Here is a 576,716-nt window from a genome sequence, read left to right as displayed (position 1 = left end):
GGTTTGCTGGTGGGAATGAAAATGGCCCGGAAATGTTAATTGATTCAGTTTGACAGTGCTCGCCACATCATAAATCAATAGCGTGGTGTTTGTGGAAGCAAGTGATAAAGATGGTGTCGTGGTGGAAAAGGGTGGGACTTCCGGAATGGGATAGTGGGTCTTGGTCATTTTGTTCTGTTTTAACGTACCTCAGGAGGGTTGGGGTTCTCTATCCTCACAGGAAGCTTGGAGCAGTGGGGAAGGGTAGGGTGGTATCAATATTATGGACCAATTCTGATCAATACCATGACGTCTGTGAGTCAGCTTGGTCTACATAGTGAGTTCTAGCCAGCAAGAACCTCATAGTGAGACTTAGTATCAAACACACACACACACACACACACACACACACACACACACACACACACAGAGCTATCCTTGAAAAGAACCAACTCTTACGGTATCTTCTTACCCTACTTTGCTAGTGAACAGCCATGACACATATGTTGGTGTTTCATTTTTATTGGTAATACCTGCAGACAGGAAAACAGAAACTATTTGCTACTGTCATTGACTCCTTAGAGGTCAAGGATGCTGCTAAACATCCTATAACGTGTAGAATATTGGGCTGGAGAGATGGCTCAGTGGTTTATAGCACTGACTGCTCTTCCAGAGGTCCTGAGTTCAATTCCCAGCAACCACATGGTGGCTCACAACCATCTGTAATGGGATCTGATGTCCTCTTCTGGTGTGTGAGAGAACAGCTACAGTGTACTCATATAAATAAAATAAATAATTTAAAAAAGTGTAGAATATTAGCTACACCAGGGTTGGGGGAGGAAAGGGAGAGAGAGAGGGAGGAAGGGAGAGAGAGAGAGAGAGTTTAAACCTTCAGTTTAAATTGAGAAGTACTGCCATGGACTATAAGCCACTATACCAGTTCAGAGTGGACAACAGGCAGAGAAGCCCACAGAAAACACCAAACCCTCGAAAAGGTTGGGGAGATGGCTCAGCCACTAAAGTGTTTCCTCAGTCAGCATGGTGACCTGAGTTCAGTTTCCTGGGGTTCCTGATGCATGGCATCCCACCCAGCCTTTCCCTGGTGCTGAAGAGACAGCGACAAAAGAATCTCGGCCTTTCAGGCCATCCGGTCGAGCTGAATTTGTGAGCTTCAGGTTCAGCAAGAGAACTGTCTCTAAAAGTTAGGTGGAAAAGCAGTTTGAAGAAGACATTTGAGGTTGACCTCTGACCTCTACCCACACTTGTACACATATTGCACGCACAAACACATTGAAAGTGTTCTACCTGATCTACATAATTTAATGTTTGTTATTTACATAGTATACTGGATAAAATTAGCAAAGCCCATTAGTTGATACCATCTATAATGTGTGAACACTGTGACAGCTGTCTGTGATCTAACGTACAGCCCGAGGGTGTTTTTCTACCAAGAAGGCATTTTTGTCATGCTATTGTTCCACTCTCCATGTCACGAGCTAGACGAGTGTTTGTCTTTAAAATTGCTTTTTGTTGGGTTTGACCATTTTCTTCCATATCCCAAGATCCAAGTCCAGGGGAAGTAAACAGTCTTAAGGAGGTAGGTCAGGGAAAGATGTCATGCTCTTAGGAAGCCTTGTACACCTCTGCCATTTACAGAAAATTGCATACAACCCTGTCTTTGCTGGTTATCTTTTATCACGGTGATCCTTTCCCGAAAATAAAAAAGATACCAAGTTTTTTTTAAAAACTAGCTCTCTAATAAAGGTCCACCTCCCCCCCTCCACACACACACAACACCCCAGGTTTTCTTAGCCCCTCTCAGCATGGCCCATTGGCTGGACACAAAGCATTGTAATTCACCAGTCAGCCCCCGTCTGTTTAATAGCATCAGCATTTTCATCCAGGGCATCTCCTCCTCCTCTTCCTCTTCCTCCTCTTCCTCCTCCTCCCCCTCTCCCACCTCCTCTCCCTCTTCCCCCTCTCCCACCTCCTCTCCCTCTTCCCCCTCTCCCTCCTCCTCCCCCTTCTCCCCCACTCCCTCCTCCTCTTCTTCCTCTCCCTCTTCCCTCTCTCCCTCCTCTTCCTCTTCCTCTCCCTCCTCCTCCTCCCCCTCTCCCTCCTCCTCTACCCCCTCCTCCTTCCCCTCTCCATCCTCCTCCCCCTCTCCCTCTTTCTCCTCCTCTTCCTCCTCTCCTTCCTCCCCCTCTCCCTCATCCTCCTCCCCATCCCTCCTCCTCTTCCTCTTCCTCCTCCCCCTCCTTCTCCCCCTTCTTCTTCTGATGAACAATAACTAAAGTAATGGCCTAATTCACTTTTTTAAAAAATGTATCCATGTTGCTTTCTATCGTCTAATCCAATATTAACCCAAGTCCTTGCTAATTCAGCGAAGGCCATTCAATTATGCATTTTAATACTGTGATGGTTTTTAACAGTACCAAAGTGGAAGAGACTCATTAGAAAATTACTTAAGGCAGAGGAATTAAGGTAAGCTCAGAGAAAAACAAATTCAGATCTATTTGAATATTCTCACCTTAAATATATTTTCAATCTCTTTAGGGGGCCCAGGAGTGTTTGCTAAGAATCTCAGTGCCATCCTAACCCGATCTGATGGGTCTGAAGCCTGTGAATGTGATCTGGGGCGAGATGTTGGAAATACAGTATTAGCCGCAGAGAACAGTGAAGCCATGTTGAATTCAACACCAGGACTATGTCCTTGGAGTGTGTTCAGAACCTCCCTACAGCTTTCTTTCCAGCTGTCCTCTTAGAAATAATCATATCTTTCAACACTGGAGGAGATGTGACAGAAGACATTTTTATGTTTTTAAATGTTTGAGATAAAACAGTCACAACAAATAATTGTGCAATTTAAAAAAAAAAAAAAAAAAAAAAGCCTTTTTTCCCCTGGGGGATGGGAACGGGCAAAATGAGCAGAAATCCACTAGGGGGCAGGGCATCACAGTGGGAGGATCTGAGGGGCTAGGGACAGGATTCCACCAATGCGAAGATGGTTTCTCAAGCACAAACAACCTTGGTAATACAATGTTAAACCGGAAAAAAAGAATCAAGACGCTCCCTAGATAGCTATGCACATCTTCGGTCAAGTGTGGGGTCCAAATGAAGGACTGAGTCTGGGTCTTAGAGCTGGGACTCATTCTTGGATGAATTGCCTAAAACCTCTTGGACCTTAGTATCTTGTTTTGCAAAATAGAAACAAGAAGACCACGTGAGATGGTGGTGGGTACCAGAAAGCATTACGCATATACTGCTGCTCAATAACAACAAAAGGCCGTGTTAATGACCACAGTTACTAAAAGTGACATAGCATGGTCTGGGGAGGTAGCTCACTGGGTAGAGTGCTTTGTATATGTGAAGCCTTGGGTTCAAGACCTGACAGCACTCAACTGTGTGAGGTGCTCGTGACCGTAATCCCATCACTACCCGGGGAGCAGGGACAGCTAAATGAGTGGTTCGAGGCCATCCTCGACTGCATGCTATACTCTTCATTCATCCATGACTACATTCTAAGGTTGAGACCAGCCTGGATTACATGAGACCTTGTCTCAACAAAAGAACACAGGGAAATAAAATAAGATTAGTTATTGGACTGGGGTGTATGCACTCTTATTGTGTCCATTTATCTCATTGAATTTACATCAGAATTTATGACATGATTTATCTTTGACTATTTTTATGATCCCTTTCCCCCTAAGAACTTTAAGCTCCAGGGACAATTTTTTTTTCCTTGTAGGAAGTAAAATGGTGTTTTAGCCACTTTAATGTCTCGAACATTGTTATCGTATTTTTATCATTTGTTTTCATTCCCTAACTGAATGACCTGCTGACGTACCAAAGAAAAATGGAACATAGAGATAACCTGACTCTTAATGCCTTTAAATGTTTTCCTCTCCTAAACTTTGTGGTTTGAGGGTGGTCTAGCATATTTCTCCTGGAATGTTCAATAAAAAAATGTCATCTGATGAAAAATAGGAATATCTAATGCATTTTCAGGCACAGGAATTGCTTTTTATGAAATGATTACTTAAGTATAAATTCCAGTAATCCTTAGGAGTTCTGTTACAAAATAACCGTGTGTTCCAGACCCAGTAGGCAGTGCTAACTGAAGGCTGAAATAGTCCATCTCTGACAGTGAAAGGTCATCTGAATAAAGATTTAATGCCTCTGAAATTATAGTGTGAGTTAAGATGGGAATATTTAATTTATAAAACCTTGATTTATATATGTTCGCTCTGTTCTTAGCCTTTTGAAAGTAGCTGACTCACGCACTTGTCAAGGGAAGATCAATGAATGGCAAACCAGCCCCAGGCATTCCCTGCTATCTCAGGTACTCTCTGAGATCATGGACGCTATTCCTGCATCGTGGCTAACTCCAACGGCTCCGAGATGGTCACCATCACCACTACCACCTTCAAAGCTACCATCATATCCCCCGCCTTGGGGAACCCACGACTCCCCTTTGAAACAACTTTTCCTGCTTATTCGATCCTGCCTGGTCAAGTAATAGAACTGGTTAGGGAACAAATAGCAATATATTTTATGAAACTCGAGGTGGCATGGACCCCCCCTATGATACACTCTTGGAACACGAGGTTTATCATGACCACTAGAAAATAGCGTCAGACCAGGAAGCTGAGAAGCTGTGTTTTCACCATCTGCCCCTCCCAGGTGTGCTCTGGGAGACCAAAGCAAACTCCTATCATGAATGTACTCCAAAAACCCAGGACCTCCATAAGAAAGAAAACAACAACGTCGGTTACAGGATGACCGTAGCCTCAATGTGCTTATCTGAAGTTTTAAACTTTATTGCTAATCAGAGGAAGGCTAGCTTTTTTGTCAATGGTTCAAGTTCTAGAAGATGCTGATGCTGCCATTTTAAAAAGCTCCTAGGCAATTCTGGCAATTCTTCATGCTTGAGAATTGTAGGTTACAGATGACCATCTCAACACATGTCTAGTCCTGCCATCGAAACACTCCCTTATCCAAGTATTCTTTGATTGATGGCACTAGGACCAGAACACTAGTCCTTCAGAGTCTGAAATGTAATAACTGGCTCCTCTCTGCCCAGGGTGACCTCAGTCTAAACTCAATGTTAATAGGTGGCCCTGAAATATGATTGGCACAAGAACTCTGTGCCCATCCAATACTCATTTTTGTTGGCTAAGAGTATCTACCAATATCTATCATATCCTGCTAGAACTGCAGGATGTGAAAGGGGGTCCAGGGCCGGAGGGCAGTACAAGCTTCTAAAGGAGAGTCACGATTTGCCCTGTCACTCCGGGACTATCCCAGATGACTCCACTCAAATCATCAGGGACTCTGAGGGTCAGAACCACACTGCGGTAATATAAGGGTTGTGTAGCTCCTTACTCAGTTCTCCATCTAACTAGGGTACTGCAGCAAACTCATTTCAGAGTGCGCATCTTCCTGTAACAGGACACCATCTGCTTGCAAATACCTTTTAAAAATAAATATGTCAGGGTGAGGGAGATGGCTTGCCTGAGGGAGCGCCAGCACACGTAAAAAGTAGGTATGGCAGTCTACAGTCGGTGTTGGAGAGGCAGAAAGAGATGAAACACCGGGGATTACTGGTCAGCCAGCTTAGCTTACTTGGCAAGTTCCAGGCCAAGGAGAGGCCCTGTCTTCAAAAACTGTAGATCATACTTAAGAAACGACATCTGAGTAAACGCTCTGGCTTGCTCATGCGCCTGCGCGGGCCCCACCCCCTACCGCACTCCCGGCATGCACTGCACACGTCTTATCTCCATTATTTTCCCTCTTCCATTTATGTACCAGTTATTTCTTCTCTAATCATAAAGGAAATCACCTTTTTCTGTGGAAGAGCCAACCACATGCTCTCTGACTTTAGAAACCTTTTGTATTTGTATTTCAATGAAGGTTACTCCGAGATCTCAGAAAAGCTTCACCTATCTTCTCATTTCCAGCTCCTGGAGTCCATTTACCAGAGAGCATGCAAATCCGTGGTTCAGAGTTCCTCCGTTCTCCAACTGTTGAGACTGTACTCCCTGCAGGCAAAGGCTGGGCTAGGCAACTTGGCATTTGGACACAACTCCCTGTATTCTTCCACCAAGAACATCTCTTTTTATATCACTTAAGGGCCAACCTGCACTGAGGAACCTGCAGTGAAAAAACCATGGGCTGAAGAACAGGCTAACAGACACAGAGAAACCCAAAATGGTAGCATCCACCGGGCAGACTCTCTTCCTGCTGTTAGACTCCAGAGGCCACTTCCGGTCTGCCCACCCATCACCACTTCTCTCAGTCGCTTTATACATGCCTCCTAGAAAGTTCCGCTATTCTCTCTGGCTACCAACGTCCTCTCCTCTTCCCCATACCTCAGTGCCAAGCTCTGTGGAACCAAGATCGGACATCTCAGTGTTTAGTTCACTGAAGCAGGAGCAGCTGGATGGGCTGCTGTGGAATTCTGCCTTGCATCTTGCAAACAGAATATACCAGAAAATGTAGAGTTAAATGAACACAGACAGTAAAAACAAATACATCCAATATCAGTCCCTTGAAATGGCTCTGACTTGCCTGTGTACTGTCCTACGGATGGCAAAGGAAATGTTATCGGCTGGCCTGGTGGCACTATCTCCAAATTCACTCTCAATAATACAGTGTCACACACCCATAGGTGACATTGACTTCTAAACCTCTTTGTTTGGAATTCTCATTCAGCCATATTGGGTACCACACCACACCCCTCTCTTGTCCTCCACGACAGCTCCACCTCTTGCCCTCATCTGTCAGGTCGAGTTACCTCACCGTCCTGGCCTTCGGCTCCCAAGAGCAGAATTTCTCAGAAAACAGAGCATATGGCTTTAAAATGAGATAAAGCCGAGATTCCGAGATTCTTCCTCCCTGGTTTAGAATCTTAGTTTCAGCTTAGCTGTGTACCATGCCTGACTGCAGATTCCAGGAAAGACTTAACCCATAAAGAAGCTAATTTCCTCACATCCAAGAAGGCTAAACTCTGTTGCCAGCAATTAATATCCCTCTGTGCTCTTTCACTAATGCAGATCCAGGATGTAGGTAAGGACTTGGCAGGATGACAGAGGATATCTTTGTCTAGGGGCGAAAGAAATTTATTAGGATGTGAAGGAGATGGGCAGGTGCTCCTTGAGTTATGATAAGACAGCTCTCGAGGAGTTTTACGAGTAGAAGTGCTTTAAGTGTGGCCGGTTTTGATGGTCTCTGACTTTTTACAGGGTGACCTTTGAATTCCCCTTCAGATCCTGAAGCAGAGGTAACATTGTGGGATGCTTTCAAAGACCTCGGCCCTTCGTGCCTGGCTCTAATTATCTCTCCCTGGTGGTGAACTTTGGCGAGGATACAAAAGCGCTGCTGCCTCGCCAGTGAGCTGGTCACTCCTGCAGAGAGGGATAAATCATTCTTGATCCAGCCAGAATTCTCATCACGCCTAGAGTTGCTGATGCGTGGGATGCAAATTAGAAGCACGACCGGGAAAGCAAGGCAGAGGATGCGGGCTGAGTGCCAAGTGGGCCAGAGCTCTGGCATGCATTTGGTGATAAATAGCAGTTCTGGGCATGCTTTCATCATTTAAGTGTGGCCTATTAATCCAGTAACTGGGACGGTGAGTTGGTGTCTTTTGTCCACCCTTGCGGTTGAATCATCTAGACTGGGTCACCCTTTCTGGACTCTATTTAAGGCTTTGTGATAGTTCCTCTTCATTGTCAACTTGATTGGATTGAGAAATGTCTAGATGTCAGTCAGGTGCACCTGTGTGCGTCTACATGGCGGCTTCCTGATAAGATTGACTAAGGAAGAAACAGCCACCCCTGACTGTGGGTGTCAACATCCCCTAGGCTTCAGCATAGATGGAATGAAAAAGGAAATAAGGGAAGCCTGCTAATTCTCCCTCTCCCCTTCCCCACCTCTTCCTCCCTCTCTCCCTCCCTCTGCTTCTGCTTCCTGGCTGCCACACCACAGGATGAGCTGTTCTGCTCTACCACATTTCTCAAAATTCCAAAACCAGGAAGGGAAGTACATTTTCCTCCATTAAGTTATTTTGCTCAGATGTTTTGTCACAGAAACAAACAAACAAAAGCTAACACTAACACAGTCATAATGTCACATCCACCACCCAAGCATCCTGGCTAATTTTATTGTCAACTTGACACAACCAAGGGTCACCTGAGAGAGGGAGTTTCCACTGTGGGATTGCTCAGATCAAACTGACCTATTGCCATGACTGTGAAGAGTTACCTTGATTGTTAATTGATATGGATGTCTATAAAGTTGTATGAGAAAGCTGGTTGACCATGAACAGGAGAGAGCAGTTCAGCATGCTGTGTTCTTCCCTGGTTCCTGTCTCTGCTCACACATGGGTTCTTGTCCTAACATCCCCCAGTGATGGACTGTAATCTGTAAGCTGAAATAAACCCTTCCTTCCCTGAGATGCATTTGGTCATTGCTTTATTGCAGCAACAGGAAAGCAAACTAGATATGATTTCTATGGTATGAGTTCCATATTGTATGGGATAGATCTTATATGTTTACTGCTTGAATGTGGCTCAGTGGGAATGGTCCTCCTTTTAAGAAGGATTAAAAAAATATAGGCCCGAACAATGCTGAAGATAAGACTGCCTGCATGGCCTAGAATAAGGTGCAAAACCAGCCAACAAGCCAGACGTAGGAGCTGGCAAATGAGGCAGCATCTGTGCAGCTTGGCAGTGTTCCTTAAAATAACTTCACGCTAGCCCAGATGGACAACGAGGGCGGTCGGAGAGCCTCCTTCACTGAGACAGCCAGACCTGGGTAACCAACTTCCTCTTGTTTCTCTGAGTTGGACCTCAAACTTCGCTGATTACTATCTGGTGGGGGAGGGGAGCATGGGCAGCAAAGCAATTGTTTCAGACACTCATTCTGCTTGACCAGTTCCCATGTCCCTCATAAACAAGGAGGAAATTCCTGGCTTGGTCTAACAATTACTGCCTGTTAGAATTTAAAGGGACAGGGCAGTGGGAAAAGTCCCTTGTTGCATTGCCTAGGGACAATGGGTCCAACCTCTGGTTAGACTTCTGTAAAGGTGGGAAGAGAAAGTGGATTCTAAAGTTGTCCTCTGACCTCTACATGTACCTATACATGTGCACAAAAACACAGACAGACAGACAGACACACACACACACACACACACACAATTTAAAATAAAATAAAATATTTAAAGAATTTAAAGGAACTAGAAGACTAGAGAGATAGCTCAGCAGTTAAGAGCACTGGCTGCTCTTCCAGAGGTCCTGAGTTCAATTCCCAGCATCCACATGGTGGCTCACAACCATCTGTAACTCCAGTCTCAGAGTATGCAACACCTTCTTTTGCCCTTTTTGGCACAGTAAGCACAGATGTTTAAGCATATATGCAGGCAAAACACCCATCCACATAAAATAAAAATAAAGAAAAATTTAAAAATAAATAAAATGTCAAAAAAAAATTTCCTTTCCTCATCATCTACTGTTCTGTAGAGGCATTCTTCCCTTCTCTCTGCTTGTACTTGAAAACTTTGTTGAGTTAATTTGGTTATGTAGCTTTTTTTGCCCTCCTTAATGACAGATACTCAAAATCATTTAACTTGTTTAATTTCTCCATGGTCTTCTGCATAATATCCATGGCAATGTGGGTCTTCAATAAATATGGATGAACGAATTTATCATTGAATGAATGAATGAATTGTCATTAAAGTTCAAGGTATGTTGGCCTTAGTGACACCCTCTTGTAATTTTATTGGTCTTGGTGGTACCCCCCTATAATCTCATTGGTCTTGGTGGCACCCTTCTGTAATCTCATTGGTCTTGGTAGCAACCTCCTGTAATCTCATTGGTCTTGGTGGCACCCTCCTGTAATCTCATTGGTCTTGGTGGCACCCTCCTGTAATCTCATTGGTACACAGGCCTACAAGTCTCAGGCAACTTAGGCTGGCCTTGAACTCTTGTTCCTCTTGCATTTGCTTCCTGTATGCTAGCACATATAGTCATATACCCGCCATGCTCACTTTCTTGAAGCTACTTGTTATAGACTCACACATGCTCTAGATAATTTCTCCTGTGGTTTTTCATGGGCAGGGAATGCCTATTGATTCTATTTCCCTTTAAAACATTCCATTTACCCTTTTTACTTCTGTAAATTAGTATTTACATCTTCAGGCCTCTTCAATTTCGAGTTTTGGCAAGCCTATTTCCTGGGTGATGATGTGCATCTCACCAGGAAGTCTGTGGTGTGTTTCTTTCTCTCTTCCTATTCCCTGGGCAGCTACGGATGTTCAGTGACCACTTGATCTCCAAGGACTGTGAGGTGGCAAAGGTGTTCTTGCATTCTCCTTTTTCTATTTGTAGGATCTCCATCCTTTCTACTCTTTGTTTTTAATAGTGATTGTCCTGGTTAGTTTTCTGCTGCTCTAATAAAACAGCATAGCCCGGGCAACTTATAAAACAAAGCATCTAATTTGACTTACAGTTTCTGAGGGTTAGAGTCCATAATGGTGAAGTGAAGAAACAGCAGAGAACTCACACTTTCATCCATAATCAGGAGGGAGGGAGGGAGGGAGGGGGAGAGGGAGAGAGAGAGGAGAGAGAGAGAGAGAGAGAGAGAGAGAGAGAGAGAGAGAGAGAGCGCTCAAATCTCAGGAGTCTTTTGTAAACTCAGATTCCAGTGCCCTACTCCAGTGACACACCTCCTCCAATAAGGCCATACCTCCTAATCCTTTTCAAACAGTTCCACCAGGTGAGGAACAAACATTCAAATATATGAGCCTATGTGGCCATTCTCTTTCAAAGCACCACAGTGATTAAAGTTGTATAAAAGAAATCTTTCTTTTATTTATTAATTTTTAAGGCAAATCATTGATTCAGTGGTTTCTCTGAAATTACGAATCATCTTTGTGGATTAATGTGTGTGATAATGAATGAATGGATTTAAAGATACTTGATGTAAGTCCCAGGTAAACACTATCCTCACTCATGATAAAGTTATCTCATCTTTGGGACTCTTCAAGGGAGTTCCAGGGGGTTGGGGATTTAGCTCAGTGGTAGAGCGTTTGCCTAGCAAACACAAGGCCCTGGGTTCGGTCCCCAGCTCCGAAAAAAAGAAAACAAAACAAAAAAAAACAAAAAACAAAAACAAAAACAAAAAACAAGAGAGTTCCAGCTCCTCAAAAGACTTATCTTCAACATCAGCCTCTGCTGACAAACTCAGGGCAATCCTCAGAGTCCTGAGTTCAGAAATTACAGATGTGAGGCACCACACCCAGCTTTAAAGTCTTTTCAACAGGACTATGGATGTAGAGAAGGCCAAGAAGTGACACACACCTTTAATCCCAGCACTCAGGAGACAGTGGCAGGAAGATCTCTGTGCGTTTGAGGCCAGCCTGGTCTACAGAATGAGTTCTAGGGCAACCAGGGCTACACAGAGAAACCCTGTCTTGAGAAACAGACAGACAAACAAGACAACAAAAAGAATAATATGGGGGTTGGGGATCTAGCTCAGTGGTAGAGCGCTTGCCTAGCAAGCGCAAGGCCCTGGGTTCGGTCCCCAGCTCCGAAAAAAAAGAAAAAAGAAAAAAGAAAAAGAAAGAAAAAAAAAGAATAATATGGATGTTAGAAAAGATCAGGGAGGATTTGGGCGGCTCACTGTTTGCTACAAGTCCCATTGTATTTTAATGTTGTTAGTCTCTGAAGCATGAGTGAGAAGATTCACCAAAGACAGGCAGTGTTAGAGTGTGAGCCACGGAAAGTATCTGTTACTTCAGAAGAAATTGAGACGGAGAGGTCCAACCCATGCCCCTTGCTGTCAGGTAACCACTGGTGGCCTTGAAGAGGAAGTGCTTCCATTCCAGATGCTGCACAACTGGGCCTTGGTAAGAACTCGCCTCTGGAGCACTCAGGAGTTCTCTCTGTTTATGTCCTTATCTTTCGTCCTTTCTTGCCTCTTCCCTTACTCTACTATTGAAAGACCTTAGAATAGAGACATTTTAGAACCTTTTAGAAGCTTTTTGGGTGGTAGAGTAAAGGACCTATACATTTCAATTTATTTTTGTGTCTTGTTATTTTTTTATTTGCTCATTCGTTTGTTTATATGTCTGTGTCTGTGCAGGTGCATGCTTCCCATGCACGGAGACCAGAAGAAGACATTGGATTGCTCCAAGCTGGAATCACAGGCATTTTCCTGGCCACAAATCTTTCTATGGCGGACTGCAGCTACAAGACAGGAGCCTGGAGCCAGGAGCAGGCGAAGCTCCTACCATCCCTTCAGGGTCTCCAGGGCGTCTAGCTTTGATGCAACCACACCGGGCTTCCTCTCACAGTCCACTGCCCCATAGAGACCCTGCCTCAAAATGACTAACCCAAATCAATAAATAGAAAACAAGTGACTGCAAAGGAGAAGAGGAAAGGGAACGTGGAAATTAAACTCATGAAAAGAAAGAGGAGACAAGTACCCTACAGTCAAGAATTGGAACTGTGGCTGGATACGCACAGGGTACCCAGACTACCCAGAGAATGTTTGTCAACATGAGGGATGGGTGCAGAGACACTTGCTCCAGGTAATTTGCTAGCTGCTTGAGCCACCGATGAAGGCAGAGAGCCTCCTGAACATAAATAAGTGTTGCGACTGAACGACCAGGGGACAGGAAAACATAATGCTCTTCATTTGCTCCACACTGAACGTCAATAGGCCTGCAGACTGCATGATTCTTATCAGAAGCTTCCAGAGCACGTGAAGCAATTATGAGAGACTGTTAAAAAGAGGTAATGCAGGAGCTAGGGGTGTAGCTCAGTGGGAGAGCCATGAGCTGGAGGCTCATTTGATCCCTAATGCTGGAAGGAGGAGAAGGAAGATGATATATATATAATTATATTGATTTAGCGTCTAATTTCCTGGACATAAACACCATATGTTGTTTACTAAGAGAATTCGGAGGCCATATTTCCCTACTTCCTATCACTTCACCAAGAAGGAAAACATGAAAAGGTAAACACAAACTTGCTACCCCGAGAGTAACCAGGCAAGAGGACAATCCGAAGTCTTTTAGATGCTGCAGAACGAAGTTAAAATTTTGCTTCTGCCATTTTAGAATGCATACGTGTCCTACTTTGTTTTCCTGTTGCTGTAATAAAATACTCTTGATCAAAAATTACCTGGGAAAGAAAAGGTTAATTTCCTCATTCTCTTCTGAGTTATAGCCTTACACCCCAACCCCCATTGATGGAAGTCAAGTCAGGAGCCTGTAGTCAAGAACCTAAGCAGAGACCAAGGAACTCTGTTCACTGGCTTGCTCCCAGACTCAGTCATATTTAGTTGCCTTTCTTATACATCCCAGGCCCATCTGCCCAGTGATTTTATCACCCTGGATGGGCTGAGCCTCTTTATATCTGTTATCAGTTAAGAAAATGCCCTACAGACATGCTCGCAGGCTACACTGAGGGAAATCCCTCACTTGAGACTCTCAAATAACCCTGGGTTCTATCAAGTTGACAGGAAAAGCTATCCAGGAGAGTATATACGTGTCCTCAGAATCAAGCACAGTACAATATATCATATCTTAATGTGTTACCTGAAGATCACACAATTTCGGAGCTCAAATATAAGTTGAAGGCCATGCATTTACTGCTATTAGAGGATTAGAAAGACTTAACTCAATTTGTTGGTATTAATAAGTATATTTCAGGTAAGTTTTATAATAAAGTGATTATCTACTTTTTGCTTCAGTTCACTCAATCGCTATACACATAAAAGTAGTGTTTAAAATCCAAAAAGAAGGGCTGGGGATTTAGCTCAGTGGTAGAGCGCTTACCTAGGAAGCGCAAGGCCCTGGGTTCGGTCCCCAGCTCCGAAAAAAAGAACCAAAAAAAAAAAAAAAATCCAAAAAGAAGGACTGGAGAGACGACTCAGTCGTTACAATCTCTGACTGCTCTTCTAGAGGACCCAGGTCCCATTCCCAGTGCTCACAAGGCTGGTCACAGCTCCCTGTAACTCTGGGTCAGGTGATCCAAAGCCCTTTCTGACCTTCATGTGTACCAGAGATGCGTGTGATGCACATGCAACAGTAATGCACATAAAATAAATTACTGTTCAAAAAGGCAAATGGAGAGGTGGTTTGGCAGACGGCAGGCTATTGCGCAATGCCGCCCTCGGTCAGCTTCCGTGTGTGGCCCCCTAACCCGACCCCTTCCGTCATCCAGCTTCTTCCCACTGTTGCTTCTGGTGTATGAAAACAAGCTCAAAATGATTAGAACACAAGAGATGCAAATGGGAGCACAGCAAGACATCGCTATACATTCACTAGAACAACAAAAATAAAATGTCTGACAATGCAGGTGTTGGTGAGGATGTGGGACCAGCAGAGTGACTGCACAGCTGGAGGGCCTGGTCAGGGCCAAAGGCAGTCTGAAAGGTAGTTTTGTAGTGTTCTTATAGACACACATCTGTCCCTCAGCCACCCGTGTGTGTATGTGTGTGTGTGTGTGTGTGTGTGTGTGTGTGTGTGTACATACTGTACATACATAATATACATAGGAGAAATAAAATTAAATGTCTCTGTAGTCTTTAAAAAGTCTAACCCCTTTGATCTCTGGGAGATAACCAAAGGTAACATAGATGGCCTACATTGTTTTGGAAGTCACTTAGACTACCCTGAATGATAACTCAAATAAAGGTTCCTCACACACATTTGCATATATATATATGTTATATACACATATACACACATACTCATGTATACATATATACTCATATATGTGTAGGTGTGTATATATACTCATATATGTACATAATACACTTTATACATATATGTGCATATACTTATACATATATGCATATGCATATATTCATATATGTCTGTCTACATATATATGCATGTGTGTGTATCATATGTGATTTTAGGTTATATGAATTAATATGATTAATTGAGGGTTTATCAGACATCCTCGGCGTGTAGAAATAATGATAAAAAAGGTTATCAACTAGAGAGAATGAGGAAGGGTTGGAGAGAAGAAAGGGAAAGTGGATATGTCATACTTTAATTAAAATTTGAAAAAAGAATTGTGATGGATCTCACCTCAACACAAATATTAGGAGCATAAGGAATGTAGACAGGGTTGTTGTCCTTCCTCACACATGACACTTTCTGTGAGTCACAGTGGACAGAATTAAATGCAAGGAGTGTGTGGACGTTCTGGTGCCTCCCCGCTTAGGGTACGCGTCAGAGGTCACATGGGAGAGTTCAACATACACATAAAGAATGGGGAAGTCTTTAGTCACTCTTCCTGTGACGGGTCAGAGGGAGCCAGCTCTTCCTAAGTAGTGTTTGCCTTGGGACTAAACACTGTTAATTTTGTTAAGAATGTTAATTTCCTAGGTCTCTATGCTAAGTACCCTTTTATGTTTTTGTTTTATAAACAAGAGACCGACCTGTCCAGAGTGGGTGCTGGGCCCTTGAGGGACAGACCCCAACCCTCACCCCTACCCCACCTCATGGCTGTCTTGAATGGCAGGTGCCATGCAGATAACCAATCATCTACCTTGAATACTCTCTCCTCACTCCAAAGAAACGACTCTCCAGCTTTAAGGAACGATGGCTTCCTTCTTCTAACGTCTGCTTCAGGAGGCCTTGCTCCCATCACCGCTCAGGCCAAATTGCCTGGGCCCCATTGGACTTTCCCTCAGCCATGACAGACTTGTGCGGATTCTAGGCAATTGCACTCATCCTGCGACCTTTCTTGCTGTGAAAAGGGGCACGCCTCCTCGAGGCCGCACCGGAAACCCCCACAGGTGCTTCTCCAAAGCTTAGAGCTGGTGCGTGTGTTAGCCACGTGATTGGTGCCCGGCCTATCATAGAAGCCATGTGCAAGCACGCCAGGTCCCTCCTCGGACTGTTTGCGGATTTTCTTCTCTGGTCAATCAATCTGGGGTGTTGTCCTCCTCTGGATTCTTCCAGTTGTTGCAATATTAGCCCTCAAGCCCTCAATAAAGGCTCCCTCTGAATAGTTTTTTTTTGGGGGGGGGAGGGAGGGGGGTTTGTCCAATAGAGAAACAGAAGCTGTAAGAGAGAAGACCAGGGACGAGGAGGGGGAGGAAATGGGAAGATGCCAATCAAAGGATATGAACACAATTACGTGGGCTGGCTCAGTCTAGACATTGAATTGAAGATATGAAGGCTATTGTGGAAAGCTGAGTGCTTTGGCCAGACACACAAAGGAAGCCAAGTACACGGGGTGAGAGATTTGTGATTTGTAATCTCACAGTAGTGACTCTTCTGCCATATCTAGGCGCATCGAGGTATGCTGTGGACCTTATATGTAGTGACAAATAAATCGATGTTTGCACTTTTATTTATTTTATGTGTACAAGTATGTGTGTGTACCATGTGGGTGCTTCCTGCCTGTGAAGGTCAGGAGAGGGCGTTGGATTCGCTGGAACTGGTTTTATGGTTTGTGAACCACCATATAACATGTTGGGAACTGAACCCCAGTCCTCCATAAGGGCAACAAGTACTCTTAAGAGCAGAGATAACCCGACGGCCCGGATTGGTTTTTAAAAGAAAGCACATAATGCTCACACCAACATTAGACACAAATGCTCCTATTAATTTTGTGTTAGCAAATGTTGGAAAACATATCCAAAATTTCCAACATTAAGTACAAGAATCAACTAATCTAAGTTTTACTAGTCAAATGTGATATAATCTAGCAATAGCAAGGCATAATTCTATACACAATAGCAGAGATTAGATCTTTTCTTTTCTTTTTTTCTTTCTCTCTCTTTTTCTTTTCTTTTGAGACAGGATCTCACTGTGTAACCTTGGCCATCCTGGAACTCCTTGTATAGATCAGGCTGGCCTTGAACTCATAGAGATCCTCCTGCCTCTGCCTCCGGAGTACTGAGATTAAAGACTTAGGCCAGCCATCATGCCCAGCAACAGCAGAGATAATCACCAAAAGACTGCGGCAAGCCAAATAAGACGGCCATCAGAGTATATAATATTCCCTGATGAAAGTCTAGTTTAGATCAAGCTAATCCAAAACTGACAGAAAGACCAAAGAAGACTGGACAGCTGGGGTGTAGATGAAGCCTGGGGCATTTACCTAGCATTTCTGGGGCCCTGGGTTTGATCCCCAATATCATAAAAAAATAAAAGACCAAACGTGTGCTGTGGCATGGGAATCAACTGTTAAGTATATGATGGGTCATTTTGGAGTAATTTGGAAATATTTTCTTGATTGAGATGGTGGTTATAGCATCATACCTCTACACACTTGTCAAGACCCATCAAATATGTTGAATATAATATTTTTTATTATATTCAAGTTATAGTTAATAAAGTTGATCTAAAAAATTTCTAGAAGGAAACATATATTAAAAGTACTAAAATTGGGCCAGCAAGATGGCTCAGAGACAATAAAGGTGCTTGCAGCCAAGCCCGACGATCTGAGTTGGATTCCTGGGACATACATAGGGGAAAGAGAGAAATAACTTCTGCAAGGTGTCCTCTGGCCTCCACATGCAAATCATGAAACATTCGTGTACACATGCACTCATGTATGTACTCATGCACTCATCTACGCACATACAAAATAAATAAATGTAATAAAAAAGATTAACGGACCTAGAAAATGGGTCTGTGGTTTAAAGCACTTGTTTTTCTTGCAAAGGACCTGGCGTTTGGTTTCCAGTTCCCACATGGCAGCTCACAACCATTTATAACTCCGGTTCCAGAGGATCTAACGCCCTCTTCTGACCTCCATGGGCACCAAGTACATATGCGGTGCACAGACATACAGGCAAGAAAAGTCTCATACATATAAAATGAGATAAAGCCTTTAAAAAAAGACACCAAGAAGAGAAACCCCTCTAAGTCAGCATGAGCAAGGCTCGTGTGAACTTACAGCATGCACAGGGCCTGCACAGGCCTGCAGGGGTCCTCTGGATATATTTAGGCGTCCAGCATAGTGTATTTATGGGGTTCTTGGGTGAGCAAATGAATGGGTCTCTGATTCTTGTGTCTTCTCTTGGGCTCTTTTCCTCCTGTTGGTTTGTCTTGTCCAACATTGATGTGATAGTTTGGGTTTGATTATACTTTATTTTCTTATATTTAAAAAAAAAAGAATGAATGAAAACTTTGCCACTGGGGTAAAGGTTAATAACTGAACTGTCATTTATATCTGCTGCGAGGGGGAAATCCATTTGCTCCAATGGAATCGGCCTGGGTATATCACCCGCTCCAGGGAGGCCTCATGTTTAGTTGACCAACATGTAACAGACTTAACAGGTTCGTTGTTGTTGGTTTTTTTTTTTTTTTTTCTTTTTTTCTATTTTCCGGAGCTGGGGACCGAACCCAGGGCCTTGCGCTTGCTAGGCAAGCGCTCTACCGCTGAGCTAAATCCCCAGCCCCTGTTGTTGTTGTTATTGTTGTTGTTGTTTTATGTGCTTTTATTTGGTTACAGTTTGGTACCTTTTGTTTTTGTTTTTGGGTGTTGTTTTATTTTGGTTTTCTTGGTTTTGGAGGGTTTCGTTGTTGTCTTGGGGTTTTGTTTTTTATGAGAAATAACTTAAAGTTGGGTGGGTAGAGAGCCTGGGGAGAGGATCTGGAAGGACTTGGGGGGGGGGAGGGAAGAATATGATCAAAATATATTTAAGTTTAAAAGTTGCTTTAAAAAATAAAAAAAATTAGGAAATTAAATTTCTAAAAGGATTCAGAATAGAGAAAACTTTCAGTAGGTTACAGTTCCAAGAAAAAGCTTGTTGGAACAAGAACCTTGGAGACACAGTCTTCTTGAGGAAATAGCAGGAACAAAAGATGAAAATAGGAAATTCTCATAGCAGGTTTTAAAGAGTGATTATTATTATGTTTTCGGAGTTCAGAAAATTGTTTTTTTTACCAAATCATGTTGCTGAGAATTAGGCTTTTATTGTTTTGTTTTTTCTCCCACCGCCATTTAGCAGCAATAAAGCAACTTTCAAAACTCGCCAGTGATGGAATATTACAGATTTTAAATGTTTCTCAAGATTTTGTCTTAATGGATTTTCAGAGATCTGTGGTCTGGTCCTCGACCTACACAGCTTAATTGTCTGCATCGACCGACTCTTGGCTCTGTCTCGTGCGCAGGAGTGTGCTATTAACGAACCCCTGTGCCTTTTGTGAACTCCAGAGTTCTCCGCTCTTCTTCCCGGCTGCTGAGCAAACACCCACTTGCAGCTTCTCTCCCTGCCTGAGAGAGAAGCCTCACAAGGCAAATGGCTGGAGAATAGCATCTCGCTATCCTGGTGGCGGTCTGAAGGAGTGGCTCTTATGAGATTCTTTTGGATTACACAATGAAGCAAGATGTCAGAGCTGAGTGAGCGTTGGAGCATAAGAGGAGGTGATGGAGAAACGGTCATATCTGCACTTCAGGAGGACAGGACTGTCCCTCAACCTATGCCTCCCTTGCAGACCCGTGGTCAGGACCCACTCCTACAGCCCAGGCTTTTATTTTTAAAATAGATCACCCTCGAGCACTCCTTCTACATCACCAGTTTAACACTCTTGAAAACACCGCATCAGTGGCCTACAGCAACCCCCACAGGTTTCTACACAGCCTGCTGGTGTTAATTTATGAACACCTGTACACGTATATACATAGAAAACGTATTAGCAGACTTTGAATGATGGGAATTCTCTCTAATTCTCCCATCCAAGTTGTCCCTGCCTCTCATTGTCTTTGAACTTGTTTTGCTTCATGTGTTAATAACATCTTGTTTTGTCTCTGGAGGCAGGGTTTCATGTAACCCAGGCTATGTCGGAACCCGATACATGACCCAGGCTGGCTTTGAATCCTTGGTGATCTTGTAGCCTCTAACTCCAAAGTACTGGGATCGCATGAATGCACCACCACGTCCAGCTTTAAGCTTTTTTGCTTTTTTACATTCTAAAAAAAATAGTTAATTTTGCTTTATTTATCCTGCCATGTACTTTTTTGACATTTAAAAATATGTTCACCCTTATTAGCTCTTTGAGTTCAGCTTTAAACTTTTAATAATTCTGTTATAGAAAACTAGTAAGAAATTCTTACATAGATAAGTAGATAGATAGAGAGCGCAAGCGAGCGAGAGAGAGAGAGAGAGAGAGAGAGAGAGAGAGTAGATAAGTAGAGAGAAAGAATCATTTTGAAGATAAATCTGTTTTTAACTATTTGAGAATTCTCTTAAGTATTATTGGAGTCTTTGCTCTTTAAATGGCTCTTTGAACTCACTATAACATCATACTGCTTTCCTTATTACCAAACTAACCAGTGTTTGGCACAAGTGCATTTTGTGTTTATCTTATCTTACTGAAACCTGGTCTTTGGGCTGGGGACATGGTTTGGTGACAGAGTCCTTCCCTTAGCATGCATGAGGCATTTGTAAACACACACACACACACACACACACACACACACACACGACACACGACACACGACACACTTACTCATGCACACGTGTGCACACACATGCATACACACGCACACACACGGATTTGTGTATTTCTGGTGATGAGGCTCAAAGCTAGGGCCTTGCACATGTTCAGCTTCTGTTTCCCCAGAAAGATATCAGCTGACTAATGCACAGGACACCCCGAAGCCATGCTAAGGTAGGAGTCAGCCTTGGGGGGCTCCTGCCTCACTTAGCTGCTAACAAAATCACTTTATTATTCATCCCGGGACTTCTTGGGAGGAACTTCAGTAGAAATCCTCAGACAGTGAATTGCATCATTGGTCTTCTTAAACCACCATCTTTGCTTTACTGTGGCTGTCAGCACTCACATGTTACATTATATTACTTTTTAATGTTCTTTTTAAAGGTGTGTGTGTGTGTGTGTGTGTGTGTGTGTGTGTGTGTACCCATGCATGTGCTAAGTTAACTCTGAGTCTCTGTTAAAGCAGTGAATGCTCTTGGCCACTGAAACAATCTCTCCAGGCCCTTCATCATAGTCTTTTTAAGAATTAAAAAGAAATACATTTTATTTCATGTATACAGGAATTCTGCCTGCATATATGTCTGTGCACCACATGCATACCTGGTGCCTGTGAAAGCCAGAAGAGAGTGCCTGATCCCTTGGAACTGGAGTTGTATTTTGTTGTGCACAGTCTTGTGGGTACTAGAAACCAAACTGGAAGAACAGTGGGTGCTCCAATCTGCTAACCCATCTCTCTAGCACCTGCTCTACCATATTCTTACCCAGTCTTAACCACGGCATGCTCTTACACCAAAATGGTAGTGTAAAGCTAACTTTGGAATCTCAGTAAGTGTCCCAGTTCACCCTCTTCAATCCAGGACCCTACAGAGATTGCCCAGATAGTTAGTTCTCATTGCTGTTTTACAGGGGGTGGGGGTGGGGCTAGGGTAGTAATTTGGAGAGCCAGAACTCACATAAGGGCTGTTTATTTTGAGTTTGGGCTTTTAGGAATGAGACTGCTGCAGACACTGCTGTGCACTTTTGTTTTGTTGGTTTGTTGATGTTTTTGAGAAAACATCTCACTACGTAGTGCTGGCCGGCCTGGAACTCACAAAGCTCCGCCTGCCTCTGCTCCTGAGTGCTGAGATTAAACCTACACAACCATGCTCCGCTCGTGTACAGCTTTTAAGTAGATGCATCTACCCCCCTCTTGGAGGAGATTGGGTACCTTCCGTTCTTATGTCCCCAAAAGATACAACCTTATAGCTTTGGCCTACAGCACTAAGCTCTTACCGCCAATGGCGTCTATGGAATAATTCTACTACATATCCAGAAAGATGAAAGTCACAAACACAGTGAGTTAATGCCGAGTGCAGAAAGAACAGAGCCTTCGTCCTGGCTCATGCCCGACAAAGTCAAAGCAAGCTCAGACCTGGTTTTTGCGGTAATAGCTACAATACGAGCTATGAAACCAGCCGTTGCCGGATGAATGGGTAAAGAAAATATGTACTAATGGAATCTTACCCAGACATAAAGAAGAATAAAGTTACATTGTTTGCAGGAAGATGGGTGGAACTGGGAATCACCGTGTTAAGCAAAAAGGCTATATTCTAAGACAAAGGTGTAGTTTCTTTCATGTGAGGAATCCAGATTAAAAGCAGCAGGACATAGATATAGAAGAGGGATTATTTAGGAAGATGAAGCGAATAATGGGAGAGGAAAGAGGGAGGCATAAGGAGGTAATGGGGGTTGAATATGATGTATGTAAATGTCATGGTGAAACATTTTCTTCCTTTCGTTTCTTCCTCCTCTTCTTCATTCTTCCTCTTTGTCTCTTTCTGTTTTTTACTCCCTCCATTCACTCACTTTTCTTTCTATCCTTCTCCTCCTCCTCCTCCTCCTCCTCCTCCTCCTCCTCCTCCCCTTCCTCCTCCTCTTCTTCTTCTTCTTTTTTTTGGACAGGATCTTACCGTGTAGCTCAGGCTAGCCTTGAACTCATACTCTCCCGGCCCCTGTTTCCCCAGTGCTGCAATCGCAGGTGTTCCCCAGCGAGCCTGAGTTAAGAAGCAGCATTAATGGAGACGGCCATGAAATCTGCACTCCTCCTCCCTTCCCCCACTCACCATTTCTACATCCCCTGTCTGCTCCAGTGGGAATTTAGGCAGTAACCCCTCTACCAACCACAGCGTGGGAAGAGAGCTACTCTCTAAACATCTCATTGAGTCTCTTGCATCACAGGTAACCACGAGTAGCAGAGATGAGTCAGGGCATCTTGACCCAGTTTGAAAGTCGACTGAAAACCAGCGCTGTGTGGAAAGACACTGGCAGTGGGGAGATGCTGAGGAATGAATGGATGAACCAAAGAGAGCCCTCACTCGGGGCCGCTCCCATCATACTCAACAGTTAGGAAACCTTTAGAGTCGGAGGGACTGCAGACGCAGAGAACAGTTAAAACAGCTGCCCACTGCTAAACGGAAAGAATTCGATGCAATCCAGAGTCTTTTATATTATGAAAAAGAAATTAGTCATTAAAGACCATTACAGCGATTATTCTGGTAGGAGCAAAGCAGAACAAAAATCAAACACAATTCCACCCAATCAATGGGGACTCACTGACTCCAGGAGTTGGGTCAGGAATCTATGCTCATTGAAAAAATAAATCTTTCTTCCTTAAGTTTTTTTTTTTTAATTTGGTTGTTTGTTTTAGTGTGTGTGTGTGTGTGTGTTTGCCTCCCCGCAACCCCAACCCCAGACTGGAAAGAATGTGTTTAGGTCTGTGTATGCTTGGGAGTAATGGGCCCATTAACAGAAGGAAGTAGTCTGCCTGTGTCTCCTGCCAGGAATTACAAAGAGGAAGGCACTCCTTCCCACTACTGCCACGTAGGGGAGGGAGGAACTGGCTCTTTGTCCTCCTTCCTAAGCATCTCAGCTAAAATTGCTTAACCCTTCTATAACAGATATGTCTACTTGGCTTCACCCGATGGCTTTCCCATTAGAACGGTCAATGGGGTAAGAAAAGAGTGGGGTCTTGCACAGTGTCCTACACTAGCCCCTCTGCCCTAACACATCTGGATGTGACCATTTATTTCAGAATCCCAGCATCTAGGATGTTAATGCAGTGGGACTGCCACGAAGTCAAGGCTATTCAGACCAGGCTACAGAAGGATGTCCTGCTTTAAAAAGAAACTAAAGGGGGCTGGAGAGATGGCTCAGTGGTTAAGAGCGCCGACTGCTCTTCCAGAGGTCATGAGTTCAATTCCCAGCAACCACATGGTGGTTCACAACCATCTGTAATGGGATCCGATGCCCTCCTCTGGTGTATCTGAAGACAGCTACAGTGATATGATAAATAAATAAATCTTTAAAAAAAAAAGAAACTAAAAAGACTGGGGAGTTGGCTCAGGTGGTGGATCCTCAGAACCCAGGTTAAAAAGGCCTGGTGTGGTGGTAGTGTGTACGTGTGATCACTGCACTAGGGAGGTAGAGTAACACGGATACTCACAGTTCATTGGCAAGCCAGACTAGACTATTTGGTGAGCATCGTGGATTTTCCAGACAGGGAGAGACCTGGTAATAATAGAGACCTGTAAGAGAAGCATGTGCATCTGCGCGCGCGCGCGCACACACACACACACACACACACAGACACACACACACAATAGATGATAGGTACGTAGGTAGGTAGGTAGCGAGCTAGGTAGATAGATAGATAGATAGATAGATAGATAGATAGATAGATAGATAGATAGACAGATAGATAAATGAAAGAGTTGGAGATAAAGGAAGGCAGGCCAACAGAAGTAGTAGATTGGCTAGTAGAAAGCAACGAAGAGGAAATCCCAGGATGCTTAGAAGCATGCAATCCTCTGTATCCCCTGTAGCTAAAAGAATACTGCATTTTAGAGGAGAAGGGAGGGAAACCACATGTCTGGGTTACACGTGTATTGTTTAGGAACCAGGGAATTTAAACACACCATCATTTGCCACAGAGTTTGATGTGAATCAAATGAGTCCATCAAATGTCAACCATGAAGACAGATGGGAGAACAGTCCTTGACTTCCTAACAGTCTGAGTGTGGATCTCATTCATTTCAGGCAAGAAGCTGTTGTTCTTAGCCTGTTTCCAGACCAGAGAATGTCTGTCAAGACAGAGTCCTGTCTTTACCTCTCTCTCAGATTCCTTGTGGTGTCTTTCCAGGTTTCCCTTCTGCCCTCAGCCAGAGTCATCTACAGTTGCGTTCCATCAGGCAACCTTGGCCCTCATTTTTTAATCTCTAGATTTCATCCTTTGTCCTGAATTCAGGTTTTCATCTTTTTGTGTCATATTAACAAATTATTTTGGTCATAAGGCCTCAGAGGCAAATGAATATTATTCTTAAATTGAAAATATACAAGGTTTTACATATATGATAGGCATATGTAGGAACAGAGCAGAACAAAAATCAAACACAATTTCACCCAAAAATGGGGACCAACCAACTCCAAGAGTTGGGTTAGGACTCTATGCTCATTGAAGAAATAAATCTTTCTCCCTACTTTTTAAAAAATTGTTTGTTTTATTGTGTTTTGTCCCTCACTCCCCCAAGACTGGAAAGAATGTGTTTAGGAAGCCTGTGTGTGCTTGGAAATAATCACAATAAATAGGGCAATTACACTCACTCATTCTTCTGTTTTTATGGTGATACAAGCAATTTCTTTCTGAAGTCATAATCCTTCTGCTACTAACTATCAAGTGCCACCACACTGGGCTAACTAATGCTACTTCTACTAATATCTCTCCTCAACTTGACTATGACCTCTACATTGCCCACTCTGGTGTCTCCTCAAGTTTACTTCTTGGTAAGTGACAGGTCCACAACCAGATTTCTTTTTTTACAGTCCAGTAACAATCTGGCCTTCTGGTCTACCCACCATTGTGCTTGAGACAGGTTGTGGGGGGTGGGAGAGGGGAAGGCCAACCCTAGCCTGTTGTATCCAAAGCAACCTTTTATGAAACAAATTTATTCTTAACTGGTAATTAAAGAGAATTCTGTACCCCAGATGTCTACCTCCAGAACCAGTGAGGGAGTTACAATATTTGGTTCAGGTTTTAAAGATAACCCTTTGACAGGCTGATCTTTTTTGGTCTACTCTTGGGGACTCATTCAACAAGCATCCAGGTCACATTTCTTGCTTCCATCTTGAAAACTAAGAAGCATCTCAAGCTATCCCTCCAACATAAATCAGAATCTCTGAGCCTTTCCTACCGTTTTTGCTGTTGCTTAAAGACGTTGTGACTTGCTTTCTGCCCAGGACAATGCTGTTACTTAAGCTTGGTCACTGTCTCATTGGCTCTGTGTTTCTGTGTTTCTAGAGATGCATCCATAACAAAATGATGGCTGCGACAGTTGTTCCAAAGCTTATCATTATGGAACAATTTAGTTTTTAAATGAGAGGTATAAGCCAGTTTCCTTGGTTACATCCTTCTTCAGCTCCAATGGACTAAAACCAAACTAGACCTTTTGCAGTGAGTTTGTGGAAAATGTTAAAGATATAAAACACATTTAGGAGATATTAGAAGAGCCTCCTAGAGAGAATTATGTTTAATGCCCTCCATTTTCTGTGTAATAACCTGTGGCTGCCATCCCTCAAAGCTCATCAGCTTCAGTAGAACAAGATATTTCTGGAGGTTATAACCACAATTAAGCATTTACATTGGGCGCTCACTGTAATAAGTTCACCTAACTGTCTCTCTCTGTGGAATCAGCTATAGTGACCCCTGGGCAGAAGAAGGACCAGAGAACACAGAGCCCTAGGCAAAGAAGCTCCACTGAGTCAGGAGCCACAGCAGCTCCATGATTATCCATGATCATGATTATTATCACAGTGCTCTTCTGAGTCTCATGGCTTCTTGGAACTCCTTTTCATAATGTATAATGTTAAGGAAAGGGCCCAGTGGCCTCCATCTTTCCAGAACTGACATTGAATCGTCTCATTAATCTTCTATCACACAAATTATGCCATTATCAGTCAGGTCAAATAAATGGTTAACTGTAAAAGAGAAGATGAAGGAAATCTTGCTGAAGAAGAGTTCCAGCAAAAGTCTCCATAATCCTCCCTGTACACTCCATTCTCAGATGTAGATTTTTAAATAAAGTACAATTCAACCAGCCCTGGAGTCAGCCCTCACTTCCAAGCACATTGCCATGCTCTTCATTAAGAAAACCCGAGAACTATAATCGATCAAGTGTTTATATAACTTAGGATACTATGAGTCTATGCCTTGGTTGGGGTTTCTATTACTGTGAAAGAATACCATGGCCAAGAACAATTCGAGGGGAAAGGGTTTGTTTGGCTTACAGGTCACAGACCATTATCATAGTAAGTGAAGCCTGGAAACAGGAGGCAGGGACAGATGCGGAGGCCTTGGAAGAATGCTGCTGACTGGATCCTTTCTTGTGTCTTGTTCACTTTGCTTTCTTATATCATCCAAGACCACCTGCTCAGGGACTGGGCACACCCACATCAATCAATCACTAATTAAAAAATGCTCCACAGGCCTCCCTATCGGCCAATCTGATTGGGGGAGGGTTAACTTTTTCTCAGTTAAGGTTTCCTCTCCCCACATGACTCTCAAGCTTAGGTCAAGTTGACAAAAAACATGACTAGCAAAGGTAGGTATTAGGAACAGGGGCTATGACAAATAGAGGGCCTGCATCCTGTCTGTGGTGGAGCTCCTTGGTCCCCAGCTGGGACCTGAGTACCATTTGCCAGCTCTTTGCACAGTCCTCAATTTCCGTGTGCTTTGTTGCTAAAACTTGACCCTGTGACCTTCCAGAGGGGTGTTCCTGGGTCTTGGGAAGGGAAGAGTCTGGAACTTAAGCTCTGTCTTCTTCCTGGACACTGAGGTACACTCTAACTCTAGGCAGGGTACCTTCTGAGCTATCTATGATGCTGTGATCCTCCCACTGGCATGAGGCTGAGTCTAGGACCTTCCCAGATACTTAAAAAAAAGATTTATTTATTTCATGTATATGAGTACACTGTCGCTGTCTTCAGACACACCAGAAGAGGAAATCGGATCCCATTACAGATGGTTGTGAGCCACCATGTGGTTGCTGGGAATTGAGCTCAGGACCTCTGGAAGAGCAATCAGTGCTCTTAACCACGGAGCCATCTCTCCAGCCCTCTCCCCAGTTACTCTTGCTGGGATTCCCTGTCCATCTATTTTGTTTTCTGACCCCTTTAGCAACTTCTGTTGGGAGCACTTTGCTTGTGACAATGCCTTGTGTAGTCCAGGCAAGGCTTGACTTCACTATATAGTCTAGGATGATATGTGATCTGCGTAGCTCTTCCTTCCAAGGGTAAGGATTACAAGGGTGCTCCATCATGCCTGGTATGAGAGTACTTTCTTGGGCCCAAATTCATGGCTCAGAGTCTGATTCTGGGAGAACTTAACCTACAACAAACACTATCTAAATGCACACATATGCCACCTTTTAAAGGTTACTTGCTATCTGTTAAATGATGTATATCAGAGAGTCAAAATCAGCCAATAGGGCACCAGTTTGTAATATCTGCCTTAATTTAAGAAAACACAATTATTCCCAGTCCATTGAAGAGCACAGGGAACTTGACATGTTTGACGTAGATGCTGAGAGCCTCCAGAGGCATGTATCAAATGCCTGTGGCATCACAATCTCCCGATTCCTGATGCAGTCTGCTCTTTCTGCTCGATATATCCACACTTGCTGCTGCCAACACTGGAGAACAGAGGTGGAGTGGGGTAACTCCCAGGCTGGTTTATGATGCAGAGTGGAAATCACTTCCATGTTTTAGAGACATGGCTGCGCTCTCTGTGCTAATAATGCCCAATGTGTGTTCTGTGTGTTATTGCCTTCAGAATGCTGTCTGGTGTAGCGTTCTGTGCAGTTCCTAGGATGTCCCTAGGGTGGATGTTATGATCGCCACTTCATGGACAAGGGCTGTACCCTGAAGGTTGCAAATCAGATAAATGGGGCTGTAAAATATGGATGATTTCCTAGCAGAGAACTAGGGAATGACCTATTGTCTTAAAAACTTGGTTGTATGGAATACTACTCATCTATTAAAAACAATGACTTCATGAAATTCTTAGGCAAATGGATGGAACTTGAAAATATCATCCTGAGTGAGGTAACCCAATCACAAAAGAACACACATGGTATGCACTCATTGATAAAGGGGATATTAGCCCAAAAGCTCAGACCACCCCAGATAACAATTCACAGACCACATGAAGCTCAAGAAGAAGGAAGACCAAAGTGCAGATGCTTCAGTCCTTCTTAGAAGTGGGAACAAAAATACTCACAGGAGGAAATATGGAGACAAAGTGTGGAGCAGACTGAACGGCCATCCAGAGACTGCACCACCTGGTGATCCATCCCATATACAACCACCAAACCCAGACAATATTGTGGATGCCAAGAAGTACATGCTGACAGGAGCCTGATATAGCTGTCTCCTGAGAGGCTCTGACAGAGGCAGATGCTCGCAGCCAATCATCGGACTGAGAACAGGGTCCTCAATGGAGGAATTAGAGAAAGGACTGAAGGAGCTGAAGGGGTTTGTGACCCCATAAGAAGAACACAATATCAACCAACCTGACTCCCCCCCAGAGCTCCCAGGAGCTAAACCACCATCCCAAGAGAACACAGGAATGGAACTATGGCTCCATCCGCATATGTAGCAGAGGAGAGCCTTGTCGGGCATCAATGGGAGAAGTCCTTGGTCCTGTCAAGGCTCTTATGCCCCAATGTAGGGGAATGTCAGGCAAGTAGGTGGGAGAGAGTATGTGGGTGGTTGAGGGAGCACCCTCATAGAAGCAGAGGTGGTGGGTAGGAGGTGGGATGGCTGGTTTCTAGAGGGGAAACTGGGAAATGGGATAAAGTTAAAAAATGCAATTAAGAAAAAAAAAGAAAAAAGACACCAATACAAAAAAAAACAAACAAATAAACAAACTCCAACAACAACAACAACAATAAAACTTGGTGGTTGCGAGCCAGAGAGAAAGAAGTAGAAGAAGACTATGTGAGAACTGGGCTGAACAGAGAAAATTCAAGGCTAACGTGGCAAAGGCCAGATAGAATGCTTGCAGAAAGAAAACCAAAGAAGCTGATTAATGGAAAGTTGAAAAAGTGAGCACAACTTTTCCATGCCCGTGCCTATCCCAATCTCCTCTTTCCTGATGTAGTTTGTTCTTTCTATATACCAACACTTGCTGCTGTAAACCCTGGAGAACAGAAACAGAGTGCTGTAATTCCGGGGCTGGTTACAGTGGGAAATTCCTGGAGGGTTGGGCACTTCCAATCTTAGGTTTGAAAAAAACCTGTCCAAGATATATATCCCAAAGCTGCATTGAGCAAGGGCTGTGGCTTAGGAGAGCAGAAATAGATGTGGAACTCCAGATCTGACCTGGGCACCTCTCTGTTGGTAGAGGGATTACCTAGTAATCCTAGTAAGCACAAAGCTCTGAGGACTGTAGGAAACCCCACAACCCCATGAAACCAGGCATGGATTGGAGAAGGAATGAAACTGTTTTTGTTTTTTGTTTTTTTTTTTAATGGATGACATCACCGAATGTGGTGGTGTGTGCTTATCCATCCTAGCGCTTAGGAGACGAAGGCAAAAAGATCAGAAATTCAAGGTCATTCTGTGTCTCACAATGAGTTCAAGGCCGGCCGGAGGCACATAAGACCCTGTTTCAAAGACAGAAACAAAACCAGAGACCCCGTCAAGGAAACAGAGGTCTAAGGTAAAGCAAATAAGTTTGCGTTTACAGACTGACATATTGCCAAGCTGGAGTTATAAATTGTCCTGTTTGGGGGTCAGTTTGATTCTAGAATGTTAGCTATGAGACTGTGGGGAACAGTCATCAAAAGCATAGACTCCTAAAGACAAATCAAATCATATAGACGCCTTGAGATCACCCGTACACTTCCAGCCCTAGCTCTGCCACCAAGGAGCCATCTGAGCACGGACTGCCTAGTGTGCAGTCTCGGTGTTGGCAGCTGTGTAGATGAAGATTGCAGCTGGTACAAAGAAAGTGCTGTGGCAAGAACACCAAGCCAATTATTACCACAGGGAGTGAGGAAAAGCAAGTAGCAGAGAGCTTCATCAAAAGCCACTGGATGCCTCTGGAGAAGGGCAGTAGGTAGGAGACCATTGTCCTCGACTGACAGCTTCATTTTTTCTGTATAGCCAACGATCCTCACTAGGCTCAGAACATGTGCCCATCTTTCTAAGTCTTTTAAGGCCAAGAACTTGGCAGTGAAACTGCATTTTGTCAACCTTTGTTCTTCGTTTTGACTGTGCAGACACAAAGAAGTTTAATTCCATTTACATATGGATCCTACAAATGAGGCAGTCTTCTAGATGCTGCTCTGACTCCTGTAACCTTCTTTCTGGGAGAATGTGTGCCTTACAGTAGGGGGAAGGATAACGTTGTTGTTTGAAGTGGATGTCTTGGCTGGAGGTGGTGACACACACCTCGAAGCCCTGTATTCAGAAGGCAAACGTAGAAGGACAGCAAATTCGAGGTGAGTCTGGGCCACACAGAAGGACTCTGACTCAGACAACCCTAAGGTGGCCCTGGGGCTATGGTTTAGTGAGCAAAGTGCTTACAATAAAAGCATGAGGAGCTGAGTTTGGATTTCCAGCATCCACATCCCCAGTGTTTGAAGAATGGACACAGGGGGATCCTGGGAGCTCATTGGCCAACCAATCTAGTGAGGTCCAGTGAGGAACTCTGCCTCAAAACATAACCTGGAGGGGCTGCCGAGATGGATCATTGGTTAAGAGCTCTGACTGCTCTTCCAGGGGATCTACTTTCTATTCCCAGCACCCACAGAGTAACTCACAATCCTCTGTAAGTCTAGTCCCAGGAGATCTGATATCCTCTTCTGGTTTCATTGGGTAAGAAGCCCATACATAGCACACAGGTATAGATGCAGGCAAAGCATCCATATGCATAAACTAAAATAAATTTTTAAGTGGAGATACAGGAAGACACCTGACATCAACCTCTGGCCTCTCCATGTACACACACACAAGCGTGCCACATGCATAAAAGAAACCCAAAATGAAGTAAAATAAAACAGATATTACTTTCAATACAGATGAAAGAGAGGTGTTTTTTATAATGTTGAAGTAGATCCAAAGAGATCGGAGTTCATTAAATCATTGCCTGTGGGAGCCAGAGAGATGGCTCGATGGTTAAGTACACTGGCTGTTCTTTCAGGGATCCAGGCTGAATTCCCAGAACCCACTTGGTGACTCACAACCATCTGTAACTCCACCAAAGGTAAGACACCCTCATCTGTCATTCATGGACGCCTGGCATTCACATGGTGCACAGGTACACATGCAGGCAGGCAAAACATACATATACATAAAATATATTTTAACATTTTTGATTGCATGTGCATACCTTATCTAGAAAAGCTTCGGGTCACAAGAATTTGCTTGGGTAGGAAAAGAAAGCCCACCCTTTTGCCTCAGCCGTTCAGAACACTGGTTTGAAGACATGAGGATGACATCCGCATATATTCTATATGACATCACACTAGCAACCCATCTATAAAGCTGAATTAAAATATAAATTTTCCAAGAGTTCTGAAAATGGTGATTTCTATTTCTATGGATATTCAGCACCTACTAAAAGTGAGCTATGGCTGCTGCGACAGTTTCCGTAGGGGACCCCTAAAACCTTTCACTTTTCTATTTCTCCCTTCTCAACAATGTAGATTCTGCTTCATGCTGGAGTGGCAGAGAGCCGGACGAAAGGTAACAAACTCATCTGCTAAAGCCAATTTCTCAGTCTGAGAGATAACAATAGTCATAACCCCGAGTGAGAAAGGGGCTCGAAGATAAACCTAGAAGCCAATTGGAACACCTGATGAGTGACACGGCTACAGTGTGATCTGAAAACGGGCCAGCTGGGCGTGGTCATGAACTTCCTGCACAAAACCTAACATTGTTAGAGTCGGTAGGAGAGCCCAAATGAACAAAGCTTATCAACACTATTCTTGCGGATGCTTGTAGCCCTTTTGGGGAGAAACACAAACATGCATGGGGGGCGGGCAGAGACAGACAGACAGACAGACAGAGAAACTGGATGGGCTCTGCACTCCCAACTTTTTTCAGTTACAATGAAATTCATGGTAAAGGGCTTGTATAGCTGTGAAATCCAAAGATTGGGAGAGCCATGACTTGACTGATCACTAAAAGTCCTAATGTCTTTTTTTTTTTTTTTTTGGTTCTTTTTTTCGGAGCTGGGGACCGAACCCAGGGCCTTGCGCTTCCTAGGCAAGCGCTCTACCACTGAGCTAAATCCCCAGCCCCCCTAATGTCTTTTAATTATTCCAGCTCATCTTGCCTTAGACTACCCGCCCTCATAATTCAGGAGAGACAGTCACTGTCCAGGTTACTACAGCAATGTCCCCAGTGCGCTCATGTTTGGGACATTTGTTTCTTACGCGGGGATGCTATTTTTCGAGGCCAGGGACTCTTCAAAGGATATAGCTCTGAACTGAGAGACACACCTGCTCTCTGTAATTCGTGGTCTGCTCATGTAAGAAGTCTATGCCAACATGCTCCTGAGGCCCTGAACTCCACCATCCCTTCTCCTCCATGATGAACTGAGATCCTCTGAAACTGTGAGCCAAGGTAAATCATTCTTCCCATGCCTTGTTTAATTGTGTGTGTGTGTGTGTGTGTGTGTGTGTGTGTATGAATAAATATAGAAATATATTCCTCTGAGACCATTTAGTGTAGCTTGTATGTATATGTTTCTAGGGCTGATCACTTGATATTTGATAGCCATTTAGGGGGCTCATCCCTGAAGATTAGCTCTCTCTTCCTCAGCAGTCTCTAATTGCCTATAACCCTTCATCTAGGGATGAGATCCTGTGTGGTCCCTACCGTGTTGGCATGGCAACAGGTGTTGTCATTGTTTAGGCAGCCGTATTGGTTGAAATTTCATGGATACAGCTCCAGTGTCATATCTGTAACACGATCTTGGAGCATGCTTCCTAGTTCTCCAGCTCTAACAGTGAGAATGGGTATTGTAAACTCACATATTAAATATGAAGGATCTGACAAGGCAAGGGGTCAACTAACTTGTCCTAAAGCATGACATAAAAGATACTGGATTCAACTCCTATATTCTCTGATTTCAAGGCCTATTCTTTTTGCAGGAAACTAAATGGACACTAAAATACTACATTCCAGTGTGTAATGCTGGGCACAACCAATGCACTGTTACTTTTAGCTGTCAATTGACACAACTCAGAATAATCTGAGAAGAAAGTCTCAAAGAGGAATGATCTAGATCAGTGTGGCCTGTGACCAGGCTGAGGGTAGGGAGTTGTCTACATTGTTAATTGATGTAGGCAGACCCAGCCCACTGTGGGTGGCACCATTCCCTTGTTAGGAGCCATGAACCAGTGTGAGTAGAGACGGTTAGCAGAGAAGTAAGCCGTAAGCAAGAAAGCAGAGATCCATTCCTTCTTCTGCTCTTGACTGTAGATGTGATGTGAGTAGCTGCTTGAGTTCCTGCCTTGAATTCCCCTCAATGGCAGACTATACCCCTTCGTCCCCTAAACTGCTTTTTGCCCGGGGTTTTTGTCATAGCGACAGAAATAACTGTTGAAAAAAAGTATCCCTTCACATCATGTAAATTACAAAGAAAGAAAAAACCTGCAAGTTTGCCACTTAAATATTACCTCAAGGTTAATATATTAAAATAAACTATCCTTCAGTATTCAGATGGCGCCCCCAATCATTTAGTTCTCCTCGAAAGCCAGGTTTATGAAGTGGTGTGGGTCAAATGCAATTACAATGTAGAAATGATTAATGATTTGCCTATGCTAATAGCGTTTTTATAGCTCTACATCGAGTGTTGCTGATTAACTGATTTTAAACAAGGTCACTTAGGCTTCAAAATGTAGGAAAATGGACCTTTCGCCGTCAATGTCAGTAGAGATTCCCTGAGTAAAAACAACTGGGAAGGTTAAAAAAAAAAGCAATTATATAACATTGGGCTTAAGCAAGGGAGAAAGGGACTCAATTAAAGCCAGGCCAAAAAAAGTAATTAGGCTGCCCATCCTTGTCGGAATGAACTGGAACAAGAGAAATGAAAACTCTGGCCGGGAAAAGAGAAGATCGTCAAGGCCCTGTCACCTACACTAGCACAAAGACACGTGGTGGGTGACGTGCATTTTCCTCGCTCTCTCTTGTGTGAAAGGCTGCTGCTCTTTTACCAGTGTCCAAATGTTCCTAGCATTTTTTTTTTCTTTTTTTCGGAGCTGGGGACCGAACCAGGGCCTTGTGCTCCCTAGCATTTTTTTAAATTCATTTATTTATTTTATGTATATGAGTACACTGTAGCTGTCTTCCGACACATCAGAAGAGGACATCAGATTCCATTACAGATGGTTGTGAGCCACCATGTGGTTGCTGGGAATTGAACTCAGGACCTCTGGAGGAGCAGTCAGTGCTCTTAACCACTGAGCCATCTCTCCAGCCCCCGCCCCATCCCCGTTCCTAGCAGTCTTCACCTGGGCTTCTTCCTACCAACTGCATCATTCTGATTCCAATTGCCTTTCACATTCTTATTTTTTTTTTTTTTTTGGTTCTTTTTTTCGGAGCTGGGGACCGAACCCAGGGCCTTGCCCTTCTTATTTTTTTTAATTGTCTTTTAAAAACTAAATGTTCTCAGCGTCACAGAGCTGGGATACAGAGTATGCAGGATGCTGACTAGGTTACAAGATCTCGAGAAGAGCGCCCGGATGTGAAGGAAGAGAAGCTTCTGTTGTATGCAAAGCCCTAGCTAAGTCAGTGAGGAGTCTGGCTTATTGGGGAGGTTTCCAAGGGCTGGGAGACATTGCTGGAACTGGGGAGGTGGCTGTTGTGGTAAAGTGTTGGTCACACAAGCAGGGGGACCATGGCTTGGATCCCCAGCACCCGTGTTAAGAGCTCAGCGCGCCTGCAATCCCAGTGTTGGGGAAATGGAGGCAGCAAGGATCCTTGGAGTTTGCTGGGCAGTGGGTCTAGGTGAACTGGTGATCTCCGAATCCAGTGAGAGACTCTGTGTTGGCTACTCTTGGTTGTCAACGTGATTACATCTGGAATGAACTGTTGCGGTAAATAAAAAATGTCACGGGGCACCAGGCACCACGCCATGCTACCTCCTGTTACTCTCTGTCTCTGGTGTTCTCTCCGCCTCTATGGCTAGCCCCACATTGGCGCTGGCTACTCTCTGGGCCCTGAGGCGGCTGCCTTCTTGTGACTCTCTGCTGTGAATTCTGTTCCCAATCCCAGCATCTGCCCCCTGTGGTTATTGTTACAATTCCCAATATCCCAGTAAAATCAAAACTCTAGAAGCTTGTAATTTTATCAATCAGATTTATATCAGTAAATTCTCACCCCACAAACCGTCTATACAATAAACAGAACCAATTGATAATGATATAAACTGCCCACCTAGATAAGACAAATTGTCCTGTAAAAATCCATCCCTTATGAAATATTCATAGCTACCTGTGGCCACTTAAAGCCACACAGATCTGGGTCGTCCTTCTCTGCCTCCATCTGGGTTCTTCTCCCTCTTTCTCCTCTCTCTCCCGCCTTTCTTTTCCACTGACCAATCACAGGCCTTGCCTTATATTGTGCCTTCCCTCACCTGCATATGGACATCAATCCACAAAGAACTACAGTCTAGAAATGAGGACACACCTGTGATCCAGATCTTGAGGCTGGAAGACAGGTTTCTGACCTGCTGGATCTTGGCATGGAGATCTTGAGGCATAGTGGCCACGAAAATCTTAGGCCCAGGCAAGGAGGTATATATCTGCCTTTAATTCCAGAAGACTGAGGCAAGGAGATCTCTGAGTTCGAGGTCAACCTGGGACAAAGCAAGTTTTACATCCAGGCATGGTGGTACACACCTTTAATCTGGGCCACCCCTTCTGCTGGAGGCCTACATCAGGACATTGGAAGAAGGAAGATTCTTCTTCTGATGCTTGCAACTTGCCAGCATCTGTGGGAAACAACTTCTACAGAAGAGCAGCTGAAACAACCAGCCTCATGGGACTGAACAACTGCTAGGTTCTTGGACTTCCCATCCAAGCTGCCCGTTGTTGGCTTAGTTGGACTACAGACTGTAAGTCATCACAATAAATTCCCTTCCCTTAATATGGAGACAAGAAGGACCCCAACTCAAAAATCATGGCAGAAAGCAATCAAGGAAGACACCCTGCATCAACATCTGCTCTCCACATGCACTGACACACATACACACACATACACATACAAACACACACAACACTAACATGCTTTTCTGATACAGTATATGCTCATGTATTACTAAGTATTATTCTAAATTAACATGCTTATAATAATTATGTCTATCATATAGTAACTACACAATACAGTCTTTCTCTTTGACAACGAAACATACATGAATGTTGATAAACTTTAACAAATCAGTTACTTTCCTGCTTCATTTCCCTTTCCGGTTCTCATGTTTATGTTAATATCAATTTAAATTTTATTTACATTTTAGTACACGACTTTACATTCTGTTCCATTTATTTAGCCTTGAATGATAATCACTTTACCATGAGCCATAAATTGTGTGTGTGTATGTGTGTGTGTGTGTATGTGTGTGTGCATGTATGTGTATGTGTGTTTGTGTGTGTATGTATGGGTGTATGTGTGTATATGTATGTGTGTATGTGTGCATGTGTGTATGTGTGCATGTATGTGTGTATGTGTATATTATGTGTATGTGTGTATGTGTATGTGTGTGTATGTATATATGTATGTGTATGCATGTGTATGTGTGTATACGTGTATGTGTGTATGTATATATGTATGTGTATGTGTGTATGTATGTCTGTGTGTATGTGTGTGTATATGTGTATGTGTGTATGTGTGTGTATATGTGTATGTGTGTATATGTATGTGTATGTGTGTATGTATGTCTGTGTGTATGTGTGTGTATATGTGTATGTGTACATGTATGTGTGTATGTGTATATGTATGTGTATGTGTGTATGTGTGTATGTGTGTATGTATGTGTGTATGTGTATATGTATGTGTATGTATATATATGTGTGTGTATATGTATGTGTAAGTATATGTATGTGTGTATATGTGCATGTGTGTACATATGTGTGTTTGTGTGTATGTGTGTATGTGTGCATGCATGTGAGTGCACAAGTACATGCCATGGTACTTGTGGTCAGAGGACAACCTTCCTGGGTTGGTCCTTGCATTTCTACCTTCTTTGAGACAGAGCCTCTTTGCCTTTGTGTAAGGTAGTTTAGCTGGCCCCGGAGAGGCTAGGGATTCTCCTGTCTCCACTTTCTATCTCTCCATAGGGGTGCTGGGATTACAGAAGTGTCCGCTGCTACATCCCAGCTTTCATGTGAGTTCTAGAAAGCTGAACTCAGCTTGTCAAATCCTCACCCACTGAGCCATCTCTCCAGCCTAATATTTCAAAGAATTTCATGATAATCAAGACAATAGACCACAATTTACACAACCATTTCTCTGGTGTACACATGAATTATTGAAATTTTTTATTGTAAACGAAGTTGTTATGACTTTCATCTTGCACAAAACTTTCTGATTTTGTGTTTCTTTCGGGCAAACTCCCTGTAATTGTGTTCTCAGATTGATTTTCTGTCTTGATGGTCTAACCGTATTACTGCCAGTTTCTTCTTTCCGGTCTGGCAACAGGTACTTTATGTGCTAGCTGCTGTCATACCAAGTGCATATGTGTGTGCTGCTGCTACCCTTCTCTTCTTAATTTACCCAGGCATCGGTATGTAACGACTGTCCACTTCTAGATCAGTGGTTCACGACCTCCCTAACGCTGCCGCCTTTTAACACAGTTCCTCATGTTATGGAGACTCCCCTCCCCCCACCATAAAATTATTTCCGTTGCTACTTCATTAGTGTAAGCTTGCTACTGTTATGAGTTGCGACGTAAACACTTTTTGGAGATAGAAGTTTGCCAATAGAGTCACAGCCCACTGATTGAGAACGACTGTTCTAGAGCCAAGCATTTTAGCCTGAGTCATCCTTCTCTAAGTACGGCTTCTCCCGCTTTCTTTTGACTTCCATTTGCGGGAGGACATTTCATCCCTCTGCAGCTGTGCACGTCCTAGGATCTCAAGCGAGTCTCTTGCAGGTGCAGATGGCTGGATTTTCTCATTTGGTTTTGGTTTTTCAAATCCTTCCATCCACTCTGTGCCCTTCCCACTGGGTGGTTCAGTTCCCTCACATTTAAAGCTGGCGTTGACAGGGAAGGGACTGCCACTCTGGTAACTGTTTTGTTTTCCCAGTGGTTTGGGTTTGGTTTTGTTTCTCCTTCTGTCCATCTCTTGCTGACTTTCGTGTTTCCCTGCTTTCCTGTGTTGCTTGATTTTGATCCATTTCTCGTCCTCTCTTGTGTAATCAGCACAGATATTTCCACTGTGGTCATGGGAGGCTCACCTAAAATATGTAATGGTCACAATAGCCTACTTTAAACTTAGAACATTTTCTCTTGAATGAAAGAGCGCTGTGTCCCTCTCCATATTCTATAGCATTAATGCCATGGTTTACAACTACGTATTCTATACCCTTAACAGAATTTAGATATCATTACCTATAGTCATCCAGCCTTCTAGATTTTCTTAGTAATTATAGTTTAGCCGCCAACATAATAGTAACATAATATTCGTTTCTGTCTATATATTTATCAGCAAATTTAAATATTTTAATGCTGTCATGCTATGTTTAGCTTTCTCTTAGTGTAAAGAGTTTTCTTCAGCATTTCTCATGCAGAGCACCTATGAGAAACCCCTTCACTTTCATTTATCAAAAGAAAGTATTATCTCTTCATTTTTGAAGGATAGATTTCTTTCTTTTTTTTTTTTCTTGAAGAATAGATTCCTAGGTATGGTATTATCGGTTGATGGTTTTGTCTTTCAGCATTTAGAACATAGAATTGAATCCCCCTCTGGCCCCCCTCACAGTTATCAGAATGGTGAGTAGCCATTACACAAGAGCTAACAAGCATGGCCCAGGATGAAAAGAGGGACTGTGGGAAGACAGACAAACTGTGCAGCTACTTTGGAAAACAATGCAGAGGGGCCTCAAAACCTTAAAAACCAATCAACCATACAACCCAGCAATCCCAAAGGTCATGAAATCAGTGCCTGATAGAAACATCTGCCCTGCTGTGGTCATCAAAGTATTATTAATAATGGCTAAGGTATGGAAGCAACCGAAGTGCCCATTGTTAGATAACCGAACAAAGGAAATGGAATATTACTCGGCCTTTAAAAAGATGAAACCCCAGCTTTTGCAATGCTGTAGAATAACCAGTGTAGTTAACAGCCACATAAAAGCTTGGGCATGCGCTGTGACCTCAGGACTTGGTGATCAGGAGGCAGAGGCAAGAGGATCCCTAAAGCCCACTCAGTGTAGCTGAATCTGTGAACTTGAGGTCCAGTGAGAGACTGTCTCAAAGCATAATGGGAGAGTGATTAAGGAAGAAGACAATCAGTGTCAACCTCTGGCTGTCCCAGGAAAGTAGCATGTATACACACACACACACACACACACACACACACACACACAGAGAGAGAGAGAGAGAGAGAGAGAGAGAGAGAGAGAGAGAGAGAGAGAGTCACAGTCACGGTCACGGTCACAGTCACACACACCCAAAGAAAAACTGGCTTAGCTCACTTTAATGTAAAATCCAAAACCACAAGCATAAAGCAAATTACTTATTTTTCTTGTTGCTACGATCACAAGAAATCACTAGAAGGGGGAAGCATCTATTTTGACTCAACAGTTGAAGAAGGGATCCATCCTCCCAGGCACAGATGGCGGGATAGGAGGAAGGTGAGGTGGACGGTCACATAGTGTCCACAGGCAGGAAGTAGGACTGAGCTACCAAACCTCAAGATTTGTCCCTGGTGACCCACTTCTTTAGCAAGGTTCAACCTCCTAAAAACTCCACAACCTCCCTAAACAGGACATAGCTGGGGACCGATGTGCAAACATGAGTCTATGGGGAGGGGGCCATTTCACATTCAAACCACTACACTTAGAAGCTTTGGGATCTACAGCCATGCCACCCTGAATGCTCCCCATCTCATTTGATCTCAGAAGCTAAGCAGGGTCAGACCTGGTTAGTACTTGGGTGGGAGACCGCTTGGGAATACCAGGCACTGTAGGCTTTAAAAAAAAAACAAAAACAAAACAAAACAAGAATCTGTGGGATGGTGACTGCCAGAGGGAAAGGATTGGAATGGGAGAAATACAGGTCAAAAGCGATGACCTTAGAGCTGTCTAGCACAGCCTGAGGACCACAGTTAACAACACTGCACTGCATACCGAGACCTTTTTGAGAAAGGGGAGTGTAGGTGCTTTTGAATCACAAATTAAAGGTGACCACGTCTTACAAGTTGCTTGACAAGTTATTTTATTCCATGCATACCAAGCATCATGGTAAACACTTTCTATTTATATATATAACTTTCAAAAAATAAATACCTTTTAAGAAGGAAAATAAAAGGGGTTGGGGATTTAGCTCAGTGGTAGAGCCCCTGCCTAGGAAGCACATGGCCCTGGGTTCAGTCCCCAGCTCCGAAAAAAAGAACAAAAAAAATAAAATAAAAAGAAGGAAAATAAAAGATGAGGGTACTCAGGGTACAGTGACTCACGCCTGTAATCCCAATACTTGGTAGGAGGATTGCTGCAAGTTTGAGACCAGCATGGGATACACGATGAATTTTAGGGCTTCCAGGAATCCAGAGTTGACCCTGCCTAAATAATGATAATAATGATAGTAGTAGTAGTTATAGTAATAATAATAATTATTATAGTAATAGTAATAATGTATTGTTGGGGTTACTATTGTTGTGAAGAAATGCTATGACCGAAGAAACTTGGGAAGGAAAGGATTTATTTGGTTTGTGCCTCTGTGTCACAGTGCATCACCAAAGGAAGGTAAGACAGGGTGGAACCTGGAGGCAGGAGCTGACGCAGAGGCCATGGAAGGGTGCTGCTTACTGACTTGCTCCTCATGACTTGTTCAGTCTCATAGAACCCAGGACCACCAGCCTAGGGATGGAACCACCCACAATGGGCTGGCCTCTCCAGCACTGATCACTAATTAAGAAAAATGCCCCATAGGCTTGAGTACTGGACTATCTTATGGGGGCATCATTTTATTTTTTTTTTAAATTTATTTATTTTATGTATATGAGTACACTGTAGCTGTTGTCAGACACACAAGAAGAGAGCATCAGATCCCATCACAGATGGTTGTGAGCCACCATGTGGTTGCTGAGAATTGAACTCAGGACCTCTGGAAGAGCAATCAGTGCTCCTAACCACTGAGCCATTTCTCCAGCCCTGGAGGCATCTTTTTATTTGAGGCTTTCAAATGACTTTAGTCTGTGTCGAGTTGACATAAAACTATCCAATTCTAATAATAATAATAATAATAATAATAATAATAATAATAATAACAATAACAACAGCAGTAACAATAATATAATGAGAAAGAAAGAAAAGGGAGATTCATATACTTGAGCTCTTTGAGATACACTTAAAATATTTCAATCTCTGTTTAGTATCTCTTTTTAATTTAACTGAATGGAAATAAAGTACAATGTAAAATTCAGTTCTATTGTATTCCAAGTTTAAAGTGTCATTCATGCTATCGGACAGCATAAAGTTGGATTCCTAGAACTTATTATTTATGGTCTGATAAAGGTCTCTAGTTTCCTTAACATTTACTTCCTTTGAAGAACTTTAAAAAAATGTATATTTATGTTCTTGTACAGAGTGGGAATCTCATACATGCTGGGTCTCATACATGCTAGGTGAGCCCTCTACTAAGAGTTTTTTTTTTTTTTTTTTTTTTTTTTTTTTTTTTTTTATTTCATGATGTGTTAGTGCACACTTTCAATTCCAGCCTTTAGGAGGCGGAGGTTGGTGGATCTCTGTAAGTTTGAAGCCAACCTGGTCTGTCTTGTGAGTTTTAGGGTAGCCAAGGCTATGCAATGAGAACCTGTTGCAAAAGAATATTTTAACAAAAAATATATTACATGTGAGTGTGTGCATGCGTGTGTGTGTGTGGTGTGTGTGTGTGTGTGTGTGTGTGTGTGTGTGGTGTGCATGTACACACATGCATGCACATATCTGTAGATAATAAACAACTTGAATGAATTGGTTTTTCTCCCCTGTCGTGTGGGTTCCGGGGATCTAACTCTGATTGCTAGGTTTGTCAGCAAGCACCTTTGCCACTTCCACTGAGCCACCTCACCAGCCACTGAGCCACCCCTCCAGCCTTCTACCCACTTTAAAAAAAAAGTATGTGCCTTTCTGTGTTATACAAAAAATCATTCACCAGTCATTTTATGTAGTCTCATCAAAATGGCACATGGGTGGAAACTTAGTAGTCAGAATACCAGGCTCTTCTCAAAGCCTTGAATAGCTGGATGCTAAAATGAGATCTTTGAGGGTAGCATTTCCCAGTGCAAAAAGAGAACACACTGAGAAGCGTTTTCTGAGGGAAGTGGAAAAATCCAATTAACTGTTTTCATAGCGGCAGCTGGTTCCTGGGAGTCAAAAGCAGTAACACCTCCCAGGAGTGAGCGTTTACATCACTGCCAGTTAGAAATGCAGTCACCTGCTTCCTTAAGCCACCGCGCTCTCTGCTAAACAATATTAGTGGTAATTAGGGCAGCAAATAACAGCAAAGAGTAAGGACACCAGACCTCACACCCCTGGCTCTCCTCTAATCTGCATTTAATTCGCCTCTGTGGCTTTAGTACTAATGAGATTTTTAAAGTCTATTTCACGTTCAGACTTGCTTTCCCGTTGTACAAACATGTGGCGATTCATGATAGCTCCGTGATGCTAAAAATAATGACATCTTATTCTGAGAATTCCCGTATTCGAGTGTGTAGGATACCAAAGACACTATCGGGAACATTTAATAATGTACTAATGGAAATTAGTACATTTAATAATGTACTAATGGAAAGAAACTTGTTCAAAGCCATGGAGCTGTGGCCTTCGCAGACACCACCATAGACGGGCATCTGTGGGTGAATACCATTATACCCGTTAACTTCTTCCCACGGGCATTACTTCTTCCTCCTTTCTCTCCCCTCTTCCTCACTCTGTCCTTTCTCCTTCTTCACTGTTTCTTACTATTCTGACTTCTGAGCTCTACTGCCCAAACCTACTCTTTTGTTTTAAACCTATTCACTTTACATTCTGTTCACTGCACCTCTCTCGGTCACTCCCTCCCACAATCCTTTTCCCCTCTCCTCTCCCCTTCTCTGAGCAGGTGGGATCCTCCCTGGGAATCCCCCCTACACTGGCACATCAAGTGTCTGTGAGACCAGACAAGGCTACAACATATCCCAAGTACAGGAAGAGCAACAGAGTCAACTAACCTTGAACCATGGGACTCTCAGAGACTGAACCACCAACCAAAGAGCATACATACACAGGCTGGACCTAGGCCTCCCTGCACATATGTCTTCATGCGGATCCTGAACAACTGGAGGGGAGGGGAGGGCTATCCCAAACTTACTTCTTTAAGTGACAGGCAGGCCAGCCTTTGGTCCTCCTAACTTCTAACTTTGTCCTCTTGGGATTCCTAAGACACTCCTCACACATCGTGTTTGCCCCACTCTGTTGAGTTGTTACACAGTCACCCTGCTTTGCTCTTTGCCAACGCCCATCTGCCTTCAGTTCCATTTAGCAGGCCGGTAGGCAACTCCATCTCTTCAGGAAGAGGGGTGAATTAAAGGTATGACTCTCACAGAATTCTCTTGGCTCGTGTATGATTCATATGTGTGTGTGGCTTTCCAGGACACCCTCAGATATCCTCCTCTGTCTACCAATGCTAGTTACCTAGGAGACCTTGTCTCGTCTCCTGCCTTAAATATATTTCCAGCTCAGAAGTAAAATTCAGATGCACATTGGGCCATTCCCTAGGCATCTCTACCAGAATTCCCCTATCTAAAATAACCAAACCGAACACCCAGTAGCATCCCATACATACGAATTGGCCTGTTTAACAACAGACTTTGGGGGTGAGGATAGGCAAAGCCTATTCACAGGTAAATAGCTTTGAAAAGCTTAAGTCTGATCTCTAGCACACAGGCACATCAAAACTCATGTATGTCGGCCGGGATTGATGGAATAGGTCTGGAATACCAGTAGCTCTGCAGGCTGAGGCAAGAGGATGGGAAACTTAAGCCCCCACCCTCTGAGGAACTTTGTTAGAGCCTGTCTCACTGTAAAGAAGAAATTGGTTGAAACACAAACTATATGAATGCATAGCGCTGTGGTTGTGAACTGTATGCATCCAGCTATGATCATATGAGAATTTACTGACATAAAACTCCCTAGTAAGCTCTGGAGGTCTCTTTCCAAGGTCAAACACATCCTGGAACATATTTGGGGACGAGGGGGAAGTTGGGGATCCAGTCTGGACTGGTCTTGGTTTCTTACACTGTAAGGAAACTTATCTTCTTTGTGAACTTTTAGAGGAACCTCCTACTAATACCTCAGGCATTTGAATGGCTGGGCATGCATATGAGAAAAATTAATGCCTCATGGAAAAGGCATTCACAAAGTACATGTGAGCAAAGGCTTGCATGACCTAAGGCTGTCAATCAAAACAAAACACCCCACACCTTTCCCCTATGAACCAACCTTTCTTGGACCCAGAGAGAGAAACTCCAGGAGGTGACCAGGAGCTTTTGAGTGAATGTCACTCAGAGGGGGCCATCTTCTCACAGTGTGTCTGTCTTCTTGCAGTGTGTCTGGCCCGTACATCCACTTTGCCACTTTGCTATTTGTGCACACTTCTTCAATTCCAAGAACTTGGAAACACCTGATCCAGAAAAGAGACCACTGACAGTAGTCACCCAATCATCAAAAGAACAAATATTACCTTGTGTAAACACAGATGTTCAAAAAAGGAGTGCCTTTTGTTTACTAGAACACGCTAACAAAGCATCGCATACAGTGATCACGTACAAAATCAGTGTTGCAATAACGCACTTCCCTGGACTCAGTTCAGAAAGTACACAGAGCAACGCCAAAGACTCCACACAATGGATCCCTCTAGTCTTTCAGCTTCCAGGATTCCACAACAACAGGATGGAGGCTGTCTCTGTCAGGGTTTCCACTGCCGTGAGGAGACACCATGATCACAGCAACTCTTATAAAAGACAACATTTCACTGGGTCCGGCTTACAGTTTCAGAGGTTTAATCCATTATCATCATGGTGGGAAGCAAGGTGGTGTGCACTGGATCTGCAGGCAGCAGAGAGAGAGAGAGAGAGAGAGAGAGAGAGAGAGAGAGAGAGAGAGAGTCTTTGCTTGAGCTTCTGAAATCTCAAAGCCTACCCCCCCCCCCAGCAACACACTTCATCCAACAAGGTCACACCTCCCCATGGGCCTATGGGGCCATTTTCATGCAATTACTACAAGGGCATTCAGGACTACACCATTAAGGGTTATGATAGGCAGTGCTCCTTCGATTATCCAGCTCCAGTCAAGCCACCAAATGACTACAGCTGCAAGCACAGCCCCAGGAGAGACGTGTAGAACCATGCAGCCATGGCCAGTCAGAACTGCTAATATGTGTAAATAAAAAAAAAAAAAAGAAAGAAAGAAAGGTTTGTTCTCGCTTTTGATGTTTTAACCTTAGGCATCCACAGCTAATTGATTGAAGGGACAACCTGTAGGAGGGGAAGAACGAGACAGTCTCGGTGTGAATGCATGGGTTACCAGAGCAGGGACTTATCGTCGGGCTGTTGAAAGGGAGACATGATTTCTAAATCTCGCACCACTCGCGTTTCTGACCTCTCAAGCCAGCCAAGGAATAAACAGGGAATTTGCTTGTCTTGTATATAATGACTGGAAGCTTCTAATGGCGTAACAACAACAAAAGCACCGGGGCCTGCAGGAACATAGTTGGCAAGGACCCATGGGCTTCTGCACTTTGTTAGAACTGTTCTCTCGGGGCTGGGGATTTAGCTCAGTGGTAGAGCGCTTGCCTAGGAAGCGCAAGGCCCTGGGTTCGGTCCCCAGCTCCGAAAAAAAGAACCAAAAAAAAAAAAAAAAAAAAAAGAACTGCTCTCTCAACATTGGGGGGTGGGGGCAGAGTTAGATAGCAGTCCGAACCAGAAAACACTCTTCTAAGCACTTTACATTAATATAGTCATTGAACAAATATTCCTTAAGCTTCTACTGTGTGCTAGGTGTTAGTTTACATATTTGGCGTGCACTAGTCAAAAACAGCAACAAAATAAAACAGGGGGGAAAAAGAGGCCCAGGAAGCCTATATTTTTAGCAAAGGGACACAGGAAAAATAAGTATATTAATTGGCCTATCAGGAAATATTCCCAGCTGTGTGGGGCAGCAGTTTCTGTCATTGAACCATGTGTCCCATAGTGGGCCAACAGAGAAGGATTGCAGTTAGAATAAGGCAGTGTTTCATTTGTAATAAAACACTGAAGTGTAAAAGAGCTTCCTGAACCCCATAAAGGTCATCTTCTAAAACTTACAATGTACTTAATGATGGAGGAACAAATGGCTCCCTCTAAAGATCACTGTGGCGGTCTGAATGAAAACAGTCCCCCGGGCTCATAGATCTGAATGCTTAGTCACTAGGGACAGAAACCGAGAAGGACTCCGAGGCGTTGGAGGCCGAGTGTCACTGGGACTGGACTTTGAAGCTTCAAAAGTCCATGCCAGGACCTGTATCTCTCTCTCTCTCTCTCTCTCTATATATATATATATATATATATATATATATATATATATATATATATATATATATATATATATATATATCTGTCTCTCTGTCTCTCTCTGTGTGTCTCTCTCTGTCTCTGTCTCTCTCTCTGTCTCTCTCTGTGTGTCTCTCTCTGTCTCTGTCTCTCTCTGTCCTTCTCTCTGTCTCTCTCTCTGTCTCTCTCTCTCTGTCTCTCTCTCTCTGTGTCTCTGTCTCTCTCTCTCTCTGTCTCTCTCTCTCTCTCCCCTGCCCTCACGTTGGGATGAAGTTCTCAGCTACTGCTATCAGGCTACGCCTGTCTACCTTCTGCCATTGTAATGGGTTAATGGATTAATCACCTATAATGGTAAACAGGCCTTCAATCAAATGCTTTCTGTTCTAAGAGTTGTCTTGGTCATGGTGTCTCTTCACAGCACTAGAACACTGACTAAGTCAATCAGGCATAGATCAGGGGTAGTGTGCTGGATAGTTTGTTTTTGGTTTTGTTTTGTTTAGTTTGGTTTGTTTGTTTGTTTGTTTGTCAACTTGACACAAGAAAAAGTCCTCTGAGAGGAGGGAACCCCAAAGAGAAATGCCTCTAAGATCCAGTGGGAGGCAAGCCTATAGGGCATTTTCTTAATTGGTGATCGATGGGGAAGGCCCAGCACACTGGGTGGGGCCATCCCTGGGCTGGCGGTCCTGGGTTCTAGAAGGAAGCAGGCTGAGCAGGCCACGGGGAGCAAGTCAGTGAGCAGCGCCCCATCGTGCTGTCTGCATCAGCTCTGGGATCCAGCTCATTTGAGTTCCTGTCCTGATTTCCTTCGATAATGAGTAGTGAGTGCTAAGTAAACCCTTTCCTCCTCGACTGGCGTTTTGGTAGTGATGCTTTGTTGCAGCAAAAGAAACCCTAGCCTAGGTGCCCAGTGCCATTATTTTTATTGAACATGGAATAGAGGTTCTAGTCAGGACAAGTAAACAAAGGAAAGAAATACAAAGCATCCAGAATAAGAAATTAAGCCCATTATGATGGTTGATGCTTGTAATCCCAGCACTCAGGAAACTGAGGCAGGAGGACTCAGTCATGAGTTCAAGGCCAGCCTGGGCCACTTTGCAAGACCCTGTCTCAAATATCCAAAAGAGAAAAGTAAATAAAATAAAAATTAAAATTAAGAAAACATATGTAGGTGATATATTGTGTACATGGAAAATTCTAAGAAGTCCACTAAAAACTGACTAGAACTAGTAATTCAGGGAATTTTCAGGATAAAATAGGAAAAAAAATCCAAAACAACATCAACAAAACATTTGCATTTCCATGTTATAATAATTAATATTTCAAAAATGAAGAAATTAATTCCATTGATTATTAGGCAAAACATGGAAGAAATTCCTAGGAGTAAGGTCAACTGTAGAAATGCAAGGCTTGCACATAGCTAACTACCAAAACATTAACCAAAGACTGTAAAGAAAACGGAAGTCAACGGAGAAATATCTCCATATTAATAGAGTTTGGATGGTCAATTTCTACAAAGTGCCACTGATTACGTCTTAGTCCCCAGGCTGGGAGAACTGTGGTTGGTGGAGCTTTTGAGATCTCGGGCCTGTGACAGTCATTAGGTCAGTGGGGGACTTACTTTGAAACACCATGACCAAAAAGCAAGTTGGGGAGGAGAGGGTTTATTGGTCAAACTAAATCCACAAAAGAGCTTGCATTGGTGGCACATCACACCTAGCATTCGGGAATCAGAGGCAGGTGAATCTCTGTGAGTTCCAGGCCAGTCTGGTTGACAAGGCTAACTCTAAGACAGCCAGGGCTACACAGAGAAACTGTTTCTCAAAAACCAAACCAAACTAAACCAAAACACAAGAGGTGGCTTGGGATGTAGCTCAGTGGCAGAGTAGGGGCCACAGGGACATGACTCTGGCCTCGGCCCCAAAACTACAACAATAAAAATAGAAAGAAGGAAAGAAAAGAGATTTGGGCATAGTGCCCCACACCTTTGATACCAGCACTTGGGAGGCAGAGGCAATCTCCCACACGGTGAGTTCGAGGCCAGCCTGGTCTGCATAGTGAGTTCCAGGGCAGTCAGAGCTACATAGTGAGACCCTCTCTTGATTAAAAAAAAGAAAACAAAACATAGAATTACCCTATGGTCCTGTGTCTCTATGCCTATACATATTCTCAGGACTAATGAAAGGCCCTTTATGTAAAATGTATAAAGCAGGACAGGTCATAATCACAAGCACCCCAGGCTGGGACTGCTAATACATACCAAGTGATAGACAAGCGAAGTATAACAGACATGAGCTCTGTGGACTATTATTCCATGATTAAAAGAAATGAAGAGTCCCTAAATGCAGTATAACATTAGCCCTTGAAACATATTAAGCCTTCGAGGCATGGGAGAGAGACTGAGAGTGACAGTTAAGGTGCATTGTGCATGGCTACAGGGCTACTTTTTGAGGCTGTGAAAATGGTCTAAAATTGAATATGCTAATAGTCATACAACTCTGTGAATATACTGACAACCATTAGTGTGGATGTGATGGTTTGAATGAGAATGGCCCCACAGGCTCATATATTTGAATGCTTGGTCCCCGTTGGTGGAACTGTTCGGGAAAAACTAGGAGGTGTGGCCTTGTTGGAGGAGGTGTGTCTCTGGGGATAGGCTTTGAGGTTCCAGAATCCCCCTGAGATTCCCAGTGTGTTCCTCCCCCTCCCCCTCCCTCTCCCTCTCCCTCTCCCTCTCCCTCCTACTTATGGGTCAAGATGTGAGCTCTCAACTGTTCCTTCATTGTGTCACCATGTGACGCTGAAACTGTAACCCAAACTAAACACTGTCTTTTATATATCACCTTGGTCATGGTGGGTTATTGGGGCATTAGACAGTGTGTATTTAAAAACAGGTGAACTTTATGATGTGTAAACTGTATCTCAGTAGAGTTGTCTAAAAGTCCTGGAAGGCCAATGAAGTCAGCCATGCAGAAAGCTGAAGGAAGAACATTCTGGACAAGTGGTAACAGTCAGAGCAAAGCCCCGAAAGAGAGCTGGTACGGACTGAGGGAAGAGATGAATCACGTGACAGAGAAGCAGAGGGAGACTAGGCCATGAAGGGTGGCTAGGGCCTTTGTGAGGACTTGTGTTTTCCAGTGACTCAGTCTTTCTGGCTGTTACATGGAGGGTAAAGTAAAGACAGACTGGCCATGAGGCTGCGTCCACAGGGAGCGTGGTGGATGAGGCACCACTGCATAGTGATTGGGATGGCAGGTCACCAGAGTCTAGAGATGTCTGTCTTTGTTTTTCTAGACAGGATTTGGGTTTTTCTGTGTATCCCTTGGCTGTCCTGGAACTTGCTCTGTAGACTAGGTTGACCTCAAACTCAAGAGATCTGCCTGCTTCTAACTCTTGAAGCAACGGTGCATGCCATCATGGCTGGCTAAGTCCAGAGATTTTAAACTCATTTTAGTTCCCCAGGACAACTCTCTAAGCGAGCTGATAACGTGGTTTTTACTTTATAGGTGATGAAACTGACGTATCATATCGTTCCACATCTTCCATGATCTCCATGAAACTGGAGGTCAACTCTGGCTGCCTGGGTCCAGGGGCTTGTTCTCACAGCTGTGCTCCTCTGAAAGGTCAGCAGTAGTCCGGAATCAAACCTGCGCCTGTCACAACTGACTTGTGACACGTGAGGACTTTGAAGAGTTTGCAAGCCACAAGTGCATGCTGGGATTCTTTTCCACCAACAGACTGTATTCCTGGGGCTTGGTCTAATGACTTCTTATTCAGAGTGAAATAGTTTATTTCCCTGACAACTGAGCCAACATCCTTGCAGTGTTAGACAGGAAAAAAAAAAATGGAGGCCTAAAATGAGATTGGAAAAAAATGGGGTGAGGTTTGGTAAAAGTGAGTTGTTGCCCTAACAAGGAAGCCGAGATAATATCAGCAGAAGAGCGACTCTGACAGGGAAGGCAGACGGGAATTATCCAGGAAGCCTTTGTGCAATTGAAATTTGGTTTCAACTAAAAGCTTTGTGATGTGAGTGGAATCCTCTCTACTTTTTAAAAGTGGTCTAACTGAGCCACAGTGTCACTTTTACTCATCGCCCTGAGGACAGCCTTAACTCAAACCCTGTCAGCTTAATTTGAACCCCACCTGGCCCATCTAGGAGTTTCTATCCATTCAAGTTTTTTGAATTGGAAGGAGATTGCACGTGCTGGGTTTTCCTTTGACTTTTCTAGAAATAATGTCTTCTATGGGGAAGGGGGGGTTGTGGATTAGAGAGCATTTTGTTGCCATTTATGTGAGTCTCCTCCACTTCGCTACTTTGTTTCCAGTTCTGTTGCTTCAGCTCTGCGACTCCTCCCTCCTGTCCTCCCTCACCCTGGGCCACAGGAGGATGTGACTAAGGGCAGCAGTTTCTATCTGACAGCAGATGGGGGATGATCCCACGAGAACTTCAGAATGCCTTCTCATGTCGCCTTGCTGAGCAAAGCCTGGAATCTCCTTCCTCCAGAGGCCTTGTTTTGTTACAGACTTGACTGATATGGCTCCAATTTAGTTTTCTTTTAAAGCAGATGGTGTCCCGATGGGTCAAGCATGTATATTTTTTCCCCGTCTTCCACAAGTCTTCCCAGTATCCAGCTGGGGAAGAGGGATAGAGGGAGGCGGGGGATTCTTCCCTACCAATTCTTTACCTGCTGCTTTGTCATATGTGGTAGGTTATGGACCCCTTATCTCTAACACTTTTTCTCTCTCAGAAACCAGGCCACACGTCTTTAGACACAGAATTTATTAGCCCTTCCCTGCTTTGCAGGATTAGTTTATGGTCCCACCTAGTGCCGGCCTCCACCGCTCCTGACACAGGCTGGGCCACATACCTGCTTATAAGGCAGAGGAACTTCCTTCATCCTTTGGATCTGAAGGGAACTGAGGCACCAAGCCTCCCTTCAAGGGTTTTCATGGCTGCTGCCTAGGGCCATGATGCTGTATTTCTCCTGCTATCCTGGAGGCTCTGTCTCCTTCTTACCCCGTTGAGCTGTCTATAGGTAAGTATCCTAACTCATCTGAGGTTGTACCACTCAAGGCTTCATCATGGAGGTCTGTGGCCATGAGCCTGTTACCTCTCCTGACAGCTCTTCAGAAGGGAAATACCATGTTAGCTTCTCTCTTTATAAGCTCTCCATGATTCTCCTTCATCTAACAACATAGGCTGCAAATTGCCCACATCCACACCTCTCCTGCCTCCCTCCTCTACCACCTCGGCTTCCCAGGTCTCGACAGTCCAGCTCTGTCCTAACTCCAGTAAGCTCAGAAGACAAAGACAACTGCATTTTCCCACTGTGGAGCTGTGACATAAAGGGACAGCTGGACGTCACCTTCCTACAAACCCGCCCCAATTGTCCTTTTGTAGAACTCGAGTGTTTAGTTTCATAAAACTGAACATTACCTCTCTCCATTTGCTACTTCGGTTTAGTCTGGTGAAATATTTTCCCCAACTCGAAAAATAATACACTTCTAGAATTGTGTGTATTTTTCAAGTTTTGGTAGCAAAAGGTAAACATCTCGTCTTCTCTCATATACACGATCGTGCTCTATGGGCTTGATCTTTACACGTGTTCTTGATGTCGGCTTCTACAAGAGTTAATCAACTCAGTTCTGCTAAATCCCATGTTTTCACCTGTGTTGTTCCCTTACCTCGACATCATCCTTGTGTGATTGATGCGATACTGTATAATGCGCTGGCATATTAAAAATGGTACTGGGGGCTGCCTAACTTAATCGTGATTTTTAAAAAACAGCACCTTCCTACATCTATTAAAGCGAGCTCAGCCAGCTCCGTTCTTCATCAAGCCCAGAGTAGATGGCCATTGTCCTTTTGTGCCTTTCTTTTATGAGCTTGAATGAACTCACAGTCTGTCTCAGACTCGGGAGTAGCATACACTTTATGTTTCTGCAGGTTTTTTTTTTTTATTATCATACACTAATAAACAGTAGACAACACTCTCTGTGGAGTCTTCTCACTGCATCAAATCTCCCCTGTATGACTGTGTGGGAAATTAGAACAGAGGAGGGCTAAGCCATCAGGCACGGATGCAGCCCACAGACACGTGGCAAAAGGTTGTTGTGAGGGAATTAGTAACAGTCTGTCTCTCCAGAAATAAAAAAGATGATTTGCCACTGTGACAGAAGGTGTCTGGTGCAGGCATTGGTGATTTTCTTTATAGAGGCTTCGGGTCTGCTCTATCTTTACTGGATTCCACTGGGAAAGGAATTCAAACTCTATGCAGACACGAATATTTTCTGAACTGATTTAAATGGGAGAGTGTGGCATTAAGTCTTCTCTGCATATTCGTTAAATGTTTCTGAATGCTTGCCAGAGCTGTCCTTGGGGAAAAAAAAAAAACAAAACAGAACTCAGCTGCTGGTAGCACATCATTGGGCGCGTATGAAACATCTGCTAAGGTTTGATCCATGGCCCTGCTCACTGTTTTATTATCCTAAACCACCTAGATCCTCTTAACAAGACTGGTTTCCACATCAGCTACACTCCAAGACAAACAGGGCTTGTTTTATACCTTCCCCTGGACTGAAAATTCAATTTGGTTGGTGGAGTGTTGGCCAACCAGGCACTTTGGGAGGTGGTACACACCTGCAATCCCAGCCCTCAGGAGGTGAGGGAAAGAAGGTCAGAAGTGAGGTTGAGCTTGAAGCCAGCATAAGCTATATGAGATCCTGTCTCAAACAAATAAGCAAAGACAGACAAAACCAGACAAACGAACCCCACTTTAATGGGTTTGTTCTAGAGAACTGATGGGCCTTGATCTTCAAAAGCTCTTAAGTGTGACCTTGAGAGCCAACGAAAGCTGCCTACAATTCTTGACTTGAGATTCGAAGGCCTGGACAATCGCGTGGCAACAGAAGCAGATGGGGGGAGGAAGGACAACTGGGTCTGTGGGGAGACACGGTCCACATGGCTCTGATCCCTGACCTGCCACTTAGCAGCGATGAGATTGCCGGAGGCTTAATTGATCTTCAGCAACCTTCACTCTGGTGTAATCCTCTTCCTCTGAGAGTGAATGGGGCCTACGACTTGCTGTAAACCACAGAACAGGGTGAACGTGATGCTTTGTTGCTGATTCTGTTATGCACATGGCGAAGGAGATAAGACACTGCCATCATCACTCTGATCCATGTAAAGGCCCTACCTTAGCCAGGTATGGAGGCACAGGCCCGTCCTCCCGCCAGTCAGAGGCAGAAGCGTTATGAATCGAAAGTCAACTGGGATCACATAGCAAGTTTAAACCCAGCCTGGGCTACAAGGCAATAACTTATCTTCAAAACAGAGCAAGATTTCATCCTAGATTGCACATTACATAATCCTGTGCCTGTGATTCTAGCATTTGGAAGGTACCTGAAGGACAATGACTTCATTGCCCTTTTCAGCTACATAATTAGTTTAAGGCCAGCCTGGGCTGTGTAAGACCATATTTCCAAAACCAACCCCCATCCCAAAAAATTGTTCTTGGGAAGATCCTCCTAGCCTCAGAAATACTCTGTGATCTGCCTGTGAAGAGGGCCATGTGATGGGGACAGTGGACAGGCCCAGGGACATAAGGACTTCTGTTGCTAAGAGCTATTGGTTGGTACCTTCAGTCATAGTAAAAGGAAATGAAATTTTCCAATAACCTAGCTCAGAAGTGGATTCTTCCTCAGTCCAGTGTCTAGAAAAGGGTATGCTCCACCCAATCCCCCTTGTGAGATCCTGAGTAGAAGGCCTCAACCAGCTAAGCCCAGATCCCCAGGGGATTGCGGGATAACAGTTCCTCTTCTGTGTGTCATTCTGGCTGTCTCTTGAATGAACCTCTCTGCATATGCTTCTGATGTGATGTCCTGTCTGACCATAGGCCCGGAAGTCATGAGTCCAACTGAATGAGTCCTTCAAAATGGCGAGTCAAACTGCTGCTCCTCTCGGGAATTCCATACAGCAATGACTTTACTCGTTGGTAAGCTGAACCACACTGAATGGAACAATAGCTCCCAATCCAGGTAAAATTGTTCTTATTGCCTTACTGATATACTATCTGGGGTTGAGAGGTATCTCAGTCCATTAATTGCTGGCCCCGAAAGCTGAGAGCCTGAGGTAAATCTTTTGAACTGACATCAAAGAGCAGGCCATGGTGGGGCACACTTGTAGTCCCAGCACTGAAGAGGCAGAGAAAGGGGAGTCCCTGGGGTTTGCTGGCCAAAGACCATCCTAATGGGTAATTCAAGGACTATAGGAGATCCTGTTTAAAATACAAGATGGGTGGTTCTAGAGGAACAATGACAGCTGAGGCTGACCTCAGACCTCCATTTACATGTGTGCATATGTGCACCCCTCCCACATCTGCATGAATACAACACCCCCACACACATGAATATACACACACACACACACACACACACACACACACACACACACACACACTTACTATTTGAAGGGTGTAGTAGAAGACCAGAGCACCAAAGTCTCACTCTGGGCTTTATCATACAAGAGCCCAGGGAATCCGTGCCTGAGTAAAGGAAAAACACAGACATGCCCGTCTTCTTTAGCTCCCCTGTGACTGCACCATGGTCTACTAGATTTTTTCCGCATCAACCTAGTCTGGTGCAGGGAGGTTCTCCTTGCCCTAAGAGTGCCCAAATGATGACCACCAGTCTTATGATAAGGCTCGGGACAGATTCTAGACTATGATAGGGACACATGCCAAGTATCACATCTATAGGGTACAGAGAGAGGCTGTGAGGCAGTTTACATCCCTGGTCATCTGGTGCTTTGGGACTGAGCTTTCTAGGGTCCCAAGAGAGATGCTTTACAGGGAGTCAGTGGGGATTCAGGGACATGAGGCCTTAGCCCTACAGTCACGAACCTAGAACCTTCTAGAAGGCAGGCACTTCATGATAGGCACCGATGGTTTCAGACCTCTTTAAAGAATCACACCCTACCCTTGGATGTGTGGATGAGGGAAGAAAAAAATGTGGAGGCTTTTTACCTTATAACTACTTGTCCCACTCATTTATGGATACTGAGGATAGACCCCCTGGGCTTCAAGCATGCTAGTCCAGCATGCTGCTGACTGAGCTGTATCTAGCTCTTGCTTGGGAACAAACTCTTTCAAAAGATTCTCAAGCTCTTGAAAGCCCGGTGCTAACAGAATGTGGGCCTACAAGTTAGGCCTTAATTATTTTTTGCTAGGCGTCTATCGGGATGATTTGTCAACACTTTTTCTTGAGAAAGCAGCAGGTGACCTTGTTAATTACCAGCAGGAACTTAGTCTTGGGGGGGTGGGGGGAAGCACCTCTCAAACCCAAACTGGCCTCCTCTGAGCAGCCTGATAAGACCCACTGTCTCACTGCCACTAGATTTCCTCATGTGGCCTTGGTTATCAGTCTGCCTCCAGAGAAACAAAGAAAACTAGTCTTCTGGTGCTTACTCTCTGTGATTGAAGAGAAAACCAGCAGGCACATGGGAAGCTGGAACCCAGACTCTGGATGAGGAAGAACTCTAGCTTGGGTTCACCATTTACTAGCTCATTACTCTGACACCATTTACTTAACCCCCTGAACCCGGAGTCAGGCGAGTGAACACCGTGTTCGTGAAGCACACACCCCAGAGCCCGAGCCCGGGTGGCCCTCATTGATGATGGCCATTACAATGTTATCATTAGTAACGGGCTATTACTAATTACTGCCATGGCAACTGCTCTGTAGTCCATCTAGGCATATCATACAGCAGTTAGCATCTCCAGCGTAGTATAGATTAAATGACACCAGGTAGGAGGAGACTCTCTGGTGCTTAATTCAATGAAGTTAATTATTTGAAGCTGTGTTCTAGCCCACCATATGCCAACTTTCTCTCTGAAAAGGTCTTGAAGGCCAAATGGTCTGCAGCAGTCGAGCTCAACAACAGATATTTCATAAGCAAGTGGCTGTGCTCCAGCTAACGGTCATTCGCAAAGAGCATTGGCTGGCTGGATTTGGTCCAAGTGGCTTACCCAGGCCCTGTCCTAGCTCCTTTTTTTGCTTATGTCAGCGAAAACTGTTTGCTGTTCCTGAACTGAGGCCCCATGTGAAGAGTCCACAGCAGAACAGACACACTTCTCCCCACTGAAGCATTCTGGGAATATTTCCTAACTCTGTAGTGTTCTGAGAATCTGTTACTTAACTTTCTCCGGCCCCGGGTTCTTCCTGTGCAAACCTTAAGCAGCAGAACTTCCTATTCAGGTCACTGGGTTGATCCAAGTCTGTGAAAGGTAATGTTTATATAAAAGACTGAATATATTAAAATAAGCTGTAACTGTTCTTCAGGGTTGGTGGGGGTAGTAGTTGGTTTGTTTTTGAGACAGGAGCTCGTAGAGCCAAGTCTGGCTTGGAACTCCTTAATCCTCCTGCCTTTGCCTCTTGAGTACTGGGATTACAGAACGTGCCACTGGACCTAGCATGTGCATGTGTGTGCGTGCGTGTGTGTGTGTGTGTGTGTGTGTGTGCGTGTGCACATGTGCATGTGTGTGCGTGTGTGTGTGCATGTGTGTGTGTGTGCGTGTGCACATGTGCATGCGTGTGCGTGTGTGTGTGCATGTGTGTGCGTGCGCTTGTGTTAGCTTCTTATCTCTCCAAATACGTAGTGGGTTCCTTGAAGGCCAAATACCCGTCACTTGCCTTTGTTCCCACACTTCTTCTAGAAGCTGGAGACAGTGTCTATACAGAGCAGGGAATAGCAACAGCAGGGCTCTTGTCATTCTCAAAGCACCAGTTTTTCTTAGTAGCAAGTAAGAAGCTTGCTTGGGAAAACAGGAGACGTACTTGTTGGGGGCTGGGGCATGCAGAGAGCCATGGACACGGCAGCTCTTAGGCTTTGGCCACAGACCCCTCCACTCCCTGCTGGACACCCAGCAGCACCGCAAGGAGCAGCTAATTACTCTCGGTTCTGCATCTGCTTGGATCGCAAAAGAGAAGACGTTGCTTCTGAAGTGGGAGTCTTTTACCCATCCCTCAGAGAGAGATGGCTTTCAGAGCTGGCTAGAGGGAGAGCAAGCAAGCATCCATTACTGCACTGATCATGTGCTAACCTGAGGCACCTGTTTATAGACCCTTGGCTGGCAACATAATCTACCACAACCGGATGACACGCTAGGCAGACAACAGAAGGCAGGCCCTCCGGGCTTTCTCTCTGGCTGCTACTACAGACTGGCATGTGCTTGCTCTGTCTCTTCTCCATTCGTGCCAGCCTGTCTCCTAGCAGCCAGCACCTGCAGCCTACTTACCTGTATGCAAGGTGGGGGGGGGGTGATTTAGAACCCATTAGAGGCATAGCTTATAAAGTCCCCAGTCCCCGTGCCCCACAGCTAGGATCATAATGACATCTATGTTTTATTCTATTTTTAAAAACTTCATAGAATTAAGCTTCTTTTGCACACCGTGGTAGCTTCCTTAGCATTGTCTGTCTTACAGACTTCCCTTCCTTACATTAACACACACACACACACACACACACACACACACACACACACACACACACACACACGCACGCACGCACGCACGCACTCCAGATACTCTAGGATCAACTCCAGGTGCTCTGTTTTGTCCTAGGTGCACCTGGGGAAGGAGGCTTACTGACTCATCTCTTTGTAGTTGAATGCTGGCACACTGATTTTCAGACACCTCAGGAATATTGTGACAACGACCACCACAAAAATTCCGTGATTCCTAAGAGCAATTGCAAACGCTTAGCCAGCATCTCTCAATTATTAAAGAAACATCATTACTCCCCTCCCAGCCCCTGCCCTGCATTACAGTAGAATATTAAGAATGAGAAAGGCACTCCCGAGAACGGGCTAGCGAGCTGAGGGGAAAGGCCAAACCTCAAAAAGCCAGGAATCAGTATTCTTTAATGAATAGCAGAATTATATGTTTATGTGAGATTGGTTCCTTTGATAAAGGCCCTGATTCTAGAGAGAGCAGGAGCCGGGGTGGGGGTGGGGTGGGTTGGTTGGGGGAGACCTGGAGGGAAGAGAAAGGAGAACAAAGAAGAGAGAAAGAAAGCAGACAAACATTATTTAGAGGAGTCGGCAGCCCATAAAGGAGAAGGGCCTTGAACTTCTGAGAGATAAGGGAAATTGCTTTGAGGCAGGAGAGGGAAGGAACGCTTCCGTGCTCTGGGAAGGGGAGATACGAGAAGCAAATGAGAGGGGTTGTAAATCACGGGTAATCCAAGCAACATTTACTCTGCGGGGCGCTGCAGAAAGCTATCAGGAGATGAAAAGTCGGGTCAACTCTCTCCGACTGAAAAAAAAAAAAGCATAAAGGCCTCCAGTCCTGAAACTGAAGGACTCCTCTCGATATTTTGAGCGGCATCCGGGAGCTGCGGTGGCTGCTGCTCTCTTCTTGGAACCTGGAGACGGGGTGGGGGCGGGGACTCGCGTTGGATGCTCTTGAACCTGGTGAAAGGTAACTTGCCGGGTTTTGCTTCCCCTCTTCTCCCGCCACCTGAAGAAATTGAATTGCGATGATGAAGATCGGGCAATTGTGCTGAGGCTCTGAACTCTTTATGAAATAACAGCCCAAGTGGTAAACTCTAATCTCATTTCTCTTTGTTGGGAAAGGGAAATAATTGCTACTTAGGCTGTCACCTGACTCTGCAGAAGCAGAGAGGTGGATCTTAAAGCACCGTAGGCTCTGTGACCAAAGCTCTCCCACAAAAGGAGCCAGCTGGGTTTCTAATTTCCAGCAGGAAAGACAATTCTTGGGGGCCAAGGGAAGATTAGGAGTAGCCAAGCGAGGGTGAGGGGTGGACTGGGTGTGGAGGGAAAAGCAACGCCACAGGAGATGCCCTCCCGCTGGCATCCACAAATGTTCTAGGGATCAGAAAAGGCCTGACCAAACACCAGTGATTCCTCGCTCTCCTGCGCGAAGTGAGCGCCATGAGTTTGAGCAACACGGACGATCTAGTCAATAAAGCATATTCATTCGTGACCTCATAAAACAACACCATTGCGATTAACTGCAAAGAGTCTGAGCTACACAGAAAGTCCTTGGGGAGTGTCCACGTGGTTGCCTCCCCCGCCCCCCCCCCCCCCGCAATCCCCCTTCCGATTGATTGTACTGCAATTTCCTTGCCATATGCTGCAGCCAGGGCTTCTCAGACAAGGCCTCCGCAGTCCATTTGTTTACAGCACAGAAAGCAGGCTGTCCATCTTGAGTCTTGGGAAGGGTCCCACGGTCAATGCAGCCCGGGTCATCGAGTTCATCTGTGGTGGGCCATGAGTATTGGGTGACCTTCCCCAAGAATTGTCACTTCCCTATCTAAAATGCTAGAGCATGATTCCTGACAACATACGCACGGGCATGCAAACACAATAAAACCACACAAGGCCACTAATAACCCCATAGACACGGCCGGGCGACAGATGTGAAATGAATGATTTCCTGAGTGACTTCCCTTGTAAGCAAACAGTGCACGTTAAGAAGACAACCCTGTCCTGAGCACCATGCAGCATTCCTGAGAAGGTTATACTAATCAGAAGCTGCCAAAATTGTATGTGTTTGTATAATGTTAAAGAATATTTTACATAATCACGCATTTCAAAGTTTAAAGGGAAGTCAAAATATTCCAAATGTCAATGTCAAAATCCTAACGAAACCCTGGAGATCAGATAGAGGGAAAGGAGCAGCCATGAGACGAGGCAGGAGCATCTTTGCCAGGGGACTTCTGTGTCAGTCAGGCTGCCTCTGCTGCCTGGGTTTTTACTTTGCTTTCTAAGGAGTGCTGGGAGGGATGCATTTTAGGGAGCTCTCCAACACTTGCTCCCAGATATTCATCCTTCTAAACTCCTTTGGGTTAAGAGCTAGAGGCCATCTATAGCCAACTAAATGGAAGTGATATATTTGAATAATCAATATGAATGAACATAGAAAGCAGTCCAAATGAGAAAGTGGCCAGCACACCCGCCTCCCCCCAATTAAATTCAGTTTGATACAAACAATTCCTTAATATTTAGGATGAGGCAATGTGGTTAGCATTTTCAGAAGCATTGGCAAGTTACAGGATAGAAAGTCATTTCCGTTTTGTATATATTTTGATACAATATATATATTTATTACTACACTTTTGTCACTTTTATAGATGATATATATATTTCTAAAAGAGTGGATTGGACGATGGCTTAATCAGTAAGGTGCTTGCCATACATATGTGAAGACAGATGCAGTAGGAGTCTGTAACCATGGTGCTGTGGAAGCAGAAGAGGGTAGATCCCTAGAGCCTGGGTGAGTCACTGTGCTCCAGATTCAGTGAGAGACCTCGTCTCAATAAATAAGGTGGAAAATAATTGGGGAAGACATCATATGTTAACCTCTGGCCTCTACATACATGTGGGCACACACATGCACACCCATATGGAACACACACACATGTGCACCCACATGCAGCATACCCACATGTACACACACATGGAATGCACACATGTACACCCACATGCAACACACACATGTACATCCACATGCAACACATACATGTATACCCACATGCAACACACACATGAACACCCATATGGAACACATACACATGTACATTACATCCACAGGCAACACACACAGAGAACATACACACACATGTACACTCACATGGACGACAGAGAGAGAGAGAGAGAGAGAGAGAGAGAGAGAGAGAGAGAGAGAGATCTTTGTAGCTAAGGCTTCCCTTCAAGGGCTGGTCAACTCTTAGAGACGAAGGGCCCGGCTCAGCCTAACATAAGAGTCTACGATGCCTAGAAGTCACTGTGGACACACACAGGCCCCCTCACCCCAGGAAATGATATTCTTTTGATACAAACTAGGCAGGATACTATGCACTTAAAAAACATGCCTATAGTCTGTAGCTCCACCGAGGTTAGTCAGCCCTAAACACACAAAGCCCTGTCTTGTTTTGCTTTTCCTAAGGAGACCCCACTGAAGGCTGTACCCCACATGTCTCCTTCTCCTATCTCCTGCCTCTCTAACACTCTGGAGTCTTTCCCATGGGGCCCTTCGTGGGGTTCTGACCTCCTGTCGTAGGACCTGTGAGTACGTCCCCCTCCCCCCCAAACACATACACTTTGATCTCCTGAGCTTCTCCCGAAGCTCTACCTGTGGCAACCCATAAACTGACCATCACATGAAGGAACAATAAAAATGTTTTTGATAGACTACGGGAGCACGTTGTGAAACTCTGTGGCACTCGAAGCTCTCAAATATCGATCTCGTTGTTGTTGTTGTTGTTGCTGTTGCTGTTGCTGTTGCTGTTATCGAATAGGACCACTTATTAAATTTACAGCTGTGCTTAGGGTCCGTAGATAAAATATGTGAATGTTAAATTTCATCGCTTCACGATAAGTCACCGCAGATTGAGTGGCTTAAAATAGCACACCTTTCTGAGCATGCCGTTCCTGTGGGCTAGGAGCTCAGGCGCGGCCTGGGAGGACCTCTCTTCAGCATTAAAGCGAGGCTGTGCTCGCTCTGTTAGCTGTGCTGTGCTCCTGCCCGGAAGCTCAGCTGGAGGAGAATCCATGTGAATCGGGTGTGAGGAGTCCTTTATCTACAGTCAAAGGACAAGGGCCCAGCTCCTTGGTGTGTCTGACGTGAGACGCCCCCAACATGTAACACGCTGCTGCGATTCCTGGCCATAGAGGATTTCCCACGTGACCATTTACATTGTCAGATGTGCAAGGAGGGTCTGGAGAGCAAGCTTCCAAGTTGGAATCATTCTTAAAGAACGTTATACAATAATGAGGTCTTACAGAACATATTTATTGCGTTCTACTGGCTAAGCAGGGTCTCTGTGGGTCATACCTGATGACTTGAGTTCAATCTTTGGAACCCAAGTGAAGTGGAAGAAGAGAACTGACCCTCTAGAGTAGTCCTCTGACATACTGGCTCCCTATACCATAGCACTAGTTACTTCCCCCTCCACACACATTCTCAATTTAAGAAGCAAAAAGATCCACCACCCACCTCTTTCTCACTCACTCACTCACTCACTCACTCACTCACTCACTCGGAGGGAGTTTTCCACACAGATGTGAACACTAGGAGGCAGAAATCTTGGAAGGCTACTGCAGAATCTGTTCTCTATGGTTAATGTACAACTATTAATGAAGACATATCCAGAAAATAGATATTCCTCTCAGGAGTGAAGCAGGAGCTCCAGATGGCCAGGTGGCCAAGCAGCAATGGTTGTTCTCTAGGGCTCCCTCATGCCTTGGAGGTCTGAATCTGAGTGGTTTGATTTGGAAAGGGGCCCAGACTCCGAGATCCATAGATGTAGTAACAGCAGCAGGTCAGCTGTTCACTGAAGTGTCTCTGAAGACATGAGGTCTCTTCAGATAAGGACCGGAGCGGCTTCCTAGTCTCTGCCATTGAAAAGTCCACAAGTCATGTACTCCTTTCTTAAAAGCTAAACTCTGGTTCTTGTCATCTATTTTTAGAGGAAGGTCTCATCATAATTCCCAGATTGGCCTCAAATGACCTCCTGCCTCAGCCTCCCAGTAGCCTCCCGTAGGAATATATGGCCATCCCCCAGTCCTGCCTTGGACTGTTCTTCTCCGAGCAGGAAGCAACCCCATCCTGGTGTAGCATAACTTCACCCACTGACTTGTGGTTTAGATTTATGACATCAATTCTGCCTCGCTTTTACCTTATTTCTCTTCCAGTATATATTTTTTTTATTCCATGGCAATTTTCCACATAAAAGCTTTGTGACTGGATTTCTATGGATCAGGCTCCAACCTTATTCTGTCCTTGAAAACGTCAAGCACCACACAACCCAGCAGTCTGATCAAACTGTGCATAAGCCCAGCCCAAAGCCGAGGCTGGCTGCGATGGCCTGAGACGTCACTGTAATGTCGTCGTTTTTGTGGCTGCACTTCAGTGCTCCTAAAGAATGCTTCCTTAACCTCAAGTGCACCCATCAGTGTCTGGACAGCATGGGGGAAGCCGGAGCTATAAACCACAGAGGGAAGGAGAAGGTACCGCCTCATTACCCCTAGAACAAGCCTCATTTCAACTCTGTGATCGAACAAATCCCTCCTCCCAGCGCTGAGGTCCTCAGCCTGATGCTAAGGACATTTTATTTTGTGGCTGACTGTAAGAAAAGACTCGGGTGGCTTTAGAATCCTGGCTTTGTCTGACTGCTTCCTCTGTAGAGGGCGAGTTTCCTATTCCTATACTATTCCTGTAGTTAGTGCGTTCCTGGAGCGCCCTGACTGTCTGCAGCAGAGAGACGTGCAGATGCAGAGCGGCACATAAGCCAGAACATAGCTGTTGGAGTACGAATCAGAGCCGAGGTGTGTGGTACAGGCCTACAATGCCAGCTCTCAGCAAGGTGGGGTGGGAAGGTTGCTGGAAGTTTAAGGCTTGGCTGTTTAGTGGTACAACCCGTTTCGAAGAATGAAACAGAAACCTTCTGCTCAACTCGATGGGTCGGAAACGGGATAATGAGACACTGTTTCTGCACGGACAGTGCGTGTTACTGGATGCCTTCTGTGATCATTAGGTTTTGACCCAAATGGAATCACCTGAGTTGTGTCCTCATAAACCTTTAAAAAAACCCTTGTACATAGATATTGATAGGAGCATTGTTCATAACATCTCCCAAATGTAAACAATTTAAAGTGTCCATCAATGGGCGAGTAGACCAATGAAATTGGTGTGCCCACATAGCAGCACTGTGCTGTTACGTACAGTATTGTACATCACCATACAGAATGCTATGTGAGTGTGCCTTAAACTTGAGTGTGAAAGAAGATATACAGAAAATAGGATTATAGGACACCATCGACGGGACGTTTCCGAGTACACAGGTTCTCGGGGTCAGGGAATAGGTGAATGGTTGCCATGGCAGGAGGAGTCAGATCTGACACTGGTGGATGCTAGGCAAATGTTCTTGAATTAGACAATGCTGAGCTCACACTGTGAATCCACTAAAAATCACCAACATGTGGACTCATAAGTGCTGAGATGATGAATCTCACATCACGTAGATTTTGCTTCAATTTTTTATTTGGATTTATTCATGTCAATGAGTACACTGTCTTTGGATGCACCAGAAGAGGGCATCAGATCCCATTATAGATGGTTGTGAGCCACCATGTGGTTGCTGGGAATTGAACTCAGGACCTCTGGAGGAGCAGTCAGTGCTCTTAACTGCTGAGGCCTCTCTCCAGCCCCCTCTTGTCTTAATTTTTTCTGATTTTTTTTTTTTCCGGAGCTGGGGACCGAACCCAGGGCCTTGTGCTTGCTAAGCAAATGCTCTACCACTGCGCTAAATCCCCAACTTGTCTTAATTTTTTAAAAGCGAACTTTGTCATTGAAAAGTGACACTGTTCCGGGAAAGAAGGGGAAGGAGCCAGAGATCCAATAGTCTATCTCTCCAGCAACCAGGACTGTCCTGAGCAGCACCAGAGAAGGCTCTCGAAGTACTGCTGTGGTTGCTCCACCTACCAGCTTCCTGGGCTCAACCTAGCAAGACTTTAGGCAACTGGAATGTATTCAAATCCAAACAAAGAGGGAAAAAAAAGCCAGTGGAGATTGAAGACCACAAAGAGCCAAAGGAAGGACTTGGTGGAAAAAATAATTTCTTAGGAGACACATTTATTATATTCATGATTGCCAGGCTGAATTGAGAGGGCAATAAATCACCCGTTCTGACTGCATTTAATATCTCTCCCCTTATTTCTCTTTGTCATCCTCTTCCTCCCCCTTTAATCAAAAGCCTGACTGTCAGGGCAAATAGGAATTCTGAGAGTTAATAAAGCGACATCTTCCAGTCCCTCCAAGGACGCAGCCTGAAGCCAGCTTCTTTGAAGGTGGTTTATCAGACGATGGCATTAGAGGTGATGAGGAGTTTGGAGACAAGCCCTGCCCACCTCTATCAAGAGTTTATTAATCTTCTGGTTCGGGAAAGGTTCCCACAAAAAGAACCTAGGTTTGGTTTGAACATAAAGCCCAAGCCAAGAAATGAAAGAACAGAGAAAGATCTTCAGCCTGCATGAGCATAAAAACTGCCCAAGGGGCAAGGGGCTGGGCTCTTGGGTCCCAGCTCTTAGGAGACATTCCAAAGCATTCCAAAACATAGCATGCCTCAGATGGAAATAGATCACCATAGCTACAAACTAAAGGAGTCCACGTGTTCCCACAGATGGCTGCTAGAAAGTGAGCCTGCTTATCAATGCAGAAGTCGGAGGAAAGAGCAAGGAGTGGGACAGTCGCGATCTTTAAAACATTTTTTTTTACAGTTTTTTTAATGTGCGTGTATGTAAGTCAGAGGACCACTGGCAAGTCGGTTCTCTCACGTGGCTCCCAGGGGTTCATTAACTCATCAATCAGGTTTGATGCATTCATCTGCTGAGCCTTCTCGTTGGCTGGGAGTGTGACCGTTCAGTCAGGGCTTGTTCAGGGTCTCGCATGAGTAGACCAAGTGAAATAGCTTACTTAGTTCTTTGTGAATCTTTTCTTACCCCCAATAATCCTGACTGGGCTTGAACTCATGGAGATCCTTTGCCTCTGCCGTGCTGAGGTTTAAAGTGTGAACAGACACACCTCGTCTCAACCTGGATTTTTATTACATGTTTTCAAGAGAGAAGATGGCACCTTTTGGTCCTCTGTTGCACACCGCATGCTCTGAAAACAAGCAAGGAAACCTAATGTGCTCTGTATTAACTTTCTGGGGCTAACACAATAACATACCACCACGGTGTGGCTTAAACAATAGGCATTTCTTCTTTTAAAGCTTTTATTTGTGTGTGTGTTTTTTTTTTTTTTTTTTTTTTTTTTGGTTCTTTTCTTCGGAGCTGGGGACCGAACCCAGGGCCTTGCGCTTCCTAGGTAAGCGCTCTACCACTGAGCTAAATCCCCAGCCCCTTCTTTTTTCTTTTTCTTTTCTTTTCTTTTCTTTTTTTTTACCAGTGTATGTGTGCCTGTGTTTGCAGGTATGTGTGTGCATGGGGAGGGAGGTGCTTGTGCTTAAGGTGCCTTAGGTTGATGTCAGGTGACTTCTTCCTCCTCCCCTCTTCCTCCTCTTCTTCCTCCTCCTCCTCCCCCTCCTCTTCCTCTTCTTCTTAGATTAATGTTGTTGCCTTCAGACACACCAGAAGAGGGCATCAGATCCCATTACAGATGGTTGTGAGCCACCATGTGGTTGCTGGGAATTGAACTCAGGACCGCTAGAAGAGCAGTCAGTGCTCTCAACCACTGAGCCATCTCTCCAGCGCCCTCAGGTGCCTTCTTTCTTCGCTCTCTGCTTTATTTGTTAAGGGAGAATCTCTTACTAAATTCTAATCTAGCTAGCCAGCTTGCTCAAGAATCCTGCCTCTGTCTCCTAAGAGCTGGGACCAAGGGCCCAGCGAGCGCCCTGCCCCCTGGGCAGCTGATGCAGGCTGTAGATGTTCGTTTCTTGGTTGTGTTTGGTTTGGGCTTTATGTTCAAAAGAGGACAGTGGTGGGCAGGAACCTTAGAGCATCTCCAAGGTATGTCATCAAGATGACGGGCAAGTTCATCACCAGACACGCTCAATTTTCTCCAGAGAAGTTTAAGAAACAGGAAAATCCATTTAGAAGGGTCTGAACACAGGAGTTCCCCTGAAAAGGTGCCTGTTTTGCTTGGCAGCTTACAACTTTGGAAAACTCTGCCGTTGTATGTGAAAGTTGAACAAAGATTATTTTTAAAAAGTTTACATGTATGGGTGTTTTTTCGGCATGTAGGTCTGTGTACCACAGAAGGGGATGTTGGGTCCTCTGGAACTGGAATAACAGACATTGTGACCCGCCACATGGGTGCTGGGAACTGAACCTAGACCTTCGGCAAGAGCAAGAATTCTTAACCAATGAGCCGTTTCTCCAGCCCCAGAGGTTATACTTTTAAATAATATTTCTATTACTTCTTTGAGAGTTTTTTTTTTCTTTTCTTTTTTTCGGAGCCGAGAACCGAACCCAGGGCCTTGCGCTTACAAGGCAAGCGCTCTACCACTGAGCTAAATCCCCAGCCCCTTCTTTGAGAGTTTTATACAATGGATTTTGATCGTAGTCCCCTTCCTAGCCAGCTCCTTCCAGACTCATCCCTATCTTCCTTCACTCCCAACTTGTGTCTTTTTTTTTTTACCCATCAGTTTGTGCTGCTCATATTTGGTATGAGCCCTTCCCCTGGACAGTGCTCTACCCACCCTGATAGAAAACAGGCTCCCTCTCCCAGAAACTACCAGTTGCCAATAGCCCCTCAGCTAGACGTGGGGCCTCACGCTCTTCCTCCCTTCCACATTGGCTGGGCTCGTGGGCGTTGTCAAAATCACTCTTGAGTTCCTATCTATAAGTGCTCTGTCGGGTCAGCAAACAGTGTTTCCTAGTCATCCTCTACCTCTGACTCTTACAGTCTCTCTGCCCTAAGGTCATATTCTTTTTTTTTTTTTTAAGATTTACTTATTTATTATATATAAGTACACTGTAGCTGTTCAGACACACCAGAAGAGGGCATCAGATCCCATTACAGATGGTTGTGAGCCACCATGTGGTTGCTGGGATTTGAACTCAGGACCTCTGGAAGAGCAGTCAGTGCTCTTAACCACTGAGCCATCTCTCCAGCCCCACTAAGGTCATATTCTTTAACAGACTGTTCCCTACTTCTACGTAACATCCTATGGAGAAGCACACAAGTCCTCCATGAAAACACGCACAAGTGTGTTCAAAGCAACATTATTTACGTTAATCAAAACATAAACTGCTTTGACATTTACTGACAGGATAATGTGTGCACAAGGGTTAACTCTACGGGCCTGGTTTACCCAGAGCCTGTATGACCATACAAGGTTTTCAGTATTGGGTCTTGTCCTGGTTCCTGGAAAGAGATCTCTGACCTTTGGACTATCCCACCCTTTGTTATGCCTAAAGCATTGTGCTATGTCAGCAGTTTACACCAAGAATTGGAATCCCAGCAAAAGCCTGAGGCTTAGGTCAGTGTGTCCATCTGACCTGACTGAGGGCTGAGTAATTGTCAGTCATCCTGGTAATACATGTCCACTTGCCTACATACCAATAAATACCCAGGCAGTTTAGGTGAGCTTCCCTGGTTGGCAACATATGACATATGTTGAAGGATACAGAATTGGCTAGGCTACTCTACTGGTCAAAGACAGCTTCTAGTTCCCCCAGACTCAACCCATGCTGATTCAAACATGTATCTTTTCATGGAAATAAAATATAACCATGAGCAGAACAGTTTTCCTGAGTTCTTTGAGTCTTTCTAACATGTCATGGAACCCGAGAGTGATCTTTAGGACTCTAAGACAAATACAGATTTGTATCTAGGTATGTATATAGATAAAGATGTGTGTATACAGTGATTCCTGGTTGTCAACCTGACTACATCTGGAATGAACTATAATCCAGAATTGGAGGACATACCTATGATCCAGATCTTGATGCTAGAAGACACAAGTTTCTGACATGGAGATCTTGAGGTACAGTGGCCATGAAAGTCTTAGGCCCAGGCAAGGTAGTACATGCCTTTTTTTTTTCTTCTTCTTCTTTTTCTTTTTTCTTTTTTTCGGAGCTGGGGACTGAACCCAGGGCCTTGCACTTGCTAGGCAAGTGCTCTAACCACTGAGCTAAATCCCCAACCCCAGTACATGCCTTTAATCCCAGGAGACTGAGGTAAGGAGATCTTGGAGTTCAAGGTCAACCTGGGACAAAACAAGTTTTAGATCCAGGGACGGTGGTACACGCCTTTGGTCTGGATCACACCTTCTGCTGGAGGCCTACATCAGGACATTGGAAGAAGAAAGATTCACTCTTCTTCGACTGCTTGCACTTACTTGCCAGCACATCTGTTGGAACCAACTTCTACAGCAGACCAGCCTACAACTAGTCTTGTGAGACTGAGCAACTGCTAGATTCTTGGACTTCCCATCCACAGCTGCCCACTGTTGGGTTAGTTGGACTACAGGCTGTAAGTCGCTACAATAAATAAATAAAATATAAGAACTAAGAATGACAATAAGGGAGAAGCTTTTCTTTCAGAAATAAAGATGGGAGTTTCTTTTTTTTTGCTTCATCCAGAATGACCAAGATTTTTCTGCATTGATATTTGCCCATTGCAGCTTTGTTCCATCCACCAAATGTATATAGTATATGTCTGTCTGTATATACATACATACATACATACATACATACATACATACATACATACTGCATACATACATCTGTAGATATAGGTGTGTGTATGTAAGCATATGTGAACATTGATGGAGTAGATGAGTCTAGTGATCAGGTCTGACCAGAGTGTGTGTGTGTGTGTGTGTGTGTGTGTGTGTGCCTATTGCCTGTGTATTTTTTCATTGGTTATTTTATTTATTTACATTTCAGATGTTTTCCCCCTTCCCAGTTTCCCCTCCGAAAGTTCCCTATCCCCCACCCCCAGTCCTCCCTCACACACACTCCCACCTCACCAGCCTAGTATTCTCCTACACTAGGGCATCCAACTTCCACAGGATCAAGGGCCTCCCCTTCCACTGATGCCAGGTAAGGCCATTCTCTGCTACATATGCAACTGGAGCCATGGGTCCCTCCATGTGTACTCTTTGGTTGGTGGTTTAGTCCCTGGGAGCTCTGGGGTGTCTGGTTGGTTGATATTGTTGTTCTTCCTATGGGGATGCAAATTGTTTCAGCTCATCCAGTCCTTCCCTAGCTCCTCTATTGGGGTCCCGTGCTCAGTCAGATGGTTGACTCAGATCATCTGCCTCTGTATTGGTCAGGTTCTGGCAGAGCCTCTCAGGGAACAGCTATACCAGGCTGTTTTTCTTTCTTATTTTTTCTTTTCCTCTCTGGTTCATGAAGAATTAACAAGTTTCCAGAGCCAGGGAGAAAAGAGCCCTACCAATTAACCCTCTTTTTTTTATTTTATTTTTTTATTTCCTGCTGCCGAGCAGCAGGAGTTAATTACCAGAAGCCAATGGCTTTTGGTCTTAGACTAGCATAGAGTTATAGACAGAAGAATTACCAAAGATAAATAAACTTTGACATCTCTGCTGACTTCATACCCCATCAACTACCTTCCTCAAAGAACTGGCGCCTGGCTGGACACTGGCATTGTAATTTCTGTAGTAAGAGCCAGGCTCTACGTCACTGGCACAGATTATAGATGTCAGGGAACCAAAACAACGAGACTTGCCATTAAAGACATTTTGTGTGTTGAAATAAAAACCGGTTTCAGGAAATGTTTATTGAGATTCAACTGTGTGTCAGGAACCAAGCTAGAGCCTTCCAGAGAGAAGGAGGGGGAATGTTGTAGGAATACAGAAATAGTCAACACCTATCAAGATAGAATTTGGATTATCTTCCGTCTAAACAAAAATTGCCAGGCAAACAAAAAAAAATAGTAAAACATAATCCGTAATCAGAAAAATAACCAATCTATGGACATTTATAGAGTTGGAATTAAAAGATGACATTGAAGCAGCTTGTAGTGAGAATTTTAGGGTCCTTAAAAACCCAGGTATATTATGGGAATATGTTTTTGTTTTAGCCCCAGGTGTGGAATATGAAGCGGCTTCAGGTTGTCCTCGCTGCTGACTATGATTTGTGCCATGCTCTGGCAGGGGCATGACTTTGCCAGCTGAAGATAGTTTACATTTGAAGTTCTGGGAACTCTTGAGAGGGTTATATAAAAATACCAGAGTCCCACAGAGAGACTGTGGCAGCCGCTGCTCCCCCTGCTGCTGCTTGCTGTTGCTGTGGTCTGCCAAATGGCTGGTCATGAGCAAAGAGACAAGACAAGAAATTGGATATCCTGATGTCAAAGATCATGCTTACCCCAAAGATTATAAGGACCCTAATCAGCAGGAAATGCTCTAACAGGGTTGATACCTCCTTTCCCCTCTATCCTTTTTTCTCTCCTACCTAGTGCTGAAGGGTTGGAAGGGAGAGGGCTGGTAGGTAAAAGAACTCAATAAAGTAGTCACAAGGCACAACTCTCTTCTGTAAGTTTTAAATGTAAACTTTATAAGTAGTTATAGCACAACTCTCTCCTGTAAGTTTTAAATGTAAAGCATAAGTGAATTTCCTAACAAAAGAGCCAAGCGGAGCCCCTAGAGACAGAAATTTAAATGACTGAGATGAAAAGAGTAGCCTGGCAGAAGACTGGTGAGTTGAAGACCAAACAAGAGGATACACAATGGACAGAAGAATTTCAAACTTCAGCCATGGGGAAACCGTCAAGCAACATAGTACACATGTCGCTGGGAACTCCAGAAGAAGAGGATGAGATAAATGTCCATTTTCCGGTGAAAACTATAAATATGCAAATTCCATAGATGATGAAAACCTTAAACACACAAATCCAAGTCTGATGAATAATGAATACAAGAATGTGAAGTGAGAGACGACATCAGATTCAAAGCCAGTGCTGAGGGCTGAGGGTGTAGAGTGGCAGGTAGGGTACTTCCCTGGCATTCACAGAGCCCTGGCTTCAACTTCCAGCACCACAAACTGGGTATGTAATTCCTGTGCTCAGAGGGTGGAGGCAGGAGGATCACAGTCAAGGCCAGCCTCAGCTACATATGAGTTTGAGGCAGCCTGGGCTCATGTATGAGACCCCGTTTTAAAAACAACCATCAGGGGAGCCATGGTAACATCAGCTTACCGTGCAGACATGGCCAAGTCCAAGAACCACACCACACCCAACTAGTCCCGCAAATGGCACAGAAATGGCATCAAGCAACCCCAGTCACAGACATACGAATCTCTTAAGGGGGTTGACCCAAGTTCCAAGAAGCACAACAAGAAAGGCCTGAAGAAGATGCAGGCCAACAATGCCAAGGCCGTGAGTGCACGAGCAGAGGCCATCAAGGCCCTCGTGAAGCCTCAGGCCGTCAAGCCCAAGATGCCAAAGGGCTCCAGCCGCAAACTCAGCCGTCTGGTTTTCATCGCTCACCCCAAGCTTGGGAAGAAGATTCGAAGCTACATGGCCAAGGGTCATAGGCTCTGCCAACCAAAGCCCAAGGTTCAAACCAAGGCAGAGGCCAAAGCTCCAGCTAAGGCCCAGGCCAAAGCTCCAGCCCAGGCTCCCAAGGGTGCCCAGGCCCCTGTGAAGGCCCCATAGAACAGGCTCCTGCCAGTGTGAAGACAGATGGACTGCTGGGACACACCTACCTACACACTATCTGCAGATGACCAGTGTCCTATGCTGTTTTTACAAATAAACTTGAGCAAGGAAAAAAAAAAAAAAAAACAAACAGCAACAAATTACCAAAGAGAAAACCTCTTACATGATTCCGAGTGAAAGAAGTCTTTAAACTCACTGGACAGATCTGGGACTGTGTCCAGGCATACAGTCTTTGTTATATTTTTTGGTGTTTTCATAATTATACAGTTTAAAAGGATTCGAAGGGAGAAGTTGGAAGGCAAGGAGACACAGAGAAGGGGTTTTAGTGTTTGCCAGTGAGGCTGAGTTTGGCAGATCTGAACTAGAGGCTGTGAGGTAGCAATGGAAAGTAGAGATTTAAGAAGTATATCTAGGGTTAGAGAGATGGCTCAGTGGTATAGAGCACTGACTGCTCTTCCAGAGGTCCTGAGTTTAGTTCCCAGCAACCACATGGTGGCTCACAACCATCTGTAATGGGATCCGATGCCCTTTTCTGGTGTGTCTGAAGACAGCCACAGTGCACTCACATATATGAAATAAATAAATCTTTTAAAAAATTTTAAGAAGTAAATGTACTAAAACTTCGAGATTACATGTGACTACCATACTGCTTATGAGAGACTGGTTGGAAATATTAAGAGTCATTGATTTAAGAGGAGAGATAATGATTTAATTTCGAACTTGTTAACTCTGGGATGCATAGTTTCTCCATGTAAACCTGAGTAACATGTCTGACATGCAGTTACAGGTTTAAGAGCCACTAACACACAGATTCAGTGTCTTAAAGTCCCTTAGCCTTCTTATGATTACCTTTATTTTATGACTTATTGTTTTAACGTTTTTAAGATAGGGCCTCATGTAGCCCAAAGTAGCTTCAAGAAACTCTCTAAGTAACTGAGGTTGGGCTTGAACCGCTGATCCTCTCAGACCAGCCTCTAGAGTACTGGGATTATAGGCATACATACATACCACTGTGCCCAGACAGCATTATCTTTAATAGTCTCAAATGAAATACCTGGATTCTGATTCCATGTATATGAACACCATATACTGTGCCAAGTAGGGACAGGCTAGGACCCAGCCCTCTGAGAAGAGCAGCGCTGACTAGCTGGTATTCTTTTAGCAACTGGAATCAGAGGATGGGCCGGGAGGCCAAGGCTGGGTCCTTTCAGAAGAAGCCATTGGAGTACCTGAGAGGGGTGGCCATGATGGGTAGGTGGGGAGTGCTGACAAACCACACAGTAGACTCACTTTCTATTGCTGAAACCAACTGCCACACTGAAGCATAGGTGCTGGGGTGGGTCTCGAGAGCAAGGAGCAAATGTGCAATTTGAAGGCAAAGTCCCTTTCTCGTCTTTCAAGCTCACAACGGCCTTCCATTGGAACACCTAAAGGGAAATGGCTGGCAAATGAGAAGTGAGTTTTCGAATCCCAGCATTGCTGAGTATAGAACGGCAAGTTTAGAACCGAGCAGCAACAACTCAGTGTTGGTACCCACACATCGGGAGAGGGTGGGTAGACGCCTTACTACTCTCATTACTCCGAGCAGGAACTGTCAGTCCAAGCCAACTTTTGCTTTGCTTGGGAGTTTTCCTGAGACAGAGTTTTGCTCCTTATCTCAGGCTAGCTTTAGACTCCCGGTGACCCTCCTATGGCGTTTTAGGCATTGAACCACCTGCATGGTCATCCCCAGGCCTACTGAGCGGTCATTTAAATTCGTTTGTGTTTTCCAGAGCAAGAATAAAGCACAGCTTCTTCATGTGACCCTCTTCCTTTCTGGGGACAAGGTACACTCTGCATTTGAGGACAGACAGAGAGCTTAAGCTAGGACAAACATGAGGTTGTGTGCTACAAAGTGTTGCTGCGCTTGGGATATGCTTGGTCCCCTCTGAAAGGGGTGGGGACATCTGACGGCCTTTCCTACAAAATTCTCTGTCTCGGGACTGAGAGATTACCACGGCCTTTCCTACAAAATTCTCTCTCTCGGGACTGAGAGATTACCACGTATGAAAGTGAAACACCCCCTATAGAGGTGGTTCTCAACTTGTGGGTCAAGACCCCCTCAGGGGGTCATAGATCAGATATCCTGTATGTCAGATATTTTTACATTATAATTCATAATAAAAGCAAGGTTACAGTTATGAAGTAGCAATGAAATAATCTTATGGGGTCACTAGAAACTGACAAACTGTATCAAAGGGGTAGCAGCATTTAGGAAGTCTGAGGACCACTGCTCTAGATGCTCCTAAGTTTGAACACCCAGTCCCCAAATCCAAGGTTATGGAATTTTCAGGGGGTGGAGCCTCCTTGAAGACAGTGTATCACAGGAAGCCTGCCTGGAGGTATTAAAGATCTGTCTTCTCAGGCCCTTACAGATAGGCCCATGGCCTGCTGTCCGACTGCAGAGGCTCTCTTACCTGTCTCCTTGTGCCTCTGTGGCCAAGATGGCCTTTATCCCTTCTCTCTTTTTTTTTTTTTTTTTTTTTTTGGTTCTTTTTTTTCGGAGCTGGGGACCGAACCCAGGGCCTTGCGCTTCCTAGGTAAGCACTCTACCACTGAGCTAAATCCCCAGCCCCCTCCTTTATCCCTTCTTACATTTTCAGTCAGAAGATTATTTCATTGCTACTTCATAACTGTAACCTTGCTTTTATTATGAATTATAATGTAAAAATATCTGACATACAGGATATCTGATCTATGACCCCCTGAGGGGGTCTTGACCCACAAGTTGAGAACCACCTTTCTTTAAGGTGTTTTGGTCAGCTATTCTGTTACACTAACAAGAAGAATAGTTGATACAGAGGCAAGCAGGCTGTTACAAAGCAAGCTTCACCGCCTTCCCCTGCCCCCGGCTCCCTCCTGACTTGCCTTTTCACACTCTTGCCTACTAACCCTGAATCAAAGCAGCATGGAACCTTTGCCAGAAGCCCAGCAAATGTTTGTACCATTTATTCAGACTTCAGAACAATAAGCCAAAGGGTACAGCTTCCCAATGTCGTAGACACATTGAATAAATTTCCTTCTTCTGCTCTCTCGGTTAATTTGCCTTAATTGGCTAATCAAAGATGGGTGGCCAAACCTGCCTTGTTGGGATACAGATCGTGACCCCACCAAACCGGGTAACGTGTTTGCTTTTTATAACCAACTCCATATTGGGTACTGTTAAAGCAACTGAAAACTGACTAAGACAAATGTTCTCTTCAGTTATCCCGAGTTTAAAATTAGCATGATGAAAGTCTTCATTCCTTAGATGTTCTAGCCAATCTGATGCGTATTAAATTTCAAACGCTAGTCTCTGCGTTACCTCTGCCTCCGGTAGCAAGGAACCCAGTCCCAGACTGAGAAACTCGGTGTTGCTTGGCGGTGTTAACTGCCAAGTGGAGGCACCTGCTACAAAGCTGCCTCTTTGCAAAAACCAAACTAGAAAGCTCCTAATAGGGACAGAAGTGTAAGGTGCGGTGCGTGAAAGCCGCGCGCCTGCTCTGCGGGGGAGGGGCGCCAGGCTTTACCCAAGATACACCTGAAGAGAGGCATAAAAAATGTAACTGTCCAGGAAGGAACAAAGATAAGCAAGAGATCGTGTGCCTCTCTCTTTGTAGAGCTGCTGAAACAACCGACTGGGATTTCCACAGGTTCCATGCTGGAGAAGGAGAAAGCTGGGGCTCTGTAGCCAGCCAGAGTGAGAGCTTATACCGCCTCCAAAATTTCATACAGTGCAGACCACATGAAAGACTGATCGTGAGCCAGGAGCCTAAAGGATGGTGGGTCGGCGATGGGAGGGAGTAGGACCGCTTAGTCCCAGCATGCCTCTTGCCTTTCGTTCAATCCTAACCTTCATGTCAGAACCCAAAGATGGACTTCAAAGTCACCAGATCTCTTTATTTGTTCTCACTGGATAAACGTCCTCTACTTGTCTCATTAGTGGCTGAGCCCAGCTTATTCCGGTTGCCAAGCTTGGAGCCTAAAATCTCCAGGAACAAAAGCACGCAGGGGAAAGTCCTTGGGGAAGAGGAAATCTTGATGTGCTCTTGAAAAGCAGATTGCTTTCTAGATTTACAGCCCCATAAACGAAGAGGAGCCAACCCTCACTGCCTGCTGCCCGCTGCTGGTTTAAGCTACTTTGCCAATTCTGAGGAGCAATAACAGCCCTTTGTTGTCCTACCTGACTCTTTGACCTTATACTCCCTTTGAACTTGACAAGCTCTGGGTTGAAAACACAGCTTTCATTGTGGAGCATCTCAGAATCACAAGATGTCAGATCTAGACAGGAGTTTGGAGCAGGAGAAATCATAAAGGGATAGAGGGAATGCTCTAGTCAAAAAAAAAAATGTTATGACTATAAACAAAGGCACCGAGAATTGTGTTATGTTTTATGTCTGAAACCAGTATGAAGGATGGAAAGATACTGTTTGCAATAATCCAAGGAAATAACTTAAAAATATCTTAACAGGTAACTATGAATTACAATGAGAATTATATTGGATGCTGAGGGTAGAAACTTAGAAACGTTATTCATTTTGATGAAATGCGTTATACCATTAAATTATACAGGGACTTTTTTTTCATCTGGAAGACTTAAACATGTTGCACATAAATTCTGAGGTGTTATTATTCAGAATATTATAAAAGTAGAGAGGTAGAGCAAGTTAGGTATTAACAGTTGTTCTGGTCACAGAGCCAACAATAGGTTGCTACCAAGGACAACCTGCCCATTCTTCCACTGAGAGTCACTTGAACCTGCTGAAGTCTACCTATTGCTTCTCAATATCCTGTTTATAGGTGGACACACAGCATCATTAATGATCTTGAAGAAACAAAACTGACCAGATGTATGTTAAGCACTTCTTCATGGTTATTTTATTTACATTTTCTGGTTGAGGCTTTTACACTATTGATTGGCGTGCTGACAAGTACTATATCAGGAAAACAGGCCACGAGCTTGTTATTTATTATGTTACTGACATCATATTAGAAGACCAGAAATGAACAGGGAGGCAAAAATGACTTTTTAGTTGGAAGCACGGGCTGTTTATCATGGGAATGAAGAAGACACACATGTGTTACTCTAACCACAGTAATCCGGACCTAAAATAGTTCACTAGTGACAAGGACCTTTAAATAGAAAGGATCACATCATGACAATTGGCTGGTGTACTCTTCAGCTGGGTTCATTTAATGAGCTCCTATATGTTTCTTTTGTGTGTGCTTTGTTTACAGCCAGAAGATACAAAATAGCCATGGAAATCGCAGTGTATCATGGTTAAAATGTTGCAGTTTAGGGTCCCATGAACTGGATTGGACAGGTATTTCCTGTGAGCTCCTAGACATATATTATTCATTTGAGGCCTAGGACCAGCCTCAAGTTGGAGAGAGTCCTGAGGAAGGGGTGTTTGGGAGCAGTAGATGAATGACTTGAAGTCAGTGACAGATGCAAGTTGACAACTCAATATTCTGCTCGAGCTAGCTCTCTGCTCAAGATAGCTCTTTCTTGCAGGCCAGAGCCCAGCCTTTCATTTTGTATAAGCTACTTCCTTAGGAACTGCATATCAATTCAATAACTTACCCCAGGTTTCCTTTTGATTATCCCACGAGTCAGCTCTTTGACTCTAAAGACAGAGCCACACAGCCAAAACTGCCAAGCTCTGCTGCGTGCTGGAGCTGGAACATGGCCCCTTGTTCTCGTACACTATCACCAGCTTTCTGTTTCCCAAGTCCTTCACTGCCTAAATTTGCCTGTCCTGGAACTTTCTCTGTAGATTGACCTTGAACTCAGAGATTTGTGTGACTTTGTCTCCTAATGCTGTGATTAAAGGCGTGTACCACCATGCCTGGACTTAAGTTTTTCTTCACCTAGAATTTGCTCTGTCCCAGGTTGGCCTTGAACTCAGAAATCTGCTTGCTTTTGTCTCTTGGGATTAAATGTGTGTACCACAATATTTGGGCCCCAAGATCCAGATCAAAAGCCTGTGTCTTCTAGCCTCAAGGTCTGGATCACAAGTGTGTCTTTCATTTCTGGATTATAGCTCACTCCAGATTAAAAGTCCAAACTATTCCTTGTTCGACTGTAACACAAACAATAAACTTAGCTGGGTAGGATCTTGCCGAGAGCAGCACTCCCTAAATCTCTATCTCCTTCCTTAATATCTTTCTGACAAAGTTGTCTCATTAATGCAACTACCTCTGTTCTTTCAGGTCCACGAGGCCCCTCATAGAATGCATATTGCATCCTTATATTTTGCAATTTGAGGAATCCTGTCAAGAACAGTTCTTACACTAATTTATATATTCGTGAATTCATGATTTCAGTGTTCTTTTCCACAAAAGCTGTCCTGAAGGTCACAGTGTTACCATTTTGCTGAGGAACACCAGACACATTCTCACTTCCTAGAATCATGCTATTTCTGATTATCCTGGACTCATTAACCTTGGCAGGGAGAACGTTCCCCAAAGAAGGAACATAGAGTAAAAGACACATTATTATACAAGCAAACCTTATGCCTACAGCAATCATCAGCTCAAGAAGACCCACGATGTGAAACTCTGCTCCAGGGGTGAGAATCATTTCACGCTGTCCCTTCTGAGGCCATGCTGGACCTCGCAATTTGACACGTGTGGCACCTGTTCCTACTTTGCAGGTGGTTGTAGGATGGTATAAATCTTAGTGCTGTGACCCTTTAACACACTTCCTCATGCTGTAGTGACCCCCCTCACTGTAAAATTATTTCATTGCTCCTTCATAACTGTAATTTTGCTACTGTTATGAATTATAATGAAATATCTGATATGCTATATATCTGATATTTGATCCCTATGGGGGTGTCGATCTACAGGTTGAGAACCACTGGTTTAATGAAACCCATAATCAGAGTTTGATACAAAACCAGTCATTAATAGATTATTGCTATTAATATAAAATATGAATACTTAAGAATGATTTGAACTTTTAAATTATATTTATTTACATGTATGGGTGTGGATACACACATGACATGGTCATGTGTGGATGTTAGAGGACAGCTTTCCAGTATTGGTTCTCTTCTTCTATCCTGTAGGTCCCAGAGTTTGAACTCAGTGCCAGCTGTCTTAGTTAAGGTTAATATTGTTGCAATAAAACATGACCAAAAACAAATTGAGGAGGAAAGGGTTTATTTGGTTTACACTTTCACGTGATAGTCCATCATTAAAGGAAGTCAGGACAGGAGATCAAACAGGGCTGGAACCCAGAGGCAGGCACCACACTGTAAAAGCCCTAGAGAGATGTTGACTTGTTTAGCCTGCTTTCTTTTAGAACCCAGGACCACAGAGTGGTGGCACCACTCACAATGGGCTGGGCCCTCCCCCATCAATTACTAATCAAGAAAATGCCCTACAGGCTTGTCTGCAGCCCAATCTTCTACAGTGAGATTCCTTCCTCTCAGATGACTTTAGCTTGTGTCAAGTTGACATAAAACTGCCCAGCACCCCACCAAAGAATGATTTAAATATTTATTTGTGCCTTGAGAGCTTACAATCCAGTTTGAAGGCAGAAGTTGACATTTCTATAAAAGGAACAGAGTTACCGTAGAAGTTCAGATAAAGCATGTGCAGAAGTATTTGCAGTGAAAAACTTGCAGAAAGTCATATGAAGGGCGAAACAGCTGAACTATTAAGAAAAGCCAGCAGTAGATCGCCTCTGGGTACAAGTGTGTGCATGTTATGAAAAGGAAGCATGGAAAAACATACCTTCTGAAGTGGCCTCAGTTGCTTTTGCCTGAATCGTGACCTCAGAAGAGTCACCTGTTGAAGTCAGAGCTGCCTGGGTCTTGAACTGTTGACTTTGGAGCTAAAAAGGCCAAGAAAAGGCAAAGGGAGAAGGCTGCCTACAAGCAGAGGGAAACAGGTCCCACCTGCTCCCGGACCTTGCTCTCAGGCTAACAGCCTCCTGTCCTTCCCAAACAGAGGTATTTAAACCCCTAGGCTGGGGGGTTTTGTTGCACAATATTCTTAGTAAGCAAACACACAGGCGTCTACTTCATCCTGGCCAATCTCTTCCACGAAGTTACTTTATTTGCATTTTTCATTTAAATATTGAGCTATTCATCTATTGTTGCCTGGTTTTTGAGACAGGGTCTCAACTTTGCAGCCCAGGCTGTCCTGAAACTTACTATGTAGCTCAAATTAGCCTCAAACTCATGGCTGTTTTCCGGACCCAGCCTCCCGAGTGTTGGAGTTGCAGTCTTGAGCCACCACACATTACCTAGTCACATTGTGGTGGGTTAAACAGACTTGGCCCAGGGAGTGGCACTCTTAGAGGGTGTGGCCTTGTTGGAGAAGTGTGCCACTGTTGGTGTGGGTTTTGATACCCTCCTCTTAACTGCCTAGAAGACAGTCTTCTCCTGTTTGCCATTGGAACAAGATGCAGAACACTCAGCTTTTTCCGTGCCATGTCTGCCCGACTGGATGCTGCCATGCTCCTGCCTTGATGCTAATGGACTGAATTTCTGAACCTGTAAGCCAGACCCAATTAAATGTTTTCCTTTGTAAGAACTGTTTTGACTCAGGTGACAGCAGATGCTGGCGAGGATGTGGAGAAAGAGGAACACTCCTCCATTGTTGGTGGGATTGCAGACTGGTAAAACCATTCTGGAAATCAGTCTGGAGGTTCCTCAGAAAATTGGACATTGAACTGCCTGAGGATCCAGCTATATCTCTCTTGGGCATATACCCAAAAGATGCCTCAACATATAAAAGAGACACGTGCTCCACTATGTTCATTGCAGCCTTATTTATAATAGCCAGAAAATGGAAAGAACCCAGATGCCCTTCAACAGAGGAATGGATACAGAAAATGTGGTACATCTACACAATGGAATATTACTCAGCTATCAAAAACAATGAGTTTATGAAATTCGTAGGCAAATGGTTGGAACTGGAAAATATCATCCTGAGTGAGCTAACCCAATCACAGAAAGACATACATGGTATGCACTCATTGATAAGTGGCTATTAGCCCAAATGCTTGAATTACCCTAGATCCCTAGAACAAACGAAACTCAAGACAGATGATCAAAATGTGAATGCTTCACTCCTTCTTTAAATGAGAAAAAAGAATACCCTTGGCAGGGAAGGGAGAGGCAAAGATTAAAACAGAGACTGAAGGAACACCCATTCAGAGCCTGCCCCACATGTGGCCCATACATATACAGCCACCCAATTAGACAAGATGGATGAAGCAAAGAAGTGCAGACCGACAGGAGCCGGATGTAGATCGCTCCTGAGAGACACGGCCAGAATACAGCAAATACAGAGGCGAATGCCAGCAGCAAACCACTGAACTGAGAATAGGTCCCCTATTGAAGGAATCAGAGAAAGAACTGGAAGAGCTTGAAGGGGCTCGAGACCCCAAAAGTACAACAATGTCAAGCAACCAGAGCTTCCAGGGACTAAGCCACTACCTAAAGACTATACATGGACTGACCCTGGACTCTGACCCCATAGGTAGCAATGAATATCCTAGTAAGAGCACCAGTGGAAGGGGAAGCCCTGGGTCCTGCTAAGACTGAACCCCCAGTGAACTAGTCTATGGGGGGAGGGCGGCAATGGGGGGAGGGTTGGGAGGGGAACACCCATAAGGAAGGGGAGGGGGGAGGGGGATGTTTGCCCGGAAACCGGGAAAGGGAATAACACTCGAAATGTATATAAGAAATACTCAAGTTAATAAAAAAAAAAAAAAAAAAGAACTGTTTTGGTCATGGTGTCTCTTTATAGCAATGGAAAACCCTACATACATCTTAAACAAGAACTTTTTCATTATGAGCTTTTGAGAGATGGGGCCTCATTAGGTAGACCAGGTATCTGGAATACATAACCCCACTGCTTTAACCTCCTAAGTCCTGGGAAAGAGAGGTGGTGTAGACAAAGATGGCAGGAGGAAGGAAGGAAGGAAGGAAGGAAGGAAGGAAGGAAGGAAGGAAGGAAGAAGAGGGAAGGAGGAAGGAAGGGGGAAGAAAGAAGAAAGGACTGGGAGGGAGGGAGGGAGAGGGAAGGAGGAAGGAAGGAAGTGTGAGAGGGAGGAAGGAAAAGAAGGGAGGAAGGAAGGGTTCTCTGTTTCTGACATCTTTTGAAATGTGCTGTGTATGTATGTGCATAAGCATGTGTCCAATGTGCATGTGTGTATAGAATATCACGCACTCAAGGCTGGCCTCAAACTCACTATATAGCCAGGGATGATCTCAAGCTTCCAATCCTGCTTTTACTTCCCAAGTGCATGGGACTGCAGGCACTGGCCACCATGCCTGTTTCTGCACTAGTGGGGTTGGAACCTGGAGCTTGATGCCAGGCCGCCACTCTACCTACCTACTGAGCTACACCCTTAGTGGTTTTGGTTATTTGAGATCAGGTCATTTGAGACAAGGCAAGGTTGCTGTAGCCCAGTTTAGCCTTTGACCCACAGCAATCCTCCTGCTTCAGCCTTCCCACTAGCTGGGATGTCAGATGTAACCACCAAACCTGAGTAGTAATATCACTCCATGTTCACCAGACTGGCTTCATGATAAGGGACATAGGTCTATAGCAGGGAGAAACCATAATTCAAATACAGCAATTTTGAAAATCTCTCCAAGGAAGCATTACCTAAACCAAGGCCAATTGAATAAAAGCAAAAGCAATTGCACACAAGCAGGGATTAAATAAACACACACCCAAGAACCAAGAACCAAGAGAATGAGGGAAGATATACTCCACTCTTCTGCAAGGAAATTTCAGTCTCTTCTTTGATGGAGTAAGAAGCAGTGTAGCCCAAGTGCTGCTGCTGCTGCTGCTGCTGCTGCTCCTCCTCTTTCTCCTCCTCCTCCTTCTCCTCTTCCTCCTCTTCCTCCTCTTCCTCCTCCTGTTCTCCTCCTCTTCCTCCTCCTCCTCTTTCTCCTCCTCTTCCTCTTCCTCCTCCTCCTCTTTCTCCTCCTCTTCCTCCTCCTCTTCTTCCTCCTCCTCTTTCTCCTCCTCCTCTTTCTCCTCTTCCTCCTCTTCCTCCTCCTCTTCCTCTTCCTGTTCTCCTCCTCTTCCTCCTCCTCTTTCTCCTCCTCTTCCTCTTCCTCCTCCTCCTCTTCCTCCTCCTCTTCCTCTTCCTCCTCTTCCTCTTCCTCCTCCTCCTTCTCCTCCTCTTCTTCCTGTTCCTCCTCCTCCTCTTCCCTTAGTATTTTTTAAAAAATTCATTTTACATCTTGATCTCTGCTCCCCCCAAAGTCCCTCCCCGCATCCCTCCTCCTCTTCTCTGAGAGGGTGGAGGTCCCTGTAGGGCTAGGCACGTCCTCTCCTACTGAGGCCAGATAAGGTAGCTCAGCTAGGGGAATGGATTCCACAGACAGGCAACAGCTTTAGGGAGCTATAACCCCTGCTCCAAGGGCTTCTTAAAGGTTCTCAGCCAAGCTTCCTGCTCCTGAACCTCCTTCCAGAATCACTGATATGCTAATCCCGGAGTCTGGGGTGGGGGTGGGGGTGGGGGGTGTTCTGCTCTACAAACCAACAGTGTGCCTTGGGGTTCATCTTATTTCTTCTGCCAGACAGATGCCATTTGGTGTGTTCACTGGCTTCCGCATTTTGTTACTGTTTGTGGTCAGTACTGGGGATAAAATGTTGACTTAGACATGACTCAGCAGTTATGAGCGCTTGCCACTCTTCGCAGAGGACTTGGGTTCAACTCCCAGCACCCATATGGTGGCTCACAACTGCCTGTACCTCCAGATCCAGGGCATCCAACGCCCTCCTCTGACCTTCTAAGCTTCTGCCAGCACACACATACACAACACATACACAGAACATACACATATATAACACATACACAGGCACACACATATACACTCACTCACATACATATAAAGTGGAGAATACATAAATAAAATGGAGGTGGATGTGGTTCCTGGAATACATGCACCAATGGAGATAGATCAAAGATAAGTAAGCTAATTAATTTAGGGAGCGAGCATTAGAAAAATAACAAATACAATAGAAAAAAATTTTTTTTAAAAAAACCAACTTTGGTGTGTGTTATTAGGGAAGCCCGTGTAGCCAGGGCTCTGAAATGGAAGCTTCAGAGGAGAGATGTAATTGATTTTGCATTAAGAAAGGAAGAAACTAGGCTCTTGAGAATCAAAGTGAGGTGCGTGGGACACCCACATCATTACAGAACATGTTATAAGTGCAGTGTTTTTAGGCTGTACCTTGAGACCTACCAGGTAAAAGTGTGCATTTGAAAGGCTAAAAAGCCCCATACTAGAATCCTGTACAGTTCCGAGGGCTTTAACAGATAACACATTTTACCACTCCCCAATCTCTTATCTCATCTGTTTAAAAAGGTTAATGATTGGGCAGGGAAGGTGGTTTTGTGGCAGTGTGTTTGCCTGGTATGTGCAAGGTCCTGGTTCCATCTCCCATACTGTGAAAGAAAATAGCATTCCTGGTATGAGTGAACGTAAAGAACACTTAATGAAGGGACTATTGTAATGCGACATCGTAATCCGGGAGAGAGGCTTGGCTCACATCCAAATACAATAAGGATCAGTGGACATGCAGTCAAAGAGCAGGTCCGATATCAGTGAGTGGAAAATCACCGAAAGGAAACATCCCATCTAGAGGGTTCTTTGTTAGACAGACTCAATTGGATTTTTGCAGGAAGCAGTCTGGGTGATACTGAGGGCAAAGGATAAGGAATTTAATACGGCATCAAAGGAAAGACATTGTTTTTTTGCTGAAATGATCCAGCAGAATTCTTCATAAAAGTGGACTAAGCAGGCAAGGATGGAGTCCACAGTTGGGGTCTGGTAAAAAACAAACAAACAAACAAAAATAAAGGCCTCAGAGGAACCTGACTTTGGATAGACATATTATTAACTTGAGGTCACTGGGTAAAAAAGGAAATCATTTTATGAGCGATATCTTCACAGTCCACAGCTTGAGCTCAGGCTCCTCCTTTCTTGGGTTCCCAAGCTCTGCGCTTACAGGTGTGTACCCTTAAAAGACATAAAACTCTCGGACCCAAGTGGGGAATCTGGGCTAGAAATACTGTTCAGACATCTTTGTCCAAAGGATTCTGTGTAAGGGGCCCTATGCCAAGTGAGAAACTTAGTGTAAAGTCTTCCAGCTGCGCTGAGAATTCAGGGTTGAAGGAGGATCCTGGGAGTTGTTGAAGAGCTTCCTGGGAATTCATGAGTGGGTGTGTCCCTGGGTGAGCAGTCTAAGACTGAACAGAGGGACAGAGAGTTGAGAATCAAATGGCAGAAGCCTGAAAGAAGCTTTGGACCTTGACTCTTGAGGCCTTAGTAGTAGGGTATAACAGTCATGATGGGTACAGTGTTGGGGCACCAGAGTTTGAATGGGAAAGGGAATAAAAGGCACTACCTAGCAACTGGCAAGCATTGGCTTGCATAAGTCACAGCTCCCAGAAGTACTGGGCTTGCAGTTTGCAGAATAAAGACCTGTGTGCATATATGAAGACACTAACTGGCATAATTTGGGTTATCATGATTATAACCAGTCTGGATTCCGGAACCAGTAAGACATGAGAAAACTCAAGATGGTCATGTGAAAATTCTACACTCTGTAGAAACATTATGTGCAATTAGTCACACGTTCCTCTAACACCTCTGCTGATTATGAAGGAAGTCTGATGAACAACAGACAAGGCACAGTCACCGTCCCCAAGGCAGGTTGGGAAGAGGTCTCCAGCCTCCATGGGGCTGAGGGCCAGTAAAACAGGTCACAAAGCTGATAAATAGAATCAAGTCATACAGTATCTTCATGTCCAAGCAGAGTCTCATCTTCTCATGTCATATGAGTCACCTGAGAGTCTCGGAAAGCTCTGAAGTCTGATTTAGTAGATCGGGAGTAGGGCCTGAAATCTTGTATTTCTAACAGGGGACACTGATGCCGCTGGCCCATCAGCTGTCAGAGTAGCAAGGCTTTAGGAAACACCAAACATGTCTCTTAGGGGGAAATAAACATCCCTATATGTGCTTATTTTTATTTTAAAATATTATGTGTATGAGTGTCTTACTTAGGGCTTCCATTGCTGTGAAGAGATACCCTAACCAAGGCAACTCTTATAAAGGAAAGCATTTAATAGAAGCTGGCTTACAGTTGCAGGGGTTCAGTCATGGCGGGAAGCAGGGCAGCATCCAGGAAGACATGGTGCTGGAGAAGGAGCAGAGGGTTCTACATCTTGAACCCTAGACAGTAGAAGGGGACTGTGCACCATCCTGGCATAGCTTGAGCACAGGAGACCTCAAAGCCCGCATTTACAGTGACACACTTCCTCCAAAAGGCCACACCTCCTAGTAGCACTACTCCTTATGGCCAAGCATTCAAACGCTATGGGGGTCCTTTCCTTTCAAACCACCACAGTAAGTGTTTGCCTGCTGTGGAGACCAGGAGAGCCTTTTGGCTCCCTTAGGACTAGAGTTAGAGTTCCGAGTCCCCATGCGGATGCAGAGAACAGAACCGTGGTAAAGCAACCACGGCTCTTAGCCACTGAGCCATCTCTCCAGCCCTGTTTTGATGGTTTTGAGAAAGGCTCTCACTAGGTAGCTCAGGATAACTTGGAGCTCATTCCTTAGCCTTCTAAATCTTAGGGTTCCAGGGAAATTAATGAATGAGCACACCCACATGGTCCTATCTTTTATACTCACGATTTCGGCAAGAAAGACTGATTGGCACGGTGATGACTATTGCTCAGGCTGTCGAGCCAATGCGCGCTCTGCGCATCAATGTTCATGCTGCTTGCTATCACCCAAAGGGAGGCCCTCACAGAAGTATGTAAGAAGACTTCTTTTTGGAGTAAAAACAATTCCCAAGTGAGGGCGTGGGCGTGCGCGCGCGCGCGCGTGTGTGTGTGTGTGTGTGAAGGAACACAACCTTATAAGGTCTGCTGTAACAAACAACTTCTCTACTTCACATGCTATCTTTTAGATGAAATCCTCTGCCGCTTCCTCCAATCTCCTCCTGCCTCACCTCCAACTGAGGCTGAAGATCAGTACCTGAGGCCTGGTCTTTCTCGCCAGCCCCACGGCACTTGACTTCCACCTGGGCAGCAGAATCAGAGAAATGGGGAGTGTGGGAGTGGAGGTTGTTTCGGTTTCAATCCCGATAGTCCTCACCTGCCGAGGCAAGCCCAGCCTGATCATACATCGGTTTTCGTTTATATCTGTAGCTTTCAAACCAAAGGCCGTAGATGGGAGCATACTCTGCCTCCACCGACCAATCCGCTGCACTACCCGCAGGAGACAAGATGATAAGCTTCACTTTGTAACTGCTATTTCTAAAACCACAGTGTTGCTTTTCATCCAGGATGGTAGGTAGTTTGGACACCAGTTTAAAGATTGTCCTGGAGTCGGGCCGTTTTCTTTGACCAGAAGGGCCTCTTTCCTCTCCTTTCCGGCTGGTGCGGAGCCTCCGGAAAGAGTGGAACACAGAGGAGAAGGAGCCGAGACGAAGGCTACGCGGCGACAGGGATGCGCTCCGAAGTCTTTCTCACACAGTAAGCTTTCCAGCTGCACCTCGCGTTTCTTCTAAAGAATTTGTTTGCAGTTAAATCACCGACGTACAAGTGGAAGAGTGTCCACCTGAAAGCTGCCAGAGGTGGGCAGATTACGCCTGGGGATGGCTTGTAGGAGGCTGTGGATCTGAGAAGCCCTGGCTTAGACTTCCTCCCCTAACTTGAGAGGGCAAGGACCCATGGTAGAAGGAGAGAAGGCAGAGCTGTGTTTCCGGCCCAGTGATTGATGGCTGATCTGTGTTAGTGCCTGAGCCGATAGCATCCCAGCGACAGGATAAGAGGAGCTGAGTGAGAGTTGGAGAGCAATCTGATAGCAGTCTGATAGCAATCTGATATCGAGTCAAGACACACTAGAAGGGACAGGAGAAGTTAATGGGGTGCCCGTGTGAAACTTGGTAACTGCTGGGGCCTTCTCAGGGAGAAGCGGCTATAAGAGATGGGCTTTGGTTTCGGGGGATCACACCAACACTGGGAAATGCATTTCCAAATGTGTGTTGGGTGGAAGCTCTCAAAGAGCTCCATCTATGGGGAAGCCACCCCTTTACATCTGCACCCCTACTTGGCAGCTCAAAGTGAAGGTCCCAGCTTTGCAGGATCAGCACCTCCAGAAACACAACAGAGGGCAAAACTTGCTGCTCACCCCAGACTTAACTGGATTGGAAACTCAGAGGGTAAAGGTTTCACAGACGTGTCAACAAATCATGCAGGTGATTCTCATAAACGTTTCATCTTTGACTCTACACCAGTGGTTCTCAACCTTCCTAAGGCTGTGACCTGTTACTACAGTTCCTCGTGTGGTGGTGACCCTGCAGCCATAAATTTAGCTTTGTTGCTAGTTCACAACTGTAATGTTGCTATTGTTATGAGCTGTAATGTAAATATTTTTGGAGATACAGGCTTGCCAGAGGGATCCAAACCCACAGGCTGATAACTACTGTACTTATACTCTGCAGGAAAATAAACTTTCTTAAACAGAAGACGGTTGTCCCATTGGTACTGAGTATTGTTAAACCTGGGATATTAACACACAAAACTAAGAACCTAGAGCACCAGAGGTTATTCAGCCTAGAGCACGATCAGACGTGTGGGGTTTATCGAGTCGTAGCTAAAATGAGGAATGTCTCTGTGGCTTTTGGGAAAGTAAAAATGTCTCATATTTAGCTATAGGTAATCATTCCCTGTACAGGGTGGACTCTAAGAAAATGTCCTGTGTAGTTTCAGACGGATTTTAATCTTGCTGTGAGGTAGAATGTGATACTGTATTAACTTGTCCTGATGAACGGGGTTAAATGTCTCCCATTCCCCTCTGTTGATCTCATTTAACACTGTCCTTGAAGAGAAGAGCGAGAGAGAGGCCAGGCCAAACCAGTAGCTGCAGAGCAGGGTGGGGGTGGGAGTGGGAGGGACGAGAGAGACTTCACTGTAGGATTTCTAATGAAAAATGGCTTCCGTGTTCTGGGCTAGCAGCTTCTCCATCATTCTGCCTGCCTGCTTGTCACTCTATTTCTAGATTGGATTAATTGCCAGAGAGTGGAGTCATTTCCCTGATGGAAACTCTCAGCACCGACTGGAAGGTAAAGGAGATTAGTGAGGTTTTAGTTTTTGTCCTGATGCATCTTGGAATAAAAAAAAAAAAGAGAGAGAAATCAAAGTATCCTGGAGATATAATTTCTGTTGTCCTTTTCTGATCCTTGCCCTGGATTTAACCCTTGGGCTTCCTTCTCCTCCCTTTGCCTCTCTCTTTTAATGAGCGTGCGATCAGGTGCACGTAGACGAAGGGCCTTGCCGTGCAGCTTGAAGGGTAGATGCTTCACAAACGCACATCTCCATCCCAACCTCTCTAACATTGCGAAAAGAGAAAACAGAAACAGATCTTGCCTCAGTGCCTTGTCCCCGTCGGGCCTTCCAGTGTGGCTTTTCTAGTGAAATAAAAGCTGGGGGTTTAATTGGTTTATTAAAAAAGCTGCCAATTCTTAGAAATTAAAGAACACCTGACCGTCCTCTCACACAGCTCCCATTTTAGTCCATGACGTTCTTAGCTATTTGGTTCCTACAGACTGGACCACAAGGGCGGGGGGGGGGGGGTGAGCCATACACGACAGCAGCTAATTGTCCGTACCCCCTACTGTCCTGCTGGGCAAGAGGCAGGGGCCTTTTGGTCCTTGCAAATGTATGCTGCAGTCACGAGGACTCTGGTCAGCTGCCTTTCACCAACACAGCTGAGTTCCAGTAGCAATCAAAACTGGCCCCTGTGAAGGCCACAACTACAGAGATGTCCACACCAGAAACAGGTGCTGGTTATGCCTCCCATCTGAGGAACGGGGTATGTAAAAATCCTCTCCTGTGTTCGTATTAGCATGAGATGGGCTGCTGCAACCCAAGTCAACAGAAACGGAAAGTGTTGTGGCCTTTAAAATCTGGGAGCAGAGTGCCTTGTCGCTCTAGACACAAGCTCCCTGCGACATCACCAGAATCTTAGCATAAAGAAATCTTTAAGAGCTAGGTAAATCGGGGCTGAGGATTTAGCTCAGTGGTAGAGCGCTTACCTAGGAAGCGCAAGGCCCTGGGTTCGGTCCCCAGCTCCGGAAAAAAAAAAAAAAAGAAAAAAAGAAAAAAAGAACCAAAAAAAAAAAAAAAAAAGAGCTAGGTAAATCGAGCCTGGTGGTCCACACGTGTGATCTCAGCTACTCTGGAGGTCAAGACCAACCTGGGCCATTTTGCAAGCTGGTATCTCAAAGTAAAGGTTTTAAGGAGGGCAGGAGAAATGGCTCAGTGGCAGGCAGACAGTTAGTTGCCTGGCATGTGTGTGTGTGACTCTCTGGATTCAATTCCTGCTGCAACAAAGAAGAGAAAAACATAGGCAGTGCACATACTTTATTTATAGAAGACTCGGGATAAAAAATTGTATGTTTTTTTTCCCCATAAATATGCATCTGGTCTTAAATCTAATTATCCTCATGTGTAAATTCCTAGCAGTCTACATGTGCTTTCCTCTTTAACAACTCCATAGGTTTTGATCCTTCGTAGATGTCTGGGTGTGGGTTATGAGGCTATCGATACAAACGAACTGGTTGGGCAGGGAGACTGGAGGAAGGCAGATCTGGTTAAAAGCCCTTCCCCTTCGCTTTGTAGCTGTGTGAACTTAACAATTTTATTTTTAAATCTTCTCTGGACCTGCATCTCAGGGGTGCTGTAAGATTATACTGACATAGAACTAATACTTTACTGTAAAGTACAAAGGCCAAATACAGTGTTCCTATGATTTATACTTGTCATTACTTAATTACCTAAAGGCCTCTTGGTTACATTTGTTTCACCCATTTCCCCCACCCCCATCCCACCCCCTTGTTTTAACCCCCAGCACTGGGTACTCTGCCCAGGGGCCTGCTTTACTACTAAGCCACACCACTAGCTCCCCAACATCTATTTTGTGTTTTCTGCTTTGTGTTACAATAGAACAGACGTTTGTTTGGTGCTCTTTTTTTTTTTTTTTTCTTTTCTTTCTCCTCCCTTCTCTTTTTCATCACCCTCCTTAGGCCTGGAAAAGGTGATCACAAAACAAACCATCTGGTCTAAAATGAAGTCTGCTTTGTGTCCTTCATTGGGGGAAGTTTTGATCAGAAGCCATGCTGGGCAAGGCTGTAGGCTTCTGCCCACCATCAAAGCATAAAGGTTCAAATAGTCTAAGAGGAGCTGCAGAGGAGGCAGCTTGGGGATGGCGGAATGAACGTGGACAGAACTTGTCCCTATTATCCCTGGGGCTCCTTCTCTTTCTAGGGCTTTAGGATGGGCCGGGCGTCCGGGCTGGCAAACTGATTGCTTTTCTGGGTCATGAATGGCAGAGAGCACGTTGCTTCTCTCCTGCCCTCATTAGAACCTGCCTCCAGCATCCAGAGAGGAAGACACTCAGAGCTGTAAGCATTCAGAGGTGAACCTGGAGAGGAGGCAGGAGGACAGGGCCTCTGGGGACTCATCCCCAGAAACAATATGGAAAGGAATTGCCTCCATGCCCTGGTGAGTCTAGAAAATCACCTTGCTCATGGCCCCACGCCAGCCCGACAGATGGTCGCCCTGGGGGGTGGCATACTCTGCTCCAGGCCATCAGGTGTGTTCCCTGAAGGCAAGTGCCCCACCCAGGAGTTCTAGGGAGCCTGTCTGGGAGATAGTTCAGTTTGTGACATGAACTTTGCCTATCCCTATCTTCCTCTCAACCTCTGCTCCTTCTGGAGGGGAAAAGAGACTAGCTTTTCTCCTTGAAGCACATCTCTGAGCTGCATGGTGGTGGATGGATGTCCGGCTACCTTAGTTCCCACGTGATAGTCCCTTGCAAGCATAGTCTAAAGTTTCTGCCAATCAGCTCAGCTACTGAAAAGCTTAAAAGGCCAGGAAAGAGCAAAGGTGGGAGGCTGGGAGATGGCACAGTGGGTGAGAGCACAGGCTATACCAAAATAGGGATCCGAATTTGAATCCCCAGCACCTGCATGGAGAGCCTGGCTTGGCAGGATATTCCCGTAGCTACAGCCCTGTGGAGAGCAGATTCAAGAAGATGGCTGGTGTTAAGGTTTAAATCTCTGTTCTGCTGGACAGAACACACCAAGCCAACATGGTTCTGCTTGGAGAGGTTTAATGAGAGAAGAGGAGAGGAGAGGAAAGGCCAGCCATGAGCACGTGGAGGGAAGGGGTGGAGGGTGGGGAGAGAAGGGACAGGGATAGAGGGGGGAAAAGAGAGCAAGAAGGGGGGAGTAAGAGGGAGAGGAGGGTGCAAACAGCCCCTTATGTAGTCAGGCACAGCTGGCTGTTGCTAGGCAACTGTGGGGCGGAGCATACCTGGCTGTTCCCAGGTAGCTGTGGGGGTGGAATTTAGACCAAATACCAACAGCTGGGACTTGCTGGCTCGCCCAGTTAGCTCCAGGTTCACTGAGAGGCCTCATCTCAAGGGAATAAGGTAGAAAGTGCTAGAGCACAAAATTACCTGCTCTATTAGCCTTATGGGACAGCATGGGTATGTACACCTGTACAAATATGCATGCGTGAGTGTGCGTGTGTGCACGTGCACGCATGCACGCACGCACGCGCGCGCGCGCGCGCACACACACACACACACACACACACACACACACACACGCAAGTACACGGCGCGGTGAGAGTGGGAGTAGGGGTAGGGGTTGGGTTCAGAGCTTAGATAACAAACCCTGTGACCTCTACAGATCAGAAGGAAAATGAACTTTAAAATGTATAGTTTTATATTCTTTAACACAACAGATCTCTTGTGTTCTTCTCCCCCCTCCCCCTTTCCTCTTTTGAAGGCGTGAATCCTTTTTATAATAGAAGTGTGCTTGTAACAGTTCCTCTCCCAAATACTCTGGTAGAAAGCCTGGGGAAATTTTAATGGTTCTGAATTCAGCCTGTGGATTGGTGATAAGGATTCAATGCAAGAAGCCTTTTAACTCAGAAAAGAATCTGTTTGCAGCCATTGTTCAATAAATGCAAAGTATCTGGTTACTGGCACGTAGTACAATGCACCACTGAACTCCACAGAGCTGGCCAACTCCATGATGCCCATGGTGTGTGTGTTGGGGGGAGGTGTGTGTGCAAGTGTATGTGTGTGTGTGTGTGTGTGTGTGTGTGTGTGTGTGTGTGAGAGAGAGAGAGAGAGAGAGAGAGAGAGAGAGAGAGAGAGATTCTTCTAGCAGGGTCCACAGAATCAATGGACTCATGGGAACTTGCAGAGACCAGGAAACCTGTAGGGGTCTGCCCTAAGTCCTCTGCATGGACATTATGACTGAGTAGCTCAGGATTCTTGTGGAAATCCTAACCATGGGAGCTGGGTCAGGGGCTGTCCTTGACTCTTTTGCCTATGTGTGGGACCCTTTTCATCCTACTGAGGATTGGGAAGGAGGAAAGGGCTGGATGAAGAGGGTAGGGGAAGAGAGGTCGGGAGGAAGGGAGGGGAGGGGAAACTGGTCAGGATGTAATATACGAGGGAAGAATAAAAAGACTAAAGAAAGAATTTAAAACAGTGTTTCTCAAGGCTGAATGAATTGATACTTTTGAGCTGAGGCACAGTTGAAGGTTGTCAGTGTGTGCTGGTAATGACAAAGCTCAAAGGAAACTGGGAAAACCTCATGCCATGCCCTCTTTTTTTAAAACAAAACAAAACAAAACAAAACAAAACAAAAAAAAAACCAACCAAAACCCAGAAATACTGTCGGAAAAATTAAAATTAAACCTCACGAGAGTCTGTGGGCATGGAAAGTCACCAGCTCGCTAATATTAACACAGCTTGCAACAGAGCCTCACTGCTCAAAAATAGGACAGTCAGTCATATCACTATCGCTGGGCTGTTTACATTCTTCGGGCCAGCCCTGAACTTCTTCCTGCCTCTGGCCCCTGGGCATTGCCTTTCTGGAGGTTTCTGGATGATCAGCCAAGCTCCGCAGATTCCAGGAACTTTCCCTCAGAGAGGGAGCTGTAAGAAAGACACCTGCTCTGTTTGCAGCGAAGTGGTGGAGCTTCAAAGGAGCGGCTAGGCACCAGAGGCCACGTTTCTAGGTAGCATTTGGTTGCCGTCAGGGAGGGGCAGACGAGGACCCTCGGGCTTCCCCCTCACCATGGAGAACTTACTGCCTTCGTCCAGATTTTCTTTCTTGAAAAAGTATCCTCTCCACTCGATTCGGAAATATTTATCAACGCTGAGAAACCAAAAGGCCGAAGAACAGGTATTTTGTTTGTGCTAACTTTAAAAATAACCGGAGCTTATTTCTGGGTGTGGCTCGTCGAAGCTTGGGGAATGAACGCTTTCTGGGGCTTTCTTGTGCTCACAGGCACAGGTTGGATCCAGCTTGTTACTTGAGCTTGGCAATCAGAGGAGCCTGCTGCTTGGGAGGGATTACTTGACTGTGGAGGTTTTAGATCCTGAGCTGAAGCACCCGCTGCGGGGGGGGGGGGACGGGGACTTATTTTGCCTTCTTCCGATATCTAGATGAATCTACCATACTGCCGAGGTTACTCTTCGATACTTTGATCATTTCTTCAGTGTTTCAAAGACAGAATTTGAAACCACTCACAGCTCAATTGGTGAGGCAGCAAACCCTAGAAACACACTTGTTTTCCTGCATGTTTCTGCGCTTATGTTAATGTCACCAGGATCTGCAAAATGAGGATTTTCTGCATGGTCCTAATCAGATCATTAGTGGGCTGATGAGATCGTTTAGATATAATAGATAATTCTTATCTCCAGTTCGTAGAGGACAGGGCACAAGAATTATTAGTCCCTTTAGCCAATTGAAGGCTACAATTTCCAACAGGAGACGCTAGCATGCGGCTGTATAAGCATTTCTTTTTAAAAACCTGTTTTAAATGCCTGGTTATTTTCATTTAGAAACATGTGTGCTCATTACACTGATAACCTTATCCACTGATAGCTAAAAACTGCTCTCCTAATTGCACTGGATCAGAGAGGTAACAATGTGTGGCCCACTTAAATGCAGGAGTTCATTTAGAAGCCTGGCAAAGGAATACAGATATGAAAGACAGGTCTGTCACCACGATGAAGGTGACCAGCCCCAAGCACTCCGAACGGTGCTCTCACTAGAACGGCAGAGGCAGGCAGCGGATATTGCTAGTGTCTGTTTGTTTTCCTTGGTGGTAGAAAATGACCCAGTTAGTAAGATGCTTCCCAGACACGGAAGCAGAGACCGGCAGAAGGAAAACCCTTCGGTGACCCCTTTTCCCCAAAGCGCATGCCTCGTTTGAAAGACAAACCCAACAGATCGTCATTATTGGGTTTTCAAGGAACTGCCTCCATGCGTCTACAGAAGCGATTCTGACTAGTGCTAGGGACTCAGTCTGCATCAAGGGAGCTTTTACCTCATTTACCTCTCTCTCTGTTTTGGTGTAACACTCAGTGGGAATCAATTCATTCTCTCTCTCTCTCTCTCTCTCTCTCTCTCTCTCTCTCTCTCTCTCTCTCTCTCTCTCGGCAGGCCTTGGTTCTGAAGTAGAAAATAAGAGGACCACATGGTGGTACCCAGAGTCTTTTTTTTTACACCAGTAGCAATGTCATTTGCTCCCCCCCACACACAAGGGAGGGGGAAAGAGTGGTTGATAGCATGGCTGTGGGGGATGGGGCATGGATTTCTTCCCTCTTCTGAGTAATGTGTGTGGAGAGAGGTGGCTATGTTGCTTAAATAATCCTGTGGGCTTTTTGTTTGTTTGTTGAAGTGTTTTATTGTTTACTTATTTATTAAGTTATTTGTGTGTGTGTGTGTGTGTGTGTGTGTAGGTGCCCAAGGGAAGGACATAGAGGATAGAGGTTGAGAGCAAGTTGTCTTGTCTTAGTTTCTCCTCCGTATTATCGTTTTGAGATGACCTTACTGAAACTGAAGCTAGATGTTGTGACCGGGTTGGCTGGGCAGCAGGCCCTCAGGATGCCCCTCTCTGCCTGCCAGTGCTGGCGTTGCAGGTGTGAGTTCCTGACCCCAGCTTTTCACATGGGTTCTGGGCATCAGGACGCAGTTCTTCTAACACGTACAGCAGGTGTATTCCCACTGAGCCGTCTTCCCAGCCGTTACTTATTTGGTTTTTTTGAGGCAAGTTCTCAACAGAGCCCAGGTTAGCCAAGCCTGTCTTTGAATTCCTCATCCCCCTGCCTCTACTTCCCAGGTCCTGGGATGTATGGGTATGTAGCACCACACCCAGATGCTGAAAGTTTATTCTGAAAGTACTAGAAAATCATGCCTTGAGAAGAGCCGTCAGATCCAGTATGGGGATGTGAGACTTGGGCTGGGTAGATGGTCATCTCCCCAGTTTACAGCCATGTGGAGTGGCTGGGAACAACTGAAAGCTTTATGCTATGTTATTCATGTTCTATGTACGTTAATGGAAAAATACTGCGTTTGACTCCTTTCTAGAGCCAATTACGGCTTTTCAGGCATACGGAGAAATTGGGTCAATCCGGTTAAACTTGGAAAGCACGGTAAGGGGTTGTGGGGAAGGCTAATGATGGCCACATTCAGACAGCTATTGCCTCTCTTCCTTACAACCCTGCAAATCAGATCTACAACAGAAAGCTGAGGGGGTAGAGACGCACAGAGCAGGAGCATTCTTCTGGAAGCCAGCCAGTTAGAAAATGTAAAAGCCTGAGTTTTTAAACTTTATCCTTTTTGCCATACTCCCCCTCACAACAACCTAGTGATAACAACAGGCTACTGACCTATTTCCTGGACAGTGTCCCCAAACCTCAGACCACTGTCATTCTGACTGCCATTTCCGTGTGTGTGTGTGTGTGTGTGTGTGTGTGTGTGTATGTGTATGTGTGTGTGTGTGGTATTTATTTATATAATATATACAATTAATTCCTAATTTTCTGTACTTATTACTTAAATCACCCATTAGCAAATTTGTTTAGGGAAAAATTCATATTGTTACTGTAGTTGAAAAAAAAACAATGCCACTTGCTATAGCTAGAAAACTAAATGCATTCAAAGCAGAGCCTTTAAGTAGACAATGTTACCTGTGTACACAGCTTACTGCTAGCTCTTAGAAAGCTGAGATAGGAGGATTAAGAAATGGGGGTCCAGCCTGGGCTACATATAAAAATAAAAATCAAAAGTGAAAAAGAGAAAGGAACATCAAAGGTACATTCTAAGCCTGAAAGCTATTTTGTTTGGTTGTTTGGTTTGGTTTGCTTTTCTGAGACAGGGTTTCACTGTGCAGCCTTGACAGTCCTGGGACTTGCTTTGTAGACCAGGCTGGCTTCAAATTTACAGAGATCCACCTGCCTCTGCCTCCTGAGAGTTGGAATTAAAGGCATCTGCCACCACTGCCCCGCTTCTGAAACCTGATTTTTAAGAAGGAAAATTGGCTTGCAACTGAGCTGTTCAGGGATGGGAGTGTGGCTCAGTGGTATATACTTAACATGCACAAGGCCTTAGGGTTGACACTCAGTGCCCCCAACCAACCAAAGGGGAAGTACGCACTTAAAGCTTTCTTGGAGGCCAGCTGAGGCATCTCCTGAATGACGATGGGGGTGGGGTAGGGGTAGGAATTAAAAGGCAAGACAAACTCTTCCAATTCCGAGTGATTCGTTGTTGTCGAATGTAGTATCTGCACCCTAATGTCTTCACACTTAAGTGCCAACAGGTTGGTAATCCCAGACACACCATCTGCTTCTGCTCCTCGGTGTGTTCAAACACACTCCCCTCTGAGAATTCCTCCTCTACTTATTACAGCCTGCCTGGAGACGCCCCCTGCATCCTTACACTCAGGTTGCATGGACTGAGAAGAGAACCTTCCTCCAGCTCTGCAGGGAGATACAGCAGAGCCCTCTCTTTCCTATCCAGATAGCCAGCACTTTGATTACCTCACACTGCTATCGTGTTCAGCATGGTAACTAATTGCTTCCATGTCAATATACATATATGCACATGTGACCTTGCCTCATGAGCTGTTTACTCCCTCAAGCTCACTGTGCAACATGCCAAAGGCTGGTGTGAGAGACACCTGTACTACAGACAGAGGATAGGTACCAGAATGCCTGTGACACACACTATTTTTACCCATGTCTTGAGTAGGCCAAAGGGTCCCCCCACCCACCTCCCGCCATACCATGGTCTAAGTCATGGTCACTGTTACTCTTATCCACAGTGTCTCCTCGATGTTCTTCCCCTTGTCCTTGGTGTTGTAGAGACAGGTTTTGACCCAGGACTTGGTTTGTGGGTAGCTTTTGTTGTCGGTGGTGATGTGTCTGTTGGGGCACGTCAATGTCTTCGCTCTTAAGTACCGACAGGGATGTGGTATTCCAGATACACCATCTGCTTCTCATCCTCTGTGCGCCTAGATCTCTAGCAGCAAACACTTCACGAATCTGGGTCTCTACCCAGGTAGAAGGTTAAAGTCATGAGTATGTGAAGATGCTATATTGGGAAGACTCACGATTATCAGAATTCATGAGATGGTACAGCAGGAGCAGGTAGCCACACTTCAATGGACCTTGAATTTGTTAAGTCCAACATGGTTGCGGTTCCTTTATTTTGGCCTTAGAGCAACAGTCAAGGTGTGGTTCATGCATCAGCATCCAGCTAGTGGGAGAATAAATGTGACTTGCAGGTAACGCTCTTCGGAGTACTAGAGACCAGCTGCTCTGTGGCTCAGGTGACCAAGAGGGCCACTGAGTAGGGAAGGGAGAATTTGTTCTACCACTTGGTAGGCTGTTCCTTGGCTTCAGCCTAGGGTGGCCTATGGGGACATAGAGCTCTTCACTGCTTTTGAGGGTGGCAGACTTGGCAGGGATATTATGTATGGATGTAAGGAGCCAGCGTGTGAGCTCATTTGGAAAGACTGTTCTCTCTTTGTTAGATGAGGTCTGCTAGTCCTATAGCCTTCAGTTATGACCTTAGAGCCAATCACTCTCGAATGCTCACTGGGAGTACACTGTGGCCTTGTATATTCAGTTACCTGTTCAATGACTATCTGGACGCCTTGCAAACACGGTAAATTGACTGTGTTCAGGGAGAGCTCTCCAACTCCGTCCTATAAACTAATTTCTCTTCCAGCTTTTCTATCAGTCAACTTAAGAGCTCAGACCACGAAACCTTGGCATCATCTTGGTATCTGCCTTTCTCTTCCTTACCCCGTTTCCCACGCATTTCAAAAGACCTCGTTCTTTGAGGGAAAGAACTGATGAAATGTAAACACACAGACACACTTATTGAAATGGTTTCCAAGGAATGCTGGGTAATACAACACAAGCGTCTATACACTAGAAGCTACAAACCTCATAGCTGTTCAGTCCACAAAGCTGAGTACTTTAAGTATTCCCGTCCTGGAGCTGAAGGTCTGGAAGGTTTCTAGTTAGTCATCTTGAGTCCAGTTTGGAAGTCAGAAGAATTTGGAGTCTGATGGTAACAGCCGTAATACCCAGACAGCAGCAAGAAGCAGAGGCAGGCAGGCAGGCAGGCAGGCAAGCCACACTGCTTTTCTTCAGATCAGAAGGTTTCCAAGGCGACAACTAGCACACTAGCCAATTCTCAAATGATTATTCAATTTGCCACCATCTTCTTACACACCCTCTCCTCCCTGGATCATTGCAGTGAGAGCCTTCCGGTTCCTGTCCCATATCCACTCTTACTGCTGGAATCCTCACTCTGTAGCGTTCAGAATTTTCTTCTCTACATGAAATCTTCCTTCACCCCAACGAAGGAACACAACTCTTTACAGTTGTTGCAGCACCAGTACTGGATGCATGTCTGGCACAAATAAGACATAAATGTGGGTGAATGAATGAAGGACATTTCATCACTATCGGAGATTTCGTAGGGTCAGGTACATCACAGGGGTAGGATGCTATCATTCAGAGCAGACGATGGTAGCATTAGTGACCCAAGGCTGAGGCAGAGAAGAGCCAAGCTTTGGGAATTGGCTGTCAGCCTGTGCCTCTCTTTAACAGCCTCATCAGCTGAGATCTCTCCTCCTGGAGATCCCTGGCGAGGGGAAGATGTGAGGAAGGATCGGAAAGCACAGGTTGACTAATTTCACAGATAAGATTTTGAGATGATCTCAGCTAACAGAGCCTTGCTGTCTTGCACAGAAAAAAAATTTTTTTCTGCGTAAAGATTAGCATTAAGAACCGATCAAATAGGTTGTGTCCGTTTAACAGCCAATCTGAATCTACTTGTGATGTGAAAAGTCCTCTCCGGAGCAGAGAGATATAGTATAATTTAAACTACATTTTAATTACAGATTACAATCACAGTTTGTTTGGGAGGCTGGTCTAAAGTTTCTCCACAGTGGCTTAAGAGAATGTGCCTCAGTCCAACAGGATCCATGACTTTTGTTTCTATTTCTTTTTAAAAGAAATTTCTATCCCTCCTTACTTATTTGCCTTTAAAAAAAAACGATACTGCTGGGACTTGAACCCACGCCCTTGCACAGGTGAGGCAAGGGCTCTACCTCTAAGCTATGTCTCTAACCTGATAAATAGTATAACTTTTTTTTTCCCTGCTCTTTGATTTTTAGAGAATGCCTACTTCAAAGTTAAGATGTTAGGTATTTGAATTGAGCTTGAATTTTAGAAAGCTGGGTCTCTCAAACCTGAGGGTGCATTGATCCTCCTCCCCAATAAGTCTGTGTTGGGTCTCAGTATTCCCAATAAGGTTTCCAGTGTTGCTGGTATGCGCTCAGCCTCCCTAGGTAAAACGGCACACATTCTACTACTGCGTGATCTAAGACATATGAAGAGTTTTTAAGCTTCTAAAGGTAATTTGGTTAGCTTGAGGTTATACCAAAGTTATCTATTTTTAAAAGTTGTGGGGTTTTGTTTGTTGGCTCTTTAAGTCTTTTTTTTTTTAAAGATTTATTTATTTAATGTATACAAGTACACTGTAGCTGTCTTCATACACACCAGAACTCATTACATATGGTTGTGAGCCACCATGTGGTTACTGGGAATTGAACTCAGGACCTCTGGAAGAGCAGTCGGAGCTCTTAACCCCTGAGCCATTTCTCCAGCCTGGCTCTTTAAGTCTTGATGGGGCTGGTGAGCTGGTTCAGCTGGCGAAAGCACTTCCTGCCGAGCCTGGTGACCTGAATTTGACCTCTGAGACTCACATGATGGAAGAGAAGAATGGAGGTCTTGCACTTAAACATGGACACACGCATGTACATGTAACGTAGACAGACACACCAAATAAGTAAGAATGTAAAAAAGGAAGTCATGAGGGCTGATGGTGTGCAGTGGTGGAGTATATGCTTAGCAGCACAAAGGGCTGGGCTTTGTCTGGCTTGTGTGCGTGCATGTGTGTGCATGTGCATATATGAGTGTGCGCATGCGCCTATGTGTGCATGGGTCCATGTATGTGCTTGTATGCGGGCACGTGTGAGTGTTTATGTGTGTGGGCATGCATGCCTGTGTGAGTGCATGCATGTGTGTGTGTGCTAGTCCTTGTGTGCCTAGGTGCACGTGTGTGTGTGTGTGTGTGTGTGTGTGTGAGAGAGAGAGAGAGAGAGAGAGAGAGAGAGAGAGAGAGATTCCTGAAGGAACTGGAAAGTGCCCAGTGTCCTTGGGATTGGTTTGAGAAGAGAAAGATTTAATGGTTTGGGTGCAGGGATAGAATTTAAAACAGAGGGCAGAGATTTACACCTCCCTCGAGTAGGAGTTTGGGTAATTCTGTGTAGATAGCACTGGAAGTCAATTGCTGTGATAAGACGAAGCTGCACCTTAGTATTCCTGGCTATTAAATATGACATTAAAAGTGGAACTATCGTGGTAATTACAGAATTCCTCTAGCTGATGGGAGGGGGAAAGGCTGCATTTGTAGAAGGGGAGAATCGAGTTACCAACATCCCATAGCCTGGAACTGACGAGGTGCAGGGAGCTCAATGGCTTCTGAGTCACCATCGCCCAGTGTCAGGATCTGCCTTCCTCACAAGCCTATTGTAGGGAATTGGGGGAATTGGCACCACCCATGCTCCTGTAACCCAGTCAGGCTCTTCGTGCTCCCTCAGTTGGCATCCATGCCACTTCCATGTCCTTTCAACCTCTTAGCTAGATACTGTCTTCCCTCTCCCAGAACCTCACCCCAGAGGCCATCGTTACTTCTCACCTGAGGCAGGGGATAGCATCCTACGATTTTCCCAAGATAGTTTTCCAAGGCCCCAGCTTGTGAACTTTCAGTGGCTTCTACTTGCTTTGGGGATAAGTATGGGGCTCCCCGTCATGGAGGCCTTGATTGGTTTCCCTCTGATGCCTTTCCTTACTACATGCTGGTTTCATCTCCCTCTGCACCTACAGTACCCCTATCTATTCACCCAGTTTCTCTTTCCCTGTTACTTCCTGGCCAGAGTCTTTTCTCCACTGGTTCCCTCCCTGCCTTCCTCTAGTTAACGTCTACTCTCCCCTCAGATCATCACTAAGCATTCTCTTCACCTGGGCAGTTTTCCCTGCTGGGCAAATGCTCTACACTGTGCTGTATTTCCAGCCCCTAGTCGGGTTCCTCCACCCCAGTCCTGTCCAGTATATGCTCTAAAGAAACCGTGCAATTCTTCTTTGCCTGTCCCTGTCCTGAGCAATTCCATTTGTTTATAGAGCTATTTAATACCAACAGGTCCTAGACAATTAGCATCTCGCCTGTCAGACGTGAGGCACTGAATCCAGGCTGATGGAAATGACAGAATGGGGAGTAAGGGGTGTCATGAATTCTATCCAGAGACAGAAGTGCTTAAAAGAATCCTGGTTGTTAGGTCCGGCAAGGAGGAGACAGGATGTGAGTATCTTTATCAGTGCTTGTGTATGTGCTCTGTAAGATTTGTAGGGCTAATTTGTGAAGAAAGCTAGGTGTGTGTTTTGAAGGTTACAGAAAAAAAACTAAGCATGACTCGTGGGCAGAATCATAATGAGTCGCCGCTTACAAAATCCACGGTTACAGGTCCCTCTTTGAAGATCATTGTAACAATGGTTTCTGAATGGGAAAGAGAATACTGAATGACTTAGGTTGGCCAGTTCTAGCCGTAAGATTCTAGACAGCGGCCAGTGGAAAGATGAAAGAAAGTCAGACTCAAACGACTTGAGGGGTCCTGGCAGTGTGCACATCCTCCAGCCAGAAAGGAAATATAACTATGTGTAGTAGTGACCTCAGGTGAAAAGCTTATGGAACGTGGACTAGCTTTCCTGAGCCTAATGGACCAATGAATACACAGCTTCGTAGCTTTTATGGCCCCCTCCAGTCAAAGGATAAATAGTCAGGTGTACTTAGATAGTCATGGAGAGATAGGAGCACTGAGGAACTTGGGGTTCTTCTGTGACATTTTAAATAGTAAGTCTCTCCCCAGTGTAAAGCCTCTTATTAATTTTAGTCTGTTTTCCCTGAATTTAACATTGCCAGTGTTCTGTTTTTCAGTGGGAACTCCTAAAGACCACGTTCTGTCCCTGTCCCTATTGCTCACATCTCCTGAACTGTGCTGCTCTACTTGGGTCACACCTGGGCTGACATCTGTACCCAGCTGCCTTCAAAATGTAAAATCCGTATGCGACGGCCTGTCCTGTCATTGTGTCTCTGAAATAAAGGACACAACTGCAAACCCTTGTACATTCCTGCAGATCCCGAAGCTGTGTGCTTATCAGACTCAGTGATAAAACACCAGAGAAGACTCCAGTCCTCAATTGGTTCACTTTTCTGGGGGTAGGGGGTAGGGAGCAGGGGGCAAGGTTGGAGACCACAGTGGAATAGTAGACAAAGGAAACCATGCACTTCATTGTCTGGGAAACTGAGAGGAAGAGGGGTTGTGGTAGGAACATAATCTTTAAGGAAATGTCCCCAGTGACCGTTCTTCCACTAGAACCTTCTTCCAGATGGTGCCATCATCTCTCAAGAGCACCAAAGGGTTGGTGCTTTTTGATACAGGATTCTCTGGGAGACCTTCTGGATCCCAAATATGGAGGCTTGCGAGCCAATTTCACTCCTTTGACAGCTCACACATGACACTTTGCCAACTTCTGTTCAGAACAGAGGATGGCAAAATCTCACACCGTGAACAGACAGTTCCACGTCTTGACAGCAAAAGAAATGATTTCTCTACATATGTTGTACTGCTCAACATTGGTGTGAAAATGCCGAAATTATTATTATTAGCTTGCTCACCCTAATGGGAAGTATGGCTTGGGAGAAACAATGAGAGAATACATTTTAGAAGAAGGAGCTTAAGTTTTTTTATCAAGTGCCTTACCTGGGCTAAGCACTTGGCAAGTTCTTTAGCTCTGCCCTTGGTTAATCCTCATAACACTTGCAAGGTGCATCATGGCATCCTCATCTTGCAGCTAAGAAGGATGACGCTTAGGGAGGTAACATAACTGGTTACACAGGTCATAAATGGTGGCAGTATGATTTTGACTCCAGATCTGTTGACAAACCTCTTCACATGAGACAGACACCTTTCCCTTGACATTGGTGGTCCCTTACTCTTCCTCCTCTTGGTCTTCCTTTTACTTTTTCCTTACAATCAGATGTTCTTAAATTTACTAGAGATAACAGGACTGGGGAGATAGCTTAGTGCTTAGAAGTATTAGCTGCCTTTCCAGATGACACAGGTACAATTTCCAGCACCCATATGCAGCTCACATGTGGAGTACAAATATATATGCAGCAAAACATCAATACTCATAAAATAAACAAATAAAAATTTAAAATTATAATGGTTAGAACTAGAACTATGATAAGTTTTATTAGGAACACTTTTTAATCAAGACACATGTTTGTTATGGGTATTTATGTTGTATATCTTATATAATTATGGAGGCTTAGAATTCCCGTGTTCCTTTCTTGGTGAGTTGAAGGACCAGGGGAGTTAGTGATTTAATTTGGTCCAAGGAAGAAGGCCTGAGGACGGGGAACACTGAAGGCAGGAGATGAAGGTCCCCACACAGAAGGAACAAATATGCTTTTTCTATGACTTTTGGTTCTGTGTGTTCCTTTGTGGGTTGCATGAGGACGAACCATGTTGCTGCAGACACTGAGTCTAGCGATTCAAAGGCTCATCTATTCCCAGATCACTCTCTCAGATATGCTCAGAAATAATGTCTTACCAGCTGCAATCCAACCAGTGAAATTGACAAATTAAACATCAGAAGCCATAAATATCAGGATGATAAAAGTTAAATATTTGAAATGTAACAATTGCAAAGTTGAATGACAAATACCACAAATATCACAAAATGTAGAGGATAACATTGTTTTTTTTAATTAATTAGCTGAGGTATCCTAAAGTGATTCACTCCTACCTTGGGGGCGTGTCTTGGATCTTTAATCACCCCTCACATGACAGCAAGAGAGAACAGGAATGCAGACACTCCTTGCTACATTGAGGGTTCTTCTTTTCCTACCCCACCCCCCACTTCACCCCCACAACACCAGATACCAGAGAAACAAAAACAGAGGGAAAAGAGAATTTAGGAAAATCCCCGAACCTAATTTCTTTCTGTTTGTTTCTTCTTTGAGCAAGATGACTAAGAGACCACAACAACCACTACCAGTCACCCACCTTGCCCCTTATACTGTACCCTCTGAAAAGGTCCCAGAATTCCAAATGTCACATAATCACAGAAACTATCGGCAGCGGGCAAAACCATGCCTCTGCTAGAGCATGAGGCAAATCATAGTCAGCTACTGCAGACCGAAGCAGCCCCACAGCTCTACACCTGGAATTAAAAAGGAAGCACATTCTTATAATATTTCTGTGTTTTTTTAAAAAAACAAATTCCAGAAATTCTCACTACATCCCCTGGTCCTGATATATATATAAAATATATTTTAAAATATATATATATTTAAAGTAAGTCTTGAAAGAGCCATAGACTGGCTTCTGGCTGTGTTTCTCAGGCACTATATATACAACATTTTTGGGCTCAGGTAGTTAGAATATTCCTGGCTGTCATTTCTCCACCAGGGTAAATTAGAGATAGTGTAACCCTACAAACACTGCCTGCAAAATATGTTTATATATGCCATCAAACCTAACACAATCTAAATGCTTTCCTTGACTCGAGCTCTTTTGAGTCAGACCCAGAATAGAGTGGTGGCACATGGCACGGGATGGAGAAACATCAGAAAAGTCAGTGCTCTAACATCAATTGTGACTCAAATAATCTGCAAAAAAAAAAAAATTTTTTTTTCTTTACCAAAATGCAAGACTGTGAGAACATGCTGGAGTTTATACTTGAAATGGACTTTTGCTAGGGCAGTTCCCAAAAGCCTAACTTCTGTTGGTTTCCAAGAAAACCCTGCCCTGGATAGGGTTACAGAATCAAACCAATCTTGTACTGTAATGCACACGACTCTATGTCATAGATGGTCCACAAGGTCTGTGCTGAGCAGCAGTAGTTAGTACCCAACCTCACTGAGTGAGGGATTTGTTTTTCTTCTTTTCCAGGGTGTTTTGCAAATACAGTGATGTAAATTGGACTCGCTCTGGTGCTGGCAAGTCTCAAAGGCCCCGCCTCTCTGCCCCCATATACCTTTGAAAATGGATTTTTATTTGCGAAGGGATTGTTCACAAATAGGTCTCAAATTCCTATGTTAGCTTAATTAATATTAAACACACCGTTTACTATTCTTCTAATGGGGCGAGTTAACGCGTAGCGGGTAAGAGCGTGTTACTGCTGTTAAAGACCACATAGTAGAAAAATTGCAACTGCACTGAAGGAAGTCTTTAAAAATTCATTAAGAGGTAATCAAGCTTTTGCAAACCCATCTGTTATTTGCAGTTGTAACATGGTCAGTGTAACTTGCCCGATATCCTGCGAAAAGTCACCTTTCTGTTTGCTTTTCTTCCTGTGTTCATTGATCGTGCCTTCTTAGGCCCAGCTTCTCCACGGGTCCTCTTTTTAACTGAAGCTCTTGAACTTTCTACCTTTATCGCATCCATGGATAACTATTTTGAATGTTAGTGGTGCTTCTAATGGTGTCTGTACCATCATCTGTTACAATGTTTCTCACTCAGCTAGGCCATGGTTTTATAAATAAAAACAGCTCAGAGAGCAAAGCAAATTTGAAACACATTAATTTTTTTATATAGCAAATATGTTTACAACTAATTTTTAATTCTGTATGTGTGTGTGTGTGTGTGCATGTGTGTGTGTGTGTGTGTGTGTGTGTGTGTGTGTGTGCAGTTGAGTACAGAAGCCACATCCCCTGGAACTGGAGTCACAGCATATCTGTACCCAGGTTATCTGCAAAGCAATGATTGCTCTTTTTACAGTTATTTATCGGGTCACCAACAACCCCTTGTCCCCAGGGCTAACGTTAGAGATGGTTATGAGCCACCTGACATGGGTGATGGGAATCAAACCGATGCCCTCTGGAAGAGTGGCATGTTCTCTTAACTTCTAAACATCTCTCTAGCTCATGAAAAAATTTAAAACTGTTTAAATAGGGGGCTGGAGAGATGGCTCAGTGGTTAGGAACACTGGCTGCTCTTCCAGAAGAACTGGGTTAAATTTCCAGTACTGTTAATGGTGACTGACAGCCATCTGTAATTCTAGTTTCAGGGAGTCCAATACCCTATTCTGGCCTCCCGGGGCACTGGGCAAACAAGTGGTGCATAGACACGTACACAGACAAGAAACAAAACAACAAAACAAAATGCATATATGTAAAATAAAAATTCCCAATGCATAAAGACATCAAATAGTGTGAAACCTTTCCTTTTTCTCTGTCTCCAATACGAAACTTAACATAAAATGTCTTAAAAAATTATTATAGATTCTGAATTGTTACACAACTGAAATCTTTAATTTTTTTAAATGCAACTATTTCCACAGGGAGTATCCAGTTTCACGAGAATGGTATTTTCTATTTAGTTTGTAGGAAAAAAAATCATCTCTTTCATCTTTCTGCTATGGCTAAAAAGTCTGATAACCTCTGGTCAATGAGGCATTGTTCCAAAGGTCCCGGCTGGAATCAGGGAACAAAGGCTGGCCTCATCAAAGGCTGGCCTCATAGCTGGCATTACAACACTGCCTCTTATGTGGCACTCTTCTCTCTGTCTCTGTCTCTGTCTCTGTCTCTGTCTCTGTCTCCCTCCCTCCCTCTCTCTCTCCCTCCCTCCCTCCCCTGCCCCCCCCTCTTCTTTATTCCCAAAGCATGGCCGGTGTGATGTGCCGAGCCAGCCGAGGTTCCTACAGGAAAGAAGTGTGATCCCTTTGGGACCCTAAATGCTCTTTCCGGCCACAGTTTTCCATAACTGGTTTTAGGCTAATAGACAGCTACTTGAGAGAGTTTCAATTCTTACATGACTTAAGGATGATGGAGAGAGTTTTAAATACCAATGCGCACCCTCACTGTGTCCTTTAGAATTAAAGACTACTTATCACGATCAAAACAGTCTTTAGATGAATGCTTTCTGCTTCTTGCAAATCAGTGCTCAAACCTAGGCAGGCATTGGAATCACCTGAGGGAGTAATTAAAGCCTAGACTCCTGGACCTCATCCCCAGAGTTACTAATTCAGCAGGACCGGATGAAGCCTAAGAATTTGCTTTTCTAACAAGTTCCCAGGTGGTAGGGACCCTTCTTTGAGAACTCTTATGGAGGCCGGTTGATGATGCGTGTTTTGTAGAAGCAGAGTTGGTAGGGATTGCTGTACTTTCTCAAGAACAGCCGAGTGTCACTTAGAAAGATGTAGCATCATTGTTGATGCCGGGGGAACAGTAATGAGGACTTATGGCTTGGAAAGTTCTTAATTGACCATTTTCTATCAGCAGTCTCAAGCCAAGCATTACGTAACACTTACTAATGCAAGAAATGATTAAGCAGTTTCTTTGTGCTAAGACTCTAACGTGCAGACTCCTATCTATCTATTCCTTTTCGTTATGGATGTTTATTGATTAAACTGAAGGGGCAACTGGGAATTTTAGTTGTGAATTTAAGTTGTGGGACATCATAAAGGTAGAAGAGCTGTCCTGCCCTCTCTACGATCCAAACTAAAGCCACCATGAAGTCTCAATATTAAAAAAATAAATTTCCCTCACCCCTACACTGCCTCGCGCACAAAAGGGACGTTGAAGACTCAGAACAGCAATTTAGCTGCAAAGATGAAATCAGAATTCCTGCTGCTTTTTAGATCCTAGACATATGTTTATATGTATTTTGTTGATTTTTTTTAATAGAGCATGTTAATGAACATGTCCCAATTACCTCCTGAATAATCTCTCTAAAATACTTGCCTCTGCTAATTTATTCATAAGATTACACTCTCATTTTAGCAACCCTTCCCAACTCTGAGAAGACAAGCCCAAGAGATTTGCGAAAAGCTTCTACTTGGAGCACGAGTTCCCCAGTAGTTGTGTTTGAAGGTTAAATGAAAACCCACAAGTAGATCATAGACAGCGACCGAGAACCAGCCAAGAAAGACAGTGACTATATAATTAAATAATCCAGTCTTGACTGTCATCGAGAGAGCGTCAGGACAGATGTTCTAGATCCGGGAATTGGTCCCTCTCAATGTCGTTTTGAGTCCATCATGAAATGAGTAGGGCCAGACTTGAGTAAAACAAGATGGCGAGTGGAGGGGGGGACGTCAGCAAGCTGGGTAGCCTCTTGTGTGCTTTCTAGCAGGGCACCGTGGAAATATGCAGGGAATCAAAGACGGACACTCTGCTTTTACACTGGGCCGGGAGAAACCCTGCGTAAGGGGCATCGCCCATGTGAGTCACGGCTTTATGAGTTCTAAGAAGCAGTTGAGCTGTTTGCCTCCCGGGTTTTTGGCAACTGAGTCTACTCAGCCCGTACGTAGAACTGCGTCGTCTCTGTCGGAAAGCGCTAAGCTTGTCTGGGTTGTTCAGAAGAAAATTGATTTCTAGTTTTCCCAAATGTAAATGCTTTAATCAAATGTTCAGTCTTGGTTGGCATTTTCCCATTCCCTGATTACTCGTGTTTTTCCACGGTGTAATCTCGTCGGTTTGGTGGTGTAGCTCAGTGGTAGAGTATCCACACTGCAGGCGGGAGGCCTTGACTTCCATCCCAAGTACTCTCTCCTGTTAAACAAACGGAGAAACAAAGCCAGGGTTGGTCATTTGAGCCTAGGAAACGACATATGACCATGTGGGTGCTGTAGGTTTTCACCTGCCCTGGCAGATGTATCTTTGTGTTTGTCGGAAGAGAACTCGCCCAACGTCAGTTTTCAATCCTGTTGAATCTGCCGCTGTTGCCACTGGTTAAGAAAAAGAAAAGGAAAAAGAAAAGGAAAAAGAAAGCCAGCAACCTGGGTTGCGAGGCTCAGTGCAATGGTGGAATTCTTGCTGGACATGTAAGAGGCCTGGAGTTTGAGCCTTGGCTTGGAACAAAAAATAAAGTTTCAGGGTACACAGCCACATAAAAAACGAAAAGCCTACATGTCGCTTCAGTTTTCAAGAATGAGGTATAGTCGTATGTTTTTAAAACATCACTAATTAGAGTCGAGAGAAACGTCTCCACAGAACTCCTGAAGTCAAGAGCCAAGTTTCTGCTTCACTTCCTAATATGGGCCTTAAAAACCATAGCCTCAGTTCAGTCATCTGACCCTCCCATTAACATTGCCTTGAGCATTTTTTAAAATTTATTTATTTTATGTATGTGAGTGCACTGTTGCTGTCTTCAGACACACCAGAGGAGGGCATCAGACCCCATTACAGATGGTTGTGAGCCACCATGTGGTTGCTGGGAATTGAGCTCAGGACCTCTGGAAGAGCAGCCAGTGCTCTTAACCACGGAGTCACCTCTCCAGCCCCGCCTTAGGCATTTTTCATGGCTGCCGTGGCACTTTGTCATTTGATTATGTCACAGGCCATGCTACGTTAAACTCTTTACATCTTTCTAGGAACAACCAGCTAAATGTTAACCTCTTTCTCTAATTGCTTCCTCTCATTCAACCTACTGATTTGGATGCTTCTAGTTACGAGCAGAAGAAAGTGTCACGTGTTGTCCCGTAGTACAGGAAGCCCAGCGCGTGTCAGGCTCTAGTGGGGGAACTGGCTTCTTCCTGTCACTACTCTTCATCCTTGCTGTTCACTTGTCACCAGGGATGTGTGGGAAGAGGAACACTGAGATCGTCGCAGCCCTCTCAAGCATTGAGTAGGATGTCCTGTCCAGCCACAGGCTGTTGAATCTGCCCCTGAGCCTTCCTGCTTCAGTTGGTCCCAGTAAGATCTGAGAACACGCGCTTCTGCCAATTCCCCGGCGGTGCTGATGCTGCTGGTAGTGGGGCCACACGGAGAGACCTGGAAGGGTGCGGGTATTTGAGGGTCACTCATGATGTTCCTCCAGTACGTATTTGATCATTTAGAGCATAACATGGAGATCGCGTTACTGCCCACCTTCCAAAGGGCCTGATGCCATTCTAGTTTGTGGAACTCTTCTAGGACAGGAGCACGTCCAATAACCCCAGGGCTCCATGTACCAGGTTGCTTGAAAAGTTTTCTGTCTGGCTCTTTGAAGTAGGGCCAGATCAAGTCCCAAATTCAACTTGTTCCCAGATTATAGGAATATCTCTACTACCCTGCTTTCTCTGGTTCCCCATTTCACCGTAATAAAGAATATTTGGCAACATTAAATTATTTTTAATATCTAATAATATAGGGTATGGGTATTCAGACATTGCCTCTTATAACCAAAAAAAAAAAGAAAAAAAAAAAAAACAAAACCAAAAACAAAGGTCCCTGAAGGCTTCTGGTTTTCCATATAATCTTTATTTGTAGCAAAGAACTTTCTAGCCTAAAGGTTGGTTGGTTTTTTTTTTTTTTCTTTTTTTTGCAATTTGCTTGTGTTGCACAAACTCTTTCCTGCTGATTTTGACTCTGTGTTTCTCTCCTCTTTCTCCCAAGTCAGGCTGGCAAATTGCAATTCCTCCTTCCAAATCAACTATCTTGTAAACCATCCCTTTGTTATGGAGTTATTTTGTGTAGCACGCTCACTGACTGTAACAGTCTATGTGCATGAGTGATTTGGGCTAAACTTCAGAATTCTCATAAGCTTTGGGTTATTTTCTGTCTTGAGTATCTCCCTCTCTATTATCATAATGGCTTTTTTCCCATTTATTTGCACAATAGGAAACACTGCAGAGAGAAATGACTTTTGCAGGGGACATGAAAGGACACAGGACAAGATTAGGCAAAGGAATATATCTGTATATGTATACACACACACTTCTAGTTGGCGTAGAAAACTTTGAAGTATAGAGCGTGCTGCTTTGAAGGTATGAGGAAATAACCTTCCCAAAGCTCGTCCAGACCAGAGTGCAGTGGGATAAAGGGCTGAAATGTTTCCTCTATGAAAAGGAGAAAGCATCTGAATGGAGAGACGAGGCCTAGTGAAAACTGCAAACATAGCCAGTGGCCTCCAAACATGATGCCAAACTCACTTAGGACAGCCGAGCCACCAGCAGAAAGATGCTCCCCGGCAGCTTAAACTTCCTCAGCTACCGTGAGGCCATCGCATCCCCACACTGTCTTGTCCAGGAATGAAGAGTATATTCCTCAACCCCTAAGATCTGACAACTGTGCTGGAGGTGAGAGCAATGTGGGCTTTAGTCAGGCATTGATGTGAGTGCCGTCAAAATCCAAAGTACAGGCTGAAATTTCCTATGTGTGAGGAAGCACGCACCTCAGAATTGCTAGCTTCCGATTTCAAGTGGTTACGAGGATCCAAAATCTATACTTTCCTCTGCTCTGGGCAGTGCTTGATGCTGTTCAGGATTTCCTCCTACTTTGATCACCAACTCCCAGTTAATCCCTTTGTGCCTAATGCTACATTGTTACATTCTGAAAATCCCTTAAATTCTCCCCCACCCCATCCTTTGCTCTGTAGCAGAATTTGGTAGCAAAGGCCAAGGTGGGATTACCTTTATTTATTCCACAATAAGTACTTATAATAACAATCGATAATGGTTGTCAACTTGACTACATCTGGAGTGAACTACAATCCAGAATTGGAGGGCTCACCTGTGATCCAGATCTTGAGGCTGGAAGACACAAGTTTCTCACCTGGACCTTGACATGGAGATCTTGAGGTACAGTGCCCATGAAAAGTTTAGGCCCAGTCAAGGTGGTACATGTCTTTAATCCCAGGAAACCGAGGCAAGGAGATCTCAGTCCTGGGTCAGCCTAGGACAATGCAAGTTTTAGATCCAGGCATGGTGGCACATACCTTTAATTTGGGTCACACCTTCTGCTGGAGACCTACATCAGGACATTAGAAGAAAGAAGGTTCTTCTTCTGCTGCTTGCACTTACTTGCCAGCACATCTGTTAGAACCAACTTCTACAGAAGACCAGCTTACAAACAGCCTTGTGGACTGAGCAACTGCTAGGTTCTAGATGGGGACTTCCCATCCACAGCTGCCCATTGATGGGTTAGCTGGACTACAGACTCTAAGTCATCACAATAAATTCCCTTAATATAGAGAGATATTCCATAAGTTCTGTGACTCTAGAGAACCCTAATACACAATCTTTCAGATTATGCACTTATCCAAAAAAAATCTTATATATATGAGAATATATATCTATATATCTATATCTATCTCTCTCTATATATATCTATATCTATCTATCTATCTATCTATCTATCTATCTATCTATCTATCTATCTATGAATGAAAGTTAGATAGATAGGATGTTTTTTCCTTTTTGGGGCTAGGAACGGAGCTAGGGTTTGGTGCATGCTAGACTCTAGCCTGCCTACCAGTGAGCTACATCCCCAGCTCTCAGGATGGTCACTTTTAAAATGGATGCATTTACACGTCACAACAAGCCTTAAGGTTTACAGAACTTGGGAGACTCCGTGTGTATTTTACATGGAAATAATGAAGTCTTAAGCTGACTTTTGCGTGGCTACTCACATTCATCTTGCTTTTTTTTTCTTTATTCTTTAATCTTTTTTTTTTTAACAGTCCAGTCTTTATCCCCGTCCTGGTCTGCCCTCTGATTGTTCCTCATCCCATCCCTCTCCCCACCCCACTTCTCCAAGAGGATGTTCCTACCCCATCAAACCTGGGGCCTCAAGTCTTGGGTGCATCTTCTCTCACTGAAGCCAGACCAGGCTGTCCCTGCTGTATATGCGTCGGGGGCCTCGTATCAGCTGGTATATGCTGTTGGTTGGTGGCTCAGTGTCTGAGAGATCTCGAGGGGTTGGGGCAGATTAGATTAGTTGAGACTGCTGGTCTTCCCAGGGGGTCGCTCTCCTCAACTTCTTCCAGTTTTTCCCTAATTCAACCGCAGGGATCCAGCTTCTGTCCATTGGTTAGGTGTAAGTATCTGCATCTGACTCAGCTGCTTGTTGGGCCTCTTGGAGGACGCCATGCTAGACCCCTGTCTGTAAGCACACCATAGCATCAGTAATAGTGTCAGGCCTTAGAGCCTCCCCTTGAGATGGATCCCCATTTGGGCTGTCACTGGACCTCCTTTCCCTCAGGCTCTTCTCCATTTTTGTCCCCGTAGTTCTTTCATGCAGGGACAATTCTGGGTCAGAGTTTTTGACTGTGGGATAGCAACCCCATCCCTCCACTTGATGTCCCATCTTTCTACTGGAGGTGGACTCTACAAGTTCCCCCTCCCCACTGTAGAGCACTTCGTCCAAGGTTGCTCCCTTTGAGTCCTGAGGGTCTCTCGCCTCCTGTTTTTTTTTTTTTTTTTTTTTTTCCTCCTCCATATTCTCAACTGTAACTCTTGGTTCACCTTCAACCCAGAAGACTGGCAGTATATATAGTGACAATTTCAAACAACACTCTAGGTTCAGAATCTGTAGGATGGGGAGTCATAGTCAGTGCAAATGTTAATAGTTAAGAGTCTACTTTATAGTTCTCCAGTGTTGTCCTCTCAGTCTCATCAAATAGGTCACATGCTTGGATGTATACAAGCTATTAAATGTGTACAAGCCGATGGAATTCTGTGGGAGATATTTTCATAGTACTTAGGGTCCTGTGTGCAATTAAACTAACCAAACACTGGTAACTTGTATTCGATGCCTTCTATTTTTAAATCCTTGCTCTCAACTTTTTCTGTAGCACTGCAGAGACATGGACTTGAGCAGATGTATAGTGTTTCTGGCAGGCAGCTCTTGGACACTGATTTCCTATGACATTTTTGCAGTGACCCCATTTCCTCATACTTGACACTTCATATGCCCTCTATTGTATAAGAAACATTGGTGTATAGAGTAGGTTAACTTACAAAAAGTGTCGTGTCTTTCTTTTAGAAAAATGTTCAGTTTTTTAGTGTCTGGATAGCTGTCAGTAATATGCTTGTGTTGAAGGTATGAAAACTTACTGAATTCCATGCATGGTAACATGTGGCTATAATTCCATTACTGGGGAGGCAGAGATGGGAAGGCTCCCTGGGGCTTGCTGGCCAGTCAGTCTAGGCTAACTGGGTGCCCCAGGCCAATTGTAGGCTTGGCTCAAAGGAGGTATTCAAAGGATGGTACCCAAGGCTGGTTTCTACACACACACACACACACACACACACACACACACACACGTGCATAAACATACTCAGTACTTTTTTTAGACCAACTATATGGGACTTCAGGGCACATAACTTTGCCTTCTGATTTTTCCTAGGAAATAGGTGAACTATTAGTTTTGATGCTTTAGTTCAGATGATGTTAAAGGTTTAAAAGAAGACAGTAACTGAGGGAAGATTTCAAAGTAGCTTTTCTATAGTCCTTTATCATCTGGATTTATAAAAATGGCAGCTGTCATACTTGCATGTCCTTTATTGGATCAAAAAATAGTTGGACTAGGCTAATTTGTAGCAAGTATTTGCTCTTTATATACTTTTAAATGTTCAAATTTTATTATAATATAAAAAAGCAAGGTAGCTCATATCCTCTTAGGATAAAGCACAGTATGAATAAAATTGGAGCATCATGACCGTTCTTCCCCACGCTTCCCCCAAGAAAAGCCTCACAGTTCTGCCTTTCTCGGTCCTTTGACCACTCTTCTTTCTCATCTCTTTACCCCCACCTACTTTCTTGGTGATGCTCAAGTTTGAAGTGCCCCTCCCCTGAGGAACACTCTCAGCTCCTGTAACCACATTTTGCATTCAATTTTGTGGGTTAAATATTCAACAAAAGAGGAGTAAAACCCAAATTTTAGGAGGCTGGTTTCTAAGGGAACTTTCTGGGGTTGACTGCAAGGAAACTTGGCTATATTGTAATTCATGGCCATTAGGCCCATTGTAGCTAGTCTTCTGCTCGTTTCTTCACGTATCAAGCTTCCACCATGGCAATGCTTCTTCTTTGTTTATTGTCTGTCTTCCTGTGCTTTTTCAATCCCTTCTAACAGTTTTCCATGGAGTGGAGTACTTCCACATGGTCATGCATTTTGCATTTTAGTTTCCTTCTTACACACTGAGGTGGGAATAGCTATATAACACTCACAGAAGGATCCAGCATGCTCTGAGGAGGAAATGAAAGAGGAGAGCATGCTGCTCTGGCTTTAATAGTATTAATTAAAGCTTTAATATGTAAATTGTATGCATATACATAACAAATTCTAACTCTCAATCGTAGGAAATAGAAGTTGATGTTACTGATGTTGGCTAGTGTGGGATAGTTAGTGATCTGGTACAGAATGGGAAACCCATCTCAAGCAACACACGTGTAGTTTCAGCTAATCAGTCCAATAACTAACAATACAGAGGCCCTAATTTTCTTTTCTTTTGCTGTCATAAGCCATCAGAAGCAGCAGGAAAGGGTTTACTTGGTTTATACTTTCTATCACTGAAGCAATCCAAAGCAGGGACCTGGAGGCAGAAACTGAAGCAGAGCCCAAGGAGGAACACTGCTTCCTGACTTGCTTCTCATGGTTCCCTTGGCTTCCCACTGTGTATAACCCAAGACCACCCATAGTTTCTGGGTACTCCCACATACCTCAATTACTTCCCCACAGACTTCCCTGAATGTAGGTCTATGTGATGGAGACATTTTGAGCTTCCATTTTACCAGCTGACACCAGCTGTGTTAAGTTGATAAAAAGAAACCCCAGCACAACCATAAAGTTGTTGAATTCTAAGTGTTTATACAATGTAATCTTCCTTATAAACTGTGTTTTAAATTATGCTTGTTGCAACATTAATATTCTGTAAGTAATAACTGTTACAAACCAACTTTAAAACTGAGCACCAGACAGCAATTTTATTATAGAAGCCACAGGCTTATGCCATGGGGCATATAAACATCATTAAGCATGCATACCGAAGTGGAGATGAATTATAGATTTCTACACTAGCGCGGCCTGGAAATTGTGGCCATCCTCCGCTTCTGTTTCCTTTGAGTGGCATGAACTACTATGTCTAGCAATAGCTCATTTTTCAAAATAGAAGGAGTGTGTACGTCAAGCCAGAAGCTATCCAGAAGTTTTGATTCCAAATGAGCTTAACAGGCACCCTGCATAGTAAGACAGACAACTTGGTCCATTATGTTGAACGTGTGTTGGAAGCATGTTATAGGAACCGATATAGAAGAGCAATTTTTTTTAATGGTTATTTGGTCACGGAGGAAAAATAGCTGTAGAGGCTTTTTCTTTGGAGCAGATGGCAAGGGAGGGGTCTTTGGAGGATGCTCCAGCACTGGCCACAGGTGCAGTCCTGCCCTCTAGTGGATATAGGTGAGAGTGGTTCAATGGCTACCTGCGCTTTAAGAATAGCAACTATTCATTAAAAATCATTTACTAGGGGCTTGTGTGAGGTGCTAAGTGAAAGGCTGACTTGGAAAATGATAGCGGCCAAAGTAATATTGGTTCTTCGGCTTCGATGGGAAGGCGACTGATTTCTAGATTCTATCCCAGCTATTCTGGTTGCATATACTCAATGAGAAAGGTCAGGGGTCCTTCCTCGAGCTGTCATTCTGAACCTTTCATAAACCTGGGGCTTCAGAGCACACTCCTGAGCAGGAAAGGATTTTGGAAACCGGCTCCATGATGACTAGTCCTCGCAAGACCAGAGACGCAGCCAGAGCTCGTGTTTACAAGTGAGGGTACGGCGTGGAGGAGGCCGCTGACAGGAACACCAGCTTCTCTCTGCGTCGTCCGAGGAGATTGTGACGGCTGTGAGTTGGGAGAGACTTCCAGAGCTGTGCAGAGAGCGCCCAGGCGACTCTGTGACACGGCTATGGCTGTGCCTGTCTCGGTCTCGTTCCCCCGGCCTCCTGGAGAGAATGTGTGGCTGGAGACAGGGACGGGTGTGCTTCCGCCCCTTGGGCCGGCGGGTGTGTGGAAAGTGGGCAGGCGCTATCCTGAGAGCCCAAGGGTTAGCCTTGGGCCCCGCGCGCTCTCCTACAAACCCTCTGCATCCCCAGACAACGTCCATTAGGGCCCGCAGGCTCGCTTCACTGCACTTCCGCTCACCCTCGCAGAGAGCCGGAGTGCGCCTGCGCGCGCGCCTCTCCCGGCGGAAGTGGTAGCGACAAAGCTCGGTGGGCGGCGGGCGGTGTAGTGCAGGGAGCGCCGGGCGGCGGGCGGCAGGGAGGGGCGGAGCGCAGGAGGTGGAGGCGGGAGCAGAGCTGCTCGGCCGTGCGCGGAGACGCGCGGAGCCGGCGGGCCAAGCTTGACGGGCCCCTCGCCGCTCCTCCTCTCCCCTCCCTGCCACCATCCTGCTCGTTCTCCTCCGGACGCGGCTGGGCTCCGTGTGGCGCCACCGTGCCGCCAGCAGTGCCCGTTCGCCCGAGGCGCGTGGGGCGCCCCCGCAGCCCCGCGAGTGAGTCCTCGCAGCTTGGAGGGAGGGAGGACGTCTTGGGGTGCCAGGGAGGATTCCGGGTATTTACTCCTGCCCCTATTTCCAGAAACTTCCAGGTCCGGAGGGAAGGGGGCGTCCGGGGAACGTCTCTTGCCCGTAGGGCGCCTCTAGGGCGCCGCCCGGCTGGTGTGTGTCGCTGGCGCTGCAGGCGGCGCAGGGGGTGGGCTAGGGTGGTGGCGGCGGCTGGGCGGGGGTCGCCCTGCTCCTCTCCCCTCTCAGCTCCGCTTCTCCTGGTTTCTCTTGCAGATGCTGCTGCTAGGGGTGGTGGGAGCAGCCGTGGGACGCGTGGCCGGGAGCGGGGGTGACAGCCTGGGATTCCAGGGTCTTCTCTTCCTTGTCCTCCTCCTCTCCTCTCTATTCCCAGTGTGGCCGTGGCTGACACTAAAGACTTTGTAGCCATCAACCAGAGTGCAGTTTCGATGGAAAATGAAGGTAAAGGCCCCTGGCAGATGGGCTTGTAATACAAGAGTTGAGGGTGTGGTGGTTTGCTTTTTAAGTTGTCCTTTCCCACCTTTTTATTTTCCTGATTTTATGTAATTGATTTTTCTCCCCCTTTGCATGTGAAATGTCAGAGGATTTGCTTCCCTAAGGGCATGTAGCTTTTATTTTGGTAACATGGGCATTGCGGGGATTAAGGTTCTGCGGGTGACAGCTTGATTCTGCTTTCCTGGGAAATGGTTATTTTCTTTAGCTTAGGGAATGGAACGGAAGTTTTCATTTGAGATAGCATCTGAGCACATCCTTATAGCTCTTTGAAAGGAATCCGTGGGTGCGAAGTGGAAAGGGGCAGAGAAGGCAGTGGGTCAGATCTCTGTATATTTGCGTAGCAAGCTTTGTTAGGGCGTGTGACTGAATCATAAAAAGATTTCTAAAATAAATTCCAGCTTTGACAAAAAGCGTTTTTGAACTCAGATTAAGGGGGAAAAAAAAAACAAACCCAAAATCAAAACACCCTAACCCTTTAGTTTAATGAAATTTTCAGAGAGTTTCCTGTCTTAAAGTCCCGCCCTATTTCAAAACATCTTTGGGAGGTTGACAGTGGAACCTGTTTGTCCCTATTACACATCGTGTTTGGACGCATTTGTCTGTCACATTACTGGATCGCTTTGGCCTCATTCAAATAATGCTTCTCATTTATAGCACTTAGGTTTTAAAAAGTATTGACTAACTGAGTAAATGATTTTTCTTCCCTCTTGAACTAACCATGTTTATTGTTTATGCTGACTTTCTGGCTTGTGTATAATTATCTTTCTTTTTTCCCCACCTCCCTTTTTGACTGGACTGCAAGATGCTAGAAAAGGTACTTGACAAATCATTTCTTCCTCCCTTCCCTTGTTTGCTTTTAAAATCTGTATCTGGTACACAGGAGCTGCAGTGTAAGTTGAATGCTTTTCCCATTGTTGAGAATGTAAGCTTGATTGGCTAAGTAGGACTTTAAATCTTAAAATAGGTGTTTCTTGTGGATGTCGTAATCTGTTGTGCGATTGGAGAACCGTGGCATATGTAGGAAATATGGTGAGAGGCATGGTTAACTTGGCCCGTTTCATTCTAGAGGGATAGTTGGTGGAATGCGTTTTCTGACACACTGAAGTGTGTAACTGCAGAGGAGTTTATGCTAATTGGATCTTGAGGAAAGCAGTTGTGTTTTTTTTCTGATGGTATGAAAAATTATCCTCTTGTCTTTTATAGATTTCAGAAAGTCAGATTTTTTTTATAAGACAATATTAAGCCCATTCATATAGCGGTTTCTATTTAGAAATCTCTGTAAGTAAATCTCAGAGTTACTGTACATATCCGAGCTATTTTCAGAGTATTACCAGATTTAGCAGAGTAGCCTGAAGTAGGTGGATACTTGGCTGTTGGTTTCCTTTCTCGGTGTCTTAGGAATCAGAGTGCGAGTAATGGAGCTAGCGCTTGTCAGCTGAGATAGGGGCGGCGGTTGTTAGGAGTGTGTCTGTATTTTATGGCCACACAAGAATGAGGTGGCCTCAGTAAGAGTATAAACCTCAGAAAAACTTGAGGGGTTTCTGCTCCATTATTTTTGACCATCAAGAGACTTTATTTGGGGGTTGGGGATTTAGCTCAGTGGTAGAGCGCTTGCCTAGGAAGTGCAAGGCCCTGGGTTCAGTCCCCAGCTCCGAAAAAAAAGAACCAAAAAAAAAAAAAAAAAAAAAAAAGAACCAAAGAGACTTTATTTGTTAATCTTGTACTATATTAGCATGTTTTTTTTAAACTGTTTAAATATTTTTTTATAATAGCTTGGAAATAGCCTGGAATCTTCAAAAACAATTGACTTTCTTTCATTTCTTTTTATTTTACAGTTTATTCCCTCTTCTGACCTGATTATTAACAGGTTAGAAAGTGTAGAGCCAAAATATTAGAATCTTGCCCTAATACAAATCTGTGTGGCTTTTAGGCAAAAAATGTTACCATTGCTGAATCTTACCTGAGGATTGGAATAGAAAAGGTGTAGCTCACCAAGTTGCCATGCTGAGTTAGAGACGCTGCAGACTTTGTTCTGGGAGCAGGAGTGATGCTGGGGCTCAAGAGCATGCCCTGTGCAGTTGGTCAGCTGCTGCGTGCTGCACCTCCTCACCGTCTGCCCTGGTCCACACTGTGAGGTTTTCTGTGCTCTTTTCTTCATGAATAAAAGCAAGGGTAAAGGGAGCTGCCCTACGAGGTTGTCATAAGCTCTCACAACAGCATCCGGCACACAGTAACTACTCAATAAATGTTAATAGCCCAGTGCACCGTTTGATGCACACTATTATGTGACCCAGAATGAAAACAATGGCAGTTCATTGTTGGAGCAGGGAACAGTGGTGGCCAAATGCTCAGAATGGAGTTGTTACTAGTTCAGTATGGGGTGAGCTTAAGGAATTTCCCATAGAGTTAGTGCTTTAAATCAAGGTTAGAGTTCCACCAAGCCATATTAGGAGAGAGGTGATTTCCCTAGTCCCCCAAGTCTGACCTGTGCTTCTGAGCATGGGTACTGCCATCTTGGGTTGGTATAGTAAGTGAAGCCAGAGCAATGGTTGACACAGCTTTAATAAGTGATGAAGCCATGGTACTGTTGTCCAGAGAAGAGTTTTCTAGTAGGTGGCAGATGAGTTCCGTGGTTAGGTGTGAACTGTATAGGACTGTCTGATAGCAGCTCTCTGGAGCGTCTGTATGGAAAGTTCTTAGCAGTCGTGCTTAGAGCGCTTATATCCTGGCGGAAATGGCTTTATCTATTGACTTCAAACTTCAGCTGCAGAATAGTTACTATGGCATTAGATTTCGATTCTCCTAGACTGTTTTCCTCCAGGGCCCACTTAAACATTTTCAGGGGAGCTTGACTCGTTTTTTAGCTATGGTTGTCTGGATACTTTGTATCTACTTCCTACCAGTCAGTAGGAACATTTGAAGTCTTAATTCATTCCCAGGAATTTTTTAGTCCTAGACACCCAATTTGGGATTTTTGTCTAAATCCCTTGGAAGGTCTTATAAAATACTTATTACAAGTCTAAACTAACAAGATATCTACCACTTAGTAATCTGAGATATACGTATATACAGGTTTTTTGTTTTTATTTTTCAAGAGTTGTGGATAGTTTAAAAGATGGCTTATTAGAAAAGACATTTGTAGCTGGAGGGTTTTACAGATAATTTTTTCTCTTCCTGTTAACTGTCTTTGCATCACATCTGGCCTTTTCTAAGGGGTTTTTCTAAGAGTTTAATTTTTTTTTTTTAAAGATTTATTTATTGAGCCACCATGAGGTTGCTGGGAATTGAACTCAGGACCTCTGGGAGAGCAGTCAGTGCTCTTAACTGCTGAGCCATCTCTCCAGCCCTCATCATTTTTAAAAAATAGTGTTTGATTGTCTTATTCTTGACTAGAAATGTAATAATCTTCAGGATGTCAGGAAATGCTACATCCAGCTAGAAAACCACACCCTATCTTTTTTGATGGCATTTGTATTCATACTTTTTAAAGTAGTTTGTCACTCAGTTTCAAATGGTTTGAAGGTTAGTTGTTTTGGACTGGCTCAAGAAAGTAGTGTGTTAGGACAGCTGCAGGGACTCCGGTATGGAAAGAGCAGAGGGGAAGAAAACACGAGTTTTATTCCAAGTTATAAAAGTGTCTTAATTCTCTGTGTGTGGGAAATGTAGTTTATTTTATTTGCACTATTGTCTTTAAGATAGTATTAATTGGTACATGAAAAAGGCCGGAAACTAAAAGAGTATCTAAGAACATTTTTTAAACAGCAGAGAATATTTTAAGAGTTTGTAAACAATAGAGTCAATATACTTTAGAATTTTTTTTTACATTGTGTGTGTGTATGTGTGTGTGTGTGTGTGTGTGTGTGTGTACATGTGTGCATATGGATGTACATGAGTGTAGAGGGCAGAAGTTACTTTCTGCTGTCAGCCTAGATATCCTTATTTTTTGAGGCAGGGTCTCTTACTGAACCTAGCGACACAGATTTAACCAGGCTAGTTGGCCAGTGAGCTGCAGGGATCCACCTGTCTCCATTTTCTCGTCCCCAGCGGGGCTGCCGCCGTGTCTGTCACTGTACCAGATTTTATCTGGTTGCCGGGATCTAACCTCAGGGTCTGATGCTTAGGAAATAGGTACTTATGAACTCAAACATCTCCTGAGCTCTAGCTGTCTTAATATTCTTATCAATTAATGTCAACAGAATCTAGTTTTGTTAATTGAAACATGAAACAAAATGGTTGTCTGGGGAACACACTCAGAGGCCCAAAGCTGGTCCTCTTTGGAGATTTTACTGAACCAGAATGTGTTTTACAAGTTGAATTTTTTTAACGTGGCAAGTATACCGTATCTTGGTAGTAAAGTAAGTTGGGGTGAATTTGAAATTTACCTTTGTTACAGGTAAAAAGATAGCTTCTTTTCTGGGGAGGTTGGATCCCAGTACTTGGGAGGAAGAAGTGGTTGGATCTCTATGAGGTCTGGGCCGGCATAGTCTATACAACAAGTACTAGGACAGCCAGACAGCCAAGGCTATACAGAGACACCTTGTCTGTGGTGGTGGTGGATAACTTACCATTAGAGCTCCAGAGAGGCTTGAGTTTACTTTGCTAAAAGATAACGACTTAAAGGCATCTGCTATGACAAAGCTCTTCCTGCCGTTCCTGAGGTCAAGGGGTAAAGGGAAATAAGGTTGGCTAGTGCGCTCTCAGGCTAGCGCTCTCTCAGGCTAGCGCACTCTCAGGCTAGTGAGCTCTCAGGCTAGTGCCGTAATTTCACACAAGACAAATGTTCTCTAACAGTTCAGGTTCTGTTGATAACGTTTCTTCATGACTTTTAATGAGCAGAGTTTATGTTCACTTATTAATTTATGTGTATTTGTCGCTGTGTCCATTGTCCTCTGACTTTAAGTGGCTGCTGCAAGCGTTGCTTTAAGTCTTAGATAAGCAGATTATTCAGATTGTGTTGGCTTAGCTTCCCTTGGATCAAACTTGTGATGCATTTAGAAGAAGTTTGAAATGTGAAAAGGTTAGAGATTTGGCGACGATTAAACGGGTCAGGAACCTTATTTCAGAGCGGCTGTAACTGGCCCTTAATTTGTTTTTGCTTGCTTTCTTTTTCTGCTCTAGGTATCAGAATTGAGGAGCTGGACTTATGTAATATACCTGTTAATTATAATTGCTTAAGTGAAGCCTTTGGTTTTGACGTGTGGGCATTTTGTAAGCGTGCTGACCTAAAGCCGTGTGTCCCTGCCTCCAGCATCCATGCAGTAATCTACCATGACATTCTAAGAAAGGCTTGGCAGAATCCTTGTTAAACACTATTTTATTTACTCCCGTAGAAGTAGACTGCAGCAGATGTTAGCTGAGGGGCTGTTTGTTCAGCCCTTCACAGAGAAACAGGACAGCTGAAGTGGAACACTGTGGTTCTGAACATTGTCTGTGCTGTCTTCAACAGCTCATTGCCTATGGCCTTGGGCAAGACCCTGGGTCAGGTCCCCAGCAGCATGCAATCAGGAAGGAGAAGGCTTTCTTAAGGGACATTGCAGGAATGTTTTAGGGCAGAGATAATAACATCAAAGGTGTTCTGTATTTCCTCTCATCCTGTGACCTCTCTCTTGTAGCCCCACAAAACTCAGTCTTTGATATTGTCATTTCATTTATACATGTCCTTCCCTTTTTGTGTACAGTGGTTCTAGTAGGCATTGCTTGGCCGCTGTAGTGTTTCTATAGCAGAGTGCTTGCTCTTCCTCTGAGTTTCCTTCTGTGTTGGTGGGTGTAGACACATTTGGCCCAGGCCTTTGGGAGTACGAACTTCCTTATTCTGTGAAATGTCATTGCTACATTTCTTCCCGAGGAGGCAAAAGCCTTTCATGTCTTGAGTGCCAGAAATAGCACATGGTGTACTTTGTAAAGGCATGTATCTCTTCTATGTTTTTCTCTTAATGCATGTGAAGGCTGCTATTATCCAGAGTGGATATGTGGCTTGTGAATCTAGAACCCATGATCCTGGGTAAACTCCAGTGTCCTTTCTACCTCAGAAGACGATGTAACCGTTGCTGTTTGTGTGTTTGTTTCTGGTTTTTGCTTTTAAATGAGTCTCACAGGACTGTGTGTGGAGAGAGGTTTTAAATCGAACAGCAATTCTGTTAGAAGAGTTGTTAGAAGCCTCAAAGTAAATTCTTGTGGGTAGAGACTCTCAGGTCATCTCTTACTCAGTTTGAGCAGGGTCTGGCACCTATGCATTGTTGATTGAATAAAACGTTGACTTTCACTCCATTTCTCTCATCTGGGGTAATTTCACACTCCAGAGAACATGTGGCTGTGTCTGGAGACATTACTAGTTGTTACTGCTGCATGGTGCTGGTGGCATCTAGTTGGTAGACACCAAGGATGCCGATAAAACATTGTTCTGTCAGCGCTCCCCTCATCCCTCTACCCTTAAGGTATTGGTTAACCCCAAATGACAGCACCTGTTGAGAAACACTTTTCTAACCAAAGGCAAGAAAATTACTTCTGAGCCTTAGTTTGCTCCTTTGTAAAGGGGTGGTAACTACACTTAGGTTTGTCAGGGTTAAATAGGGTCATGTGTGTCAGGTACCCCACAGCCAAAACCTGCAAAGCAAATGCAGATTTTCTTTAACTTAGTTGAAGGAAAGAGTTAGGGAATTTTGGTCACTGATGTCTTAGTTTAGGATTCAAAGGCTTTTAAGTATTTGTTCAGACTCTAAGTTGGATGTAAAGGGAGTCTGTGGCAGTTTTTTGTTTTTTTTTTTTATTAAGTATGCTGCTTCTTTGGCTTGGGATTTTAGTATTTTATAACTTAGTAGTAGACAAAAATATTGAAAGCTATATTAAGTGTTTTAGCTTCTGCTGGTAAACTACTTTTAAGGCCTTAGCTCCCCATCGCACCTGTAAGCACACACACTGACAAGCAAGCGCTAGGGTGTTACAGCAGTGACTAGGATTTTGGAAGGTTTAGTGGGCAGTAGCCTGCAAAGTTAGGATCACCAGCTAATCGCTTCATGAAGTGACTATTGTACAAAACACCTGCTAGGAAATATGATGGGCTCTAACATCCACTACTGCAGTTGATGAGAGAGTGGCAGCAAAGGCTTCAAGTGCTTACTGAGGGGTAGTAAAAAGTAACAGGTCTGAAAAAGGTCTAGGTAGCTTGACATGTTCCCCCAACAGATGTCCTCAGTAACTTGTATGAAGTGATATTAATGAAATCTGCCCATCTTGCAACTTGACTAAAACCAATGCCGGTTTCTTTCCATAGAATAATATAATTTAAGTGTGATCATTTATCTGATGGATGTAAATCTAATTGTTAAAGAAACTTTTTTTTAAATTGGCTTAAACTTTTTCTGTTGTGTTGATGTTAGATTTAAATATAAGGTACTGTTGTTGTAAAAATAAATTAGGACTGCCTTTTGCCCCCACTAGGTCCATTCCTGCAGGAGCCCTGGTATCTGGTAGACATCTTGCCAGAAGCACACATCCGTGGTGGCTCAGTGTCTCCAGCCACCGCATACTTTCTTACACTTAAATCGCTACAAGAAAGGACACACAACACAGTAACCTCTGATTCAATTGATAAGATATAACTGCCCACCTAAACATACAAAGGCCTGTACACATCCATCCCTCAAGAACATTCATAACATCCTGTAAGTACAGAGTAGAATCTTAATGTCAGCTTCCTTGTTTTCTCCGCTTCAACTTCTCTCCGTCCCTCCTGTCTCTTCCTCCTTTCCATTCCAGTCTCCTCCCCTTCCCTCAAACTTTTCTCCCGCCCATCCTTCCTTCTCGTCCACTGACAGGCCTCATTCTATTTTGTGCCTGCCTCACCTGTAACATCATCCCACAAGGTAAAATACTAGTTCCCAGAGTCCCCAGGTGTCTGCCTCCTGGATTCCCCTATGGCTTGCACTATACATACACATGTTGTAATTAACAAGCCCAGGAAATCCACAATTATAAAATGCTCTTTTCTAGCCCACCAAGAATCTGTCTTCCCTTCTAGGTGTCATTGTCCTTGTGTTCTGATGTCTGTCATGTTTTCTAGGCTTCCTCATTGCATGTGAGCTGGACACTTGAAGAGTGATGGTCAGCTTTTCTTTTTAATTGTGCCTTGATTTAGTTCATTAGGTGATTGATTACTCATGATTGTATGTCTTCTGACTGGTAAAATTATGGTGATCACTTGATTAAGGTACTGTCTGCCAGGTTTCCCACTTAAAGTCAGTTTCCCCTTTGCAGTTACTAATCCAAATTATTTTACCTTTGTGATAGAATAGTTAATAATCTCTTTGTCCTGAGCACTTCCTGTAGTGGGGAAGCACTGTACCTTGGACGTCCTGTCTGGTGTGCTTCACCTTCATTTCCTTCTGTGATGTTTGCTCAGTGACTTGCACTTTGCTCATTCCTGTGGTTCTTTCCTTAAAGATTCATGTATGTCTGTATTTTACGTATATGGACACTGTCTTCATGGCTATCTCACAGCAGGAGAGGGCCTTGGATCCCATGGATTGCAACTGTCAGCCACCACATGGGTTCTGAGATTTAAAACTCAGGGCCTCTGCACAAGCATCTCTCTCTCTCTCGAGAGCCGTCCCTGTGGTGGGGAATGTACTGTTCTGTGTTCCTGTTTATTATGTGGATTTTGAATATTTACTTTATGAATTAATGTAGAATATAGTTTTGTTGAACAAATTATTCCTGTGTCCATTCTATAATGCATTCTTATTTGATAGTACTAATATACTTTCTGGTGGTACATGATGTTTGGTGCATCCTGGTTGTTGTGTTATTTATTTGAACCAACTGTAGAATCATACCATTTTCCTAAGGGAGCTGGGGGTATGTAGAGAACAGTACCTAGAAACCAACATGTGGGTGGTGCGTGAGCCATGCATAGGAACATGCACATCTACTTGTTTTTATTTCCTTGACTGTCACTTGTATTATACATGAATTCTATAAGTGGACACTGATGATTGTTTCAACTTTTGGAACCATAGGTTTTATTCTAGTCTAATACATGTTCAAGTCTCTTTCCTACTATGTTCTTTGCTGCTCGGTCCTGGTCCTGGAACCCTGAATAAGGGCCGTGAAGGAATGCGGACAGGGCAGATACAGAGATACATGTACAGAAAAGCCGGGGTCGGGAGGACTCTGTGTGCTCTTCTGCAGCCACAGTGTTAATTATGTGCAGCATTAAGAGGCTGTGGTGTGGTGGGTTAGCTAGCGTCTGCAGGGAAGCAGTCTGAGGATATAAACTGGGAGGAGAGAGCAGTGCTTGCTGGAGTTTGCATATACTGCAAACCTTTGCACTTGAACCAAAGGAAGGCTTTGCTATACATACGTCTGAGCCTGATGCGGGATATGTGTGATTGGGTGTCTGTCAATTTCCCGTGGGTCTGAGGCATCTGGATTTGGCTGGTCCTGTATCCACAACACAGGCTTCCTCTGCTCCCCACACCTTCCTTATGTCTGTCCTCACAATTCTCATCCACAGTAATTGACTTGTTCATAACCATTCCCTCATAAGAAATACATTAAACATGTTATTAGTGTGTATGAGTGGTGCAAATGTTTGGTTGTGTATGACGTGTTACGCATGTGGAAGTTTGATGACAGATGTGTGGGGTTTATTCTCTGCCTACCTTTTTGTGGGTTCTGGCAATGCAACTCAGGTTGCCAGGCTTGTGTGGCAAGTGTCTTTATCTGTTGAGCTATCTCTCTGGTTCAGGAAATGAAGTTTAAAGTAGAACACACTATTTTTTTATTAGCTTTACTGTACGTAGGCAGATTCTCCTTTCCAGAGAGCCTTGGCTTGGTCTCATCCCTGCCTACTTGGGTTTTCATGTGCAGTGTAGGTTAAGTTCAGCTTCTTACCATTGTACTGTATTCCAGCCCCTCCCACATCCTGTTTGATTTACATCTATTTGACGTGAGTAGTGAGCACATCTCTTTTCTGTTTATTTGGAGAAGGACATCTCTCCTCCATTTGCTGTAGAGTTGCTCAGGAGAGGACTGAATTAGCTTGCAGTTGGGCAGAGCTGCATTGCTGTGCCTGACTGGAATTGGAGTGCAAGGAGCTGTGGGGTGGCTGTCGTCCCCCTGGGCTGGCTGGCTGGCTTGGTTCCCTAGTTACACCTCTCAGCCCTCTGTCTCCCTTCCACACTGGGGAATTCTTGCCAGCTAGAGTTCCATGACTGTCAGTGTTGGATGTTGTTTCCCAGATGAATCTTCTTTGCTCTGGATGCCTTGCTTTTGACCTAGAGTCACCCAGCTAAATGCTTATTCTCTGTTGCCGAGGTAAATAGCATTTGTTTTGTAAACCTTTACTCTAAAAGCTGTATAATCCAGCGTGCCCTACAGTCAGTTTTGGGATGAAGTGTAACTGCGTCGGCACACTCAGCGCCATGAGTAGTCTGAGTGCAGAGCTTTGCACTACCACCCCAAAGAAGTCTCACCCTGTCAGCATTCACTTCCTAGTCTCCTTCCCCAGCTCCTGGCAACACTAACGTCCTTTCTGTGTTTGGACTTTCCTATCTGGGCACTTTCTCTAACTGTAACTGAGCAATATGAGAGTCTGTGGTTTGGCGTCTTGCAGTTTCTTCATGCTTTGGTCTGTCCGTACCTTATTCCTATTCATGGCTGAACAATATTCTAAGGTATGGCTGTATCGTATTTACTGAGTGACCGTTGATGGACATTGCGCTGTTTCTACTGTTGGGGAGTTGTAAGTAATACTGCTGTGAGTGTTCATATATAGATTTTTGCACGAGTGTATGCTTTTTATTCTTTGTGTGTGTGTGTATGTGTGTGTGTATATATCTATCTATCTATCTATATATATCTATATATATCTATACATATATCTATATCTATATATGCCGTGCTGAGCCATATGGTGAACCCGTGGTTAACTGAGAAACTGCAGCTATGTGATCAGTACAGGTGTCAAAATAATTCTGACGTCCTCTCCTACACTTTACTCTTCTGTTTTTAAATTGCCACCCCAGGGCTATGAAATGGTTGTACGTTCTATGTTTGGTGTGCATTTCCCCAGTGACTAATGCTGCACAGCATGCTTTCACGTGCTCTGACCACTTGTGTATCTGTGCAGATGTTCAGGTCTCTAACCACTTCATGATTTGTTATTTGCTTTTTATTTTTTAGCTAAGAGTTGATAAATAGAAAATCGACCTATCTATTCATACGTCCGTCCGTCCATCCATCCATCCATCCATGTAATCTATCTATCTATCTTCTAGATATTGGATAGAAATATATGCTTTACTGATACTTAGGTAAGAGTCAGTTCACAGTTATTTATTAGACTCTTATCAGAGATAGGGTTTCAAGTATTTCCCCCATTCTTTGGTTTTTCATTTTTATTTCTTGATGTTATAGTTTATCTTCCATTTATTATAAGCTTTAAAATTGTGATTATGGTCTTGTTTGCTTTGATTGTAAACCATGACGATTAAACATGGTACAGATTTGTGTTTTATTCTAGGCGTTTAGTTTAGCTTTTGCACTTGATCAATTTTGAGATAAAAGTTCAGGTGTATTGTCCTGCAGGGAGTGCTACCCCCCAGTGCCCTACCCCCCCAGTGCCCTACCCCCCCAGTGCCCTACCCCCCCAGTGCCCTACCCCCCAGTGCCCTCCATTTAGGAGACCTCATCGCTGAGTTGTCTTTGTGCCCTTGGTTTTCCGTAAGTGAACTTTCTCTCCTGGCCTGCCCTTGGCTCCGTCCCATTGTCTGTGCTGATGCCAGCATCACACTGTATGACTGTGTAGTGTGGCTACTGTAGTGTGACTACTGTAGTGTGACTACTGTAGTGTGACTACTGTATGGCTTTGTAGTAATTCTGAAACTGAACTATGTGGCCCGCTTTTCTCAGACTGTTTTGCTTTTCTGTGTGGGTTTTGAAATCGGTTGTTTGTTTTTGTGAAAGAAGTACTTGGGAGCTTTTCTAGGAATCACAGTGAATTGTTCTTTATTGGGGAGTCGGTATTTTTTTTTTTTTTTTTTTTTTTTTTTCTCCGGAGCTGGGGACCGAACCCAGGGCCTTGCACCTGCTAGGGAAGCGCTCTACCACTGAGCTAAATCCCCAACCCCGGGAGTCGGTGTTCTTACATAGGTTAAATATGGCTTTAAAAGAAGGATTCTGTTTATTCTTGTTTTATTTATATGTGTGAATGCCTACGTTGGTATCTGTGTACTGCACACACGCCTGGTTTCCTAGGAGGCCAGAAGAGGGCGTCAGATTCCCTTGAGGTGGAGTTAGAGACAGTTGTGATCCTCCCGATGTAAGTGTTGAGAACCAATCTGTGGTCCTCTGCAAGAGCAGCAAGTGTTCTAAACTGTTGAGCCATTTCTCTAGCCCCACAAATAAGGAAGGGGCCTTTGGGGTATTTCCCTTGGGATATGACCTTATTCTAGGTAACTGTATAAAGAGGCTGTGGAAGCTTTAATTCATCCTGTTTGATTTCTCTTCTCTTTACTTGCTTCCACAAAGACTAACTTAAAGAAAAGGTGAATTATTCAGTCAGGGTTATATGGCTAGATGACCTTAGGGAGGAAATGGGAAGTTGGAGTGGGAAATACTTAATAAAAAAGCATGGTATGAAATCTCAAAAATCAATTATATACAGACTTGAAATAGTGATAGAGAGTACTTTCCTCAGAAGACTTTTTAAAATCTGCAATGTATAGTAACTTGTAGAGAAAAAGACAAAAGGCACAAGGCTATACTTCACAGAAAGAGATTGTGGGAGACCACAAGAAGAATGCAAAGGTTTCCAGTGCCAGCGGTGAAGAAGTAAACTCTGCAGAGCCAGGACCAGCCCTGGCCAGATGACAAGCAGAGCACAAGCTCCTGAACACGGCGAGAGAGTCCTGACAGTTCTTTGGAGCTCTGTCGCAGTAACTACCAGAATAATAAATACACCAATATTGTCTCTTCTGAGTACAGCTCATACTTACAGTGGAGCCTGTCCTGGGAGGTCTGCTGCAGCAGATGCGTGACAGCGTCCAGGATGGATTGAGTTGTTTGGTTCTATTTGTAATAATGATAAAAAGGAAGCGGAAAGTTTTTGAGCATGTCTGCACAGAAGGTAGTGGCACTGTGGCTTGACAGCTTACCTCTGGGCATACGAGGGTTGGGTTGTAAACCACCACATTTACCTCAAACATTTTCTTAGGACTTGGCTTCCCCTCTCACTTTTTTAATGAGCAAGTTTTTATTTTATTTTATTTTTTTTATAAAAAACATCATTAAAATATTATATTATACTTAGGAATAAGAATTTTTTTTCTGTGTACAATCCCTGCTTGTCTCCAGAGATAAATGAATTTTTGTTGTTGTTTATTTGTTCTACTGCAGTGGATTAGAATGGACATTTTAATTACAATTCTTTGGTAGCATTTAGAACCTTTAATTTCATTCTTAAGTATTGTAAGCACAGGAGAAACTTATGATTTACTGGCTGTGATTATGCTAGGGTTCTGTTTCTGTGGTGCTGGGGCGCCAGGCCAGAGCCTTGGGAATGCTGAACAAGTGCTCTCTCCTCTCACTGAGCACTAGCTGTCCTCTCACTGCCGGATGTAGTTCCACTATGAAGAACATTTAAGAGCCAGCCTGAATGTGCGCCCCATAGAGCCATGCTTTGGAAGTTAGAACTCAGTTCCTAGCATCTCCTCAGAGAGCCTACCCACTCAGTGCTGGAAACTTTTGTGTGCACTTTACCATGGGTTCACAGTGGCAGTGAAATCCCCTGCACTTGATAGAATAGTCAGGATCACAAGAGGGCCAACTTCCTATCCCATATGAAATGTTTCTAGTGCTCTTTTAAGATGATTGTGTCAACTGTTGGAGTTGGTTGTATTCATTTTGCTCTTAGACATGTATCATGCTTCCCACCCTGAAGTATTTGACTGTTTCTGCCATGTTCTTTTTTTATGGGAACCTTATCGAAATCCAGGTAATGGTCAGACACTGCCCTCATCGTAAGTGTCTTTTTCAGGCCATACTTCTTCCCTCTAATATTCTTTTTAAAAGCTTAATTGTTTCTCTTCAACTCTTTAAAATTATTTCCAGAATTATTACTATGGTATGATATGTTTTCAAGTAGGCCACCGTAATGCCCTACAGTGCACATAGACTCCTTAAGGCATTTCTGATCTTCAGTAAACTTTCAGAGCTTGTTATTCCTCTGGTGGAAAAGCTTTTGTGTGTGTGTGTGTGTGTGTGTGTGTGTGTGTGTGTGTGTGTGTGTGTAACACAGTGAAGGGTTGTGAAGGGTTGGTATTTATTTGCCTTTTTTGTACTGAAGTCACACTGAGGAGTCCTTTTAACTGGTGGATAAGTCCACTTACCTTCATGTTTCTCTGAATTATTTTTCTAGAGCCTTATCATTTGCTAACAGTTGGTTTTTACATTTGTCTGTAATAAGTAGGAATTTACTTATTACAAAGTAATAAGCAAAGAGGAAGTGGAGGTATTTTGTTTTTTCGAACTGGTGTCTGATAAGCGCCTTTGTTTTATTTCCATAATGAAGCAAGCCTGTGCTGAAGTCATCTTGGATCCATACTGAGTATCTGAGTTGTCAATGGGTTCAACAGGTTGCAGCCCAGTTGAAGACGTAGTGTACTGAGTCATACAGTTTCAGATTTAAGTTTGGGTTAGGATTCCATTCTGAAATATTGGTATGTTGAAAGATGAGGAATGGATTTATTCTTTTGCACTGCAGATTAGCAGTTTTCCTGTCACCCTTCCTACTATATAGTTTTGGAATTCTTGTTGAAAATCCACTTATAGTATATGCATAGACTTATTTCTGGATAATGGTCTGTTTCAGTTTACCCATTTGTTCTGAGTTACTCAGTTTATTAGTGGACAGTTATTGATGGTAGTGCTCTATGAGTTGTATTTGTGTATTCAGGGTTAGAATGTTTTTTTTCTTTTTGACTTTTTTTTTTCTGTTAGTCTAGTAAAGGGGTCTCAGTTTTATCTTTTTAAGAAGCCAGCATTTAGTCGAACCCCACCATTGTTGTTTCATTTGCTTCTGTTCTAATTCTTGTGCCCAACTTTGGGCTCGCTCGCTCCCTCCTTCCTTCCTTCCTTCCTTCCTCCCTCCCTCCCTCCCTCCCTCCCTCCCTCCCTCCCTCCCTCCCTTCCTTCCTTCCTTCCTTCCTTCCTTCCTTTCTTTCTCTCTTCCTTCCTCCCTTCCTCCCTCCCTCCCTCCCTCCCTCCCTCCCTCCCTCCCTCTCTCTCTCTCTCTCTCTCTCTCTTTCTTTCTTTCTTTCTTTCTTTCTCTTCCTTTTCTTCTTTCCTTCCTTTCTTTCTTGTCTTCCTCTTCTACCTCTGTTACCTCCTCCCTTCCCCCCTTCCCCTTCTTGTTTCCTTGTCCTTGGTTCTTGCTCTCTCCTTTTTTTTTTTTTTTTTTTTTTGGAGCTGGGGACCGGTTCTTGCTCTTCTTCTTGTTCTCTGTTACCCAGGGTCTCCTGTTACCCAGGCTAGCCTTGAGCTTTCTGTGTAGTTAGAGAGGACCTTGAATGTTGTTCTCCTGCTTCAACTCTGGGGGTTTCGTGAATAATAGACAAGTATTTATCAGCCAAACTATATTCTCAAGTCTGCTTTTTCTGTTTTCTTGAAGTGTAAAATAAGATTGTTTGAGACTTTTTTTTTTAAACGTAGATATTTATGGCCAGCAACTTCTCTCAGTACTACTTGCTACATTCTATAAGTTTTGGTATTAGATGGAAGACCTCTGGCAGGAGAATGTTTGTAATTGATTTCTTATTGCATTGTTGAAGGATAGTGTTCAAACTTAACTTTAATGTATCCTAGGAAGAACTTTCATTGAAGGGTAAAAGTGTGATTTTTTTTTTTTTTTTGGTTCTTTTTTTTCGGAGCTGGGGACCGAACCCAGGGCCTTGCGCTTCCTAGGTAAGCGCTCTACCACTGAGCTAAATCCCCAGCCCCGTGAATTTTTGTTATAGTGAAAGGTATCACAGTAGATGAGCTAAATTTATATAAAGGGTCAGTGATTGTGTTTTTTGTCTACTGTATTTCATAATGGGGTAAGAAATATATTGTGTTTTTCAAAGAGAACAAAGAATAGTTCTATATATCAATGAAGTGAAATTGCCATTATCAATTCTAGGGCTAAAGAGACTGAATGTTTAGAAAAAAAAAGGGTTTCCATTATATAAAACATTGGTTTTTGTAATGAACTGTATGTGTAGAAAGGAAGGTTGGTAGGATTTTAGCAAAATAGTATTTACTGACTTTTACATTTTTTTTTTTTTAAAGTTTGAAGAAAGTGTATAACATTTTGGCAAGTAAGAGTTAGCAGATAAGCTGGAATGAATGAGAGAGAGAAAATTGTGATGTCTTGTTAACTTTTCATCATTCTAAAGAGAAACTTTAAACACAGTGCCTTGGCTACCACTAATGTGTTTCCTAGTTAACAGAATGGTGATTAATTTTATGTTTTCTTTGTGTCTGTGTTACTTTAAGTTTACCTAGTATGCTTTCTAAGTTCATTCATGTTATGTGATATATCAAAACTTCTATCTGTCTTATGAATGGCAAACTTGTATACCACCTTGTATCTATTCATTCACCTTTGGACAGACAGAGTTATTTCCAGGCTTTGGCTGTTAGAGAAATGCTGACCTGAACCTTAGAGCCTAAGTATCTGGTCCTTTAAACTGTATTGGGTTTATTCTTAGAAGCAGAACTATAGGCTCAGGGTCATTCTGTTCAGCCTCTTCTCTGTTTGCTCGTTTGGTTTTTGACACAAGTTGTCATGCTGGTCTAGAACTCTAGACATGAGTGAAACATTGTGCAATTTTGTCACCATGTGCTTAATTACTGAATACCATGAAGTTAATAGAATTATGCTTAATTATTGAGTATCATAAAGTTAATAGGATTAAGTATTACAGTTCTTTAAAATATGGCCATTCTTTAGAATGACTTAGATATGGAGGATTGCTAAATTTTATTACATAAAGATGGAAATTCTATATTGTAAAAAAGGAAGTAGAGCTGTCAGAAGATGTCTGCACTAAGTAACAGATAAAGGCTAAGATATCCTTTATGTAAAGAGCTCTAACAATTGAAAAACCTGATAAATGTTCAAAGTACATAAAAGATAATTCCTGTAAAATACTAAAATGAACTGTACATGTAAGAGATATAATTCATATTTACTCAAAGAAATACGCAAGTCAGAATACAGAGATAGATACCTTGTATTAGCTCTGTTAGTCTAGAAGCCCACCTTAATGACGGGGCCACAGGAAGCAGATGTCAGAAGGAGAGAACTAATGACCTTATGCTGTCCTCTGCACCCACACATGTGCTGGTATGTGTGCATCCCATGTAGAGGGTCTGGTACTATTCAACAAACTCCACAGATGGCATTTGCCTTTGCCTTTGGAAAATTTCTTAGGTCATACCTCCAACATGAAATGCATACTTTATAGTTCATTGTTTGCAACTGTTGAAGACCTATGGTTGTTTTCAAACTCAACAGCAGTAAGAATAAGGGAGCTCTCTGAATAGCTGAGTGATGTGGATATACATTATTGAGTAAAAAGAAGGTATCTGCATTCAGTGTTACCTTAAATCAAAGAAGAAATAAGAAACCATGTATCTTATCTGTACAGAAGGAAACAGAGATGGGATAGGATGTTTAGAAACAGATTGGTTATAGAGGTGGAGGAATGGAAACCAGATACAACACTTCCGTTTTTACCTTTAACAGAATTAAGATACATTTTCGTGTATTCAAGATTAACCAAAATGGGGGTTGGGGATTTAGCTCAGTGGTAGAGCGCTTGCCTAGGAAGCACAAGGCTCTGGGTTCGGTCCCCAGCTCCGAAAAAAAGAACCAAAAAAAAAAAAAAAAAGATTAACCAAAATGGTATGTGTATGAATATATTCCTTAATTCTCTCTTGTAGTGCTCACGAATCTATAACATGTCTGAATATTACCTTCAATAAAAGGAACCAAAGCTTGTTTGAGAATTGTTTAGTTCTAGTGCCGTGGCTAAGAAAATACAATCTTGGAGTATCTTATGCTAGAAAATAAGGAAATCCTCAAAAGTTGGTGATCATAGGTCAGGACTTAAAAGCAAGCCTATTCAGTGTTCCCTGCGGGCCACATCTGGGACATTATAAGCAATAGAATGATTGTGTGATATAATGAAAAATGCACAGACTCATAGGAGGTCCATGACACAAACTGTTATGTAAAGCCCTCACAGAAACAGAAAAGAAGCTGAGGAGTTCGTGTAGTTTACGTAGACAGAACAATCGGATGGCAGCACTACTGGAAAGTCGTATCTATTGGGCAAAGTATGGTAAAATACCTGATACTTCACATGGGTTCAAAGTAACGAGTGTATGAAAGGTATTAATTATAAATCCTCAAATGGTAATTTGATAGACAGAAAAATCCAACCTCACAGGTAACCATTTTAGTAAAGTGATCAAAATTCCCACCGCTATTCCCAGGAAAGTCACGCTATTATGCCTGAGCTGCTGTGTACTTTAAACAAGAAGTTACTTTGCGGAAGGTTAGAAGTCCAGAGTTACATGGGTACAGCACCGGCTTCTGGTGAGGCCTCTCTTTGTCTTGCTGTGTCGTCCATGGTTCTGTCTTCTGCGTGCTCATCCTCTGCTTCCTCTTTGTGTAGAGCCACCGTCACCTCTGTAATGAGCCAGTTTCTAATGCAGTGTCATTGAGACACAGTCAACAGCCATACTGGGAGTTAAGGATTCAACAGAGGAATTTTGGAGGGGCAAAGTGGCAAAATTTATTCTGTTGAAAGCATCTGTGCCTTTTGGTATGTGCTGAGAGGGGTACACCATTCCTTCACTGGTGCATTATCTGAACAAATGAGGAACATCTAAATCCTGATTTATAAAATGGAGCTATTGTATAAAAATAATCTGCTTGTTAATCTTAAAAAAGTTGGAGAAAAACACATGAAAAGTGAGATCCTTGGTTGAGGTTGGAAAACAACTGTTTAAGCCAAGATCTAAGTAGCAGCCCCTTTTCCCGAACACTCTGGGGACATATTTTCAGGATCTTACAGTTTGAACCTGTTCCCTTTCTTTTCCTGTAGTTAGTTTGTTGACAGAACATGCTTTTTATTCTGTAGAGTTTCCACAGCCTGTGCTTTGCCGAACTCATTCTTTGGAAAGTTTCATGTTCCTCTGGTGCCTGCGCTTGTGAGTTGGAGCGAATAAAGACGTGCTCATCTCTGGAGCCTTCCAGTCCTCAGGAAGGCGTATGTGTCTGACCATAGGGATGAGAACAGCAGCCCTTCTGACTCTTTAATGTGCAGTGATGTTAAGAAGCATTCATCTAGATCTGGTTTGAGAATCAACACATTTCATCCTGCCTTTTAGACTGTAAGACAGAATTTTTATGTTGGTAATTTTGGCAAGTACAGTTGGCAGGCCATCTGTCAGCGTGAATATTACAGAAGCATTTGTGGATGTTCCTGTATATTTTGGTATCTGCACATCTCTAGACAGAAGTGGCCTTTCAGCCTTTTTCGCCTGTGCATTGTTTCGTAAGAGTGGGTTCACATTTCCTTAGCCTTGCTGTGCTAGCCATTTCCTCATTGGTAGGGCTGAGCAGATCCTAATCTAAGGGGGTTTGGCCAGTCCAAGATGCTTGCTGACCTCTGTTAGTCCTTTGCTAGGGTGTAATCCTTGAAGAACCAAATCAGAAGAGATGTTGACTTTCTGTTTGCACAGCTTCCTTTGCCAATAAAGGGGCTTCTGGTGGAAATCTCAATCTCAGCACGTTCCGTGGGGCTCATGGCTTTTTTGTAGAAAGCATCTGACGGCAGAGTATAGAGGGGTATTCAGACCAGCTTTTCTTTGGTGCTTCCAGTGGAAGATCATTTTTAAGGTGTGGAGGGTAACATTCAGGGTACATTCTCTTTCTGTTTGCTACATAATTGCCCAATTAAGACAGAGAAGCCTACTGCTTTTTTCCTATCATTAGTTTTGATGTTATTAAGACATTTTCAAAAGCTACTAAGATGTCAAAAACATTGTTAAACACTTCTCAAGATCTAGAGTGTGGTGAGACATACATATTGGTGTTCCCTAGAATCTGAATGCTTGTTATGTATTCTGATAAACACTTTTTATGATGTTTGTCTCTTATTTTTGTTGAAACCAGAATAGGTATTTTTCCTAGTTTTCCTCTGAGGAAAGGAACTTGGAAGATAAACAAGGTGTTCTTGGTCACACAGCTGGGAAAACAGACTTGCAGCTATGCATTAAGTTGATCAGGTCTGAGCTCGACTGTAGGGGTGGTTCTCAGGTGTAGCCCGTGGTCCAGAAGCATCACTACTTAAACCTTGTTAGAAATTCGTCTTCTTACTCAGACCTGCTGATTCAGAGTGCTGAGGACTCATGTAACCCATGCTTTATATAGCCTGCTGTTGCTTACTGGTAAGCTGTGAGGACTGAGAGCTGAAGTGTTTCCAACTCCTCTTTTAAAGCTGTAGAACTCCTTACTTAAATTTAGCTTTTTGATGAAACCCGAGACCTTGAATTTGAAGTTGGAGGAACCTGCTGTCTTGTCCCACCCTAAGCTCTGAAGCTGTTTGGTTTGATTCTTGTTACACCATAGAATGTGTACAGTGTGGACATGAGTGGGCTTACAGAATGATCCAGGAAAATACTGGCTGCCTCCTCAACCAGAACATCAGTGAAAGAAGTTTTTGTGGGTGGGGCTTGGGAGGTGTTTGGATATTTTAAGGATCAAAATTTCACTATTTTCTTAATCTAGGTATCAAAAGTATACATTCTACCTGGATTATGCTATTACTTCTAGATTGAATTATTTAGTGTCCTTCACTTTTGACTTTACAAGAATTTGTTTTAAAATTTGTATATGTAGTTTCTATGTAGTTAAGAATGGCTTCTTCCTTCCATCTCAGGAGTGCTAGGATTACAAATGTATATCAACGTGTAGCTTTAGAGATTGATCCTGGGGTTTCTTACCAATTCAGCTACATCTCCAGCGAGTAAAGCGACCACTTTTAAAATTAGTCTCCTTGGTTCTGAGATCACAGCGAACTTCAGTTCTTGTTTGAACCTGCTCTCATTTTGACTCTTTTTAATTTCTTTTTCTGTCTATACTGTGCCTTCTTCACATTCAAGTCAGTGATTATTAACTTTAGCTGCACGTTAGACTGAACATGGAGAATTAAAAAAAAATAAGAATGTTTTGACTACATTCCAGACCTAATTATTTATGCTCTCTGGAGGTGGTGGCCGCATAGTTGTGTTTATAAAAAGCATAAAGACCTGTATCTCAGCCCATTTCTGCTGTAGTAGAATACTATAGACATTTATTCTCTAAGCTCTGGAGGACGTGAGGAGCCAGGTCGGGTGCTGTGTGATGGGGTTCCAGGAGAGGCTTCACCTGCTCGGCTCCTTACACGGTGGGCAAGGGGAAGCAGCTTTCCTTGTCTGCCTTTGTCAGGCACCTAACCTATCTTGAAGGCATTATTCTCAGGACCTACCTAACTTGCTAAAGGGGCTCCCTGAATTCCATCACTTTAAGGCTTGGGACTTCAGTATGAATTCTAGGGGCACAGTTCTGTCCATAGCAGCTTCTGTGTAATTTGGATGTGTGTCACATTAGAAACTTGTGTGTAGTAGTGCTTGCTATAAAAAATAGAAAGTAAATTCTGGACTCTCTGTAAAATAAAATCTGTCTTCTGTGGGACTATGAAGGTATTTAATGAATAAAGACCAACATAAATTAATTATTTACACACTAAATATTTGAAAGGTTCTGCAGTATGTGCTTGTGAGTGTTTGTGTTTTGGTATTAATTGACTTTTGAATTAATTCACCTTTGTAGGATATAGATCATGGGAGTAGTGGTTGTGTCTGTGGGCTCTTGTTTGTAAAAGGCTAGTTTGTTGTATGAGTTAGTGGTCCACAGTGTAGTAGTTTACAAAGTGGAAGGCTCTGAAGTAGGAATTTAAGGTACACTAATAGCTACCCTCCTCCACCCCCAACACTAGAGATTAAAACCAGAGCTTCAGGCTCTACCCTTCAGCCTTCAGGATGTTTAAGACCAACTAGGAGATAAGTGTGTTTGACAGTGGAGACCATAGATTTCTTTAAACAAGATGTGGTAGCCACCGTATCTTTTAAGATGCATTTACCTTCAGATGAACTTGATCTTTTTATATTTTGTATTTCTCAAATTAACTAAACCATTCAGACTTTAAAATATGGAATAACTTTTCATTTAACTAAGAAAGGCCAAATTCTTGCTTACTAACATAAGAATAGCATGTAACAGCGGCTGAACAGTTCCTGTAGTAGCTGCACATTTAACAGCCACACAGGAGTGTGAATGTTCACCCCTCTCCGCTTTCACCAGCACTGTATTTTCCTCTGTCCTTTTGACTTAACTGTTGTAGTGGATTCTAGTATTTCAGAGTGGTGTCTTACTGTGGTCTTCATTTGCATTCACCCTCTCTTGCCTACATTGTTAGTCTGTCTTGTTAGTCCTTGTCAGGTGGTGGAAATTCTCTCCAATTGTCAGTTCATCCTAAACGGATTTCCCTGGTAGTCATCCATGTTAGGTCAGAAATAGAAGTGGGCAATAAATAGCTATTAAGATGGCTAATAATATAACTTGGGCCTGTGTCTGCAACATTCTTTCTACAGTTAATGGAAACAGTAATTCTAATTTTTCTATCAGCCCTGTAGAAATGCTAACACAGCTGTGGGCCCCGTCCTCTCCCTTGGAAATCCAGTTCCCACTGCTAAAAACTTGCAGGCCTCTTAACCTTTAACCTAAATTTATTTTATTTTTCTATATCCTACCTATCCTTTCCAAGTTTCTTATTATGTAAGACCTAGTAAATACAGGGATGCACTTGTCCCTCAGTCTGACTCCTGGGCATTTCTGTGTCAGTGACACCAAGACTGAAGCCTTAAACAGGTGGACATAATGGATATAGAACCACGAGTGTGCAGGTTTTACCAGAGCCTGGGGTCTGCCCCTTATAGCCTGCTTACTTTCCAGATCAGATTGCTCTGCCCATTACCCTTCTTGGTCCCTAAAGAAGGGTCAGCAGTTTTACTTTTATACCTGTGTACATTTTATAAAAGTATTCTATACTTTTATAGAATGAGTGTGAAAAGTAAATCTGGCTGCAAACACATGGAGCTTACCTTGACAGCAAATTTCAGGTTGTAAGACATTGCCTTTAAGATTTATTTTTGAATCCTTTTTTAACAGAGAAAGCATTCTCTTAGGGGAGGAAGATGAGACCTGAGTAGAAATTACTGTGACTGCACCTGAAATTTAATTAGCTTGCCCTATCAAGACAGAGCTGGGCACTTAGACAGCTAGAGGCGCTCTGAGCACACAGTATTAGCTGAGACACACAGTTTCACGCTCCATGCTCTGTTGTAAAACAGAAGCACGAAGCTCTTTAGTTCTTCCTGACTTGGGTCTCATTCCTAAGAAACCCAGTGCTGCCTTTTCTACCTGTCCAGTCAGCACCTCTGCCTCTCGGGATGATGCCTCTTCGTGGGCACCAGAGGTGCTGCTGCCATCTTTCCTCAGTGAATCACCTCGATTGCTTCCTTTTTGGGGCTAGCATCTGTTTTATGTTCTGTTCTTAGCGGTGTCTCTGTTCAGCAGTTAGGGTAAGCAGGCTCTTAGAGACAATTCTCTCCAATGGGCGGGCTCCACTCATTCATGGAGACCCCTACATGCCTCATTGCTAGTTATCTCCTCATTCCAAGTAAGCGTCTGCGGCTGTCTGCCTCACCAAGGACTCACTAAGTAACGGCAGTGAACTCCATGCAGCATTCTGGGCAGGACTTAGATGCTTTGCCTTGTTGCCGTTAGTTCTCCTCCACTTGTGAACATACTTGAGACAGGAGATGTGGTTACAGTTGGAGAGGATCTCAGAACAGCCCTCGATGTGCTCAGAGAGCTGTCGTCACAGTCCTTCCTTTCTTATCCTTTATTATTTGAAGTCTTAGTTCTTGAGGGTTTCAGCTTGTTTGGGCCAACAGAATGCCCTTGAAGGGTTTTATATAAAGTGTGCTCAAATGTAGACCCTTTATATGCACCATTTGCCAAAAGATTACTTGAGAATTTTGAATAAGTCTTTTATACTGTGTATTGAGTGCCAGAGTTAGCAATTTTCAATACCTTGGTTTTCACGCTGGGGTCTTCACTCAGAGTCATAAGCATATTAGGCATCAGCATACACTCTAATACTGAACTGTACTTCTGGCTAGTGGATTAATGATAGAAAATATGTTAGCTGAAACATTATTTTAAGTCTAACCTATTTTGAAAAGTAAGTTCTATATTGACATACTTAAGATGGTTCAGTAAAGGCTGCTATGTTAAGTTTGTTTTATGAATTTGGAAGCAGGGCATTTCAATGGTTCTAGGAAATTCTCAAATTTAGTTTCGTTTTAGTTACATGAAAATATTATGCTACAAAATAATGTTAAGGCTTTGCACAAGAGTGACCTAAGATTTCCTCAGAAGTGTGTCACTAACATTCTTTGTTAGAAATATCACTACTGTTTACTTTATACTATGTAAAGACTCAGTAATGCCTTTCTAATAACTGACATTAGGAAATAAATATTCTTTCTGCCCCAGAAACATGAACATGCTGATGCTGATGGACTACTCTCTCCCCTCTTTGTTTTTGTTTTGTTTGCACTAAATCAATAGTAGTTATACATAGTAGTTCAAATCTATAAACACTAGTAGTAATAGAATTGTGAGTTACTATTTGTTGTTTTAAAGAATAGTTACTTAAAAATCTTAGGAAATTATGTTGTCCTGAAAATATTGATAATTTTGGCTCAGGAACCCACGTCATAGCAGGGGCAGGGATGTTTTCGTTTGAGTGTTATTTCACCAGGCGGTCAGGGCCGTTGGCAGAATCTCAGCTTGAGTAGTGAGGGACCTGGAGCTGGCCTTTCCTTCAGGTCTGTGTCCGTAGGGAATCTCAGCTAGCACCAAAGACAAATCTGAATTGGATATTTGTTTCTAGACTTGGGGGTGCACTATTGATACGGCTTACAAAGCCGAATGAAATAGCTGTCATCATTGCTACCATTTCTGTGACACTGCATGGTCCTAACCCACCAACTAACCTGTCACCTCTTACCTCTGCTTGGCTGGTCTCTTGAGCTCCTCGGGTTTCTCGTGCTGTGTGTGAGAATCACTTTTTGGCCTTGCTTGCTGTCGAGGTTTGGAAGTGTAGCCAGGTGTCTCAAAGAGGAGTGAACAGGGAGAGTAAAGTGGAGAAAGCTTAGAGCTCTTGTTCCTGGAATTAACGTAATGACTTGATTATGATTAGGATTAGGATTATGATTGTGCATAGTCATCAGGATCTGAGAGGAGAGCTTCTGTTTTGATTCTTATGTTGTTGGAGAAATGAAAGAATCTTTAAAAAACGTGATGTGAAGAGTTTGTATTAACAGGTGTCTGCTTGTGAAATTTGCTTTCGAGAAAAGTCAGTCAGTATTGAGTTGTCTTAGCTACTTACAGTTGATGTCCGCATCCTTCCTTAAGTGTGAAGTAAACTGCTGTGAATTTGCATTTTCATTTATTCTAGACTCCATTCTACTAGTGTATTCACGTACGTTTCTTTGTTTTTGTTTCTAGGTTGCACGATTTCAAAAGATCCCTAATGTTGAAAATGAGACAATGATCCCTGTACTGACATCCAAGAGAGCAAGTGAGTTAGCAGTCAGTGAGGTCGCAGGCCTTCTCCAGGTATGTGGCCAGGCTCGGTGGGGGTGGGGGTGGGGGTGGGGTACGGGGGTATGGGGGTATGGGGGTGGGGACTAAGTTAGTGCTGGCTCCTTATGTCCCCTTCAGTGATAGGAATACTCTCTGTGCTGTCCAGCATAATAGCCCCCTAGTTAAGCATGACAACATGACAGGAAATGTGGTTGGAGAATTTAAACACTGTAAATAACTGTGTGGGGGAGCTGGCCCCAGATGAGGAGTATGGCCAGCATCTGCTCTGTGTATCATTTGGGTTAGGAGAGTAATTTAATTAGTAATATAAGTGGTGTTAGGATTTTTTTTTAAATTTAAATAGATTTTCCTAAGGTAAAATCAAAGCTAAATATAAGTTCATGGTTGTAAATAAGTATTAATTAGGTAATTTTATTTTCTTTCTAGTTTTTAAAGTACTATCTAGTCAAACATGAAGAAAAGAGTATTTTTAATTTTCAGCCATTTTAATTGTTGCTTTAAAAACATTGGTATCCAATTTTGAGAAAATTGTATTTTATACTTAGTTCTAAAACCACTTGTTTTAAATAAATTTAAGTTTAGAAAGCTTGATTTTATTAAACTTTTACCAACTTGCTGGCCAGTGAAATTAGCCATTTCTGGGATGCTGTAATTTCATTTTTCTTATGACTGTTAAAACCATGATAGCACCTGAAGGACTTAGATGATATTGCCATGTCCTAAGAACAAGTTCATGGTCACTTTATTATTTTGATATAATAGCATAGTCTAGGGGCAAAGCAAACATAATTTTAGCCTCAGGTTTAATAAGCTCAGAGGAAGGCAGTTTAGAGCCCACTGAATATTCTTTCTGAGATACTAGCTTCAGAAAAAATAATTTAAAACTAATTAAAATATAAACTATGACCTGCTTTTATTAACCCCTTTCTCCATAGAAAAGAAAAACTAATTTGTTGCTTACTGAGATAAAATTGATATAATCTACCAGTGTACTTTTAACAGCGTAACCTTTGGTAATTTCATACATGGGTATAGTGTATTATGGCTACCCTGTTCCTCTGCCCTCTTACTCACCAGCCCTGGCCTTTCTTCTCCTTTCTTCGAAGTCCCCATCACATTTCCATGGCCTTTATTCTTCTTTGTGGCCCACGGGGTTTAACTAGGACTAAGTGAGTGGGCCTGCATGGGATGATGGCTACATGTCTGAGACAGCGACTTTTTTTCTAGCAACTCCTAACAGTCATTAGCTCCCCTGGTAGGGTGAGCTCCATGAACCCTCCCCCACCCCTATTTGTGACTGTATCCTTACTGACCCAGTATTGCTCAGACTCTGTGCCGGCACCTACAGCCGTAGTGACTTCCTGAGTACCTGGGCCATGTCATGCTTATTAGACAGAAGCTTTGTCCTACCTACAAGATGGTGCTTCTTGGCTCTCCTCTCCTGGTTTGGCTCTTATGTCCTTCCCCTCCCCTCCTACATTGTTTCCTAAGCCTTGGTAGAGTTGACTTGGTATAAATATGTATTTAAGAGACAGTTTGACATGTCTATTTAACAAAATAAAACTAAGTTTAACTCTACACTAGTTTTTAATATTTTGACAAAGGAGCTTACCCTGTAGCTTAGAACTCACTGCATCTCAGATTGGCTTCCAACATAAGATGATTCTCTTGCCTCATCCTCAAGTGCTGGTATTGTATGTGAGCTGACATGCCTGCTAAAATACAGAACATTTTTATTGTTCCAGAAAGCTTTTCCTTGTCCCTTTATAGTTAATCTTGTCCGAGTATGACTCTAGGTCCAATACAAAACCTCTGGGAAGCTTTGTGTGATTATTAGAGGCCAGAGAGATGGCTCAGTGGTTAAGGTTCTTGCAGAAGACCCAGGTTCAGTTCTCAACAACCACTTGGTGGCTCAAACTATCTGTAACTCCAGCTCAGCAGATCCAGTGCTCTCTTCTGGTCTCTGTAGGCAGTGCAAGCAGCTGATGCACACATGTATGTACAACAGAGTGTGGTATACACATGTATGTACAGCAGAGTGTTGGTATACATGTTTAAAAGGCTTCTTTAATGTGATCATATATTATGTATTCTTTTGTTTTTCTTTGCTCTCTAACATTTTAAATGACTTTTAATGTAAAATCTAATAGGCTGATCTTCAGAATGGCTTAAACAAATCTGAAGTTAGTCATAGGCGAGCCTTCCATGGCTGGAATGAGTTTGATATCAGTGAAGATGAACCATTATGGAAGAAGTACATTTCTCAGGTAAGATACTTTCCCTCCATCTCTGCTGTAAAACTTACATCAACTTTATAGTTGTTCATCTCCTGAGATTTACTCGCAGAGAAAGGAGATAATTATTTTACAACTTTTTTTCTTAAAAATTTACATGTTAAGTTAGATTTTCTATAGTTTTAGTTCTGACTCTTTATTTGATTTTAGACAAAAGTCTGCTGGGAGTGAGTATAACTTAGAGGGCAGCACTTTCTCTGCTGAGCACCAGCGGGCAGCACAAGACAGCGGCCTCCTAGTTACAGGAGGCTGATGTTGTTGAAGGCTATCTTGGCCAGCTTAGAGAATTATTAATTCATATAATTACATCCTGAGTGCCAGGGCATAAGCTATATTTTCTTTCTTATCAACCATATAATTTCCACTTGCTTCCATTGGTGGTGACCTCCCTCAGGAAACGGCAAGCTCACAGTAGATTATGGCCATTCCTAGGTACCTTTCTCTTAAGAGTTAGCAACGGCTTACTGCAGCTTTAAAAAATGTAGTAGAATTACATTAGGATAAGAAGTGGGATAATTCTGTGGCTGGTTTTAACTAGGAAAGTTTGGTGTGCTAACATAGAGATACTGTGAGCAGTGGCCCTCAGCTTCCTACTGAGGGAGGGCATTGTCAGTGAGCAAAGCTTTGACGGGTACTTGTCTAAGGCAGCAGAACTGAGGCCTTAAGAAGGCGGACTGTATGTTGGTGTGTGTCTTGTTTTCTAGATTGATACTTAATTTTCTTTTTCTGAAAAGGAGCTGATCTGTAGTTCTTAAGGAATAAACTCTTTTTTTTTTTTTTTTTTTTTTTTGTTGTTGTTGTTGCTTGAAAATAAACCACTGGTAGACTCTGGTAGTTTTATAGTGATGTCCCCCCCCCCCCCCCTTTTAAAGCCTTTATTGAGATAAAGAAGAACTGTTACTCATACAAGAGTATTGACTTGTTTGCTCTCACCTTCCAGTTTAAAAATCCCCTCATCATGCTGCTTCTGGCTTCGGCAGTCATCAGCGTTTTAATGCGTCAGTTTGATGATGCCGTCAGTATCACTGTGGTAAGAAAAGTCCTTCCGTTTTTTACAAATTAATCTGTTGGTTGTTTTTATAAACTGAGTGGTTTTTACTTTGGAAATAAAAGTGAATTAAAATGAATCAAATTAAACAATAAGCACAGATTTAGTTGTGGTCACTGTGTTTGTTCTGATTTGAGGTGGAGGTCTCCCTCTTGCTCAGGCTGGTCTTGCCCAACTGTGCTGTCCTGTCAGTTTGCCAGGTAGATGTGATTACAGGCATATAGTCTCTCAGGAAATATTTTATAACGTACTAGTTAAATTAAAATGTCTGTTGCATTTCAGTTAAAATATTTTTGACTAATAAGGGAATCTGGATGTCAAAACTATTTTAATAATACTGAATTTTTCTTGTTACTGTAGGCTTTTTGTGTTAATGGCAAAAATTATGATATGTAAAACTGAGCACAATTGGAAGTGGCTTCAAGCAGTATCAGTAGTCAAATTTTCTTTGTTGTTCCCCAAACCATTACAACAGCTGGGTGTAGGAGTGCACACCACTAATGCCAGCCATGCTGCTTGGGAGGTAGGGGAGGGGGATAGCAAGCCCCAGGGCATTGTGGGTGCATAGTGAAGGAGGCCCTTTCTCATGTGTCTGGAATGTTCTTGACAGAGGAATAAAATTAATTTTATAAAATTTGATGTACTAGGGTGTTAAGATACCCAGGGGGGGCCTCTACCCTCTCATAGTTGAAAGGGAGGAGAGGATTGGGGGAGGGACTGTATGAGGGGAGGACCAGGAAGAGTGGGGGACGGCAATCGGGATGTAAAGTGAATAAATAATGAAAACAAACTTGGCCCTTGAGGATAACGTTTTTAGCAGTGTATAGTGAATGGGAAGCATGTGTAAACTGAAGGACGCTAGCTGTCTCAGGAACCTGTGAGCACTTGTGAGGTGAGGGAGTCTTTTTACTTAAGAGAGCAATGTTACTAGTGATAAGAAGAGGCTTTGAAGTAGGAATTCAAGTTACTATAAAATTTTATGCATTACCATGAACGGCTTTAGATAATTTCCCAGTGTTTAAAAACTCTAATGGCATTAGTAATGATTTTTAGCAAATCTAAATTTAGTAAATATGTGAGCATTTGTATTTGAATAACTAGATGAATCAAGAAAATTCCAAATGATTGGTGTCTGAGATTATTAAATTTCAGTAGATTAAAGGTCAGTGGATTCAGTTGAAAAAAAGGTAGTAGATAATAGATTTTAATGTGGCAGGTTATGGAAAGCTCATTGATGCAGCTTTGCACTGTACAATGCTTACATTTAAGTAATCTTTGTTGAGTTTTAGTGTGGTAAATAAAAATGTCTATTCTGGAAAAGCAAATACTCCTTCCTTTTCTAACTTTTGTCTGAGAATTGATTTTCTCATGGTTTATTTACAAACCCCCTCATTACGCTGCTGCTGCTGCTGCTGCTGCTGCTGCTGCTGCTGCTGCTGCTGCTGCTGCTGCTGCTGCTGCCCAACAGATTGGTTGGATTCTAGCTTTTGTAGAGAAAGTAGGGTCCAGGTTAGCTCAGCAGTACAGACAGCCCTGGCTTACCATGTGTTGACAGATCAGCACTGCGGGGAGGGGGATGATGGCTTTTCCATCAGAGAGAGTGTGTGTGTGTGTGTGTGTGTATGTGTGTGTGTATGTGTGTGTACTCACACACACAAATTTATATATATATATGTATATATGGCTGTCTATATGTATGTATATACATGATATATAAATTTTGTGTTTGGGGTTGGGGATTTAGCTCAGCGGTAGAGTGCTTGCCTAGCAAGTGCAAGGCCCTGGGTTCAGTCCCAGCTCCGAAAAAAAGAAAAAGAAGAAAAAGAAAAAAAAATTTGTGTTAATATGTATTGAATTTTTAAATTCTTTCCACAGATTAGTATTAGTTGGGAATTAAACAAGTAATTAATATGTCAGCTCTAGCAGATGTTATTCACATAAACAAAAAGCTAGTCCTTAATTTGGGGGAACTTGGGTGGACTCAGAAAGATCTGGAAGCTGTCATGAGGATGGTTCACTATTTAAACTCATATTCTTCCCCCTCGGGCCCCAAGGCAACTTGATTTCTTCTCTCACTAGTTTAGTGCTAGATTTCATTCTCCTGGGACTGCACAGCCAGAGAAACATAGTGTGACTTGAAGTTATTTCTTGCAAATGTCGGATTTAAAAGGCTGTCTCTTTTTCAGGCAATACTGATTGTTGTCACCGTGGCCTTTGTTCAGGTGAGTAATCTGTTTTTCCAAGGTAAAAGTGGTGATTATATAAGTGTATTATTTAAAAACAATTTAAAGTGACTTATGTAAGGTAACATAACTTCCTATTGGATGGTAGTGTGTATCCTAATTATTATTTTTCAAACAATTTCAGATCAGTCAACTGTGGGATTTAGGAGAGGAAGGCACTATTTGATTATTTAATGAGATCAACATAGCTTACTTTTTTTTGACTGAAACAGATGGAAACGATTAAAACAACAACAATAACAACAAAAAAAAAAAACCCCATACAAAACCCCGTACAAAACCCCGTACAAAACCCCGTACAAAACCCCGTACAAAAAACATAACTACCATTACGTTTAACATTTTTTCCGGTTATAAAATTGGGCCAGTATCTATTAGGGCTAAGTCTAGATGAACAAGACAAAGAGTGAGTGTAAAACTGAATAGGCAACTTACTAGATATCATCTAAAGAAAGCTGCCTGGACAACCATGAGTGGTTCTCTCAGTTAACAGCGTGACTTCCACTGTGTTATTTTCTAACCTTATTAGTCTTGTTTGGTAATTAAAACTTACTTTTTCATTATTGGTAATCCTTTACGCCCCTTCTAAAATTTTCCTCAGAAGAGGCGGTCATATTCCCTGTTCAGTATAGTCATTCAAACAGCCAAGGAGTGACAGCAGGCGGAGCGCTCTCTCCTAAGGCCAAGGAGTGACAGCAGGCGGAGCGCTCTCTCCGAAGGGTTATTCTGAATAATCTGGAGATGTCTCATGATTTCTTCTTTCTCAGCACTTAGGTCAGTTCAAGGCCAACATGGGCCACATGTTAACTATTGAAAACAGAAGAGGGGAAAAGGAAAAAGGGGGCAGAGAGGAATCAAACACTCCAGCCATGGCGTCAGGTTAACAATTTAAAAGCCTCAAAAATCATGAAAAGCTTTGTTTTTAAATTAATGTTTTTTATGTAGATTTGATCCCTTTCCTCAGACATATCAAAACAGCAGCAAACTATTTTACAAACAAGTTAGAAAGCATTCTTCAAACCATTTTTCCTTCTGCCCAGCCCTTCAAATCTCTGGCTATTCTGTATTGTCATACAAGTGATACCTCTTAATATAACTCTGTAGAAATAAAGACTGGTTGCTTCTGTTTGATTAGTTACTAGCGACTACAGTTGGTAATCTTGGTATTTTCTACCCATCCAGAGGTGTTTTTTTTTTGTTTTTTGTTTTTTGTTTTTTGTTTTTTTTTGTTTTTTTTTATAAAACTTCCAAATTCTTCACTATGGTTGGTGAATTTAGAGGAATATCTAGTAACGTCCTGTAGTTTCTAGTGTTGCTGCCGTTTGCCCCTCTTGTCGTGTAGTGACTGATGTGGTTCTGAGATGCTCGTACATAACTGCGTTCTCACTTGAAGCAGCTGGTGATCGGTAGAGTTGGCAGTGCCAGCAAGCAGGTGTTTCACGAATATTTATCTTCATTTCCGCTTTTGCCCCTCAGCCTTTCAACTTTAGACCAAAATACTAGTGTGCATGTTACAAACAGGAGGCCAGGATAGACCAAAATACTAGTGTGCGTGTTACAAACAGGAGGCCAGGATAGACCAAAATACTAGTGTGCGTGTTACAAACAGGAGGCCAGGATAGACCAAAATACTAGTGTGCGTGTTACAAACAGGAGGCCAGGATAGACCAAAATACTAGTGTGCGTGTTACAAACAGGAGGCCAGGATAGACCAAAATACTAGTGTGCGTGTTACAAACAGGAGGCCAGGATAGACCAAAATACTAGTGTGCGTGTTACAAACAGGAGGCCAGGATAGACCAAAATACTAGTGTGCGTGTTACAAACAGGAGGCCAGGATAGCCGAGGCATCATCGCATGAGCACAGCTGCTGAGGGACCGTAGCTCGAGCAGCATGGTGAGACGGAAGACGTTTCTCAGCCTTAGCTGTCGATTATGTGAGGCCTCTCAGAGGCTTCCCTTTCTCATAATTCAGGTTGATGAGAAAAGCGAGGGTCAGAATAGTTCAGCCACATTGTTCTTTCCCAACTAGTGTAGTTAGCGTGGGCTTAAGTCCTCATAGCAAATGTTACATACAGATTAATATTTTGGTTTCTTTGGTCACTAAATACCAAATGTAAAATTATCTTAAAAATGAGGCACAGTATCTTAACTTTTAATGTACTCTTAGACACAATAATTGGCTTTCATTTTCTCCTACACAATCTTAGACTTTTAAAATATGTAATCGGGAATATTTAATTCTCATAATTGCTTGATTACAATAATTTAGGGACAAGTTTTTATGGGTTAGGGATATACGGAAAAATAAATTAAGACATGAATGAATTGGAAGGAAATTTTAAGCAACAATTTTAGATTAATATTTTAGTCTAAAAGGACCATACATATTTGAATTTCTTTGTAAGTGTTTTTGTTAATATTAAATTCTACTTTTGTCTAAATAGGAATATCGTTCAGAAAAATCTTTAGAAGAATTAAGTAAACTTGTGCCACCAGAATGCCATTGGTACGTTCTTTTTATTTGAGAGTCGTACATCTTAAAAATTAGAAATTGAATGTGACTAGTTACAATAAGCATTGTTGTTCCTGGTGTGTGTGTGTATGTGTGTGTGTGTGTGTGTGTGTGTGTGTGTGTGTGTGTGTGTGTGTGTAGAGACTGTTGAATATGAGAAGAAGAATCTCTCTGATCAGTATAGCAAACATCCTGCCATTGATGTTTTGAGATGGTTTTATTCAACAGACTTTTTCTCTTTTTTATCCGTGTGTGTGCATGCTCATGTGTATGAATGCAGACATGCATGGCCATGACACACCTGGGAAACAGAGAAATGTGTCAGATGTTGGCGTCTGACAGCTGCCTCTTTCACAGGTTCTGAGGCAGTCTTCTCTCCACCACCATATATTTTGACCCTTCTGGGAACTTCTGAGGACTCTGTGTGTTTCTGCCTTGTGTCTTCTGTAGGAGGGCAGGGACGTAGCTGATGGTCCTACTGTGTCCAGTTTGCTTGCCTGTGATTTAAGTGCTTCTTCACCTGTAGGTACTTACTCCTGTGCAGGAGTGGGTGTGTGCTACACTCTTCTAAGCAGATGTGAAGCAGTGTAATGAAATGCATCTCAAGACAGCCTCAGTGCTCGTGTGCGAAGAGTTAATCAGTGATCAGCTAGTTCCACCGACCCTTCCCCAACACTGCAGTTTAATAAGATCACACAATTAATCAAATGATTACAGTTTAGGGTTTTTTTTAAAGACAGGTCTCACTACGTAGCATTGGTTGGACAAAAACTTGCAATATAGACCAGGCCATCTTCAAACTCAGGCCTACCTCTGCCTCACAAATGTGTTTAGTGCCTCACACGATGCTTACTGTTTTTATTTTATTTTTAAAGATTAATTTTTAAACTATTTTTAAGTTATTTAAAGTCATTCGTGTGTGCGTGTGTGCGTGTGTGTGTGTGTGTGTGTGTGTGTGTGTGTGTGTGTGTGTGTGTGTGATGTACATGGTGTGTATGTGAATGCAGGTGTCTGAGGAGGAAAGAAGTGTTGGATTCTCTGGTGGTGAGTTAGAGGCAGTTGTCAGTTGATGTGTGTGCTTGGAGACCTGTTTGTGTACTCAGTGAGAGCGGGGGCCACTGCTGACCACTGAGCCGTCTTTCCAGCCACAGACACCAAGTCACTGAAATTGAATGTAATTTTAAAGAGAAGCAGTATGGTTTTCTTACCATGATGGTTTCTGTTTCATGGTGCAGTGTTCGTGAAGGAAAATTGGAGCATACACTTGCCCGAGACTTGGTTCCAGGTGATACAGTTTGTCTGTCTGTGGGGGACAGAGTTCCTGCTGACTTACGCTTATTCGAGGTAAGTTTAGGGTACATGGGTATTGATTAATAGATTTAGCAGTCCTAATGATTAACACGTAGTTATTTTGAAATGCTTAGTGTTCTGCCTGAAATAGTGACAAACACAAACATGTTTCCCTCCTTAAAAGGTAGCCACTTCTGCTGTAAAGTCTTTAGCGGTATCCATGTAGTCAGTTAGGATACTGTTATGAAAACCTGAGTTAGGTACTGTTGCAACAGAAAGATGATAGAATTTTGTTAGTTTGGGAATCCATCATGCATGAACACAGTAAGATGAACTCAAGAGGAGTTAAAGTATAGAAACTGAGAGGAGAGACATGACTTCTGATGTGGCTGGAAACATGGAATGCCTCACACCGCATAGCAGCAGTGATGGAAGAGCGGTGTGCAGCAGGAAGGTAGCAGTGCGAGCCTATGGGAGCGTGCGTCCCAGTAGAGTCCTGTCTCACTGTGGGGTCACGAGACGGTCTGACTCAGAGCTCCGGCTCACCACACGGCCTGGCATCACCTGAGGATATCATATTGCCATCTTAGAAAAGAGCAAAGTAAAAAATGGAAGTATGATTTCGACTGAATGTGAATTTTATTTTCTCAGTAAGAGGTAGAGTTGCCTAACAGTGCATGCTCCCTCTCGAGGTGCATAGAAATCATCTGGGGTGTGATGGCTGGACATTCTGTGCATGTGACCAGTTCCTGCCCAGAGTGCTTTTCACCCACCTTTTTACAGAGTCATTAAAAATCCATTGTTTATATTTTTGAGGCCATTTCTGTCAAATGGGGTCTTTAAACATAGATCAGGCTGGCTCTTAAAATATAGGTCCAGCTGCCCTTTCCTTTGTCCGCATATCATAGGCTTGAGGCCACCGTACTTGGCCTAAGCGTTATTGGAGATAGAATCCACATATATGGTAAGACATGCACAGTTGAAGTGTGACATTTAGTGTTCAGTCTGTTCAGAGCTGTGTAACCGTCATCACTTTCCAACTCCTCTCTCAGCACTCACTGTGTTCTTGTTTTTGATACTAATGTATGTTTATTCTTGACATTTCATTAATTTAAATATATAATACGCAGTTTTCTTTTCCTGTCTGTTTCACAGCATTTTTTTAGGCATATTATATAGTATATAGTACTCTATTACTTTTTATTGCCATATAATTTTTTGCTTTATGAATATACTCATAGTAATTTAGTCCACTTATATTTGAAAGGATGCTTGTAGGGAAGGGAAGAGCTTCTGCTGTTTTGTTTCTTATGTCACAGCAGCCCTGCTTTCTGTGGGAATGTGTTTGCAGACCCCTCCATGCATGAATTATTTTGTCTGAGAAATTTTTCTGTCACTCCAAATGTAGGTATATAAAACATGCCTACAAATCAAGCATTGACAGATAATCAAAAAATCCTTAAACCAACTCTTCAATATGTATATATAATTCCATTTACTAAAGGGAAATCAAGTTTACCAGTAAGATGGAAATACTATTTTTACATACAGAATTAAATTTTGGGCTGCAGAGATGGCTTAGGGTTAAGAGCACTTGCTTCTCTTACAGAGAACTGGGTTTGATTCTGAGCACTCACATGTTGACTCACAATGATCAGTAATCCAGTTTCTGGGGGTCTGCTGCTCTCTTGTGGCTGCTGTGAGTGCTAGTTAGTCCAACAGTGGCTGTCCACCAATGGAAGTCCAACAGTGGCTGTCCACCAATGGAAGGTCCAAGAATGCATCCAGGAGTTGTTCAGTCCTTGAGGCTGGACATCTGCCTGGTCTTCAGTATACACTGGAATCCCAGAGAAGTGGGTTGCAATGCCAGTGAAGGAATGGACTTGTTAGTGAGACTCAGAGTGAGGGCTAGAAGGGCAGTGAGAGAGAGAACACGCTTCTTTCTTTCATGTCCTTTATATAAACTGTCAGTGGAAGGTATGGCCCAGATTAAGTATGGATCTTCCCACATCAAACAGTCCGGATTAAAGGTGCTTCTTCCTACATCAAAGATCTGGATTAGAAATTGGTCTTCTTACTTCAAATGATTTAGTCAAGATAAAAAAATTCCTCATAGGTGTGTCCAGCAATTTGTGTTTTAATTAATTCCAGATGTTGTCAAGTTGGCAACCAAGAATAACCTCCACATGCCTGTTATATTTTTAGGGGTCATGCCTAGAATTTTTGTTTCCGGAGGGGAAAGTGCTCCTACCAAGAATCACAGCAAACATTCCATTGAACTGGAAGCCCAACCTTATCCCTGGTGAGAACAGGAAGCAGAGAGTTTCCCAGTGAGGCACCAAGTTGGGGATAGTAGTGAATAGAAGTGTCCCCTTTTCACCCCTGATCTCTGGACCTGTGGATCCTGGTTTGGGGAGAAATTGAACCATGTATTAGATGCTGATGTAGCGCTATACTGCCTGCCTTCTGGAGAACCCTGCCCTGCCACTTAGTTGTCGATGGAATTGTGTCTTCAAAAGGCCTTTCTGTCTTTCAGGCCAGCTGCTTTAGGACAGTAGGAAACAAGACAGGGGGAGTCCATGACCGTGGGTCCACTCTCATTTCTCCGGCTGAGAAGTGAGCAATCCAGTGTGGACTGCAGTGGTTATCTCAGTCCATGTATGGTGGTTTAGCAGATGCAGCATGTTTAGGAATTTGTAGCCAGAATGCGTGTCTCCTCCAGTAAGGACAAAGTGCTGCCGTCTCCATGGAGGAAGTGCTGCCGTCTCCATGGAGGAAGGGCTGCCGTCTCCATGGAGGAAGTGCTGCCATCTCCATGGAGGAAGTGCTGTCGTCTCCATGGAGGAATTGCTGCCATCTCCATGGAGGAAGGGCTGCCGTCTCCATGGAGGAAGTGCTGCCGTCTCCATGGAGGAATTGCTGTCGTCTCCATGGAGGAAGGGCTGTCGTCTCCATGGAGGAATTGCTGTCGTCTCCATGGAGGAAGGGCTGCCGTCTCCATGGAGGAAGGGCTCCAGTGTAGTTGTTGGCAGTCATCACAGCACACATGTAGGCCAATGCTAATAAAATAAAAATGAATACATCTTTTAAAAAAGAATTAAATCCTGCCTGAGCAGTTGAACTTGCAAGATACAGAACATCTTGAACATTTTCCAGAATTGACCAGTATTTTCATTTTATAATCATTAATGCTGAGAATAACACTTTGCATAAACACATAGTACAAAATGGCACAAGTATATTCAGGGTTATTTCTGAAATTATTGAACATTTTGTCCCAATCCCAAGCCAAAATTCATGAAACAAGTTTTGTGAAACTCAGCAATTCACATAGTGATGTTTGAAATCAAGCATCTAACGCACTACAGTTCAAACCTGTACTGATATGATACCTACTTGTTAAGGAATGAGAGTAGGGAAAATGAAAGTTTTCTTCAATAGTAGCCATTGTGTTTATGTAATAGCAGAAAACATTATATGTACAATAAAGACATTCTAATTCAAAACACAAGTGCTGAGGCCATGTCTAGGGCTGACGTGTGCTGTGATTGCAAAGTCCATGTTGCCTGTTTAGAACCAGGTAGCAGTGAGGGCACAACTCAACATGGATGAGTCCTGTCAGAGACAATTAGGGTTCACTATGTATTGGATGGGGAACGTATCTTCTGGTTATTGGATGTTCAGGAATCTTTCACTCTTGCCAGATTTTTCATGACCCTTAAAATTAAGGTGATCTCAGCCTTGGTTGTGACTCATAGTTTAAGAAGTTTGCTCTCTGGCTGAGGAGATAGTTGAGTGGGTTAGAGCACTGTAAGCAAGAAGGCCTGCATTTGAATCTCGCAAAGCAAAGTCAAGCTAGGATTGTCTGCGTATGTCTGTAACCCCGGAGTTATGGTGGAAACAGGCAGATCTAGGTGCTTGCTGGCCAGCTAGCAGAGCCATGGGTTAGTTTTTTTCCTGTTCTAATAAAATACTCTGATGAAAAACAGTTTAGGTCACAGTTCAAGGTTATAGTCCATCAGGGCAGGGAGTCAAGCTGTCAGGAGCCTGGAGCAGCTGACTACATTACGTCAGATGAGAGCAATGAGTGTATGCATGCTAGCACTCAGCTTGTTGTGATTTCTGTACACAGTTCTGAGGCCTCTGCCTAGGGAATGGAGCCACCTGAAGTTGGTAGGTCTTCCCACCTCAGTTCATGTAATCAACATCATACCCTATAGCAGTGGTTGTCAACCTTCCTCATGCTGTATGTGGCCTTTAATATGGTTCCTTATATTGTTTAACCCAATCACAAAATTATTTCATTGCTGTTATGAATCATAATGTAAATATCTGATAATGCAGGGTATCTCATGTACACCCTCCCTCCCCACCCAAAAAAGGAGTCATGACCTACCTATTTAGAACTGCTGCCCTGTAGACATGCTTAGAAGCCCATCTCCTAAGAGATTCTAGGGTCTGTCAAGGTGAGGACACTAGTCATCACAGTGGACTTTTAGTTCAGTGAAACTAACTAAACCTTGCCTCAAAAATGGGGTGGAGAATACATTCTATCCCCTCACAAGGAAATGTGCCTAGTGGATTTCTGAGAGGCAACCTCCAGTCCTCTGGGAGAGTAGCAAGTACCCCTAACTTTTAAGCCAGCTCTCTAAACCTCTGTTTTGGATTTTGATAAGAATTATTGTTAATTTTTTTGTGACTCCATTAAATAATGATAGGACTTGATTTTCTTGCCTTTTTTTTTGTCATCTGCCTGGCCACAACACTTTTTCTTTCTTTCTCCTTAATAGTGTGTCTCACTGGGGATGGGTGGAGCTTCCTGATGATTTGGATTGGGGTTTTTCACCAAGCTTGGGAGTTGCCAGCCGTTATGTACACAGGTGGTCTGTCTACCTGTCTGCTCCTCTTCTTCTGCAGTGCTCAAAACGCATTGTTTTGGTTGATAGTGTCTCACACAGACCCAGTGTCTCGTACAGACCGTGTCACTCACACAGATCCTGCAACTCTGTTCCTTTTCTTACTATCTTGTTCATTCTGCTCTTTGGACTAGTGATTTCTTATTTAATTTTTATTTAATTTTTATTATTATGGGTATTTTTTTTTCTTTGTGTATACCAGGTATACCTGCTGCCCATGAAGGTTAGAAGAGGACATTTGATCTTCTGGTCCTGGAGTTACAGATAGACATGAGCCTTCAAATGGGTGCTGGGATTTGAACTCAGGGTCTCGGGAAGAGCAGCCAGTGCTCTTAACCGCTCAGCCATCTCTCCAGCCTCTAGACTAGTGATTTTTAATTGTTTCATCTTCCAGATTATTGATTGCTTTTTAAAAAAATTAAATTTTAATATTGATCCTCCTCTAGGTAACTTACTCAGTTTTTATTTTCACTTTCTGGTTGTTATGCTATTGATCGATTGAACTGTGTCATGTATTATATAAACCAGGCCCTCATGAACCCTAGGTAGGTGCTCTACCATTCAGCTATAGACCAAGCCTTAGCCCCATGGCTTCTAATTATTTTCCTTATGCATTTTTTCTTGATATTTTCTATAAATTGTTTGTTGTTTTTGTTCTTTGAGCATAGTTATCCTTTTCTAGTCTCAGTTTGATGTCTAAGCTTCCTCACAGAATAGAATGCTTTTGTCACTTAGTTTCTTTCTGATAAAATTGGCCATGCTAAAGAACCTTAAATTCAGTTTATTATTTTATTTTTTGGGCATTGGTGTTTGCCTTCATATATGTTGGTATAACATTGCATGCCTGGTTCCTGCAGAGGCTGAGTGAGAGCATTACGTTCCTTGGAGTTGGAGTCACGGACATGTGTGAGCTGCCACACTGAGGACCAACCTGGGACTGTGGAAGAGCAACAAGTGCTCTTAACTGCTCAGTGATGTCTCCCACCCCCAAGGCCATATTTCCTAACTATGTTTCTGTGGGGTGGTATAAGATTATCTCTGGGCGATGGCAGATAGTAGGCATGTTTAAAAATCTTTATCAAAACATTTCAAAATTGTAGGAACCTTTTTCTTCATTAAGCACTCAAGTCAGAAAGTCAGCAATTTATAGCAATTATTAAAGGATAAAATCAACTTCACAATCTATAAAATATTATTTATGTGTTTATATATGTGTGGGTGCCCATGTTTGTGTCTTTGGAGACAAGAGATCGACCTTGGGTGCCATTCCTCAGGTGCAGTCCACGTTGTTTTTTTAAGACAAGGCATCTCATTGGGTCCCGAGGCATCAGATTAGCCTATGGCTGCTGGCCAGTGAGCCCTAGGCTCCTGTGAACACATCCAGCCCATGCCACCGAGCCTGACTTTGTATGTGCTTTTTGGGACTCAGAGTCAGATTCTCCCAGGGTGAGGGTGAGGAGGTTTTGTCGTTCCCATAGGGCTGAGTCTCTGGTCTTTGACATAATTGTGCCCCTGTCGGCAGCACAGCCACCCACTCCTGCACTCACTGAGGGCTTCCTTCACACCTTACACTGGGAATAGTCTTTTGTGGGTTCTAGGTCACATAAATGACACGTTCCTCACCTAAAATGCTCGTTTCTGTGCTTAGAAAAGAGAACAGAACACTTTGACAGGACAACACTAAGCAGTAATGTTTTGTTAGGAAAACTTTGATTCATAGCTGTAGTTTCAGGTGTTTGGCTGCATTTTGAATTTTAGGCTAACCTGTCCCTATGGTGAGCATTCTTTGTTTCATGTGTCAGATTTTGTTGACTTCATTTAACATATATGGTTATACTGACCTGATCTTTTGTCTTAAAGTAGTGGATATGAAACAAGTTGTAGCTAATGGCTGGATGTGCATATTGGAAGAGGCTGTGCTCCTGAACTCTGATGTGTGAAATGTCCTTGAAAGGTCTCGTAACTTAAGTTGATGGAGCACTTGTTTTTCAAGGCCGTGGATCTTTCCATCGATGAGTCTAGCTTGACAGGAGAGACAACTCCTTGTTCTAAGGTGACCGCTCCTCAACCAGCTGCTACCAATGGGGATCTTGCATCAAGAAGTAACATTGCCTTCATGGGGACTCTGGTCAGATGTGGCAAAGCAAAGGTGAGCATTTCCCTTGAAAAGCAGTTTCTTCACTAAGTAAAATTTCCTATCTTTTAAGAACATTTTAAAAGATACCTGTGCATGCGTATGTCTGTGTGTGTGTGTGTGTGTGTGTGTGTGTGTGTGTGTACTCATGGGCTCCCTGGGGTGTGCACAGAGGTTAGAGGACAACTCTGGGAGTTACTTGTTTCTACCTCTGTAGCTGCAAGGGCTCAAATGCAAGCCTTCAGTCTTGGCTGTAGGAGCCTTTATTTGCTGAGCTTTACTACTGACCAATCTTTTCTCTATTTTTTTTTTGTTATTTTTATTTTTTAATATAGTATTGATTATAATGTTCTGATCACGTATTTTTCACTTAATGGTGTATTTCAGCTATTTTGTTTCTTGGTTTCTAATATTTTACCAACATAAAAGTCACCATTCGTTTTTGGGAGTGGGAGTGGAGTGGTGGACAAGATGTAGCATTAAGTGTTTATTGAGCATAAGACATTTACATTTTAAGATACGAGCCTCACATCCAGGTCAGTTTGTTTCTCAGGTTTGTATTTTAAAGGAGTAAATATTAATAAGAGTAACACAAACATGTAAATTTGCAAAGGAATACAAGAGTGAATGAATATATAATATCAGGTCTGGAGGTAAGACTAAAGAAAGGAAAGACCTTTGTTTTCTTCTCTGCCTCTTCCCGAACCCCTCCCTTTTGTTTGTTTGTTTGTTTGTTTGTTTAAGTGGTGGTGATTCCATCGGAATAGAAATGAAATTTCCCCATTTTCCCCTTTAGGGTATTGTCATTGGAACAGGAGAGAATTCTGAATTTGGAGAGGTCTTTAAGATGATGCAGGCAGAAGAAGTGAGTATTTACTATGTCAGTGTTTTGTTTGAAATCTGTAATTTTCTATCTTTAGTAGGAAAGTGTTTATAGGTCTTGGATGTACTGTTGAAAGCTGTGTCTTCCTCAAGATGTTGCTCTTTGTGTTTGCTTATAAACAAGATTGAAATCCTGCAATTGAAAGGGTTTGAGTTTACATTGTGAATATACTAAAAGTTGTTTATTTTTTATTCATTGTTTATGTTAAAAAGATTTATAGCCAACATACTATGTAGTATGCACTGAGCTCATGTTCTGTCACTGCACCCTTACCCCAGGACTGCTCAGATCACTTCTTCTACCCACGCTTTTAACACAACCGTGTGTGTGTGTGTGTGTGTGTGTGTGTGTGTGTGTGTGTGTGTGTGTGAAGGTTGCATCCTGTGAGTGCTGTGTCCTTCCAGAATCATCTGGATTTCTTAGCTGGCCTCCCAAGACTCTAGTGTAGGGTGCGGCATGGAGCAAGAAGCTTGTCAGTGAGTGATCACTGAGCAGGGCAGAGCAGGGAGGCACAGGATAAACAGAAACAGGTTTACTAGCACATTTGGGTACAGATAGGAATGCTGGAAAATGGCAGGAACAACTGATCGTAATGAAGTCACGGAGAAGGGCAGAAGACATTAACTCAGTGGGATACATGGCCTGCACTGTGTGAGCATGGGCCTCAGTTTCTTCAGTGAAGGTGCGACTGTTAACCTTTAGGAGAGTCATGTGCTTAACTCAGGAGTGTGCACTTCAAGAACGTCACAGAACTTCACAGAAGATGCATTCCATTCAACTTACTGTGGTATCTTCTCCAATTTGTCAAGGCACCAAAAACGCCTCTGCAGAAGAGCATGGACCTCTTGGGCAAGCAGCTGTCCTTTTACTCCTTTGGTATAATAGGTAAGAGAAGAGTGAGTATGTACACATTCTTTTTTTTTTTTTTTTTTTTTCTTTTTTTCGGAGCTGGGGACCGAACCCAGGGCCTTGCGCTTGCTAGGCAAGCGCTCTACCGCTGAGCTAAATCCCCAACCCCAATATGTACACATTCTTTACCTGGCTTTTCTTTCTTTTCTTTCTATTTTTTTGTATGTGTTTATATATTTAGTTTTCTTGGACATGTATGTGTACATGTTTGGAGGCCAGAGGACAACTTGTGGAAGTCAGTTCTCCATCCGCATGTGACTTCGAGGGGTTGAACTCCTGTTGTTTGACATGACAGCTCTCTTGCCCACTGAGCCATTTCATTGGCTTTTTGCGTTTTCTGTTTTGAATGTGGAGGGTTGAATTATTTTGCTCCCATGTTTCCTTTTTGCTTAGTACTTATTTTTTAAAATTATAAAACTGACTCTGGAAACAGATAAGACCGGAATTGTGTAATTCCTGTGTATAGTCAGTGAGCATTTCTCTAAACACTTAGTATTTGTCTTTCTAGCTATGCTAGTGTCGATGGCTCTTTGTTTTATTTCCCTTCCTCTTCTCCTCTCTTCCTTTCCTTTCCTACTCCTCTCCTTCCTCCCTCCATCCCTCCTTCTCTCCTTTCTTTCCTCCTTCCCTCCCTTCTATTTCAGATATTCTACCGTAAACATCTTGTTGCTAAGTTGATAATGAGCCAAAGCAGATTTAAAGACAGTGTTGTATTCTGTTTTCTAAGTGGCACCTTTTCAATTTTTTACTTAGGATTTTCATAGACTTACTCTTCCAGTGCAGATCATTAATAATAGCATATGGTAACCATTGTTCATTTCATCCGGATATACTTTTAGAAGTAAAATTATTGAAGTAACAGGTATCTCAGTAATTTTAAGTTTTGATCATCCTAGGAATCTCCTGTGCTCATATTTATAAATATGTTTTCTTTAAGAATATCACTATAAATTAATTTCTTGTTTTTTAAAGTTTTGCTTAGCTTTTGTTTTTGTGCTGGTGATTGAATCCAGGGTCTTACACCTGCTAGTCAAATGCTTACTGTAGAACACACTTTCATTTAATGTCCCACCCCTCCCCCGCCTCCCCCCCCCCCCCCCCCCCCCCGTAGCTTCAAATTTACTTTGTAGACAAAGATGTCCTTGAACTCTAGGTCTTCCTATACCTCCCAAAGGTTAGGATTGCAGGACTGTGACACTATGCCTTGCTCATTGTAACTCCTTAAAGATTATCTGCTTCACAGCAAGATACTTATGTCTGGAACTATGAATCTAGCCAAGAACCAAGGCTAAGGAGGTCTGAGGCTTAGAGTAGAACCTACTATTATTTTGCTAAATGGACACATATGAGGCTATCTTCTCAATACTTAATGCTTGTAGATGAGTGCAACTCTCACTTCAAACGAGAAGCTGTTTTTGTTTTTTTGTGTGTAAAGTATTTAATAGAGAAACTCAAACAGTAAAGTGCAGAGTAAGTGATGGGACTGCTTAGCCCTAACTGAGACATTCTAGGGACGATTGAAGAAGAGAGGGCGGAACGTTTATGAGACTCTGAAATGGCGTCTTCAGAATGTATCGGGGTCATTGTAGTCATTAATTCATAGCAACTTAGCTGCCTGAATGAGACCTATACAAGATTAAGCCAGTCACCATTCTGGTATGTAAAAGGCAAGGGGCTCACGAAGCTTCACCCCTAACTGAAGAGCTATTGACAGTCTACCAGATTGCTGTCTAGAGTCAGTTTTCATCAAGGATGTGGCCCCTCGTAGGTTGTCCATGTTCTAGTGAATGGCCCTATACCCATGTGCATAGGAACAACAGTAATTGGGTTATAAAAGAAATGAAGACTTGAGAGGGAAATACACGTGTTGCAAAGTATCTCCATTGTATATATGTGTGAAATTCTTAAAAAGCAAATAAAAATAGCAGAATGAAATGGTAATTGTTTAAGGAGAAAGCTATGTGCTTTAAACATTGTGTAGTATACAGATGATGTCAAAATTGCATGAAACTATGTAAAAGCACCTTTAAATTGAAACAAAATAATTATTCTTAAAATTACACAGTTTAAGTTAGAGTTGTATTTTTCTTACACAAAGTTAATTATCCCAGTACTGTTAATTTTAAAATCTATTATTTAATGTTTTAAAATGACATCTTTATCATCTACAAATCATATATAAATATACATTTATAATTTTAATGTAGAATTTTCCTAATTCTCCCACTGTCCTTATTATATTTCTTAGTGTTTTCAAGTCAGTAATGCAGTTTTATAGCAATCATTCTCTTGTGTAGCTTGGTTGAAACAGTCCCTGAAATGCCTCTTTCCTTGGCAGTCACTCGTCACCTTGGGAGGGAGAAAGGTAATATTCTTGCTTTTAGCTGATACACCTTGTATTCAGTTTATTTGGTCGTTGCTATTTACAGGTGCCTTTTAGTGAATTTGATAAGTTGAAGAGGATTTTAGTAAAATCTCAGTCTCTTTGAGTAGGCCTAAATATACTTTGATATGAAGTACACACTTTATGTGTGATATCTGCATATTGGTTTATGTAAAGTTTAATTACAGTGTTAAGTTTGCAAAGTTGATAGTAGATATAAGACCTATATGTTTAATAGCTCTGCCTCCAGTTTCATCCTGTGAAAATGCTGTCAGTTCTTTTAGAGAGATGACTGGGAGCACCAGAACCATTCAGGAAGCTGTGGTGACTTTAATCCTCCTGCTTACTGTAAAGCCTTCATTGTGATTCCATACATTTTTTCCTTCTCTGTCAAGAGACTTTATGTACCCCTGAGCGTGTTAATCTGTCTTTTGTAAGGTGAAAGGGAAAAATGAGTATTTGATTTTGTTCTAGGTATCATCATGTTGGTTGGCTGGTTACTAGGGAAAGACATTCTGGAAATGTTCACTATTAGTGTAAGGTAAGTGCAAATGTCTGTACATTCACACTCACTATTTCATTATGGAGGTTGGTTTTATATGGAGCTTATAAGAGTATAGTGTTCCTACTTAAATAGTTCAAAAGCCATAGCGGGTTTCTGTGTGTACATAGAGTGTACATATAGTTACAATATTTACCTCACAAAAGACATATTGAAGTAATGTCATGGGAAAATGGAAACATTTTATTTGTCAGTGGAGAAATATATTTTCCCATTTCCCCAGATAACTGGATTGTTAACTCATGTTGCATTTATATATAAGAAGGCAAGCTTTGTATGTTCAAAATTCATAGTATGAAATAGAAAACCACAGTATATTAATTTAACCATCAGTTTTCCAAAGAAAAAGAAAATCTCTAAAAATCAAGTATCTTTTGTCATCCATGAAAGAGGGAGAGGTTGTTGTAGAAAAGCATCAGAGAACAAAGAATTTCTAGAAGTGAATGATTCTGATTCCTGAAATTAAAAATTAAGTATGAAGTTTGAGAAAACAAAAACCAAAAGAAAAAAAAACCCTCAGAAATAATGAAGTAAAAGTAACAAAAATAATTTCAGGAAATATCATTTCCAAAAAAGAACCATGGAGGAAAGAGTATGAGTATCTTCTCAAGATAAAGTACAGCCCAGGCCTGTGGAGACTGAGTGACTCCATCCAACCCCAAACCAGATGGGTAAATCTGTAGAGCACAGCCCCCATGTCATTGTGAGGCTAAGGGACACGAGCCACCTACACAGAAGTGTAGCTAGGTCGTCTTAGACTTCTCGTTACCTGAGCTCTCACGACAAGTGGTAACGCTGTAAGTCAGCACTGGACAAACCACAGCTGCTGTCTGTGCGCTGAAGACACAGGGCCAGTTCACCGAGTGGTCCTCAGCAGAGCATGCAGCTGCCCACCTAGCCACACAGTGGGGAAGGTTCCAAGGTGGGGATGCCCCGGGTTCCACTTGGCCTCCTTTACCACACGATGCAGGTGTATCAAGAGTCACTGTACTCAGGGAATATGTATCTATGGCTGCTTGTAAGAGAATTATGGTTTTCTTAGTTCAGCCAAAGATTGTCAGCAAATCCCCTTCATTATATAAATGGTGTGAGCCAGCAACAAATTGGACAGTCTCAGGGTTACTAGGGAAACAGGATTAGTCAGGTGAGGAAGAGGGACATTTTATCCACTTTTCAACTCTAGCAACTTCAGATCACATTGTGAGATGGCGGAACATTGATTAGCAACAACAGAGGAAATGATTATAAATCTGTAGATTTCAGTCAATTAAAAATAGGTGCTCAGGATATTTGTGAAGGGAAGAAGAGGGGATAAGAGAGGGGATGTGAGGAAGGATAGAACTCAGCTACGTAACTCAAGGAAAGGGGATTCTGAGTAGCATCTCTCTGCAGGAGACTAGGGTGGAAAAGCTCAAATATTAAAACAAAGCAAAACAAAACAAAAAATCAGTGTATCACTAAAGGACAAATTGACTAGATTGTAAGAAATATATAGGAAGAAAAGAAATGCCTCAAAGGTATTTGTGACATGGTAAAGGAGTTAGAGCATGAGCCGGAACTTTTGAAAAGTGTGTGTTGTGGTGGGCACTGAATATGGCTTGTGGAATAAAAGTGGGGAATGTGTTTGAGGTACTGTTAGCACATGATAAGGCCAAGTTCAGTTCCCCAGTATCCCCCCACTCCTTTTTAAAACTAATTTTGTTTATGAGCACTCGTAGCATTTTATTATTTTCTCTAGGATATGTCAACATCCTAAGAAAAAATTAATAGAATAAAAATTGTGGACCCACAATATATGATGGTATATTGATTGATAAATTCATTTATTATTATTTATTGATTCATGAAGGAATTTCTAGTGGCTATAATTTCTCATTTCTTGAAATTTCTTTTACTATTTTTTTTTTCTTTTCTTTTTTTTTTTTCGGAGCTGGGGACCGAACCCAGGGCCTTACACTTGCTAGGCAAGCGCTCTACCACTGAGCTAAATCCCCAACCCTTCCTTTTACTATTTTAAGAATTAATTTAACAATTATTTCTGTATGTACCAAAAATTACTTCTTGAAAATGTAGAATGTACATGGAAGGGGAAGGTTGATGGAGTATTAAACCATCAGTATTTTACTGATTGGCGTTTGACCAGTATATCCCATTACCATGTAAGAATATAAAAGTAGTTTTGGAGATGATCTTTGTAGGGTGTTTTTTTATACTTAATTTCTGAGGCATTCATTGAACAAAGGTGAGAATTGTTGAGTTTTGTACTGTAATGGCAAAGAGGAAAATTGACAGATGACTAAACAATTACTAGACGAAAGAGAATACAGAAAACCAGGTAGAAATTCTTCGGTCTTTAAAATGGGTGAAGTTAACCGTGTAATTGAAGCATCAGGGCTATAAACTCTGAGTTGATGCATGAACGATGTGCTTCTAAGGACAAAGGAGAAAGGCCCTTTCTCCAGTTATCTTTGAAGCCAGGACTTTATCACATAATGTCTCCAATATGAGGACCTCTGTTCCTTTTTACTGAAACAGTCTGCGATGGTGTTCTTTCATTTTTAGCCATGCTCATTTTTGTTCACTTATACTGTTTATGTGAAAGTGGGAAAATGTCTGAGTATAAAGTGATACAAAGAAATTTTATGCAGATAAGGAAAAATTACCACTGTAATTGATGTTTCAAAATTCTAAGAACAGAAATATTTCACAATGATGTAAAACATGACTGTCCTTTTCCACTAAGTTTTCTGAAGTCTTGCTTGCTGATAAAACAACTATCGAAGTAGTTGATTGGCTCATGCCTGCTACCAGCTGAGGCAGCAGGATCATGGATTTGTAGCTAGCCCCGGGTAATGAAATTCTAACATACAAAGTAAAATGCGACCCCAAAACCCAAGCAAACAAACAAAACCTCAAGACTATCAAAGACACCAGGATCGTAAGACTCTGTTAGGAACGTTCTTGAAGTCTTTTTATGGTTCATTGCAGTTCCACGGTACCAGAGCATGTTCCCCAGGCCAGGTATACAGACTGTCAGAGCAAGGAATCGTCTTGAGTAACATTAAGGAAGTTCTCGTCAAGTTCTTCGTAGTCTAGTCTTCCGTATTTGTCAAGTGACTTGGGACTGAGGACTGTAAAGGCTCGTTAGATGTGGACCATAAACCACTGTGCAGTTTCCTGTATCGTAAGGGCGAGTTGCAGCACGGGAGCAGAGGATGTCATTTCACATTGCTCAGATGAGACAGAGGCAGTCAGTACATGTGTTTAATCCTTCAGGATGCCCAGTCGGCCACATAGTTTTAAATGTTGCTTGTTTTTAGCTTTTATAATCAGTCTCTAAACAGATGATGAAAAAAGTAAATTATGGTTACAGAAGTAGAACAGAATATTAATATTAGGAAATAGGATTAGGAATTATTGTTATGACAACTTTAGTGAACTTACATTTTAATACTGTGTATTTATTGCTTACAGTTTGGCTGTAGCTGCAATTCCTGAAGGTCTGCCTATTGTGGTCACAGTGACACTAGCCCTTGGTGTTATGAGAATGGTGAAGAAAAGGGCTATTGTAAAGAAATTGCCTATTGTTGAAACGCTGGGTAAGTGTTGTGAAGAGCAGAGGCAGAGAGCCACGGGGACAGACAGCCACAGGGACAGAGAACCCCTGAGTCAGAGAGCCATGGAGGCAGAGAGCCAATGTACTTTACTGTTTTTCTGTTTCTGTTATTGACAATGATGTTGGGCCCAAACAATCTAAATAGGCAATTAAAAATTCATTTCTCAGGAGGACTCTTTATACATCAATGGAGTATGTTAATGTTTAGATCGTGTTTTGGTTTGCATACTATTAATGAAGTCTTGGAGCAAAATTATTGAATTTTTTTTTTGACAGTTGTTAATTAAGGGGCTCAAAATTTCTTGCTTAGGTTGACTTTGTTTATATTAAAAAGAGTAAATATGTTCTGGTTATATTGATAGAACAATTTTATTCTTAAAATATCACAAAACTTTTAAATGCAATTTGGCTATGCAAAAATGCTTTAAATTCAATTTCTTGTTTGTAATACCTTATAAAACCCTGATTGAAGAAATTGTGTGGGTTTACATGTCAGGATCCTCCAAAATTCCTAGAAAATGTATTTTCAAAGTTCCTGGCCAAATCCAAGGGGAAGTAGCTTTATAGGAACTAAGAAAAAGTAAACATCTACATTTTGTTTCTAACTTCAGAAACTTTATGAAGAAGCAAATATAATGTAAGAAATTATAGTTACCAATGACTTGAAAAGTTCAGAGAGCTGGAACACTGTTTGCAGGTGTTTTATTTATTTTCTAAGTTAAGGTTTTCCTCTGAGTCTTGTGGTGATGCCCAGTGATTTATTTTTAGGCTGCTGTAATGTGATTTGTTCAGATAAAACTGGAACCCTGACGAAGAATGAGATGACTGTTACTCACATCCTCACTTCAGACGGCCTGCATGCTGAGGTGGGGAGCTTTCTTCTTTCTAAGGTCATCTCCCTTGTTTAGAAACTGAGTGTTTAAATGTTAACAAGCGTTTTACCTTCAGAGTCTCCCTCCTTTCCATGTGATTGTATTACTGATCTCGCATTGGGTTCACAGTTTACAAGACGCTTGGATCCCTGGTAGCTCTTGAGGGCAGCCCTTCACCCACTCATCCCCTTCTAAACTGCTGGCCTGGAGGTCTTTACAGCCAGCGTCTCTGCTGCTCGGAACATGTCTGTCACCTGGCCTTCCGATGCATCCTTTTGACTAGGCTTTCTGTAGTTCTTTCCTTTCCTGGGGAACATGGACAGGGAAGTGGGAGGAAAGTGGAAATAGAGCCCATGAAGCTGCCTGGGATTCAGACTCTGGAGACCAGCATCAGAGTGCAGACCTAACTCTGTTTATTACACAAGCTTAGATTTAGCTTTTTACACAATTAGGGTATGTTTATATATTCGTGGGCAAGTTGGGGTGCAGCAGGTGTTGTGTAGCAGAATCTGACTGGCTGCCTGTCCAAGAGACTGCAGAAGAGGGCTGAACCCCCATGGCAATCTCCGTGAGAATAGGGGAAACAGCCACAGGCCTGCCCTTGGGTTCTTTGTGCTGGCTCAGCGGTTTGCTGGGAGCCACCTCAGAGCCACTGTGTGTAGTGGATCAGGACTCACGGAGTTGCAGGTACCTGTGGTACCTCCCTCTGCGTCCCCCTTCTTCCCTCCTTCCTCTACCAGGCTCATCTCCATGCCCTCCAGGTTCCCACACTCCCTGTACTTGGAGAACCTTTCATGGAAATGCAGCAGCAGTCACCCCTACGTTAAGATAGTTCAGTGGTCCTCCGCTGCACCGAGGATTCTGAAGCTCTGTGCAGCCTCTTACTTCCGTCTTCAGCCTTAGCTACCTCCCTCCCCCTCGTTTATGTGGTTATGAAATATACTAGTTTCCTAGTTCTCCCTGTGTGGCCCGTGTTGCTGGCCTCCTGTGTAGAATAGATAGCTGAGCGCCTCCTCACGTCTTCAGGAGAGCCTTACTGAGAGCTGTCGCTAGGGTACATGGTGGGTTTTTGTTTCGCATTCCAGTCCTTATCCTATCTAAACATTTCTTCCCTCCTTCCTATCAAGTGATGAGTTATTAGGAGCAGGGACTGTGTTGACCATCCCAGGGCTACCCGTGTCAGGTAAACACCGGACACGCTCATTCCTGATAGTCTCTTTAAGAAGGTGAAGGAAGGCTAGGTCTAGGTCCTCCCAATCTTTGCAGACTCTCTGATTAGAATGTTCTTATATTAGTTATGAAGGGCACTGAATTTAAAAATTTGTAGATGATTCATCAGTGAAAACAAACATTCAAGAGATTGGCAGAAGTTTATACTAGAGTTTGTTTAGGTCAGTTTTACAAAGTCCTTAATTACTAGGTTTGATCAAGGATACCTAATGCTGTTGTGTGATCTGATTTCAGAAGGGTACTTGGGAGTTACCTATGCTTGTATATATGGTGGACAGGATATAAGTTTCTTTTCAGGGTCCCATCATTTTGTGTTAAACATTAATAACTTCTCAGTTTTTTTCTTCTTCTTTTTTTTTTTTCTTTTAATCTTTTTTTTTCGGAGCTGGGGACCGAACCCAGGGCCTTGCGCTTGCTAGGCAAGTGCTCTACCACTGAGCTAAATCTCCAACCCCGTTTTTTCTTCTTCTAAAGTTATCATTTAATTGTGATAGTAGTTTAGCTACATTCCGGCATGTACTGTGCTGTTAGAGCAGGCCGTCAGTTCCAGGGTACTGTGCTGTTAGAGCAGGCCGTCAGTCCCAGGGTGAGCTTTTCCCTGGCCTTAAGACTGTTTGCCTGAACACCGAGTTCCAGCTACGACATGTACTCGGGTCTGTGTCAGAGACTAGACATGGTAGTAGTGGGTTTCAGGGTTTTTCTCAAGCTGTACTGTACTGTTATGACATTAAGCTCACTTATGTAGAGAGATTTTTCATGGTTTTCTTGTTTTTCTGTAATGTATTTTTGAACAGACAAAAATACCATTTTAGGTAAATTAGTATCCTAAATAAAATTTCTGGTCTTCTAATAAAAATGACCAGTTTTAGATATGTTTTGTTGTTAAGCATTTGTATTAGCAGCAGCATGCCTGGAAAGTGGCACGAATGTAGCTTAGGGTTCTGTTTGACTGCCATCAAGTCTTACTACGATACTCTTTGTTACTAATCCCACTTCATGTTCCTCAGGTTACTGGAGTTGGCTACAATCAGTTTGGTGAAGTGATTGTTGATGGTGATGTTGTTCATGGATTCTATAACCCAGCTGTTAGCAGAATTGTTGAGGTAAAGTTATATTGTCCAAAAAGTTAACTTGCTTCATAATGACTGAAGCTAGAGTGATAGGTTTTTATGGTTCCTATGCATTTCTTCTAGGCGGGCTGTGTGTGCAACGATGCTGTCATTAGGAACAACACTCTGATGGGAAAGCCAACTGAAGGAGCCTTAATCGCTCTCGCGATGAAGGTATGCGTTTCGTGTCCTTGGCATGTGGGCTTTTATCCTGCCAGCAGAATCTGAGGCCTTTCAGATTCATCATTACCGTGTTGTTAGGGATTCAGTAAGACTCCTGTCTCCATTGTCTTTAACTGGCACTGGAGATCAGTTAAATGTGCAGAATAGAACAGTTTCAGTGTAACTTACTTTTCACTGCAAGGTATGTTGCTGTTAAATACTTGTAAATAAGTAAAAGATAATATTCTGAAATACTTTTGTATCTTTATGTTAGTAAAAGATAAGATCCTTTTCATGAACAGAACTTAATGCACTTATAGGGAATGCTTTTTCCCTTCCAATCTTTTCCTTTTACCCATTTCTCAAAGTCAGTGTTATTAAATCTGTGTTTGGGAGAGAGGAAGTACTCTTCTTGTAATCTGTTCAGATTGAGCCTACGTCTTAAATTTACATTTATTTCGGTGAGAAACCTGCTATTTACATAACAGAAACAACTCCAACTTTTAAAAATGGTTTGATAAAGCACTGAAATTTGAATGAAGCAGGATTCTTCTGGGTCTTAGTTAGGGTTTTATTGCTGTGAACAGACACCATGACCAAGGCAACTCTTAGTACAGGAACAACATTTAATTGGGGCTGGCTTACAGGTTCAGAGGTTTAGTCTGTTATCAAGACAGGTGCTTGGCAGTGTGCAGTCAGGCATGGTGCAGGAAGAGCTAAGAGTTCTACATCTTCATTTGAAGGCTGCTAGCAGAATACTGGCTTCCAGGCAGCTAGGATGAGGGTCTTGAAGCCCACACCCACAGTGACACACTACTCCATAGGGCCATACCTTCTAATAGTGTCCTGGGCCGAGCATATGCAACCATCACATTCTGTATTCGATTACTGGAAGTGAGAGCCAGCGTGCAGTTGCAGTTACTGGAGTACTGAATTCAGAAGAAGATGAGCACTGGGTTTACTTAGCCACTCACTTGTTCCTTTTTATGTATGGAATAGAGATTGAACCCAGGGTCTTCCCTATGCCAGACAAGCACTAACTGCCCACTAGTTTTAGACTATATATGTTTTCTCTATAGAAAGCTGCATTTCTCTGTCATCTGGCCTTATAACTAAAAAACATGTACAGCTTTTATAAGAATAATAAAAACACGAATCAAGTATCAGATAGTTTCCTGTGTTTCTGTTTAACATGCTACTAGCTTCCTCCTAGAGGCATTAATACTGCTATCCTTGGAACAGAGGAAAGGCAGAGCAAGTGTCTGAGGCTGGAGACTTGACTTTAAAGGACAGAAAGGGCTTAGTGAGCATAGGAAGGTGCTAGACTGAAAGCAGGAAGGAATAAATGGGTGTAGACTGAGTGGGTCAAGACTGATCATCTGGCTACTATGGAAGGAGTGAACGGTGTTTGGGTAAAGAGGGAATTGCTGCATAAACTGTATTTGATGGATATGTGAGTGCCAAGAGAACTCTGAACATATTTCTGAAGAAAACAGATGCTAATAACATGGACTTTTTAATAGTCCTAAAATACATTTGAATATTTGCAATAAGAGGCAAAGGAATCAAAGATTGGAGTGAGAACAACTGTATGACATTAGTAGTTATGATTTGTAGTGTGGTGGGTGTTATGTAACAATTTCTAGGACCTAGGGAGACATACAACGAACGCTTGGGTACATGTGCTCACATAGATAGGCAGGCACACATGCACATGTGCATACAAGTGCAATCTCATCCGAGACAGGGAATCCATGACAGACTAAACTACAGATAATCCGAAAGTCCAGCTTGGTGAAGCAATGAGTTTTATTGGGGTTACTTATAGAAATACAGGAGAATTACTTATGGGATCAGAAGTGACCCAAAGATAGCTGCATTGCCAAGGCCCACCCCAGCATGCATGACAGAGCACAAAAGCTGGGAAACCTGAAGCACTTTGCACAGCCTAGAGGCAGTTAAACAGGCTGGAGAGTGACCTTTTCAAGTGCCTCTGATCTAAACTTTTTCTGGGTAGCTCAGTTGATTTCTGCTTCTTCTAGGCAATTGCCTGGTTTCAGTCATCTTTGAGTTTGATTTGTCTGGGTGTGGTCTGAGCAGTTTTCATTGCTTAGTCTGAGAGGAGAGGCTTAGTGAATCTGATCAGTTTCAGGGGCCTGCTCTTTTGACTTGTACACTTTCCCTGAGGGATGGCGTGTTTCGGTCTGATACGAAGTGTTACATAATAGTGGACTAAGGGCTTGGGGTGAAGATGGTAGCAACAGACAAGAGAGACCCCAGATGCTCATAGGTTAAGGGTTAAATAGATTTTTTTTTGAAAAAAAATGTGAACTTTATTTTTGCCCCAGCAAGGGCAGGAAGGGTTTACCTTAGTTCCCTGTTCCTACATGTACAAAGAGGAAGAAACAGAGATGTGAGAATGGAAGCGGCATTAGGGGAAGAAGGGAAGGAAGGGAGTGAACCAAGAGAAGAGAAAGCAAAGGAAGAGGAAGCCTCGCGAGAAGGCACCTCAGAGGCAGGGACCTGGCATCCAACCCTGTGTATGGGGTGAACATGCAGACACCCCTCTGCCTCAGTCTGTTCAGCTGGGCTACTCCAGAGGAAGAAGTCAGAGCGGGAGGAGGGGTCACTGGGAGGACCTCAGGGTCTAGCAGGCATGTAGAAATGGCGGCCAAAGTTGGTTCCTGCTTTTTTCAACAGTATGCATTACACATGGCTCCCTGTGGCCCACTCAGCATAGACTTCCAGAAGGCCGTCCTTACTTCCTTCTCATCTTTGGTTCTTTTCTTTTACCACTGTGGCTATTGTCACCTCTTCTGTAGTCTTTGCGGTTGTAAGAGGGCTCACCAGAGGCAGGGTAGGCAGTCCCACATCAGGAGTCTGGGAAAGGTTAGAGGAAGGCTGGAGGTAACTCATCAGGCTTTTCTGGTTTCTTTTGGGACCACCTCAACTTCTCCGAAGCCTGGTTGAATGTATGCAGGCTTTGCTTGGCTCTTTCTGTGCCTGGATTTGATGACTGGGCTGCAGGACTGACTGTTCCTGTACAGGTTCTTGCTTAAGAGGAACTAGGAAGCGAAGAATCTTGATCTGGGTACCTGCAAACTCAGGGAGGAAGCAGGTACACAGAGCTGGGCACTGTTTTGCTGGCACACAGGATACATTTAAGACAGCTCCCACAGGGAGTAGTCAGAGCCCATCACTTCAGGGAGTAGGAAGGAGGCCTGGAAGGTATCTATGACCAAGCTCCTCTCTCCCAGGACATAATCAAGCCGAGAGCCATAGCTGAGATGGCGAGCCCCACTGAGCAGCAGGTGAAAGCCCTCTGCTGTTTTGGATGGAAGTAGCGGAAACTCCATGCAGTGCCCTATGTGGGTCCAGCCTCATTCCCTGGGTTACTGAGCAAGCCATCCATCCACTTACGCCCTGGCTCCTCTTCAGAGCACTCCTGACTACTGGCATCACAGTGTCATTGGGTCGGTGGCTGTATTCAGGTCCCCCAGGATTATCACATGACTGCCAGCTGCCAGGAGCGCTTCTGCAGCAGGTAATAGAAGCGCATCTTAAAGGTCAGCTGCTCAGGCTTCCCAGGATCTGCGTGAGGGCGGTACACATTGATCAGAGTCAAGGTCTTCTCCTTCCCTTCCAATGTGCGGATCTTGTGCTGTGTTAGGAGGGCGCAGCCCTCACTATCCAGAACCTGGAGTTCCTCTTTCGTGAACTCATCCATATTTCCATAGCAACCAACATCTTCATTTAGGGTAGCAAGCACACCACTTAGGCCTTCTTCAGCAGCTACTGGGGTAGCACTGTCCTTACAAAAGGTAGCCACACCAGAATAGCCACTACGGCTGTGGCTGAAGCTGAACTAGGAGTTATAACCCTCAACTATAGCCAGGGCTCTGTCAGCACATGTCTGTTTACTTTGATCTCCTGGAGACAGACAATATCAGCATCCAGCGCATCCAAAACGCGTCACCAGCGGGACAGTTGCTCGGTTCCCGCTACTCAAGCCCTTACATGGGACTCCAGATCCCATTGATGTTCCAGCTTACCACATGGTGCATTTTAGTAAACTACCGATTGCCAAAGGAAGCTTGGCGGGCAAAGGCCTTAAATAGACTTCTTGATTAGAAATGTTCATCTTCAGTATTGGTCAGGCACTTTTACTTATTGTATATTGTTTTCTCCCAGAATTTGAGCTGGCAGAGAGGTTACAGTAGCCTGTGTGGAAGCTGGAGTATATAGTCTGGTCCATCTGTGTAACCAGGCCTTCATGGTCAGATTCAGTGCTGCTCTTTGCAGGAAATGCTGTCTGTATAAATAGAACATTATTGTTCTTTCTCTAATTCGAGGACAAGGATCCAGTTATTTTAACTTGTTGTAAGTTGTGATTTACATTCCTTGTTAAGGGGAAAAATAGATGCGTTAGAATAATTTTATTTTTGTTTTGGTCTTACAGATGGGTCTTGATGGACTGCAACAAGACTATATCAGAAAAGCTGAATACCCTTTTAGTTCTGAGCAGAAATGGATGGCTGTTAAGTGTGTGCACCGAACACAGCAGGTATTCCTCAAAAATATTTATACATGACTAGCACTGGGGAGGCTGAAGCTGGATTGTTATAGATTTGAAGTTGGCTATACAGTGCATTCCAGGTTAGCCCGGCTATAGGGTTGAGGCTCTCTCTCATACCTACTTCAAAATAATAAAAATACATCTAATATGTCTAATGTCAGCTTAAGTGACAATTTTATTTTTTAATCTACTGTTGTTTTAGAAAACAAAAACCCCAGGCATTTAATTGTACCAGTGAAGATTTAGGAGCCAGAGGCTGGGGTGAAAACCTGCGAGCTCTGAGAGGCAGAAAAGCACCAGCTGACCTTATTTTACTGACATCCCAGAAGGAAAAGCTCTTTCTCTTTTCCCACACTGTCTTAAAGATTCTTCAACTCAAAGATCCCCCTTTCATCTACTGTGTTCACTCCCTGTGACTGGGTACTTGCTCTGCCTCTTGACCTAGGGTTGACTGTATTTATCTCTTGGATGAAGATGTGCTGGGGTTGAGCCAGCCCACAAGGGATCTTTTAGTAAATAACACGATCTTGGGTACAGCATGATCAGTGTCCCGTGACAATCTGCCATTAGATTAATAAATTACTGTATCTAATAGAACCTACTACCTTAAAGAAGTGGTTCTCAACCAGTGAGTCGAGACCCCTGCTGGCTCGTATATCAGATATCCTGTATAACATGTTTACATTACAGTTCATAACAGCAAAATTACAGTTATGAAGTATCTATGAAAATTATTTTATGGTTGGTTTACCACAACGTGAGGGTCACAGCATTGGGATGGTTGAGGACCGCTGGTTTAGAGCATGACAATCACAGTGAACTTAAGTCTTTATTATGAAACTCTATTGAAATTGTATACTGAAGTATTTAGTCTTGTTTGTGACCTGACAGCTTTAGTGGGTTACAGCATGGTTCTAGGTATAGAGAGCTTTTGATACTGGGTTCTCTTGGTACGATTTTCTTCTCACTGAGAGTTCACTATAGGTTGCTGTTGATTTTGTTTTTGGATTGCTCTTCACGGACTGTCTTATCCTTAAGAATAAGTAGGACCACATTAACTATGGGATGCTTCTCTGAATTTTCCAACCTGAAGACTTCCTGCAAGAGGAAAGCAACCAATGGGATTAATAGATGAACTTAAGCACACAAATGAGACTCTGGGTATGGAGGGGAGGTCACCCTGACAGATTAGGCAGACTTGCTAATTTAAAAACAACTGGAATGGCTGTTAACTTCTTTCCTTCCTTCCTTCCTTCCTTCCTTCCTTCCTTCCTTCCTTCCTTCTTTCTTTCTTCCTTCCTTCCTTCCTTCCTTCCTTCCTTTCTTTCTTTTATAGGAGTCTTTTGAGCATGCCTGTTTAAATACTTACTTTAATCTCTGGAATAAAAGATAAAACCCTTAAGTACTTTTAAAGGCAGGTAGTAAGACTGGCAAAAATGGGAGGGGAGGTTGAGAGTCTGAATGAGAAGTTAGCAGTGACCTTCCTCCCAAATGCCTCTCTCTCTTTAGTTAAGCCCACAGTATTCCATAATCCCTGTGCAGTGTAGGAGTCTGACCAGAGGACAGCAGAGGAGCCCTGGCGGGCTCAGCTCTGGAAGCTGGCTGCTCTCCTGAGTGTGTGCCCCGGCCCTGCCTTGGGATATTGGGGAGTTGAGGAACAGCCCTCTGGTCTTTTCAATAGCAAGGACAAAAGCTTTCCTACTCTTGGACTTTCCTTACTCTCTTGTAGCAGATCCACCCCCAGTGCCCAGGGAGCTGCTGCTTCTTTGGTTGTGGGCCTAAACAGATAGAGTTACTGATGACTGGTGGAAGTGTTTAGTATAAAGGCGCAGACTGAACTAGCAGACACAGGCTCTGAGAAACAAAGTTAGTGCTGAATGCTGAAGGAGATTCCTGAAGAGCATGAGAAGTGCTGGTAAAAGTCTTAAGTAGATTGCTAGTTGATAACTAAGGACTGGGCCAGAAATAGAGTAGGATGTGAGAAGTTGCCAGTAGAGGACACAGAAAGATCAGAAATGAGGGCTGGAGATGGAGGACACATGTAACAGTGGGAATAGCATAGGGAGGGCAGGAAGTATGATTGATTGTCCCAGGCATGATCTCGCCTTTAATATGGACATTCAAGTAGAGAAGCATTTGGATTTCTGTGTGTTTGAGCCTGGCTTGGTCTGTTTGTATCAAGTTCCAGAACAGCCAAAGGCTAAAAAGAGACACCTGTCTTTAGAAAACCAAACAGCAAACACAGCAAAACAAACAAAAAGAAGAAAGAAATAAAATTTGTTAAATAATGCTAGAAATATCTGTAGAACAGAAAGGTTTTTGGTTTTACTCCCTGAAACTGTGTGAAATGGGCAACAGTGTAAGGGACAGACGCAAGGAAGAGCACTCCTGTAGTGATGAAAAGTGACCGTGCTTGGAGCAAAGCATTTGTGATTCCTCCAGAGATGTTTGGAGTAGGGGCCGTGCCATGTAAAGAGAGAAGTCCAGACAGTGCTCACACGGGGAGGCCTAGGGCTACCTGTGCTTGTTTGGTGCTTTGTGCTGTAACAGTGGGCACCTGGAAGACAGTGCAGCAGAGCCTCCTCGGGGAGAACTTAGCAGTGTGGGAGTAGGGTGTGGGTACTGTTGATAGTACAAGGAAAGGAAGATGTTGCTTGGGGGTTGGAGATGGGGTTAAGGGGAATTCCTGATTCATTAGTGCAAAGACCCCAACATCTCAGCTTAGAAGGGACAAGAGAGGAAGACTGGTTTCCTGTAAAAAGAGAGAAAGAAGTAGTGCTTGCCTGCTCTTTCTCCTCTGAATAGTACCACGAGAACTTTTTCATTTCACATTGGAGAGTTTAGGAAGAATGAATAAGAGCTATAAATGGAGCTAAGTAAAAATAAAAAGAATAGATAGTAACTTTACGGATGATGAAACTTCACAGAAGGAGAAGGAAAGACTTGACGTGTCAGTGAGGATCAGGCATAGAAACTTCCCACATCTCCTACTAAGTCCATGCCCAGACAGCTCCTTGCTGTAGTTGCTGATAATCCTGGTGGCCAGAAGGAGGCTGGAGTGGGCATACACTGTCACAGATGGGTAGAAGAGGCAAACTGTAGTGGCCCCTAGATTCCCATCTAGAAATGACAGAGTGCTTGCTTTAGTTACAGGCTGAACAGATCACATCTGTCTTCCGACTTAAGGGATGCTTCCACACCGTGTCTGCAGAGAGCCTGGGTGTTAGGGAGCCACATCTGTGTCTGCAGAGAGAGCCTGGGTGTTAGGGGAGCCACATCTGTGTCTGCAGAGAGAGCCTGGGTGTTAGGGGAGCCACATCTGTGTCTGCAGAGAGAGCCTGGGTGTTAGGGAGCCACATCTGTGTCTGCAGAGAGAGCCTGGGTGTTAGGGGAGCCACATCTGTGTCTGCAGAGAGAGCCTGGGTGTTAGGGAGCCACATCTGTGTCTGCAGAGAGCCTGGGTGTTAGGGGAGCCACATCTGTGTCTGCAGAGAGAGCCTGGGTGTTAGGGAGCCACATCTGTGTCTGCAGAGAGCCTGGGTGTTAGGGAGCCACATCTGTGTCTGCAGAGAGAGCCTGGGTGTTAGGGGAGCCACATCTGTGTCTGCAGAGAGCCTGGGTGTTAGGGGAGCCACATCTGTGTCTGCAGAGAGAGCCTGGGTGTTAGGGGAGCCACATCTGTGTCTGCAGAGAGAGCCTGGGTGTTAGGGGAGCCACATCTGTGTCTGCAGAGAGAGCCTGGGTGTTAGGGGAGCCACATCTGTGTCTGCAGAGAGAGCCTGGGTGTTAGGGGAGCCACATCTGTGTCTGCAGAGAGCCTGGGTGTTAGGGGAGCCACATCTGTGTCTGCAGAGAGCCTGGGTGTTAGGGAGCCACATCTGTGTCTGCAGAGAGAGCCTGGGTGTTAGGGGAGCCACATCTGTGTCTGCAGAGAGCCTGGGTGTTAGGGAGCCACATCTGTGTCTGCAGAGAGAGCCTGGGTGTTAGGGGAGCCACATCTGTGTCTGCAGAGAGCCTGGGTGTTAGGGAGCCACATCTGTGTCTGCAGAGAGCCTGGGTGTTAGGGAGCCACATCTGTGTCTGCAGAGAGAGCCTGGGTGTTAGGGGAGCCACATCTGTGTCTGCAGAGAGAGCCTGGGTGTTAGGGGAGCCACATCTGTGTCTGCAGAGAGCCTGGGTGTTAGGGGAGCCACATCTGTGTCTGCAGAGCCTGGGTGTTAGGGAGCCACATCTGTGTCTGCAGAGAGAGCCTGGGTGTTAGGGGAGCCACATCTGTGTCTGCAGAGAGAGCCTGGGTGTTAGGGGAGCCACATCTGTGTCTGCAGAGAGCCTGGGTGTTAGGGAGCCACATCTGTGTCTGCAGAGAGAGCCTGGGTGTTAGGGGAGCCACATCTGTGTCTGCAGAGAGCCTGGGTGTTAGGGAGCCACATCTGTGTCTGCAGAGAGCCTGGGTGTTAGGGAGCCACATCTGTGTCTGCAGAGAGAGCCTGGGTGTTAGGGGAGCCACATCTGTGTCTGCAGAGAGAGCCTGGGTGTTAGGGGAGCCACATCTGTGTCTGCAGAGAGCCTGGGTGTTAGGGGAGCCACATCTGTGTCTGCAGAGCCTGGGTGTTAGGGAGCCACATCTGTGTCTGCAGAGAGAGCCTGGGTGTTAGGGGAGCCACATCTGTGTCTGCAGAGAGAGCCTGGGTGTTAGGGGAGCCACATCTGTGTCTGCAGAGAGCCTGGGTGTTAGGGGAGCCACATCTGTGTCTGCAGAGAGCCTGGGTGTTAGGGGAGCCACATCTGTGTCTGCAGAGAGCCTGGGTGTTAGGGGAGCCACATCTGTGTCTGCAGAGAGCCTGGGTGTTAGGGGAGCCACATCTGTGTCTGCAGAGAGAGCCTGGGTGTTAGGGGAGCCACATCTGTGTCTGCAGAGAGCCTGGGTGTTAGGGGAGCCACATCTGTGTCTGCAGAGAGAGCCTGGGTGTTAGGGGAGCCACATCTGTGTCTGCAGAGAGAGCCTGGGTGTTAGGGGAGCCACATCTGTGTCTGCAGAGAGAGCCTGGGTGTTAGGGGAGCCACATCTGTGTCTGCAGAGAGAGCCTGGGTGTTAGGGGAGCCACATCTGTGTCTGCAGAGAGCCTGGGTGTTAGGGGAGCCACATCTGTGTCTGCAGAGAGCCTGGGTGTTAGGGAGCCACATCTGTGTCTGCAGAGAGAGCCTGGGTGTTAGGGGAGCCACATCTGTGTCTGCAGAGAGCCTGGGTGTTAGGGGAGCCACATCTGTGTCTGCAGAGAGCCTGGGTGTTAGGGAGCCACATCTGTGTCTGCAGAGAGCCTGGGTGTTAGGGAGCCACATCTGTGTCTGCAGAGAGCCTGGGTGTTAGGGAGCCACATCTGTGTCTGCAGAGAGCCTGGGTGTTAGGGAGCCACATCTGTGTCTGCAGAGAGAGCCTGGGTGTTAGGGGAGCCACATCTGTGTCTGCAGAGAGCCTGGGTGTTAGGGGAGCCACATCTGTGTCTGCAGAGAGCCTGGGTGTTAGGGGAGCCACATCTGTGTCTGCAGAGAGAGCCTGGGTGTTAGGGGAGCCACATCTGTGTCTGCAGAGAGCCTGGGTGTTAGGGGAGCCACATCTGTGTCTGCAGAGAGAGCCTGGGTGTTAGGGGAGCCACATCTGTGTCTGCAGAGAGCCTGGGTGTTAGGGGAGCCACATCTGTGTCTGCAGAGAGAGCCTGGGTGTTAGGGGAGCCACATCTGTGTCTGCAGAGAGAGCCTGGGTGTTAGGGGAGCCACATCTGTGTCTGCAGAGAGAGCCTGGGTGTTAGGGGAGCCACATCTGTGTCTGCAGAGAGAGCCTGGGTGTTAGGGGAGCCACATCTGTGTCTGCAGAGAGCCTGGGTGTTAGGGGAGCCACATCTGTGTCTGCAGAGAGCCTGGGTGTTAGGGAGCCACATCTGTGTCTGCAGAGAGAGCCTGGGTGTTAGGGGAGCCACATCTGTGTCTGCAGAGAGCCTGGGTGTTAGGGGAGCCACATCTGTGTCTGCAGAGAGCCTGGGTGTTAGGGAGCCACATCTGTGTCTGCAGAGAGCCTGGGTGTTAGGGAGCCACATCTGTGTCTGCAGAGAGCCTGGGTGTTAGGGAGCCACATCTGTGTCTGCAGAGAGCCTGGGTGTTAGGGGAGCCACATCTGTGTCTGCAGAGAGAGCCTGGGTGTTAGGGAGCCACATCTGTGTCTGCAGAGAGAGCCTGGGTGTTAGGGAGCCACATCTGTGTCTGCAGAGAGAGCCTGGGTGTTAGGGGAGCCACATCTGTGTCTGCAGAGAGCCTGGGTGTTAGGGGAGCCACATCTGTGTCTGCAGAGAGCCTGGGTGTTAGGGAGCCACATCTGTGTCTGCAGAGAGAGCCTGGGTGTTAGGGGAGCCACATCTGTGTCTGCAGAGAGAGCCTGGGTGTTAGCGGAGCCACATCTGTGTCTGCAGAGAGCCTGGGTGTTAGGGGAGCCACATCTGTGTCTGCAGAGAGCCTGGGTGTTAGGGAGCCACATCTGTGTCTGCAGAGAGCCTGGGTGTTAGGGAGCCACATCTGTGTCTGCAGAGAGCCTGGGTGTTAGGGAGCCACATCTGTGTCTGCAGAGAGCCTGGGTGTTAGGGGAGCCACATCTGTGTCTGCAGAGAGAGCCTGGGTGTTAGGGAGCCACATCTGTGTCTGCAGAGAGAGCCTGGGTGTTAGGGAGCCACATCTGTGTCTGCAGAGAGAGCCTGGGTGTTAGGGGAGCCACATCTGTGTCTGCAGAGAGCCTGGGTGTTAGGGGAGCCACATCTGTGTCTGCAGAGAGCCTGGGTGTTAGGGAGCCACATCTGTGTCTGCAGAGAGCCTGGGTGTTAGGGGAGCCACATCTGTGTCTGCAGAGAGAGCCTGGGTGTTAGGGAGCCACATCTGTGTCTGCAGAGAGAGCCTGGGTGTTAGGGGAGCCACATCTGTGTCTGCAGAGAGCCTGGGTGTTAGGGGAGCCACATCTGTGTCTGCAGAGAGAGCCTGGGTGTTAGGGGAGCCACATCTGTGTCTGCAGAGAGCCTGGGTGTTAGGGGAGCCACATCTGTGTCTGCAGAGAGAGCCTGGGTGTTAGGGGAGCCACATCTGTGTCTGCAGAGAGAGCCTGGGTGTTAGGGGAGCCACATCTGTGTCTGCAGAGAGAGCCTGGGTGTTAGGGGAGCCACATCTGTGTCTGCAGAGAGAGCCTGGGTGTGAGGGGAGCCACATCTGTGTCTGCAGAGAGCCTGGGTGTTAGGGGAGCCACATCTGTGTCTGCAGAGAGAGCCTGGGTGTTAGGGGAGCCACATCTGTGTCTGCAGAGAGAGCCTGGGTGTTAGGGGAGCCACATCTGTGTCTGCAGAGAGAGCCTGGGTGTTAGGGGAGCCACATCTGTGTCTGCAGAGAGCCTGGGTGTTAGGGGAGCCACATCTGTGTCTGCAGAGAGAGCCTGGGTGTTAGGGGAGCCACATCTGTGTCTGCAGAGAGCCTGGGTGTTAGGGGAGCCACATCTGTGTCTGCAGAGAGCCTGGGTGTTAGGGGAGCCACATCTGTGTCTGCAGAGAGAGCCTGGGTGTTAGGGGAGCCACATCTGTGTCTGCAGAGAGAGCCTGGGTGTTAGGGGAGCCACATCTGTGTCTGCAGAGAGAGCCTGGGTGTTAGGGGAGCCACATCTGTGTCTGCAGAGAGAGCCTGGGTGTTAGGGGAGCCACATCTGTGTCTGCAGAGAGCCTGGGTGTTAGGGGAGCCACATCTGTGTCTGCAGAGAGCCTGGGTGTTAGGGAGCCACATCTGTGTCTGCAGAGAGAGCCTGGGTGTTAGGGGAGCCACATCTGTGTCTGCAGAGAGCCTGGGTGTTAGGGGAGCCACATCTGTGTCTGCAGAGAGCCTGGGTGTTAGGGAGCCACATCTGTGTCTGCAGAGAGCCTGGGTGTTAGGGAGCCACATCTGTGTCTGCAGAGAGCCTGGGTGTTAGGGAGCCACATCTGTGTCTGCAGAGAGCCTGGGTGTTAGGGGAGCCACATCTGTGTCTGCAGAGAGAGCCTGGGTGTTAGGGAGCCACATCTGTGTCTGCAGAGAGAGCCTGGGTGTTAGGGAGCCACATCTGTGTCTGCAGAGAGAGCCTGGGTGTTAGGGGAGCCACATCTGTGTCTGCAGAGAGCCTGGGTGTTAGGGGAGCCACATCTGTGTCTGCAGAGAGCCTGGGTGTTAGGGAGCCACATCTGTGTCTGCAGAGAGAGCCTGGGTGTTAGGGGAGCCACATCTGTGTCTGCAGAGAGAGCCTGGGTGTTAGGGGAGCCACATCTGTGTCTGCAGAGAGAGCCTGGGTGTTAGGGGAGCCACATCTGTGTCTGCAGAGAGCCTGGGTGTTAGGGGAGCCACATCTGTGTCTGCAGAGAGAGCCTGGGTGTTAGGGGAGCCACATCTGTGTCTGCAGAGAGTCTGGGTGTTAGGGGAGCCACATCTGTGTCTGCAGAGAGAGCCTGGGTGTTAGGGGAGCCACATCTGTGTCTGCAGAGAGAGCCTGGGTGTTAGGGGAGCCACATCTGTGTCTGCAGAGAGAGCCTGGGTGTTAGGGGAGCCACATCTGTGTCTGCAGAGAGAGCCTGGGTGTTAGGGGAGCCACATCTGTGTCTGCAGAGAGCCTGGGTGTTAGGGGAGCCACATCTGTGTCTGCAGAGAGAGCCTGGGTGTTAGGGGAGCCACATCTGTGTCTGCAGAGAGAGCCTGGGTGTTAGGGGAGCCACATCTGTGTCTGCAGAGAGAGCCTGGGTGTTAGGGGAGCCACATCTGTGTCTGCAGAGAGCCTGGGTGTTAGGGGAGCCACATCTGTGTCTGCAGAGAGAGCCTGGGTGTTAGGGGAGCCACATCTGTGTCTGCAGAGAGCCTGGGTGTTAGGGGAGCCACATCTGTGTCTGCAGAGAGCCTGGGTGTTAGGGGAGCCACATCTGTGTCTGCAGAGAGAGCCTGGGTGTTAGGGGAGCCACATCTGTGTCTGCAGAGAGAGCCTGGGTGTTAGGGGGCCACTGTGCTCCTTCCTGTGCTTGGCTCAGTAGGGAGGAATCATAGTATATTATATGCTCAGGCAACCTTGGCTTTATATTATAGATTGGAGAGAGAGTGAACATATGCACCTGGCCACATTGACATCACAGTGTAAAATGGGCGAATTGTTAACTGAGAGAGTCACACTGTAAATGTATCAAAACCTCAGGAGTACAAGGGTAAGGACAGGTAGGGACTGCAGGTTTTCATTAGAAGCGACTAGGGATTATTTTGTATTTGTTTTCCCATGCTGGGGATTCAATTTAGAATGTGGTATGTGGTAGGTTGAATATTACTTCTGCTATGATAAATGGAAGAGATATGTTCTTTGTATCAATCCTGAGGTGGTTGTGAGAGTAAAAGAGCAGCATAGGTAGGTCGGCCCAGATACAAGTACATAGTCGTTTATGAGGACCATTGCCCTAGACTGATGATACTGGATCTCCTTCTTTCCTTGCTGCCTGCTGAAGAGCCATGTTCCAGTCACAGTGCCCAACTTGAGGTTTAGTAAAGCACTGCTTATAGTGTAAGCCTGGGTAAGGTGGCTGTGCTTTGTAGAATACAGGAAACTCCTACACATGTTAATAATCTCTAAAGTTTAAGTGCTACTCAAAGCATTGGGCTTTAATAACTTTGTTAAGGATTATGAGAGATTGGGTATCTCTCTTTGAATTCATTCATGTAGGATACACACACACACACACACACACACACACACACACACACACACACACACACAAACACAATTTGAATGTAAACTTGGTATGTTTTTCGTTTTAGGACAGACCAGAGATTTGTTTTATGAAGGGTGCTTATGAGCAGGTGATTAAGTATTGTACTACGTACAACAGCAAAGGGCAGACTTTGGCACTTACCCAGCAGCAGAGAGATTTGTACCAACAAGAGAAGGCCCAGATGGGCTCGGCAGGACTCCGAGGTAAGGAAGGCTGTTTCAACATAGCTCCTGTTCTGGGAAGAAAGGCTTTCTTTAATTGTAGCTGAATCTCTAATGAAGTGTCCTCTTCAGACACTCTACCCCAGACATCAGAACCATTGCAATTTCTGAGGTGGTGTGTTTTATAATAGTTTCCTCAAATAATGGAAAGTCAAGAGTAAAGCAAAATCTGAGCTCTTGTGCAGTGCTCTCTGTATAGGACAGAGATTTTAAAGAACTTCATCTTCTACAAATTTCTGTTAGATTTATTGTGTATGTATATGTGGAGGGGGGCATGGTAGATAAAACATGAAAATCAAATTTCTACTTCTACTGTGTGAGTTCCAGGAATGAAACTCATGTGGTCAGGGTCTGTAGTAAGTACCTTTATTTGTCGGGTCATTTTGCTGAAGAATCGTTGAGGTTTTTGTACGTGGTTTATGCTATAGCATTGTGAACTAGAATTGTTAGAGAAAAACATTTGTTTCATAGAATTTAAAAAATACTGTGATCTTTGTCTCCTGTCTTTTTTTCATCTTCCCCTCCTTGTTATTAATATAGTGGGGAATTAAATATTAATGTATATATATTAAAATATTTATTGATACATGGCTATGCTTTATCTTACAAAGTTTGTTTCTTAAAAATGCTTGTGATCTTAAATTTTGAGACTAAAAAAAATTTAGTTTTTTCTTTCTTTTTTTTTCGATTATGACCAGCTATCTGACAAGAGCAAACTTAAGTGAGGAAGAATTTATTTTGATGCACAGTTGAATGCATGAAAGTCTTCCTTCATGAAGATAGTAGCCGTCATGGTGGGAGGCATAGGTGGGAGTGACTGAGAGTAGGGATAGGAGAGAGTTTGCTACCTTATGTCTCAGGGCGGTAGACAGGCCAGGATGGGGAGCTCTAAAGCTTAGGTTCTGTTTGAAGGGACCCACTTCCTCCAGGTAGGGCCCATATCCTGAAGGTTCCACAACCTCTCAGAACAACATTACCAGCTGGAGACCAAGTATTCAAATACATGAGGGTATAGAAAATGTCATATTCAAGCCATAGTATCTGTTTTGTATCCTTGGAAACATTGTTCATCTATTCTTGGTCTAAAGAATGTATCTTCAGAAGATTTTTATTAGTGTTAAAGAGTGCCTAAATACAGAATAACAATCCCTGGGCTGTGCCACCCCTCCACTGGGAGGATACCAATGATCTCCCTTATCAGGAACTGCTAGCATGCAAATTGATACTCTTAACCTCCTTTTATTGCCATTGCCTCTACCCTAGTACCAGGCATTGCCAGGTAGCTCTTTTCCTTCAGAGTGAGCGCCTTTGTGGGGTATCTACACTCTTAAACAAAAGTGGTTTGCCTTCAGTTTTGGTCTGTGAGTCCTCCAGGGATGAACTCTGCTCAAATAAGTACTGCTTTGGTCTCTCTAGGACTTTGTAGGCTGTCTTCGAGACACTGAAGTTTAGTGTGCTTTCGTAGATACTTGTTAGAGTTTGGTCTAATAAAAACCTCCGTGCTGCAAGTATATTCTTCTGATTTATAATGGTAGTGACCAGAGCTTACAGAATTCTGAGAGCAAGCTGAGTTGTATTTGGGAAATGAGCATGACTTTGTGTTTAATCTTATTGCCCAGTGATGACAGGACACTATAAACAATGGTAGGATAGTTAGAGTTCTCGGAGAGCTAAAGGCTGAGGAAGAGTGCTTACTAATGTTTGGAGGCAGTGAGAACAAACCTTGTGGGTGTTAATAACCTTAAGACCACTTTACTGAAAAACGTTTTCTTTCTAGTGTTTAGCATGTGTGAAATTGTGTACATATAGGCTGTGTACAATTGATACAGCCTTCTCTGATGAAGATATATTAGAACAAACCTTCAAAGGGGCCTGTTTGCTTAATTGAGTTTTAAGGTTTAACAAACCCACATTTTCCCCTAAATAATTGTATTTTCTAAAGAGGTTGTAGTTTCTTTGGATGGTAGCTGTATGTGGTTGCTATGAAGGAATGTTCGTAATTCTTATTTGTCTTCCCTGCTTAGCAGTTCTTTGGTTTTATTTCTTTTAATTTTTAATAGCCTAAAAGCAACTTGTATCTAGAACCAAGTGTGAATTGTAAATAGTATGCTGTTAACTACAAATGATATAACCTTATGTGGTTTGTCATCAGCTAAGTCTAACGCTTTCACAACCAGTATTTTGCAGTTTTGATTTTATTATTTTACAAGTTCTTGCACTGGCGTCTGGTCCGGACCTGGGGCAGCTGACCTTCCTTGGCCTGGTAGGAATCATTGACCCTCCGAGAACTGGTGTGAAAGAAGCCGTCACAACACTCATTGCCTCAGGAGTCTCCATCAAAATGATCACAGGAGACTCTCAGGAGACTGCAATTGCAATCGGTATAACTGTGCTGTTACGTTTTGTGCTCAATACGTTTTCAGAAAACATTAGCTAGGAAATATGTTAATATGCAATTGATATTGTAAAACAACAACTTCGCTTATTTTTGCTCAAACTATAAAAGATTGTTGGTAAACTAAATTTTAGTTAAAAAGGAATATTGAAAATACACGACTAGCTCATGAAATCATTTATGTATTTATTCACAGAAGGGTAGTTGATCTTGTAGTTTTTTAATTGACTTGCTGACAGGTGTAAACACTAGCTGAGGGATATAAAAGGAAAGGTGAATTGAGGCTTTTCTCTTCAGTTTTAGTATAACTTTGAAGCAGACTTGAACATAAATACTAAGAGGATAGCTTGTTACAGTTACCTTCAGGAATATAAGGGGGAGAGAAGCTAAGTGCCAGTTTCTTGTCTGTAAAGTATAAACTTCACATTTGCCAAGCTCTATTAATTCTGATTTTATTAATTTGTGATGGGTCTGGGCTAAAGGTTTATACATTGTTATCTTAAGAAGGGTCACATGTGGTGCTGGGAGGGTGACTTTTCAACATGCACTTTGATCTAAATGGAGCTACATGATTATGTGCAGCTAAATGTGCCACCAGCTTCTCTGGCTTCAGTTACTTTGCTTACAGTACATTCTGATTGTCATCAGAATTGAGCTGCTGAGGAGAAATGATTAGGGTTTGCAGACTTAGGGACAATTCTATATTTTTCAAGCAAAGAAATTATATTTTTTGGTCTCCTTTTACTTTAGCTAGTCGTCTGGGATTGTATTCTAAAACTTCACAGTCTGTGTCTGGAGAAGAAGTAGATACAATGGAAGTCCAGCACCTTTCACAGATAGTGCCAAAGGTAAGTCTGTGTAAGTAAACTCTGAGAGCCATAGCCTAAGTATCAGGCATTGTTCTTGTCTCTGAGAAACTGGCTACTTGCAAAGGAGACATGCTCACCAAATTGCTGTCCAGATTCTGAACTGAAATTTCTTGGAAATAAACCATATTGTTGTTTATGATGCAACCACTAGAAGAATATTGTAAATTCATTACCTCTAGTAAGAACTACATTTCCTGTGAGGAAGGCACTGTGGTAATTGAGGACTTGTCTGTGTAAGTTAGAAGTTGGAGAGAGAAGTTAGTTGATACTACTTAAACACTTCAGTTCTGTTTTTATTTTATTTTTGCTTGAGTTTATTCATACCTTTGAAGAAATTGAGGTGGTGTTTATAAACAGTAAAATACGAGAGTGCAAATCTGAGTTTGGACAGATTCAAGGTATCTTACAAACATTGTCACCAGTAGGATACAGAATAGTTTCTTGTTGTCCCTCGGTCCTCTCATGGCCTCTTGTACTCAGCTGCCCTCCTAGGTCTAGAGCTTGGCAGCAGTGATTCACTTTTATTTCTGTATTTCACTTCTTAATCAGTTCTGTAAGAGTGAGACCCTGCAGTACGTGACTTCTTAACCAGTTCTGTAAGAGTGAGACCTTGCAGTACGTGACTTCTTAATCAGTTCTGTAAGAGTGAGACCCTGCAGTACGTGACTTCTTAACCAGTTCTGTAAGAGTGAGACCTTGCAGTACGTGACTTCTTAACCAGTTCTGTAAGAGTGAGACCCTGCAGTACGTGACTTTTCAGTTTGGTTCTTGAGTCTTTGACGAGTCGTGCTCTGGAGCAGTCACTCACTGTGTTGCTGTGTCTAAGTACTCTACCCCCCCCCCCCCCCCCCCCTTAAACTGCTGAACAGTGTTGGCCTGTAGGGTGCACCGTATCTCTTCAGTTCAGGGCTCTCTTCAGTGTGGCCTTTTCAGTGTTTACTCGTAGTGAATGAAGCTGAGTGTGTTAGTTTCTTTGTGAAAGTCAGTTTCCTTGTGTAAATACCTGAGTGAAATGGAAACTTAAGGGTTCTTTGGAAAGTTTGCTGTGTTGGATGGTGTTTTGCTAAGGCAAATGTGTGAAGGAATGGTTCACTGAAGTGGACACAGGTGGAAGACTAAGGCAGACTCATTTCACTGAAGCTGACCCAGGAGAGAGGATGTTTTGCCAAGGCAAGCACATGGAAGGACGTGTAATGAAGGATTCTTTGCTACCGTCACTTGTATTGGTCTGCCTTACATTGTGTAGTTGACCTGCATTGGTCAGGACTCCACAGAGAGAATGGCAGCTTCTTAGCCCTTCTGCAGCCTCGGGCTGATTGGATGCACATGCTGAGACAAGGGCCATGGCGGACGCCTGGCGTTGAAGGGAGTCTAAATAGGCCTAGTGGACTGTCACACTGAGGCTGAGCCTGGCTTGCTTACATTGCTAAAAGCTTCTTGGCTTTGAGTCTTGGCTGATCTTCATTTCCTGAGACAGGCATAGCTAAGAACTTCTGGCATTCCTTTTGGCCCCTCCTGCTGACTCATACTGAGGCTGAGGCCTGGCTGTCTCCGCTAGGTAGGGCCACTGCTTCTGATTCGTGTTTGCTATCCCACCTCTACTGACCTGGACTGCTGGTGTATCCATGACATCTCAAGAGCACTCAGGTGCAGGGGAACCTTTGCCATCATTGAGAGCATGACTTCAGAAGAAAAGTGATGGAGAGCCAGGATGGCAGGGCATGGGATGTGAGAAAAAGTCTGAGCAGTGAGAGGGAAGAGCTTTAAGGATCTCTGGGGTGGTAAACTCAAGCAGGTGAGTCGGGGCTATGAGTTCATCTGTAGTAAAACACTAGGGTTGGTTCTGGACATAGATGTATGGCAGGGATCGGAGTGTTTTCTTTGGAGTAGGAAATAAAGTTGTCTACTGAGAGCAAGACTGGAAGAGGGCTTGGACTAGAGGATCGAGGAGAGAAACCTAACATGAAATAATCCTCCAGGACTTCAGAGAAGAGTGTGCTGTGTGGGTGTAAGAAACAATGGTTTTTAGGTATTGGAAAGAGTGACCATGATGCTGAAATTCAGGTGTTTGGGAAATGAGAGGTCGGAAGATTTGGAACATGAATACTTACAATTAGTGAGAAGTGTGGACTTGTGTCATTTCCAGCTGTGATTCTATGAAGGAGAACAGGGGCATGCCAGTTAACTGCCCTTCTTTACTCCCCTGCTGGTACTGTTAGAGAGCTGTAGGTGCTGGCACTGTTGACTACACAACTTTGGGTAGAACAAGCCAAACCTTAGGACACAGACATACCGTCCTGGCTGGCATCAGGGCACAGAGGAGGATTGCATACATGGTCACGAAAAGAGATTAGTTCTGCTGCAGAAATTGGATTATTAGGCAGCTTTGAATTAAAGTTGAAGAGAGGCTGGTGAATTATTCCAAATCAAGAAGGAGCACCTACGTGACACTGTAAAATGACCCCCCAGACGGTGGGAAGCAGACGTTCTTCTCTAAGCTAGACCATAGAGAAAGGCCATTTGTACAAGCATTGTGAGAACACAGATACAGGAAAAATTTCCCCCTTTTTCATTTCTGAAATACTCCAAGAATAAAGCTGTTTTCTCTTCGTAGCCTTACCCAAATTCTATAAATAAAGTTATGACTTATTTAGATTTTTTTCTGTTATTAACATACCCTTTTCTTTGTTAAAGGTTGAAGCCACTCATGAGTTGGATGTTGTCACGTATATGACATTAATTTCAGTCTTTGTGCCAAATTAAGTTGTTAAAATGTCCTTACATAGAAATGCTGCTACTTGTTAACACTGGGGGTTTTCAATGTCTTTGTGTTTTAACAGGTTGCAGTATTTTACAGAGCAAGCCCAAGACACAAGATGAAAATTATTAAGGTGTGTGTCTGAAAACCAAATTACCTTAAATTTACCATACAAGGTGTTTTAACATGTCTTTTGTTCATTACAAAGAGTATTATAGAATATCAAAGTTCAAAGTATTGTGAGACAAAACTTAATTCTGGAAGAGCTTGACAGTTTAATTGACATAGGAAGTTATAGACAGAAACTATAAAGTATTTTCCAGTGTAACATCTTTAAACAGTGTAGAAGTGTATTTCTGACAGGGATCCTCATAGTTAAGTCATCCTAATGTGAGTAGTCATAGTTAGACACTGTGTAAACAAATGTAAGAAAGGTGTTTTATGAGAGTGAACAGTGTAAAGAAGGGTTATTATTTCGGTGTGGTCTTCACAAAGCTGTGTTTTAGAAGCGTATCATTAAGTAACTCTTCATTATGTGGAATGTTCCACAAATAAGTGAACTGTGCTACACATCAGTACCACTTGCTTGTCAACAGGCAGCAAGAAGTTTCAGTTTTGTCTGCTGTCCTACACAATACCTCACTGACTGGGATGTTGTTGTGTACCATTTGATGTATAAAGCAACTTAAATTGTGTCCTACAGTTGATAAGCAGGTTTAATTATAGTAGCTAGTCATTGTAGAGGTGAGAGCTTCTGAGTCTGGGGGTTGTTGACATTTTAGGGTGGGTTATTTGTAGCTAGGGGTGATAGGGCTCTCCTGGGTAAACTGGAATGCTTGGTTTCATCCTTAGATCCTACCCAGTAGAGGCCAGTGCCATCCTACAACTCAAGACAGTCAGAATGCATTCAGTTCTCCTGGATGGAAATACTAGTAGCCATATTTTGTGAGCTTTATTTTATAAAGACTTTATGTATTGAACTTGACTGAAAAATGAGGTTATAAATTTTTTAATCTTAAAAAGTTATGAAAGATGGTTGATAATACTTATCTCCTTATCTGATTTAAAAAATAAGAATAATTCTCCCTGCCCTTCTTTTTTTTTCTGGGTCCCCATAGTCTCTACAAAAGAACGGGTCAGTTGTAGCCATGACAGGAGATGGGGTAAATGATGCAGTGGCTCTGAAGGCTGCAGATATTGGAGTTGCAATGGGCCAGACTGGCACAGATGTTTGCAAAGAGGCTGCGGACATGATCTTGGTGGATGATGATTTCCAAACTATAATGTAAGACATTTGTCTTTCCTTCATTGCTGTCAGACAATTCAGCTCGAAAAGAATTGATAGTATATGGCAGATTAAAACATTTTTTTGGATAATCTTATTTTATGTAATTCAAAAGAAAATGATTTGTGTAAATGGAACAGACATAATAATTGACAAGTCTGTTAATTTACAAAATATTTAGGGAATGCTGGCCAGTTGTCACATTTTTTTCTGGGTATAGAACAACAGTGACTCTTGCTCCAGAGTCTTTACGGGAGACATTACGTAGCATTAAGAGTTGAGTTCACACTCATGTGTATTTTCTCATATTAGTAAATGTTCTTGTTGCCCTCATTTCATGATACAGCTTCTTAGCTCTGAATGCCTTTGCTACTCAAGTGTAATGGTGGAGGTGCAGGTCTGTGCTCCTCACTTTCCATACCCGTGACTGACCTTGCTGTGACAAATGTAGTCACAAGTCCCGCCATGTGTATTAATCATACGTGGAATGCGAGACTTCACATTTGCCAACTTCTTGCAAAGTCTTTTTTCTCCCATTCTTGAAGTTGTCTAAAAGTCCCAGAGGACGTGGTGATTTTATGAATGCACCTTTTCCTAGATTCAGCCAAGTGAATGTAAGAATTCTTCAGTACATTTTTGTAAACCACACTTTTTAATTCTTCACAGCATATTAATGTAATTATATAGGATAATAAATAAATTCCATAATTCTTATATAACTCATTGCCATTTAATTTTTGATATGTGTTGATTTAACCTACTAAGAAATATGGGCTATGAAGGATATAGAACGTCATTGTTTTACTCTTAGAAATGTGTAATATTTTGTGTGGAGAGAGATAATACATGATTTTTATGTTGAGTATTTTAAAAGATTTATTTTAATTACGTGTATGAGTGTACATGCTGGTGCATGTTTTTGCCTGTGGAGATCAGAGTTGACAGTTCCCTCAACTGTAGTTAGAGATGATTGTGAGCCACTTGAATGGTGCTGGGACTAGAACTCTGGTCTTCTGCAGGAGCAGTGTGCCTTCTTGGTACTGAGCCATCGCCTCAGGCCTATCAGGGTTTTTTGTTTTTTAAGAGATTTTGAATATTATATAATGAAAATAGTTTAAATAGAGCTATCTGGTAAAATAAAATATTTCAATGTTTCTTAATCTTACCTGACAATAGACATTTTTTTTTTGTAACTGCTAATTGTTATTTGATTGAAAACTTAGTTTCAAAGTGTATTTTCTTATTTTTTTATTTTTAAATTTCAGGTCTGCAATAGAAGAGGGTAAAGGCATTTATAATAACATTAAAAATTTTGTTAGATTTCAACTGAGCACGTAAGTTTGCAAGAACTTTTACTTCTAGAGAAATTATTTGAAAATAAAATTATGGCCTGTATTCTTGAAAATTGTTTATTAGTAGTTTTCTAAAACGTAAAATGCTAGTAGTATACTGTTTAGGTCATACTAGGTATTACTGACCATCTAGGGGTGATTTAAAGTGTATATTAGGAAATGTATTAACAGTAGGTATGTACTTTGCTGCTCTGTATAAGTGACTAGGGCTTTGACATTTGAGGGGATCCTGCAAACAGTTCTCATGGTTACTGAGGGATATCTGCATAGACTTTTGAGATTTGTTTAATTGCTCCTGAAATTAAAAGGGGATGTGCCAAGTCTCAGCAATATTCTTGGTTATCTTTTTCTCAAGATAGGATAGATTTTCTATAGCCAAAAAGCAGTTAAATATTTTTGAAAATATATTTTTGTAGGTTTAAAAATCTTTCATCTGGGCTTGGTGGCACATGTCTGTAATCCCAGTGTCCCAGAAGGCTGAGGCAGAAGAATTCCAGAGGCCCAGTGTGTGTTACTTAGAGAGAGCCTCTGTCAGAATTAGAAGGTCTCAGCTACTTTTGCCATTATTGCCTAAGCATTATAAAACATTTTTGTTTTCAAAATACTCCTTGCTTGCTAATCAGGGTGACTTTCACTTTTGATCCGAATGCCTGGGAGACACTGGGCTGCAGCGTTAGACTCATTTTCAAAAAACAAACTGCTAGCTTCTTAACAAAATACTCCTATGACTGAAGTATAGGTCAGTTGAATTAATCAGATTACTTTAAAATATGTAAAACATTTTTTCTTTTGTATGTGTATGTAGTGAATGTGTTTGTGGGTGTGCACACATGTATATGCTTGCATGCAGAGCTCAGGTGTTGACATGGGATGTTTTTCTCGTCATCTCTACCTTAAGGTTTGATAACATGCCTTCACTGAACCTGGGCCTCACTGATTAGCCTGACTGGCTACCCAGTAAGCTTCAGGGACCTTCTTGTTTCTACTGCCCCAGCACTGGGGTTACAGACGTGCACTGCTGCCCTAACTTTTCACTTGGTTTCCAAGGATCTAAACTTAGGTCTGCATGCTTCCTCAGCAAGTATTTTACCAACTGAGCTGACTCCCAGCCCCAGGAACATGAGACTTAAGTGCTAGTTAATGTATAAAATTGATTGTGCTAATTTTCAAATGACTCTCTTTCAACAGGAGTATAGCAGCATTAACTTTAATCTCATTGGCTACGTTAATGAACTTTCCTAACCCTCTCAATGCAATGCAGATTTTGTGGATCAATATTATAATGGATGGACCCCCAGCTCAGAGGTAAGTGTGTATTCACAAATTGAAAGGACAAGGCAAGTGTGAATAAGACACAGCAAACCTTCCTCATGACTTTCCAGCAGCATGCTTCTTAGACATTGTCTTGGGTATATATCATTTATTCTTTTTGGTTGTCCATTTGTTCATTGTAGCTCTCATCCTTTACACTGTGTGAGTGCCAGCTTTTCAATAAGAATAATGTTCTAAGTGTTCTAAGAACTGGATGCAATGGAGAAACTTCCTGCAGGCAGTTTGAGCACATTAATAACAAACTCAGTCACCACTAATGAATTTGCGTTGCACTGAGGGAGAAGTCGAAGGTGCCTCCCTTACCCTGCCCAGTTACTGTTACTTCACCAAGAGTGAACCTGCATTGCCCACTGTCTGCTTCACTTTCCCTCTCTTGTGCTTTCTGGGATGCATGGCTGTTTTGTGTCTGTGTGTGTCTGTTTCTTGTGTCTGTTCCCAATAAAGGGCTCTTTTATTGAACAGCACAGAAAGCATCACACATGGGAGGAATAGAGAAGCTTTAGAACAGTCTTTACTAGAGCTCAGCTGACTCAGACAGTACATACACACACACACACACACACACACACGACTTTGAGCACTGACAGATATCCATTGCACAAGGCCACTTTCAGTCTATTTGCTGCTTCCAACAAATGATTATGATGAACCGTGAATACATACATGAAAACACATACACTGTAATAAACTGGGTCAGGGCATAGAAAAGTATGCAACTTTAGGTTACAGCTGTGCATTAGCTTATCCTATAAAAGTTGTACATGGGGAAACCAAGGCAAGATTGATGGGTTTTGTTATTGTTCTCTTAAACACAGGTTACATGTGCTGAGTACATAGTAGGATTCCAGCTGTAAGTCGCTGACTGAGGTCTAGAGAAAGGTCTAGTCTCTTAGTATGTAAGAGATGCGTTCATAGTACCACATCGTCACCAGCTCCCAGTTCAGTTTCATATGTGAGTCCTGTTTAGAGCCTTGGTGAAATATGTGTTCAGAGACTTCCCCAGTCTCTTATCTTTTTAGTGCTGTGGTAGTTGAATGATATTTCTAATGTCCATGAGAGTAAATCTCTTAATCAAGACATCCTTGTGTGAGATTTATTTTTTCTTGGTACGTTATATATCTTAAAAATCAATGTATGTGTAAATGAAATTGGAGTTTTAAAAGTTGGCTGGCAAGTGCTCGTCTTACCTTGCCAAAAGCATAACTGCAAGCGTGGGAAAGGGGCAGAGCAGTGGTCTCCCTTGCCCTCACTTCTTCTTGCCTTCCTCCTCTCCTCTGTCTGTCCCCTTTCTTCTTCCTGCTGCTGGTACTAGAGGCCCATCCAGCTCGTCCAGCAGTGGTGCCAGCTTCTCAAGCGGTCACAGGCAGTGATTTCGTTATGCTTCAACAGCTGGTTTCCAAAAGGAAGCATTTCACTTCCTAGTAACAGACGCTAGTTGGGTTGTAAAGCGAGAGTAAAGAGCATTTCTAAGTACGTTGTTTGTTCTCTTTGTTTTGAAGCCTTGGAGTAGAGCCAGTGGATAAAGATGTCATTCGAAAACCCCCTCGGAACTGGAAGGACAGCATTTTGACAAAAAACTTGATCCTTAAAATACTTGTTTCATCAATAATCATTGTCTGTGGGACTTTGTTTGTCTTCTGGCGAGAGGTACATTCACTGGATAAACGGCTCTGTTACCATGCATCTATGTAGTTGCTTTCTAAGTAATTTCGTGTGTTGTCCAGATGATTGACAAGTGAAGAACCCTCTGAGTGAAAGGCACAGGCTTGGAGAATATAACCTAAGGTCATTAAGTGTTTAGTAAAGTATCAATGGGCATGGGAATTTGAGGGGAATGTGTAGCAGTGTTCTCAAGAGATTTTTTTTTTTAACTTTCATGTAGACTGTATTTGTTCACTAGGTGGTCTGTAGAAAATTCAGATAGGTTTCACATTTAGAGTGAAGCTATTCCATTTTCAAAGCATGCAGTATTTATCTATTTTATTTAGCCACCAAGAAACAAACAGAAAAGTCATTTTGTCCTTCTTCTTGGCAGCTTCGAGACAATGTGATAACACCCCGAGACACAACAATGACTTTCACTTGCTTCGTGTTTTTTGATATGTTCAATGCACTGAGTTCCAGATCTCAGGTATGCACAAATGGTTTTACTTAATTCACCGGCTTTGAGAAGATTAACCTTTTATAGGAAGCAGATGGAAATTTTGGATATTTTAGCTTTGATTTTGTAGCCACAGATTACAGTGCCATATTTTTCTATAAAGCTATGCCATGGTCAACAATAAAGATGGGACATTTGATCTCAGGTGGTTTTCAGTGTTCAGTTATTAGCTATAGGATATATTTAGATTCACATAGGACAAATTTCATGGGGCTGTAAACAAGATATTAGTCTCATTTTAGAAAGCCTTGTGAAAAGGACAATGTGTTCCTTGTCACATCCGTCGTGCTGTCAAAGTTTAGGCGTCTTACTTTTCTTCCCATTTTTTATATTAAGCTATATTTGCATTATTCTTGTTAGAAAATAATGTGCTAGCATCAGAACCTGGGTACTTTCTGAGAGCATAGTGCCCTTGAAAGCTAGCTTCCCTTGCATGGCTGTGTGGCGCAGTTTCAGAGTACTTTATGCACTCCAACTTTTCTTTGGAGAAGACCTAGAAGTCTTTTACCCTTTGGAGGCCTTTATGAGTCCTAATTGGCATTTATCACATGAGAGCTTTCCAAGTACAGTAATTTATCACTAGACTACTTCAGAAGCTACTACTTGCGTTTCTTTTATGAAAGGCAGTTTACTTTTCTTTTTATAAACATAATTACATATATTTGTGGAGTTTTGGGTTATATACCTTAGTGACTAGATAGAAAAGATTTCATAAAATATGAATGAAATTTATTAATACTTTGGGGGTACTGTCTTAGTTAATGTTCTATTCGTGTGACACCCTGACCAAGGGAACTCTTAGAGAACAGCAGCTGGGGCCTATTTAGTTTCAGTCTTAGTCCGTTATCATCATGACAGAGAACGTGGTGGAAGGCAGGCATAATGCTGGAGAACTAGCTGAGGCTGTATATATCCTAATCCTAGCACAGGCTAGCTCCTAATTTGCAGTCAGAGAGTGAGGGATGGGTGGAGAGGGGCGGAAGGGAGTGAAAGAGAAAGGACCCACTTCTGTGACAGGAGCCTTCCAACAAGGCCACACCTCCTGCTCCTTCTCATTAGTGCTACTCTGAAAGTGCCAACTAAGCATCCAACTAGAGGAGCCCATGGGGCCATTCTTAGTCAAACCACCACAGGCACTAAAATAGGTTAGGTTTTCTTTTTTTTTTTTTTGGTTCTTTTTTTTCGGAGCTGGGGACCGAACCCAGGGCCTTGCGCTTCCTAGGCAAGCGCTCTACCACTGAGCTAAATCCCCAACCCCTAGGTTTTCTTTTTTATGGGTTCAGTGTTATAATTGATTCTTCTTAAGAAAGTGCCCTTTTTTCTTTTGCTTTTGTTTTTTGACATGGCCTCTCTGTATACCTTAAGCCAGCTTTGAACTTGAGCTCTTCCCATACAGCACCCTAAGAACTGAGATTATAAGCATGTATCACTAGAGAGAGAGAGAGAGAGAGAGAGAGAGAGAGAGAGAGAGAGAGAGAGAGAAGTGTAGTGTAGTGTAGTGTAGTGTAGTGTAGTGTAGTGTAGTGTAGTGTGTGAATGGCACATGTGTGAAAGAGTATGTGTGCCTGTGCATGCACTCCTGGAGGCCCAGAGGTTGATGTCTGTCTTCCTGTACTAAATTTCAGCTTAATTTTTGCGTCTTTCACTGAACCTGGAACTCATGGATTAGCTAGATTGACTAGTCAATGGGCCCCTGAATCTTCTGTTTCTACCTAGCAGGGCTGGCTGAGATTCTAGCCAGCCAACCCCGTCACTCTTGGCTTTTGCTGTTGGTGTTGGGGATCCAAACTACCCAACCTGCAATTATTTTCTTTTACTTTTATTTAAAATATGATTACATCATTTCCTCCTTTCTGTTCCTCCTTCTAGACCCTCCCATGTGCCCTTCGTCCAGTCCTTTATATCCCTCTCTTCCCTTTCAAATTGATGGCCTCTCTAAACTAGTTATTGTTATGTATATATAAGCAAAGTAATGTATAAATATAACCTGTTCTATTTGTTTTCTATTGTTTGAGAATCTCATCTATACATGTAATGTGTTTTGGTCAAATCTACCTCTCATTCCTTCCTCTCCAAATTCTCCCTTATGTCCCCCTTTCCACACTTCATTTGCTCTTTTTTATTTACAGAGTCCACATAGTGTTGCCCATAATCCATGGCCGTAGGACAGTCTTACTTGATCATGGCTAGTTTCTCAGGGCCCATACCTGTGAAGGAAGAAAAGGTGCTGTCTTCCCTCCCAGCAGCCATCTGTTGCCAGTAGCTTCCCATCTAGGTTGGGACCTCATGACCCATTCTGTCCACCTGACGTTTAGCTGGCTGGTTCCTGTACAGGTCTTGTGCATGTGGTCAGTTGCTTAAGTGCATACGTGCAATACCCCTGATGTGTGCAGCAGCCCCACCATTCAGCAAATGCACTTGGGTTGCAGGTGTCCGTCCATTACTTTTGGCTCTCATAATCTCCCCCCATCTTTGATAAATAAAAGTTGGATTAGAATTTATCCTTGGTGTATGTGCATTTTACAAAACTAATAAAGTTAAGATATTTTGTGGTTTGACAAGATAGAATTCAGTGATACTGATTATTCAAAATTGAACCAAGTGTAATCGTGGTGCCATTTCTAAGAGCAGGTGGAATAACTGGAACTCTGTTTTGCCAACAGACTAAGTCTGTGTTTGAGATTGGACTCTGCAGTAATAAGATGTTCTGCTATGCGGTTCTTGGATCCATCATGGGGCAGTTGCTTGTTATCTACTTCCCGCCTCTGCAGAAGGTTTTTCAGACCGAGAGCCTCAGTATTCTGGGTAAAGAAAATGCTGTGTGCCATTGTTACTGCATCCTTAAAGTTTGCTTGTCATAGTAAACAGCTCCTTTTAAATAGGAAAAAGAAAAATGACTGAGGGGACGTGTAACAAAGGGTCCTTTATGTTTTCCTCTCAGGACATTCTGTGAAACCTTGTTTCATTTGCTTGACCCTCCCCACCCTGTGTGTGTTATGATTTGTAATAAAGTCATGTTCAGTGATTCTGAAATACAGCAAGCAACTCACAAAACCTGTTGTAGGTTAATTGTAGAGTACAATATTACATTTAAAATATGAAGATTTCTATCATTAAATGGGAGAACTTTACTTCAGCTCACTGAAAATCAAATTGTTAAATTGTTTTTTAAAACTTATCATTTTAAAGTAAACTTAGTATTCCACTATTCTTATTAACACATTGTTATTTCATGAAATCTCCATTTGACTCAGGAGACATTAGCTTGTATAATGTTTCTGAGGAAATTATTCTTTTACTTGGCTTGCATTAACTGTGTCACAAGGCCAGGTGTGGCGCTTGTTGGTAATGTTCCATTGGTGAGCCAGGCCCTCGGTTTGGTCCAGCACTACAAACACCCACCCCACCAAAATACATTCAAAATTAATTTTCTAAAGTGTGTGGAAGAGTATATTTGGAAAATGGGTCCTTAATTCTTAGATTTTTTTTTCTTTTTTAGGTTAGTTTGTGTATTTATGAAGTGAGTTCTATATTCTGTATTTTTGATACAAGTTTAGTGGTTTTGGTATAAGTTGAAGTTAACCTTAAAATTTGAACTAGTTTAATTTTAATATTTTATTTTATTTATTATTTTTTTTTCTTTTCTTTTTTTTCGGAGCTGGGGACCGAACCCAGGGCCTTGCGCTTGCTAGGCAAGCGCTCTACCACTGAGCTAAATCCCCAACCCCTAATTTTAATATTTTAATTCTACATTCACATTGCTTCCACTTTTTAAAAAGCAAAATTAAAATTAAGAAGCTTCAGGGTTTTTTTGTTTTTTGTTTTTGTTTTTGTTTTTTTGGCAATGAGTAAGAGTAGAGAGTGTGAATACTATTACAAGACAGTCTTAGGCTTGGAAAATACTATCGGGACTTCACCAGTGGTGTGCAAAAGCCCTTAGATCTGTCAAATAGGAATCTCTTGGCATTCCTATTAGAAGTTAGTTATGCGAATCTTAGGATTCCATTCTAGTTCTGACCTCTCTCTTGTGACTTCTCTCTCTGTGACTTTACGCTTATTTGAGATTTATCTTTTGTATGCATTTTTAAACTGTTATTAGTGTGTGTTTGTATGTGTGTACAGGCATTTGTTCACAGCTCATGTACAGAGGTCTGGACAACTGTCAGAGTTGCTTTTAATCTTCCACTGTGGTTCTGGGATTGGGCTTGGATGGGACAACTTGCTCAACAAGGCCACCTTGCTTTTCCCTTATTTCAACGTTTTTAACTTAGGCGAATGATCTCTACCTTCTGAAATACTTGTGAAACAGTGTATTCTAAAGTGTAAGCTGTTGCTGTACATTTCAAAGACTTGTAAAACTCAGTTTATTTCCTCTTGCAGATCTGTTGTTTCTTTTGGGTCTCACTTCATCAGTGTGCATTGTGTCTGAAATTATAAAGAAGGTTGAAAGGAGCAGGGAAAAGACTCAGAAGAACGCTACTTCAACACCATCGTCTTTTCTTGAAGTATGATGCATATTGCATTTTTTTTTTCATTTGCAAACTAGGAATTGCAGTCTGGGAATCATTTAGAAGGGCAAGTTCAAGAGGATAATGAAGATTTAAGGACTTTTAAACTTTCCATTGACTAAAAATGACCATTAATGTTAAAGACTTGATTTGAACCTTGTTGGTAGTCCCAAATGAAATTATGCAACTTTGAATAACACGTTCCTTGATTTGAATTGGCTTTTGCAATCGATTGGAACTTCAACATATGGTCAAGTACTGAATTAAAAAAGTACAAAAGGCAAAACGTGAACACCTTCTGCACTTAGAGTTCTAATGTACAAATACACTATCTGTCTTAGATGGATATAAATATTTTTTTTATTTTTAAATATTGTACTATTTATGGTTGTGGGGCTTTCTTACTAATACACTCAATAAATGCACTCAGTCATTTCAAAGGCATTCTATTTGGTTTAGAAATTGCCAGGAGTGCCATATTTCAGCTACCATGTTTCCTTTTTCCTGCAATGTACGCAAATGATACCTTGTGCTACCATTTTTATATTTCAAGTTTTTTATTTTTTATTTTTGCACAGGATGTGACCACTGTCTAATCACTGTTCTTTTTTTTTGTGACTGAAAAGCATATACTGCAATTGAAGTAAATGTTTGCTCTTCTTAGTAAGTGTACATGGTTGTTTTGGTTTTTTGTAGTGGTTTTCCACAGAGGTGTGAGTCTTTGACCTAGCAGGATTAGTTCAGGCTGTTGTTGCATTACAGTTAGAGTAATTGTACTTAACACAGTCAAAGAGTCAAAAACAACAAAGGCTGGATGGAATTTCAAACAGACTATGTTAACACGTCCTTGTTTAGGTTAATACAGTTCTACTTTGTCAGTGTCATCTTGTCATTTCTTCTTTATAAATCAAACACTTCAGCTAAATAATTGACCTTTATTACTGTTTCATATTTGTATTTTTAAGTCTATTTCTTAGAGAGTATAGACTACCATACTTAGAAAATCAAAAGTCCCAAACTCAGAGAGATAGGACATGAACCAGGGTGTCCATCAGAAGATCCTGTGCAGGCCTTGCTCCTCCGAATCCTCTAGGCAGCCGCTTTGGCCTAGATTGTAGCACAACCCTGAGTCTGTCCCTTCTGCCGTTTGTTGGGATCCGTCTTCTTCTTTTGGTATGCTTGGGAAATAGATGGATTTGCTTTGTGTAAACCATCAGTTTTTATAAGAGCTTGACAAAATAAAGGTAAGTGTTGAATCTTGTATTTCATAAACTGTCAGAATTAACTGTTCTGAGCTTGTTCAATATTACTGGTGAGTGTTAACGCTGCTGCGCTGTCGTTGATAGGAGAACTCTGTTGTCTGAGTCTGTACTACTGAAGCATGAACGTAAGGAGCCAGATGTCTGACTTTGTCTTAATCTCTCAGGCTCAACTGTCAGTGTACATTGTTCTGTCTCATTAGGTGGGACGTGAGGTCACTGTCAACCAACTCATAGAGGTTTGATGTCTCATAGCAAAATTTTATAATGGTTTTTTACATTCTGTTCCAAACTTGAAAACTACATATTAAGTGCATATTCAGTCTTGTTTGTTTTACAGTAGAGGTTGAGAATATGACTCATGAAATGAATGTGCCTATCTTTTCACTTGGTATTGAACTATAAAAATAAAGTGAGTTTTTCATAAGTTCACTAATGACTTCCCAGGTAGTATTGTTACTATTACACTTATAACTGTAGATGCCGAATTGTAAAGTTTTATAGTCTTGAAAAAATATGTAATACAGACCCAGAGTTCAGTTCTCCAAATCCTACTAGTGCAGATTAGGACAGGCCATCCAAGGGTTAGGCTCCACTCAGTCTCCTCGGCCCAGGACTTCCCGCTGGCTGCTCCCTCTGATTTTTCCTTCCATGAGGACTACTTCTTTAAGTTATTTGATTGCATAGGAGCTAAACATCAAAGAAGAAAAGAGATGACTGAGATAAATTCACCAGTCAGGTAGATAACTCTCAAATGCTAAAAGCTGAGCAGAGGTGTGCTGGGCACCGCGCCATCCTGAGGGGAAGGAACAGTGAAGTCCTACAGCCCAGGGAGCAGCCTCCCTTAGAATATAGTTTTCCAGCTGCATCAACTTTCTGCTTGAGGACAGGACTTGCTGTTTACCACATCTTTCACTCACTCACCATTCCGCTACAATGGCAGTTCTTCAGAAATTGCTTTAAATTTGGATCTCTCTGTGTAGTGTGTAAGTAAATTGAGTTCTGTTGAGACTTAAAATGGTTTCTCACTGAAATGAATTGGTAACAGTAGTAACTGTCCCATTTGTGAATTAATTAACATTACACTGCTTTTCCGCCTCTGTCCTGGGGATTTCTGTGCAGCTTATTTGGCTCCCAATAATTCATCCAAGAAGTGAGATGAATTGATTATATTTTCACCTAAATTTTATTTAGTCCCTGAGTGTACCGGGAATACAATGACATTCTTGCCCTTCCGCACTTCTTGGACAGGAAAAGCAGATGATAAAACTGTTAAAAAGCTATTTTATCAGTGTTACAGTGATCTTTGTATTTTTATTTAGAAAGTATATATATTAAAATAAATATAGCACACAGTTCGCTTTGGCATTTGAAAATCTTTGCAGTGGCTTTTAGACTAACCTCTGTGATCTGAATAAATAGCAAGTGGTGTGTGCGCATTACAGTAAGATACAGACTGTTAATCCCATTTGGTCTGTGGCAGAACAGCCACACATCCTGATGGGGTGAGTTGGCTGACGTGACTGCTGACTTCGTTAGACTCAGGTTTGATGGCCTGACTTCGGTTTGTAGTTGTCAGAGCTGGTTATTGCTGATAATAGATAAGGGCTGATCTAGCAGACAGTTTTCTGTAAACATTGTTATAGTGTTAGGTCTATAAATACGCATCCTGCTCTAGGAAGCTTTTAGTTCTCACACTGGAGTCCAGTTTGAGATACACCATCTAAAATACTAGAGTGAATGAAGGAGAGAAATGACTTTGTGGGAGGAAGTTGTCAAAGACCCTTCCTAGGATTAGTAGCATTTAACTAAGTCCTTCAGTGGTGAAGCTCCAGCCAAAAGGCAGTGAGCCTTTGCCCCTGAACAGCAGAGTGTTCACAGAGGGCTTGGTGGGAAGTAGAAGGAACATCGAAGCCCACAGCATTTCTGTTGGCAAGGCTGTGGGTGTACGAAGCAGCTAGTAGTTGGGCTGGAGATGGGGACGGCAGAAGAGTTTAACTGTGGCATGCTGGGAGGTAAGGATTTTGAGCTACTGAGACAGTAACACAAGCTGAGAAGGTCTTAGTGAGACTCAGGCTCATTTGAAATGAGAAGCTCATGGTATCTTTGGGGTTTACAGAAACAACTAATAAAGTTGGGAGTGGGCTGGTGAGAAGGCTCTGTGGGTAAAGGAGCTTGTCTTGCCTCTCTACTCCTGAAGAACAACCCACATGCTGGAAAGAGGGCCAACTTCCAAAGATGTTTTCTGACCCCCTCGCATGCCCCTGTGCTCATGTGCATACTCATATACAGGTAATAAATAAATGTAACAGAGCTCAACTTGACAGAAAGGAATGGAAGGTGTTTGACACAGTTAACAATCAGAAAACAGACAGGTAGATACATTAAAAAGGTAGCACTAGGAACCTTGTAGTTTCCTTTGGTCCAGAGCTTTCAAATGGAGTCTTGTAAGGCCATCAACTAGAACACTGATCTGAACCATCGAAAGTACCTTTTTTTGGTATTTGTAGTTAGATTCTCAGTAGGTGAGCGGGACAGAATGAGTGAATGAATGAATGCGTGACTATGAATCAGAGAGCCCTATATAGTTGGTGGTGTGATGGGCATATGGGACTAACATTAGAAAGCACCGATGTGCTTTGACAGTGAGTTGTGGCTGGAAAATAGAGGTCTGTTTCCTGTTAAGGCCATGCCCTTTGCCCCCCCCCCCCCCCCCCCCCCCCCCGCTGCAGCACTATGTCCAGTCTTGGGACAGTGTTCATTAACTTTAGTTTTACAGATTTCTCCTGTATTTTAAGAAACCAGCAGAAACAGATGGCTATAGTTGGCTGGAAAGGGGAAGGCGTACATTTGTGATGGTTCTTTTGTCAAGGGAAAACATTGCTATTATATTGAGGCGGGGGGATATAAGGTTTCATATTCTAGAAAATGTTAGAAATTCAAATCCAAGTCACCTTTGTTGATAATCCTAGCCAGAAGTTAGGCAAAACAACTTTTATTGGGTGGTTTATTTTTAGCATCAGAACTCTGACAAAATGCTTGTTTTAGAAACACTTTAAAAAAAATACATTCCAATGTTTTCCTGTTGGAAAGTGAGCAGTGGCATTTTGGTGCCATCTCTTGGCCATAAAAAATGCTGTGCCTTGCCCAGTTAGCTCCTGTTTGTTAAGTCTACATGTCCTAGTCAGAGTATGGATGAGGCCAGTGAGCGAGGCCTATAAGCCATTATTCAGGAAGCCATACGGGACAGGTTATGATTACATGGCTGATTGTGTAGAGATAGTGTAAGGGAAGATGTGAGAAGCTGCTTCTCACACAGGCATGTGTTCTGTGGAGACCAGAGACTATCCTCAGCCGTCATTCCTCACTTGGTCTAACGGTCCCTCATTGACTCAGAGCTCACGAAGAAGGCTACAATGGCCAACTAGTGAACTCAGGGGTCTGCTTCTCTGCACCTTCCCATGTGTGAAATTGTAAGCAAACATAGTATGGCTGGCTTTGTGTATGTATGTGCACCTTAACTGTGTATGCAACTGTCCATGCGTTTTGTTGAGGCCAGGGGTTGACATGGGAGACCTTCTGCTGTCATTGCTCCCTTTTTTTGGGGGACAGGTTCTTTGAGTCTAGAGTTCACTGGCTAACCCCGAGTCCCCCAGGACCTACTTGCCTTCACTTTCTGAGCACTAGAGTTACACCTATACAGCCGTGCTCCACTTTCATATGGGTTCTGGGGAACTTCGGTCTTCACACATGTGCACCATGCACTTTCTTCACTGAGCCATCTCCCCAGCTTGCATTTGTCTGCTGACACTTGTGGGAGTCTGGATGCTAGCAGACCTACAGTACTCTGTCCCTAGAAACCTAGGTTTGGGGATGTTCCTATTCCTAGATTTCGGCTCTTCCTTTTTAATGTTTACCTTTTTGAGACCAGGCAAGAGGGTATTAAAAGAATGCTAGCTTTTTAATAAAAACATGGGGATCTGGGAATTGAATAGATTCTTAGGCTTTCAGACGAGCTGTTTCCTCAACCTAGTATCTACATTTTTTTTAATAGCAAATTCATCTGCTGACATTGTGGATAATCAAATTACATTCATTTGACCATTGTTTTTATCATGACTTCAACATGACAACTTTAAATTCCTGTAACAATTCTCACATTGGCCTTCTCAACCATCTCTGATTATCTTTTTTTTTTTTTTTTTTTTTTGTTCTTTTTTTTCGGAGCTGGGGACTGAACCCAGGGCCTTGTGCTTCCTAGGCAAGTGCTCTACCACGGAGCTAAATCCCCAACCCCATCTCTGATTATCTTGACTGCCTTTGCAGAATCTGCCCTTAGCTCTCACAGCCCTGCTTACCTCATGGTGCCCTTTTCTACTGCTTGACACTCACCTTTTGTTCCTTGCTTTGCTCTTGTTTTGCATGTACAGGTGTCACAGTAATGGGTATTTAATCACAGTTTAGTGCCAGGCAAGGCTTACCATGTTGGAATATGGGTACTAAACACCTACAGGCACATTATTTTGACTTCATTCAGTCATTTGGAGTAGCAATTCTATTTCACAGGCAGCACAACTGAGATGGAATCATTGACTCTTTGTTTTTATGAACAAAAATGTAAGGCCATGTAGGTAGTAAAGGTCTTTGTCTTCTAAAAGTATAATTAAATTAGGAATTCAAGTTGAAATACTAAGGTTCATGTGAGTCCTTTTTTTCCATGACCAACTGGCCCAGAAAAGGTTAGAGATTATATTTACATATGAGTGAATGTTCAAGGTCTTGGTTATTGAAAATAACTTGCAAAAAATACATATCCAGTATAATTTTACCACCACTAAATACAGAGCATGATTCTATTACAGTAAATGGTTTTCTCTCTCCAGTTTTACCCCAAGATTTAATCATCTTAGCTGTCCAGAACTCCTTTTGTTACTTGAACTACTAATTGAAGATTGACGTGTCCAAAGCCTCAGGTGAGATTTTATTTGCTAGAATGGAATCAGAAAGAGTACATCTTGATTGAAAACACAGGATAGTAGACTTTGGAAATGTGGAACTCACCGCACTCTGCTTACTGAGGTTTCTTGTTGCCTCCTAGACCTGTGTTTTTTTTTTTTTTAAATCTTAAAAGGCTAGTGAGACAAAGGAAATTAGAAGGAGGAAAAGAAAGGCCAGGCCAAAAGTCACATGTAGTGACTCTTCCTCTGATTTGCCTCTGGTGACTTCTGTCTCACTACGCAGCAGTCAAGTCTGGTCTTCGTATTTGGCAGAGTGTGGATAAAATGTTCTCATTATCTCAGTGTGTGCCTTTCCCCAAGCAGCTTAAGCAAGTATGGCTCTTGGGAGTCGAGTGTCTTTACTGTCTGCTGAAGCCTGCTAGATAGATAACCTGTGGGGTACCCTCAGCCAGGTAACTGAAAAGCCACCTACCTCCCTTCCCTCCAGTAACTGGCTGGGGCCATTTTTATTTAACTAATAGTTTTAAATTGGGGAACAAAGTGTGCACAACAAAAACTGGTATACATAAGAAATCAGTAGACTTGGGACAAGCAGATCTTGGGGTAGAGAATTTAGCATTTGAATACACAGCAGCACCAGATCAACAAGAAAATTGCCAACTATTAAGAACTACAGATGGGCTGCTCAGCCATCATTAAGACGAGTGGTGAGGAACGACAGCTGTGCAAGTCCGGTTACACTTTGGGACGTGACCCACTGTGCTCATCCCACTTGCTCATTCTTGCTTACCTGAGCGAGCTTCATAACTAGGCAGCTCCTTTATGAACTTTTTGTTTATTAGTAATTTTAAAATAGCACCTCTCGAACATTGTGGATTCTTAAGACAAAGCTTAAAATGTTGCCCGAGGTGACCTCAAACTTCCAATCTTCCTGTCTCAGCCCACTGATTTCTGGATTATAGGGATGTGTCATCACACCCTATAGTTTTGGCTATAGGAAGATACACATTTTCACAACCACTAAATAGGAAGTGTTTTATCTGCTATTTTCTAACCTAATTGATCTATAGAATGCTGGCTAGTAGCTAAGGGTTCACCTCAGTAGAATGCTTGCTTAGCACAGCAAAATCAAAGTGAAGTGTTGGAGTCCTTCTCAAAACCCAGCATGTGGAAGACTTGTAGTCTAGTATTGATCTCAGATTTCCATTTCTCTTCTGCTCTAGATGATCAGCTCAGAATGCTGTATATGTTTGGGGGCTGTTAACAGTCACAACACGCTCTATGACATGTATTTAACAGTCACAACACACTCTAAGACATGTATTTAACAGTCACAACACGCTCTAAGACATGTATTTAACAGTCACAACACGCTCTAAGACATGTATTTAACAGTCCAACACACTCTAAGACATGTATTTAACAGTCACAACACGCTCTAAGACATGTATTTAACAGTCACAACACGCTCTAAGACATGTATTTAACAGTCACAGCACGCTCTAAGACATGTATTTAACAACCATGTGTAGGCTAAGTTACCACATTTCTAACTTTCTCTCAGAAACTCCTGACTTTTTTTATGACACAGACTTTTAAAACTCAAAAACAAACAAAAAACCCCTAAAACCTTTTTTAACAAAATGGTTATTACTGGACTTTATGGCAAATTATTATGAATATAGTTGGTTGTTAGTGTAACATAAAGGTTAGAAAATATTACCATTTGCTGAAGAGAACCCTGAGGAGTAAAAGCACACTGAAGAAACGCAGATGATTCAGCACCAGTGAGATAGCTCAGGAGGTGCGGGTACTGAACATGATCCCTGAGGCCCACAGGCAGGGTCAGAACCAGCTCTCACAAGTTCTCTGACTGCTACCCAAGTACCATGGCTCTCTGTCCCCAACAGACATACAGGTAGACACAGACATTTCTTAAACCAGGTTGTATTAAAAGTACAGTATAAAATATCTTAGAATTCAGATTATCTCAAAATAGGTTAGTCCTAAAGAAAATTAGCTTCGAGGGAGGTAAGAGACATTTGTGTACTGCACACTGTTTATTCAAGCTCTGCGTTCTCTACATGTTCCTCCGAGCTTTCAAGCACTAACAGACTAAACCGGTTGCTTCTGTCATACCAGTGCTTGGTGTCTGAAGTGGTTCCCAGGCTGGCAATCTTCTTCTTCTGCCTCCTTTTTTTTGATTTTGATGTAGCTTTTGGTAAAAACAATTCAGCTGGGGCATATGATCTTGTGGCACTGAACAGATGTTCATAAAGTTGCCTTGCCTCAGGACATATGCTCAGGAGGCTTTCTGCAGAACAAGATGCTAGCAGTTGCTGGCAGAGTCTGTGGACCAGGTTTCCATTGTACAACCTGTTGAGTGGGAGAACAACATGATTTAAAAGCATCAGATTGGTGCAGTCGGACAACCCAGATGAACACTGTAGCATATGCAAACACTGAGCTTGCTGCTCCTAGAGAATCATCATATCACTTACTGGAACCGAGCAGCTAAAGGGATTACCTTGGCTGGTGACAAAAAGCCTTGTGATGATGCTAGCCTGGGGCTGAACAGGTTTCCAAGAAAAGGAATTTAATAAAATGGACTTGACAAACCAAAAAGGCAGCACTTAATACAATATAAAAAATTCTAATGGCATCCCACTGCACAAATGTAAAATGAGATTAACTAGAACCCCTAAATTCAGTATGACTCATGGCCATAACTGATCAACCCGGTAAACTTTGGCTATCAGTATGTATAGGATTTATTTAACGAATATAAAATCAGCATTTGAGAAGTCTTGATGGGGTTGGGGATTTAGCTCAGCGGTAGAGCGCTTGCCTAGCACGCGCAAGGCCCTGGGTTCGGTCCCCAGCTCTGATGTAAAAAAAAAGAAAAGAGAAGTCTTGATTATGCTGAGATGCAACAGTGATCTTATAGAACACATTAGGACAAACCCACGTGACCTGAAAGTCCCGCTTTGTCGTGAAGGAACTGCGGCACGCCATACCCAGAGAGGGGTCTGTTAGGAATTAACAGATCTTATCAAAATTATCAAAGGAAAGGGAGAAAACAGACCAAAGGGCAAAGGCCAGTTTATCACTCTTGGTGGAGGGTTTTTGTGTTATCTCAGATATGAGGTCCAGAGAAACATTAACAAAAGTAAGGCTGGTTTATAGCTCAGGGGGCGAGTGTTTACCTGACATGCACAAAGCCCTGGTTCAGTCCCTAGTGCCACAGAAGCAAGCATACGTTTACAGTGCCTCTCGTCTTCACTCATTAGATATGCCAAGCTCTGGAGCCCATGCTTGAAGAGCACACATGGACTATCGATGGAGCTTGTATACGATCTTAAATCCTGTTTTCTAGCCATTGCCTTCTATCTTTCTTTCCCCCTAGTACTTCCTGGATAGACAATTACCAAGATGACTAACCCATTCTCATTATCACTTTTCCAGGGGGCCGTGTCTACCTGAGTTAAACTCTGGCATTCAGGCTTAGCTCCCTTCTTCCTATACTGCCTGACAAGACAGAATCCCCGGGAAAGTGAATAGAGACTTTGTTTTGGTTTATTGCACCTTTGCATGGAGTAGGCCTTTGATAACGATGAGCTAATACCAAATGGTAAGAAACACACACACACACACACACACACACACACACACACACACACACACACACCAGTAACAAGATGGACCTAGGGGTAAAGTAGGAGAAAAATATACTAACAATTTTTTAAAAATTCGAAACTGGAAGTGCCTCCCTTGCCTCCTGAGTTTTAGCTCTAAGTTTCTGAGATGGAGCATAGTAACACTGATTATTTCTAAAGCGCCTTGTTTTAATCCTTAAACTAGGTTTGAAATCTCGGTATGTTCCCATCTGAACTAATGCTTCCCACGGTGCTTACCAAGTTAGGTTTGGCTCTGGCAGAGGAGTGGACAGCAGCTGATTGAGATACAAGCCCATCTGGAGACAGGACTGCCACTGACAGAAGACGTGGGCTGTGTCTAAATCCAATCTGGGACCCGGCCGCATGGCTGCCTTCACCTGTTGTAATTCTTCATACAGCATCTTGGCACCACCTCTCCGTGGATCTTCACTATCTACGTAAAACAACCCAAAGACAGCGTTTCCAGACACTGCATCAGTTTGCCCTTCCCCACATTCCATCATCAAAGCCACAAAGACAATCAGTGTGAAAACTGGTCGCTTTTCTTTTCTGGTTTCATAAATGTCTTCCATACACTGAAGGTCCCTTTTGACTTTATTCAACCCAAAGTTACTGATTTTTCCTTAAAATAAGATCTCTCCCATAGTATGCTACCTGACCTTAAACAAGTACATTGTCTAGGATCCGAGTCTATGAAAATAATGACACTAAACACCGCTCTCTCTCCTCACGGTTCTTACTGCTCATCACTGTCACCAGCACACTTGTTTAAAGACAGCTCGTAGGTTCAGCGCACATTTTGCCCGTTTTACAGGAGGAAAACAACTATGAATCGTTTGACAAATGCATTGCTTCTCTATGTAAGAGAAGGGGCAGAAGCAACAACCTGAGGAAATGCAGCTTCTGCAAGTTTGTTTGAGCAGAAGTGCACAAAATAACATTGGGACCAACTCCAAAGTAATAAAAAGGAGGCCCACCTTTCACAAATAGCGGGAAGCAAGGCACTGAGCCTGCCTGGGTGCGGGGTCCACATTTCCTAAAAGAAAACAAACAGACATGCCCCTTCTATAGGACTCACGTAAAATCTTAATGGACTCATGCTATGGGAATGTCTATATTTCTTAAAACAACATAGCTTCAAACTGTTCTTAAAGCCATGGGCCTGACTCACGTGTTAATTGTTATATATACCAATGGTCCGGTCCCTCTGATAGCTGATTGAGTACTAGGGATGGTTTGAGTCCATGGTATTTCACTCTTAGAGAATTCACCAGGCTAGGGCTATCTAGAACTATTGCCACGGTGAGAATGTTTTGTCTCTATACACAGTGTCATGTGCCCACACAAGGTTGCCACGTGCTTGAATTATGACTACTACAACAAGCTCAGATTTCTATTTGATTTTAACTTACAATAGCCACATGTAGCTGTGGCTAACAGCTATCATGTTAGAACTGTTATATAGTGACAGTCTTTTAAGGAGAAAGTTGTAATAAAGAACTAACATGTTCTAATGTTTCATTTATTTTACCTAATATTTAAATGCAAACAAAACTCACTCAGATTATTTTTTAGTGGAAACGTGTTTTTATTATTTTCTATCATTACGTATTGAAACTTAATAGCCTTAAAGAAAAATAGAAACCAATGAGCAAGAATGTGAGTGGTTGGAAATGCTGCGAGATTTTATGTCTGGAAAAGTGCGAGTAAGTTTACTGTGCTGCTGTTGGTGATGGGTTAGCAGAATGAACTACAAAGTACAACCAGCGGCACTGTCCCAGCTCACAAACTGCAGCAGCAGGTACCTCAGAGCAGACAGACTTAGGCAGCACTAGCACACGCCAGCTCTGTATCTGAAGCCAAGCTCCTGGCACTAAGTCCATTTACTAAGAACGTAACTTTAGGAACATCGACGAAGGGTATTTTGGCACCGTCATATTCACATCTAAGTTCTGCTGTCATGAGGGTCGATTGTTTTTTGTTTGTGTGAGTTCTTGAGGACGTACAGTTTATACACAACTTGACAACACTCCTGGGTTTCTAGGACCTACCAGGGCTGTTGATGATGACATGTAAGGGCTCCCTCAGCATCCCCAGCAGTAGGGCCTGCAGATGATGGAGCTTTGCCTTGGCCTCTGTGGACTGCAACCAGTAACAAGTCACAGCAATGGGCAACTTCAGAGAAGTAGGGATGGACTCCAGGACAACCTGTTTGACCTTCAGGGCTTCTAACAGAAGCATCTGCCGTCTAGACAAGGGGAGCTGAAAACATCAAACAGTCTGCAAATTAGGGTACTGTTTAATAACGTGAGATTTAACAGCTGTGGAAGTTAATGTTTGGATTTTTGAAAGGTACCCTGTATACCGTCTAAACATTCTTTCCTGTGTTCCTGCCTCCTCCCTCTGTAAAGGCAGGCAGCATATTCAGTACATACGTCTCTTAGGAAACTTGCTAGAAATTCAGCGCTGAGGTCTTGACCCCTTCATTTTGATTGAGAACTTGCATTTGAACTAGAGCCCACATACTCCATAAAGGTCTACACAAAGCCTGCCCTTACCTGCTAGTGTAGATTAGGTTACATGTTCAGATGCACTAACTGATCACCTCCACATAATAAATTACAAATCCCTGTTGCATGTGGCTGCTTAAGAGTGAGGAACACATTCAAGGCAGGCAAGAGTGTCTTCTATGACTCCCTGTACTGTGCCTGCAGTCCACAGTCCACTTACTTCCCACTCTTTACATTAGAAGGGACTTCAAACGTAAGCTGAAAAGGAAACGGCCATGAGAGCTTTGAGCTGCTTGTTGAATTTTACTTGAATGAATCTCAAGATGTACCTCACAGGCCACACTTTGTTAAACGTTTAAGAAAAGAGTTGTCCTCCTAGTGTTTCTATGCAGTTAGGGAAATATCCCCCAAACCCCCCGGTTGGAGAGGATGAGACAAGGGCTACATTCTCACCACGTAACAGGCGGTAGTATGGTGTGGCTGACTGATGAAGAGAAATGTTAACTCAAACCCAAATATCATACTTGATGAAATAGTTACATCACTGATGTCTGAGGCCTCTGAATAGTACACTGACTAAAGAGTTTCTGTAATTTAATGTTGTTAGAAAATTTTCTAATTAGAAGCAAGCAAAGTTCTTCCTAGTATAGCAACAACCTGTCCTAGAAGTAGGCCTCACATGTTAAGTAAAACCACACCTAAACTTCAAGTTACACCTTCTATGAACAAAGCAGTTTGGGATTTCACACCAGAGATTCTGCCCTCAGTAACTGTGGCTTTGGGTTAGTTCCTGAGGGTTTTCCTAGTCTGATCATCTGTAAAATGAACCTTATGTGTTGGAGTGGCACAAGATGTTTTCTTCAACTCATCAGTCCTCAGTGCCTTCTCTCCCCCGCCCAGATAGGACTATAACATTTGGTTTTGGTGGGAATTAAATGAGCCAGTTTGTAAGTCACACAGCTGAAAGTATTACTTCTGCATCCTGTTAAAAGCAGGAATGATCACAAAGTTCCTGTACTTGAACCTGCATTTGTGTCTGGAAATACTTTTGCACCTGGCATCACTTAGAATTACGGGATAATTAGAGCTTAAAAGCATTGAGCTGAGAACTGATTAACACATGCCAAAGGCAAGCCAAATGATACACTGTGGTGCAAAGTGTATGAAAATTTCCTCCGAATACAACTAAATGCTGGGAACACGTTATCACTCATCAAGGAATACCATCAGCTTGCTACGTCTCATCAATTGGATTGGATTGCAGAGGGGAAAACGTGGCCTGATTCCCTATCTCACACCCCACTCCTTCTGGACAGAGTGTAGATGTGAAAGAAAAACTTAATTGTTTTCATGATCTTGGGAGTAGGTAGTAATTTCCTAAACAGATCATAACAAGGTAACCATAAGTAATCAAGATTTAAAAGACTACACTAAAATTGTTTACTAAAATATACTACAGTGAAAATTAGAATGGGAGGTCCTGGCCACAAATCAAAACAAATGATCAGTAGGCAAGAAGCCCACAACGACAGGCAAAATACTGAATAAAGACTTCACATAGAATATCCAAACGGCTAACGAGCATAATGAGCAAGTCATTAGAGAAATGGAAAATTGCCTACCCAAGTGACTAAGATGATCTTTGCACACAAGAACAGCCAGAATATTTCCCAGGCTCGTAAACTCTAGTACTGACAAAGACACGGGAAAAGCACTGTCCTGCGCCACTGGTGGAATGAATGGTAGTGAGTCCACTGTCAAGATGTTTTGGCAGGACTTGACTGCTAAGCACGGTGTCCCCCTCATCTGTCCCAGCAATTCCACATTATGTGCAAGAGAAACATGTTCTTATTAACATAGATGATGTGTGCCACCATGACCATGGAAGTAGAACAGCACAACTGAAAACAATCCAGCAGAAAGTCATCTGTGGCATGTTCATTCCCACAATGCAATGGTCTTACAGCAGAGAGAAAAGTTATGAGTCTCATAAGTACACTGCATAAGAGATTCCTGGTGGAAAATTACAGACTGGATCCAGGGGAGAAGACTTTTTTATTTTTAACTGAAACTCTGCTTTCTTTGAAACATAAACCATGGCAAAAAAAACAAAACAAAACAAAACAAAAACAAAAACTCTCCTTTGAAGTACACAATTCAATGGTTTTATCAATTTTCAAGCTTCCACAGCCATTATTAATTCCAGAACATTCTCATCACTCTCTGAAGATGAGTAACTCTTAGTAGTTACTTCCTAATGCCAAGGATGCTTCTGACACCCACTTAGGAATCTCCTTACCTTGCGTCTATGCTGTCACTAGTAGAGAGGCTAAAAATGCGCACTGGGCATTCTGGGTCACACAGTTCTCTACTGTGGGGTGCCAATCTGCATTCTAAGAAGCTTGCCTTACCCAACTAGATCCCAGGAGCAACTCCAGCTTTCCCAGTTCATAGGAAGTGAAAATCATTATCATGTTTCCTTGGGGAATAAAGTGGAGGCAAGGAAGGTTTGATCATCCCTATAGGAAAAATGCCTGCTGTCCTTAATCCTCAAGTTAGCTGGCACCAATGACCTGAGTCTAAGAATAAACATTTAGTTGGAGCTAAACAAACATCCAACTGGCCTTACCACTGACTTTATAAATTAATTTACATTTAATTTGTATGTTTAATTGAATTCTCACAAAGAGTTTCATATCTGTTGTTCTTAATATATTTACATATAATCAGAAGCAAAGGCAACACCGGGATCCCCAAGGACATTTTCTTCCTTGAAATGGCAGCTGATTTTACTGTTACTCAGACTTAAGCAACACTAAGGTAGGCTAAGTCATGCTCTTAAGGACCGGTTTAACAAGTCAACATGATCCTACAAGCCCAAAGCATAAAAGGAGGGCCTCATTAATAACAACAAAACCTGTAGACGGATGGACACATCAGTACTAATCTTAACTGAACCCTGATCTAAGATGCTGTTATGCCCACATCAAGTGCCTATGTGCACACTTCTTTTACAGTTCAATGCCCCACCCCCATTGTTTTTAAAATTACATACTCCTAGATGGGATCAGTATAATACAATAACTACAAAGGAAACAGCTTACTTTAGAACTCTGGAAATAGCATATTTAGTACTAAGTGCTAGGTTTGAGTTAGTACTGACACTAGCTAAGTAAGAGATTACCTAGTTCACTGGAGGTCTAGCCTTCACACACAACATGAAGGCATGATGGCAACCAACGTCTTATATTAAGAGAGACAGCACATATGAAGGCAACTTATAACCTATAAAGAAATTTCTAAGAATTTTATTAGTCTTACAAACTTACCTCAGCCAATTTGCTCAAGTCACAATGATCCTTGAGCAGTTGTTTCACATAAACAGTTGATGTTTTGATATTTGTTTTAATTCTTTCCACTTCATTGAAAGCCAGAAGCTGGGAAGGCAATGTATTCGGAGATTTATCTTCTGGATGTGATGGGGCATTCAAAAGGAGTCCATAGATGATTTGCCGGATGGGCTGAGATACTCTGTGGGCATTTGGTCGCTGCATATTTTCTACTTGTGTATGAAGAAAGGTCCTTCGGAGCACCAAAGCATCACTGATGAAAGGTGGTAGCTGGGCTTTGGCCAGAGCTGCTAGTACCCACCCTGGTAAACCCAGATTCAAGGCATCTGTACAGACGTAAGTCCCGTACTGGAAAAAGTCCTGCAGCTTCACCTGGGACTGCTGGTACTCTTCCATAGAACAGCAGAGAAGTTCCCGAACAGTCTCTCGACTCTTTTTTGGGAGAGACTTTAGAACGTTATCTAGTGCTTCCGTGGGGTCATCGAAATTAGACAACCAGTTCAGAAGTCCCAGAACTCGGTGATATCTCCTCCCCTTAGAACTAAAGGGTAGACGTACTTTACTTATGAATGTCTCCATGATGGGCAGATTAACATGGTCGTTCCCACATAGCACCGCAAAGAGAGGCAGTAGAGCCTTGTTCATGTTGTTGAAGTAATGGCAGAATGCATCAAGGGAAAAGCTTTTGGCAGGAATATAGTAATCTTGTGTATCCTTAATAGTGTCCAGATTTCTCCACTGAAAGCTATTCAGCGGGCAAAACCCACTTTTTAGGTCAAAAATGCAAAAGTCACTGTCTGATGATAGCACGGGACAATTCCAGTGATTGGCAAGTGTCATAATGTCCCGATCTGCTTCTGAAAAGCTCTGGACAAAACAGACCTTAAGCCTGATCAAAACCTGTATGAACACTTCTCGGATGAGTAAGGGACACACATTCCCACCCCCACCAACAGAGAGGGAATGGGCCGCTTGGATCTTCTCTCTAGCGCGATCCTTCAAAGTTGTCAGCTTTTTATCTGTAATATCACATCCTCCATCTAATACAACATACGGGCAAATATGACAAGCAAACAGTGATTCAAAGAATTTCTGTACAACATCTGCAAACGAATCATAGTCCCCTCCATACCTGAGCTCCAAGTTCGAATTGAAGCAAAGTCGGTGGAAAAGAGAATAGCCATCAATGATAATTTTTGTGTCCCGCAATTTCAAATCAACGAAGAATTCATTACTATAATCTTCCACAAAACTCATAAGTCCCCGGATACCCATGGTGACTGACAGAACCCCCTGTTGAAACAATGAGAAAACCAATTTCAATCGATGGTCCTTTGGATGGCTCTTCTCGGTCGTCAATTTGAGTATATCTAGAATCAACCAAGACCCGAGGTGCTGGCTAGGCCACTGAGGGGCTTTTCTTGATTGGATTATTGGAGGTGGAAGACACACCTTAAATCTAGGCCACACCTTCTCATGGCAGCCCATATAGAGATAATGGAAGCTCTTGCTCTTTGTCAGCTCGCTCTAACTCTCTGGCATCTCCATTCCTTCACTGGCATTAAAGCCTACTTCATAATTCTACTGGATACTGAAGATCGGCTGAGACATCCATTCTCATGGAACGAGTAACTGTTAGATTCTTGGACTTTTTGTCAGAAGACAGCCATCGTTGGACCAGTTGGACCACGGACTTTAAGCCACTCTAATAAATCCTGTGTATTGCTACTATCAGTTCTGTTTCTCTAGAGAATTCTAATAGTACTTATAGGGGCACCAAGTCATTGCATCGACTGAAAATGAGACATGCTTTCGAAACAAAACTATATTGGCTGTCAACATACCTAGCCGAACATTTTTTTCTTGTACAGTACAGGACACAAACTCAGTTTCATGGGGTTTGGTCTTTGGTTAATGATGGAGGCTACTCCTAGCCTTATAGGAACCTACAGATTTTGCTACTGAAGTTATGTTTCCGTTTTACAACACTGAGCATGTGTTTGGTGTGGGTCAAGGCAAAAAGTCCTAAACTATAACAATGGCAACCTTTATCAATGTCCTAAGTCCCAGCATAGACACATAATGACCCAACTTTTCTTTCTTATGGATAAGTAGACCCTTGTTACAGGTCTTGAGTATACCGTACACTAGATAACAGTCTGAGCTAAGGAGAATCCCAGCTTTTTGCTTCTACGATGCTAAGTATGCAATTTCAACCTCAGTTAGTATTCTTTACAACTCCCTACTTCTGGCCTACCTGGCTAACAACTCGTAGGATTGGGATTACTGGTTTTCCCTGTCGCCTCAGACTGCAAATACAGCTTAGCACGATGCTATTGCCAGCCTCGTGAGAGTTCTGTCAATCTTGGAATTTTTGCATTTTGATTTTTTGGGAGGATACCACATAAAAATGCATCCTCCTGAATATTTTGGTTTTGGTGTCAGCTTACATTATTGCGCCTGATTTTTTATCCCACCTCAGATCCACCTCCGCCAACATGTCAACACTTTAATTCTGAATCGTCATTTCTTTCTCGGTCTGCATTGTGGTCTCGGCGAACTCATTGTAAACTAATGACTTGACCTTTAACGGAGTAGCTCAAGGAATGCAAGCAGAGGGGAGGGGAAAGGTGTGCAAAAAGTAGTGTCTAATTCCTCAACCCCAGATCTTCCTACCCCAAGCTGCCCCTGCCCTCCGGACCCACCTGCTGCTGCTTCCTCCGGGCGTCCGGCTTATTTCCCCAGCAGCAGGTAGGAGCCGGGGAGAAACGGCAGATCCGCAGAGGCGTGGAAGACCTCGAGCGGAAACAGGAAGTGCCAGAAACGACGTCACTGGGAAGCCTGGCTCGGAGAAGCAGAGGGCTCTTCCTGGAGGGGAAAGTACTTTCGTGCCGGGTGGTAGTAGCGGGTGGTGGTAGCTTGGTGTAGAAGCTTGAGCCATGCGTCTCACAGCTGCCGGCCGCCTCCTCGGGGAGGCTCGTTCTGCCCCGCCCGCCCCGCCCTCCTCTCTTCACCCCACCTCATAGGCTCCCAGGCGCTTCTGCTTGGCTTGAGCGCCGAACGTCGACTTCCCAGCAGTCCCCGCGCCGTCTCCTTGGCGACGATGTTAAACAACCACACCGGTCCAAGCTGTGAGCTTCAGGCTGAGGCTTGGCAGGGCGCCGCCAACTGGGGACCTGTGAAGGTAATGGAAGTGGATCTCAGGCCACTGGGTCCCTTAGTCCCCACCCCGACCTCATTCCCCTTCGGGAGACTAAGCGCCCTGCACCTCAATATACATTTACCCGCTCTGCGAAAAATCTAAGGTTTATTTGTTGAAGAGACAAGGAAGTTTTTCGTTTTACCTCAGGGTTAGAGTTTACTGCTCAGGTCAGATTTAGCAGAACCCCAGGCAAAACAGCTTCCTAGTTTTTGTTGTTGTTTTTTGTTTTTGTTTTTGTTTTTTTTAACATAGACATAAACCACTTCAGTTCCCACTCTTTCTCTTTGCTTGCCCCAGCGGGGTGGGTCGTTTATCCCAGGGATGGTTAGCACAAAGTGGGCATCTCTCTGCTTTCTTCAAATTCCCATTCTGTTTTCTTTCCTTTACTTGGGTCACATTTGGTGTGCCGGACCTTTCTTTGCTCTCTTAAACGTTTACTGACACACCTATTGTATGTCAGGCCTCAGGGACACAAATATAGCCCATGTTCCCAGCACCCAAGTCCATCCACTGCCCTAGGTTCAGATCCAGGTTGCCGTGTATATGCAGTCCATGGTTGCCAACAGAGATGAGGGTGACAGAGCTGAGTCCGTGAGATTGGTCTGGAGAAGCTGCTCACACACTGCTGGGCTTATCACTTCATTACAAATAGGAGCTTCAGCCCTCCATCTTGAGTTTAGCCCTTCACTAAATGGGGACTTTAATCACCTCTCCACATTGAGAATTATTATTAGTGACCTGAAAGGCTGGGGAGAGGCCATACATTTTTCTCGAACCGCCTAGTTTATCTAGAAATCACCACTTTTATGCCAATCAAAGAAGCAAACGGAAGGTAGCTTTTAGGGGCCTATTCTGTAGGTGGGGCAGGTTTAGTAACATTTCCTAGAGGAGGAATATTGCTCTCACTGGGACTACATAAAACTAACAGATTAGTACGTTATTTAAAGAAGACACTATTACAAATAGGTTTTATGTTTTGCAATTCTTTTTCTGTTTGATTGTCCTGGTAGGTTTTGTGGTAAATATCAAGCCATCATTATGACAATATATTTTTTTTCTTGTTTGGAATTGCTGACTATGAAGACCTAGTGCCAAGGTGTACATAGGGTTTAGTGTAAGGTCATATTTTCATGTAGGTTTTAAACAAGAGCACAGTTTTCAATAAAACAGCTTGATACCAGATTTAACACTTTGGTGGAATGAACAAAGGCATGTTTTGTGGAATACTTACTCTGCCATTCTTAACGGCTATACATTTCCTAGCTCCTCCAGGAACTGTGGTCTTACCTATACTACACTTGCATTCGGCTAGCTTTACAAAGCAGTCTCAGGTTTGCCGTGCATCTTGTTTCTTCTAACCCAGGAGATTGCTCTGTACCCGGTGTGTATAAGAGAAACGGAATCAGAACTTTCTTAAGACGGGGAGGGGGGCGGTGCTGAATTAAAGTCTACACGGGCAGAAAGTAAAGGACAGCAGATTATGATAATTCATGGTTTTATCCCAATTTGCTCTGCTCGTGAGCCAAGGTAGACCAAGAGGGAGGAGAGCACCGCCAGGAAGTTGAGGCATCTGTGCATTAGAGGAAGCCATGGCCCCGTGTTTGCATTATTTTTTAAGTTGACAGGGAGTATAATATCTAACAAAGTATGAATCATAAAACAAATATACATTCCAGGAGTCAGTAAAGATTTGGCTGTAAACTGTTGTGATAAAGTTGCATATATAAGGAAGACTCTTTGAGAGTGCCTTCTGGAATTTGCAGCATTTTCCTTCATCCTACAACATACACACACACACACACACACACACACACACACACACACACACACACACACACACGAACACATGCACAGAGTGCATACACACATATACATGCACACACGCACAGTAGTGCATAGGTGCACACACTCACACTTACGTGCAAGCACACACACACCCACATGCACAGTGCATTAGCTGGTGTGGTAACACAAGGTACAGTGCAGCTGTCATTGCTAAAAGCTTATACTCCTTTTGTGGGAACCTTGTAGTTGCTTTTAGACATGATCTGTGGAGTTCTCAGGATTCTGGCATCAATCAACACTTCCTGTTCGACTTTTGGACCGTCAGCTCGGCTGCCCGACTGTTGTTTCTGTGAGTGAACAAGCCAGTTTTTATCTTGTTTGGAGCAATGCTGAAATTCCAAGAGACTGCTAAGTGTGGACCCACAGCCATTCCTGTGTACCCACCCACTGTGATTGCAAGAAGATACGTTCTCCAACAGAAGCTTGGCAGCGGGAGTTTTGGAACTGTCTATCTGGTGTCAGACAAGAAAGCCAAGCATGGAGAGGAACTGTAAGTAATGAAATGTGCAAATGTGGGCATGCGTAGCCACAGGCTGGTTTAGAACATGGAGTCACATCTGATCTGTACTCTGTATTGAACAAGAGACTTAGAAACAGAAAAGAGCCTTCACTGGTTTCTCCATAGATGCCCCACCCCCATTTTGCTTGAAGTCACAGAGTTTTGCTCTAAAACTGAGCCACACTCCTAGCCCCAAATAAAATTATAAAAATATGATGCACATTTCAGAGCCAAATAAAGTGTTCAAATGACCAGAGGAGGTGAATAGGGTAGATTATGTAAAAATGATTTTTTAATGCATACCACAATGCAAAATATTCCTACTGACCGTGTTTGAGACTTCCTCAGAGGGAAAAGCTGAATTCTTCATGACGACTATTTTTAGCAATGCTATGAAATGCAAATGAACAGTAATTCACATGCAAGATAAATGGTATGTACTGAAGGAAAGATTGCTTTTTTCTTTTTTGGCCTCTCTGGAAGAGAGCTTCAGAATACGTAGTCAGGAGCTAGAAATTTAAAAACAAATGAATCATCTCATTTAAAACTAGTTTATATTAACGGTACCCTTGTTACCTTTACTTTTGGTGAAACCATATAAACTCTTACTGTAGGGGAAAACTCTTGATGCTACCATTGGACAGGTCCTTTCTTATAGTTAAGTATCCATTTTAGATTGACCTGTTCTCTGTTGTAGTTAAAAGTGCATTGGGGTGTTGGGGATTTAGCTCAGTGGTAGAGCGCTTGCCTAGGAAGTGCAAGGCCCTGGGTTCGGTCCCCAGCTCTGGAAAAAAAAAAAGTGCATTGGAACTGAAGTTAGGCTGGGATGGTGGTTCAGCTGGTGAAGTGAGGGAGGACCTGACTTTGATTCTTAAGGTTCACATAGAAAGAGCTAGGTGTGATGCAGCGTGCTGATAATTCCATGCTGCGAGTTGGACCCAGATGGGTCCCTGGCTAGCTGCCTGGCAGCCAGGCAGAACTGACAAGTTCCCGGTTTGGTGGGAAATCCTTCCTCAGAAACGAGGTGAATAGGAGTTGAAGAACAAGGATACCCAAGGTTGACTCCAGGTTGATTGGTGTCTCTCTCTCTCTCTCTCTCTCTCTCTCTCTCTCTCTCTGTCTCTCTCTCTCTCTCTGTCTCTCTCTCTGTCTCTCTCTCTGTCTCTCTCTCTCTCTCTCTCTTTCTCTCTCCCTCTCTCTCTCTCTCTCTCACACACACACACACACACACACACACACACACACGCACACACACCATGGGAAGAATACAATACAGAGCGAGCCCCTGGCAGGTCAAGCTTCTATCCCAGTGTGTTTTATTCAGCAGCATCTGGCTCCTGTAAATTCTTCCTGTTTTTCTCCTTGGATATTCAAGTATGGTTGAAAATCAGCATGACAAATGATTTTCCACGTCTTGTTATACAAGGATGTTACCAACGCTTTATCTTAGAGATCGGCTCTTGAAATCGTCTCGGTGTAGAACACTTAAAGTTGTAGTGATCTAGAACTTACCGTTTCCCTTGTTTCAGCGTGGAGAAAGGCAAGAACTGGTGTTTTTCTGGCTTTCCTAGAGCACGGGTTAGACTCTACATTTGTTAGTTTGGCTTCAGAAAAGGTTATTTTGCCTTTGTTTGCCTATGCTTGAGGACATGCAGTCCATCATAGGAAGGGCTGGCAGTGGGTGTGTGAGGTCACTGGTCACCTTGTATCCAGTCAGGGAGCAGAGCCACATGGATGTGGTGCTCCGTCCTCTCTGTCCTCTCTGTTCTGTCCAGGATCACAGCCCATAACCAATGCTGTCTGCATTCAGGGGCATCTTCCCTCCTCAATAATCCTCTAGAAATGCCTTCCCAGATATGCCCTCCCAGTGATACGTCTCCTAGGTAAATTCTAAATCCTGCCAGGCCGATAGGGAAGACTGAGCACCACATGCTCGCTCTGGAAAGGACTCCCCTTCAGTCCTAGAGGTGGTCTTCTAGCCATGCACAGTGAGTGCTAAATCTCTGATAACTGCTGGATCTCATTATGTTCTAAAAGAGGACATTCTAGCTCATTTCGGTTTATATTATTCTTTAGAATGACCCCCTCTGACCCCTACACTATTGACATTCGAGCCTTTGGTTTATGAGAAAGCTATCTCATTAGCACTGCTCAATGTCCAGCAATTTGGTTATTAGGTAAATCTTTGATATCTGCTTCATGCACCAGACCACAGACAGCAGGAAGTGATATCATAACTACGCAAAGCGGAATGCTTGCTAAGATTTCTATGTTATGACTGCTGTTTCCTTAGTGGAACAAGCCAGATTGCCCTAGTATTAAATATTAAAAGAATCGACTTGACTAGCTCCAAGACTGAACTGGGATGAAGACACTATGATTGGTTCCAGTGAAATATAGGTTTATGTAATATACAATCAACTTGACAAAATGGACCACAGTTTCTGACCCTCCCAACAGAGTTCTGCAGTTCATCACTTTGCCACTTGGGGGCACCACACCACCATTGACATTTTGTGTATACTGGGAACTTTAATTACACTGTAAGTGTAAATACCACATTCCTTTAAATTTTTATTGCTCTCTGACTAGCAGTGGGATAAAAATAAAAACTGCACGCATTATGCTTGATTAGTGTGTGTTTGGAGAGAGTTTTCTTTGGGCACAGATATCTGACATTCCTTTTTTAGTTATTGCAGTAATAATAAGATTAAACTGTTACATTAAGTAGTGAATGAGCAAGCTGTTTCTTCCATTATGATAATATGCACCATGAAATTTAGAAATCTATTTTGGGGAATATTTTCTTTCATAATTATAAACACTCTGGTCTAATGGTTGTAATTATGTTCTAAAAGAATATTATAGTTCATAATTTCAGTTTATATTTTAATTAAGCTGCCAAAGCATTTTAAAAGAAACTCCCAAGGATCTTTTGATACATAAAATTACGTGTATTTATGGGATACTGTGTGATATTTCGGTTTATGTGTACATTATATAATGTTCAAATCGGGATAAATTTATCTCTTTCCTCAAATATCATTTCTGTGTGGGGAAGACATTAAAATTCTACACATACAATACATTGTCATTAGTGGACAGTCATCTTATCATGAAATGGGACTTATTTCTCCACTTTTCATGCTCACCACTAGACTGTCATGGTTCTCCCCATCTCTGCTAAGCACTGTATGTCCCTCTTACCTCCTTTGCTGACTTCTCCATGCCTGTGAGACAAGCGTGTGGCTTCCACATTTGCTGAGATCTGTGGTGTTGGTCTTTCTGTGCGGGACGTAGACTTAGCATACTGCCTTCCACTTGTTCCCATGGTGCCGTAATGATGGTACTCTGTCCCTTTCAGACCATGAAGTATCTCCATGTATGTCTGATTGTACTTGCCTTCCTTCCTTATCATTTGGTGGAGACTCGGGCTGACTCCATTTCTTGGTTCTTAGGAATACTACTGCAATAAACATGGGAACATGCATGTCTCTTGGCACCGACTTTTCTCTGGTTTGTGCTTACTGGTGGGATCACTGGATCATAGAATAGTTCTGTTTCTCATTTTCTGAGGAGCCTCCCATTGTCTTTCATAATAGTTGTACTAATTTATATCCCACCTGCAGAGTGTTTCTTTTTCTCTGTATCCACACCAGCCCTTGTTTTCTTCTGGGTGTTTGATCATCATCACACTAAGTATAATGAAGTAGTATCTTATTGTGGCTTTAAGATACATTTTCCTAGTGATTAATGATGCCCAGTACCTTATCATATATCTGTTGGCAATTGGCATGTATTCCTTTGAGAGATGTATCTAACTCTTGTGTTAAAGATGAAAAACTTCCAAGTCCTCAAAGAAATGTTCTCAAGCCCATGTTTCAACCTCAAGGGCCCTTCCCTCCTTGGGAAATGCTTGGCTCTGGAGTGGGTGCTTTTCAAAGTCATAAGAAGCTGATTTCCCACTCAGTCAGGCACACAAAATGGAGGAGAAAGCAGAGCCAGGGGTAGCTGCTAGAATGAACTAAAGAATAACAACAGAGGGAAGTGCTGGTGGAGCTGGAGAGGAGGAGAGAGAGAAAAGCAAACTGAGTTTACTGGCCAAGCAAAGCCAAGCTTTGGTATCAGCCTCTTTCTCCAGAAGATGCCTCGGGCTTGCATGGAGTAGCTGTGAGATAGAGTCACCTTCTTGCATGGATGTAAGGGAACCTAGGTCTTTGAAGAACACAACAGGTTTGAATGAGTCTTTTGGATTCCAGGCCTCAGCTTCCTTAGTGTGGAGAGAAAGCCCACGCTGCTGAGGTACTTCTGATTAAACAAGGGAACTCTGTAACCTTGTTTCTAATCAAGTTCAAAGCCTACACCAAGCAGTGCCTTTTTTCTTCCTGGTGAAGTTGGTCTATTTACCATGCTGGGGGATTAAAAAGTCTTGGTTACTGTGACATATCTCAGATCCATCTAAACTTGCCAGTTCTGGTAATAGGCAGGGTTTCCTGGGAAGGATTATTTCATACGAAGCCAGAAATATTTGTTAGAGGTAGTTGTTTTCATGCTTTATTGTATATTAAAATTGCGAGGAAGGCTCCCTCTTCCTCCTCATCCTCTTCCTCCTCCTCCACAGTTTCTGGCTGAGCAGTGCTGGTAGGAGAGGCTCAAGAACTTACAGTGCTGGGGCTGTTCCTGGTTTGGAGAAGATGCCACTTCAAGGCTTGCTGAACTCTGCCACTGAGTACCAACAATTCTGTTCTACCCACAAGACCCTAAAGTAGCACAGGACTTCAGTGTGTAGATAAGAATTGTACATCAATTTTTAAAGCACTAAGGTTTAAGCATTTTCCCAGGTTACGAAATATTGTATGAAAGCATCATTTTAAGAGGCTGGATAGTTGGCTCAGCAGTTAAGAGCACTAGCTGCTCTTCCAGAGGTCCCGGGCTTGGTTCCCAGCACCTACATGATGACTCATAAATGTCTGTAACTCCAGTTCCAGGGTATCTGATGCCCTCTTCTGGCATCTGAGGGCACGAGGCACACACATGCAGGCAAAACACTCCATTTTAAATTGCCGCATATTAACTCACTGGGCCGATTTAATATCACATGAGCCCCTCTGGCTGGGTGTCCAGGTCCTTTTCTTATACACCGTTGTTAGTTGTATCCGTTAGAATCCTTGGCAAGGGTATATCTCTTGTCTCTACTAGTGTACCCTCTCTACAGTGGCATGCATAGCTGTGTAAGCTAATGAGGCACTCTGCTGCAGTCACTGAAAAATCGCAGGCTCTCAGCATCATTGAGCGGACATATCTGAGACTCACATAAATTATGGTTGCATTTGCTGAGACGCTCAGCTATAATTAGAAAGGACTTAATGTTTTTGAATTTATTTATGACATACTGAGAGATGGAGAAAACATGTTTATTTTGTAAGGAGTGAACTGAAACACCCTTCTCTGTGTCATGTTTCACTGTGTGTAAAAGGGATATTAATTCTTCTCACAGGAGTCGTACATTGATGTTAGCAGCTCAATATTACCAAATCAATTTTAAGTGAATATTCTTTTCAGAATGCATAATTTTACAATATAAGTCCATTTTCTTTTGGAATTGTTTTATTATTTAAGAATTTCACCCAATGTATTATAATCGTATCTACCCCACATTCCTCTTCCTGACTCCTCCCAGGCCCACCCTCCCCTTCTTATTCCTCTTATTTTAAAAATGACCCCCGAGAGTCCATTTTGTGCTGCTCAGATATTCATGGGTATAGAGCCCGCCCACTGGAATGTGGTCAGCCTACCAGGGCTCAACACACTTTACAAAACTGACTCTTCTGACTCCAGAAGCCGTTGTCAGTAGTTTGTCAGGAGAGGAGGCAGGGCTAGGACTTAATGATGGAAATTGACTGAATTGATCTTGTACAGGTCTTTTGGAGGCAGCCACAGCTGCCGTGGGTTCAGGACTGAGTGCAGCTTTCCTGTCATGTACAGAAGACACTGCTTCACTCAGGTCCCTTCAACCTATGGCTTTAGAATCTTCCCAAGCCCCCTCCACGATGGTTCCTGAACCTTTCTTTGTCCAGGGTGTGATAGAAATGTCCCAACACTGCACTGACAGTTTTTTCCATGTTTTGGCTGCATGTGAGTCTCTGTGTTAACCACTGTCCCTTGCACAGTGTTTCTCATGGGCTGAGAGCTGCACTCAGCTCTGGGTACTGAGATAAAAATCCAACCATGGAGTCTTGGTCAGATTTAGTACAAGGCATGGATTTCCTCCTGTGAAAGCAGGTCATCCGTCCAGTCAGAAAGCAGTGCTATCTTTAAAACTTTGTTAGTACTATTGCATTCAAGGGCACATCTTGCTAGGTCTTTATTGTACCTCCTAATGTTCACAGCTCGTAAGACTGTGGAGGACGTTTCTCCACCAGTAGCCTGCACCACTCAAGGGTACTTCCAAGGGAGGGAACTTCCTGACCAGTACCAGCTTGATTTCTCTGTGTCCTGTGACCAAAGTGTGTTGTCTTCAGCAATATGGTCTTACCTCCAAGTTTTGTTGGATAGCCAAGAGCAGTGCAATAGAACTCACTGCTTTGGTGCCCTCTAGAACACCCCTGACCAGTAACCTCCTCCAGAACACCCCTGACCAGTAACCTCCTCCAGAACACCCCTGACCAGTAACCTCCTCCAGAACACCCCTGACCAGTAACCTCCTCCAGAACACTCCTGACCAGTAACCTCCTCCAGAACATTCCTGACCAGTAACCTCCTCCAGAACACCCCTGACCAGTAACCTCCTCCAGAACACCCCTGACCAGTAACCTCCTCCAGAACACTCCTGACCAGTAACCTCCTCCAGAACACTCCTGATCAGTAACCTCCTCCAGAACACTCCTGATCAGTAACCTCCAGAACACCCCTGACCAGTAACCTCCTCCAGAACACTCCTGATCAGTAACCTCCTCCAGAACACTCCTGACCAGTAACCTCCTCCAGAACACCCCTGACCAGTAACAACCTCCAGAACACCCCTGACCAGTAACCTCCTCCAGAACACCCCTGACCAGTAACCTCCTCCAGAACACCCCTGACCAGTAACCTCCTCCAGAACACCCCTGACCAGTAACCTCCTCCAGAACACTCCTGATCAGTAACCTCCAGAACACCCCTGACCAGTAACCTCCTCCAGAACACTCCTGATCAGTAACCTCCTCCAGAACACTCCTGACCAGTAACCTCCTCCAGAAAACACTCCTGACCAGTAACTTCCTCCAGAACACCCCTGACCAGTAACCTCCTCCAGAACACTCCTGACCAGTAACTTCCTCCAGAACACCCCTGACCAGTAACCTCCTCCAGAACACTCCTGACCAGTAACCTCCTCCAGAACACCCCTGACCAGTAACCTCCTCCAGAACACTCCTGACTAGTAACCTCCTCCAGAACACTCCTGACCAGAAACCTCCTCCAGAAAACACTCCTGACCAGTAACCTCCTCCAGAACACTCCTGACCAGTAACCTCCTCCAGAAAACACTCCTGACCAGTAACCTCCTCCAGAACACCCCTGACCAGTAACCTCCTCTAGAACACTCCTGACCAGTAACTTCCTCCAGAAAACACTCCTGACCAGTAACCTCCTCCAGAACACCCCTGACCAGTAACCTCCTCTAGAACACTCCTGACCAGTAACCTCCTCCAGAAAACACTCCTGACCAGTAACCTCAGGGACGGCATCCCACTCCTGGCCCTGGGCTTTTTATTTGGCAGCCTTTGGTTTTTAGGAGGGACATAATCCCCTGTTGTGGTAACACCAGTTAAACTCTTTTACACACACACACACACACACACACACACACACACACACACACAAAGTATATAGGAAGCTTATAAAATGCCACCATGCAAATCAGTGATCAGTGTTCATTTCCTCAAAAACCTAGAAAACCAGCTACCACATGAGCCAGTTATATTGATATCTATATCTATATCATCTATATCTGTATCTGTATCTATATCTATATCATCTATATCTATATCTGTAACTATATCTATATCATCTATATCTGTATATCTCTATCTATATCATCTATATCTATATCATCTGTATCTGTATCTGTATCTCTATCTCTGTATCTATCTATATCTACCTCTATATCTCTATCTCTATCTCTATATCTATATCTATATATCTATAACTCCAACAGAGTCTACTTCTTAGTATGCATGTTCATCCACTTTCATTCTTGATAACTAGGATCTAGAAACAGCCTAACTGCCCATAAACTGAAGGAAAATACAGTATCTGTATACAGTGGATTTATGAAAAGTCTGAGTAACTGGACACAGCTGGAAAACATTATTGTGACATAACCCAGATCTAGAAAGAGAAACAGCATGTTCTCACTCATGACTTAGCATGGCATCTTTAGATTTGTATGTTTAACTTAGCATTCAGGGTACTAGACAGACCCATTGCTAAGGACAGGGTAAAACCTGAGGCGGGATAATAGAACGTGTGATGTGAAGGGGAAGGTGGGACAGTGGGAGGGAAGGTTTAAGTGGGGAAAGGAATGGGAGAGCAGGGCAGAGGAGGGGCTGGGAGAGCGGATAGCAAGTCAGTTTTCAGTAACTCAGCTGTGAACTATTTAAATAAGTAGCAGCCATCAGCAAAGCCAGCATTTATATATCCTGCCTACGAATACTACTTAGTGTACTTTTCTGTTTGAATTATTTAGTCATTTTAACATGTGCTCTGTTTTTGAGTCATTCTAAGAAGTCATCAGTGGGTTTAATGGCTCGCCTCTGAGCTCATCCACATACTGTATTAAAGCTGCCATTTTTATGTCATGGCCAGTCCTCTGCAACTGGGGTCTGAGAAGGAAGACTAGGGATGAGGAACTAATTTAATAGTGGTTTATGGAGTGGAGAATTCTGAAATCAAGCTAGAGGGAACTCAGGATTTCTTTACACATTGCCTTCCTGGCCATCAAAACAGCTTTCTTCTGTTTTATAGTGATTGTTTTGCAAGTGTCAGTCTTCTATATAAATTATAGTATGAAAATGTACTGGAATTATTTTTTAAATGCTGGATGAAGTCCTGGGCAACTCCATCCTTGGTAAATCTAGTGAGGATAGACTTGATGTGGCTTCCCCTGTGGCCTTTGCCAGTTCCTTGCCTGTAGAAAACTCACAACTAGGCTGTGGCCATCTTCCAGTACACAGGGTTTGGGTTGGCGTGGACAAGAGACGGCAGCACAAAGTCAGACCACTGTTTCCCTTTACTTCAAGCATGGTAAAGAAGCAAGTCTTGCCAGGTAGAAGAGTTCCCTCAGCCACCCAACTGCATATCTTAGGATTGAAGAAACCTCATGCCCTCCTCCTGCTTTTATAGACCAGAGATGGCTAGTCAAGAAACTACTTTAGGATGAGTAGGATGTGGGGAAGCCCTTAGTTTCCTTAGCCTGTGGCAGGAGGTCAGAGAAGCTTGCCTTGGAGACAACACTCAAGCACCCTTAAAAAAATGTTACCACTGTAAATGGTAAAGGAGTACATACAGATGACTACAGTATAGATATTTATTTAGAGTTTCATACTGTTTAAATTCTTTATGCTATTTGGCTTCCCGGTGTGCTTGTTTTGTGAAGTTTGGCTAGGGAAGGTAATGGTTCTGCCAACACTCAATAACACCCCTGAAGGAAATTAGAAATATTCATTGAAATATATGAAATGGGGGAGGGGCTGGGGGAATGGCTCAGTCAGTAAAATACTGGACTTGCAAGCATAGAAACTGGGTTTGAACCCCCGAAACCCTCTAAGTATGCTGAGCTGGTGGCTCGCCCCTGCCACCCAGCACTGGGAAGGCAGAGTAGGCAGATCTTTAGGAAGTACTAGACCTTTTTATTGTCTTTTTTGACTAGCCAAATTTTAAAAAAAAGGCAAGGTTCGCATGTAACCCCTATTCTATTTTTTTTTCTTGTCTCACTCAGTTAATGAATATTTTAGTATGAAAGCAAAATATTCAAGAACAAAATCTTATGAGTATAGTCTGGCTTGAGGTTTTTTTTCTCACCAAAAGAAGATTTTTTTAAATAAAAAATAAATAAATAAAAGAACTGTACTATGTAACTATATATATATATACATATATATATATTCAGTAACAGGCTGTTTAAAATATGGTCAAGAAGAACTGGAAGAGGTCTAAGGCCCTCCGTGGCTGATGAGGCTCAAGATATTCAGAGTCTCCTGGGTGCCATGCAAGTCTGATGAGTGCCCCTCCCCCATTTTTACTATTGCATTCAGGTGTCCTTCCTCTGGGTGTTTTTTCTTTTCTTTTCTCTTGTTGGATATTTTCTTTATTTACATTTCAAATGTTGTCCCCTTTCCTGGTATCCCCATCCCATCTCCTCACTCCCTGCCTCCATGAGGGTGCTCCTCCACCCACCCACCTACTCCCTCCTGCCTCCTCACCCTGGCATTCCCCTATATTGGGGCATCGAGCCTTCACAGAACAAAGGGCCTCTCCTCCCATTGATGCCCGACAAGGCCCATCCTCTGTTACATATGTGCTCCCATATGTACCCATGGAGCCATGGGTCACTCCATGGTTGTTGGTTTAGACTCTGGGAGCTCCGGGGGGGTCTGGTTGATTGATATTGTTGTTCTTCCTATGGGGTTGCAAATCCCCTCAGTTACCTCAGTCCTTTCTCTAACTCCTCTATTGGGGACCCTGTTCTCAGTCCAGTGGTTGGCTGCCAGCATCTGCCTCTGTATTTGTCATGCTCTGGTAGAGCCTCTCAGGAGACAGCTATCTCAGGCTCCTGTCAGGATGCACTTGTTGGCATCTGCAATAGTGTCTGGGTTTGGTGGTTGTATATGGGATGGATCCCTGGGTGGGGAAGTCTCTGGATGAACTTTCCCTCAGTCTCTGCTCTACACTTTGTCTCTGTATTTCCTCCTGTGAATATTTTGTTCTCCCTTCTAAGAAGGACTGAAGCATCCACATTTTGATCTTCCTTCTTCTTGAGCTTCATGTGGTCTGTGAATTGTATCTTGGGTATTGTGAGCTTTTGGGCTAATATCCACTTTTCAGTGAATACATATCATGTGTGTTCTTTTGTGATTGGGTTACCTCACTCAGGAAGTTATTTTCCAGTTCCATCCATTTGCCTATGAATTTCATGAAGTCATTGTTTTTTAATAGCTGAGTAGTACTCCATTGTGTAGATATACCACATTTTCTGTATCCATTCCTCTGTTGAAGGACATCTGGGTTCTCTCCAGGTTGTGGTTTTTATAAATAAGGCTGCTATGAACATAGTGGAGCATGTATCCTTGTTATATGTTGGAGCATCTTTTGGGTATATGCTCAGGAGAGGTATAGCTGGGTCCTCAGATAGTACTATGTCCAATTTTCTGAGGAACCACCAGACTGATTTTCAGAGTGGTTGTACCACTTCTGGAATGCCCTGCCACTGCCTGGTACCCAGCAAGCAGTCCTCTTTGCTGTGCCTTAGCTCTCCTCTAGCTGAGTCAGCCAAGAGAGACATGCTCTCTACTTCCAGACTGACCTACTCCCATTCTGACCCAGGCATCCAGCTGGAGAGAAGTTGGGGTAGCTGGATTAGCACCCAGATTTAAACTCTTTTGAACTGAGAAGTTCAGTGTTTGTGGCACCCACTTTTGGATGACTGGAGTTGAGCTGCATTGGCTCAACCCTCATTTCTGCAAACCATCAATCAATCAAAGATCCAGCATGTTTCTAATAGCTTCTTCGTCAGTTTTCCCTAAGCCTGCTATTTTTTAAAGAGTGGTTTGTACATGTTTATTTACATGGTAAGTAAACATCATTAATATCCAAGCTTTTTAAATTAGCTGGTGTCCTCTACTTATTCTCCACGGAATAAATAATCCCACAGTACTGAAAATGAGCACTTAATGGTATGTGGCCCTACTGCTTTAAAATGCTAGGGAACTGGGTGTCTATTCATAGCCTACCAAGAACGCAATGCCTTCTGTTCCTCAACTGACCCTTCATGCCCTGTTACCAGTACTTACAAGAACCAGCAAGGGATTTGGAGCCTTTGGTGTGCTGTAGGACATACTGAGAACGGTTATATGAAAACCTCAGCTAAAGTTTCAGTTGCTAAAGAGCAAACCATGGAGGGCGAAGTAAGTTCAATTGGTACATGCATGAACACTGGGCTTGAATCCTAGCACCCCATAAACTAGATATTGTGGTGCATAGCACTTGGGAGGTTGAGGCAGGATAATGGGATTTCAGGGTCATCCTCGGCTATGTAATCAGTTTGAAGTCAGCCTGGGATCATGGCGTCCCATCTCAGAAAACACAAGTTAAATCTTGGGAATGAGGGAACTTTGAGGGTGATGGATGTGGTGTTACCATGACTGTGGAGATGGTGCATGAGTGTGTACATCAAACTCTTTAAAACTGCACACCTAACACAGGTATGGAGTGTACCATCTCCATCTCTACATTAATAATTGCCATTTGAAAATCCAAACTCTGACCGCCCATGCTCAGCTGCTTGAATTCGCTTGGATAGCTGCTAATGGTGATCATCCTGAAATTTAGTGATTTAAAGTGGTTTTTTTTCAGCCTTAAGGTCATTCTAATTAACCTTATTGCTTTTAGTTTAGTGAAAGATGATAGACTTTGTTTTCTATGACTGTTACTGAGCACATGGGAGGGAAGGATGAGGTGTAGTTACTGTTCTCGTATGAGCACACTAGTTTTCTGAGACTTACAGAGTGAAGGCTTCGGAATCTCGAGTCACTTATCAGAATGTCTTTGGAAATAGGTTTCCTTAGCCTTGCCCACGTGAGCTAGTCACTTAGCATTTTAATTAAACTTTGACCTCTGTTTCTTCCTTCTCATTAGTTTTATTTGTAGAAATCTTTTAAAACCTGATCCCTGAGTTATCCCTGCCTCCCCAGATCTGTGGTTCTGCTGCCCTCCATTCTCTCCCTTCACTGTGCTCCATCTCGTGGGTCTACTATACAAAGGCATATGCTGTGAATTGCAAAACACAGCTAGTTCCACTTTTTATAATATTTGATTTGCTATTTAGTGATCAACTGCTTTTAATTTAGAGATGTAAGTGCCGTAGTTGTTGACCTTTGGTGAGTTCTAGAAGAGAGAATTGTGCAATACTGCTGAGGAGATGGCTCAGTGGATAAAGTGCTTGCTATGCAAATGTAAGGATCTGAGTTTAGATCCCCAATATCCAAGTCAAAGCTGGGCATTGCTGTGCCTGAAATCTGTAGGCAGGAGCAAAGTATTGGGGACGGGGGGTGTTATTGGCCAAGTAGTGAGCTCCAGGTTCAGTGAGAGACCATGTCTCAAAAATAAGGTGGAGGGCAATGAGGGAAGACACCAGTGCTGACCATTGGACTCTACATGTGCAGGCACAGGCCAGTGTACTCACATGTGAAATTATATATGGACATACACACACACACACACACACACACACACACACACACGTACATGTGCTTGTGAACACAGATAGATAGATAGATAGATAGATAGATAGATAGATAGATAGATAGATGGAAACAGACAGACAGACAGACAGAGACTAGAAGAGATGGATTAGTGACAGACATTCAACATTACTAATGAATGAAGCATTTGGTCCTTCCATATGGATTGGACTTAATATTGAATTTTAAGTAGGGTCTTTCTATCTTTTAAGTACTTGAATACTGAGTTTGTTAAAAAGGATAAATAAATACTGAAAGAGTTCTAAAAACTGAGAGCAATAGACTATTTCCTCCAGTAAAGCTTACTGTATCATTGTTTTGCTAGGTCCATGTGGACATGAGTGTGTGTGTATGTGAGTGTGTGTGTGTGTGTGTGTGTGTGTGTGTGTCTGTCTGTCTGTCTGTCTGTCTGTCTATGAATGCGTGCACATGAGTTTGTGTGTATGTACCTATGTGAGCCTGCACATGAGTTTGTGTGTATGTACCTATGTGAGCCTGTGCTTTCATTCTTGAATCTGTAGATTTTCAGTTTACTCCTAGTTCATGGAAGCTATCCTGAGCTCATACCAAATCCAGGGTTCTGACGGAAGAAGAGGCTGGGCTAATATTTCCTTCTACTAGAAGTGCCCAGAAGGAACCTGTACTTCATGCAAATGCTGCTCCTTGAGAGGCTCACACTGAGAGGCTGTACCTACCCACACCTCAGCAGCAAGGGCTGGTGCAGGGGTGTCCCCTCAGCAGCTGCCTCTGGCTGCTCTTAAGCCATTAACCAGACTCCCTCCAGGATCCCTTGGAAACTGTGTGACTGCCTGAATAATTCATCACACGACAATCAATTATTCATAACTCATTATTACAACTGAACTAAAACCTAAAGGTGGAATCAGTCTGCTACTTATGAATATCCAAGAGATCCTCAGGATACTGGGGTGGAGTTGATGTCCTCGCCATCCCCTCTGCCTGTTTATTTCTCTGAAGGGATTCCAAAGAGAACAGCCTGTGAGAAGGAATCAGGATTCATGAAAGTGACAGTAACCCCCCTGGTGGTCCTCACGCTGTTTGTCTTTTGAATTCTGGCCTCATTACACCTACAAATAAAGTCTCAGTCCGAGGGAATATAGAAGACATTTATAGCTCTTTCGGCTTATGAAATCATTTTTAGGAACTCCATGGAGATATAAAAGTTGCCTAAAAACTGCCGTTTCTGAGGTAAAATAATAATGGGTTTATTATAACATTTCATTTGCATATACAATGTATTTTGATCACATTGAGCGCCCTTTACTCTCTCTTGCACTCTTCTAGTCCCATGCTTTTCCACCTTTCCTAGTTCCCCTTCTTTGTTCATATCTTTTGTTCTTTGTAACGACCCTATACATCTTACAGAGTTTGCATAAGCATCTTTCTAAGAGATTATTCTGAGAGCATAATGAGCAACTCAGCAGTGTCCACACCACTGAAGGAAGTGCCTCCCCGTCCTACAGTGCCTGCTAACTACATAGAGATCTTGGGGTGGGGGTGGGGTGGCAGGTGAGCCCCTCCCCACTCCATGGCAGTATGTTGTTGCCTAAGCCAGTCCTGTGCAGTCCTGGCACGCTATCATAGCTCGTGTGTTAAAGAGTGCTGGCCTGCTTCAAAGTGGTCTGGCTGCATCTCGTTCACACCAGACCACATACAGTGTTCCAGAACGCAGGCCTTATGAGTTTAATGACGTACTATTTAACAGAACGTAGGTCATTTTAAGGCAGATGTGAATATGCCATGAAGCAGAGTAAAAGTTTGATGGTTTTTAAATTTAATTTTTAATACGTGATACAGCTGCATGGTTCATATAAAACAGTAGGTTGTAAAAAACAATCTCACCTCATTCTGTCCTCCATTCTCAAATTCTCACACACACCCGCCACCATAGTGCTGTTATTGGGACTTTCCTGGACTAGAGAATGGAGAGATGGCTCAGTGGCTGCATGCTTGGAGCAAGTAAGAGAACCAGGGTTTGGGTCCCCAGATTCAGTAGTGTAGAGTCTGTAACTCCAAAGGAAGGTCCTCAGCAAGCCTGGCTCACAGGGCTGTGAATAGACCAGATCTCACATTGATGCCCTGAGGTGGCCCCTCCCCCTTCTCTGTTTCTGTCTCTGTTTCTCTCTCTCTCTCTCTCTGTCTCTATCAGTGCCTCTATCTGTCTGTCTATTTTACATGCATACACACACACAACACACACGCACCCACACGCACACACACACTGCACACCTGTAACTGTAGTACTTTGGAGACTGGGGCAGGTAGATTGCAGGCCAGCCTGGGATATAACCGGTCTCAAAAACAAAACAAAACAAAACAAAACGCAAACCAAAATCTAATAAGGAAAAAAGGAACTTATGAATGTGGATGCTTCCTGAACTGACTTCTACATGCATAAGCAGCTTCAAAATATGGAGTCTTAGTTTCTATTTCTCCCTTATGATAATTTCTAGCATATTACATATTTGTATTTGGTTCTTTTCATATGTCAAAGTATCTAGGACATCTGCCCATGTTTACATGGGGAACACCCCATTCTCCCATCCTTTTTTAAAGTACCATGGTAAGATTGGAGATTAAAGATTCCCACTGCTATTCACTTTGGATTATTTTAAATCTTTTTTTATTGTAAATACTGCCACAGTGAATACGCCTGGACATTTGTCATTTCACAATGTGTCACTGTGTCTTGCATGGATTTTTTTTTAAGATAAAACATGAGATTCTGGGGACATACCCTGCCAGTCCTATTCCAGGGGGACGAGCTAGTCCCCTGCTGTTAGGGGGGCTAACTGTGAGAAGCCCTGCTAGGGACCGCTACTGAGCCTGGCGACAGGATCAGTTTTTACTCTCTGAAATGACTCCACTTTGAAGTGATGGTGACAACAGCTATTTTGCTGTCCTCTGCTTTCCTGGTATAGAAGGAAAGGCAAAAATCTGGCGGCACATTATTTCTAAGCCCAGACCACATAAAACGGTCTCAGTCTCTTGCAGACATTTGATACACTGTGACATTTAGAGCAGTAAGTTTTCAGAACCACCTCAGTGTCCTATGCCCTTAGACTCTAGACCACCCAACACCGGAGTTTGAAAATCCCTAGCACAGCTCCTATCTTAAAACAGTTCCACGGTGAAACACAGTTGTATAACCCTGGGTTCCACAAAGTTAAAGCAGATTCCTCTCCGAGGGACTCTTCAGATCCTTGGACTGACTTACTGAGGCAAGTTGTGGCTCAAAGACCTTCACGGATTCCACAGCAGTTTCCAGACGTGTTTGACCCGTTAGCTGCCCCTCCAACCCCAGTCCTTATTAACACCGGTAAACTGAGGGGCTTCATTGGGGGTTACTGACAGTGCTAGTCATCGTGGTAAAATTAGAGGCCACAGACACATGCAGTGCTGCTAAAGATGGAGTAGGACAAATGAGAATGCGAGTCATATTCTCAAGTTGGCCGTGATGAACAGCAGATGGTGGTAAAGCGACGTGCGGATCAACTTATGACCTGGCAGGATTTCTAATGGCAGCATTAATTCAAGGTCCAAAATGTCTTTATTTAATTAAGGTTTACCAATACTTTATTTAGTTTTACTGACTAAATGAATGAAAGGCTAAACGTGGGTCATTAACACTTTCTTAATTTCTTTCTAGGAAAAGCATAGAGCAGCTGAGAAATAAGCTTGGATAAATCTTTTTATCCTCATAGGCCATTTTCTATGGGGTGGGGTAGATTTGAGCGGTCATGCCCTCAGTGTATTAGATGGGTGCTCCTACTTAACATGGATGCAAGGTATATGTGTGCTCTCATTCCTGAAAGAGAAACTGAAGCCTTCACTGTCCACGGGAAGGGCAGAGAGCAGCTGTAGTCCTATAGCAAGCACCTAATGGATGCCACTAAGGACACTGTGGGGTCTTAGTGATGATGTAATCGTGTCAGTTAAAAAGACAGTAGCCTGGGAATGCATTGGTAGGAGTGGGGGGAGACACTGCAGGTCTCATAGATGCTGAGAGGGATATGTCTCACCTCCATTGTCTTCACATAAGAAAATGTCTAGGGCCATGCAGGGGGAACGACAGATGGCTTTAGAACTCAGGGAACGCAGCAGCCCACAGGTTACCACGGCCACATGGGTGGGCCTCGGTGTGGCACGCCCCGAGGACCATGTGTCCTGAGGACGCCATGCTGTTCCGGAGTCCAGCTCTGCTTACTGCTCTCACTTCCCTCTTAATCTAAGAATCGTAGGAGAACTCTAAGGAGGCTTCCAGCCCCTCACTGGACACAATGACTAATGCCTGATCTCTTTCAGACATTGCTGCTGGAGCAGGTTATGATTCTGTCACCACCCTAGAGAAGAATATAGAGACACAGATTGTGAACGTTGGCCACCACCCTTAGAAAACATCTGGAAGAATAAAGTTGTTAGTGAGGTTGAGATGTTTTCACTATTGGCTTAGGGACAATCAAGTTCAGAAAGGCACACTCTTGTTAGTTAAGCTGGGGGCCTTTATGGTCAGGGAACAAGAACAACGGCAGCACTGGCTGACGTGACTCTCACTGAGGCCGACTGGGGAGGATTGATTTCTTACACCCATGTTTCCCTCAGCTTCCTGATATGACTTATTAAGAATTGCTGATGGGTAGATATGCATTCTGAGGATTTATGGTAGATATGACTGATTTTTATATACAAGTTAAGATTTGCCATTCTTTTATGATTCTTACAAATTACTTTTAAAGATAAATAATAAAATAATTACTTCTTCCTTCATAAGTGCAAATTGCTGCCTGCCAGTAAGAGAAAGTGGCTGAGGAAACTGCCTGGCTTGCTTACACATTGTTAATCTATAACAAGATGCTTGGTTAGGAATGTACGTGGGTTTTTGAGAATAATTTTTTTACCTGTGCTGTGTAATGTTATTTCCTGGAAAGGTATTGGGGAACACGCTGGTTTTTCATAATCATTCACCAGAAGAAAACTAAAATGTAATCACATTGTAATTTTATCCTGCTTACAAGAGTAGGCGGGGATATATAAGGGATGGAAGAAGAAATAAAGAGCGGGGACTAGAACACTCTCTCTCCCATCCACCAACTGCGTCTGTGTACGGTTTGTGTGAATGGGGGTTGGAGCATCTGTTGACGATGTGTATGTGTAGGGTTTGTGTGTGTGTGTTGTGGGTTGGAACATGGTTCCTTCTACCCATCAACCGTGTGTGTGTGTGTGTGTGTGTGTGTGTGTGTGTGTGTGTTGTGTATGTTTGTATGTATATATGTATGTGTAAAGCCTGCTTGCTGGAGCTTTGCTCTAAGCATTCTGTGTGTAAATGTGTCTATGTCAGTCTATAGGTCTGAATGCACATATGTACGTGTGTATATGTATGCATGTATATTTGTGTATATGAAGTTAATGGACTTTGATTTTGTTTCATCTACTCAGCGTGTGCGTGAGTGCCTGTGTGTGTGTGCATGTATGAATTTTCTCTCTTTCCTTCTCTTTCTCTCCAGCTCCGAGAAGTTAAAAAGAGTTCATAGTTTTTCTGCTGACCACAGGGAGTGCCAACCCCAGTAAATTAAGCATTGCTCCCTCAGAGAGGCGTCTGCTGAGTAACTTCCCCGGTCACTGCCTGCCTTTGGCAGCGGCCCTGTAGGGATCTGGATCTTCCTTGTCAGTGGCTCTAAGCACTGACCCCAACAGCTGCCTGCCTCAGTGTATCCTCTGGTGCCAAAGCTGGTCTTTGTCAAGAAAATGTAACTCAGGACAATGAGAAATGTGGTATACCTTAAGTATTCACATTTAATAAAATTAAGACAAAGTATAAAATTTAAAATTACTATTAATAAGAGAATTGTATGATTACTATAAATTTCAATTCACAGTGTTATTATATAGAGAGTAGTCTAGAAATGGGGCACCCATTTGAACGTGCATGAACGGCATTCAGATCGTCAGTGTGTCTATGACAGAGGGTGTGTCCTGGGTTAGGAATGAACACTGGTGCATACTGAGATGACTCCGAAGGCAAAGGCACTTTCTACAAACCTGACTATCCAGTTCAACCTCCAGAACCTACACACGGAAGGAGAGAACCAACTCCTGTAAGTTGTTCTCTGACCTCCACGTGAACACCTTGCTACAGCCCATCTACCCCGGCAATCACATGGTGAATTAGTAAGTGTAGTAATAAAGGAAGAGTAGTGTTTGGGGCTGGGGGACAGACATGACATAGTGTATAAGTTGCTTGCAGTGCAAGTACCAGTCCCTAGAACTTACAATAACAAGCCAGGGGTGGCGATGTGCACTTTTAATCCCAGCACTGGGGAGGCAGAGGTTGGTGGATCCTTAGGGCTCACTGGCCAGCCAGTTTAGCCAAAGTCAGTGAAGGATTTCCAATTTCAGTGAGGGATCCTGTGTCAAAAAATAGGTAGAGAATGATTGAGGAAGATTCCTTTCCATATCTGCGCACGCGCACGCACACACACACACACACACACACACACACATACACACACACACACACATATGAACGTTTGAAATCATAAGTCTGTATCCCTAAATGAAGACTCTTGGCTACTTCTGTGGTATATCTTAGAATCTTGATATAGATTGATGAGCCTAGAGAGGCAGGTTCTCCCAGTAAAGGTCTCTGGGAGAACTACTACTACTAGAAATGGCCTGGGAGTATTATGACTCATATAAATGGATGTCCTTTAATATATAAACTACTACCCTTTGAAGGTACAAGTCCTTTCAGCCTGTTTCTTGCTCCTTGAACCATGAGTGATCTTGCTTAACGCTCCCTGCTAGAAGTAGCAGGAGAACTTCAGACAGGGATAATGTCTCCTCATAGGTGCATCATCTATCTATGGATTGACTGATTGACTGCACATGTATGTGCGTGTGTACATATGCACATGTGTGCCATGGTGTGTACATGAAGGCCAAAAGACAGGAAAAATTCTCTTTCCACCATGTGTCCTGGGATTGAATTCAGGTTGTTGGGTTTGGTGGCAATTCCTCTGCCCGCTGTCCCATCTCACTGATATCTGAGGTCTTCATAAACTGGCCATGCCACCTCATGTCTTTGGAAAGAAGAGGCCTGATGTCTTGCTGTTCATCTGTGAAAGGGAATCCCTCCAGATCGCCCGTTTAACTTAAAATACAAAGGATTTCTATCAGCCACCTGCCTAATGCAGGGGAGACAGTTGGTTAGCACGACGTGAGGAGACAGCGCCTGCAGCAAGGAGTGGTTAGTGTGAATATCATCGCTCCGTCCTGATTAGCGAACGGACTAATGCCAGTGGCAGCCGCTGCTCCGGGCAGCGTGCTCTGCAGTCGATTTTGAGGGAGAGGACATTTTGGTGGGATGGTAGAAGAAGGCGAAGGGGAGTGAGTAGGATTAGAGAATAAATAAATAAATAAATAAATAAATAAATAAATAAAATGTTATGTAATGCTATAGACAAAAATAAAGGTGGTGTGAGTCTTAGCAGACCATGAAAGCAGTGGATATTAACTGACAGAACCCAGATGAAAGCTCACTGAAGGACTTTGAAGCAAAGCCTTCTGCTATGGCTCTCATCGTCCAGGAGCAGAAGGAAACAAGCTTCCTTCCATATGCTTATATTTCTGTGTCTCCCAGTAGAGCAGAGGCCCAAGTGTACTGTGTGACTGTGTGACTTTCTCTTTCTGGAGAGCTGGAGCCATTTTTACAGGGGAATAAAGTAAAACTGGGGGTGGTAATGGGCCTTGGGGTTTCCTTAGAGGGTGTTGGGTTATTTCACTGGTGGAGACCTAGGAAGTTGTAGGCCTGGATGACTTGGTCTGCAGTAGTGACAGAGAGCAGATGGCCAGTGACAGCAGCCCTGGTGACTATTGTGTATCACTGTGTTACTGCAAATCCACGTGCCTCCTCTCAGAAGACAGTCTGTGTGAGGTAGATAGGGAGGGAAAGTGTTGGAAATGCTCTGGGAGCCAAGTGCTCTTGGTGAGAACTCATGCCAGCCTGTGTCTGTGGTTCCGGAAGAGGCTGGAGCCAAGCCCATGCTACGCAAACATACAGAGGCCATGGCATCAGAGGCAGAGCAAACCCAGCTCAGCTTATTCTGAGAGTGAAACCCGTCAGGTCAGGGACGGAAGGGTCTCGTGTTCTCTCTGGCACCACTTAGCTTTGTTTTGTTTTTTGTTTGTTTGTTTTTACATAAATGAGACCCATTGACTCCTCTCCCTGTATGACAAAGCCTCCACCACAACCCCTTAAAGATTTTCACAACAGTTTACACAAAGGAGAAAAGTCAGCCCTAGTTTAAGACCCTAGGGGCTGGGGATTTAGCTCAGTGGTAGAGCACTTACCTAGGAAGCGCAAGGCCCTGGGTTCGGTCCCCAGCTCCGAAAAAAAGAACCAAAAAAAAAAAAAAAAAAAGACCCTAACATGGTCGGTCCCTGTTTATCCACCTGTTCTCAAGGGAGATCATCTGAGAGGCAGAGGGATGCCACAGAGGGGTGGGCCCCGACGATGGAGGGTGTGCTAGGAAACTGAGACCTATCCCCTCTCTCTGCCCTCGCACTCCTCCTTCCCTCCTGCATCCTCTCCCCTCTCTCAGGCTTGGGTCCCAGGTCCCTTTAATGCAGGCAACACCTCCTGAGCGTCATCCTAAACTGACATCTCCTGTGTCTTAGCTGTCGCCTTGACCACTAAATGTCAAAAACGAAGCCTGCGTCCAGGGATGGAGATTGAATATCTTTTTCTTTCCTCACTTTTATGATTGAATCTTATCTCTTACTATGTGGGATGCATAAAGTAATATTTCACAAAGTTTACACTTTTAATCCCAGGAGTTATACCTTTTTGCATTATTCTGTATTAACAATAGTATAGCTTTTTTGTTTGACCTAAAACAAAACAACAAAACAAAAAACAAAACCACCCCCCCCCCACAAAACCCTTAAATGGCATCATTTTGTTTTTAAAAAGTCCTAAGTTTTTTTTTAATATCCAGGGCTGGGAATGCTGCTCAGTGCTAAATGGTTGTCAGCACAAGTCCCTGCGCCAAATGCCCAGCACCACAAATAACAGTGGTAACCCCCAGACAGAGCGCCCCAGATAAACTGCATCACCCTGACCTCAGGGCACCTGACCAGCAGCCAAGACTCATGGCCAGATTCTTATAGCGAATCAAGGACATTTTAAATTTTAATAGAATAAGTGGAAATTCTACTGCCTGTTTAAATGTGTACATTCGTGCCTGTGCGCATATACACACTCACAAACACACACACACCAACATGTATTGCTCAAAGCATGCTTACATGCAGCCACCACTAAAGGAGGCGATGAAAAGCATCCAGTGGGTGAATGTAGAATGTAAAGCACAATTAAACAGCTCAGGTTTTAGTATTAGAAAACGTGGTTTTTGTGAAAACCCATTATAAAATGTCACTACTGTTGTTTTTATTTATTTTTTTTCTTTTTGAGAATTTCATTCAGGTATACAATGTATTCTTCCTCTAATCTTCCTGTGTCCCCCCAGTTGCCCCCTCCCAACTTCCTTCCTCTGTGTCTGTCTCTCTGTCTCTCTGTCTCTCTCTTCCCTCTCTCTGATAACTTACTAAGTAGGCGGATCATGTGTGCATGACCGTGGGGCGTCTGTTGGAGCACTGGAAACCTACCAGTGAGAGCGCCCTCCACAGAGACTGCTCTCCCTGCCCTAGTAGCCAGCTGTCAGCTGCCAGTGTCTCCTCATGGGGGGCTTGCCTAGGCAGTTTCTCCTTACCTTAAGGCATTATATTTCTCGGTTTTCATGAAAATATATTTTAGCTCATTAAACAATTACTCTTAATTTTATTTCAGAGTTTTTCCTCTGGAACTGGTGATTCAATACATGAAACTTTTACTTAATATTTTATTATTTATTGTGTATATGGACATATGCTTGTGTGTGGGGCCTGGCGCTCATGTGGTGGTCAGAGGAGTCTTTTGGAAGTTGGTTCTCTCCTTCTGCTGTGTAGAATTTTGGTATTGAGTTTACGTCATCACTCTTGGCAGCAATTGTCCTTTATCCTCTGAACCATCTTTCCAGGCCACAAGAGGAAATTATGGTGATTCTATCATGGCTTTATACATATTTAAACTTGTCAAATTGTACATATTTAAGTACAGTTTTTCTTTATGAAGTAAACCTCAATAAAGTTGTCAGAAATATATACATTATCTTTGTGTTTTATATATGTTGAATTAGTGCAATGTTATGACATTTTTCTTACTTGGTTAGAGCTTTGGACATACAAGCCATCGTCCACATCAGTGGGCCACTTGCAGGCGTTGGTTCTTGACTGCTGTGTTGATTCCAGGGGTCACCAGTCTTGGCAGCAAGTGCCTTTACCCACTGAGCCCTTTTGAATTGGCATACATGCCCGCATACAGACACACAACTAACTTAAAAAAATTAAAATAGCAAGCCAAAAGAAATCCTAATTGTGAACTCATCAAAGCTCTGCCAATTTGCAGATGTCTGCATTAATTCCTTTTTATAGTTCTTTCAAGAAATGAACCAAATTAAAATCCATTAACACGGTGTGAGGTACATGTGTTTAATGGCCTCTGTATCACAGTATGCTCACAGTTTATTTTCACTTGATGAGGCTTTTCTACAAACTCCAAAATTTAATTTTAAAGTGGCTTCCTTGGCGACAGTATTCCTTTAAGCACTTGATTTATATAGGCATAAAAAATATATATATATTTTTTTCTTCCTGCCAGTGTCCTTATGGTCTTTTTTACTTCCCAACTGCACCATAGTCTTATACCACTTACATGTGAAGGATGTTGGTAGCTTTGAAAGAACAGGGATGGAGAGAGCTAAGGCATGCACCCCACTTTCCTAAATAATAGCAAATGACCCCGTGACCCAGAATCAGGTTGGTTGGTTCAGTAAGAGTGATTTAGAAATAGTATTGGTCTGAAGTTCTCTTTCTTTGTTGTGTCTTTATGTGGTTTAGGTATAAGTGTATGTGTGGCTTCATAGAAGGACTTGGGTAGTGTTCCTTCTGTTTCTATTTTGTGGAATAGTTTGGACAGTTTTGGTATTAAGTCTTCTATAAAGGTCTGATAGAATTCTCCACTAAACCCATCTGGTCCTGGGCTTTTTTTTGGTTGAGGCTTTTTTTTTTTTCGGTTGGGACTTCAGACCACTTTCCCTTATGAATATTGATACAAAAATACTCAATAAAATTCTCTTAAACTGAACACATTAAAACGATCATCCATCATGATCAAGTAGGCTTCATCTCAGAGGTGCAGGGATGGTTCAATATACAGAAATCCATCAACATAATACACTATATAAACAAACTCAAAGGAAAAAACCCCCACATGATCATCTCATTAGATGCTGAGAAATCATTTAACAAAATTCAACACCCCTTCATGTTAAAAGTCTTGGAAAGATTAGGAATTCAAGGCCCATACATAAACCTAGCAAAAGCAATATACAGCAAACCATAGCCAACATCAAACTAAATGGAGAGAAACTCAAAGCAATCCCACTAAAATCAGGGACTAGACAAGGCTGCCCACTCTCTCACTACCTATTCAATATTGTACTCAAAGTCCTAGCCAGAGCAATAAGACAACAAAAGGAGGTCAAAGGGATACAAATTGGAAAGGAAGACGCTGAAATATCACTATTTGCAGATGATATGATAGTATACTTAAATGACCCCAAAAGTTCCACCAGAGAACTATTAAGCCTGATAAACAACTTCAGCAAAGTGGCTGGATATAAACTAACTCAAACAAATTAGTAGCCTTCCTCTACCCAAAGGATAAACAGGCTGAGAAAGAAATGAGGGAAATGACACCCTTTACAATAGTCACAAATAATATAAAATACCTCAGTGTGACTCTAACCAAGCAAGTGAAAGATCTGGTTGACAAGAACTTCAAGTCACTGAAGAAAGAAATTGAAGATTTCAAAAGATGGAAAAATCTCCCATGCTCATGGATTGGCAGGATTAGTATTGTAAAAATGGCCATCTTGCCAAAAGCAATCTACAGATTTCAATGCAATTCCCATCACAATTCCAACTCAATTCTTCATAGAGTTAGAAATAGCAATTTGTAAATTCATTTGGAATAACAAAAAAACCCCAGAATAGCTAAAACTATCCTTAATAATAAAAGAACTTCTGGGGGAATCACCATCCCTGACCTCAAGTTCTGTTACAGAGCAATAGTGATAAAAACTGTGTGGTATTGGTACAGAGACAGGCAAGTAGATGAATGGAATAGAATTGAAGACCCAGAAATGAACCCACACACCTATGGTCACTTGATCTTTGACAAAGGTGCTAAAACCATCCAGTGGAAAGAAGATAGCATTTTCATCAAATGGTGCTGGTTCAACTGGAGGTCAGCATGTAGAAGAATGCAAATTGATCCATTCTTATTGCCCTGTACAAGGCTCAAGTCCAAGTGGATCAAGGACCTCCACATAAAATCAGATGCACTCAACCTATTAAAAGAAAAAGTGGGGAAGAGCCTTGAACACATGGGCACTGGGGAAAATTTCCTGAACAGAACACCAATGGCTTATGCTCTAAGATCAAGAATGGACAAATGGAACCTCATAAAATTGCAAAGCTTCTGTAAGGCAAAGGGCACTGTTATTAGGACAAAACGGCAACCGACTGATTGGGAAAAGATCTTTACCAATCCTACATCTGCTAGAGGGCTAATATCCAATATATACAAGCAACTCAAGAAGTTAGACTTCGGAGAATCAAATAAACCTATTAAAAATGGGATATAGTGCTAAACAAAGAATTCTAAACTGAGGAATACTGAGTGGCTGAGAAGCACCTAAAGAAATGTTCAACATCCTTAATCATCAGGGAAATGCAAATCAAAACAACCCTGAGATTCCACCTCACACCAGTCAGAATGGCTAAGATCAAAAACTCAGGTGACAACAGATGCTGGTGAGGATGTGGAGAAAGAGGAACACTCCTCCATTGTTGGTGGGATTGCAAGCTGGTACAACTACTCTGGAAATTAGTTCCTCAGAAATTGGACATATTACTACCTGAGGACCCAGTTATACCACTCCTGGGCATATACTCAAAAGATGCTCCAACATATAACAAGGATACATGCTCCACTATGTTCATAGCAGCCTTATTTATAATAGCCACAACCTGGAGAGAACTCAGATGTCCTTCAACAGAGGAATGGATAAAGAAAATGTGGTACATATACATAATGGAATATTACTCAGCTATCAAAAACAATGACTTCATGAAATTCATAGGCAAATGAATGGAACTAGAAATATCATCCTGAGTGAGGTAACCCAATCACAAAAATACCACCGATCTACTCACCAATAAGTGGATATTAACCCCAAAGCTCGAATTTCCCAAGATACAGTCCACAGACCACATGAAGTTCAAGAAAGACGACCAAACTGTTACGCATCATGAGCTACTTAATCCAGTTCCGTGTTAAATCCCTAAAAGAAGGGGTGTGTACTTGAGTACACACTGTGGCTATTTCTTTGAATCTCTAGAAGAACTCACCCAGGATATTACAGGACTTGAAGGGTCATGGGGATTTTTGGGTGGGAATAGAATGCTCTACGTTTTATCCGTAGCTGTAGTTAACACAGCATACAAAACAATATTATTAGAATGAGTGCCTGTGGTGGCTATTCCTGGTTGTCAACTCGACTATATCTGGGATGAACTACAATCCAGAATTGTAAGGCTCACCTGTGATCCAGATCTTGAGGCTGGGAGATACAAGTTTCTGGCCTGGATCTTGGCATAGAGATCTTGAGGCATGGTGGCTATGAATCCCAGGAGACTAAGGAGATCTCTGAGTTCAAGGTCATCTGGGACAAAACAAGCCCCAGATCTGTGTGGTGGTACACACCTTTAATCCAGGGCACATCTGCTGGAGATTTGCTCTTCTTCACCTGCCTGCCTTGTCATCATAACAAATACTCTTATTAGATAGACTACCCATAAGTCTGTGACTCTAGAGAACCCTGACTGAAACAGTGCCTTTCATTGTACATACATTAAAATGCTATGAAGTCAGTTTAAGAGCAAGGCTGTGAGGGTAGGAGAGATGGGTCAGCTGTCAAAGGTGCCTACAACTCTTGCAGAGGACCCGGGCTGGGTTCCCAGCACCCATGTAGTCGATAACAAGTGTGTGTAACCCCAGTTCCAGCAGATCCATACCCTCTGGCCTCTGTGGGTACTTAAACTCACGTGATACACATAAACTCAGGCGTGCGCGCACGCACGCACACAGACACACACACACACACAAATTAACTTAAAAAGACAGTAATGAAAATGAAATGGTAATGAAAATGGAGCAGATGAAAGAGTGGGTTTTTAACATAGAAATCTTCTGGTTCGGTGTGTGTGTGTGTGTGTGTGTGTGTGTGTGTGTGTGTGTGTGTGTGTGTGTGTCCAGAGCTTATAGGTTATCAAGTACACACAATCCTTAGCTACAGTGACTCCATAACACTGCAGTTGCAGTAGTACACTCGGATTCTGTTGCTCGCTAGTTGTCCTGCGGGGGTCTAGAAGCACTTGATCACGTTCCCTTCTGAATATCCCAGCTCCCAGGGTATCCGAAGGATCTTCACTCCATGAGCGGACTGATTCCATGTGTGCTCATTACTTTTTGTTGCTGTGATAGACTATGCCAGCAAAAAGCAATTTAGGGGAGCAAGGGTGTATTTTGGTTTATAGTTCCAGAGAGAGTTTATCATAGAGGAAAGCAAGAAGGCAGGAGCAGGAAGCTGGCTGATGACATTTTCATCTTTATGTTGGAAACTGAGAGAACCAGTCGGAAGTGGGGAGAGGCTATAAACTCTCAAGGCCTCCCCCCAGGGATTTGCTTTCTCCAACAAGGTTCTGCAATCTTCCTGAACAGCGCCACTAACTGGGGACCAGGTTCAGTTACATGAGTCTGTGTGGGAACCTTTCTCATTCAAACCACAACAGCGAGTGAGACCCCCACATCCTTTTGTAAATGGACAGAGACTTTCAAGCCTAGGATGTTTATTCCTGTAATTGCCAGCTGGGATCCAGGAGCGCTGGTAGTTATGTATCAAGTGGTTTATGACTTCTGTTTATTGAGCCTGTACTGTGTGCCCAGTGTTGGGAAAACACCTGAGCACATAGACATATATCTTCTTATGTCTCATCCAAATCATTAGTAAGATATTGGTAAGGACATTATCATTATATTAAAAAGGCTGGGGAGATGGCTGGCTCAGTGGCTGGAGTACCTGCAGAACAAGCATGGGGACCTGAGTTTGGATCCCCATCACCCATGTAAAAGCTAGGCAAGGCAGCTTGTGCCAGTAACTCTAGCTCAGGGAGAGCGCGGAGACACAGAGATCCTGGGGCTCATTAGACAGCCAACTAGAGAAACAGTGAGTTCTAGGGCCAGGGAGAGACCCCGACGCAAAAGGAAAAGGCAAGACCAAGAAGAAATTGAGGAAGACATCATGGAATCAACCTCTGGCCCCTCCATGCTCCATCTAGTACACTTATATGTAGACCTGCTCATCAGCACATATACACCACAGCGGCGGGACTCGTTAGGGACAGATGCACATGGCATTATGGGAGTTTCTGCTTTGTTAATGATCTAAGACACTAGCATGCTTAGTCTGCTTGTTCAATCAACCACAAGTCACACCAAGATTGTATCTCTCTTCTATTAAAAAGAGTTGTCATAAGAATTGTCTCTTTGAAACAAGCCGAGAAAGAAATTAGGGAAACGACACCCTTCATAATAGACCCAAATAATATAAAGTACCTCGGTGTGACTTTAACCAAGCAAGTAAAAGATCTGTACAATAAGAACTTCAAGACACTGAGGAAAGAAATTGAAGAAGACCTCAGAAGATGGAAAGATCTCCCATGCTCATGGATTGGCAGGATTAATATGGTAAAAATGGCCATTTTACCAAAAGCAATCTACAGATTCAATGCAATCCCCATCAAAATACCAATCCAATTCTTCAAAGAGTTAGACAGAACAATTTGCAAATTCATCTGGAATAACAAAAAACCCAGGATAGCTAAAGCTATCCTCAACAATAAAAGGACTTCAGGGGGAATCACTATCCCTGAACTCAAGCAGTATTACAGAGCAATAGTGATAAAAACTGCATGGTATTGGTACAGAGACAGACAGATAGACCAATGGAATAGAATTGAAGACCCAGAAATGAACCCACACACCTATGGTCACTTGATTTTTGACAAAGGAGCCAAAACCATCCAATGGAAAAAAGATAGCATTTTCAGCAAATGGTGCTGGTTCAACTGGAGGGCAACATGTAGAAGAATGCAGATCGATCCATCCTTATCACCCTGTACAAAGCTTAAGTCCAAGTGGATCAAGGACCTCCACATCAAACCAGACACACTCAAACTAATAGAAGAAAAACTAGGGAAGCATCTGGAACACATGGGCACTGGAAAAAATTTCCTGAACAAAACACCAATGGCTTATGCTCTAAGATCAAGAATCGACAAATGGGATCTCATAAAACTGCAAAGCTTCTGTAAGGCAAAGGACACTGTGGTTAGGACAAAACGGCAACCAACAGATTGGGAAAAGATCTTTACCAATCCTACAACAGATAGAGGCCTTATTTCCAAAATATACAAAGAACTCAAGAAGTTAGACCGCAGGGAAACAAATAACCCTATTAAAAAATGGGGTTCAGAGCTAAACAAAGAATTCACAGCTGAGGAATGCTGAATGGCTGAGAAACACCTAAAGAAATGTTCAACATCTTTAGTCATAAGGGAAATGCAAATCAAAACAACCCTGAGATTTCACCTCACACCAGTGCGATTGGCTAAGATCAAAAACTCAGGTGACAGCAGATGCTGGCGAGGATGTGGAGAAAGAGGAACACTCCTCCATTGTTGGTGGGATTGCAGACTGGTAAAACCATTCTGGAAATCAGTCTGGAGGTTCCTCAGAAAATTGGACATTGAACTGCCTGATGATCCAGCTATACCTCTCTTGGGCATATACCCAAAAGATGCCTCAACATATAAAAGAGACACGTGCTCCACTATGTTCATCGCAGCCTTATTTATAATAGCCAGAAGCTGGAAAGAACCCAGATGCCCTTCAACAGAGGAATGGATACAGAAAATGTGGTACATCTACACAATGGAATATTACTCAGCTATCAAAAACAACGAGTTTATGAAATTCGTAGGCAAATGGTTGGAACTGGAAAATATCATCCTGAGTGAGCTAACCCAATCACAGAAAGACATACATGGTATGCACTCATTGATAAGTGGCTATTAGCCCAAATGCTTGAATTACCCTAGATCCCTAGAACAAACGAAACTCAAGACGGATGATCAAAATGTGAATGCTTCACTCCTTCTTTAAATGAGGAAAAAGAATACCCTTGGCAGGGAAGGGAGAGGCAAAGATTAAAACAGAGACTGAAGGAACACCCATTCAGAGCCTGCCCCACATGTGGCCCATACATATACAGCCACCCAATTAGACAAGATGGATGAAGCAAAGAAGTGCAGACCGACAGGAGCAGGATGTAGATCGCTCCTGAGAGACACAGCCAGAATACAGCAAATATAGAGGCGAATGCCAGCAGCAAACCACTGAACTGAGAATAGGTCCCCTATTGAAGGAATCAGAGAAAGAACTGGAAGAGCTTGAAGGGGCTCGAGACCCCAAAAGTACAACAATGCCAAGCAACCAGAGCTTCCAGGGACTAAGCCACTACCTAAAGACTATACATGGACTGACCCTGGACTCTGACCCCATAGGTAGCAATGAATATCCTAGTAAGAGCACCAGTGGAAGGGGAAGCCCTGGGTCCTGCTAAGACTGAACCCACAGTGAACTAGTCTATGGGGGGAGGGCGGCAATGGGGGGAGGGTTGGGAGGGGAACACCCATAAGGAAGGGGAGGGGGGAGGGGGATGTTTGCCCGGAAACCGGGAAAGGGAATAACACTCGAAATGTATATAAGAAATACTCAAGTTAATAAAAAAAAAAAAAAGAAAAAAAAAAAAAAGAATTGTCTCTTTGACATCTTTTAACAGTGTCATCAGATGGCCTCAAATCATGATATAGCATGACTAATTGCTTCTCTCCAGTCTACCAATCAAGTAGCGCTCTTACGAAAAGAAATTAGGTTAATTTGGCATAGTCCTCATAAGGCTGTGTGAGCCCGGCTGGCTGCTGCTGCTGCATGTTTGAGAGGCTCAGAGCCATCTGCTTAATCACCAGCTCTTCAGTTTTGCCAGCGACCGTGTCAGAACTAGTGCTGTTTGCGTTTTGAAGCATAATTTGGATGAAAGTTGGGATACATGCTTCGGAGGGAATAGTACATCTTCCCTCTTTCCCAATTATTCAGATTATCGACCATGCTCAGAGAATGAATTTTCAAGTTGAGCTCACCATGTGTAGCTCACTGGACTCCAACGCCAAAAACTTAGAAGACAGCTTCCTAAACTGGCGAGGTCCCAAGATTCGAGAGGTAAGATCTTAGCCTGACACAGGAAGGATATGTGTCTCTGCCATTTCAGGAGGGCTGAAAGCAACTTATTGAGACCTTGGCCTACACTGACACTTGACCAACTCTTTGTCTTTGGCAAAGGGCCTAAACCTTAGTGTTTTATTTGGACAGTTTATTTTTTGAGAAAAGAATATGCAATATTCTTTTCTTCTGTTTGGCTTAAAATTGCTATGTAGCTGAGGCTGTCTTTGAACTCCTGATCCTCCTACCTCCACCTTATAACTTCTGGGGTGAGAGGCATGCTCTATGTATGTGGCTTTTAACCTCGCATATCAGTTTCTTTATGTTATAATGGGAGTATTTTTCCCTTCTCACAGGGCTCCACGCCTAGACAAAGAACTCCACGTAACTAAGAACTGCTGAGGGGGAGGATTGACCTGAGATAAGCCCTCTGGTTGTACACTACAAAGTGGTCATCCCAGAATTCATATACACGATGATAAAAATGGACTCAATACCTTGCATTTATATATTTGAGACTATATATGAAATAGTAGTAAAGAAAATGAGGTTATCAGTTTGAAAGTAGGAAGACCCTGGAGAGGGTGGAAGGAGGAAAGGGAAAAGAGGGGGTGACTTAATTCAAATGTATTTAGAGAACATTTTCGGTGGAAGGTTGGGGTGGTAGCCTCTCAGCACAGCTCAGGTGTCACCACCACTCCCCCTGCAGTGTTTGCTGTTTGCCACCATTGCCACCGTTTCCGTGAGCTGAGGCGCTCTTAGAATCCTCTCAGATCCCGCTCTTTATTTTTCTCAACATTAATCTATTTAAGACACAGTAAGGTTTTTTGGTCTTTTTTGTTTGTTTTTGTTTTTAAATTTAGGGATCTAGACTATTGCTATGTGGCCTGGAATTTGATCCTCCTGCCTCAGCTCCTTTAGTGCTAGGATTATAGGTATGTGTACCCCTGTGCCCATCTGAACAGTCAATTAATTCCCTCCACTCTGTGACTAAAACTGAAACTTGCTTATGTCACAAGGAACCAGAGATTGATATGACCTACTGTGGTAGGCAAGAATTGCGCCCGTGCATTTCTCACGACAGCAGCTACAGTATGGTGAGTAGTGGTGATAAGAGTAATACATTTTATGAAACTTGGGATTGCCTTTGAGCATCAGAAAATAGTAACAATGGCTGAAGAGATTCCCAGTCTGCAGAGCACTAGTTAAACTCACAAAGAGCCAGGGTTCGATTCCCAGCACCCACATGGCTGCTAACTCCAGTTTCAGGGGGTCTGATGCCTTCTTCTGGTCTCTGTTGATGCTGCCATACACATGGTGTGCAAACGTGTGTGCGGGTATAGTGCCTAGACATATACGATCAAATAAGTCTGTAATGAGCAGCGAGTTTGGCTAATGCATCTGTGTCCTTTTCCTCATTTCCCTTCCCATCTATTCTTTATTCTTGTTGGTCTTCATTTTCTGCTTTAGTATATAAATTATGTCAAATTACCGGAGGAATAAGGCTGAGTATAAATACATTAAAATAATAAATTGTGCAGCAAGTAATATTTGGAGGATCAGTGGGAAGCTATAATTTGTTACTGTTGGGAACAGAAGGAGAGGAAGTTAGTATAAACTGCAGTTAAGAGAGTTGAACCAAAGCGTACAGACTTTCTTACTGGTAGTTTAAAGCTTCCAGGTTGCCAGACATGGTAGTGCACACTTGTAGTCCCAGCATCCCGGGCCGTGGGCTGAGCAACTGTCCTTATCAATCGAGATGCATGCTCCACTGGCCTTTAAGGGACCGTGTGCCCTTGTACTTGGCCTGCTCTTCAAATTAGCCCTCTTTCCTCGGGCTTTGGGGAGTCTAGGGGTATTTGACAGCCTCCTTCCTGGCAGGCTTCAGATCTCTCATTACTTAAAGCTTTGCTACTTAAAGTGCAGTTCCCAAAGAAGCAGCCCTGGCCAGGCCCCAGGCCCTTGTTAGGAAAGCAGGTTCCCTAGACCGGCCACACCAGAGGCATTTAAAACCCTTTTTAATGATCTACAGTTTCTGCATTTTTTAATGAGTGTGTTCATGTACATTAAGATCACCAGGGGTAACTGACATAGTTACCACCTCAGACATTTATCATTTCTTTGTGTTGGGGAAATCCGCCTGTGCTGTCATGAAATATATACTTGATTTTGTCAGTAATAATGGTACTAGGGAACATTAGACATCGACCCTCCCCCCAGCCGTAGCCCTGAACCTGTTAGCCGTCTTCTCTGCATCCTTCCTTCCTTCCTTCACCGTCCCAGCTCTGGCACTCTCTTCCCCTTTCAGAAGCAGCACCTAACAGTTCTGTGGTGATTAGTATGCACAGTGTAACGTGAAGACCGCCTGCAGATCTGAATCTCTTGTTAAAGCTCTAACTGGGTATCACACCTTAGGGTTCCAACAGCTTTCTTCCTGCCGGCATCTGAACATGGAAACACTTAGACTTATCCTCAGATAAACTCCAGAGACTCTCGAAACAGAACTGGTCAGTGCGTTCACAGGACACTCCTTTATTTGCTGTCCTGCCCTCAGAGTTACACATGGACAGTGTGGATGTGCAGCGTGAAGTACACAGCCCCTCCTGTGAGGTCTGTGGAGTGCTCAGAGGCCAGAGCCCTTTCTTCAGCTAGGCTCCCCTCAGCAATGAAGCTTTGAGTAACCAGAGTTATACAAGTTAGTTACACGTTAGTCGTGTTCCTCTCCAGCCTCTAAGTCCTCTAACCGTCCAGTGGTTTCTCAATGTCCTACAAACAGTAACTATATAAACTGGCATTTTGGGAAGCTAGATATTTCCAAGTTGTAGATTCTAGTGTGAGCTCCGTTAGTAGGTGAGGCCTTGACCTTTTAGTTGAATAAAGCAGACTTGTTTTAGTACAGCTGACCTGAGTTTCCTCCCTTTCTCATCTAAATGAAGGAACTGGGGAGATGCTTAGTGAGTAAAGAGCTTACCGCTCAAGTATTGGGAGCACTTACGCAAAACCCACTCATGGCCATGAGCTTTTGTGATTGCAGTTCTGGGGCATGCGCTCGGGTGTGTGTGTGTGTGTGTGTGTGTGTGTGTGTGTGTGTGTGTGTGTGTGTGCGCATGTGTGTGTGCAGGTGGATCTCCAGAGCTCACTGGCCCACTTGTTGTGCTTTATCCCCAAGCTTGAGACTCAGTGAAGAGATCCTGTCTCAAAAATTCAGATGGAGAATGATAGAGGAAGAAGCGTGGTGTTGATGCCTGGCCTCCACGTATGTGGGTGCACACATAAACATGTACATATACATAGACCACACAAATCACAAGCAGATATAAAAAGCTCAAATGTATTAAAAACATAAGGAACAATTTGTGTTATGTTCAAAATCATCACCATCATGATAACATAGAGACTAAAATTTAAAACTTTAAAAAATTTATCTTTTGTAATGAGACTAGCACCTGTTACAGATACAATTATGGGGATTTATTATTAAAAGTCTTAATGACGGTGATGGTGGCGTTGCCATGTTGGGGATGAACTTCAGGGTCTTGTACACGCTAGGCAAGTGTTCTGACCATTGCGCCACGCCCCCAGCCCCAACACTCAGGTTTTTTTTTCTCATTTTGTATTTGAAAAACCGAAACCTTGCCTCCAGCATAATTTGATATTACCATAAGTAGTGCTTCGGCTTGTCTCATCAAGAAAATGAAGCTTTTTTTTGTTGCTTCTAAAAACTCAGTTTGCCACTGTATCCTGGCTTCCTGGCAGTCTTTGAGCCACGTCTGATTGTCTCATTAAAGTATACGATTCTAATGTTTTCCTGTAATATTCAAAATAAAAGCATGGCATGAATTATTCATCCCAATATTGCATTTTACATATTAGCCTAATATAGATTATGAATTTGCATCCTATAACAATCATATCAAAAGATAACCCAGTTATCCACAGTAAATTATTTTTTCATATCCTTGCTGACATCGTTATGCTCCTTAATTTCCTTGCCGACATAAACAGAATCTGTTTGCTTGAAACTCAGTGCTTTTTAAAGTGCGTGCAGTAGTTACTGTTGCTTTGCTATAATTAAAAATCCCGACAAAAGCAACTTCTGGGAAGGCAGGGTTCTCTTTGAGTGTACAGACCACCCTCTATTGCAGAGGGTGACCTTGAAATTTAGATCCTGTGTGGAGCTTCTAAGTCCAGGGATTACAGGAATGTGCTACTGGGCTGGCCTCAACTTGGGACTCTCTCATTTACAGTGAGAAGATTTTCTCTAAGTCTCACAAGATAATTAATGAAGAGGAGCCGTGGCCTCATTAACACCTCGTCAGAAGGAGGCCCATATTCCAATCATTAGATGTGGTTTTTGTTTTTGTTTTTTCTTTAATGCCAAGGAGGGGAAGAGAGTGGGTGGCAAGAGTGTTTGTCCTTTAAAACATGTTTTAGATTTCTTAGTCATCACCAAGGAGCTCTATGACTGAAACAGGAAAAACAGTTCTTACCTGTAGAGACAAAGATTTCTTATTTAGAGTCAGTGATTGGTTACAAGACTATATGCTGCCTCTGCTGAGATGCACCTTAAGACCTAGGTGAGTCAATGAGTCAGGACCTTCCTGGCTGGAGGTGCTATTGTTTCCTGCCAGTGACAAGCTTACCTTTAAAATGAAGCAAAAACATAATACCCCATCCCCAAATTGGAAAAGAGGTGGAATAAGGGTGTAGGCTTAGGAAAACTGGGTGATCTTGCACTTACTTTGGGCAAGGTGATGGCAGTGGGTGTCACCATTTCCCTGCCATATGGTGAAATGGCTGAGCAAAGCTGTTTGTCCACTGTCACTCACCTCTGTTTTTCTTTGTGTTAATGACACTGTCAACTCCCATGGTTATGTCCACTTCTAGGAAAGTGCTATTTCCATACGTATATTAAAAAGCAGATTCGTAGAATAAATGTCCACTTCCTGGTTGAAATGTGAATTGGATCTGCTGGAACAAGGGCCACTGAGGCCTCATGTGGAAGATTTGATCCCAGTGCTTGGGGTCCTGATCATTTTGATCATTCAGCCATCAGCAGATCCTTTTGGAATAGCCAGTGTGTGCAAGGGATTGTTGGCATGAATGAAATATGACAATCATCAGTCAGAGAAAGATAAAGAAATAAATGTGGATATAAATGATGCTAGAGGTCTGCGGTGAGGTGACGTGAAAGGGGTAATGGACAAGTCTAGTTTTATTCAGACACACTGGATGCTTCCAGGAATGGAGATGTCCATGGCAAGAAAGTATGAGAATGGCCTTTGAGCATCTGTAGTCTAGCCAGAAAAGTCTCTGTGCTAACCACGAATGTAAGCAGGCATTGTCACAAACAATGGGCTGTATGGGGTGGTCACAGACAGGAGGGGACCCTGCCTTGAGAAAGACTGATGAGAAAGACTTTGATCTGAAGGCTTTTCTCAGTGCTTCAATACAAATAAATAAATAAATAAATAAATAAATAAATAAATAAATAAATAATAACTTCTCCACCAAGAATACCCACTGAGCATCAGCCCCATCTCCAGCTAGGACACATTTGTTTTTATTTTCCTTATCTGTAAAGAATGAAAAAAAGTCACTGAATTTATGAGTAGCGATTTTTTATTAGGCAATACACATCCTCAAGTTTCCCACTCCTAAAAGTTCCTTAAAAATGGAAAACAATGTGTACAATGTAGTGCCAGCCTTGGAAATGTAATCTACACCACACTGAGAAACAGTGAGATTGCCACAGGAAAATGTCTGCAATAGTTCTTTCTTTCTTCTTACTGGTATTGTTATTTGCTTTATCCATTCATCTCTCTATCAGTGATCTATCTGTCCATTTACCTGATCATCTACCTATCCCCATCTATCTGTTACTTGTCATCCTACCATCTATAATCTATCCCTGACTGTGATCTACCAATTACTTACCTGCCTGCCTGCCTGTCTGTCTGTCTGTCTTTCTATCTCTATCTGTCAATTTATCTATTAATCATCTATATCTATCATCTGTCTGTCTATTATCTATCTTTGTGACACTTGATTTCACTTTGTCTAGGAATCAATATGTTCTACTATTAGCCAGTTTTCTACTGTTCTATTGCTGTAAAGCATCCTATCAAAGAACTTATGAAAGAAAGCATTTCATTGGAGGGTTGCTTACAGTTTCAAAGAATAAGTCCATGACCATCATGATGGGGAGTATGGCAGCAGGCAGATAGGCATGGTGCTGAAGCAGTAGCTGAGAATTTACATCCAAGCACCTGGAACTCCATGGGCTTTTCAAACCTCAAAGCCTAGCCCTAGTGACACACCTCCTAATCCTTCCACAAACAGTTCCACCAACCAGGAGCCAGGTATTCAAGTATATGAGCCTATAGGGACCATCCTCATTCAAACACCACACAGTCTGGATCTGAAACCTTCCCACATGTTTCGGGCCTTGGGTGTGGTCCCCAGCTTGCAGCACTAGTTTGAAGGCTGTTGGGTCTTTGAGAGGTAGTAGGTCTTGGCTGGTAGATGCAGGTCCCTTTGAAGCCTAGGCTTCCTGTTCTGATTTGTTCTCTGTTCTATGAACAGCTGCTCAGCTCCTGCTTCTCCCACTAGGGACAAAACCACTCACCCTTCCCCACCGCCGCAGACCAAATCCTTCTGAAACTATGAGATGGAAGGGACCCTTGACCTCCCTAAGTTGTTTCTGTCTCAGGGCACAGCGGTGCAGAGTTAACTGAAGCACCCACCATCTTTAGGAATATGCATACAGTAGAGCGGAATGTAAAGCAGGGACAGCTCCTTCATTTTTACCCTTGTGAGAGGTGCAGTTGGGGTCCTGCCTGTGTCTTCTGAGTCTATAACATGCTCTGTGCATATACACAGCCTGCACTGACAGCACCTGCAGTTATGACCTCCGTTGTTCTGTCAGGATAGAAGGGTAGGGGAAATTCGTGCTCCCAGAAGCAGTCCTGTTGTGTGAATGGTCCTGGGGAGATATGAACAAATGTCTGTTCACCTCAGATAAGGTAACCATGACAGACCAAAGAAGTGTTTTTACTTGGGTCTAGGTGGGTGAGTCAGTAGGTTTTTGGGGGTTACTTGGAGGAGTATGGGTGACTCAAAGGCTGTTGCATCCCTGGAAAACCCACTTTGACATGGGTAAAGACTGGCACACTTATGAGGGCTCCATCCCTAAAGCTCTCTGCACAGCTTGCAGGAGGCCCCCTAGAGTGAACATCTACCCCAACAATGGCTTCACTGCTGATTTGATCTTGGGGAGGGACCTCAGGAGTTTAGTGACTTGCTGAGCTGTGCTTAGTGTCTCATCAGCTACTTCAGTCTGATAAGTCTCTGTTCTCTGTCCAGAAGGGAGTGGTTCAACTTGGAGGAAAAGTTATACCACAGGTAACCAGGGAGTGGTGGGAGGCGATGGCTTAAGAGCAGCTCCCCAGCTTTGTTCTGTGGAGCAGAACTCTTGAGTTTCATGTTTGTCACTGACTGTCAGCGTTGTCACAAAGCTAAGGCACCGATGTTCATGTTGATAACTCTTTTGGTGATGAACCCTGTAATGGCCTCCTCCCCTTCTACAGCTCCCCCTTTGTGTTTCTGTCACTCGCTTGCCTGACTGCTCACACACAAACCCTTTCTCTCAGGACCTGCTTTCAGGATTGCCCACGTGAAGAGCTGGGAGCAAAGTAGCACTTACTGGGGATTTGCCTGCCTCTTATTCTGAAAACACGATGGAGTTTCAAGGCTCTTTTGGGTAGAATTTGGCAGTAGATGTGTACGGAGAAAGGAAGGACTACTAGTGTACTTGATGGATTTACATGTTTCTTTAAAAGAGGTTTTGTCACTTGAGAGACCTTGACGGGTACAACTTTATCATACTCCCTCTTCCCAAAACTCAGGGATCATAGGGGGAAAGGGACAGGAAGTAAGAACCAGAGGTAGTGAACCAGAGGAAGAGTGAATATGATCAAAACACACTATGTGAACTTACTACAGAATTAAAAATATTTTAAAAAGAAATAGTGTAGTATCTCTTCTCAGCAAAAAGCCCTCATCCACAACATTTTCATATTATTTAATGTATTAAGTAGTTTGGTTTCAAAAGCTATATGCTATTGAGTCTCATATCCTAGTCAAAGACTAAAAATACAGTCATTCCTCTACTGGGCATTGATTTATATTGGGAAAATAGCAAAGAATGGTAACTGCACTTTTTGCTTTGTGGGAGTCACCAGAGGCTCAGCCAGAGTTCAGAACTTTGTGCACAAGTCAGGGTCCCGGCATTTGAGTCCAGACAGTTTCGCTTTTCTTTTCTCCATGATGAAGGACAGCAGAAGCTCTGCACACTCTTTCTAAGACAGCAAAATGCAGAAACCTGCATCTTCTGTGTCCAGCCGTGGTGTAAACACATGTACTCCAGAGAGCTTTAGACTATCCAGGATCCTGTGTGAGCCTCACCTAAATATCAATGTCTTGAGAGAGGCCTGCAAGACAGTGGATGTGACTAGACAGTGGATGTACTAGACAGTGGATGTGACTAGACAGTGGATGTAACTAGACAGTGGATGTGACTAGACAGTGGATGTAACTAGACAGTGGATGTGACTAGACAGTGGGTGTGACTAGACAGTGGATGTGACTAGACAGTGGATGTAACTAACTAGATAGTGGGTGTAACTAGACAGTGGATGTGACTAGACAGTGGATGTAACTAGACAGTGGATGTGACTAGACAGTGGATGTAACTAGACAGTGGATGTGACTAGACAGTGGATGTGACTAGACAGTGGATGTAACTAACTAGATAGTGGATGTGACTAGACAGTGAATGTGACTAGACAGTGGATGTAACTAGACAGTGGATGTGACTAGACAGTGGATGTAACTAACTAGATAGTGGGTGTAACTAGACAGTGGATGTAACTAACTAGACAGTGGATGTAACTAGACAGTGGATGTAACTAACTAGACAGTGGATGTAACTAGACAGTGGATGTAACTAACTAGATAGTGGATGTGACTAGACAGTGGATGTGACTAACTAGATAGTGGATGTGACTAACTAGATAGTGGATGTGACTAACTAGACAGTGGATGTGACTAGACAGTGGATGTGACTAGACAGTAGATGTGACTAGACAGTGTATGTAACTAGACAGTGGATGTGACTAACTAGACAGTGGATGTGACTAGACAGTGGATGTAACTAACTAGATAGTGGATGTGACTAGACAGTGGATGTGACTAGACAGTGATGTAACTAGACAGTGGATGTGACTAGACAGTGGATGTGACTAACTAGACAGTGGATGTGACTAGACAGTAGATGTAACTAACTAGACAGTGGATGTGACTAGACAGTGGATGTGACTAGACAGTGGATGTGACTAGACAGTGGATGTAACTAACTAGATAGTGGGTGTAACTAGACAGTGGATGTGACTAGACAGTGGATATGACTAGACAGTGGATGTAACTAACTAGATAGTGGGTGTAACTAGACAGTAGATGTAACTAACTAGACAGTGGATGTGACTAACTAGACAGTGGATGTGACTAGACAGTGGATGTAACTAGACAGTGGATGTAACTAGACAGTGGATGTGACTAGACAGTGGATGTAACTAACTAGATAGTGGATGTGACTAGACAGTGGATGTAACTGGACAGTGGATGTAACTAACTAGACAGTGGATGTATCTAGACAGTGGATGTGACTAGACAGTGGATGTAACTAGACAGTGGATGTGACTAGACAGTGGATGTAACTAGACAGTGGATGTAACTAACTAGACAGTGGATGTAACTAGACAGTGGATGTGACTAGACAGTGGATGTAACTAGACAGTGGATGTGACTAGACAGTGGATATAACTAGACAGTAGATGTAACTAACTAGACAGTGGATGTAACTAGACAGTGGATGTAACTAGACAGCAGATGTAACTAACTAGATAGTGGATGTGACTAGACAGTGGATGTGACTAACTAGACAGTGGATGTGACTAACTAGACAGTGGATGTGACTAGACAGTGGATGTAACTGGACAGTGGATGTAACTAACTAGATAGTGGATGTGACTAGACAGTGGATGTGACTAGACAGTGGATGTAACTAGACAGTGGATGTGACTAGACAGTGGATGTATCTAGACAGTGGATGTGACTAGACAGTGGATGTAACTAGACAGTGGATGTGACTAGACAGTGGATGTAACTAGACAGTGGATGTAACTAACTAGACAGTGGATGTAACTAGACAGTGGATGTGACTAGACAGTGGATGTAACTAGACAGTGGATGTGACTAGACAGTGGATATAACTAGACAGTAGATGTAACTAACTAGACAGTGGATGTAACTAGACAGTGGATGTAACTAGACAGCAGATGTAACTAACTAGACAGTGGACGTAACTAGACAGTGGATGTAACTAGAGAGTGGATGTAAGTAGACAGTGGATGTAACTCCTGGCTCAGTTTTCACCATCTCAAGTGCAAAGGGTAATAGGTAGCTCTCAGTGGTTGTTGAAGGGTGGGGAGCAGGGCAGAGGTCACAGCACCACCACCACTGATGTTGCCAAACACCGGCTTCAACAAGAAGGAAGCCCTGCCCACCCCATATGTAAGTTCTTCATAAGGCTCAACCTCATGTTAAAGTCTCAGGTGAGGGTGAGCACAGCTAACTTAGCAGAACATGCACCACCCGTCAGTGACTGACTTAGGAGAGGCTGTGAGGTGTGTGTGTGTGTGTGTGTGTGTGTGTGTGTGTGTGTGTGTATGCGCGCGTGTGTGTGTGTAGGGGTTGTCTGTCTGTGTTTGTCACCTGGAGAAGGCTGGATTCACAGCCCAGGGAACTGCTTCAATGTATAGAGGCTGTCTGAAAATTTGGGGCTGCTGCAATGACAGGTATGTGAAGCAGTGACGGCTTGTCCAATTATAGCAGGCAAATAGCGGTCGTCTTATTTAAGAAAGGCATATAAAATATGTACTGACTTCTTACAGTGATCAGTAAGGACTATCTTAAAACTTTGCTAAACACTTAAATGCTGAATTTTAAAAATGTAAACAAAACTCTAAGCGTCTTGTTTAGTTAAGGTTAAAACCTATTTCCTGTGATTTTTGTCCTACCTCACACAGTGCCTTCCTAGTCCTAATGCCAGGAGACTTAAGATACATTATCCTAATGTCAAAGCATTTGTGGTGGTTTGAATATGCTTGGCCCATAGGGAGTGGTACTGTTAGGAGGTGTGGCCTTGTTGAAGTAGGTGTGGCCTTGTTGGAGGAAGTGTGTCACTGTGGAGGTGGGCTTTGAGATCCTCCTCCTAGCTGCCTATGAGACAGTCTGACCCTGGCTTCCTTTAGATGAAGATGTAGAACTCTCAACTCCTCAAACTCCATACCTGGATACTGCCACGCTTTCCACCTTGATGATAATGGACTAAACCTCTCAACCTGTAAGCCAGCCCCAATTAAATGTTGTCCTTTATAAGAGTTGCTTTGGTCATGGTGTCTCTTCACCGCAATGGAAACCCTAACAAAGACAGAATCCATCTCAATGTAAGGGTTTAAAAACATGTATTTATACTGTATCCATGCTCACACATCTTTTTGGTTTAATATCTGCCTTCTCCCACATGGAAGGGACCAGAGTTATACAGTGCTCATGTGCTGGCACAGTTGATGGGTGTTTACTGCCATGTGCAGGTGGATGTTGGACGCTAACTCACAAAGGAAGTGATCTTAGTTTTCTCTGAGTTCATTGGAAAGCCATCTAGTTACACTCACTGCCTAGTCACATCCACTGTCTAGTTACACCCACTTTCTAGTTACACCCACTTTCTAGTTACACCCACTTTCTAGTTACACCCACTGTCAAGTTACATCCACTGTCGAGTTACGTCCACTGTCTAGTTACGTCCACTGTCTAGTTACGTCCACTGTCTAGTTACATCCACAGTCTAATTACATCCACTGTTGAGTTATGTCCACTGTCTAGTTACGTCCACTGTCTAGTTACGTCCACTGTCTAGTTACGTCCACTGTCTAGTTACATCCACTGTCTAGTTACATCCACTGTCTAGTTATGTCCACTGTCTAGTTACATCCACTGTCTAGTTACATCCACTCTCTAGTTACATCCACTGTCATCTAGTTATATCCAGTCACATCTCTCTGGTCCAGAGTACCTCTCTCTCTTCTGAGAGAGAGGACAGCTCACTCACTGGTTAAGAGTTCCTGCAGATTCCCTCCTGGACATCGGAGGGCCAAAGAGCAGAGTTAAATTTTTGTAGTAGTTCTGTCTTGGACCTGAAGCAGTGTCTACATCTAGTTGAACAAGGAGACTGTGGATGAACACACAGACATTTGGGGGAGAATGATACGTGATTAATCTCTCAAATATGCCATCTATCTGCCTTGTTTATAGAAACAGTAGGCTGATTTTTAAGGGAAACAAATTGGCAACAGTTATCCCAAATTTGAAAAATCACTTTCCAAAGTTTGTCAGTTTGCTACAAACTCTAGAAAACAACATGCCACTCAGGCAGGAGAAGAGGGCCTTTGCAAAAAATCAGCTGGGTCTTCAGGGTCAGCTCTCCTTTATTTTTTTTAAATTGGATAATTTTTTAATTTACATTGCAAATGTTATCCCCTTTCCTGGTTTCCTGTCCATAAACCTCCTATCCCATCCCCTTCTTCTATGAGGGTGTTCCCCCACCCAATCTCCACCCCTTCCTGTTTCACCGCTCTGATATTCCCCTATACTGGGGTTCCAGTCTTGGCAGGACCAAGGGCTTCTCCTCCCATTGGTATCCAACAAGGACATCCTCTGCTACATATGCAGCTGGAGCCATGGGTCTATCCATGTGTACTCTTTGGATGGTGGTTTAGTGACTGGGAGCTCTGGCTCGTTGGTATTGTTGTTCTTATGAGGCTGTAAACCCCTTTAGCTCCTTCAATCCTTTCTCTAACTCCTCCAATGGGGACCCCATTCTCAGTTCAATGGTTGGCTATGAGTATTCACCTCTGTATTTGTCATGTTTTGGCAGAGCCTCTCAGGAGGCAGCTGTATCAGGCTCCTGTCAACATCAATATTGTCTGGTTTTGGTGGCTATATGTATATGGACTGGATCCCTAGGAGGGTCAGGGTCTGAATGGCCATTATATCAGTTTCTGCACCAAACTTTGTCTCCATATCTCCTCCTGTGAATATTTTTGTTCCCCCTTTCAAGAAGGACTGAGGTATCTTCACTTTGGTCATCCTTCTTGAGTTTCATGGGGTCTGTGGATTGTAGCTCGAGTAATATGAGCTTTTGGGCTAATATCCACTTACAAGTGAGTGCATACCATGTGTGTTTTTTTGTGATTGGGTTACCTCACTCAGGATGATATTTTCCAGTTACATCCATTTGCCTATGAATTTCAAGAAGTCATTGTTTTTCAATAGCTGAGTAGTATTCCATTGTGTAGATGCACGACATTTTCTATATCCATTCCTCTGTTGAAGGACATCTGGGTTCTCTCCAGCTTCTGTCTATTATAAATAAGGCTGCCATGAACATAGTGGAGCACGTGTCCTTGTTATATGTTGGAGCATCTTTTGGGTATATGTCCAGGAGTGCTATAGCTGAGTCCTCAGGTAGTACTATGTCCGATTTCTGAGGAACCATCAGACTGATTTCCAAAGTGATTACTAGCATGTAATCCCACCAAAAATGGAGGAGTGTTCCTCTTTTTCCACATCCTTGCCAGCATTTGTTGTCACCTGAATTTTTGATCTTAGCCATTCTGACTGGTGTGAGGTGGAATCTCAGGGTTGTTTGATTTGCATTTCCCTGATGATTAAGGATGTTGAACATTTCTTTAGGTGGTTCTCAGCCATTCAATATTCCTCAGCTGAGAATTCTTTGTTTAGGTCTGTATCCCATTTTTAATAGGGATATTTGATTCTCTGAAGTCTAACTTCTTGAGTTCTTTGTATATATTGTATATTAGCCCTCTAGCAGATGTAGGATTGGTAAAGATCTTTTCCCAATCTGTTGTTTGCCATTTTGTCCTAATGGCAGTGTCCTTTGCCTTACAGAAGCTTTGCAATTTTATGAGGCTCCATTTGGCAAGTAATGATCTTAGAGCATAAGCCATTGGTGTTCTATTCAGGAAAATTTCCCCAGTGCCCAAGTGTTCCAGGCTCTTCCTCACTTTTTCTTCTATTAGTTTGAGTGTATCTGGTTTTATGTGTAGGTCCTTGATCCACTTGGACTTGAGCTTTGCGCAGGGTGATAAAAATGGGTCGATTTGCATTCTTCTACATGCTGACCTCCAGTTGAACCAGCACCACTTGTTGAAAATGCTATCTTCTTTCCATTGGATAGTTTTCGCTCCTTTGTCAAAGATCAAGTGACCATAGGGTTGTGGGTTCATTTCTGGGTCTTCAATTCTATTCCATTCATCTACCAGCCTGTCTCTGTACCAATACCATACAGTTTTTATCACTATTGCTCTGTAATACTGCTTGAGGTCAGGGATGGTGATTCCCCCAGAAATTCTTTTATTGTTGAGGATAGTTTTCACTATCCTGGGTTTTTTTTGTTATTCCAAATCAATTTGCAAATTGCTCTTTCTAAGTCTATGAAGAGTTGAGTTGGAATTTTGATGGGGATTGCATTGAACCTGTAGATCGCTTTTGGCAAGATTTTTACAATATTACAATAATTTTTACAATATTAATCCTGCCAATCCATGAGCATGGGAGATCTTTCCATCTTCTGAGCTCTTCTTCAATTGCTTTCTTCAGAGACTTGATGTTCTTGTCATACAGATCTTTCACATGCTTGGTTAGCATCACACCGAGGTATTTTATGTTATTTGTGGCTATTGTGAAGGGTGTCATTTCCCTAATTTCTTTCTCAGCCTGCTTATCCTTTGAATAGAGGAAGGCTACTGATTTGTTAGAGTTAATATCATATCCTGCCACTTTGCTGAAGTTGTTTATCAGCCTTAGTGGTTCTCTGGTGGAAATTTTGGGATCACTTTAGTATATTATCATATCATCTGCAAATAGTGATATTTTGACTTCTTCCTTTCCAATTTGTATCCCTTTGACCTCCTTTTGTTGTCTGATTGCCCTGACTAGGACTTCAAGTACTATATTGAATAGGTAGGGAGAGAGTGGGCAGCCTTGTCTCGTTCCTGATTTTAGTGGGATTGCTTCGAATTTCTCTCCATTTATTTTGATATTGGCTACTGGTTTGTTGTATATGGCTTTTACTGTGTTTATGTATGGGCCTTGAATTCCTGATCTTTCCAAGATTTTTAGCATGAGGGGGTGTTGAATTTTGTCAAATCCTTTCTCAGCATGTAATGAGATGATCATGTGGTTTTTTCTTTAATTTTGTTTATATAGATGATTATGTTGATGGAATTCTGTGTATTGAACCATCCCTGTATCCTTGGGATGAAGCCTACTTGATTATGATGGATGATCATTTTCATGTGTTCTTGGATTCAGATTGTGAGAATTTTTTTTTTTTTTGGTTCTTTTTTTTTCGGAGCTGGGGACCGAACCCAGGGCCTTGCGCTTCCTAGGTAAGCGCTCTACCACTGAGCTAAATCCCCAGCCCCGATTGTGAGAATTTTAATGGTTATTGTTATATCGATATTCATAAGGGAAATTTGTCTGAAGTTCTCTTTCTTTGTTGGGTGTAAGCGTAATTATGGCTTCATAGAAGGAATAGCTAGTGTTCTTTGTGTTTCTATTTTGTGGAATATTTTGGACAGTATTGGTATTAGGTCTTCTATGAAGGTCTGGTATAATTCTCCACTAAACCCATCTGGTCCTGGGCTTTCTTTTGGTTGGGAGGCTTTTAATAACTGTTTCTTTTTCTTTAGGAGTTATGGGGTTGTTTAGATGGTTTATCTGATCCTGATTTAACATTGGTACCTGGTACCTGTCTAGAAAATTGTCCATTTCATCCAGATTTTCCAGTTTTGTTGAATATAGGCTTTTGTAGTGGGATCTGATGATTTTTTTAATTTCCTCAGATTCTGGTGTTATGTCTCCCTTTGCATTTCTGATTTTGTTAAGTTGGATACTGTCTCTGTGCTCTCTGGTTAGTTTCGCTAAGGGTTTATCTATCTTCTTGATTTTCTCAAAGAACCAGCTCCTGATTTTGTTGATTCTTTGTATAGTTCTTTTTGTTTTTACTTGGTTGATTTCAGCCCTGAGTTTTTTTTTTTTTTATTTCCTGCCAGTCTACTCCTTTTGGGTGTATTTGCTTCTTTTTGTTCTCGGGCTTTTAGGTATGCTGTCAAGCTGCTAGTACATGCTTTCTCCAGTTTCTTTTTGGAGGCACTCAGAACCATGAGTTTTCCTCCAAGCTCTTCTTTCATTATATCCCATAAGTTTAGGAATGTTGTGCCTTCATTTTCATTAAACTCTAAAAAGTCTTTTCATTCTTTGTTTCTTCCTTGACCAAGTTATCATTGAGTAGAGCATTGTTTAACTTCCATATGTATGTGGGCTTTCTTTCATTTTTTTTGTTGTTATTGAAGACCAGTCTTTGTCCGTGGTGATATGATAGGATATGCATGTGATTATTTCAATCTTCTTGTATCTGTTGAGGGCTGTTTTGTGACCAATTATATGGTCAGTTTTGTAGAAGGTACCATGAGGTGCTGAAAAGAAGATATGTTCTTTTGTTTTAGGATGAAATGTTCTATAGATATCTGTTAAATCCATTTGGTTCATAACTTCTATTAGTGTCACTGTGTCTGTTTAGTTTCTGTTTCCCTGATCTGTCCATTGATGACAGTGGGGTGTTGAAGTCTCCCACTATTATTGTGGGAGGTGCAATGTGTGCTTTGAGCTTTAGTAAAGTTTGTTTTTTAATGAATGTAGGTTTCCTTTTCATTGGAGCATAAATATTCAAGATTGAGAGTTCATCTTGGTGAATTTTTCCTTTGATGAATATAAAGTGTCCTTCCATATCTTTTCTGATAACTTTTGGTTGAAAGTAGATTTTATTTGGTATTGGAATGGCTACTCCAGCTTGTTTCTTGGGACCATTTGCTTGGAAAATTGTTTTTAAGCCTTTTACTCTGAGGGGGTGTCTGTATTTGTTACTGAGGTGTGTTTCCTGTATAGAGCAAAATACTGGGTCCTCTTTACATATCCAGTCCATTAGTCTATGTCTTTTTATTGGGGAATTGAGTCCATTGATGTTAAAAGATATTAAGGAATAAATTGTTTCCTGTTATTTTTGTTGTTAGAAGTGGAATTATGTTTGTGTGACTCTCTTGTTTTGTTTTTGCAATAAGATTACTTTTTTGCTTTTTCTAGGGCATAGTTTCCCTCCTTGTGTTGGAGTGTTCCATCTATTATCCTTTGTAGGGCTGGATTTGTAAAAAGATTTTATGTAAATTTGGTTTTGTCATGGAATATCTCCATCTATGTTAATTGAGAGTTTTGCTGGATATAGTAGCCTGGACTGGCATTTGTGTTCTCTTAGTGTCTGTATGACATCTGCCCAGGTTCTTCTGGTTTTCATAGTCTCTCTTGAGAAGTCTGGTGTAATTCTGATAGGTCTGCCTTTATATGTTCTTTGACCTTTTTCCTTTACTTCTTTGTTTCTTTGTTTTGATTATTATGTGACAGGAGAAATTTCTTTTCTGGTCCAATCTATTTGGAGTTCTGTAGGCTTCTTGTATGTTTATGGGAATCTCTTTCTTTAGGTTAGGGACGTTTTCTTCTATAATTTTGCTAAAGATATTTACTGGCCCTTTAAGTTGGGAATCTTTGCTGTTTTCTATACCTATTTTCCCTAGGTTTGATCTCATTGTGTCCTGGATTTCCTGGATGTTTTGAGTTAGGAGCCTTTTTTTCTTTTTACATTTTCTTTGACTATTGTGTCAATGTTTTCTATGGTATCTTCTGCCCCTGAAATTCTCTTTTCTATCTCTTGTATTGTGTTGGTAATACTTGTGTCTATAACTCCTGATCTCTTTTTAAAGTTTTCTATCTCCAGGGTTGTTTCCCTTTGTGATTTCTTTATTGTTTCTAGTTCCAGTTTTAGATCCTGGATGGTTTTGTGCAGTTCCTTCACCTGTTTGGTTGTATTTTCCTGTAATTCTTTAAGGGATTTTTATGTTTCCTCTTTAAGGGCTTCTACTTGTTTAACTGTGTTGTCCTGTATTTCTTTAGGGGAATTATTTATGTCTTTTTAAAAATCCTCTATCATCATCATGAGACGTGATTTTAATTCCAAATCTTGCTTTTCCGGTGTGTTGGGATATCCATTATTTGCTTTGGTGGGAGAACTGGACTCTAATGATGTCACACAGTCTTGATTTCTGTTGCTTAATTTCCTGCGCTTGCCTCTCACCATCTGATTGCCTCTGGTGTTAGCTGGTCTTGCTGTCTGTGATAGTGGCTTGACCCTCCTATAAGCCTGTGTCTCATCATTCCTGGAGACCAGCTTTCTCCCAGTGGGTTCTGGATACAGAAAGCTGTGACACAGGGTCAGCTAATGGCACAGGCAGAAACAAGATGGATCTGTTCCCAGACTGCTCCTGGGTTTGTGCATCCTGAGGGTTTCAGGCAGGTTCCTTGGAGCAAAAGTGGTGGTCTTACCTCTGTTCTCAGGTGTGTCAGAGCTCCTGGAGACCGGCTTACAGCTCTTGGTGCAGGCAGAGACTGGAAGGATCTTGTCCCTGACTGCTCCTAGGTTCCTGTGTCCAGAGGGCTCTAGGCAGGTTCCTCTTAGGCCTGGAATGTGAGCAGAAGCGTTGGTCTCCCCTGAGCTTTCAAGATTGTCAGCACTTCTGAGAGTCCAGCTCTCTTCCCCCACAGGATTTGGGTACAGAGATCAGTTCTCCTTTCTTCTGTCAGTGTTTCCCCCAAACAGTCAAAGCTTTGAAAAAAATAAGTATCTGTCATGTTATGTAGGAAGGGGTGACAAGGTTTGAAAGCACCACTGAACAAGAGATAAGCTGCCCTTGACTTGGCAAGCCTCCAGGCTGTCTTCAGTGGATGTGGTTCTTACATCGATATACCATGAGACTTCCTTCTTTTGTTACAATAACGTGCTTCTAGGCAAGGAAAGCAGAATGTGTCTGTGTCCCCTTCAGTCACTATGGTAGACACCAACTGTTTTAATAGGCCCAGCTTCATCTGCTAAGCTATGGGTACATGCAGTCTTATGCTTTGTCATTGGTGGTCAGACAGGGACAGGGCAGTACACTGTGGAAAATTTCATCCTGTATTGTGTAGTAGCTGATGCTGGCCTGGAAAATAAGCATGTTCAGGCTTTTTATAGCACATGTTCCTTCACAGTGAGAGAGCCATTGTTGTCTGTGTAAGACTTTTATATTCTTATGCTTAACCACTGTGACTTCTACAGCTGCGTGCCAGCGAGGCATGGTAAATTACTGAAAGCATTATGAAGATGTCATTAAACTGCCTGCTGCTGTACACCCTTCAGAGGCTAGAGAAGAAAATGTGTCTTTATATGTCATTCTTTTTCATTTTGGGCATATTAACAGTCAGAGGTACCACTTATGAAAACAGGCCTGTCCCTGTCACCTCCCCTGAAAAAGTCTTAATAGTTTGTCTATAGATTGTTACCCACCACAAATTTCTGTAGAATCTATTTTATTCTCAAGGAAGGAGCCTAACAGGCTCTTTAGCATCTAATGAAGCCAACATGAGCACACTCGTTAGGGAAGAGAAATAAATGTTCATAAACGATTTTTAAAAATTACAACACACTGAAAGATTCCTGTAAGTGGAGAATAGAGCCCAAAGCCTGTGTGTGTCTTGAGAGGAGCCCCACACCTAACACAATTCTTATATTTGTGGGAGCTGACTATTCTCTGTTGCTTTTTGTTTGGGAATGAGATGAGCTTAAAATCAATGGATCATGGAAACCTTAAAAATGAACATGCTAAGATGCTCACATTGTAAGAACATTGTATTCTCAATGATCTTTGTGTAAGAGTAGAAGGGTTTCATTCTCAGAGTTTGGAGAAGAAACATATGACGTCTCTCTTTTGTGTGTGTGTGTGTGTGTGTGTGTGTGTGTGTGTGTGTGTGTTTGTGTGCACAAGAGAAGTCATGTTTAATCTCCTAATACCAGAGGATGAGGGAATTTTCTCATTTTCATATTTATGCTTTCAATTTGCAGGGCAGAATGTCTGGCTTGGAATTTTCATCTCATGTGTATGTGCGTTTGTGTGTGTCCATCCATGCAAGTGTGTAAGGAGGTCAGAGTTAGATGGCAATGTCTTTCTCCATCACTTCTCCATCTTCCTGTTTGAGATATGGTTTCTCACTCGATTTAGACTTTACTGATTGTGGGATGATGTGATAGGTGAGGCAGGTACAAGACAGAATGAGGCCTGTCATTGGACGAGAAGGAAGGATGGGTGGGAGAAAAGTTTAAGGGAGGAGACTGGAACGGAAAGGAGGAGGAGAGGAGGAGACTGCGGGTAGCTGTGGGGAGAACATGGAGGCGGATGTTAGGATTCCACGCTGTACCTTGTGAATGGTCTTGAGGGATGGATGTGTATAGGGCTTTGTATGTTTAGGTGGGCAATTATATCGTATCAATTGGATCAGAGGTTATTGTGTTGTGTGTCCTTTCATGTGGCGATTTAAGTTTAAGAGAATATGTGGTGGCCGGGACACTGAGCCACCACAGAGTTAGGATGTATGTTTCTGCCATGGTGGCAGCCTGCCTTGAGAACTAGATGGGTAGAGAGATTTTTGTCAGGCTCAGAGAGAGGCCTTCAGCAGTATGATACGAGATGGAGCAAAGCAGGTGAGAGGCTTTGCTGACTGAGATTAAGATTTCTGTCAGATATCTTGGAGCACTGCAGTGATGGACCTAGTGGGGGATAAAGGCAGCCATTTATTTTTTATAATTTTACAACTACAACTGATAAGCTAGACTGGTTGGCTAGTGAGGCCTGTGGATCCTTTGTCCACCATACTCAGATTATCCCTGACATTTAGGGATCCAAACTCGGGTCCTCACGCCTCCGCAGTGGATACTGAAGGATGTCCACCCCACCCCTAGTTCCTAACGCTACCGCAAACACTTAGACCATAGGTTGTCACCCAGGAGCACACACTAGTGCGCTGATTGCACTCGCAAAGACCCCAAGCCTCAACTCTGCCTGAGTATCCGGGTTTAACATTGCCGGAGACAACTACTGTTCCTTCACAGCTCTACAGGCGGAGAAAAAATTTTGTCCAATGAATGAAGGCCTTGACGCACACATTTCAAAGTGTAGTAGGAGCCTTCCTGTTCAGCATAATTGAGGTTGGTGGCTAGTTGGATAGAATAAACAATGAGTAAATCAAAATGACATTCATTGAGAAATAAAAACCATCTAGCATCTTCAACTTTATTATGCGTTGTCAAAATCTAAAATCCTTTGGTTAGATTCCCCTTCACCTTTTTTCCTCTCTCTCTATTTCTCTCTCTCTCTCTCTCTCTCTCTCTCTCTCTCTCTCTCTCTCACACACACACACACACACACACACACACACACACACACACTTTTCAGGTATTTTGTACTAAGATACTTAGAAATCTTAAGTTTACAGCAGTGCTGTGCAAGCTTACCCCATTAAGACAGGAAAAGTACTTTTGCCGCTTGTCCTTGTCAACTTTTTCAGTAAGCCTTGGGTTTATTTTTTTTCTAGAAAGGGTAAACTGATATTGTCTCCCATCAGTTTATATCATATATAGATTCATAATGGTGAGTACAGTGGCATAAACAGATCTGGGATTAGACCCAGTGATTTGGGTAAGCATGTCTCCCACACAGGACAGAAGTGCATGAGCAAACCAGAGAGTCTGCCAGCCTTGGGCACTCCATATGGCGAGGACAGAGTGAACACCTGTTAAACATGACTGGAGTCTGCCGGCAGTCTAGGAGTCAGTGTACAAGCTTTAATTAAGAATTTCTCCTAAGATGCCAAGGTAGTGATTCTTAATAGTTTTTGCAGAGTGTTTTCTAGCCGGAGTCCTACAGAACTTGCATTAATGAGCAGCCAGGCTCCCCAGCAATCAGAGGCATCTGTCTGCACAGCGTAATTGGCGTGCTAAAGTGCTGTCCCTAGGCGATCTAGTTTACAGTGTGGCACTGTAATTGGCTTGCTCAGCAGACTATTTTCTTTTCTTGTTTTGGTCCACTCTTCATGATGCTATCACACTTTTTATATTAATGATTTGGAGAGTTAATGAGCTCCTCCATTTATTCACGATAGAGATTCTAACTATCTCTGTCAATTCAGTGTTTTCAGTTAAAACTTTGTCTTCCTAAATCCTGCCAGCAACAGAGCATGGTGTACCAAGGACCATTAGGAGAGAAGAAAAAGATATTGTTCACATGGACTGACATTAAATTGAAAGGTTTGAGAGCATTGTAGAGCGGAGGGAGTGAGAGCAAGTGAGCGAAGGGGAGAGAGAGAGAGAGAGATGGAGAGACACAGAGAGATACAGAGACATATACACACACAGAGACACACAGAGAGACAGGCAGACACATACACAAACAGAGACAGAGAGGCAGAGAGATGCCGCACACCGCAGAGTGAGATGTAGAAAGGGAGTGAAGGAAGGAGGAGGACGTCCAGGAGGGGCAGAAGTAGGGAAGTCATGGTGAGTGAGGATGAGCAGGTGCAGGCAAAATGACTCACACGGAGGTGGAAACAGATACTGTGCAAAAACCTCAATGTCCTATGGGATGGAGGGGAGCACCTCACAGCAGTGCTCCAGGTTCCAGGTCTGCCCTGAGCACTCACAGAGGGCACACTGTGGCGTTCAGAGGCTGTGCGCCCATGGTTCTGGGGGGACAGGAAGGGCCCAGCCTCACTGCCACAGCAGGTGGAACTAGGCTGATTACCCGGGCATGGTGAGGAGTTTCCGTACCACTCACTCACGTGCGTGAAACAGGTTTCTCAACTCTTGACATTTTTCTTTCTTTTTCTTTTCTTTCTTTGCATTTTTTTCTTTTTTGCCATAGAAAAGTACTGAAGGAAATCTCTGTTGGAGAATTAAATCCAAATGAAAGTGTGCAGGCCAGTATGGAAGCCCAGCTCCTGTCCACGCTAAACCATCCGGCCATCGTCAGGTTCCACGAAAGCTTCATGGAGCAGGGTACATTTTGCATTATCACGGAGTACTGTGAGGTGAGACTCTCCTCTCTCAGAAATGTTTGCAAAAATCTGTTGCATGATAATTTTATTTAAGGAGACATCTTAAAAGTCCTGTTATCAAACAGCAAGTTGAATTCTAAAGGCCTGGGGTCTCATGTCTTGTAGCTAAGAGAAATCTTCTGTAAGTAACTGACAAAACTCATTCCTAATGATAATTTCTCTCCCTTTGGCAAGCCAGTCAGAGCGAATATATTTTAAGAAGGAATGTCTGTAAGATAATGCGTTTATATATGTGGGGGACCATCTATGCCCAAAGCTCCTATGATAATATAACGAATGCCTAGACAGACATCCAGATTCCTAATCTGGGCACAGTGGAGGCAAAGTCTCTCCTATCTGTTGACTTGTGAACCATGGCTCCAAGTGCATGCAGTTGTCTTGGCTGCTCTCTGTTCACTTGGAGTAATAGCTTTGTGCTTTACTGAGCCTTAAAGGAGCAGGAAGCTTAGAACACTGAGAGAAGATGGCCAATAGGAAACTGTGGTCTGGATCTGCGTAGTTATGGTGTAGGCTACCCAAATGCTTCTTGGGAGAGTGAAATTAGGAGAAATTATGGTGGAAGGAAGGAGGGGTTTTTGGAGCGAAGGCATGCTTGTTTGGCTAAGAGACTTTGGGTAGCCAGGCGGAAGCTGGGAGTACCATCTGGCTGAGAGGCAGGAGGGAGAATAGAGATTGCACCCAAAACGCCACTGCAGCCATGGGTTGGAGAGGTGGCACAGCAGTTAAGAGCACTGGCTGCTTTTCCAGATGTCCTGAGTTCAAATCCCAGCAACTACACGGTGGCCCACAACCATCTGTAATAAGATCTGGTGTCTTCTTCTGGCTTGCAGGCATACATGCAGGTAGAACTCTGTATACATAATAAATAAATAAATCCTTTTTAAAAAAAAGAAAGAAAAAGAAAAACACCATTGCAGCTTTACCATTTGCTGTACTCACTAAGAAACCACTAGTCAAATTCATCTGAATGAACCTGGAGTATTCTAAACTTGACCTTTCTTCTTTAACTCACTCTCTTGGCTTGCTTCTTCTCTGCTTGGAAGAGAGGGAGGGAGAGACAGAGAGGCAGAGATACACACACACACACACGTATGAGAGAGAGAGAGAGAGAGAGAGAGAGAGAGAGAGAGAGAGAGAGAGAGACAGACAGACAGACAGTCAGACAGACAGACAGACAGACAGACAGAGGAGAGGGTTGGTAGTGATGAAAACCAGTTACTTAGGTATGTAAATTCTTTACCTAATGGGTTTCTAAGAAAATCAGTAAGGCTCCCCTAACCCCACCTCACCCCGGTCTGCAGCCTGATACACCGCACAGTCCCTCAGTCTCCCACGGTTGCCTCCTCGGTCACAGCACAGGGCCTCGCCACACGTTGGCAGCAACAAGGCACAGCACTCATGATTACATGCTCAGTGCCAAAGCTGATGGCGAGGCCGTTCTGAAAGGCCTTCAGTCTGTTTTTCAGGAGCAGGGGATGGCGGAGTCAGTGCACACCTGGCAGGACCGTGGATGTTTAGCCACTTACAGGAGCAAGAATGGCAGCTTTGCCAATTTGAGAATTTATCCACGTGGATTGGTGTTGCTGGACCTTCAGAGTTGTGCAGGGCAAGCAAGAAACTGACAGCCTTTTGAACAAAATAGAAGAAAAAAGTGAAAGAACTGAGTCAAGACAGTACTGGGCGGGTGAAGCGATTACCACCCGTAGTTCGAGGAGGGCCATTGACAGATACTGGCCTAGTGCTGGAGTAGGACGTGGATGAAGTATGTATGATGAAGAGTCACCTTATCAGAACGTTAAAAGTCTGCACTCAAAGCAGTTTGGGAATATTCGCATCCTCGGCGGGGATGTTAATCTGGCAGAGAGTGACTTGGAATATACCAGGCCATCACGGGCAATGGCCAGGAAGACTGCACTGGCAAGGATGTAGTGATTCTGAGAAGTGGTGACGGAGGCAGAGTATGTGGAATTGTCAAACTGACATCAAAGACAGTTACTGTGGGAGAGATTGACCACATGGTAATTAATGGAGTTAGAAATTCATTCAGAGAACATGTGGAGATGTCTTAGGCAATCGTAAAGGAGATGGCTATCAGGTTCTTAGAGAAGACAGCATCCCGGTACTGAAGAGGTACACCAAAGAAGGGAGAGAGTTCGACTGTGCGGTTAATGATTTGACGGCTGTCCCTATCTCTACATCTCCAGAAGAAGATTCCACATGGGAGTTTCTCAGACTGATTCTCCACCTGTCAGTGAAGGTTCTCAAACAGGACGGAAAATATTTCACACAGGGGAACTGTGTCAACTTGACCAAAACCCTGTTGCTGTCAGCCATGCGCTTCCCACCAGAACTATCTGCCTCACTACAGCCCCCAAAGCAACAGAGGCAGCTGACTACTGACTGGAACCTCAGAAACCATGAGTTAAAAGGAATCTTTCCTGCTTTTAAGTCGATTTTCTCAGGTATTTTGTAACAATAACGAAAACTAGCACAAAGTTCCCGGTCGAATGCTCCCTTGTCCCAAACAAATACTGTACTCTCTAAGGCCAAGGGCTGTCTCCTCACCACAGTAAAGTGATAAAACGTCAGGAAATTAGCACCGAAACAATGTGAACATGTAGGCCACTGCTTCTCTGGTGGAATCTGACATCTGCAGCAGCGGCTTCTCTTGGTAATTGGGTAGAGACACAGCATCTGGCCTGAAGCCCAGCCACACTGAATCAGACTTTGTGGGGGCGGGGTTCAGCCATCTGTGTTTTGACAAGCTCACCAGGTGAGTCTGAAACAAGCTGAAGTTTGAGAACCACCCATCTAATTCACAATCTCTATTCAAATTTGCTCATTTGTTCCAATTATGTCCTTAGAAAGGGCATTTCTATAAAAATGGCTTTCGTCAGGCAGGATCCAGTGCAGGATCATCCGCGTGAATTTTTCAATGATGGTTGGTTTCCAGAGACCGAGCCGCTCTCCTGGGAGGGGGTGTTGCCATGGTGATGGCTGCCAGCTGCACTGCTCAGCAGCTGGGCTTCCAGGGGTCCACGGGTCCGGAGCTGTCAGGCAGCCTCTTCCTGCTCTTCAGGCTCCCGAGAAACGATGTGTGCACGTTGCTCCCTTCTTGTTAACAGATATTTCTCATCTTCAGATGCAAATTCACTCTTAACTCGCTCAGGCCTGATGCTATCCTCTTCTTAACTGATATTGGAAATAGCAAGTAACCAAACTGTGATCTCACGAGAGCGTTGCCACCACGTTCCCCTCTGCAAATTTACTGTTACCTTTCACGTCTGTAATACATTCATGCATCCGTGATGTGTCTCTATCTGCTGCTCAACCCACTCGACAGCTCAGATAATGTGTGAAAGAGTGAACAACTGGGGGTTCAGGAGATGGCTCAGTCAGTAAAGAGCCTGCTACACAAGAACAGGGGCCACAGTTTGGATCCCCAGAACCCATGTAATAATCTAGGTACGGCGCATGTGTCTATGATCCGAGCACAGACAGAATGAGATGGGTGGGTACAGTGGAGACCCAGAGTTGTCCTGTAGTTAATCAGTGAACTCTGGGCTCAGTGACAGCCTCTGAATCAAAACATGAGGAGATGATAGAGGACAGATGCCTTGTTCATACACATGTACACACACACACACACACACACACACACACACACACACACACACTGTGCACCCACATACATGTGAATATATACACACTGTATATGCATGTGATAAATATATAAACAAACCACCAACCAATTGGTATTGTAGTACTATAATCCCAGGATGAAGAAAGGAAAGACAGGAAGATCACAAGTTCAAGGCCAGCCTGTGCTGCAGGACAAAGTGCTGTCTGATAGCTCCAAGCGGCAGAGCATTTCAACCTCGAGTGTCTCCTGTTCTCGACACAGGAGGAAGAGGAACTATGTGCCCTCTCCTCTGTCCTTCCTACACAGTTCTATATGTCTCGTTTTTGAATAGGCCATTACTTACTCTAATGCTTTTTCTTCCTCGCCCCTCCCTTTGGTTCTACCCAGATTCCTGGGCCCTTCACTGTCCCCTCTTCTCTCCCCATCAAAGACTTCCTCTTATTAGGCAGGTGTCCTCTCCCATGTATATTAGGCAGGTGTCCTCTCCCATGTATATTAGGAAGACTGTCCTCTCCCATGTATATTAGGCAGACTGTCCTCTCCCATGTACATTAGGCAGGTGTCCTCTCCCATGTACATTAGGCAGGCTGTCCTCTCCCATGTATATTGGACAGGCTGTCCTCTCCCATGTACATTAGGCAGGTGTCCTCTCCCATGTATATTAGGAAGGCTGTCCTCTCCCATGTATATTAGGAAGGCTGTCCTCTCCCATGTATATTAGGAAGGCTGTCCTCTCCCATGTATATTACGAAGGCTGTCCTCTCCCATGTATATTAGGCAGGTGTCCTCTCCCATGTATATTAGGAAGGCTGTCCTCTCCCATGTATATTAGGAAGACTGTCCTCTCCCATGTACATTAGGCAGGTGTCCTCTCCCATGTATATTAGGAAGGCTGTCCTCTCCCATGTATATTAGGAAGACTGTCCTCTCCCATGTATATTAGGCAGGTGTCCTCTCCCATTATATTAGGAAGACTGTCCTCTCCCATGTACATTAGGCAGGTGTCCTCTCCCATGTATATTAGGCAGGTGTCCTCTCCCATGTATATTAGGCAGGTGTCCTCTCCCATGTATATTAGGAAGGCTGTCCTCTCCCATGTACATTAGGCAGGTGTCCTCTCCCATGTATATTAGGAAGACTGTCCTCTCCCATGTACATTAGGCAGGTGTCCTCTCCCATGTATATTAGGAAGGCTGTCCTCTCCCATGTATATTAGGAAGACTGTCCTCTCCCATTTATATTAGGCAGGTGTCCTCTCCCATGTATATTAGGAAGACTGTCCTCTCCCATGTACATTAGGCAGGTGTCCTCTCCCATGTACATTAGGCAGGCTGTCCTCTCCCATGTATATTGGGCAGGCTGTCCTCTCCCATGTATATTGGACAGGCTGTCCTCTCCCATGTACATTAGGCAGGTGTCCTCTCCCATGTATATTAGGAAGACTGTCCTCTCCCATGTACATTAGGCAGGTGTCCTCTCCCATGTATATTAGGAAGGCTGTCCTCTCCCATGTATATTAGGAAGACTGTCCTCTCCCATGTATATTAGGCAGGTGTCCTCTCCCATGTATATTAGGAAGACTGTCCTCTCCCATGTACATTAGGCAGGTGTCCTCTCCCATGTACATTAGGCAGGCTGTCCTCTCCCATGTATATTGGGCAGGCTGTCCTCTCCCATGTATATTGGACAGGCTGTCCTCTCCCATGTACATTAGGCAGGTGTCCTCTCCCATGTATATTAGGAAGGCTGTCCTCTCCCATGTGTATTAGGAAGACTGTCCTCTCCCATGTATATTGGACAGGCTGTCCTCTCCCATGTATATTAGGCAGGTGTCCTCTCCCATGTATATTAGGAAGGCTGTCCTCTCCCATGTATATTGGACAGGCTGTCCTCTCCCATGTATATTAGACAGGTGTCCTCTCCCATGTACAATAGGCAGGTTGTCCTCTCCCATGTATATTAGGCAGGTGTCCTCTCCCATGTACATTAGGCAGGCTGTCCTCTCCCATGTACATTAGGCAGGTGTCCTCTCCCATGTTTATTAGGCAGGTGTCCTCTCCCATGTATATTGGACAGGCTGTCCTCTCCCATGTACATTAGGCAGGTGTCCTCTCCCATGTATATTAGGAAGGCTGTCCTCTCCCATGTATATTAGGCAGGTGTCCTCTCCCATGTATATTAGGAAGGCTGTCCTCTCCCAAGTATATTAGGAAGGCTGTCCTCTCCCATGTATATTAGGCAGGTGTCCTCTCCCATGTATATTAGGCAGGTGTCCTCTCCCATGTATATTAGGAAGGCTGTCCTCTCCCATGTATATTAGGAAGACTGTCCTCTCCCATGTATATTAGGCAGGTGTCCTCTCCCATGTATATTAGGAAGGCTGTCCTCTCCCATGTATATTAGGAAGGCTGTCCTCTCCCATGTACATTAGGCAGGTGTCCTCTCCCATGTACATTAGGCAGGTGTCCTCTCCCATGTACATTAGGCAGGCTGTCCTCTCCCATGTACATTAGGCAGGTGTTCTCTCCCATGTTTATTAGGCAGGTGTCCTCTCCCATGTATATTGGGCAGGCTGTCCTCTCCCATGTATATTAGGCAGGCTGTCCTCTCCCATGTATATTAGAAAGACTGTCCTCTCCCATGTATATTAGGCAGGTGTCCTCTCCCATGTATATTAGGCAGGTGTCCTCTCCCATGTATATTAGGAAGACTGTCCTCTCCCAAGTATATTAGGAAGGCTGTCCTCTCCCATGTATATTAGGCAGGTGTCCTCTCCCATGTATATTAGGCAGGTGTCCTCTCCCATGTATATTAGGAAGGCTGTCCTCTCCCATGTATATTAGGAAGACTGTCCTCTCCCATGTATATTAGGCAGGTGTCCTCTCCCATGTATATTAGGAAGGCTGTCCTCTCCCATGTATATTAGGAAGACTGTCCTCTCCCATGTATATTAGGCAGGTGTCCTCTCCCATGTATATTGGACAGGCTGTCCTCTCCCATGTATATTAGGCAGGTGTCCTCTCCCATGTATATTAGGAAGGCTGTCCTCTCCCATGTACATTAGGCAGGTGTCCTCTCCCATGTACATTAGGCAGGCTGTCCTCTCCCATGTATATTAGGAAGGCTGTCCTCTCCCATGTATATTAGGCAGGTGTCCTCTCCCATGTATATTAGGCAGGTGTCCTCTCCCATGTATATTAGGAAGGCTGTCCTCTCCCATGTATATTAGGCAGGTGTCCTCTCCCATGTATATTGGACAGGCTGTCCTCTCCCATGTATATTAGGCAGGTGTCCTCTCCCATGTATATTGGACAGGCTGTCCTCTCCCATGTACATTAGGCAGGTGTCCTCTCCCATGTATATTAGGAAGGCTGTCCTCTCCCATGTATATTAGGAAGGCTGTCCTCTCCCATGTATATTAGGAAGACTGTCCTCTCCCATGTATATTAGGCAGGTGTCCTCTCCCATGTACATTAGGCAGGTGTCCTCTCCCATGTTTATTAGGCAGGTGTCCTCTCCCATGTATATTGGACAGGCTGTTTTCTCCCATGTACATTAGGCAGGTGTCCTCTCCCATGTATATTAGGAAGACTGTCCTCTCCCATGTATATTAGGAAGACTGTCCTCTCCCATGTATATTAGGCAGGTGTCCTCTCCCATGTATATTAGGCAGGCTGTCCTCTCCCATGTATATTAGGAAGGCTGTCCTCTCCTATGTATATTAGGAAGACTGTCCTCTCCCATGTGTATTAGGCAGGTGTCCTCTCCCATGTACATTAGGCAGGTGTCCTCTCCCATGTACATTAGGCAGGCTGTCCTCTCCCATGTACATTAGGCAGGTGTTCTCTCCCATGTTTATTAGGCAGGTGTCCTCTCCCATGTATATTGGGCAGGCTGTCCTCTCCCATGTATATTAAGCAGGCTGTCCTCTCCCATGTATATTAGGAAGACTGTCCTCTCCCATGTATATTAGGCAGGTGTCCTCTCCCATGTATATTAGGCAGGTGTCCTCTCCCATGTATATTAGGAAGACTGTCCTCTCCCAAGTATATTAGGAAGGCTGTCCTCTCCCATGTATATTAGGCAGGTGTCCTCTCCCATGTATATTAGGCAGGTGTCCTCTCCCATGTATATTAGGAAGGCTGTCCTCTCCCATGTATATTAGGAAGACTGTCCTCTCCCATGTATATTAGGCAGGTGTCCTCTCCCATGTATATTAGGAAGGCTGTCCTCTCCCATGTATATTAGGAAGACTGTCCTCTCCCATGTATATTAGGCAGGTGTCCTCTCCCATGTATATTGGACAGGCTGTCCTCTCCCATGTATATTAGGCAGGTGTCCTCTCCCATGTATATTAGGAAGGCTGTCCTCTCCCATGTACATTAGGCAGGTGTCCTCTCCCATGTACATTAGGCAGGCTGTCCTCTCCCATGTATATTAGGAAGGCTGTCCTCTCCCATGTATATTAGGAAGGCTGTCCTCTCCCATGTATATTAGGAAGACTGTCCTCTCCCAAGTATATTAGGAAGGCTGTCCTCTCCCAAGTATATTAGGAAGGCTGTCCTCTCCCATGTATATTAGGCAGGTGTCCTCTCCCATGTATATTAGGAAGGCTGTCCTCTCCCATGTACATTAGGCAGGTGTCCTCTCCCATGTATATTAGGAAGACTGTCCTCTCCCATGTACATTAGGCAGGTGTCCTCTCCCATGTATATTAGGAAGGCTGTCCTCTCCCATGTATATTAGGAAGACTGTCCTCTCCCATGTATATTAGGCAGGTGTCCTCTCCCATGTATATTAGGAAGACTGTCCTCTCCCATGTACATTAGGCAGGTGTCCTCTCCCATGTACATTAGGCAGGCTGTCCTCTCCCATGTATATTGGGCAGGCTGTCCTCTCCCATGTATATTGGACAGGCTGTTCTCTCCCATGTACATTAGGCAGGTGTCCTCTCCCATGTATATTAGGAAGGCTGTCCTCTCCCATGTGTATTAGGAAGACTGTCCTCTCCCATGTATATTGGACAGGCTGTCCTCTCCCATGTATATTAGGCAGGTGTCCTCTCCCATGTATATTAGGAAGGCTGTCCTCTCCCATGTATATTGGACAGGCTGTCCTCTCCCATGTATATTAGACAGGTGTCCTCTCCCATGTACAATAGGCAGGTTGTCCTCTCCCATGTATATTAGGCAGGTGTCCTCTCCCATGTACATTAGGCAGGCTGTCCTCTCCCATGTACATTAGGCAGGTGTTTTCTCCCATGTTTATTAGGCAGGTGTCCTCTCCCATGTATATTGGACAGGCTGTCCTCTCCCATGTACATTAGGCAGGTGTCCTCTCCCATGTATATTAGGAAGGCTGTCCTCTCCCATGTATATTAGGCAGGTGTCCTCTCCCATGTATATTAGGAAGGCTGTCCTCTCCCAAGTATATTAGGAAGGCTGTCCTCTCCCATGTATATTAGGCAGGTGTCCTCTCCCATGTATATTAGGCAGGTGTCCTCTCCCATGTATATTAGGAAGGCTGTCCTCTCCCATGTATATTAGGAAGACTGTCCTCTCCCATGTATATTAGGCAGGTGTCCTCTCCCATGTATATTAGGAAGGCTGTCCTCTCCCATGTATATTAGGAAGGCTGTCCTCTCCCAAGTACATTAGGCAGGTGTCCTCTCCCATGTACATTAGGCAGGTGTCCTCTCCCATGTACATTAGGCAGGCTGTCCTCTCCCATGTACATTAGGCAGGTGTTCTCTCCCATGTTTATTAGGCAGGTGTCCTCTCCCATGTATATTGGGCAGGCTGTCCTCTCCCATGTATATTAGGCAGGCTGTCCTCTCCCATGTATATTAGGAAGACTGTCCTCTCCCATGTATATTAGGCAGGTGTCCTCTCCCATGTATATTAGGCAGGTGTCCTCTCCCATGTATATTAGGAAGACTGTCCTCTCCCAAGTATATTAGGAAGGCTGTCCTCTCCCATGTATATTAGGCAGGTGTCCTCTCCCATGTATATTAGGCAGGTGTCCTCTCCCATGTATATTAGGAAGGCTGTCCTCTCCCATGTATATTAGGAAGACTGTCCTCTCCCATGTATATTAGGCAGGTGTCCTCTCCCATGTATATTAGGAAGGCTGTCCTCTCCCATGTATATTAGGAAGACTGTCCTCTCCCATGTATATTAGGCAGGTGTCCTCTCCCATGTATATTGGACAGGCTGTCCTCTCCCATGTATATTAGGCAGGTGTCCTCTCCCATGTATATTAGGAAGGCTGTCCTCTCCCATGTACATTAGGCAGGTGTCCTCTCCCATGTACATTAGGCAGGCTGTCCTCTCCCATGTATATTAGGAAGGCTGTCCTCTCCCATGTATATTGGACAGGCTGTCCTCTCCCATGTACATTAGGCAGGTGTCCTCTCCCATGTATATTAGGCAGGTGTCCTCTCCCATGTATATTAGGAAGACTGTCCTCTCCCATGTATATTAGGCAGACTGTCCTCTCCCATGTACATTAGGCAGGTGTCCTCTCCCATGTACATTAGGCAGGCTGTCCTCTCCCATGTATATTGGACAGGCTGTCTTCTCCCATGTACATTAGGCAGGTGTCCTCTCCCATGTATATTAGGAAGGCTGTCCTCTCCCATGTATATTAGGAAGGCTGTCCTCTCCCATGTATATTAGGAAGGCTGTCCTCTCCCATGTATATTACGAAGGCTGTCCTCTCCCATGTATATTAGGCAGGTGTCCTCTCCCATGTATATTAGGAAGGCTGTCCTCTCCCATGTATATTAGGAAGACTGTCCTCTCCCATGTACATTAGGCAGGTGTCCTCTCCCATGTATATTAGGAAGGCTGTCCTCTCCCATGTATATTAGGAAGACTGTCCTCTCCCATGTATATTAGGCAGGTGTCCTCTCCCATTATATTAGGAAGACTGTCCTCTCCCATGTACATTAGGCAGGTGTCCTCTCCCATGTATATTAGGCAGGTGTCCTCTCCCATGTATATTAGGCAGGTGTCCTCTCCCATGTATATTAGGAAGGCTGTCCTCTCCCATGTACATTAGGCAGGTATCCTCTCCCATGTATATTAGGAAGACTGTCCTCTCCCATGTACATTAGGCAGGTGTCCTCTCCCATGTATATTAGGAAGGCTGTCCTCTCCCATGTATATTAGGAAGACTGTCCTCTCCCATGTATATTAGGCAGGTGTCCTCTCCCATGTATATTAGGAAGACTGTCCTCTCCCATGTACATTAGGCAGGTGTCCTCTCCCATGTACATTAGGCAGGCTGTCCTCTCCCATGTATATTGGGCAGGCTGTCCTCTCCCATGTATATTGGACAGGCTGTCCTCTCCCATGTACATTAGGCAGGTGTCCTCTCCCATGTATATTAGGAAGACTGTCCTCTCCCATGTACATTAGGCAGGTGTCCTCTCCCATGTATATTAGGAAGGCTGTCCTCTCCCATGTATATTAGGAAGACTGTCCTCTCCCATGTATATTAGGCAGGTGTCCTCTCCCATGTATATTAGGAAGACTGTCCTCTCCCATGTACATTAGGCAGGTGTCCTCTCCCATGTACATTAGGCAGGCTGTCCTCTCCCATGTATATTGGGCAGGCTGTCCTCTCCCATGTATATTGGACAGGCTGTCCTCTCCCATGTACATTAGGCAGGTGTCCTCTCCCATGTATATTAGGAAGACTGTCCTCTCCCATGTACATTAGGCAGGTGTCCTCTCCCATGTATATTAGGAAGGCTGTCCTCTCCCATGTATATTAGGAAGACTGTCCTCTCCCATGTATATTAGGCAGGTGTCCTCTCCCATGTATATTAGGAAGACTGTCCTCTCCCATGTACATTAGGCAGGTGTCCTCTCCCATGTACATTAGGCAGGCTGTCCTCTCCCATGTATATTGGGCAGGCTGTCCTCTCCCATGTATATTGGACAGGCTGTCCTCTCCCATGTACATTAGGCAGGTGTCCTCTCCCATGTATATTAGGAAGACTGTCCTCTCCCATGTACATTAGGCAGGTGTCCTCTCCCATGTATATTAGGAAGGCTGTCCTCTCCCATGTATATTAGGAAGACTGTCCTCTCCCATGTATATTAGGCAGGTGTCCTCTCCCATGTATATTAGGAAGACTGTCCTCTCCCATGTACATTAGGCAGGTGTCCTCTCCCATGTACATTAGGCAGGCTGTCCTCTCCCATGTATATTGGGCAGGCTGTCCTCTCCCATGTATATTGGACAGGCTGTCCTCTCCCATGTACATTAGGCAGGTGTCCTCTCCCATGTATATTAGGAAGACTGTCCTCTCCCATGTACATTAGGCAGGTGTCCTCTCCCATGTACATTAGGCAGGCTGTCCTCTCCCATGTATATTGGGCAGGCTGTCCTCTCCCATGTATATTGGACAGGCTGTCCTCTCCCATGTACATTAGGCAGGTGTCCTCTCCCATGTATATTAGGAAGACTGTCCTCTCCCATGTGTATTAGGAAGACTGTCCTCTCCCATGTATATTGGACAGGCTGTCCTCTCCCATGTATATTAGGCAGGTGTCCTCTCCCATGTATATTAGGAAGGCTGTCCTCTCCCATGTATATTGGACAGGCTGTCCTCTCCCATGTATATTAGACAGGTGTCCTCTCCCAAGTACAATAGGCAGGTTGTCCTCTCCCATGTATATTAGGCAGGTGTCCTCTCCCATGTACATTAGGCAGGCTGTCCTCTCCCATGTACATTAGGCAGGTGTCCTCTCCCATGTTTATTAGGCAGGTGTCCTCTCCCATGTATATTGGACAGGCTGTCCTCTCCCATGTACATTAGGCAGGTGTCCTCTCCCATGTATATTAGGAAGGCTGTCCTCTCCCATGTATATTAGGCAGGTGTCCTCTCCCATGTATATTAGGAAGGCTGTCCTCTCCCAAGTATATTAGGAAGGCTGTCCTCTCCCATGTATATTAGGCAGGTGTCCTCTCCCATGTATATTAGGCAGGTGTCCTCTCCCATGTATATTAGGAAGGCTGTCCTCTCCCATGTATATTAGGAAGACTGTCCTCTCCCATGTATATTAGGCAGGTGTCCTCTCCCATGTATATTAGGAAGGCTGTCCTCTCCCATGTATATTAGGAAGGCTGTCCTCTCCCATGTACATTAGGCAGGTGTCCTCTCCCATGTACATTAGGCAGGTGTCCTCTCCCATGTACATTAGGCAGGCTGTCCTCTCCCATGTACATTAGGCAGGTGTTCTCTCCCATGTTTATTAGGCAGGTGTCCTCTCCCATGTATATTGGGCAGGCTGTCCTCTCCCATGTATATTAGGCAGGCTGTCCTCTCCCATGTATATTAGGAAGACTGTCCTCTCCCATGTATATTAGGCAGGTGTCCTCTCCCATGTATATTAGGCAGGTGTCCTCTCCCATGTATATTAGGAAGACTGTCCTCTCCCAAGTATATTAGGAAGGCTGTCCTCTCCCATGTATATTAGGCAGGTGTCCTCTCCCATGTATTTTAGGCAGGTGTCCTCTCCCATGTATATTAGGAAGGCTGTCCTCTCCCATGTATATTAGGAAGACTGTCCTCTCCCATGTATATTAGGCAGGTGTCCTCTCCCATGTATATTAGGAAGGCTGTCCTCTCCCATGTATATTAGGAAGACTGTCCTCTCCCATGTATATTAGGCAGGTGTCCTCTCCCATGTATATTGGACAGGCTGTCCTCTCCCATGTATATTAGGCAGGTGTCCTCTCCCATGTATATTAGGAAGGCTGTCCTCTCCCATGTACATTAGGCAGGTGTCCTCTCCCATGTACATTAGGCAGGCTGTCCTCTCCCATGTATATTAGGAAGGCTGTCCTCTCCCATGTATATTGGACAGGCTGTCCTCTCCCATGTACATTAGGCAGGTGTCCTCTGCCATGTATATTAGGCAGGTGTCCTCTCCCATGTATATTAGGAAGACTGTCCTCTCCCATGTATATTAGGCAGACTCTCCTCTCCCATGTACATTAGGCAGGTGTCCTCTCCCATGTACATTAGGCAGGCTGTCCTCTTTCATGTATATTGGACAGGCTGTCCTCTCCCATGTACATTAGGCAGGTGTCCTCTCCCATGTATATTAGGAAGGCTGTCCTCTCCCATGTATATTAGGAAGGCTGTCCTCTCCCATGTATATTAGGAAGGCTGTCCTCTCCCATGTATATTACGAAGGCTGTCCTCTCCCATGTATATTAGGCAGGTGTCCTCTCCCATGTATATTAGGAAGGCTGTCCTCTCCCATGTATATTAGGAAGACTGTCCTCTCCCATGTACATTAGGCAGGTGTCCTCTCCCATGTATATTAGGAAGGCTGTCCTCTCCCATGTATATTAGGAAGACTGTCCTCTCCCATGTATATTAGGCAGGTGTCCTCTCCCATTATATTAGGAAGACTGTCCTCTCCCATGTACATTAGGCAGGTGTCCTCTCCCATGTATATTAGGCAGGTGTCCTCTCCCATGTATATTAGGCAGGTGTCCTCTCCCATGTATATTAGGAAGGCTGTCCTCTCCCATGTACATTAGGCAGGTGTCCTCTCCCATGTATATTAGGAAGACTGTCCTCTCCCATGTACATTAGGCAGGTGTCCTCTCCCATGTATATTAGGAAGGCTGTCCTCTCCCATGTATATTAGGAAGACTGTCCTCTCCCATGTATATTAGGCAAGTGTCCTCTCCCATGTATATTAGGAAGACTGTCCTCTCCCATGTACATTAGGCAGCTGTCCTCTCCCATGTACATTAGGCAGGCTGTCCTCTCCCATGTATATTGGGCAGGCTGTCCTCTCCCATGTATATTGGACAGGCTGTCCTCTCCCATGTACATTAGGCAGGTGTCCTCTCCCATGTATATTAGGAAGACTGTCCTCTCCCATGTACATTAGGCAGGTGTCCTCTCCCATGTATATTAGGAAGGCTGTCCTCTCCCATGTATATTAGGAAGACTGTCCTCTCCCATGTATATTAGGCAGGTGTCCTCTCCCATGTATATTAGGAAGACTGTCCTCTCCCATGTACATTAGGCAGGTGTCCTCTCCCATGTACATTAGGCAGGCTGTCCTCTCCCATGTATATTGGGCAGGCTGTCCTCTCCCATGTATATTGGACAGGCTGTCCTCTCCCATGTACATTAGGCAGGTGTCCTCTCCCATGTATATTAGGAAGGCTGTCCTCTCCCATGTGTATTAGGAAGACTGTCCTCTCCCATGTATATTGGACAGGCTGTCCTCTCCCATGTATATTAGGCAGGTGTCCTCTCCCATGTATATTAGGAAGGCTGTCCTCTCCCATGTATATTGGACAGGCTGTCCTCTCCCATGTATATTAGACAGGTGTCCTCTCCCATGTACAATAGGCAGGTTGTCCTCTCCCATGTATATTAGGCAGGTGTCCTCTCCCATGTACATTAGGCAGGCTGTCCTCTCCCATGTACATTAGGCAGGTGTCCTCTCCCATGTTTATTAGGCAGGTGTCCTCTCCCATGTATATTGGACAGGCTGTCCTCTCCCATGTACATTAGGCAGGTGTCCTCTCCCATGTATATTAGGAAGGCTGTCCTCTCCCATGTATATTAGGCAGGTGTCCTCTCCCATGTATATTAGGAAGGCTGTCCTCTCCCAAGTATATTAGGAAGGCTGTCCTCTCCCATGTATATTAGGCAGGTGTCCTCTCCCATGTATATTAGGCAGGTGTCCTCTCCCATGTATATTAGGAAGGCTGTCCTCTCCCATGTATATTAGGAAGACTGTCCTCTCCCATGTATATTAGGCAGGTGTCCTCTCCCATGTATATTAGGAAGGCTGTCCTCTCCCATGTATATTAGGAAGACTGTCCTCTCCCATGTATATTAGGCAGGTGTCCTCTCCCATGTATATTGGACAGGCTGTCCTCTCCCATGTATATTAGGCAGGTGTCCTCTCCCATGTATATTAGGAAGGCTGTCCTCTCCCATGTACATTAGGCAGGTGTCCTCTCCCATGTACATTAGGCAGGCTGTCCTCTCCCATGTATATTAGGAAGGCTGTCCTCTCCCATGTATATTAGGCAGGTGTCCTCTCCCATGTATATTAGGCAGGTGTCCTCTCCCATGTATATTAGGAAGGCTGTCCTCTCCCATGTATATTAGGCAGGTGTCCTCTCCCATGTATATTGGACAGGCTGTCCTCTCCCATGTATATTAGGCAGGTGTCCTCTCCCATGTATATTGGACAGGCTGTCCTCTCCCATGTACATTAGGCAGGTGTCCTCTCCCATGTATATTAGGAAGGCTGTCCTCTCCCATGTATATTAGGAAGGCTGTCCTCTCCCATGTATATTAGGAAGACTGTCCTCTCCCATGTATATTAGGCAGGTGTCCTCTCCCATGTACATTAGGCAGGTGTCCTCTCCCATGTTTATTAGGCAGGTGTCCTCTCCCATGTATATTGGACAGGCTGTTTTCTCCCATGTACATTAGGCAGGTGTCCTCTCCCATGTATATTAGGAAGACTGTCCTCTCCCATGTATATTAGGAAGACTGTCCTCTCCCATGTATATTAGGCAGGTGTCTTCTCCCATGTATATTAGGCAGGCTGTCCTCTCCCATGTATATTAGGAAGGCTGTCCTCTCCTATGTATATTAGGAAGACTGTCCTCTCCCATGTGTATTAGGCAGGTGTCCTCTCCCATGTACATTAGGCAGGTGTCCTCTCCCATGTACATTAGGCAGGCTGTCCTCTCCCATGTACATTAGGCAGGTGTTCTCTCCCATGTTTATTAGGCAGGTGTCCTCTCCCATGTATATTGGGCAGGCTGTCCTCTCCCATGTATATTAGGCAGGCTGTCCTCTCCCATGTATATTAGGAAGACTGTCCTCTCCCATGTATATTAGGCAGGTGTCCTCTCCCATGTATATTAGGCAGGTGTCCTCTCCCATGTATATTAGGAAGACTGTCCTCTCCCAAGTATATTAGGAAGGCTGTCCTCTCCCATGTATATTAGGCAGGTGTCCTCTCCCATGTATATTAGGCAGGTGTCCTCTCCCATGTATATTAGGAAGGCTGTCCTCTCCCATGTATATTAGGAAGACTGTCCTCTCCCATGTATATTAGGCAGGTGTCCTCTCCCATGTATATTAGGAAGGCTGTCCTCTCCCATGTATATTAGGAAGACTGTCCTCTCCCATGTATATTAGGCAGGTGTCCTCTCCCATGTATATTGGACAGGCTGTCCTCTCCCATGTATATTAGGCAGGTGTCCTCTCCCATGTATATTAGGAAGGCTGTCCTCTCCCATGTACATTAGGCAGGTGTCCTCTCCCATGTACATTAGGCAGGCTGTCCTCTCCCATGTATATTAGGAAGGCTGTCCTCTCCCATGTATATTAGGAAGGCTGTCCTCTCCCATGTATATTAGGAAGACTGTCCTCTCCCAAGTATATTAGGAAGGCTGTCCTCTCCCAAGTATATTAGGAAGGCTGTCCTCTCCCATGTATATTAGGCAGGTGTCCTCTCCCATGTATATTAGGAAGGCTGTCCTCTCCCATGTACATTAGGCAGGTGTCCTCTCCCATGTATATTAGGAAGACTGTCCTCTCCCATGTACATTAGGCAGGTGTCCTCTCCCATGTATATTAGGAAGGCTGTCCTCTCCCATGTATATTAGGAAGACTGTCCTCTCCCATGTATATTAGGCAGGTGTCCTCTCCCATGTATATTAGGAAGACTGTCCTCTCCCATGTACATTAGGCAGGTGTCCTCTCCCATGTACATTAGGCAGGCTGTCCTCTCCCATGTATATTGGGCAGGCTGTCCTCTCCCATGTATATTGGACAGGCTGTCCTCTCCCATGTACATTAGGCAGGTGTCCTCTCCCATGTATATTAGGAAGGCTGTCCTCTCCCATGTGTATTAGGAAGACTGTCCTCTCCCATGTATATTGGACAGGCTGTCCTCTCCCATGTATATTAGGCAGGTGTCCTCTCCCATGTATATTAGGAAGGCTGTCCTCTCCCATGTATATTGGACAGGCTGTCCTCTCCCATGTATATTAGACAGGTGTCCTCTCCCATGTACAATAGGCAGGTTGTCCTCTCCCATGTATATTAGGCAGGTGTCCTCTCCCATGTACATTAGGCAGGCTGTCCTCTCCCATGTACATTAGGCAGGTGTCCTCTCCCATGTTTATTAGGCAGGTGTCCTCTCCCATGTATATTGGACAGGCTGTCCTCTCCCATGTACATTAGGCAGGTGTCCTCTCCCATGTATATTAGGAAGGCTGTCCTCTCCCATGTATATTAGGCAGGTGTCCTCTCCCATGTATATTAGGAAGGCTGTCCTCTCCCAAGTATATTAGGAAGGCTGTCCTCTCCCATGTATATTAGGCAGGTGTCCTCTCCCATGTATATTAGGCAGGTGTCCTCTCCCATGTATATTAGGAAGGCTGTCCTCTCCCATGTATATTAGGAAGACTGTCCTCTCCCATGTATATTAGGCAGGTGTCCTCTCCCATGTATATTAGGAAGGCTGTCCTCTCCCATGTATATTAGGAAGGCTGTCCTCTCCCATGTACATTAGGCAGGTGTCCTCTCCCATGTACATTAGGCAGGTGTCCTCTCCCATGTACATTAGGCAGGCTGTCCTCTCCCATGTACATTAGGCAGGTGTTCTCTCCCATGTTTATTAGGCAGGTGTCCTCTCCCATGTATATTGGGCAGGCTGTCCTCTCCCATGTATATTAGGCAGGCTGTCCTCTCCCATGTATATTAGGAAGACTGTCCTCTCCCATGTATATTAGGCAGGTGTCCTCTCCCATGTATATTAGGCAGGTGTCCTCTCCCATGTATATTAGGAAGACTGTCCTCTCCCAAGTATATTAGGAAGGCTGTCCTCTCCCATGTATATTAGGCAGGTGTCCTCTCCCATGTATATTAGGCAGGTGTCCTCTCCCATGTATATTAGGAAGGCTGTCCTCTCCCATGTATATTAGGAAGACTGTCCTCTCCCATGTATATTAGGCAGGTGTCCTCTCCCATGTATATTAGGAAGGCTGTCCTCTCCCATGTATATTAGGAAGACTGTCCTCTCCCATGTATATTAGGCAGGTGTCCTCTCCCATGTATATTGGACAGGCTGTCCTCTCCCATGTATATTAGGCAGGTGTCCTCTCCCATGTATATTAGGAAGGCTGTCCTCTCCCATGTACATTAGGCAGGTGTCCTCTCCCATGTACATTAGGCAGGCTGTCCTCTCCCATGTATATTAGGAAGGCTGTCCTCTCCCATGTATATTAGGCAGGTGTCCTCTCCCATGTATATTAGGCAGGTGTCCTCTCCCATGTATATTAGGAAGGCTGTCCTCTCCCATGTATATTAGGCAGGTGTCCTCTCCCATGTATATTGGACAGGCTGTCCTCTCCCATGTATATTAGGCAGGTGTCCTCTCCCATGTATATTGGACAGGCTGTCCTCTCCCATGTACATTAGGCAGGTGTCCTCTCCCATGTATATTAGGAAGGCTGTCCTCTCCCATGTATATTAGGAAGGCTGTCCTCTCCCATGTATATTAGGAAGACTGTCCTCTCCCATGTATATTAGGCAGGTGTCCTCTCCCATGTACATTAGGCAGGTGTCCTCTCCCATGTTTATTAGGCAGGTGTCCTCTCCCATGTATATTGGACAGGCTGTTTTCTCCCATGTACATTAGGCAGGTGTCCTCTCCCATGTATATTAGGAAGACTGTCCTCTCCCATGTATATTAGGAAGACTGTCCTCTCCCATGTATATTAGGCAGGTGTCCTCTCCCATGTATATTAGGCAGGCTGTCCTCTCCCATGTATATTAGGAAGGCTGTCCTCTCCTATGTATATTAGGAAGACTGTCCTCTCCCATGTGTATTAGGCAGGTGTCCTCTCCCATGTACATTAGGCAGGTGTCCTCTCCCATGTACATTAGGCAGGCTGTCCTCTCCCATGTACATTAGGCAGGTGTTCTCTCCCATGTTTATTAGGCAGGTGTCCTCTCCCATGTATATTGGGCAGGCTGTCCTCTCCCATGTATATTAGGCAGGCTGTCCTCTCCCATGTATATTAGGAAGACTGTCCTCTCCCATGTATATTAGGCAGGTGTCCTCTCCCATGTATATTAGGCAGGTGTCCTCTCCCATGTATATTAGGCAGGTGTCCTCTCCCATGTATATTAGGAAGGCTGTCCTCTCCCATGTACATTAGGCAGGTGTCCTCTCCCATGTATATTAGGAAGACTGTCCTCTCCCATGTACATTAGGCAGGTGTCCTCTCCCATGTATATTAGGAAGGCTGTCCTCTCCCATGTATATTAGGAAGACTGTCCTCTCCCATGTATATTAGGCAGGTGTCCTCTCCCATGTATATTAGGAAGACTGTCCTCTCCCATGTACATTAGGCAGGTGTCCTCTCCCATGTACATTAGGCAGGCTGTCCTCTCCCATGTATATTGGGCAGGCTGTCCTCTCCCATGTATATTGGACAGGCTGTCCTCTCCCATGTACATTAGGCAGGTGTCCTCTCCCATGTATATTAGGAAGACTGTCCTCTCCCATGTACATTAGGCAGGTGTCCTCTCCCATGTATATTAGGAAGGCTGTCCTCTCCCATGTATATTAGGAAGACTGTCCTCTCCCATGTATATTAGGCAGGTGTCCTCTCCCATGTATATTAGGAAGACTGTCCTCTCCCATGTACATTAGGCAGGTGTCCTCTCCCATGTACATTAGGCAGGCTGTCCTCTCCCATGTATATTGGGCAGGCTGTCCTCTCCCATGTATATTGGACAGGCTGTCCTCTCCCATGTACATTAGGCAGGTGTCCTCTCCCATGTATATTAGGAAGGCTGTCCTCTCCCATGTGTATTAGGAAGACTGTCCTCTCCCATGTATATTGGACAGGCTGTCCTCTCCCATGTATATTAGGCAGGTGTCCTCTCCCATGTATATTAGGAAGGCTGTCCTCTCCCATGTATATTGGACAGGCTGTCCTCTCCCATGTATATTAGACAGGTGTCCTCTCCCATGTACAATAGGCAGGTTGTCCTCTCCCATGTATATTAGGCAGGTGTCCTCTCCCATGTACATTAGGCAGGCTGTCCTCTCCCATGTACATTAGGCAGGTGTCCTCTCCCATGTTTATTAGGCAGGTGTCCTCTCCCATGTATATTGGACAGGCTGTCCTCTCCCATGTACATTAGGCAGGTGTCCTCTCCCATGTATATTAGGAAGGCTGTCCTCTCCCATGTATATTAGGCAGGTGTCCTCTCCCATGTATATTAGGAAGGCTGTCCTCTCCCAAGTATATTAGGAAGGCTGTCCTCTCCCATGTATATTAGGCAGGTGTCCTCTCCCATGTATATTAGGCAGGTGTCCTCTCCCATGTATATTAGGAAGGCTGTCCTCTCCCATGTATATTAGGAAGACTGTCCTCTCCCATGTATATTAGGCAGGTGTCCTCTCCCATGTATATTAGGAAGGCTGTCCTCTCCCATGTATATTAGGAAGACTGTCCTCTCCCATGTATATTAGGCAGGTGTCCTCTCCCATGTATATTGGACAGGCTGTCCTCTCCCATGTATATTAGGCAGGTGTCCTCTCCCATGTATATTAGGAAGGCTGTCCTCTCCCATGTACATTAGGCAGGTGTCCTCTCCCATGTACATTAGGCAGGCTGTCCTCTCCCATGTATATTAGGAAGGCTGTCCTCTCCCATGTATATTAGGCAGGTGTCCTCTCCCATGTATATTAGGCAGGTGTCCTCTCCCATGTATATTAGGAAGGCTGTCCTCTCCCATGTATATTAGGCAGGTGTCCTCTCCCATGTATATTGGACAGGCTGTCCTCTCCCATGTATATTAGGCAGGTGTCCTCTCCCATGTATATTGGACAGGCTGTCCTCTCCCATGTACATTAGGCAGGTGTCCTCTCCCATGTATATTAGGAAGGCTGTCCTCTCCCATGTATATTAGGAAGGCTGTCCTCTCCCATGTATATTAGGAAGACTGTCCTCTCCCATGTATATTAGGCAGGTGTCCTCTCCCATGTACATTAGGCAGGTGTCCTCTCCCATGTTTATTAGGCAGGTGTCCTCTCCCATGTATATTGGACAGGCTGTTTTCTCCCATGTACATTAGGCAGGTGTCCTCTCCCATGTATATTAGGAAGACTGTCCTCTCCCATGTATATTAGGAAGACTGTCCTCTCCCATGTATATTAGGCAGGTGTCCTCTCCCATGTATATTAGGCAGGCTGTCCTCTCCCATGTATATTAGGAAGGCTGTCCTCTCCTATGTATATTAGGAAGACTGTCCTCTCCCATGTGTATTAGGCAGGTGTCCTCTCCCATGTACATTAGGCAGGTGTCCTCTCCCATGTACATTAGGCAGGCTGTCCTCTCCCATGTACATTAGGCAGGTGTTCTCTCCCATGTTTATTAGGCAGGTGTCCTCTCCCATGTATATTGGGCAGGCTGTCCTCTCCCATGTATATTAGGCAGGCTGTCCTCTCCCATGTATATTAGGAAGACTGTCCTCTCCCATGTATATTAGGCAGGTGTCCTCTCCCATGTATATTAGGCAGGTGTCCTCTCCCATGTATATTAGGAAGACTGTCCTCTCCCAAGTATATTAGGAAGGCTGTCCTCTCCCATGTATATTAGGCAGGTGTCCTCTCCCATGTATATTAGGCAGGTGTCCTCTCCCATGTATATTAGGAAGGCTGTCCTCTCCCATGTATATTAGGAAGACTGTCCTCTCCCATGTATATTAGGCAGGTGTCCTCTCCCATGTATATTAGGAAGGCTGTCCTCTCCCATGTATATTAGGAAGACTGTCCTCTCCCATGTATATTAGGCAGGTGTCCTCTCCCATGTATATTGGACAGGCTGTCCTCTCCCATGTATATTAGGCAGGTGTCCTCTCCCATGTATATTAGGAAGGCTGTCCTCTCCCATGTACATTAGGCAGGTGTCCTCTCCCATGTACATTAGGCAGGCTGTCCTCTCCCATGTATATTAGGAAGGCTGTCCTCTCCCATGTATATTAGGAAGGCTGTCCTCTCCCATGTATATTAGGAAGACTGTCCTCTCCCAAGTATATTAGGAAGGCTGTCCTCTCCCAAGTATATTAGGAAGGCTGTCCTCTCCCATGTATATTAGGCAGGTGTCCTCTCCCATGTATATTAGGAAGGCTGTCCTCTCCCATGTACATTAGGCAGGTGTCCTCTCCCATGTATATTAGGAAGACTGTCCTCTCCCATGTACATTAGGCAGGTGTCCTCTCCCATGTATATTAGGAAGGCTGTCCTCTCCCATGTATATTAGGAAGACTGTCCTCTCCCATGTATATTAGGCAGGTGTCCTCTCCCATGTATATTAGGAAGACTGTCCTCTCCCATGTACATTAGGCAGGTGTCCTCTCCCATGTACATTAGGCAGGCTGTCCTCTCCCATGTATATTGGGCAGGCTGTCCTCTCCCATGTATATTGGACAGGCTGTCCTCTCCCATGTACATTAGGCAGGTGTCCTCTCCCATGTATATTAGGAAGGCTGTCCTCTCCCATGTGTATTAGGAAGACTGTCCTCTCCCATGTATATTGGACAGGCTGTCCTCTCCCATGTATATTAGGCAGGTGTCCTCTCCCATGTATATTAGGAAGGCTGTCCTCTCCCATGTATATTGGACAGGCTGTCCTCTCCCATGTATATTAGACAGGTGTCCTCTCCCATGTACAATAGGCAGGTTGTCCTCTCCCATGTATATTAGGCAGGTGTCCTCTCCCATGTACATTAGGCAGGCTGTCCTCTCCCATGTACATTAGGCAGGTGTCCTCTCCCATGTTTATTAGGCAGGTGTCCTCTCCCATGTATATTGGACAGGCTGTCCTCTCCCATGTACATTAGGCAGGTGTCCTCTCCCATGTATATTAGGAAGGCTGTCCTCTCCCATGTATATTAGGCAGGTGTCCTCTCCCATGTATATTAGGAAGGCTGTCCTCTCCCAAGTATATTAGGAAGGCTGTCCTCTCCCATGTATATTAGGCAGGTGTCCTCTCCCATGTATATTAGGCAGGTGTCCTCTCCCATGTATATTAGGAAGGCTGTCCTCTCCCATGTATATTAGGAAGACTGTCCTCTCCCATGTATATTAGGCAGGTGTCCTCTCCCATGTATATTAGGAAGGCTGTCCTCTCCCATGTATATTAGGAAGGCTGTCCTCTCCCATGTACATTAGGCAGGTGTCCTCTTCCATGTACATTAGGCAGGTGTCCTCTCCCATGTACATTAGGCAGGCTGTCCTCTCCCATGTACATTAGGCAGGTGTTCTCTCCCATGTTTATTAGGCAGGTGTCCTCTCCCATGTATATTGGGCAGGCTGTCCTCTCCCATGTATATTAGGCAGGCTGTCCTCTCCCATGTATATTAGGAAGACTGTCCTCTCCCATGTATATTAGGCAGGTGTCCTCTCCCATGTATATTAGGCAGGTGTCCTCTCCCATGTATATTAGGAAGACTGTCCTCTCCCAAGTATATTAGGAAGGCTGTCCTCTCCCATGTATATTAGGCAGGTGTCCTCTCCCATGTATATTAGGCAGGTGTCCTCTCCCATGTATATTAGGAAGGCTGTCCTCTCCCATGTATATTAGGAAGACTGTCCTCTCCCATGTATATTAGGCAGGTGTCCTCTCCCATGTATATTGGACAGGCTGTCCTCTCCCATGTATATTAGGCAGGTGTCCTCTCCCATGTATATTAGGAAGGCTGTCCTCTCCCATGTACATTAGGCAGGTGTCCTTTCCCATGTACATTAGGCAGGCTGTCCTCTCCCATGTATATTAGGAAGGCTGTCCTCTCCCATGTATATTAGGCAGGTGTCCTCTCCCATGTATATTAGGCAGGTGTCCTCTCCCATGTATATTAGGAAGGCTGTCCTCTCCCATGTATATTAGGCAGGTGTCCTCTCCCATGTATATTGGACAGGCTGTCCTCTCCCATGTATATTAGGCAGGTGTCCTCTCCCATGTATATTGGACAGGCTGTCCTCTCCCATGTACATTAGGCAGGTGTCCTCTCCCATGTATATTAGGAAGGCTGTCCTCTCCCATGTATATTAGGAAGGCTGTCCTCTCCCATGTATATTAGGAAGACTGTCCTCTCCCATGTATATTAGGCAGGTGTCCTCTCCCATGTACATTAGGCAGGTGTCCTCTCCCATGTTTATTAGGCAGGTGTCCTCTCCCATGTATATTGGACAGGCTGTTTTCTCCCATGTACATTAGGCAGGTGTCCTCTCCCATGTATATTAGGAAGACTGTCCTCTCCCATGTATATTAGGAAGACTGTCCTCTCCCATGTATATTAGGCAGGTGTCCTCTCCCATGTATATTAGGCAGGCTGTCCTCTCCCATGTATATTAGGAAGGCTGTCCTCTCCTATGTATATTAAGAAGACTGTCCTCTCCCATGTGTATTAGGCAGGTGTCCTCTCCCATGTACATTAGGCAGGTGTCCTCTCCCATGTACATTAGGCAGGCTGTCCTCTCCCATGTACATTAGGCAGGTGTTCTCTCCCATGTTTATTAGGCAGGTGTCCTCTCCCATGTATATTGGGCAGGCTGTCCTCTCCCATGTATATTAGGCAGGCTGTCCTCTCCCATGTATATTAGGAAGACTGTCCTCTCCCATGTATATTAGGCAGGTGTCCTCTCCCATGTATATTAGGCAGGTGTCCTCTCCCATGTATATTAGGAAGACTGTCCTCTCCCAAGTATATTAGGAAGGCTGTCCTCTCCCATGTATATTAGGCAGGTGTCCTCTCCCATGTATATTAGGCAGGTGTCCTCTCCCATGTATATTAGGAAGGCTGTCCTCTCCCATGTATATTAGGAAGACTGTCCTCTCCCATGTATATTAGGCAGGTGTCCTCTCCCATGTATATTAGGAAGGCTGTCCTCTCCCATGTATATTAGGAAGACTGTCCTCTCCCATGTATATTAGGCAGGTGTCCTCTCCCATGTATATTGGACAGGCTGTCCTCTCCCATGTATATTAGGCAGGTGTCCTCTCCCATGTATATTAGGAAGGCTGTCCTCTCCCATGTACATTAGGCAGGTGTCCTCTCCCATGTACATTAGGCAGGCTGTCCTCTCCCATGTATATTAGGAAGGCTGTCCTCTCCCATGTATATTAGGAAGGCTGTCCTCTCCCATGTATATTAGGAAGACTGTCCTCTCCCAAGTATATTAGGAAGGCTGTCCTCTCCCAAGTATATTAGGAAGGCTGTCCTCTCCCATGTATATTAGGCAGGTGTCCTCTCCCATGTATATTAGGCAGGTGTCCTCTCCCATGTATATTAGGAAGGCTGTCCTCTCCCATGTATATTAGGAAGACTGTCCTCTCCCATGTATATTAGGCCGGTGTCCTCTCCCATGTATATTGGACAGGCTGTCCTCTCCCATGTATATTAGGCAGGTGTCCTCTCCCATGTATATTAGGAAGGATGTCCTCTCCCATGTACATTAGGCAGGTGTCCTCTCCCATGTACATTAGGCAGGCTGTCCTCTCCCATGTATATTAGGAAGGCTGTCCTCTCCCATGTATATTAGGAAGGCTGTCCTCTCCCATGTATATTAGGAAGACTGTCCTCTCCCAAGTATATTAGGAAGGCTGTCCTCTCCCATGTATATTAGGCAGGTGTCCTCTCCCATGTATATTAGGCAGGTGTCCTCTCCCATGTATATTAGGCAGGTGTCCTCTCCCATGTATATTAGGAAGGCTGTCCTCTCCCATGTATATTAGGAAGACTGTCCTCTCCCATGTATATTAGGCAGGTGTCCTCTCCCATGTATATTAGGAAGACTGTCCTCTCCCATGTATATTAGGCAGGTGTCCTCTCCCATGTATATTGGACAGGCTGTCCTCTCCCATGTATATTAGGCAGGTGTCCTCTCCCATGTATATTGGACAGGCTGTCCTCTCCCATGTACATTAGGCAGGTGTCCTCTCCCATGTATATTAGGAAGGCTGTCCTCTCCCATGTATATTAGGAAGGCTGTCCTCTCCCATGTATATTAGGAAGACTGTCCTCTCCCATGTATATTAGGCAGGTGTCCTCTCCCATGTACATTAGGCAGGTGTCCTCTCCCATGTTTATTAGGCAGGTGTCCTCTCCCATGTATATTGGACAGGCTGTTTTCTCCCATGTACATTAGGCAGGTGTCCTCTCCCATGTATATTAGGAAGACTGTCCTCTCCCATGTATATTAGGAAGACTGTCCTCTCCCATGTATATTAGGCAGGTGTCCTCTCCCATGTATATTAGGCAGGCTGTCCTCTCCCATGTATATTAGGAAGGCTGTCCTCTCCTATGTATATTAGGAAGACTGTCCTCTCCCATGTGTATTAGGCAGGTGTCCTCTCCCATGTATATTAGGAAGACTGTCCTCTCCCATGTTTATTAGGCAGGCTCTCCTCTCCCATGTATATTAGGCAGGCTGTTCTTTCCCATGTATATTGGGCAGGCTGTCCTCTCTTTGGCCAGGGTATTATAGCTCAGCTACAGGATTTTGAATGTTCTCTGGCTGTTTTTAATGGGCAGCCAGGGTTAGAACTGGGAGTTGGGTGAATGGTTATTGTCAAAATAGATAGTAAAAAAATGGTCAGTGTTTAAGGACTCATGAGCTGGGGTGGGCCCAGACCTGAGAGCAGGGGCGTCTGGGCCGGCCTGTGGGTTTAACTGGTGACCAGGCCTTCTGTGTCATAAAGATCACCCAGCTCCCCGTCCTTGTCCCCCGAGCAGCTGCTTCCATCCCACTCTCCACAGTTCTGTGGAAAGAAAAATATGGTCCCTAACCCACATGAGCTTCCCGTCACCTTGGCAACTCCAGTTTTCAGGGCTTATGGATAGACCAGTGTTCTGTATGATTTCTTGGCTCTTTCTGAGCTTGCCAAGAGCCATTCCTGAGCCTCGTCTCTGTCAGGTGTAATTCTCAGGTATAGTTGGGGGAATGGGGGATAATTTACTGTTTTTCCATTGCTGGGGACTGAGCCTAAGGCCTCGCACATGCAGGGAGGTGCTCTCCTGAGCTGAATCCTCAATCTAATGCCAACTTTCTTCAATGAATTTGTCTGGCAAGTTAAATGAGACATTTCTATTAATGGCTAAAATAGATTGTGCCACAAGAAGGATGGTGACAAATAGCTTAGGACCGTGGGAACCCTGGTGGGGCTAGCTTATTATATTTGAACTTGAAATGTGGGAAGGATTCTGTCAAGCAGAGTTGGGACATTAAAGTTAAAGGAAATGGCGCAGAGGTAGAAAAGTGGGAGACGTGACTTAGGAACCAAATACTTCACCTTTGAGTGGAGCATGTTGGCAACTGAACGCATACCCTAGCGTTAGCCACTAAGGTGGTGTAGCACAGTGGTGGAGACATGGACGTTATTTTATTGAATTGTGTTTCCTTGGTGGCATCTGTATCTATGACAGTTTCCCTTTGCTGTGTGCGCGAATGCGCGCGCACACACACATACGCACACAAACACACACACACACACACACACACACACATTATTCATAACGCTTTTGATGAGTTTTAAGTTCTCTTGCTGTGGTTGGGAGACCTCAGAACGTTCTGGTTTGCTGTTTGTTATAAGCTGGCTGAGGTCCCCTAGTCTTAACGTCCTGCCACAGAAGAGGTGTTGCAGCATTACTGGTGCATGGATGGCATCAAGGGCTGCAGGGTGCTGGCCTATCTCGTTCTGGTAATACTCGGGTAGGGCACTTAGTGAAGATTCTGTTTCCTGGGTTTCTCTGTGGTGGTGTTACTATTTTCTCTTCATAACCGAGGAGCATCCCGGGGAAGGTAAGCGAGGAGCATCCCGGGGAAGGTAAGCGAGGAGCATCCTGGGGAAGGTCCGTTGAGGTCATGCCGTGCTCAGTGTCTTCTCACGCCCTCACCCTCTTGTGTTAGTGTCTTTCAGGGAAGTTACACAGCGACTTCTTTCTGCTGTTACAACCACGTCCTTCCTTTGTTTAGCTGGGATTCTCCTTCCAGGAAGAGCTGTTCCCTCTCACCATTCATGGATTTATTTGACTGTTTCTTTGTAGATATTTATTATATCCTCTGGGTTACAGCCCAGTGCTAGTGTTATCAGCTCTGTGGTTCAGAATGTTCTAACTTTGGCTATTGGATGATTCTGTGTCTTTCAGCTGTTCTCCTTTCTTTATAGAGAGGGACTGAAATTCCTTTTGAGGTAGAGCCTACTATGTAGTCCAGGCTGGTCTAGAACTTGTAGTCCTCCCGCCTCAGCTCCCAAGTTCTTGGATACAGTCATGATATAGTCTTGTACCACTGTGCCTGGCCTAGAAGTGATTTTTTAAATAAAAACATTAGCTTAGCACACACACCATTAGAATTCACCTTGGTGCTTTCAGATAAAATTCATTTTTATTGGGTTGGAGATTTAGCTCAGTGGTAGAGCGCTTGCCTAGGAAGCGCAAGGCCCTGGGTTCGGTCCCCAGCTCTGAAAAAAAAAGAACAAAAAAAAAATTCATTTTTATTGATTTTTTTCCCTCATCCCTGTCCCCTTCCCTCAGAACCCTGTTTGTAACCCCATCCCTCCATATCTTCTCTTCCCTCTTCCCTGTCCCCGTCCCTCCATAATGTCCTTGTGCTTGCATGGCATCAGTGTCCTATTTCTAACGCTCTCCCTGCCACCACCAATATTTGGTCATTTCTAATTAGAAGTTTATTTTTTAAAGGTTTATTAATGTATGTATATTTATACACATACTTGTGTGTATGCACGAGTGTGCACATGCACAGGTCATGAGAAAGTTTTGGGCATCCTACTCTACCGGTCTGATTACTCTGAGGCAAGGCCTGTTTTTATACCTGGAACTTGCATTTTCTTGATTACATTAGAAACCAGCAATTCCAGAAACCCTCCTGACTCTGTTCCACTGGGGTCTGCGGTTACAGGGATGAATGAATGCCCAGCTTGTCATGTTGACTAGGTGAACTCTAGTCCTTGTGACTTCACAGCAAACCCTTAACTGCAGAGCTGTTTTTCCAGCCAGAAGTTTTCATTCATTCCATTTTACAAGTGAACACACAGAATTTGGGTGGAATGATTTCCTGAAAATTGTATGACTGGGTTTTACTGATTTGTGGACCAGGACTGGAGCGTTAGGGAGACTTCTTATTTTCCTAGCTTTCACTCACTGGTGGATCATATCTTTAAATAGTCTACATGTATATTATATACACATGGAAACATAACTCAATTTGTTCACAAATACATATTTTAACGTAATGTGTATTCCTTATTTACTTTCGACAGAATGCTAGGCACGTAGTCACTGCTCCCGGCTCTGATGTCTCTTCAGGGTGCCATCATCTCCCACAGCCTGCTGCTCACAGAGGATATTCCTCTGCGTTTATCATTGTGCTGTCGATTGGTAGCTATCCTTCATGGTGTGGGCTCACAGCAGACATCCACCCACCGGTCTGTTCCTTACAGTACCTGTGATGGAGGCTGCTGTGTTCAGAGAGCTTGGTCTCATCTGGACCGTCATGCCTGACCTCTCCATCCAGAAATAAATGGTGGTCTCTAAATCCACCCTGTGCCTTTTATATGGGCCTAGAGTCTAGCTCATTTGGTTCGAGAAGATAACTAATATGTCTCCTATTTTATACACCTGACCAATATATTCATGGCATTTATAGTATCAGAATTAAAATATTAACAGACACGGTGATACACGTTTATAATCCTGTCCCTTGGGAAGCCGAGGCAGGGAATCTCAAGTTCTAAGTCAGCCTGGGCTACAGGGTGAGACTACAGGGCGAGACTGTCCCCAGAAAGGCCATGAGCATTGTCTGCTTTTTGCCTCTGCTTCTTTACCTTGTTTACAGTATGAGACATACTTTGACCCTTTAACATGAAAATTGGAAAGTACCTCTGCTGGTGGATTTGAAGTGTTTTTTTCACCATAAAATGTCACTAGCTTTTCTCAAGTGGTTTGAGGAATCTGTAGACAGGAAAAGAGGAAAGAAGATTGTTTCTCAAAAGTGAAGTATGACCACCAATTTTCATTTAAAACTATAATGATTGAAAACAAATGAATTTTAGTTAAAAAGAATAAATTATTCATACCTAATAATTCATAAACTTAGCAAAACTTAATATTTGAGGCATAGTGTTAGTTGGCCTATGACTTTATATAAACATAAACATTAAAATATCAGAATAATTAACATTTTATCAAATAGTTTACTTAAAAAATAGCCCAGTGCTTTATAGATTATGAGCATTATTTTATATTGAGATGAAAAACAAAAGCAAGTTCGGCTGCTTTATTTTCTCGGTAGGAAGAGCGCACTAACGTTCTCAGACATTATAGACAAAGAAGATTGCTGAGTAAGCCCCAGGCTGTCATTTGAGTTATCAATCAAAGCACCTCATAAGAGTGGAGGGGATTTTTCAGTAGCTATTTAAAATTAGATTGTCTTATTTTGCTTTAAAAAGCACAATGTGGCTTGACATTTCCCCATGTTTAAGCACTCTATTGCAGTGGGCTTGAAGAACACCGCAGTGTACCTGTCCTTTCTCCCTACATCTGTCATGGGCTTTTAAAAAAAATCATTAAATAATTCCTATTCAACCCTGCTTTTCCCAAGGCCTTTGGAATATTAAGACTTCTGGGTGGAGTATTTACGTGATAGGGTAGGTTTTAAGCCTGTGGCCCATTGATGGTACGGCCTAGTACTGCTTCTCAAACTGTTGACTTAGAACAGCTCCAGAGGTACCTGGGATGCATGTTAAAAACATATTCTCACACTGGGATGATGAATCGGTAGCTAAAACACTGGTCATGTCAGGGTGGGGACTTGCATCCTCAGCACCTAAGTAAATGCTAGGTGGCTGCTGTGGTCTCCCTGGACTCCAGTGCTCAGTAATCCGATCCCTGGACCCAGCCTGTGGGCAGACTGGCGTGAGCCTTGAGATAAGTTGCCCTCAGCAAGCAAAATGGCAAGCAGTAAAGGAAGGCTCCAGTTGTCAACCACATGGCCACACATCTGTGTGCACATGTCCCCAACGTGTGTCCACAGACATGACTATACACATGCACATACATATGAATACATGCACATACATATGAATACATGCACATATATATGAATACATGTGCATGTGCAAAAATGAAAATAAAACACATATTCTTTGGTACTATCCTGATATGCAGAATCAAATTGTGAATTTTAAGAAGGCTACTTCAGTGATTTTGTTACTTGTTCAACTTGGAAGTGTATCAGACAAATGTTTTTTTTAATTTCATAATATTTTTATTGATTATTTGAGGAGGTCACATTATGAATCCAGAGCACCTTCACTTCCCAGGTCCACTCCCACCCCACTTCTGGGACCCACCCCATATCCTCACTGGAACATAATCCAACTCCTGTTGAGCCAGACCCTTAAAGAAAATTGAGTCCTTCCACATCTGTGCTCCATCTATAAAGGCAAGGACAAATGTTTCTTTATTGAAGATGAGGCAGGTTTGAAGGAGCAGTATTGTGAGGTATCAAGTCAATGAGTTAAAAGGGACAGTCTTTTCATCTTAAAGTAGAGAAGTAGGGCAGATGGATGCTCCATGCTCCTTGTGGCCTCGAAGGGGTCCTTTTGTCTGTCCATTCTTTGAACACTTCCACTTTATTATGTGTGGGCTTCTGAGAAGATTCTCTTTGGTCTTTCAAAGTAGTTGTAAGCACTTTGGTTGACAGCTTTGAAAATGGATTAATTTTTAAAAAATCAAATCCTTTGGGGATTTAAACTTGTCCCTGGAAATCAAAGGTGATGTGTAGAACACTAGATGAGTGTTTTCAGTTCTTCAAGGCCGCGTGTTTCAAAGTCTATCTAATGTTGGCTAATTGGAATGTGGTGTGAAGGGACACCATTAATCTAGCAAGTGACAGTATGGGCTGTAGACTTTTGGAACCTTAGAAGTTCACATCAAGGCTTTTCCTGTAACTTTTGAGAGGTGACATTACTGAAGAAAATGGATCAAGGAAGGACAACATTAATATTGGCTCAAGTTCAATCCCGTTCCCTTTTTATTGGTTTGTTTTAGTGAGAAAAATCATCATTAAATACTTGTCAAAGACAAAGTTGAGGAAACAAAACTTAACCTATGTAAATAAGAACGTGCCATTTTATGAAATGCACTGGCTTTTGCTTAGATGATAAGTTGTGGAAAAGAAAGAAATGTTCCCCACACTGCTGAGTTAAAATCAGGCTGCCACAGAAGTTCCTTTCTTTCTTTGTGAGCCCGAAGCAAAATGTTTGTCATAATCTGTGGATGACTCACCTACCTCAGGTACATCCTCAGGACATCAGCCACAGAGTGCTCATAAAGGACATGGTGGGATACATGGTCATGGCAAAACTACAGGACTTTCCCCCCTCAGAGAGAAATTTAAACAATGAGAATCAAAAGTTATGGAGGGTAACTTAAGACTGTGACCTTGGGTTTAGAGTTTGCTGGCTGGATCGTCTCTCGTTTAACTCTGTAGTAAGAACTGGAGGCATTTCTTCTTACGATTCTATCCAGAGAACAGAGGGAGGCTCGTGTAGCTCCTGAGATTTCACACTCCTGTTTCAGGGCTTGTTTTCCTACTTTATCCCTCAATTGTATAGATATCCCCTTGACGGGAATGTAAAACTGATAGCAGAGATAATATAGTAGATGTGGCTTCTGTTTTGTGACATCCTAAGGCTGTCACAATGATAGACTATACAAAACATCGTGTACAACATACAGAAATACTGTGACAGCACAGTTCTCATGCCATGGCAGAACCCTGGAGAAGGACAGGGAACTAGTCTCCCTTTCTTGTTCTTGCCAAGATCTAAATACTAATTAATTGTATTTTTTTGATCTACTTGGCCTAGGAACTCCAAGGGAGGAAGTTTCATCAAGGCTGCATGTGAATGTTTGATATGCTTTTGACTTGATATTCTTTAATTTGGAAAGACAAATGCTAAGCAAGTGTTTGCACATTGCACTGAAAGGAGATTCAAAACTGCATTATGAGCGGTTGGTCCATTGAGCACATGTAGTTTTGATTACAAGTTATCTCTCCTGTTGCCTTGTTGCCTGGAAATACCTTGCTCTTCACCGAGGAGGACCCGGCCATTGTCCCTGGGTGGCTTTCTTATCATCCTATATTCCCATGGTCATGGCAGGCACCTCTTGCCTTGTGTTCCATTGTCCCTGTTCTTCACATTCTGCACAAAGCCTTTTTCTTGATCCTTTTCTCCTGAGAACACATATCAGACAATCTCTAGTCTTTCAGTGTTTTGATGTAAAAAGGTGAGATGTAAGGGTTCTCTCAGAGAATTTGACACTTAGCATTTTGTTTTCTATGGTAATTAAAGTATATTAAGAGATACCATCATCAGAGTCGCATCAGACACTGCCAGGCAAATTGAGACATTCATGGTTGTCAGTTACTGTTGAGAGAACTTGGTATTAACATTTTACATGTAAAAGTTATAAAAGATTATGTTATTTTATTTCAGGGCCGAGATCTGGACTATAAAATCCAGGAATATAAAGAAGCTGGGAAAATCTTTCCTGACAATCAGATAGTGGAATGGTTTATCCAGTTGCTGCTTGGAGTTGATTACATGCATGAGAGGTACGTAGATTTGAGAGGTGCGTTATATATATATGCTCTCATGTCTGAGCTTGAAAGGTGAATGTTTTTGATTGATTTGAAAGCAAACACGTCCAAATGATAAATGATCACGGTTAAACATTTGCAGTATTTTATAACGAGATATTTTTTCTTGAGGAAACTGTAGAATAATTATTTATCCACAGAGTGTTTATTTTTACCAGGTGTGTGTGTGTGTGTGTGTGTGTGTGTGTGTGTGTGTGTGTGTGAGTGAGGGTGTGTGCCTGACACAGTTTGGCTATGGAGGACAGCCGGTGGTGTTGGCCTTTGCCTTTTGCCTTGTCCGACTAAGCCTGGGTATCTCATTGTCCCTGCTGACCATGCCAGGACGGCTAGCCTCTGAGAAGTCTCCTGTCCCACCTCTCATCCTGCTGGCGGACCACTGAGGTCCCAACAGGGTTTCCATGTTCAGCTTCTCAGGCTTTTTGTGGTACTTGGAATTTAAATGTAGTCCTCGTGTTAGCACAGTCAGCACTACCCACTGAGCCATATCAACAGCTCCCACCTTTGTTTTTAGAGTTCTAGAAACCAAGTTGATCTTCTGTGTAGCAGAAACTGTATTGAACTTAGTGCCCTATCTAATTATCTCCTGTGAACTAAAGCTGATACTTAGACATCTTCACCAAGCCATGACAGATGAATATTTAAATCAAAACTCAGTCTTGCTGTAAATATTAGCTAATGGTAAGTTTTAGTTGTCTGCCATTTTTGTTTATGGAATTTGCCTCAACAACACCTTTTAAAACATTGTAGATGTTTTAACAGGACATTTAAAATGTCTTTTTCTGATGTTAGATGTTAAATATTTTTAGACCCATCAAATGACACAAATGCACTTGAAGCAATAAACTCTCAAAGGGCGTGGCCCAGACCCTCTGGTTGCAGGAGTGAGCAGGACACCTGGGGACCCTGTCTTCAGTGAAGGTGATATTCCTAGGGCTCACCAAGGCCTGGCAGTTGGGGATGCCACTGCTTAAGTGTGTCACCTGTGGTTTCTGATAGCATAAAAAGTAATCAGATTCCCTTGCAATTGGCCATGTATCTCCTGAAACACATGCCCAATGACACAGATAGTGATGAATTCAGTGTGACTTAGCAGTCTCTGTAGTGATGTCCTGAGATGATGATGAAATATCGCATAATCCTTAATAAGCAGCCTGGTGCTGCTGACTGTCGGCTCGTGAGCACGCGCGCTCCTGCTGCCGTTATCCCTTCCCTTCCCTTCCTCACCCCTTCCGCCTGCCTTTCCATTCCCACTGCTTATTAGCAGTTTATTGGCTTACTGCATGAATGATGTAATTATCTGATTGACTTACGATCCCAACTTTGACCTTTCTATTCTTGCTTTTCGATTTGTTATTTTGGTTTGCATTCTACAGTGTTTCTTAAGGCTGTTTCTCTGCCAGTATAGTACACTCTGAGCACATTTCCCCAATATTTTTAATGAGCTTAAGATTATTTAGTGATAGTTAAAAGTAAATGAATTTAAAAACAACCTCCAAAGGGGAGTAGTGCCATTTTCAGTCTATCAGTGTTTATAGAGTCATTCGATGTGGCTTTGCATGCAGACGCTATTGAATCTGTGGATCTGAGATTCTACTCTATGTGATTCAGATGAAAAATGACGGCGTCTCTTAATCACAGTATTGTAGTCAGTCACTGTAAGCTTCTGATGTAGAGAGCAATGACAGTTTATGTTCTAATTCACCTTATTCATCTAATAGCAGTAAACTAAACATGAGCCCTAAGCTTAGAGAACTATTAATGTAAGTGGTAAAACTCAGTGCCATGGCTGCAGGGCAGGGGGACATCCAGAGTCACTGTCTCCACTGCACAAGAGGTCACGGCACTGGGCAAACTGATCAGCATCTCTGAGCCTTGTTTCCTCATCAGTGAAACAGAAGCAAGGATAGTACTGTCATTGCTTGCCTTATAGGACAGTAGGGGATCTACCCTGAAACCTCACGCACTTAAGCAGCTTCTAGGACACTGTTGTGTGTGCTAATCATTAAGTACAGACATAAGGTAACACTGGCAGATGGTTTTAACCTGCAATCACTCATGGAGGTGTGGTTGACAAGGAGCCAGAGCATTTGTCACATTATTTGTGGGGTGGTCATGCATGGGGACACTTTGGGGAAATATATGATAGAATTTGCTAGACTAAACGTGCAAATAGTGGTTGTATTCCTTGGGGATGGACAGAGATCAGTGATGACCTGTTTGATGTAGACCACAAGAATATAGTGAGTATGCTATAGACAGACCTGCACTTGTGTTGTCTCTGGTACTAACACAATGATCAAGTTATACAATCATAGCAATGGGGTGGAAGGGTAAAGAAACCATGGTATCTATATACATGGTGGGGCTTATTTGGACACAGTGGAGAACCATGTGTCATTTGCAGGGAACTGGATGGAATCAGAGATAATCAAATTGAGTGGAACTGGACTTAGATAAATATCATAGTTTTCTCTCACATGCAGAATCTAGATTTTTTATAAATGGACATGAGAGCAGAGGGAGGCTATTGAGGGTCAGTGGGGAAGGGAAAGGGGAGAAAAAGGATAAGGGTGATCAAATTACACTGGATTCAGGTGTGAAATTGTCACAATGGAAGGCGCTCTTTTATACAAATGATATGGACTAACAAAAATTCAGGAAAGGGGGGAAATGAGGGCTGATCACCAATAGGCATGCAAGCATGGCCACAGGGACCCCCCTTTAAATAATGGCTAATTGCCTGTGAGATGTTTATCTCCAGTGACTGACTAGGTAAGCTGTGGAATCATTAGATCGTGAAATACTAGCCTAGAATAGAAAATAACACACAAGCAGTTCTGTACGGTCTAAATGACTCTTCAGTATGTAATGAAGGAGGGAAGGCGGGTATAGTTGGTACATACTGTTGTGTGGTTGTTCAAATCCAAGCTCAAACCAAGATGCATCTAACTGATGGTGAGTCACAGTAGTGCTTACTCGCCAGAGGAAGCTTTACTGTACGAGGCTCAAAGAAATGGTCTGGGTACTGGGATTGCTCTGTATGTAAATTAGAGTTGAGGACTACATGGATGACACACATAGACAACAGTGTTAAACTCAAGATTTATGCACTGTGGAGTGAATTGCAGAAAATGACGAGTATCAAGAACAGTAGATGTATGCTGTATAGGAGATCAGAAGAGGCATCATTCCACTCTTGACAATAAGGCTTCAGGAAAGGAGTGACATTTAATTTGACCCAGGGTTTTGAGTGTGGTTAAAGATGGGTCAAGCACCTACCAAGTTTAAGGAGCAGAGTGACCAGAGTGGAAGACATTGGACAACAGTCCATTTAGAATGAATCATGAGTAGTTCTGCTGAGAAGGCTCCTGAGGTGGCTAAAATGGAGATGTAAGCAGGGAGAGAAATTGGGGCTAAGAGGGACCTTGCTTTGTAACATGGATGGTAGATAAGGTAGGAGCCTTGTGAAATTGTGACCAGAGCTTGTTTCTGGAAGACCAGACTTAGGGAAGAGAGAAGGGGTGGGAGAGAGGGACAGGAAGACGGGGAGGGAAAGGAAGAGAGAGACACAGAGAGACAGAGACTGAGAGACAGAAACAGAGACTAGACAGAAACACAGAGAGGCACAGAGTGACACATATACACACAGAGAGACAGATAGATATGGGGAATTGAGTTATTAATCAGGAACCTTTCATACTGTCTATGTGTGAGGTTATGAGACATGGGTCGAGGTGGCAGCAGCTGGGAATATCTGGGGAGGATTATAATGAGTTTGGTGAGCTGCAATGACTAAACTTGGAATTAAGTCAGTGTGTTAAATTTGATAGAAAGTCAAAGGCAGGGTCTTGGGCTGGAGAACACTGGCGGAATACTCATCTACTATTCTTGAGAATTCCCAGGGCCATTGGAAGTGGGTATCAAAGATAACCTTGACGTTTGGGTCTGGGAGGCTGAGAGGCTGGAAACAATCAGGATGAGATTAACTGTGAGTATGGGAGGCAGAATATGGAGGAGGGTGGTGAGAGAAAGTAGTTTGAAGTGAGTTTTGGCGAAGCACCAGGGCTTGTATATGTTTTGATTCCTATAGTGTTAAAGTATTAAAGAAACCAAGATTGTGGTATAGTTTGCTTAGAAGCTGTGGTGGTTTGAATGAGAAGGGTTCTTATAAGCTCATTATTTAAATGCTTCATCCCTAGTTGCCGGAACTGTTTGGGAAGGATGAGGGGGTGTGGCCTTCTTGGAGGAGGTGTGCCACTGGGAGTGTGCTCTGAGCTTTCAAAGGCTAACAGCACTCTCATTTAACTCTCTCCCTTATGACTGTGTGTTAAGGTGTGAGCTGTCAGCTATTGGTCCAACACTATGCTCACCTGCCTGCTGCCATGCTCCCCATTATGATGGTCATGGACTCTAGCCCTCTGGAACTATGATTCCCAATCAAATGCTTCCTTTCACAAGTTGCCTTGGTCATTGTGTCTTATTGCACATTTGGAAAGTAACTCTAACAGGAGAGGAGCTGAGGAAGCAGAAACCAGTGTGTAAGGACAGGAAAGGGAGGGGGAAAGCAGCCCATGAAGGGGCTCAGAGGCAGGACTCTTCTACTCATGCTTTAGGTCTTACATTACACTTCTGTCCATTTTCCTGGAAATTGTTCATAAGTTCTTGGCCATATTTAATTCTTATTTTTAACATTATTTATGAGTTCCCCATTATTTTAAGGTTTTGGAAATTTTGATTTGAATGGGAAAGACAAATAGCTCCATCTTACTCCAATCTCCAGAGGGTTTTGTTCTTGTTTGTCTGGCTGTTCTAGTGAACTGAACTCAGGGTCTTGCTAGACAAGTACTCTACCAGTCAGCTATGTTCTCAGCCCTTGGAATAATTTTTGTTGGTCAGAGACAGGGTTTCCCTGTATAGGCAGTCCTGGCCTCAAATCTCCATTTCCCAGGCACTGGGACTGTAGGCACATACTCTTGCACCTGTCTTCAGATTGGCTTTTAAATGAAGCAATGCTGTATAATTTTTCTAGTTCATTAATATACAAAACACTCTTTTTTTTATCAGTTTTCAATATTTAGTTAATTGCAGACCCAAGACACATTTTCTTTAAAAAATAAACTTGTCTGTTTTAAAAACAGGTAAAATTCCAAAGGAATTTTTAAAGCATATTATGTAAACAACTAAAAAACTGTGATGTTAGAAGCCATGAGTATTCATAATTCAGAGTAAAAGCTGCCCGAGACTGTGGTGCTCAAGCTCATTCCTGTTGAAGGTGGTCAGGATGCTTGGTCCATAGCAGTAGCTGAGGGATGTGGGAGGTCCTACAAGTCCACTCTGTGCATCTCTTCATCCTAGTGCCCAAGTCTGAGGATCAGCTCCTGTCAAAACTGCTTTGCTCTTGACTGAGAGAGAACACGGGTGAGTTAGAGCACCATTCATCACTCCACAGACACGGTGACTACCCTGTCTACTAGTGTTCATTGGCCATAGCAAGTCACATGGCCAAACCCAGTGGCAGAAAGGTGGAGATGCCCTTACCTCCCCCAAAGAAGTGCTCATTGCAAGGCAGAAAATACTTGAATATTCCAGAGCAAGAACACAGCATATGCATTCACAGTGTTTCTCTCTGTTTGAACTTTTTCCAACTATCGCCAATTAGAATGGGTCTATGGGCATTGTTTATGCTTCCCATGTGTTCTGTTATATCTATTGGTATATTTTGAAAAGTACATAGATTGTTTGCATGTTAATCTGGAGGATTACATTGGAAAATACATGTGTGTGAGAATTTAGGCTTGGTGCCTTCATAACCAATGCCTCAGTGCAAATGTTGGTTAATTTTACAACCACTGGAGTGAACAAAGGGACGCCCAGTTTAAAATGCTGCTTCTGGGTAAGTCTATGAGAATCTGTTTTAAAATTGGCCCTTGAAATAGTGAAATACGTTCCTTCCCATTGTGAATGGGTATTGTGCCACCACTACAGGAAGGAGGAAAGTGCCCCCTTCCCTAATTCTGACCTTAGACAGGGATATACATGCTGGCTTCCCTGGGGCTCAGACCTTCAGGTATAGACTTACACCCCTGGCTTTCTGGGCCTCTAGTCTAATGATGCAGGCGACAGGTCTTCTAGGGCATGAGTCAATTCTCAGTTCTGTTTGTGTGGAGAACCTTGACAAATACAGTATTCTAGAGAAGACAAAGACAACGGTAGAGAAAGTAAGATGGGTGGAGGAAAAAGAAAGGAAAAACTGGCTCTCTCCTTTGGAAGGTTCCTGTACTGTGTTTTAATTTAGGTTGTTTTTAAATTTGGAATACTTGGAGTCTGCAGCAGATGGCGGGTACGTAGATGAGACTGTTAAAGCCTGGGAACGTTCACAGTTCACTCAGCTGTCTTTGAGAACGCTGTAGAGATCTCCTTCCTGTTGGGGGTATCGAGCTTATTAGCCCTGTTTCTCAAGGGAAAGTGGAGCGACCCCTCACAGTGTGCTCAGACTTGGTGGTCTTGAAATGCTGCTGATATTAGTGCTTCCCCAGGGTGGGAAAGGCAGGCTGGTGCACATCCCCTGAGGTGGCTTTGTTATCACCTAGCTACCCACACATTTCCCTAAGGTGGCTTTGTCACCACTAGTTACATTTCTCAGCTAGCTTGCAGAAACGTGGTAAAGTATCTAAATGAATGTCTGAAAAGTGGCATGGAGAATTCATTTCCTAGGTAGGGTGCCTGTTTGGGAATCCATGTAGTATATTTGGTTGAGGAAGGAGGTGACCTTCCCACCTTTGGGAGAGGGAAGTGATGAGCTGACTATGGTGTCTGGAGTCTCTTGAGCCCCCCTCTCCTATGTCCTCTTCTTGAGGATGTTTTGTGGTCAGTTGCTATCAGCACATTTCCACACCAAGTCAAGCAGACTTCCGATGTGTTGGCCATAGCCAAGAAGTTTAGAAAGGCCTGACCTCTACTTCTTGACTCCAACATGGGGTTCATGATCAAGTCACAGATAAGGAAAGTCAAACGGGAAGGAACAGGGGCTTTCCAACTGAGCATCGTCAAGGAGTCACTGGGTAGATGGGGCCTCTGGGAAGAAGAGTTTGCAGTCCACAGTGAGGCCCTGCCTGTCAGATAGATAGACCGGAAGGTGGGGAGCTAAGTGTCAGACTATTTACACAGGGCTCAGGGGAAGTGAAAGTTAAATGTCTGTGACTTCTCTGCAGTCCAGCCTTCTGCTGGCTCCCTGCCTACGTAGGGCGTCCTTCACCCCTGGAGAAGATCTGGAGGGTGGGGGAGATGGGGAGCAAGAGATAGGAACCCTAGCATAAATTCAGACACAAATAAGCTGTGGCCAAATCATTACACAGCACTTGAGTGCCATGGTCCAGAAAGAAGAGGGGCGTTCCACTTCTGTAGATAATATGGGGGGTTAGTGGATAGAGAACTGTTAGGATGTTTCACTTCTGTAAATAATATGTGTGGATAGAGAACTATTAGAGATACTTTGGGATTTCTAGAGAAAAAAATGCAACAGTCAGAACTGTTTGTTACCTTGTTATTTCCTGGATTTTTAAAATGCTTTTTAGAGGGATTACTGTTAGCCCAGTATATGCTAAGACTTTTTTTATTACAGGATCCATTTTGCTTACTGTAACCACAAAATCAGTAAATCACAATTTTATAGTTTCCCCCATAGCTTGCTGGCTGGCCTGTTAGATAAAACTTCTTGCTCTATCAACACAGAGACAACCCATTGGAGACAATTCATGATGGAGTCTGTGTCCCAGCATATTCTGTGCCTTAGTCTTGAAACACACGTAGTGCTAATTTATATATTTTATGTCTTTGTGTGTGAGCGATAACAGTATATTACGATTTTAACTCATCGCCCACCTGTCCGGTTGTCACCAGATAGCTTTGTTGACGGTGTTTTACTATCCTGTTATCTTCTGGCACACCCCCAGATGATCATCGGAAAGTCAACCCTTAGACTCTCTGGCTCCTTGCATGCGTACAGCTCCAAGAGATCTGACTACCTTCTGGGATCTAGAATCAATAGGGCCAGCATGGAGAAGCCTGGCTGGCTGAAGATCCCTTTATTTGCAAGTACAGAAGTACCTTGGGCAATGAAAGGATTCTTTATTTTGCTTTCCAGGAGGACAGTTCAGGAGTTGGTTAACTGCTAACTCAGCAGTGTCCTCTGGAGTTCAAATTCTTTTTGCCTCTAGTCAGGCCAAGCCACCCAAGCTTGTTCTCTTGCAGTTGTCAGGTTGATGGATCACCCCTTCTTATAACAGCAGACAAGTCCAGAAAGTATAGAGTTGGCCTCTCCCCGACATACACAGCACTCTTTATAAAAACAGAGAAATATCTTCTACAAGCTTTTGCTGTGTGACTTTTCTTGGGGGAGATATGAACAAAGGTTTATCCCAGTTAGGGCACCAAGAGTTAGTGAACCAGTAAGTTCATTAAGGTTACTAATAAGTTCATGGGTGACTAAAAGACAGCTTCATTACTCAAAAGCCAACTCCAACATGGCTGTTGACTCACAGAGGCTGCATCGCTGGAGCTCCCTGCACAACCTGCAGATAGCTGCACTGGACGGAGTCTCTCTCCAGCATTTGCACACTGCATTATGCCACCTTGGGGAATCTCTTGAGGCCTCTCAGGCTGACTTCTTGGGCTTTGCAATATGTATTTCATTTTTACCAGGTCCTTCCCTGGCTTGATAGTTTGTTTCTTCCTCCTTTCCTTCGTTCCTTCCTTCGTTCCTTCCTTCGTTCCTTCGTTCCTTCGTTCGTTCCTTCCTTCCTTCCTTCCTTCCTTCCTAAATTCATTTACATCTCAAATGATATCCCACTTCCCAGTTATCCCTCCACCCAACCTCCCTACCCCATATCTCCCCTCCCCCTTGCCTGTATGAGGGTGCTCCCCGACCCACCCACAAGCTCCAGCATCCCCCTATTCTGGGACATCAAACCTCCCCAGGACCAAGGGCTACCCTTCCCGTTGCTGTCAGGCAAGTCCATCCTCTGCTGCATATGTATCTGGAGCCATGGCTCCCTCCAGGTACACTCCTTGGTTGGAGGTCTAGACTCTGGGAGAACTGGGTGGTCAGGCCGGCCTATGTTGTTCTTCCAATGGGGTCGCCATCCCCCTCTGTTCCTCTAGTCCTTCTACCAGCTGCCCCACCAGGTCCCCTGAGTTCAGTCTGATGGTCGGCTCCAAGTGTCCTCATCTACATAGGTCAGTTGCTGGCCGACTTCCTCAAGAACCTCCACACTAGGTTCTGTCAGCCAGCGCCTCAGCAACCACAGCAACAGTGTTTGGTTTTGTGTCTGCAGACATGATGTATCCTCAGGATAGCTCATTTCTTGTTAGCACCAATGACCTCTCTTCCCCTACCCCATTGTCCAGATGTGTCAGTAGACTTTACTGTTTATTTACTGAAGGACATCTTGTTTGCTTCTGTTTCTTGAGCCATGGTGAATAGAGCTAGTGTAATTGTGGAGGGTTAGATGTGGATCTATAACAATGTGTTTAGTGGGGTTAACTTAAGACATGTTTTAATTCTGAGTTTCTAATTTCAGTGCTTGCATTTTCCTTTAGAAGCTCTGTTTGGCAATCTCCTTTGACAACAGCCCCCACCCCCCGCCCTTTGGTGTTTCTACTTCAAGTTTTCTCTCATACCCTTTGTGATTTTAAGCATTTAAAATGTACTGAATCTGATCTTGCTTGGTTGTCTGGAACGTTCTAGGATCTGGTATCACTGCATATTCTCTGCTGATTCTTAGCCTACATTTGCTCCTGCTGGGTAAGCAAAGAGAAAGACAGCAATTGACCATTAAGGCTTATTCTCTGGTTAAGGGTCTCTGCGATCACACAGCTATTGTGTATCTGAATCCCTGCCCTGAATGAGTGTTGTCCTCCTCTCAAATTATACGCTTCCTTTCTGAACTAACATAGGCAGGTTTCCTAGGTCTGTATGAAATACACATCGTACACCTATGGATGTGTATGAGCACCATCTGTCTCTATTATAGACTTTACGCCTTCTGCTGAGAACACCATAGCCAGCCCCCAGCTTTCTGAGACCATCACATTCCCAAAGGCACTGAGGGGTCAGCACCTGTTGTCTACTCTGATTTTCAGTTTCTTTTCATATAACGCTCCCAGGGGGTTTGCTGCATCATGGTTTCAGCTCATGAGAGCCTGTTTATGAACTTCGTTTAGCATCTTGCGATCCCCTGTAGGAAAACATTTTCATGTTGTCTGGTTCTCTCACATTGAGACTAGAAGTCTTAATGGACATTTCTCATACCACTGTCATATAGCAAGTCAGTAAGTACTTCTTGATTAGCGTTATCAGAATCAATGTCTTTACAAAGTGTAAACTGTTTGGGAACAATATAGTATAACATTTTGTAATAACTTGCCCATCCACTGACGGTATGGTTACTGGATGCAGTACTATGTAAACCACACTACAAAACTGTACAGCCTGAGCTATGCAGAGAATTCCAGACCAACCTGAGTTATGAGACCTTTTCTCCCCTTATTCCAACAGTCAGAGAGTAAAAGCAGTCAAACAAACCACTCCACACAATCTTTTTGAAACATTAAAAAAGCAAAACCGAGTGTTCCTTTCTCTAAAACCTCCATTTATGAACTCTTCCTTCCTTGGATAAAGGAGAAATGTCCATGCTTTGCAGCCTTTAAGCAGTGTAAGCTGGATATGGGAAAGGACACACATGTGCACATACACATGTTCATGCACACACACAGGCACACACATACACATGCATATATCCTTCCATATATAGCCATACTTGACTTTTTTATATTAGTAAGACAACATCTATGTTGTCTCCGTGTGCATTTTTTATTGGATAGTTTATGTATTTACATTTCAAACGTTATCCCCTTTCCTGGTTCCCCCGTCTCCCCTCCCCCAGCTTCTACCAGGATGCTCCCCCTCTCACCCACCCACTTCCACGTCAACGCCCTGGCATTCCCCTACACAGGGGCATCGAGCCTTCACAGGACCAAGTGCTTCTCCTCTTATTGATGCCAGACATCACCATCCTCTGCTACATATCCAGCTGGAGCCACGGGTCCCCCATGTGTACTCTTTGGCTGGTGTTTTTGTCTCTGGGAGCTATGGGGGTCTGGTTGGTTGATACTGTTGTTATTCCTATGGGGTTGCAAACCCCTTCAGCTCCTTCAGTCCTTTTTCTAATTCCTCCATTGGGGTCCCTGTGCTCAGTCTGATGGTTAGCTACAAGCACCTTAATCTGTACCAGTAGGACTCTGGCAGAGCCTCTGAGGTGACATCCGTATCAGGCTCCTGTCAACAAGCACTCCTTGGCATCAGCAATAGTGTCTGGGTTCGGTGTCTGCAAATGGGATGGATCCCCAGGTGGTTTTTTTTTTTTTTATCTTCTTGAGCTTCATATGGTCTGTGAATTGTATCTTGGGTATTCCAAGTTTTGGGGCTAATATCCACTTATCAATGAGTGCATACCATGTGCGGGTTTTTTTTTTTTTTTTTTTTTTTTGTGTGTGTGATTGGGATTGGGATTGGGTTACCTCACTCAGGATATTTTCTAGTTCCATCCATTTGCCTAAGAATTTCATGAAGTCATTGTTTTTAATAGCTGAGTAGTACTTCATTGTGTAGATGCACGACATTTTCTGTATCCATTCACACTTGACTTTTAATTGAGTTTAGTTTTCTATTTTCCATGACATTTTATCATCTTTTTTTTTTTTTTGCTTTTTGTAGGAGGATACTTCATCGAGACTTGAAATCAAAGAATATATTTCTGAAAAATAATCTACCCAAAATTGGTAAGATGTTTTAAATGCCTGCTCTAAAGCTCCAAGCAAGTTTATTGTCAGTGCTACCACAGCAAGCAGACGTGTGCAGTTCAAGCGAGCATGGACGCAATCCAGCCCTGGCTTCTATTTAGCCTTTGCAAATATTTGTTTTTACGTAGAGGAGCCCAACAAATCCTGGTTGTTTTGTTTGTGATGATCTGATATGAATGGAAATATCAAACACTTGCTCTTAACTGGCTGATTTAACAGGCGTGCTTTGCGGTCCTTTGCCGGGCACTTTGTGAGCTGCAGGTCACTTGTCTGTTTGAGTTTCTATGATTTATGTGCACGGACACTATGCTCGCACACATGTTTGTGCACCACATGCACACAGTGTCCACTGAGGGCTGGAAGGCAGCATCAAATCCCCTGGCACTGGAGTTACAGCTAGGTTGTGAATTGTGGGTGCTGTGGATTGAACCTGGGTCCTCTGGAAGAGCAGCTAGTCAGTGCTCTGAAGCACTAAGCCATCTCTCCAGGCCCCTCACTCACCCATCAGTAAGTCGAAGCCATACATAATTCAAATGGTCTATAATGGCCTCATTAATATTTAATTCTTTAGAACTATACTTCAACTCAAATAGTTACTCAGTTGTCTGAGCTTCCCATAGGAGATTCATGGGGAAGAAGAGAATAGAGGTATGTGACTAATTAGAGAAGCCAGCGGATTCAAATTTCTTTACGTATATTCATGAATAGTTTACATTTTTAGAAAAGTTCCGTTTGTTGTAAAATGAGATCAAGCTCTTCTCCCTGCAGGGGAATTTTCATGTCTTCCACCCAGTCCTTCCAAAGCCTCTGTTGGTGATTACCAGACTTCAGTAATAACAGGTTGTTCTGCGTTTCTATAATCCCAGAAATAAAGACCGTGAGGCTAGAAAATTCACTTTCCTTGTTCCGTCTTCTTTCTCCTCTAAAGCACAGATGTTTAAAGCTATTGGCCATCATTATGTAATTTAAAATGCCCCTTGTCTTTCCCTTTAAAATGACACGAGGCGCTGCATAATAAATGATGAAGTTAAATCCGTTTTACTTGTTAATTTCCAGTGATGCTTTTGTTGCTTAAAATATTTACACAAATTAACCACAATTCCCAGGGGACTTTGGAGTTTCTCGGCTGCTGATGGGTTCATGTGAGCTGGCTACAACTCTAACCGGGACTCCCTATTATATGAGTCCAGAGGCCCTGAAGCACCAAGGCTGTGATGCCAAGTCTGACATCTGGTGAGTAGGTGGTGCTGGCCCCGGTGACTTCCTTCTCCACTGTCTGAGGTCTGTCCGCTCTGTTCTGAAATTCATCCGCTTACTCCCTCTACTCACCCTGTCCCGTTTGGCATTTGAGTTGTGCTGTGGCCAGAGGGACAGAAGCACACAGAGCTTGTTATGCTCTGAAAGGCATTTCGGAGATCCTCTCTGTTCGTAGATGAGTCGTTCCTGAACCACAGGGGAAAGTTCTTAATGTGGCCAAGACATTAAATTTTGATGTGCTTCGGTTAGCCTGTTAAATAAAGCATTGGACTCATAAAGCCCGTGCTTTGTTTTATATTAAGGTTAACTCCCAGCTCTGGGGAATGTGCTGCTTTTCTCCATTTTAGAAGAATTTTACTAAAGATTCTGGATTTTGGGGTAAGCAACATGTAACGTTTTTTGGGTTTTCAGTGATGGAGACATATGTGATCTTTCTTACATCTATGGTGCTCTCGTATCCAGAGCTAGGTGGGAAACGCCTCAGTCTGTCCCGCTATAAGCAGTGGGCCCTGCAGGGAATGCTGCTCTACTTCGAAAGGACCTTATATTATTTTCAGCATTCACGAGCTGAAGGACAATCTAGTTGAGAGCTTGTTAATTAAGTAAATAATTATTCTATGCAAATCAATGTTAAGTAGTTCTGAGCCTTCAAAGACAAGCAATGTAAAAGCATGCCCATGTTTGTTTTTTTTAAAGATGAGAGGTAGAAAATGACCTTTTGTGTGGTCAGGGGAAACTGAGTCACCACAGAGCAGTTGGCTTAGGGTCCTTGTAGGAGTCGTGATTTTTCTATTTACTTTAGAGCCTCCCATGGGAGAGAAGCTGTCAAGGTTTGTCCTAGCGTTGACCTTCCACAGAAATCGCATCCCTTCATTTCAGTCTCGTGATTGCTTTGAGATTCTCTGCTGACTCTTGATCTCCCTAGAGTCTCTGGTCCTAGAGGTCCAACCCAGTTCACCTATCACTTTCTCTAATCCTTTCCCATGTGCCCCCCAAAGTAGAAAAGAAAACTGGAATAAAAAGCAGAAAGAAAAGAGGGCAAAGGCAAGTCACCAAGAACAACTTTCTCTACACTGTTTAATTGAGCACTTACTCCCCCACCCCCAAGACTGTGCAGTAACCTAGATATCAAAGCAGAAACACCTGCCTCTTGCTCCTTGTGGAAAACCTTGCTACTTTGGTGATCCTTCTCCAGCTCAGCTGAGCTTTGCAGTGGCTATTAGCCACCTACCTACCTTCCTACCCCTACCTACCTTTCTTTCTTCGCACTTAGTTTTTAAAATATTATGGATTATAAAATAGATTCAGATATATAACGTCTCTATGACTATGTTATCTAAAGCCATCTGATTCAGGGCATATCAGTTCAGGAAGCTATTGTGTAAGTTTCGGGAATGCTCTCTGGCAGTATACCTGATTCCTTTACCGGGCATCCATACCTGTTTGCCAGCTCAGAAGGAGGCTCCTAGGTCACGGAGGCAGTGGAGCCCCCGGGGAAACAAAGCCACTTCTTCGCTCCCTCTGTGCCCAGTCCACTTGTTTACAAATTACTCCTTCTATTACATGAGAAATTATTAGAATATCAAGCAGCATTCCTGTGGCGTTTTGTAGCTACTAAAGAACCTGACACATAGAAAATCTCTCCCAGCTTTAGACCAGCTCCCCTACTGTGATTATAAACTACTCGGCAAGTATGAGCTGAGAGTGTATCATCATCTTGACCCCAAATAACCACTTTATTATGAATTCAGTAATTACTTTGCTTGTATCTAAATCAAAACGGGCTTATCTGGTAATGAAATTTCAGCTACCAAACCCAAAGTGGGACAAATATCGGAGAATTAATTAATATTAATTATAGTGGCAGACAGAGACGTGTGGCGAGTGATCTTAGGGAGACACTCAGGAAGATTGGATTGCGTAGAGAACCCATCTCTACCTTGGAGCGGGTGGCATCTGTGTCCCGAGGAATGTCTTCTGGGGACTGGGAGTACATATGAATAATTTATAGATGCTTGCTTGAGCGTTAACAGTGGAACATGCCATATTTATAATGCTTTAAAAATCAGCCTAATACTGATTACGTTTTTATCCGTTAACACTTGCCCATATGCAACCTCCCTTCCTTCTGTAATCCATTAGACCTACCTAGATTTGATTATTTATAGCCTTCAAGTACAGGAAGTTGCTCTCAAAGGATGACTTGGTTCTAAAAGTCGATAAACACTTCTTTGGAAAGTTACAATACTAAGGGCCATCAAGGGCAATGCTTTGAATCCAGCTGGTGTGTATAAGTGTTTGCTAAAAATATGTTTTCTCCACAGGAGAAATATAAACATGACTTGTGTTCCTCAGCCAGGGCTTCGAGTCTAAACACTGAATAGTTAGCATACTTCTCAGAAGAAAAAAGACAGTGCTTTTGGAGTGCTGGTGCTTGAGCAGAAATGAAGCACCATTTTACCGTTGCTCTAATTTCCTTCGAAAGAGTCAGCTCGGCTGCTCTCTGATTTGTTACTGTGTGTTTGTTGGGTGTTTTTTTGTTTTTTGTTTTTTTTTTTTGGTTCTTTTTTTCGGAGCTGGGGACCGAACCCAGGGCCTTGCGCTTCCTAAGCAAGCGCTCTACCACTGAGCTAAATCCCCAACCCTTTTTTTAAATTTTTTTTTTTAAGATTTTTTATTTATTTGTAAGTACATTGTAGCTGTCTTCAGACCAGAAGAGGGCATCAGATCTCACTACAGATGGTTGTGAGCCACCATGTGGTTGCTGGGATTTGAACTCAGGACCTCTGGAAGAGCAGTCATTGCTCTTAACCACTGAGCCATCTCTCCAGCCCCATGTTGGGTGTTTTAAATGGGGAGAATGGTGGTGGGAATCACACTGGTGGAGTCTACTTCATGCTCAATAATGGACCCAGGCTTTAGTGTTCTCAGAAAGCAAGCTTAGCTACATGTGTTCTAACACAGAGAGAGACCAGGACCTGTGTGCTCTGCCTGGCCAAAGCATGTATCCTCATTGGAGAGCAATAATTACACCTATGTCCATTTCCTTATAAGGCACTCTAAACCCAGCAGCCTGATGTCTAACCTATATAGGAACTGCTCTGGTTAACGGCAGGTGACATGGACCTTTTGTACCACAGTTTCCTTAGTACCAACTCAGAAGGCTAGGGGATGTCAGTTGTTGGTCCAGGAGCCCCTGCCGTATAAGACATTTGGCTTATGTCTCTGCTTCTCTTTTCTTCACCAGGAAACTAAAGATTCCTTACCAGCCTGTTTTCAGTCAGAGGGGCCTTCAGGTTAAACTAGTCTCGGCTCCATGGTTCTCCACCAGTTTCAGGTTGTAGGCTGTTCCCAGTGCAAACGGGTATCATCTATGCCAGGGGACAATCAGAGTCTGTGCTGAGCACCTCCCTGTGAAAACGATTTCATTCCCATGCTTTAGAACTGCCCATGTTACATTGGCTGAAGCAAGTCACGTGGCAAGTCCAGTATCACCAGAGAAGGAAGTGCCCACTCATATGTGAAGGGAAAAGGAACATATGGAGAAGTCACCCTCCCAGAGGATCCATCTTGTAAGGACACCAGGGTGGGCTATAGTAAATGTGTTGGAAGGTGACGGTTGGGACAGACAAAAGAGAGGTAGATTTTTCTTTAAGCTGGCACAGTCCTCTCCCTGTGCCATTCTATCTTGTGATGTTCACGCTATCTTAACAAGCCCTGGGAGACTGCATAAAACGAGTAAAGGAGCTGGGACCATAGCCATGATCTCTGTGTGAAGCAGTTTGAGTCACATTAGCAGTGGGGATGCTGCCAGGTCCTTAAAGCAGCAGTGGCATGGATAGCAGTTGGGGGGAGGATGACTTAATTTGTTACCAACCTCCTCTCTGCCATAGGCAGTCGCTGTCCATGGTCCTTCCTGTACTTTCTGGTTTATATGGAATGCTTAGGTCTGGCCTCAAGAATATCTGAAAATGAAAAATAATTTAATTCCTACCCAAAAGGGGAAAACTATGAAAACATTAACTATGCCCACTTCCCACCTATCTCAGAAATAAATAATAAATAAATAAATAAATAAATAAAGTCAAGGATGGTTGCAAGGGTTATGATATTCTGTTAAGTTCTCTATTTCCCATATGCTGCCCCCAAACCCAGTCACTATTGCTGATGCCAAGTAGAGCTTGCTGACAGGAGCCAGATATGGGTGTCTCCTGAGAGGCTCTGCCAGAGCCCTACTGACACAGATGAGGATGGTTGCAGCTAACCATTGAACAACAGAACTCCAGTGGAGGAGTTACAGAAAAGACTGAAGGAGCTGAAGGAGTTTGCAACACCATAGGAAGAACAACAATATCAATCAAAAAAAAAACCCTACCAGAGCTCTCAGCGACTAAACCACCAACCAATGAGTACACATGGAGGGACCCATGACTCCAGCCACATATGTGGCAGAGGATGGCACTGTCCAGCATCAGTGGGAGGAAAAGCCCTTGGTCCTGTGAAAGCTTGTTTCCCCAGTGTAGGGTAATGCCAGGGCCTTGAGGTTGTAGTGGGTGGGCGGGAGTGGGAGCATCCTCACAGAAGCTGGGGGAGGGGAAGGAAGCATGGGGGGAAGGGATAACATTTGAAATGTAAATACATAAAATATTCAGGAAAAATAAAATTACTTTAAAAAAGAAAGATTAGGATCCTGTTGCTGTAAAATTATATATATAAAAAAATATGTTGTGTCTTTTAATCCCGCACCAAGTCCAGCACCTGGGTCCCAATTCCATGGCAGCCCAGTGTCTCCAGCCACCACAAGCTCTCTTGAATTCAGTTAAATCACCCCAGGAAATAACACACAATAATAATAACACAATAACCTCTGATCCAATTGATAAGATATAATTGCCTACCTGGACATACCCTGTACACATCCATCCCTTAAAAATATTCATAACAACCTGTCAGTGTGTAGAGAGGAACCTTAACATCCGCCTCCATGCTCTCTCAGTTGACTCCCTCTTTTGCTCCAGTCTCCTCCTCCTCTCTAAAACTGTTCTCCCGCCCATCCTTCCACCTGCAGAATGACATCATCCTACAGAATCCTAAAAAAATAAATTTCTTTCTCCTTTAGCCAGTTTTTCTTGAGTCATTCCTCTTTCTTGTTTCCCTTTACCCCAGCTATTGGCCTTGATCTTCCATTGGCCAATTCCTGTAGAGGACATGGTGGTACCGTGGGAGCCTAGAAGGGCCACATAACCTTCAAAACTCTAGAAATTATGGAAGAGAGTATTTAGGGCTTTTACAAAACAAAGACAATTCATCTAAACCCCGTTTTTCTATAATTGTTCAGACACATGCACACACACACACACACACACACACACACACACACACACACACACGGATATATACGTTTTCTTGATCACACTCACCAGTTTCAAGTGCTCAGTCCCCCCACGTGGCTCTTGTTTGCAGAACTGTAGAGCTTTTCATCAGTAAAGGGACTTCTGTGGGCTTGTTCTGAGCCGCCTCCTACTTAGCTTTCTCTTCATTCTTATACACATCCTGCCTTGGGCCTGAGAAGGGCCCCTGCTGGTTTCAGCTGCTAGTCAGTCAGTCTCCCCCCAGCCCCCTTCTGTTATCTGCCCTCCTCCTGTGTAAGAGTGTGTGTGTGTGTGTTTATTGAAAACAGAGGGGTTGGAGAGATGGCTCAGCAGTTAAGAGCACTGGCTGCTCTTCCAGACGTTCTGAGTTCAATTCCCAGCAACCACATGGTGGCTCACAACCGTCTGTAATGGGATCTGATGCCCTCTTCTGGTGTGTCTGAAGACAGCGACAGTGTACCCATATATAATAAATAAATCTTTTTTAAAAAAAGAAAACATCAGAATACCTCTTGGTCACATCAAATGAAAATATTACCTAACAGATATGATTTTCCAGCACTGCTGGGCAGGTTTCTGCTGGAAGCTCTGGCAGAGCTTTAAAGAGGTAAATTTAGCTACACAGAGACAGGCGGTTGTCATTTCATTTGCAATTCATTAGCAGGCCATGCTTCAGAAACTCTCCCCTAGGTCTAGCAGCTTGGACAGATGGCAACTTGGGGGATTTAGGGTAGAATATGTCTCACATGTACCTGATCCCCACCTTCCTCTTCACTGTGCACAGTGTGATCGCGTGGGGACAGATTTGTTGTTTAACTCTTCAAAGTTGGAGGTATTTTGGAGAAAGAAAGGAATGCAAGACACAGACTTCTAAATAAAGTGCACCGTGTGTGTGTGTGTGTGTGTGTGTGTGTGTGTGTGTGTGTGTGTGTGTGTCTCCTGCTTTCCAATACTGGGGCTTTCTTCAAAAGGACAGAAGTTAGGAGCTGATATAACAATTTTCACAAAACAATATTTGGTTAGAAGTTGGAGAAAATAAAAGCATGGATAAATGCAATTACAGTTATAGAATAAACAATATATCTAGGGGATATATTTTAAAATATATGACTGGACAATCCAGACATCTTTAACTCCAGACGTTGTAGAAGCTTGTCCAATCATATTGTCTCATATTGCTTTCGCTAGCTTCTACTCATTTCATGTATTTTTGTCGGAGAAAATGTGCCACTGGGAGTTGACTTTGTGATTTCAGTGCTCAAGCCAGACCCAGTGTCTCTCCCTACCTGCTGCCTGTGCATCTGGATGTAGAATTCTCAACCACTCCCCATGTCTGCCTGCAGTCCACCATGCTTCCTACCATGACAGTGGACTAAACCTCTGAGGAGTTAAGGTAGCGCTAATTAAATGTCTTCCTTTACAAGAGTAATGGTGTCTCTTCACGGCAATAGGACATTGACCAAAATAAGAGATTATTGTTCTCGCCTAGCCCTTTCTACCCCTTAGAGTGAGGTGGGGTGTATTTGGCTTCGTTCTTCCGACCTCTGTCTTTTTTTTTCTTTCCTTAAAAGCTTTTCTTTGTAGTAACAAGTACTGCTTTGGTTTTGTTGGTTTTCAGCCGTTCTAGGAGCTTGCAGAATCACTACCCTGGAGTGCACATTTGCATTTCTCTGATGTCTAATAATGTTGAATATCTCATGAGTTTTGATCATTTAGTATCTGATGAAAATATTCTCTCATTCTCTCTCTCTCTCTCTCTCTCTCTCTCTCTCTCTCTCTCTCTCTCCCCACCCATATGAAGTGTAGTTTACCTTTGCCTTAATCAAGCACTAGAATTTGCATATGTCTGTATTTGCAAACAGCTCTCCATCAGAATCTTTCTTTCATCTTTGTCAATACAACGCTTTCTATAAGGGACACATTGTTAAACCAACCTGCTTTTGTAGCACTTCCATTTAAAGTTAGAGTCATCTTGTCATTTCATACATAAGAAGAAAAACAAAGGAAGTTTCCAACCACGATTGCAGGGTGTCTGGAAATCATTTTAGGAGAAACTGGCGTCTTCTTCTTAACTGGATCTGCCTGGGTGAATGGATTCCTCTTCTCCTCTGCCTCTCTCGTTCTTTGGTCTTCATTAATTTCCCCCATCACTGCATGGTGGCCAACACTGGAGGACCCGGCACACCTCTTACTAGGTTTATTTCTAGATATTTGACATTGATATTTTGCGACATTAGTGGAAGTGGCACAGTGATTTCATTTCAAAGTGCTCTTGTTGCAAACTTAGAGACAAGAACGGAGTTTGTATCCGGCGGGCTTGCTTAGTCCACTTATCTCCAAGGTCTGTAGAGTCTTTTGAGCTTTTTATGTTCTGAGTGTTCTTGGCTGATTTTTGTTATTTTTTCTAGCCTATTGTCTTAGGCAACACATTCATTTCCTGCAGTATAGGTACAGTATACTGATTCTTATCTTATCCCAATCTCAGTAGGAAATTGTAAAATTTCAGTATTTCACCAATACGTGTATTTTTTTTTTAACAATGTATTTTAAAGCTCTAAGAACAGGACTAAGGAAATTTCCTCCTGCTCCCAAAGTGCTGTGTTTTCTTCTTTATAAAACTCCAGATACATTTTGACCATTGTGAATGAAATGCGTCTTCCCCATCTGTTAAGGTGATGTTACAGTTTACCTTTTGTTTCCTATAATGAGGCAAATTTCAAAAGACAAAACTATTTATTTGTGGAGAGTTGTCATGTCATGATGAGTATGTGGAGGTCAGAGGGCAACGTTCAGGAGCTGATTACCTTCTCCCATGGTCACTATGCTTAGACTCTCATCAGATTTGCAGCAAGCCCTTTCATTTGCTAAGACATCTGGTTAGCCCTGCATGCTATAACTCTGAACTTCCTTGTGTATAGGTAGATTCTCAAGGTTATTTGGAGAGCAGTGTTTTGTTGTTGTTGTTTTTATTAAATCCAATCTGATAAGCTTTAAAAAATTGAACTATTTTACTGTTGCCCTAACCCTCACCCCCCGCCAGTCAGAACATGCTGACTCATTCCTCCTACATTTTACTTAGATTTAATGTAACTGTGTTCACATTTTACCTTATGTTTATGCCCTCTGTGTCCCATTTGTTTCATTCTTTTTTATCTCTTTCTTTCCTTTTAGTTTAAAATTTTGTAGTTGAATTTTCTTTCTCCCGGCTAGCTTTGTTTCTGTGTTAATCCTTCAATGATAACTCAAGAAAATACAATATGCAATCTTTTTACTGTCCAGTAAAACTGTCATTATGACTTCTTTTCCCTAGCACGAGGAGCTGAAAACACTTCACATCTCTGGATTTCTTCTGTCTTTTGTCTTGTTCTTGATATAAACCTGATTGCACACAATGTTTAGACCCAACATGATTTATCAGTGTGGTTGAAAGTTCATTTATACATATCCATAAAATGTTCCATTCGATGCTGTTTCTCTGTTGCTTGTTTTTGCCTCGGATCACCCTTTTAGAACATGTTTAGTACTTTCCTGCTGGCAAGGAACACTCTGTTTTTATTTTTCTAAAAATGTCATTATTTATGTGAAGAAATTTATCTTCTTAGATGCTAAAATCTCAGTACATTAAAATTCCTATACACGATACCATTTGATAGATGGATACAAAATTTGAGCTTCATGTTGATCTCTGGGCTCTAGCAGTTCTGTGTAAGAGCTCCTAACACTGTCTTTTTCCTAATTGAAACCATAGAGAGTTTGGAAGCAAAATGTTTTCATTCAAGAGTCGGTTCTCCCATTTGCTACTATGTGGCCTTGATCAAGTCACTTGGCTTCTCCCAGCCAATTTCCTTGTCTACGAGTTGAAAACGAAATCCGGTATTGACTCAGTTTCATTGGGAAGTTTGAGCTGTTGTGTGTGACAGACATGAAAGTGCTTTGTAACCAGCCCAAAAGCTTTAGTGTTATTAATCACTTATTGGAACAGAGACCTTTTCAGCATACATATTCAGAATTCTCTTACCTGCATGCATTTCCACAAGAAACCACAGAATAAATTCTGCTTCCCTCTAAGCATTGTTAAAAGTTATATAACATATAGCTTATAAACAGCCCATCATAAACTCATTTTTTTTTATCTTTTAAGCAACCATTATGAAGAGGGAAATCTGGCTGTTACATAATTCACAATACCCGTAAGATTAAAAAGCAAGCCTATTGTTTTTTTAATACGGAGCTCAGGGAAGACTTTGACTTTCATTCTCGGCATGATGTGGGGGCATTAGAACACGCTCCTGCCAGCTCAGAGGGCACCATTTGGCCTGGTTAATGCTTCAGCGCTGTGCTGCTCTCTGGTTTGATCTCCTGTTTCACAATCCCCAAGGAGAATTGTACATTTTAATGTGAGTTATAAGTAGTTTCTCTCCCGCTGCACTTGCAAATGGATTCTATTCAGAAAACTAATAAATAATGCCAGCTTCCCTTTTAACATACACAGTACAGGGAAGGCCAGGCTAATAAATTAAAAATTCATTCTGCATGCGGAACTTTTTTTTTTTTGGTTCTTTTTTTTCGGAGCTGGGGACCGAACCCAGGGCCTTGCGCTTCCTAGGTAAGCGCTCTACCACTGAGCTAAATCCCCAGCCCCTGCATGCAGAACTTTTAAAAACTACCTTAGGAAGGTAACATGTAACCTCATTTTGTTTTCTCTCATAAAGGCTCATTTTAAAATGCCCGACTACATTAATCAGATTTTATACTCTTTCCCCTGCACAGATATCTTGCTATTGGATTGTTTATCTTTCCTTCAGACAATGTAATATTCATATTTTTTGTGCTTTATCCTTTGATAGGTCTTCGATTTGTGTGCTGTGTGCCTGCATGCATGTGGTGTGTGCGTGTGTGCGTGTGTGTGTGTTTGTGTGTCCCTGTCTGTCTATCTTTTGAGTTCAGGCTTTTTTTGTTTGTTTTTCTTCGTTAATATGTAGTTTGTAAACAAACTCAAATACATGTTTGTGCATTGTGGCTAATACCCTAATATCTCTGAGGCTTTTCATGATGGGCAAATTTTAAATGGGACGTTTGTTCTTTACTTAAATGTTTTGGTTTTTTGTCTGCAGGTCACTGGCATGCATTTTATACGAGATGTGTTGCATGGATCATGCGTTTTCTGGCTCCAATTTCTTGTCTGTGGTTTTGAATATCGTTGAAGGCAACACGCCTTCACTCCCTGACAGATACCCACGAGAACTAAACATCATCATGTCACGGTACGCGAGCAAGTCCGAAGCGGACACTGTTTGAAGTTCTGTTACTGTGTTTGGAGGGAACTTAGGTTTTTGTTCATTTGGAAAAACGTTTTCTCTTTGAACATTACAGCATGTTGAACAAGAGTCCCTCCCTGAGACCGTCGGCTGCAGAGATTTTAAAAGCCCCTTACGTGGAAGAGCGCCTTCAGGTATTAACCGAGAGTGGTGTAGGGGCTGACAGACAATCTGTGACCTCACATGCTGTGGGGCTGAGAGTCAGTGAGGAATCAGTCAGAAGGGAGGAGAGCAGGTTTAATGGAGCCGAGAGGAATGAATACCAGGAAAACCTCTTTGCAAAGGAGGCCACACAAACTCTGGTTCCCAGATGCTACCTAAAACCACTTTCTACCTCAGAAGCTGGCAGATCTTACCTGAGCACCTTAAAGTCCATCCCCGTTAGGCCAAGAACGTATTGCTAATAATATGGAAATCTGAGCTTTTCATGGAGTTGTTATTACTCCCTCCTTTGTGACGTGATTTCAAAGCTTTAATTGGTTGGGCATTTCTTTGTTTTCCTTCACATTACAGAGCTTGATTAGACAGAGGACCTGCCTGGGGCATAGGAAGCAAACTGTTCTCTCTAAGGCTTCTAATCTTCCACAGGCCTCTCCCAGCTTTTGTTATTCTAATCCCCAGGCACCTTCCCGCAGTTAGGAATAGCTGTGAGAGGAACCTCAGGAACCGCCTTGCAACAGGTGCCAGCTTCCCACCAGTAGGCTAAGGTCTGGATCCAAAGGAAGCAAAGATAACAATGAGGTGTGCTCTGCCAGAAGGCACAGCGCTGGCCCTGGGGAGACCGAAAAGAAAGGGGCGGGCATGGTCTTCTGTTCTTCTGAAGTTTGACTGCAAGGAAAAGTAGGAAAAATGAAAATGATAACAAGAACAAAGGAAACTGAACATTATTAAAAAAAGAAAAATAGAACAAGGGGGGAGTGGCTTGGTGGCCAGAGGCATAGATGCCATCTTAACACTGTAAGTGGGTAGCCAGGAAAACAGTTTAAAAGGAGTCTTGAAGATGGTGTTAGATCCTCCGAAACTGGAGTTACAGACCTGTGTGAATCACCACGTGGGTACTGAAGAGTATGCCAGGGTCCTCTGGAAGGCTGCCAGGGCTCTGAACTGCTGAGGCACCTTGCTAGCCCTGCAATATTTCTAAATTAATATCAGTAAACTCTGAGAGCAAAATATAAAAACCTTAAAGGCAAACTCCAGCAAGGCCAAGATTACCTAGAAGCGAGTGAGTTGTAGCCGCTCTGGTTCAGCATTAGCTCCTGTCTGTAAACGTTGGGGATTCTATTCTTCATAGGTCTGGGCATCATTTTTGATTTTACAAATGACAATGTGCATTAAGTAAGTACCTCTTCTGCTTGCCGAGATCTAGACCACACCCCTGAATGTTGAACCTTAGCTAAGTGCCTCATTTGCCAGGTGCCCATCTTGTCATGGGGTGGGTTGACATAGTCTATTGAAGGCTGATAGCTGGGTGCTCCTAGAGCTGAGGGAAGGCCTGGTGGTGGTGGGCAATGGCAGGAGTGAGGAGGAGAAACCAAGAGCAAGGTGTGGTTAGTGAGGCAGGCAGGAGCTACCTCTGTGGGATCTCCCCGCACAACCTGCCACACAGTATTATTTAACCCTTCAAAGAGAGATAAACAGCTGCCCAGAGTTTTATCTTAAAGCGCCCTGCTCTGGTCTGCAAAGGCCTCACACAGAAAGGGCATGTGGTACCTTTGTGCCCCTTCATTGCTGAAAGGGATGTTTAAGGTCCACGTGTTTTCCTTTATTTCAGCAGCTGATGTATAAACATCCAGAGGCGACACTGGAAGACAAGAGGAACTCAGCCTGTCAGAAGGAGGCTGCCCATGCAGTTAACGCCATGTAAGTAGTCGCTCTGCCTTTAAAAAGCCCATCTCGTGTGAATGCTAAGCGCATCCGTCTTTAAAAATCTGTTAGTGCTAAGATGACTGTGTGGAGCATCCTAGACTTCACTTCAGTCTTGCCAAGGAATTAAGAAGCTTCAGTAATGTGGCGTGCCAAAGCCATTTGCCCCGGGTGATAGCAGGCTGATATTCTGCCTGCCTAAACCGTCACACAGCTCACAGGGTGGCGTCACAGTCTCCCGGTGAGTGTATAGAGAAAGGAGTGTCTAAGACATTTAGGAATGTTTATGCAAATGAGCCTTCCATCAGAAACCTAGATGGCTTCATATGGTGTTTGTTTAACTGACAGAATCTCTGTCTGCTGAAGGAAAGTATTGTAGGTTCTGGAGGCATTTGAAAAAAAAAAGCCAAATTCATTTCAGAGAGAGAGAATACATCTTTAAAAGAATCTCATTAAATTTTTTTTCTTTAAATTGTAAAAGCACAGAATGGTGGGTGGCTTCAGATCCTGGGTACCCACCTATGCAAACAGTTGAGGTGCAGATGCCAGGGACCCTGCTTCTTAAAGATTAAAGCTACAATTTTGTTAATGGAACTCTATTTTGCTAATAGAGCATTAGCTCTCCCTCCCCGGTGGTGTGCCAGTGGTATGAGAACAGGAGCCTTCTTGCTGACCTTTAAGGCCACATAGCCAGGTACTGTCCTCTGACACACACTCCTGTGTAGAGACTCTCCCCTGACGCACCCCCCAGTGGTCTCTCCATTGTGTCCGATTGGATTTCCCAGCCTCACCTTCAACCTAAGCAGATGGCACCTGAAAGAGATCCCTCGGGGTGATTTATAGACATGTTTCTACTACGCTTATTTTCTCGCATTGCTATCCATTCCTTCAAGAAAGTTTAATTTTGTTTATTAACTGCAGATGTGAGAGTAGAGATTATCCTGTTTTTAAAATGGCGAGTTAATTTTGGCTAGCCTGCTGTACAGTAGTTGTGGGACAGTTACAATCAGTGGCATGCTGGAATTCGATTGTCTGGGAGGTATTTCACACTGAATAATATGGATTTCAACCAGTCCCCTTTATTTCCAAGACCTGTGGCTATGTTTCAGGGAAGCCAGTTAGGTCTTATAAAAGAAGAGGGAGCATATTCCTGATAAATTGTCCCTTCCTGGGACACTGTGGTCTGGATTTTATTCTAGAAGCATGAGAGTTGCGGACGGCAGTTTCTAGTGGAGTTGCTGAAAGAAGTTGAGAGCAAAGAGCCTTCGGAGATACTTGTCCCTAACCAAGGACCAAGTAGAGGTCACTGGGAGTGTGGCCACCAGCCTTGCAATCCCTGTTTAGCGTGAGCAACTTCTTCGACTGAATGAAAAGGAGCTTCTCCAATAAATGAAGGGCAACTCTGATGTGGGTGGTGTTGTTCTCTTTTATATTTACACGGAGTTCATAGCCTCCAGAGGACACAGAGAGTGTGACTGGGAATTAGGCTTTGAGCCCAGGGAGGATTATTGACCTTCGCAGTTAACCACTGGACCATACTACCATAAAGTGTATATTGGAGAAAAAGCCCAGGGGATAAGCCACTCAAGACAATACAGTTGTTATAATGCCACCCTTAGACAGTGCATGTTATTATCTCATGTGACACTCACTGTAGCCCAGTCTTTACAGACAAGGAAACTGGGGTTCACTTTCTAGCACCCTTGGCTACAGAGAGTGAGGGGTGGAGGTGGAATTCACTGCCTTTCCAAAGACCATGACTATTACACAAAGCTGAGTGACTCTGGTGGTCTATTTACTCTCCGATGGCTAAGACCCTAATTTGTCTCACATTATAAAAACCAGCCATAGGCCATGAAATGAGCAGAAATTTGGAAAGTACACAATTCGCTTTTAAGCAGAAATCCAATTTGAGAACTAATGCTGATTAACTCCAGTCCTCATTGACTCGTTACCCACTCGGAGTTTATTAGATTCTCCTGCCTCAAGATGCTGCTGCCCTCTCCACAGAGCAATGATCCTTGGGTAAAATATTCCTTTAATTTTTTTCCTGAGCATGTTTGGTATGTTGTGGAATGTTTATTACTTATAGGCAGAGAGAGATTTACCTGCAGACTCTGCGAGCCTTGTGTGTAGTGCAGAAAATCACTCCCACAGAACGGGTATGGCCGAGGAAGCTGCAGGCAGCTGATGAGAGAGCCAGGAGGCTGAAGTGAGCTGCCTTGCCTTGGGGTGCCCCAAATAAGAGTCCAAAACACATATGATCACTTCCTTATTGATACCCTCACCCCCAAGTATAATTACCGAGCAATAGATTAGATGTCAGGCTCTAATGATATCAGGTCTCCGTCCCACGTGAAGACAGAGGTTGAAAGTTAGGGAGGTTGTGGTGATGACAGTTTGTTCAGGCTCTAAATGAAACCTCATCCTGCTGGCACTTGGGCTATCCCATCAAGAGCCTGAATAGACAGCTTCAGTACTTCACTCCGTATTAGTTACTTTCCCCACTCTATGATGAAGTACTCCGATAACAGCAACTTAGGGGATACAGGGTGTATTTGGGCTGGCTGTAGGGGGTACAGTTCATCACTGAGGAGAAGTCCCAGGCAGTGGGAGGTTGGGGAATGGTTGATGAACATCCTTGAGTTTACAGACAGGTCTATGTGGTGTGAATGCTCCTGTCACGGTCAGTTTCCGGTTACCAGGTGATAGTACGGATTTCAGTTGGGAAAATGTGTGTGCAGTCTGTTCTCGGGAGCCATAACATGCTGGTTCCTATAAACCACTGATTGTGGGGCTAACTGGGGAAATATATGCACATGAATTACTCAAGCCATTACATCAACTCATAGTTCCAACCCTGTGTCTAACTAAGTAATGCTAACATCTCCAAGGTAGCATAATTCCTGTTATTGGTTGAATATAAATGGAGAGTTAAATCTGAAAGGAATGCATTAAAAAGGCAAATGTAATACTTCCCATGCATATTAAAAACTATTATTCAGATTAAAACTATTTATAGGCAAAAGAATAGCATGAATATTCCACATGATATACTAATATTGTTCCTATTTGGCCTTGATTTTATAAGCTAATTAGATTAGAATTTTGATCATTGTTTCTAAGATTCAAGAGAGGCCATGTATTTTAGCTAATGTTGTTGAGAAGTGCCAACACTGTGCATGATCTCATTAATATGTGTGAAAACGAAATATGTGGAAGTAGAGAGTAGAACGGTGGCTGCTGGGAGAGGTGGGCTTGTTAGACAAAAGGAATCCTAAGTCCTGGAAGTCTGTCCGTCACACTTTGTGGTGGCTAATAATATGGTTCCGAATAGTTGACAGTTGCTTAGACAGTAGCCCTATTACCACTTCCGCTCCACCATAATGCCCACACATTCTTTGACATGCAGTTCCATTGTCCTCACTTATTCACCATGAAGTAGAAGGAATCTCAGACACTGGGGGTAGTAGCATTTTCACAGTCAGGATGCTCAGGGCTAAGTGCTATCTTCTCCTGATATCCCACGGGTTCCCAGAGTTGAGTACAAGCCATAGCTTCCATGTATGCTCTTTAGAAGAGAAGCACATGAAAATTTAAAGAGATATAATCATTTGTGGGGCTGGACCATGAGGGACAGACCTGATAGTCTGGCTTCCTGATAACCAATCTGCCTATTAAGATAGGCATCATGCTTATTTACACTATAGATATGGTGGAAGTGATTTGTACTGATTTTTATACACTTCTATTGACTTCACAGAAAGATTACTGAAGGAAGAAGATATAAAGAAAATAACAAAAGGGCCAAAGAACTAAGATCCCAGAACTTTGGGTCTGTGAGTGCCCATGTGCTCCAGGTAAGCACCCCTCATTCATGTTTAAGTGGATTCATCAGACTAAATGTGTAGGACAGAGGTAGAAAATAAAGCACCCAGACTGACATGGCCAATTTTGGGGAGGGCTTTAGAAAGTAACCTGACAGTTGGTGACAACCCTGATTCAAAGTAGCTTGGATCTACAAGTGGACCAGTTGATTCAACCCTCGCATATCAAGTGGTCACTGTCTCCACAGTAGAAGAAAAAGTAACTGTCAGGACAGATATGCACTTAACTTGATTTTCACTTCTGTCCTTCGTGTCTCACCTCTCTAGTCCATCAATCCCTTTTGTCTTGTTTTTTGTTCTTTAACCTCTTACTTCCTGTCTCTCATCCATATCATCATGCACTGTGGTAATAACTTTGCTCTAACTGAAGAAGGACCACAGATACCTGATACTGAATAAATAGAGTTGCAGGATTCCCTTCAACCCACATTCAAGTCTTCTGTATTTGAAATCTCTGAGTGGTAAATGCTATTTTCATTCATGGCTGAGAATATCTCTCTGGCCTTGGTGGTACGGTCTGTTACGTAGGTAGTCTATGTGGGAGGTCATTTGGGGCAGTTGACATCAGCACCAACCTTACCTCCTTTTATGATAAAGGCACCGTGGAGTAGAAAAGCTTTAAAATGCTCACCCAGAGATTTCTGTATCTGAGATGCTTTCTTTGGACAGAAAGCACCAACCTTGAGCCTGTTGTACAACCTCAATCTCAGTGCTCTGGACCTATAGCTTAGCTTAGCCACTCCAGGCTTCTAATCCCCAGAGTATGCAGAAGTCCAAGCCAATCTTCCCTTTAGACAAGTGAGGCATTTGTTTTCTGTCCCCCTCTGGGCAAAACAATGCTCATCTATTTCACCCAATTATTTAGAGCATCAGATAGTCCAGAGTTGGATCACACAGAAGAACTGGGCTTCTCCATGTACTTAAGGGTTTCCTGCTTGTTGAACTGGTCAACAGATACCATAAGAGTGCTGGTGATAAGTGCTCGACCCCACCCTGTGTTCCACCTTTCTGGTACCCCCATTTTTAGTGAACCCATCTGTAGTATCTGTCACTAGTCTCAGAGATCTAGGAAATTTCCTCCTCATAGATACTGGCCAACACAGAAATTGCTTGCCAAGAGGACACGGGGTCAGCAACAGGACCAGGTCTCAACCAAGAGAAAGATCTGGATGCTACCACAGATCTCAAGAAGCCATACCTCAAGAAAACTGAGTGCCTTGCTTCAGGACCTCAGACACCCCTAGGCACTGTGATCATTGACAGCCTCTGGGAGTAGGTCTTTGCCCCCGAATCTGTCTGTCCATACAAGACTGAAAACTAGGCATTCCCAAAATCTAGACAAGGAAGCTCACAGGTTCATGAAGATTCGGTGTTAGTTAATGTGTATGTGCAAACTACTTGCTCAATCATTAAGATAAACTGGAGTGTTTATTTCTGGAATGCTTTGAGATCTGAGAGATTTCTTTGCTAAAACTGGAGCTTGGGAACCAGATATGGTCTTCTATTTTATTTTTTTATTGTGAAACCTAAATGACCTTCCCTTCTCCCTTTTCCCTTCTCTTCCTTTCTTCCTTTGTGGCCCAGACTAGCTTTAAACTCATGATCCTCCTGCCTCAGCCTCTCACGTGCTGAGATTGCAGGGATGTGAAGCCATACCAAGCTCTGAGTTTATTTTGAAGCTATCACATGGCAAAGAAGAATAAGATCTTACGTGTTAGGGACTGATAACCTACCTCACCTGTTCACATTTCTTCTTTAACCCTTTAAGATGATCATCTTTGTGTCTAATATAATTACTGCCAGTAGTATAAACATGCTGTGACATATGGAGGTGCTGAACAACTATAAAAGCCAAAGCCTGTTTGTCACCGCTGCAGACTTGGGTATTAGGATTCTACTGATAACCCAAGACTGCATGGTAGGCAGAACCTCAGGAGATTCTCTTGTCCATGTTACTGCACAGAACATGGAGCCGGAAAAAACATCTATATTTTGGCCCAGCTCTGATGAATGAAGGTTGCTCACAGATCCTGTAATTCCCAGGACACAACCCTGGTGACTTCCTGCATTGGTGACTTTCCTTGATGCTATGACAGAACACAAAAGACACTTAAAGGGGGGGTGTTGTTTTGGGTCTGAGTTTTGGGGGATTCAGGATTTGGAATTACCTTCCGTAATAGCAGGGAAGCTGTGGTGGCAAGGACATTACATCTTCACTCAGAAGCAGAGAGACAAATGTCTCTCAGCCTAGCTGACCATCTCCTTTCATTCTGTCTAGGACCTCAGACCGTGGGCTGATTCTGCCCACACTCAGAAAGTGGGATGTTTTCTTTGGTTCAACCTTTTTGCAAACACTCTCAGAGACATGCAAAACGTGTTTCCATAGCGATTCTAAAGCTTGTCAAAGGGACAAGTAAGATTGCCCATCACGCTTCCCTTTCTCTCAGTGTGTGTGTGTGTTTGTGTGTGCACATGTGCACGCGTTCACACAGACACATGCACATACACATACAAACTCACACTGTCCTGTACTGGCTAAAGATTCTGGCTCATTCTTTGAGTTTTCTGAGGTTTGGTACCACTGACCGTGGTCCTGAGCTTTTCTGAAGTGTTTGCTAGGTTTGTATATGGATAGGATCATTGTTAGCAGTCAGCATGAGGATGACAGACGGCCCATTGGTCGCCCTTTCCTTTCTGCCAGAGGCCAGGTTGTCTTCAGCAAAGCCTCCTGAGCTCTCAGGTCCACGTCCAGCTGGCTGTCCTGTAAATTCTGTGACTTACAGGACACTTCTCAGGCTTCAGAGTATCCTGTGGGTGTTGGTTCTGAATCTGTTGGTCTTGGGTAGGGCCTGGGCTTAATCACATTTCAGATAAGCTCTTTTGCTTCTGATACAGAAGGATTACACCCTACTATCTGAGGGCAGAAAGTGGGGTTCCTGAACGTGACCATCCCCCTTTAGATGAAGGAACTGAAAAAGTCACCAGTGAGCAGATCTCTTATCTCTTTAGAGGGGAAAATCTCATTTAATGGGAATGGAAAAAAAGGAGGTGCAACCTGAGGGATGGCTTTCTTGTTCACCCCAGGAGGACTGCGGAGAAAGACAAGCAGGCAGGGAAGAGGCAGGTTGAATCATACTCACAGACACAAGAGGGAGATGGGTTTAATGATATTCACAGAACAATGCAAGAGGCCTGAAGGGTTTTCATCATCTCAGGGAAAGGCATTGTTGAATTGAAAAAGATGAAATAAAATATGACAGAGGCTGAATTAATCAGTTGCAAGAAGCTGGAGGAAGATGTAATAAAGGGAAAATGCAGCTGTCTTTGGCTGCATTTCCTCACCCCATCTTCTCCACATTCTGATGGCTTCATTTCTTGCCCATCTCACTGAGGCTCTGCCCTCAATTCCTCCTTCCTTCCTCTCATACCTGGCTGGAACAAACTCCTGTGTTGTTGTGGGGAGTCTGTTGTAGGTATGTGGGTGTTGATGTACGACCTTGCATATGAAGACCAAAGGTGAACAGTGGGGTCCTTCTCTGTTCCTCTTTGCCTTATTCTGAGAGGTAATGTCTCCCATTTAACTGAGAGCTCATTGATTATGCTAATGCAGCTGGCCAGCAAGCCCCGGGGATTTTCTTGTTTTCTACCTCTCCAACTTTGGGATTAACATCTGTCTTTTACAACATAGATACTGGGAATCTGAGTACAGGTCCTTACGCTCGTACAGCAAGCACTTTACCAACTGAGCCCGGTCTCCAGAACCCTCTTCAAATATTTCAGAAGCAGCTGTAGAGGGGAGTTTGGGGAGTGAGGGGTCCATATGTTATGGAAAATTCTCTGAGGCATTTAGGAGAGTGGCTTGGTTTGTTTTCAGACTTTAACTGACAACGTCTTTATTCTGCCAGGCGTTTTCTGCTTGGCCGCATCTGCGTTTTGAAGTCTTGAAGCACAGTTGAGAGTGGAATCATGTTTGACTCCATTTCTTAAGAGGATAGTAGTTTTAAAAAATCTGCAGTTTACAAGTCAAGCCCTGGCTGCTTTTTTTCCAATGGCGTCCTCAGTTGTACCTGTGCTAAATCCGGGCTTCTGGGGAAAGTACCTAGAAGACTAGAAGTCCTTATGTGTCCTGGGAGCTGGCTCAAAGAGTAGATCAGTGATCCTCATCCTGAGAGAGGTAGATACAGCATTTCTGTCCTCTTCAAGAGAATCCCAGCAAGTCAGTCAACTGAATGCTTACTTTTCAAATGCCTTTGAAGAGCATTCGGTGCTAGTAGTCCACCATCTCCCGGTTATTTCGGTTCTGCATGTGTCATAAGTGAGTCTTCGCAATCTGGATCTAACTGCACCTCCAGTAAGGAGAGCAGACTTGTTAACAACACTTCATGAGTATGTTCTCACAGATGCCTTGCTGTATGGGGGGGCATGGCTTCATTTGATTTGACTTACTTATTTAATATTACTTTGGACTTTCCTTTTTATTTCCTTTTTATTTCTTAATAAAAGGCCTTCTTGGAGTAGTTCCCTCACCCCCAAAAAGGTGCTTATTAGAGAAAATAGGAAAATTTAGTACTAGATTTAGTTTGCAAACACACATATGCAATTATTATTATTATTATTATTGTTATTATTATTATTATTAGTAGTAGTAGTAATAGAAGAAGAGGAGGAGGAGGAAGAGGAAACAGAAGAGGAAGAGGAAGAAGACAAATAATATATTGAAATTCCTACTAGTATATTTGGACACTTCGTCATTTATTTATTTATTCATTCATTCAGTTAGCTAGTTTTGGTTTTGTTGAGTCAGAATCTCATATTGTGCAGGCTCTCTTCAAAAACACCATTTAGTTCCTGCCTCTACTTTCTGTGGTGTCTGTGGTGTTTTGAATGAGAATGCCCCTATAATCTCATGTATTTGAATGCTTGGTCACCAGACAGTGTAACAGTTTGGGAGAGATTAGAAGGATTAGGAGATGTGGCCTTATTGGGGTAGGAGAACTGTGTCACTGGGGATGGACTTTGAAGTTTTAAAAGTCCATGTCTGGCCCAATTTCTCTCTCTCTCTCTCTCTCTCTCTCTCTCTCTCTCTCTCTCTACCTGCTGCCTGCAGATCAGGATGTGAATCTCTCAGCTAATGCTTCAATGCCAGGCCTGTCTGCTTGCTGCCATGATGATCATGGACTAGCCCTCTAAAACTGTAAGCAAGCCCCTAAATGCTTTTAAAAATAAGACTTGCCTTGGTCATGGTGTCTCTTCACAGCAATAGAACAGTAATCGATCCAACTTCCCTAACTGAAATTGTAGGCATGTGTCACCACAGCTATGCAGTTTATACCGTGCTGGGGATTGAACACATGACTTCTTTCATGCCAGGGAAACAGTCTATCAACTAACACACATTTCCAACCTCACCTTTTAAATTTTCAAAGCTGAATTACTTCATCATTCCTTAGATATTTGTCTTTTAGAATATTCTTGAAACTTGAAATTCTTAAACTTGGAAATCCAGACAAGACTTTGAAGTCATTCAACTCCAGACATTTAGTTTTGAAATGAGACTGAGGAGGGCTGGGATGACAATAAGTTAGGTGGGATACTATGGGCACACATTGAAGAGAAATGCTTGCTTCTAGCTGCTGATGGAACCGATACTCGACTGAGCTCCCTGGGTATCTTGATTGGCTCACCTAGCTATGGCCTAGAATCTGATTCCTTTAGAGGTTAAGTTCTTTGCCCAAGGTTACTGTCGCATTTCTCTTATCCCAAGTTACCGACTCGAAGTTTGAGAATGTATCAAGCTTAGGAGTGAAGAGTGCTGTGTCCTTTGTAGTAGGGCTTCTTCCTTCTGCCAGCTCTCATGTTGTTAATTCTCCTCCCCAAGGAATTAGATGAACTGACTCTGGAGAGCCTGTCTCAACCTCAGTCCCTTCCTTGCCTGAACCTCGATGAACTTGAGCCCAGTTTAGAAGGCACCATTGTTGACCTCGGACATTATGGTATGTGTTTGCGTCACCTCTCAGCAGGCTGCTTGTCTGGGCTCTGAGAGAAGTCCTCAATGTATGTGACTCCCTACCATTCCTGCTCAGGGCTGTAATGAGAAGGGCCTTTGTCCTCTCTGTCCTCATTGCAAGAGTGAAGATGAGTTAAAAACTCACATCTGTTGAGAGATGTCTTCTGAGTATTATAAACAATATTACCATTAACTGAGTAAGAGTTCCCCAAAGCTCTTCTCCCTTCTTTCATGATTGGCTCCCCAGCCCCTCGGGTACATTTAAAGTGAAAACATAAAACAGACTTTACTAGATCCACTCTCCAGATGTGCAGACATCATTGCCAGAGAGCAAGAGTGCTGAGAGAGTTACCCAGCTGGAGGTGCCACAGGTCACCTACAGAGGAAGCCGTGGCTACCTGGTCTTTCTGAGCCTCCCCTACGATATCAATGAAATAGGAATAATGATTTATCTTTCCGTAGTTATCGTCAAAGAAAACAGAATTGAGCGTGGAAGTTCTCTTAGTTTAGTGCATAGTAAGAGCTCAAGAAAGAAGCAAGCACAACACTGTCAGGGAGAGACTTGAAAGCTCCAGTCATTTTGGTCTTGTTCCCCAGCGTTCCTAGTGCCGAGAATAACACACTCTTAAAAATATTCAGTAATTATTTCTTGGATAAATGAATTTATTAATTAATGAGTAAATGGAGAAATGAATGAATGATATATTAGTTTAGATCCTTAGGAAGCAAATGCCAAGGCAAGACTAAAATGCATGACTTTTTTCTAAATACTTGCACGAAAGGACAAAGCTATGAGAGGCTGGGAGAGCTAGTAGACCACAGTTCAAATCTTACTGCACATAAGATGGGAGACTAGTAGAAATGTGTTGTTCTGGGCTGGAGAGATGGCTCAGCAGTTAAGAGCACCCGACTGCTCTTCCAGAGGTCATGAGTTCAATTCCCAGCAACCACATGGTGGCTCACAACCATCTGTAAAGAGATCCGATGCCCTCTTCTGGTGTATCTGAAGACAGCTACAGTGTACTTATATATAATAAATAAATAAATAAATCTTAAAAAAAAAAAAAAAGAAATGTGTTGTTCTACTCAGGAAGTCTCCAAGTCACCTGTTGGGTGCCTGCATTCCCACTGCTACTGAATTTTAGCAGCCTTTGCCTGCAGGGGTGGTAGCCTCTGAGAGAAGACCTCATTGACAGTAGGTCCTGGAGGTGCCGAATGTGAACCATTTTCACTGATTGAACATTAAGGAAGTGAAACTTGGCTCGTGTCTTCATCTCTCTCAGCTCCCCCTCGAGGTCTTCCTGAACTGGTAGAGTTTGACTCACCTCCTTCTGCCAAACAGAGACGAGCACCTGATGCTCTTCAAGCTACCAATTTCCAAGTTCAATGTGACGCTGGAGGCCATCTTATAGTAGGACGATGACAAGGGCATGTTGATGTCAGATGGATTTATGCTCATTTCTTTTTACTATATTGCTGTTTCCATTTGAGGAGAAGTGGAAGGGATCAGCTGTTTGAGGGTTTTCTTTCCTGGAGTAGGAAGCTGAGAAAGTTAGGTCTTGTGTAGCAACTGATGTAGGTAAAGCTATGCTGGAGGTCACACATGGGAGGGAGAGCCGGTCCTTCGAAAAGGAGCCCAGGATAGGATAATAAACTATCATCTGAGCTAGAGAAGTGGGAGTCTGTTCTCCTGCTTCAAAGAGGAAAAGAAATCATTAAATGTGTTTCCGAGAAGAGAAACCAAAGACATGAAGGCATGTGCTCAAAGATCACCCAACTTCTTTCTAGAATAACCTCTCCTTGGCATCTCCCAGGCTGCGGTCCACTTGTAAGAAACAGTCAAGTGTGGTGAGTGAACACGACCTTGTAAGGCAGCGCTCTGTGCTAAGGCTAAGCTACTCTAACCACAGAGTGACTGAGGAGCTAAGTCCACAGCTAGCTCTGACCACAGAGCCTCTGTTCCAGGAGCGGGGAGCTCCTACCTTCCTTCCCTCCCAGGTTGGTTTGTTTCACTGCGTTGAACAATATGCTGATTATCTGCTCCATTGCAGGTGGGCAACCCTACTCCCCAAAGCTCCTCCTTCATGCTTTTCTCCATCATAAGCCATACAATTCAAAATAGAACAAGTGCACAGTAGCGTGAGTGGATCAGATATCTTATAAAACAGTTAACAGTTCCATTCTTTTTCTGTAAGTTTGTAGTTTTATAATTATCTTCTCTTGGATATTAAATTGAAAACAAAAGCATAGATATATGTAATGTTTGGGATTGGCAGTCCATTAGTGTGGTAAGCGACTGAGATCACTGGCAAGCATTTTGGGTAACTGAAATTCTGAGGTGGGGCACTTTACATTGCTGATGAACCGTGAAGTAGGCACTCATGTTGTTTGATTTTTGTTTGGAATTCAGCGCCACGCTCTCAGCACCTGGAGGAACCATTGTTCATTACTACCTAGCACGTACATGGAAATTATGCAGTCATGCTTTTAAAGCCCTACCCCAATCATTTAATTCGTTTTTGATAATGAACTGGAAAATTCCTCTGGGAAGTGAGGAGTTAGGTGTAGAGGAGGAAGACAGGGTAAGATATTTGTTACATTTGATATGCATTTATTAGGGTAGAGCTGATTTAGTCTACCTAGTCGTGGACTGCCATCATAATCAAATGAGAAGAGACTGATGTAGGTAAAGCTATGCTGGAGGGCACACATGGGAGGGAGAGCCGGTCCTTCGAAAAGGAGCCCAGGATAGGATAATAAACTATCATCTGAGCTAGAGAAGTGGGAGTCTGTTCTCCTGCTTCAAAGAGGAAAAGAAATCATTAAATGTGTTTCCGAGAAGAGAAACCAAAGACATGAAGGCATGTGCTCAAAGATCACCCAACTTCTTTCTAGAATAACCTCTCCTTGGCATCTCCCAGGCTGCGGTCCACTTGCAAGAAACAGTCAAGTGTGGTGAGTGAACACGACCTTGTAAGGCAGCGCTCTGTGCTAAGGCTAAGCTACTCTAACCACAGAGTGACTGAGGAGCTAAGTCCACAGCTAGCTCTGACCACAGAGCCTCTGTTCCAGGAGCGGGGAGCTCCTACCTTCCTTCCCTCCCAGGTTGGTTTGTTTCACTGCGTTGAACAATATGCTGATTATCTGCTCCATTGCAGGTGGGCAACCCTACTCCCCAAAGCTCCTCCTTCATGCTTTTCTCCATCATAAGCCATACAATTCAAAATAGAACAAGTGCACAGTAGCGTGAGTGGATCAGATATCTTATAAAACAGTTAACAGTTCCATTCTTTTTCTGTAAGTTTGTAGTTTTATAATTATCTTCTCTTGGATATTAAATTGAAAACAAAAGCATAGATATATGTAATGTTTGGGATTGGCAGTCCATTAGTGTGGTAAGCGACTGAGATCACTGGCAAGCATTTTGGGTAACTGAAATTCTGAGGTGGGGCACTTTACATTGCTGATGAACCGTGAAGTAGGCACTCATGTTGTTTGATTTTTGTTTGGAATTCAGCGCCACGCTCTCAGCACCTGGAGGAACCATTGTTCATTACTACCTAGCACGTACATGGAAATTATGCAGTCATGCTTTTAAAGCCCTACCCCAATCATTTAATTCGTTTTTGATAATGAACTGGAAAATTCCTCTGGGAAGTGAGGAGTTAGGTGTAGAGGAGGAAGACAGGGTAAGATATTCGTTACATTTGATATGCATTTATTAGGGTAGAGCTGATTTAGTCTACCTAGTCGTGGACTGCCATCATAATCAAATGAGAAGAGCCAGCTGGAATGTTAAGGCTTCATCCCTGTTTAATTCCTTATCTGTGGTACTGATGAGTTCTTGAATGTTAATTTTTTTTTTTACTTTTTTCGATTACAATTACATTTCTCTCATTTCTCTCCTTCAAACACACACACACGTAACTTATGTAACAACTATTAAAGAAAAAGAGGCCATGAGTTTGAAAGAGAACAAGGGAATAGTGTGTGTGTGTGTGTGTGTGTGTGTGTGTGTGTGTGTGTGTTCCTAAATAAACAAACGTGACCTTCTCAGTCTGTACAATGTTACTTCTATGTTTCCGGGTGACCATTTGATCTCAGATGACCAGTTGTATGCTCTACCCTGGAGAATACTATTTCTCACGCTTGGCATTCCTTAGTTGCCTGTAGGTTTTTGTCCAGGGTTGAGGCCTCAGACCCATGAGCTTTCTCCTCCTTCCATACCTTCTAGAAATGTTAGAAGCTACATGCCTAGAGTCTTATCAATATGGCTGCCTAAGCATGACTTGTATGACACAATACAAATGTGCCCATTAATTTGTGCCAGGTTCTTCCCTGTACTCCAGCCTTGTTTTTCTGCCATGCAGCTGAATTTCAGAGAAAATTCATGATCCTGGATTCACCCATGATTGTGTACTCCTTAAGTCAGTGATTCTCAACCTCTGGGTTGAGATCCTTTGACAAATCATAACAGTAGCAAAAGTATAGTTATGAGGTAGCAATGGAAATAATTTTGTTTGGGGTGTCACTACACTATGAACTGTATTAAAGAGTCAGAGCATTGGAAAGGTTGAGAAGCACGGCCGTAAGCCAACCTTTGAGGTCCAGAGGCTGTCCGTCTGCAGTCTAAGCAAATGCAGCCTGTTCATCTCCTTTCCAGTCACTCCTTCAGCGAGTCCTAAACCTTCTCTCAGTTTGGGACGAAACTCTGACCTTGTGGGGTTCTACTCTCTGAGGGAAATCTTCACACACTCTCCTCTTCTGAGAATATGGGAAGAGGCCTCCTTTGCTGAGGCTTGAATATCAAACACTCCTTTGGGATACACAGGTATTTGGATAATTGGTCTCCAGCTGGTAGCTGGCGGTACCATTTTGGAAGGTTGTGGAGCCCGTGGAAGGCAGAAGCTTGTTGGAGAAAGTGTGTCACTGGGGACAGGCAGGTTTTCTGGCCCGGCTTCACTTCTCACTCATTGCTCCCTGACTACAGATACAGTGTGACCAGCCCTTGGGTTCCTGCTGCATAGCTTCCCTGCCATGCAGTCTTTACAATGACTTTAAATGACGTTTGCACGCTCGTGGGAGGCATCACAAGACTGAAGTCTAGAGAACACTGTATTAAGGAGTCGTGCCAGGACACACAGATGTGTGGACTAGAACAGTCCCTTCTAGAGATGGTACTGAGATGCACATAGGTGGGTGCGCGGTTGCAGAAGCAGGCGGAGTAAGGCTTTTTTGTAGAGTTTGTCTGTTCAGGACCGTTATAGCCTCAGTTATAGCCTCTAGTGTTCAAGGCCATTTTCAGCCATGCATGGAAGGCAGGCCAAGTGGCCCTTCCAGTGGTTATCATGCCTCATGTGGTTGCGACCTGAGAGCATCAGATGCATTTGGTATCCTTTGAGATAGGACATCTTTAATTCCTTCATGGGCTTCTTTATCATCTCTTTCTCTTAAATATCCAAGTAGAAACCAGGTGATTTGAACTTCCGCACAATGTTTTCAGCATTTTATTTTTTAAAAAAGACACCCTCTAATGACTCAGCAGTTCCACTGCTATTGCCAGAGAGAAATGAAAACAGACTTCCAAGAGGACGGAATGCAAATACCCTTAGACTTCCTCATAAGTGTTAGAAATACAAGTCCAGCATCTGTCAGCATGGGAGGTCTCCTTGGAAAGGAAAAGTAACTTCTCTCCAAACAGGAAATGTGCACAAATATAAAAAAACAATATTTTAAGCAAAGACACTTCACACTAGTGAGTTTAGAATGAAAGACTATTTCACCAAAGCTCAATCCCCAAAGAAAAAAATCTCCAATGAAAAGGTTCAAATTTGGGGCAATACAAAAATTATAATTTCAATCCAGGACATCCATGAAGACCAGGTTGACCCCTGGGGTGTCCAAAGAAAATGGAAATTTAAGTGAAACAGAGAAATCTATTTAGATTACAAAAGAAAAGCCTGTTGGCACTTGGACTTGGGTTCCAGGAGCAGAGTGTGCATACTCTGGCAGGCAAGGGGTAACTTTCCTTTCATGTACCCAGCGGGATGCTAGTGAGAATTCCACTAACAAGTTGGTAAGACAGGCGGACAGGCTGAACTCCAAAGGCAGGCCCTGGAAAAATTGCTTACAGCATGAAAGTTACTTAAAGAGAAATGCCTGGACTTATACAGACACCTAAAAGCCATGGACTATTCAACTGTATTCAGTGTTGGGGATAATGTTTATAACTTAATATGTGAAAATTTCTTGGGAAATTTCTGGTGTAAACTAAGCATTAACATTGTTTAGACCTAAGTAGAAATTGTGATATATCTAGTTCTATCTATAATCAAATTAACGTTACATTAATGTTACAAATACTAAAATTTCTTTACAGGTCATTACCAGGCATTTTATAAAGTAGTATTAGCAAGGAAAACAAGAACATGGTAACTTTAGTTTACCCACTTAGTAATATCAAACACAAAACGGCTCACTTCAGTCTGATGCCACAGTACTCAAACTGGTAATAGTAGCTATTTGATAGTAAGTGCCTAAATATGTTAGAGCATAAAAAAAGAACCCCGCTATCCAGCCATTAGTTATCCCTGGTTTACTTTTAAGAGAGAGAGGACTACCCCTGTACCCTTTTGAATTTGTAAGTGGAAAATGTATTTTTATCCAACATCTCAAATAGAATTTAAATGGACGATGTTAGATTTAAAACCATGCTATAATAATGTACTTGATAGCACTACACAGTCTGTACAAAGAAAAACAAGCAAGAAATTTAGGGGACGAGAGAGGCTTCCTTTCCTTGGTGTGCTTTTACACTGAGTTGTGCTCTAAAACATGGAGATAAAGTTTGGCATAGCTGTATGCTCTCTCTGTGGAGATAAAACTGCTGGTATGAAAGAGAGAGAGAGAGAGAGAGAGAGAGAGAGAGAGAGAGAGAGAGAGAGGAGATAAAAAGAAAAGAAACAAAACCAGGCTGAGCAAGCCGTGAGGAGCAAGCGAGCCAGTAAGCAGCACCCCTCCATGTCCTCTGCAGCAGCTTCTGCTCCAGGACCCTGCCCTGTTTGCATTCCTATCCTGATTTCTTTGATGATGAACAGTGATAAGGAAGTGTAATCCCAATAAACCCTTTCCTCCACACGTTGTTTTTGGTTGTAGTGCTTGATCACAGCACTAGAAACCCTCAGACACAAGGCATAATAGAGAGAGAGAGAGAGAGAGAGAGAAAAGATAGCCCAGCCCAGGGTGTGGTGGAGCAGGTCCGTAACCTCAGCAGACAGGTGTAGGTAGGGGATCAGGAGTGGAAAGTCAGTCTGGAGTATGTATTGAGTTCGAGGGTAGACTGAGCTACGTGAGACCCTGTCTCCAAAAGTTAAAAAAAAAGAATATAAAAAAGAGAGAAGATGGCAAACCCTGCCCATGATAGAGAGGCCAGTGAGACGTTGGCTCCGTAAAGAATACCGCGCTGGGGTCTTCATCATTATTTAAAACTGTGCTCTCCTCAAGCATGACTAAAGGACATTGATAGTAGTTTTATTAATATTTATCCCTTATTTCATTGAGTTATGTGTATGTTTTATTATAGCATTTCTTTCTACTGTAATAATTGATTCCCAGGAATAAAGACCCCTGCAGTCATTCATGAATCTAATATTGAATTTTTAAAAACATGCAGATTCTCCACCCTGAAGCATATTTAATAACTTAGAGTGTTCCTTCTGCATGATCTAACTAGAATTTAAACATTATATCCAATTTGAAAAATTAAAGTGAGTACAGACTGACACTTCCCTAGCCAGCCAGGCTGATGTGACATCCTAAGAAGGAGACACAGAAACAGGACATTAGAGTCCCCGAATGTTAGCACTCAGAGGAGAGCAGCACCTGTGGATCTCTGAAAGTAAGTTTCTCAGCTGAGAAGGCTGTGATCCTCCTCTTAGCAAAACAAGAGTAAAACGTAATCATTAAACTAAGGGAGAAAAGAAAAGAACACACTGAAGTTACCTCGCCTGGCCCATCATGGTTCAAGTCTGGAATGAGCCAGTTAAACAGAAAACTAAACCACATCCATTGCAGCTTTTAAGATTGGGCAGGGCTTAAGTTTGCTGGGAGAATCTCATGCAGCATCACAGCCGTCTGCTCAGACAGCAACCTTCTCCTTCAGTGGACGTGTCCGCTCCCTGCTCCACAGTCCACATTTGTGCTCTGGGTTCAGTAGTTCCTACCTGGAAAATACATCATGATGCCAGGCAGGTTCCTGGGTTACCATGGGACTCAGAAAAGAGACCTGTGTTTGGGTCTTGACTTTCCTGTGTGCCAGCATTCTGATTTGGAATAAGACAGTTACCCTGATTGTAGGAGGAACAGTGTGGTCCCCTCTGCAAAAACACTGGATGCAAAAGGCATCTCCTATAGGAGGACCTAATGAAGAATTGCCCGAGAGACCAAGGATTGCTGACAGCAGACAGTGCCAGCCAATTGGGAACTGCTGTTTGGAAGCGATGCTTTCTTGGGACCAATGGGGTGTGGGTGGAGGGTATTAACGAAGCTTGTAGCAGTGTGTACAGCATTTCTCACCTGCTCTCGGAGTCTGTACTGTTGGTCCTACACCAACTCACCTTCAACCTCCAAGGGCAAGTAGGGCACAGGCAGCAAAATGATCTGATGATCATTTTTAAAATTTTTTTAATATATATAATTGACATGGGATTGGTGATACCAACCTCATAAGTGCTGTGAGTTTTTAAGGAGACAGGGTGCTGTGACTGGCACCGACAGCACCTGGCTTTGGTGAACAGGGGCTGCTTTCACTCCACCTCTTGATGCTCATCCTTTAGTACTGGCTCAGAATCATCCTTCGTGCTTTAGCCTGTTCTGATGCCTACCACGGGGACTCCTCGACTGCTTCCCAAGACTTGGTCTCCTAAGAACTTGCTTTCTTCTGCTGCTCCAGAGTCCCACGAGTCTGTCCCCAAGTCATACCCTAACTTGAGTTCTAATGCTGAGACAGCTTTGCTAATAAGCCTTTGGAAAAATCACTTCTTAAAGATGTACATTTAATTATATTTAATTAAAATTTTATAATAAATGTTCTTTATTCTTGTTCATGACGCATGCATGCAATGAAATAGGACCATATCTACCCCCACGGCCCTTCATCTCCTTTAGGTCTAATTAGTACTTCCCATGTGTATTAGCACGGGCCATCCACTAGAGCATGTGAGGCACACCGGCGGCCACATGTTTACATCAACTGCCATCGATTTTCAGTTGCTTCTCAGCAAGGGGTGGGTGTGGCTGGGTAGCACCCCCTCATCTATGATAGAATTTTGGCTGACTTGGTCTTGTGCAAGTAACCACAGCGTTGTGAGTTCAGGAGTGTGACAGTCCTATTCTGTCCCATAGTTTACATGTCATAGCTCCCCTCACTACCACACAGCTGTTCCCCTTCCATGATGGTCCCAGAGCCTTGGTGTGGGAGCAGTGAGAAAGATGTGTTCAACCAGTTATGCATCTCAGCATTGACTGCTGCCCACTCCAAAATGAAGCTCCCCTGGCCAGTGTTGAGAGAAGCCTTGGTCTATGGATATGAATATAGATGTCTAAGAGGCAAGCAGACAGCAAGAACATTTAGCAAAATAATAAGCTTAGTTCCTACCTAGGACCTATAGCCTCCCCAGCCGTGGGCTTTTGCCCAGGATTCAAGTGCTGGACATGAAATTCCCTCCTATGGAGTAGGCCTCAGATCCAGCCAGAAGCCTGGATATTGTTCATGTAGTGTCTCTGGCTGAAGAACTGACTCCTATCTCTTTCAACGTACCCAGTGAGCAACATGTGATGGTAGCACAAATGAACTAAAACCTGTGGGCCAAAGGACTATGCCAGCAACTTGGTAAGGTGGAGCGGTCTGAGATCCTGCTACCCAGGTACTCTCTGAGATGGTAGTGCCTCACTGCTCCCTACTGGATTCCTGGCCAAGAACGTATGTCCACACTCCCCACATTGGTCATGTAGCTCAAAACAGGTCTCCATGCTAACGAGATATCTAGAGGCCCTGAGGGTTTAGCCAATAAGCTTCCCTTCCCAGACATTCCTTCCTGAAAAAGGTATTTAATTTCTGGTCCACCCTGAGGAGTTGGTATGCATCCATTTTCCATGATGAACAATCAATGAACAGTATGGATGAACATGGACTATCTCTTTCTTCGAGAACCACAGTGGGGAGCCACAGTCTGTCTCCTATAGAAGTCCTCTCTGCACTTCCAAACAACTGCAGCTAAGCTAAGGACAATAACACATGATCTAAGCTGGAGTTCCCCATTTCTTCATGCCCTGGGCTAGTGGCCATCCTCAGCCTGCAGCCCCCCAACTCCAATCCTAGCTCCTCAAGACTCAGCCGCACCTGAATGACCAGGAGTTTGGGGGCACCCAGTCACACCTCTTTGCTGGCCCCTGGACCTTCAATACTTCATTCAGACTCCCATCTTAGGCTGCACTCTCCCACCCCGAGTGGTGTCTCAGTGCTACAGCAGCACAGGGAGATGCAGTCAAACACGCCCAGCATTTTACCTCCCCAGGAGCATGTTCCCTCCAATGGCAGCAGGGCAGAGCATGGAACCACAAAAAATAAATAAATAAATAAATAAATAAAATAACACTTGTCATGGTGACTTGCTACACAGAGGTAGGGTGAGTGGATGCTCAATCAGTCGTCAGTAGAAGTACTCTCAGAAACTGAGCTGCGTGACTCTTGTGACAAGGACATAATGTTTGTGAGTGAGTGAGGAGTTTGACTAGTTGAGTGTCATGACATTTCAGAGTGGAAACACAATATTGTCTCAAATGTACTTCATTATATAGTGTGGGAACAGAATTTTAAATTGGTTATCAAATTTGCAATGAATGTTGATTGCCCTCAGACATTTATCTGTTTAATTTTTATTGCTAATACTTTGATGTTTGTGTATAATATTCTTATTAGAAAATGGGGGTGAAATTTGCATTTTTGGTTCCTCCATGTGTTATGTAGCTGTTTCGTCTGCATCAGACATTCCCTCCTGGAGCGGGAAGGGGTATGTTAAGGAGGTTCATGAAACTCAGGAGACATTGGAGGCCTCTCCCCCAGGTTCTAAGAGCAGCAAACAACTGCTAGGGTGTAGGATCCTGTTCAGTGGTCTAACTGCCAGCTGTGCAGACAACTCAGTGATGTAGAGTTATACGTTGTCACCACATTTCAGTGGTGAAAAAAGATACCAGTGTCACCCATGCCCCCGTATGCCTCCTCAGTAAAACTCACTGGGTTAGTCACCCAGACGAGACTGGAATTCTGTTGGCCCATTATTGCCTTCTCTAGTTGGGGTAAATAGACATTTCTTCATGGATTCAGAAAAAAAAGTATTACAGCATTGTGGTTAGACCTAATTATAGTATAATCAACCAAACTCACATACATGCTAGGGTTGTATAAGGCCAGTCGTCCAGTCATTCAGAATGATCTTATTATGAAGTAAAATGGACCGACTTCTCTATGTAACTGGATCTCACAAGTCTAGCATGTCATTCTAGTCTTTTAAATGGTCTTAGTAAGCCTAAAGCCAAAAACATTCCACTATATGTGACATTTAATAAAGTTCTTACATTTCTTAATTCAGTTCTTGATGTGTAGAATATTCTATTTTGTGTCCATAAAGAGCTTTGCCAAAACTGCTGGTGGATACAGTTATAATTGTAAGGGTAGTGTTTATAACCTAGCTTATTCTCCATTTCATCAACTAAACACACCATTAGGATAGGCAATGGAGAGGGAACCAAAGAAGCCCACACTCCTATCCTTGTGTCTGTAAACATTAAGTTATAGGACAAAGCCTGTGAATTCAGGCTGTAAATGGAGCTAAGGTTTCCAGTCAGATGAGTTCAAGGTAGGAGACTCTTCTGATTCTTAGAGTAGTCTCTGTGTCATCCCAAAAGTCCTTAGCCAGAAAAGGGGAGCTGAAGGGATGGCTCAGTAGGTAAGAGCACTAGCTTCTACCAGAGAACCAGGGTTTGATTCCCAGCACCCACTTCATGGCCCACAGCCTCTGTGATTCCAGCTCCAGGGGATCGAACACCCTGTTTTGGCCTTTGCAGGCATTGTACTCATGTGCATACTCATCAAGTTGAGAGAGGAAGGCAAAGGGAGGAAAATCAGAGAGGGAGTGTGGGAGGGGTGTGGGGGGGACATAGCTGCCATTGCCATTGCTGCTTTTGAAGATGCAAGAAGAGGCAGTAAGTTGGGGGAGGTGACATCTTGAAAGAGGAAAATGGCGAGAAAAAGGACTCTGTGTGGAGCCTCCATCGAGGAAGCATCTTCACCCAGAGATCCACGTCAGATTCGTGGTCTGTGCAGCTGTGAGGTAAATCGTTTTGTATTATTCTGTAAGTCAGTAGGACTAACACACTTAGAGAACTAATATAGCTGTACTAGAATATACTGCTCCATCCAAATAGCCATGATTCATATTCTCTCTTTCTCTCCCCCGCTCTGTGAAGTGATATATTTTGCTTGTTTTTAGGTCAGACATTAATTTACATGATTCTAATAGGCATTCGAAAATTTTGCCTTCCAACCCATATAAAGTGATTTTTTTAAAAGTCAGGTGAGGGTCCATCATACCACATAGTAATTGTTGTAGGTAGGAATGCTTCCTTTATTGATCACTTGTCAAGCTCATGGTTCTTGGAAGTAAAACAACAGTCTTTACAAAAGGAAAAATGAAGTTTTTACAAAAGGGAAACAAAATGCTTTGGCAAGGCACTGTAGGAGCAGCATCTAATGAGTTTGTCACACAGGACTGACATCACTTTCCACCAACTTCTTTTATTTCTTAACAAAAATAACTCTCAAAACATAAAACTTGGAAGCCTTCAGAGGGATCTTAAATAATTGTCGAGCGTCGTAGGAGCAGTCTGTGTGTGAAGACAACCATGGGCTTGAGTTATTCTAAAGTCTGTCAGGTTTCCCCTGTGAACTGCAGGGAAGTATGGCTGTGACGTTGCCAGCATCAGCAGCTCCCCCGTGGCACGATCCTTGAACCCCATCTTGTTCTAGGTATTGGGGTCTGCATGTGGCAATAGGCTCAGATCATAATGTGAACGGCCTTCTCCAGCACTGTGGTAGCTTCCTTCTTTCCTTCCTGCTAACCCCATTTGGCTCATCAGTATTTGTTTCTCCTATCTGTTCCTTCCAACTTTTAGGGAGGATTATTACTCTTAAAGATTGACCAGTAAAGCAAATATTTCAGATGAGTTTAAGATGCCTACCATCTTGATTTATGTTTTCTGCTTGGATGTTCGGGGTTGCAGAGATCAAAATGGTTTTCCCCTTTTTTGTACCCCAAATAAATTTTCTCCTGTTAGTTTATGGAAAAGAAACAAAGTCAACCCCTGTGCCAGCTGCATTCAACACGATCCGTTTTTTTTTTTCTCTTCCAAATAGCATAGAATCCCCACCCTCTGCCCTCAGCCTCCCCACGGCTTCATTTTCAGACACAATTTGACAACTTATGCAAGCAGATGCTTATGAACATATGGTCTTTAAATACTTTACATAGTATTTAGCATCCTTTTTATTTCTGAGATTACAGTTTCGGGTAAGAGCAACCTTTGTGCGTTCACAGCACTAAATGAGAAAATTTAGAGGCATCCTTGACAGGACTAAACATTGCTTTTAAATGCTTTATTTGGCTGGGAGTGGTGACACTCAGCTAAAATCTCAGCACCTTAGGGGCTGAAGCAGGAGGATCGGGAGTTCAAGGCCAGTCTGGGATACATAGTGAGACACTGTCTGGAATGGAAGGAGGGCGGGAAGGACAGAGGGATGGAGGCAACAGAGGGAGGGAGAAAATAAAGGGAGGAAGGAAGACCCTGTTAATTCTGTATGTAACAAGGAAAATAAGCCAACATGCTTACATGCCACACTTTCCCTATCGCTGAGAACTTTATTATCCCTTGAACTGCCCTGACATCATTGCATGCTCCACACTCCTACAGCCACTGTGTTCTGAGTTCAGACTTCCATTAGCAGGCCGCCATGGTAAAGTCATGTGTCTCCCGCTGTATTAGAGCTATCTGATGATTTTCGTGCTGGCAGTATCTGCTGGTTTTATTTCTCAGGGGTGGTGCTCCTGAGCAGGGCTTAGAGACAGGAGCCTGTCATAGCATGGCAGCTGACAGCTGTCCGCTAGCCCTTTGCTGCTGATGTGTAACCTTGGGAAGAGCATTGCTGGCATCCTGAGAGCTTGCTAGAAATGGAGACTCTCGACTGAGTGGAGCAGAAGATGCGTTTAAAACAGCCAGTGATTTGTGTTCATATTAAAGGATTTGAAAAGCACTGAGCTAGACTCTAAACCCTGCTATGGTGTCTGTCTGGTTCGCCATACACCCTTCCCCGTGACTAGCTTTGTGGTGATTCTTGCTTAGTATTTATTGAATAAAAAGCTAAACCTGGGTTCTACAAAGAGTACTACTTTTTGTTAGAAATTGTGTGTCGGCATGCCTTTCTTGTAAGGATTAATTTGTTGGGACAAACATTTAGACAAGTTGGTAGAATGTGTGTGCTCAGCATTCTCCTAAAATAATTTCTCTCCTTTCTTGAGGAAGATCATTATCTAATTTACGTATAAGTCTAAGGTATAAAGAAAGGTGGAAAGTAGTGAGTGTCTGAGACACAGGGAATGATCCCTTGTGCATCTTTCTGAGTTCCTTGGTCAGTGCTTCTCTCCTTACAGAAACATCCACACCCAAATAACACCTTACAGACCAGCAACAGCATAAATGGTGCTTTTGTCAGAAAGGACCACACCCAACTTTCCTAGAAGTGGCCACATCACAGAGTCATCCTCCCTGATGTATTTTTAAGTGTATTTGCCTCCAAGAATTAAAAACACCAAAGAGGTTTGGGGGATGGTGTGTGTGAATCAGTGGAATTCCTGATAAGTAACACTTTCCATGTCAGGATATATGCAAATAGGGCTTGGTGAAGTATTCACTGTTTTTAAGTAATAGACTTATGAGTACCACTCTGAAAATACTTCTTAGTGTGATTTTGTGAGCATGTGAGACAGAGTTAGAAGCCAAGAGAGGCACTGAGAGCATTGTCAGCTGTTAAAAAAATTGTAGCATCTGTGGTATGCAGACTTTGAAGCTGACCTAACACTGAGTGGTGAGTGGAAAGAGAGGTGGGCTGCGAAGAGTCGCAGGCTACCCTGGAACTCCCTGCCAGCCTCAGCCATCTGCTGCCCAGCGATTCCCATAAAATAATGCTCCCTGGGGCTGAAATTTCTGTGGCCTGGTCTCCAGTAGAAGTTCAGCTGCTCAATTGGTTTTCCATACACTGCAGTGGAATATCTTGGCTTTTACGTGTCTTGAGATAACTAGCAAACTGTAGGAAGGACACCTGAGAGACATCCGCAGATGATGCAGTAGCCCACTGGATTATTTCTTGTGCTTGAGATGAATAGGGTGGTGATTTGCTAAAACCTCCAGTTTAGGCCAGTTCAGTTCTTTTTTCCAAATTACCTTCAATATGTTCAAAGAAAAATTGCTAAGATCTAGAACATTAACAGATTTCATAAATCACCTCTGAAACTGAAAGCCATTAATATCTTAAGAGGTTGGGAGCCAGAAATTTTTTCTCATTTTATCTTTGTCATTATTGTTCAGTTTTACTACTTACAAGGTGTGTAGAACATAGGTAAAATGTTTTCAAGGCTACATGCTTTCATCTACTTAGTGGAAATAATAACCCAAATTGTAGGGGACTAAGGACAATGTCAAGAGTAGCACAGAGCTCGAGTTGGAGAGAGCACCCAGTCATCTTCCATGAGAGAAGTGCAATCAGTGTCAAGGCAAGATACAGTACTTTCTCAAGGTCCACACACAGCTTTTGAAATTAACAGTTTAATTACCCAGAAAACGGATTATAATTTATTAGGGTCTTCACTATGTGAGTTAAGTATAATCTGTAATAAAAACATTTTATTTTTTCACTTCCGAAAGATACAAACTCACTCAGCCTGGTTAGTTCCGCTTGTCAAATTGTGGCCATAATGATGTCCGTTTGGGCCAATTAGTTTAGCACCAAGAAAAATGTTTTTGTTTGTCAGGACCTTAGACAGCACCCAGGATTCCTGCCAGTCCCCGGCAGGTGTGTAGGGCAGAGCTGGCCGCATGGTGATCCAAGGCAGGAAAACCTATCTGCAGGAGTGTGCCCCTGCTCTCAGTCCTTGTTATGCCCAGTGCGAAGCTTGGAACAGAGCTCTTTGAAGGAAGTGCCTTTGCCAGCCATCTGGAGTCCATATCCTGGCAGATAAAAGTTCAGCTACAGTCTCTAAATGCATAATAAATGCAAATGTCCTCTGTGCTAAGGAGTCTAATAAGAGCAAGAATGTACGCCGGTTTTCCCACTGGACTCTCATTTGGGATTTAGGGCAAATCTGTCAGATTAAAATGCAGAGCTCGGGAGGATCTTTGCAATGGAAATACTCAGCCAATTCATGCAGTTGTTATGGTGGAACTCTCTGCTGTGGGTTTATAATGAAATTGGGTGATTTGCCTGATACCTTGATAAGTATTCTATAACTCAGCGGCCATGTGCACAAGTGACCTCCTGCCTCTAGGCAGGCTTCTCTGAGTCACTTCCATTTTTTTTCTCCTTTACTTAGAGTATGAAGAGACTTCATCCATCTCCTTCACCACAGTGTAGATTTTTAAGATAAGGAATGATGGGATTTTTGCTCTCTTTGGGAATGTACCTGGTGTTTGAATATTCTAGAGATGATTTATATGCATAGCTTTTGCATTTGATTCATATCACAAATCTATCAAGATAGACAAGTCACATGCTACAGATGAAAGTCACATGCCCTAGATGAAAACTTGTTCAAAATGATACTTTGTATAATTGTGTATCACAGGGTTATACAGTATATATTATTTAGATACTTTATAATGATATGGAAATTTATTTTCTTATTATAATTTTATTCTTTGAGCATTCAGTGTATTTTGATCAAATTCATCTTATGCTCCCTATCAGTACTCCTCTTGAATTTCCCTACATTCTTCTCCCAACTTCATGTCCTCTTTTAAAAAACACTTACTGAATCGATTAAGCATTGTCTATGTGCATATGGATATTGGGCGACCCACTGGAGCAAGGTCATTGTACCAGAGACCGCACCCCTAAAGAGAATTGGCTTCCCCCATCTACCAGCCTTCAACTGTCAGGAGCTCCTCAGTTAGGGGCAGGAGCGCCTGTGCCCTCCATCAATACTGGGATGTTGACTAGACATAAGAGTAGCTGTAGCCAGCTCTAGATTATTCCAAGTACAGCAACAGAATCCCCACTCCCTAAGTGGGGAAGAGGCAGAAATGTGGTGAGAATGCTGGTGTTGCTTGTAGTGTGGATTGCCCCATGGAGTAGGTTAAGCCTGTGACATTGGCCATTGAGATGGAAGGCATGAAATGACTTCTCAAAGTGAATTCAGGCTAAGTGTAGCACTCTGCGTTAAGGCCTGAGACTCAGCCTTGTCTGTGCCCCAAAGTAAAACAATCGTAACCACCTGAGTTTGGTCCCTGGGTGACTCTGTGTGTGTGTGTGTGTGTGTGTGTGTGTGTGTGTGTGTGTGTGTGTGTCTGTGTGTGTGTGTGTCTGTGTGTGTGTGTCTATGTGTGTGTGTGTGTCTGTGTGTGTGTGTGTGTGTGTGTGTGTGTTGGGTACAAGCTTTTAACTGGATTACTTACCTCAACCTCTACTGGAGATTTATACAATCACCATGGAGTCTTGTCATCTTAGACTCTTGCCTTAGAAGATCTTGATCAAAGGTTCTCAGCTATCCTGAGCATCAATCTCCTTGAAGGTTACTGAAGCACATTGATGGGCTAGTGGCATATGGATGCTGGCAGGTCTTGTGGACACTTTCCAACCTTGTGGTAAGTGATATCCCACGAGTATCTTGAAATCAGCCATGGTGTGACAGAGGCCACCTGCCAGAGTTTCTCTCCCATGAGGAATGGGTCACTCAGTGTTTAGCAGCATGCCCCTGGCAAAGAGCCTCACCACCTAGACCTTCTAATCAGTAGGTCTAGATAGAGCCTGAAATTTTCATATCTAGTGCACTAATAGTTTCTCTACCGCCTTAATTTCTTCTGATGATGATAAAGTAATCAGACAAGAGCAACTTAAGGGAGAAATGGTTCATTTTGTCCTGCAGCTCAAGGGTTTAGCCCATCATTGTGCAAAAGTCAAGGCGTCAGGAGCTTGAGGCAGCTTGTCATGTCTCATCCACAGTCTGGAACAGAGAGTGGTGGATGTTGCTTCTCAGCTCCTTTCTCCTGTTTGCACGGTTCAGGACCAGTCCCAGATGCTGCCTACAGTGAGCAGGACTTCCCGTCTCAGTTCACTTGTTCAAGATAATCCCCATAGGCACACCCAGAGACCTGCCTCACAAGTGACTTTACATTTCATCAAGTTGACAGTTGGGATAAATCATCACACCAGGGCATGCTATTGATGCAGACAGAGAGAGTGTACACTAGAAGAGATTTGTCTAGAACAGTCCTGTATAATTCAGGAGCCACTATCTACAGGTGGCTTAAGACTTCCAATTAATAGTTCTTATTCTCTGCATGACCGGCTGTTGGTCTCTGTGTTAACTGCAATCTACTACAAAAAAGAAACTCCTCAGATTAGGGTTGAGAGATGCACTTTTTCACTTTGAAATTTTACACTTTACGAAAAAGAAAAAAAAAAGGAACAGTATGTTTCTGTATGCCTCCAGTTTCCTCTTGTGATAACCCTACCCGACATAATACAATATCAAAACCCAGAAGAGTAATATCAGAATAATACAGCTCAAGTACAATGGTAGTTAGGTCTTATGCCGCCCTCCCGTCCATGGTCGGGTCTGCAGTTCTAGGGCCTAGCTGAGGAGGTCTCATTGGTTTTTAGCTGAATCTCCCTGCTCCCTTCTAACCCTTCCCTCATTGTCTTCAGTGACCTTGACATTTTATTCCGACCTCATTGCATATTTTGTAGACTGTCTGTGTGGCATTTGCTCATAATTAGACTGAGGCTATGTCTTCTGGCCAAGATGGTCATGTGTCTGACATGGTGAGCACACTTGATGTCCATGTGCTTGTTTACTACTGGTGCTAACCTGGATCTCTTGAACAAGGTGATGCCCATTGTCCCTGGCTATTGAATGATCTCTAGTTAGCATTTTTCAAGCATTTTGTTCCCAGGACACCTTTACACTCTTGAAAAACCATTCAGAGCACAACAGAGCTTCTCCTTCTCTTAAAAAAACCCTGATGTAGATATGTGCTGTGTCAGATAGGGACAAACCTTGAAAAACAAAACAAAAATGTAGGACTCATTCGGGCTAAGAAGATGGCTTAGTTGGTTAATTGCGTGCATCAGACCCGAGTTCAGATCTCCAGCATCTGAGTACAATACTGGGTATGGTGTTGGGCATCTGTAACTCAGTACTGAGACAGTCAGCGGGAGTGGACAGGGAGAATGGAGCAGGAAGAGCCACTGACCTTGTGACCTTCGAGGTTCAGTAAGAGACTGTTTCAGAAAATAGAGAGTGATTGAGAAAGACACCCAATAAATACCTATAGCCTCCATGAGCCTGCACACACACATGTACATGTGCAACACTCATGACCACACACACTCGTGCACTACACATGTACATATGCAACACTTACTTCGCCCACATGCACCACACACACACACAGTCATCTAAAGTAAGAACAATATACCTAGCTCATGTCAACAAAGATGGCATATTTCCCATTAAAATGAACTGTTTTCCAAAATTAAAAATGAATTGAGAATTGATATTCTATACATTTGCAGATTTTCACAGTTCCTCTAGTAGAAGGCAGCTGTTTTGTGTTTGGGTCTTTGTTATATTACATGCTGTATAATCTCTTGGAAGCTCCACTCAACCCAGAAAGTCAAAAGGGGAAAGTGCTATGAAATATTAAAGGTTTGGACTCCTTGCTCGAAGCAGCCCAGGAACTCCCAGGGGTTCCTGGACCACTCTTTTGAGAACTGCCATTCTAGGCACAAAGAAGAAACACTAAAAAGAGGAGGTATTAAATATTCCAGGAGATCATGAATAATTTCTCTAGTCATTCTGCTCTGTTAAACAATTCTTAATAATCCAGAGAAGGATAATGGGGCAGTAGGAGCCCATTTTGTGACCAGGGTGCTCCACAGTAAAAGCTCTTCTTATTTAAATTTCATAGGTTTGAAGTCATTAATAAGCAGAATTAATGTTGCTGATATTACTGTAATGGTCATAAGAATGTGCAGTCTTACTGCGAGGGTGCACTTTATGCTCTCGACAACATTGTATGTGCTAAGTAGGTAGCTGAGAGATTGAAATTAAAGTTGCTTGAGGGGGTCCCCTACAGGGATGCTTATATGGTGAAATAGTTCTCTGACTTATCTATCCCTCCCAAAGACTTTGGGAGCTTCTAAATCAACTACCCAAATACTGGACTCCAGCATCTGCTGGGCACAGCACTTTCTCATCATTGAAGACCCCCTGGAAGATGCAAATGATCAGATAATGTGTTCCGTATCACTCTTCGCAAGTAAACAACCCTTGACGAGACAGAGTGTCGGCGAGTGCAGCCCATATATCATAGCAGGTTCACTTTCAGCATTTATCATTGTGGAAACGGACCCTTCAAATGGCGGGAGAGATGGTGGTGATGCTGACACGTGTCCCAGGTGGGATTTCAGAATGCATCTTTAGATACATTGTTGTATGTCAGCATTGATGAATTGAACATGCAACTCTCTCCATTTCGGCTTATCGAGTAATAGTCTTAAATGAATGCATTCCTGTTTGTTTGATTCTCTCTGGGGAAGATACGAAATTACTTTTAGCTGAATGGGGTATGAAAAATTAGCTGCATTTGGGAAAATGCATTTAATATGCAGACGGGATAAACACAATTCTACTTGGGTGCACAGTAAAACACCAGTGATCTGAACTGTATGAATCTTGCTATTCATCTCCGTCTCTTCCATTCTGTATGTGTTAGCTCCCAGAGTCTCCCAGGGCTTCGTTGCTGGAACCTGACTAATCCAGACCCTGGGTTCTAAATTGGCTCACACCTTACCACACTGTCACTAAAATTCCTCTTCCTCATTATTCCTAATAGTTATTTCCTTATATGTGTATTACGATTTGTTTACCTGCTTGTATTTGCTGTGCTTGGGATTGAACTCAGGGCCTCAAGCATGCCAGGCCAACCCTGAACTCACGTCTGGTCCCATTTTCTTTTACCTTAATTTCATTATTTTAATGTCATTTGCATTAAGTCTTATATATTTACCTTCTGTGAGTGACAGCATTGCATGTATGCCTATGTATGTACATGTGCCTGTGGTGTCATTCCTCAGGACATTCCTCTCACCAGCCTGCAACCCAGGAATGAGAGCTGGCTAGCCAGTGAGTCCAGGAGATGTGCCCCTCTCTGCTGCCCTAGTCACGATGCCTTTTAAATGAGGATTCTGAACCCGGACCTGGGGCCTTGTGCTCACAGGCCAGACGCTCTCCTGACTGAGCCAAGTCCCCAGTCCTGGCATTAACCTTTTCTAGTAACATTTTAATAGCAACCACCACTGTTTTAAACTGATTTTTGTTTATCTTTTTGGTAGAATATCAAAATAGTTTAAATTTGTCAAAACCGTTCCCTTCTATTTCCTTGAGACTCTTTCATTCTCCCTATCCTGTACATGTGTGTGTCTGCCCAGTGTCAGGGGTTTGCTGTTTGCGTTTCTTTTTTTAATCTGATAAACATCAAGTGAAGAAAGCTTGCCCTGTAGTGAGGTGCGTGATGAGGCTGAGCCCTGAGGTCGAGTCCAGCCATCCCAGTAGCAGCTGAGGATCATAGATCAGGTCTCAGCACTGCCAGCTGTGAGCTGGGCTCTGAGGCGGTGCTGCCTTTCACACTTGAGGCCCTTCGGTTGTCCAGGTCTAGCAAGCCATCGCTGGCTCGCCTGCAGAATTGCCCTTACCCAGTGCAACCCCGACTATGCTCACTCCGTCTGCTACCCAAGTGATCTTTCAGTTAGATTATTTCTGAGATAGGGCCTTATGTAGCCCAGGCTGGCCTCACGTTCATTGTGTAACAAGCAATGACCCTCCTGCCTCCAACTCCCAGTGCTGGAATCACGGGTTCTCTATCAACTACAAAGCCCAGGTTTGTGTGGTGCTGGGGATAAAGTCCAGAACCCTGTAGGAGCTAGACAAAGCACTATCAAATGTGCACCTTCAGGGCCACTGCACAAGTTATACCTGTTGGGTACCATAGACCATCAGTGACCACACAGATGAGGTGAACGTGCTCTCCTGGAGTGGCATGGCTGCTTGATGCTGGAACCCTGCTCTTTTCCTCCAGTGAGCAACTGTTGGTATGCACATAGTACCTATTACATGTAGTTAAAATATACAAAATATGATGTATATATAATGCACAATAAATATATGTATATATATACACATATACATATAATGAACATTTTCTAGCCCATTGGTTGTGATTTCCATGTGCAACTCTGTGACTAACACAATCAGTGATTTGTTGCCTGTGCCTCAGCAAATAAATGAATGCTAATGAATATGCGAATACAGACATTTCATATGGATTTGGTAGCTTATGTGTGATAAGTATTGAAAGCCCTTTGCGAGCTAAGATGATGATAATAACTGTATCATTATGGTAATGACTAAAGTAGGAACAGGATGATTAAGATATGTCTACAGTCTACCATGATAAAGAAAACCTTAGACTTTCCAGGAAGATACGATAGTAAACAGAACCACAGATCAACATGAAGAATCCAAACACTTGTCTACTGTTCATGTAAATTTATTATAGAAAAATGCACTATCTTATTTAGTAAAAGAAGATGTTTTTAAGTAAGTGATGTTGGAAAAACTGCTTTTGAAAAAGGGTAATTTCCTACCTAAATAAATGTTATATAAATTGAACATGTAAGCATATAGAACATTAAATAGTGTATTGGAGAATAATTTTCTAATCTTGGAATATGAAATTTCTTTATAATTATGACACAGAAAATAAGTGCTAAGGGAATAAAACTGCCGGTCAACACACGAGCAAGTGAATAGTCAGCTTTCAAAAGAATAAAGGAAATCAAATGAGCAATAACCAGTTTCGAATGGGTCGATATCCGCAGACAGCATGGGAATGCAAGTTAAAAGTGCTTCGAGATACCACCTCCCCCAAGTCAGAATGGATGCCATCAGCAAATCTGAGGTCGAGTGTGGGAAAGGTGTGGAGAGGAAGGGACATGACTCACTGTCTGTGGTGGTGCAGATTCATATGGTCATTATGGAAATCTGTTTTTATATTTCTAAAGAAATTAAAAATGGAATGACCATATGACCACACTATTTAATGTTTTCACATATACACAGAAAACTCCATACCATATCATGAGATATGTGCCCCCCGCCCCACATTATGTCTAATAGAAAAACTACAGTCAGCCTAGTTGTTCATTAACAGGTGAATGACACGCAAAGGCACGCATGAGTACTGCTGAGCACGGAGCAAAGTTAACGTTTACAGACCCACAGGAAGTGGACAGACTCAGAACGTCTGATATGGTGTTCTCCTTCCTGTGCGGGATGTAGACACACTCAGAACGTCTGATATTGAGTGTTCTCCATTGTGTGGGGATCTCGGGTAACGTGTTTATGTGTTAATACGTGTACATGTGGGTGCAGCATAGCATGAAGAGAGAACAAGAAAGGCAAATACAAGGGATGAGGAAGGACTGGATGCTGGTTACAGAGACAAGTTATGAAAAGTATAACACTAACACTAATTGTTTTTCTAGTTCTAATTCTGTCATGGATTTTTTGGGGGGAGAGGTTGGTGGTTTAAAATTTAATGTGAGGCTTCAGATTGTCCACTCCAGATTCCTATTCTACCTGTATAGAAGTACATTGAGTTGCATATGCCTTGGGTCCAGTTAATATTGGTATGTGTTATTTATTTGCAAGTTCTCATAAACATTTTATTTATGACACAAACCCATAAAATATAAAAGACATACAGAATAGTGTATATGGACACAAGATTTCTTTATTATATCTGTAAAATAAGAGATATAGTAAAATGAGATATATCAAGTTAAAGTATTTCCAATTCTTATAATTAATGTATTTTCCATTATATAAAATAGAATATTTTATATATATTTCTTTAAGTAATTAGAAAAATTGAGAACAACCCAACAGGAAAGGGGCAAAGAAAATCACTAATTTCATGAAGAACTACCTCAGTGACTAAAAGTGGTTTGACCTTACTAAATATTGAAAAATAGAAATTTTACACTGTGATATGCCACATTTTCTAAAACAACAAGTATTTTGAGGACTGAGACTATACAGTGTTAGCTGAAGTGTGCAGGAAAACAGGATTATTTATACACTGTTGCTGTATAAAGGAATTTGGTATTAAATTCCTTTCTTTTTTGTGGGGCCACTTTGTGCGGCCTTTCTGGTATAAATGGCTGGGCATTGCTGGGAACTGCTTTCCTTGCCTATTGAGCAGTGGGTTGCTTCCTTCGTGAGTCAGTGATTCGGAAAGGATTACGTATAGAGTGCTGATGTGGTTGTTGCTGATTCCGAAAGGATTACATGTTGAGTGCTGATGCAGCGATTGTAAAACACCCTGTGCCGCAAGGAATGCAGTGTTCCAGATGGTTAAAAAGAAAAACTAAATAAATTAAAGATGGCATCTTACAAAATGCAATGAACTCCTCCTAATGATGTAGAGAGATACAGTAGGTCTCCACAGGACTGGACTATGCCACAGCCAGTTAAAACAGAGATCCCTCGGTGACCTGATGTATTGAAGCTGACACAAACTGTAAAGCAATAATGTTTCCCATGTTTAAAGAAGCAAATGACCAAGCCAGCCCAGTCAGTCAACAGGGTCTCAAGGGAGGGAGGGTTGAAAAGACAAAGACAATCAGACATCATTATAACATGACTCCAGCCAGTGCTGAGGCTGAAGCAGCTTTCCTTTTTCCCAGTCTGCTTTTCTATCATTCTAGGTACATCCACAAAAACATGGTCAGTTCTTAGACCAAAGACAATGTAATCAAGCCAAGCAGTAAACAAGGAGATCATACAAGGTCATAATCCAGCCAAGCAGTAAACAGAGCCCCATGGTCACTTTCTAATATTCTTACCTGAACCTTAACAGATAAAAGTGTCTAGAATTGATGATGTATAACATCAAACAATGTGAAAGACATAGAAATTCCAAGTAGCAAAATACGGAAGGAAAGGAAGAAAGAAAAGGAAGAAAGCTACAGGTTGAAAGCAAGCTATAGGTTGATAACCGTATTAAACGTCAGACAAGCCAAGATGGCTGTTCTTAAAGGAGCCCAGAGAGGAGAACAAGAGATGATTTGCAGAGGAGATTTGCCAAACGTACTGCTCACCCGACAGTGGCAGAGCACGACATCTACACTGTGTGGAAAGACACCTCCAACTTTAATCCACAGCGAGTGGACCAAGGAGCTGAAATTAAAATCACAGGAGACACTAGGATAGAGTCACTAAGACTCAACTAAAAAAAGCCAGAGAGCACCAACTGTCTCCAGGGCTGCAGAACTGTAGAACAAACTCTTGCTTTGCTGGCACGGTATAAACTGGTGTGTGATCTTTGAGGATAGCCCCTGGCATCATGTGACATAGCTCCACAGTTTAGCCCCAGAATCGATTCCTTGGAACTATGAGTGCATGAGCGTACCAGGAAATCAGTCACAGAATGCTGTGATGACCCCAGCAACAATGGGAGGGCTTAATAATAACATAAAGTTTTAGAATTGTCCTTGGTTAATCTCCACTGTTAACTCATTGGATGGAGAAGCACACATCTAAGTGAGTCAGGACATTTCCAGGGGGTTTTAACTAATGATTAAGGGGAGGTGAACACCCCTTTGTACAGTGACATCCTATACATGTGGGGCCCATATGGAATGACAAGGGAAAGGAAAAGGCTTGGTGGAAAATAGGCACATTGCCCCCACCCCCTCTGTCTCTATCTCTGTCTGTCTCCCTCCTTCCCTTCCTCCTCCCTCCCCTTCCTTCCCTCTCTCCCTCCCTCTTCATTTGCTCTCTCCCTCCTTCCCCCACTCCTTTTCCTCTCTTTTGTTCTTTTCCTCCCCTCTCCTTTCTGGTCATCATTGTAGCTGCACTTCTGTGCTGCTTCCCAAACTGCCAAGACTGGAAGTTTAAAAGCAATAAGCCTCAAATAAATTCTTCCTCCTAAATTGTTTGTTGTTGTTTTCTTTTTGTCACGGCGATGGAAAAGCTACTGCAGAAAGTTGATCCTAGGAACATGGGTCATTGATCTGACTATATCTGATAAGGAGGTTCTGAGACTTTTGGAACTAATTCGTGGCAGGAATTTGGAAGAGTTTAGAGATGTACCAAAGGAGCATTGGAACACTGTAGGCAGAGCTTAGTGACTGATTCTGTTAAAGCTCAAAGGCCAGAACGAGGTAGGACCGCAGGCAGTAAGGGTGTGCTCATGGGCAGACGGGAGCAAGGCTTCTGTTGGGAGTTGGGCTTGGGACCATGCATGCTACATTCTGGTAAATAATTTGCTTATTTATATCTGAAGCCCATGACTGTAGGAGGCTGGATCTTAAAGGGGCGGACAATTCATCTGGTAGTGGAGAATTCAAGGCAGGTACTGTTAAGGCTAGCATCTGCAAGATACTTGTAACCAGGTTTTTAGTGAGAGTTTGGAGCAAAAAGCAGAGCAGAAAATTTGAAAACTGGGACATTTTGCCAGAGAAGGAGCACACTTCCTTCTGACACAGAAGAAAGTACAGCTGCTGGAGAGATTAAAGCCATAAAAAAGCCAAACCCTTTGCATCAGCTTAGTCAGAAACTGGTCAGATTCCACCAACTGCAGGCTCAAGGATACACAAGAGCAAAGTTATCCGAGAGACATTTCCCTTGAGAGGAGAGACTGCCCAAGGCATCTTGCTTGCACAGGCCTGCTTAATATCTGTTTCTCTAGGATCTGTTACTCCATGCTCATCCACTCAGGCGCTCAGAAGCCAAAGCAGCTATCATCTAAGATTGCTTGACAACTGTTCAAGTTGGCAGGAGATCTTAGCGCTGGCCTCATGAGGCTGGGTTTTAGGAGCACAGAGTGCAAAATAAAATATAAGGTCGTGGAGGTTTCTACAGGCCAAGGAATATGTGCCAGAATCATGGGAGGCAGTGTCTGAAAGGTCGAGTGGTGATGGTGAAGCCGGAGCTGCAGTGGAGACTCAAGTAAGATGGGGATGATGGTGATGTGAGATGTCTGCCCAGAACACTGTAAGCCGTGAACATAACCAAGGGGCAGGTCTCTTGAGTCGTAGGTAACAAAGACAAGGGAAGGGACACCTAGACCCTTGGGAGCTCTCATCACTATGTACCTCGAGTTCTGGACATGGAGCTATGAGGTTCAGTGTTTTCCCTGTGTGGTTTCTGTCTTGCTTTGGTCCCATCCACACACACCCCCCATTTCTTTTTACCATACACTCCCATTCTTTGGAATGGGAATTTTTTACTCTGTGTAATTGTACTCTGTAAGTATATAACTTTATTTTACTTATACAGTTCCTCACATCGAAGAGACTGTTCAAATGTCAAAGCAGATTGGAAACTTGGACTTCCAGTATTGTCAGAGCAGTGAAGAGTACAGGCGCTCTAGGGGAGGGGCTGGAAATATCTTATAATATGAAGTGATATGAGTCTTTGGAGGCCAGGGACTGACTATTATGGCTTAAAGAGATGCATTCGGGCATCAGGTTGACAAGGACTAGACTTGTGATGGCCAAGCTTGATCATCTGTATAGTTAGAATCTCAGGATTACCAAGACCCACCTCTGACTCCGTCTGGGTGGGTATCTCACATATTAAGAGAAGAAAGAACCACCCTAAAGTTGCCGACATCACCTCATAGGCTGGAGTCAAAATGAAATAAAAGAAAACACATGTGCAAGCCTGCAGGAAAAATGAGACGCTTCCTTTCTGCCTCGTGGGCTCTATGGTTTAGTCTACTGTGTCTATACCTGACTGCCAAACCTGAGGGACTGAAACCTCTGAAAACATAAGAAAAGTCCATCGTTCTTCAGTAAGTTTGTTTATGGCAGACTTTGTCATAGCAACACAAAAGTAATAAGACCGTACAACCAGGCACTGTGCTGCAATGAAGTGGATGCTCTTCAGCTCTGTGACAAATAAGATTAAGAGAAGCAAAGCCCCAAACTCTCTAAGGTCTGATGCCTTGTGCCTGGCCTTTCCAAGCAAGCAAGTCAGGCTGCTCTCCAGGAATCGGACATGACTTGGAGCAAGGACTAAAAGCAAGGAGGTAAATGGCATGGAAGTTAAAATCCTGCTTATTCCTAGCGTGAGAAGCAAGGCCTGAAAGCAGGAAGGAGGCATGAGATCCCAGGATGTGGGCATGATTCTGGATCCGGGGCTCACTTGTGTGCTTCTTGTCATGAATATTGCTTTTGCAATCATGCTTGCTTAGCTCAGGGGTTAGCATGTTAGCGGCGACTTAATGAGAGCATAGGCTATGTGCTCAGCTGCACGAAGAGTTCTCCTGACCAAAGAGTCCAGACCCATTGTACCGGCTTATCCTCCAAACACACTGTCCTCTGCCACCTACAGACTGTGTACATGATGGCGGTCATCAAACAGTACTGTGCCAGTCCATCGTAGCTTGGGCAAGTTCACTCTCAGCTAGAATCAATGAGATCCCCTTGTGAAGCTTCCCTCGGGTTGCAGCGTCATCAAGAGCACCGTGCCTGTCCCTTTGCAGATGTGCGCCTGTGTGTCCACTGCAGCTGTGTTTGGCATCCCATGCAACTGCTCCAGGGCAACTTCTCATTAACGTCTCATGAAATCCTACAGTAAGGGGTAGACATAAGGGATATAAAATAGATTATAAGTAACGTTCCCAGGTGGAGTTTTGTCTTTTACTACTCAAAGCCCTAGGTGAAGAGAAAGCTCGTGAGCCTGTGGGCCAGTAGAGGTCACTTGATCCATGCACTTTGTCCCCTATCTATGCACAGCCTCGAGGAGTGTCTGTTGATGAGAAGTATCTGGGAAAGCCTCACCTTGCTGATGTCAGATACTGAGTATTTTTCCTCTCCTTGAGTTTGCTCTTTGGACCCTGAGCAGGTTGAGCTTTCCTCAGGTGGAAAGGTCTCAGCTTCACGGTGAGAAGTCTGGGCTTCACTGTCTACAAAGTCATTGATATGGATAGGTCTCTCTCCCCTCAAAGCAGTAAGTGGCGGTTATTCTGGAGCTGAATATGCGTGGACAAGGGCCTGAGAATGCAGCTTTCATTTATCCCACACACCATGTTCCAACATGGAAAATTCTTATGAAGCTTTTGATGGTAACAGGACAAAGAAAGGTATGAGTCAAGGCATTTTAAAGTGCTTTGACGGGGACATTAGGCAAGTTAGAGCAGTGCAGAGAACGTCTGCTAGAGATCTCAGAAGTTACCTGGTGACACTTTTTGCCTTGGCGTTGGTAGAGGCTAAAGGGTCTGTTTGTACATTCTGGAAGGATCTATCTAGTAGTTCCATGGGTGTTAGGTCACACACTGGACAGACAATAGTTACTTAGGTGGCTTAGATGGTCCAATATAATTTGGTGTTAGACCTGCATTATCCCGGCTTTCTACAACTACAGAAGTTCTAACGAGCCGTCTAGCCTTGTAAAATGTTTACCTCACGTGGGCATGGCATTTTGGGAGAGAACTATGGCTGACAAAATGCTGGGATGTAGCTCCAGTCCCACCATGGGTAGATGATCTGGAAACAGCCAGAGCCTCAAGCCAAAGGCTGTTGTTCCCAACGCCATGGTTTCCATAAAATAGAATTCAGCATCAGAGGCTCTTTTGTTGTGTGAGGATTTTGCGAGCTTCCTTAAGTAGCGAGTAGGAATGATGGAGTCTCGTGACATGCTACCTCTGTTGCTGTTACTCAACTCCACTGTTGCCCACTGGAATGGTGAGAGCAGCCGCAGCAGATGACACCGCCGTGGCTGATTCCCACAGATGTGCGCAGTGCAGAAGTGGGCAGTACAGATGTGACCTGCAGGCTGTGGGTTTCCCACCCTTAGCCTAAGCCATTTGTCTGCCTGTTGTTTCTGTGTTCTGAACATCTGGAAAATGTCGATGAGGAAAGAAATTTTCTTTAAATTATTCTCCTTTTCCCTCTTGAAACTTGGCTTTGACCTCATTGAAATAAAACCCTTTAGCACTGTTAGCATACAAATGCGTGCTGTGTCTATTTCCCCTAACTTATTAATGAGGGAAGACTTAAGTTTCTAGTGGAATGACTTAGCATCCCTGTTTACAGACAGAGTTTGATGCAAACCAGTAGGCATGCCCTGGGCTTTCTTGATTGTTGCATACAGTGAGGGCAGGGCACACACACTGTGAGGGAGTGTGAACAGGAATACCAGTGGCGAGGAGAGTGAGGATGTCAATGGTTTTTTCTTCAGTTGTGGGCACTAGTTTCTTGGGAGGGGGGTTATCAGCTAAGCACGAAGTGAGATTCAGTAAACACTGGCTAAGCAAATAGTGCCAATATGTAAAGAGTTGGGCCCAAGTCGGGAAAGGGAAAACCAGAAGGAGGGATGGTGGACATATACTGTGCTGAGCTCACTGAGACTCTGGGCTGTGTGGGCTTGAGGGAAGTGAGTCAAGGATTCATTTGAGCTTGGCACTTAGCCTGGGTTAACAATCTTCTGGGCAAATTAATATGTAAATGAAAAAGAAGCTGTGAGAGATCTGGTCCAAGAGTCAAGAGTAAGAGGCAGATGGGGATGTGGTTCTGGATGAGAAGTCGAGGAACATTTAAGGTGGAGGGCGAGACGCATGGTGCCCCTCCCTGTGCTCAGAGGAGGTGTGGAGCAGCGGTGGCAGGGTTGAGAAGCCAGATGGGAGCAACCCAGCAAAGCTGAACGGGCGGGCGTCAAACAAGTGCCAGGGAAAATTTCCCCTGGTACAGCGGCCATCACCAGAGCCTGCCTCACCACCAGACCCTTTGAACCATTTCCATGTTCAGCCTCCTAGCATGGGCTCTGTGGGAGGAGAACATTCTCAGGCCATCAGAGCCTGCTTTGCCACTACTCGAGAAGAGAGGCAACTGCCTGTTTAAAAACAAAAACAAAAACAAAAACAAAACCCCTTGTCCCTAGCCCATGGAGGCTCTCTTTACACATCCACTGTTCCCTGATACTGTCCTTAGGATGCATGAGCTTAGGTTTGTGGGACTGCACTGGGCCTTTCAGAGAAGGAACCCTCCTAAAAGCATCTTGGAGACACTTTCTTAAGAGCCTCATCCACAGCAGGGGGCGTTTCCAAAAGCTGGAGGTAATTTTGGCTTCTGAAAGAGGTCTGCTGGAGGGAGACTCATAGAGACTCTTGTTTTATCCGTATTGGCTTTATTGGTGTGCCATTTGCCCTGGGATACCTATTGTTACCTCAGTCACCAATAAAATGTGATTTTTAAAGTTAATTTTACATTTTTCTTTATGCATATGGGTGTTTTGCCTGAGTGAATGTCTGTGTGCCCTCTGTGTGCCTTCAGTTGCAAGAGATCAGATGCCCTCTTTTGGCTCCATGGTTGTGAGCTATCATGTGGGGACTGAAGACTGAACCCAGGTCCTCTACAAGAGCAGCTAGTGCTCCTTAACCACGGAGCCAGCTCTCCAGCCCCTCCAAAACATGATTTTGGTTACCAAGCTTTTGTGCCAGTATTTTCTGCATAGTCTGACACAGCCCAAGGCATGCTGCCCGCCAAAGCGAGGTTCCAGCCCCCTGTAGGGCAGCCTGTTCACCTTATTCTGCCCATGGTGGGCATTGAACACACTCCCCAGTGAGGCTTGAAGACTCCAGGCTAAGTGAAGGTGACAAGAATTTTCTGCAAACAAATGCAGGAGAGAAATCTACCAGAGGGTTGTAGGCAGGACACTGCAAACACTTGGAGAAAAGGCTTTTTGAGACAGGAGGCTGGTTCTGACATTAGTTTAGAGGTTTGTTAAGAACTGAGTGAACACTGCTCCCTACATGTGGTCAGTAAGTTCCTCAGTACTTGAAGTAACCTAATGTCTGCATCCTGAGAGGGTGGCCTGAGTTCTCTGGTCACCCTGTTTTCTAGGTCAGAAAGCAAGCTGAAGAGAATACTCCAGGAGGTCCCGGGATGGTTTCTTACAGATTTAGTGGGCAAAGTGAGTAATAATCAGGTTTCCTCAAACACCTGTCTACATGTTGCTATTAGTGTGTTTGTTCAATGATTTTTAAATCAGTAGATTTGATTAAAGCATAATGTGTGTCTTACACAATCAAAGAGAGAATTCAGGTCCGACTTCCGTTAGACTTAAGAGTGCAGTTCTAACCCTTCCCTGAGTCCAGCCTGCTGCTTGCTGCCTGCTCCATGGTCTATCCTGTGGACTTGCTGCCTGCTCCGTGATCTATCCTGTGGACTTTGGGGCTTGTCAGCTCCCATAACTGTGACAATGTGAGGCAATCCTAAAACTGTCTTATCTCACATACCCTGAGTCTGTCTTCTCCCCTCTCCTCCTCCCTGTCTCTTCTATCATTCTGCCATTGATTTATAAAATGAGTACTATACACTTATTCCTATTTATTTCCTGAGAATATGAGAAGGCAACTGTTTCCAAATTTTATAGCCATGAAGTATTTCCTCTCCCTTGACCCCTATAACCCCATCAACATTTCACCAAGCTACGAAGAGGCAAATGCCAGCTTTATGACAGGAAGTTCTAAGCTCGACCAGAAATGTGCGCCTTAGTTGACGTGTGCGATGAGAACCATCCAGAGCACCACGCCCATGCTCTCGGGCAGCAGGCTTCCCCCATGCATTCTGTTGTGATCCCTGCTCATCGTGTGTGTTAAGTGTCCATGTGGGTGAATGGAGAGAGTCCTGCAACAGCAGGCCTCATCTGGCAGCTCCTTTCTGCCTCCGGCTGCTGAGTTTGCAGAAGGAGCTGCCAGTGGGAGAGAAGTTCTCCAGGACACAGGATGGAGAAGAGAGAGGATGGACCGAGAAAACGGGAAATCCCGGCTGATTCACAAGGCTCTCTCTATGTCAATCAGCACGTTGCCAGAGACACTTCATGTATATGGAAAAAGCTGTTAGCGAATAAACACAGCAAGCCTGAAATAAGAGGGAGAAGCAGAGACCTTGTTCTGTAGCGATGCAGACTTTGTGCAAATGTTAGTTATAGTCCTCTTTCTAGACAAATGCTCACTGGCCAGGAGTAGAGAGTAGTGGTTGATTCATTCACTACCCAGTGTGGTTGCTTGGGCCAGCAGCATCTCTGTCACCCCGGACATGTCAGGGACGCATGAACTCAAATGTTGCTAAAGGTCTCAGGTGACTTGCGTACTGTTTGAAATGAGAAGCATACCTTCGTACTTTCCTGCCCTTTCATTCCCCAGTAGGGCCTTAGGAGGTGGCTAAGTCATGAGTCTGTAGCCCTCGTGACAGTATTAGCATCCTTGTAAACAGACACAAAGTAACTTGCCTTCTGTCTCTTTGTTCCCTGTCATGTGAGAATATAAGAGGGGAGGGCCGTCTACAATTAACAAGGGCTCTCCCGAATACCAGTCTGCCAGCACCTCTATCTAAGACTCCCTAGGCTTCTGAACGGTGACAGTTCTGTATGTCAGCCACATGCTCTACAGTTCTGCTGTAAAAGCCCAGAGTGACTGCAGTGTCAACCCACCCATTCCTCCAGCTATGCGCCATTGCACCTGAGAGCACAGGGAGCCTTTGATCATTTCTTCCACACTTTGGGGTTCGGCTGCTGAGCCCCATGCTGTAGATGAGACATCTAAGGCTCAGGGAACTTAACCTGGTTGCTTAAAGTCTCCAAAGTAAAGTGCCGTGTGTCAGCAAATACCATACAGCCATTGTGCCAGCCCTCAGGGCCACTGAGCAATTTCCTGTATTGCCCCTCAGAGAGTGGATATCCCAGCCCTTGTTCCTTTCTCTGAATCTGGTGGGGAAAAAAAGACAAATTTTGCCCAGTTGTTTTGGCTTTTGCTCTGCAAAGAAAAAGGAAAAAAATGTTTAGAGAAATGTTATGGTTTTGCCCAAGGGAGAATCAGTTTGACACATATGATAAAAACCACAGACTCTAGAGCTTAAGGGAGACCTATTTCCAAAATGATCATGAAGCCCCACTCTCTCCCCCTTCCCCTCTCTTCCTCCCTCCCTTTCCTCTTTCCGGTTCTTCCTGTGTATAGATCCCTTGGGGCTCTCAATCAAATATGGAGACATCCCTTTGAATAAAGCGGCAGAACCTGATGTCTGTATGTATATAAAAGGTACTGTACTATCCTTAATTTAGCCCTCCATACTGAACGGGTCATGAATATGCATTCTGGCTAAGAAAACCTCCTCTCTTCACAGTCTCGTGTGTGACACTGCAGGCTAAGCTAACCAGCACAGTTAATTTTAGCCCCAGTTTTGAGGGTTTATTTTAGAAAAGGTCAGGGTGCTCACCTATAGCTCGTTATAGCACCCAAGAGGAAAGGGTGGAAGAGAGAGCTATACAACCAAGCAGCTGTTAGCAGCCCCCTCCCCCAAAACTGGAAGTGCATCGTCCCTGTTTGATGTTTAGTTTCATGCACAGTTGCCGATAGTTTGACAAGATGCACTTGATCATTGTTACCGTCATGCGGCAGGTGGCTGCCACTGGGACTTGGGCGGTCCATGGGGCAGTTGTCCCTGAGGTGGAGTGTAGGACTGGACATCTATCAAAGATCTTTGTGTAGATACTCTGCAAAAGGAGGTAGAGAAGCCATCTCAGGCTTGAGGTTTCCATGTGGAAAGTCCTTCAATGTGGCTCTGGTCCAGGGCTAGCAATGGGATAGAGTCACCATCTCCCTCCCGCTAAGTCTAGTGTGGGTCCTGGGGTTTCATATTCCTCTAAGGGGCGGGGACTGGTGGTGATGGTGGGTGCTATGCTGGCTGGGGAGGAGCAGAGCATGAGAGAGGTGACGTAAACACACTCCAGGGCTGAGACTATGGGCTGTGGACCAGCAGGGGGAGCAGTAGAGGCCAGACATTCCAAAGCATGGCATGGGTGGAAATACCTCAAACCTGTCACCGAGCTCATGGAATGTGGCTGAATTTGTCATTTCATTTTAATAATTGTAATTTAAGTGCACACACACACACACACACACACACACACACACACACACACCTCTGTCTCTGCCTGTACCCAGGGCCACCCAGTCAAAGTCTCTTTTGACTATGTCTGTAAAGGAAAATTGTCAAATTCTTTATTAGGCTGGCAAAGCAGGCCACAGCCTGCTGACAGAAAGGCCAACCCGAGATCTCTGTACTGAGCTCTGTTGGCAATGAGCGGTCACTGGTGTTGGTATTTTCGGCAAGATTTGCAGCCCACTGTGTAAGACCATGGAGGTGTGAGATGGGAAGTTTTGCAGAACTGGTTGCTAAAACCTATATGGGCCGTGCACTTCTCCCTCAGCCTATAAGTGTGTGCATGCCACTGGAGCCTCCCCCCATCCTCCACTGGACTGTACATCAGTCTAAATCGTTCCTCAGTCAATGTGCTGCAGCACCAGTCCCACTAAATGTTACAGTGATTGAAAATTGCAATCCCTTCCCACAGGCCCAGAAAGGGGCTCTTTGTAATGAAATACAGAGGCAGCAGCCATTTGGAGTGTGGAATAACTGCCTCTCTGGGACTTCCGCAATGGCCCCACAGTGTCAGTAAAAGGCAGTAAAAGGCAGGCTCACCAAGAGAAGAAATGATGGCCTCCTTTATTGCAGGGAGCCCTTCATTCTCTGGGGCTTCTGAACCCAGTGAGTAATTCTAATGGCTGATGTCAGGAACTGGGACACCCTGCGAATGGTCTTAGGCCTGATGAGTCACCAACAGCCCGGATGAACCACCCCCTGGTTCACAGCAGGGGAGAGACGGTTTACAGAAACTGAAAACCAAAAATAAACATTAGCTTGAAGTTTAGAAATTGATTAAAAAAAATCTTTTCTAAATCATCAAAGTTTTGGAGTCTTTTTCTTCAGGTTGTGTAGGCAAAGTTGTGGGCTATCCAGGGGTGAGACATTGAGTACCCCATGGGCTATGGAGAGAATGAAGGATGAGGGTTAGGGGAACACTTTAGCTATGATGGAGTATACCAGACAGGCTATTTCTCTCTGGGGAGTGTTTGTCTCTAACTGTTCCGTCTCTCTATCAGCGCCTTTATCTACCGATAATGATTCGGCCCACATGTCAGCTAGATATCTGCTCTGGGCAGACAGCAGAAGCATCTAGAAAAACCCACACTGTAGGGTAACTTTGGCTGAGGCCTTGAATTTGATGGGTCTGTGGGATGGGGCTATAAAGTTTAATATGGAAATGTCTAAGACAGCAGCTCTGTCTTAGCGTTCAATTGCTGTGAAGAGACACCATGACCATGGCAATTCTCATAAAGGAAAATATTAACTGGGGCTGGTTCCCAGTCCCATGAGGTTCGTCCATGAGTCATGGCGGACTGCATGGCATCACACAGGCAGGAATGTGCTCGAGATGCAGCTGAGCTCTACATCCAGATCATCAGGCAGCAGGAGGAGCAAGACTCTGGGTCTGGTTCGAGCATTTAAAAGCCAAACACTTACTCTAATAAGGCCACACCTATACCAACAAGGCCAAGCCTCCTAATCTCTGTCAAGTATCATCTCTCTGTTATGACCACACATTTCCTGTGCATTTCTTTAAAGTGAGCATTTCATTTGTCACGATTCTTTTTTCTTTTTTTTCGGAGCTGGGGACCGAACCCAGGGCCTTGCGCTTGCTAGGCAAGCGCTCTACCACTGAGCTAAATCCCCAACCCATGACCACACATTTAACTATTTGAGCCTGTGTAGGCCATTACTATTCAAACTGCCACACTGTTGTCACCAACGCTCGGGATGGTCAACTCACAAGGACTTTTCTCTACTTTGTCTAACAGTTTGGGAAAGTTCAGCCTGTGGCCAATTCTTTCTGTCGTGGTTTGGGACCCGTGGTGAGTCAGCACATTATATTGGAAACACACGACAGGGCTATTTATCCCATGGCAAGAGAGGGAAAGGGAAAGGAAGAGACCATGGAACCACTGTGTCCTTGGGAATATGCCTTCAGTGCCCTGAAATCTGTCAACAGAATCCTGCATACTAAAACTCCACTGCTTTCTATTAACTTGATGGGTTGGGACCAAGCCTTCGATGCTCAGACTTTCAAGGGACATTTAATATCAAAACTACAATATCTGACAGATAAATTCAGAGCATGCAAAAGAAAAGATGGGGTGGGGTTGGTGCTCCAGTAGCACCTTCCTCTTTCCTCACCCTCCAATGACGCTTCTGAGAGCCTTTGAATGGGATGCCATGATGCAGTTCATAAGCCCATACCTTTTAGAGATCTTTGGACTCTTTTATTCAAAAAGTTGTGAGTATCTCCCTTGACCCAACGTGGAGGTGCACAGCAACCAAGATAAGCATGGATTCTGTCCCCCTGGCTCATACATTATCAGAGAAAGTATTTTAATTTGAACAGACTTTAAGTGACAGTTTTGTATGGAATTGTAGTGCGTATTGGGCTCACCCGGAGGGGTTGTTGAAACACATTATGGTACTGGGGATTGAACTGAGAGCCCTGCACGAGGTAGGTGAGTATTATACCATTGAGCCCCATCCCCAGCACACATTGTACTAGTTAAATAGGTCAGGGTGGGTGATGGGCTTAGAACTTGTATTCCTGGTGAGATCCAAGGTGCTGCTACTCTTTGTAGAAGACATACCAGTGGCTGGAATCACTTGGGATAATGATAGACGGGCAGGTGGAGGTTATCCTTCTGAATATCTGTGCTTGGGCTAATGAGACGGCTCAGAGGGTAAAGCGTTTGCTTTGCAATGTGAGGATCAGACTTTGGATCTTCAGCACCTGCATAAAAGCCACGCAGGCAAAGTGTCTGCCTGTAATCTCAGCGCTGCAAACGTGGAAACAGAAAGATCCCCAAGACAAGCTAGCTAGAGTTAGGCTAGCTGAGCCACTCAACTCTAGCGTCAGCAAAAAGAAGCAGGGAACACACGCATTCACGCACGCACGCACGCACGCATTTACAGAAGGCTATTCCCTGATTTAGTCTGAAACAACATACAGGAAAACTAGCTCTTTAAGAAAAGTTCTATACTGTCTATCTGATTAGAAGTACAAAGAGCTGGTCCAACAATACATGAAATAACAGAAGCTTTTATCTAACTCATCACCTCTATGCCAGTTTCTCCTCCAGTGTGACGGTCTTACTTTTCCGAGTTGGCAGCATCGTTGCAAGTGCAGAATCCTGGGCCTTACCCAAATCTGCTGAATTGGAAATGCTGGAGGGAGCATTGTTTTAACTGGAGGCCTCGATGGCTCTCATGCACCTGCAAATCTGGCCCATCTGAGATAGAGAAGTGAGAGCTGGCTTGAGTCTGGATGAGGCCCTGGCACTCACTGTTCCCAGCTCCTGTGAGACAATCTCCTGGCATAAGTAAGAGTCAGGTTTGCTTTCAAACCAGAGCCCCACCCCGTATCGCTCAGTGTCCTTCGGAGCCTCTGGGGGACAGTCATGGGATTTTAGCAGCAAAGATGAACGCTGCTTATTCACTGTAAAATGGCACTGACCCAGAATCTGGGGTTCAGGCTGTTTACTTTCTAGCTCGTGGCTCATGCGTCTGTGTGACCTTTCTCTGGAATTAGCCCGAGCCTTCACTTTCCTTATCTAAGGCAATGGTCAAAAAGAGAGCATCTGGTCTAATTGAAGACTCGATACAACCATCAACAGAATAGTTGTGAACGTGCCTTTGACATTGCACAGTGCTGTGCATAACCTGAGCTGCTCACCGTTCACATCTGTATTCCTGATCACAAAGTAGCAACTGTCCCATTGGTTATATCGCCATAGACATCAGGAGCAATTGAGGCCACAAATAGCACGGCTTCAACTTCTCTGAAGTAGTTGGCTTCTGCTCGTGGTTTGCTTTAGCATACAAAGAGTGGAGGGGATGTAGGGCTAGGATAGAATCACATGCCCTTTATTAAAGTGATTTTGTGTATCATAAGGTACTTTTATTTGAGTAGTTGTTATCAGTTATGGCCCCTGGACCAGCAGCATCCAGCTCAGCTTGGAACTTTATAGAAAAGAAAATTGCGGGACTGGAGGAATGGTTCAGTGATCAAGAGTACTTGTCCGTCTTGCCCAAAGTATCCAAATTCAGATCTTTGCACCCAGATTGTGTGGTTCAAAACGAAGTGTAACTCCAGCTCCAAAGTATCTAGTGCTTTTGGTCTTGGAAGTTATCTGTGCATGTATGCACACTCAAGTGGAGAGAGAGAGAGAGAGAGAGAGAGAGAGAGAGAGAGAGAGAGAGAGAAATACTCTCATGTTCTACCCAGAAGTACCAAATCAGCATTTGAGGGGGCAGGGGTTGGAACCTAGCACTGTGTACTAATTAACAAGTCCTATAGGTGACCCTAGTACCCTGTCATCTTAAAAAGAATTTGTTTAGGTCTTGACTGAAGTATCTGGCAAAGGCCACCCTTTCTGTGGAACTAGATAACTTCTTTTTTCCTCAAGTATGGATTTGCGACACTGTTCACAAGCTTGGACAGCCATTATTGGATTCCTTCATAAGAATGCCCTGTCACTGCCCACCAACACAGGAGAAATCTGGAATGTGTCTGTTATGAGGCTGACTTCAGGGTGTGAGGAAATTAAAGCTATTTATCACAGTCTGTTTTTCCCTCAGTGACAGGAGAAATGAGCCTTAGCTGAACAAGGCTTTAAATTGGGCTTGCTACAGAAAAACATGCAGCTTGACAAACACACTTGGATCAGGCTTACATTTGTTTTGATTTTCCCGTTTGAAAACAGTTCCATTTCTCAGCAGTACCAAGGTAATGCAGTGTGCTCAATAGACACTGGAGATGGAGCCATCCCAGACTGCCCCATGAGTCAGGTATGGGGAGCATAAGTCTTGACCCTTGGTCACTCTCTCCTTGTTAGATCATAGGTTCAAGCGGGGAAAGATACTAAGGCTCTTTGTACACAGTGAACCTTGTTATGGGAGGAGGGAGATGGCCTCGTTTGTGAGAAAAGATGTCTTGAGTTGTACAGGCATGACCTGCCCAGCTACACAGAAACACACACTCTTCATCTGAGTATTGTTTACCATCAAAACAGTCAATAACCACAACAAAGACCATACAACCTAGGAAGCCTACAGTTTGACTAGCAAGCCTTCCACGCCCATGCCCTTCTGAGCCGTCTGAAGGGAACTTAGAGGCCCTCATGGAGCAGAAGAGTGATGAGACAGAATAAAGTGCTCATGGATTTCTGTGGAGGCCAGCACAAAGGAAACCAATGGGACATCATTCCGCACTGTGCCTTTAGTCAGTTCCGAAGACCTATACAGGCTGATTAGACTTAGAATAAAGAACATTTCACATTTAGTACATAACTGTGATTGTCTGACATATTTCCTCCTGATGTTGGGTATTAATAAGCAAAAGCAAAATGTTGGCCACACTGCATAGCGTCTGATAGCAGCTGATGTTCATTGAGTAAAATACCATAACATGGTACCTAAGACCTTGTTTCTGTTAGCCTAGTGATTGGCCACAATAACCCCAGAGGCAGATAATCATCTGTGGCTTATAGGTGAGAAAACCAAAATGCACAAAGTTAAATTGGTTCCCAGTGTTGCAGAGTCATTGTTAGCCTTGAAGAACATTCAGATCTTGACGCAGAAGCTAGCATTCTAAACCATTGTGTTTCAAGCCACGCATTGAAAAGTCACTTTTTGTGAGTTGCAAGGATCTTTTTGAAATACTGACTAGAACAGCAAACACTAAAGAGCTACTTGTAGTTTGAGTGGCTAAGTCTTTATTCCTGAAATGTGTGTCTTGTTCCTACAGGTTTTAAGTGTGTACACAAATATAAACACACTCTTGCAAACTGGCCAATGATGTAAGTCTGCCGTACTCTGTCACACTCAAGTTTGAAAGCAAATGAGGGAAAGGGGAGATGAAACAGAGGAGAGCAGAGGGAGAAGAAATGAGAACACGAATGAGTAAATGGCAGTAAAAAGTGGCAGAGAGACAGCGGAAGGAAGGAAGGTAGAGGAGCCAATGAGAGAACAGACAAGTCTGAAAGAGAGATAGAGGTTCTGGGTTAGGTGGGGAAGGAGCAGAGGAGGAAGTTATGTGGGAGGCAAGTAATGTGGTTGTCAGATGTAATTGTCATCTGAGAAGCTCACTGTTAAATAAGCTCACCCTTTGTCTTAGTCAGGGTTCCTATCCCTGCACAAAACATCATGACCAAGAAGCAAGCTGGGGAGGAAAGGGTTTATTCAGCTTACCCTTCCACATTGCTGTTCATCACCAAAGGAAGTCAGGACTGGAACTCAAGCAGGTCAGGAAGCAGGAGCTGATGCAGAGGCCATGGAGGGATGCTGCTTACTGGCTTGCTTCCCCTGCCTCGCTCAGCTTGCTCTCTTATAGAACCCAGGACTACCAGCCCAGGGACAGCACCACCCACAATGGGCCCTCCCAGTCTTGATCACTAGCTGAGAAAATGCCTTACAGCTGGATCTTTTGGATGTTTTTCCTCAAGGGAGGCTCCTTTCTCTGTGAAACTCCAGCTTGTGTCTACTTGACACACAAAACCAGCCAGTACACCCTTTCTAGCTCCTTCTGGACTCTGGCTGGCTGGTTCAACTCAGCTGTTTTGGCCCAAAGTCCTCTCCAAGCTGACTAATTCAAAACTAATTCAAAGCAGCTTCTCTTTGCCTCTGACTGAATTGCTCTGCTTGGCCTCAAACTAACTATGGCAATCTCTTCTAATCTTCTGCTCCTTCTCATTCCCTGGCTTGTTCTGTCTCTGTAAAACTGCCCAAGTAAAACTGATCTCTCTCTCTCCCTCTCCCTCTCCCTCTCCCTCTCCCCCTCCCTCTCCCTCTCCCTCTCCCTCTCTCTCTCTCGCTCTCTCTATCTCTATCTCTATCTCTATCTCTATCTTCATCCCCCATTTCTCTGCACTGCTCTTTTAAGTAGCCTTTCTTTCCTGAGAGTTGGGTGTATTCTATCTGACTTATTGTTACATCTTTCTCTGATTCATCACTTTGTCTGCTCAATCAGAAGTCACTTTTATAGATAGATAGATAGATAGATAGATAGATAGATAGATAGATAGATAGATGTAGATGATACAGGGCTAGGATTAAATGACAGTGTGTATAAGTACCACCCTAGGAACTGTCAAAAGCTGTTAGAAATATATGTAATTTTTGTCATTGAGCTAATTTTAACCCACTGTATAGCCTCTTGTGTTTTGCAACAAAAGCACAGATAGCAAGAAGAATATAAAGTTTTCCTTTTGGGAGCTGACCTGATGGCTCATGAACTGACTTTGCTGGCTTGCTTATGAACTGACTTTGATTCCCAGGTCCCACATGGTGTAAGGAGAGAGCTGTCTCCCACAAGAAGTCCTCTCACCCCACATGCACACAGCTGTGTCCTTAAAACGTCTTATTTGCTGGACAAGTCTACAGTCCATATTCTATTTCAAAGGATTCTACAGTCAGTTAATGGAAGGCCCACTTTTTACAGGTGTGCAAGCTTAGTGGAAGTTCTGTTAACATTTCCTTGTATTCAGTTAGATATTTTCATAAGCAGCTTATTAGGGTGTCTACAAGTCACATGACTAGAATACCCTTATATAGTTTTACTGAGAAAAACAGAGCTCTGTAAATGTAAGCATCTTGCCCAGAATTTTATATACAAGCAGGCAGAAGTTGCATCAAACTGTGATTTTCTGACCCTAAATGATACATTTCCCCACCAGAGAGAACAAAATAGCAATGAGTTTAAAAATAGTGCCCTGTGTTGCAACTAAGACCAATAATTCTGTTTGTAAATCGGAATGCTGCAAAGCCTAACTTGGCTGAAGTAGAGTGTCCCATCACGTGATTTCTTCCTCTCAATCAAAGACATTTCTTGATTGTTAGTTGCCATTAGTAAATTAGACTGTCCATTGCTGCTTCCCCATAGCCCACCCTTGACCTTTCTCTGTTGATATTGTTGTGTGTGCCAACTCTGCTTTAGTCAGAAGAGATACTATACCAAGTATCTTGGGTAGTGGTACCAGCTTCCAGGGTACACAGATAATCATCCCCTTTCTTTTTGCTTTTAAATAAATGGTCTGTGTGGGTGTGGGTATAGCCCACGAGAGCAAACTCCATTTGAAAAGCCTAAATCCATAGCCTGTTAGAAAAGAATTGTGATGTCTTCCCCAGTTTGGCCAAATGTCATTGTTATATATCTTACCCATGTTGTTTTATCATGAGATACTGATTTTTTTAAAAAAGAAACTTCTAGAATATTAGCACAACCTTCGTGCCACTGTCTCAGCTACAAACTTTTCTGAGTTGCATAACAGGGCCCTGCTCTGGTTTCTCATCTTTGTTTTTCTCCTGACTCCCTTTATTTTTAATAAGGACTCATGTAAAAGCTGCAAAGGAGATCATTTACTCCTGCCTTGTGGTTTTGTTCTCCTAACTTCAAAGGTTGGCGTCCCTCTTTCTACTGGTTTAATTTCGCTGAGTGATGAGTGTATCCAGCAGACAGTTTCAGGAAGGGGAGAATCAGCACTGTACTCCAAGGAAGCTTTTCCAGTGCCAATCTCTGAAGATGTGCGAGGTCCTAGCTCACCCTGCTATCACTTCCATGACTGTGAGTGTTGTTTATTTTCTATTTCAGAGATCCCAGAAGACCCGCTTGTTGCTGAACAATATTATGCTGATGTATTTGATTCCTGTTCTGAAGACAGTGGGGAGCAGGAGGAAGAAATGGCATTTTCAGAAGCAGGGGGAGACATGAGAGAGGAGGGATCCCCACCTACATACAGAACAAACCAACAGGTACCCCCTCCCGCTCTGGCCAGAAGAGATGTAGCTGTCCGCGGTGCTGAACGGATTCTGGACTCAGGCTAAGAAAGCGCAGAGGGAGCGAGCGGTCTTGAACCTGGAGTTGGGGTCAGGTTGCTCAGGACTACTAGGGTCTTTCTAATGGCTTGATGTAAAATCTTTTCTTTCAATGGGCAGGGGCAGGTAGAACTATGAGACTCTGATCAGGACCCTGTTTAGAGGGGAGGGGCTAGGCTAGTCAGTGCAGGAGAGCAGATTCACACACACTGCAGTGCCTGCTTGCTGAGGAGGGCTTCCATATGCCCAGTAAGTGCCGAAAGTCTCTCTCACAGGCGGAGTGGTTTTTTTGTTTGTTTGTTTTTTTGATTTTTATCATTTTCCAGCCTATAATCAGATTTTGGTTTGTTTTAAAATTTTGATGTAAGTACAGATTTATAAAGACTGATTCCATTCTGGAGTTAAAATTTGGAAGTTCGAATGTTAGGAAATGTTCTTTATAGCTTTGTGCAGCCTCTGAGGAGCTCTCATCACATGCTGCACTGGGTCTCTCTGCATAGATGCTCTAGTCGTAGAACTTCTTAATTAGAAAGACTGAGCTAGAGTAGGTCTAATAAGATAAGAAATGGCCCTGCTTTGCCCCTTTCCTTTTGATTTTTGGAGTTGAAATAAAGTTGTATACAAGCAATTCACCTGTTTTTATTGAAAGAACTTCTCACCGTTTAGCCCAGGCTACACCAGCATTGAACTTTCAACTTTCTGATTTATCTCCAAGTGCTGGGATTTCAGGAATGCACACCCATGACTAGGCACTGAGCCTTTCTTAATAAGCACTAAACAATCCAGCATAACATTAAATAAAACTCACACAGAATGTCTTCCGAGTTCTGTAGACCAAGAGAGGAAGGGAGATGCCTCCAAGAATGTGTAAGAGTAGACCCAAGCTCAGACTGGAGAAATAGCTCAGTGGTTATGAGTGGTTATGAGTGCTTGCTGTCCTTGCAGAGGACCTGGGTGTAGTTCCCAGCACCAACATGGCAGCTCACATCTGTATCTGTAATGCAAGCTGTATATCAATTCTAATGAATCTGATGCCCCCTTCTGGCTTCTGCTGGCACCAGACATGCATGCACTCAGTGCACAGATATACACGCAGGCAAAACACACACATAAAGTAAAATAAGTAAGTACTTTTAAAAAATGATCATCAAGCAAAGGAAAAAGCTAAGAGAAAGAGAAAGCATAGGAGAAATAAATGACTTATACGGGAGGGGAGGGGCCAAGAAGAATTAGCAAAAATGCAGGACAAAAGAAAGGAGGGATCCCAGATGGCACAATATAAATATTCCGTATGCCCATTCCTTTTTCTCCCAGGAGCCTCTGGGAAAAAGATACCTGGCACTAAAACTTAAAAATAGAATTTCCGTTTGTTTCTGGACCAGCACTACAAATAGTTGAAAGATATATTGCCATCATAGTGCATTAATCTCACCCCGTGCCTGTGGTTGGAAAACATGGCATACAAAATGAATACCCAGTCTCTGTTCAGGTCGTCAAGGGGCAAACTCTGATTTACGGAGGGTATCATATTAAATAGTTTTAAACGAAACAGCCCCAATTCAGAAATACATTGGAATAAAATCTCAGGCAAACACCACCTGAGTCAAGAACCAGAGCCCTGCCAGCCCCAGAGCTCCTGCCTCCAGCCAGCTGTTCCGCTAATCCATCTCAGGAAGTCAGGCGGCCTGGAAACGAGTGTAGCCTTGCCGCTTATATGGGGTGATGTTAACTTGTCTGAATCCCTGACCTTGACTGTCCTCCAATGTCCTGACCCATAGCATGAGAGAAGTGGTGCCTACTCACAGGAGAGCAGAGGAAGCCGTCAGTTTAAAGCACTTCAGATCATAATTGTGTATTTAAACACTTAGTAACTTAGCCGTTGTTATAAAAATGACCTAGTTACCTTGATTATTCTAATGGACTGACTAAATGTCATGGTTGCAATATTTCAAAAAATTCTTTCTTCTTTTCTCAATGCCAATGATAAATAGAAGGGATTTTGCTTTCTGGGCTGTGTATATGCCACATGTTATATGATCAACTGTGATTAATTTTAAGTCTGTTGTGGCAAGATGTTCTGCCCCTGAGACTCATGTTGTCTTATTTGGGCAATGAAACTGGGTCCCTAAGAGAAAAGTGGCTCGCCTACAGTGACACAGATATGGAGCGATCAGAGCTGTGACCGAGAGTCAGTGGTCACAGCCTATTCCTGCTCGGCAAGCCATAACAACATGGTGTGACAGAGACGGAAGTGGGGGTGATAATATTGAAATCTGTGACTGAGACACATAGCCACAGCTGCACTACAATCTAGTATTAGCTTGCTATGGTTTCTTTTCAGAGATGGTGGGTATGGCTGTGATGCACACCTTCCCCTTCTTGTGCGAATCTTGTATCAGCAATACACAGCTTGCGCTTCAGAGCGCAGGGCTGGTACCCCAGTCACTCTTCACTTTGTGAAGTGTGTGAAGCTCCCAGCCATCTCTGGAGTTGCCCCTTTGCTTGCCAGATTTTCCCTTGTAATGGTTTGAATAGGGTTGCCCACATGAATTCATGGGCGTGAATGCTTAGCCATAGGGAGTGGCGCTCCTGGGTGAGCCTTGTTGGAGGAAGTGTGTCACTGTGAAGTTGAGCTTTGAAGTCTCCTATGTTCAAGCTACACCGAGTTTGGCACGGTCTTCTGCTGCCTGTGGATATAGAACTCTTGGCTCCTTCTCCAGCACCATGTCTGCCTCACATTGCCTTACTTCCCGCCATGATGATAATGGATTAAACCTCTGAAACTTTATGCCAGTCCCAATTAAATGTTTTGCTTTATAAAAGTTACCTTGGTCATGATGTCTCTTCACAGCGATAAACTCTAACTAGGACAGGACTTGGTGCTTAGGCCTGGGTATTGCTGTGATAAACCTAACCATGTTTTTGTTTGAAGGATTTAGACTTGGGGACTTTGTGTTAAGGATGCAGTAGAATGCTTTAATCACTGTTTAATGGGCCAGGCTAGAAGAAGGATGGGAGACAGTGGCGCTGAGGGTGATTTGAATGGGAGGAATCATGTTTAGGAGCTTTCAAAGGAGAATTTTAGTGGGATGCCTGGAGATCCTTCTTGTGATATTTTGGTGAAGAATGTGGCTGCTTTTTGTAAAAAGTAAATCTGCCTGAGACTAAATTGAAGAGGATTAGACTAATTTCATGAGCAGAGGAGATTCCAGCTATGTTCTGTCGTCATTAACGACCAGGCTGATAAAGATCTATAATGAAAGGGGCACCAGGAAGAATGGAGCTAAATCCTGCGTTCAAGGCGACAAACAGATTAAAGAAAAGCCAGGTATTAAATGAAATAAAGGGAGTGGTGACTTCCAGGCAAGACCCCACCCAGCTAAGCTTCCACTTTGTGGAAAGAGAGAAAAATTTAGATCCAGGCATGGTGTTACGTGCCTTTAATCCCAGCACTCCAGGGGCAGGAGTAGGAGAATCTCTGAGTTCAAGACCGGCCTAGTCTACAGAGCAAGTTCCAGGACAGCCAAGCTTAAGTAATGAGGGAAACCACCAAAGACAGAAAGCTGGTGGAGATGGAATTGAACAAAGGGGCCATATTACAGCCCCAGCAAGCAGCAGAACTTGGTAGCTTCATCCATGTAGTTCTGGCTTTTGGGTCAAGAATAAAAGAATGGGGTTATAGAATCTCCCTATGTAACTAAGAAAACTCATTGAGGCCAGGTGTGTGATATGACATGGATCTCCCTGCATGGAGGCTTAGAAAGGTCATTGTGTGAAGCTCTGAAGGTGAAACCTGGAGACCCCAAGAGGCTGGAGATGCCAAAGCTGTGGGATGCCTACCAAGGAAAACTGCTAACAAGAAGTGGAACCAGCCCAAGAGAAAGAAGTGAGTCAAAGTCAACAAAGCTGAAATGTATGGAAGATGTAAAGAGCTTTTTGACATCAGACAGGAGAGCAGAGTTTGGAGTTTGCCCAGCTTGTTTACAGTCTTTGGTCCAGGATTTCCTCTCTGTGCTCCCTTCCCTATATTTTGGAGCAGGGACTGTATGAATCTCAAGAGACACTTGGCCTCTGGACTTTTAAACATTGTTGAGACGATAGACCATGGTAAAATTTGAAGTTGGACTAAATGTGTTTTGTATTATGCTATGGCTACAAGCCTATGGGGGCCAGGGAGTGGAATATGGTCCTTTGAATAGGTATGGCCCTCATAGACCCATGTGTTTGAATGTTTGGCCCATAGGGAGTGCATTATTAGGAGGTATGGCCTTGTTGAGGGAAGTATGTCACTGAAGGTAGCTTTGAAGTCAAGATACTCCCAGCCTGCCACACAGTCTCCTTATGCTGCAGATCAAGATGTAGAATGCTCAGTTCCTTTCCAAACACCATGTCTTTCTATACACTGTCATGTTTCCAGTCACAGTCATAATGGACTGTTGGAACCTCTGAGAATGTCAGCCAGCCCCAGTTAAATGCTTTCCTTTATAAGAGTTCCCTTGGTCACGGTATCTCTTCACCACAATGAAATCCTACTTAAGATAGCCCTTGAACCCATGGACTCTGTGCATAGCCAGATCCAAGCTGATTCTTCTTCCATATTTTGATGTAAGAAGTGCTTTCTGGGAGAAAATCAGCCACAGGCTTCTTCGTGATTTATTGTTGGGTTCTTTGAGCCAACCCTGCTGTTCTTTAAGCAGCCTTGCCTCGGAAGCCGTTTTACAAAACACCTAATTACTGTCATTTCTCCACTGTGCTAAGTAAAGCATCAATAATGCCTTTATCACAAGCCATTATACCACTGATGGCTCCTCTGTGAAGTCCGTGGTCACCAAATTGAAACGTCCTCTTAGATCTCAGGAGAGTGGAGTTTACAGCTGTCATCACAACAGGTCCTCTTTGGCAGCTGTGGGACTTGTCACTGACGGGTAGTCCGTGTGTTCTCACAGACATGCCCAAGGGCTTCAGGCTGATGTAAGGAATTATTAATTCTGCCTGCCCCTTACTGCCCGGACCATCATCACCTCTCCAAAACCAATAAATGGCCCAGGACACTGGTAAAAATACACTAGGTGGAAAATAATGACTCGGCCCACAACTCTGTCAGGAAAGGCCCTGTGTAATGAAGGCTTCCACCTAAGGTTTCCTTTAAAGGCTCCCGGGACTATCATATTCTCTCTTCCTGAGATGAGGGGTATAGGGCCTGCTTTTCCAAGCTAACATGGAAGTCCCCAGTTTGGGGGTGAGGAGTTGGCGTTCTCCCAGCTCATTGTGGCCCGAGGACAAGCTGATAATGCAGTGATACAGGGTGGTAAGGGTCGGGGTTCCTCCGGGGACACTGGGTCCAGGTTATCGTGAAGGTTACTACTGCAGGCTTTTGCATTGGGAGAGCCAAGTGGTTTAATGAGTTCTTGTGTATCACACTGATTGTGGCTAATACTCTTGGAATCCTGACTTTATGGTCAGTACTTTATATTCTGGGCTAATGCAAGTCCTCTGGGAACGATGGCAGAGTGGGACAGGATCAGAGATGGGAGGGAGATGCCTGTGGAGTAGGTTATGAGGGCCTCGGATTATGGGCCATCTCTGAGGGAGGAAGAGATGGAAAAGGAAAGAAATGAGGGAGAAAGGGAAGGAAGGAAGCATGAATTGAGCATACAGTTTTGGGAAGGGCTTGGCCAGGCTGGCAGGGCACACAGGGCACACAGGGCACACAGGGCACACAGGGCACACAGGGCACACAGGGCACAATGGGCAGGCCCTAGTGCCCCATCTGAGCCCTCACTGTCTGGAGGCTCAGGAGTCTGTCTTTTGACCCCTGTGACGAATCCTGATAACTGTGATGAATCGTGTAACTGGGGTGTGAGCTCACTATGCTCACCACAGGTAAATTATTTCATTCTCGTATTAACCCTCTCATGGGAGGACTAAGACTCTGCTGGCAGATTTTCAGTAAGGGGGCAGACAAAAGTGAAGGAGACCGTGAGGGCAGAAGAGAGGAAAGGGGCAAGTCTGCCTCAGATTTCAGGGAAAGGGTTAGAACCCTGGAAGAAAATGGGAAGAAAATGTGACTCTAAACCCAGATTTCTCTGTCCCCTTCTAGTTCCCAAGAGTCTGTCTGCTTGCAGATCTCTCACTGGCTGAATTTCTGCCAAAGACTAGAGTGTTCAGAGATAGGATTTTCCCCGGTATATACCCCAGTGTAAGTCAATCATTTTTCATGGTGCTGAACAGAAAGCAGTGAAGGATGTTAATTTTTCAGTATGTGCTGCATTTAACACCCAGGTCCTTGAAAGATGAGACAATTGTGATATTTCAACTTTTCATACGAGGAAACAGGTTTGAAGGGTGACAAATAAGATGCCCTCCTGCAGTAGGCACTGTTTCCACAGGCTCTGCTCTACCTGGGAGTGGCCGTCCCTGGTCTGTCGCTCAGGATGGAGGAAATGGCAGGCAGTAGAATTGAATAGTCAAAGGGCTGGCGAGACCCGCTCATTATATAGAATTCCCGAGCTATATACAAGGCATATCTAATGCCTGTTCTGGGAGAAATGCGGAGTTGTGTAAAGTAAAGAAGCCCTACTCTCTTCCTGCTGAGGGATTTGCAATTATCGTCCAGTGTGCTTTTAAAATGGAAGCTACTAGAACTTTTAAACATCAGTAGTGATACTGCTTTATCTTCTAGTTTAAAATCATGTCAATAATGACCCAATTTATTCAACTGCACACTCAGGAGGAAACACGTTTTGCCCTGCATTGACCTTAGAATTCATCATCATTTCTAAGAAGTGGCCTGTCCTGCTATTGCAGGCGATTGAACTATTTCTTTCCCTTAACCCCACCAGTGTGTCTTAGGCTATTAAGCAGTCAGACCCTCAAAAGCATAACGTGTATGATCAGAGGGGTGTGCCTTTTGTGCGGGCTAACTGCCCTCAGCTTTAGTGAGTGTCGTTCGGTGGAGGGATGCCCCACTTTCCCCTCCCGTGCTGTCTGAGCCTTGTTACCTTCTTTTCCTTTCTTATCCCCTGTTCCATGAAGGTGCAGCTCAGTGCTGACCACCATGGAATCCCCAGACCTCGCTGAGAGAGGCTGCTCTTGGAGCTGGGCATGGAAGGCTTGCTGCAGAAGTTAGTAAACGAGAAGTAAAGGAGATGCTAAGAGTGTAAAGACAGCACCAAAATGCTTGAAAATGGATGGTGATGTAATGACTTCAAATCACGCTTCAAACACAGGGCCAAGTCGCTGCTCGCTCCATGGGGTTTAAGTGAGGATCCAGCTAGAACTGGACTTGAGACTGTCCATCTGCCATGAGTAAATGTGTAGCACAAGGTCTTCCTTTGGGGATTTGGAAAGTCCCCTTTTGTCCCAATAACCTCCCTTAAATCATTGGCCTTTTTTCCTAGACTATTGGGCATGTGTTATATAAAGAGACAAAGCCATTATAGAGCCAGCAGAGGGATTGACTGGAATGCCTCCATCCACATGCTGCTCCTCCAGGAATGGGGCGTGGCAGAGAGTCAGTACCAGCAGCTCCAAGGAAGTCTATGCCTGCCACGGATATCATGCCATCTATCCACTTTTTTTTGCTTCTTCTCTCTTTGCATTAATCCAAAACATCTTACAAGTTCTGTGGCTCTATACCACGAATGTCTCTAAAACTCTGAAGTACCCGTAAGCCCCAATATGCAGGGAACCGGGGCACTGATAGGAGACACCTGTAGGTGAGGGCTTCAACAATACAGAGTGAACACGGCCATAACATGAAGTGTGGACACAGTGACAGCCATGTGTCAGAAGTTCTGGATTCCAAGGAGGCATTTACTGTCAGAGCCAGGAGCTCTGGTTTGCTGTTTGAGTTTCGATGATATGACTCTGTGCACCTGTCACTACATGTACATCAGGACAGAAGGCAGCCTCAATGGTGAGCTGGGAGCCGAGATCTCAGCCTCCTAATTTTGTGGCAGCCCCAACAGAAGTACCATGAGCTCTGTCCTCTGGCCCTGGGTAGCAGCATCCTCTGCCTTCCTGTGAGTTATGAATGTATCTGGGCAAGGGCCTGGCTGCTGGTAAGACCCAACCAAGAGGCAAAGAGCACATCTGAGTGCACAGATAGTGGGGACTGCCATGTCATTTAGGTTTCTGTGACTTAGGGCTATTGTAGATATGGTTTGCAGAAAGGTAGATAATTGCTTAGTAATCCAGCTGACAGGAAAGAAACTTAGCGGGTGGTTAACTGCACATCCATGTACATATCATGTGCTCGGTGGAAATGGCCATGCCTTGTGTGCATTTCAGTCTTGTGTTTGGATACTGTCTACGATGCCTTAATTTGTCTGCCACTCATCATTTCTATCTTCCCAGAAGCCTGGACTCCTGTACATAGTCATAGATTCCAAAATAGAGGTCAAAGCCATATACCCTCTCATGACATCCCGAGATCACATGTCTGAAGGGGAGTTCCGTGCTCCATTCATGGCTCCTCCTAAGTCAAACTTCTCTTCCCTCCTTTTGTTCATGTTCACATCCAGTCCATCAGCAAAAGCCGCTGGCCTTTCTTTCATCATATAGTGTAGAATCATAGCCTAGTGTCTCCATGCTTGTAACCGAAGGCTCCAGCAGGTCAGCTGGAGAAGTTCACAAACGCTTCCAATTGGACACACGGACACACGCACACACACACACAGAGAGAGAGAGAGAGAGAGAGAGAGAGAGAGAGAGACAGAGACAGAGACAGAGACAGAGACAGAGACAGAGACACAGAGAGAGACAGAGACAGAGACACAGAGACACAGAGACAGAGACACAGAGACACAGAGATAGAGATATGCACTGACACGCACATGCACACACACTGACACACATACACACATGCATTGCATACATGCTCTGACACCCTCTGCCCTCGCATCTCACTCCAACTCCAAGTCTGTGCATGAACCCTCCCTCACCTCCTTTAACCCCATCACCATCACTTCACTGAGGGCCCCCCTCTCTTCTTCATGAAGCCCCTCAGACTCAGTCCAGTCCAACCACATTTGCTTCCTCTTTGTTTTGGAAGAACATCAGACATGTCTGTCTTCAGAAGCCTAGAATGTTCTTCACATGAGATGCACTAGTAATAGTTTATCCATCTATCTTTAAGTCTCTGCTAGGTTTCGTCTTACTAGAGAGGACTATGCTTCGACCTTCCTGCTTTATTTTTCTCAGTAGTCTGCTCAACATGCTAGTTAGTACTATGTACTAGTTCTGTTACTGTTTCTTCACATAAGGTCTCTGTACATTCTAGAAGGAGATAGGAAGAAAGATGCTTGGGTCCCCACATCCAGCATTGTACTCACAGGACTTTTAATATTTGTCACAGAGTAAATTCTTAGTAGACATTCTAGAAAACACTCAGGAATGAGTGAGGAATTAATAAATGAGTGAATGACTACCTGCAGAGTAGAATCAGGTCAGGTAGGCAGCCATTAAGTCAACACACAAATACATAAATAAAATAAGTGAAGGAAAGAATCATCTTGAGGCTGGAGAGATGGCTCAGCGGTTAGGAGCACTGACTGCTCTTCCAGAGGTCCTGAGTTCAATTCCCAGCAACCACATGGTGGCTCACAACCATCTATGCCCCCTTCTGGCCTGCAGGTGCATACATGCAGGCAGAAAGCTGTATGATGTATACATAATAAATAAATAAATGTTAAAAAAACTTTATTTAAAAAAATCATCTTGTAGGGAAAATGAATATTGGAGGTTGTGATGCTAAGAAGAGTCAAGGAGAACTTTCAAGAGAAGGAAATGTGCCTGCCCCTTAGGATGAGGGAGAGTTACCAGAGAGACAGCCCATGTATGAGACGCTCCAGGCGATGAGGAGGCTGGGGAATTTCAAGTGGGCACAGAGTGAGCAAGAGGGACCATGTGCAGCTGGAGATGCCAGGCCAACTACAGGCTCCTGAACTCTGTACCATAAAGGGCTCCAGAACTCTGGGAGGAGAGTGGCGTTTACGTGAGAGGCTAATTCAAGGAAGAGTAATGGAAAGTCTAGAGATGAGTGAGAACTGAACTTGGGAGTAACTTGGGGTTAGAACACTTGCCTAGCGTGACTTAGCATGTTCAAGACCCTGTGTTAGAGTCCAGCACTACAAAAGGGGGCATGGCAGGCAAAACAGGGAAAGGGGAAGGAAAGGGAAGGAGGAGAGGAGAGGCAGGGTGAGGGAGAGGGACAGAGATAAATCTGTGGTGAGAGAGATCCCGAGAGGGCAGGGAGTAGCCGAAAGGATGGCAGGACTGTGGAGGCGAGCGATGTCTTCACTCTGCCTGGTTGGTGTCTGTTATAGCCATTTTTAAATAGTATTACAAGCTTACAGCCCACGTGTTCCCATCTCTGCCAGGCTTGTCTCACTGAAAGCAGATCTGAATCAGTACTTCCCTTAAGAGGGGATCTAGAAATGGGACTAGGCTGCAGCGTTCATAAACATAAACCACACCTCTTCTCCGCTGCTTCCTGGCTGCAGCTGGCCGGTCAGAATGCTGCAGAATTAGGCCAGTGTGGCTTCTCTGGAAAAGGTTGGTCCAGAATGCCCTTGGCTTAGCATGGAAGGGTCCTGTGTGCTGGTTACCCTGGTGGGGGTGACTCTGAGAGGACAGGCAGCAGGCAAAAGAAAGACGCTCCTCACGTCCCTCACAGCCATTGACACCAGTGACCAGGGAATATGCCAACGTGCCAGGGCTCTCCCAAAGATGGAGTCATCCTGGAGGTTTGTCTTCTTCACGCATAGATCTACAGGTAGGAGCTTACAAAGGGTGGTTCAACAAATGGAGAACACGGTGCCATGGCTGGTGTCATACAGCAACGACATCCACAAATCCCTTTCCACTCCCTCTGAGCAGCTTTCAGTCACTGGAATATATAAGACACATGTATAACTGTGAGGAGCTCTCTCTCTCTCTCTCTCTCTGTGTGTGTGAGTGTGTGTTTGTGTGTGTGTGTGTGTGTGTGTGTGTGTGTGTGTGCTACATGTAGACAGATGATTGAGTTTTCTCTGCCTCCAGGTGAAGGATCATCGAGCACAGTAACCCTCCCCCAGGAGGCTGTCAAAGAGCATCTAAAGATAGATACATACACAACCTCTGAGGGACTTTGGTGTCTGCCCAACAGCCCACATCCTAAGCTAAATTCTTATGGCAGCTGAATTCCGCTCATCCATTCACCTAAATCTCCTCCTTTTAGTTGGAACAATTATAACGTTGTATATAGTTATCGTTTTTCAGAAAACAATGCCTGGATGACCTTGCCCTGTAGTCACACATATATTTGGATTAAACAAAAATGGGTTAATTGTATGTATTTACCTAACTTTTAAAGCAAATCCTCTTCCCTTAATTTGTCATTTCTGACTCTTAAGTTTCAAACTTGTTCAATGTTCTTCATAAGGATACACGCTCCGGCCGATCTCCAGGCGAGTTTTCTTTTTCATTCACTCAGCAAGAGGAGGAAGATCTTTGGGGAAGCTGGAAGAGGGGAGGCAGAACACCCTAGGCTCGCACACTACCTTCCTGTGTTCCTTCCTCTGTATCTTCATCTACATCCTGGCTACGTTAGGCATAAATAGACAAACCTGGGTTCTCCTGCAATTGGTTTCCTGTTGGGTTGCTCTGTCACAGCTGAGGCAAGGCCTCTTCTTCGTGACCTCCTTTTCACTGAGGTTCCCTTGTAGTTGCCCTTTTCTATCCCACCAGTTTGAGCAGAAAACCGGACTTGGTTCTCTTCTGGATGCTGCAATGGTGATTATGAGTCAGCAGACATTTTGAGAGCATTTTTAAACAAACACGTTACAGTCCATATTTTGGCAGTGGGCCAATAGGCTTTATACATGCTACTAAATCCTCGTCTTCTCCCATCCCATTTTACAGATGAGGAATGGAGGCACGGATATGTTAAATAATTGGCTCAAAACACAAGGTGGGATTTAACCTCACGCAGGCTGGCTTCAAAGACTGTGCCCTCTCTAGTCTTGATATTATTGTCTGAATTCCAGCCTTGTACCAGCAGCACCCTTTCCTTATGGTTTAGAAGAAAACAGATTTCTTCTATAAAACCTAGCTCTCATGTTCTACCCCCCAGGGGTTGGTTTAAGGACAATATCCAGTTCTAGCTGGAAGGTGACAGGACATGATTTCTTGAGAAAGAATGGACTGTGGGAATGTTTGGAAGGTGATGGGTAGAAATGTTTGCTCAAGCTTAGCTGCATATTGCTGGTTACAGGTAGCCGAAAGTAATATGACCAAGACACTAAAAGATATGTATTCTGGGAGGAATGTTGATATAGCAATATGATTCCATGGTTGCAAGACATCATTTCAAAGCAGCATCTTGTCCATGCTCAACCCTAAATTTGACTAAAACAAGGCTTGAAAATGCACAAATGGCTTACCTCTAAGTAGCAGGCTTGTCCCTGTAGCCTTAGCACTTGTCAGTTCTTCCTGGTGAAGTGTGGGCAGCCTGGGCTGCAGAGTGAGACCCTGCTTCAAACAAACAAGCAAGAAGTATGAACAGTGCAAAGGATGAGCTGTCCGATGCTGTTTCTCTGGACACATCTGCATTTGGTTTGGTAGCTAAATTTTAATTCCCACCTGTGCTCGTTGGCATCTGCATGTGAATATACTTGGAGCTGGCCTGTCACGTCTGCCAGAGGGCTGTATTCCAACAGTCATGCTGAGACAGGGAGAGAGAGAGAGAGAGAGAGAGAGAGGGGGGGGGGGCAGGCTGTGCTTTTCAGAATCTGAGTTCTCTAATTGTATCAATAATAAGCCAATGAGGAAAATAATCAGCAATACATATGTTTTAAAATCACCGGAGAGAGGTTTCAAAAAATTAGCAAACTAGTGATTCAAAGCTAGTGTCCCAACTGAACTTCTCATTTCCTGTGTGTACAGGTGTCACAGTGGCACAGCAACTGACCCAGAGGGCTTCAAGGGAAATGTAGTCTGTTGTACTGAATTTCGTCACCTTTGAATTTGCCATGTGCCTCTAACATCACCTTCTACAAAGCCAAATACTTCTTGAATAACTAGAGGAACATGGGAGGAGGTCTTTACTATCATGTAAAGTATGTTTAAATTATTTATGTACTGTATTAATATACAGGATGCCAATGTACATTATGTAGCTATATTATATGTAGTATATATTTATACATGTGTGTTTAGTACATGTGTGTGTGTTTGTGTGTGTGTTTGTGTGTATGTGTGTGTGGTAGTCTGTTTGTGTGTACTTGCATGTCTGTGCACATGAGCGCAGGTGTACATGTGCTAATATGGAGGTCAGAGTTGGGTGTTGGTTCTTACCTCTCACCTCCTTTGAGTCGGGATCTCTCTTTGTTGTTTGCTGCTATGCATGGAAGGCTAGCTGGCCTGCAAATTTCAGGGACGTTCATGTCCCTGCCTCCCACCTCACTGTCTAGTTACCTACACGCTCCTGTGTCCAGCCTTATGTAGACTCTGTGGGTTTGGAGGCCGAGATTTTAACGAGACTATTATTGCCTCTCAGTGTCTACTAGGCCTTCAATTCCAGCGCCATTTGTAAACACCTTTAGTTTTGGCTTCTGTTCATCCGTAGAAGTTTGCTAAAATGCTTGTTCCTTGGTCTCTTCTGGGGTTTTTGTTTGGTCTATTGAAGCTGCTCTGATATCTAGGTTTTTATGCCTGTATGTTTTCTGTGCTCCACCTTTCACCACAGTTCAGCTCAGAGCGCCTGCTGCGACTAGCCTCATCCCTGCCCTTATGCTCACAGAGAAGCAGCAGTTCTACCTCACTGTAAGCTGTTCGCTGGCCGGCAAGGTGGCACCAGCGGCTGCATCAGGCTGGATACACTGTGCCCTCTAGTGAGAGTCGATCCTCATGCTAGCAGGCACCTGAGCCTGTTTGCTCCAGCTAACGTGCGCTCCAGCCCCACAAGCTCTTAACCGCGTTACAAGAAGAAGCCCAGCCTCCCTGCAGAAGGGTTGGCCTGAGTGTGCAGTTGCACCTCCTGCAGGAACCCAGCACACCTTACCCCGTCTCCACGCCCCGAACATGCATCCTAAGCATGTACCTGTGCTCGGTGCAAACCAGCTCTCTCTACTCCATGCCCCTCGGCCCCTTCTGAACCAGGAAGTGCTTGGGAGAAGCTTCTGCTTCTGACCTCTGCTGCCACCCATACTCACATTCTCAGGCAGGGGCTGTTTCCTTAGTTCTGGTGGCGAGACTTCAGCTGCTCTGCTCACAGGGCAGCCTCTCTGCCACCAGAGAGAACACCTTCCACCCAGGACTTTTCAGACTCTCTGCCTGGTTCTTTCTAAGTTTGGTTTTCTGTCTCGGTTTGGATTACACACCTGCCACGATAGGCACCAAATGTAAAAATTCAGGGGGCTTTCCTGTTGCCCCTTTTATCTCCCAAATAAATGACATGGAAACCTGGTGTGTTTAAGCTTCAGCAGTATTTCTGGGCAGGTTCTGAGCTATTCTAACCTGACTATGCTGCCTGGTCTGCTTTCCAGCCATGTGTCCTGTAACCTGCCATCTAGGTCTTGCCCTGACCTCCTTGATCTGTGCCCTCATGGTGACTCCCCTGGTGACCTGCTCATGGCAAATGCCTTATGGCAAACCTCTCTGGTCCTCATTAGAGACACCCTCACTTGGGTCAGAAGTCCCACCATATCCTCTCCTGCCCAGACCTTGGCCAATCAGCACTTTATTAACCAACCAGACAGAAGACTATTTTTAAACACATTGAGACAGAGGATGCTTGGCCATGAATTACAACTAGGTCTCTGGGCATAGTAACCAGAATCTGAATGCACACTACACAAAATTACCCCCAATGCAGGTTCTTACACTTGTGAGGCAAACTCTTGGCCAGTTAGCCATCTCTCCAGCCAAACACAGACACACACACACACACACACACACACACACACACACACACACACACACACAAAACTCTAAATGTAAGACTTAAAGGCTTAGCAATGGAAGCTTGTTCTTACAGACACAGAGACGTTTAAATACCCAAGTCTTGACCATTAAAAAACATTTGTTAGGATCTGTATTTGATTTCTTGAGAATATAATTAGAATTGTTAAATACACCTAAATTATATTTAATAAAGAATTAGAGATATTTTAATGTTAATTTTATGTGTCAACCTGACAGAACCACGAAGTGTCAGATAGCTGGTCAAACATTAGCGTGGGTGTTTCTGTAGAGGTATTCTGGATGAGATTAGTGTTTAATTGAACAGTCTGAATAATCCTGTTGCCCTCTCTAGTTATGGGTGGACCTTACACAATTAGCTGAGAGACCAAATAGAGCAAAGGCAGCCTTCCCTTGAGTAACAAAGAATAATTTTGCCTTTAAATTAGTTTTTTCTGTCTTATACTCAAACTGCACAATTTACTCTCTAATATTACAGACTCATCTTAAGGATCTTGGGACTTACCATCATCTCATAAGCTCCTCCCTCCCCTTTCTACAGAACACAGCCTGACAGCTGGCAGAATTCTTAGAACAGATTCTTTCAATTGGGGATTAACTGGGAATTCTACAGAGTATAAGCTAAGCTCTATTGATCTATTTGTCCACTCAAGAGTTTCTCGGTGTTCCTGGTCTTCCACATGATGGTTGGGGTTCCTAGACAGATTCAGAAAGAGGTAAGTTTCTAGAGGGAGTCTTGGCACTTCCAATATGCCCAACAGCACTATGCAGCTCCTGGATGTAGGATGCAGTATATACAGGACATTCCCACTCATCCATTGAAGAAAATCCCTTACATATGTTTCCTTTTCATGTCTTGGTAGAATTCTAGCTTACATTGTTGAAAAGGAAGAGGTGATTGGGAAGGTTTTGCAGATGAAGTTGCTGATAAATTATTTTTTTATCTGAGGCCACAGCAGAGCCTAGAGCCAATGCAGCAAAGGGTCCAGGTTCTGAGGGGTCACAGGATCTAAGGGAATAACCTCAGGTGCTACTGTACTTGAGAACAGTGAACCATCCTTAGACTCACCACACAAAATCACACAGTCCTTAGAGTGGACTGTGAAGCCGGGAAAGGTAAGGCCAAAGAGCAAAGTTTCTTGAAGTAAGAAACTATATCTGCTACTGCAAGATAAAACATAAGGTTTGACCTGCCTCCCAACAGTTGCATGGTTGACAGTGATTATACTGCAGTTGTTGCCATGGGAGTTTAAAGCTCGCATGTAAGCCTCAGTGTGTGAGGGCTTGTGAGTGAACTTCAATGTCTGAGGGCCAGCCTTTGAAGAGAGAAGTGTCTGTGAAGACTTCCCAGATGGTTTATGACAACGTTTCTATTAAAGGAAGCTCCACTTGAGGTAACTATGTTACACCATATGTGTTTCTGAGGTAATCTTGGAAAATACTCTCATGATAGAACACCCGTCACCCAAGAGGGACAGGCAGAGCAGAGAAGGATGCATAATCAGCTGGCTGTGCTCTACCAAAGCTTCAGAAGGAATCCAGAAAAGAGTTTTCACAGGTTAACAAAACTATATTTTTTTAATAAAACACATCTGGTAAGGTAGATCTTCCTTGAATTTGCGTGTGTTTTCTGTTTCTTGGCTTCTTAAAAGTTTATCAAGTACCTCCATGTGCACAGCTCTGAGCTAATTTGTATAGAATAAGCATAGTCAGGCATTCACCCAGCCCCACTACACATTATAACAAAGCTTGGCCTTCATCTATGGGAAACTACATTGGGAGAAACAAACCACGCACATGATGGGGCATGACCTCGGCAGCAAGTCTAATGAGAATGAACGATCAGAGGTCCTTCAAGCAGGTGACATGGTCAGATCTGAAGGATTAGGAAGATGATCACAACCCTGAGACAAGAGCGTCCACAGCCAACGATGGGGTGCTCACTCGGGAAGAGTCTTGGTATATTAAACAAACACACACACAAACCAGACAGAACCGTGCATGGATGGAGACAATGAACTGAGGTCCTGTTGCATCTTAAGAGGAAGTAGGTGGTACTAGAAAGCAGGATGAGGAAAGGATGGCTGCATTTCAGTTCACCATGAGGAAACACAACATTGAGGCATGTGAGCATGCGGACAGAGGCCAGAGTAAAGCGAGGAGTGTGGCGACCGTTCATTCTCATTGACCTGGAATTCCCATGTGGCTAACCCAAATAAATAATAAACATGAAGTGAAGATTTGTGATGACAGACATCAGACTGCTACTTACGGTAAGTCATGCTAACAACCTAGGCACCCAATGGTAGGGGAGTGTGGTTAAATACATGCGACATGATTTTATAGTGCCGATTGGTTCCACTGTTAAAAAATGTAAAAGCACAGTAGAAAATCCCAACGCTCACATCTCTATGGATACACACATACCTTATTATAGTGTCTTTCAAATATCTGAAAAATAAGCACATGTAATGAAATATCTAAAGGACAGTGTTATGTAGAAAAGATGGGGGGACTTGGGGTGATATATATTCTCTTTGATAAATTTCTGCCTTTTCCACTATAAAAAGTAAGTGATTTTTAGAGAAATATATATATAATATTTGTTAAAATGGAAGATGTGTCCAAATCCCATGGATGCTAGGCAGGATCTGAGCTACTGTGTGCGTTGATGGGTTTGACTGGACCTGCTGTAAACAGCCGACTGACTCAGCAGCTAAGTGAGATTTGATTTTGAAGACGAATTCTGTGCGTTTAATTTTGGACTTGAATCTATGGGACAGGTTTTGAGACTGAGCTTTGGTGGGGGTTGGGAGATGTTCTTCGTGCCTTGGGGGCTCTTCCTAGTTATGGAGAGATTAATGGACCTAGAAATGTAGACTTGAGGAACACATACATTCATTTACAAAGGGGTCACTTTTGCTGTTTCTAGAGTACTAGGAAAAATCTGTCTTCCAAGCACTTGGCTGACATGACGAAAAGCTAGTGGTCATATGATGCGTCATCTCTTCAGAGGCAATCGTTCTCGTGGGCCAGTTAAATCTACTGAAATCCAATACACTGTGAAACAGTAAGGAAATATAAACATCTTTGTCAGCAGCCCATCTCCACATGGCATGAACCTGGCAGATGTTTTCTCTGACCCTGTCTTTGCTTATGGGCCCACGGGGCACAGAACATCAGGAAACACCCACGGGAAGCCTTGGCAGTCACTTCTTTGCATTTCTGCCACTAACATCATGTCCAAATAAGCGATTTAGAACTGTAGGGACAAGCTGCTTGCCTTCCTATCATTCTTATTAATTAGAAAAATGTAGATGCTGATACTGGGAATTGTCTCGTTTTCATAATAAAGTTTGACTTAACTATAAAAAGTTCACTTGGTATCGATTGCGAGACTTTTATCAGTTCCCTCCTAAGGTTTCAATGACAAACCAAAGTTTGGTTCTGCCAAAGCTACCCCTAGGGAACCAATGAGCTTACTAAGTTTACAGACCATGGGTAAGGAATCACTTGGGGCAGGAGCATGGCTGTCTGTCCCTAAAGCAGCTGCACTCTGACATAGGCACCCGATATAGATGGTGACTTCCTCATGGCTGCACAACGGAGCCCTTTTCCTCTAGTTATCCCCAGTCTGTACACTCTAGCTCTGCCCCAAGATTCCAAAGCCACATTCAGTTAGGGCGCAATTGCATACAGCTGACTGGGAGGAGTGGTTGGTGTGTTAGTTAGCTTTTTGTCAAGTTGACTCAACCTATAGTCATTTGGAGAGACAGGGATTTGATTGAGGATGTGCTTCTACCGGATTGCCTATAGTCAAGTCAAGTGGGTCATTTCTTGTTGTTAATTGATGTGGAAAGACCCAGCCCACTGAGGGCAGTGATGGCCCTTGGTGGTCCAGGGTGGCGTAATAAAGCAAGCCTAGCAGGCCATGAGGAACGAGCCAATAAGCAGAGTTCTTAAATGATTCTGCTTTAGTTCCTGTCTTCAGGTTTCTGCCCTGGCTTCAGTAGTCTATACATTGTAAACAGAAATAAACTCTTTTCTCCATAAGTTGCTTTTGTCCATGGTGTTGATAACAGCAACAGAACCCCAACTGGGACAGTTTACCCTGATGAGACGCTCTCCTGCCCAACCCTCCACACCTCTGTGAGGGATGTCAACAGTTGAGAAATCCAGCTGTGATGCCCTTTTTGCAAGCTAGCACAAACTGAAGACAGTGGCAGCTTGACTTGGAGGCTAGTGCTGTGATTTTCCTGATCCTCAAATTACTTAAGATTTGGCCAGCAGGAAAACAATAAAACCAACTCTGTATGTCAAAATATAGATGATAGGTAGATCCATTGAATGAGTGACTGTTTGGTTATTTGATTGATTGATAGCCTTCAACCAGGACAGATTTTTGTCTCCTATGGGAAAAGTCTGGCAGTGTCTCACACTACTTTGGGTCTTCATAACTTGGGTTCGGGAGGTATTATGACAAAGTCCTACTGACATTTATTGGTCTGAGGCCACAGGTACTTCTGAACATTATACATTGTCCTAGAATTATCTGGTCCTAAATATCAATAGTGCTAAGGTTGAGAAATGTCATTGTAAATACATAGATGGGAGAATGATCAAGTACACATAAGAAAATGTTGATTCCGAGATGAAGGGTACATGCATGTTTTATGTGGACTTTGAAATTCTTCTGTAAGTCTTTAATACAGTCAGTGTCTGCTGAGAGAGGAGGACTCAGTCTTCTCCAGGGATGAGCATCTTGATGGGTTATCTAGGCCTGAGCGATAAGCAAGTAAACAAAGGTCACATTAAATGGGTTCAGTTTGTTGTTACCTAGCGACAGTAGACTTTGAGTGGCAGGGGAGCCCTACTGTCTAACTGGAAATAGATAGCTACCCCAGGAGTTGGTGCTGTTCACTTCCTTATGCATCACAGAAGCTGGAAGAGAAGTGCACAGATGTGCAGTTAGGAGTTCTCACGAGCCAGGGCTTGTGATCAGGTTCAGGGATTTAAAAATGTAAACACCTAGTCATTGAACCTCAGTGGTTTAGCATATCAATGACACTTTTCTGTGTAAAGTCGAACAAAATTTGATGGATTAACACAATGACTTGTTCTTGAGAGAGAGAGAGAGACAGAGACAGAGAGAGATACAGAGAGAGAGAGACAGAGAGAGACAGAGAGAGAACGAGTGGGAGGCTAGATATTGACACTGAATGTCTTCCTCACACTCTCCACCTTGTTTTTTTGGGGACTGAGTTTCTTCCTGAACCTGGAGCTCACCAATTCAGCTAGATTAGATGGCCGGATGGGGGCTGCAGGTATCCTCCTCTTTCTGCCTCTCCAAGCCTGCAACTGGCTTTCCTATGTGTATGCTGGGGCTCCAAACTCAGGCCCTCACAGTTACACACTGAGCACTTTGCCAACTGAGACTGAGGCAGCTCTGCAGATTGACGCTTGGCTCTTCCGTGTTCACTGAATGGTGGTTCTGCTTCCTATGCTATTATGCAGTCACTCATGTTCTTGCCGCCAGCTGTGTGGTAAGCTGTCCAAGACATCATGACTTAACACATCCTGCTATTGGTCATAGCTGCTGGCTGAGGCCATGTTTTCCTCCTATGACTTCTCGTGTCCTGGATCCTCTTCCACGACGTCTCTCCAACAGGAGAGCTTGACTGTGGGCTTCCTATGGAATAAAAAGTAAAGGTTTCTCAAAGTCTAGTCCTACCTAAGTCATCCATCACCCCTTTTATTGTGTGTTCTGAGGAAAAGCAAGTTAAAGGGTCAATTCAGATCCAGAGACAGGGAAAGAGACAAAGCAAATCCCATCTGTTGGTAGGAGAAATAAATGAGTTTAGGAATTAGCCTTAGGGGTTGATTATGTCGTGGGGGTTATCTCATAACATAATTCCTTAATTATAATTTATAATTTATGGCCTTATAAAGTAGTCCTAAGGCAAGCATTCTCCCTTCATGTAAACATACAAGGTGTTGTCTGTGAACCAGAAAATGGTTCACATTAAAGCATTAAAGCAACCACATCCACTAGTGCCATGGTCTTGAGATTTCTGTGTCCAAATCCATAAGTTTTCATTCTCATGTCTTTTAATAGCATTCTAGGTGGACCGTGGAAATCTCTAATTTCCACAGATGCTAGTAACTAAGAACTGTGGGTCTGGAGAGATAGTTCAGTGGTTAAGAGCACTGGCTACTCTTCCAGAGGACCCAAGTTCAACACTCACATGGGGGCTCACAACCACATGTAACTCCAGTCTCAGGATCCAATGCCCTCCTCTGGCCTCTGCAGGTATCAGGCACACACGTGGTGCATGGACATACATGCAGGCAAAGCACTCGTCCACATTTAAAACAAATAAGCAAAGAACTGGGAGGTCAAGCCCCTGGCCAGGGCCAGTATTCCTGGCAGAGGAGCCAAGCTTAGAAGCTACTCCGTTGGCTGGTGTCATCAGCAGCATCTGCAGATGGTGTCCCCTCTAGTACAGGATGCCTCTCTGGAGAGGACTTAAGGTTGTCCCTTACGGGTGTAGAAGGAAGGATCTGTTTGGCCTTCTTTGATTTCTATGCCTGGTGCCTACCTCCCTATTCCTGGGTCGTCACCAAGGATCTTTGTTCGGTATTTAACCTCACTGACCACCATTACCCAGGCACGCCCCCTCCTTACCGCCTTTTCTATATATTCTGAGCATGAGATACTGCTGAGTTTTACCACATGCCTGAAGAGTAGCTGCCTACACTCCAGAGAATGTTACAGAATGAAATTCAGCATGTTTATGGAATGCGTGAGAGTAGCCCACCATACTCTTGTGGGCTTTTCCCAGGACCCACAGACAACCGTTGCAATGTGAAATGTTTGCTTGACTTGAAATGGAGCAGGTGATCCATGAATGAGTAATCCCTGCCCCCAAGTGCAGCCATGAACTTGAAAACAATGAAGGGGTTCCATTTTCCCAGATCATTAGGATGCTATTTTGGATGATTTGCAGCCTGCTGGGTGGAGAGGAGATATTTATTTTGCATAAAAAACAATGTTTGTTATCTAGTATGGTTCTGAAATCCTCCCGGTCCTCATGGGAGACAGCTGACTTTCCTCCAGGCCTGAGGTAAATGAGGAGCATAATTATTTGATATAGAGCTCCTTGGAGGTCATGGATTTCCAAAGATGCAGAAAAATTTCTTTCCTTAATTCCTGCTGTACTATTGAGTAATAAAATCTTGGTTTTGTTATTATTATAGCACTCATTATATTCAAAAATTAAAATATTTGTTTACTATGGAAAATTTGGAAAGCACAAAACAAAAGAGAGAAATGAGAGGTCTTGAGCAATTGCTTTTTGGTTGGAAGTACTTGAAAGGGCTCAAGGTAAGCTAAGTGTAGAGCCATGAACCCCCAAAACCAAACACACTGCGACACACTGCTCACAGTAGAGCCTTGCACCCCCAAGATCACATTCACTGAGACCCACTGTTAACAGAGTTAGCCTCTCCCCTCCCGATCAGAGAGAAAGCTCTGGGGATCTACAGATTGGCACACACACATTCATACAGATACAGAGATGTAGGTATTCACATAAACACTCATGGCTTTCTTTAATAATCGCAGTCACACTGAAAAATAACCGAACAATACTATGGTTGTGCAGTGTAGCATAAGGCATGTTCCTGCCATTAAATATTCTTCTTGCTTTGACAGGACAGCGATACAGATGCGCTGGTTGGGTGTTTGGAACATGTCCTGGGTTACACCTCTCTAGGTAAGTCAGCTTCTTCAGTCTCTGTGGTGCTCTTTGCTGCTTCTGTTAGAATATCCAAGAAGTGGGAAGCCTTTAAGGAACGTCACAGATCTTCCGATCAAATTCCGCATCCTACAAAGGAAGAGGCTAAGGCCGACAGCGATCGAAGGGTCTGTGGGAACAGCTAAGAAACTCAAGGAAGAACCCCTTATTATTATTACCAGAGACTCCCAGGCTTGAAGGATGAAGTAAATGACATTTGGTAGCCATCTTTGAAGCCTGGCAGTGCACAGTACAGTGAAAGTCCCTGGAAGAGGACCCTCCCTGCCCAGCTGGTCCTAGCAAAGTAGATTGCATTCAGCGAAGCTGAAAGGACTGTCACTCCGAAGGTCAGTCAGTTATTGGAAGAGATTTGGTCTAAAAAACAAAGCTTGAAATGTCTTTAGCGTTGTCAGTCTCAATAAATGGGATTGTTGTGCTTCAAGGAGAAAACCCTATGATTTTTTTTCTTCTATTTTTTTTTAATCCAAAAAGCCCAGCTGTGATAACTTTCAGCATTAGACAATAGATTTTTTTTTCACACAGAGTTCTTAAAGAGCCGAGATGAAAATGACTGAGGTTTTTTTTTTCTTTTAAATTTTGAGTGACTGTTTTACAAATTTTAACTATAAAAACAAAAGCGATATCTTCAAAAGAGATGGCAAGAATATAGAGCTCAACGATGACATTTTTATGTGGGGGAAACAGTCCTTGCTCTCCGTCAGGAGCTTTCTGCATAGTGTACCTTTTTCTCATGTTTGCACATCCCCGTGCATGAAGCCATCACTACAGCAAAAGTCTTTGACTTTTCCCTCCTGGCCATCACCTGGGAAATGACATCCTGCATAGCAGCAGTGGTTGTTAAGGGCATCTCTCTCCTAGGGATGGTCTAGAGGACACGGAGAGCTTCCTTTGGCCAAGTCAGTTTTCCTCTCTGTATCTCGATTAGATGAGAAATCTTTAAAGCAGGCTTCTCGGGCAGGTTTTGGAACAGGAGTGTACACTGAGCAGTGTGGGCCAGAGGCTGCGTTTCTCCCCTGTGTTTTTCCAGAGACTCATACTGGGCCTGGTGACGAAGAGACCCCCTGGCAAGCATTTTAAACTATTTTAGAAGCAATCAGATGTAAATCTTTTTAATTTTCCAGCTGCAACCAAAATAGTTGCCCTCTTGTCCGTTTTACAAATTGGCTTTTCTACCTAAAATTGTGTCTTGAAAAAGTCAGACTCGGGGCTGGGGATTTAGCTCAGTGGTAGAGCGCTTACCTAGGAAGCGCAAGGCCCTGGGTTCGGTCCCCAGCTCCGAAAAAAAAAAGAACCAAAAAAAAAAAAAAAGAAAAAGTCAGACTCCTCTGCAAAAAAAAAGTAACCTGGAATGCGTAGGTGTCATCTAAGCTCCCTTCTGGGTTGTATACTTTTGTAAAAGTGAGCATGCAGTGTGTGTGAGCACACACTGATGTCTGCCTGGAGCCCCATTAAAGTGGCAGACAAGAGATTGAGCTGACATAAACCTACAGGAGAAAGGAAGTGTGAGGAAGGTACAGGGGAGTCTGAGACATTGATGAATGGGGGATAGAACTCTGGAAGTTATGTTTCTCAGATGTATGTGGGAGGGAAGTGGGATGATACATTCAGTGTGGAGGAGCAAGCCCACTGCTTCCACTGAACCTCAGAAAGACTCTGGACTTTACCCTCGATTACTCTGAGAGCAGGGTGTGGGTGGAGAGAAGGGTTGGTTGACGCCCGAATAAAGAACAATGAATTCCAGCTCCTTCTCCCCCTAACACTGCCGTGAAACCCTTCCCAAGATAAGACACAAATCACTAGATTTTATGGGTGGGTGTATTAAGTGACAGAGGCTCTGGGTTTGGGGCACATCACATTTACCCACATCACTGATAATGTGAAAACAGAAAGGAATGAGCCTCAATGTTGATCACTAAAAACCCCAAAGGCCACTTGAATTACCTACTCCTTCCAAATACTGGAAGGGCAGCATGGATCCATTCAGACCACAGCACTCTGAGAACTCTTAGCAGACTAAGCTTCCTGTGAATGTGGATGCCCTCCCAACTGAATGGCTAAGAGCGGACCTGCCAGCTGATAATAGCAAGGTTACGGAAAGAGCTTAACATGGCTTGTGATGTTTAACATTTAGACGTGAACACACAGCCAGATGAAGCCATTACATATGAAGAACTCTAACAAACAGGAGAAAAGTCAAGACAGACACACACAAAAGCCACAGGAAGCAAACACTGTACGGAAGAAAGGAAAATTATCCCATCAAACCAAATAAGCAAGAACACACCATTCCATTCCATTCATTTGTCTCTCTTTTCTTTCTGCAGTACTGGGGACCATGTACTTAAAATTATAATTCAAAAGCAGAAAGGAAGATTCAGTAGAATTAAGAATAATCTCCAGAATAAAATAAGCAATAAAAAAAGCATCAAAGTGGTTTAAAATCTAATTAAAGAAATTTGGGGAGAACAGAAAGAAAGAAATTGATATATCTAGAAAGAATAAGACAGATCACATATAAAATATCAGGAAAAATAATGGCTCCTTATCTTTACAATAATATTAAAAACTAGAAGATAATAAAATTTGAACCTAGAATTTTTATCTCCTCAACCATAACCAATATAGATATTTTAAAAATCTATCTAAATTACCATCATCAAGTGTGAGAGGGGAAATAGAGCTATTCTCAAACATACAACTTCAAAAAGAATGTCTCAAAAGTATCTATGTCTCATGACTTTTCTTAGAAAGTTCCAAGAAGTAATTATACTGTATGAAAATATAGCAGTTGATCAAGAGGCAGTAATACAGGTCTACAGATAATGGGGATTCAACACAGAAGAATACGGGTTTCAGGGACTGATAGGAAATGGCAGTGTCTGGTGGCAGCTGAGTAACAGGCCTGGAGAACAATCCTTTCAGACTGGGCTGCACCTGAGGGCCTCGAGGCTCAGCGCACATATCCCAAAGACTGTGGAACTAATGAAAACCCAGAGAGTCTGGCCATTGTGAGAGTTGGGAGATGGATTATGCTTCCTCTTGAAAGTTTAGGGGTGGATGAGAGAGAAACGGCTAAAAAGCAAAAACAATGTATAAACCCCAAGGCAATTACTAACTCCTGAAAAAAAAACATAGAAAGGAAATGCAACGTACATACATTGTGTTATGGTATTTCTTCAGTCATAATGATTTAAAGATTTGATTATTTTAAAAGTTGGCAAGGTAGAGAAGAGAGAGAGAAGAATGGAGAGGAGAGAAGGGGACAATAGAGAGGGGGAGGATAGAAGGAGGAGAGAGAGAAAGGAGAGGGAAGGAGGGAGACAGGGAAGGGAGGAAGTACAGAGGGAGGAAGGGATAGAAAGAGAGACAAAAACAGAGATGAGAAAGAAAAAAACAAAATTTAAATTCCCCATGCGGAGTAGAAAGTTCATAGATAGTATAAAATAAGAAACTAAAATATACTTGTATAAATGTGATATAGAAAAAAAGAGAAAGCAAATAAAGGTAAAGATGTTTAATGCAGTTGATCTGCAGAAGTGGAGCTCACAGGTCAGATAAGAAACCACTTTCCTTTTCTTCAAATTGTTAATTTTGACTTTTAAAAGTGCTATGCACATGAATTCATGAGTTGACTTTTAAAATGTTTAATTAAGTATATGGATGTTTGAGCTTCGTGTACTATATGTATGCCTGGTGCCCAGGGTGCATTTCCATTGGATACACACCCAGAAGTGAAATAGCTGCATTATAACCATTTTCAGTTTTCTGAGGCACTTCAATACTGTTCCTCATAATAGCTACAGTAATTCACATAAATCTGCACAATTAAAATTAGTGTCATCGTCGTCATCATCATCATCATCAAAGCCTTGTAAAGTAGAGACCAATTCTATTTCCTCTAGTGAACCTACACTTAAGTCTGGAATAAGACATTTGACCACCTTGATTACTAAGAGTATAGTAAACTTAAATGTTTGTTCATTTGTTTGTTTGAGACACTCACTCTATGTAGCCCTACTTGTCCTGGAACTTGCTATGTAGACCAGGCAAGTCTCAAACAACGATTTCCTAAACATCTTTTTAAAGCTATGTTGTCCAAAAAAAAAAATAAAAAGGGTACATAGACTATGAAGTTCTAATAGCCTGTTTCCAAATTCTTTAATTGCCAGACTGAACAAGTTCATCCGACTTGGGTGTCCTTGCGTTAGAGCACCCTGGCATCTGCAGAGAGTAGTTACAGCGCACTGCAGAGTTGGCCACAGGTAAACTGCTATGCTTGCCACCCAAAGCTACTTCTCATCACTGGCAACCTCCTTGTGCGGTTGTCTCTGTGTGTGTTAGCTTACGGTGTGTGTGGTTATCTGTGTGTGTTAGCTTATGGTGTGTGTGGTTATCTGTGTGTGTTAGCTTATGGTGTGTGTGGTTATCTGTGTGTCTTAGCTTATGGTGTGTGTGGTTATCTGTGTGTGTTAGCTTATGGTGTGTGTGGTTATCTGTGTGTCTTAGCTTATGGTGTGTGTGGTTATCTGTGTGTGTTAGCTTATGGTGTGTGCGGTTGTCTCTGTGTGTGTTAGCTTATGGTGTGTGTGGTTATCCACGTGTGTGTTAGCTTATGGTGTGTGTGGTTATCTGTGTGTGTTAGCTTATGGTGTGTGTGGTTATCTGTGTGTGTTAGCTTATGGTGTGTGTGGTTATCTGTGTGTCTTAGCTTATGGTGTGTGTGGTTATCTGTGTGTGTTAGCTTATGGTGTGTGTGGTTATCTGTGTGTGTTAGCTTATGGTGTGTGTGGTTATCTGTGTGTGTTAGCTTATGGTGTGTGTGGTTATCTGTGTGTGTTAGCTTATGGTGTGTGTGGTTATCTGTGTGTCTTAGCTTATGGTGTGTGTGGTTATCTGTGTGTCTTAGCTTATGATGTGTGTAGGGGTTAACTTATGATGTGTGTGGTTGTGCATGTATGTTAGTGTGATGGTTTGTATATGCTTGGTCCAGGGAGTGGCACTATTCAGAGGTGTGGCCTTGTTGGAGTAGGTGTAGCTTTGTGGGAGAAAGCGTGTCACTGGGCATGGGCTTTAAGACTCTCTTCTTAGCTTCCTGGAAGTCAGTCTTCTCCTATTTGCCTTCAAAATAAGATGTAGAACTTTCAGCTTCTCCCGAACCATGCCTCCTTGGTACTGCCACGCTCCCGCCTTACTGATAATGGACTGAACAAACCTCTGAACCTGTAAGCCAGCCCCAATTAAATATTGTTCTTAGGAGTTGCCTTGGTCATGGTGTCTGTTCACAGCAGTAAAACTCTAACTGAGACAGTTAGCTTATAGTGTGTGTCTCTGCCGCTGTGATTAAACACTGACCAACAACAGCCCGGAGAGGAAAGGGGTTGTTTGGGTTACATATCCTGATCACAGTTGCCACTGAGGGAAGCGGGGCAGGCACTCAGGCAAGAACAGGTAGGAAACATGGAGAAAAGTTATTTATTGGCTGGCTTCCATGTTAACTCTTCAGCTATCTTTCTTTTTTTAATAAAAAACCTAATTAAAATGTAATTAGATAATTTTCCATTTTCCCCTTCCTCTCTCCAACACTTTCAATAATAACTCACTCTCCCTCAAGCTCATGGCCCATTTGTCTTTGTTAGTTACACGTAAGTGTAAACACGGAAAGATATAAATGTAATCTGCTGAGCCTGCCTAGTGTGGCTTGTGTGCAGATTGTTTTGGGGCAGAACACTTGGCATTGGATAAGCAATTATGGAGCCCAGTGAAGTTTCCTCCTCCATGTTAGCATGTCTGTTGAAACGGTCATTGTTCAGGTCCTGTTTAGGCAGATGTGTAACCAGACTTTTGGCAACTTTTTGGGTTCCTATTTTTCTACCACCCTACTCCACCCTATCCCTTCCAACACCCCCCCCAACACTACGTAGGAGAGAAAGAAGGTTAAAGGGGAAAGGGGACATTGATATTATTAGACTACTTCCTGCTGATTAGGGACATTGAGTTCCTTGGGGCAGTTTTAAACTTTGTCATCAGGATGTCTCCAACCAGCAACCAATAACCAAAAACCAACAACCAGCAGCAGCCACACCCCTCTCAGACTCTTGCCTTTATATACCTCTCCTAAGAGTCTCCAGAATTCCAAATGTCATACACGTTCAGAAAGTATTTGCAGCTGGAAAAACCATGCCCCTGCTCAAGCACACAGGCCGCTGCCTTGGATAATCTGAATCAGTCCTATATCCCATACCTGGGATTAAAACAAAAACATATTCCCGTAATTTTTCTATATCTTTAAATTAAACAAAATTCTTATACACAGATGCATTGTGCCCTCATATGCACTGATCAATGTCTCTGTCCCACACCTAGACCCTAATGACACCTTAGTCTATCGATGAGTGGGTAGTACTCATAAGGAAGGGGACTTTGAGTTGTACCTGTAGGCATTGAAGTGAGGGGAGACTGTGACTCTGAACTACCCAGTCTGCGGAGGGGACTCACAGAACAAGCCTCAGATGTATAAGAACCTGACTACTTCCAGGACTTTGGGCACTCCTGTTGTTACCTAGAAACTATGAGTAATCTCTTCTCACAATCTTGTAGGGGGTGAGAACCTGAGGTCACTCGGGGCAGCTGTATTTGTTTGCTTTGACTGTACAGCTCATTGGCTGTAACAATAGCATTAGTCACTGTGGCCACTAACATGTATCAGAATGTTACTGGAACCCAAGAGGCAATTTCAAGTCAGATCTGTGAGAGTATATGAACCTTATCACTTAAACGAAAGAAACTTTGGCAAATTGAAATGGTTTGTCTCATACTCTGCCTCGGGATGCCAGGTTCAATAAGTTACTGTTACTACATCGAAGCTGTGTTAAGATTGGTGACTCCCACATTGGAGCATGTATCAGAATCATTTCCAAGACTTTACCCATGAGTCTGATGTATAGGCCATGGCCTTGTTTCCCTAATCTTTCCCCATGTGCAGATGTCTTTGGGCTTCCTAGGAACCTGCATTGCATTCCTGCTGCTTTCTCAACAATCAGATATCAGGGAGGTCCAGCAGGTTCAAGCAGTGTACAATGAACTGGATTTGGAGCAGTAAAGATCTTAGAACAATACCAGGGAACACTTAGTAGCTCATGCTAATACAGAGCACCAGTAAGTGTTTCTTCATCCATGGAAGACAAATTATTATCCTAAATGAAATTACTCAAGGGGTCCACATCCTCTCAATTATATCTGTGGGGGAAGGGAAGCAAGTTTAATCTTTGACTTGGAGATCCAGTGATTCTAGGTGGGATTGGGAAAAAGAAAAGGGAACAGAAAAGGCAGAAAATGAGGCACTGCCAAGCAGAGGCAATGAACATCTTCCAAGTGCCATTGCACTTATAAAAAACAACAGTTGCACAGTTGGAACTCCTATGCTATGTTGATGTCCCCTGCACATGGTTTTGAACGTCATCATGGTGGGTGCAATGCCACAGAGTGACAGAAGAGACAATGTCAGACAAGCAGCCTTTGTCATGACTGCAGAGTGGCTCTTTTGGTTCTGTTAGAGAATCACCAAGCCTGTAATTATGATGGGAAATGTCTAAGTAATTAATTGTTATTTTTTAAATCTATTTATTGCTACTGTGTGTGTGTGTGTGTGTGTGTGTGTGTGTGTGTGTGTGTGTGTGTGTGTGGTGGGCATGAGGCACATGCCACAAAGCACACGTGGAAATCTAAGGACAATTTTGAGGGGACAGTTTTTCTTTGCACCTGTAAGTGGGTTCTGGGGATCAGACTTAAGATCTCCAGGCTTGCAAGGCAAGTAAATGCCTTCATCCTTTGAGCCACCTCATTGGCTTAAATTCTTTTTATTTCCCTAAAGAAATAATGTCTTCTTTCCCCCAAGCCACAGTTAGAGATAATATGAAGGCAAGATGTCAAACATTTGCTAAAGTAAGACTTTCGCTATTGCCAAGGGAGAACTTAAAGATACCAAAGAATTTGGGAAGGAAAACTCAGAGCCGCCTTGCAGTGTTTTGTGGCAGCCTGTGCTCTTCTGGCTTCTGCGGAAACTCGGGGTGGATGATGCCCGGTAGCTTCTGATTTACCTTCTGCGCTGCAGACTGTAGAGGGAGCAGGTGCCTCATACAGAAACAGCAGATTGACACACGGTGAAGTGAATGTCCCTGCTGAGTACCCACTCACCTAGGGGACCACAGCAGTGGCAGGGCCACACACAGCAGAGCGCCGGCCAGCAGAACCAGAGCCCAGGCCTCCGGGTCCGCCCAGATGAGTGATCATCCGAGAATTGATTTCCATCCACACCGCCCAGCTTAGGAGAGGGGGTGGGATGCAGACTGTGATGCAGTAATGCTTCTGGGCCATGGCAGTTACTTGGGGACAGCAGGCTAACCTGGTTGTCTGAGCTTCGGAGGCTGCTGGCTCTCAAGAGAGAATAGCAAGCTCTTCTTTCTAGTAGCAATGAGATAGGAGAACAATTGCTGTTTTTCTTGATGAGACAGACCCTTTGTGGTTCAGTCAGCAAAATAAAGTTATCCGGTTATTTCAAAGTACTGTGTAGTAAGGTCTTGTAGAGGAACAGAACAAATAGTAAATACATGCATGCATGCACATACATATACACATACATACACACATACTACATACATACATGGATTTATTGAATTGGCTTACATGATTAGAGGCTGGATATTTCAACAATGGATGTCTGCAGAGAACCCAGTAGTTTCTCAGTCCAAGAAACCAGAAGGGTGAGGGACAGTGAGGTAGCCCCGGTATGACGCTGAAAGCCTGCGGGCACCCTGGGGAGCTGTTTGTGTGAATCTGTATGGAAAGGTTGACGGAGGTGAAGTCTGCATGTCTGATGCCAGCATCGATAGACAGACACTCTTGCTCCAGAGGAGTGGAGCTTGCATTCTCCGATGCCTGGGAACCCAGGTTCCCAACCTGCTGGATGCCACTGCTCACATGCAGGGAGAGATTTCCCCTTTCCCTGCATCCGTTTTTTCTCTCACATATGGGTCCTTTCTGGAAATGCCAGACAACACCTAGACCTGTGTTTACTGATCCTCTTAGGTTCTCCCAATGCAGTCATGTTGACTATTGAGATTAGCCACTACAGTGTTAAATTATTCAGTGTGAAAAGTTAGAGATGTACATAAAGTTCCACTCAACTAAAAGTCACTCAATTTTGAAGCATGTTTGAACTATTTGTTGGCACAGAACCATTACAGGGTACGTGTGGGAGCATCAGGTATGCCCGATGTCCATGCTTTCAGGGAGCTTCCGAATGGGTAGATATGTTGGTACATCCAGATGGGTTGGCATGGACACACAGTGACAGGGTGTGGGATGTACCAGTGTGCTTCTCACACTGCTGGGAGTGTTAGGTCCTTTAGATAGACATTCCACCCCTCCGAGAGGTTCTAGCTCAGTAGGAGCCCAGCAGGCTATATTATTAACTAGTCTTGGTGATTCTAGTCCAGGACCCACACTTTGGTAACCACCAGACTTCAAAGCCAGGCCCAGACATGTTGTCACTGCTAGCTAAGACCTTCAAACGTGCTTATATTGGATACATTTTGATAAATTGAGCAAAGTTTTAAATAAAGTGCCACACATTCAAATTGTGATATTTACAACCTAGAAAGTTTTTTTTTACATACGCATTATACTAAATTGAAAGAATTAAGCATTTTGACCCAGAAACCTTTGCTTAGGACTTTATCTCAGAGTTATATGTAAAAACAAACACAAACCAATACCCTTACCACAGAGTTCCATATAATAGTAGAAAACTGGGTTCAATAAATGCTTATCCACTGTGGCCAGTGCACCTTCAACAGACGTTCTGTGCAGAATGATGCGGGAGCTGAATCTTCACAGGCGAGAAACGTGCGTCATAAAAGCTGAAGTGTGCAAAGCTGTATTTGATACAGGTGTACACGCTCACCATAAAAATCCTGACATGCTGATTTTTCCCCCGAACCTCTTGCTTTCTCTGTGTCTTTTATCTTGTCTCCAGTGAACATGAAGGACTTGAGTGATTCTTTTCAGCCGACAGAGAGGGAGATGGTGCCATTTTGTTTTTATTTCTCAGTCTTCAATCTAACCCAAACTTAATGCTTCAGAAGAAAGCAGGTTTCGCTTCCGAGGCTAAGTTTCTCTACACTGGCAGAATAGAATGCTGAGCCTGCATGCACTAGCTGTTCTCTGGTGGAGAGGCTACAATTAGGTATCTTCTCCTCTCCTTCTGATTTGATTACAGCATATTCATCCAAAACCAGATATATCCCCTTCTCTTTTTATTGATACGGCTGTTCACAGAGGTCACTTCTAGTATATTCAAAGGGAAATGAAGATTCCCAAAGCCCCAATCTAATGCTGCAGTCTTCTGTAAGATTCAGTTGAAAGTTTGACGTGGGAAGCATCCTTGTAGAAACTAGATGTTTACCCATTTCCTGCCTTTTGGTACTTACCATGGCCCCTCTGAGATGAGAGAGGAGTTTACTTTTCCAGGCTGACCTACTTTCCCTCTGACAACTTGATGTTGGTATAGACACTGGGGTGCTGTTTGTTTTTGAGAAGATCAATGGTGGCAGGTGCCCTAGGGACGAGGGAGGCAGTGTAAATTTTTATTTGGCCTTTACCAACAATAATGTACACACATCTGTGCACAGAGAGAGACCTTTGTTTAATTTTTATCACAATTCTAATAGATAGCTTTATTTGCAGAGATGAGGAAACTGAGTCACAGCGTCAGGACCCCGCTCACACACTCATCTGTGGTATCCCAGGTACCACTAGTAGAAGGCACTGAAGAATGTTGTCACCTGGGTCATCTTTCCCCTTCCCCCCTACTGGCTGTGTCCACAGACTCCTAATGTGACTTGGCTTTGACACAGTGTCTGCACCAGGGCTGCCACTGACTTCCTTATGTGATGACTTCCATTCTGTGTCATCATCTCTGAGAGAGCTGGAATGGGTGCACGGTGATACGCATGGACACACCATCCTTTTTACCACATATTCAAAAAATTCCAAGACAGCTGTCTCCATTCCCCAAGCCTCCCCTGCTTCACCTAATGTGCCATGTTTAGGGGGCTGGCTTCTACAGGAAGGAGTCTTTGACACGTAGTGATCTGACTGGGTTGGATACTTATGTGTAAGTGTTCTTGATCCTTGGGGCCACAAGAGCAAGGAACACAGGATGAGGCCAAGGGGAAGCTAAGCAGGGCCACAACCCTGACAACCCATAGCCAAACTCAGGGGGAGCTCTGGAACCCCACTTGTCCTCACAGGCCTCATGGTCAGCTTTCTGCTTCTACCAAGACCAGTCATTAAATGTGGGCCACCTGAGAGGGCACAGCACGAGGGAGGCAGCTTTATGCTGTTCTAGAAAGGGCCACCATTGAGGGTGGTCTGCAGCTGAGGCAGCATATCCAAACCTACTTGAAGGTAGATCTGAATAATAAATTCCCTCCTTGGGGTGTTGGAGCGACATAGCAAAGACAGGCAGCCTACTTTGCCAATTTTAGGCAATTTGATTGCTACCCTAAATTCACCATCAGCACAGGAAAAGCTCAAGAAAAAAAAAAAGACTCCCAAAGGTTGACTCAGATAATCCTCTCAGCAGAGGGGAACAGCTTTTATGGGGCCCCTGCTGATATATGGGCCTTCTTGAAATAAGCTCTTGGCTTGTGACCAGGGAGGGTAGAAGTGAGGTGGCAGATAAAATGTCTCACCCACATTTCAGCCTTCGGAGGAGGGTCCGTGTCAGATGATCTGATTTTATTTAAACTGGCACATCACCTATATGGCTCAAGCTCAACTCTTCCCTTCTGATTCTGCAACTTTGGGCAAGTCTCACAGTTTCTCCTTACCTCAGTCTCCCCATTGGGAAAATGAAGAGTTTATCCGGAGGTGTTCTACACACCCCACCAGCGCACACCCATGTTGGTTCTCCCATCACTGAGGTCAAGGGTCAACAGACTGTGGCCAGCAGGCCAAACCGAGCTCACTGCCTGTTCTTGTAAATTTGTTTCCCTTGAGGATAGCAGTGTTCATTCCTGTGGCTGCATTAATGGGAGGACAGGAGAGTTGGATAAATATGGCAGAGATTGTATGGCCTGCAAATATTCTGAAATGGTGATTACCTGTCTCTCTTCAGAAAAAAAAGTCTGTGAATATTCCATCATTTCCCATTCCGAGGAGAAAAAGAAACAAGGGCCAAATCCTCTGGACAGGGCTGATGTCAAGCAACTGCTAATTTCTGGATATGCCTTGGGAACTTAAGAGAAAGCAGAGAGGGTTGAGGGAGGTTCTGGGCAAGTGTTCTAAGAGACCAGAACACCAAAGGCAGTGTCTGCAAAGTAAGCATTGTCCCGGAGATCTCCACCAAAATGCCCGTGCCCGAATCAGCTCTTTGCTGCCCACGTGGCACGGAGTTTAGTGGGGGCCAGGACCTCTAGGCGCAGGTTCCCATTTTGGAACCTGGATCCCAAAGAAGTAAAGGGAGATCTCAGAAGGAAGAAGGGAGACTCTCTCTTCTTGTAAACCTTCAGCACCATCAAGCTGTCCCCTCTACAGGGAAGACAGCCCAGTGGGCTGTGTGATTCCAGGGTGGGAGGAATCCTGATTAATCTTGTTAGGAGCCCAGCTTTGCAAGCTCAGCATCCGCAGGCTCATGCCTCGCCCAAGTGTTTGCAGCTCATCTCCGGGGGTGGGGGGTGTCAGGTGTCCTAAGCCTCAACACTCTGTATTCCACAGGAAAGCAAGGAGACTCCGCAATGCTTTCGTTTGCAATCTGGTAATGCTCAGGACACTCGTTAGCTCCAGCCATGTGTCCCTATGCCCCTGGTTCCACCTACAGCTCATTATCTGCCTTAGCATTGGATAGTCTCCTCCGTGTGTGTCCCGTACTTAAGTCCTACACCTATTCTCGGACTTGAGGGAAAGCGCTCAGCTAATGCAGTCACTTAAACATAAAATTAGGAAGCCGGGGATCATCGGGGAGGTAGCCTGAGGCGAAGTAGCCGGTGAGTGGAGATAGAACAGCAGCCACAGCCCCCCATCCCCCCGTGTGTGGGCGTTTTTTTTTTTGCCCAGACCCTCACTGTGCTGTTCTGAATTCCCCATGTCCAACAGCATCAAACCTATCGTACTCAAACCTTGTACTTCAGGGAAATGATGGAGGCAAAACCAAAACAAAGATCAGTCTGGAAGGGTGTGATTCCTGTGCAGTGCTGAGAGGTCCGTGGGAGCAGGGACAGGTGAGAGCTACCCTAAGAGGTTCTTGACATTGCAACTGCCCCTGACACTTGCGTAGGCCTCCACACGCACTATTTTCTACTGGTGTGAAACTGCTCTTGGAATCTGTTAGGAGAAAATTAATTTAACAGCATAGAAATCATAGTTTCTTCCATTTTTTAAAAACACTTTAAGAAAGAACTTCAGGATTAGGGGTCATTTGTGTGTGTATATGCGTGTGCATGCGCATGTGTGCGTGTGCACATGTGTGTTATGTAGCTCCATGGAACCACAGGTTTAGGTGGGAGCCACATTAAAAAGGTTTAATGACCTTTTCTCTTTGGGTGTATGTTTTGAGTGTAAGAAATGATGGGGCCTTGAAGCGTTTCAGAGTCTTAAAAGCATTGCTTGGGTGCTGTCTCTCCTCAGGTCACCTTTCTAGGAAGATAAGTCTGCCACCACCTACTCCAACCCAGCCCTGTGGTCACTGTCACCATCTTCAGAGGGCTTGGGTATGGGCAGGGCAGAGTCAAGGACTAGAGCGACTCCCAGACCTTTCTGAATGTCACTAACTCCTGAGAAAAGGGGACATTAACTATTTAGTTTTAAAAGAGTAAAATTTAATAGGAAAATGAATAAGCCAGGCACTACAATTGGCCCAGAGAGTGCTACAGAAGGAAGAAAATGGCTCAGGCTTGCTTTTTGACTGAGTCTTGTGTTCCCAGTCACACTAGACCTACGCCGCTTAGCTGGGTCTGAAAACCTTGCTATTCACTGCGCTCTCCTGACCAGCAGATACTTACTAGAACTGTGAAACCCCCGACCCCTTCCAGACTTCTTCCAGATTTCTTCTAAATCTGTATCCTCAACAGGAGCTCTGGGCAAGCCTCATCAAATTAGCATTTGGGATTCAGTGGCTCCTTAGAAGGTAGCTAGATTGTTTCCATCATGATTGTTAAATGTGTCATCCTTCTGTTTGACATAAAGCCACCACTGTTGCCATCCGGGGACAGGATGGAGAGGCTGAAGGAGCTTCTCAGTGAGAAACATGGGGAAAGATTTACTTACAGAGCTCCAAGCTTCGCCAAGCTTGCAGCCTGAGGTCATTTTGTCCCTTTCTCTACCTCTGGACTTAAGGACTAATATCTTTCCCAGCAATGCTGAGATTGGTCAGCTTGAAATAACCCTTAGCACTCCTGGAAATTGCTTTGACCTTTAACTCCATAAGCCTCCAGGCCTTGCCAGGCCTCTCCCAGAGAGGAGAAAGCAGCTTACCTCTCTCTCTTGGCAGAACTGATATTTTAATCTCACCTGGACCATACTTGTGATACACTTGGTGACTTTTCAGATTCAGGCAAGACATACACTTTTGTGATGTGCATCCCACCCGCAAGCCTTCATCTTTCTTATTCCAAGCTTTGCCTAGAGGCCTGCATCTGTCTGTTCAGGGCTAGTGGGAAATGAGAACTGACAGGAAGCTGCTGGGGCAGAGGAATAAGAGAGGGGCGACAATCAGTTGGCCACTGTGTCTATAACATAAAGCCACGCGTTCACATGGTCACGTGGCCAGGTCCTGGGAGGACAGAAAGAATTTCACTAATTCAGATGTGCCCTCTTCAAAAGTTCATGCCCGGAGATCCAATAATTCCGTATCCAGGGATCTACCCTGAGGAAAGAGCAGGGCCTCAAAAAGTTATGCAAGATAAATGTCATCTCAAGAAAAATCTATAAAAACAAGAAGCTCCGAGCAGAGCCCATGCCCTCAGGGTCTACCCAGAAGGAGGATATATATGGAAAGAAACTAGCATCTGCGTTTGATTTCTTTTTACATTTTAAAATATGAAGGAAATAGTTTGACTACTTACTATATAAAGTAGCAATTGGTCCTTGCTTCCTTGAGCGGCCCCTGAGTCAGGTCACTGTACGGAATTCTCTGAGGAAAGAGCAGGAATTTCACAGCGCGGCTCTTACACAGATGTAACTGGTACCTGAGGATGGGCACCGCACAGCTTTACCAGTGGGTGACAGCATCATGGCGATCTTCCCGATGAGACAGTCTCTCCCCCAGCTCCATGAAGGGAAGGGAGCGGGGCCGACTATGGAGCCCCACTCTGTGGATGCACAGAGCCCTCGCCAGTGACCCTGGTTGAGCTTCTTAACTTTTATTTATTTCATTGTTTATTTATTTATTTTATGTGTCTGGGCACTTTGCCTGCATGGATGTTTGTGCACCACTTTCACGCCTGCGTGCCCACAGAAGCCAGAAGAGGGTGCTTGATCCCCTGGAACTGGAGTTACACACAGTTGTGAGTCGCTATGTGGGTGCTGGGAATTGAGCTTAGTCCTCTGTAAGAGCAGCTAGTGGTCTTAACCACTAAGCCATCTCTCCAGTCCCTGTGTTCAGGGTCTCTCAATTCTAAAGTATTCTGCAGGGCCTCTGGGGTCTCTCAGGAAAGAGTGTCCCAGCAGAGTCCATGCTAGCTCGGCTTTCCTCAATAGCTCACCTTCGTGCCAGCTCTGACCTTCTCCATGCTGTTGGACTCCCCCATCACCTCAGCTTTTCTTCACAAAGAGCTAATGGCCAAGTGTGTGGATAGGATGCAGGGAGAGGTGCTCCTCTCAGTAGACATCCCTGTTAGTTAAACGGTTATCACACCTATTAAGAGAAACTGGCCCAAAGCTCCCCAGAATTTTGGCTCTACTGATCAATGCAGTCTTCTAATGTAAAAACTCACCTTTAAAACACCAAGACTGGTTGCAAACAGTCTTTCCTGAGAGAGGGTTCGTTGTTGAAATTGTTGTGCATCTCAAAACCATAAAAAACTCGTGTTATTTGGAATAAATCTTGTTAATGCTCGTGTGATAATTGAATTCATCTCTAATTAATGCAGCATTGCCTGTGGCAAGGGTGGGTTAGCTTTTCTTCTCTGATTGCCCTTGAATGTCACCTTGGGTGGTAGCAGTGCTGATGAGGTCAATGCATTGGTTGTTTTTCAGACACAAAGACCAACACCAGTGCAGTGGCAGATGTGTCTCCTGGACCAACTGTTTTCAACAGTGCAATGGCTAGGACCAAGGTGAAGCGCATGAAGGAGTAAGTAACAAGCTCCCGCCTCCAGAGTGGCGCTAGAGCACTAACCAACCCTTCGGTCCAGTCACGTGATCTCATCTTGGTTCCCTCAGGCGCCATGACTAAGTGCCTGATAATTGGGTAACTTGTAAACGGTAAAAAGCCATTTCTCAGAACTGTGGGGATTGGGAAGACAAAGATCATGGTGACAGAAGTTCCTTGTCTGATGATAACTGGATATCTCTACTTCCAAGATGGTACCTTGTCACTTCATTCTCTCATGCTGATTGGCAGAAAGGCAGAGGCGCCATGCAGAGCGCCCTTTGTAAAGCCCTTAGTCTCACTTACCAGGGGGACGCTCTAAGGCGCTATCCCCTCAAGCTGTGGCACTGTGAAATTAGAGGTGCTAAGTGCTTGTCGAGCGGTGGCCAAAAGGCCTATGGGAGATTTTCCCAAAGGAAGGAATGCCAAAGAAGACTGGGTAACTTGCCCCAAGTAAATCCCAAACCCAAGAAGACCAAAAAGTAAATTATTCACGGTGTGTGTGTGTGTGTGTGTGTGTGTGTGTGTGTGTGTGTGTGTGTGTGTGTGTGTTCCTCAAGCCCCATCTACTATAATTTTTTGAGGTAGGTATCTCACTGGCCTGCAGCTCACTGTTTGGGCTAAGCTGCTTAGACAATGAGTCCCAGAATCCCCCTGTCTTCACCTCCCCAGTACTGGGTTCTAATGTCCTCATGCTGGAAAGGTAATCTGCTCACTAACTGAATTATTTTCCCAGTTCCATAAAAGTAAATCTCAAGGCTTAAGAATAATCTATAGCACCATATTCCATCTTTAAGAGCAAGCCTTGTGCTCCTCTCGGTAGCTGGGGTCTCATTTCTATCCTTCCCAGACTGGCTTCACGTGCTGGTAACTCTACATGGGTGGCCTTAGTTCCACAGTTCTACTAGACACTGCTTTATCAGGAGCCATCTGTAGTAACCCTACCCCTGAGACAATTCTCTGCCTGGATTTCTAGGCTCTCCAGTACAAACTGAATCTAGGTGGGGTATCTATGTCTCCTCTCCATAGATCTAATACTCTGTGTACCTGAAGAGTTAGCATTGCACAGACCATGCCAGAGCAGTGGTCCTAGCTGCCCTAGGTCCACTTGAGCCAAGAAACATTGTGTCCAAATGCATGAATCAGAAACTTGAATTAGTACTAGGCAGTAAGCCTGAAGTTGCACGAGATCTGGGCTTCTCCTACAAAACTGTTATCCCACAAGGCCTTGGTACTCTGTGATGGGGACATGCCTTGAAGGAGCTCTATGATTTCGTGGGGAATCATTCTTCCATTGTTGTGGTGAGTAATACTCAGCTTCATTGTATTCAAACAAACCCTACCAAACCCTTGTTTGAATATACAATTGGTATTCTCTCCCAAACACGCTTTTGTGTGGTTTACACAATCACACTGAGAAATGTCCTTTTAAACTCACATGTCTCTTCTCACACTTTCCTATAAGCAGTCCTGAGGAAGCTTGCTTCAGTCTGTGCACTCTGTTTAGGGTTTTCTTCTTCCAAATATGTTTGTTCATCATCCGCCAAATTTCTTTCTTCTAACGAACTTGAATATGGACAGAACTCAGCCAAGTGTTTCTCCACTTCATGGCAAGGATAGCTTTTCCTCCAGTTCCTGATACCAGCTTCCTTCTGGGCTGGCATCAGAACAGCTCTCATTAGTCTTGTTCGTGACCCCTTACACAAGCTCTGAGCAGCCGAGGCTCTCTCCAGCTCTCTGCTTCCTGTCCTACATCAGAATAGCACTTTACAGTCTAGCTTCTACCTGTTGTCCTGTCCCAAAGCCACATCTACATGTTTAGGTATTTGCTACGTGACACTTCTAGGAAACAAATTTTATCTTAGAACTTTTGTGTTTCTATAGAAAAATACCTGAAACTGGGTAATTTGTAAACGTATCAACTTATTATAAAGGGGTGGAAATCTGAGACACTAGCATGTTTAGTGTCTGGTGAGGGGTCAGCTTCTGCTTCCTAGATGACACTTCAAGTGTAGTGAACTCACGTGGCAGACAGGATAGAATGGGGAGGAGGTAGGGTTCAACCATTTTATCAACTTGATAAACCTCTTCACGACAGTCAGATTTCTATAACCTGATCAGGTCCCAAATGACTCCAGTTCTTCAAATGGTGGCACTGGAAATAATTTTCACTGTGTATTTTGGGGGAACACAGTGCTCAAACAGACGATATTTCAAAGGCCTCCACAGCAAATCTCTATGTAGTGCTTGATAGGGCATAGGATGCTCATCAGAAAAGGCCCAGGTATCCATCCTAAGGGCCTGGGACAGATTCTGTAGCGAGGAAGAAATGCTTCACCTCCTGGTCTTGCTGTTTCCATACATCCATGTCTGTGGGTCAGAGCCCATGGGATAGGTAGGAACGGTTTTAGGCTTTGTAAGCCTACCGTTTCTGTTACAATCACTCAGCTCTGGTGTTGCAACACAAAAGCACCCATGGGCAGTGTGTTAATAATCATACATGGCCATAATTTCAAACAACATCATTTTGAGGCTGAAATGTTAATTTTGTATAATTTTCAGGCAGGCCTCTCAGAGATGATTATTTTATTTCTTTTTTCTTGTCACGGTGTTGATGATTGATTCCAGGGCCTGAGCATGTTAAGGCCAGTGAGTTTATTTTTTTCAACCACTAAATTCCAAAGGCGATTCCTAACTGACAGAATGCACAAAGGTGAGAGGGTGCAGACTTTGCCTGTGGACCGTGTTTTACTGGCTCATACTATGGATACTCCAACTCAGAAGCTTCGCTATCAGCTAAATGAATAGTTAGAGAGGGTGAGGGAGAATCATGTCCCATTTGGATTGCTTATGAATTGTCCTTGCAATATGATGTATTATCCAGGCCATTGTTTGAAAGAAAACAATCACTGAAAATTATCACCAAACAGAACAGTGTGAGCATGCGTAGATGCTCATGGCGAGTTCTGCCTATCACAGGATACAGGATAACACAGTTGCCATGACAACAAGTGAGTCCCAGGAGCTGGAAGTGGGGGACTTGGGGCTCATTTTCACGTCTTCCTACTTCCCTCTCTCCTGATGAAGAAGTAACAGGAAGAGTAATAATCTCTCAGCTGATGATCTTTAAAGAAAGAACAGTGGCTGACTTAATTTACTCCTGAACATTACTGTGGCCATGAGGCTTTTTGGTTTCTATTTAAGACTTCATTACTTTTGCAGTGTGCACAACATCCTATTACCTTGAACAGAATAAAATGCTTTAAATAATTGAAATCAAAGAGGCTTTGCCAAATTGAGCTGACCAAAGTCCATTCCAGTTATTGTTACTGGAGGTTGTTTTCTTCTTTATTTTTTGTTTACCGTGTATTTTGATTATATTCTTTTCAGATCCTTCCCACCTACCCACTCACCCAACTTCAAGTGTTCTCTCTCTCTCTCTCTCTCTCTCTCTCTCTCTCTCTCTCTCTCATTGTTGTTGTTGAGACAGGGCCTCATTTAATATCCCAGGTTGGTCTGAAACTCACCATCCCCTGCCTCCATCTCCTTAGTGATGAGATTATAGACATAGACCACAATACTGGTTCCAGGTCAAATTTTTAAGAGTCAACTTCCTGGTCTGCACAGTGGTAGCATTATTTCTACAGCTGAACCCTTGGGTAACTCAGGATGGAGATTAATGTGCAGAAGGGTTTGGAGGCTGTGCTCTTGAGATTGACACGTGTACTTTAAAAGAAGAAGGAACCATGCTTTCTGTGGAGAACTATATACACATACATATACATACATACATACATACATACATACATACATACATACATACACACACATCACACATACACACGTGTGTGTATGTGTGTGTGTGTGTGCGCGCGCATGTGAGCATGGGTCCACAGGTGCCACCTTTTGCATGTGGAGGTCAGGGGACAAGTTTCAGAACTCAATCCCTGTCTTCCACATTGTTGAGGTAGGGGCTTTGTTTCTGCCAAGCTTTGTACTCAAGGCAAGCTGGCCTGATGGCTTCCAGATGATTCTCCTATCTCTGCATCCTACTTCTCTATAGGGTCCTGGGGTTATCCATCTCTCTATAGGGTCCTGGGGTTATCCATCTCTCTATAGGGTCCTGGGGTTATCCATCTCTCTATAGGGTCCTGGGGTTATCCATCTCTCTATAGGGTCCTGGGGTTATCCATCTCTCTATAGGGTCCTGGGGTTATCCATCTCTCTATAGGGTCCTGGGGTTATCCATCTCTCTATAGGGTCCTGGGGTTATCCATCTCTCTATAGGGTCCTGGGGTTATCCATCTCTCTATAGGGTTTTGGAGTTATCTATCTCTCTATAGGGTCCTGGGTTTAGCCATCTCTCTATAGGGTCCTGGGGTTAGCCATCTCTCTATAGGGTCCTGGGGTTAGCCATCTCTCTATAGGGTCCCAGAGTTATCTATCTCTCTATAGGGTTCTGGGGTTACAGTGTGCCACCACATCCAGCTTTATTCCTGGTTCTGAGGGGTCAAACAGCAAGTGCTTTTATCCCCCGAGCTGGTGTCTTCCCAGCTCATGGTTTACTGTTGATCTGGACCCAGGCCAGGATCGCACATGGCATCCAGCTGCTGTGACTGACAGTTATGATGGAGCTGTTCTTCAGTCATTCTTTGTCCTCACGACCCTGCTATTTTTAAAATATATGACAGTTTTGTAAGATGTCCCTCATTTATCCTGTGTCTCCTTATTATTTGACCTAGGCTAGACATTTTGGTGGCATCCTACGTCCTCAATTCTGTGTGCCTATGTGAAATGTAAGCTTTTTAATTCTGGAAATTTGAAAACTATATAAAAAAAATCCAGTATAAATAATCCCTTCACCAAGACTCATCACCTCAGTAATCATCAGGTCTTGGCCAATTTTGGTTTTTCTGCATTTCATCAATTCTTCATTGTTGCATTAAAGGTTTATTGTAACTTCTATTTATTTATTACAAATTTTATCCATTCACATTTTCAGTAAATTTATACAAACTAGCATGACCCTAAACATTTTCTCTTTCATACCCATTAAACACCTCAAAATCTAGATGTTCAAAACTCGACTGCCTTTCCCTGCCACTGTCCAAGGCAAGATCTAGGCTCACACTTAGACAACATGCTCCCCTCTTGGTCATCTTGATCATTGGGGCTTCTAAAGGCCTGTGGTGATGTCATCTTCTCCCACTGTGAGAATACAAAGCTCTCTGAGGAAGGCGTGGAGCAGAACACACAGGGTGACACTGTCACCCTGCAACTTCTCTCAGCAGTGGGATCCTGGGGCTGAGTGAGTCAGCACTGAATCAGCGCTAGCACAGTAGTCCAGGGAGGGTGAGGGGACTTGTGGGATGGATTTCTAATCCTGCTTACCTCTTGTCCTAGTTAGGTTTGTTGTCTATTTGAGTCCCAGTTGAGGATGGATGAACCAGATTTGCCTGCAGGGCACTGCCTTGATTGCTATTTGATGTAGAAGTGCCCATCCCGCTGTGGGTGCCACCATTCCTAGAGCCAGGGGTGTCTAAGAAAGTCAGCTAAGCAGGAGCTGAGTGTACAAACCAAGCGACAAGCAGCACTGTCCATGGTTTCTATTTCAAGTTCAAGTTCAAGCTCAAGTGAGCTCCTGTCCTGACTTTCTCTGTAATGGAATAGGAACTAGATGTTTGAGCCAAATAAACCCTTTACTCTCTTAAGTTGACTTAGATCAGAGTGTTGAATCACAGCAGCAGAAATCAAACTATAATAGCAATGACTAGTTCGTGTCCTTGGAAAAGTTGCACTTCTTTGACTTCTCACCTGCAGAGTACCGTTTCTCTATATTCTAGTATTTTTTTTGTATATATTGTATTTAAGGTGCCTGGAAATAAGATAGAAATGGCACTAAACATTGTCTATTGCCATGCTCAGATCAGCTCCAGGGATGGACCTGGCTGGAACATTAAAGGGATGAAGAAAAGACAGACACACAGACACACAGACACACAGACACACAGGCACACAAGCACAAAAATTCTGGGATCTGGTTGTCCAGGCTCTCTGATGGAGAAACCACAATGCTTAGCTACCCAGCATGTTTATTGTATAGATCTGAACAGATTATTGCATGTAGCTGTACGTGGAGGCTTGGGTATTACACTCAGACTTAAAAAAAAAAGAGGAGGCAGTGCTTATGGTGTACAGCTGGATCAAGAAGATGGGTTAGCTAACGTAGGTAGCAGTTGCAGTAGGGAGCAGTCTTCAGATCACAGATATCCTGGAGGAGAAAGCTATAATGGACATTTTCTAGACACACTGTGAACACCCATCCTGGACCTCCAAGGGGGGCTTTGCTATTTCATGATCCTCACGCTGAGACTAAAGCTTTGCCATTAATCCTCTGGTCTGAAGATAGGGTCCTGGGCACACGACTGTGCCCTATCAACAGCACTCATTCTCAGGACGGTATTCACCCTGGCTTTCTCCACTCCCGTGGTTTATGGCATTTCACAAACTCTTAGAATGAACTCCTGATACATGTGCATTTGCTTCCCATTGGAAAACCTCAAGCTAAGGACATGAAATGTCGTCAGGGTTTAATCTGTTGAGAGATGTTTTTAACCTGAGAGTATCTGTTGGTGAAGAAGCCATTCGTAGAGGCACATATAGCTTTGTTATTTTTTAGCCTAAAAAGGCATCATCAATGCTAGTTCTGTTATATATACATGCACACATGTATGTATGTATGTATGTATGTATGTATGTATGTATGCATGCATGCATGTATGTATAAAATCAGGAAGTCACTGACCATATAACCCAACCATTTTTCATCCTCCAACACCTCACTTCCTGCCATGATCACTTCTTACTCCTATAGGAGAGACCACCCAAAAATTAGTGTTCTGTGTTAGGGATGGATTCTGTGTTGGTTGTTAGATTTCCACATTTGGTAACTGGTACCCACAAAGACATTGGAATGTTGGAGGAACAACAGGAAATCAGTATGGGGGTCATTTTGCTGGACAAGCAATCCCTCTGCTACTTATGGATCGTTGGATGCATCCATGGATGGTCAGATGGATGGGTGGTGGGGTCCTCTGTGGTTTCAGAGGCCTCCTGAGATCTCTATCCTAGGGGCAGGTTTCTAAGTGTTTGTGGAGAAGACCCTGTCATTACCATAAGCTACTTTCAGTCCATGCCTGGGTCTAGGTTACACTTGGACATGAGGAAGTATACCCTACGGCTTGACAGCTAGTCAGTGATCATCTCTCATGAAAGTGGCACAGTCACCAAGAGATGGTTCCTTTGACTCATAGAGGCTAAGGCAAGAAGACGGGCCCATTCCTCCTGAATAGACAGTTCCCAGAGACTCAGCTTTCCACATCTAGTGGTCTCATTAGTGCCTCAGACCTTATAACAGCATCACCTGGAAGCTTGTGACAAATTCAGGCCACCTGGAATTGCCACTCTTGACTCAGAACTTGCCGTGTATTAAACTGGAGAATCATGCCATATCAAAGTTGGAGAAGCATTGATGTGAGACCTTCACCCTGAGGAGGTGATGCTACCAATGACAAGTCATAATAAAAGTCAAATGACACATAAAATATATCCATTGTAATATATTTGTTATGGTACTCAAAATTTAGGACTTAACATATACTTGTTTTACATTTATTCTAATAAGGAAAATGTATAATTGATATACAGTGAAACCTACAGCCCCTTTAACATATGGTTCTGAGGTTTGGCAACAGCATCACTTTTATTTATGTGAAGTATGAAATCTCATTGCCATTCACACCTCTAAGTACATAGTTCTATCAGTTTTGACAGCACAATCAAAATTAAGAAACAATTCAGCCTTCTCCTAAATTCTCGAATGGTGCCTCCGTGCAGTTACTTCCTTCCATCATACCTTGTCCCTGGTAGTCTCCCTCTGTCTTTTTTCTGTATCTGTATTTCATTTTCTATAATGTCATATACCTAGAGTTACCATTACCTCATAGACAATCCACATAGGACTGTAGATGTGGACCTTGGTGAAGAATTTGGCTATGTTAGATCCTGTGTTTCTGAATTCCTTTTTCACCTCCCCCTTTGAATAATCATAAGGAGAGGCATATTTTGAGTTAGTCCCTGGCATCTTGAGAGCATTTGTGACTAAAGTGTCTAGTCCTGAGAGTGTTCTGTTGAAGGGACTTGGCACCTAGAGAATTCTGAGGCTAAACTTCTGGTTTCACTGCTAGAGATTTGTCAGGTTCTTATGCTTGTTGAGAGAAATATCTTAATTAGGGTTTCATTGCTGTGAAGAGACACCAGGACCATGGCAACTCTTAGAAAGGAAAATATTTCATTGGGGCTGGCTTACAGTTTCAGAGGTTTAGTCCATTATCATCATGGCAAGAAGCATGGTGGTGTGCAGGCAGGCATGGTCTGGAAAAGGAGCTGAGGAACCTACATCTTGATTCGCAGACAGCAGGAGACTTGTGAGTCACACTGGACAGAGCTTGAGCATAAAGAAGACTTCAAAGCCCACTCCCACAGTGACACCCTTCCTCCAACAAGGCCACGCCTCCCAATGGTGCTACTTCCTATGGGCCAGACATTTGAGCACATGAGTCTGTGGGCGCCATTCCTAGTCACATCACCACAAGAGATCTTAGTGCCTAGGCACGATAGAAGTAGCCTCCACTTTCATAACCAAGTGAGACTTCTAGGGATTAGATCCGCCCTACTAAGACTCAACCTGATAATGGGAATTCATGGAGAAGACCTGAGGATCTGAGCTGGACAGAGACAGACCACATTGTTTTTCGAGACAAGGTCTCTCACCAAACCTGGAGCTCACCAGTATGGCTAGACTGGATGGCCAGCAAGCTCTAGGGATCATTTTGTCTTTGACTCACCCAACACTGGGTTTGCACGTAGCTGGGGATTGGAGTCCAGTTCTTCATGCTTGCAGAGCAAGCGCTTCCTTGCTTGAGCCGTCGTCACCCCAGCCCCTCATGTGTAGTCTCTGTTAAAGATGAGAGGCTGCTTGGTGCTCTGGTGTGTTGAAAGGATGCAAGCTCAGTTGGTACAGTGTGTGCACTTTCCAGTGCTCCATGCTAGTTCCTCTCCCTCTTGTGTGTCATCACCAGATGGCAGTAGGTCTCATGTCTGCTGAGGGCTGTGTGGGGGCACGTGTGAGAGAAGAAGGGAGAGGTAGGAAGAGACTATGAATAAATTTCTGGCAGTTTCATTGTTGAACATTGCAGCCATTTGAGATTTCTTACCAAGGTCAGAAAACAGCTTTGGCAGAGAGGGCTAAAGTCAACTCTTTAGAGGCTGCAGAAGGCAGAAGAAGGTTCCACAAGCAACACTGAGGTCAAACGCGGTAATTGGCTCAGTGTTCAGCAGCTGACTTGCATGTTGTTAAAATTGTTCCTTCACTTTCAATCACAAAAGGCCTTAACAGGAGAAGGTTACATTGTAGGTGAGTAGCCCATGGCCTTTGCTGTCCTTCTCAGTAGCATGATACATAGCTCATGGCATAGGGAAAATGGCTTATAAGAATCATGGCTGAGCAGTACACTTATTAAGAAGATGCTTTCCCCAAGAAGGACATGAGGTTTGTATTAGTGTCATTTCGGGTTGTGAGCCACACTAAAGCTGTCACAGGAATGGCGTGTGAAGGAGGGCTTGTTCTGGACACTTTCCTCTGTGCATGGAGTGCACTAAACCAGATACCTGCTATTGCATGCCACTCTGTGCATATGAAGAGGGCAGGCCACCTTGTTTTAACAATAACCAGGTGGTATTTGCAAAGGATCTAAAACTTTCCCACTGTCTGACATCTGGAGAGTGGCCAGGCTACACATCAAGATGTCTGAGAGTCTGAGAATCTGGTTAAATCTGGTTAAAACCCAGTGCTGGTAAGCGTGCCCCAGGAGAGATGGGAGCAGGGCTGGGCGGCACAGAAGTCCAGGTCCTTCAGGAGTTCCAGGGAAGCGTGTTGTTTCCACAGGGATTTTATATACCTGGAAGCACCTGCTAGAGCCTGCTCACTCTAACCGGGATGTCATTAGCACATGGCAGCCCCACTTAAACCAAGGCAAGCGGAATGGCACTGTGAAGCAGGCAGCCAGGACTGGATTTTCTGCTCTCAAATTCCATCCCTGGCTACATGATTCTCTGTGTCAGTATATATTTTGATAACATCTCATTTGTTCAAGCAGTTTCTCTCTCTCTCTCTCTCTCTCTCTCTCTCTCTCTCTCTCTCTGTGGTGTGTATGTGTGTGGTGTGTGTGTGTGTGTGGTATGTAGTGTGTGTGTGTGGTATGTAGTGTGTATGTGGTGTGTGTGTGTGGTATGTTGTGTGTGTGTGGTATGTGTGTGTGTATGTGGTGTGTGTGGTATATGTTGTGTGTGTGTGGTATATGTTGTGTGTGTGTGGTGTGTGTGGTGTGTGTGGTGTGTTTGTGGTGTGTGGTGTGGTGTGTGTGGTGTGTGTGTGTTGTGTGTGTGTAGTATGTGTGTGTGGTGGGTGTGTATGTATGTGTGTGTGTGTGGTGTGTGTGTATGTGGTCTGTGTGGTGTGTGGTGTGTATGTGTGTGTGTGTGGTGTGTGTGTGGTGTGTGGTGTGGTGTGTGTGTGTGTAAAGAACTTAGTATTTCAGCATTTCCAGTGCCTTGTGAGTAAAGCCGATTCTGTTAAAATTGCCCTTCAGTTGAGAAACAGATGGAGCTGTGATTCTTTTCATTGAGTTTTCAAATCTGATTTGAAAGATGGTAGATAGACCTCAGCATTCCAGTTCTTTAATAAGAGGCAGGTGTCATAGAGAAAGTCTGAAGGGAGACAACTGATTACAACTAGCACCTCAATATTGACACACAAAGCTTATACATAAGGCTTGGTAACCTACAAACCAGGGCTCCTTGTTCAAAGACAGGCAGTGTTGAAATGTGTATGTGTGGCTTAAGAGACCCTTCCAAGAGCCTCTCAGACCTCCTTGTCCATTATATTAAGTACCGGGATTGATTAACTAATATTTTCTAGAGTTTGTGGAGTGTGAGGCAGTGTGTTATAGAAATACCACAGACAACTTAAACAATTGAAAGTGTGGTTCAAAAAGCTGGAAGACAATGGGGCTGGAGAGGTAGCCAACTTGGTAAAGAATCCATGGCTTGTTTTTTTGTTAGTTTTATTTTGTTTTAAAAGGTGAGCATGGTGGCGTATTGTTGTAATCCCAGTGCTGGAGAAGTAGACATGGGAGGATCCTCAGGCCGTTGGCCAACAAGCCTAGCCAACCTGATAAGTTACAGGACTGTGAGAGAGGTAATCTTTGACAAAAAAATGAATGGCACTTGAGAGATGGCAGATGGCAGCCAAGGACCGACCACACTAGTGTGAAAACACACACACACACACACAGAGAGAGAGAGAGAGAGAGAGAGAGAGAGAGAGAGAGAGAGAGAGAGGGAGGGAGGGAGGGAGAGAGAGAGAGAGAGAGAGAGAGAGAGAGAGAGCAGAAATGGGTGTCATATGTCTGTGAGTGGTTGCTGGTATCCCTGAAGTTCAGAGCAGAGGCCCATCTCTTCCAAAGGGATGGGCACATCCATGCCCCACTGCCTGACATACCTGCTGTGCCTATTTCCCCCATTCAGGAAAGGCAGCCTTTCCTAAGAAGGCAAGGTTTTGCATTTACAGCTGGTCCCTACCATTCCATGTGTGGGCAACTTCAGTTCGCCCCTCAGTCCATGCCTGTGGTCATTCAAAGCTTAGATTGACTCCTCGTGTTATGAAGACCTCATCCTCTGTCTTCTGTCTGCTTAACTCCCATTCTGTAGCATGTTGATTTAGTGTGAAAATCTAACCTCTGTATCAATTTTCCCCACTACAGTTCAGCCAAATCTTTGTGAGGCCAGTTATCTCTTCAGAAGACTGGAAGCTACTGACAATGACCTTGTGTCCCAAGGACGTAAGCAAGTTCAGACTGATCCCTATGGCCCAATGGATAGTTTTCTAGCTCTGCAGTAGGCAGGAGTAGGGAATGCATGGGCTGAGATCGCTCACATAAAGAGCCATTTCTGGGAGGGATGTTTCTCTGGATTTACTCGTAGGTGCAGGGGAGGAAGCAGGAATGGGCAGGGGCATAGTGGGCTGTGGTTTAATCTCAGGAAGGTCTGGTCCCAGCATAAAAGCCTTGGATGTCTCAAGAAGCAAGGTGGTCTGTCTCTGCCCAGCTCAGACCCTTAGGTCTTCTTCATGGCTTCCCCTTATCAGGTTGAGTCTTGGTAGGGTACATCTGAATCTGGGATGGGCTTGCATTTACCACACATTGACACTGCAGCTGAATTTAGAGCATGGTAGGCACTAGTCACTGACAGAAGCATACAGGTTGGGAATGAGTGCAAACCAAGGTCTTGGACTGAGCTGAAGACAATTTCCCAAGAGTCTGAAGGCTTGTGCTGCCAGCCAGTTCTCGCTTTGAGCTGCTTGAAACAAGATTTCTCCATTCTGGAGAATGCTCTTCACCTGGGTTCCTGGAACATTTCTTCTATAGACACACCCCTGCATTCTCCACACCTGCATTCTCCATACCATCTCACAGATGTCTCTAGGTGCGTTTTGTTCTAGATAAATGTACGCATGCAGATTCATCAACTGAAGCCTAACGGCTTGACCACAGAATTTTGTTTGTGTCTGAGTGCCAAGAGGCCTCCCAGGAACAGCTGGGAAAAGAATGTGGGTGTCAGGGTCATAGCAGCATTGCAGCCTGGTTCTTCCCCCTGTGGGTGTAGACAGATTTCTGAGCTTCTAGGTGCCTTGGATTCTCCCTCTTTGAGAAGGAGGAACACTTAGCATCTAAGTGTTAAATTGTATGCTGTGTAATACAAAGAGAGAACCTAGTAAATTCCCTGGAGTCGGACCCCCTTCTCTCACCTGTTGCCTGACCTTTCCAATTACCATTCATCAACCCCTAGGTTTATAAGTTGATCCGTAACTGACTATAAAAATACTCCTTTCATTGATTTTTTAAAAATAACTATTTAAGTTTGAAATTAAATAGAAAATCCTCAAGAAAGCCATCTAGTTGTGGTCAACTTCAAGATAGAGGTACAGAGATGGAGCCTATTTGTTTAATAGACAGAGACTGTCTGCCATCCAATTGTCCCCTAACATGTTTTTATTTAAACTCATGTATTTTTTCTTATTATTGTCACAGCTGGGAGCAATAGGTACCACTTTGAGATGGCTAATCTTAATTATGATAAAGTTGAATAAACTGATACAGCTGTTCCAGTATTATTTGGAATACTTATATCGGTTTGGTGATGAAAGCCCTGAACCAGTCCCCACATGAGGTGATCGAAGCCTCATGTTTATGGATGTATTCCGTGAGTTTTGACTAACAGTTTCTAATTTGCCATCCTGTGCTTCTAGTTCATGGGACCTTGGGGAAGAGACTGACAGCTTCTCCCAATCAGTAATGTATGTAAATATTGACAAAAGTAACCCCCACGTCTACATTGTTTTGGATTGTTTGTAATATGAGGTAGATTCAGGGCATCGGAGCTGTCCTTCCCCAAGTCCCTGAGGGTGTGACATTCTGAAGCACTCTCATCCAGAACGAATAATAAATACAACTTAGAATAATTGGAAGGATATTAGGGTCCTGTTGTTCCCAAGTCTGCATGGAAGCATTGGATGTTGTCTTGCTGGGAAGATGAGATCTCGTAGGAACAGGCACACTCTTTCACAGGGCCAGGAATTCAACAGACACAGAGATCCTTGCCACTGGGACCTATTAGGATTTAAATCTTGGCTTACACACAGATAGACCGAGCCAACATGGTTCCATGTGAGAGGTTTAACGAGAGAAGAGTAGTGGAGAGGAAAGAGGCTGGCCATGGGCATGTGGAGGGGAGGGGAGGATAGAGAGAAGGGACAGGGAAGGGGGCAAGAGCAGAGAAGCAAAAAAAGCAAGAGAGGGAGGAGGGGACAAGCAGCTCCCTTTGTAGTCAGGCACAGCTGGCTGTTGCCAGGCAACTGTGGGGCGAACCATACCTGGCTGTTCCCAGGTAGCTGTGGGGGTGGAGCTTAGACAGAATACCAGCATTCCCCCTGTTTTGGTTTAACTAAAAAAGAAAAATTAGAGGTGATGGTGGAGCAGGAATACGGTCATTGTGACCTCTGACTACTTCCTGCTTGCTTTGGGGGTATGTGTCTCTAGAGAACCTAGAAAAATGGGTTTGGGGATGTTTGTACAGTCTTAGAGTTGGCTTTTTCCTTGTTGTCCAGGATCTGTGGAACCGTCCGAGGATAGGTCAGAAAGAACAGGTCTAATAGAAACATCTGTGTCTGTGAGAGGAGATTGGTACATCTGGAGGTCACTTCTCTAGAGCTGTCCTGGATGTAGTAAGCGCCTGAACTTGACAAGATGCTCGCGCGCGCGCGCACACGCACACACACACGCACACACACACACACACACACACACACTACCTTTAGGATAGGTAGTAAGTGGGAACTTCGGGCAGGTGTACTTATCTGGGTGGAGTCTATTTGGTCCATGAGAGGTAGGTCTGAGTGGGTTTCCTGTAGCTTATAAGTTTACAAAAGAGATAACAACATGGGCTAACAACCTGAATATTCTTTAAGATAAGCTTTTTGTGGAGCAGAAGGAATAAGAATTTGTGATTACAGTTGGGTCCTATAGTGGGAAGTTCATTAGTTGCAAATTTGTAAGAACTCGAATAGGACAGTGGTGTAGCAGGAAGAGGAAATATGAAGCATTTAGTCAATGAAGACCGAGTTCAGGTGAGCAAGTAACAGATTACATCTGTGAAAGCTTCATCTGAACTAGTTGCTAGAAACTGAGTTCAGAGGTCTGTTTCTTAGTTAAGTTACAGTTACCTTAGCTGTCAGTGTAGTCAGAATCTGGGGAAGAATAAACCATAATCTACCATTCGTGTATTATTAAAAATGACAGAGTCCATCAGTCAACCGTTCCCCGTGGTCTCTGTGGTCTTCATGGCAACCTGGGCAGAGTCAGTCTGGCTTTTGGGTCCAGAAGACGCAGAGCTTTTTTCTGTGGAATGGATACGTGTGGCATGAGAAATGACTTACCTTGATTTAGATAAATCATCTGACTCTGAGGGTATCCAGTTTTGTCCACTGTGTTTCTCCGTGATTGTCATAGCATAATCCATGCAGACTGTTGAAGCTGTGTTCACATCTTCTGAGACCTTGTGGGGCAAACTGTTAAAGACTTTGGGAAATTCTGTCTGTCATAAACTTAAACATATTAATAATCACCGGACTTCTGACAAGATTGAGGGCTATATTGATTGGTTACATCAGAGTTATATAACTTGTATATATATATATATATATATATATATATATATATATATATAACAGAGTTATATATATGTGCCTATTAAGTTACATATTTGAGAATATATGTAGTAAATATAGATCATTATAATTCAGTGGCTATAGTAAAAAATCATTTACCAAGGTACCAAGGCAGGATAGCAACATGACATGTTTTATAAATAGAAAGAACGAATAAGAAAACCATTGTCATGTGTGAGACCATGACTGGGTAGATTTAATCCTGTAAGCAGGGCATCACAGCGATGATGGCTTGCTGGACTGACCAGCCAGTACCCAGGACACAGGTTACCTCAGTGGGATACCACGGGAAGCGAAACACAGAGAAGGATTAGACCAAAGGTATATGAATGTTTGGGCATAAAGAACTTCCCCCCCCCATTTACCACACTGCTGGCAGTATGTATGAAAATCCCATAAAATTGAGGAATCTAGTGTGCTGTTATGTGGCCATTTTGAACCATTTATCTAATGAATACTGGGTCCAGACATTATTGCATAGGTGTATCAGTTTTGATGTCCTCAGGTGAGGCATTAATTTTAAAGTTTTGAAATTCTCTAAAAGACATCCTAATGGTGTATGTGGGGGTACGGTTGAAGATCACAAATAGCTCATTGGGGGAAGTTACCGAGTCATCCGTTCCGGCGTCCCAGAAGGATTAATCTCGATAACAGAAGTACGCTGCCAAGCCTGGTGTCTGAGTCGTCACTTAGACTCCTGGAGGTCATAAATGACGGGTCCGGACCCGCCAGAAAGTGTTCCCACCCGTGGGCTGCGAGAGAGCCCGGAGCCAGAGGGGAGAGAGGAACTGCTTTCAAGGTGAACTCTGCCCAATGACTGAGGTCCTATTGTGTATGTCAGCTAAGGAGATTCCTGTAATCTCAAAAAAGCTGGCCAGGCTTTGTCTGGGAAATCACGGTCTTCCTTGCCAGCTGGAATAGACCAGCAATCTGCCGGTGTTTGTGCGGAAACTGTACCTGAAGTCTGGTAGCGGGAAAGTAGAGCTGTGTGGCTGGTGAGGGCCTGTCTAGGCAACCCATGTGGCAAGAGCTGACACCATGTGGCGAACCACGGAGGGCAGCGGTTCACACAGAAATCTGAATGTGAGCTAGCCGAAGCAGCAACTCACGTGGTGGAAGTCCTGAGTGCCACAGCAGCCAGCAGGTGGTGGTGTCTAATGGCACAGTGAACAGCAGCGGCTGTAGCACGGGGGCAGCAGCAATGACCTCAGGCTGGGGACCAGCAGGAGTGGTGGGTGCGTGAGGCTCCACCCCTCCCCACCAAGGCTCCAACCACGAACCTGCCCCAGCTCCAGGCCCAGGGTGGGCCATGGAGGCACACTGTGGGAAAAGCCTACCCTCTGCCCCATGGGGAGATCAATCACCCCATACAGGCCACCAATGTTAGGATTTAAATCTTGGCTTGTGCACGGATAGAACACACCAAGCCAACATGGTTCCACATGGAGAGGTTTAATGAGAGAATAAGAGGAGAGGAGAGGAGAGGAGAGGAGGCTGACCATGGGGATAGAGAGAAGGGACAGGGAAGGGAGCAAGAGCCGAGAAGCAAAGAACAAAGAGCAAGAGAGTGAGGAGAGAGCAGGAAACCCCTTTTATAGTGTCAGGCACAGCTGGCTGTTGCCAGGCAACTGTGGGGAGGGCCATACCTGGCTGTTCCTGGGTAGCTGTGGGGGTGGAGCTTACATGGAATACCAACAGGACCCGAGTCAACTGTTAACGAGAATGGGGTTTAACTTTGTTCACTCAAACTACTTCAAGGCAATTCTTGGGAATGTATATTTAATCTATATTTGGAGCCCAACTCCATCTAAGAAGTTTTAGAGGAATAAACTGATATTTCTTTATTAAAGGGGTCAGTGTTTTGCTTGTTTAGTAAAGAACCTGCCCTGAAAATATGAACACCAGTTTCAGCCTCAGAACCCATGTAAAAATTCCGGATGTCAGGTCTGAGAGATGACTTGGAACAACCTTAGCTAAATCCTGTAAAACCTATGTAAAACACTGGGCATAGATATGAGTGTGTTCAACCTTAGCACTGTGCAGAGGGAGTCAGGAGACAAGGCCACCAGCCTAGCTGCAGATTCAGTGAGAAACTTGCCTCAAAGGGTAAAGCCAAGAGTGATGGAGAAGGACACCTGGCGTCCTCCTCTAGCCTCTGCATGTGTGTATGGGTGCATGTACACACATACATGTCAACACACACCTGTATACACAGACATGTATACACAGAGACATAAACATATACGCAGAGAGACACACACATGCATACACACAGACATATGCACACAGGCAGGCACACACATGCACACATGAACACACGCGCACACACACACACACACACACACGCACACAGACACTGGACACATACACACACATGCCAAATGTGGTGGCCAATGCTTGTCACCCCAGTGCTACAGAGGAAGAAACAGGATGAGCCCTGGAACTCTACAGCCAGTCTAGCCTGCTTGGTGAACTTCAGACCAGTGGGGACTATGTTTCAAAAGAAGTGGACAGCCTTCCTGAGGATGCTACCCAAAGATGTTCTCTGAGCTACACATATGCAATAACATCTGTACATGTATGTTCCCATACACATGAAAACACATACACACATGCATGAAGTAAATGCAAATAAATAAGTGAAACACTAAATAATACCTCTTTTTCACTTTCCAAAAGTCTTTATTGAACCAATTCTGTGTTGTGTGATAAAATATTTCACTTTTTCAAAATGATGTTTCTCTTCATAGACCAGGTTGGCTTTGAACTCAAGGATTTGCCTGCCACTCTGCTTCCAAAGGCTGCCTGGCTAAGTATTAGCCAAAAATGTCTGCTAGCTTTCAGGGCGATCCTCTTGTGACATTTTTCCAACAATTGTAGACCGCATCACATATGATGGCCGCTTCACTGTTACATGGCCCTTAGTTTGATGAGCAGAGGCTGACAGACTGTCTTCTCGGACTCTTCCAAGAACTTCTCAGTGTAACCAGGCCCTTCTGCTGAGTCTCATCACTGTCGTATCTCCTGGTCTCCTTCCTTACCACGTTCTTGGTCTGAACAGCAAAGGTGGATCAATACCGTTGTCCACAATAATCGTTTCCTGTCCCGGGTCCTTACCTCACAGGGAATGTGACAAGGCACTATTAAATGCCAACAGATGTTTGAAGGCTTAGCAAACTAGTTTCAAAACATTTTTGTTGGCTTATATCACACACGTGCTGATATATTTTCATTTATGGCTTCTCGAGACAAAGTTTTTCAATGTAGTCAGTAGATTAGGCTCAGAAGCTCTCCTGCCTCCCCTCTACCTCCTGAGGACTAGGAATAGAAGCCTCAGGCCACAAAAGTTCGTTTTGAATAATAAAGGTCCTTACATACCCCTGAGAAACCTAAGTAATACCTTAATCACAAGAGTATAAAATGGACTGGGTCAATAATCAATTGGTAAAATGTAACATGAGGACTGGAGATGCATCCTCTGAACCCATTCAAAACTGTTGGGTCTGGCAGAATACTTGTGATCCCGGTGCAGATTTTTACTGGGCTCCCAGGCAAGGCAGTCTAGCCTCCTTGACAAGTTCTAAGCCAGTGAGAGACCCTGTCTTTAAAGCAAGGTGGACAGGTCCTGAAGAAGGATGCTAAAGGTGACCTTTGGATTCCAAAAGAAAATGTACAGGAGTGCGTGCGTGTGCCTGTGTGCCTGTGTGTGTGTGTGTGTGTGTGTGTGTGTGTGTGTGTGTGTGTGTGTGTGCCTGTGTGTGTGTGTGTGTGTGTGTGTGCACATGCACACGCACAGAGATACAGATACAGTCTAGCACACAAAGAATAACTGATGGGTGCCAAGCTAGAGAGGGCTGTGGATTCGATCTGTTCAGTGCAAATCTCTCAACTGTCCAGACACCAAGCAGCTGCCCTGAGTTTTGCTTTGTTTTATGTGTTCAATGCTATGAAATTTCCCCTACAGCATTGCTTGTGCTAGATAGATGACACTACACTGTGAGCTTCTCCAAGATGAGATCTGTCTGAAGGGACAATTCCCATTCATGAATTACAGTTCATGTTCTCTCTCTGGTCAACAGTTCCCATGGTTGGCTTCCACCCATAAGGGAGCTCTGGTCAGCCGTAGCTCTGTGCATTCACATGTCCCTGGAGATTTTGTAGTCCAGGTTTGCCCTGTGTCCTCACTCTTTCTGAAACCTGCAAGAGTTGTTCATTTCTTACCCAGCCTTTTGACTGCATTAGCAACTTCTGAGCTCCTTGGTGAACTAGAGACCACAAGTCTTCCCTCAACTTTTTATTGCCCCTCTTAGCTTAGAATTTTAGAAAGCCTCCCAGAACAAACCAGGCTCTCAGCAAGGGAGAGCTGTGGTTGAGTGTGTCTTCAAAGGCAATATTGTGTTGAAGCTTAGTCCATAGGGTGGTGATGCTAACGGATGATGGAGCCTTCAAGGGGAACATTGGGTAAGAGAGTTAGTCATTCAGAGGGACGAGGAAAACAAAGGAAAATGTTCTGTCTCTCTCTGTCTCTCTGTGTCTAACTCTCTTTCTTTGTCTCTGTCTCTGTATCTCTGTCTCTGTCTCTCTGTCTATCTGTCTCTGTCTCTCCCTCGATGTCTCTCCCACTTCCTCCTCTGTGGATCCTCTGTTTTAAGCATCTGTACTGTGGTTCCTTCCATCATGAGATTTCCCAATGGCCAAGGAGAAGCTGGTGTTATGCTCTCGAGACACGTGAACTCTAGAAGTCTGTATTCAGCAGCCCTTTCTTCCTTCATGAAGTACATAACCTCGGATATTTCACAGAGTAATGGCAAACAGCAATCCAGCAAGCGTTAGCTCTTGTTTAATTCAGAAGCATTTACTGACCTCCTACCATTTGCAGAAACTAGGGAGCATAGAGAAATAAAAGATGTACACAATACTTGCCTTTGAGAGACTGAAAGTTGTCCCTATTAAGGATATATTCATTTTCTAATACTTCATCAGAATAATTTTTAAAGCCGACTCACAGTTAGCACATCCGAATAGCATGTTTTGTTGATCAGGATCTAACACTTACACCTGAGAAAAAGTTTTGGTTTATGTTAGCATCAGAAAAAAAAAGATATGATAAACTTAGTTGAATAACGCAGAGGGAGGAAAAGATGAAAGAGAAATTAGGAAGCCAGGGTGCTCATCATCACTGTCCTGGCTACATGTATAGCTTGGTTCTATGTTTCCATAAAGCCAGGTCAAATGGGCATCACGATGGTACAGTCCTAGCACTCATTATCAAGAATGCCAGCACATTAGCAGTTCTCAGGCAGGACCAAGCTGTTCATGCTGTGTTGGATGCAGAGCACATTGTCTGAAATATTGACCTGATTAGTCTAATTGCACAGGAAACAGAGTTGTGAATTTCAAAAGGTGGCTTGCTGGTGATAAGAAGCCACCCAACCAAGAACTAAACTGTGCACTATTTCAGGGCCTTAACTATGTATGTTTGCTACTCAATTCTCAAATGAAAAACCTGTGACCCTTGAAGAAGAGATGGGCACTTAAGCAGAGTTTGATTTCAATCGTTTGAGGAATAGCTGATGGGTGCCCTTGGCTGGTCTGATATCCTCTGCTTTAGGTCTGTTTTATCCTGTGTGTGTAGTGTTTTGCCTGCAGTATGTCTATGAACTACATGAACGCCATAGACCATGAAGATCAGAAGAGGGTGCCACACCCCCTAGACAGGAGTTGCAGGTGGTTATTAGCCTCTGCGTGGGTGCTGAGAACTGAACCTGGATCCTGTAGGAAAGCAACTCTCCAGAAATCCCTCTCCTTTCAGGCATTAATCACAGGAGTGTTTCGATTTTCTATTTTTCACGGTCACGTCCCAATCAAAGAATGTCAAGGCATGGACATTACTACAACCCACGCTGGAGCCCCGTCAGCCTTCAGCTGTGCTCCTGCTTCTGATGGTTCGAGTCTCCTCCGTCTTCAGCTAAGTTTCTGCTGTGCTGCTTTGCCCACTCTTTCTGCAGTCCGGTCTTACCCAGTGACCAGAGAAGTCTATAAGGAACGAAGTGTGGAGGAACATAACTCTGCTGCCTGAAACATGTCAAGGATTTGTTTGCTATATCCACTTTTTACTACATCATAAAAACAATTTGTGAATGCAAAAATAAGCAAGGTCTAGTGGCTAAACAAATGGAATAAAGTGCCAGGAGTTACTCTATCCCTCTCTCCAGTGCCTCCTGGTCTTTGCTTGACCAGTAGTTTTCTCTAATGTTAGAACTCCTGTTCTCCCTGTGAGTATCTGGACCACACAGTCCTGAGAAATTCATTGGTGTGTATACTGTCTCATAATTGATTCTTTGTGAAAAATGCAATTCTCTACCAGTTAGACTCCCAAGTTGTTATTTGGATTATTAAAAAATAATTGACATAAAAAATGATATATTGGACCTGAGCTTAGAAGGGTCTCTCGCTGTTGGAAGCCCGGACGTTGGAAAGCAGCCTCCTCTCACTCACTACCTGAAAGGCTCAGGAAGGTGCCCTGTGGACTACAACCTCCAGACAGTGAGGTTCCGATCACTCTGCTTCCGGATCCCACCAAGATCTTCGTGGCCTGGGGCATGCTTATAAAAGGCAAAAAGAAAAAAATGATTTTCAATTTCTTTAAAAACATTTTCTTTATTTTTTGAGAATCTTCTGCATATATACAATGAAATAAAATCAAGTCTACTCCCCATGCCCCACTTCAATGTCTCATATTCTCCCAACATGCTCTATGTCCCGTTAGTGCTGTATGTATGTGTGTGGATGTTGAGTCCTGTGCTGGAATATGAGAAACCTTCCAGTGGTCACGTCCTTGAAAATGAATTATTTTTCCTGCACTAGCAATTACTTCCTGTCAGTCTCCTCAGTAAGGAGTGGGGTCTGGAGACCACCTATGCCATGTCTGTCTACATGGAAGGATGGCTGCTGAGGGGGTTAAGTTAGGGGCTGAGTGTTACCAGACGGCTTGAAGAATGCGACCGACAAAGCAGCCCTTTTGTGGAGAAACGTTAAGGTATTTCGAAAGGCATACATGGCATGGCATCCTTGTTACATTTCTGCAAAAGGACAAGAGACTTGCTTGGTATAGTTTAGGCAGACTTCTCTTCTGGAAGCTCACCAACTCTTTACCACAAAGAGGAGACGCTTACTAAATGCTCCACATGTGCGTGCACGGGTGGATGTGTGAAATGCGAGGGTCCCGTTAAAAAAACAAGTTATCTTCTTTACCGCACTCGTGCGTGGCTTTCCAAAAGGTTGACCAGCAATCAGTAACAGTGGGGAAGATCTTTGGTTATCCCAAATAGATTGTGAGTAAAGGCTACTCAACTCAACTAGACAGGGAGGGAGTTGTAGGCAATCTCAGTGGTAGACAGCATAGCTATTATCTTCTGGTGGTCTTATTTTTAAAACTCTTGAATCTCAGTTTTTCCCCTTTTCTCTATTTCCTCTTACTTTGTACATAGCACGCATCTCGATGTGAAAAGTGAAACTGGGTGTCAGAGGTGCTAGGATTCGCACCTCCTGAATGCCAGCTGCAGTGGGTGTGCTTGGGGCTGTCTCTGAACATCTGTAGGAAGAAGTGCAGGCTATTTCTGTGCAAAAGAAAGACACAGAGAAAGGCAGACGTTGTGTAACAGTGTACTATTTTATCTTTCCATAGTTTGAAGCACCCAGACTCTGCTCTAAATTGAAGATGTTCCATTTTTAACACAGCCCTTGGCCACACCCAGGATAGGCGCACTGAGAATGGGCAGTATCTTGCTGGTTTCCAGTGACAGCATCACAGACTGGACTGTATGTTGAGTATAATGGTTGGCCTATTAGCTGTAAACTCTTCCCTAGCGCCTAGAATCTCTCATACACTAATTACACACATCCAGGACTTCGACAGTTTGGTGGGATGCAGGGGTTGGGGTGGAGTGGGGACACTTTCTGAGTCCCTTTTTTCAGCCCTATAAAATGGGAATGATACTCCCTTGTCCCATTTACTTGTTATGGACGCTGACTTACAAAAGGAATGCAAACAAACACCTTGATCAAACCAAATGGCTCACAAAACAAAACTGAAAGTCATGAGTTCAGGAAGGGATCTGGGAGGGATAAAGTGGCGATGAGGGCTGATTGGGATGGGGGAGGTAAAAGGGAGTGGGATAGGACAGTAATCAGAATACATTGTATACATGCATAAAATTGTCAAATGGCAACATGGATTAATTGAAGAGACCATTGTTGTATTCCATGGTGTTGACTGACTATTGGTTGGTAAGTTGTGTTGGGAGTGTGGATGCCAGGGGAAGAACAGAAATATATGACAGACCTGCTGAGGTAGCTGACGTTGGCCACTCATATGTGAGCCTTCTGGCCATCACTGAGGGTATTGTCCTGGTAAAGGCTGGGTGCAAATCAGTTAAGATCTGGAGAAAAACATCCCAGAAAGTATGAGATTAAATGGAAGTTTAAGCCACTGGCTCTTGTTTCAGGGAACCAATGGCTAGTCTGGCAGAGCTCACAAAAGCGCCGATGTTGGAACTGCTTGTTTTCTGGTGATGCTGGGAATTAGAACTAAGGACATTGCTAAGTGTGTGACATTGAGCTGCACTCCTCCTGAATGTTTTAAAGGAACTGGCTTGTTGAACATGGCTTAGAGAAATAGAACCCTACACAGTTACTGGCTAGATATTAGACATCTCAGAAGGTAACCTGAGTAACAGCCAGAAAGCAACAGATTTTGCTTAAATTAATTTTAATCACCATAGAGAAAGTACTTAATGATGGAGCAGAAAGGGTGAGGTCTGTTGGTGACAAACAAGATGTCAGGAGCCTAGAGTCAAGGAGATCTGAATTCAATCACACACACACACACACACACACACACACACACACACACACACACACACACACAAACACACACACACACAGGCCCGTGCACGCGTGCATGTGTGTGTATGTGTGTGTGTGTGTGTGTGTGTATGCAGATGTGTATACATATATGTAACCCCAGTATCTGACCAAAATAGACAGATTGTGAGTGTACAGTGCCCACACTAGAGATTGTTATAGTTTTTAGCCTTGGAGATGCTGCTGTATTCTTTTAGTCCTCTGACCCTGGGGCACTGGATACCTGCAGTGTGAATATGAGTGCATTTTACAGGTGAATGTGTGACATTTACCACACACAGAGCTCATTTAGAAGCCAAGTATCCCGAGTATAAATCCCAGTAATTTGTGAGATTTAAGTGGACCTCAGGCACGACTATTTCCTTAAAATTGAAACATTTTCTCCCAGCATGAGGAAGGAAGAGGCTTGAGACTGAGGAAGCTGAGGCTCAGGAAGTGACAAGGCCCTTCCCCAGAGTTATATAAGCAGGAGGCAATCTATGCGGGAGTGGAGACTCGCCCTTACAACGGCCTGCGAGTTGTACAAGGGGCTCCAGCGATGCAGTTTCCAGGAGGCTTCTAGGTCACCCATGCTCCTGTAAGTGACCCCTCATCTCAGCCTCTGTAAGTAGCCCCAACAAACTTACTGGCTCCCCAATATAGATCTTCATGGAGTAGTTTCTTTGGTCTGATGTTGGTGTCCTATCTAGGGTAAATAAATGCTTGTTTTACATTCTCAGGAAAAGTCACACAGCAAGGTGCCAAGGACCCAGATAGCCTTCTAAGTATCTGCTGGTGTATAAATGGTGGTATATATTTATCAGAAGACACCTTTTTATTGAATGAGCATTTGGCCAACTCTCTTATTACCATAATGTCTTTACCTGTAGCAAGCAGCCAAGACTCAAGTTGAGTCTTCCTAGTCTGGAGTGAGCAAAGACAGTTCTCAAACTCTCAGGACCTCTGACATGCCCACAAGGGTATGAGTAGTTAAAATAGGAAAGCCAAGATTTAGAAGCAGAGGAGGCAGACATGTCATAAGAAGGCTTTAGAATTGTGTAGGTTAACTTTAACCATCAATGTCCTACCCTAGCATTACCTGGGAAAAGAGCTTCAGCCGAGCATGTAACTAAATCAGCTTGGCTTGTGGGCATGACTGTGGGAGATGATCCTCGTGGTTAATTGACTGAGCCCAGTATGGGCGGTGCATTCCCTAGGCTGACTATGACCTGAATAAGAGAGACATCTTAGTCTCTTTCTATAACTGTAACTCATCTGTCTTTAATTTGAATTTCCCACCACCCCCAGCCACTCTATTTCTATATATTGTTTGTGTAAATGAAAGCTTGCAGAATTTATGTGTGCCTAAATTATTTCAGCTAGCATAATTCTTCTAGATATCTGTCCCTGCAAATGGGAGGATCATCTCTATTAAGTTTGTCTAATATTCCACATATCTGTACACACATGTGCACATACCACCATTTCTTTATTCACGTGTATGATGATAAACATTTGGGTTGGCCCATAGCTTGACATACCTATAATTGTGTTAGTTTTCAACACAAAGGTCCAAAGACATTGATGACTTTGGACATGGGTATGCATATGCAAAGGAAGTTCTCAAAAGGCTGCTTTCTTTGACCTACAATCAGGTAGACACCCATTGTATGATGGTTATAAACAGATGAGTCAGACATCCAGGTTTTCTGAAAAGGGGGAGAAATATTGTGTCCCCCTGATTTTCTACTGTAATGAAACTTCTTATTACAAATGAAAGCCCAAATCAAGCATTAAAAACAACTTAATTGCTAATCATCGTATTTTCAAGTGATCCGTAATTAGAGTAAAATTTAAAGCGAATACAAGCATATTAGAATATTTTCGCATGTACCTTCATTTGTCCGTATCACACATGAAGCCAGACCCACACATTCTCGATGGTTTCAGAGACTCATCAACTCATTCACTCAAATGCACACTGTTTCTAGGTGTAGTCAAAGGGTGTCTTCAACAGCTTCCTTGGGCGAGAACCTTCTTTTCTCTTTTTCTTTTCTTTTTTTAAAAAGATCTGTTTATTTTTATTTATAAGAGTATATTGTTGCGTCTTCAGACACACCAGCAGAGGGCACCAGATCCCATTACAGATGGTTGTGAGCCACCATGTGGTTGCTGGGAATTGAACTCAGGACCTCTGGAAGAGCAGTCTCTCTCTCTCTCTCTCTCTCTCTCTCTCTCTCTCTCTCTCTCTCCCTCCCTCCCTCTCTCTCTCTCTCTCTCTCTCTCTCTCTCTCTCTCTCTCTCTCTTTATTTCATCTTTATTAACTTGGGTATTTCTTATTTACATTTCGATTGTTATTCCCTTTCCCGGTTTCCGGGCCAACATCGCCCTAGCCCCTCCCCCTCCCCTTCTCCATGGGTGTTCCCTTCCCCATCCTTCCCCCATTACCGCCCTCCTCCCAACAACCACGTTCACTGGGGGTTCAGTCGGAAGAGCAGTCTCTTAAGATGCACTATCCCATGCTTCTCTCTCCTTCCTCAAGTCACATTTATAAGCTGCACCCTTGTTCTTGAAGAGAGCTGCCGACGCCCTTCATGCTTGTACTAAGGCTCTGCACGGCATACGCGCACCTCCTGGTGAGGGCTGTGCAGCTCTAACTTGGCACAGATTTCTTCTCCCACCAAACAAAATAATAAGGTAGAGGAGAAGAGAGGAACAAAGAAAAAGAAAATAAGAAAGAAAAGGAAGGTGGCGAGGAAGAATAGATCAGAGGCAAAGGAAGGTGCAGAGACCTCATTTATAACTGCACTGGGGAGCTGACTTCTGTTTCCTCCATTTCTTTAACGCTTATTTTTGTTCTTTGACAGTTTCTTCTATGTATATGAAACTTTAACTTATCTTCACCCCCATTCTCCTCTGTGATATTCGACTTCTTCATATTTTCTTTTCACGTGTGACCGCCTGAGTTTAGTTGCTTGCTTGGGTGTGGATTATTGACGGAGCATGGCAGCTTGTCTGCAGCTACACCCCTCCCCCAGTAGACCCTCAGGGAGGGGTGGCACTTTCACTGCCCTGCCTACACTGCCCTTTTTGTGAGGCAGTATGTGCAAACGGCGTCTGACACAACTACCTGCAGTGCAACATGCTCCTGGCTCTGGCATTCTGAGAGGATAGCTCTCACGAGACTGATGCATGGTTCGTTTGTTAATTTTGGTGCTTGAGGCATTGTCTCGCTGTCTCCCAGGCTGACCTTGAACTCTTTCCTGGGCTCAGGGGATTCCCCTGCCTCTTGAACAGCTGACGCCGTAGGCATACACCATCGCACTCAAAGTATAGGACCATTTCAGTAGCAAGAAGCTTTAAGTATGCTAATGAGAAACATATTTTGAAAAAAAGCAATATAGATCTCTGCAAGGATGCATGTTCCAGCAAGGAGGGGGAGGGGGAGCTGTGTGTGTTTATCTGGTGAGCTCTCTAGGCTACTTCATTGACAGAACAATGCTTCAGAAGAGTAGCTGTGACCTCTTCTGTGTTATTTTCAAACCTGTGGTAATGTCCAACACAGCCACTGGACTAGTCTACAGCCCTTATAAAGCAATTGTGAATGTACTTTGAGTAGCATGAAGCATTCTTATGATGTAATGGGGGCTTTATAAAAGAAGTAGGATATTGTTCTTACCTTTCTTGAGCATTTTCCAAAGTTATTAAATGTTTCAAAATATAATTAATTTCTCTATAATGTAATATCCTTCCGGGTTGTTTTCAGCTTTTCCAACTCATATATAATATTGACATAAACTTTTTGTTTTTAGCCTAATGTTATTTTCAGATTTCAGGCTTTTTCCTTTGATAAATGTCTTACAATTACTGGTTTACAAAAGGTGACCTTTTATTATAATTACTGATTCATAGGGCACAACCCTTGATGTATTCTACCAAATTGGTTTCCGTAATCCACAAAGATTTATAACGTGATTCTTCAGATTTTGCTAAGTTATCGTTTATTCAACAAACTATTAGATTTGAAATAAAAGTTACTAATGCCCGGCTTCCTTAAAGGCTCCAAACACACCATTATGGGGAGACATGATGATTCCTACAGTGTCGCCCAATGTGACGTCTCAGACTGAGATGGGAGAAACAGACATTTAGAAGTAAAGGGCAGTGCGTGAGCTTGGTAAAGCTATGACAGAATGCCAGGGGACTCGAGCACACTGACTGTGATTGACCAAAGACAGGTGAGGGAAATCCTATTCTCCTACTCATCCCCCACCCCCACCAGTCCTATTACCCTGGGGCAGGTCTACAGGGGAAGGGCCTGCCCCTCGTACCCTGCTAATGTCCAAGGACGAACTGTCCCCATCGGGACAAAGAAGTATTTTCCTTATATTCTTTGAGGTGAGAAGACTCAGTGTGGGCAGGGTAGCTCCCTGGGTGGGGTACAGGAATGGAGCCCAGTAGCAAGCATTCATCACTCTCTGTTGGGTGACTCTGTGTGCAGTAGGAGCTACTGCTTCAAGATCATGCCTCTCTGACTTCCTGCCATGGTGGACTGCAGTTTTGAACCACGAACCAGAATGAAACGTTTTCCCCTTAAATTGCCATTGTCGGAATATTTTAACACAGTGACAGGAAAATAATGGAAGACATTTGCTCTAGTGTGTGTTGTCGAGGTCTGTCACCATTTATGTATTCTTTTCACAGATCCAAAAATAAGCTTCCTTCTAGGGATACACACACTTATCCTGAGTCTGTAACTAGACATGGCTTTCCAACACCCCTGTCTCCTTTGCTGCTTAGACTAGAAAATGGACACTAAGGTGCTGAAAGCGTTTTCTCCAGCTCAGAAATGCAGATCTCCAAGGAAAAGCACAAACTCAGCTGCCACAGTTAGCGGCTTTACAGTGTTTGTGTCTTCTTCTCCCTTTCCGTGCTCTGTGCACACTCCCACACCCTGTGTGCACCCGTGTGTACATGTGTGCGTGCATGCATGTGTGTGTGTGTGTGTGTGTGTGAGAGAGAGAGAGAGAGAGAGAGAGAGAGAGAGAGAGAGAGAGAGTGCCTATGTGTATGCATGAGGAGCACAGAGGTTAACCTCAGGATACCTCTCTACCCTGCCTTTGGGACAGTCTCCCCCTAGCCTGAAGATTATCCCTAACCAGCGGACCAATAAGCTCTGCCTCCCACTGAAATTACAAGCCTGGGCCACCATGAGTGGCTTTAAAAATCAGAACGGATTCTGGGATAGAACCCATGTTCTCCTGCTTGCAAAGTAAGCACTTTACTGAACTATCTTTCCAACCCCCACTCCCACATACTGTAATACACACGTGTGTGTGGGGGGGTAAATATATATTCCAGGAATTGCTACTTCATTAACTACCTGCAACTTCCAATATTTTACTGCTTTGAACCTGTAAAATGGATTCCATACGGCTCAATATAAAACCTGCGGTTTAATTCCTCCCATCTCTTCCCAAGACTGTCTGTATGGCATATCGAATCAAAACTTTGTTTCCCACCAAATGATCTCTGCAGTGCTTGCCCCAGACCCAAACAGAAAAAGAAACCCATCATTAGCACAGCCTTGTGTTTGTCTGACACTTCCCAGTCAGATCTGCAGGAGAATGAAATCAGAATGCAGTATTTCCAACTCAAAGTGAGAAAGGTTTCCTGCTCAGTCAGCAGCACAGAGTTCCGCTCCATACAGCATTAAAATGCAGGAGCCATGTGGCTAGCAGACCCCGAAAGCTATCGAACAAGCTGCAACCCGCTCTCCACCTCGGGGCAGGGTGCAGTCCTCTCCAGACAGCAGCCTGGAGCCCCATTGATCCTGGTGTGTTATGGATCGAATAACATTAAGTTTTACCCTTTGGTTGTTTTATTTATACCTGGTGCTTAGTAACCGTGCATACTGATGGAGTGCAGTGTGACATTTCATGTGCATGTGTGTAATAACCAGATCTGGGTCATTTCAGTACATGTACACAGTGTATAATGACCAGATCTGGGTCAACACATGTGTAACAATCAGATCCAGGTCATCGGCAGACCCATCACTCAGTATTTATCATTTCCTGAAATTATCAGTAAAATAAATCTGTACACAGCAGGGAAATGGGGAGGGAGGGGAGGAGTCATCGGTGGAGACAACGGAATCAGTCTGAATCTGAAAGTCATAAAAACGTGGGCTGAGCACATTGGCCGAAGAGACTGCAGCGTGCAGTGGGGCCTCTGAGCCCATAACTCACGCTCTATAACAGCGTTCTCTGCCACCGCTCACGCATGAATGGGCGTGCATGTGCACATGCATGCACGTGCATACACATGTGTCTGGGTTCTCGTGCACATGCTAGAGAGTTTATCTGGAGGCCAGAGGCCAACACTGAGTGGTGTCCCACGCCACCACAGTAGCTACAAATCCTGTTGCTCAGATTCAGTCAGGAAAACACACCTTCGAGAGAGTTCTCTCCTTTGGCTGCAGAAGAGAATCAGAAAATGGCATCTCCAGGTGAACTAGCAGTTCTCCTGTTTGGTCCTCTTCCCATCATTGGCTCTAAAGCACAGTGTAGTCCTGTCACCTTCTGTCAAACCAGGCGCCAGCTTCGATTATCCTTTTGTGAATTCATTTCAGTTCTTTGTTGGGGAAGGAAGCATGGATTCCCCAGTCACAGCTGTTTTCCCTGCTGCTTGTTTCTCCCTCTTCCTCCTCTCCCCCTCTCTCTCTTCTTCCTCTTCCCCTCCTTCCTCTTCCTCTCCCTCCCTCTTCCTCCTCTTTCCCTCCCTCTTTCTAACTGTGTCTCCTATCCCCCTTGTTCTATTTCTGGCATGTATTGAGAATAAAGCTACCTGATCAAAGGAGAGGTTTATGTATAAGGTGCCATATGGATGTGTTTGAAAGAGCCAAGGATGGAAACCACACTTCCTTACGCACAGGAAAAGCTGACCATCTTGGTATTTTCTTCAAAATATGGTGTAGAGCTGTGTTTAAAGTTCAACAGGTTTTCTTTAGAAAACAAACAAACTTCTTTTCATTTTGTGTATGAGTGTTTTTCCTGCATATATGTCTGTATACCTAATGTGTACCTGGTGTTCCAAAAGAAGGCATTATGTTCTTGGGGCTGGATTTACACCACATGGGACTAGGAATCGGGCCCAGGTCCTCTGGAAGCACAGCCAGTGCTCTTAACCACTGAGCCTTTCCTCCAGCCTTGAGTGAGTCATCATCTTAAGGACCGTCTCTAGCAAATTCCACAGCCCAAGTGAGTGCACATGATTTACTGTGTAAGCCAAAAACACTTATGACCACCTCTGGGCCTGGCATACACTGGGGCTAGCTAGCCCAGGTTAGCCCAAATGCAGGACCGTTGCAATTTGTTAGTCTGCCAAAGGACAAATGCACCAAACAGAAGCTGACAAGGACGGCTGCTTTGGAGAACAGTGTGACAGGACACAGGTACTTAAGCTGAGTGAAGCAGACACTACTGGAATTTACCATTCACCGACTGCTGACCTGTGAGGAGGTGGGTTGTGGGCATTAGTTTGAGTTGTCACCCTGACACAATCTAGAATCACCTAGAAGAGAGGTGGTTTTGGAAGAGTCGGCAAGGGACTTTGTAGATCAGGCTAGCCTGTGGGGGTGTTTGATTGTCTTAATTGATGTGGAAAGAGCTAGCCTGTATGTGGGCAGCACTGTTTTCTGGTTTGGCACCCCAGCCTGGATAAGAGTAGGGGAAGACAGCCGGGTGCTAAGCTACACTAGTTTATTCCTCTCTACCCTTGACTGATGTGACTAACTGCTTCCAGTCCTGCACGGACTTCTCTGCAGTAACCTGAAATTGCACGCTGAGATAAACCTCACCTCCTCTAAATTGCATTTAGTCAAGGTATCTTTCACAACAACAGACATAAAACTAGGACACTGGATTGGAAAATTACTTTAAAAGAATCTGGTTAGGATCAAGGGTGCAGGGGTTTGCTGAGCTGGGCTGAGCACGTGGAGAAGTGACCAGTACTGACAAGGAGGGATCCTTGACAAACCTCCCCAAATACAAGGCACCTTTAAACCTATTAGTCTCCAAGGATGCCCTGCAGTTTCCAATCACAAGGACTTATCCTTAACAGGGCATGGCGGTGCACACATGAAATCTCAGTGTTCGAGAGGCTAAGGCAGGAGCTGATGACTTTGAGATCAACCTGGACCACATAGTGAAACTCTATGGGGTAGGGCATTGTGGAGGGAAGAGAACTGAGGGAAAAAGACTCAGGGTAAGTTTCTTGCTGTAAAGGCATGAGGACCCAAGTTGTGGCAGCAGCAGCAGCTTCAAAGGCCAGTGTAGTTGTTACATCGTAACCCAGCACTGAGGAGTGAGGGCGTGGGTGGATGTTAGCGAGAACCATCTCAGAAAAGGTAAGAAATTAAGGGAAAAAGGCATTCCAACATCAGCTTCCTGTTTTCTCACAGGCTTGCATTGGTGAGAGTGCTTGCGTGCACACGCGCGCGTGTGCACACACACACACCACAAGGGGGGGTGCAGGACAGCAAGTCCAAACCAAGTCTTCCAAACCTATTCTTTACTTTTCCATGTTTTACTTTTTAAACCTTTGCTTTGCAAACCCAATTGTCCTCATTTTGTTTGATTAGGAAATTTGTTTTATCTTCTGATAATTGTTTCTAGTTCTGGAAAGCCCGATGGCATTGGTTTTAGAAGATGAAAACCAACAGGTTTAACTGATAAAAGGAAGCAAAATTGTAATTCAACCAAGAAGGACTTTGTGTGGTCCTTGATTCGTGGCTGTTGCTTAGCGAGGTTTAGAGCACAGAAGACATCGGGAATGCCAGCACAGTTCATGTGGTCACTCATCATCGTGGCAACTCTGAAATATCCAGATCGAGGCCTCTGAACCTCGATGCTCTCCTCTGGGAGCCACTTTTCCTATGTTCAACGGGCCCTTTGCTATATCTTGTCTATGTAACTTATAAATGAAGGTATTCATTCCATTAAGTAGTATTTTTATTCACTGTATTGGGCTTTGCAAAAACTTGTGTGTGTGTGTGTGTGTGTGTGTGTGTGTGTGTGCGCGCGCGCGCGCGCAAGTGTGTGTGCAAGTGCGTGTGTGTAAGTGTGTGTTTTGTGTGTAGGCTGTGTGTACATGTGTGTGCGTGCATATGTGTGTGCTATAATGTGGGCACACAGGGAGCTGCTTTCTCATGTCCAACTTATTTTTTGAGACAGGCTCTCTCACTGAACCTGGAGCTAACCTTTGAGCTAGGGTGGATGGCCAGGAATCCATCCATCTCTGCTGCCACCCCAACTCTGGGATCACAGACTTACAGCCCCATGTTCAGCTTTTATGTGGACCAAACGCAGGTCTTCCTGCTTGTGCAACAGACACTATTCACCGAGCCATCTTTCCAGCCCCTGGTTGCTTTCTGGGGTACTGAGGATTGACCAGGGCCTTCCTAAGCATGCGTTTTACCACTGAGCAATATCCCCAGCCTGTAACTCTGATTTTTAAAGCCACTCTATTTTATTCTGAATCATTCTATTGTAAACATCCATCTGGACATCATTAGGAAGGGTTGGATGAGATTGACAGCGAATCAATATGAAAATAGTGAGTTAATGTGGAACTTGTGTGTGAAAAGCGAGATTTTTCCGTGGGTTTATTTTTCTTGTTTTAGGATAATTGCGACCAAGGAGATGTGTGCAAGAATGGTCACAATGCCTCTTCTGTTAAAAGTGTGTCTTCCTTGCTGAAGGGATTTAGATACGCAGACATTGTCTCATACTCTACACTTTGTCATATGTCTTAATGTATAACATCCTCATGCTAAAGATGGGATAGCCATGGAAAGACATTGCACACATTGGTCGGCCGACTAGCAGCATAGGCTCTACGAAATGCCATAATCTTGTAGTGACAAAGGCTGATGTTGACTTAAACTCTTGCTATCTGTAGCACAGTTATAATAGCACCGATTCCCAGAGCACAGCAAGGAAGAAAGCTTCCAACATACCCCTGCTTAGCTGTCAGGACGTTAGACACAGAGTAACTCTCGTTATTATCCTGTATAATTTGTACTCTCTGGGAAATGCTTATGAAAACATACGGGTAGTTAGATGTGCACTCGTGATTGGATGCCAGATTGAGAAGCAAGCGCAGACTCGGCTCTGAAGTCCGAGTGACCAGCTCAGCAGGAGAATGGCATCCCCCCGTGACCCTGACATTAGGGTCAGGTGGGCAATCAGTCACTGGGTCCGTACTGAGGCATTTGTGATCTCTTGTAGGCAGTGGCTCCTTGTTCAGCCACCCTAAATGACACAGAGTCTTGTTGGGACACTGCTGAGACCATGGCAGCCGGTCAGAGGCTCCCTGTGCCTCTGAGGTTAACTCACCATCCTTCACAGAGGCTCCAAGGCCATAGCCTGCTTGGGTGACTCCCCTTATCTCTGCTTTTGAGATTCTTCTTTATGAATGTATTTTATTATGTGTGTGTGTGTGTGTGTGTGTGTGTGTGTGTGTGATATATGAATGCCAAATAGTTCCCCTTTTGGCATTCCTGTGTGTACGAATGTGTCTCACTCTATATCTAGATCCCACACGCGCTACTTTGTCTTTCTCTCCCCTCATGCCCTCCTCTTGTTCTTTTTGTTCCTCTCTGGATATTTTGTGTCATGAAAGTAGCTTATCTATATTCTCTATACAAATAAAAACGTGCAATGTTTATATTTCTGAAACTGGCTTCTTTTGCTTTAGACAACGGTCTCCAGTTCTATTCATTTCCCAATTTCATTCTTTCTTTTCAATTCTGTTGTGCGTGTGTGTGTGTAAGGGCTGTGATGTCTGAGCTCTTCGGTGTGCGGTAGTGCATGAGTGTGTGCTTTCACACCATGCATGCGGAGACCAGAAGTCAGAGTCAGAAGGAGCCAGCGTCTCCTTTGGTCATGTCCCGCCTTTTATTGTTATTGTGTAAAGTGTTTCTGTGCACATGGACACACATGTGGCACTCAGAGGACAGCCTTTAGGAATGAGTTCTCGGTTTCCACCATGAAGCTCAGAGAATCAACTGTGGATCACTAAGATTGCAGGTGAGAACTTTTATCCACGCAGCCGTCACACCAGCCTGCAACCTTATTTTGAGACGAGGTCTCAAACCTGGAGAACCGGAGCACATTGATTTGTCTAGGCTGTCCACAGGTCTGTCGGACGGTGCCAGCCTCCTGTCCCCAACCCCGGGGTTGCAGACACACACCTCTATGCCTGGCTTTTACATGGCTGCTGGGATCTGAGCCCAGGTCATGTTTGCCCAGCAGGCACTCTATTAACTGAGCCATCGCCCTGGCCTAGTGTCATTCCTTGCGACTGAACAGAATCTCGCTGTGCACATGTGTGACATTTTCTTTATCCAGTCGCTGTTGGAGGGCCCCTGGGCTGGCTCCTCTTCTTAGCTGTTCTAAACAGAGCTGCCGTAAATATGCATGTGCAGATTCCGTGTGCCATGCTTGCTTAGAGTTCTTCTAGTAAATGCCCAGGGATGCTAACTATGGACAACTGGGTTTGCTTTGCTTCTGGTTTCCAAAGAAGCTCCGTTCAGATTCCCAGGAGTCTGCAGTTGGCTCACACACCCAGGAGCAGAGTGCGGATGATGCTCTTTCTCTGCATTTCACCAGCATTCCTTGTCTCCATTTTCTGGATGGTGTCATTCAGTCTGGAGAGAGATGGAATCTCAGTGTCTCTGTGGTGTGCATTTCCCTGATGGCTAAGGAGGTTGACTATTTCCCCACATATTTATTGGCAGTTTATATTTCTTCTTTCCATGATTATCTGTTCAGTTCACCTAATGACTGAATGCCTCAATTCTGAGGGATGGGAGAGCCTTAGTTCTTTAGCAGTTATGGGTGATATTAGTCCCCTGTCAAATGTTTATAGTAGACAAAGGTTCGCTCCCATCTTCAGGCTGTCTCTGAACTCCGCACCCACACTCACAGCCCCCCACAAACACACACACACACACACACACACACACACACACACACACACACACACAAATGTGACTTTGTAATAAATAGGGCTACCACTGCAGAAGTCTCGCACCTCCTTGGCTGGGTAGTCCAACATTTTTGTCTGGTGTTTGTTTATATGAAGCTATTATGAATGGGATTTTTCCCCTAAATTTCTTTCTCACCAAATTTGTTATTGGTATATTGATTTTCTCTCCTACTACTTTGCTGTAAGTTATTACAGCTCAGAATTTTCTGGTGAGGAATTTAGGTTCTTCTAAGTATAGGATCATATCTACAAATAGGGATAATTTCACATCTTTTACTATTTATATTTTATTTCTTTCTTTCTGCTGTTTTCTTGCACTAGCCAAGCCTTCAAGTGCTGTATCTGACAAGAGCAGAGAGACTAGGCACCCTTGTCTCAGCTCATATTTTAGAGAGAATGCCTCTGCCATCCCATTTTGTACAGCAAATGAGGTTTACTATAATATGGTTTAATTGTGTCGAGACACATTCATTACATTCTTAGTTTCTTCATGAATATTATTATGAGGGGATGTTGAACTCTTTCAAGAGCCTTTTCCTTATCTGTGGAGATGACCTTGTGCGGTGTCTCCTTCACCCTGTCTCTTACCACTCTTCTCCAAAGAGTCCCTAACTTCCCTAGTCACTCTTGTCCTTACAGAACTTACATACTCTGAGCCTTCCTGTCCTCTAAACATGGCGGCTCTTCTCTCAGAGTCTACGAGGGATAATTCATGTTCATGATTCATGTCTCCATCCCAGACACCATCTCCTACCTCTACCCTTAAACTAATGAAAACTCCCTCCCACCTCTCATACGTAAGCCCCAGTCAAAGGCACGCATCTGGATCCTGTAGTGCTCTGAGCAGCCCTTCGCTACCTCTCTTCCCCTGGAACAAGGAGTGGGTGAAGCCAGCAGTATTTGCATATCCAGGAGCCTGGGTCTCCTCTTCTGAGCCACACCCTCACTGTAGCTTGGCAGTATCCTCTCCAAAATCCACACTAACACTCAACACCCATGTGATAGTGTTAGGAGGGATGGAGGGATGTGAGGGGGGAGAAAGGGAGTGAGGGGAAAAGCAAGTAGGGGGAGTAACTCCTGAAGGAGCTAAGGCCCTTAGGAAGAGTTGCAAGGGGAATTCGCAGTTTTGCACTTCTCACTTCACCGTGAGAGGACAGAATTCTTCCCCTCTGGAGGGTCAGAGAAGCAGCTCCCCACAGCCACTGTACCTGCCCATGCCTTCCTCTTAGATTCTCTGAGGTTGAGAACTGTGGAGGAATGAAGTTACAGTGTTAATAATGAAGTGGAACAGAAAACATGCAGCAGTGCCCACTCTGTGTGTTCACCCCTCCACAGGGCTGGCAAGAAATAGAATGCCTGGCGTCGTGGGGAGACTCTAGCATTCGGCAGAAAAACACACTTTAGGGTGGAATACTTCTACCCACTGCCATCTGTCTTCTTGTTCATTTATCTTACAGGACCTTAGACATTTAGAGACTCCATTAGTGGATACTAAGTAAAAGAGGTCACCTGTATGTGTACAAGTTATTAGCAATATCTCTTGTAGCAATGCACCTAGAGACCTCTCCGTTCATGAGTGGCTTTATAAATGGAGGTAGCGCCTGGCCTAGAGAAGTGTGACCTGGTCGTGTGTACAGCTAGCTAGAAGCAAAGCCTGGGAGAACTGATCTTCACTCACCTCCACTCAACATTGATGTCTGCATACCAATTTCTTCACGTGTAAAATGGGCCACCTTTTGCATACTTACCCTCATGTAAATGATGGATAATAGAGACCTGAAGCCCTGCATCAGCTTTAAAGACAGTATAAATGGTGACAAGGACATAAGACAGCAGGAGCATTGGGGGTGGAGCTGCAGAGTGGAACAGCCAAGTTGGAAGATGATGATTTCTTACAATATTAAACATACAATTACCATACAGCCCATCAACACTACCCTTAGCCATTTATCCTAGGAAATAAAACTATATGCTCTCCTGAAACACATGTAAATACATATAGTAATGCAATTCATAATGCCCAAAATCTAGAAAGAACCCAACTGTTGGTCATCTGTGAATGGGCGGACCAATGGGGCGTGGTAGAGGAAATGCTGACCAGTAGAACAGAGGGATGAATCGTGATACATCCGACAGCTTTGATAACATCCAGGGCACTGTGCCAAGCGAAAAAAGCTTTTCCTCTGGTTTCAGTGGTTCATATGTAAGGCTAGGTCACCAGCGGAGTGTTATTGGGAAATGTCGTGGCCCTTTAAGAAGTAACCTTGGGTACTTAGGACAATGCCTGTAAAGGGAATCATGGGACTCTGATCCCATCATCCTCTTCCTCATCACCTCATATGCCCTGCCTCTCTCACCTGAGGCCCCAACCAATATGGCCACTTGACCTTAGATTTGAACCTCCAGAAACTGCCTTTACTTCAAAAGTTACTTGGGTTGGGCACTGTCTTATAGGAATAGAAAGATAGCACAACTGTATTCTGAATGGTTCCATACATGACACTCTGGAAAAGACAGACCATCAGTCACCAAAAGTAAAGAAAGGATTCAAAAAGAATTACAATAGGATTCAAGGAAATGCATTTGGGGTTGAGGAGTTACATAGAAACATTCTCTGTCTCAGGGACTGATTATAAACTGTGGTTTATCTGACTCAGAACTATACTCCCAAAAGGGTAAATTTTATTATCTGTAATTGTTCTCTAAAAGTACGTAAAGTCTTTACTGAGAACTCCATTGCTCGCACAAAAGAGACAGTCGCTGGTACTTAGATCCTCAAGCAAACACATGTCCCGCAGGCTTCTCTTTCCCCTTCTTCCCAAGGAAGGACCACTCATCTGACCAAAGGCTCTTAATACTGTCCATCTTCACCTGTTGTAAGAAAGTATCAAATTCATGACTTGCTATCTAGTTTTCTACTGGTCTTTGAATCGTTTATTTCTTTATTCTTTCAATAAATATGCACTGGTCACCAGCAAGCAAAGAATGTTTGTGAGTTTCTGAACATCGCAGTTCGAGGAAGCCCCAGGCATCACCTCTAGATTGCAGATGAAGTCACTGAGCCTCTGAGTTGGAAGTCACACACAAAGACATGCAAGAGGTCGGTGGCAGGACCCACCAGCCAGCACACAGAGCTTTAGATAGGACTTCAGTGCTTCATGGTGCACCATGGCCCCACCTTATCCTGAGAAGCTAATGGCTGCTGTGAGAGGTTGTCCCTCAGCTCTGGGTGTGCCCTCCGATGATGGGATTCACGTGAGAAAATGCTTTCTTTCTCTAAGGGGAAGCCTTACTTCTCACAGCAGCAGGAGAGCTGTATGGCAACATCACTACTTTAGTACCTAGATTCAAATGTTCCCCTTGTCAGGCCCTGCTTTGGTTTTCATCCCAAGAGAAAAAGAGAAAATTATTGAAAGTGCATATGAGTTTAATTTTTTCAGTTCTTTATTCTTTAATATTTATTTATTCACTCCACATCCCAGTCACAACCTCCTTGCTCTCCTCTCCCACCAGTCCCACCCTCACAAATCCCTCCTTCCATTACCTTCCTTCCTCCTCTGAAGAGGAGGAGAAGCCCCCCTTGGGTACCACACCCCCGCTACATCAAGTCTCAGCAGTTCCTCTCCTATTGGCTCACACACCAGTCCAGGTAAGGGAGGGAGATCCAATGGCAGGCAGCGGAGTCAGAGACAGCCCCCTTCCAATTGTTAGGGGACCCACATGAAGACCAAACTACACATCTGCTACGAATGTTATAAATTCTGTGTTTGCCTCTCGTCTGACATGTAGCTGGTAAAGATTTTCCCCATCCTGTGAGCTGTCTGTTTGCTCTGTTGATGGTCTCTTTTGCTGTACAGAAACTTTTTAAAGTTTATGTCGGCCCATATGCTAACCCTGAGGCAAATGCCTACGCAGTTGGAGTTCTGTTCAGAAAGATTCTGCCTTGCCTGTGCCTTGAAGCACATCCCCGTGTTTGCCTCTAGCAGCTTCAGTATTTCAGGTCTTAAAATCAAGGTATTTTACGCATGTCAAGTTGGATTTTTACAAGGTAAAAAATGGAACTCCAGTTTCACCCTACCCAGGTGGTTACCCAATTTTGCCAGCATCATTTGTTGAATAGACTGTCATTTTTTTGTCAAAAAATTAGGTGGCTTTAGCTATGCCAGATTATTTCTGAATCCTCTATTCTCTTAACCGGCCTAACCATCTGTTTATGCCAGTACCAGGGTATCTTTCTCATTACAGTCTGTGGTGCGATGGAGAAAGAACTGTAAAAATTAAACACCAAATGCCTTCCAGTTAATAAATGGGCTATTGAAATGAGCATGCAGTCCTCAAAGGAAGAAATAAAAGTGTCTGAAAAATAAGTATTTAAGAAAGTGTTCAACATCCCTAGTCAACTGGAAAATGTACACTAAGACTACCTTGAGAGAGCAACTCATCCAGATGAGAGTGGCTGTCATCAATACATGGTGGTGAGGATGTGGGGAACGAGGGGCCCTAATTCACTGCTGATCAGAATGCAAAATAATACCACCATTATGGAAATCAGTGCAAAGATACTCAGAAAATTAAAAATAAAATTACCATGTGGCCAGGCTGATAGGCAGTCAACTCCTGGACCAATTCACAAAGACCCCACATAGCACAGAGATACCTGCATGGCCGTGTTCATTGCTGTCATATTTATAATCGCAAGGAAATGGAACTAGCCCACGTGTCACAGATGAATGAATGATGACACGTGACCCACATACACAAGGGGATTTTATCCATGTCGAAAAAAATTGGAATTGTGAAACTTTCAGTGAAATAGATGGGCCTGGAAAGTATAATATTAAACAAAGTAACCCAAACTCAGAAATAAAAACCATTTTCTTTCATATGTAAATCCTAGTTACACACACACACACACACACACACACACACACACACACACACACAAATGAGCAAGCAGGTATAAGTGTGAATGAAAGTGGAGAAGACCAAAGGAGAACAATAACGATGCCATCAGAGATGACAAGGGAGGGTGGGAGTGGGTGACACGTGGGTCCTGAAAATGACAGAGCCTGGGGAACCTAGGAGGGAAAAATGGGTAGGAGGAAGGCGAGGGGTGGACAATCGGTAGAACCCACTTGTAAACTAAAGAAGACATTTAAAATACAATATAAAAATATTAAGTAAATAAGCAACATATTGGGGCCTCTGTAAGAAACCCCCAAGATAACAGGAGGCTAGATTCCTGCTGCCAGGTACGGGGGAACGTAAAAGGAGACAGCCCAGAGAGAGAGTGGGTAGACCCAGCAGGTACAGGTGGCCCTACTAAGGGAGTCTCCTCACAAACTGGCTTCTGACTTTCTTGAGAGTTGATCACGGAGAGACTAGATCAAGGTCATTCTTCAGCCTCTGCTATACAGCAGTGTTTTGGACGTTGGTGAGAGTAACAGATGGCAGCAGTCGGTGGTGTCAGTTTCCTGGTTGGGGGACTGGCCTTCACGGTGAGTTTTTATGTATGAAAGACCAAATGATTGTGGGGAAGCATGATCTTAGCAAGTCATTCTCAAAGGCTGAGAGTACAAAAGAGGAGTCTGCCCTTCTGGAACTTTTCTGTTAATATGAGATTGTTTCAAAATTAAACTAGGATTTGAAATGGGAGGATATGTCACATGTTACTCTTATAGAGCCAAAGCCACCTGCGGCCTTTTTCTTTATAGCCTCTGAGATAGAGATAAATAAAGGAGAGAAAGAATAGTCAGTATTGCTGTAAGTGCCGTCACAAGACTCAGGAGGATTAGGGGTTCAAGGCCAGCATCAACTACATAGAGTGTCTGAAGCCACCCTGGGCTACATAAGATTCTGTTTCAAAACAAAATTAAAGAACAAAACATAATAGCCAATGTTTAATAGGGTAAAAAAAGCAGAGAACATAGATGATACCAAGAAGCACTTGCTGACAGGAGCCTGGTATAGCTGTCCCCTGAGAGGCTCTGCCAGAGCTTGACCAATACAGATGTGGATACTTACAGTCAACCATTGGACTGAACACGGGGACCTCAATGAAGAAGTTAGGGGAAGGACTGTAGGAGATGAAGGGGTTGGCAATCCCATAGGAAGAACAACAATATCAACCAACCAGACACTCTAAAACTCCCAGGGACTAAACTACCCACCAAAGAGTTCACAGGGAGTACCCATGGCTTCAGCCACACATGTAGCAGATGGCCTTGTCTGGCATCAATGAGAGGGGAGACCCTTGGTCCTGTGAAGGCTCGATGCCCCAGTGTAGGGGAATGCTAGGGTAGTGAGGTGGGAGTGGGTGCGTCGGGAGCTTCCTCATAGAAGCAGGGGGAGGGGAGGGGCTAGGAGGTTTGGGGAGGGATAACATTTGAAATGTAAATAAAGTAACCAAGTTTTAAAAGGGCAGAACAAAAGCCAAGTAAGTGGGTCTGGTGAAGGGAGACTAGATTTGGGCAAGGAGAGTGGAAGTGCTCCCTGGGAGCCTGGGTTCCCTGAGTCAGACAAAGGTACAGCAGGATTTGCTTTGGATACCGGCCAGCTTGACCGCTGGACTCTGTTAGGTGCCATTAGCCCACCCGCAGCATTCTTGCCTGATAAGCCTGGTAAGTGGGTATCCAGTCCTCTGTCATCCCCTGCTGCCTGTCCACCCTTGTGCTGTTCAAACTGTAAATGAAGGATTGGGGCAAAGGAAGCGGGATATAAAAAGGGACAGGGAAATTAAAATGGAACTTCTCTGTATTTGAGTCTCTGACTGACGGTAGCGATAGTCCCCTCCTTCCATACCTTACAGTACAAAGGATGCTGTCCTCCTTTCCGACACCACAAACAACAGCAGGAACATCCCTCTGAACAGGACTCTCCATTCTGTGAATCGTGAGCATTCCAGTACATTTCTGGATCGGTATAGTAGCACCTGCCTGCCCACTTCCTCTTGGCCTCACAAGAGTTTATGGCGTGGCTGAATTTTTTTTTTTGACCTATAATTTAGAAAAAGATTTAAGTGTGCTTACATGCGTGAATGTTGTTGAGACCGGAGTCGTCTAAGAGATAATTTGTTCCTGTCAATGTCAGAGAAGAATCTGTGTCCCCACGTGGTGTTGAGGGCAGGTCTCTGAGTTCTGTGCGCATGCTCTTCAGGTCTTCTGTGCCGTTGCTAATATTTTGTTTCGAATTTTTATTCTTATGTTGTGTATGGCTATTTTTCTGGATTTTTTTTCTTTTCATTGTAAGTAGCCTTTCTTGGGTTATTATCGTAAGAAAACATCAACAGATCCACTGTGTACAAACACATAGGTGAAGGCAAGAATATGCCTTACGTATTTTCTGCTGTGTTCATAGCATCTGAAACCTGGGACACAAACAGCAAACACTCAAGCTTTGCTTGTTGACCACTGTTGAATGCCGAGGATGAGATTCTGTACCTTAGGGTTCTCTCTTTTCCCTCCTAAATGCCAGGGTCACAGTGTTATTTGTATAACCATCATCTTTAAAGTACATTTTCCTGCAGGTGATCTCTGTGCGAGACCTGTAATCTTTCCTACCTTTCTTGGCAGATCAGCTGTACAGAAGCTAGGAACGGAAACATTTGAGGAAGTCTATGATTACCTCAAGAGAGCAAGGCATCAGAATGCCAGAGAAGCAGAGATCTGGGAGCATCTGGAGACAGTGGTTCCTCTGGCCAGTGACTGCTTTGAAGTTGACCAGCTCCTCTATTTTGAGGAGTTGCTGCTGACCATGGAAGGAAAAGAGTCCAGTCTCCAGAGCCCGCACTGTGAAGCCTGCCGAAAGAAGCCTGTCAAGAGTATACATTTCTGTGACAATTCATGAAGTTTACACTCTAGACTATATCGTGGGAAACTAGTGCGTAACTGGAGCCACTACCCTCCCTTTTGCTCCTGGTCAGATGTAAGGGTATCTATGGAGAGGTCTGGCTGGCTGCCTAGGCTTAGAGTCACAGGTCAAGGTCATGGATGAAGTCTGGCATCCTGAATGGCTTTCCCTCAGATGTACAATCCTCGGGGTTTCCAATAGGGTGGGAGCATTCTGAAGACACAAGAATTCTGTACTCTGTCCATCCAGGGCAAGCCCGGTGCCTGACCACTTGTGAGCTCCAGGAAGAATGGCCAGCTTGTGATGGCCACGGGGCACCAGCCTGGCCAGTGGCCTGTTCATCTCCAATGATGTAGTTTTGATCAGCACTTTCTTCTATGACTAACATGCACACAGTGCATATATTTAAGCCTGGATTGAAAATCCACAAAGCGTCTCCCTTCTGTGATTTATTTCCAGCCTTCACTTATAAAGCATTAAAGGCTTGATTCAGAATAAATACAAATTTCATCTTTATAAGACAAATCTCCTATTCTATCTTTTTCTTAGCTAACAGTGTTTCTCAGCTTGTGGGTCATGACCCCCTTGGGGTTGCGTATCAGATGTTTACATTATAGTTCATAACAGTAGCAAAATTACAGTTATGAGGTAGCAATAAAATAACTTTATGCTTAAAGGTCACCACAACATGAGTCACAGCGTTAGGAAGGCTGAATGTCACCGTTCGATAATCACATATTGTTAAATGTAACATCCGTGTAAAGGTAATTTTTGTTTTGTTTTGTTTGCTGTTTGTTACTACTAAAACAAAACTATTACACACAAATGTAATATCAGTTGGTGTTTTAAAGATTTAATTTATATATCTGAGTGTTTTGTCTGCATGTATGCATGTGTGTCATGTGTATCTTTCCTCCAACACCAAGAACATTTCAGCCAATGTCCTGCTGCAAGGAAGCTACATCACGATAGCAATTCCCCATGATTCCATCTTCTAATTGTGTTTTCTGCAATGGCCAGATGTAGGCCAGAAACAGATTCAGAGGAAATGAACTGCTATAATCACCATGATGGCAGGAGGTCTAGGGGTCATGCCATTGGTGTTCAACTTCTTCCTCATACAGATTATGGCAGAACTATTGTCAAACATTGCTACTTTGCTATGTATCTATTCCTGTTTTACACACACACACACACACACACACACACACACACACACACACACACACCCCCCTCTTCCTTCTCTTTGCTTCATTTCTGTTTTACTCTCCCTGTAACTGGATCCTACTTTCTTTCAACATGCTAGTTGATGTCTAATCTTAAGGAAGATCGCAGTGTCTTTGCCTGGTGTTGGAGGAAAACCTTTATGGTTAGTCTACCTGAACCTCTGTCATCAAATCTTCATCCCTGAGCACTTCCTTCACCAAGGTTCTACTGTCACTGTTGCAAACACATTCCAAAAGATAATCACTTTCAGACACTTTGAATAGCCCTTGGTGGCTACTCCAAAGATACAAATGAGTGGCTGGCTGATAGGACCAGCTTTGCCTTCCAGAAGTCTCTAACCCACTTCACCCTGCTAAGCCACCAGTAGAGCCTCAGAGTAACCATCACTAGGGTCCTCAGTTCTTCCCTAATTTCAGAAAACAGTTCATAACTATGGCTCGACCAATACATACATACATATTCATATATTCATATATATACATAAATATACTGATAGATATACTCTAGGAATACAATGGTCATTAGAATTTATGTAGTACTGTCCCACAGCAAAGCCTATTGAAATGTAATCTTCGTTTTGAGACAGTAAAGTGAGACTAGGTGGGACCTTTAAGAGGTGATTGGGTCAGGGGACTCTGCCTACCTGGATGATGGAATCAATGATTCATGGATCATCTCGAAACTAGGTCTGTCTGTTATAAAACAGAGCAGTGACTCCTCTGGCCATGTGATGACCTGTGCCACCTGAGAATTCTTCAAAGAGTCTCTATCAGCAAGAAGGTTTTCAATAGATGTGGCCTTTTAACCTTTGACTTCCAGCATCTAAAACTGTAACGTGAGTGAATCTTTGTTTTTATAAATTACCTAGTGTCTTAGTTAGGATTTCTATCGCTGTGAAGAGACATCATGACCACAGTGAGTCTTATAAAGAAAAAGATTTCATTGGGGCTGGCTAGCCATTTCAGAGGTTTAGCTCTCTATTGTCATGGCGGGGAGCATGGCAGCATTCAGGCAGACATGGTGCTGGAGAAGGAGCTAAGGGTTCTACCCACAGATGAGCGGGCAGCAGGAAGTGAACTGGCTCGAGCTGTTGAAATCTCAAAGCCTACCACCTCCAGCAATGCCACACCTACTACACTTAAGTGCCACTCCCTATAGAACTGTGGGGGCCATTTTCATTCAAGCAACCACACCTAGTCTCTGGGTACTAAAGTAGTCTGTTATAGCAATGGGAGACAGACAAGATATCCAGAACGGACAACTTGACTCCACATTAGTCTGGGTGGCGATCCTTCGGCAGCTAGAAATGTTTTTGTTGATCCACAGTGTGATTCGCTCTGATAAGTGGAGTTGTCTGGTTCACTTCACCACTCACTATACTCCCTGCCTGTGGCCTTGTACCTTTAAGGCTGTTTGCTCTGACTCTGAGTTTCAACTCGGAGCCTGAGTTGGCTGAGTTGGAAGTGTGTTGCTCCCTTGGATATGTTCTGTCATCCTGCTGTCCTCTCCAGCCTGTCCACCTATCCCATGAGCATGGGAGTTGGAGCACAGCCATCCTGGGGCAGCCCAGCCTCTGTACAACAAGACACAGCCGTCTAGACAATCCACAAACTCCAGAGCAACAGAGCAATGTGTATCGTCATATGTTACCTGTGGTTTGTGCTTGATCATCACAATAAACTAACCTGGCTTTCCATCCTCTCTCTGACATTCAAATCCCCTAAATTTATTTGGGGCAGGGGCATTGACTTTTACTAATTGAGAGGGGGTAGTCTCAAATAAACTGTGGCATTTTAGAAAAAAAATAGAAATATTCTTTTTCAAAATAGCTGAGGCAAAGCACGAACCCTGTGTTTTTGGCAGAAGCTGTCTAGGAACAGCTAAGGCAAGCAAGTGAGTTTTCAGGAGATGGCCAACCGCTTTGCATGGCTGTGCTGGATGAGTGCTAAGATGCAGAGTCCTTAGAGACTCCATCCCAGGATTGCTACTTGCTGCTGATGTGCCTTTCCTGTCACTATTACATAGCCCAGTGGTTCCTGGGCATCAGCCCACCCAATTGGGCAAATTTCTTGCAGATCAACATGAAGATGTACTTTCATGTAGTAATACTGTGTAGACAAATTGATGATTACACTATTCCTGATAATGATTTTATAGAATATCTAAATAGATACAAGTAATTTCCAAGCCCTTTATAGAATAAAAGGATACAAATAGAGTTCTGTAACTTTCATGTGTCACAGACTAATTACACTAGGAAAAGAAAGCAGGCTTCAAACAAATTCATAACCAAGGCAAACATTCTAGGTTAGATGTGAGACCATTATCTGGTAACTAAAGGTCATAAACTTGGAATGTATAATTCATTGTAGATGCAAGGACAGGAAATAAAATATTAACTAGTTTATATAAAACTTCAAATGATTTGTCTCTTAGCAAAACCATGCTAACCTGTGACATAAAAATTATTGCTTTAAACTTATAGCAAACTTATGGATCTAAAAGCTACATAATGAATGTTTAGTCAAATACTAGTCTTAATGGAAAGACATGTAAACAAACAAAAAAACTTAATAAAACAAACAAACAAAAAAAGAAAGACATGTAAAAAAAATTCTGTTGTAACTCCTTAACCCTTATCAATCTATGACATGAACTATTGCCTTAAACTTACTATGAACTTGTTTGAATGTAAAAGTGTTTATAAAATTATGTAATCAATTATCCTGCTGTAATGGTTCTACCTGACAGTTGTGTGAGGTAATTTTTTTGAGTAAGTATAAAGCGATAAAGGTTGTTGGAGCTTTTCTTTCTCTTCTGCATCTAGAGTTAGTGAGGGTTTTTTCTGCATGTTGGACACTTCATTTTTCTTTCTCTCTGGCTCAAAAAGAGTCAACAAACTATGAGCTTCTCACCTGATCAGCAAGGGGCTTGAGAGTTAATAAAAGTGACATTCCTACCAAAAGCAGTCTACAGATATGGTGCAATTCCCATCAAAATTTTAACACAATTCTTTACAGACCTTGAGAGAAAAATAACAACTTCAAAAACAACAAACAAACAAACAAAAACTCAGGATAGCAAAATCAACCCTATATAATAAAAGGCCTGAGGTATCACCATCCCTGATTTCAAGCTTTCCTATAGAACTATAGTAATAAAAAAAACCACATGACCTTGGCACAAAGACAGACAGGGTGATGAAGGGAATCTAATTGAAGAAGTAAATCTATATACCTATGATATTTGATTTTTAGCAAAGAAGCCAAAACTATACAATGGAAAAAAAGGAAACATCTTTAACAAATGGTGCTGGTCTAACTGGCTATCTGCATGTAGAAGAATGATAAAAGGTCCATATTTTTCACCCTGCACAAATTTAAATCCAAGTGGGTCAAAGACCTCAACATAAAACCAGATACACTGAATCTGATAGAAGAGAAAGTGGGGAATATCATTAGATGCATTGATTCAGGAGACATCTTGAACAAAACACCAATGACCCAGGTATTCAGATCAACAATTGCTAAATGGGGCCTCACAGAACTGAAAAGCTTTTGTAAGGCAAAACATACCATGAATAGTGCAAAACAGCAGCCTAGAGAATAGGAAAAGATTTTCACCAACTCCATATGTGACAGAGAACTGACATCAAAATATATATAAAGAACTCAAGAAAAAAAAGAGAAGAAAAAAAAAGAACTCAAGAAACTAGACATCAGTAAACCAAATGATCCAGAGCTAAACAGAGAATTCTCAACAGAGGAATCTCTAAAAGCTGAGAAGCACTCAAAGAAATGTTCAACCTCCTTAGTCATCAGGGAAATGGGGAAGATGTGGAGAAATAGGAACCCTCCTTCATTGCTGGTGGGACTGCAAACTTTTACAACCACTTTGGAAATCAATTTGAACGTTCCTCAGAATATTGGGAAGAGATCTATTTCCAGACCCAGATATATACCCAAAACGAGCTCCACCATCCCACAAGGACACTTGCTCAACTATGTTTACAGCAGTTTTGTTCATAATAGCCAGAAACTGAAAACAACCTAGATGTCCCTCAACCAAAGAATGGGTAAAGAAAATGTGATACATTTACACAATGGACTATTACTCAACCATTAAGACAATGACATGAAATTTGCAGGCAAATGGATGGAACTAGAAAAGTTCATCCTGAGTGAGATAACCAAGACCCAGAAAGACAAACATGGTATGTACTTACTGATAAGTGGATATTAGTCATAAAGTACATGATAATCATGATACAAACCATGACCCAATGAAGCTAACTAACAAGGAAGGCCCAAGTGGGGGACCCTTGAATCTCACAGAGAAAGGGTAATAGACTAGACATCAGGGGTGGATAAAGGGAGGAGACTGGATGGGGGAGGGGTAGGAACAGGAGGAATGAGGTGTAGGGAGGACAGAGGGAGAGTATTACAAGAGACTCCTAGATTGAGGGAGGACACCTCTAATGACAATGAGCTAAAAACAGAGGACAATTGAAACTCTCAGGATTCTATGAGAATGACCCTAGCTAAGACTCTTAGCAATGAGGGTTATGGAGCCTGAAGCAGCCTTCTCCTGTAATAAAGCAAGACCTCCAATAGAGGAGTGGGGACACCAACACAGCCACAGAATATTGGAACATGTGCAGGGAAAAAGAAGGAGCAGAATTTGAGGGAAGGGCCAACCAATGACAGGCCCACCTTCAGATTCATGCCATGAGAGGGAACCCACCCTCGACACTTCATGATATTCTTCCATACTTGCATACAGGTGCAGAACATAACTTGCATAACATACCTGTCATCAGAGAGGCTTCACCCAGCAACTTGGGGAAACTGATGTGGAGACCCACGGGCAAACATTAAGTGTAGCTTGGAGAATCCAATGGAAGAGGGAAAGAAAGAATAGAAAGAGCTAGATGGGTCGAGGACACCCCAAGAAAACCAACAGAATCAACTAACCTGGGCTCATAAGGTATCATAGAGACTGAACTGCCAATCAAAGAGCATGAGGAGGTGGGACCTAGGCCCCATGCACATATGTAACAAGTGTGCAGTTGGGTCTTCATGTGGGATTTCTAAAGTGGGCACAGTGGCTGTCTCTGACTACATTGCTTCCCTTTGGATCCCTTTCCCCTACCTGGCCTGCCTCGTCTAGCCTCGTTAGATGAAGATGTGCCTAGCCTAGTCTTCTTGCAAGTTGATATGCCAAGACTGGTTGATATCCATGGGATACCTCCACTACTCTAAGGAGAAGGGGAGGAGGGCGGACATGGGAGAGAGGAGGTGAGGAGGGACTTGAAGGAGAGGTAGAGGAAGCACCAACTGGAATATAAATAAATAACTCAATAAAAGTAGTATTTTCAGACATGGAAGAGTAGGTCTTTAAAATATAAATAACGCATAAGGAAAAGTGTGGAATATTTAGAAAGTTTGCCAGAGAAAAATCTTAAAATATGTAGTAATTAAGAATATTTTAAGGATCCTGCCCAGCCTCATGCAGACCACATCCAAGACCTCCAGCCCAACAACACACAGAATAGGGTCAAAAGGACCCTATGTCTGGTGCTACAGTGCCCAGGGGTCTCAGACCACACCAGAGTTGACCCCCAGCCCCAGTGCCATACAGCATGCATGGGGCATAGCACCACTGAGACAACTCCAGACACCCAGAGGCCCCAGGGCCACTATGATGAGCAAATAAACTGTGGAGAGACAGCACCGAAGGAGAAGCAGAGGGATGTGTGAACATTAAAGAGAGGCAGAGCTGGAAACTTGAGATTAGTGAAGAACTGCCTGACGTGAGAGTTCAGGGCCTGGGGCTATGGTGCAGTTCTGATTTCCCATCCTACCACTGAGAACCCTGTCTGGCCCCATAACCCTGCAACAGCAGGGTCTGTTACCACCTAAGTCCAGGTGCGCAACCATGGTCTGGACTGCTGCCTGGGGCCATGTTGATGTTTGAGGAATGTGCAGAGCTGCCCTGCCCCCACCCCTTGCCTAGGAATGCTGAGGAAGCTGGCCCTAAAGGAATTGAGAACTGGAGATGTGGCCCTGCCCCTCACCAGCTGAAGTACTCTTCAGAGAGTGGACTCCGCGGTTCTCCCAGGAAGCACAGCGAGGTTTTGGGTGAACTAGCACTGAAGGCAGGAGAGCAGAAGAGCTGGCTCTGTCCCTTGCCTTCTGTAGCGTTCAGGAGAGCAGGTCCTGCATCTCATATGGGCAGCACAACAGAGCTAGCCCCAGTGGGCATGTGTGGGCATGGGTGAGCCAGCCCTGAGGACTTGAGAGCAGGAGAGCTGGCTCTGCCTCTTGCCAGGGCAGTGCTGGGGAGCTTACCTTGGTGGTATAGGTACACAGGAGCTGGCAGGCTAACCACCTCAGCTACCTACCACCCAGGCCTAGATCCAGGCTTGGATATGGCCAACCCCAACATCTACTCCATCTATGAACTGCTGGGGCATGTGAAATGGCCAGTCCTACAGATCCAAAGCTGCAGGATCTCCATGACACAGGACAACAAGATATCTTAGAGGAGTCCTAGTGAGGATCCACTATTGTAATACAGTGTAGCAGAAGCCAGAGGTCTTGCTTGAACCAGACTCATTGCAATAAACATTTGCAAGTAAAAAAGTGCGGACACACTGTCATAGACTACATCTTTTGGGGAATAGGTTTCAAGGGCAGAGAACAGGTACAAAGGGACAAGGGCGTGGTTTGTTCTTGAAAACTGTGTTGGACACTAAGATTGTCTAGGTAGAATGAGACTGTGTTGTAGGCTCTAGGCTCTCTCATTATGCAGAACAAGGAATTAAGTGTCTCTCTCTATGTGCAAACATCTGCATCTATATTAAGCTGAACAACACTTTACCTTTCCAACTCTGATCCACCACAACCTGGACCATCCTGGTCTCTCCCTCTCCCTTACTAAGATATTACTTTGTATTTCTTATAAGTGGGTAGATTACAATTTAGCTCTAGTATTTTTGCATTTCTTGTTCTTAGATACATACTTTCTTTAGTTTTGCTGTTTGCCCAGTAGTAGTAGTGTGACAGTGTGTCCATCCTTCTTTACTTGCAAATGTTCAAGTATGCATGAAGTAAGGAGGAGCGGAAAGCACCCTGTTATGCATAGGAGTGAGAGAGGAGAGGACAGCAGTGAGAGAGAGCAAAATTGGGTTAAGGAGAGAACATGGGAAGCCTATGGAAGAACTGATAAAATGGATAACAAACTACAGCAATATTGGACTAAAGCCTACCTAGCCAGTATGCTATTTCACACTGATATCAGTTAATAAATGTGGGAAAATATAAACACCTTCAGTAGGGATTCTACAACATGAGTGACTGGTAGTCCCCAAACTCATGAAGGTTGTTAGTTTAGTCCATCATAGCAGCTGCAAGATTCGTTTGTCATAGTTCTGATGATTGGGATGTCCAAGATCAAGGGGCAGGAAAATTTGATCTCTGGTGAGGGCCCGGTCCTGGTTTCTTGAGAACCCTCATGTTGTTGATACCTCACACACCAGAAGAGGCTAGATCTCTTTAATATAAAGGTGTCCACTGTCTGGCTTTGGACTTGCCTTGTCATTCTGAGGAGCTTTCTGCAACCCCCAAGAGTGTCCTGCTTCCCTGTCGAGGCCTACATGGGGTGAAGGGCAGGAACAACGAGTTTGAGACCCTCTCCCATCAATTCCTTGCCAGTCCAGTCTGCCTGGGGCGCACGGCCAGCAGAGTTGAGCTGTGCACTGCCCCCTGACCTCCATTTTCTGGCCCATGGCTCTCTCTTCCTTCCCAGGAAGTCCACCAGGCATCAGAAACATCCAACCAATACCATGGACAACAGATGACTAAAGGACAGTAAAAGAATACAAGAACCAGTGAAATGTGGCACCACCATATAGCCCGGATATTCTGCTAAAGCAAGCTCTGGATATCCTAACACAGCAGAAGCACAAGAAGATGAGCTTAAACCCAATCTTATAAAGGTGAGTTCTTTAATGAGGAAATTAATAAGTCCGTTAAAGAAATACAGGAAAATGTAATCAGACAGATGAAGGAAGGAGTAAAACTGTCCAAGAACTGAAAATGAAAATAGAAGCAATAAAGAAAATACAAACTGATGCAACCCTGGAGATGGAAAACCTAGGAAAGAGAACAAGAACTACAGACACAAACATCATCAACAGAATACAAGAGATGGAAGAGAGAATCTCACGTGCAGAAGAGACAATAGAAGAAATTGATATATGACATTTTGCATGTCAAAGAAAATGCAAAATCCTAAAGGTTCATGACATAAACACCCCCCCTTGGTCTGTTTGCTTGGAGTTAACAAGCTGGAGTAGCCATTCTAATATCTAATGAAATAGACTTTCAAACAAAAGTAATAAAAAGAGATGGGAAAGGACACTTCATATGCATCAAAGGAAAAATCCACCAAGAGGATGTTTCTATTCTGAACATCCCCACAATGCCCCAAAATGCAAGGGCACACACATTCATAAAATAAACATTACTGAAGCTTAAATCATACCTCAAACCCCACACATTAACAATGGGAGACTTCAAGACCCCACTCTCACCAGTGGACTGATCACCGAAATAGAAGCTAAACAGAAATAATGAAACTAACAGGGGTTTTGAATCAAATGGACCTATAAAACATTTCATCCAAATATATATATATATATATATATATATATATATATATATATAAACCTTCTTCTCAGCACCTCACAGACCTTCTCCAAAATTGTCCGTATACTTAGAAAAAAAAAAAAAGCCAAGCCTCAACAGATACAAGAAGATTGAACTAACCTTGCATCTTACCAGATCACCATAGATTAAAACTGGACGTACATAACAGAAAACCTACAAATTTACAGAAACTGAACAACTCTACTCAAGGATTGAGTCAAAGAAGAAATAAATGTTTGCTAGAGCTCAATGAAAATGAGGGCACAACATGCCAACACTATGGGACACAATGAAAGCAGTGCTAAGAGGAGAGGTCAGAGCACTAAGTGCTTTCATAAAGAAACTGGAAAGATTCCATACAGCAACTAACAGCACACCTGAAAGCTTTAGAAGAGAAAGAAGCAAACACACCCAAGAGGAGCAGATGGCAGGAAATAAGTAAACACAGGGCTGAAATCAGTAAAGCAGAGATAAAGAGGACAGTATAAGGAATCAACAGAGACCAAGAGTTGGTTCTTTGAGAAAATCAAGAAGATAATTAAACCCTTAGCCAAACTAAAAGGAAGAGAAAAAATATCCAAAGTAACAAAAATCAGAAATGAAAAGGGAGACATTACAGGAAGCATAGAGGAAATTCAACGAATCATTAAGTCTGACTTCAAAAGCCTGTACTTCACAAAATTGTAAGATCTAAATGAAATTGAAGATTTTCCTGATAGATTTCACCTACCAAAATTAAATCAAGATCAAATAAACAATCTAAACAGTTCTGTAGGCTCTGAGGAAATAGAAGCCACCATTAAAAGTCTCCCAACCAACAAAAGGCAAGGGCAAAATGGTATTAGCACAGAATTCTACCAGACATTCACAGAATAGCCAATACCAATACTCCTCAAACTATTCCACAAAATAGAAACAGAAGAAACATTACCAAACTCATTCTATGAGGCTACAGTCACCCTGATACCTAAACCACACAGACGCAACAAAGAAAGAGAATTTCAGATCAATTTTCTTATGAATATTGATGGAAAAATACTCAATCAAATACTCATGATCCAATTCCAAGAACACATCAAAGATATCATCTACCATGGTCAAGTAGTCTTTATTCCGGAGATACAGGGGTAATTCAATACACAAAAATTTATCACCATAATCCACTATATAAACAAACTGAAAGGGAAAAACCCACATGATCATCTCATTAGATGCTGAAAAAGCCTTTGACAAAATCCAGCACCCCTTCAAGTTGAAAGTCTTGGAGAGTTCAGAGATACAAAGCACGTATCTAAACACAATAAAGACAATATATGGCAAGCCAATTGACAACATCAAATTAAATGGAGAGAAACTTAAAGCAATTCCACAGAGAAATAAAACAACTAAAGGAGATCAAGGGAATATGAATTGGCTATTTGTAGATAATATGATAATCTACATAAGTGACCACAAAATTGCACCAGAGAACTTCTACAGCTGATAAATACATTCAAAGTGACTGAATACAAAATTAACTAAAAAAAATTGATAGCCCTCTTTTATATAAACAATAAGTGGGCTGAGCAAGAAATCAGAGAAACAACACCCTTCACAATAGACACAAGTAATATAAAATATCTTGGTGTAACTTTAGCCAAGCAAGTGAAAAGACATGTGTGACAAGAACTTCAAGTACCTGAAGAAATAAGTTGAAGAAGATATCCAAAGATAGAAAAATCTTCCATGCTCATGGATCAGTAGGATTAACAAGGTAAAAATGGGCATCTTACCAAAAATAACCTACAGATGCAATGCAATTCCCATCCAATTTCCAACAGAATTTTTTACCCTGAAAGAACAATTCTTAACTTCATATGGAAAAATAAAACCATGGGATAGCTAAAACAACCCTGTACAATAAAAGAACTTCTGGGGGTATCACCATCCCTGATCTCAAGCTGTATCACAGAGGAATAGTAATAAAAATTGCATGGTATTGGTATAGAAACAGATTGATCAATGAAATTGATGACACTTGGTTTTGTACAAAGAAGCCAAAACCATACAATGGAAAAGAGAAAGAATCTTCAATAAAGGGTGTTGGTCTAACTGGAAGTCTGCATGTAAAAGAATGCAAATAGATCCATAGTTTTCACCCTGTACATAACTCAAGTCCAAGTGGATCAAGACCTTAACATAAAACCAGACACACTAAATCTGATAGAAGAGAAAGTAAGGAATAGCCTTGAACACCTTGGCTCAGGAGACAATTTCCTGAACAGAACACCCATGGCTCAGGCATTAAGATCAACAATTGCTAAATGGAACCTCATGAAACTGAAAAGTTTCTGAAAGGCAAAGGATGCCATTAACAGGACAAAATGGCAGCCTACACATTCGGAAAGATCTTCACCATCCCTACATCCAACAGAGGGCTAATATCCAAAATATATAAAGAACTCCAGAAGTTAGATACCAGCAAGTCAAATAACCCAATTAAAAATGGGCTTCCCGCCAAGGCTGGATGCCCTAGTGTAGGAAAATGTCAGGGCAGGGAGGCAGGAATGGGGGTTGGTTGGGGAGGGGAACACCCTTATAGAAGAAGGGGAGGGGGATGGGATAGGGACCTCATGGACAGGAAACTGGGAAAGGGAATAACATTTGAAATGTAAATAAAACAGTAAAAAGAAGATGGGGTACAGAGCCAAGGAATTCCCAACGGAAGAATCTCTAATGGCTGTGAAGCGCTTAAAGAAATGCTCAACATCCTTAAATCAAAATGACCTTGTGATTCCACTTCACACAAATCAAAATGGCTAAGATCAAAAACTCAAGCTACAGTGAGGATGTGGAGAAAGAGAAACACCCCTCCATTGCTGGTGGGGGTGCAAACTTGTACAACCACTCTGGAAACCAATTTGACAGTTTCTCAGTTCTAGCAAGACCCAACTATACCATCCCTGGGCATGTATATATATATATATATATCTTTTGGATATATATATATATATATCCAAAAGATGCTCCACTATATTGCAAGGACACTTGCTTATCTGTAATAGTGAGAAGTGGGAAACCACTCAGATGCCCTTCAACTAAAGAATGAATACAGAAAATGTGGTTCATTTACACAATGGAATACTTCTCAGCTATTAAAAACAAGGACATTAAATTTGCAACCAAATGGAGGGAACTAGAAACTGTCGTCTTGAGTGAGGTAACTCAGACCCAAAAGGACATGCATGGTATGTACTCGTTGATAAGTGGATCCCCTCAGTACAATCCACAGACCCAAAGAAGCATACTAATAACAGGGGCCCAAGGGATGATGCTTGAATCTCACTTAGAAGGGGAGATAAAACTGCCATCTGAGGTAGATGGAGGGAGGGAGGGAACTGGGTAGGAGAGGGAATGGGGAAGAGAAGGGAGATGGGGATCAGATGTAGAGAGAGCTAGGAGAGTGAATGGAAATCCCAGTATAGGGGCTCTTGAGACCTGGGGTGGGGGAAGCTCCAGGGAGTCTATGAGAGTAAGAGGGTAACTCTGTTGAGACTCCTAGCAGTGGGGAATATGGAGCCTGACGTGACCACCTCCTGTAGCCAGGCAGGACTCTCAGTGGAAGAATAAGGGGACCAACCCACTCACAAAACTGTTGACCCAGTGTCTTTTCTGCAAGAGACTGAGGGAATGGCCAGCCAATGACTGGCCCTACTTGAGACCCATCCCATAGTCAATCATCACTATTAATGATACTATTAATATGATCACTATTAGTGATACTCTGTGATGCTTGCAGACAGGAGTCTAGCATAACTGTCCTCTGAGAGTCACCACCCAGCAGCCTATGGAACGAGATGCAGAGACTCACAGCCAAACATTAGATGAAGCTTGAGAAGTCTTGTGGAAGAGTTGGAGGAAGTCTTGACAAACCCTGGGGTCCTGGGGACTCGAGAAGACCAACAGATTCAACTAACTTGGGCCCTTGGGGAATCCTAGGGACTGAACCAAGCAAAGAGTATACAAGGGCTCGACCTACCCCCTCCCTGGCCCCCCAACACACACACATATGTAACAGATGTGCAGCTTGGGCTTCATGTGGGTCCCCCAACAACTGGACTTACCCTGACCCTGTTGCCTGCCTGTGGATCGCATCGCTACTGTGCTGCTTAGGCCTCAGTGGGAGAAGATGTAGCTAGTCCTCCAGTGACATGAGGTAACAGGGTGGGTTGGTACCCAGAAGGGGACCTACCATGTCTCAGAGGAGAAGGGGAGCAGGATGGAGGAGGAGTCATGTGTGTGTGGGGGGGGAGTAGGTGAAGGAGGGCGGTGATCAGGATTTAAAATGAACAATTAATTAATGGGAAAATAAAATAAAAAGTTTACAATCTCACTCACTTTTCCTACATCCAACTCCAACCCACGTTTTCTGGTTCTCTCTAGACCAAACCCCCAGTGGCTCTCTCAATACCCTATTCCTTCAACTTTCAGGACTCTTCGGTAATCTGATCTTATCCAAGGTAGAAAACCTGAGACCCTGGGCCTCCTAACTATGACTTAGGACACTAGCCACACCTTTAGCCACGCCCTGGTACAGGGCCCAATCCTGAGGAAGCTTTCAGCTTCCCAGGCTTCTCCACTGCCAGGCCAATCGGCCCCAGTCTGCATGGAGCCTGAAGGCATTGTCTGAAATGATAATCTCCTGCAAACCACGTGATCGGACAAAAGTAAAGATTCATGGCCTCCACCAGAAAAATAGAACTGGAGGACGCCCTGGCCCTGGGGCCCAGCTGGCGGCATCTTTGTTACGTGATGCTGTATGCGCCCAATCCAGGGGTGCTCTTCGGTGGCCACATCTTGCTGAACTACTCTGTGCTGGTGAGGAATGGCCTCTAGCAGTCCTAGCCCTGTGCCCTTCCTGGGATTAGCTTTCCATCTCCTAGCTAACCCTCACTCCTTCCATCTTTCCTCAGATGTCTATGCGCTTTGATGGGCGACTGGGCTTCCCTGGTGGTTTTGTGGATGACAATAGCCCCAGCCTGGAGGAAGGGCTGAATAAGGAACTGTTGCGGAAGCTGGGCGAGGGAGTGTCCACGTTCAACATAGTATCCACCGACTACCGAAGCTCCCTCATTGAGACCACATCGAAAGTGGTGGCCCATTTCTATGTCAAGTGCCTAACACTAGAGCAGCTCCAGGCCGTGGAAGCTGGAGCACCACTAACCAAGGACCATGGACTAGAGGTGGGGCCAGCCTGGGACCTCTTACCCCTACCTACCTCCATTCTCTGTGGTCCCTTTCCAAAGAAAACCCCCTTAGGAGACCCTGGTCATAAGACCTTGTGCCCATCCTGGTGTCCAGGACTAGTCAAAGCCCTGAACATCTCCATGCTAAGTAATACTGCCAGTGTGGTCTCCTATGAACGTTTTATACTACCCACACTTGACTGGCCTCTGCAGAGATTTTTCTAGAACACACCCAGTCAAGTGTGATGATGATCAGGCATGACACCATAATAGCATAATGGTGCCTTGCCTTTGGGCCCCTGGCTTAGGGAGGAAAGGAAGTGATTCTCCAATTCTGGCCAGTACTAAATTCATGCGGGTGAGGTGTAGAAAAGTGACTCCTGCATTCACACTGGCAACTTCTAGTAAGCAAGCAAATTCTAGACTTCCCTTGGACAACCCTTGTTAAGGGAGGAGTGGGAGGAAGGCCTGTGAGTTTGCAGTTTTCTTGAGTTTCCTGGCGAGGCCTACACAGCTGGCATAGAACCACTGGAGGATAGGGCTGTGCCTGCATTCAGGCCACGGGAGTCGGAAAGTGCTCCTGAAAGGATTAACACGGAGGTGGACCCAGTATGCTTTGGGGGCCATTGCCTGTCCACGGTTAGGCCCATTGGGCCCCACTGAAGTATGAAGCCTCAGGACTTGTTCTGCAGGGATATCTACTCTGGACATAGCTTGTTGTAGTGAGAACTGTGTCTTGTCCTCTCTCCTTCCCCTCAAAGGTCTTGGGCCTGGTGAGAGTGCCCCTGTATACCTTGCAGGATGGTGTGGGAGGCCTACCTGCATTTCTGGATAATTCCTTCATTGGTGTCGCCAGGGAGCAGCTACTTGAAGCCCTCCAGGACTTGGGAATTCTGGCTCCTGAAACTGTCTCAGACCTCAAGGGACGAATTGTTCAACTTAAGCAGACCCTAAAGTTGATTCGGGCCAGAGCCGAGAGAACTTGATAGTGGGAGGACTGGGGAGAAGGGACATGCTTCCTGGACCTCAGAGACAACAGCTGATACCAGATTAAAGGACAGACTGTAATGCAATGCACTTTGAACAAAAGATCCCATCACCCTGTGGCACCAGAGACAGAAATCCATATAACCTTTTGCAGGGTCCTTGACATGCGTCCCTCCCTGTCCCTCCGGCTAGCACACATGCACTCTGTGCTACACGTGGTGTCACACGCTTCCCCTCATGGTTACTCTAACTGGGAAATGTAATCCCCTCCACTCCTTGCTAAGCAGGGGAGAATCTTTCCCTCTCATAAAACTAACTTCTAGTGGGAAGCACCATGTTTCCTGGAAGAGCCAGAGACAGGTGTCGCAGTTTGAATACGATTGGCCCAGGGGGTGGCACTATTAGGGGTGGCCCTGTTGGAGTAGGTGTGTCACTGTGGGTGTGGGCTTTAAAACCCTCATCCTAGCTGCCTGGAAGCCAGTCTTCCACTCGCAGCCTTCAGATGAAGATGTAGAACTCTCAGCTCCTCCTGCACCATGCCTGCCTGGATGCTGCCATGCTCCCGCCTTGATACTGGACTGAACCTCTGAACCTGTAAGCCAGCCCCAATTAAATGTTGTCCTTATGAGAGTTGCCTTGGTCGTGGTGTCTCTTCACAGCAGGAAAATTGTGAGACAGCAGGGATTTCCCTTTGAAAATGGCCTCTTACCTGAGATTCAACCAGATCCACATTCCAGAAAGCTGGGGGAGGCCTTAACCCGCTCCATACCTCCCTTTCTTCCCCGACAACTGAACATAAAGGGTCAGAAGATGGTGATGGCTTCTTGGGCTGCCCTTGGTTGGACCTAAGACCTCTGAGTGTGTTGTCCTCTCTGGAGAATTCAGAAGGGGAGTGACCCAGCTGTCCAGCCTGCCCTGACAAAAAGAGCCTTCTAGGAGAAGATGTCAGCAAGGCCTTCTCTTTAGTTTTCTCAGCTGATGCTGGGGACTCAGCCTTGCTGCTAAAGGCTCCAGAATGTGGTCAGAAAACCTTTCCTAAAGGGCCAGAGAATGACTCTTTTAGGCTTTGGAAACCACCCATTTTCCTAGAAAATACATACATACATACATACATACATACATATATATATATATATATATATATATGCACCAGGAACTGAAAACAACCTAAATGTCCCTCAGCTGGAAAATGGAGAGGTTACGATGATGGATTACAGAGCCACCAGTTTAATGTCACTCATATGATGACGGAGAGATGGCTGGACATGAAGAGTGTGCACTGGAAGGTGGGTTTGAAACAGAGATTGGTGATTGGTTAAGGAAAGCTGGGGAGGTAAAGGTGGCTGAACCAAAGCCAGGGGGATTGCTGTAAAGGGGTAAGATTCAGGATGGGGAGGCAGAAGGGGAAATGAACAGTCAGGAGAGTAAGGATGCAAGAAACTGACACATGTTGGAGGGGTAATATGAACCAGGAGCCAATACCCTCATGATGAAGAGGAGAGACAGAGTCAATACAGCAGCACAAGGGCAAAGTGGGCAGGTCAGACTATGCCCTCCCAGGACAAGATCCCATGAAGGAAGGGGGCTAGGTAGAGCCCTGGAAAAGTAATGCAGGGTCCTGAGGACTCCAGTTGGGCCTCAGCTCTTGGCCTTTCAAATGTGGGGTAGACTGTCAGAAGCAGCTCTAGAGGACACACACACACACACACACACACACACACACACACACAGGCATCATCCTTGCCCTTGCCTGTGATTACTTCCTCAGCTTCCCCACTTCTCCACACAGGCAAGCTTAAATGTTCTAGTACTCATGCTCCCCGTCCTCGGAAGGTTCAATTTCCACTTTTTACTTCTGTGAAACTGACTTGCTTTCTGAGATCTCTGCTACTGATGCCTATAACCCCTGCCTTATCTAAGAAGTGTCCTTCCCAGGCACTGGGTTCAGCCATCACTCACTGGTGGGTGTCCTGGGTTTAGTTCCCTGACCTGGTCCTGATGGTGCAGGAGGGAGAGAGACAGGCTAGACTGTGCACAGCTCTCCTCACCCACTCCCACTCTGCTGGGGGATGGTCAGCTGGGATGACAACCACACAGGACTCCCTGTGTCCCTCTAAGCACAGTGCTCTGGGGAGGGAAGAAGGTGGAGTTCATCTAATCTGCAGCCCTGCTCCCAGCAGCCAGGACTTCCAGCTGAGCCCTGACTTCCTTATCTCAAGCTTAGGGTTGGGATTCCTGGGGAGAGGGTTAATGGAGGGAACAGTTGGCATTAACTTTGGGCAGGTGAGCCAGCACTCTGTCAGCACTGGCTGCTGCTGCTTCTTCCTGGGGAGGTGAGAGGGCAGGTCACACACACACACACACACACACACACACACACACACACACACACACACACACACTGATGCCTCTCAGCAGAATCAGCAAGAAGTTTCTACTTCTCAGCCTTGCATTTTCCCTCCTCACAGAAATCACTTTCAGACTTCATTCTGTCCTGAGCCCAAGTCCTTGTCAGTAGCCGGGTTTGAGTCTAAGTTGCTGGTTCCTGGCAGGACTGTGTTGGGAAGGAGGATGGTCTCCTGCTTGTGACCTTGGGCTCTGAGGGAGGCTAAGGGAAACAGACAGGGTTAGTGAGAGGGGAGCAGACGTATTTAAATCTGTACCCCAAACATCCTGGTTACCTAATGAGCGGAAAAGCAGATCTGGATATGAACATTTCACCCTTGATAACATTCGTGAAGAGCATCAGAGTTTGAGTGGTATGGAAGGGGCTGGGTGTGGCTCATCCCTTAGGAGAAGAAAAGGCAGTCTATTCTATTTAACACAAGAGGTAGAAGGGTGTGAGAAGTGCAGTGATGGCCTTCAGGCCACAGGAAGTCTACCAAAGAGAAACAGCCCTCTCCCCCATGCCTTCCAGGTCCCGTTTCTCTGGCTCAATTCCTATGACAATTCATTCCCTGCCCCCAAGTAATGGGCACAGTCTGTCAGAGACACCACTGAGGGTTAAAATACCACTGTACCCATGCTGGTCTGCATGCCCTCACTTTTGGAATTGGAAACCAGCCATATTGAAGGGCCACAGGGGCCATGAAAGATACAAGGAGGCTCCTTTACCATCAACTCCTTGGCTGGGGAAAATCTACATTCCAGACTCTCCCACATAGTGGCCAGTTCACCCTGATCACACGAGCAAAACCAGGGCCACCAGACCTATCCTCAACCCTTCTGGGTGTTAAGGATCCCGTCTTCTCCTTAGCATGACAAGTTCTTCATGGAGCTCACCAAGTGCAAGTAGGAAATAAAAATGCAAATAGGAAGTTCCAGTCAGGTTGCTGTTCCCACCCTCACGGCCTCTCCACACTCTGGGGTTTCTGAAGGCCCCACCTTGTAGATTTACAGCATCCAGATACCCGGCAATCGTTCCAGGGTGTGGAGGGAGGCAAAGGTCTATTGAACAGGAGAGAAGACTGAATGATCTGGGAGACAAGGAAGGCACCCTGACCAGTAGGAGCTCATTCCTGTGCAACTACTCTATTAACTTGGATCATGCATGTGTACCACTTCTGCCCACAAAATACCCAAGGTAGGAGGTTCCGGTTAGCTCTCATCACTAGACTTCATTCTGGCATAAAGGGACAAAGAGGGAATATCTGTCTGCTCATAGCGTCCATGAGAGCCTTGGGTTATTTGTATCCTTTATAGTAGACCTGCAATGGCTAGTTTTATGTCAGCTTGACCCAGGTAGAGTCATCTGAGAGGAGGAAACCTGAGTTGAGAAACTTCCTAGTAAAACTGGGCTGCACGCAAGCTTGCAGCGCATTTTCAGTGCCTGACAGATGTGGGAGGGGCCTGCAGATTGTGGGTGGTTCCACTCCTGGGCTGATGGGCATGGATTCTCTGAGAAATCGAGCCGATCAAGCAATGAGGAGCAAGGCAGTAAGCAGCATTGCCTGGTGCTTCCTATCCAATTTGAATTCCTGTGCTGGTTTTACTCACTAGACTGTGACCTAGGGTATGTAAGCCAAATAAACCCTTCTCCCCAAGTTCATGTTTGCTATGGTGTTACCATCAGAGCAATAAAAACCTAACTAAGGCAGAAATTGATGAACATTTTAAGTCCAAAAGATTCCATGACTGTGGACCCACCGTTGTTCTTCTTCAGCTGTGAAATGAGGTCCTCGGCAACACTGCGCAGAATACCATGATGGTGAATAAGGCATGGATGGTAGTTTTGGCAGAAGCATTGCGTGCAGGAAAGGCAAATCTATAACCAGAATACATATCTATTCCAGGAAGGACAAAGCATTGCCCTTCCTGTGAAGGAAGTGAACCAATGTAGCCAACCTGCCACCAGGTTGATGGCTGCTCACCCTGGGGAATGATGCCCTATCTGGGGTTCAGGGTTGGCCTCTGATATTGGCAGATCTGGCACTCGGGAGCAGCCGTAGGCAGGTCAGTCCTGGTGAATGGAAGTCCACATTTTCGCCGCCAATAATGACTTCCATCTCTGCTACCACGGCCAAACTAGAAACAGTCACAGTGTCCTTTCAGAGTAGAGGGCTAGTTCAGTTATAGTGCTTGCCTTATAGGTACAAGGGCCAAAGTTTCATCCCTAAAAGATCGGTAAAAAGAAAAAAACTTGGGCACATACCTGTCACCATAGCTTTGGGGTGATGGAGAAAAGTGGGTCCCTGGGGCCACCAGGGTAACCAACCTAGTCTAGTTGTCAAGTTTCAGATCAACGAGAGACTTTGTCTCCACAGAAAACAATGGGCAGTGATTAAGGAATAATACCCAAGAACGTCCTCTGGCTTCTTCCCACAAACACACGCAAATGTGCATGCCTGTTGGTTCGTGCACACGCACACACACACACACACCACACACACACACACACACCACACACACACCACACACACACCACACACACCACACACACACACTACACCACACACACCACACACCACACACACACACACACACACACACACACAATGTCCCTCCATGGTGGACTGTCCTTACAGGAAGTCCTATTGATAAGCTTCTAAAAGCTCTCTCTGGTAGCATCCCTGTGTCCAGTCACTATGTGGTTTTCTAAGTCTGTGGTTCTCAACACTGGCTCTTCATTTAAACCACACAGAAAATCCAGGGAGGACCATGTGAGTTGGTTTGGCATTCTAAGGCAGGTGACAGGCATTGGCCATCCTAGGCAGTGTTAGTCTTCTTAGAATTGGTCTTGGTGCTCCTGAGGAGAGAGACTGCACCTCATTTCCCCTTTAGGCTCCTGGTCCAGTGGGGAGCCTGTCTGCTAAAGGGTTTTGTGAAATGCAAACGCTTCATTCAAATGTAAATTATAACCTTTTCAATGTCAGGAGAAGCCAGAGATCTTTCTACTTTTAACTTTTTACTACAGGAAACATCAAACTATATAAATTAAAAAAAAAATAAGCCTGAATGGTCCCCCAGAAACCCAGCTTCTAAAGCTGTATTCACACCCTCAGCCTCTGTCTCTTGGAGGATTATTTTTAGTGTGTGCTTTATACATATTTTAGTATTTAGCTGTAAAGAGCAAAGAACATTTAAACAATCACATTATTTTTATACATCAAGCATCTGACCCCCATTTATAGATACAAAAGGAAATAGTTTTTGTAATTTTAATATCCAGGCCATTTTGAGCCTGACCTCCAGTGACCTATAATGCCTCACTCAGGTATCTAGAGCCTAACCCCACTAACTCAGGGAACTTTGCACAAGTTGGCCTTAAGAAAATCGACTAATACTGTAAAATTCATTTCTCAACAAGAGAGATGGGAAGTCCACCTGCCCACTAGAATATGGTTCTGTTAATCCCAACTGGGTGAAAACAAGACCACTACCACAACTTTCAAGCCAAAATTGAAGCAAGCTTTACTAAATACTGGCCAGGACCAAGGATACTGGCCAGGACCATACCCAGGATTTCCAGAGGCTGCACCCAATTATAGGTAAAAGTACAATCTAATACTTCCTTCCTTTGTTCAATCAGGGACAAGCATACATCCTGACGTACTTCCTGACTGTGTGTGATCCAGCTCACATCCTGTGCAGTTGGAGCAACCAAGCTTGTTCACAAAAGCAAAAGCACATTGCTTGTTATTGTCCATGAACAACACCCTCCAGCATTCCAGATGTTTGGGGCAAGTGGAGCTTATATATTAGAGGTTTTATAGATTTCCTAAGCACAAAATTTAAACTTAAAACATAACTTCAGCCATCACAGAGAGTCCCATGAGGACAAGGCAGCTTACCCCCCCCCCCACCACACACACACACACACACACACACACACACACCATCTCAACTGTTATTAAAAAACAAAAACAAAACCCTCTTCTTTCCTCACAGCAGCCTGGTTCCCTCTGGGCACCCACCTGCTGCTTTTTCTTTCCCTTTTAACAGTGTATTTCAATAATCTCTCACTTTGTATGTTGGTGTCTTGGTGAGTTCTCTCACCATCCATGTCCCTACCCTACCACGTGCTGTCCCTCACAATAGTATTCACATGACTAGCATTATTTACTTTTGAACTCAAATGTGGCCCAAGTCCTGTTACTTTATTAAATCCAATCGCTCAGGACCAGGGGGTGGCTTGATAAAAGGGCTAGAAATTCTTTACAGCACACAAAAGACTCCCTAGTCTTCAGAATGAGGGAAATTATTTTCAGTCATTCAGTTGTTAAGGTGGGGTTGGGAATGGTTAACTCAGCCTCATCCTCAAGGGTCTCCTGCTAGGACCCTATGTCCCCAGTGGACAAAAGAACCTCTCCATGTCTTGTTGGGTGACAAGTTGTATTGGATTTTTTTTTCTTGAGCCCAGTCATTTGTGGAAGGTTCCCTGTATTGTTAGTGGTTGGTCCTCAGAGATCTGTGTGAGGCATCATAGGTCATCGGCAGTAAGGTTCCAAAGGACCACAGCTCAGCCATTAAAATTGAAAATGTTGGTTTCGGCGTTCTGTCTGTATTAGTAAGGGCTGGATGCATACAAATGAGTATGAGCCTTCAGAAGACCAGGCCCAGGAATGGGTTTTCAGAACTTCCAATGGCAGGGTTAGCAGGCAACAGTTGGAAATGTACACTAGACCTAAAACTTTAACACTGAAAAACAAAACAAAACAAAACACCCCAACCCCACCTCAACAACTGAAAATTATTTCCCTGTTTCTAGTGCTGTGCTTTTATGTGCACTTAAAGAATTTCTAACCCTTCTATCAAGAGAACCCTGACAGCAGCGCAGTGTGTGAATATCGGGCGTAGGTCTGTGGGATTGAAAGAAAACACGTACACGGGTCACCCGTTTACAGAGAGTGCCACCAAGGCTTTACTGAAATCTCCTTATACACCAGGTTTTACCGTGGTGGAAAAACAACAAGGCAGGTGAAAATCCCCAACCAGGAAAACAGGAAAAGTCTGTGTGGTGAAAGTTCCAGCCCAATCAGGGGCATAAACAACTTCTTAACAACAACAAGCAGGAAGGCTAGTGGGGAGGGAGGGTGCCATGGAAAGTCCTGGCCCCAAATCAGGGGCTAAGAGCAGCTGCCAAGGGTGTAAACAACTTCTTGCTATAGCAGGCTAAGAGGCTCAGCGAGGGGGAAGGGAAACACCCCAAGGTAGGGTCCAACACACCCCCTGGCCCTGAGCGTTTGGATTTAACAAGCCAGAGGACATGAGCCACTGGGAAAAGCAAGCTCTGCTTGCACGGAGCCTCCATCAGGAGAGGCAGAATCCGCTGATGCCAGGGAAGCTTGGGGACAGCAGGTCCTCTAGGCAGGGCACTTGCTGCTCCTTGGGTGGATCGGGGGTAAGCAGTTGTGGAGCCTTCATCGTCATCACTCTGGGGCTCGAGTCAAGGATTTCAACATGAGTTTAGGAGTAAAGAGCATGTTTGCGTATTGGCCCAAGGCTGTACGCTGTTTACTTTCTTTAATTTCTGCCTCTGTCCATCCTCAGGCATTGTCACTAAATTGTGGACATCCCATAATTTCCTCCATTCTGGCTTCAGCTGACAATGTGTACCCAATCTCTCTCAGGGTAGGGCCTGCTTCTGTGTCTCATTCCTCCTTGTCATCCAATTGTGGCCGAAACTTCATCAATTGACCTGTAAACTTCCATTAACTACTGCCCGCCTGAGTTTTCTAAAGCAAACATAATTTTAGGTAGTTTGTATTCGTAATGGAATTGAGAGGATAGTGCGAGGGATTCCCATGTATGCAATTTAATTTCTCTACTAATATCTTAATTTGGTATGGTATAGTTCTTGCAATAATGAGCCAGGTTTAAAGCAGTAATAGTAACCAGTTTTATTCAGAGTCTCTTGGCTGTTACCTAACGCCCTCATCTTTGCTCAGATTTCAGGGGAGGCTCTCCTTTATTTTATAGGCACCTGTGGAAGTTTCTATTTTTACTTTGATTGTTATAGATTGAATATTTATGCCCTCTGTACCTGTACTTCAGTCCGCATGCCGAAATCCTAACCCTGCAGTGATATCTGGGGATGGGAGTCTTTGGGAAGGGACTACACCATAACAATGGGGCCTTTATAGCATTAGTGATCTTGAAGGAGGCCCAGAGAGCTCTTCAGAACCTTCTGAGATCTCAGCTACAAGGTGGCTTATGAATCAAGAACTGGGACCTCCGTAGACATCAAGTGTGTCAGCCCTTTCCACTTAGACTTCCAAGTCTCCAGAACTGTGTGAAATAAACTTTGGTTGTCTGTAAGTCCTCCAGTCTAAGGCATTTTGTTCCAGTAACTCCAAAGAACTAAGGTAATGCCTTGATAGTTTAGGGGTTTCCTTGTCAACCACCTGATGATGTCCTTTGGCTGAGGCTGGCTTGCTGCTCTCCTCACAGTTTAGATCGGAATTCTCTCCTTTAGGGAGGGAGGCAAAAAAGCCATTTTCATCACATCTTATCAATTACCCTTTGCTAATGTGACACATCAAGGCTGATGCTTACCTTGACATCATATCCAGTCCCCTCTGTCAATGTGACACACCAATTCAGAATGCTTACCTTGACATCATATCTAGTGCCATCCATCAGTGTGACACACCAATGCTATGCTTACCTTGATTGTACGCTAAGGTAGTGCTTGTGGATTTCACCCCAAAGCTACAAAGTTGCACTGGGGTTTTCTTCTTTTGATACTGTTTACTCTTCAGAAGGAAGTTACTATTGCTCTGTGCTCCATGGAAGACAAAGCAGCTGCGGAAATCATCTCTAATTCTTCCACGTGGAGGACTCTGCCTACACCCCGGCAGTTCATTCCATCTGTACCTGCATTCCATATCAGTACAGATGTGAGGATATTTATTTTCTACCTTGCATTATTATAAACAAACAATAAATAAACCAAAAGTAAACCCACTTTATTTTGTTACTCAAACTGTTTCTGTTTTGAAAACTCTGCAGTGTCCTGTGACTTTCTGTTACAGATGTAACAGTCCGGGGGTTCTCTTTTTTTAGGGCTTTTTTTTTCTTTTTGGGTGGGTAAGGGTGAGGGTGAGCTTCCATCCTGACATCACAAAATGTTTGACGTCCACTGTATGCTACCTGGGAATCTTTCCGGGCCTTCAGTGGAAATTGTCTAAGGAGCTTTGGCTTCTTTTGTTGGGATGTGATGTTCTGAGCCCTGAGTTGTTATCATTAGGAATCATTGGCCCTGTGATCTTCTCAACTGACAGAGCAACAACAAGAACAAAAAGGTAAGGTGTTTATTAATCCTCGTATGCATGCATTCCTACAAATGTTTCTGTATGTAGATGCCTGTAGGTCTGTATAGGCCAAACATGAACTCATAAGCTCATATTAAGCTTTAACCTGTTACTACAGAAAGTATAATAATTATATTCTCTTTGTTTGGAGGTGGCCCTTTGCAGTTATTATAGATTGGACCAAGATTCACAGTTTACAATAGTGGTAATACAATCTTGAACCATAATTGATGTATACAGTCTTGAGCCATAATTCCTAACACTGTGCTTGCATGAGGCTCTGGGTTAACTCTGTACAATATTGTAGCCCTGAGGTAAACCTGCTTTCTTTTTAAAAGAAGGGGGAAATGTGTAATTTATTTTTCTGTTTTCTAAAAATGAAAAAAAAATCATTTGGGCTCCTCCCTAACATCTCCCAAAGACAGCCCGGAGTTGACTTCTACCTCTGTGAACCATTATCAAGCATGGGACAGCTCTAGGCTCAGTCTACCTCCAGCCAGGACTCCTGGCATCTGCTTCTGTGTTTCAGGGTTGGGGATGAGAATGCAGGGGTGGGACAGACACAAAGAGTTGTTTGAAAGACATGGTATCTTGGTTTGCTTTTATTTATTTTTTTTAAGACTTATTTATTTATTTATTTATTTATTTATTTATTTATTTATTTATTATACATGAGCACACTGTAGCTGTCTTCAGACACCAGAAGAGGGGATTGGATCTCATTACAGATGGTTGTGAGCCACCATGTGGTTGCTGGGAATTGAACTCAGGACCTCTGGAAGAGCAGTCAGTGCTCTTAACCGCTGAGCCATCTCTCCAGCCCCTAGTTTGCTTTTCTGTTGCTGTGACAAAACACCTTTATCAAAACCAACTTGAGGACATGGAAGGGCTTGCTTGAGTGATGCTTCCACAGGTCACAATCCCCTGAGAGAAGTCAGGGCAGGAACCCAAGAAGAAACTGTGGAGGGTGACAATACTGATTCTTGACCTTGGTGGCTTTTCAAATGGTGCGTTTTTTAAAAGCAGGGTTGGGAAGATGTCCTAGTCTGTAAGATCTCTGCCTTACAAGCATGAAGGTCTGAGTCTGGGTCCCTAGCACCCACACAGAAGTCGAGAGTAGTGGACATGCCTTTAACTCTAGCACTGATAGGGGAGAAGTGGAGACAGGTGGATCTCCAGAACTTACTGACCAGATATTCTAGACAGTTAGTGAGCTCAATGGTCAGCATTAGACACTTTCTCAAAAAACAGGGGAGGCTGCAACGGAGGAAGACACCCAGAATTGACCTCTGGCCTCCACGCACATGTGAACATGTACCTGCATGTCTTATGCACACGCCTAAATTTGTACACATACACACATCCACAAAACGGAAACAAAGAACCACTACGTTCCCAGTAAGTTTTTCTTGAAATTGGCCTGAGATGGGGCTCTGTAATTGGAAGGTATCATAAGGGTTTTATACGCTTTTTTTTTTTTTTGCAAGGTAATACTAATGTTTGACCAGGATGACTCGCCACCCCCTTGTGTGTTAGCCGGGCAATTGTATCACACCCATGGCCTCACCATGATGTGACTGTCTCAGTCAGTGGCATCTCTGCCTTGAAACCCAGGGGACTGAGCAAAGATGTCCACAGGCATTTCCCGATGCTGCCCTAATTCTTGGGATGCTGGCCTCAATCCTTGACATAAGACACAGCATCAGGCCTCTATCCTCTAATCCATTTACTGTGTGTCTGGCTCTGAGGAAAAAAAAATTTTTTTTTATTAACTTGAGTATTTCTTATATACATTTCGATTGTTATTCCCTTTCCTGGTTTCTGGGCCAATATCCCCCTAACCTCTCCCCTTCCCCTTCTCTGTGGGTGTTCCCCTCCCCATCCTCCCCCCATTGCCGCCCTCCCCCCAACAATCTAGTTCACTGGGGGGTTCAGTCTTAGCAGGACCCAGGGCTTCCCCTTCCACTGGTGCTCTTACTAGGATATTCATTGCTACCTATGAGGTCAGAGTCCAGGGTCAGTCCATGTATAGTCTTTAGGTAGTGTCTTAGTCCCTGGAAGCTCTGGTTGCTTGGCATTGTTGTACATATGGGGTCTCGAGCCCCTTCAAGCTCTGAGGAAAATTTTACCCCCATCCCTAGACTGGTACATTCACTAACAGGTCCGGTAACTGGGAATCTGAGAGGGTTGAGTGACTTCTACTAAAGTCACAAGTCTGTGTGTGGGTGAGTTCTGAGCTCTACAACAAACTGCCGAGACCAGGCTGTGACTTGAAGTCAGACCTTCTTTCAGAGTAACCTCTTCCCTTCCTTAAATTCTACAGGTTCTTCATATATGGGCTGAACTTCAGGTGGGGCAGCCTACCTGAACTGAAGGAGCCTGAATCCCAGGTTCTCAGCATTAGGCGTCAAGCACTCTTTCCCCCTTTTTTTTCCCTCAGAATTTAAAGTTCTGAGTGTATTTTAATTTACTGCCAGTGTGGTGGCTGCGGGGGTGACAGGTGCCCTATCTGACTCCTCCCCACTCTCTTTTCTGTGTTCTAGTAACACCCTCAGCCAGCCACCCCTCCCTAACCTTACTGGGTGACCTGTGACATTTCCATATGCCATTTTCCACATAGCAAGCTCCACACTACCCAGAGCCCACAGACTCTGCAGTTGCTTGTTGTAACCACACCCATTGGCCACTCTTCTTTCCTTCCCCAGGAATGTTAGCTCTGTCCTGGCGCTTGCTGTCCTGGCGCTTGCTGTCCCTGTGTCCCCCTTATATTTAATCAATCCCCACATTTCCACCACTCAAGACTTGTTACACCCACCTCTCCCTTCCTCCATTACCCTAGGATAGGCACGGGCTCTGAAGCCAGACTACTTTCCTCCCATCCCTAGGCTCCTTGCTACGGATGAAGCAACCCAGAACAGTTTCCTAAATATGAAGTTGTCCTTTGCACTGCCAGGACTCCTAAGTAAGTAAATTCTACTCAGGCTCCAAAACTCCCTCTAGCCTTCCAAACTGCAACCGGGCAGGTCTCTACTTTACTAAGCCTTCAGCCCCGCCCTAGCCTAAGGGCCAATCCAGCGAATCTTCTCCGCCCGCCCCCGAGAGACCCATCCTAATTGGCTGATGCCAGGCTCGCGAAGCTCCGCCCCGAGGCGCTGGCCTGTGCAGGAACCCGGAAGTGCGAGCCTCCAGATGGAGGGGGATCGGAAAGTGGAGCTCAGCGAAGCCCTGGCGCTCGGGCCAGGCTGGCGCCACGCCTGCCATGCGCTTCTCTACGCGCCCGACCCCCGCAAGCTGTTTGGCCGCATCCCGATGCGCTTCGCGGTGCTGGTGAGGACATCGCATGCACAACTCCTCCCCGTCCGGGGACCCGCGTGCCCTGGCCAACCATCCTACCCTCCTCCCCCAGATGCAGATGCGCTTCGACGGGCGACTGGGCTTCCCTGGCGGCTTCGTGGACGCACAGGACAGCTGCCTGGAGGACGGGCTGAACCGTGAACTGCGCGAGGAGCTGGGCGATGCGGTGTCTGCCTTCCGCGTCGAACGCTCGGACTACCAAAGCTCACGCATCGCTGCCAGACCGCGCGTGGTGGCCCACTTCTATGCCAAACGCCTGACGCTGGAACAGCTGCAGGCTGTGGAAGCCAGGGCACCTCTAGCCAAGGACCACGGGCTGGAGGTGGGACCAGCCTGGGACCCACTCCATCTCCCATCTGTCCTCCCAACCCCCATGTCCCTCACCGAAAAAAGCCACTGGGTGGAGGAGATTTTGACCCTCCGATTTTGAATTCTTTCAAGTGGCATGAGCTAGCTGGGATCTTGGTCATCTTCAGGTTGAATAATACCACCAACTCGGTCACCTTTAGTGCCCTCTGCAGAGAGCTTTCTAGAACACACATCCAAGGGTCTCTGCTCTATTGTAATGTGCATGATACCCAAGCTCTTGACTTTAGGCTCATATTTCCCTTGACAGTGATTCTAATGAAGTGTGTGTAGAGGAGACTCTGAACCCAGGGGTGAGGGCGGTATTAAAACAAAGCTCGCACACTTTGACAGTGTGTAGACTGAACAGTCATCAGAATCGGGTTGAGTAAGGATGTCAGACACCTATACAATGGTGTGAGTTCTATGTTGTGAAATACTGTTACAGGTATGCATGCTTCTGGAGGCAGTAGCCTGTGAAGGTGAGGAATAGGGTGGAGAAGGATTAGCAAGGATGGCGACTGATACCTAGCGTGGGTCATTTGTCCACAGAGCTCTCTAAGCTCTCCTGAGATGTGACTTTTGGGCCCAGTTCTGCTTGGCTGTTCTCTGGAGAGGTCTGTTCCAAGGAAGATAAGGTAATGTGTGGAGGTACTTGAAGTCCCACTTGTCCCCTGTCTGCTTTTCATAGGTGCTGGGCCTGGTGCGGGTACCCCTGTACATCATGCGTGATGGTGAGGGAGGCCTGCCCGCCTTTCTGGAGAATTCCTTCATTGGTGCTGCCCGGGAGCAGCTACTGGAAGCCCTTCGGGACTTGAAACTTCTGGATCCCGGCACTGTTGGAAAACTCAAGATCCCAGATTCTAAGTAGAGTCGGCCCAGCATGGACCCCTGGAACCCAAGTTGAAGGCCATGGTATGAGGGAGGGAGAGGAAAAGGGAGAGAGGGACACGTTTTCTCTTAGGGGTCTGAGGGATTGCAGATGATGCCACATTAACAACAGAGGTGGCGAGGCAGTGTTTTCAGCGGCGGACCTTGTCTGGTGGCATTAGAGATAAAGGGCCTTTGTAGACTCTCAGAGTCCTTGCTTATGGACGGACAGACAGCCTGGAAGCTCCAGGTATGCATATGTGTAGTCTGCGGTCACACACAGCATGGCACACTGCCATCTGTCCGGTTTAACCCTGATGTAGCATTTGGCACATCCCACCTCCTCCTGATAAACGGGAGGGGTTCTTACCCATCTGCTGCAAGGCTGCTGCCCAGCGTCCAGCCCATGCCTGTTAGGGAAGCAAAAGAGGAGGCTCCTCTCTGAGAATGGCCCTGTGTTACCTGGGGCTTGAGCAAAGTAGTGGGTTTCAGAATGTGGCCTAAGGACCTACCCAGTCCTGCATTCCTACTGAGGGTTGGAACGTGTCAGGGGCTTCTTGCGTTGAACCGAGGCCTGAGACCTCACTCCTGATGTGTGTCTTCCTGAGTGTTCACCCTCATGCTCCCTGTTTATCTCTGTTTAGCATGCCCTGCCAAAAAAAAAAAAAAAAAAAGAGGCATCTGGAAAAGTAGGCTGATACCTGGGCCTCCAAGTTCTCCAGCTCTTTCAAAAGGTGCAGGTTAATACTTGCTGAGTGGGAGGCATGGGGACAGAAATAATGACCCACTGCTCTTGTCTTTAAGACTCAACAGTGAGGGGCAGGCACTACATAAACAGCACTGCACAGTAAAACGGGCAAGCTTCGTCAGTCACACGGTGTTCGTGGGACCCCTTTAGCCCTGCCACGTCAAACTTACCTTCACAATGTATAAATTTGTGGTTGTTGCGTCCCAATAAAACACTAATGTAATGTAAAAGCGTCTGTCTGACTTCTGGTCTGTAGTTTATCAATGCCCGCTCTGCTGGGAAAGATAGGTTAATGTCTGTGACGCCTGTGTTTGGAAGCGTTCTGTTGACACCCTTTCACTTGGGTTCATCGGAAAAGCCCTGGTAAATAGGGAAGAAGGGAAAGGAGGGAGATAATCACATGGGGATTTGGAAAAAAGTTTCTAATGAGGCATGTGTGAAGGCCCTGAGGAGGGGAGAATCTTGTCAGAACATCCCAGGACATACTTCCTAGTCGGGATCTCGGGATGTATTTCATAGTCAAGTAACCGTTTTTATTTCAAAGCCGCTCCTGTGACTGATGTGGATCTTTTGAAAATTCTCAAATTCTGGGGATATGGTTCATGTAGCTTTGCCTAGCATTCATGAGACCCTGAGACTAACCCCTGGCATAGCATAAATGGCATGGTGGCAAACACCTGTAACCCCATGCTCAGGCAGGAGGATCAGAAATTCGAGATCATCCATGGCTAGTTGAAGGCCAGCCTAAAATTCATGAGAGCTACCCTGGAACCCCCTACATTTTAAATGTATAAATACTATGTATAAGTCTAGATAGTGTTGAGCTGGTAGATAGGGCCTGTCGGGAGAATTCAAGGAGGCTTCATTACCTTAGTAGAGAGGGTTAAAAGGCTCAGATGGGAACAAAGCCACTGCATGTTGCCTCACCAACGTGGGGATCTAGTTGGATGAGATTCCTTCATGACTCAGTACCCAGAGAAGGGTAGAGATCGGGGTAGAAACTGCAAGAGGACTGATTCAGACCCCTGAAATAAACAATGTCATTTCATACCCCATCAACCAACCAAGTCATTTAGTACTGTATTCAAGGGTTGGGGGTGAGACTCCATTTCTTGCTCGTGGTGCCATGGGAGAAGTAATAAAGGGCTTGCTGCCAACATTGACAAGACCCTTTCATGGAAGAGAGGAAGACTGAGAGAATTAGACATCAGTAAGCAATGGGAGGCTGTGCTCCAACCCAGAGAAGGGTTGGGTAGTGAAGGTGAATAGAGAAAGACGTGGGGGTGGGGGTGGGGGGTCATGGTGTTATCTGACAGAGCCTGGTTGTTGGAGAAAAGAGGTGGGGAAGTCAAGGGTGACTTTTAATTTTGAGCTACACGGTGTTTGTGTTGTGGATGGAGACAAAACTCAGTGGATCAGGGAACAAGATTTGAATACAGGGACATGAGTCTGGGAGTCAATGCAGTAGACAGCGTGAAAGTTCTATTTTGAGATTATCCATAGAGAAAAGAGATGGGCAGGTCAAAGCCCCAAGACTTGGGAAGAGGGTTAGAACATGATATAACAGATCAGGAACCTGGGGGAAAGGAGATTTAACAAACCAAACAGTTCTATGTGCTTCTAAGAGTTTTGGAGAGTTAGGTCAGAAAAGTCCATGGGGTTTAGCATCAGCCGTGTAGTTGGCTTGTTGGGAGCAGTGTCAGGAGTGTGAGTGCAGAGGGCTAACAGACTGGTGGAAGGCAGACTGCCAAGGTGGGTTGAGCTGTGAGGTATAATTTAAAGGAGAAACCAAAGACTAGGTTCATGGTTGGTTGCTAGAATAGGAAGCTGGGTCGTCTATGGTGGTGGTGGGGGTGTCTCATGCTCCTACGTGCATCTCCTTTCCCCTCTCACCTGTGATGAATGGTCTCTGAGCACCAGTTTGATTAGATTGTAAGGTGCCTAGAGCATTAGTAAAGTCTACAGGGCTGTGAGGTTGTCTCCAGAAAGATTATGACAGCCATGGCCTACTCAATGGTATAATTTGTTGATGGATTCAAAATCGGAATAGACTATTGGGAGTTAGTGGAGCTACAGGAGGTGCAGCCTGGTTGTGAGAAGTCAGTCTTTGGAGTTGTTTTATAGCCTGGACCTGGCCTAATCTTGTTACTCTTTCTTTGCTTCCTGGTTGCCATGAGTCAACCACCCTTTGTCTCCTGTACCCATCTTCCACAATGTCTCTGCCTTGCCATAGGCCTCAACTCAATGAAGGAAGCCAGACATGAAGTATGAAAAGATGTGTTGAGATGAACCCATCCCCTAGTATAAGTTTCCAAGTGGTGACAAAAGACTGGCTGCCACACCAGTGTCCGGAAACGCAGATGGAGATGCCCATCACAGAGCTGGGGTCATTTCAGGGTAGGAGTAAGAAGGGAGGGGTTGTCTTCAGAAGAGAGTCACAGGAGAGTGAAGTGACAGGTTGAGAGGCCTAAGTTCTACAGACTTGGTGAGATGGATATGAAGAGAAGAGCTGACTTGGGAGTAATCATCAGATCCTCTGAGGGAAGGAGGAACCAGGAAGTGGATCTCAGGCAGAGAGAAGCACTTGTATTTGGAGAGCTAAAGTGATCTCAGGAAAAGTTAAGGACCAAGTGAGAACACAGGATGCGTGGCCAGAGGTGGGAGGCAAGCTATAAAAGGATGAAATCCTGGGCTGGAGAGGCAGAGAGTTGGGTGAGCAGCCAAGTAGGTGATGAAGCCAGAAGGGGACACATGTTAGAGAGGTGTGTAAACCGGGAGCCAACATCCTTGGTGACTAAGAAATGGCCAGAGATGACAGAAGAACAGAGAGAACATGTCAAAACATGGTTTCCCAGGTCAGTAGCACTTAAGAAGGGAAGCTGGACAGAGCCCTGAGGAAAGTGACTCAAGGCCAGGTGAATGCCAGCAACTGGAAGGGGTGAGTGTTGAAGTACAGAGATCACATTATTCCTACCAGGCTGTGGCGCTCACTTTTCCTCAGGAAGAAATGATCAAGCATCCGCTCACTGCAGAGTGAGCACCAACCAAGTACCAATTACACCCAGGTCTAGCTAAGCAAATCGATAGATTTAACCCCTAGGAGCAGATGTAAGGGATTACTTGGAGGAGAGAGCAAGAGCGAGAGGCGGGGAGGGAGGGAGGAAGAGTCAGCATTGTGCATATGTGCTCTCATTTGCACACACACAGTGTGTGTGTGTGTGTGTGTGTGTGTGTGTGTGTGTGTGTGATTGTAGACAAGCCTCTGGGAATTCCCATGAGGGGTTTTTTAGATTAGATTCTAAAGACTCACCTTTACTGTGGGTACTACCATTCAGTGGACTGGATCCTGGGCTGAATAAAGCAAGGTGGGCACCAGTATTCATCTCTCTTTACCCCACATTGTGAAATCAATGTGACCAGCTGCCGCAAGTTCCCGATGCCACGGTTTTCATGACATAATGAACTGCACCCTCAAACCGTGAGCCAAAATAAATGCTTCTCCCTTAGATGCCTTTGGTTATGATATTTGATCAAACAATGAGACAAGTGTATGACCTTCCCAAATAGCTATATTGATATTGAGGTTTAAAGATGTTTCTACCTGGCACAAGCAATTGCCTCCCCACAGCTGGATAGATGAAATCTCTCTGTGTCATCTTTTCTCTCTGATGTACTCTAGGACTTCCCAAGACCACACACAGCGAAGGCAGAGCCATATGCAGTTGCTATGGGTACACCGGAGGGAGTAGTGAGTGGGATCTCAAGTGAGCATATAATGACCCTTCCTTCTCCCTCCTTCTATAAGGGCCTATCAGGCAGCAAGCCAGGACCTGTTGAGGGTCCCCTGTCAGTTATGGCGATTATTATTAAAATAGCTCCCTATGCAGACAGGACAACCCATAACAAGGATTTCATCCCCCTGTCTTTTCTACTGACCTGACCTTCATCCTTGTGTCTAGTTTCTGTTTGATAGTTGGATTTAAGAAGCACCTGGGAGAAGGGCTTCTGAACGTGTCTGTGAGGGATTTTTGAAGCCGGTTAACTGATGTTGGAAGATCTCTGTCTCCCACCCCGTGTGGGTGGGGTCAGTTCCTGGCTCAGGGTCTTGGACCCAATAACAGAGAAAGCTAGCGGAACACTAGCATGCACCCATTTCTCTCTTCTGACTGCAGATACAGTGTGGCCGGCTGCTTCAGGGTCTCAATGCCTTGATTTCTCACAGCTTGATGAACCGAAGCCTAAACTATAAGTCAAAATAAACCGTGTCCTCCTTAAACTGCTGCTATTGGGGGCACTAAGACAACTCCTTGCCTTATGTAAGAAACGTTCCTCATAAGCAGTGGGCTCCTTCACTGTCAGCCATCACACACTGTGGGTGTCCTGGGTTTAGTTCCCTGGCCTGGTCCTGATGGTGCAGGAGGGAGAGAGGCAGGCTAGACTGTGCACATCTCTCCTCACCCACTCCCACCCTGTTGGGGGATGGTCAGCTGGGATGACAACCACACAGGATTCCCTGTGTCCCTCTAAGCACAGTGCTGTGGGGAGGGAAGAAGGTGGAGTTCATCTAATCTGCAGCCCTGCTCCCAGCAGCCAGGACTTCCAGCTGAGCCCTGACTTCCTTATCTCAAGCTTAGGGTTGTGATTCCTGGGGAGAGGGTTAATGGGGGGGAACAGTTGGCATTAACTTTGGGCAGGTGAGCCAGCACTCTGTCAGCACAGGCTGCTGCTGCTTCTTCCTCAGGAGATGAGGGGACAGGTCACACACACACACACACACACACACACACACACACACACACACACACACACTGATGCCTCTCTCAGCAGAATCAGCAAGAAGTTTCTACTTCTCAGCCTTGCATTTTCCCTCTTCACAAAAATCACTTTCAGACTTCATTCTGTCCTGAGCCCAAGTCCTTGTCAGTAGCCGGGTTTGAGTCGAAGATGCTGGTTCCTGGCAGGACCATGTCGGGAAGGAGAATGGTCTCCTGCCTGTGACTTTGGGCTCTGAGGGAGGCTAAGGGAAACAGACATGGCTAGTGAAAGTATTCTGTACCCCAACACACACGTGAATGAGAAGATAGACACGAGGAGGGATGGGTAAGAACACTTCACCTGTGATAAACTGTGCAGGTGACATTAGAGTTGCTGTCATGTAGAAGATACCTCAGAGGAAGAAAAACAAGAAGTGGGATGGAAAAGAGACTGCCCTCACCCCATTAGACCTCACCTCCCCAAAGGAGAAAGCGTGTGGCCTTTCTCGAAGTCCCCCTGGATCCCAACATCCCAGCTGAGTGAGGCCATCCCTCTGGTGTATGGGACACTCTGGCAAAAACCTCCAGGGTCAGAGGTGAGACCATGCACAGGCTCTCTGCTCATCCTTGCTGTTCTGCTAACAAAGCGACAAGAGTGAACGACCACAGGGAAGAACATGAAAGGCACAAGGAGCCTCCTCACCAACCTCTCCTGGCTGGAAGGAACTGCATTCTAGACCCCTTTCCAAAATGGTCTCTGTGAAGCAATCTCACTGGCAAATCCAGACCCTGAAGACTCCATCCTGGCTCTCCTCCTCTCCTTGGGCATAGCCACTGGGATATCTTTGCCAGAGTGATAAGTCCTGTGTACCTCTTAAGTGAAATGGAACAGACCCATGACAAGGAATGTCCTGTTTGTAGAAATGGGAAGTGGAACTTAGATGCAGAAGTGGAGTTTACCAGGGAAGACAAATCGAAGGGGATGGGGAGAGGGCAGGAAGGGAAGCACGTGGAGGAGTAACGGCAGGGGTGAGTACGAGAAATGCAGAAATGCATATTGCATGCACGCGTGGCATGTCGTAACTCTGCACAATATTGTTCTCCTGGAACAGGAAGTCCCAGGCATGACGGCTGCTCCCACCCTCACAGTCCCCACCCTCTTGGGCTCCTGAAGGTCACACCTGATCAGTTTACAGCATCCTGACTCCCAGCAATAGTTTCAGGGTGTGGGTGAGACAAAGGTCTATTGACCAGGGGGAGGACGACTGTGGAGCAATCTCATGTTTGAGAGCTATGGAGGGGAAGGAAGAACTGACTCCCAGTCAGCTTCAGGAAATGGGATGTGCCAATGTCATGCCTGTTCCACCCTGCAAACATGGCAAGGAGTGTGAACCACAAGAAGGGCGACGAACTGGGTTGTCGAGTCACAGAAATTACTCAGGGGACTTAAGGTAAGCATGGGGTTTGGAAGGAGGAGGACAGGTTAACGTGTAGGCAGCTCCAAGGGGGAAGTTTAAAGATATTGATCTGTTTTTAAGAAAAAGCTTCACAGCGCCCCCAGAAGAACAAAGAGCACCCTCAAGCCAGGAAGAAGTTCCTCTAATGAGACAGGAGAGCAAATGCCTAGAACACTAGGAAAAAGCGCAAAAACGAGGCAAGAGGCCATAGATCATGGTAGAACTGAGACCAGACGGTAGAAACAGGTGTTGTTGATTATGCAGACAGGAAACATGGAAATCCGCACAGTATTTTAGGGGAGACAAAACAAACACCTTCCTAAACACAGGGATCCTGCAGTTTGATAAAGGATGTCTGTGAACAACCACCTGGGAATGGTATTCATTTCTAGGACATCCGTGAGGTAGGAGAACTAAATTACTTCACGTAGCACAAACCTCACACCCGTCTGCACCAACATCACGTGCAAAAACATGGCTATCAAGCACCAATGTGCTCTCTGGAAAATGCAGGAGTTTCTTAGTGTGGCCCTGGGAAACTCTCAGAAAGGAGTTGGCAGATGGGAAAACCAAAAGCTGCCACGTTACTGAGCCACACTGACATACCCACTGTGGTGGTTTGAATAAGGATGGCCCCCATAGACTTCTGTATTTGAATGCTTGGTCCATAGAGAGTGGCAGTATTAGGAGGTATGGCCTTGTTGGCGGAAGTATGTCACTGTGGGAGTGGGCTTCAAGGTCTTGGCATATGCACAAGCTATGCCCAGTGTGACACACAAGTCTACTTCTACTTTTTCTTTCTTTCTTTCTTTTTTTTTTTTTTTTCGGAGCTGGGGACCGAACCCAGGGCCTTGTGCTTGCTAGGCAAGCGCTCTACCACTGAGCTAAATCCCCAACCCAAGTCTACTTCTACTACCTGCGAGGCAACATGCAGAACTCTGGGCTCCATCTCCAGCACCATGCCAGGCTGCATGCTGCCATGCTTCCTGCCACGACAATGGACTAAACCTCTAAAACTGTAAGCCAGCTTCAATTGTTTTTCTTTATAAGCGTTGCCATGGTCATGATGTCTCTTCGCAGCAATAAAACCCAAGCTAAGACACCCGCCTAGCATTGAGAAATTGCATTAATTGTAAGGTAAAATGATGTGAATGGATGCCAACTGAAATAAATTACATATCGCAAAGCAACTTGATGAATAGGCCAGTCCGTACCCAATTCCTAGATCATTCCCTACAGTGCTAGAAGGGGGATGAATAAGGAAGAGGTGCTAATTTTCCTTGTAGACAAGTGGCTACCGGTTGCTTTCGGAAACTGAAAGAGTCAGACTAGGGAATAAGGAAAACAGGACAGAGCTATTTAAGTGGCGTGCTCGAGCAGTAGATTCCTGCTTGAAAATATAAGAAGGAGCCAGGAATTCTGGGCAGTCGCAGTAAAAGGGGAAGACTCGATGTAGTACAAATATCAAAAGCACTAGAATTTTATAGCTGGTGAAGAGATCTGCAGGTGTCACAAAATCATCAGTAATTCCAGAGTACAGAAGAATTGATTGCAACTATGAGGAGAAGTGAATGGAATAGAAGCTGTGCTTAAATACGGTTCAGTCCTTGACATGCAAACTGCCAATAGAAATATAGGTGTTTAAATCTACAAGTAGGGTGGTGATAGAAATCAAAATTTTGAGGGGCACATGAACCAACTTCTATGCTCTTTACACACACACACACACACACACACACACACACACACACACAGAGAGAGAGAGAGAGAGAGAGAGAGAGAGAGAGAGAGAGAGAGAGAGAGAGATTGTATTGATGATTTCTCTCATTCCTGTCATAGATACCCGACTTATGGCAGGTAAGGTTAATCTTTGCTAGCTCGCTCCCCGGCACTGCTCCGATGTCAGTTCTCTTTTTTACTAATGTGTTCTTTCACCAAGTGCAGTTCATACTCTACTCATTCCTGTCAAGTCCCACTTGTCCCAAACCTTCTAACGCCCCGGTATCTTCCAGACAGCTTTCGCAGACACACACAATACTTCCGTTGGGCTGCCCTGTCAGCCTAAGCGCGCCTCTTCAGTAGAGCATGGTGACTACTCAGGATTCTAGCCTCAAATTTCTTTGGATCCCAGGAGAAGACAACTTTACATCCCCAGCATCTCTTACATTGTTCCAAAAGTAGACTTAATAAGCGCTTAGTCAAATGCTTCCTGAATCTCTCCATGAGCAGCCTTTGCTTCTCTGAAGCTGAAACAAACCTCCATAGAAGTTAATGGTGGATATTAATTACCATTAAACTCTTCCTAAAGTCTATGTTTTTCATACTGCCATAGAGCTAGGACTTCCAGTTTCTTCTCCAAGCCTGGGAGTGTGTGACCTTGAACAACGCTGGGTCTTCACCTTCTCACCTCTGGGGACAATTTTAAGGATGCTCTGTATTTCCTGTTACTTAAAATGGAATCCAAGCCACTCATCTTGTTTGTGTGACAAAATGACAAACAAACAAACAGAAACAACTAAAAAGGAAGGTTGGTTTTAGCTCATGGTTTAAGCATGGTGCCTTAGTTAGGGTTTCATGGCTGTGAAGAGTCACCATGACCAAGGAAACTCTTACAAAGGACAACATTTAACTGGGGCTGGCTTACAGGTTCAGAGGTTTTGTCCATTATCATCCTGGCAGAAAGTGTGGCAGTGTGCAGGAGACTTGGTGCGGTAAGAGCTGAGGGTTCTGCATCTTGTTCTGCAGGCATCAGAAGGGAATTGACCTCTGCCCGCAGCCTGGAGGGCAGTATGGTCCACACTGGGCAGAGGCTGACTAGAGGAGGAAACTTTCTTCTTTGGGCAGCCAGGAGGAGGGTCTGGATCACACTGGCCAGACTTAAATATATATATATCCTCAAAGCCCCACCTCCACAGTGAGACACTTCCTCTAATGAGGCTACACTTCCTCCAATAAGGCCACACCTCCTAGTAGTGTCACTGTCATATATACTGAAATCACCACAGGATGCGGCCATTACGGCATGGTAGGTATGGTGGAAGGCATGTGAGGTGGCTGGTCACATCACATCCACAGTCAGGAAGCAGACAGTGCCTAGACAGTGGGGCTTTAAAAGCTCAAGACCCACCCTCAAGAATCCATTTCCCCCAGTGAGGCTCAGCCTCTTAAGGCCCACAGCTTTCTCAAACAGCGTCAGCATCTGAGAAGCAAGCCTAAGACAGGACATTCTACATTCAAACCACAGCCGCCTGGAACCCAGGACTCACTCCGTAAGTGCATGCTCGAAATAGGATCTGAACGTGAAAAGAAGCTAAATTATCTTGGAGATTCTTCCAGAGAAAAAAAACCAAAAACTCAAAAGCCAACAACTCCACTTCCCCCTAGATCATCCAACCATGATGCTGATTATTTTCAAATCTACGGGACACATCTTGCATAAACTCACAAGGCTGCCTGGAGGTTTCCTAGCAATGTGTTACCATGACACTTCCTAATCCTCACGAGATTGGCACAGCACACAGGAGCACGTAGAATGCTGAGCTCTGAACCGGAGACCAGATTAACATTTACTTGATTTCCTCTGAATGGTCCCAGAGGTGACTCCCTGCCCTCTTCTACCTGCATGGCTGGTCCTTGAGAATCTCTGTGTGTGTGTATGTGTGTGTGTGTGTGTGTGTGTGTGTGTGTGTGTGTGTGTGAGAGAGAGAGAGAGAGAGAGAGAGAGAGAGAGAGAGAGAGAGAGAAAGCCTTATGTCTCTTAACAAAATAATCCTCTGTGGTTTTATTTTCAGTTATGCCCAATGCCAACATTAAGTATCTTTCTGCATTGCCCATAGCTGAGAGGGAGAGGTTGCTTCAGTTTGGAGGTATCATTTTAAGATAATCGACTTAGTCATTCACGGGTCAGATCCCAGAGCCTGACAGCCTCGGGCAGTTCCTCTTACTCTGTTTACCGTAGCTGGGCGGAGCCTGTAGGAACTTATGCTATATACAGTGACTTGATTCCATCAACGATGCAGAAATGGGTTTGCTTTCTCTGATGATTAAAGAATTTAACGACAGCCGCAAACAGAAATTCCAGGACAAAGAACAGAACTCAAGCAGAAGTTTAAGGACAGTGTATTAGAGTTCAAAAGGAAAAACCCAGGGCAGGGAAGCTGTAGTCTCCCAGCAGCCCAGAAGAGAGGAGAATGGAGAAAAACAGAAGAGGCCATCGGCCCTGCCACAGGTGACCTCACAGTGCGGAGGGAAGTTCCGGGGAAAGGAGTAAAGGAGTCTGAAGGTTTGGTTAGGAACTTTAAAACGTACTTAGGCCCTGGCCAGCGTCTGAATGAAAAGGAAAAGAAGAAAAGAACTAGATCCCGGCCCCCCTGGCTAATCCTCACAGCAGCGCCTAGATACTGCACCAAAGGGTCAGAACTATGAGAAAGGAAAGCACATTATCCATTCTTTGCGATTTCTTTGCCAGGAAAACGAGAGAAAGAGCACGAAGAACAGGCAGAGGAGGAAGAGGGAAGATGGGAGGAAGGAGAGGCTATACATTTAGATATATACAAGGAGTTACAGTGGCACCCTGGATTCCATTAGCACTTAACTGACCGGGATGCCAATAGCGCTGTAGAGGAGCCTGTATTCGCAGCGCACGCATTTTTAGTTCACACATCTGCATCGTCGAAGCCTGCTTGTGCTGAGCGGTTCGGGTCAGGTTCTCCCGTTCACTGCTGCGTACCCGAAGCTGACTGGGCCCACTGGCTTCAAGTATTCTGCCGTCTCTGCCTCCCGTCTTTCAATAAAAGCCCTGGGATTCCAGGCAAGTGTTACTACATCCCGCCTTGCACGGGATCTGGGACTCGAACTCCATCCCTTACTCTGTGTGACTCTCAGGACTGTCGCTGCCTCACTGCGCCTGCCTGCTCCTCTGCCCCTTCTACCTGTTCCCCCTCGCGATCCCGCTGCCTCATTCTCCTCTCCCTTGCTCCCAGTAGCCAAAATTACGGGAATCCCTTAGTTCAGATGTCCAAGCTGTAATGCAGGAGTTGCATTTGTGCTGAAAAAAAAAAAAAAACAAAGGGAATATCATTTTTGTTTAAGTAGGGCCATCTCCCTGGACTACCCACCCCTCAGCAGACCGCGGAGGGCCTCCCCCATCTTGGGAACCGTCGGCAGGCTGATAGCATTTTGGAACTGCAAATGCATTTCCACTTGTTGATGGATGTGTATTCTTTATAAATAACACAAGGCGTAATTCCAACCTTTTGTTACACTCATGCCTGGGATTCTCGGACGTACACAGGATTTAGGTTATTTGTCAGGTTCTGTGAGTCCATTTTTCTCTCACTGGAGTCTAATATGTACAAGGACAGCTCCAACTGAAGGCCGGTCCACCGTATTGTGTCCTTTGCTCTGATATGATTGGGCCATCTTTGGACCAGTCCCTCTAGTGGGAAAAAGGCTCTGGGCAGATGGACTCGGCATTAAGTAACCCGAGTCAATGTACCACTAAGTAACTCCCAGTTAATTAAGAGGTATCATATAGCACCATGCAACAAACTCACCATTTCAGCGATGTGTACTGAAGTCTCCCAAAAGAAGCAATACTTACATTAACGGTCTAAAAGGCTGACTAGAATCTCAGTGATTGTGGAAAGTTGGAACATCTCACGGCCAGAGCCCAATCATTTGTCTTCAACTAACTTCACTTGTCAAATAGCACTTGCTGCCTACCTCTGTTTGTGACTTCACATCTTGGTTTGTACCAGGGAAACCCTTCTGGAATGTATAATAGACACCTAGCTCCCCACACATGTCCCCAAACAGCCTGCAAGGCCTAAATTAGAGGCTTGCCCATCGCTGTAGCTGGAGTTCCCACCAATGTATTTGAAAGGTGTTTTGGCTTATGACTTTCTTTTATTCTGTTGTTATCAAAGGATTTATCCTGTTGCTATGCAACTTCATGAAACTTACCTGGCCATTCGGATTTGCCCTCAGAATAAAAACTGTCTCTTAGTCCTTTTGAGGTGGGAGCTGTGTTTTCATGTATCAACAGCAGTGGGCGTGAAATGTGTATTTTCTGTGTCTGCAGGCTGGGTTAGCTGTTCTGGGCTGGGTCATTCTGTGTGTTTCTCATGGTTACTCTTCCATGAAGAGGGCAAGAGAGGGACAACATTCAAATTGTCAGTAACAGCGCCATGAAAAGCAGGAGACTGTTGCAGAAATGAAACATGATTATTTCTTGTCAATTGAAGTGTAAAAGGCACAAAATGAAACTTGTCTTGTTCTGCCCGATTTAAAACAGTTCCCCAGAATTAAAGGATTTATTCGAAATTATTGTCCTCCTTGGCAGCCCCCTCCCACTTCTGTATTTAATAAGAGCCTGAAATCGGAAAGGACTCCCAGGTTACCTACCATGGTAACTGATCACACAGCCAACAGCATGCCCATTGCTCTTCTAAATGCGTGGGCTGAGATGGAAATCACAAATGGCCTCATTTCTGTTGACCCTGCTGGCTTTGCTCTGTGCCAACAAGCAACATCCAAGTTTCCAAATCCAGATCTCAAACGGTCGACTGAAAAACCAGATTAGGCCATTTCCCAAGGATGTTTTGAAGCATTTATTTACTTAAGAGACTATAAAATTAGAAATGTGGTTAGGGTCAAATTAATGCTCTGGTGTGATCTTTGCATTTACCTCACAGGCCGAGCTGGGCTAGGACATTTCTGCACCAACTGGCAACATCCTTAAAAACAGTCATCAAGACTTTTACAACGGAGAAAGAGCTCTGTTCCTCCTGGGGTTCTGGAGGCATGGTTACGAACACATTTACTTTAGAATCCAATGACACTGTATGTGTACATGTTTGTACATATGTCCCTGTATGTGTATGTATGCACATTGTATATTTTATGCATGTGTATATATATGTGCATGCATGAATGTGCATGTACATTTGTGTATGTATGTGTATGTGAATATATGTCTATGCACATGTATGTATATATATGTGTATGTGTGTATATATCTATGTATGTACATATGTACATGTGTATATATGTATATGTCTGGCCACACTTACCATATGTGCTCACTATGAAGAGACAAATGTCTACTCTGTACAAGGTAGTTAGCCTAAATAACTATATTCGTAAATAGTTATATTTTATAGTTTTTCCATCTACTCTATTTTCTTTTCATATCTCATTTTCTTGCTTGTATATAATTGAGTGATCTATATATTGTGTTTGTTAAATATTATGCACCTTAATTTCCAGTTACTAATCTAAAGCCACATCATATTCATAAGCCTGCATGGGAATAAATTCCAAATATATATACATATATATTCTTTTCACCTATACATTAATCTGTCTACCTATCTATCATCTACCTATCTTATTTATCTCCCATCTATTGATCTATGTATCTCTATATTTTTATTCTATCATATTATCTCATAAGGAGACAAATGCACTGACCTGGTTTTACCCCCCGCCCTGCCCCATCTACCTCATGGCATACTTTGGACAGCAGACCTTCCTACAGCATCTGAGTCGTTGACGGCTCCTTGATCCTCGCAGCACCTTTCAGATTTCATTTCCCTTTTTTGTTTTTAATGGCCCCCGTTTGGACAGCAAATATGAGCAGCTGTTTATCTAAGAACACTTTCATTGCACTCTCACACTTAAAAGACATTTTAATTAGCTAAAAAAAAAACTAGTGCTTCTCTGTATGATTAAGTGCCCGTGGAATCCAATATGGCTGTTAGGACATCTGGTTTCTTACTGATTGTTGGTCCCTTGTGGAGTTTCGAGGTATTTAGACTCTCTTTTTTTACTTCATATTATTCAATTTCACCACCACACTTTGCTTTTCCTATCACCCCCTTCTCTTTCTTTGCTTTGCTTTTTGGTGATGGAGATAGAGCCCAGGACTTTATGCATGTGAGTGAGGCAAGTTCTCTACACTGGCTTATGTAGCTTTTTTTTTTCTTTTGAGACAGGACCTCATGTAGCCTAGGATGGCTTCAAACTCATTATAACCTTTAAATTCCTAATTCCCCCTGCTTCGACTTCCCAAGTAGGATTGCAGGCATGTAGCACTATGCATGGCTCTCTTTTCATTTTAAGACAGGGTGCAAGGGTGATGTTTCCTCCCCTCTTACCGCCTGTGGTAGTTTGGAGAGCTATCCCTGCCCCTCACTGGCTGTAGCACTCTGGAAAGTAGGCCCTGCACCATGCCGGAGCAACACAGTGGAGCTGTCCCTGAGGGTGAAAGTGGGGCTCTCCAAGTTGTGAGAGCAGGAGAGCTGGCCCAGCCCCTTGAAGCTGTGGCACTTGGGAGAGTGGGCTTTGTGCCTTGAATGGAGCTGACTCTCAAGGCATGGGTGTGTAGGTGAGCTGGCCCCAAGGTACGAGGGCAGGAGAACTGACTCAGCCTCCTGCATTGGGTGGCCTAGCTGGAACAGTGCTGGAGAGCTCACCCTGATCATGCTGATAAGGGAGAGCTGATGTGCTGAGCAGCTTGGCTACCACCCAGGCCCAGACCCAGGGCTCTGCGTTGGCTCACTCCAGATCTTTATCATCTGTGGATGGTTGGGATGCATGAGAGGACCAGTCCTGCTGCTCCACGGCTGCAGGACCTTCATGACGCAGGGCAACAAGATAACTGCGAGGAGTCCCGATGAGGATCCAATATTGATGTTGTCAGAGAAGCTAGAAACCTAGAACCAGACCAATGACTCGTTGTAATGAACATTCGTGAGTGAAGATGTGTGGACAGGAGGACACATCGTGACATAAAACAACTTCCATGATGAGATGTTTTTCTATGCTTTGTTTTTTTTTTGAGTGTGTGTGTGAGTGTGTGTGTGTGTGTGTGTGTGTGTGTGTGTTATTTTGGAGGAGAGGTTGGAAGAGTGAAGGGTGGATATGAGGGGACAGGAAGATGAGCAGGACTGGGGTGCATGATGTGAAACTCACAAAAAAATCAGTAAAAAGTTAATATATATGTATTTAATGTTACATAGTCCTATATTTTCTCTTCCAATTAAGCCAAATCTAAATCTTCTTTTAGATGACTCAGATGCCCTGAGAAGGATTTAATAATAGCTCTTAATGATTCGTTTGAATATCTTATTCTGAAGTCACTCTCCTTTGAAGAGTGTCGGTGTGAAACTTTGGCTCCCAGGAAGTATGGGTGAAGATCTGTGCAGAGACTGTTTGCAGAGACGGTTCTAATCGTACTTAATAACTGCGTTTCTCTATGCCCTGCCAAAGCACTTGGGTGTTACAAAACCACTTTAGAATACAGCCATAAGCAGATGAATAGCTAAAGACTTTAATTAAGCTTCTTAAAATAAAGTACTGTTTCATTCCCTCTCCTGAACTCAGTGTCTACCAATCTTATAAACTAGTTCTTAGACTAATTGCTTGGGTAGATCTCAGAGATTAGAGTTTGCAGAAATGTCTTGTTGCATAGAAAACTCCAAGAGTCTAAATGCATTTGGCATCCATGACTGTATGATGCCAAACCCCTTTGTCCATGATAGAACCGAGAGTGTTCTCAACCTGCCTATCTAGCCTGGTTGTGTGACCTCAGAAAAGCTGCTTTTCTTTGTGTGCCTTACTTTCCTCCTGTGTTCAACAAGTGTGCTTGAAGAGATCTCTTGAGCTCTTTCTTGCGGTGGAAACATCCTTCTATAAGTACAGAAAACCTTCCCTACTCTTAATAACATAAATGACTTTTATGAATTTATAGCTAATGTCATTTTATTGATGTCAATTAATATTGTTTCCCAAATTTCAAGCACAGAGGAAAGATAAAGCTGAGGACTGTCTATATACTGTCTATATACTATCTACATACTGTCTTTAGACTGTTTATATATTGTCTACATACTGTCTATATACTGTCTTTAGACTGTTTATACCATCTATATACTGTCTATATACTGTCTTTAGATTGCTTATATACTGTCTGTATACTGTCTATATACTGTCTGTAAACTGTCTATATACTGTTTATATACTGTTTATATACTGTCTTTAGATTGCTTATATACTGTCTACATACTGTCTGCATACTGTTTACATACTGTCTGTATACTGTTCATATAGTTTATTACTGTCTATATACTGTCTGTATACTGTTTATATAGTTTATATACTGTCTGTATACTGTCTATATACTGTCTGTATACTGTCTATATACTGTCTGTATACTGTCTATATACTGTCTGTATACTGTCTATATACTGTCTGTATACTGTTTATATCATTTATATACTGTCTATGTACTGTTTATATACTCTTTATATACCCCCTCCTGGGTTGTTCTACTGGTTCATTCCTGTGTCCTGCTACCTGTTACATCTACCCCTCCATTCCCACACTCCTCCTTCAAAGTAAGTCACATATACTAGTATCAGTCACCTCTAATCATTTTAGCATGGAGGACCAGAAGTTCAACAATGGCTTATGACTTCATTTGTTTTTAAAATAAAGCTATTTATGGAGAAACACACTAATCTGAAGTGAGAACTGCACACACGAGTACAAGATAAACCCCAATCAAGATAATGAGTGTTGCGATCACCCCAGAAAGTTCCCTCATGCTCCTCTCTAGTCAACCCATCCTTCTCCTGCCATGCCCCATTGCTAAAGATGACTTGGGGTCCTCCAAAACCTCTCAAAATATAAAAATATAAGTTCCCTTCATGACTGGCTTCCACTCAGCATGCTTCTGGTTCTTGGCATTAAGGAGTCTAGGACTGAATGTGTCTCTGTCATCTCGGGATCAGAAATAAATTTACAGTCTCTCACTCCTTCCCTCCCTCCCTCTCTACCTCCTTCCCTCCCTCCATCTCTTACTCCTTCCCTCCCTCCCTCTCTACCTCCTTTCCTTCCACCTTCCCTTTCTCCCTCCCTCTTCAGTACATAGGCACGTATTAGGCAAGCACACCACTACTGACATACATCCCCCAGCCCCAAATTTCATTTTTAGGATGGCCATGGTATGGAACTGGTGGGAGTCCTTACTTCCTGAAGCTTCATTTCCAATGATGCCTACCACAGAGATGCTCAGATAGGGTGGCATTTCACAGATCTCCACGGCTAGAGTTCACTCTGTTTCACAGGTAAGAAAGCCAGAATCTGGAGAGCTCAGGTGACCATTAAATGGTATCCAGTAAGAACACAGGTCTACTTAACATTGTTTTGTTAATCCTGTGCTCTCTTCTGCCTTCCCTTGATTTGAACAGTGTGGTTAGTACACTATACATATGTGCATATGCACATATACATGTATACCAGAAACATGTATAGGATTGGCCTGGAGAGTGTGTCAGTGGTTAAGAGAGAGTACTGTCCTTGAAGAGGAACCAAGTTCAATTCCCAGCATCCTCACTGGGTGTCTCACAACTCCCTGTAACTGTGGATCCAGGGAGATTTAATGCCTCTAGCCCGCAAGGACATCAGTATCTTGGTATACATACATACCTACACACAGACCCACCCAATCATTCATATATATATATATATGTATATATGTATATAAATTTTTAAAAAATCTTTAGATGTGTAGTATGCATATACATATATATGTTCACTATTATTATAACTAATTTATAATAATAATAATAATAATTATTATTATTATTAGTAGTAGTTGTATTACTGTACAGCTATGAAGTCCTTTACAATGGGGGGGCTCTCAACTTATGGCCACCTTCCCCACAGAAGCTAAAAGTGCTATGCAGAGATGACTTTTTTCCAGATTCCCTTGCACCAATGTGATCAAGGCTCTCCCACTCTGATAGACCCAGGCAGGTTTAATCCCAGAAGAGTAGTTGCCCGCATAGCGCATGGAGCATCACCAGTTTCCTCACTAGACTTAGTAATGAGCTGCCAGTTAGCGTCTTCTTCACAGCTAGTATCACTTCTGTAAGCTCATCAGTATCGATTTCACAGCCAGAGTCTTCTCTGGCTTCTGAACCAACCCCTTGACGCGTATAACTAATACTATTTATTTTTTCTACTCTTATGAACACACTAAGAATTTCATGCTGGGAACTGTACTAAGTAGTTTACATTTGAGAATTCACTTAATCTTCATGATAACACCATGACTTAGGTCTCATATGCCCACCGTTCAGGTCAGAGAATTGCAGCCTGGTGAGCTAGAGAAATGGGCTCCAGAATAACTAGGGAGGCAGCAAGGACTGCATTTGAATTAGGCTGTCTGTCTGAATAGAGGTCTAAATGCTTTCTGAAATGTTTTGATTTATTTTTATTTTGTGTGCATAGGTGTTGTTTACATTTATATGTGTGTCATATATGTGCAGTGCCTGTGGAGACCAGGAGAGGGAGGCAGGCACTCTGGAATGAGTCAAAAATGGTTGTGAACCACCATGTGGGTGTTGGGAACCAAATCCGGGTTTTCTGGAAGAGGAGCTAGTGCACTAACCACTGAGAAATCTAGCCTTTACTATAACACCATGGCCACATATAAACACACACATGTATTTTTGTATACGTGAAGCAATATTTTATATGCCACATGTAGGACTCTTCACTATCTTTTATCTGCAGCTCCCCCCCCCCACATTTAACCCCCTTTGTCTCTTCTCTCTGATAAACCAAGTGTGTCAAACTTCTACTCACAGTCACTTCCATTTTTTCCCATAAGATGACCTTTGGAAATTTTACCAACTGTAATATGATGAGTTTTGTGGGAAAGTGTTGAGATTTATCCCAAGGAGATAAAGACGGAAATGTGGTTCAACTTTTGGGACTTACTGAGAGATTTATTTCTTTAAATCTGTGGCAAACTACCCTCTTGTGACTTTTCTAAGTGATTTTCCATCATGTGAAAGACACTCTTCAATATCGAAATCAAAAAAACTCAAGTCCTTAATGAATTGTGGGTAAAGACACAAATACAAATCAAATTGTTCTGTTGAATACGACTGTGGAATTTTTTTTTTTTTTGGTTCTTTTTTTCGGAGCTGGGGACCGAACCCAGGGCCTTGCGCTTCCTAAGCAATCGCTCTACCACTGAGCTAAATCCCCAACCCCGACTGTGGAATTTTTGGCAAAGTTGTTGACAGTTGCAGAAGCTAAGGCTAAAAACCATGACTATAATAATGTTTCATTACCACGACCAGATGAGGCCATTTTTCCCTTATTTTAGAACTCATGTTGGTATAATTTTAAAATATTACTTTCCTTTTTATTGGGGGATAACATTTGTTTGGTTTCCAAACTTTATTATATTACTGTGATTTGCACATAATTTTACATCTAGTACAATGATAGAAGCATTCATCATTTACAATCCTTTTTGTGACCCCAGTTACCTTTGTTTTCATTTCATGATTATTATGGATTCTTCTGCAGTGAGAGAAATAAATTTGTTTTGCAGAGTGTTATAAAACCATAGAAAAGACTCAAATATGGTTATTTATTTATTTATTTATTTATTTATATTTATTCACAATCCAGCCATTGCCCCCTTCTCAGTTCCCCCCTCCCACAGTTCCTCATCTCATTCCTCCTCCTCTTGGTCTCCGAGAGTCTTCTCCCCCACCACCAGGCCTCCCCATCCCTGGGGCCTCAAGTCTTTCCAGAATTAGGTGCATCTTCTTCCTCTGTTCCTGTATGCTGCCTGGTGGGTAACTTGGTGTTTGGGAGGTCCGGGTTCCGGGTTAGTTGAGACTGCTAGTCTTCCTCTTCTTCATCCTTCCCCTAATTAAAACATAGGTCCCTGATGTCAGTCCTATGGTTGAGGGTAAGTATCTGCATCTGTCTCAGTCAACTGCTGGAGAAGCCTCTCAGAGGACAGCCATGCTAGGCTCCTGTCTGTAACCACATCATAGCATCAGAAATAGTGTCAGGCCTTGGTGTCTCCCCATGAGGTGGATCCCGAGTTGGGCCGGACACTGGACCTCCTTTCTCTCAGTCTCTTTTCCATTTTTGTCACTACAACTCTTTTAGACAGGAACAATTCTGGATCAGACTTTGTGACTGTGGGATGGTAACATCATCCTTCCTCTTTTGGGTATATGTGCAAGAGTGGTATAGCTGGGAGTTCAGATAGATAGTTCTATTTCCAATTTTCTGAGGAACAGCCAAAGAGATTTCCAGAGTGGTTGTACCAGGTTGCAATAACACCAGCAATGGAGGAGTGTTTCTCTTTCTCCACATCCTTCCAGCATGTGCTGTCACCTGAGTTTTTGATCTTAGCCAGCCTGATTAGTGTAACATGGGCTCTCAGGGTTGTTTTGATTTGCATTTCCCTGATGACTAAGGACTTTTAACATTTCTTTAAGTGCTTCTTGGCCATTTGGGATTCTCTGTTGTGAATTCTCAGTTTAGCTCTATATCCCATTTTTTAATTGGGTTATTTGTTTTTTTGGAAGTTAGCTTATTGAGTTCTTTATATATTTTGGATATTAACAATTAGCCCTCTATTGGATGTGGGGTTAGTGAAGTTTTTTTCCCATTCTGTAGGTTGCCGATTTGTCCTACTGACTGTGTCCTTTGCCTTACAGAAGCTTTTCAGTTTCATGAGGTCCCATTTATCAATTCTTGATCTTAGAGCCCAAGCCACTGGAGTTCTGTCTAGGAAACCTCCACCCCAACCCCTGCCAATGAGTTTGAGACTCTTTTTCCCACTTTCTATTCAATTCAGTGTATCCGGTTTTATGTGGAGGTCCTTGATTCACTTGGACTTGAGCTTTGTGCAAGGTGATAAATATGTATTTATTTTCATTTTTCTATATGTAGACCTCCAGCTACCCCAGCACTATTTATTGAAGATGGCTTCTTTTTTCCATTGTATATTTTTGGCTTCTTTGTCAGTGTTTTTACTATTGCTCTGTAGTACAGTTGAGGTGAGGGTTGGCGATTCCCCCCAGAAGTTCTTTTATTTTTAAGAATTTTTTTCACTATCCTGGATTTTCTGTTTTTCTATAAGAAATTTAGAATTGTTCTTTCTGTGTATATGAAGAATTGGTTTAGAATCTTGAGGGGGGGTTGCATTGAATCTCTAGATTGCTTTTGGTAGCATGGCCATTTTTTTTTACTATGTTAATCCTACCAATCCATGAGCATGGAGGATCTTTCCATCTTCTGAGGTCTTCTTCAATTTCTTTTTTAAGGAATTTGAAGTTCTTGTCATACAGACCTTTCACTTGCTTGGTAAGGGTTACACCAAGATATTTTATACTATTTATAGTTATCATGAATGGTGTTGTTTCCCTAATTTCTTTCATAACCTGTTTATCATTTGTACAGAGGAAGGCTATTGATTTGTTCGAGTTAATTTTACCTCCAGCCACCTTGCTGAGGTTGTTTATCAGCTGTAGAAGTAGGCTTTTTGGGGTCACTTATGTAACTATCACATCATCTGCAAATAGTGATATCTTGACTTCTTTTTCAATTTGTATCCCTTTGATCTCCTCTTGTTGTCTTATTGGTTTGACTAGAACTTCAAGTACTAACACTGAATAAAGACAGAGGGAGTGGACAGCCTTTTCTTATCCCTGATTTTCGTGGGATTGCTTCAAAAGTATCTCTCCATTTAATTTGATGTTGACTGATGGTTTGCAGTATGTTGCTTTTATTATGTTTAGGTATGGGCCTTGAATTCCTGATCTCTCCAATACTTTTAACATGAAGGGGCATTGTAGTTTGTCAAATGCTTTTTCAACATCTAATGAGATGATCATGTGATTTTTTTCTTTGAGTTTGTTTATATAGTGGATTACGTTGATGGATTTCCGTATATTGAACAATCCCTGCATCCCTGGGATGAAGCCTACTTGATCATAATAGATGGTGATCATGATGGTTTTGAGGTGTTCTTGGATTTGGTTTGCAAGAATTTTATTGAATACTTTTGCATCGATATTCATAATGGAAATTGGTCTGAAGTTCTCTTTCTTTGTTGGGTCTTTGTGTGGTTTAGGTATCAGAGTAACTGTGGCTTCATAGAAGGAATTAAATGTTCCTTCTGTTTTCTTTGAATATCCGGTAGAATTCTGCACTAAAGCCATCTGTTCCCGAGCTTTTTTGGTTGGGATCTTTTTAATGACTTCTTCTATTTCCTTAGGGAATACAGGACTGTTTAGATAGTTTACCTGCTCCTGATTTAACTTTGGTACCTGGTATCTGTCTAGGAAGTCACCCATTTCATCCAGACTTTCCAGTTTTGTTGAGTATAGGTTTCGTAGTAAGATCTGATGATTTTTTTGAATTTCCTGTTTCTGTTGTTATGTCTCTCCTTTCATTTCTGATTTTGTTAATTTGGATACTGCCTCTGTGTCCTTTATTTAGTTTGGCCAAGGGTTTATCTATCTTATTGATTTTCTCAAAGAACCAACCAGCTTTTGGTTTTGTTGATTCTTTGTCTTGTTTCCTTTGTTTCTAATTGGTTGATTTCTGCCGAGTTTATTTCCTGCCATCTACTCTTTTTGGGTGTGTTTGCTTCTTGTTGTTCTAGGGATTTCTGGTGTGCTGTTAAGTTGCTAGTGTATGCTTTCTCCAGTTTCTTTATGAGGGCACTTAGTGCTATGAGTTTTCCTCTTAACACTGCTTTCATTGTGTCCCATAAGTTTGGGTATGCTGTGTCTTCTTTTTCATTGAATTCTACAAACTCTTTAATTTCTGTCTTTATTTCTTCTCTGACCAAGTTATCATTGACTAGAGAGCTGTTCAGTTTCCACCTGTATGTGGGATTTCTGTTGTTTCTGTTGTTATTGAAATCTAACCTTAGTCCATGATTATCCGATAAGATGCATGGGATTATTTCAGTCTTCTTGTATCTGTAGAGACTGGTTTTGTGACTGATTATTTGGTCAGTTTTGGAGAAGGTACCATGAGGTGCTGAGAAGAAGGTATATTCTTTCATTTTGGAGTGAAATGACCTGTATATGCCTCTTAAATCCATTTGGTTTATAGCTTCTATTAGTTTCACTGTTTAGTTTCTGTTTCAGTGAACTGTCCATTGATGAGAGTGGGGTATTAATGTCTCCCATTATTATTGTGTGGGGTTCAATGTGTGTTTTGAGCTTCAGTAAAGTTTCTTTTATGAATGTGGGTGCCTTTGTATTTGGAGCTTAGACATTCAGAATTGAGAGTTCATCTTGGTGGATATTTCCTTTGATGAACATGAAGTGTCCTTCCCTATATCATTTGATAACTTTTGGTTGAAAGTCTACTTTATTGGATATTAGGATGGCAGCTCCCACTTGTTTCTTGTGACCATTTGCTTGCAAAACTTTTTTTCCAGCCTTTTACTATGAGGTAGTGTCTGACTTTGTCATTGGGGTGTGTTTCTTGTATGGAGCAAAATGTTGGATCCTGCTTGAGTATCCAATCTGTTAGCTTATGTCTTTTTATTGGAGAATTGAGTCTGTTGATGTTGAGAGATATCAAAGACAGATGATTGTTAGTTCCTGTCATGTTTGTTGTTGGAGGTGGTATTATGTGTGTGTGATTCTCTCTTTTTGGGTTTGTTGTGAGATGATTCATTTCTTGTTTTTTCTTTGGTATAGATACTTTCCTTGTTTTGGAGTTTTCCTTCTAGAATCCTCTATAGGGCTGGGTTAATACATACATTCATATATATTATTTAAATTTGGTTTTGTCATGGTATATTTTGGTTTCTCCGTCTATGATGATTGACAGTTTTGCTGGGTATAGTAGCCTGAACTGGCATTTGTGTTCTCTTAGACATGTCATCTCTCTAGGATCTTCTGTCTTTTAGAGATTTTGTTGAAAAGTCTGGTGTTAATTCTGATAGGTCTGCCTTTATATGTTACTTGGCCTTTTTCCCTTACAGTTTTTAATATTCTTTCTTTGTTCTGTGCATTTAGTGTTTTGATTATTATGTAATAGGAGGATTTTCTTTTCTGGTCCAATCTATTTGGAGTTCTGAGGCTTCTTGTATTTTTATATCCATCTTTTTCTTGAGGTTGTGGAAAATTTTTTTCTATGATTTTGTTGAAGATATTTTCTGGCCCTTTGAGCTGGGAATCTTTGTTCTCTTCTATTCCCATTATTCTTAAATTTAGTCTTTTCACCATGTCCTGAACTTCCTGGATGTTTTTGGTTAGAAATTTTTTATGCTTTATATTTTCTTTGACCATTGTGTCAGTATCTTCTATGGTATCTTCTACATATGAGGTTCTCTCTTCTGTCTCCTGTATTCTGTTGGTGATGTTTGCATCTGTAGCTCCTGACCTCTTTCCTAGGTTTTCCATTTCCAGGATTGCCTCTACCAGTGATTTATTTATTGTTACTATTTCCATTTTTAGGTCTTGGACCACTTTGTTCAATTCCTTCACCTGTTTGATTGTGTTTTGCTGTGTTTCTTTAAGTGAGTTATTTATATCCACCTTTACGGTCTCTATTATGTTCATGAGATGGGATTTTAGATCAGCATCATGCTTTTCAGATGTGTTGGGGTATCTAGGGCTTGCTGTGGTGGGAGATCTAAGTTTTAGTGGTGTCAAAGTATATAAGTTTCTTTTGCTTATGATCTTGTGCTTGCCTCTTGCCATCTGGTTATCTCTGGCATTAGTTGGCCCAGATATCTTAAATTTTACCATTTTTAGTGGTGTGTGTACATGTGTGATACATGTTTGTGACGTGTGTGTATAAAATGTGCTTGCATGTGTGTCATAGTATGCATGTGGAGGTCAAAGTACACCTTTAAGGATCTTGTTCTTCCTTTCCACTTTGTTTAAGGCAGGCGTCTTTTCTGTGCCCGCCACTGTATGTCTTACAGTGGGCTAGCTGGTGCTGTGTGGGTTTTGGACAGTCTCTGACTTTGCTGCTTGTAAGATAGCCAGGGTTACTATTATTTGTGCTCCAGGAGCTAAAGCCAGTTGGTCAGTTACCACAAGACAAGTACCTTTACCCACTGGTCCAAATCTCCAAATAACCACAACTTCTCCTTCCTGAAGGTTAGCATACAAAGAATATGCTAACATATACATATGCTAACATATACAGAGCATGTGAGGCTCTGGTGGGCACACAAACTGCACAACACCACTGTTATCCATGTTAGAAGATTGAGGAACAAAGGAGCCATGACTGATTTTATGACACCCTGGCAGCTCCTTGGTTCCCACTTAGACATACTTGGCTTCATCTTTAAGACAAGTGTCTTGCTTCCCCTGTCATTTCCCTTTGTCAGAGACTGTCTTTTCCTATTCACTGGCCATGTACCTTCACTCTAGAATTTATTGTTTTCTCTGGGATGATAGTTTGGTAGATATATTCTTAAAAATCAAATGAAGTCTATGGATCTTTTTTCCAAGAAAAAAAATTCCAAAAAAGTTCATATTTTCTCTTGCACCAATCTACTCAATTTAGGGGGCTTAGGAGCTGTCCCTTGCTCATAAAGTCTTATGTGTATGCAGCTAACCTGGGCCCATGTGTGCCCACCCGAGTCACACCCTTTTTATGCCAATGTTCAAGGAGGAGGAGTTGTGGTTGTTTGAAGGAGACCAGCAGGAGTTAGACTATAGGATGTTAGAAGAGCCCGTCCCATGCTAGGTGATCCTCAAGGTCCCAGCACTTCCTTAATTTGGATAACAGTCTTCACAATGCTCCCACAGACAACTGGTCTTACTGAATCCATATCGTAGTAAATACTTAATTCTCTTGCTCTCTATTTATTCATATTTTACTGGAGGAAAAGAGATCTGACATATAGAGGGGTTAAGAAACTAGTTTGAAACCAGTCAGGGTGAGAGGGCCCCTAGATTCTGGGTTCCACTCTGTCTTCCTCTAGACCTGTCCTCTATAGGATGAGGAATTGGTGGGGCCAGGCTACTATCTGAGGCCCTGTCTTCCTGATCTACCTTTTATACCACAGCCAGGTAGCCAGGACTCCTCTAAGCCCCAGACTGTGCCTAGGTCTGGTGTAGGCATCCTCTCTGGGGTCTCCACACAGTAGACCTCCTCCAGCATGGCTATTTCTGTTTGCCGGAAGCACAGGCAAGAAGCTGCTCTCCTCAACCATATGGTGTGGAGGACCTTGGCTGTGCAGACAAGGAGTCCTTATGGAAAGGGAAGAAGCTGGGTGGCTATAGGAAGAGCGAATCATCTATTGCTGCCACGCAGTGTGACGCTCTGAAGAGCATCAGAATTCCGAGTCTGAGTGTGGCATTCCAGGACATTATGAAGGATAGACACACCCCATGTGACAGTATAATGGCATGACTATGTAACACATATCTAAATGGGTTTTTTTTTTTTTTTTGGTTCTTTTTTTCGGAGCTGGGGACCGAACCCAGGGCCTTGCGCTTCCTAGGTAAGCGCTCTACCACTGAGCTAAATCCCCAGCCCCCCTAAATGGTTTTAAATTATGAGTTAGTATTTTAATTCTTACTCTGAGCACTGACAATGCTAGTGGAGGACTGGGGCATGCTGGTAGGTATTTAATGAGCAGCCCTGAGGGGTGCAGTTGAGGTAAGGGTGGAGTAGAGGAACCCCAGAGTCCAGATCTCAGCTGGTTTTCATGGAACTGTTGCTGAGTACAAGAGGGCAGCCAGGCATGCTGGCTCTCAGGGACCAGGGAAGGCAGCTGCAACACAGTCCTCCCACAGTCATCCAGCTAGCTTGTGGCAGAGGCAGGATTTTGACCAATGTAGCCTGGTTGCAGAATCTAGATTCTTTTTGCTTCACTGCTTCCCGGTTCTTTATTTCCAGGGCTGAGCCATCAGTGCAAAGAAATTCATGAATACAGCACACTAGGCTTAAGTAATTCCAACACACTGGTGGTTGAACTCTGCCTGTGGTTATAATTTGTCATGACTCCATGGACCCCCAAAGCTGTATCCCACTCTGCTCTCTGTTCAAGCATGCTGTCCTGATGAGTTTGAGCTTCTCCCTCATTTGCATATAGGATAGCATATCAAGAAGGTTCCTGATTTCTGTCTTTCGCCTTTCCCCCTTCCTCTCCTTTCTAGAACACTAACCTGCATGCTAATCAGAGCCTGAGGGAGCACATTAAATGCATGAGGAAGTAGCAGAGTGAAAGCAGGCAGGAGTCCCAGTCAAGCTCATATTGCTTATAATTGAGATGTAATACAATCCCATTAAAAGTTTGCAGACGTCTAGTTTCCTTTATGGCTAAATATTACTGAGCCCAGACTCTTGAAACCCCTTAATATATTCCAAAATCATAATGTTAAATCTAAGGTTATAATGGAACCCTGTGGCTTTAGAATATGATCAGGAAAAAGGCAGCTTCAGACACTCTGTAGAGAGGCCGCAGGAGAGTGAGCACATTTCTCTCTTGAAAAGGAATATAGAGTTATTGGGTTGGGAGTTCCACAGCTCATGGTAGCACAGGCTGTAGGTGCCTTTCCCACATTCCTGAGGTACACTTACAGCTAGCTGTTTCCCGTGAGTTCCATTGTGTCTGGCTGGGAGCTTTGTCTGAGCATGAGGTGTGCTTGGCTATTGGGTATACAGTGGGCTAGGAGCTTTGGAAGATATGTTCAAAAGTAACTATCGTGTGACTTCTCACTATAAGTGTATTATAACTAATCAAACTGTAGGCTCTTAGATTCATAAATAAATACTAAAGCAGATGAAAATTCAGGCAGGTTGCAATTTAAAAAGTGAGTGTACTAGTCAGGGAAAGGACCAGAACTCATAGCATTAGGTATATGATATGTATCATATACCTAATATGATATGTGTACACACACATATACATACACACATATACATATATATGTATACATCATCTACCTAATTCTATATAATTCATGTATTAATTCATAAATAAGTCATGTCTATAATTCACATACATATGTAATGCATATATAATTTATATATAATTTAAATTGGAATATTCCCCAGACAAGACTGCTCAGACATGGGTTTAAGCCAATAAAGTCCTTATTAGTTGAGTGGCAACTACACTGGGTATAAGGAATCCCAGTGCAGCTCAGAGCCTTTCTCAGGATAAGCTTTTAAGCTCAAAAACTATGTTCTGGGTTGACATACTTCGGTTAACAAGACCAGTTAGCCAGAAGCAGAACTGCAGAAGCTAAAAAAGCAAGGTTAGGACATTTTGAAACTTTCCCAGAACTATATAGACTTGGATGGATTAGATCTTTGTTTTAGTCTTGGCTGGTGGGTGGTACTGTCTACGTGCTGAGTTTTTCAGCCTAAATGGTACTTCTATCATGGGTTCAGTTATGCTAAAATGTGTGTGTGTGTGTGTGTATGTGTGTGTGTGTGTGTGTGTGTGGTGTGAGTGTGTGTGTGAGTGTGTGTGTGGTATGAGTGTGTGTGTGTGTGGTGTGTGACTCTGTGTGTGTGTGTGTGTGTGTGTGTAATCTGAATATGTATGTATATAATATATTTATTTATTTGTTAGAGTGGCTTCTAGGCTATGGCCCAAGTAGTCCAATAATGCTGTCTTCTGGTGAAAAGGCCAAGAATCCAGTATCAGATCATGAGTACAGCATTCCCAGTCTGCTGCTGGAGAATTCCTAAGAGAGCTGCTGGTCTTCAGTCTACATCAGAATCCTGAAGAAGTAAATTTTAACGCCACTGAAGGAGTATCTGTCTTAGCAACAGGATAAGTGACCTTGCCAACAAGAGTTGGGGCAAGAAGCCAAATAGCAAAAGCTTCCCTCTTCCACGTCCTTTTATGTATGCTGCCGCCCGAAGTTTGGCCTGGATTTTGGGCGGGTCATTCACCTCAAATGATCCAATCAAGAAAATCCCTCGCAGGCATGTCCAGCTGCTTGAATTGTGTTGCTTCCAAACGAAGGGAGGCCGATGAGCAGGACCGGGGTCACAGTGGTGCTTTCAATGCGTCACTCTCCTCTGCAGACCGTTCACCTGAGGGAAAAGTCAATGAGGAAACTTCCGGCTTACGACTTAACAGTAATGCTCTGTGCAGCAGATGAGGAGCACATTCTTCTCAGCAACCCGGGGGTTTCTCTCACACGAATTGCTTTACATGGCTAAAATCAGGTCTTCAGAGCCGAGAGTGAATGTGCCTACTCCCTCATATCTCAGCAAATCACAGTAGAGCAAAATCAGAAACAAGCAGCAAGACAAAAAACAAACAACTCCCCCAAAACAAAACAAAACAAAAACAAAAACAAAAAATCTCCAGAAACAGCACAGATACTTGGAGGTTGAAAAAAAATGTATTCTCGGATGAGTTGAAGAAAGCAAGCAGAAAATGTGAAACTTTCCAGAATCAAGCAAAGCTGGATTCACAAAGCCCGTGAAACCCTTTGGAAGGCAGTTTTAAGAGCGAAGTTTATGTGAGCTGTAAGTGCGTACATTTAAAGAGCAGAGCAGAGGGGCTCTGCAGTGATCACTGGCTCTGCAAACCTAAAGGCCTTTCTCTAAGTCACCCTCCCCCACCCCTCTCCAGGGTGTGGCACAAGAGTGCTTGTAACTCCTGAACTGTGGGGAGCAGAGAATCACCAGGGCTTGCTGGCTATTAGCTTAGCTCCAGGTTCAGCATGAGACTGTCTTAAAGCAATATAGGTAGGGAGTGCTGGAGCTGCACACATACACGTATACATATACATATACATATACATATACGTATACATATACATATACATATACATATACATATACATATACGCATACATATACATATACAAATACAAATACATATACATATACAAATACATATACAAATACATATACATATACATATACAAATACATATACAAATACATATACATATACATATACATATACATATACATATACATATACAAATACATATACAAATACATATACATATACATATACATATACAAATACATATACAAATACATATACATATACAAATACATATACATATACATATACATATACATATACAAATACATATACATATACATATACATATACAAATACATATACATATACATATACATATATATATACATATACAAATACATATACATATACATATACATATACAAATACATATACATATACATATACATATACAAATACATATACATATACATATACAAATACATATACATATACATATACATATGCATATGCATATACATATACAAATACATATACATATACATATACATATACAATACATATACGCATACGCATACGCGTACATAAACAAAATGCATACATGTCTATGTATGTGAATGCATACACATGCATACATACATAAAGACATATTTAAAGGAGCAGACTAAGTTCGCGGCCATTTTGTAGTTACTTTACAATTGTTATGAAGTCAACACATGCCGCACACCTAGCCCAGCCTCAAGGTAAAAGAACAAAGTGCTTGCCATCAAAGAAACTGCTGCTCCGCTCTTCTCCTGTCTGGTTTCTCCCCTACCTCAGCTGCACGCATTATGGCCACGAGGAGAAACGGCAGGGTAAACCACACGTCTCAGAGAGAGGTGATCATTCCCAACTTCTTCACGGCTGGTTTTGCGTCACATATTTGTGCTTGGGGATGCTTTCCTTGTCCCTCTGATGTGAGTTTCGCTGGGAGCCTTCTATTTCTGTCGCGCTGATTGCTCTGTGTATGCTGGAAATCATTGACTTGGCATTTAGGAAATTGCCATGTTTGGGACAGCAACGCTTTTAGTTAATGGATTGATGAGCTTTAAGCTTGCTATTAAAAAAAAAAAACACATTTCAAAAACATGGCCCTTAAAGTTGCCCCTCATCACTCACAAGGTTCAGGATAACAAGCAGGGATCCCAATTATCATTTATTTCAACCCTCCGTGTCTAGCCCACCTGGAAAACCACATTTATCCCCCCATTCACTTAGGAATATCTTAGCTGGTTGAATAAATCAGTTTTTAAACATCTAGTACCTTCTTCTAGATCTCGATGAATAGAATCAACCCTAGTAATAAACACTGACCTTCACTCTGACACTTCCTGTCTACGGGGTCCACTGCTGGCTTTGGGAAAGGAGAGGTGTAAAGCCTCCCCTGTGTCCGTGATGAATTCCTGAAGGGCTGTGCACTGTACGTGGCACCTGGCAGTGCTCATGTGCTAAGTTCCCACTCTGCTCTAGACACGTTCATTTCTGATCTTCTAGAGAAATCTCCAGTGAGCACGGGACTAGGGAAAACGGAGGCATCAGGACAGTCAAAAGCCTCTCTTAGCTGGGCATGGTGGCACACACCTTTAATCCCTGCATTCTGGAGGCAGATTTCTGTGAGTTCAAGGGCAGGCTGGTCTAAGCAGTGACCAAATACAGGCACGCACACATGCACGCACACAAGCACGCACACGTGCACACGTGCACACGCGCACAGAGCCTCTCCCTGGGCAAGTAACTGCTGGGGGACTTGCTTGGAGCTCCAAGGTTGTCTTGTACCCTGGTTCCACGATGCTGCCTGCCACCTTCCCCTCAGTGAACTAATTAGAAGGTGGTTTGGGCTGGTGTGCACTGTGAGAAGCTGGGGGAAAAGGCCTGGGAAGGGGCCTCAAAGATGCTTTTCTCCCACCACCAACAGGATTGTTGGGAAAGAGGTGGAGAGCAGCTCTGTTTTGGTCAGGCTCCTGCCTCCACACACTCCTGTGAGGGTCATTTCCAGCTGACAAGGCCTTTGGGCGTGGGATGTGTCTCACTGGTTGACAGTTAGCTTCCCTTGGGTTCTCTCCCTCCAGGTGGCTCCTGAGCAGAAGGTTTTCATTAGCATGCAGGGTCTAATCTCATTAAGAATTGATGCTGGTAGAATTTATTTTTACCACAGTTGGAGGAAGGAAAAGGTTAGCTCCTTACAGAGCCGTTCCTATACATGACTCCCCCAGCCCCAGAAATCCTTCCTGAGGCTTTTCTCATCCTGGGGAACATGGAAGGCGGGGCTTCAGAGGAAGTACAGAAGAGTCAGCGTAGTTTTTACCTAAACAGTTGTCTCCTGTCTTCTACTCACACCACATACCCACTCACACACACACATACACATACACACTCAGTCACACCACTCACACACACATACACATACACACTCAGTCACACCACTCACACACACACACATACACACACACACACATACACACTCAGTCACACCACTCACACACATACACACACTCATACATTATACACACACAAAATACACACACTCACAGAATACACATACACACTCAGTCATCACACTACTCACATACGCATACACTAACATGCATTATACATTCACACACATACTATACACTCTCATACACTCATTTACATACACACATGTATACTCGCATACACTATACACTTACACACACTACTCACACACATTGTACGTTCACACACTTCGCACTCTTACACACTCACACAATACACTACACACACACCCATACTTACACACACTCACATACATATACACATACACTATTCATATACATACACTACACATACACACACACTTTTAAACATACACACTACACACTTACATTCACACACTCATACACTCACACAATACACTATTCATACACATACTTACACTACACACACACACACACACACACACACACACACACACACACACACACGACTCTCCTGGGAGGAGGAAGTCAAGCATCTATCCACCCTAATACTGACATACCAAACCAAGATTCTGTCAACTTCACCCTGGTGAAGTAATTGGGTTTCCTGGGGTTCACACACAGGAGCATGGGCGACCATTGGAAAGTTCTATCCGCCATAGAAGTTTGACCTTTTCACTCCACATTTCAAAGATTCTCTACAGCTAGGGTGGGAGAGAAAAGCCAGTAGAATCTTAGGAGAGGGTAGGGGAGCCTCCCTCTCCCTCTTTAAAAGGAAATGCTAACAACCCCCAAATCACAGACCTGGTACCTGCTGTCTAATTTTGTTTGTTTCGTTGCCATGACTACCAGACAAGGTCTCTTGGAGGTCATTACGATTGCTCAGTTTGATGTTGGTGACAGTTATGTGACACCTGGAGGACGCATGTGTACACATACACACACGCATACAATCATACATACACATCCTTTTAGGTAACGAGAGTGGGGCAGGGCTCTCCCTCCAATAAGATTCTTTGCAGGACTGGGTGAGAAGAAGCCCAGATCCTGGGGGTCTTGGGCCCTTGGCTTCTCCAGGGCAGTGAAAGCAGAGGTCATCCACTCTGTCTGATCTAGCCTCGTCGTTTGTCTCAGATTCAGGCCTCCCATATTTGGTAATTTGGGATAGGAAGGATAACATACACACCTTGAAGGGAGTGGGTAGCTCTTGGGAGGGACGGCTAAGAACCACAGCCTTCTCTGGCCATAGCTTTCTATAGGAAAAAAACCAGCATGACTGCCACACTGAAGGCTTCACACTGGGAAGCTACATTAAAGCAATGGCTGTGTGACTTTCTTTCTATTTTATATTCTATTATTTTATTTTATGTATCTGACTGTTTGCCTGCTTGTATGTATGTGCACCGTGTGTGTGTGTGTGTGTGTGTGTGTGTGTGTGTGTGTGTGTGTGTGTCTGTTCTGCAGAAACCCATGGAAACTGAACCTGGGTCCTCTGCAAGAGCATCTAGTGTTCTTAACCATTGAAGCGCCTCTCCGGACCCTGTAATGCCCTTATATATTTTAATGATGAGAAATGGCTGCTAAAAAGGTGAAGAGAAAGGAAGGCCTCCAGCTCCATTCAAAATCAGTCCACTGAGATGACATGACCAAGGCCCACCCTACCCAGTAGAAGAAAGTGATGGACAAGGAGTGATCGATGGGATTAAATGGTGGCAGATATGGCCAGTCAATCCAATGGGGATTTGATTGGTTAAGGAATCATATGATTGATGGATGTGTGTGATGACAGCTCGGGGCAGTGGAATAAATGTCGGACTGTTGGCCACACCAGTGAAGCATCGCCACAACAGAGGCCTGGTCCTGAGTTTAAATGATAGCCTCTCGGCCAGAAGCATGCGTCCCTCACTAGAGGGTTCATTTCACTGTGATGCTAGGATCAGGTCATGTACGTTTTCATACTAAACTTTTGCTAAATAGGCTTTAACAATAGTCCAAAATGATTTTTCATATGTTCCAAAAAAGAAGTAATGAGTCTTTTTCTCTTTTTTAACGTGAAAGCAGAAAATGGAGGTTATTGTATGTGGCCACATTGGAAAGAGGGCAAAGATCCGGTGACCCCCTCCAGTCACTTTTCAGCATTTCTTTTTCTGATCTTCTCCAATGTTACCTTTCTTGGCTGAGATTGTTTTCAAGTTTTATGCATTAAATCAGGAGGTTTTCATTTAAACTCTTAAAGCATGAAGAACCATTGGTTTCAGAGGTTGAGAGAGCCTCCCACACTCCGGAAGGGTTTTAGTTTAGTTTTGTTGTTTCTTTCCCACTCACATTGACATGGGGAAGAGGCAAGTCTCAGTGACCATCGGTGTGTTTATTCAACTGAAAGCTTTGGTTTCTGGCCACCTGTTGGACAGTCTAGGAGTTGGTGAGAACCCAGAGATCATCTCAGAAAATGGCTTCTGAAAAAGTTTTAGCCCCTGGTGCTTCCAGGAGCCCTCAACAAACAATCCTTCCAGAGTTAAATATCCTAGCCTCCTTCTCCTTCAGCCCTATCCTGTAATGTTTGCTTGGGGAAGTTTGCAGTAGGTCATGACATTTCAGAAAAGGTTGTTACCCCAAGACATTCTTGTAGAACTTGTCAGATTTTAAGAGTGAACCCCACCTCCATCTAAGGAGATGCCACTTTGTAGCTGAGGATCTGAGTTCATCTGAGGCCCCTGAACTTTCTGCCTACTGTGGACATTAAAACCCTCATCACCAAGGACAGGACCAGAGTGGAGGTTCAGAAAGGGCAGCACAGTGGCCAAAGTCTTCCCACTCCACAACATTGTTTGCCTTCCTATGTCTGGACTCCCTGGGGGCTGCTCACTAGATTCCTTCAACCTTTTGACCCATTGAGCAGACATTATGGAGGAAAGAAAGATGGGAACACTACCCATCCCCCATGCCCTCCACCCACCACCCCTGCCAACTTGCTTTTTAGGGCTGCAGCAACAAATGATACCCTTGGTGGCTCAGATAACAAAAATCTGTTCTCTCAGTTCCAGAGGCACAGAAGGCCTAACCTAAGCAAGGTATTGACAGAGGGGCTCTTCCTCTGTAATTTCCCGAGGGAACACTCCATCACTCGCCTCCTCCAGCTTCCAATCTTCCTCTGCTGCCACGCTTGAGTTTTAATTATCAGTTCTCTCTGCCTTCCTTATAGCAGGATTTCATGTAAGGTCCCCTGGACAATCCAGGATCATGTGCTCTCAAGACCAAGGCAGGACAATTGGGAAGAGAGAGACAGAAAGAGAGAGACAGAGACAGAGACACAGACACAGAGATAGAGACACACAGAGAGATCTTCTAGTGGGCTTGTGCGATTATTACAGAACCAGCATAGGAAATAAACAAACTGGCAAAGGGAAAGGCCCAGAAACCCAGCTGACCAAGGCAGACTCTGTGGCTAGTAGCTGCCCTACTGGAAAACAACAGCAGAGAAGTGTTTGGCCATTGAATTGGGCAACGGTTAATTATCTGTTGGCCTGGTTCAATAAATCTTAGCTACTGTTACTGTCACTGGTACAATAAAGAAAGAAGGGATAATAGTTTCATCCAGGTTGGTACTGGAATGAATCTTCCAGAACAGAGTCCAATACTAATTAATTTCTGGAGGAGTCCAGAGGGAGTATGGGGCTGCAAGGAAATAGCTGTACAATGAATCTCCATCCGACCTTTTAATTGCGTTCATTACTTCTTTTTATTGATCTCTGAGTCTTCTGTTGGGTTAACCAGTGTGACAGAAATTTAAAAATTTCTTACCATTCTCATGGTTTGTGCTTTTCTCCTGTGATTCTATATGTACATTGTATGTGTTTTGAAGCTGCATTGTAGGTGCACAACATTTCATGATGTTTTCCCTTTTATTATTGACCAGTGCTTCTTTTTATCCCCTAATAATAGTTTTTCTTTGAGTCCTACTTTGTCAGATATAGTGTTACATAGATTTTTCCCCCTTTCCTTTTTAGTTTTTCAAGACAGGGTTCCTCTGTACAGCCTCGGCCTTGAACTCACACAGATCTACCTGCCTCTCCCTCCCAAGTGCCTCCCAAGATTAAAGGTATAAGCTACCACACCTAACTTAGCTTTCTTTTTGTTGATGTTTTGTTGGTATACATTTTTTCTTGTTCAAAAGACTTCAGACCTTTATAAGTTGAAGAGATCTGTCATCAATGGCATGTAACTAGATTCTTATCTAGTGTCATAATCTCTATATTTTATAAATAATTCTAACCCATTTATATTTGTTGTAATCTACAGGACTCTTTCAGCACTGCCTTCTGCTTTGCTAATTCTTTAGTCATTGTGATGGTTAGTATTGTTAATGAAACATCTAGGAGGCAAGCCTCTGGGAATACGATTTAGATTAAGGTTAATTTTTGAGAATGTGTGAGGTGTTGAGGCCTGCCCCCAAACCCCCATGATAGCTGTAACTATTTGTTCCATGCCTACCAGCTATTTCATATTGTTCTTGTAATGTGCCTGTTTGATGTTTTATATTGTTGACAGAAAAATTGACTCAGAGCAGGGTCAAGCTGACCACATACCCTGTTACTTTCTGAGGTTTGTTAATTTTAAGAAATTTCACAATCATAAGCTTCACTTAGGACCAAACAGAATAAAGGTCAGTTGGAACTGTCCTGTCTAGCTAGTAAAAATAGCTTGAGTTGGGGCTAATTACCCTGCCATAAATATATGAGCTCATGGTGTGTTTTTTTCCTTTATAAACTGGCCCTGAGAAATGTTCAAGGTCCAGTCTTAACTCCCAAGTCTAGGCCGAGTCACTGATAGATCAGTCTTGGGGTATATGTTCAATAAACCTGTTTAACTGAGACCAGAGTCTGAGTGGTTTGTGTGGTGATCCCTGAACTTCAACATGAGGGACTGACCTGATTACTTTGAGGTGGGAAGACCCATCTTGGGATCCTGAACTGTGTAAAGTGAATAGAACAAGCCGAGTACTAGCATGTGCTGATCCATTGCTCTCTGCTCTTGACTATGATGTAATGTGATAGGTTCTCTCGATTTTCTGCTGCTACGACTTCCCTGCCATGACAGAGAGTAACCTGCAACTGTGAGCCAAGAGCCTGGTATTTTATCACAGCAACAGAAACTGAGATGGTCAGTCATAGAAAGTTTGTTGCAGATATTTAATTTTTTTAGTATTTACCTTAGTTGCTTATAATAATCAACCTCCATTTCCTTTCTGGCTGGTTTTATTCTGTAATTCTCACCATGTTGCATAAAATATATTATTTTCCTTATCTCTTTCTGCATCTGCTAATCTGTTATTCTAGAAGCCATACACTTTTGTCAATTGAAATATTTGAAGGGCATATTTGAGGGGACTATATTTCTTAGCAACTAGATTTCAGTTAGGTATTCCCAGGTGAGTTGTTACATGAGTAATAACAATAATCTATCTTCAGTGTATCATATTCTGTGAAGTATGATGTCATCTTCCCTTCACAGGTAATATTTCTTTTGATCTTTTGAATTTACAACTAACAAGTAATTAAGTGAAGAGACACTTGAAGACAATTCAAAGAGATTTCATAATCACTAACAAAATTGTTATATTTCTTCCACTTATTTGATATCCATTGAGAATTTTTTGTCTGGATGATTCTTTACCATGATGGCTGCAAAGTGGTAACAAAGTCAGAAACAGATCTGGACTTTTCAACCTTAGTACTCTTAGTTCATTCATGTATTCATTCATTCATTCATTCATTCATTCATTCATTCATTCATTGTGGTAATTAGGGACTGGATATAATGCCTTTGCCATGTTAGGTGTCTTAAAAGTTTGAAGAGATGTAAGTAGTCATTATTAGTAACTGTAAAAAGTGATCATGAAGTTTATCTTTTTAACTTGTATTTTCTAATTGTCTGTAGTATTTTCTTCACAATACAAATAAAGGTTTTCAATATAAAACAATAGTATTTCTTTGTGTCAAAATAAAAACATGAGTTTAATTTTTCCATGGCACAATTTTGTATTCTTTTCTTGATAACATTTTTTATTTACATTCCAAATAAAATGTAACTTCGCCTCCTCCAGCTCCCTTCTCCCAGAGTTTTTCATCCCCTCTCCTCCCTTTTGCCTCTAAAAGAGTGGTCTCCCCAACAGCGTCCCCCCACACCTTATCTCACACTCTCTACAATCCCCCTTCCCTGGGGCATTAACTCTCTACAGGATTAGGCACGTCCTCTCCCGCTGAGGCCAGATAAATCAGTTCTCTATTACAAATGTACCAGGGGCCACAGACCAGCCCATGTATGAACTTCAGAGAGTCTGTCTTTGAGCTTAGTCTCTGGGAGTTCCCAGAGGGTCCGGGTTAGTTGACACTGTCAATCTTCCTACGGGGTTGCCATCCCCTTCAGTTCTCCCAATCCTTTCCCTCACTCTTCCACAGGGGTTCCTGACCTCAGTCCAATGGTTGGCTGTTAAGTATCTGCATCTGTCTCAGTCAGCTGCTGATAGAGCCTCTTAGAGGACAGCCATGCTAGGACCCTGTCTGCAAACACAACATAGCATCAGTAATGGTGTCAGGCCATGAGATAGATCCTAAATTGGGCCTGTTACTGGTTGGCCTTTCCTTCAGGCTCTGTTCCATTTTTGTCCCTGCAGTTCTTTTAGATGGGAACAATTCTGTATTAAAGCTTTTGAAGGTGGGTTGTTGACCCCATCCCTCCACTGGAAGCCCTGTCTATCTACTGGAGGTGATCTCTTCAGGTTCCACCTCTCTGCTGTTGGGCATTTTTGGCTAAGGTTGTGCCCATCGAGTCCTGGAATCCTCTCACATCCCAGGTCTCTGGTACTTTCTAGAGGTTTCCTGGGCCCCCCCTCCCCAGCAGCTACTTATTTCTATTCATTCGCTTGGCCTTCTGGGCTGCTCTTCTGTCTCCCCAACCCCATACCTGATCCTGTCCCCCTTTTACCCTTCTCCTCTCTTCTCTCACCCAGGTGCCTCCCTCCCTCTGCCTCCTGTGATTATTTTGTTCCCCATTCGATATGGAATTGAAGCATCCTCACTTGGGCTTTCCTTCTTGTTAAACTTCTTACAGTCTGTGGGTTGCATTCTAGGGATTCTGTACTCTGTGGCTAATATCCACATATCACATACCATGGATGTCCTTTGTGGTCCTGGTTACCTTAATCAGGGTGATATCTTCTAGTTCCATCCATTTGCCTGAAAAACGTAGGATGTTCTTTTTTTTTAACAGATGAATAATATTCCATTGTGTAAATGTACCACATTGTCTGAATCCACCCTTCAGTTGAGACATCCGGGTTGCTGCCAGGTTCTGGCTATTACGAATACGGCTGCTATGAACATAGCAGAACAAGTGTCTCTGTGGTATGGTAGAGCATCTTTTGGGTATATGCCCAGGAGTAGTACAGCTGGGTCCTTAGGTAGAACTACTTCCAATTTTCTGAGGAAATCACCAGGTTGATTTCCAGAGTGGTTGTACCAGTCTGCAATCCCACCAGCAATGGAGGAGTGTTCCTCTTTCTCCACATCCTCGCCAACATGTGCTGTCACTCAAGTTTTTGATCTTAGCCATTTTGATTGGTGTGAGGTGGAATCTCAGGGTTGTTTTGATTTGCATTTCCCTGATGACTAAGGAGGTTGAACATTTTTTTAGGTGCTTCTTGGCCATTCAAGTTTCCTCAGTTAAGAATTCTCTGTTTAGCCCTGTAGCCCATTTTGAATTGGATTATTTGGTTTTTTTGGAGTCTAAGTTCTTGATTTCTTGGCTATTATCCCTTCATCACATGTAAAGTTAGTGGAGATCTTTTCCCGATCTAATAGCCCATTTTGCCCTATTGACAGTGTCCTTTGCCTTACATAAGCTTTTCAGGTTCATGAGGTCCCATTTGTCAATTGTTGATCTTAGAGCCTGTTCTGTTGAGGAAATTTTCTTCTGTGCCAATGGGTTTGAGGTTATTGCCTACTTTCTCTTCTATTAGATTCTGTGTGTATGGTTTCATGTTGAGGTCCTTGGTTCACTTGGACTTGAGCTTTGTAAAGGGAGATAAAAATGGATCTATTTTTATTCCTCTACATGTAGCCCCCCAGTCAGACAAGCACCATGTGCTGAAGATGCTCTCTTTTGTCCATTGTATGGTTTTGTCTTGTTTGTCAAAGATCAAGTGTTTACAGTGCACAGGTTTATTTCTGGGTCTTCAATTCTATTCCATTGATCAACCTGTCTGTCTCTGTACTAATATCATGTGATTTTTATCACTATTGCTCTGCAGTACAGCTTGAGGTCCAGGATGGTGATTTCCCCAAAAGTTCTTTTATTGTTGAGAATTGTTTTCACCATTCCTTTTTTTTTTTGATACATTTTAGAAATTAAGTTTAAGAGTCAAAATGAATACTTGCTCCATAATAACTTTTTCAAGGTTTAAAAAATTTTTAATTCTTATTTTTATTTTAGACAGGATCTCTCTACATAGCCTGTCCTGTTCTAGAATTCACTATGTAGACCACGCTGACCTCAAACTCAGAAATTCACCTGCCTCTGCCACCCAATTGCTTGGATTAAAAGCCTGTGCCACCACACCTCGCTCTTTTCAAGATTCTTTATTTACCTCTTCAGTGGGTCTCCTGAGACAACACATCCTCGCCTCAACATAAACTAGGCAACTCAAAAGTCTAGGGTAGAACAGAGACAGCATATGCTTTGGCTCTCTCGTTCCACAGAGAGCAGTGATGAAGAAATGGAATTCTCCTTAGCACCAAGTGCCTGAAAGTGAAGACACTCTGTTGCCGGATGGTGAGAGAGGCAGAAGACTTGAATTTGATGCTGGCACATTAACCTACTGAGTCTGTCTAAGTCAGTCCACCAAGTAAATGGGAGAAACGACCAGTCCTTTCTTCCTGGGTTTGCTTGTTCAGTGTTCTTCACTGGGTAGACATAAAATTGGGATATTGTTTCTACAAAGCTTAAAGAGTTCTCTACTGAAGTAGTCATGACTCAGTCCTAGCTTTTAGGAAAATGGTTTAGCAATTTTAGACGCTTAGGACCTCTCTGATATTCTTCGGACCTCAGGATGTGCTTTCTTGAAGTTGCAGTGTTTTACTGCCTGGAATTGCTTGCATGTGTAAGTGATCTCTCTTAGTCAGACTCAAGTCCCCTGTTCATCTAGTTTAGGATTGGCTGAGGGCAAGAGGACTGTCTTGATCTGCCTTGCTTTCATCCAGCCAGATGTTTTCACCCCCTTTTTTCCTATTTTCCATCCACAGTACTCAACTCCCCAAATGAATCAAGTGTCTTCCGTGTCAGCAAGAGTTCACCATCCAATGGTGAAGTGACCTCCCAGAAAGCTCCATTCTCCCACTCAGTCTCATTTGGAGTGTGAGCCCTCCCTACTTGGCAAGATTCTGGAACTATTAGACTAGAGAGTTTCCAGCACTTTTTGAAGGTCTAACCTGTGGCTGGAACAGAGATCACTCATTGGTGAAGCTTCCTTTGTGGTGACTCTTGGAATGAACTATGCTGGACCTGCCCCTCCTGTGACCTCCTGGTTGGTGGACAAACTCTGACAAAGGAGTCCTATCCATCACTTTGATGAGAGAAGGTGAGAGCTAAACCTACCCGGCACACGCCTTCCTCCTGGGACAGCCTGCCTCCCAGATGTGGCTTGGTCATGTTTACAGGCACAGCAATGGGAGGAGAATGTGTGTCTCCTCCATAGGAAGACCTTCAGTGGCTGTCCACTGGGTTCGGTGACTGGAAGCCAGGCTGTGCCCAGGATGAATGAGTTGGAGTAGAGGGTGGTTTCCAAGGCAGTTCATGGAGTAGCCACTCACTACATAGCCTCCTCTTCTAAGTATGCTTGCCTGTGAAAGCAAGATGGCTACACATGCCTGGCTGTGCCCCTGCTTCTGAAGATGCCAAGGGGGAAGGGCTGCCAGGAGTTTGAGGTGAACCTGGGACCCATGTACAGCAAGATTATTTCAAAACAAAAACCTGCTTGCCAGGTAAGATTGTGTGAGACCCTGCAAATCACCTGACGAAGGGGCTGCTCAGGGAAAGCTGAGATCTTCGTTTCTGTGGGAGTGGGTAAGGAAGCCCCTAACTCCATTGACCGTCCATTTTCAGTCCACACTGCGATTCTCCTCTGTACAGATCTTCTAAAACTGTACTAAAGTATTTGGCCACAAAAAGAAAACAGCAGCCATGCTCCCTTCCAGTTTGCAGAAAAAGAAGCTAAATTATAGCAGGCAATAAAATGTTTATATTGTTTTTCCCAAGTATGTATTTTTCAAACTTGTCATACTTGGTACAAGCATGACACAAAATCAGTAAAACAGCAAACACAGACAACAACACTTTGAAACTTTGGACAAGATACAACTGACCTCTCAGTTCATTTGTGGTTTTTATTGTGGCTCTGAGCTATTGAATTATGACAATGTATTTCTATAACAATTTTAAAAAAGCCTGTTTTGTAAAATATGACCACAGTTGCTACCTGAAGACATCTCCATCATATGTAATACCATGTACATATGAGATACTGTCATTGTTTCATTTTTATAATGGTTTCTTTAGGTGAATTTACTTAGGTGGAATCTCCCAATTAACTGGCCTGTGTTCTATAAGTACTATCTATGACAATCTATAAAATAAAGCACGTTTTGGGTCAGTGCCTTTGGCTATAAACTGGTATAATCTCAGAGAGCTTTTAAAAAGCAGTGTTCAGCCCCTCCTCCCCTCAAGACTCTGAAAACACGGAACTGAGTTCTTCAACGCTCCCTGAGTGTTAACTTGGGACCAGAGTAGGGAACTGGTGAGCTAAATGACTTGAGGCTTCCTCTGTAAGCTGTGCCCAGTGTCCCTTCCTGGGCACTCTGGTTTTGTGAAGCGCAACCGCTGTGGACCACAGAACTTGGATTTTCCCTCTTGGGGACAAAGGTATGTAAAGGGGGTTTCTGAGCCACTAAGTCAACTGTGTGATGGCCAAGCATCCCAGGCACCCTCATTCCGCTTGGCTAGGGAAATGAACCACACAAGCAGGGAGGTGCTACCCACCTTCTATGTGAGTATATTAAGTCTTTACAGCACAGCTCTTCTCCTGTCCTGGAATAGCACCTTTGCTTTGCCCTTCAGCTTTGCTTTGATTTCCTAAGCGTCCATTTCCTCTGTTGGCCTCCTCACCTTTTTCCTGTGCCCGATGGTGGACTGTGGTATTTTAGCCGCAGGCTGGCTGCTGTTCCTACTTCCTGAGGGTGGCAGGGTGAGCGTGCCATTCTGGGAGCTCATCAGATTCAATGCTTCCAAGGCTGGCAGAAGAGATGGACGGTCACCTAGAACTCCTGATGCCATCTCAGCTCCATCATGTAAACAGGATACCATCTTCAATAAGGCACTTTATGTCGGACACTTGCGAACGTCATTTACTACCATTCACTTCTGACATGGCCACCGCATGTCCCTAAGAGGACTATGATGCAGTATTTAGTCAACTCTTCTGACACGGCCACCACTTGTCCCTAACAGGACTATGATGCAGTATTTATTAACTCTTTTGACACAGCCACCACATGCAGTATGATGCAGTATTTAGTTAACTCTTTGGCAGACATAGCAAAGTCACTGCCACTGCAGAACTAACGGATGTCCCATTGTCACAGCAGAACCGATCGGTGCCTTACTGTTGTCTTTAAAACAACAAACCAACCATCTAAATGCTGAAGAATACCTCATGCCCATATGAAGTCTGCTTTAGCTAGAGAAGTCAAGATTACAGCTGTCAATTTCATTCTCTTCTTCAGACGCCAAGATGAGCAGGCATGGCCGTCACACACCAGGGCACTGTGGCCAGCTTAGTTCATTCTCTTACCTCTTATGGTGGTCTGGACTCACTATGATTAAAGTGGCTCATCTAACTTAACGGACCCCCTCACCAATCTAGGAAGAACTAGAAACATGTGGCATAGGCTTTTGCCACTTTTAGAAGGAGAAAAGTGGCAGACATAGACCAGGACTCTTGACGGCAAGGACACGAGTCGTCTCCCTTCAGGGAGTCCTAGGCAACTGTAGAGGCAGAATCTGAAAGGCACGTCAGCTGTCTGGGGCAGCACACACTGAGTGACCACTGTCATGTACCGATTATGGAAGAGGCCTTACAGCAGACGGAAAATGAATGGAAATTCCCTAAAGCAGAAGCAACCAATCTATTAGTCAGGTAGTTTCCCATGGGAGACTTCTTATAAAGAGAACAGGTAGCCATGAAGGGAAATGAGTATGGAGCCCCTGAAGACGCCTGCTTACTTTAGCCTTACAGTATGGTGACCTCCTTTTCTTTCTTTCTTTTTTTTTTTTAAAAGATTTATTTAGTTTTATTTATGTGAATACACTGTTGCTATCTTCAAACACACCAGAAGAGGGCATCAGATCTCTTTACAGATGGTTGTGAGCCACCATGTGGTTGCTGGGAATTGAACTCAGGACCTCTGGAAGAGCAGTCAGTGCTCTTAACCACTGAGTCATCTCTCCAGCCCCCGGTGACCTCCTTTTCTGTCTACAAATTCTTAGTTCAGAAGTTTAGCCCAGTAAGTATCAGCAACACGCCCCACCTCTTCACAGAGGTGTTTTCCCACAGATCTCTTATCAAACAGGATGGGCAATGCAAGTCCACTCTTCCTGATGCATTTCCTGTCCAAGCAGTCTTCTAAAGTGGTGACACTTCAGCAAAGCAGATGACAAAACACATTTTTAAGGTCCTCCTTCCAAGGGAAGGCTGATTAGGTGGCACCACAGCACCATGCTTTGGGCTAGGAGACAAGACAATGTCACTGGGCTGATGCTACCTTTCTACTGTGACAGTGAGGAACCATGTGTTAGGACTGCTTCCACAATATCATTGCAGAGGCTCAGACGATGATGCCGTCAGTAACCTCGGTGCAGCTATCCTCCCACACTGGCTTCTGCTGACACAGCCAGCAGGGCCACCCTCTGCAATCAGGGCCTGACAAGGAAGGCACAGCATCCATGAGATCAACGGATGCTCTTACTGTGACTGACATTCTTTCTCAAAGAGGGACTCTTGTGACCACCTGGACTGGTGGAGTTTGTAGGTGATGAGACCCTCAGAGCTGACTTGGCTCCTGTGTGAGACTGTAAATCTTAACACTCCTGACACCAAAAAACAAAAACAAAACCCCCCCCCCCAAAACCTCCCATCTGGCTATAGCTGCATCTGTATCGCCACCACATACTGAGACATCATCCAATGCTATTCAACCTGACCTGTGACAGCTGTAAATGTCATTCCCATAGGCCACCCCTCCCTCGTCTGCACCTCAGTATTAAAGGCCTTACAGTCAACTACTACTGACTTGTGAGTGTTCCCTGTCCTGTGAGAAATGCTCAGTGTTCAGGCCATGACAGCTGGCATCATCCAGGTACCTAAGCCTGAGCCACCATGGAGATAGCTGACCCACCTCAGATTTCAGCTTTGGCTGCCCTAACAGGGAGGACAGAGGTCCTGTAAGTCTAAAAGGTGACGGCTCATACTTAGTCTAACTAACTAGTCCCCTTGACCAGTTGAGTCCCTTTGTGTTTTATTAGACAGTCTGGCTGTGTAGCTTGTTGGCCTTGAATTCGAACCCACTACTATCCTCAGCTTCTCTAGAGCTGGGATAAGGTGTACACCATGTGGCTACTAGCTGGCCCTCCTGAGGCTTATGCAGTCACTCGAGGCTCACACTAGCCCACTTTACGGTTAACAGCCAGCACAGGTGTTGGTACGAATTGGAATGCAGAGTGCTTACAACTATGCACTGATTTCAGACAAGACTGAGCTGGTATGTCAGGTACGTCAGGTCCACACTCAAGTCAGGAGCCAGGCTCTGAGAAGTGAACTGCCGGGTGCTCACCATGCTAAGCAGCAGAGACGAGCAGTGAGGTCCACAGACAGCAGGCCGTGCTGGGGCTCTGGACCCACCCAGCCTCAATTTAGATAAAAAAAAAAATTCCTCCTCCCATCAAGCTTGTAAACTCTAAATGAATGTTGTGTTTCTAAAGAAATGGATTCTTTTACCCATCACACCGCAATGTAGTTCCCCAGGTTCTGTTTCACAACCAGATATTAAGAGAGATAAATCTTTAATAAAACTATAAACCAAAACAAGACTGGGAAATGTGTCTAAAGAATGACACCACAAACGGCAGGCAGCTTGTTCTTTACAAACTGTCAATGTTAACAAACCCAGTCTATGTGACTGTTAATGCAGTAACCTTGCTAATCAGACTGAAGAGGGGCCAAGTGGCTCACTTGTGCCCTTGGTGGACACAGGAGCTTGCTCTCATGACTAAGCACAGGGAACGACATCCCACTCCTGGTTCTATTACTGATCTGGTCACCAAAGTACGCGGAGCACAGAGGCCTGCAGCACCAGCGCATCAGGCAAAGGTGATGGAAGGTTCGCTGGGCTGCCACACGCTCTCATCGTACAGATCTTCTGGAAGTTCTTCTTCGTCTCCATCAGGAAAGTAGGTAGGGAACGGCAGGCTCTTACAGAGATCCTTGTATGCAGGCAGCGTAGAGTCCTTGATCTGAGAGAATAAGGAAACAAATCTCACTCAATACCAGTCTTGGTGTGTACAGGAGCCACGGACAAAGCCCCTGCTCTGCGCATCTGAACATGAGTGCAGCCACACCACACAGAGGCCAGAACGGGCTCTCCTGCTGCATTTCTTTGTAGTCTAGGAATTTTGATTAAACATTTCTCCTCAATTGAATCAGCTACACCAAGAATAAAGCCACCGATTATCACTGTATACTTTACTGTGACTTGTAAGTATGTATTTAACTGTCCAAAAGGATGGATATTTTAAAATTACATCTCAAATATATTTTATATACATATTTATTACTCCAATATAAATATCTGATACTAAATACAATTAATATCTAATAATTATCCATTCTATTATTTACTCTTTTTGCCTGATTTGTTAGTTTTGTATACTTAGAACAAAATTTTCGAGGTTGAGGCTTAAAAACATGGAATTTACTGTATTTTTGTTACTTTAAGTCTAAGAACACAAAAAAGGGAAATATTGCTTTTATTAAAAAAATTAGCTTATATTTGGCAAGGAGCATTCTGAGACGTTAAAAGACAGAATGACATACAGCAAAATCAAGAGAAAGAACCCCACAAGTGTTTACAGAAGCTCTGAGAACATTTTATGGCCCCAGACTTTCAGATTATGTCTGGATTCATGGATGTTCCTTGGCAGAGGGGCTGGTAAGATCCAAGATCTGCGCTTTAGTTTTGGATAATATTACTGGGATCCTCAAAGCTTCTGCAGAGAAGAGCTTCAGAGAAAAATACTTTTATACACAATAAAATAGAGCATGTTCATTTTAGCAATAAGAAAATAAATTAGTCGAAATTACTCAGCAGCTGCTACGAACAATTAAGTGTATAAAAAGAGCTCTATTTTCATGCCCCTCATTACAGTTGTTTCAGGAAGTGACCAGGCCGTTGCCCAGAAGGAAACCATCATGTTCAGTTTTCCAATGCACCAGCCTTAGGCTCAACTTTAAATAGGAAAACGCCTGTAAGAGAACCATGTGCTAATCTGATAAATTGTCACGAAGGATCCAAGTAGTGAATTCTCATTGTGTTTACACTTTTGTGTGTCTACTGTACCTGAGGGTTTCCCATAATAAAACGACTGATGATGCGTCCAGTATAAATGAATATATGTGATGCAATATACATGAAAACTGTGATTTCTGTTTCTGCTGGAGCATCAGTGATGGCTCCCTCGGCTGTGAGCCTCTTACACAGGAGATCCTCGGAAGCTCCCAGGCTTTACCTCAGTCTATCTGGTCAACACCTTAGCGTTACGTCCTTTCCCCCTTTCTTTTTAGTTTTGACAAGGAGAGGTGTGACTGAGCGGCGTGGCAGTGAGACCCCGGCCCCTACTTCAGCACTTCTTGTTCTTTTGCCCACATTTCTGGAAAGGACGGAGGAGGGATGACATTTTGGCAATGGCTCCCCTCTCCCTGCAGCCTTCTCTCCCACAGCTCCTGGGTTCATGGCTCCAGTGAGCGGCTAATTATTTATAGTGCGCCTTTTGTTTTCACTGAGGTGCTATGACAAGGAAAACTGGGGGAGAGAACATGTAGCGGAAGAAGACACTTCTCGAGAAGCTACCTAACAGAGCGAGAGAATTTATGGAAACACTGTACAAGTAGAACTGTACACTCCTTTAGGAGACGGTTGTACCTACCTTCACTAAGCAATTTCTATGTCCAGGCACAGAGCCATTGACATAGATTATATTGTGCTTGGTGTTCACTCTCCACACCTACAACAAGAAATGAAAAACTTATGAGATGAAGGCGGGAGAAACTAGGAGACAGCGTGACGTGACGTAAGCGCTCTACAGCTGACCCCACAGCACGGAAGGCCAAGCAGAGAATGAAAAGCTTTCAGCCCCGTGTTAGCGACTTGTAAGGGCATTCCTGCACCTGACTTCATGGTGTGGCTGCCGACCTCTACCTCAGCTACAGAATCTGCTGACTCCGAGAAAGAGGCGGAAACTTAGATCTAGTTTGGTTACGATTACTTTTCTACAACTAGCCAGTGGAAACTCCTAACTCCCTGAATCGAATCTCTAAATTAAGCAGGCTAAGCAGACTGCCTTTAAAAACATCTCAACATGGAGTAAAACCAACACACAAGTGGAAAGAAGTCAAAAATAAAATAAAGACACTAAGAAAATAAGTGCTACACAGAACACCGTGACAAGCAGATGGACTTTACTAAGGTAAAATACAATGGTGGGAAGCAGGCTTAGATTTATCTGATAACTGATTTCAGGGCTGACCTGACCGAGTTGAGGGAGTCTCAGTGTGGACTTCTACTCAAATCAGGGAATCCCATCAATCAGAGGCCCAGAATAAATGAAAGCGGCTGAGAATATTTCCTCTCTGTCCTGGTCATCTCAACTCCAAGCTCCCTGGACTTTGGCCCCGGTGTCTGTCCATACGTCTGCTTCAGTCCTAGGACTAGTGCTCAGACTGAGAACTCCCATCACGTGGCTTCCTGGGTGAGATTTTGGAGTAAGTCAGGGATCCAGCCTATAGGCAGCCCACAGTGGGATTTCTCAGCCTTCATATCACAACCACAGCAGGGACTCCTAGAACTATCCTTTCGTGTATCTCAGTCAAATAGTGCTCCCCCTCAACCAAACCCTGACATAATTATAAAAACACTGTACAGAATTTATATATAAAATGTATGAATAAAGATGGAAAAACCACACAGAACATCAGTGACCATTTCTGGGTGTTGTTGCTATGGTGGCTTATTTTGTTCTTTCCATGCTTTGAGCTATATGCATACAAATACACACATACTTGTTGTTTTAATGAAAGTATAAGCATATAGCACCCATTATAGTACAGATAGCTTTCGTTTAGCTACTGAAGACTTGGTCAAATTAGCAGATTAAATGTGAATTTCTCTTCTCTCTCTCTGCCGCACGCACGCGCACACACACACACACACACACACACACACACTTTATAAAAGTCCATGCACCATAATTAACTGTTCTTTCTGCCCCGCTACTGGGATTGGGACTGTCCCTCTTCTCGTTACCCACCCTGCTTCACTCACACATCTGACAGAATCTAAGACAGGTGGCCATATGACCTCTAGCTTCTCTGTGAAATATAGAATCTACAGAAACGACATCCAGGAGCTTTTGTTTGTATTCTCTCTCTCGCTCCCTCTAGGGTGTACATCTAATGCTTGGACTTTTTTCCCCCATGTAATATCTTGCAAAAACATTCCAGTTCAAATATAGCTGACTATTTTTTCTTTGTAACAACTGTGCATTTTGTGGCTTTGATGTGGAATATGCAGACCCCACTGTAGTACAACTCATTTCGTTTCTTTTGAATGACTCTAATTCCATATCTACAGTCAATCCCACACCCTACATCTTTAATAGTCAAGAGAGCACCCTTGTTCAGGACACGCACGCACACACTCCGGGCTTTGCATGTGAATTTACATTAGCATTTACACACTTACCTTCAGCCCATACACTGTCCTGTTTTGGTTTCCCATTTGCCCGGGCATTTTAGTTCCAGGCCAGACTCTGGCAATATCCTGAATAATAAAAGACAAAGTTCACATTTTCAGTAATTTTGATTCCAAACAGTATTGACTACATCACAGCGGACACCAGCAGCAAGAATCAGTGAGTTCTCCTGGTTCAATCATTTACTCCCCAGATCAATAAAGAACTGAGGGATGTATGTACACTCACTCCTATATTGGAACATGCCGTGTGCATGTGGTGAAGGAGCCCTTGGGGCTGGAGCCAGGGCACTTGCTGGACACCTGCCTTATTACCTGGGTGCTATAATCTGCACTCCAGGCCTCGTGGCTGCTCAGCAGTCCCTCCACTGTTCCAGTCCAAAGAGGACATTTTTACATTTAGACTCACAGTAAATAACCGGGCACCCAGGTTAAAATTCCTGACTTAGTTACTCTTTCCCTCCTCTTCAGTGTGGCTGCGATTGAGCTGAAACACTCAAGCTCATTTCCTAATTATATTTCATGTTGTACTTACTCCCCTCAAACATGAGCAAACTGCTTTTATTTTGACATGGTAAACCATTAGCAAGGCTCCAGGAGTGGAAACGCTAGCATAAAGAGTACCCTCCACCCTGAGCCTGTCCACCAGAGCCTGAAGGCTGGCAGTCTCACTGCATCTTCTGGGCCCTTCAACTGGCCAGGAAGAACCACACACACACTTCTGAGTGCTGCAAGCCACCACTGTTTCCTAGCGGTCTCATCCATTTTTCTTCTAAGAAAATGTTCTCTAAGTAGACATACCACAGTTTTATCCAACCAAACTCCTGTGGGATCCATGCTTGCTAATTACAAGTCATGAGGCCTGACTACCCTGTGGCAGTGCCCTAGGGAGAACACGCTCGGGGCAAATTCCAGAAGCTCTGCTGTGTCAAAGGAAATGCCCGCCCGCACTTTCCTCAAGAGTCTGCCTGCCCTTCATTAGGGCTGCGTGCTTCTGTGTTCCCATCACTGATTTTGATCCCTGGCAGCCTTGTGAACAGACCTCTCTGCAGCCTTCAGACAGTGTGACAAAAAAACAAAATAAAACAAACAAACAAACAAACAAACAGCCCCAGCAACTTGGAACACAGTCAGTTAGGTGAGAACTCAGTACCCGAGGGAAGACATGATGTGTTCTATTGTGAGAAGAATGGAGTGTGTGACCTCACCAACCGTTAGAGGCTGACTCTGCATTTCCTGAGCTCCAAAGGTTTTCTTATACCACTATTGTCATTTCTGTTTATGTCAACGACTTTCCCCTGTACTGTATGCTATCCTAGCCGATCTTGAGCAACTGTTTCCTTTAGAGCAAAACTACTATGTGAGGTGGCAAATGGAGCCACCTGCAGTTGCCTTAGATGGGGCACCAGGGAAGGAGGGAACAGAGAGTGCTGCCCACAGGTACTCATGCACTAGAAAAGACACGCCAGGCCCATGAAAGACTGACAACTACTAGGACCCCAGCATTCCAGAGGCTGAGGTGAGAAGAGTCCTGGGCTAACCTGGGCTACACAACGAGACCCAGCCTACCTCCCACCTCCCTCAGGGAGCACCACTATTTATACTCACCCCAGTTGAGATGGCGCCAGGTCTCCTGTGGGTCTTTGTTTGACCGTGAGAAGCAGGTTGGCCTTTAAATCCCCATCTTTTCATGACGCCCTGAAAACCTTTACCAATACTGGGGGAAAAAGTTAGAATTTACATAATGAATGGAGTATAAAATATTTCTGACTCTACCTTTTTGACAGCACCTTGGAGTTCTAACAAGACTTCTTATCTAAATAACCAGAAAAGGCCATACCAGCCAAACTGCAAATGAACGTTTCTTTATCTGTCTTGGATTGCACCTCCCGCTGGAGCTGAGCTCTGTATGAAATGTTATGTCAAGACTGTAAGACAACAGCAAGCTAAGCTCGGGGAATTTACCTATGAAGCTCACCTCATATCTCGTGACATGATAGCAAAGTTCTAGAAGTTTCAGTCTCATAACAAACATGGCAGGCAGCCATTGGGATAGACCCTAAAGACTTGATCCCCTAGTATTTATGCTGTGCTTAATCCTCCTCCCAGGAGCCTGGGAGTGATTCGGTTTAATGAATACAACATGCTAACAGATGAGATGTCAGTGTGAGGCTCAATTCTAAGAGACCCTCCTCTGGTACTCTTTTCTTGCTTCCTAGGGCTACAAGAAGCAGCTTTCAGTATATATGCACTCCTGTGGAGCACAATGTAACAAGGTTTGTTCCAGTCAACAGCTGAAGCCCTGTTGCTGCCAACAACCATGCTAGTAAGCTTGGCGGCAATTTTCTCTAGTCAGGACCCACTTGACTATAGCCTGTGAGAAACCCTGAGACAGATGCCACCAGGCAAGTGCGCTGAATTTCTCACCACAGACTCTGAGGTCTCAGGGGTTTACTTCAATAACCGTGTGAGGACAACAAATCAGAAAGCAACCACTAGTGCACAGATCAGAGTGCTGACTAAATAAACCTCTAGACGCTGGGCAAGCAGCTCAGACGGTACCAGATGGATCCTGGCCTGTGTTGAATAGGAAGCCAGTGGAAAAGCAAAAGTAGAGAAAGGCAGTGTCTTAAATGAATATACTTTAATGCAGAGCCTATCAGCTAGAGAAACAAGCTAACACCCCCAAGTTCAAACATTCACTCAAGGCTATCTCTGAATGTCAAGTGCATCCCTACAAAGGGTCCTGTGCAGGACCAGGGGACTTGTAGCTCTACTACAGACATCATCTGTGAGCACTTAGACTGCAGATCTTCCTCACCTTTCACTAGACAACAGCAATATATTTGAATATAGTTTCAAACAAAGCTAGTTATGATGAGACGTGCACTGTTCAGATCAATTACAGCATAGCATGAAAACCCCTTGCTACCCCTCCCCCTCCCCAGGACTTTGCTATGTATTTATTAACAAAGAATTATCAGACAGGATGGATTAAAGAAAGACCCTTCAAGAACTTAGCAAACCAACTAAGTTATAAATAGAACCCATCAGGCATATACTCTCAAATCACACAATGACTTGTTAATAAGTTAAATGTAGCATACACCTCTTTCTGCCAGCAAATACTTCCTCATCTTTCAATAACAAAAATAAATACATAAATAAATACATAAATAAATCAAGCATTCTTATCACAAAGCTAAAATAGAAATGTAACATATATTCAATGGAAAAATTACTATATAATTTTATCTAAAGTTGAACACCACAGAAAAGCTCTGAGAATCAAATACTGAAATTATGCTTTAGAAATTATTAATATTTACACTTAACAACGAAGTTTAGGGCTTATTTGCAAAGTAATGTAAAAAGCGTAGCAATTTAAAAATGAAGAGAAACAACTCAGGGTAGTTTGGAAGTGTTCTGTCATTTAGCAAGTAGCCCCTAGGAGCAGAAGGGAGGGACCAGCAGCGCCATCGTGAAGGAACATGCTTTAAAAATGCCACCTTTGCACACTGGCTGCCTTTTGTAGAAGTTCACTACTGCCTTCAGAGTTCTCAAACTGATTGTGTGCCTTAAAAAGTCAGCGTGAGTGCATGCACCAGAAAAAACGCAAGCAGGTAAATTACAGAAGATAATTAAGCTCATTTCACAGTAAATGATTATCAGATGAAAGTGGGGCCTGAAAGTGCTAATTATGTGTCAGCTAATTGCAAATGGCTTTTCAGTCTGTGTCTGGAACACTTCATGAGTCCCCTGTGTACAACGGGGACCTCTTCAGTAAATAACCTTTAAACAAAAGGCGAAAGCACGGGAGACATGACAATTATGGGCTTAATTCAGGATGCGGAGGCTAGGGTGCACCTGATGATCATGGGAGGCACAGGTAGCCAGTCTCTCTTCTTTACTTGAGAACAAAAGTAAAACAGGAGCAAGGAATGAACTGATCTTTACTTAGCATAAGTCACAGAAAAGAAAAACTTCACGGAAAACTATACCCAATACAGAGGCTTAGCTCCCTCACCCTTTGCTTGCCTGCTTGTCTGAGACAGGCTCTCCTGCGATTGCCTTGGCTGGCCTACAGCAGACTGTCACACTCAGGCTGGCTTAGAACTCATGTAATCCTCCTGCCTCCCACAGGACTGGCTTTGCGGGTGTGTACCACCCTTCCTAGCTACCCAAGGTAGCTTAGCTACTGGCTGCAGAAATAAATCAAATGAAAACTCAAGCCAGGGAGAATGCAATTTTAGACATTCCAACATTGGTAAGGCTTATCTGAAAAGGAGGACCACAAAAATGAATTCACTTAGAATATTTAGATGGTTTAAAGGTCTCCTTTAACTTAGAAGACTGCTGCCATGTTCCTTGGCCCACATTCTCCACGTGGGCGACACACAGGGCAGAGATCATGTCTTAGCCCACTGCCCAGCACAAAGTGAGCTTAATGCCTATCATGGCTACTGCTATGTCACGGAAAAACAGGAAAAGGGAAAGAAAGGTTTTCATCCTATGAGTCCTGACCCTTGGGGGAGTCTCATGAACCTTCCACTGGGGTCACATATCATATAGCCTGTATATCAAATATTTACATTACGATTCGTATCAGTAGCAAAATGACAGTTATGAAGCATAATGAAAATAATACTATGGTTGAGGGTCACCACAACATGAGGAACTGTATTAAAGGGTCACAGCATTAGGAAGGCTGAGAGGCACTGAGTTAGAGGCTTGTGTTAGTAAGTGTAAACCCTTCCCGAGGGCAATGTGTAACTTACCATTGCCAGTTCACCCTATTATCTCTAGAGGTCACTAGAGCTTCATCCCCTTGCCCTACCATGACAAATGCCCAAATCCTGACAGCATGCATAGTTTAAAACAAATTATCAGATGCTTTACACCGTATGGCAAGTGTACCCGGGGACAAACATGTCTGAGGTGAGGAGACTGCACATCTGCTCAGAACCACCTTTGCCCAGTTCTCTAAGGACACCTCTACAACCCTGCCCAAGTCCCCCCTTTCCACTGGCTTCTGTGACCTCTCTCTCCTTTTCTTTCTTTTCTTTTCTCATCAAACTCGCCATTTGCCTTTGCAATCTACTTTCTTCTTCAATTAGTCTCTGGGAATGACTCTGAGATTAATCTAATCCAAAAATGCAAACGTTTTTAGTAAAATAATTTTTATCATGAAAATCATTGCATATACTGAACAACAGAGAAAATCAGGAAGCCCGAGGCATCCACCACTGACACCACTGACTCCAGGCCTGCCCTGTTAATCTTGTTTCTCTTGCTCTGCAACTCAGTAGGGTACTGAAAAGCCATCTCCATCATGAATGTCACAGTATGGAAAGCTAAGGACACTTTTAAACCACAAAACCACAACATGGTCACCACAATCTTTAAAAAGTGAAGGACTCCTTAGTATCAAACATGCAGCAGTGTTTAGAGGCCCATGGCCTCTTTTCACATGGCTGCCGTCTGTCCTCTTTGGATCTCCCCAGCCCCTATCCCCCCCCACCCCCTGCCACCATGGTTTCCTAATCTTTGAGCCACCCTTCCTCCCTAATGCCTGCGCTCTGAGTGTCCTGCCTCTGCCTCTCTTCTTGCTACTGGTTAGGTCCCAGACTGGCACGTTAGCACACTGAGCACCCGCTGTTGTGAGGAGTTTTATTGGGGCATAGAAATGCGCATTCAGTGTTCTTTAATCCCAGCACTTGGGAGACAGAAGCAGATGAATTTCTGAGTTCAAAGCCAGCCTTGTTAACAGAGTGAGTTCCAGGAGAGCCAGGACTACACAGAGGAACCCAGAAGTCAACTTTTGGGGCTGGAGAGATGGCTTGGTGGTAAATGCACCAGCCGTTCTTCCAAAGGGCCTGGGTTCAATTCCTAGAACCCACATGGTAGCTCACATCTGTCTGCATTTGCTATCCTCACAGACAGACATGCAGGCAAAACACCAAAATAACAAATCATTAAAGTAAACACATTGTTAAAATGTACACTCACTGGCATACTGAGTACGTCTGTCTTAGAGCTACTGTGTCAAAAGATGTTTGATGTACTAGAACTCTTAGTGAGGTCATGCTTCCTACTTCCCTCTCAGTACTTCCTACTGTCGGTGGGACTTTCTGTTTAAACTAAACTGAAAGCGGCTGACAACATGGGCAGGGCAGCCAACGGTCCTCAGTGCCAGTCTCCAGTCAAGTCTGGAAGCCCTTCTGCTAAAGATGGGGCAGTAAGAGCTCAGGAACTTGCCTTGGTCACCGAGCTGTGTGAGCCATGACCTTCAGCTGTGCCCCTAGGTTACTGGTTACTTAGTAACCCCAGTCTTGTTGACCTTGGGCTTTGTTGCTTGGTAGATTTAATTTGGGAAAGCAATCACAGATTACCACTAAAGTGTGCTTAAACAACAAACCAAGATCCAACCCTAAAACACCTCCTTTCAAGCTAGCCTTCATCTACAAACAACCATTCTACAATTTAAGGATTATCTTTGAGAGATTATCTCTTTATACTCTAACCACTCCTTGTTTCATTATATAATTTACTGGTCTGAATAGAAAGCAAATTCAATTTAAAAAGGATTAGAAATGGAGGACAAAGTAGAAAAGTCTGTCCCCACATCAGTCATAGGAGAAAGAAAATGAAGGGGCATAGAACCTATAGCTGAAAGGCAATGTCTCCATTCATAGTTAATGGGGAATAGTTAATTCTCTCATGGGCTCCAAAGAGCTTAAATTCACAACAGGAAGTGTCCTCCAAAAGAGAAGCATCAAGGGACATACACTGAAGAACTTAAAGGAAAAAAGAAAAACAAGCAAATGCATGTTGGCTGTTCAGACACCCAGGAAGTCAGTGGCAGGGAAACGCCACAGCTAAGGAGCCAACACTGCACTCAAGAGTTCAAGTCCAGCACCCCGTGCACAGCAATCAGTCCACGGGTTTTAAAAGAAAGCTAGGGGATGGCAGCAACAAGCTAGCTAGACACGGTGAAATCCAATTCAAGCTGGTGTCAGGGAAGTCAGGGTACATGAAGACATACAGACCAACACAGTGAATTTCCACAGGGCAACCCACTTTCCATACTGACATCAACCAGATGCTGTTCTGCACCAGAACTCCTGTATGGTCTGCTTTCTTCCAGACTGACCCTTACCACTTTAACGCTAAGGGTACCTGCTCTCCTAGTGCTTATTGGCTACTGATCCTGGAGGCTGCCATATAACTTCAAATCATTGTTTTCTAGAAATAGAACCTTACAAAAACAAAACGAAACAAAACTAAATAAATAAAAAACACTCCCCATTTTTACTCTATATCCAAGAAGATTGGAATTACCAAAAGGGGAAAAGCCAAAGACACTTGACAGCTCAGGAGAAGCATATGAACAGAAAGCATCCACTGAGCACAGACTTGGAAACACTAAGCTCTTCACCAAGCCAGTCACTAGCCTGGCCACAAGGCACCTACTGACCAAGGCACCCGATTCTGCATGCCTTCTCACAGTATCCTGTATGTTCTGCAAGGTATGGAATGGAATCCACACAGCATTGTATATAAACTCACAGGATTAATGCAGGGCATCTTATGATTTGTGGTAATCCATACATTTAAAAGTAAAATAACCTGGTTTGTAACCCAGACTTTACTCGCTAACCAACAAGGCTCAGGACACTGAAGAACTGTCTCTAGGAGACAGAAAGAGTTTCCTGGCTTCTGTAACCAGGGGAAGACAAAGGGGACAGGTTGGGAATCTCCTAAAGACTCTTCTGACTTCCAGTCCATCCCACTTCACCTCTACAGAGCTGGACAAAGAGAGGGGCAACTAGTAGCTTTAGCAGTGGTCTGTGTATGACACAAGGTGATCATGGTGTGGAAGCTGTCAGCAGGTTCTGTGTAAGGAACCTATGGCCTCACTCAACAGGTTCTTGGGATGAAAACTGCTGTTTGGTCACCACCACAAAATAAATGCAAACTAACTGCCCTCTCCCAGAGTCCACAGACACCTTTGTTTGTCGAAGGCTCTCAGTGCTGCTATCTTTGTAGGCACTGTCATGTGACTAAGAGGAGAAAATAAACCCAGAGGACTGAAGTCAGGATCCAAGGTGAGAACAAAACGTAGCAACTGGTGCTTTAATTCTGGCTGTTCTAGGTTGTGTGAGTTCCAACAGCCAGCAGAATCCGGTTTGCAAACATCTACATGGACTTCGGTACTCCACACTACTGAGCAGTAACTTCTCTAAGTTCCAAAGACCTCCTGGAGCCATAGAGACACTACTACCCATCATGGCAGAGTGGTAAAGTATCCAGAGCACTAGTGCAGACTAAATGCATCACAGCCAGCATTCTGTCAGCGTCACCAAATGATCACCTCTACATTAGACCTTGAATATGCCAGGGTTTCGCATTCACAGCAAAGTCTCACTACCTCACGCTAAGAGTCCAACACCACGCCCCTAAGACGACCTGAGGTATGGAAGTCGTTTAGTTTAGATAAAACAATTGCAAACATGGTTTACAGTCACACTAAGAGACACTTAAACACAACAACCACTTTTACAAATAGTATAAAATCTTACAACTCCTAGTGATTAGAAAGAGTACCTTGAACCAAACTCCAGTAATCACAGGAGCGCCCCACCACCACTGCTCAGCTGTGTTTCACACTCAAACCTTGTGTCTTAGTCTTTAAAGCAGACCTAACTGGGAAAGCACTTAAGTCACACGATCTTCTTCTAAGCCTCACTTCTGAAAGCATTCATCTCAGTTCATCCAGTGTACACTCTATGTGAGACCAGAAGTCAGTGACGTAACAGGCAGCCTTATGAGAGCAGTCTGTCTTTATGACTGACTTCAGAGACTGTACGTTCACCCACTCTGTCCTTAACATGTGGAGAAAAGCAAAGCAAAGGAGAACTGCTGAGACCTACGTTTTGGCTGTGACATCCACATACTGTCCGGGGCGAAAGTGAGCTGCATAAAGAGGAGTCCCTGCATGGAAAAGAAAATGAGAAACCAAGGTTATCTGTCAGCAACAGAAAGGACTTTATCCAGATACCTGGCCCACACAGCTTCCAGTACTGCTTTTGAATGCTCACTGATCTTCAGTATTTAGGAACATCAGAGACACCTAAACACTGAAGCCATCCATAAACAGGTTCTACTTAACGATGAGAAGGCCGTAGAACAAGGGGACACTGTTCAAGAGGTGCTACAGTGAGCCAACAGACCACTCCTATCAGGCCAGCATCTTCGTGGGGCTTATTAGTGCTGGTCTGAGTGAGCCAGGCCAGCATCTTCATGGGGCTTATTAGTGCTGGTCTGAATGAGCCAGGCCAGCATCTTCATGGGGCTTATTAGTGCTGGTCTGAGTGAGCCAGGCCCGTGGCCATCACACTCCTCTTGCTGGCAAGCATAGGTTAACGATTCCTGGTTGCTTCAGTGAATAGGTATGTAGAATTAAGATATATCATCCACTTACACAAGGGGAAAAGAAAGAACATGACAAGAACAATGATGGGTGGGCTTTGATGAGGTCTGTCATCACCCAGTGAATGAGGAAATGTACTAACCTGACTTGGTCCCTCCTCTGCTGGTTATGGTGTACATATTCACACAGTACCTGCTCACATCAGATTACTGCTGCTCTAGTCAGTACTGATAAAGTCTCATTCACCTAACAGTCTTAGGTCTTTGGAATAGACAAAACCTGTCCTTATAGATACTCAACACTTATAAGGCTCAGCTCTGACCTCAAAAAATTGTTATCTTGGGTAAGAGTCAACATTATATCACCAATTAAGAGTTCTTTAAAAAAAGATGAAAAAAAAATGAGGGACTAATATAGCTAAGAACGAAACGGAAAGTAGGTTTTAGTTTGTTTAATTAGTACAGAGAGTGGGGTTCAGTGGAGTTTAAGAGAGCAGTTTCTTTAAGGTAAGATTAATCTAGGTTTATAAAGGAAAAGGGACTTAAATAGGGACTTCATTCTATGTATGCCAAATATCACATTATACTCTATAAATAAATACACTGATTTGTCTATCAAAAATATTAATTAAAAAAAGAAAAATTAAGGTATTACAGAGGCCTCATTTTTGCAAGGCTGAACAACTCAAACTGCAATATGACTCACTGACTCAGAAATGTAATTTAATATGGTTAGAATTAGGGCAAATTAACATGGGCTTGACTTTTATATAGCTGTTCTAAACACAAACAAAGGCCTTAGACAAATTAAATCTACTAATGTCAAAGTGGATGCTTAACTTTTCTTCCGAACAGAATATTTCAGAAAATTCCTTTATATTTAATGTGGACTATTGTCACAAATCAGACTAATATACAATAATGCAAGACTTATACTAATTTTATAATTCAAAATTATTTTTCCTTCAAGTTAGAAATTTAAACTTAAAAAATTTCACTGTCTTTTTGTCGCAATGCAAATTCAAATACTGTGGCGCTCTACTCCAGGTCAAACATCAAAATGGCAAACTTTGCTTACCACAGGAATCAGCATAATCACATGCCAACCCCTAATGTGCCATTCCACGGACAGGGAGATGACTCTATCCCAGGGGCTAAGTTTGCTGTTCTCCTTTTGAGGCTACATTTCTCCCTCTACGGTGAGTGTAACTGTTCCTACCAGAATCCTAGCCTGCAACCATGAACACACTTTGAAGCTGGAACACTTACTTAGACAGGCTTTAAAAATGTGACACTCCTCACATTTGCGCTAGAGTTCCTCCCTCTCAGGGAAACAAAGAGGAGCCTACAGCTTTCTCCACTTACCAGAGACAACGACTGTTTGCTCCTAGTGATTAAATCAGATGGGTTTATATTTAAAAATACGTGTTTGGAACTTTGTGTTTTGTTTAGCTTTATTGAAAGGGCTGACATTAAACAAATCACATATTTGGTATTTTTACCTCCCTCCTCTCCCGACCTCAGATTACCTGGCTTAATTACAGCATTATCTGTTACATGAAAGATTTTAATTGTCTGTTTTGGTGGCAATCCAAGATCTCGGTAAAATTCCAATATAGAGTTGGGTTTCTAGAGGGAAAACATCACAAGTAAATAATGCATTAAACAGCATAAGTGACCTGAATGCAGATCCCCAAATCAAGTTATAAACACAGAAAAATAAAAATCTAAGCACACTTTATTTTCTACTGAACCAACAACATCTATTTCCCACTGCTTAAGGGTGATGAGATTACATCAAAACTAACAATACACCTAAGAACAAGTCATCTTACTGCTTAGGATCCAGCCATGTGCACGAGTCTCGAAATGTACGCCCTTGCCCTTGCTGGCTTGAAAGCACACCTACACTGGCCTCAGATCCTTGTCTTCACTAGTCACCTTCTTCACAGGGCTTTTCCAGGAGAGTTTTGGACAAGCTACTCTCTAATTACTCAGGACTCCTGATTTACTGTCCAAAAGAACTACTTTTGTCAGTCCATTTTTCTTATTCCTTAGACCATTTATCTACATCCATCCTGATACACACTTTACAGCAGCCCAGTGGACTGTGTCCTGAGCACTGTGACCACTGCTGCTCTGAGGGGGCTGGGCTGTGACCACTGCTGCTCTGAGGGGGCTGGGCTGTGACCACTGCTGCTCTGAGGGGGCTGGGCTGTGACCACTGCTACTCTGAGGGGGCTGGGCTGTGACCACTGCTGCTCTGAGGGGGCTGGGCTGTGACCACTGCTGCTCTGAGGGGGCTGGGCTGTGACCACTGCTGCTCTGAGGGGGCTGGGCTGTGACCACTGCTGCTCTGAGGGGGCTGGGCTGTGACCACTGCTACTCTGAGGGGGCTGGGCTGTGACCACTGCTGCTCTGAGGGGGCTGGGCTGTGACCACTGCTGCTCTGAGGGGGCTGGGCTGTGACCACTGCTGCTCTGAGGGGGCTGGGCTGTGACCACTGCTGCTCTGAGGGGGCTGGGCTGTGACCACTTTTCTCTCAAGAAGCTATTGTTCCTTCCAAAACACACATTCTATTATTCTTTGCCCTTCCCTTTCTCACTCACTGAAAACTCCTACACCCTTTCTCACCTTCCTTCACACTCACTTCTACAAGAGCAAAGGCGCTTTCCATACAAGACTGTTCCTTGAAATTATCTTCCTTGTGTTTCAAAGTGAAATGTATTTCATTTAAAAGGTTTGTGCTTCTGACATTCACTTAGTTCAGTTGATTTATCAAGCACAATGTTATTTTGTTAAAATTAGACTTAGAGTGTTCCAAGAAACTTCTGAGAAGAAACCCTTATGTTTTGGTACAAAATAGCTAAAATGAACATCATAGCCTACATCAACACTAGACTCCAGCATAAAAAGAATTAAGACAACATATATATCTTAATTCCCTTTCAGTTTCACTAAAACTGAATAACTGTTTCAACTAAAATCACAATATTATACAACTAGGTCTTAGTCATGAGAAAAGCCAACGCTCAACTGAGGCTGACAGCAGAAGCGCTCTAACAGCCTGGCCGGCCCCGCCCCCTTCCTTTCTAAACTTCCAAATAAATGATTCAAAAAGGCAATTTAGAAGCTGACAGCACTGTCACATGTGGGTAACCCCGTCCATGAAGCTGAGTCTCCTTCTGCAGAATTCCTCAGCAATTATCCTTCCTACAATGAAAGCACTGCTCTGCTCCCAAGATGAATTGTTTTAATCAACTTTTAGGGCCATTTATGTTCTTACAAAGAGACACTATGCACCACATCAGTTTTTATTTATAAGATACAAAAAATAGCAAAACAAACTGGCCTACTTTAGAGGTATAAGTGCCTAGGAGATTAAAAAAAAAACAGTTCTAGCCTTATTATAAATAAAACCATTTTAATCAACTTATTTTGAATGCCCAACTACTCAATATTTGATATTCATAGGTCTTGTTTAAAAAAAAAAAAAAGCAACCAAAAAGATTAAAAACAAAACTGCTCTATATAGTCAGTCTAACTGTAATTTCCCTGAGGGCTAAAATATGTAACTAGCTGGTACATTTTTAGTTTGGAAAATTTCTTTTCTCTTTAAACAAAAACACTTTAATTATAAATGATGAGTGCTCTCCACACTGGTGAAGGAACTTTCTTTTTCTTGTTAGTACACATTAAGGACACAGGGCAGGGGCTCTCACTATGACGGTCCTATATGCGCACGGCATCCATTCTGGTCATCTCCCTACACACCACCTCTTCCCTTTGCCTCCCTCTCTAACCGCCTTCGCTCTCTCTAATAGACCTTGGAGAGGTGAGTGCCTCCTAAGGTTTATGTGGCTCAGTGGTTAGCATCTACAACATAAGAAAAAGCACGCGACCTCCAGATCCACACTGTGCTGCACATCACTGCAGACAACACCGCAAGCTTGTTTACACACCGAGGGGAGGGGAAGAGCAATCTCAAATATAAGAGTAGAATGCTATCCTTTCTGAAAAAAATTATTAGTAAGGACTATGCTATTTTGCAAATATACTTGCAAATATAAATATAAAGATGTGTATTTGATCAATAACACATCTTCATCATTATGTAAAAGAGAATATATTAAATTGGGCTCTCGAGCACATTTTCTTTAAGAGCTAAAGGATTCAGAACTGATATAAATTTCAGAACTGGAAAAAAATTTCTAGATTTCCAAATCCTATCTTTACAAATAAGAGAAGGATGCTGAAAGGGTGTGTGTGTGTGTGTGTGTGTGTGTGTGTGTGTGTGAGAAGAGGAGTGAATGAAGAAACCCAGGATCAGAGCTCCGTCTATGCACCATGTCCCTATCGCCTCCTATTTAGTTTTTTAAAATAATGTTGATCTTTATATAGCATGTCTCGCCTGCATGTATGTATGTGCACCACATGCAGGCCTAGTGCTTGCAAAGGACAGAAAAGTGCATTAGAATGTTCTGGAACTGGAATTATAGACGGCTGTGAACTGCCAGGCAGTCTGGGAACACTTCTGCAAGAGCAGCCAGTGTTCTTCTTCTTTTTCTTTTTTTCGGAGCTGGGGACTGAACCCAGGGCCTTGCGCACTCTGCCGCTGAACTAAATCCCCAACCTGGCAGCCAGTGTTCTTAACCACTGGGTATCTCTCCATCCCTGTTTTCTGCTATGTCTGAAGAATCGCTTATTCATACATGTTTTGGAGTAGAATAAATTGCCCCAATATGATGGTTAATTTATAAATGTCAAGACCGGAAGGTCACAGACTTATAAAATTGATAATGGCAATGACATTAGTTGTATAAAAAGAAGTGACTCCCAAAAGTGTTCCTTTAACACCCACTGCCTTTTTGGTCTCCTCCTGTGAACTGCATGGGCTCTCCCCCAAGTTGGCTGGCTCCAGTTCTGCTGCATTTATGCTGACTTGGGCTGGTACTTCATCCATCTCTCCTGGCAGCTTGAGGGTAGCCAGGGGGTTAGTATCCAGAAACATTAGGTATGTGAGACCATGGAGTCTGTCTTGCTCTTACCAGTGGTCAGTCAGTCTTGACCAGTAACATCACTCCTCTGTCCAGAGGCTGAAGTGATTACATGTGAAAATGAATGCAAAAGCCTCCACACCATGTTCCTGGCATGTAGTAAGCACGCAGTAAGTTAACCATAACAAGCACATACATGCTCTGGACCAATTTCCTCTGAGTGACATATTCCTTCCATGAGACTCGGGAGTAAATGAACCTCCCAGTGTCCTCAGAACAGAACCACACTCATGAAGATTCATGAGGCTCTCCTTGAAGGCCGTGGGAACAGCAGAAAGCTGCCTGGGCCGGCATCCTGGTTAGCCCAGCTGTCTGCAGTTGTCCATACCTCATGCAGAGAGCTCCAGGCTTGTAGACTCTGAGCCTGAGCTTGTAGACTCACAGCCTGGGCTGGGCTGTCCATGCTCCTGTGTGCAACCTTCACCCAGACTCCTCCACGTGATCCCGATACCCCACAGGCTGACAATCTAG

The 576,716-nt window shown here is 43.8% G+C and overlaps 7 protein-coding genes, 1 non-coding gene and 4 pseudogenes across 48 annotated transcripts in view; 8 read left to right on the top strand and 4 right to left on the bottom strand.

The window, feature by feature from the left end:
* Rpl29 (ribosomal protein L29) overlaps positions 1-73,564 on the bottom strand; it is an 893,235-nt gene extending 819,671 nt beyond the window's left edge. Inside the window, exon 1 of one of the 2 annotated variants that reach the window (XM_063265012.1) lies at positions 72,973-73,564. The gene's annotated coding sequence lies outside the window, so the exon portion shown is untranslated. The remainder of the gene's footprint in view (positions 1-72,972) is intronic. The other variant, XM_063265014.1, reaches the window with a different exon arrangement.
* LOC120094400 (5S ribosomal RNA) lies at positions 40,574-40,692 on the top strand (annotated as a pseudogene).
* Positions 72,982-73,564, top strand: Rpl29-ps14 (ribosomal protein L29, pseudogene 14; annotated as a pseudogene).
* A 21,736-nt stretch (positions 73,565-95,300) lies between these two features.
* On the top strand, positions 95,301-216,456 carry Atp2c1 (ATPase secretory pathway Ca2+ transporting 1). 14 transcript variants are annotated; one of them, XR_010053923.1, is made up of 30 exons: positions 118,632-119,724; positions 120,616-120,683; positions 146,470-146,580; positions 148,719-148,835; positions 149,803-149,892; positions 152,097-152,132; positions 154,601-154,662; positions 155,904-156,012; positions 162,868-163,023; positions 163,805-163,873; positions 164,701-164,776; positions 167,658-167,724; positions 171,220-171,344; positions 172,130-172,227; positions 174,471-174,566; positions 174,657-174,746; positions 179,194-179,298; positions 189,148-189,304; positions 191,533-191,703; positions 192,468-192,565; positions 195,427-195,477; positions 196,463-196,629; positions 197,895-197,963; positions 199,170-199,286; positions 200,813-200,960; positions 201,349-201,444; positions 204,138-204,279; positions 205,855-205,979; positions 212,125-212,214; positions 216,061-216,456. XR_010053923.1 is itself a non-coding variant. In XM_063264805.1 (30 exons), exons 2-30 carry the CDS (start codon positions 120,678-120,680, stop codon positions 216,157-216,159), a joined length of 2,808 nt encoding a protein of 935 aa, XP_063120875.1. In that variant the 5' UTR covers positions 118,632-119,697; positions 120,616-120,677; the 3' UTR covers positions 216,160-216,456. The 14 variants fall into 14 exon arrangements, 8 of the variants coding, with proteins under 8 accessions (XP_038936657.1, XP_063120875.1, XP_063120878.1 ...); XM_063264805.1 differs by lacking the exon at positions 212,125-212,214 and adding an exon at positions 121,540-121,551 and having other exon boundaries at positions 118,632-119,697; positions 216,118-216,456; XR_005487741.2 differs by lacking the exons at positions 118,632-119,724; positions 120,616-120,683 and adding an exon at positions 95,301-95,715 and having other exon boundaries at positions 216,122-216,456.
* On the bottom strand, positions 176,526-179,198 carry Apex2-ps1 (apurinic/apyrimidinic endodeoxyribonuclease 2, pseudogene 1; annotated as a pseudogene).
* Positions 206,232-224,658, bottom strand: Aste1 (asteroid homolog 1). Of its 10 annotated transcripts, none has more exons than XM_063265809.1 (5): positions 221,716-223,011; positions 217,928-218,138; positions 216,114-216,309; positions 214,339-214,575; positions 206,232-207,931 (listed from the first exon to the last, which is right to left on the bottom strand). In XM_063265809.1, the coding sequence occupies exons 1-5, from the start codon at positions 223,009-223,011 to the stop codon at positions 207,913-207,915; spliced, it is 1,959 nt and encodes a 652-aa protein (XP_063121879.1). In that variant the 3' UTR covers positions 206,232-207,912.
* A 106-nt stretch (positions 224,659-224,764) lies between these two features.
* Positions 224,765-483,997, top strand: Nek11 (NIMA-related kinase 11). 17 transcript variants are annotated; one of them, XM_008766530.4, is made up of 16 exons: positions 226,971-227,273; positions 282,404-282,569; positions 316,864-316,982; positions 328,801-328,865; positions 329,993-330,119; positions 340,630-340,779; positions 340,889-340,967; positions 342,605-342,693; positions 344,789-344,908; positions 346,460-346,556; positions 349,593-349,703; positions 352,462-352,576; positions 396,573-396,733; positions 419,475-419,535; positions 435,832-435,928; positions 479,880-481,019. In XM_008766530.4, the coding sequence occupies exons 1-16, from the start codon at positions 227,110-227,112 to the stop codon at positions 480,151-480,153; spliced, it is 1,995 nt and encodes a 664-aa protein (XP_008764752.1). In that variant the 5' UTR covers positions 226,971-227,109; the 3' UTR covers positions 480,154-481,019. The 17 variants fall into 17 exon arrangements, with proteins under 17 accessions (XP_017451176.1, XP_038937490.1, NP_001400753.1 ...); XM_017595686.3 differs by lacking the exons at positions 344,789-344,908; positions 349,593-349,703 and adding exons at positions 259,242-259,364; positions 387,004-387,084 and having other exon boundaries at positions 227,133-227,273; XM_017595687.3 differs by lacking the exons at positions 226,971-227,273; positions 344,789-344,908; positions 349,593-349,703 and adding exons at positions 224,765-224,920; positions 387,004-387,084.
* On the top strand, positions 282,576-287,019 carry Sms-ps1 (spermine synthase, pseudogene 1; annotated as a pseudogene).
* On the top strand, positions 466,171-466,309 carry Mir6330 (microRNA 6330). Its single transcript, NR_106702.1, has one exon. It is a non-coding gene; the product is annotated as a microRNA 6330 (primary transcript).
* A 10,663-nt stretch (positions 483,998-494,660) lies between the features above and the next one.
* On the top strand, positions 494,661-496,392 carry Nudt16l2 (nudix hydrolase 16 like 2). Of its 2 annotated transcripts, none has more exons than XM_039082162.2 (3): positions 494,661-494,951; positions 495,047-495,316; positions 496,120-496,392. In XM_039082162.2, exons 1-3 carry the CDS (start codon positions 494,811-494,813, stop codon positions 496,303-496,305), a joined length of 597 nt encoding a protein of 198 aa, XP_038938090.1. In that variant the 5' UTR covers positions 494,661-494,810; the 3' UTR covers positions 496,306-496,392. The 2 variants fall into 2 exon arrangements, with proteins under 2 accessions (XP_038938090.1, NP_001102986.1); NM_001109516.1 differs by having other exon boundaries at positions 494,711-494,951; positions 496,081-496,385.
* Positions 496,393-509,245: 12,853 nt separating this feature from the next.
* Positions 509,246-511,301, top strand: Nudt16 (nudix hydrolase 16). Its single transcript, NM_001127554.1, is given in 3 exon segments — positions 509,246-509,385; positions 509,465-509,734; positions 510,449-511,301. Coding segments are annotated over 3 exon segments (588 nt in total). The 5' UTR covers positions 509,246-509,247; the 3' UTR covers positions 510,629-511,301.
* Positions 511,302-557,676: 46,375 nt separating this feature from the next.
* The window catches only part of Mrpl3 (mitochondrial ribosomal protein L3), a 23,361-nt gene continuing 4,321 nt past the window's right edge, over positions 557,677-576,716 (bottom strand). Inside the window, exons 5-10 of the mRNA NM_001106852.1 lie at positions 572,718-572,817; positions 570,690-570,750; positions 563,365-563,473; positions 561,748-561,825; positions 559,934-560,011; positions 557,677-558,244 (exon numbers count right to left, since the gene is read on the bottom strand). Of these exons, the coding sequence (NP_001100322.1) occupies positions 558,092-558,244; positions 559,934-560,011; positions 561,748-561,825; positions 563,365-563,473; positions 570,690-570,750; positions 572,718-572,817 (579 nt within the window). The 3' untranslated portion in view covers positions 557,677-558,091. The remainder of the gene's footprint in view (positions 558,245-559,933; positions 560,012-561,747; positions 561,826-563,364; positions 563,474-570,689; positions 570,751-572,717; positions 572,818-576,716) is intronic.

Source organism: Rattus norvegicus, chromosome 8 (genome assembly GCF_036323735.1).
Source record: "Rattus norvegicus strain BN/NHsdMcwi chromosome 8, GRCr8, whole genome shotgun sequence".
Lineage (NCBI taxonomy): Eukaryota > Metazoa > Chordata > Mammalia > Rodentia > Muridae > Rattus > Rattus norvegicus.
This window is presented reverse-complemented; position numbering and strand designations above follow the sequence as displayed.

Bases quoted from the DNA above. Each gene is read 5' to 3' on its own strand.
- Atp2c1 (XM_039080729.2), top strand. From the start codon at position 95,608: ATGGAGAACTTACTGCCTTCGTCCAGATTTTCTTTCTTGAAAAAGTAT. The intron at 152,133-154,600 runs GTGAGTAATCTG...TTGTCTAAATAG, and splicing joins TCACCGTGGCCTTTGTTCAG to GAATATCGTTCAGAAAAATC. The intron at 200,961-201,348 runs GTACATTCACTG...TCTTCTTGGCAG, and splicing joins TGTTTGTCTTCTGGCGAGAG to CTTCGAGACAATGTGATAAC.
- Aste1 (XM_063265809.1), bottom strand. From the start codon at position 223,011: ATGGGTATCCGGGGACTTATGAGTTTTGTGGAAGATTATAGTAATGAA. The intron at 218,139-221,715 runs GTAAGTTTGTAA...TGATGTTTTCAG, and splicing joins ACTTGAGCAAATTGGCTGAG to CTCCCCTTGTCTAGACGGCA. The intron at 216,310-217,927 runs GTAGGTCCTAGA...TGTTTTACGTAG, and splicing joins TGTCATCATCAACAGCCCTG to ATAGTGAAGATCCACGGAGA.
- Nek11 (XM_008766530.4), top strand. From the start codon at position 227,110: ATGCTGAAATTCCAAGAGACTGCTAAGTGTGGACCCACAGCCATTCCT. The intron at 282,570-316,863 runs GTGAGACTCTCC...ATTTTATTTCAG, and splicing joins TTATCACGGAGTACTGTGAG to GGCCGAGATCTGGACTATAA. The intron at 328,866-329,992 runs GTAAGATGTTTT...CACAATTCCCAG, and splicing joins AAATAATCTACCCAAAATTG to GGGACTTTGGAGTTTCTCGG.
- Nudt16l2 (NM_001109516.1), top strand. From the start codon at position 494,811: ATGGCCTCCACCAGAAAAATAGAACTGGAGGACGCCCTGGCCCTGGGG. The intron at 494,952-495,046 runs GTGAGGAATGGC...ATCTTTCCTCAG, and splicing joins TGCTGAACTACTCTGTGCTG to ATGTCTATGCGCTTTGATGG. The intron at 495,317-496,080 runs GTGGGGCCAGCC...TTCCCCTCAAAG, and splicing joins CCAAGGACCATGGACTAGAG to GTCTTGGGCCTGGTGAGAGT.